The following is a 482485-nucleotide window of genomic DNA, read 5'->3' on the forward strand; positions in this document are numbered from 1 at the left end:
TTTGAGGGACTCTAAATGCTACAAAGGTCCCGAGTTGTAGGTCCTCACCTTCACCCATTGTGTGAGATACAAATATAAAAACTAAGCCAAGCTCAGGTTTTCCCCACTTTTTCAAGGCAAGGGGAGACAATGTCTGGTTATTGTTATTTGGGTGATTGTTAAATGTGGAAATCGTGCAACCCCGAGCCGATCCTCTCCTATGCCCACACCTGAAAAGGGAAGAAGGCCTAAGTCAAGGGTCTCCATTTGTTTCCCTTTGATCTTCAAGTTTGGAATAAATGACATGGAAAGCAGCGAGTGTGTCTATATATTAACTCCCAAATATCTGCTTTCTAAAGTTATATTTCTTTAGCTAATGTAACAAACTCAATGAAAGTTTTAATTATAAATACTATCACCATTAGCCCAGTGTCCATTAGTATCCTCTCTAACAGTGGTCGGCAAACTCATTAGTCAACAGAGCCAAATATCAACAGTACAACGATTGAAATTTCTTTTGAGAGCCAAATTTTTTAAACTTAAACTTTTTCTAACGCCACTTCTTCAAAATAGACTCACCCAGGCCATGGTATTTTGTGGAAGAGCCACACTCAAGGGGCCAAAGAGCCGCATGTGGCTCGCGAGCCACAGTTTGCAGACCACGGCTCTCTAAGAAATTATAAACATGTTCTATATTTAATTTTTTTTCCTCAAAAAATTAAATATAGAACTGCTTTATGACTTGGGATTCAACTTCTCAGTATATCTGAAGAAATTCAAAACACTAATTTTTTTCTTTTTTTGAATGGGAGGAAGGGGGGAGAGAGAAGCATCAATGTGAGAGAGAATGGGTTGCCTCCTCACACACACTCAGACCCCAGCCCGAATCAGGCCTGCAACTCAGGTCTCGAACCTGGACCCTTTGGGTTCTAGAAGCAACAGTCCAACCACTGAACCAAACCAGTCAGGGCCAAAACACGAATTTAAAAGAATATATGCACCCCTATGTTCATTGCAGTTATTTACAATAGCCAAATATGGAAGCAATTCAAGTGCCCATCAATAGATGAGTAGATTTAAAAAGTTGTGGTACATACCCTGTTTCTCCAAAAATAAGACAGTGTTTTATATTAATTTTTTCTCCCAAAGTTGCGCTAGGTCTTATTTTCAGGGGTTGCCTTATCTTTCCATGCGCTAGGTCTTATTTTCGGAGGATGTCTTATTTTCAGGGAAACACGGTATATGCAATGCAATATTACTCAGCTATAACAAAAGAATGACGTCTTCCCATTTACAACAGCATGGAGGGACCTATGGTATTATGTTAAGTGAAATAAGTCAGTCAGAGTAACACAAATACCATATGATTTCACTTATATGTGGACTCTAAAGAAAAAAATAAATGAACAAACAAAATTGAAACATACTCCTAGATACAGAGACCTGACCTGTGGTTGCCAGAGGAGGTGGGGTTGGGAGTAAAAGAGTTGAAGGGATTAAGAAGTAGATTGGTAGTTGCAAAATAATCATGGGGATATAAAAGTACAACATAGGGAATATAGTCAATAATATTGTAATAACTATGTATGGTGTCAGGTGGGTGCTAGAATTTCAGAAAAAGTTTGTGATTCTGACCACAAAAGTAAATTATAGTACTGTACTTAATCTAGCTCTGGTTCTTGTCATTTAGCATTACACAGTCACCTAGCCTTTTTATCCGCCAGGAATTTTGTTTACTCTTTGAAGTTATTTATAACCAGAACACCTCCTCCAAGGGGAAAATTTTTTTTTAAAGAAAAAGCATTGCTTGGAATATTTAGAATCCAAAATATAGGAAGGGGGTAGAGATGGTATAAGAAATTATTAAATTGGGAGGAGGAGAGGGCTAATGTAGAAACTATTGCATGCATGGTGTTCATAATCTGAAAGATGCTATGTTCCCTTTTACTTAGAATAATGAAACTTTGAGTTGGGTGGAAAGAAGATTAAGGATCCACAATGTGACTCAAACCTTGTTCCACCTCCAAACCTTCCAACTTGAAGGTGAGAGGAGAGACAGAAAGAAAATGAGAGTTCATAAATAGGCAGTGTCCTTAACACCAGATCAACTGGAATCTGGTAGTTGAAATAATACATTGATAGGGCCATGAAACTTGTACCTAGAGTTTACTAGTATTGTAAAATGTCATTAGACCACTTGAGCCAGCACACACTATACTGAAATAAGAAAAGGATTTCAGTACAGGATAAATATTTTCCAGACACCCATGAAATAGCTTCTACTTTATTATTTTTTTTAAATATATTTTATTGATTTTTCACAGAGAGGAAGGGAGAGAGATAGAGAGCTAGAAACATCAATGAGAGAGATACATCGACCAACTGCCTCTTGCACACCCCCTACTGGGGATGTTCCCCCAACCAATGTACATGCCCTTGACCAGAATCGAACCCGGGACCTTTCAGTCCGCAGACCGACGCTCTACCACTGAGCCAAACCGGTTTCAGCTAGGTAAACCCTGTTTGCATCCTCAGATCCAAGATAAAAGTAATTATCTTTGGAATTTTTTTCTAATATGAATAGTTGGAGTTTTAACAAAGGCATGAATTGATAGCTGGGATGCCTTCAGTCTGTTAAGGACTCAGCTGCGTCCAGAAATGAACTTAGAAAGATGCAATATACAATGTAATACATTTAGTTAGTACATTATGAACAGGAATCTAATTATAGTTTCACATTTTTATATCCCTTGAGCTACTAGTGGTTTACCATGACTAAATTGCTCACTATTTACTCATTCTTTTTTTTTTTTTTTTTTTTTTTACTAAGAGGGATCCATTTAGCAAATTACTGCTCTGGTGCACTAAATGAGCCCCAGGTGGCCAAACTGAATTCATATGTTTTCTGCTCACTGGCAGGATGAGACCTCCTGAGCTGGCTAAAGCTTTACCCCGCCCTTCTGAGAACTCTTCCAGAGCCTAGATTAACATTACTGCCTTCGGTAGTCCATTTTATAGATACAGTTTGACAGCTTTTCAGATTTTAGTGTACCATTTTTAATCCCATAATCCTTTGGGGTTTTTTTATTTATTATTATTTCTCACATCCTGCCTCGTAGAAATAAACATATGTTGAAGGTCACAACAATGAAGTATAGATCGGATAAAGACCATGGAATCCCAGTGCTTCTGGTAACAATGTAAATTACCTGGAGCTTTTATGTGTCAGCATCATTTACCCCCACTAAAGAGAATGAACAAAAATGCCTGCAAGAAATCTTATATATAGGCATTGTTATTTCCTTTTCATCTTTAGTTAAAATTTATCTATTCTCTTCTTTTATATACACAGTTCTTGTTTTAGGCAAATGGGAATTATAAGAACTTAGATATATAAATTATATATTAAGGTATGAATATTTCTTCCCAGGCTATTCTTCGTTCTTTCTCTTATATATGACTTTATCATACAATTGCTTTAAATACTGGGTTTCTAAATTATTACTACACTCAAAATGTCTTAATTTTTAGAAATTGATAAATAGCCAGCTTTTTAGAAATGCATTTTGGATTCTAACAAGTGCCTAATACCTCTTTCCATTCATATCTAACATAAATCCTTCCTACATCATTCCAAGGAAGATTTTCCCCGAATCTTCTTTAATAATATGCAAAGTTGGATGTCATAAGTTCTTCTACTATTACACTAGTTAAGTATGACCTTGGGAAGATATTTGACCTCAAGGAGGCTTCAGTTACTTATTTATGAAATGAAGGATCAAATTAGGTAGTGTCTCTAAAATCTCTTCTAGCTCAAAACATCTTTTTTCTGATTCTGGCTAAAAACAAATCGTCTAACTTGAGATATTGGCAAATGTTTTTGTCAGTCACAAAAGAAAGACTTTCGCATTTAAATGCTATTAATTTGAAATTTAAAAAAAGCTTTTAAGACTGCTTCTTGCCATTTAAAAGAATTTTGAATGCATTTAAAGTAACAGCAGGTTTATTCTGACATTTAAGAAAACTGCTGGGTTTCCAGTCCTTTGAAATATGAATTTGTCATGAATAGGAACCAATCCATGACAGCAAGAATCACAGCTTCAGATTCCCAAACTCGAGTCTTTATCAGTTTTCCCTTTTATGGTCACAGATGGGTAGAAATCTCATTAGCACAGCGTAAGGTCACAGAAACTAGAATACCAGCCCCAGTGAGCACATGTGCACCAGGGGACATGGACAGGCATGTTGACAGCAGCCACAGTTCACATACCAAAACCTGCAATCAACCCAAATATCCATCAACAGCAGAACGGACACATAAGGGTAGTATAGTCCTAGGTTGAAATATCAACACAGCAACAAAAAAGGAATAAATGATTACAATGCTAGACAAGCATGTTTCTTAAAAGAAGCCAGACACATGATTCCATTTATATCAAATTCAGGAACAAGCCAAACTATTATGTATTTTTGGAGGATGCAATTTAGGTAGCAAAACTGAAATGAAAAGAAAAGAAAGCAAATTACACAAACCAACTTGGTAGAAGAGAGTGAGATGTGACTAGGAAAGGAGATATGGGGGTCTCTGGGGCTCTGACAGCGGTTTGTGTTTGAACTGAGGTGGTTACCTGGGTCTCTGTTTTAAAAATAATGTACATTTGTACTTTATACACTTTCCTGTTTGTTTTATGCACCATAACAAATGGGACTTTAAATTTTTTAAAGATCAACTGTATAATTTTGTACAATCTGAACACACTATGTTTTGTCAATAAACTTAGGTTGTTTCCCACCACTTGTTTAATTCACTTAGGATTCTATTTATCAATTAAATCAATTGCTAAATTGTCAATCTAATGTAATTTAAGAGAGAACTTTAAACATTACCTTCAAACTAAGAGTTCATTGTAGAAAGTGTTGACAATGTTGAAAACTCTAAAGATGCAAGAATGAACAACAAAAAAATCTAACAACCCAAAGTTATTGTCATATTTTCTCCCAGATATTTTCTATGCATTTTAATGTTGTAGAGAGCATGATGTACTTACAATTTTTCTATTCTGCCTTTCTCTCTCAAAACTACGCTAGAAACACTTTCCCGTGTTATTTAAAAAAAAAAAAAAAAAAAACTTACCTTAAACATAATTTTAAATCTCTAGATGAGCCAGGACCGGTTTGGCTCAGTGGATAGAGCGTCGGCCTGCGGACTGAGGGGTCCCGGGTTCGATTCCGGGCAAGGGCATGTACCTTGGTTGTGGGCACGTCCTCAGTGGGGGCTGTGCAAGAGGCGGCTGATCGATGATTCTCTCTCATCGATGTTTCTAACTCTCTATCCCTCTCTCTTCCTTTCTGTAAAAAAAAATAATAATAAAATAAATAAATAAATAAATAAATCTCTAGATGAAAATGCGTCATTTGAGAGAACCATAATTTATTTAAACTCTCCATAAGGTGTGAATTAATGACCAAGTAGGATACTATGCTGGCCCTCAGTGTTTTGATGCTATTTTTTGTACTATTCTATTTGTGGTAATAAGAATATGGTTATAGCCAATATTGCTACAGTCATCTTTCCTTATCTCCCCATCCTGCAACCACAGTTTAGCAACACTTAAATCAGACAGTGTCTGAAGTCCTTTGTAGATCAGCTTCTGAGGAAGTGAAAATGAGAAAACATTACCAAGTGCCTCTAACATGCTAGGGTATGGTGGCCAGATTTAGCAAATAAAAATACAGGCAACTAGTAATTAAACTATTCGAACATGTTAATATGGGGGAAAAATCACGTGTGGTTTCTCTGAAATTTGAATTTAACCGGCAGCCCCATCCTGGAGCACTGCCACACTTGTCATATATATTTTCTAACTTAATCCCTTTGACCTTTTAAGAGTTAAATTCCCATTGTAAAGAAGAGCTCAGAAAGGTTCATCATCTTTTCTAAGGTGACACAGCTTGAAAGAAGCAAAGCAAGGGTAGAAACCCAAGCTGACACCAAAATTAGGGCTCCAAATTTTGTATCCTACCCTCTTGTGCTTGAGTAATAGGGACCCAATTCTCCCTAGGTGAGAGAGGGTGTTTTTGGTCTTCATTTGCTGGCATTATTTCTTTTTAAAAATTTGCTCATCGCTCGTAAGTATTGTTATGTTAAAAACAAACACTAATTTAAACAACATGATTACTACACCCTGGTGACAGGACATGATTTTAAAACAAGGCCCAAGAAAAGAGGCTTTTGTTCAACCAGAGCAGCAAGAGTGAGCTCTGACACTCCCTTCCCCACCCATTCTCCCATCACACATTCTGCTCACAGTCAAATGAGATCATTTATTATACCTTAATCACTCCTAGAAACCTCAAGAGTATCTGTTTTCTGATGTGCTTTTTAATTTTATTTTTTCATATTTCTGATTAAATAAATAACATAAAGGGCCACCCTTCCAGAACTGGCTCCTCTGCAGTTTGGGAGGACGCAGGACCACAGTGTACATTATCTTCATCTTCCCCTTCTGAGGCATATCCCAACTCATAGTGTGACACCAGCCAGAATGGTCTCTCTGGCTTCTCCTCATTGATCCCTTTAGCCTACTGCTTCCTTTCTCCACCCGCAGATTCTTTTCAGACAAGCCATTTGGCACAGAGATTGACCACCTCTCTGAGCAGAAGATGAAGCTTCCCCTAGGCCCTGAAATAAGGAGGTGCCAGAGGGGACAGTGTCAGAGGGGAGTGGGTGTCAGAGGGGAGTGGGTGTCAGAGGAAAGTGGGTATCAGAGGAGAGTGGGTATCAGAGGAGAGTGGGTGTCAGAGGGGAGTGGGTGTCAGAAGGAGAGTTGGTGATGGAGGGGAGTAAGTAATGGAGGGGAGTGGGTGTCAGAGGGGAGTGGGTGTCAGAGGGGAGTGGGAGGTGGAGAAGAGTAGGTTTTGAAGGGGTATGGGAGGGTGGGTGCAGAAGGGGTGCAGGTGTCAGAGGTGAGTGGGTATTGAAGGCAAGTGGGTGTTGGAGGGGAGTGCAAGCAGGAGCTAAAACAGGAAAAGATGCTATGTTCCTGAGATGCCCATGGATGTGGCTCCATGAAAGGCCCAGGTGAGATACATAGTAGAGCTTTGAAGACTCCACAGTGCCACCCATGAGGCCCCCAGTCCTTGCTCCAGGAAAGCATATCTGGCCAATGGCATCTAGCTCTGAACCAAGAGGGTCAGAGGTTCTCTCTCCCGCACAGAGGGAAGCAGGTGTCAGACTCACAGCAGAATGTGCCAGCAGCTAGCAGCCACACTTCCCCTTCGGAAGCCCTGAGAACCCCACCAACCCCCAGAGCAACTCCGAGCCCTGGCATCCTGGCCAAGCTGGCACACTTGCCAAGTTCAACCCACTTACAGACAAGCAAGGTAGTTGGCCAGGAAGCAGATGGCAACTCCAATGTGAGCTTGTTAATTGTCTCGGAGAGGAAGGTGACCAAGACAACCGCAAGGATTCCCTCAGCTAAACTTGAAACAGACTTCCTCCTCACTGGAGGCCCTGAAATCCTTTTACTTAAAGCATTTTCTCTAGAAAATTCAGCACTGCCTATTCTCTACCTGCTCTGAGATGTATGTAATTTTTTAAACCTCTTGCCAGTTTAATGACCCAAAAATATCTTTCTCAAAGGTCTAGGAGCCACCTCTTTGAAATTTCATCATCTTCCAGTTGCTGTGGGAGATTAGGAGCCTCATTTCAGTGGATGTCTAGATCCACGTTGCAAAACGACCTCCTATCATAAAAATATTAATTTATTTTTCCTTTGGATAAAGCCAAGTAACTAACACAGACAGCGTAACATTCCCCAGTGCTCTTCCCCTTGCTTGCCCAGCCTTCAAAACCCCTGCTGCCCCCAGTGCAGTGGGATTAAGCTCAGACTAAGTTCCAGTCTGTCTCCCCTTGTTGCTATAGCCTTAAGTAAAGTCTTCTCTGCCTGTTTAACTTTGGTGCATCTTTGCTTTGGAAGGAAGAATCTACTTTCTGATAATTTCCTAACTTTTAAACAAGTTATACTTTTGCATCATGCTTATAAATTAGAATTGCCATAGGACAGAATTGGACATAGATTCAAAGCTGAAAACGTGGACACTTTAGGGATGTGACTTGAGAAAAAAGGCTTTCCTTCCCCAAAAACATCTCCATAGCTTCTCTGCCTAGCTTGCCTTGAAATGACCATATTCAGACAAAGTAATAGAATGAATACCCAGGTATTGGAAGGAGACAGAAAGAGTTCACCACTCCTAGGCCAAAATTAAAATGCTGGGAACATTATACAAAATAATGATCCTATATAATAAAATGCTAATATGCAAATCAACTGAACAGCGGAACCACCTGTCACTATGATGGGCTCTGACTACCAAGGAGCAGATGCTCAATGCAGGAGCTGCCCCCTGGTGGTCAGTGCACTCCCACAGGGGGAATGCCGCTCAGCAGAAGCCAAGCTCGCGGCTGGAGAGCGAAGCATAGTGGCAGGAGCTTCTCCCACCTCCGAGGCAGTGCAGGACCCCTTGGGGGAGCCAGCTTAGGGAGCCGGCAGTTGGACATCCCCTGAGGGGTCCTGGACTGTGAGAAAGTGCAGGCCGGGCTGAGGAGACTTCCCCCTCCCCCGCTGCCGTACTTTAATGTCATGCACCAGGCCTTTAGTAATAATAATAATTTGAGATGGATCTTAGATCTAAATGTGAAAGATAAAATTATGAAAATGATCTGGGGAGAAATCGGTCTTAAGACACAAAAGCTCTAACATAAAAAAAAAGAATGGTAAATGAGACTTCTTTCACAATGAGAACTCTGCTCATCCAAAGACATCATTAAGAAAGTGAAAATGCAAGCCACAGACCACAAAGAGACAAAGGGTCTATATTTAAAATCACTAAGAAAAATGCAATTCATTAAAAAATAATAGGCATGCCAAAACCGGTTTGGCTCAGTGGTAGAGAGTCTGCGGACTGAAAAGTCCCGGGTTCGATTCCGGTCAAGGGCATGTACGTTGCTTGCGGGCACATCCCCAGTAGGGGGTGTGCAAGAGGCAGCTGGTCGATGTTTCTCTCTCATTGACGTTTCTAGCTCTCTATCTCTCTCCCTTCCTCTCTGTAAAAAATTAATAAAATATATTTTAAAAAAATAGGCAAAGCCATCAAACACTTACAAAGGCACTTCACAAAAGAAGATATCAAAGATCTAGCTAGCATGTGAAAAGGTGCTCACCATCATCACACATCAGAAAAATGCAAATTAAAAACTACATACCTGAAAAAGACTCAAATTAAGAATGACAAAACCAAGTGATGGCAAGATTATAGAGCAACTAGAACTCTCCCACATTCCACTATGGAAAACTGTTTGACAATATCTATTATTCTAAACATATGCCATATTCCACTCCCAGGCATGGTCGCAAAAAGAAATAAATAAATATGTCTGCCAAAAGATAAGTACAAAAGTACAAATATGCATCTCATCTTCATTTATAAATAGCCCAAAATGGGAAACAACCCAAATATCCATCAATGGGAGGGGATAAATAGTGGCATATAATTATACAATGGAATACTATACAACAATAACAAGGACACCATATTGAAACATACAATACTATGGGTAAATATTAAAGACATTATTATGATCAGAAGACCCAAATGGACACAGAATATATGACTCTGTATATATGAATGAAGTTTAAGATAGCCCAAACTAATATAAAATGATACAAGCCAGTCACAAAAAGTCAAATACCATATGATTTAACTTATATAAGGTACCTAGAGTAATCAAATTTATAAATGCAAAATAGAATTGTGGCTGCCGAGGACAGGAGTGAAGGGGAAGAAGGAAGTTATTGTTTAATAAGTAGATAGTTTTGAGTTTTGCAAGATGAAAAGTGTTTTAGAAATTGGTTTACAAAAATGTGAATATATTTAACATTTACAAAATGGTTAAGACAGTAAATTTTATGTTATGTATACTTTAGCACATTTTGTAGAAAAGAATAGACAAAACAAATCTGATGAAAGTCAGAATAAAAGTTAGCCATAGCCTGGCCAATAAATAGAGGGAGCTTATGGGCTTCTGGTTAATATTCTATTTTTTTAAATCTGGATTGTAGCTTATAGGTGTGAAAGTTTATAATATGTGTGGTATGAGTTCTTTATGCATAATCCTTTAATAAGAGGTTTTGTCTCGTCTTTGTTTGTTTGATTAAAAGGTAAGGGAACATTGAACTTATTTAATACTAGAAACCTGATGCCTGAAGATTCGTGCAAGAATGGGCCTTCCTTCCCCTGGCTGCTGACACCACTTTCACTCTGGCTGGAGCTGCCTTCTGCCTTCCCATGCTGCCCAGAGGCCCTGAGTGGCTGGTGTGATCGCCTTGTCACCATGGTGACCACGCAGGCATTCTGCCCTGCCCCAGCCACTCTTTGTCTGAGTATGCAAATTAACCCATCATTTTTGTTGGCTTAATTTGCATTCTTCTGATTTTCTGGCGGGTGTCACAAAGGTATGGTCAATTAGCATGTTACTCTTATTAGGTAGATATTCATTTCATAAAACTCTGGACTTGTGAGATAGGAGACAGGTAGAGTGTTAGGTAGATTAGGCAGGCTCAGGGCAAGGCAAAGCTGGGTGAATATATAAAGACAATATCAAAATAGGCAGCAAAATCTGGAAGAAGGGATAGAATGGCGTATACCTTGAAACTTTGTCCATGAGCCTTAATTCTATATTTTTCCTGTAAAATAAATGTTCGGTGCAAAAGCATATGGACCAGGACCTATCTCCCCTTATTTGAGCTCCATATGAACCTACAGATCTGAACTTAAAATGAGTTGTATTGATTGACTTAGGCAATACAGTATCATAATCCAATTTTGATGATCCAGTTATGCAGATTCAAAAACGTTTAATTGAGCATCTACTATGTGTCAGGAGGTTGGCTCAGAACAAAGAATACATCATTCATAAATCCATCCATCTGGGGTCTAATAGCTTTGGAAGGGAAAATGACCACCTACCAATCAGCATTACTCCTATAAACTAGATGCATCCAGCTTTGCACCAGGAACCAACTTCTCAAACTGGACTTCAGCTCTGTCCTTTAGAATCACCTAATCTAGAAACACAGAGAAGGATGGAGGCAGCAAAGGCAGGAGGGAAGGAGAAAAGGGAGGAAAGAGCTGACTATACTATTGGGTTGGAATATTACATGTATAGTTTTCTTAATTAAAAATAGAAAAAAATAAAAATCTAACAATAGAAGAGTTTTTTTGCCCCCATAATATTAAGAAGAATGAAAGAGCATTTCCTAATTATACCTCTTCTGTATTCTGAAGGCTGATGCTTACTAGGATTATTTCTACTTTGCAAATGGTGTTTAAAAGTGCAAAAACCTAAATGTGAAATGAATGAATATTAGACTTAAATCAGACAAAAGGCTCTCAAGGATAATAGAGTGGGAAAGCTTATATTTGTATTTTCCCAAATGTAAGTACATAAATACAATTACAGTCAAAGTTGATTGATAAGATTTATAATTAATGGTGATACCAAAACACAGGGAGATAATGTATTTAACATTTAGGCAATGTATTTAACATTTTTAAATGTTAGATATTCATAATCCAAAATTAATAGACTCCAGGAATACACAAAATTTCTAGACTAAATATTAATTAATTTATAACATGTTATGATATCTGCAGTCTACATCAGTTCTATTTTAAATTAGTTATATTTATAAAATAAACATAAATTTTATATGTGACTGAGCATAAATGAGCTTGATTTATTAATAATATTAGAGGAGAAAAACAGATATTTTCAAATGAAAAATATTAAGCCCACTATAAAAAAAAGGAAGGAAAAAACATAACAAAACTTGAGCTGTTGTTCTTTTATATACATAAGACAGCTTACATTACAGTTATGTCTAAAGGTCGGTTAAATTATAGATTTTTTTTTCCAGTTTAAAGGTTACTTTCTAATCCATCAAACTTTTTTCAAATTGGACTATAAAAGAGAATAGCATGTATTGCAAAACCAAGACCTTGTATCTTTACAGAACATTCCTATTGACAAAGCATCCTCATGTCCGTGCAGCACCTCCCCTGATCCTCTCAACAAGTCTGGGAGGTAGATAAAAGACAAGCATCAGAATGCTGGAAGTTCTGATTATGTACTCCCACCCACAGAATGTGACGACAAAGTCTCCAAAAATAAACAATGATTTAAAGTAGACATTTGTAGAAATAGCCCATGTTGCGATCTAAATATATTGCTATGGAGACCTGAAAACTACTCAAATTCAATCAAAGTGATAATAGTTGTACTACAACCTTTCCAACTGTGTAGTAATCTGTCTGAAAGAAGAAAGTTTTAGGAGGACTGTTATGATCTGAAGGGGCCAAAGAGCAAGAATCGACCCACGTTGTCTAGGAAAAAGACGTTCTCCTCACAAATGAATGAATGAATGAATACCAGAATAAAATAGTTAGGGAAAATAAAATACTCTCTCATGTATGCAAAGTTCTGCAAACTGTATCACTTTCTCAAGAATCTACTGGAGAATATGCTCCAAATAAATAAAAGAATTGCCAAGAAATGGGAATTTAGGGAACCCGGGAAACAACCCCAGTTGGAGAGAAGGGAGGAGAATCCCCAGGTTAATGACGAAGGAAGACTCTAAGATGTGGGACAGGCCTGGAGGTAGCTGCCAGGGATGGGCAGGTCAGAAGGCTCCACAGGATAAAACTGATAAAATGCTTGGTGGTCCCAACACAATGGGGAGATCTATGCTCTTCCAGGGAAGAGATTGGGGCTTGATTAATGATTAATGATAATGACAGAGACAACCAAGTGAATGAAAACAAAACAAAACAAAACAAAACAAAACAAAAACAGGACCATTATTAACATCAGCGAAAACAAAGCTTTAAAAGAAAGGAAAGTAGTTTAAAAAAAATACTACATCATTCAGTATGAAGCTGCATAGTCAAAAGAACTGCAAAGTGATCTAGCCACAAATTGTGATTTAACCATTTTGGGAGGATGTGTGGACAGAGAGGGCAATAGTGTGGTGTTGGTGCGAGATAATGCCTAAAATGGAGACAGGCAGACAGGTTATCTTTGTGATAAGGAGGAAATATCAAAAGAAATAGCTAAAAGGATGGAAAGTATTTGCCTCTGGGGAGAAGGAAATGGGGGAGCAGGGAACTGCCAGTTTGACTTATTATGTATAACACTGATGAAAACAAAAATTTAACTTAAAAAATCAGAAGGACCATACGTTTTATTGGAAGGAGGGAGGGTGGGACATAAGTCAGGTTATAAACCAAGTGTGTTTTTGCAGTGGAACCAAGATAATTCAGATGATCAGAAATAAGAGATCAGCTCAGGGTGCAAGACAAGTTTTGGAACAGAGATTTTGTAATTATTTAGATTAGAATGGGATTCGCTCTATAGGAAAAATGGTGTTGAGAAATAAGAGAACAGGGCTTGAGGACAAACATTTTGTAACTGCCATTTAGAGTGTCAGGGGACAAAGGGAGTCCATTCAGGGAGATGTCAAGGAAACCAAGGAAAACAGGAGTTTCAATAAGTAGGAGGTGGGGGAGGGGTGACCAATGTCAAGTGTGCAGGGGGTTAAAGAAGCCCAGACCATTAGAATAAACAATGAAATTTTTCTTAAAAAGGGTATTCTCATCTAAGGATTAAGCTCACATCCTTTAATGAGCTTTAAGTTTAAAAAAAAGATTTTGTTTGGGGGATGGTCTTGTGTTTTTCCAGGACACCAAACAATGACTATGACCCTGTTTTCAGTAAATACACAGTTGTCTTTCATGGTGTGGTCGCACAAACCCTGCTTTAATAAGAAAGTGAATCTTAGGGCATATTGTCAGTACCATGCCCATACAAAGTTCTGTCCCTGTTTTTTTTTTTTCTTTTTTTTTTTTCCCCTCCCACACAAGGGATGGCATTGTCTGTATCAGAGATGAGCATTTGAACTAAAGTTCATGGCTTGGCTGGGATCTTTTGGCTGTGTTTCCCCAGTGATCAGCTGCCTGTCACAGGCCGCAGCGTTACTGACACCAAACAAGATGGCAACACAAGAAAACAAACAAAACGAGGTTGCTTTTCCTCCCTAGCATGTCGAAGGCTGTGTTCAAAATACCAAATGTTAAGTTAAATCTCATCTAAAGATAAAAGCCAACTTGGTGCAAGATTTCACTATTTTATTCTGCCGAGTAGCATTCAGGACTTGGCTGTGGGAGGGAGAGAATAATTGGTAGCAAATGTTACCTAATTTCAGCATAAATGTTTTTTTTTCTTTCGCATATAGATTGCACTACACACTTCAACACCCCCAACAGATGCAAGACCAACAGAAAGTCTGGTTTTGTGTTTTTTTCAGAAGCCACTGCGATACTGGATTGCCTCTTTTCCTGTTTGCTTGTGACGGTTATGACTGCCTTCCTGATGCTCCCATCTCAGACTTTCAGAGGGACAAACGTTATTAAAACAATGTTATTGATTTAGAATTCAAAAAACTCACACAAAGCCAGTAACATCCCCAAACAGCCTGGTTAGCAAATATTTGTTTATGCCTCTATATTTAGCAGTTTCCCCATGATGTGTCAACCAATTGAATAGTCTTGGGGCAGAGCAGCAGTTCTCAGGTGCACAGGGTCAGAATTTCTGGAGCCAGCATCAGAAGGCCCCACAAGACCACCGTTACAGGCCATGGGAACTTACTTCTGCAAAGCGCTAACTAGCTGAAACATCATTCCAAAATGCATATTTTGAGCACCAGTGAAGGAGTGATGCAATGGACAGATATTAAGTAGAAATATGCAAATATTTATAATGCTTAATAAATAGTCTTGGAGATCACGGGAGGATTCATGTGTGAGCAATGTATTCATTCATAACATCAGTTTATACTTTTCACTCATTAAAATGTTTTTCAAACAAGAAAATACAATGATGAGATAAGTTTTAAATGAGATGTGACCGTTTGAAAGTTGATTGACTTAGATCAATCACAGGGCTATTTTGAGAATTAAAGACATGAGAGACTTTTCTAGAATCTAGCCATGTTCTTTTCCACTATCAATGAAGGGTCTTCGGGGATGACTGGGGTATGGAGAAAATGTTGGACAAGAGGTTAATTTCCAACCCAAGTAGCCAGCCTTCCTCTGCAGGTTCTGCAGTTATATCCTTGCTCAGCAGGTAACCTGGTTCATTTCAGCACATACTGTATTCTCCTTATTAAAGGTTACTTGCTGGAGTCTGAAATGAGCCCTGAAATGCAGTCTCTTCTGCAATGGAAAATGTCAGATCCTTTATTCAAGTGTCTATTGAAATAGAAAGGAATTTTTCAGTTGAAGAAGTCAGCCACACCAAACCCACAGAGAGGCTTTAAAAAAAAAAAAAAAAAAAAAAATATATATATATATATATATATATATATATATATATATACTGTAAATAATGTCTTAAGGCTGGGAGAGCAAGGTAAGCAAGAATGATTTTTCAGAGGAACTTTTGATTTTCCCAAAAACCCGTGGGGATGAAAGCGGCTTAACCAGGAATTACGAGGGTCCACCTCAGATGTCCTTATCTACTGTCCTCCACTTCCTCGTGTTCTCTGATATGAAGTAGAAACTGCAGTTGCAGACTAAAAGTTGCAAACTAAAAGTTGCAGCATCTTTGCCTTTGAGAGGGCTGCCTATAAGACATGTGTGACCGCTCACCATTAAGCAAATTAAGAAGACTTAGTAAATGTAGGGGAGCACACAGCCGCAGGATCAATTTGGATGCAGCCTGCTTTGAAAACAGACTTGCTCGGGACCAGCGGGAGGCCTTGTCATTAATGAACACTCTTTCCTTTGGCTACAATGAATGTGAATAACAATATCATTTTTAAAGTCCTGGATTAAAGAAACATATTTGTGAGAAAATAATAATCTCCTTTCCCTATCCCACTCCCAAGCCAATTTAAAAAAATCCAACAGCTTTGTACAAAGGCCCACATGCCTTTAATTGTCTGCTTGGCGGACTGACCAGATGTGACAAGGGGTTGGAGGTGGAGAGACAGTTACCAAATGTGACGCTTCTGAGTTTTCTCAAGCCATGGAGGGCTGAGCGATTCAAAGCATCACTTTGGTGAAAGATCCCGACTTGTTCAAGAACCTACAGCGACCAGGACCACGCCCACTGGAAAGAAATGAGAAATAAATGACTGATAGGTTTGGGGTCTCTCAAGTATTCCAAGAACGGTTAGTTAGGTCTCCCTGGTTTCCTTTATAAAGCTATAGCTTCATTCGAGGAATCTCTTCCAGGTGCCACTTTATTAAACTTAGGAAAAAACTTGCCTTACTCTCATTTTGCATAACATCACTAGTGTGGGATAAAGAGACATCAATAAATAGTAACATAAGCATCCTATTCAACAGCCAGCATTGTTAAAAGGAAAAACAAATATTGTATTGGAATACAGGGTGGGGCAAAAGTAGGTTTACAGTTGTTCGTATGGAAAAGAATACAACTAGTTAATAAGAATAAACTGTGTTTCACGCACTCACACCTGTAAACCTGCTTTTGCTCCATTCTATAAATTATTTCCTCTTTTAACTATGGCTTAGCAAGTACTCCAAAACCAGTGCAAATATATAAATAGGGTCTCCCCACACACTTCCAATTACATTTAGTATCATAATAATGTCAGTATTTAAATTATTTTAGTTCTTAGAATACTTTTATTTACTAATTCTGTCATGGAAACCCAAACTGGAACTCTCACTTGTCTTACCTATTTACATAGGTAACAACAGGAAGGAAAACTATCCCCCCTGGTGCTGGACCTGTATTCATTCCATTTGCCCCTTGAAATTTGCTGTCCACCCTTCTCCACCCTGCTCTGGGTCCCAAGAAGCTGACCAATGACACCATATCAACTGGTCCCTTCCCTGCTGCCTATGTCTGGGTTCACTAATAGAAACAGAGGACAGAGAGAAAGATTGAGGCCCCCATTCTCCAGCTCCCTCATCCCTCTCAGGCCATTGTAGGTTGGCTATGCCTACCACTGTCCTTGGCTCTGTTCAGGCTGCCCTCTCTTTGGTTCAGGTAACTGCTCCTTCCTCTTCGCTCAGAAATCTTAGGGGTATGTAATAGCTATTTACTACAGTGTAACAAATTACCACAATCTTAGTGACTTGAAACAACACACATTTATTACCACACTAGAGCCCAATGCACGAAATTTGTGCAAGAGTATGCCTTCCTTCCCCTGGCTGCCCGCACCGGCTTCCCTCTAGTCACCAGAAGGCATCAGGACCGGCTTCCCTCGCAGCCCTGGCTTCATCCAGAAGGTCTTCCAGGAAGTCATCTGGTCTAATTAGCATATTAGCTTTTATTGTTGTAAATATTATGTTAGTCTGTTCAGGCTGCTCAAACAAAGTACCATGGACTAGGGGGCTTATAAACAACAGAAATTTATTTCTCACAGTTCTGGAGGCTGGAAGTCTGAGACCAAAGTGCCAGCATGGGGGCGTTCTGATGAGGATCATCTTCTAGGTTTAGACAGCTGCCCTCTTATTGTGTCCTCACATGGCAGAGAGCAAAAGAGCTATCGGGAGTCTCTTTTATAAGGGCATTAATCTCATTCATGAAGGTTCAACTCAAATGATCTAACCACCTCCCAAAGGCCCCATCACCTAATACTATGACTTTGGGGATTAGGTTTGAACACACACATTTTGCAGGAGACACATTTAGTTGATAATACAGAGTTCTTGTGAGTCAGAAGTCTGGGCATGGCCTAGTCCAGTGGTCGGCAAACTCATTAGTCAACAGAGCCAAATATCAACAGTACAACAATTTAAATTTCTTTTGAGAGCCAAATTTTTTAAAGTTAAAATTCTTTTAACACTAGTTTTTCAAAATAGACTTGTCCAGGCTATGGTATTTTGTGGAAGAGCCACACTCAAGGGGCCAAGGAGCCACATGTGGCTCGAGAGCCGCAGTTTGCCAACCACGGACGCATCCTCTGCTCATGGTCTCTTAAAGCTACAGTTTAGGTGTGGACTGGACTGTGTCCCTTTCTGGTGCTTCTAAGCCCACGTGGTATTGACAGAATTCAGTTCCTGTGGTTGTAGGACTGAGGTCTAGTGTTTCTTGCTACCTGTCAGTTGATCTGATGACTGCTCTCAGCTCTTAGAGGTTGCCTCCACTCCCTGCTTGTGGCCCTTATACAACATGGTATCTCACTTCTCCCTTAAAGTCGGCAGCAGAATCTCATCTGCAGTCTGCTACAAACCTCTCACACATGTAACAATCACCCAGCGGCCTCCCGTTACCTCTGCCACATTCCATTGACTAGAAGCAAACACATGGTCCATGCACATTCACCAGCAAGAGGTTCTTCAAGGTTGTGACTCGTTGAAGGTCATTTTAGAACCCTGCCTGCCACTTGGTAGTAAGTCAGACCGCTCTTTTAGCCTGAAGTTGTTTTCCTGAAATCCCGCCTACGCCTTTGTAAATGGGCCCCTCAATTAAATTCTCCTCAAATTACCTCACTGGAGTGTTCCATCTGTTCCTGCCAGGACCCTTCTGATAAAATCCCATTGCAAGTGGCCTACTTTGGTAATGTGCTCTTCTGTGAGCCAGGGCCAGCTGGTGGCTGGGCTTGAGGGAGCTGACACTGAGTTAAACTGTTTAGCTTTTGCAAAGCAAAGGGCTGCGGCCATGGTCTCCACTTGGCTGCAGGTGTGGAGAGTCAATGGAGAGAGAGTAAGACTCTGTAGCCAGAAGCCAAGCAGAGAAATGAGGAAACAGATGACTAGCAGGGAATTTGAGGAGGGAAATGCTGAGTAGCATGCAATGTAAGCCTTCTCTCAGTCCATAAAGTTTACATGGCTCACTCCCGCCTCAAGCTGGCCTCTTCTCTCCAAGGACCAGAAGGATGAGCAGAGTCCAGAGCTGTAGTCTGGGTGTGCGTGGGAGCCACACTGCCTCCCATCAGCACTTGGAAAACTCATCTTTTCATGGTCTTTTCTATCTTGAAACATTTTTTGAACTTTGGTTTAATTATTTTACTTTACAATAGGAATTTTTGAAAATGTTCTTGTTAAAAAGTTTCCTATGCTCTTAGACCCCTATTTACCATGCATAGAGAGGCCCAGGTGAAAGTGTGAATCTCCACGTTTGAGATTATTTCATTAACAGTCACACACAATGATCCTATGATCTATCTTCAGAGAAGCCAAGGCCAGAGAAATAAAACCACTAAAATATAAGCAGCCCAAACAAAGTAATAGTTTACATCTTGCAACCAGACATTTATTTGAGTATTTGAGAGATGGGGAAGCATCACCTCGAGTTCCACTGAACTGCTTCCCAAAGACAAAGTCATATGAGTCATCAAGGCCATTCTCAAAGACAGCATGTACAGTGGACCTCCTAACGTGTCCCCAGACCAGCAGCACCAAGACCACCTAGGGTACATGTGAGAACAGCCAACTCTTGGGCCCACAGACCTACTGAATCAGAGACTCGGACCCAGCAGTCTGTGGTGATGCTGATACTTGCTACCATCTGAGAACCTCTGACTGGAAGCAGAAGGATTAAGGACTTTGTCAAAGGGAAGTGCCCTCTATAAACAGAGAGATAGAGGGAGAGAGGGGAAGGAGGACGGAAGAGGAATGAAGACTAGAGAGAGAGAGGGAGAATTGCTCTCAATCCTCTGGTGTTGTGGTACATGTTCAAAATCAGTTTTCCAGGGTGTGGACTGTGGGAAGCACGAAGCCCTGCTGTGTCATATTTGCCAATTGCCATGGTATAAATAATGCTACCACAGTCTATTTCAAGGTACCAATGTGAGGTCATGAAATGTGGAAATAGGGACCTTGTAAGCTGGCACAGGCAGCCTCCACCACTTGGTCACATGAAGAAGAGGACCTGTGCTATGGCCCTTGGTAAGTCCAGTCAATCTTCCTGGGGTTGTTTTTCAGGTTGAAAATTCCATTCAATCAGGGTTTCCCAACCTTAGCATAGTTTTGGGTAATTCTTTGCCCTGTGCATGGTAGGATGAGCAGCATTCTTAACTTCTGCTCACCAGATCCCAGTAGCACCCATGCCCTCACCCAGATGTGACAAATCAAAAATGTCTCCAGACATTGTCAAATGTCCCTTGGGTGGCAATATCACTCCCAGTTAAGAATCGCTGCCCTAAATAGACTTTTCAGTTCTTTGGAGACCTTTTTCTTACATTTCTCCTTTGGGCCATGTTAGGTTCAGTCCCACCATTCCAACTCGACAGGTTTTTTTCCTGTGCTGACTTGACTTTGATGTGCAGATGACTTTCTGGCTAGTGTGCCAGACTTGGGTTTGTGATTCATTCCTATTATTATTATCACTATTATTATTCTGCTCAATGGCCCAGATTTTTGTTTTGAGATTGGTCCCTTAAGGTGATGCTATCTGTGTATCCTAGTATGTTAGTCCCAGCACCATAAACTCATGACTCTTTCACTCTGTTGCTGTTTCCTTGTTCTTCTTTCTTAGTTATCCCTAGAAGATAAGACATTACTCTTCCTTTCACCTGACTAGGGAGTAAAATGATTTATCTGTCTCTAATCTCCCTCTCTTTTTCTGCCCTCTACTTTAAAAAGTAGCAAAGGACTTTATTCCCAATAATGTAAAACCCCTTTCCATTTTTTTAGACATGTGATCCTACTTACCAAGTACATCTGCCCTGTAGAAATGAACACAATCAGGAAGATTATTCCAATCGCTAACGTTTTAAAATTGTCACTAACCAATCAGTTAAACAGTGAAGAAAGCAAGTAAACTTAATGTCCTCCTGGCAACAGAGAAATCAGTACCTGGAAGTGTTAGGCTCCTTGCTCCTGGCTACCTGGAACACCAGGCAGAAGGGGTGAGCCTGGGGCAGGTGCTGCCTGTGGGTTACTAGGCAACAGCATATCTCTACGTCAGACATTCTCCATTTCTGTCTTTTGTGCTTATTTTAGTATATTGGAGTTTACAGTTTTAGTTCAGCAGGCCCCAATACTGGCTCATTGACCAAGGGTGGTTTAAGATAAGATATAGAAAACTAATTTTAAAGGCACTTTTAAAAATGACCATTTGTATTTTTTTTTCCTTTTTAATTATTGCACTTTAGAAACTGGAGGTTAAGACAGATGACCTCTGATAATCCCTCCCAATTTAGAATTCCATAAAGTTCAAGTGCTATTTTTAAAAATACTTTCAATACCATGACTTAAATAAATCCCATTAACCAGCAGTGCCATGTTTTCTTTTTGAAACATTTCTCATGATTGTTTCTCATGATAGTAATTGCCTCTAATTTTCATAATGTCTCTTTTTCCAGTCCTCTCTCACAGTTAGGGGAGAAATCTGTACATCATTTATTTATTCCATTAACTTGAGGATCATCAATGTAGCAGGAATGGAGCCAGGTGATGGGTATAGAAGAAGCTTCCCACTCAGTAAAAGAGAAAGACATGGAGACAGGTCACTACCGGGTGGTATGAGGGTGCAATCCCAGGAAAGGTCCCACCTTGTACCAGGAGCTCAGAGTAAGGACTTTGAACCTGAGGCCAAGAAAGATTTTCAGGATTATGTGAGTAGCAGTTAAGGAGTGGGAGAGGGTGGAAGGCTCAGAGGTGAGAAAAGTCACAGTGAATTCAGTAGGATGGCTGAAATCCAACAGTCAGAGGCAGGATGTGCCGCCAAATAAGTATGTAGGGACCTGGTCAGTGAAGAAGTTGTAGGCCACCAAAGAACTGAAAGCAGAAGGTTGTGATTACATTTGCTTTTAAGGGTGATCTTTGGCAGCTGAGGGAAAGACTTGCGGGATGGTAGGACTGAGAAAGGAAGTCTGGTGAAGATGCTGGCACAATGGTTCAAGAGGAAATGATGCCCGGAGTGGTACATTGGTAATGAGGATGAAGGAAACTGGGCCAACCTGAGGAATACTGAGTGATTATCTCAGTTAATGATGAAAGAAGAGGTTTATGCCCTGACTTGCTTGGCTCAGTGGATAGCATGTCAACCTGCAGACTGAAGGGTCCCAGGTTCGATTCCAGTCAAGGGCATGTACCTTGGTTGCAGCCACATCCCCAGGAGGGGGTATGCAGGAAGCAGCCAATGAATGTTTCTCTCTCGTCGATGTTTCTAACTCTCTATCCCTCTCCCTTCCTCTCTGTAAAAAAAAAATCAATATATATATATATATATATATATATATATATTAAATATATATATTAAATATATATATTAAAAAGAAAGAAAGAAGAGATTTATATCACTCAGGATTCTAGCCCAATGTCAGGTTACCTGTTACTGTGATCAAGGATGTAGGACAAAGAAATGGTTTGGGTTTTGTTTTGGTGTATATAGGTGCTTATTTCTCTACCCATCTAGAAGGCAATAGGATATCTGAGTCCTCTTCTGGAGAAGAAAAACAGAAGTGCTAGAGAAATTGATTTGAGAGTTGTCAGCGCACAGATGATGTTGACACAATGAGTGTGGATGAGATCATCCAGAGAGAGTGTAATAGGGACTGTGGGTGGAAGATTAAGGCTTCAGGGACACAAGTTTAAAGAATGGTGGAGGAAGTCAAGCCTACAAAAGAGAAAGAAAAACAGATATCAGGAATCACAAACCAGAAAGTGTCATGGAAGTAAAGGGGCAAGCGTTTCAGGAAGCAGGGACATGTTAACAATGAACGATGCCTCAGAGAGATGCAAGAAGAGAACTGAAACACTCACTGCTCAGAGCAACTGGAAAGTCACATGTGGTCTTTAAGGAGCAGAGGTTTTTTTTTGTGTGTGTGTGGGGGGGTTGTTTTGTTTTGTTTTGTTTTGTTTGTTTGTTTTTTGAGCAGAGTTTTAATAGAAGCCAGAATGCAGGGGATTGTGGGTCAACGGGAAGTTGAAGAGGGAAAATGAAGACAAATCTTTAGAGAAGAGAGAAATCAGATAGCTGGTTTTCCTTTTAGATGGGTGAGACTAGAATCATTTGTTATATAAGGGAAGATACTAGAGGGGAATATTGAGGAAATTTGAGAAATGAAAGAGACGGAGCAAAATGTGGTGGGAGAGTGAGTGGCATCATAGAAATGGCAAAAGCATGTAAAGATATATACACTACTCATAGATCCCTGGGCAATGGAAGGAGAACCAGGCAAGGGGAAGACTAGCTCAACAGCTTGGAAAGAAGAGGCTGAGGAAGAAAATTCTTGGGAGAAGGGAGAGAAATAAAAACTTTAAAGGGCGACTTTGTATACTGAGGTATCTGGAATGCAACACGTATGCACAGTCCAGGTACACACTCAGGAAAGACCTGAATGTAACCTACACTTGTACCTCTGGCTCATTTTTGGGCCCCCTGCTAGTAGGCATTGAAGGCTAAGGCAGAGTTGAAATACCCCAGACAATCTGAAAAGACAAAGGAGAGTATTTATTTAGTTATTTGGTCTCAGGTGCTTGGTTATATTCACCAATAATAGCAGGATACACATTCCTCATAAGTGAACATGGAACATTCTCAAAATAGACCACCAAAAAATACTTCAGTGAATTTTAAAAGATTGAAATTCACATCTGAAACCTATATGATCCTATTGACTAATGTCGCCCAATATATTTAATAAAGAATAAAAGTAAGTAAAGAAGAAGTTTGAAATCATACACAGTAGCTGTTCAAACCACTACAGGATGTTGTTAGAATCAACAGAAAACTGAGAAATTCACAAATACATGGAAACTAAACAAGCAAGGGGTCAAAGAAGAAATCACAAGGGAAATTAGAAAATACTTTAAAGTGAATGAAAACAAAAAAAGCATACTGATACTTACAGGATGCAAAGAAAGCAGTCTCAGGGGAGAACAGCTGTAAATGCCTACACTAAAAAAAAAAAAAAAAAAAAAAAAAAAAAAAAAAAAAAAAAAAAGCCGAAACCGGTTTGGCTCAGCGGTAGAGCCTCGGTCTGCGGACTGAAAGGTCCCAGGTGCAATTCCGGTCAAGGGCATGTATGTTAGTTGCAGGCACATCCCCAGTAAAGGGTGTGCAAGAGGCAGCTGGTCGATGTTTCTTTCTCATCGATGTTTCTAGCTCTCTAGCTCTCTCCCTTCCTCTCTGTAAAAAATTAATAAAATATATTTTAAAAAAAGATCTTAAAGCAATAACCTAAATTTACACATTAAAAAAAATAAAGGAACAAATCAAAACCAAAGCCAGCAGAAGGAAAGAAATAAGATTAGAGCAGAGATAATTAAAATAGACAAATAGAAAACCTATACAGAGAGTCAATGAAACCAAAAGTTAGCAGAAATCGGTTTGGCTCAATGGATAGAGCGTCGGCTTGGGGACTGCAGGGCCCTGGGTTCAATTCTGGTCAAGGGCATGTACCTTGGTTGCGGGCATATCCCCAGTCGGGGGTGTGCAAGAGGCAGCTGATCGATGACTCTCTCTCATCGATGATTCTAACTCTCTATCTGTACAAAATCAATAAAATGTATTAAAAAAAGAAAAAAAGAAAGAAAAAAAGAAACTGCAGGAGGTACTCATTCCCACCCCTCTTCACCCTCCTGTGTAAGGGGAGGCTGTGAGCTTGTCTCAAAGGCTCCTCTCTGAGTTCTCTAAGTCAGTGGTTCCCAAATTTGAGCAGGCATTAGAGCAGCAATCTTCAAACTTTAAAAAAAAAGAAGAAAAAAAAAGAAAAGACATCAAAAGTTAGTTCTTGAAAAAGATCAACAAAACTGACAAACTTTGGCTAGACTGACAAAAAAGAAAAAGGATGCAAATAACTAAAATTAGAAATGAAACTAATTTTTCATTAAAAAAAATTGAACACACCACTATCAACCAACAAGTGTTGAGAATGTGGAGAAAACAAAACCCTTGTAGACTGCTGGTGTGGATGTAAAAACAATTCAGCCACTGTAGAAAACATTTTGGTGTTTCTTCAATAAATTAAACAGAATTATTATATAGCACAGCAATTCTACTCCTACGTATATACCCCAAAGAAATTAAAGCAAACAAACACTGTCCAAGAATGTTCATTAACAGCACTGTTCAAAGTAGCCAAAGGTGAAAACAACACAAATGCCCATCAATGAATAAATGGATGAAAAATCGTGGTAAATACTTATAATGAAACTAGAGGCCTGGTGTATGAAATTCGTGCACCTGGTGGGGTCCCTTAGCCTGGCCTGCACCCTCTCCCAATCTGGGACCCCTCAGGGGATGTCCAACTGCCAGTTTAGGCCTTATCTCAAATTGGGCCTAAACTGGCAGTTGAACATCATTCTTGAAATCCAGGATTGCTGGCTCCTAACCACTCATCTGCCTGTCTGCCTGCCTCATTGCCCTTAACCACTCTGTCTGCCTGCCTGACTGCCCCTAACTGCTCACCTGCCTGTCTGATCCCCCTAACTACTCACCTGCCTGCCTGATTGTCCCTAACTACTTGCCTTGCTGATCACCCCTAACTGCTTACCTGCCTGTCTGATTGCCCCTAACCACCTTGCCTGCCTGCCTGATGCCCCCCTAACCACCTCTGTCTCACACCCACCCCCCCACACGGCTTCATCCAGAAGGACATCCAAAATGACATCCTGAAGGATGTTCACCTGTCTGGTCTAACTAGCATATTACACTTTTATTTTTATAGATATTACTCAGTCATAAAAAATAATAAAGTACTAATACATGCTACAATATAGATGTATCTCAAAAACATTATGCCAAATGAAATAAGCCAGACACAAAAGATCATTTATAGTATGGTTTCATTTATATGAAATATCCAGAAAAGGTACATTCATGAAGTCAGAAAGTAGATTAGTGACTGCCAGGGGCGAGGGGAGCTAGAAACAGAGAGTGACTTCTTAATGAGTAGGGGCTTTATTTTGGGGTATTGAAAATATTTTAGAAGTAGAGGGGATGATTGCATACCACTGTGAATGTACTAAATGCCATGAATTATTCACTTAAAAGTGGTTAACCTTGTGTTATTTGAATTTCAGGTAAATTAAAAATAATCTTGCAGAAGCTAAAAGAATAGAGGGTCAGAACATAGGAGGAAAAGTTGACCTTGAACTGAAAAAAAGGAGACAGAATGGATTTTAGGGTACAAAGTTAAAGAAAAAAAATTATAATGGCTTTAATTTTCTCACTGAAGTAATAAAAAGATAATTTATCTCCCTTTGGTATTTGTGAGGATGGATAGATGGATGGATGGATAGATGGATGGCCTGGACCACAATAATGATTTACCACTGAGCATGTTTGACTGTTTCCTGAGCAGATAATTCAAATTGCAATTGTTTTTTTTTTTTTTTGGTTTTTTTTGTGCGTGTGTTTGTTTTGACCTAAACAAAATAAATCTCAAATGAAAATGTTTATTCTAAGATCTTAGAAGGTACTACATTCTCTAAGCAGTGCAGCTACAGGGCCCAGAGGGCTCTGTTGATCCTCAAGCCTTGGCCCAGCTTCGGGTCAAGTCTTCACCAAGCTTCTAGAATTTAAAATGGCCAATCTCTTTACCAGATCCCCTTTGATAATAAAGAGGGATACTTGTGGCCAGGACTTAGGTTGGGTTGTAAGACCTATTTAATTTCTCTCAGGAAAAAATACAAAGTAAAATGAAACGATCTCTGAGCACATGCAACAGGAAAAACCAACCCTCTGCATAGAAATCTTTACTCTGCTACAATTGCAGAAGCTCTTTGGACTCAAATTATCATCATCACCATCACTACTATCATCACTATTATCATCATTATCATTATCACCATCACCACCATTATCATCCCATTTGGTCACCTCACATACTTTTTTAGAATGAGCAAAGGCAAAGGAGATAGATGTATAACTGAATGAATGAATGATGATTATGATTGTAATTATTATAATTAAAATCAAAGCATGATAATGTCCAGCTCTTACCCTAGGTCAAGTGGCAAGGGCTTTATCCTCAAAAGATGCCTAATTGAGGAGCCTATAAATCTCAGAAGGCTTTATTAATGATGACTGACTTTGTTAGCTCAGAATTTGAGATTCTTTTCATGTCACCCTGGAATGAAATGAGCCTCTAACTATACAAGATCTGTAGGTTAACAGTAAAACTAGGAGCCCAAGATTAGAGGGAAAGAAGCAGCATTATGTCCAGAAATTGGCCTTCTTTGGACAGAATGTTCCTTCTACAAAGGGCTCTCAGGGCTGGCCTTGGGCCTATCATTTGACCCTCTCCACCTTTGATTCTTTAAGCATGGAAACTCAGATTCCTAAGACCCTAATGCGAAGTGTGTGTTGTTCCAGGAGAGCACTTTGATTAAATGGCAAATTTTATTCCCTAGTACTTCAGTGGCATGGGTTTGTAGAGAGCTGTATGTATAAAACACTCCCCACTTTACAAATACTCAGCTTATAACTGGCCTTGGCATTAGCCCCTGGAAGAAAGCTCTCCCCCTCCATTCCTCTTTCCTCCAGTGGAAGGCCTGCCACTGCCCCCAGGTCTTCCTCTTCCTGCCGGGGCTGCTCTCCTCCCCAGGCCCCGGAGTGCTGCGGTTACTGTGGTAACAGTAAGTACATTTCTGGTATTTGTGGGTTCGCCTACGCACCTACTCACCATGACTCACGTTATTTTGATGGGAAAATACTTTCTGAGGTTTAAACCAACAATTTACAACTTGCATTATATTGCCTTTATAATGCCTCTTCTTGGAGTTTTGTGAAAATGAATGGTCATAATCATCAAAATGAACCAGTGATAGTCAATTCCCTTAGTATCTAAAGTCAGTATTCTCATCTGTAAAATGGGACTGCAAGGACCAAATTGGGGGGTGGGGGGAGGGGAATCATGTGAAATTGCTTTGAAGCTGTGGGGTAATATATAAATTCAAATATTTTAATCTATAGTGCATTTGTAAAAGCAAGGACTCTAGAGTAGGACTTCTGTGGTTCACATCCCAGATTTGAACCATTCTATTTCACAGGAATCTTCACTTAACATTTCAATAGGTTTTGTGACTTTAAGTGAAATGGCATAGTATAATGACACTAATCTCACCATCGGCTAATTGATGGAAACAAGAGTCAAGTTTCTATGGCATCTCATCGATTATATAATGAGACAAAGTTGAGCCCAACAATGTTATTCAAGAATCTGCCATATCTGAAGTATTGACCATTTGTTCTATTTGAACTATGCTAGCTATGTGTACCAGTTACATAACTGCTCTGAGCCTTACTCTCTCGTTGAGGATAACAATAGGATCTATCTACACTAATAAAAGAGAAACATGCAAATCACATCACTCCGCTACTCCCAACAGCCAATCAGAGTGAGTATGCAAATTGAACCAAAAACATGAGGGCAGCCCCACCCACAGCCGCTCCTAGCCTCTGGGAGTTGGACAAGTCAGGTGCCAGCACCTGAGGCTGGCTGCAGCCATGGAGACCAAGAAGCCGCCTGCCCCATGATCTCAGGCTACCGGAGTGCTGCTGGAGAAGCTGCCTGCCCCATGTCCACCCAACCCATGTCAACCTGCCCCACATCCTGGGGAAGACAAAGAAACCAGACCCTGTTACCTGAGACTGGCTGCAGCCTGGAAGATGAAGAAGCTGCCTGCCTGTGATCCCAGGCCGAAGCCAGTTGGAGAAGTTGCCCCCAGTGCATCCGAGGGAAGATGGAGAAGCTGCCCGCCTGCTGTCCAGGCGCCAGCACCTTCAGCTGGCTATACAGCCTGGTAGACAGAGAAGCCGCCCACCCCGCAGTCCCAAGCACAAGCACCTCTATGGCTGGCTGTGGCTTGGGAGATGGAGAAGCCGCCCACCCTGCTGTCCCAGGCACCACTTCTTGTGGCTGCAGCACAGGCAAAGCCACCTGCACACCATCCCCTGAGTCTGCAGGGATGTTGGGTGCCTGTGGTTGGCTGGAGGAGGGAATCCTGGGTCCCAGGTGTGGGGCCAAGGCAGAGGTGGTTAGGGGCAATCAAGCCAGCAGGGGAGCAGTTAGAGATATCAGGCTGGCAGGCAGAATCAGTTAGGGGCAATTAGGAGGCAGGGGAGCGGTTAGGAGCCGGCAGTTCTGGATTGTGAGAGGGATGTCCAACTGCCTTCAACTTCAGCAGCAGCTGGGTCTGTGAGAGGCAATGTGTACTATGAATGAAAAGACATCGGTCTGGGAGTCTAATAAGACTGAGTACAGCCAATGATTCTTATTATTGTAACTATATATAGCTGCTTTATTGGTCATTCAATAGGAAAGTTGGTAATTGTTTTAGGTATTTGTTTATTTAGATTTAGGCACGTTTAGATAAACTGTGAAATAGATTAGTGTTTATTTTCATAACTTCCTTTTTTTTTTTTTTTTTTTTTTTTCCTTTTAGACCACATGGCTGTGGGTGTGATCTAAAAGCCTGAGGCTTCTCAGCATGGATTGTGAGAGGCACTCACCTGAGTTTGTTTTCTCACTGACAGCTGTCAACTTCTGGTCAACTCTGCAGATTGGATGCGTGCCTTTATTTCTATCCCTCTCCAAACCCACTAAGACAGCCATAAAGAAATAAAATAGAAGGAAGCAAATGGAAGAGGAAATGCAGAAATAGTCCAACAAAATTTTGGGAGATGCAAACTGTTTGGACAAAATGTAATTTTGTTTCAGTTTTCTCCATTCTGCTATATGACTATCCCTGGAGAAGCCAACAAAATGTAAATTGAATCCACCATGAATCCCCCAAAAGGCTGAGGATCTGGAAGCACCAGACATCTCTGAATGAGGGGTCAGGATGAGGCTGCACACAAGAGGAGTCACCCATAAGTCTGTATAAGAAGGAGCCATACCCCCAGCACTTCTTCCTAGCCCCACACAGCCAAGGGCTCTTGCTCCTCTACCATCGAGCAGATAACTGACTCACTATCCGAAGAGGCTGAGCCTGAGCTATTCTGATCCAGGGACATGAAGCATAGCAGCGAGCAGGAATACAAAGCCTTATTGAAAAGAGTAAGTCTCCCAGAGGTTGTATATGACAGGCTATCCCCTCTCACCCCCCCAGAGACAGTGAACTGGCACACTGCTTTCTCTGCATTGCCGATCCAGGGAACCATCATTCCATAGACTGCAAGGTGAATGGTGCTCGATGGAGCTGTGCAAGGAGGTGGCGCTGCAGGAATTGGTTAGCTTCTGCCCACCCTCTTCACATTTCTGGCCTTGCAACTCTGTTTCTAGCAGGGGAAAAAAAATAATTCATGCAAACTGTGACTCCAATTTACATATCATTGGACAGAACTGTGTCACATGACTGGAGCTAGCACAAAGGTGGCTGGAACAGTCTAGTGAGGCGTGTTGTTATTCTGTACAGAGACCTTCTGTCAATAAGAATGAAGGAGACATGTGTTTGGTAGGCAATTAGCAATCTCAACTGCAGAAATAAACATTTTCTCTAGAACTAAAAGACATGGCTTCCCACCTTTAAAGAGTCATGGAGCTCCTAGAATAAAAGAAACCCCAGAATAAGCCATAACATTATGAAATTTAAGACACCAGAGATTGTCTATTTAATCCTAAAAGCTGCCAGAGAAAACAAGCAGATAACACGTAGGATATCAATAAGAAGCATTGGTCTCAATAGCAGCCCTGGAAGTAGACCCTTTAAAAGGCTTGGTCAAATGTTTGTTGACCATCTACCATGGGAGCTGTACTTGTGTCCTTGACCACAAAAACCACAAGGTACAAACCTACTGAAGAAGTATCAGCATATCTTTCAAGTTAGTATTTATTTTAAGAAGTTATTTTAGGCAACTATTCCCAAAGGCAACAATTTGCTATGAGTAGCTGTCATTTACATATCTCTCTGGGAAACAGGACTTTTTGTTGATATCAAATTACTATTCTCCTAAATTCATTTTGCTGCTTTCTATTTCAAATTTTCTTGCAGATATGAGAAATGAGGCAATCACTGTTAGTGTTGGCTCCATCAGCAGCAGCAGAACTTTGCACATGGTTAGGGAGGGTGGTTTGATATAGTGTCATCAAGTATTTCAAAAAGAAAAGCAGTTTCACCCAATGATAATGGCTCTTGTTGTAGGAGTTTCAGACAGTTCATGGAGCTTTCTTCTTCTATTAAAGGTGAAATGTCTGACTTTATAGCTAATCCTATTATAAATTCAGTTCAAAAGTTCATCATTACAAATGAAAGGATTTCGTCGGAGAGATGCAAATCTCACACCTGTCAGAATGGCTATCATCAACAACTCAACAAATGGCAAGTGCTGGTGAGGATGTGGAGAAAAAGGAACCCTCATACACTGCTGGTGGGAATGCAGACTGGTTCAGCCACTGTGGAGAACAGTATGAAGCTTCCTCAAAAAGTTAAGAATGGAACTTCCATCTGACCCAGTAATCCCACTTCTAGGAATATATCCCAAGAAACCAGAAACACCAATCAGAAAGAATATATGCACCCCTATGTTCATAGCAGCACAATTTATCATAGCTAAGATTTGGAAATAGCCTATCAGCAGATGAGTGGATTAAAAAACTGTGGTACATCTATTGTACATAATGGAATACTATGCTGCTATAAAAAAGAAGGAACTTTTATCATTTGCAACAGCATAGATGGAACTGGAGAGCATTATGCTAAGCAAAATAAGCCAGTCAGAGAAGGATAAATATCACATGATCTCACTCATATATAGTATATAATATTCAACATAAACTGATGGACAAAAATAGATCCAGAGACAAATGGCAGCAGAGATGTGCAGGGGGGTGGGGTGCTAGAGAGCAATCAAAGGACTTGTATGCATGCATATTAACATAACCAATGGACATAGACACTGGGGCAGTGGGGGCTTGCCCAGGGTGGAAATAGCTGGGGGTGGGAGTCAACTAGGGGAGGGTGTAAGGAGACATGTGTAAAACTTTAGACATTAAAAAATAAAAATAAAAATAAAAGGATTTGATTTTGCAGGGAAAATGTAAATACACTTTTTGAAGGAATACTGATCAATGGAAAAAATAACACACTTATTCTAAATATTGTTAAGAAGCCAAATGGTCTTGGCAATGATTTCTTGGATATGACACCAAAACTAGAGGCAACAAAAGCAAAAAATAGACAAGTTGGGCTACATAAAACTAAAAAGCTTTTTAGTTTGCAGCAAAGAAAACAACCCACAGAATGAAAAGGCAACCTACAGATTGGGAGAAAATATTTGCAAACTGTAAGTCTGGTAAGGGGTTAATATCTAAAATATAAGGAACCCCTAAAACCCAATAACAAAAAAATATTTTTATGGGCAAAGCGTTAGTCTGTTCTCTATGAGTCTGTTTCAACTTTATTTATTCTGTTCTTTAGATTCCACATATAAGTGAAATTATATAGAATTTGTCTTTATCTGCCTTATTTCACTTGTGTAATACTATCTAAGTCAATCCATACTGTTGAAAAAAAAATGAAGAGATTAAGAAGTGCAAATTGAGCCTGGTCCGTGTGACTCAATGGTTGAGCATCAGCCTATGAACCAGGAGGTCACGGTTCAATTCCAGGTCAGGGCACATGTCAGGGTTGCAGGCTCAATCCCCAGTGTGAGGCATACAAGAGGCAGCAAAACAATGATTCTCTCTCATCATTGATGTTTCTCTCTCCCTCTCTGAAATCAATTAAAAATATTTTTTTAAAAAGAGGTACAAATTGATCATTATAAAATAGCATATGGAATATAACAATAATGTTTTAATAATTATGTATGGTGCCAGGTGGGCGGGTACTTGAAATGTTGATAGAACACTTTGTAAAACATGTGATTGTCATCTGAAACTAATACAAAATCACATTGAATGCAAATTCTAATTTAAAAAAAACACACAAAGATTTTAAATAATCAATTTTTTTTAAATGTGCAAAGCACTTGAATAGACATTTCCTAAAAGATAGCATTCAAATGGCCAATAGGTACAAGAAAAGATGCTCAACATCACTAATCAGGGAAATGCATCTCCTCTCTGGACCTCAACAAATCCTTCCTGACCTGCTTCCCTGCTTCCCATTCTTGCCCCTTTTGCAAACCTTTCTCCTTGCAGAAACTAGGATATCATTTGAAAACAGCCAGCCAGACTTATGGGTCCCTCTGTGCTTAAAAATTCTCTAATGAAAGAATAAATTTCACTTTATACTCTAGCCTGCAAAGGCCTACACGATTAAGCTCCTGATTGTCTCTCTATCCCATCTTCTGCCTTTCACTCAGTATACTCATCCAGGCTAACTTTTGGGCAATTCCTGGAACATATTAAGAGCTTTGTTACCATAGGGACTTTGCACTAAAGCGTTTCATTTGTCTGGGTATCATTCCTTCAGATCTACATGTAGCTGGCTCCCAGGTCCTCAGAGAGGGTTTTTCTAACCAGCCTATCCAATGTCACTCTCTGACACTTTACTCCATTTTATTTATTTTTTTTAAATATCACCACTGAAAAGCATTGCTTCTTTAAAAAAAAAATAGTTTTATTGATTTTTAAAAAGAGAGGAAAGAAAAGTGAGAGAGAGGGAAAGAGGTGGGGAGAGAGAGAGAGAGAGAGAGAGAGAGAGACATTGATATGAGAGAGAAACATCTAGCACACCTCCTAGTGGGGAATTGATTCTACATTCAAACTGGCAACCTTTCAGTGCACAGGATGATGCCCAACCAACTAAGCCACACAAGCCAGAGAAGCATTGTTTTTTAAAATAGGTTTAGTTTTTGTTTTTTGTTGTGTTTTTTTGGGGGGGGAGGGGAGAGGGGTGTCTGTATTTTTCACTAGAATGTAAGTGCCACAAGAATAAGATTGCCAGATTTAGCAAATAAAAATACAAAGTACCCAGTTAAATTCAAATTTCAGATAAACAAAGAATTTTTAGTATAAGTATGTCCCATGTAATGTTTGAGATATACTTAATACTAAAAAAAAAAGTTTTCATTTCTTATCTAATATTCAGATTTAACTGGGCATCCTGTATTTTATCTGCAACCAAATCGAAGAGCTGAAAATTTGACTGTTTTGTCATTTCAGCACATACAGTGATGTCTGATATGTGGCAAGCACCCAATTAAATGTTGATGAAATAATATAGTGATTGAATGAATGAAGATAAAGGTCTCAATTTCTACAATGCTCAATCTAAAAACTAGTTTTAGTTGTAGTGACAGTTAATTTTATATGTGACCTTAAATGGGCTGAGGGATACCTGGTTATCTGGTAAACCATTATTTGTGGGTGTATCTGCAAGGGTGTTCCTGGATGCGATTAGCATTTGATTCAGTAAACTGAGTAAAGAAGAGGGCCTTCCCCACTATGGGAGGGCACCACCCAATCCACCGAGGGCCAGAACAGAACAAAAAGGTGGAGGAAGGGTGAAATTGTTCTCTGTCTGCTGGAGCTGAGACATCCATCTTCTCCTGCCCTTGGACATGCATGCACCTGGTTCTTCAGGTTTTGGACTCAGACATGGACTTATACCATCAGCCCCCTGACTCTCAGGCCTTCGGACTCTGAATTATGCTGCCAGCTTTCTTGGTTCTCCAGCTTGCAGAAGGCAGATTGTGGGATTCTCAGCCTCCATAACTGCTGAGCCAATTCCTATAATAAATCTCCTCTTATGTATAACTATATATAGCCTTTTTGGTTCTGTTTCTCTGGAAAACTCTGACTAATACAGTTATCTAGACTGTAACACAGTGCTTCTCCAACTTTAGCCTATATCAGAATCCCCTGGGTCTGTTACAACACAGATTGCTGAGCCTGGGCTGCTGAGAATCTGATTCGGTGGGTCTGCCGTGAGGCCTGAGAGTGTGCATTTGTCACATTCCCAGAGGAGGCTCAGGCCGCTGATCCAGGGCCACACTCTGAGAACCACTGGTCTAGCTCCCAGTTGAGGTCTCTGCTTGCTTATCCAATAGCCAAATTTCATTTGAATTCAAATTTAAAGAAACTGGAAAGAACATTGGAGTGTGTGGAAACAAAAGGTGGACTGGTTCTCCCTCTGTAAAACAGGATTCCCTTCTGCTCCATGCCTGGCCTTTAGCTTTATTCAGCTGAATCAATGTTTTTAAAAAAGAACAACCCCTAGCCCTAGCTGGTTTAGCTCAGTGGAAAGAGTCTCAGCCTGAGGACTGAAGTATCTGGGTTTGATTCTGGTCAAGGGCACATGCCCCGGTTGTGGGCTCAACTCCCAGTAGGAGGCGTGCAGGAGGCAGCCGATCAATGATTCTCTCTCATCACTATTGTTTCTGTCTCTGTCTTTCCCTCTCCCTTCCTCTGTAAAGTCAGTAAAAATATATTATTAAGAAGAAAAAAAAGAACAACCCCTAGGCTAGGAAATATTGTGGCACACAAGGATGCATTTTAGGACAGGTACACACCTTGAGAGGAAACTCATAGGACAGAGTCTGAGTGCAGAAAACAGAAGAATCACATGACAGACAGTGTCTTCAAAGCTGGCCAGATAGAAAGAAGTCCCAAGAGGCACCATTTATATTTTCCAAATTATAATAATTAAATTTATTTAATCAGTTGTTTCAGAGATAGTTTTCTCTCGGGGACTGGTAGCCCATGACGACAAACGCGGAGGACAAAGGCATGGCTCTACCAGGTGGCAACATGAACCGTGTCTCAATACAATTTATGTATCTTTGGGGACCCCTGGGAACCTTCATTTCCATAAAATGATCCCTCCCTCCTATTCCTGAACAACATTAGCTATTTACCTTGGAGATATTTTCTCCCATCTTCTCATTTTCTCTTGGTTTCATGTGGCCATAATAATACTTTATAATAAATGTTTGTGTGCTTACACTTCTTTAATTTTATTTTATGAGTCAAGAGACTGAATTGAGAGGCTACCTATGTGTCAGTGATGGAAATAGTCATGCCTGCTTCCTAAGGGATTTTAGCCACAATGCCAGCTGCCCCTTCCTTTCCATTTCCCCAATTTCCCAGGTTTTTAAACTTGAAGCTATTTTCCACCCCACCCCTCCCATTTTACCATTTTTTCCCTTTTCTCTTCCTTTCACTCCCACCCCCACTGCCCCGGATCAGGTCTTTGCAGCTCTTCCGTGGGATTTCTACTTTCACTCTTTGCCAGCTCATCCTGTGTGTGTGTTCTTGTTCATTAATTCACTCAATGTCAACTATCGAGTACTCTTGACATGTCAAATTGTCTTAAACACAATAAACAAACAAGGAATGAGATGATGCCTCTCCCTTCTTTTCAAAGTAGTTATCTGGTCATCCCATCCCTGAGAACCACCCTGATTAGTACATGACATGCCCTGAACTCCCCTGGTGTTTGGGTCTTACCTGAGTTTTCTCCTCCTGGGAAGCTCTCTGCATCTCACTTTGTTGACGTCCTTCCCCAACTTCAAGACTCTCTCCTTCAGACTCTCTCCTTTTTTCTTCCCCATTGCATATTGTTGTCCCCTTTAACATAAAACACATCATGGTAATTCATACTGATATTCATACGGATACACCATGGCTTCACATGGTATTTGTCATCTGGTAGTTCCCCAAGAAATAGTTCCTCTAAGATTTGTTTGTGGTTGTAGGGGAGGCAAAACTTTATCTCCATACTAGAGGCCCAGTGCATGAAATTCGTGCACAGGGGCAGTGGTCTCCTCTCAGCCCAGCCTGCACCCTCTCTAATCCGGGAACCCTTGGGGGATATCCGACTGACATCCCTCTCACAATCCTGGACCCCTGGCTCCTATTCGCTCACCTGCCTGCCTGCCTGGTCACTCCAACTCTCCTCCCCCAACCTGTTCACCCCTAACTGCTCCCCCGCCCCCTGCTGCTGGCCAGATCACACCCAACTGCCCCCTCTCTGTCAGCGTGGTTGCTCCTAACTTCCCCCCTTCCCCTGCCAGCCTGGTCACCCCTTACTGCCCCTTCTGCTGGCCTGGTTGCCCCCAACAACCTCTTCCTACAGACCTGGTCACCCCACACAATCTGCTTGTTCTGTTATTTGGTCATCCCTCACTAACCCCCTGCCAGCCTGGTCATAGGCAGCCATTTTGTGAGGGTGTGATGGTCAATTTGCATATTACATCTTTATTATATAAGATGTCTTAGCTTTTCAGATGAGACTCTTCATAAATGCATGCAGCTCACACCGCACAGGAAAAACCTCTAGGAAAAGGAACTCAAAATGGTGGCCTAGCATTCCAGCTTATATAGCATCTTCAATAAAGAATGATACATTTATAGGTATATGACAGGACCAAGGGGTTAGGGCTAAGGGTAGTAAACTGTGGAGCAGAAACTAAGAAGATAGTTTAACAAGGTTTGTTTGTATAGATTCTCAGCCCAATTCCCCGTCTTTGGTGATAAGAATATCTATTGATACCTTCTTCCTGGGACAGAATTGGCACCTTTCACGTGGGAGTTTTATCTCAGGTTTCAGGAAGAAAAAGAAGGTCAGAGTACCCTTCCTATGACTGCTGTTTCTCAAGTGCCTTTTACTTAACCTAACCAACTTACCAAAGCAGCATATTTGGGAGTGGCATATTCTGAGCTCCTTCATAGTTAAATAATTCAAAAGAGTACAATGACCCTGGCCAAGTGGCTCAGTTGGTTGGAGTGTCATCCCATACACCAAAGGGTTTTGGATTCAATTCTCGGGTAGAGCACATACCCAGGTTGTGGGTTCAATCCCTAGCCAGGATGCATAAAGGAGGCAACCAGTCAATGTTTCTTTCTCACATTGATGTGCTTTTTTCCCCCCTCTGTCTCTTCATACCTCTCTCTCTAAAAATTAATAAAAACATATCCTCGGGTGAGGATTTAAAAAAAAAAAAAGGTATGATGGATGATGGCATTGTAAACCACTCCAGGGTAGCATAAAAGTCATTACTGTACAATATGAGTCTCAAAAGAAAAAAGCATGGTGGGCACATGTTCATTAAAAATGGAATGCTCATAACACCCCCTTCCACTAAACAATTACATGTGTCCTCTACCCTCACTTGGGAGAACTCAGCATAACAAATGGCACATAAACAGCATTATAGTCAATCATGTCACAAAATTGACTTGAGCCAAGAAATTCTGCAACTGACAATCTGTTGTCTTCTTATTTTGACTCTCCTTGGAGTAGTTCCAATATTGCATTTTATCTTTTCATTTGTGCTTATTATAAAACCTCTATTAAAATAACATAAAAGGGGATTTTGAAAGAAAAGAAAAACCCTACTTCAATTTCAGCATCCGAATATATGTGTTTTGATGTTCTATATTCTCTTCCAAGCTCTGTTTCTCAGATGTTCGTATATTTTTAAAAAATAAATCTTAACTACAGGGCGTGGACAATTTGTATTCTATTGTTTTTAATGAATATTAAATTATCAACATTCTCCTGTGGTGTTACATAATTATAACATTCATTTGCAACATAAAATTCTACTGGATAAATTATACAGATGTTCTACAAATATTGAATAATTTATAGTCCCCCTTTTCACACCTATTCTTTTATAGAAATTCCACTGCAAAAAAAAAAATCTTTAAGCAAAAATATTTCAAGATTAACAAAATATTTCTTGAGATCAATTTCCAGGAGTGAGTGGAATTATTGTGTGAAAAGAAATGAATGTTTTTATGGTCCTTGATACCACCGCTGAAGAGCTGTCTTAAGGGATGTTACGACTTTAAGTGGCAAATTTGTACAACACATTGTCAGGACGCCCCCTAACAACACAGGAAATGGTCCATTAAGCCAGAGTTCTTTGATAGGACTTTCTGAGGGACACACCCCGTACATGAACTGAGAGTGCTACATTCATATACTGTACACTTAGGATCTGCCAAGCTAGAGGTATGATTTATGCAAACGCACAACTAAGTATTCAAAGTGTTATCTGTTCCTAGGCAACTTCCAAAATACTTGCATAGTTATTTTTTTCCTGGAAGATTGATGTTGCTGGATATATCTGTCCATGTCTCCATTGTAACTGACCTGGGTTCAAAACACTGGAAAGGGAGGTACATAGCCAGTTTAGTGGACAGAGTATCAGCCTGTGGACCAAAGGGTCCCAGGTTCGATTCTGGTCAAGGGCTCCTCTCCAATCGATGTTTCTCTCTGTCTCTCCCTCTCAATTCCACTCTCCCTAAAAATCAATGGAAAAATATCCTCTGGTGAGGATTAACACACACACACACACACACACACACACACACACACACAGAGAGAGAGAGAGAGAGAGAGAGAGAGAGAGAGAGAGAGAGAGAGAGAGAGACATGAACGTAAGGAGGGGGTGGATGTTGAGAGTGACAGAAACCCAAAGCCACTAGATTTTGTAAGATTGGCAAGTATGTAGCAAAGAGCTAATCTTTGCACTGTGATTGCTTCATTTCTTAAATATTTTCCTTTAAATCAGATTTGGCTCCCAAAGCATAAAAGCATAATGGTATTTAACTGACAGAACAACCTAATGTTTTTGAATTTCCCAAGTTGGGGAGAAGAAAAACATTATGCCTCTCTCTATCTGTACATTTCACCCCACCCAGCCCAGCTCACCCCACCAACCGAGTCTCTAGGGAAAGCAGCTTCTGCTCTGTGCCCAGTTCTTTGTAATAAACATTCAGCACTTTATCCCTCTTGCTACTTCATGGATATATGTGAAAGTGAAATCAAAGATATATGTGAAGATTTTTTTAAAAATTGGAAATAAAGCATTAGGATTCAAATGTCAATATTTATTAGTATTGATTATCATTAACATTTCCAAAGCAGCAAAACAAAGGGAGGTAATATTGCTAAAAATAATTTACTGGAAAAATTGCTGATTTAGAAGTCAATTTATTAATAAGAATATAGTTAAACATGATTCAGGATGGCTGGTCAAATATGGACCCAGTTGGTATTAAAAGTGTTACATTTTAGATCAGTACACAGGCATTTTGGGATTCCTGAGAAATTCAAAATTTTAGTTAAGAATGATGAATACCTTTTTCTGGAAACCTTCTTTACTCATCTATAATCATGAAAGTGTAATATGCAAATCAACCAAACAGCTATCCGGATGTCCTTCCGGACAACCTTCTGGAAAACCTTCTGGATGAAGCTGGGGCTGCAGCTGCAGTATCAAGGCAGCTGCTACAGCTTCGAGGGAGGGATCAAGGCAGCCAATATGGCTGCTAGGGCCTACTATTGCATGAATATTGTGCATCGGGCCTCTAGTTTCAGATAAATATGTATGACATTTCAGCAGGTGCATGCTAACACATGGTTAAGACAGATACTCAGTCAATCACTGAGAGCCCACTAGTAGGTAATATTCTGATATTCATTCAATAAACAGCCTTTGAACCCTTGCAATGTTCAGCTTGCTATGGTTGGCACTTCGGAGGATTAAATAAGAATACAATTATCATTTCTATTTTTAAACATAACTTTTTCTCTAAAGGAATGATTTGATGTTTAGATGATGTAATGTATAAATTGCTTGTTGCTATATTGAGGGCTGAGGGAAACCTGATCTTGTCTAGAACTTGGAGTTGAATCAGTTGATGAATTAATGGTCATTATTATTTTAAATCCCCATTTTTCCAATTCTGAGATGCTAAAATAGGGATGCAGGGAACATTATAAAGTGTCATTTGATTATTTTTATGTCATTTTGGGGAGCTTGTTTAAAGAACACACTCTCTCACTTGCTTGTTATTCCATAAAATATGGAGTTGCTTGGTTCCTTTGCTTTCAGACACTGACCTCTTTCAAAATGATAGATGTCCACTAGTTGAGTTGAAAGGTATTGGCTATAGTTGGCATTTGATGTGACTCAGTTTCAGATTTGATCATAAGAGGCACTTTGTTTGGCCAAGAGCTTAAGACCCCAAATATGGGAGAGGGACTCCAGTCACAAATTGGGTACCTCCAAAGAAAACTCTGACTCACAGCACCATTTGGTCTAGCGACAGCACTGTAGAATCACCAATAAATCTTAAGTAAACAGGTAAATCTGAAGTCTTTATGTAAACATGTAAAACAATATGACATTCTACAAGATGACTACATAAAGGGGAAGAAGAGGACTGAATTTCCAGAAGAAACATGTGGATAGTTAAGATGGAACTTTAACCATCCAGAATCAATCAGGGAGAGACATGGGCAGCAGAAGAGGGAGCCCCCTGAGAAGTGTACTTAAGTACTCTCCTAGCTGCCCAGGGCACTGTTGATTGGATGAGACTATTTGGTGGCATCCCAAGCCCTACATCACTTGAGTGTGTGGATTTTACCAGTCTGCCCCTTCTTGTGCATGCAAGAGAAAGCATAGATTGCCCAGCAACTTTTCGTTCTCCAAACTTGCGTATCTATAGAATAATTGGGAGTGAACATGCGGATTCTTAATCACCTCCCTTTCAGATGTGGTTACTCAGGTAGAATGTTCCTAGCCAGGTAAGCCGTGGTGGTTCTGCCCACCTCTGGTCAGGAGCACTGCCCAGCTTTCTTCCTGGGAGGATCTGATCCAAAACCCTTAACTTGCAAAGCCTTCTGTTACAGCAACCTAAGGGATGATTATTAGAACTTACATCTTGTAAAACAGCCAAAACTCCTTAAAATTCATTCTTGAGAAGGCCCCTATTATGTGAGGAAGTGCCAACTCCACCCTCAGGCCTGCTTCCTGCTTGGCAGTTTAGAAAGAAAACAGCACAGTGAACTTTCCTTGCCCATTAGTCACCTCTGAAAGGTAGTCAAAGGGAATGCCTTTCCTCCTATTATTCTATTGTTCCATTTTAAGGAGGCCAGCCTCTGAGTATAGCTGCTAATGTCAAAGAAGCCAAGAACCTAATGTAAACAACAACTTCCAAATAGTACTTGTTCAAATGACCTTATTCCCATGGCTAGCACTGCCCGGTTTCTGAAGGACAGTGAGCCATCATGTCTGAGGCCTCATGTTGAATTTAATTCACTCCCAGAACCTCTATCTGCAGGACATCCACGTAGACCATGGGACAGTAGTTTTAAACATCATTTATCTATCTATATGAAAGCCCAAGCAACCATTACAACTGGATGACCAGATGACCGGTCAGTAGCTATGATGTGCACTGACCACCAGAAGGCAGATGCTCAAAACATGGTCTGTTTTGTTGTTGTTGTTTAATCTTTGCTCACTCTGTGGTTTACTCTTTTAATGGTATCTTTTAACACATGGAAATTCCCAATTTTAATGTAGTCTAATATCTATATGGAAATCTCAAGAAGTATTTTAAAATATTTTGAAATGAATGCAAATTAAAACACCAAAATTTATAAAGTAAAGCTAACACAATGCTTAGAGAGAAATTCATAGTACTAGCTTTTGGCATTGTTGATTTTATTAATTTCTGGTTTATTTTCTATCTTACTAATTTCTAGCTTTTTCTTTATTTCTTTGTTTTTTCTATGAGATTTGATTTTCCGATTGTTTTTTTTTTTAATTCTTTAGATGGATTCTTAGATCACTGGTTTTTCAGCTTTAAATTTTTTTCTAATATATGCGTATTATTGCTATAAATATCTTTCTAAGCTTGGTTTTAGCTACACCTTCCAAGTTTTAAAACATAGAAATTTAATCATAGCTCAAAATACTTTCTAATTCCCATTGTAATTTCTTCACCCATGAGTATTCTAAAAATATTGCTTAATTACCAAACATATGAGGATTTTCTGCTTAATTTTAAATTTATGTTTAGCTTCAATTCACTGTGGTCAGAGAAAGTACCTTAAAGTACAGCAAGTTTTCAATTAGTTGGTGGCTCTCCAATGACTTAAAAACATTTTAATATTTAGTCCAGCTTTTCTAGTCTTCAGAAACAAGTTTGATATTTAAAAAATCCTATTTAGCCCTGGCTGGTTTTGCTCAGTGGTTAGAGTGTTGGTCCGCAGACTGAAAGGTCTTGGGTTCAATTCTAGTCCAGGGCACACACCTCAGTTGCAGACTCAATCCCTTGCTCTAGTCAGGGCATGAAGGGGAAACAACCAATCGGTGTGTTGCCTCTCTCACATTGATGTTTTTCTCTCTCTATCTCTCACCCTCCCTTCCATTCTCTCTGAAAGTCAATGGAAAAAAGATATCCTCAGGTAAGGATTAACAACAACATAAAAATCCTATTTAGTTATTGCCAGAAACATGACAACCATCAGTGGTAATTTCATTAATTGTGATGCCACTATGACCTCCAGATCACCAGTATCCCAGAAAAACAAGAAAAGGAAGGAAGGAAGGAAGGAAGGAAGGAAGGAAGGAAGGAAGGAAGGAAGGAAAGAAGGAAGGAAGGAAGGAAGGAAGGAAAGGAAGGAAGGAAGGAAGGAAGGAAGGAAGGAAGGAAGGAAGGAAGGGAAAGGAAAAAGAAAGAAAAAAGAAAAATCCATCACTGAATTCAAGGTCAGGGAGTTAAGCAACTTGATCTCAGAGTTCTGTCCCATTTCCTCATGTTCTTGCTATTTCTAACATGCCTTTGATTACATTTATTGCTGCTTTCAAGGTTCCACTGACAGACTCTGCATTTTCTATCTAATCTTATTCCTCCTATATCTTAACTTGGTGCCCCCACCACACTTTTCAATACTCTTCTCCCTCCTGTTTGTGAATACCAAGTGAATGATAAATTCACTTGTTTTCCTTTGTTATGTTACCTTCAGCCTCTCTTCACTTAAAAAAAAAAAGTTTGTCCTTAGTTAAGAAAATACATACATAAATATTACAATAAGAATGGGGGGTAGTCTTCATGTCACTGAAATTGCCCAGAACACCAGCAGTGGCACATGTCACATTTTTTTGAAACTCTGAGTTGGTGTGAGAGGCAGGGGTGGAAGTGGGGAGATAGAAGAGTCACAGTGACTTGCCAGGGATGTTTCAAAAGCACTTCTATGTCTACAAGGTCTAAACCAGATGACCTACACAATCCTATACATTTTGAGATTCTCATTTCAGCTTCAAAATCTCAACAAAATCTCACATAATTCTAGAAACATTTGCTTTACTTTGGTATAATTTAAAAATTAAACAGATACTCTATAGTCCTCCCCAAAGCTGACAATCGCAGGCTTCCCTCTATGATGGGCAGCACACGGAGACCAGAGGCATACGTAATTGTAATAGTCCCACCAATGGATTCCACAGTATCACTTATATTTGAGAGGATGCTAGGGAGAAGGCAGTAAGTGCTGGGTCCTCCCCTGACCAAAACCAACCAACCAACCAAATAAACAATAAAACCCTCTTTAGGTGACAGTGGTGTTAGTGAAATGTGTTTAGTGTGATGGGTTTATTTCGTTATGAGACTTATTTAATACCGACCATTCCAGACAAACTAAATCCATTCAAATTGTCAAACCCAGCAAGAGAAGACATCCCAGGAAGACATTCCTGTGTGATCCATTCAAGACACAGTCCCTCTCCTGCACCTCAGGCTCTGACCTCTCCTTTCCTTAGTGGAGGTAAATAGCTGGTCCCTAAGTTGTAAAATAACCCCAAAGGTGCTGGACACCCCAGTTATTAACCTGCTCCTCAGCCTTTTCCCTTCAACAGTCTTTGTCCCTTTGACATTCCTTCACTGGCCCTGAGTGAAAACTGAGTTCTAATCCTCATCTCAGACTCTTCTCTGAATTTGTCTCTCTCCTGAGAAGACAGAAGTGAAATCAGCACTGAATGTAAGCGTAGGGCTGAACAAGGGACTGTGTGACCCCGGAATTATGCTTGTGGTGAAAAACAGTGCTGCTTCCCTATCAGAAGTGTCTTATTACAGTGGATGAGATGCCTGACAAGGCGCAGCCAACACAGTGATGTCACCTCAGGGGAGGAAAATGAACATCCGCGGCTTGAGACCAACTCCCCAGGGAGATGGGCCAACAGAATGGAAGGGCCCTTGCCAGCAAAACCAGGTGTGAATAAATGAAGCTAAACATAAATGAGTTATTTTGTTCAATGGGATTCTAAACCCTGGGAAAGCTGAAAAGCATCATGTATGAATCCTATATCACAGAAGTATCATATATGAAGACACATGACAAATACTTGCAGGGGTGTCTTACTGGTATGCATCACAAACAGGAAGTAGACACACTAGTTGATAATAAGATGTGGTTTTCTCAGCCTCCTTTCCTTGTGGGAATTTGAAGACTCACGGCCAGCGCAGAGAGGTGGTGAATTATTCTGTTAGGGATCCCAAAAGATAAGATTGTTCTTTCCTGCCTGACTTGAGCCAACGCAGGAACAAAGTGATAAAGGAGGAGGCTACCTGACCTTTCCGAAGCTGATATTGTACGTGCAGCTTGCATCTGTGAGCAAATAAAATTTCTAAGACTGAACTTTTTTTACCGTGGCCTGGACCATGGCAGCCTCCCCCTGGCCCTGCCCTTCGGTAGCTCCTAACTCATGCTTTCTGGTAGCTCCCAAAGAGGGAATCATGAGGGACTGAGCGGATCACATCGGTTTGTTCTTTCTAAATTTCCTATCTGCCAAATCTCTCCAGAGGAGACAGGCCAGATGTTACAAAAATAGAGCCCCTTCCTCCAAAAAGAACCATCAGACATAGATGAGAGATAATGAGAGCCCGAGCTAAGTGGCAGAACAGAAGGGTCTAAGAGGTGACACTTTTACAGAAACACTCAACAGAATTCTAACAGGATGAAGAAAAGGTTTTTAGGTCTAGAGACTACCTGTAAAATGATGTCACCCACATGAGGAAAAAGAGGATAATGGGATAAAGAAGATGACACTAATTTTGAACTACTGTGTCTGCTCTGATAATCTACCAGAGCTATACTTTGTAACCCCCAAGTCTGCACAGATGTTGGTTTTGGGGAATTGTGTCCTCTTGCTGGTTAGGCATCAAAGAATGGATGTTTCTTCCTGTCATCATATCCCATCTTCCAGAGAAGCTGTTCACTTCCAGGGGAAGGCAATCCCTCTCCCATATGGAACCTTTTGTTTTTAAAGACTTTAATCTCTGCAGCCCTAACTGGAGAAAAGTCTCGATTTGAGTCATCAGTGGGAGCTCTGAAAAATTAGGCTTCCTACAGCAAAAAGATATTGCCCTGGTCTGTTCTGCTCAAAGTCTGGCAAGCCATACCTGTGCACTGAGATGGGCTTATCCAGTGGTGTATGACCTGACAGAGTGAGGGAGGGACCTAAACCACATTGGCTGTGAGCAGGCATGTTCATGGGTCCAAGGAAAAGTCAAATTTCTGGAGAGAACAGGCTACAAGGTGACTCTAGCCGATACATACGACGCTTCTGGAGTAATTAGGATGCAGAGTGGAAGCCTATGACCACACGAGCTTCACATCACCCTGGGAGGACAGGGAAAAGGTCTTGGGCTGCAGAGTTCAGCAGAACCGGGGGCTAAAGATAGCATGAAGTTGGAAAGGTCAACACAACAGCAACTGAGGTGGATTCCAAGAATAAAAATGGCTAGCCAGAATTATGTCAGGACCAGGCAGATAACAGCCGAGTGAGTAGATTCCAAGGTGGGGCCTGAGGACTGAAAGGATTGAAAACTCAAAAGATCCCATGATGCAAAGACATCCAGGCTAGGGGTGCCCCTGGTTCTAAGCAGCGTGGTGTAACCTGAGAAAGCTTAGCAAGGCACTGGGCTTCATTGGCCTGGAGAAGAGATGGTAGCTGTGAATGAAGTCATTACCTTCTGGAATGCAGAGAATGAAGATGTGATGTCTTGATCAGTAGGTAATCAGCAGACGTTGGTTGATAGATTGTTTACATAAGGCTTTCAAAAAGTTAGCCTCTTAATTGCTACCTTAATCTGAAATGATTTTTATTTCCATTTTCTCTCTGTGTTTGTTTGTGTGGTCCCCTCCCCCCCCTTCTTTTCTGGCAGCTGGTGTTGCCTCAGCAAACTAAAGCTATTGCTATTTCAGCATCATTGCTAAGAAGGGCATCGGAGTATCTTAATGTCAGTCTGAGCTCACTCATCCAGATTAATTCCTGAGATGTTCAGCAAAATTTCTCATAAAGCCACCTTTTGGTCAGAGCAAAACAGATAACTCACTTTATCTGTGAGCCTTTTATCTTGTTACAAACTAAAATTCTCATCCATCCCAATTTTCACGGTGATTGAAGACGCTGCTGGGAGAAGAAGTGTGGAAAGAAACACAAAGTCAGCCCTTTGCTCCTCAATGTCTCGTGGAGGCCTCACCATCCTGGCAGTTTCCGCCTCTTTGGCTCGGGGATTACACACGCGCAGTGATAACTGTGTCCTCAAGCTTCCCACTGGTTTTAAAGAAGCGGCTGATTTCCACTTTTATTTGCAGTAACATCAAAGGTGATCTCCAAAGGCCAAGAGCCTAATAAAATACCCAGAATCTTGAAGTGTGAAAGGATGTGTGGAGTCACCCAATGCCCTCCTGTGTCAGATGGGCAAAATGAGGCTCAGAGAAGTGACTCTTGCTTACAGGCCAACTGAGTGGAATGCTGGTCCTTGAAACAGAGCTTCCCATATTCTTCTATTTTCAGCCTCCTTGTGGACAGAAGTACTTACGCTCGATTCAGATATTACAAAATAAACACAAAAAAGGATTAAAAATGCTTCAAACAATAAAAAAATAAAGATCTAATAAAAAGCAATCAAAACAAAAAAATTTAAAATATGGGGGAAAGTCTTAAAAAAATGCATATGGCATTTTCTCCTTTGACCAGGTAATCATTCTACTAAACACATCTATGCATCCATAAGACAAAGTACTCCCAAGCTGTCAAAATATGTTTCTGAAAAGTTTCATTATATTCTTTCCCCCCCGCCTTCTTTCTATGCAGAAATGACAAGCAGTTATATATATATTTTTTCTGAGCAACTAATAACAATCCCTAGCACCCAGCATTATGAAAATTCAGGCATATAAGTTTTGTCCTTCATCTCTCTCAGTTCTTATCCCCTAGAAAAAGGAAAATTATAGACATTGTGCCGATGGTGGAAATGTTAGCTCCGCCCCCCTGCTGGTTTTTCGTTGCTAGGGCATAAGACCACGTGTGCCATAAAACTCTCTCCCATCTGGCTGGCTTTGAAACATCTCTGAGACCCAGTTCTTACAGTTGAGCAATTAATTTTCCCCAGTACTTGGGAGCTGTTGAAATAAAGGAGATTTCAGAGAGAGCAGGTCATGACCTTATGCCTTTGTGAGCTGTGCTGAGAACTGACCTCCTGGGCTACAGGGAGAGAAAAGCCTGTTAAAATCTCTTGGGTGAATACTTCAACAAGCTGATTTCATTTGGAAACTAATCATTTGGTGCATTTTTGAAGGCATGATGAATGCTGTCAGCTCAAATATTAATGTTGTTATAACCCTGGATACCATGCTTTTGCCTCAGATTCAGGGCTTCACTACAACATTTCAACAATTCCATTAGGCCACACCTAAAACATCTGAGTCTGGTAAAATACAGGGGGAGAAGAGAATATTGTTCCATATTGCCGAAAAAATATCAAAATCTGTAAAGTACCTATGAATTAACTTAACAAAAAAAAATCATATGAAGTTATGGGCAAAAATAAAGGATATAAGTGCCCACCTAAATAAACAGATATATTTTCCATATTTATAAACAGGCCAACCTTGCACAGAATAGATGTTAATTTTCCCTAAATTAATCTCTGAATCAATGCAATTTTCCAGGGGACTGTGCTGAACAAGTAGGCAGACGGAATCCAATGTGATGGCTAATTTTATGTGTCCATGTGGCTGGGTCATGGCGCCCAGATATTCGGTCTGACATTATTCCGGATGTTTCATGAAGACATTTTTCGGTGAGATTCACATTTCAACCAGTGGGCTTTAAGTGCAGCAGATTGCCCTCCATAAGGTGGGTGGGCCTCATCCTATCGGTAAAAGGCCTGACTATAAAACAAGGACTGACCTGCTGGAGCATAAGAAGTATTCACCCTGACAGCCTTCAATGTGAACCACAGCAGTGGCTCTTCAGCCTGCAGGCCCACCCTGCAGATTTTGGATTTGCCAGCCAATTCCTTAAAGTAAAGCCCTCTCTCCACACACACACGCATGCTATTGGTGCTGTTTCTCTGGAAAACCCTAATATTCAAAGGAACTTCCCTAAGGGGGCTGATAAAAAAGAAAAAAGAAAAAATCAGCCAAAGGATTTATGCCATCAGCGTCTGGCTCCAGGGTTGGCAGTTGGGATCCGTGATAAGTAACACTGATTTCAGAGCAGGATCCTGGCAAGAGATGCTCAGATTTCATGTAGGCGGCGCTTCATTGCCAATGAACAGAACTGTTTATACAAAGCGGAAAACATCCCTAAAACAACAAGAACCCACCACAAACCCCAAAGCCCCACTTTTAACCACAACAATTCGCCAGATGGCGCAACTTGATTTCCCAGAACCTGAGGCAATTCCATGAAGGGAAATAAGCTGATTTTTAAAATTGGAAATGACACAGATTACATAGGTTTTTTTGTTTTGTTTTTTACTTTTTTAGTTTTGTTTTGCTTTCTAAATAAGGGCCCATTGCCATGATGTATGAGAATCTAAGTGGGTAAGGTTGAAGGCCAGGTTAAACATGCATGAAACCCCGGGGAAATCTCAGGACAGTGAGTGGGAAGAGAAGCTGGGTCACGCAGCCTGGTAGAATCATAGGATCATGAGAAATTGTTACCCCTGCTTAAAATTCCTAATATTGTCTCAAAGTTGTTTGACTAAATAAATAACCTTTTCTAAATTTAAGCATCCTTCTCAAAAACAAGCAAAACAAACATGCTCATCTTTCCTTCCTGTCCACCACGCTTTGGGGAAGCTTGACTGCCTCCCTAGGAGGCTATAATCAAGCACATTTTCTCAGTTGTCATAAGGTTTTAACGACAGGCGAAAGAGGACATGAAAAATAATCAGCGCCATAAAATACGGGTGGGTGGAAACAGAATCCTGGCGTTGGAAGGAGCCTTGGAAACGTGTTTCATCCATCTCCTCAGCTCTTGGCCACACCTAACCTCGGAAAGCCCTGGGGAACGCGCTGGGCTGAACACCTCCAAGCACAATACCTCATCTGTCTTAGAAACTCATTCTGGTGTCTAAGAATACTCCCCATCAGGAAATTCGGCGTGGTAAGTTCAAGCTCCACTCACACCCATTTCCTCAGGCTCTGAGCTTGGGTGGAGATGGACAGACAGCAGCAGAACACACACCCTAGCTCACCCAGTGAACACTAGTGAAGGTTGTCACCAAATACCATCAATCTCTTTCTCCCCGTGGCCCCCCCCCCCCCCACTTCTCCACCCCCACCTCCCCGGGGCACCAGTTTCCCCTTCCTGCTCTGGGTTAAATGACCCTAATCCCTTGGTTTGGTTTCATTCTCCAAACGAGGCCTACTGTGCCGAATGATGGACAAAAGAGTCCAGAAGAGGGTTGGTCACCCCTGGCTCTAAGGGAACCACCTGCCCCAGTGTGCCAGGGGCTCCCCAGAACGTGGCACTTTCGGTGTGAAACCAGGGAAGTCCCAGGCAAACCAGGATTGGTTGGCCACACTGGCTCTTCAAGAGGAAAAATGTCTCCCCCCACATTTAAAGGGATCTGCTAAGACCATGGATTCGTATCTGTCCCTTGGCTGTGATGCTGACTCTGTGCAGAGCCCAGCCTCTCTCTCTAAGTCATTGCCCAAAGTGTGCCCCTGTGGTAGGAAGGGATCTGGGCAGCCATCCAAACTCTGGTGCTAAGAGGGAGCTTCTCAATTAATGACATGTCACTGTCTGGGGACGGGAAGATCCATCTGGGCTGCCTCGCTTGTTCTGTTCCCAGCAGGACCTCCACCTGGAGGGGACATGGCAGAGTCTGCCCCACAGCACACAGCACCTGCGTGTCCTCCACCCAGTCACCTGGCTGAGGGGCACACATCGAATGCAGCACCTGTGGCTGGAAAAAAAAAAATCAGGAAAAACAGGAACAGACATAAAGTGTGTGAGGGGGAGGGGAACGAAGCAAGGGGAATGCCAAAAAGGGGGAGGGAGGATAGCTTAAATGTGTAGGAGAGAAGACGTAACTTTTTCTCCCTATGCCCTAGTGGGTTCATTGGCTGAGCCTGTAAATTAGACTGACAAAAAATATTAAACAAATATAATCAGGAGTTTATTTTTTTAATTTTTTTATTGATTGCAGAGAGTAAGTGAGAGGGACAGATAGAAATATCAATGATGAGAGAGAATCACTGATTAGCTGTCTCCTGCATGCCCCATACTAGGGATCGAGCCCACACCCAGGCATGCACCCTGACCAGGAATCGAACTGTGACCTCCTGGTTCATAGATGACACTCAACCAGTGAGCCACACCGGCAAGGCTCACATAGCATCTTAACAAAAGAAACAGAAATGTTTATAGCAGTGACAAGGCAAAGGAAAAGGTCTTTGAGTTTCCAGGGTGGAAGTACATGAAGGAATTAAAAAAGACAGGGGCCAGTTAGCAAAGTCTGTTATGTAGATTCCTGTGATGGGTCTCGATGAGGGTCTAGCTTTATTTCCAGCAATTAACTTCTGTCCTTTCTGGTAGACAGGGCAGGGAGGACACTCTACAGACTAATGTCCTGCTCTGAGGTGAATGGGGGGGGAGGGGTTCTTGTATCCGCCTCTTCTCAGTTGCCATTAGCTCAAAATAATTCTTATGCCAAGGTGGCATGTGTTGGAGGCAAGGGCATATTCTGCTGCACTTCAAGGGCTAAAGCAAAAGCAATAGAGAGAATAAGATTAGAAACATACTCAAGGAGAGGGAGAAATTCACCAAGGAACAGGGGGGGCGGGGAAAGGAAGACTGTGAGAAGCAGGAGGAGAAGCCTGTGTTGGTATAAGTTCATGCCTTTGCATCATCAGGCAGGTTCACCGAGTCCTGCCCCACTCCTCTTGCTACTTCCTCACACCTTTTAGAAGAATGGTTCTCAACTATTGGATTGCATGGATCTGGGGGGAGGCGGGGAGGGAAGAGGACAGACTTAAATTTAAATTTGCAAAAAATATGAAACTAAAAGGACCCTCTATTAAGCTCATTATTTCCAAAAGCAAAGGACAGTGTGCATTTGAGATGGAAGAAAATCATTGGCAGCCGATGCCAACATACATGCACGTGGCATTGTCCTTATTTCCCCCATTCTGCCAAGGCATGCTAAAAACCTGGCCACAGACCTGTGCCAGGTGTCCGCATGGTATTGGGAGGTCTTCATTTAGGGCCTCCATATCCCAAATAAGGGAACAGAGGCCTGGAAATGTAAAGAAACTTGACAGTGGTCAAGTGGGAAGGGTGGTTTCAATCTAAGTCACCAGGCTCCAGGACCAGCTGGGCAGCACTTTGTGAACGTGCTCCTGTACAAAACGGGTCTTCCTACTTTCGGAACAATTTGTACAGGTTTTTATAAGCGCTACATCTGCCTCCAACTCAAAGAGAGGGCAAAGTACCAGGGCCTCTCTGGGACTGTTTCCTAAAGCAACAACACTTAAGACATTTACATGCAGTGATGTCTTTGTCTCCTCTGGCCGGGCCCCCAGCCAGGGTCACCTCTGGGCCCCTCATCCCTGCCCTGGCTCCATGTCAGCACCTCACGCTGCATCCAGGGTGGGGCCTGTGCTCTCCAGCTGCTATTCCTATCTGTGTTTGTTCAGACTTCCTTCCTGCCCTCCTTTTCGCGTTCAGACGCCTTTTCAGCACTCAGCCTTGATCTGATTCCAACTGTATCTCAGCATCAGAGCCACAGAAAGATGTGGGCTGGTAAAGTCTCTTTCTTCATTTCCATGCCAGACACGTGGTGCCCAAGGATGACTGAAGGTTCAGACAAAAGCCGATGCCCCTGAAATCATCCACAGGGGATGGAGTGCTGGCTTGGTCCATAAGAAACTGGGCTGTGCTTCTAATAACCGGTCTTATTAGTGTATGAATATTTTACCTGTTTACCACTTGCTAATTTATTAGTAACCTAATGACAAGGGACGCTTTCATGATGGCTCGTCTGCGAGTGTGGGTTTAACACCATCCCCAGCGATGGCCCAGACAGATGAGAAGTCCTCCTGGTTTGAGCAATCTCTCAATAAGAATCTTCCACAATCGCCAAAGCCGGTTTTGCTCAGTGGTAGAGCATTGGTCTGCGGACTGAAAGGTCCCAGGTCCTATTCCGGTCAAGGGCATGTACATTGGTTGGGGGCACATTCCCGGTAGGGGGTATGCAAGAGGCAGCTGCCGATGTTTCTCTCTCTCATTGACGTTTCTAGCTCTCTATCTCTCTCCCTTTCTCTCTGTTAAAAATCAATAAAATATATATATTTTTAAAAATCTTCCACAATCAACTCCTTTAGCTGATCCTGATGTTTCATTGTCCTTATTGCTGAGACATTTTCTGCCTTTTCCAAATCCTTTCTGCTGTAGTGTAGACACATTTCTTATGGGTGCCCTTGGCAGAGGTGAAAATACCACCTTCCATATTGCTTGCTGATATAAACTTCTTATCTGAAAGAGAAAATTCTGTCATCTTTTCTCTTTGCCCGGCCTTTAGAAGCTAACCTTTCTATCCTCTTTCGCATGGTCATAGAATTGGAAAGGGACATCACATATACCTGGCTTACTAATCCTCAGAGCTGGCATTTCAACATAAACTCCTGATTTAATGCCGGAGTCCCACTCCAGCTGCAACAAATCAGAACCTTTGTGAGCGGGACTCCGGAATTGATTTTTAATAGCCCCAGGTGGATCTGATACCAGCATTGTTCAGTCAGGCAGATGGGACTGTGGCTGGTTCCGTTCATTCTTACGTTTCCTCATGGTGTCCAGATGGAACCCCTCCAGTGAGAGTCAACCACTTCCCATGAAAACCCGTCCCACGGCCAGAGCCCTCCAACTGGAAGGAAGATTTTCCTTTTCACGAAGCCAAAATCTGCCCCCTTGAAGTTTCTAGGAATGATGCAAGGTGTGGCCTCTGGAGCTGCAGTATTTCTGATACTTTTCATTAATTTTTCCAACCCCAGTAATATACAAATCCCATTTCCAGGCCAACTTCAGAGAGGAGAATAAACGGTGCGTTTCTGCAGTAACTGGTCGCATGCACGGGGAAAACAGCCCATGTGACTGTCCCAGAGCTCCGGGTTTAGTCATCGGCACATCAGCAAAACAGGAGTTGTCTAAAGATCTCGCTCAAGCCTGGCTGGCGTGGCTCAGTGGTTGCGCGTCAACTTAGGAACCAGGTTGTGGGCTCGATTCCCAGTAGGGGGTGTGCAGGAGGCAGCAGATCAGTGATTCTCCCTCATCATTGATGGCTCTCTCTCTCTCTCTCCCATCCTCTCTCTGAAATCAATAAAAAACATCTGAGTGGGGGTGGGGGGGGGTGGAAAAAGATATCGCTCATGGTTCTCAGACTTCAGTGTGAATTGGAACCACCTAAAGGTCTGTCAAAGCCGATTGCCAGGCCCCACCCTGAAAGTGTCTGCTACAGCAGATCTGGGTTGGAGCCCAAGACTCTGGTTCTCTAATCAGGACCTGGGTGATGCTGCTGCCACTCCACAGACCTCACTTTTGGACCCACTGGGCTAAGTCAGCAGATGTGGGGCAGCATTTAATACACCGTGGAAAGAGAACCCATTGCACTGGGACCAGATGCAGAAGCTAACTCTAAGCTTATTTCGATGCTATCAATTAACATAGCATCCTCAAGATTCATCCTTGTTGTGGCATTTGTCAGAATCTTCTTTGTGTCAAGGCTAAATAATATTCCACTCTATGCATAGACCGCATTTTGCTTATCCATTCACCCACTGATGCCATTTGGGTGGTTTCCTACCTTTGAATAATACTGTGAACAATGCCACTGTGAACACAAGGGTGCACATACCTGCTTGAGACTTCTTCCCAGTTTTCTCAACTGTGTCCAGAGATGCTCTTCTGCCCCCACAGACACAGCCCCATCTTGTTGCTGAGTCAGATATGAGGAAGGCAAATCATTGATTAACAATCTGGCATGGTTGAGAATGAAGTCACTAGCTCAGGGTGGGTTCTGGGACTCATTATAAATGCTAAATTTTGCATCCGATCCTAACTCTTCCTATTGAACACCCCCCTTCAAAGAACATTTCCTTTTAGGAGAGTGGGGCCATATCTGTCTTACTGCTGAGCTCCTGGACACTCTTCTCCAGCCCAGGGAGGAGCTCAGTGGAGATGTTGAATGAATGAGACATATTCTCAGCCAGGGTCCCCAATAGAGATTTCTGGGCAATAGACTCTGATGTTGAGACCCTAACCCCCAATATGATGTTTCTAGGAGGTGAGGCCTTCAGGTGGTGCTTGGATCATGAGGGTGGGATCCCCACGACTGGGATTAGTGTCCTCATAAGAGGAGACCCAGAGAGCTCCCTTGCCCCTTCCCTCCACATGTGAGTTCAGAGCAAAATGCCAGCTGTCTGCAACCCAGAAGAAGGCTCTCCCCAGAACCCAACCGTGCTGGCACGCTGACCTCACCCTTCCAGCCTGCAGACAGTGAGAAATAACTGTCTGTTGCTTATGAGCCACCCAAGCTGTGGTATTTTCTTCTAATAACCTGAGCGGACTAAGACAGAGCTCAACTCCGGCCACCAGCCCATCCATGCACCAAGCACCCATTGCCACGTTGTTTCCCCCTTTTTCTTCCTGGGACTTCTCTCCCCCACATCAGGGCCTCCACTTCACTCTGACCCACCTTTGGAGAGCTCTCTGCTCATCTCCTTTCTTTTCCTCTCTTCGTCTTTTTGCTCTCTCTCCTTCCCTCTTCTCTGGTTCCAGGAACTCGTAGTTCTAACAAAACAGAGCATGGCGCTTGCAGCCTAATGATATCCAGCCCAGGGAATTGGGCAAAACACAAAACAGACACAAACGCTCCAAATCCCATTCTAGACACCCACAGCTGCACTCAGGGGCGGCTGCCGCACAGACCAGCTGCTGCTCATCTGCTGTTGTCCCCCCTCTTCCAAAGGAAGGTTTCCAGCATCAAAGACACAGCCAGCTGTCAAAATGAGGGCCCTATTTTCATATATAGGACAATGAGTGCTGAAAACTGATGATGCAAACATGTAAACCAACGAAGGAGAGGCAGGGGAGGCTGCTTGGCTGCCCCCCTCCAACCTCATCCTTCTTACAGAAGCAGGGACTGAAGTCACCTCCTCGTCCTAAGAATGACACTGACAAGCACAGCCCCTCAGACATACAGGGGTACATCAAAGGACACTAGGAAAAGGGATAAGAGTTTGATCTCCAGAGGAGAAAGGCAGGGAGGATGCAAAGTGTTGGGGACAAAGGGGCAGCCTAGCCTGGGAATTAATTATTCATCCCTCGCCCCCAGTATAATGTTGTATAATGAGCACAGAAGAAAGCAAGTCATTTCTAATGAAGATAACAAGGAAGCCAAGACAGGCAACTGGGGAGACTGGAGGCATAAGTGGGGTGACTTTCTTCTTCATTTATTGATGTCATTCATCTTCCAGTCCTGGAGAAACACATCTCCCTGCTCACATCAAACTAAAGACAAGAATATGGTTGGAAGTTAGGAAAGGAAGGTTCTTATTCTTGCCGTTACACTGAACAAATCACTTAAATGTCTCTGCCTAGTTTCCCCTAAAACCAGACTCCAGGGTTGTCTGTAGGATCAATGAGATCAGGTTTGGGAAAGCAGTGTGTGTTCCTCCAAGGGTCCTAAGTAGGGGTGACTGGTGCCTTGTAGGGAAATGCCAACTCATTGGCAGCTTGCCGAAGCTACTGAGATTATTTTTAAATATCATCCAACATAATGATAGTGTGTAGTGTGCACCCCAGTGCCTGCCCCCACCCACAACTTCTGTGACAAAGCTGTCCAGCCCATAATCATGCAGCAAGGTCAAAATCAGCTGTGAGACTCTTGCGTTTCTCCTTCCCCCAGGAGAATGAGGCCAGCCCAAGTTATTGCTAAGCAACAAAGGTCTTGGGATGTTGGTCTCGGGACTGTCACTCCAAAGGGTGTGGTGATCCAAATGCATGGAGATCCAAAATCATTCATCAATAATTTGAAACACGGAGATATAAAATTATTCATTGATAATTTGAAACACCGTAGAATGGGACTTGATGAGCAGCTCCCAGAGGTTCTGTAGGATCTGTAACATAAACATCCCCAGCCACCCTGGCTGGTGTGGCTCAGTGGTTGAGTGTCGACCAATGAACCAGGAGGTCATGGTTTGATTCCCAGTCAGGGTTACATGCTAGGGTTATGGGCTCCATCCCCTGTGGGGGCATATACAGGAGGCAGCCAGTCAATGATTCTCCCTCATCACTGATGTTCCTCTCTCTCTCTTTCTTTTCTCTCTCTCTCTCTCTCTCTCTCTCTCTCTCTCTCTCTCTCTCTCTCTCTCTCTCTCTCTCCCCTCTCTCTTCCTCTATGAAATCAATAAAAATATATTTTTTTAAATCCCCAGCAAAACAGAAGGGGGGTGTCTCATTCAAAGGTTGGGGGAATTTGGGTCTCTCTGTTTATCCTGAGCTGGAAAGAGCTGGAAAGCCAGGTAGCGCTCCCGTGATGTAGATGCCAGCTGAAATGTGGCATGACCCTCCCAGCAGAAGTTCCAGAAGTCAGATTTGGCAACCAGAACTCAGTGTAGCGCAAAGAGGGCACATGGGGGACCCCCTAATTCTCCCACCACCCACATGGTGTTGGGTTTCCACTGTGAGATAACACATTTCTGTTATTGTAAGCCACTCAGTCTGTGCAATGTTGTTATGGCAGCATGAGCAAGCTAATACAAGGGCCAGTATACATCTTTCTCTTGGGGATTGGAGCTAAGAGATAAAGAGAATGAGGCAGTCTGTAAGATGTGATGTGCAGAGGTCTGGAGGGGGCAGTGGGCTCTCGCTAAGCAAGCAGGACCTGTGAGCAGCAGGGAAGCAGGGCAGAGAGAGAAGCACCCAGTGGAGGGTGTCCAGGGAGAAGAGTCCTGCCAACCAGCATGCAGAGGCCCCACAACCCCGAGAGTGTCCCTCGTCAATTCTCACTCAGCTGGGTGACCTTAAAATAAACCCTCTTTTTCTCTTTTTAGTAACTCAAGACTTACTATGGAAAGAGCCCAACTGGAGCAGACAACATGATCCCGATTCATCTAGGGAGTGGTCCTGTTCTACAATATGTGTGTGTGTTCATCTGAAAACAAAGGATCCCGCTTTCTCCGCTATCCAGCCCAAGCAAACTTTTCTTTCTAAAGAATATGTGTTTTTATTGATTTCAGAAACAGGAAGGGAGAGGAAGAGAGAACTAGAAACATCAATGAGGAGAGAGAATCATTGATCTGTTGCCTCCTGTACCTGTACGCCCCCCTCTCCTCTTCGGATAGAGCCCGAAATCCAGGCATGTGCCTTGATCGGGAATCAAACTATGACCTCCTGGTTTATAGGTCAATGCTCAATCACTGAGCCACACCAATAATGACTAAGAGCACTGCTTTACTTGGCTGGTCCTCACTCTTGTATCATTCATAGTATTAAGGACTGCCTTTACTGTGGTTTGGACAGTTCCCATATTTCCAAAGTGAACAGCAGGGAGAGGGAGGAAGCAAATGGATTGTTTCCTTTCCAGGGAAGGAAGCGAGCTTAAGACAAGGTCTGGGTCTCTCCAGTATCAAATGGAGAAAGGACAGAGAAAGCCAGCTACTCCTGGGGGACTAGGGGCACTGTTGGCCAGTGAATTCAAGGCTCTGCGAATTTCCTTGGGTGTCCTAGAACACAGGGTTCCCTTTGGCTACACCCAACTGCCTTGTAGGGGTCTTTCACTTCGGAGCCTGGGGCCACTTGATGGCTGCCCTTTCTGCTTTCTTCTCAGGCATAAGAAACTCAAACGAGAGATGGTGGTTAAATTGGAGATTCGAAAAGGGTATAAAGCATCCATTGGAGGGACTCTCCCCAGGGGCAAGGGAGTGCAGAGGTCCTAGCTGCACCCCAGCCAGGACTAGCTTTTTGGATTTTGTTTTGTGTTCACCAAAGGGGAGTCCCTGGAGGCTTCCCAGACAGTGCTGAGCAGCTGATGGATGACTCACTTGCAAAGGGCTCCTGAGCAGGCCAGGTGACCTACTTAGCGCCTCGTGGGTGCAGCGGGAGGTACGTTTAGGAGCCTTGAGTGGGGACCAAGCTGCACATGGCAATGCCTCAGCAGAGGCTTGCTGCTTGGAGGCTAACTCCTCACGTTTCCATTCGAATGCCTCCTCCTTTGTCCTGGTGTCCTGGTGTGTCCTGGTGTCCAGGCCACAGCCGAGGGAGACTGCTGACAAGGCAGTGAAGTGGGGAAATGGTCACTTGGCTCTTAATAACTGGATGCTGTTTCGAGGGTCGCACCAGGGCCATTTACCATTTCCTGTTTCAGGCCCAACTTCCAGCTCCCCTCAGCTCATCCTCCAAGAGAGTTGGAGGCCTTCAGGCATAGGTTACCCTGAGGGCTTTGGTTAGGATTCAGAGTCCCTGAGCCCTGGAAATGGCAGGTGAGGCCTTGTGGATATGTGTGTTTTTCTGGGTGAGGGTGGGGGAATCCATAGATTGTGTTCACCATTTTGAAGAGATGGGGGAGTGCAGAAGGGCTAAAAGCACTAATAAAGGGTTTTTAGATAGAACAGAAAAGGTGATGGGAGACCCAGAGTGTTCTGGAATCAAAGGTGGATAGCAATTCCTGTGTTTCCCTCTGAGCAGCTTGGATCATGGAGAGGAGCTGGACCTTGGCATCAGGAGTCGTCTTGAGGCTCTGAGTTTCTAGTTATCTGATGAGGAACAAATGCATTCACTACCCTTCCTCTCCCCCCCAACCCCCCAAGCATTCTGGACCCATTTCCTGCCCTACCCAGACCCCCAGGTGTCTGCATTTGCAGCCTCTTTTGTGTCTATTCCCTTCACTTTCATGCCCCAAACTACACCTGGCTGGCTCCTGAGGGCATTGCTGCTCCAGGAGCTCTCAGGGGCTGCTGTACCCTTGCCTCTGGGTCAGCAAGAGCCAGCTTTCCTCATGGCTTCTCCTTGTAATTCCAGAATTTCCCTCTCTCCCCTCCCTTAGTCAGCCACAGTTGCATCCTCCCCTCCCCACATGTCCTGTGTTACTCAGCATTCTCCATAGAAACAGAACCAATCGGACAGACGTAGACCCATAGATTTATTATGAGAGAGTGGATCCTGCAATCATGGAGTCTGAGGAGTCCCATGACCTGCCACCTGGAGGCCCAGGAAAGCTGATGGTGTTGTTCTAGTTCAACCCTGAAGACCTGAGAACCAGGACAGACAAAGATGGCAAAAACTCCAACCGTGGTCCCATCAGTTCTCTGCCTATTCCACTCCAATGTGCACCGGCTGTGCTTGGCTGAAGAAAGACACACAACCATGATGGGTGGTTTCTCCTTCAATGCATGACCACACACACCAAGCGGTCCTTCCTGCTGCCCAGTGATCACACCTTTCCCTGGTCCCTACACCTGCCCACTGGCCCAGATCACAACAGCATTCGTTTCCTCTCTCCCCAACCCTCCAAAATGCCTCCTTAGCCTAATCTCAGCTGCAGAGCTATTTCACTTCCCTCAGCTGGTCCTCTCGTCCCCCTGTGTCTTCAGTCGCAGCCCTGCTCTGTCCCAGGGTGCTCTGAGAGCGCACAGACCTGTGCACTGGACCTGTGTCTACACCCCTTCCCGGTGAGACTCTTCTGTCCACAGTGATGTTCTCTCGTATCCCTCCTCTCCTGTGGCTGGAAAGCTCTCAATTGGACTTTTGCTCCACGACTCCATAGAAACTGCTCTTGCCAAAGTCAGAATGACCTCCCTCAGGTGTCAGTCCTCAGCTCTTGTCTTACTGACTTATCAGCACCTGGAACAACCCTCCCTCTCCAGACATGCTCTGTGTCTGTCTTCCTAGACATCCCAGTCCTCTGGATTTTGACCTGCCTCCCAAGCCCTTCTTTCTTATCTCCTGGCAGGTGCATCTCTGGCCTCTGGAGTGACCCAGGGTGTAGCCTTTGGACCTATTCTCTTCTCTGTCTACATGTGAGAGCCTCCTGACAAATGCCAGCTGCATGGTGATGCCTCCCCAGTGACTCTCCAAAGCCTGGTGACTCCCTGAGTGCCAGGTTCTTATATCCAACTAGATTTCTAGCAGGCATCGCAAACCTCCCTGTCCCGGAATTTTCTCTATTTCACTCAACCTCCATACTTTCTGAGATAATTACTTCCACAGAAATCATGAAGTCATCCTAAGACATCTTTGACTGTGGCAGACTTAAGCCAAACCTTTGGGTTTGATGAGTGAGAAGAACGTTTCAAGAAATGGATAGTGCCAAGGAACATTCCAGGTGTGGTCAGAGAAAAGCGAAAAAGAAGGACAAAGCATGGAGCCAGGAAGGAAAATGGACAGGGGTCTCCTTCAGAGGCCAGGGCAGGAAAACCTCACAAAGCAGCCTCCCAGGGAGGAGCTGTCACTTCCACAACCAGGCTCCTGCACCTGCCCTTATCTCAATGGGAATGTTGCTATTTCCACTTCAGCGCTGTACGTTGGGTGTTGGGTGGCGGGCAGACAACTTAGTCATCAGAACACAGGACCACTACCCACTCCTGAGGGAGATGAGTGCGTGATCTGGATGCCACTTTGGGTTGTCTCCAGAGGGAAGGGGACGAATGTGTCTGGGTGTGGGAAGAAGAATAAGATGGTTTGGTGATCAATGGGGTGTACTCTGACAGACACAGTGCAATTTCCCTTCTTCTGGGCACACAGGAAGAGGATGTTTCCCAGTCTCCTCTGTAGAGGGTGGGGCTGTGTTACAAGTTTAGCTTGATGTAAGACAGGCAAAGACTGGTCCATAAAAAGTCACTCTTGTGTAATTCTCCCTTTTATCCCTGCCCATGGGGACTTTGGAGGCCACACATTGAGGATGTCAGTGTCATAGGTGGGATGCAACCTAGTTTCCCCGAGTGAATACATGACACAGTCCTTCATAACTCCTGCCTTCTCTCCACCTCCACCTCAGACCACATTGGCAGTTCTCCAGTTGTATTAGGTCACCGAGCTTCCGGGTTGTGTGTTAGTTGGCCTATCCTGACTTACACAATAGGTGCTCCATAATTTTGGTGATTGAATGTGCTAATTAATTTCAGAGCCCAAGCTTTATACCATTACTCCTCTCTTGGTTGGCTTTCTGTGTGCTCTGTCCCCCTTTCCTCATAAAATAAAATTCTTTTGTGATTTTAAAAGTAACAGGCACTCAGAAATCAACAGCAGCAACAAAACCCAACAAGCCAATTAAAAATTGGGTACTGGACTTGAATAGACATTTCTCCAAAGATGTACAAATGGCCAACAAAGACCTAAAAGAAAGCTCTCAACATCATTAGTCATTAGGGAAATACAAATCAGAGCTACATTGAAATGCCACTTCATATCCATTAGGATGGTCCTATCCAAAAGCCAGCTGGAAGCAGCTGTTGCCAAGGATGTGGAGACCTCAGAGCCCTTGTGCACTGCTGATGGGAATGTACAACAGTGCGGCCGCTAGGAAAGATAGCATGATAGTGTTTCAAAAAATTAAAAAATAGTTGGGCCTGCCTGGCTCAGTGGTTGAGTGTCAACCTATGAACCAGGAGGTCATGGTTCAATTCCAGGTCAGGGCCCATGCCCAGGTTGCAGGCTCAAACTTCAGTGTTGGGCGTGCAGGAGACAGCCCATCAATGATTCTCTCTCATCATTGATGTTTCTATCTCTCTCTCCTTCTCTCTTCCTCTCTGAAATCAATAAAAATATTTTTAATGAAAATATAGAAATATGATCCATTCTTTATAGATACCACAGTTTCACCTGTTAATGAAAATTTGGGTCATCTCCACTTTCTGGCTATGAACAAATAAATAAAGCTTCAATGAACATTTGTGCACAAATATTTGTATCAATACAAACTTTTCATTTCTCTTGGGTAAATTTCTAAAAGAAAAATGTTTAGCTCGTGGTAGGAGTATGTTTATTTATTTTTTAAAATATCTTTTATTGATTTTTTACAGAGAGGAAGAGAGAGGGATAGAGAGTTAGAAACATCAATGAGAGAGAATCACTGATCAGCCGCCTCTTGCACATCCCCCAACTGAGGATGTCCCCGCAACCAAGGGCCATTGTACATGCCCTTGACTGGAATCGAACCTGGGACCTTTCAGTCCGTAGGCCGATGCTCTATCCACTGAGCCAAAATGGTTTCGGTGGTAGGCATATGTTTAACTTGTTAAGAAACTGGCACACTTTTCCAAAATCATTGCACGGTTTTACATGCCTGCCTGTTCCTCTCATTCTTGTCAACACCTGATGTGGTCAGTCTTTTTCATCGTAGCCACTCCAATGTGTGTGTGTGCGCACCTCACTGCAGTTTTAATTTGCATTTCTCTGATGTCATATGAGATTGAGCAACTTTTCATGGGCTTATTTGATATTAATATTGTTTCTTTGGTGAAATGTTCAGATCTTTGGGCCATTTGTTATGTTGTTTTCTTATTTTGAGGTTTTTTTTAAGTATATTTTTATTTATTTCAGAGAGGGAGGAAGGGAGAGGGAGATAGAGGGGTAGAAACATCAGTGATGAGAGAGAAAAATTGATTGGCTGTCTCCAGCACACCCCATTCTGGGGATAGAGCTCACAACCTGGGCATGTGGCCTGATCAGGAATTGAACCGTGACCTCCTGGTTCATAGGTGAGGTAGATGTCAACCACTGAGCATGCTGGCTGGGCTTATGTTGAATTTTGAGGGTTCTTTATATATTCCAGATACAAATCCCTTATTAAATACACAATGTGCAAATGTTTCTTCCAAGTTGATTGCTTGGCCTTTTATTTTATAACCATGTTTTTCAAAGAGCAGAGTTTTAACTCTGATGAAGTCTGATTTATTAATCTGTTCTCTTGTGAATCATGTTTTCAGAGTTGTAGCTAATAAACCTTTGCCTAAGCCAGTTACAAAGACCTTTTTCCCTGCGGTTGCTTTAATTTTTCTCTCAGATTATTATCAGCTTTTTAAGGGCTGGGGACCCCAGGAGATGGGAGAACTCCAGGCTCTGAAGACCCAACTTCAAATCCTGACTTGGCAAGTTTCTAGTGTGACCATAAGTTGTTAAATCTTTCCTTGGCTATTATATTTCATAGGCTTGTTTGAGCATTAAATACATGGAAGTGCTTAGGATAATGCCTGGTACATTAGAATTCCTTAACAGCTAATTATTATTACTATTTTGAGTGAAACAAACAAGCAGTAGAGAAGCATGACTTTCTATAATTTCTGAAACCCCTCTTCCCATCTTCAGAGCAGCTCTTGCATGTTTCAAACTCTCACTTCAGTACGTTGGGTGGTTGTGTGGGTGGCATCTCTGTAACCCATTATTATTAGTCCCATTTCACAGATCAGAATTAAGGAATTTAAGTATCTGTCCAAAATTACATGGCTGCTGGGCAACAGTCAAGCTCTAAATCCAAATTGTTGGTTGTTTTTTTTTATTAATATACCGTATTTTCCAGCGTATAAGATGACCTTTGAAATGAAAAAAAGCCTGCTCAGATTGGCCAGAGTCAGAGAGGCGGACTATTAAAAAAAGAACTGGTGTTGCCTCGGAAGTGGGAGGTAGTCTTATACAGCAAATATAGGCCTAAACCTATGTTTTAACTGTAAAATTAGGGGGTTGTCTTATACACCGGAAAATACGGTATTTTATTGATTTTTTTTTACAGAGATGAAGAGAAAGTGATAGTTAGAAACATCCATGAGGGAGAAACATCGATCAGCTGCCTCTTGCACACCCCCTACTGGGGATGTGCCCGCAGCCAAGGTACATGCCCTTGACCGGAATCAAACCTAGGACCTTTCAGTCAGCAGGCGACGCTCTATCCACTGAGCCAAACTGGTTTCGGCTAAATCCAAGTTTTTAGGCTGCCTGTTTGTCCAAATCGATATGCATCTGAATGTCCTCGGTGTTTGTGAAATGTTCCTTCTCAGGCCCCAGGCATTCTGTGCAGCGGGGCCTGGAGCTTGCATTTCACAGGCTCCCCAAAGGTCCTTCGATGGCAGCGGGAGCAGAACGGAGACCGCTGTGCTCCTCCACTGTCACCGGACCAGCAGGGCCTTTTCCAAATGCCTCCACCAAGAATGTCGACCACCTTTACCAGAGTAAACACACCTCCCCTTCTTATTAGGTGCAGTCTGATGTAAGAGGAAACTGGAATTCAGAACCAGCGTGGCAAAATAGTTTTTTCTCTTTGAGGTCATAGGCACTCCATGTGTTTCAATACAGCCAGAAATGTGCACATTTTCATGCTAACTCCCAAGAAGATATGTAGTTATTCTGAAGACTTAGGACGTTGCATCGACTCATCAGGAGAGGGTGGGTGGGAGGGCCAGCCTGGGGACCCGCAGGAATAGCCCCTCCGTGGAGCTGAACTTGCCCTCCACGGCCAGGTGATGCTTTTCCATCCTGTGGGAAGCAGACAGGATTAATGTCTGGCTATTGTCTTTGGTTCCCTCACGCCCTGCCAAGGGCTGTGTGTGTTCCAGGAGGCACATCTGCCCCAAGAGCCACAGGCAACACCTGCAGCCCTGCTAGATGCCTGAATTAGAAACCACTCACTTTACTCCCATGTCTATAAATACCCGGGGAGGGACTCACTTCCTGCGTCCTAGTAAGACGGAAGAAGTTATGAGTTATGGCACTGTGAGCCCTCAGTTTCTGACCTCTGAGCAAGCAATAGGAGGGGTCAGCAGTGGCCCAGCCCCCGAGTGCCTGTTGTCCCCAAAGGGAGGGACTTGGACATCCCCAGGGTCCACCCCCACAGCCAGGCAGACAGCTCTAGCTCTGGGTGGAGGATGTGGCAACCACTAGGGAATCCCCTTTTGGCCTATTCTGAAAGCACCAGGAAGAACCACTGGAGCACGCTGGGAGTTGTATGAGAATGGAGACAGAAAAGGAGAAGGATATAGACAGTGTTGAAACCATCTGACTGGTTTCAGTTCCATCGTGTGCCCACATTTCCATTTCATTATATTATAAAGGACAAAGCATTAAAATAATGGAAAGACAAGGAGAAAATATTTGCAAAGCACATATTTGGCAGCAGATTGGTATCTAAAATATACAAAGAACTGTTAAAACTCGACAATAAAAAAATGGGTTTTTGTTTTTTTTAAATCAGTGAAAGATATGAACAGACACCTCACCAAAATGCTACTCCACATCATGTCATTAGGAAATTGCAAATTCACACACAAATGGGAGCCCACCACATACTCACTAGAAAGACTAAAATCCAAAACGGCGTCATGAGGATGAGGAGCAACAGGAATTCTCATGCACTGCTGCTGAGAGTGCAAAAGGGTGCAGCCACTGAGGAAGCCAGTTTGGCAGTTTCTGCAAAACTAAACACACCAGTGCCTTTACCGCATGACCCAGCAGTCGTGCTTTTGGGTATTCACCCAAATGAGTTGAAAAGTCATATCCACGCATAAACCTGGGTGTAGATGCTTAGAGCAACTTTATTCATAACTGCCAAAACCTGGAAACAGCCCAGACGCCTTTTAGTAGCTGATGAATAATTAAACAGTGGGGCATCCAGACAATAGAATATTCTGAAGAGGGGAAAAAAGAAGAAAGAAAAAAAGAAATGAGCTACCAGGCCATGAAATGACATGGAGGAACCTTAAATGCAAAGTGAAAGAAGCCGGTCTGAAAAGGCGACATACTGTCTGGTTCCAACTTGTATGACCTTCTGGAAAAGGCAAAACTACAGAGTAAATGATCAGTGGTCGCCGGGGTTGGGAGGGAAGAGGAATGACTAGGCAGAGCACAGAGGACATTCAGGGCAATGAAACCACCCTGTACGATGCCATAACGATGGACACATGTCATCATACACCTGTCAAAACCCACAGAATGTACCAGACCGACAGTGAATGTGAACGTAAACTACGGACTTTAGCAATAAAGTACCAATATGAGCTCATCGATTATGAAAAGAAAGATATAAAGCTCACATAAAGGGTGATTGTGTAAAATAAAAATAGCTAACACAAACAAAAGAACAAAGGACCGCTTAATACAAAGAAGGGAGGCGTTCCTCGATTAACAGGCTCTGAAATAGGAAGGCCAGCTTTGAATAAGAAGACATGTTTAAAGGAAAGAGAACAATGTGTTGGCTCCCTGAATGCGGGGCACCACCTGTGAGTGTGTTAACCCTCACACAGCCCACCAGGCGGGCACTCCTGTCACCTTTACTTATAGGTGACGGACTGCACTCAGAGGCCCCAGCTCAAGTGGCTGATAACCACTATAGTATCCTGTTTTCAAAAAAAATTAGTAACTAGGCTGAGGTTAAAAGGTTGTCCAAGGACCTCGTACAGAGTTGAGCCACAGCCAGTTTGACTCAGTGGGTAGAGCATCAGCCCACAGACTAAAGGGACCTTGGGTTGGGTTCTAAAGTGTACGTACCTTGGTTGCAGACACATGCAGGAGGCAACTAATCGATGTGTCTCTCTCACATCATGTTTCTCTCTCTGTCTGTCTCTCCCTCTCCCTTCCACTCTCTCTAAAAATCAATGGAAAAATATCCTCGGGTAATGAGTAACAAAACAAAACAAAACAAAAGCAAGCCCTAACCGGTTTGGCTCAGTGGATAAAGCGTCGGCCTGAGGACTGAAGGGTCCCAGGCTTGATTCTGGTCAAGGGCATGTACCTTGGTTGTGGACACATCCCCAGTAGGGGGTGTGCAGGAGGCAGCTGATTGATGTTTGTAACTATCTATCCTTCTCCCTTTCTCTCTGTAAAAACTCAATAAAATACATTAAAAAAAACAAACAAATAAATTTTAAAAAAACCACAGAGCCAAATGATAACAACACTTCTTTGGTAGTAAATAGGTGCTTCTGAAGTAGTTGTCGACCTAGTGTTTTAAATGCTGCCCTCGAAATGGAATTGGTGCTTTTGTGTGTAGCAAACCGCCCTCCCTCTGCTCACCGTACTGAAGACGAAGTCAGCCACTCGCCTTGTCACATGTGCTCCCATAAATCCTAACGGTGCTGTCCTGGGGGCAGTTTCCATCAGCGGCTGCTCCTGCACCAAGTTCAGTGCTGTCCCACCGTCGCTGCCCGCAGACAGCTCTTCTGGGGGCCCGGCTGCTCTGCTGTCCTTGGGTCAGTGACAGGAGAGGAAGAAAGGATGCCCCCAGAGGCCTTTGTGCGGCCTCAGACCTCCACCCTGGAACCCTGGGTCCTGCTTCCTTAGAAGGGTCCTTTCCCAGGTGCTGTGCGATTGGCCACACCTCGGATGCTGGGGCCCCGCCCAGGGCCTGGCACCCAGAAAGGAGAGGCATCAGTCACTCTCCTCTTCCTGTCCCTCTTACCCTCCCTGCGGCACCACTTCCATTTCCACATCCTTCTGTCTGATCCCCGGCCCCGCCAGGCTCCCCACGGCCCCCTCCTCAGGGCCATCTTAGCATCACCAGTGACCGGATTGTCGTCCACGATTCCTTGTCTCTGCTGCACAAGGCAATTGTGACCACTTTATTCTTGAAGCTTTTGGGGGGTCTTTAGGGCATATTGTTTATCTTCCCCAATATCTCAGAATTCTCATGCTCAGCTCCTTAGAGGGCTCTGCGTTGCCCTCCCCACCAACAAAAATTTGGGAACTTCCCTTCCGTAGTCTGCGTTGGTGGAGTGAGAGCCAGGCATCTGTGCTCTTCTTTTAGCCCCTCAGATGGGTCTGCTGCAGGTGGGGAGGCCACGCCTTGGAGACCAACACTAGGCGACTGATGTCACTGGAGCTCCACAAGTTCAAGCAAAGGACCTCCCGCTTCTCTCTTTCAAACCCATTCATTCCTTCCTCCTTCCCTCCCTCCCTCCTTCCCTCCCAGGTGAGTAAGGAAGGGTTTACACTGCCCTGTCCTCACCCCGGCCACCCACTCCCAACCTGGCCTGGCTCCCTACTCAGCCTAGTGGAGCTTTTTCTGAAATGCTTCCTTGATGATGCCGTTTCCTTCGCCCTCTCTCGCCTGTTCCACAAGAACTACCACTTCTTTTTTGAGGACCCTCCCCCCATTCTCTGCAGGCAGAGCTCACCTCCATTCCTCCCCCCCCCCACGGGTCACCACACTGTGACAGCTAGAGGTGCCCCGCCCTACCCCCACCGGGTGCCATTTCACTGAGCTAAGGAGACACAGCACCAAGGAGAGTGCAAATTCCTGCACTCACAGCGTTAGGACCTGAGGGACTCTGGCAGGGCATCTCCTATTGGATCAGGGTGATACACATCAACGGCTGGCAGGCCAGCTTTTCCCACAGCGAGACAGACAGGGCATGTTTCAGGCTTGAGGGCTGTGGCCTCTATTGTAACTGCTCAACTTCGCTGCTGCAGGAAGTACCAGCCAGAACTATCAGACACTTGCAGGAGTGGCTGGGGCCCAGTGAGCTTCATCGGTAGCCATTGAAATTTGAACTTCACCTAGTTTTCCCATGTCTATGAAACATCAGTCCTTTGTTTCTTTTTCAGCCATTTGAAAATGTAAAAAACCATCCTTAGCTGTAGTCATGTTTTGCTGACCTTATGTGGCCTCTGTGTGGGCTACACCTCACCCCGTCCTTCAGCACAAGGCTGTGCTGGAGCTTCATGCTTTGACTGAAAGGCCCACCAATGACAACTTGACCAACACAGGAAGAGAAGAACCTAGAAACTTGAGGGTAGGGGCTAAGGAGGGAGTTTGCTGGGAACACTGCTTATGCTGCCATCTAGTGGCGTTTAGACCAACCTGAGGCCTTCCCTCCCGGCTTGTCCCAGGGCCTGGAACATTCTCACCTCTCTTCAGCTTCTGTGTTCCTGACCACACCCGGTAAGGACTTCAAATCAATTAAACCTAAAATAAGGGTAAAGGTCAAGAATTAGAAAACCTTGATAAATCATTCAAAGTGAAAAGCTCCTATTCATCAAATTTTAAGATCCTTGAGTTCAATTTCTACCACCTTTTTCTGATCAAACATTCAGCTTTCAGACAAGAAAGAGAGAGGTGGAGGAGGGCCAGTTGCTCACAACGACAGGTAAGGCAGAGCCTGCAGGGGGAGTGCTGCTTGCCTGATCCCTGGGCAAGGCCTGTGACATCATACTCTATGCCCGGAAGATCCTGTGCCATGAGCACTAACATGGACACAAAGCAGGAGCGGAGTCCCCTCGTGGTTAAGAGCAGTGGGTTCTGATCCCAGCCCTGTCCCTTAATTGCTCTGAGTCCTTGGACACCCTCCTCTTCCATGGTAACATGGGGCAGAGTCTGGACCTCCTCGGGCTGCTGTACGGCTGAAAGGAGCTAATAGTGTGTGGCCTCTACAGGGCATTAAGATGTTTGCTGCCATGAAGAACTTATTGTGCACCTGCTATGCGTTCGACACTGAGTGTGTATTTCACCAAATTTAAGCCATCGCTCACCTAGAAAATGAATGGTGTCCCTATTCTGTAGGAAGTCTGAGAAAGGTCGTGTGTATAGTGGGTAGGTGCTGAGAATAGAGCCCTGTTCGATGCCACCTCCTGCACACATCCATTTGCTGACAGCGTCCAATGCACAACTGAGTTAGCATGTTGCAAACATGACCCAACCCTGATACTCAAGCAAGAATTCACACCAACTACTGGCAACCTGGCAGCACTCTTGGCATTCATTTCAGTGTGGGTATGGCTGTCAGTGTTCCTGCCTGAAGACAAAGGCGGTCATTCTTCGCCTTTGGAGTCTATGCATATGGTGGCTGGTAGAGGGACAATCTTTAGGCAGATGTCAGAGCTTTAAACACACCAGCAGTTCTGTGTCTGTTCTGCTTGCCCCACTACTTTATTTCTTACTTTCTGAAGTCTTAAAACTAATGAAATATTCACTTAAGACTCAATTTATCAGGATACCCAGGGGTAATAAAAACTTGTGCACAGCAAAACTCGGTGTCCCAGCAGGGGGTACACATGTGTGTATGTCTATAACTTTGCATGTAGGTGAGAGTGGTTGCTCCTTGAATTTAGCTGAGACAGGCGCAGGCTTAAAGTCTGGTTCTAAGAGCCCGAGCTTCCCATCTCTGGAAAGGTTCCTTCCTCCCACGGTGCCAAACCCTTCCACAGAGACACAGAAAAGGGAAGTTCTGTCCTGGCTCAGGAATCCAAGGGCCGCATGGTTGTTAAGATCATGAGTCGTTCCTATTGCTTTGCATGGTTTCAGAAAGTCATGGTCCTCCATTCTGTTCAGAAATGCTTGTGGGCAGGAAGCAGTGGTGGGGAAGTTAAGCATTAACTTGAGGTTGGGGCCTGGCCTTCATCACCAGCATGTCTGTGGCACTTTCCCCCTCTGCACCCTGAGTCCCTACTCTGTACAATAGGGAGGAGGAAGACCCGGTACCCTTCACAGTTGTGCTAATCAATGACCACAGAGAAAAAAGTGAGAAATACCACTGATGCATTTAAGATGTTTATAACAAACTTAGACCGCAATGGCCCAAAGAGGAGATTGCTCAGATTGCCTTTATCGCCATCTGCCTGCACTCTTGAAAGTTCTGGGCACAGGAAGACAATCTCAAATGTTTTCTGTCCTATGCTCAGTTTTCTCTAAATTAGGTCAGTGGGAAATAGCATCTGCTCGAGTGCACTGTCCTTGTCCTCCACGAGGTGGCGCTGCTTCCCAATTAGCAATTTCTTTTGGGGAGAGGCTGGCTGAGACCTTTCGCAGCGGATGAAGAGGAAGTCCGAGCTGTTAAGAGAAAGAAAAAAAAAAAAAAGAAAAAAAAAAGAAACACAATGAAGAATAGCTGGGTCGGGGCACCTCGCCCCACCCCTGCCCCCAGATTTCAGGAGCAAAGCAGGATCTCCAGATTAAGTGTGGTGACTGAAGCCTGCAGTTGCTGCCTAAGAGTTGTGGCTGCAGGAAGGGTCTTTGATGCCCACTGTAATGTGCCTCTTCCCAAAGCAGGAGAGAGGAAGGAAGCCTGAAGGCGCTGTGCTTCCAAGATGGACAGACATTTGCAGAGTTCAGGCACCGTGTCCAGAGGGCTCATGTTTTTTCATGAGGGGGATGATGTGAGGTCGACCTTAAGAATCCAATGTCCTGGGGAAGGACAGTCATGTGAAGGTCGAAGGTGCTGCCTCGGCTCAGACCTGCTCATCCTCCTCGGAATCCAGGGCCCTTGGTTCTCTAACAGCTGACCCCCACCTCCCACCCCAGAGAAGGAAGGTCCGGAGTGCAGCTCCAGGGTTGGAAGTCAGAGCACTCCCTCTCCGGCTTCCTCCCTCACCTCAGCTCCTGTCTCTAAAGATAAATGGGTCCTTTTGGAGGTGGGCAGCGTGGAGGAAGTCAGCATTTTTTTCCTTGAGATAAAAGGATGGGAGGGTTATGGGACTGAACTATCAAAATCTCAGCTTGCCTCCATCTGGTTTCACCGCCTGAACCGTGTGATCAGTATGGAAAACGGAAAAGAGGTGTCTTCCAAGCGCAAATGGATGATGCTCTGGAGTGCTAGATGCTACCTGTTAAAAAAATAAAAAACGATTTTACACGGCGCTTTAATGTTTTTGGAACTGTCTCCAAAAAGATTAATATTTAGCACTTACATAAAAAATTAAACGTGGGTTTGCCTTGTAATGAACTTACCCTATTTTAGTGCTGAAAAATCAGGACTGTGGGACTGAGCCCATGTACATATAACCATCGCTGCCATTAATTGGGAAGTTCTCCAACTAGACTTAATTTCTAAAAACCAGGTTTCAGTGGGAAGAGCGGAAATAATTGACCTTAATATAAGGAAGAGCCTATTGCTAGGTTCCTCCACACCCAGAGAGCCTCTGCCTTCACTCTCAGGCCTAATGCTCTCCACAACGTGCCCTGTCTCTTGAACCAGAATCACAATCCTCAAAATGGGCAGGTTCAGGGGTGCGGAATCAATCAAAATTTAATTCAGCTAACATCCGAGACCTTCCTGGTGCTTTCCCTTTATTTTTAAAACAATAGATTTTTATTGATTTCAGAGAGGGATAGGGAGAGAGAGAAATATCAATGATTAGAGTCACAGATCAGCTGTCTTCTGCTCATTCCCTACTGAGGAGTGAGCCTGCAACCCAGACATGTGCTCTGACTGGGCATTGAACCGTGACCTGGTTCATGGGTGGACACTTAACCATTGAGCTACACCGGCTGGACCTGTTGCTTTTCCACTCATTAAATCGGACCCTTCCCATTTATTATTTCATTCTATCTTTATAGCCATAATTTAAAATAATTGCATTTTATATCTATGAAAAAATAAAGTTCAGAGGCTCAAGTCTCTTTCTAGTCTCTTCCATCTCCTCTTTCTTCCCAGCTGCCTCACTCTAACCAGTTTCTGAACTTCCAGGCTTTCTTTAAGCTCAGCCATCCACCAGTTTCCTTAAAAACTACCTTCAGCATATTTTTCCTCTATTTAAAACTTGGTAACTCCCAGTTTTTCAGTCAGTCAACTGCAAAATCTCCAGGCTACGTCTGTTCTGTTGAACCAGAAGTCTCCTCTTTCTAAATGATCCCTTGAGCCCAGCCAGTGAGGCTCAGTTGGCTGAGCATCGTCCCATGACCAGGAAGGTGATTCCAGGTCCATGCCTGGGTTTCCAGCTCCATCCCCAGTACAGGGCGTGCAGGAGGAGCTCATCGATGTTTCTCTCATCAATGTCTCTCTCTCTCACTTTTCCCCCTTTTTGAAATCAGTAAAAAAATATATTTAAAAACTGTTCCCTTGACTACAACTGTCCTGCCTCCTCCTCCCACCTCCCAATGACACAACTCCGCCACTTTTAGTCTGTGCCCTTCTTTACATTCTGCCCAGAGTGCAACACCCTCCAACCCCAAAAACCTGCCCGAACTGTTAGGTTCTGCACACTCACCTGCTCCTCGGAGCCTGACACAAATGCATGCAGGTCAGACTGTGTCCTCCCTTGCCAACCTTCCAGGCACTATCATTGTATCATTTTGGGAGAGTGTCCAGTGATGGGCTGAGGGACCTGTCCACTACTGGTGTGAGTGCAAACCTTTTGGAAAGCGGTATGGCGCATCTTGCGATATATTATATATTTATACCATGCAACAGAATATTGTAAAGTCAGTAAAAATGGCTTATCTGCAGGAATGCAACGTCAGGACTGTAAAATCGGAGTCACAGAACACCAGGGCACCTATAAAACCCAACATATTTAAGGGAGGAAGATGTAAAATGTGGGAAGTGTAAAATTTATAGTAGTTATTTTCTGCAGTGAGGAGAGGAGGAGGAAGGGATGGGACACAGGTTAACACTATAGGACAGCCGTCACCAACCAGTGGTCCGTAAGGTCCGAAAGGTTGGCGACCACTACTGCATGAGACCTGTGTGCTAACTTAAGAGGTACCGTAGTTCCTGTCATAGGTTACTCCTAGGTACACACTTACTGGCTACAGGGGAAAGTTGGTGCACTGTAGCCTTCAAACCCCTGCCCAATGGGGACAGAGGGGACTTGGATTAGATGACTCCAGACAAGCATGTCCTGAGGAACAACCTGAGGAGCCTGGGCCGAGTGACATTAGTCATTGCCAGGGGACATGAATGATCTACAGATGCTTGGAGAGTGCCTCCCCATAATATCTTATAAATTATTAAGTGTATAGAAACAGACTTGAGACTGGACTATAGAAGACATGACCAATGAAACAGATATTCAATACTGTACCAAGAGAGCTGCTAGGAAAACAAAATCAAATTAGTAAATTTGAGAAAGCAAATTAAGTCCTCTACACTCTCAGTGAGAAGGCCTGAGCCAGAGGCATAGCTCCAAGGTGACAAGGACCCGTCATAGCACACAGTGCATGCTCAGCACAGAAGCGCAGTCTCTTCCTTTAGTGGTCACACCGGCAAACTGCAGAACCAGCTGCGTGGGGGATACTGAATAAAGTCCGGGTGGTAAGTAACTTTGGGATTCACTGCCCACATTGCAGGGAAATAGAGGGTTGATTCTTCAAAAAGAAAAATATTATGATGTATGATGTTCTATCTTTCACTTTTACAAAATTTGTAATAAAGCACAATTCTTAAGCTGCTTTTCACTTTTTTTATTGCTGTTAATTCAAGGAAAAGAGGTTGCATAAAATCCAATCTGTTCTAGAAATATAAGTGGCCTTTCCAGTACATAACATTTCAAATATCAAAGTATATGGTAAACATACAAATAAGGAGAAGGCAACACACCTCCTATGTACAGTACAGTATTTTAAATCATAAAATAAGCTCCATAAAGTACACCTGGCAAGTGATTCACAATGCGGTCCATACGTGGCTTATCAAAACTCTCACTTGAACAACTCAACTGTAGCTTAACAATTAATTTAATAATGTGGTCCAAAAATACCTGGATCAAATAAAATATAATTAATCAAAATAATTTCCTTTACTCAAACTTTTTCTTCTTTTTAAATTAAAGCTTTCATCTACCCCTTCACACCCTCCCCTCCCCCTTTAATTCCCACCCCTGAAAGTTTCAAAATGTACATTGGTGCTATAAATAGAAATGCTATCTAGGAAGCATTGGATGAAGCTTCTTTTTCTTCAAGTTTTTTCCTCTTGTTTAGCAATCTGTTAGGCTTCTGAACCAATTCTATTAGGTTCCTTGCTGTGCACCAATGTTGCCTCGCACAACAAAAACCTCTTGAGTCTGCTCTGTCCTGAGGGACAGGAACGGACCCAAACCCCTTACCACATGACCATACAGCGGCAGGTGCTTGTTGCCGTTGAATGCAGCAGTCCACAAACACACCCAATCTCCCAGATAACCTCAGTGCACTTTAGGAAATCAAAAATTACCTGGAAGCAGTTTAGTACAGAGATTGGCTTTTAAAAAAACCTTTTTTTTTTTTTTTTTTTTTTTTTAAACAGCAGCATTAAACTTAGTGACATGACACTGACATGATTAATACCATCTTAACACACTCGGAATTCAGTCTTTCACATTATAGTCAAGCACAGTGGTAAACTGGTATAAAAGTGACTTTGCTAGGAGAGACAGATTAGGAACAAATACCTGACTTTTGCAGAAATGCAGAGCTTCTGTTCAGACTGCAATAAACCGCACACATTTCAACACAACATAACACTGTAACAGTTGGTGTAGGAAAAGAAGAGATCTTCGCTCAGGTAGTGTCTCCACAGGACACAATGGTAGACTACAAGTAAAACAGGCTGCTGACTGCCATTGCCAACACAAACACAGAGAACAGCACTCACACTAGTTTGTTCACTTTATGTCTCTCTGAGCAACAGGCTACAAAAGTATAATAAAGTAAAAAGTTGTTTGTAAGAAAAAGCTCTTTGTCCACTTCATACATCATATTTTTTCAGTTTTATGTGGTTTCACTTTTTCCACTTAATATTTATTTGGAAAACAAGCGCTCCATATACGTATTTATGTGGTGCTGTTTATTACAAGTATATTCCCTATTTGGGGAATTTGATTTCTCCTTTATGATGAAGGAGAAACAGTTTACTCTAAATTCATGTGTAGAGCAGTTTACAGAAGTGTGGGCCAATGCACCGGCCGCCCCATGCAGTGTGCCACTGGAACACAGGGGTGGCGGGGAGAAAGATGTACTTTAGGATGAAAGAGAGAAAAGCTGGGGAAGAAACAAAGTGTCTTTTTTTTTTTTTTTTAAACCATACGACTGTCACTAGTGTTGTTAAAAAAAAAAAAGTCAGATCCACAGTTTTGGAAAGTCAGTAAACATTACACACAGCAAGGATTCAGTGTAAAGAAAAAACCACACATCCATTTTCCTTTTGATAGTTTTGTTTGGATGTTTAACATGAATCATACAGATAAGCCTGTTGTTGAACCAGGAGACCAGAGGCTCAAAAGCAATGCATTCTTTTTTTGTTTTGGACATCAGTATAGGAGAAATGAAAAACCCCAACTGCGTAGACATCTCGGAAATGTATAGACAAAAAAACACGAACAAAATACCTTTCCTTTCCTCCCCTCCACACCCCACCATGACTCCCCACACTTCAGTGTGTTAGGTAGTAGGCAAGCTTTACTCGATTCAGTCTGCAGAGTCCAACGTATCATTAGAAGGGGGGAGGGGAGGTGCGTATCTCAGTCTGTAAGTGCCTAAAATGGGAAAGAGAACTGCTAAGTCACTGCTCACAATGCAACACATCACAACCACTACAAGCTATCAAATGGGCATGCTCGGCAGAAGGCATCTTCTGCACTACCATGATTCCAAAACGGTAAATAAAATGACTTTCTAAAAGTAATAAAGTTCGTGCTCTTTGTTCTACCTATAGCTATCAAACTTCAGCTTTCTTTAAAAATGCTAAGTATATACTCCCAATTCAAGGCTCTATTACTGGGTGATGTCTTGCAAAATGACAAAAGCCAAATGCAAGTGATAGGTTTGAGGTGTATATGGAATTTGCATCTTACTCGTACTTACTTAAGAACATTTTCTTAGTTTTTTGGTGGTGATAATATTCAATTCAGTTCAAATTCCCTTACTCCCAAACCAGCGCTTAAAATATTTTGTACCTTAAAATGCAATAGCATTTTACTTAAAGCACCTACTGAGCAGGAAAAGAGCATGGGCAATACACTGAGCATGGGCTGGCTAGCTATGCAGCTATACTAAAATAACAACTAAAATTCTTACATGGCAGATGCCTCTATTTTGTCGTAGTTTTTTAATATTTAAAAATTTGCTCACTTTATGAAAGAGGATTGTAGCTTTAAAAAAAAGTGCTGCAAACCAGAGATTTGACATTCTATTGGCAAATTCCCGTTATATTCTTTAAAAAGTGCCTATCTGGTTTCTTCCTTGCTTGGGAAATGAACTGCTCTGAATTTCCTGGTGCTGTATGACCTGGGTCTACAATAGGCTCTGCTGTCTGCACTTACGACTCGTCACATCGGTAAACACACACACAATGACTTTCAACAAGATCCCCACGACCAGTAAGGTGGGGAGACACGAGCACACTAAAAGCAAGTCCTCTGGGAGCTCTCATGATTACCTTGTTGACTGGCCTCCATGGACGACTGCTTACACTCCTGTGCAAAGTGTCCGCTTACACCACAGTTGTAACATGAAACACTCCCATTCTTCTTGGGCCCTGAACCACTCGTGTTGGCAACTACACTGGGTGCTGCATATACGGGATAGTATCTCCCAAATCCTGCCACCTGCTGCAGGCCATAGCTGGCTTGGTTCCCCATGACGGGGTCATGCACCAGTCCATTTGCATACGGTGTCGGAGGCAGAAAGAAAGGAAGTTGGTTTCCATTGCTCTGATGTGCTTGGTTGAGGTAGCTGCCATTGCAGAAGGATGGCAGAGGGAAGATTGGGAGTCGGTACACAGGTCCTGGCATTGGGTTAGTAGGATAATAGTAACTATTTGGCTGAAGGTTTCCATTGGTCCCACAGCTGCACCTTCGCCCACAAGAACCACAAGGACCTGAGCCCACCTGCTGTGGTGGCAACACTGTCCCATTAGCGTTCGTGTTTCCCACAGCACTGATGTAAGAGGTGCTGTCGCTCTGTGCAGTACTGTGTGTCAGAGCAGGGCTTGGGCTGGGGGCGGGGCCTGGGGTGTGGGTAGGAACCGCAGGAGGGACTGCAGACTGGGCCTGACTCATGCCGGTTCCCACGGACTGGGTGGAGGTGGACGCTGTGCTGAGCACACTGGAATTCTGGCTGGGTAACACATTGGCAGCAAGGGGAGAGCCCGGGAGGGTGTAGGGAGCTGGTGGCTGTGCAGCTGAGAGGCCAGCTGCTGGAAGAACTACCTTCACATTGGTAGGCTGAGGGACTGTCCCTGTGTTTCCCTCAATTTGAGGCACCATTTGATTGAGTCCTACCACTTGGGATGCAGATTTGGTGATGGGGTCCGTGGCAGCACCAAGAGATCCTGGGAAACTGCCCGGGTTATGGACAGGAATGAAGGCCGTGTTTGGTGATCCGATGCTCAGACTCCCAGCTGGCTGCTGAGGGACATTCAGCGGGCAGCTCTCGGAAGATCCCGGCGGCGGCGGCAGCTTCAGCCTCTGAATCGTTAGGTGCAAAGCAGGAGTACTGCTATGAGGAAGGAATGCTGATGGAAGAGACAGAGGGGAAGCCAGCAGTTCCAGGTGCTTTTCTGATTCGCCAGCAGCAGCTGCCGGTCCTAATAGCCCAACAGGGGTCGCACTGGTGGACTCCCTAATTGCAGAAATAGCAACAGGACTTGGAACAAGCATGCCTATTGTTTTGCCATCAGCAGATTTGGGGGGAGGAACGACAGCTTCAGACTTCTGGGCAACGTGGTGCATGACACAGTGTAAAGCTGGCATAAAGGAAATATGCTGATACTTGGGCGAGTTTAAGGGATCGTCTAAGAGGCTTCCGTTGTCGGTTCCTAAGGAAGCCATTTCCACAGGTGGCTGGACAGGAACAGCCTGGTTGACAGAGCTGTAAGTTGTAAACCTGGTTGCCAATGGATTCCCAGAATCGTCAGAATTGCTGTCTGTGTCTGAGGGAAACAAATAGAAATACATGTTAACACAAATGTTAACTCACATTTCTCTTGCTGGAAACTAATTTTCAGTCCACCTAAAATGAACTTTGAAGTTTGGAACTGGAGGAAACGTGTCCCCTAAACTTCCTAAAAGCCAAACTGACCCTATTTTAAAATTTTTTGGGTTTCTACGGACTTTATTTAAAAAATACAGAGATTAAAAAAAATAAGAGATTCTGGAAAATGTGGAGACAACAGAAAGATCAGTGGCTGCCAGGGGTGGAAAGTGGGGGAGAGATGAGTAGGAGGAACACGGATTTTTAGGCAGTGAAACACTGTGATATTGTAATGACAGATTAATGTCATTAATCATTTATCCAAAGCCATTGAAAGTATGCCATCAAGAGTGAACTCTCAGCCCTGGCCGGTGTTGCTCAGTGGATAGAGCACAGACCCAAACACTGGAGTCATGGGCTCGATCCCCTGCCCTGGAGGGCGAGTGTGTGGGAGGCAACCAATCAATGTGTTTCTCTCACATAAATGTTTCTCCCCCTTTTTCTCTCTCTCTTAAAAAAAAAAAAATCCTCTGTTGAGGATTAACAACAACAAAAAGTGAACTCTCAGGTAAACTATGGACTTTGGGTGATAACGCTGTTCAATGGGGGTTCATTCTTGGTAAATATAAACAAACTATTCTAGTGAGTTATGTTGAAAATGGGGAAGGTTATTCATGTGTGGGAGGAATGGGGTAGATGGGAAATCTCTGTACTTTCCTCTCAATTTTACTGTAAATCTAAAACTGCTCTACAAAAATAATATCTTTAATAAAAAAAAATCAACAGGTAAAGTAACAAAAGGTTAATTGTTGGCTGAATGACGCACAGTGTAAAATACGGAGATTTATTTAATATCACCTTATTACTGAGAAAAGGATTAGATATTTTTAACTTTAATCAATTTTAGGCAATTCACTTGATTTATATTCTGTACTACAAAATCCAAAGGCTTCCTATCTGTCTCACATAAATAATACCATTTAAAGAAGCCCAATCAAGAGCCCATTTGTATTTAACTCAAATATCTAGAGGTCGGGAATATAAGAGTTTTTTTCAGAATGCAATACATATTCTTACTTTTATATATTTCAGTGGGGTAAAGAAAATTTAAAGCTTTTATTGGAGTCATAAAACAAATGTGCTAGAACACAGGAAGCGGGCAGGCATAAGAGCACTGCTCTTCCTGAGAGCAAAACGACATACGGTAGGCAGAGACAAAATTTAACCGCACTGGTTTTTATTACTGTATCATACTAATGCTTGCATACAGAAATAACTTCAATCCAGACTTGTCCTGGATTTCCTGACTTTTGGTAAAAAGAGGGCAAAACATAAAATCTAATTCACAATATTTAAATATCATAAAGCCAGATACTGCAATAATATGTACAGAGACCATGCAATGAACATCTCTCTGCTAATATATAAGCAGAACTGTAATACTGAAATGTTTAGATTTATTAAGACCAAAACTAGTTATATTGAGCTAAGATGTTAAAAATGTTTTTAAACAATACACTAAAAACAAATCATTCAAGTCTTCCTGGAAAATGGTTAAACTGAACCTACTCAGTGATAAAACATCACGGTGTTGTCAATTCAACTATTATAATTTACATCAGAGGGAAGAGATTCAATTTATGAGTAAATGGTTCTAGCATAAACTCCCCTTAATAGCTGAAGTGTTAATTGCTAAACTTTACAAAACAAAATGTATCCAAAAGTTAGTAACTTATTTAGGACATTATATCTATATTTGTACCATCATTATGAGTAGAGTTAAAGAAACATTTAAGTAAAAAAAAAAAAAAAAAAAAAAAAAGCTGTAATAATTTCAGGTGGTCAATTAAATTTCTATATAAACTTTTTGTTTTTTTCAAATTATAAGAGAAAGCTTATTTAAGAAGTTACAGAGGTAGTAGAAGTGAGCCAGCTGGGCTGCGTAGGCTCAGGAAACAAATTATAGAACCAAAAGGAGGATGGTGCTTGGAGCTTAGGAAAGGGCAAGGCAAAGGTGATGTGCTGGGGGAAGTAGTGGAGGACTGAAAGGCCTGGGCATGATCCCAAGAGAAGAGCGCATCTAAATCTTAAGCCACAGCAAATGGACCCATGATTTTAAGTGGCCCCAAAGTGATTTTCTGGGCATTGTAACGGCTCATCTAGCTGGAGGGAGAGAGGTCTCATCCTTTTGTGTGTGTTGACTTTAAAAGTACAAAGTCTGAAAACAATACTCCATTAGAAACAATAAGAACAAAGCCACATGCTTTTCAAAGAAACCTTTTCATGCCCTTAAAATCAAAGCTTTTTAAAAAAATAAATCATAGTGGATATTCACTCCCTGTGGGTTTAGAGAGTCCCATAAGTTTTCATTTAGAGAAGGTTCATTACTGTGCCTTTCCAAAAAAGGGCAAATTCCTCTATACAGGCCACCAACTCACCCTAAAGATGACAAAAAAGGGATACTATAAAGTAACCCAGGGTACAGATGTACTCGCAGATCTGAAATGCAGTGATGTTGTAGACTGTCGGAATTGGGGGTAGAGTCACTGCATGCGACACATGGTATGACTTGAATTGCAAAATAAAGAGTGGCTAAATGTATGTGAGCCAGCAGCACAATTGCCACTGTTTTTTGACAAGACCTGACACTGTAACACAGAAGCTAGGGTCTCAGCTGTGGCCTGCCAAGGAGAAGCCACATGTGGTTTAAATGCTGTGTTCCAAGGATCTCCAGAGATCTTCAAGTGACCAAGAGAAATAATTTACTACTGCCCACCAGCACGGGAAACCTATAACCAGGATGTCACCAATCAGATATCATCACCATGTGTAAAAAAGGCATCCTCATTCAAATTATACATTTTTGAGATCTCACTTCTAGAGCAGAGTAGGGGCTTCTGATACTCCACTCCTTAAAAGCAACAAGAATGCTGGCAAAAAGTATCAAAATCAAATTTTTCAGAACTCTGGAGATTAACGACTTGCATCAGTCTGAGGAGTATTTATTCAAGAAAACAGCTGAATCTCAAGAACTATGGCATTTTACCTGGCCTAATTCTATCTCACTTTCTCCAGCTCTGAAGTAGCTTTGTAACTATCAGTCTTACAACTACAGTAGTTATGAAAACCAGCAGCCTAGCAGCCACAGCAGCATGGGTTTGGACCTCTCTAAAAGCCAGGCCCAAGGGACCGTCACTATCTGACTGGCAACTTCAGCTCACACTATGTTAACAGGCTTTTATTAACAGGGCATTGGTCACAACAATCAGCAGCAACTTTTTAACAACTTGGCTTCCTAAGGCATTATTATCAGTTAGGGCTAACAAAAGGAAAAACTGAAGAAGAAACACTGGAGAATGAAATGTCCATAGGGAACTTTGAAAAGCTTCTGATATATTCTTAGGAATCTAGAAGGTCACATTCATTGTCTAGGGCAGTATGCTTGCCCAGGAAATACTTAAGAAGGCTTTCAAGTTTTACTGTATTTGAGCCTCTGTTTAAGGAGGAATTGAAGATATAATACTTTCAAAAAACAAATACCAAAATGGCAGAGTGTAAATCATAACTTATCAATAATGACAGTAAATTTAAACGGATTAAGCACTTCAAATGACAAAGATAGGCAGAATGGCTAAAAAATCATAACCCAATTATATATTGTCTATTAAGAGATACACTTTAGATTCAAAGACACAAATAGGTTTAAAGTAAAAGGATGAAAAAAAGAGGTACCCTACAAACAATACCCAAAAGAGCTAAAGTGGCTATCTTACTATCATATAAAAATTAAGAAAAAAATTGTTATATGGACAAAGGATATTTTATAATGACAAAAGCATCAATTCATCAGGAAGACATTAAAATTATAAATATATATGCATCCAATAACATATCAGTTTTTAATCTTTCTACACTAACTATACATTTTGTTATGACCATCTTCTTTCTTTTTTAATTTCATACGTAGTGAAATGTTAAAAAACAAAAACAAAAAAACAACATTGCCAGGACCTGCTAAGTCAATGGTCCATACACTCTTTATACCAATTAAATTAAAAATCAATAACGATACTTATGAGAACATAAAATTACTTATGTATGACTGATTTTAAGAGACAACACATATTACCCTCCACTACCCCCATGTTCACTCCAAAGAGCAAACCTCTGTCTTTTTCTTCTTCACTTTCAAAACTCTCTCTTCCATCATGTCGTGGGCTAGAGGGAGAACTGTAACTCTCTGAAGATGTTTCTCCACATGTGTCATGTCCAGATCCAATGTCCAAATTCGCATCTAAAAATAATAATTCTATTTTTAAAAATCATGTTAAGTAGTTAAATTAAATTCTGAATTGAACCAGTAGAAATAAGTTACATCTGTAATTTTTTGTTTTTGCTTCAGTTTTCCTACAATTATCTAAAAAGCTGGTATCTGATCTAGGTAAAAATTCACCATTAAATCACAATCTTAATTGAAAATAATTTATAAATACATTCTTAAAACAACAAAGGCAGAGGAAAATGTCAATATTATTGACTTAAAAAAAAATCAGAGTTAAGGTTCCTTGTAAGGTCTTGTTCAATAACAACAGCATACTGGGCCATTTTCGAAGTCTAGATATTTTAACTTCTCAGAACTTGTTGGACATTCATTCTTTAAAAGACCTCAAGAATAGAACTGACTGCCAAAAAATGCCCATTCAGTTAAAATTACTATGCCTGAGTATTCAAAAGGAGTGGACGGAGTAGCTCTTTTGAGTTCTACCTAGAAGCCAAGGTGACTCAGAGGCAGTGTTGGGGGTGAAGTGTAAAACCTGTCATGATGAATTAGCTACATCTCTTTTGAGTATAGAGGCAAGATTATTGGTATACATAGCATAGGACAACCCTGCACTATCCCTAATCTAGGGCACTGTCCTATTCATTTCTGTAAATCCATAGTTTCTGCCTTGCAACAGCATTCAACTTGCTTAGTGAATAGTTTAGTGCATAAATCCCCAAAAGAGGGATTTCAGAGGGATCTTTTAGAACTATAGATGAGTGAATTATTTCCATGGCAACTTGGTAAAACCAATGAAAGATAATAACTATTAATCACTTGGACAAAATATATGTTAGAGAAAAGATATGGTTTGTGATGACCAAGTTAGTTGACTAAGCTGTGCCTTTTGAAGAAAATAAATTTGCAGCAATTGTTAAAAGATGACCTAGCCTAGCCACTTATAATAGTGAATAAATACCAAATAACAAATAAAGGCATTAAATATTGCTAATTCCTTTTGAGAAATAAAATGCCAAACTACCATGGAAAAATTGAACAAAATCTCATGAGGCTGTAAGTGGCTTAAGAGTTGGTTATTGGGCAAGTAATGATTTTAAAGAAAAGTAACCTGGAGTATACTTATCCTATAAAATAAAAGGCTAATATGCAAATAGACCGAACAGCAGAATGACCAGTCACTATGACGTGCACTGACCAGAAGAGGGCAGACACTCAACACAGGAGCTGCCCCTTGGTGGTCAGTGTGCTCCCACCAGTGGAGCGCCACTCAGCCAGAAGCCAGGTTCATAGATGTCAAGCATAGCAGATGCAGGTGACATCCTCCAAGGGGTTCCAGACTGCAAGAGGGCCCAGGCCGGGTTGAAGGCCTCTCCCCGCCTCAGTGCACGAATGTTGTGCACCAGGTCTCTAGTGTACAATAATAGGTTTTGAATTACCAATCACGGTGTGACCAAGGGATGCACATCAACACCAATGGCTACCCGAAGACAAACTTATGTGCCATAATGGCCAAAACCTGGCATTAAATTGGACTAACAACATTGAAACCTCTAAAACTGTGGCACATATGGAAATTCTGCATATAAATATTTCAACCAGCATATAACAAAATTAACAATATAAGGATTAAGAGAATCAATGAGACAACATGATAGTCTCAAACAAAAAATGACAGGCTAAAATAGAAACCAGTGGGTCAGGTGAGCTCAGATTTGCTCACTAAAACTCAGACAGTGAAACTACAGAATGAGTGTGCGTGTGTGCTTTTAAAGCAGCTATTTCTCAAAATTACACAATTTTAAAAATTATTTTCTTTAGATTATATAGCTAGTAAACATTCAAATCACCAAATTATCACATATTAATTTGTAGTTTTCAAATAACTAAATACATAAATTTAAATCCACACTAAATATAATTTTCTCTTTTTGATAATCTCTTAGGAATTGTGTAGTCTTTGGAATTTTTATGAGAAATTATGTGATACTCTAGAATCAGAAGGTGTGAAGGTGAGGATATGCCAAAGGATATTCCACAAATTGTCCTTATAAATAGAGATACAAACTTCTTTATTTGTTATGTTGTCTCACAGGGTAAAAGATCATGCAAGAAGACAAAAAGCAAAAACTTACATTAGCCACTATTCTAACAATAAAAATTCTAGTAATTAGTATATATGAACAAATAGAAATTACACTTAATTGTTTAGGTACATGAGACCACAATTAAAGAAAGTTGGAGATATTTAAATCACTAAAACCTTTTTAAAAAAATGGCTTTAGTGATTTTCAGTCAACCACCTCATTCTCCCCAAGTTTTTTGGTGCCACAATCAGCAACAGAAGAGCGGGGTGGAAGAAATATGGGTGATACACTGGAACAGAATTCTTAATAGCGCAGACAAGGTAAATCATACATCTCTTCAGCAGAGAGTTAACACATGAAGTTTTAAAGCAAAAACACTGTAAAGAATACTGATGATGACCAGCACTGAGAGCTTTTGGAAAGGCAGCAACATGGAGGGAGACTGTGAGGGATTGTTTTGTTCCTTTTTGTATCTTTAGAATTTCAAACTACATGAATGTATTATTACTCAAAATAGAAGTTAAAATTTTAAATTAAAAACAAATACTTATCTTAAACTAGACTGAATTATTTAAAGATCTGAATAACATACAAATCAGGACCCCATATTTTCAGTTTTTCAATCTAGTATCCACATTTTATGATATGCATGATTGTTCCATAAAAAAAGAAATCAAAATATATCGTGAGTATATTGAATGCTTTAGGTAATTCCTTAATACCTTAATATTTTAAGGAGAAATAACAGAGTTTTTCATAAGTTGGAGACAGCAAACACCTGAGCTACATTTGACATCAATGAGACAAGTTGTACAAGGTATATTTTATTTATAATTATGCTCTATAACTCTAAGTATATATGAATCAGTGACATGTATATACAAGATAAAACAGACAGAATAAAGTTTATCTTAAACATCCTGAAGTTGTACTTTCATAATATTTGAAAACAGAGAAATTAGAACTTGAGATATTAAAAAGTTCTTAATAAAACTTTTTAGCATATGTGTTCTTTTAACTTAGACTAGTGAAAAGGAACTAAATTATTGAACACCTATGTACTCGGTGCTAGCTAAATTCTTTCACAATAAATTTTTTACAATCTGTTGAAGTAGGCATTAGTCCTGTTTTTCAAATGAGAAAACTAAGGCTTCAGAGAGGCCACACATTTAAGAAACCAGTGGAGTTCAACATTGAAATGCATATCTGTCTGAGACTAAAATCCACACATTTCTCCTCTGAAAATATGAAGCTAAAAAGGAGAGAAGTGTCACAAACTTCTTTGGTGAGCACCAGTTCCCAAATTATGTGAGACAAGAGAGAGTGATCTTGTGAGAGTGGTATATATAAAGTAGATTTACAGTTGTGAGTAAAACTGAAGAACACAGTTTTTCTTGTATTATTTACTTAGTATCTTTCTATACAAACCACTGTAAATCTCCTTTTGCCCACCTCTGTATTTGACAAGAGTTTCAATTGGAGAATGACCTGATTTATTGCATATGCTTTAGAAGACAATACGGTGGCAGTGTGCAGTGTAGAAAAAAAACACGAAGGATGCAAGGACAACAGGGAGACCTGGCAAAAGCTTTTCCAATCATCCATTGGCAGAGAGACCTTTTGTCTTATTTCAGCTTTTTCCTCTTCCTTTTAGCTGCCATCACCACAAGAAACATCAAAATGTTAAAACATATTCCTAAACTACATGGATTTCCCCCCTCATGTTATTCCTCCCACCATCCCCTGCAAAAACAGCTAATTCATTCAATGAGTTGGTCCGATGATTTTATAGTCAAAATTAACCACATTTCCTTTATTCAAGCTCTCTAAATAAAGATCTAGTTAAAAAAAAACACTCAATTAAAAACATCCTGGTTATTTATGTTGCATCATATCTTAATGTAGTAACATTTAAATAACACCTCAATTTTAAATCCTTATTTGTGCGATCAGTCCAGTATTAGGTACACAAATGCACAAAACATTCTCCTAGTAGTCTGTGGGCTTGCATTATTTTTTTTAATCTTTACTCTTAATAGTAAAGGTCAACTGACACAGAAAAGTTATCAATGAACCATCTCTCAGTCAAATGAACACATAACCTTTCACCTAAAAATAAAGGGATCTTAAAATAACAGTGGGTAAACGAAAACCATACAAATCTAGTACAACAAGAGTATGAGGATTTGAATTCCTCTAAATTACCATAAAACTCCAGAGGACAGTCATTAAACATGAAAAAGTGACCAGATTCTAAAAATGACTTTCTATAAGAATGGGTCCCAGGTGCCAGGAGGGTGGAAAAGGCCTGCCAGGTCTCCTGGACCTCTCCTCTGGAGCAGGGACCAGCTTGAGACGGTAACAGGCAAGGAGGCTGCTGGCAGCAGAGGAGAGAAGAGCTGGGTCAGCAGAACTGTAGTACACTCCATAGCCAAGTCATATTTCCTATATTAATGCCATTCATTAATATTTCAGAACTGTTTAATTCAGACACTGCTATTCACATCAACACAGGATAAAAGCATGACAGGATTTAATATAACAACTCAATTCCTACTACAGAAGATATACTAAAGACATTTCGGTGATGGGTATTTGAAATAAGTACAAACATTCTTACCTTTCACAGAACCAGCCTGGGCATGCTGAGGTGTAGAGAGTCTAATACCATTTATTCTACTATTCAATCTGTTGTCAGTTTTCTTAATTTTCTCTCTAAATCAAAAGTATACAAGTTACCAACACTTTTATAAGGTTCTGCAGAGAACACATTAAGTACAGTAGTATTACTAAAATTCCCCTCATTTTTATAATTAAAACGTTTTTTTAGTAAGGTATACTCTAAAAGCAAGATTTGATGTCCAGTTCTGAGAGTTTTGCCCCTCCAAACTGAATATAATATTTGACAAGAGCTTTCTTTTTATCACTTGCATTTGTTGATTATTCTGCACTAAAAAATAAAGCCCAGAGGTAAAAATATAAAGAAAACAAATGGAAAAATACTACTTATACTACATAAATTAAATGTGCCCATAATCAAATGCTCTGTGTTGCCCTTTCTTACCAATTTCTATTACTGGAGACATAAAATTGAACCTACTTTTCTACTTGTGGCTTTCCTTTCTTCTTATTTATTGAAGATAAGCTTCGTTTTTCATTTGAATGCTAGTGGAGAGAATAGAAGGAAATCAGACTAAAGTTAATGCCTCAGTTTGGAAGGTATCCTCTTACTCTGCTACCAAGATTAAAATGAGCCAAAACCATTTTGGCTCAGTGGTAGAGCGTCCGTCTGCGGACTGAAAGGTCCCGGGTTCGATTCCGGTCAAGGGCATGTACCTTGGCTGCGGGCACATCCCTAGTGGGGGGGTGCAAGAGGCAGCTAGTTGACGTTTCTCTCTCATCGACGTTTCTAGCTCTCTATCTCTCTCCCTTCCTCTCTGTAAAAAATCAATAAAATATATTTAAAAAAACATTAAAATGATACATTCACAGATGTATATTCTAATAGATTTTTATTTTTCAACTTATCAGAACCACTAAGATTTTTATAATCCCAGACAAATACTTCATATTGTTAATCATGAGAAGAAAAATATCTATTTAATATTTTGCTTTTAAAATGGACTTGAATTTTCTTCTGAATACATAAAACACAAGTGACTTGCTATCTGTTTACTTAGTATTTTCTTAAACTTCAGGTTGGTAAAACTGTGATACACAATTTTGTCAACTCTAACAAGAAAAGGTGTGCAGGTGCTGAAGTGGAGGCAGAACAATTTTAAAGGATATACTCTGAAAACAGGCCATTAAGTATGATTAAGATAACATACACTTTCTCAAAATATGCTTTAACGCTTTAGTTCATAAACATTCCAGTAAAGGTTAATATTTGGATCTGAGTATTGTCTAGAAATGAAAATCTGGTTAACAACTCTATTCTTTAGAGAGAAAGTGGTTCTCTTCATGACTGCACCAGCAAGCACTCTCCCTGCACGTGGGGTGCCATATTACCTGAACACATTTGAGAGCACTGTGCTTTCTGATCCCACCATACCCTAAGGGAGAGAGTATGTCCTCATTACACTCAGGAGGGCCAGCAACTGGCCCAACTATTCATGAGGGAAGGTCAGCTTCAAAATTCAAATTACCAGTAGCAATATAGTGACAGAGATGTGAATTAATTATTTCAAAAGCAAATAAAAAAAAACATAACAATTTAATGTATCCATAGTTAGAATTAATGTTTTAGGCATCATATTAAAATGTACTGATTTTTTGAGCAATAAAAGTAATCTAAATAAACTTTTCAGGTCTCAGAAGAACTTAGATCATATAAACCAATTAAATTTGAAGTCTAACACAAACATTCCTTCAGTCACTCTTACCAGATATACTCTCTGACATAGTAGTGCCTACAGAACTCTATTCTTACTGAGCAGCAATGCTTTAACCATATGGCATGAAGACAAACAAAGCCCCCATAAATACCTGGTCAGGTAAGGCTGCACAGTGCTCCGGGTGCTGAATGGGGGTACAGCTTTGGCTCCTCCAGTCCACAATGCCATTCTCTTCAGAATACTGCACAGACAGCCCATCCAATGGAGAACAACTTGTACCAACGGTGCTATCAAAAAGAAAGTTTATACAAGCATGAATATCTGTTCTCAAGAATCTAACCTACTGTATGATTATTGAGGAAGCTATAGTAACACTTTCTTTACTATACACAGAATACATTATAGGAAACAAGTATACTATGAGAATTAACCAGTATACAGCTATCTTACCTATTTAATAATAAACCCCTGTCTCTAAGGAGATTAATAACAGTTGTGTATTGTCTTTAGACCCTGTGCAATGGCCATCCTGCACCACTTATAGTTGGGGTGTAACCTCAATCTTGAGAGAATCACCAAGTACTACATACATGAGAAGGGACAGGATAATGTGACTGAAAAGGAACAGACAAAAATGAAACAGACACAACAAGAATCCAGAATGAAGTTACTATGGGTGGATTTTTAAACAATAGTGCTTAGCAGGATCAATGATATAAAAATATAAAAAAGAACCAGCCCGGCAAGCATGGCTTAGTGGCTGAGAGTTGACCTATAGGGCCAGGAGGTCAGGGTTCGGTTCCTGGTCAGGGCAATTGCCCAGGTTGTGGGCTTGGTTCCTAGTGTGGGGCGTGCAGAAGGCAGCTGATCCATGGTCCTTTCTCATCATTGATGTTTCCATCTCTCTCTCCCTCTCCCTTCCTCTCTGAAATCAATAAAGCTATATTAAAAAGAACCAAATTTAAATTCTAGAACTGTAAAATGAAATAAATTTAAGAAATGAATGGATAAATAGATGAAAAACACAATGAAAAGTCTAATATAGGCACACCACGTCTTGGAAGAGGGAGGAAGAGAATAGGGCAGAATAATGTCTGAAGTAATGCTCTGACTTCTCTAAAACCAAAAAGTATCAAGCTTCAGGCTCAAGGAGCAGAATTAATTCAAAGAAAACTACAAAGATATTGTAGGAAAACTACTGAAAACCAGACAATGAGAAAAATCTAAAAAGAGCTCGAAAATGCACACTAACTTCCAAAGAGCAACTATAAGATTAAACAATGGATGCCAGCTGTCTTAAATGTGAGTTTCCCCTAAAAACAGAGCTGGAATGTCATAGTTAATCTGGGGGGTGAACCCAGTAAACAGGATCAAGAAATGGGTGAATGAAGTAGGAGAGGAAGAAAAACCAATGTGAGGGGTCCATTACTGACCGTGCCACTACAAGCAGGAGCAATTTAAATCAGCTGTGACCTCTCAGTTATCTACCCGAAGGACAGGAAGCTGGATCTCCTTTATCAGTAGAGAACTGATCCTGACCCCCAGGCAAATTAACTACAATAGTATAATACCTCTTGAGGGCAGGCAAGGCCGAAAGAATCTGCCAAAGCCCTGAGGCAGAAGGTGAAAACTCTTGTGGTAGGGCTTGTGGTGGGACAATAGTAATGTGAGGGGTGTCAAAAATAATATAAATGGCCTGACCAGTTTGGCTCAGGGGATAGAGCGTTGGCCTATGGACTAAAAAGTCCCAGATTCGATTCCAGTGAAGGGCATGTAGCTGGGTTGCGGGCACTCCCTAGTAGGGAGTGTGCAGGAGGCAGTTGATAGATGTTTCTCTCTTCAGTGTTTCTAACTCTCTCTCCCTCTCCCTTCCTCTCAGTAAAAAAATCAATATAAGATATATTTTTTAAAAGAAATAATATAAATGACTGATTTTAATTTGCAGAAGAAATCAGAGCTGGGTGAAGGAGATATGATGTAAGGGACCAAAGGTATTAGATTGGGAGACAGTAAAACTAAAGGTATACCTCGGAGATATTGTTGGTTCCAGACCACAGCCATAAAGCAAATATCACAAAATAAATAAATAAATAAATAAAAAATAACACAAATCAAATTTTTTGGTTCCCCAGTGCATACAAAAGTTATGTTTACACTATACTGTAGTCTATTAAGTGTGCAATAAATAGCATTATGCATAAAAACACAATGTACATCCTTAATTAAAAAATTCTTTATTGTGCCAAAACCGGTTTGGCTCAGTGGATAGAACGTTGGCCTATGAACTGAAAGGTCCCAGGTTCAATTCTGATCAAGAGCATGTACCTTGGTTGTGGGCACATCCCACTAGGGTGTGTGCAAGAGGCAGCTGATAGATGATTCTCTTTCATCGATGTTTCTAACTCTCTATCCCTCTCTCCTCCTCCTCTGTAAAAAAAAATCAATTAAAAAAAAATATTGTTAAAAAAAAATACTAACCACCTTCTGAGCCTTCAGCGAACTAAAATCTTTATGCTTGTGGAGGGTCTTACCTTTAATTTGTACATGACACAATATCTGTGAAGTGCAATCAAATGGGGTATGCCTGTAGAGTTTCAAAGTGCTAACAGAAAATAATTGCCAACCTAGAATTTTATACCCAGGAAAAATGCACATAAAAAATAAAGGCAAAATAAATATATTTTACAGATACAAACAAAGTGAGTTCATTACTGGCAGATATGATTATAGGAAATAACTCAAGGTTTCTTCAGGTAAATGGAAAACAAACATTAATGAGTAACCAGACACACAGGAAGGAATGAAGAACAATGGAATGGTCAATGCTAAATTAATAAAAAAAAGTTTCATGAGGTTTAAAATATAGACAGATTTAAAATACATGACTGCTATAGTTTGTAAATTGAGAGAAGACAAGTGAAGTTAACTGGAGATCTTCACATGGTAGGTGGTACAAGTATAACGGATATCACATCTTTATAAGTTAAAGATGTACAATACAATCTCCAGGATAACCAACCACTAGAATAATAATAAAAAAAAAACAATGTATAATGATCAAGGCTAATAAAGTAAAAAGAATTAAAAAAAAAAAAGGAGAAAATATACAGTGAATAACAAGCAAATAACATGGTAGAATTATAGCCAACTATCAGTAAGTAAAGTAAATGAGATACTGATTTAAAATGCACAGACATCTCTCCTTTTAGGAATTAGATACTTACTTCACTGTGGGACTCTTCCCCGTGTGTTTCTTATGGATTATGGTGTGCTGTAATACATCTAGAGTGAAGGAAAGAAATTTTGCTGTACCAAAGGCTTCTGCAAAACTACAACAGGATCATGCAACTAAATTATATGACAAGTAACACTGTCAACAGACCTTGCAGAGTGCTTTTCTAAGATAATTCCTTAAAGAATAAATTTTTCAAAAGATACAATAAATGACTCTATTTCTTTAACTACCCTCCAAAACTACGAACATTTACTAGGAGCATGCCACTGCAAAACTATAACATTCAATTTTAAGCTCCTTTTTTTAAACAAAAAAGTGAAGTGCCTCAAATATAAAAAATATACATCTATTAATATAACACACACCCATGTACCCACCTTCCAGATTTCTCTATATCTTTTTATTAAGAAACAAAATATCACAGAAACAACTAAAGGCCCTTTTCCATTCAACTCCCTCTCTCTACCGAGGTGAACGAGTGAAAATATTTCAGTGACGGTTTTTATTTCAACTACCTTTATATGTATTCACAAACACATTCAGTGGTGTTACATGTTTGGATATACTATAACTATGCTAAATGCCATCTAGCATGAATATAAATATGTCACAATTTACTTATAACTTTAACATTTAAAGCATTTGTGTTAATACCCATTTGCTATTACACACAATGGTATCTTGAGAACCTCAGTCCCTGTACCCTGACCCATGGACAATTTTCACAGAAGTAAAATTGCCGAGCAGTAGCATAAGATTAATTACCTCTAAGTTCACTACACAATGTCAAATTTCTGTCCAAAATAGTTGTGACAATTTATATTCCCATCAGATGAGAATTCCCATTACTTGATATCCTTGATGTCAAATAAAAAGTGTTTGCCAATCCAAAGAATGTGAAAGGATATATCATTGTTTTTATTTTTAAAACTAGAGGCCCAGTGCACGAATTCATGCATGGGTGGGGTCCCTCAGCCTCAGGGGCATGTCTGGCCCTCTCACCCAGACCCCAGCAGCAACCTACCAATTGGAGCATCTGCCCCTTGGTGGTCAGTGCACATCATAGCAACTTATCAAGCAGTCTACCAATTTTATTTATTTTTATTGAATTTACTGAGGTAACATTGGTTAATAAAATTATATAAATTTCAGTTGTACAATTTTATAATATATCATCTGTATTATTATTTTTAAATATACAGATAGGAGAGGGAGAAAGAGAGAGAAACATCAATGATGAGAGAGAATCATTGATTGGCTGCCTCCTGCATGCCCCACTACTGGGGATTGAGCCAGCAACTCAGGCACATGCCTTGACTGAAAATTGAACTGTGACCTCCTAGTTCATAGGTCAATGCTCAACCACTAAACCACACTGGGCAGGCAGGTCATGTTTCATCTTGTCAAGAAAGCCTTCTTATCCCAGATATAATGTTTAAATGTTTAAGTTTTATATTTTATATATTACATTAGTTTCTATGTTATATTTAATTTGTCATTCACATTTAATTTTATACATATATATATATATATATATATATATATACACACACACACACACACACACACTAGAGACCCAGGGCATGAAATTCATGCACTCGGGGGTGAGGGGGGTACTCGAAGCGTCAGGCCCCTGCTTGTGCCCGCTGGACCCCAGGCCTTGGTGCACAGAGCAGCGGGATCCCAGGCCTCAGCATGTGGAACTGTGGGACGTGCGTCAGCACATGCACATAGCATCAAGTCCCCGCCTACTCATGCATGCCTCGCTGCACATGCAGCCCCGCCCACCCACGCACCAGCTGTGCACACAGCCTCCTGGTGATGGGTTGTTATGGCATGAGGGCATCATGGCGTGAGGGAGTCATGACCACATAGGCTTTTATTATATAGGATAGGATTTTTTTATTGGAAAACTAGCCATCATTTACTGAATAGTGTATTCTTTCCCCACTTATTTGTAATGCTACCTGTCATATTCCAAGTTTCCATATGTCTGTTTCTCAGCTCCTTAACCTGTTTTAATGGTCTGTTTGCCTATCCCTGTTCTACAACCAGGCAGAAGGACTTATTCCAGTAAATCGACATTTACCTTCTTCTTGACTTGAAGCTTCTGAGCTGTCTTCTTTTAAGTGTTCTAATATCTTGGAAGTCTTCAGAGAAGGTTGTAAATTATCTGTAGGAAGTATTTAATACCATTAACTTTTTAGGAAAATTATGATAAAGAAAACAAATATAATGATTATTTTTCTCCCAGGGAAGGCTTGAGTGAAGTTAGTAAAATAGAACCTTTAAGAAATAAAATGACACAGCACTGGGCAGGAGTGAGAACCCTGATTTGTGGAGACAGGTCTCCTCACAAAAACCACAGGACTGAAGCAGATGCTTGACATCTGTCAGTCCCCCATCTCTCCCTTACCCCACATGCTCAAGTGCTTCTCAAACATTTGTAGTGTTATGAAACTTTTTCAAATGTTTAATTTGTTGTGGGTCATTACTTTTATAAAATACAGTAATAATGTGGCAATATCAAAAGAGTAGATGTCTACTCTTAGTTTCATTCTTTTATCACAGTCCAGTGACAACCATTTGTGGACCAGGACTGACCCACAGAAAACACTGTAAGAGCAATGGATTCCAGCAGGATTCCAGAATTCAACATTTGAAGTAATTTAGGAATTTAATATTTGTTTTCTCGGTTGTCAGGCTGTGGAATGTTGCTCTCTCTCTCCCACAGGGGAAAAAAAAAAGATAGAGCTATTATTTTTCAAAAGAGTGAGGGTAAATGAACTTTGACAATAACATGTTCTTTGGTGAAACAGCTTCGACATCCTGACCAGATTGTCCATAATCTCAAAATGTATACTTCAAGACATTATTTTGACAACTTGGTATCTTAAAACAAGATCTACCAGCTTCTTTAGCATTCACTGCTCATGTCATTTAAATACTGCTAAGCTCTCAAGATGAGTTTTCTGTCACTTATGTATATACTACTCACTTGGGTAAGTTTTCCTGGGCAGCCTATTAAAACCTGAATTAAAAGTTTAATTTTGTGCACCAAGGCCTTTTTAGAACTAGTAAGGCATGATTTATAGGTAAGTAGTCAATAAGAAGTACTTAAACTTGGTGTAAGGAGAAAGCACTTATTGTTAAATCTATATACTCTAGAATGACCGGATTTCTTTTTAAAAAGATATTATCACCTAGCTTATTTGGCTCAGTGGATAAGAGCATCAGCCTGTGGACTGAAGGGTCCCAGGGTCAAGGACACATGCTGGATTTCGGGCTCGATCCCCAATAAAGGGTGTGCAGGAGGAAGCTGATAAATGATTCTCTCTCATCATTGATGTTTCTCTCTCTCTCTCTCTCTGTCCCCCTTACTCTCTGATGTCATATCAACAAATATATATATATATATATATATATATATATATATATATATATATATATATATTAAAGCTATTGTTACTATTCTGATGTAAATTTAACCATGGAGTTGTTCATTTTCTCTTAGTCTAGAAGTAAAGAAGAATCATTAATTCTAATTGCTACCATCTGTTTAAAATATTTAAGGCAAACATATGTACACAGATGATTCAAAACTTTAAAAGTTAACCCATATATTATAATATCCAATCGTATTATTCTTTTACCTCTTTCCCACCTAAAATTGAGAAAACATGTATTTTCTTTCCCTTTAAATATAGGAAAATATAATTTTTTTGAAAACAGAAGATTAAGAAAACACAACTCAGCTACTTCCTATAGTAGCTGAGGTTAAAATTAGCAGAAATTCTCCTAAAGCACACAAAAATGTTACTGGTAAAATATTACTTTTAAAAGGTAGCTGAGATAGATGTGTATAAAACTAAACACAAGGCAGGCTGTGATGAATGCTGAAACATAAAGGTAAAATAAAACTACAGAAACATAAGAAAAAAACTAGAAACTTCATGAGGTAATATTTCAGTTAGGTCTTAAAATAGGTGTGACTTTAACAGGCTGTGACAAAAGAAGCATATTAAGTTTGAGTGCAGATGAGCCAGAACACTGGGACAGGAAATGGCAGGTGTATTGAGTGACTGCCCAGCCTTCCAACTTTCAAGGTTTTGAATAGGAATTAACAATTTGATCTCTGAGATAATCCTGAGGTAGGTTAAAGTACAGTGAGAAATTAGAATATAAGAGAAGAGCTAGGCTTTGTATAGTCCCTTCATGAAAGAAAGAAAGAAAAATAAAAAGCCTCACTGACAACAATGAGCTTGGTAAGGAGAGGGTGAAAAGGAAGGTGCCCTTTGCTTGGCCTTTAAATGATTGCATAGGAATGAAAAGAATAAGGCTGAGGTTTATAGCCTGGGAGGCTAGGAGTTCATCATGAGAGTAGGGGACCCAGAGGGAAAGGCGGAGTATAAGAGTATGTTATATAGCAAGCAACCAGCAATGTGGCAAGGTCTGTAAGGAACCTGGTGATCCTGTATGTCCATGAATTCAAGAGACTTGTCTCCGGTCTTGAAATCAGCCTGTTTTGTGACCGTAGCTTTTACATATTATTTTCTTTAGAATTTCTGCATAAAATTCACTTAAATCTACCAATGTTTCTTAATTGTAAACTACTATTCCTTGACTTTAACTGAAATGACCACCCCATACAAGACGGCATGGTGAAGGAAAACATCATATTTCTGCAGAGGAGCAGGATGCTTACTGAGACTGTGTCGAGGGTCTGAGGATCTGGATTGAAAAAAGCTGTGGACTTTCTGACTCTGGAGAAAAGCTTGTGATGAGGTTGAAAATAGCTGCCTGCATATAAAAAGAAAGGAGATTTGTTAATTTCATTAAATATAAATACACGAAAGTCACAGTTTAGACTGTAAAGCAAACATAAGTGTCAATTTAATTCAGGTATAAAAAAATAAATTGTTTTCCTAAGAAAACAAATATTATTTTCTAATGTAGTTCCCACAGGAGGAACTGAATAAAAGTTAACAAAATTTTGTTTGCAAGAATCTAATAAATAGGCTTATTTCTAATTTTGTATAATCTAATGGTAAGGTTTCAATTCTGGCAAAAGGTGTATACTACCTTCAGCCTTTTGCCCAAATGGGCCAGCCTTTCTGTTCAGAAACATACAGTTCTCATAGGTGTGACTTTTTACCATTTGGTGTACCATGAAAAAATAACCCTTCCTACACTATGAACACAGGAGGTGGGAAGTCTGGGATGCTAAGAGTCAGGGAGAGTACAGAGCATAGGGTCAGGTCAGTTCCAAGCATTATTACTATCTCCCAAGGCATGACTAAGCAATGATTCACTCCAATGTGTATCACACCATGACTCTAGGCTGTTAACTTTGAAAACCAGAATTCCTCATATTTTATTAGTACAATTAAAATATTCCAACTGGAGGTCTTCCCTACAAAAGAGAACCTAGGTAAAGTTACAGCACAGTCTAATGGAATGTTTACTTACTGATCTGAACACCAGCTCAACTACTGAAAAGCTGAATCACCCTGAACAAGCCTTTCCGCTTCAATTTCCTCATAGGCAATACTACCAATTCTTCAAGGTTATGACACTCAAAAATATATGTAAACTAAACTGTCACCCTGCTGCTTAATGTACAAATCGCCTTCCATTATTTTTGAACACTTTAAATGTTCCCTTAATATTTTAATTCTTAACTCTTTCTCATAGTTTTTGATCTATCATTCAGATTATAAAGTCACTAAGTTCCACACCAATATATGACCCTTATGGGCCAAAGTTGCCTTATATGTAAAGCAAACTTGCTCTTGGCATTCAAAATGTGGAGGTAAATATTCAACAGGAAGACAAATAAAGGAAATAAACAGAAGAAAAACTGAGACATGAAGTAAGAAGCTAATCTAAATTTCCAGGTCTGAACACACTGCCTAAAATTGGGGACTAAAATCCAGAGTCAGTGGATTCTCCATTTACATTTACAAACCAGTTGGTCAAAACCATAAGCAGCCACACCTTTGGTTCAAGGCTTGAGTTCCAAGAGATAGACCAAATCCCACCTGCACACACTAACTGCAAATCCACTATGAGAACCACAACTGAGGTACAGACAGGCCCAGGCTTGAAATCAGTGTACAGACTGAATGCAGGGTGGCTGTATCAACCTGTCCCTACTTCACTTATAAACCCATTTTCTATTTCTCATTTGCATTGTCTCCTATCCATTATAACTTGTGTATTTCTTAAACGACAAATGATACTAATCTAAAATTCACACAATGAGAATGAAGTGTCTATCATCTTAATGAGATCACAAGTTAGCCATACAAATAAATTAAAAAATTATTCTGGGGAAAAAAGAGGTTTCACTGAATATGTGCATATTTTAGAAACAATCATTTCTGATTTCAGAGAGATGAAGAGAACAAATGACAAAAGAATTAGTTTGGTGTTTTACTGTGACTCAAGACCTAAACAACACAAGGATAAGACGACCATGTTAAAAAGTGCTCCAGAGGAACTCTGTGATCTGCCCCAAGTCCCGGACAGCGGTGCCGCCGTCTGTGACACGAGTGTCCAGCGAACTATTACCTTAAGATGGGCTCCAGATCAGGATGTCGCCGTTCGTCCCGCTTCAGTGACCCCTGATTCAGGGCTCTCAGGATGGTCTTGTCAAAAGTCTCTGAAGACAGTTCCTTGGGAAGCTGGAAAATAAAGAGAGCATGGTAAGGGTTAAGTTTCTCACCTGCTTGGTAAACCCAGGCACAGAGGCAAATAAATGCCACCTGCTCAAGAACCACCCCAAAGCAGTTCCTTTTCCAAATCTTCACACAGGGATGGGGAACCCCTACTAAAGCAGAGTAGGTTCTTCCACTAGGAGGCCCACCATCTGTCCTCCAAACACACTTAGGGGCTTCCCAGGGAGCAGGGTCACACAGCAGCATTCAACAAGCTTCTAGAACACAAGTGTAAATACCTCACACCACAGTGAAGTATCACCCACACCGAACTTCTTCAGTTAAAGGGAATATTTTGCATAGTGAAGCAAGTATTATTTTTATCCTCAAATAGTATTCTGAAAAGTGTTATCTCTGCCTTTAGTTACCACTTTTGTGCCTTCTTTTACCCTGAATCACAGGCAATGTCAGATTACTATGCTAGACACCAAATAAAGAACTGGGTATGAAAAATGGGGTAAAAACTTTTAATCTAACTTACATTAAAAAAAAACTCCACTAATTAGAGGTTTAGTAATCTTTTCCTCAATGTGATAGAGGTACCCTCAGAGCACTGGAAATCACACACAAAATTATCACTTGGGCAAGAAAACTTTAAAGTTAAAAACAAAATCTTAAGACAATATATTTAGTAACTACTTTACTTTGAAAATTTCTTAATAAAGTAACTCTATATAAAACTAACTTTCCAAGTCAAGAATTTAAGGTTTTAAATTTGACTTTTGATAACTAGTCTTTTCTAGGTACTCTTGAATTATTGGTACTTCCCCTAAAATTAAGGATAGAACCATTAACACTCTCCAAGGAGCCTCAGGAATAGAACAATCTATAGAAATGGTCAGTTTACATATTGATTTTAATTGGAGAACCAGAACCCGAAGTAAGTATTCTTCTGACAAATCAGAATTCTGAGTCAACAATTCAGAAATGGAAAATTCAAAGGTAGCAAAAAGCATTATTCATTTTAGGCACGGTGAGACTATGGAAGCAAGGTGTTACGTGAAAATGAAGTTCTTTCTCGTTCATTTATTAACCTGTAGAGGTCGAAGGCTCTGTTGGCATCCCACACACACCCCTAACAGGGAGAAATAAGTTCAGAATCTACATATTTCCCCCCAAAAATTACTATTCATTTCAATATTTAATTTTTACATTATTGTCTTAATAGATTTAGGACACTAGTCATACATTACCCCCATTTTAAATAAGATTTCTCCTGGATTTGCATACGCTGCCAAAAAAAATTAGCTTAGTGGAGAAGTCTTTTTTTCATGTGATCTGAAAGAATCAATGACTGAATGCTCTTCTAGTACATCCATTTTCAACTGCTCATATGCGGGGCAGTGTGGATGTGCAGTCATCAGTATTTATAAACTGATCTATTTTTCAAGTGGTTTTTATCTTTAATTTTCAAAGACTATTTCCAATCCTAAAAGAAGGCATATTTGCTAAAAATATAGCTTTCAATCATGTCTTTTCTATTCTACTCACTGTTTTGGATTTTCTCACCTCTTGGTCTTGGTTCCTGCACACCTATCCTCTCACCTCTGGTGTCCTGGCTAGGCCTCAGCCAGCATATACTCAGAGTGCTGGGAGGTTTACACCTCGTTATCACAAGCTGTTCTTTAAAAACCATGAGGCCTAATGGATAACCACCTATAAGACCTCATCACAATTTTTTGTGACTCCTTGTTCAGTCATTCAGTCAGCAAACATTAAAACTCCACCCCTGTCCTAGGGACTGTTTTGGTAGTATGGGCACAACAGTGGTAGCAGAAACCACTTGGTCCAGAGAAATACCAGACTAGGTGTCAGGTGCTAAGGAGAGGCAGGTAAAGGGACTGGGAGGACACAATTTATAAGAAAAAGAATGTAAAAACACTGGCCTCAAACCCACTCTTCCACATTACAGCAAACTACAGGTTTGGTTAAACAGCAACTAGACAAGTTAGGCTGTCAAAAGAACAGCTTTTGCTTTTAACTTATGTAGACTTTAAAAGGAATGTAAAAAATACAAATGATATATAGAAAAATTTAAAGTGTATTTTAAATACACAATTAATTTCTATACATTCACAATATATTGCCGATTATTTCATATAACTTGATAAGGCATTTGCCCTATTTTAGAAAATATATCCAAATGTTGCCTAAGCAGGGGGGACGTTAATTATCACGATTCTGAAGAATGAATTACTTATTTGGAGCTGTATTTTTTCAAGTAACTAAGGTTTTAGAAAAATTGTGTGATGAAAATGAAATGTGTCAAGACAAATAGCAGCTGAAGCGTAGGCCACCCAGTAGGAGAGAGACTCTGCCCAGGCGCCAGGTCCCAGGCTGGGGTCGGTCAGGTACTCTCTCAACACCGGGGACAGGGAAGTAGCAGCCACACTCTAATCCTGTAAGTAACCAACCAACCAGCCTTGACAGTTGGCAGTGCTGGGCTGCAGGGTATTTCAGTCTTAGCTGTTTATCCCCTGCAACCCACCCTCAGCTCTAGAATTCGGTCATGGAAAGGGCAACAGAAAAAAGGAAATGAAGCACATTGCTCTCTAACCCAAATGAGACCTGTTTTGGATAAATTTATTCTATGGAGGGAAAAGTCACAAATAAGTAGAAAAGAATTTAAAAGTGCATGTGTGGGCGGGGTGGGGATGCTTTTCCTGATTCTTCAATAGGCTGCTAGCCAGGAGCTACCTTCTCCTCCAGGGTATTGAGGAGAAAGTAGCTTTTTGACACAGTGCTCACACACGTCTCCTTCCACCACTCTCTCTTTCTCCCCATGCTGTCTGAGGCTCACATGTCACAGGCATGTGACCTATGGCAACTAGAAATTAATAATCTCCATCTTTACATGCAGTTAGGTCACCAAGTGGAGCCCTTACCCCAGAGTTAGTTTAAAATAAGCCATAGGAAAATGGAAATATCCAAGTTGTTCCCAGTAGTTCTCACCCAGCAGGACTGACACTGCCAACACAGGGAACTATGTGCTCCTTAGAACCAGTGCCTACCATGCAGCCCACAGCTGTGCAAGCTAGAGGCAAACAACCCCTAGCTTTATGAGTAAACAGAGACCCATGTGATCTGAAAAAACAGATTATGGTGACAAGTACTGTCCTGAAAATTTCATATGCTATTGGATCAATAACTATGTCACACCGTAACCTAAAAGTTAGTAATTCAATTGGCAATGTTTTCTGCTTCTGGACTTTCTGTTTTATCTCTGTACTAGAGGGCTGATGCACAAAATTCATGCAAGAGTAGGCCTTCCTTCCCCCAGCTGCTGGCACCGGCTTCCCTCTGGCACCTGGGACCTGGGCTTCCCTCTCAGCCTCAGCTTCGTCCAGAAGGTCATCCAAAAGGATATCTGGTCTAACTAGCATATTACTCTTTTATTATTATAGATTAACTATAAATTTTAAAACATTTGCTTATTGAAAAACAGCAATTTATTTGGTTATCCATTTAAACGTCTTCCCTTATTTTCATATTTATCTCTACCCACATGCTTTTCAATAAAATAAAATTAGTATAAAAGAAATAGATGAGAATTTGAACAAAATAATCTAAGATCCCTTTTACCTCTGTAAGTCTATAAGATGTGCCCATTATACCTTATTCTCAGTGCTTTGGAGAAGCTATCATGTGGGAGTGGAGGTGGACTTGGAACTCAAAGAAGGAACAAATGGATATATATTTAAGGAGTACACAGAGGGAGCTAAAGAGCTGTTAAATCTGAGATCCATTACCAAATGCAAACAAGCCTCATCTTATTTTGCAGACACACTCTTTCATAGGATGTACTCCAGCCACCAACATTACACACCTGGGCAAGGAAGTAGGAATAAGGTTCCATTAAAAAAAAAAAAAAAAAGTTGAAAATCCTTCATTTCCTTATATTCGTAATATAAAGTAAGAAAACTTATGTTTACGATAACATGACATTTTCTACATGTTCATAGAGTTCTCCAACCTGTATATATGTATTTTAAGTTCTAAGAATTAATTTTGATGTAAAGGTTTTTGGATTCTGTATATTATGTAAAAATAATTTTAACAACAAAATCTATACTTTTACCTTCAGTAGAAAATCCAGTAGTTCTTGGTGGGTTTTTGTTACTGTTGTGACTGAAAGATCAGACCAATTTACCTGATTGAAAAAACAACACAAACATATTATATGGTTATTTCTTAGGCAGGGAAACAGCTGGGAAAAAAACCATGTGTAAAGCAAAGAGCCTTACTTACATTTTATTAAGATTAACAATTACAAATATAAAGTTAACCTGGCATTGTCATCATTTCTTCAAAATTATTAAAATTAACAGCACATTGACATGTTCTACTAAAAAAAAATTTAATAACTCATTTAGAATCACATGGTGTTTTTTGTTTTTGTTTTTGTTTTTTTAAAGCTGTCTTTAAAAATATGTGACCATATTTTGGTAACTTTTCAGAAAGTGGACCATCTTACATTCCTTTAGTGAAGTTGCACAACTATAACACAATGCTTTGAATATAGCTCTATGCCCCAAGAAAGAGAAAAATTTTACCTCCTGGAACTTATGAAATATATATTCTTATGAGAAATAACCAGTGCTCACTAGCCTTTCTTTGATAATACTATATTGTATTTTTATAGTGATTATGAAGAGATTTCAACTTTATCTCAATTCTGTAAAATACTATTAAGGTGGATGGGACAAATATGACCCATTTAAAGATGGAGAATCAAACTCCAAAAGGCTGACTTACTTAGATTCAACCCTAAGTAACCAAAGAATCAGAAGTGAAATCTATTATGCTGCCATACCTCTTGAATACTTTTAATTCAGTGGATCTAATACTGGCCCACTAATAATTTCTACTTTACAATTATTTGAGTTAAGTAAATACTTGAAAGATGCTAATATCTAAGGCTTATCAACTAATCCTATATAATAGCCTAATATGCTGTGTCCATCCATTCAACCAACCAAAGTGTAATATGCTAATGATATGGTAAGGCCGCTCAACCGCTAGCTATGACTTGCACTGACCACCAGGGAGCAAATGCTCTGACCAGTAGGTTTGCTTGCTGCTGGTGTCCGGCCAATCAGGACTGAGTGAGATGGGCTAAACATGCCCTGGAGCCCTCTTGCAGCCCCTCCCTGGCTAACCAATCTCCCGCATCCCTCCTCAGCCCTGATTGTGCATCGGTGGTGTCTCTTGGTCTGGCCTGCACCCTCTCACAATCCAGGACTCCTCAGAGGATGTCAGAGAGCAGGTGTCAGCCCAATCTAGCAGTCCAGGCCAAGGAACCCAATGGTGCACAAATTTGTGCACCAGACCTCCAATTGTATTATAATTAATCACACACTTAAAAATATAGTATGACCTCATTTAATGTCAACAATAGGTTCTGTGACTTAAATTTACCATAGGCTGATATAAACAAGAGTTAAGTTCCCAGAGCATCTTATTAACAAAATAATGTGGTTGTTCAAAGACCTACTACACATACAAAGTTTTATCTATCAACCTCCAAAGCAAATATCCTTATTAACTGACAGATCTTTTAGCTGATTTTTAGTTATTCAAATGTCTGTTGAGCAACTACTGTGTCAGACAGTTTCAGTGAAAGGGATACAGGAATGGACAAGACAGCTGAAGTCACTGCTGGCCGAAGTCCGAGTCTATTGTAGGAGACAGATGAAATAAATGGCTATATAATGATTCCAATCAGTGGTCATTGCTCCAAAGAAAATTAGTATGGTGTGGTGCAGGAACAGGGAGAAGCCCATCAGATGGTGCCAAGAAAGACCTCAGAGAAGCGGGCATCTGAGCCAGTCTGTGTGTTGAAGGGACATCAGCTGTGCCACAGTCTGAGGGTACATCATTCCAGAGCAAGGAGACACAGACCTTAAAGAAGGAGCAATCTTAGAGCTCCAGCAACAGACGAAAGCTGGTGAAATGAATTGAAGACAGCAAAGACCAGCTTATACCAAATATTACAAAACTGTCGAGTGAAAATGGAGATAAGGACTTGAAATTTTCAAATTAAGGATATTTTTTCCCCACAAAGCAGAATCCAGGACTCCGAAATTCTTTGAACAAATATACTAAGTGAGTTAGATATGGTGGGATGGCAGCAGATGAAGATTCCTGCTCTCCATGAGATAATAACCAAATAGAAAGAAAAAACACAAACCCAGATGTAAGAACCTGTGATGGCAATGTACCTTGGATGAATAAAAAAACATTCTGTTGGAGGATCAGAAGTGGCTTCATGAGAAAGGTACAGCTAACATTTGGCAAGCAATACCTTTGGGGAGGAACTGAAGTAGGAAGCACAGAAACATGGCATGTTTCCATTTGGTTCAAGGCATGTAAAGCCTTAGGAAAAAGGGCTAGCCAGAGAAGCCTAAGCAGGGAGGAATAAGGCAGATGTGGACAAGGAACCCATGTGACAGTGAATAGACAAAGGAGACCTGGGGCCTAACAGAGTTGGGCTCTAAGGTTAATTAGAGCTGTTTGAAGGAAAGAATGACAGGAGAGCAATTGGAGATAAGAAGGCAGGACTACAAAGGCCAGAGAATAAAACCATCCTGGAGAAAGAAAAAGAGGAGAAAAATATAAAGGAAAAGACAAGGCCTGTGATTCTGATTTTATTTTATTTTTTTAAATATATTTTTTAATTAAATTTTTACAGAGAGGAAGAGAGAGTGATAGAGAGTTAGAAACATCGATGCGAGAGAAGCATCGATCAGCCACCTCTTGCACACATACCCCCAATGGGGATGTGCCCGCAACCAAGGTACATGCCCTTGACCGGAATCGAACCTGGGACCCTTCAGTCCGCAAGCCGACGTTCTACCCACTGAGCCAAACCGGTTTCGGCTATAATTCTGATTTTAAAAATACTGGTGAGCCAAAACTGGTTTGGCTCAGTGGTAGAGTGTCAGTCTGCGGACTGAAAGATCCCAAGTTCGATTCCGGTCAAGGGCATGTACATTGATTGCGGGCACATCCCCGGTAGGGGGTGTGCAGGAGGCAGCTGGTCAATGTTTCTCTCTCATTGACGTTTCTAGCTCTCTATCTCTCTCTCCCTTCCTCTCTGTAAAAAATCAATAAAATATATTTTAAATAAATAAATAAATAAATACTGATGAAAATGCTTACTCTTACTTTTAAAAGATATAACTTATACCTTTAATCTAAACTCTGATAATTATTGTCAGAGTAATTTTCATGTGGTGGTACAATTTCTAAAAACTTGGCAAACCATGCAGAACACACTGAAAGCAGTACATCCCCTTAATTTAGACAAAGGTATACATTTGTTTAACTTTTCTAAGTTAGCAAACCTGCCAGAAGTTTTTCCAAAGATCAATGTTTATTCTTTTCAGAAGATTATTTAACATAAAATATGAGGCATTTTTTGTGGGTGAGAGTAGCTTACTTCAAAGGTGTACTCCCAATATTTGTCAGTCCTTTTTCTCTGGACTCCTTTCAAGATTATCTTCTCAATGTGTACAGCTGAAAGAAAGAAAACATGCTGACTTGTTCTACAGAGACTAGACACACATTTCAATTACCAAATGTGATAAATGCTACACAATTAAGCTATTTATCTTCATCTTAATTACTCCTCTTAAATCATGATTAAGCAAAAAATAAAACAAAACAAAAAACACAAACCCAGAAGCATAGCAATGTGCCATCCATGAAGTAATTTTTTCCTATATCCATTCAGTATGCTGAATGTCTAAGCAGATTTAAGTACTCTGCTAAGCACCAAAGATAAAAAATAAAAGGTACCTGCAGTGAAGATTTTTTTCAAGATGATAATCATCAAAACTGTTTATTATTCAGATTACTACAAAAACAGCACTTCAGATTCATCCAAAAGAATGTACTTAAACAATAATCAATAATGAGGCTGGTAGTAATGAAAATGATAAAGGTCTTCGTAAAGAAATTAGGAAAATGACTCAACAGACTAGCGTGCTCACTGCTGGATCCAGGAGATAGGAGATGGAGAAGAGGAGGAAAAGATTCACTTTCCCTTAGAGGAAGAAGTTAAATCAGATGAAGCAAAATATACAAAGTAACTAAAGTATACAGGAAGAATTAAGGTTGTTATAGATCACGGAGGGTGGGCAATGAGAAAGCAGAAAACATACACAGAAATTTGCTGGTAAGCAGACACTCATAATAAACTAAGGAGATCTCATTGCCGGAATTTTGTGACAAGTTTCCAAATATATAGTGTTTGGTGGCCTGCTTCTGGACTAATTTCCCCTTATTGGGTAAAAAATGTTGAGGATGGAGACAAAAGAAAATCTCAAAAGCCAGGTGAGAAGCCTGTAACTCCTCAGAACTCCCCCAGCATCATACAGGCCAAAGTGGAAAGGGAGGGTCTGCTGCTTTTCAAAAGCTTTTCTATTAAATTATGTAAAGAATGATGCTACTAAATAAAAGCCATCTGAACTAATCTATGTTCAGATATATAAAGCAGCTCTACTTCTGCAAACTGGTGGGCTATGGATAGGGGACAACTAGGGCATTATGGAACACGGCTATGTCTTCAGCCTTGATCTCAAGTTAAACCTGCCGTGATCTATCAGAATCAGGAAGAGAGAACAAGAGTATGAAGAAAGGCTGATATGTGAGATCCTCCTCCAAGCTTCATACATTAAAACTAGAAAGCATAGATTACAAACATTTGTTTAAAAATTAACCACACAGCCCTGGCAGGTGTGGCTTAGGTCTACACACCTCAAGGTCTCAGGTTCGATTCCTGGTCAAGAGCATATACCTGGGTTGCAAGTCAGATCCCCAGCCCTAGTTGGGGAGTGTGTGGGAGGCAATCAATTGATGTGCTTCTCTCACATAGATATTTTTTCTCTCTCTCTTTCCCCTCATTTGTACTCCTATTCCTCCTCTTTCCCCTCTCTTTGAAAATCAATGGAAAAATATCCTCAGGTGAGGATTAATAAATATTAAAAATACAAGAAATTATCTCTGGTACCATCTTAACTATTAGCATTTTGATGTAGTCTTTTCGGGGTTTTTTTGTTGTTGTTGTTTTTTAAAGGACCTTCTTTGTAAAACCAAACTCCCTTTAGGTGACTCTATGATTGGTGTGCTTGGTGGAAGAGTCTATGATTCAAGTAGTCAATATATTCTTGATTAGAAATGTAAACATCTTTTAAACATTAAACATTTCTACCTATTTTTCCTCTGTAAGGAAAAATGTATTATACCAAAAGGATTATTATTTGGACTAAAAAGAAATAAAATAATGTCAATTCAAAGCTGTCATAACTAGCATGATGCTTCTCGCCCATCCTTCACTTTTCCAAGGCTGCCAGGTAGCTGTCTACATTTTCCATTTCACTGTTTCCCTCAACACAAGTAATGGACTCCCCAAATGTTAAGAAGATGTCTACACTCATTCCTTTTCACATAGCAAAGTATTTTCATTCCCCCATCTCCAGCCCTCTTGAAAACTGCATTACTGCAGGAAGAATGGACTTGTAAGAAATTTCTTCTCTCTTACAGTGATCTTCTATATAATTATTTTTTTCAGTAGATACTGAGAACATCCTACAGATATAGCCCTATAATAAAAACTTTGGGAATATGTTAAGGACTTTGCCCTCCAAAGACATGTAACCAGATTGAAGACAACTGCCTACAAGGCAAGGCCAATTAAGCATATGCCAGGGTGGGCTGAGTGCTGTGGAGCTATAGGCCAGATACAGATTCACACAAGTAGGAGGACTGGCTTTTGAACTAAAACAGACCAGCAGGCTTTCTCTACTCCAAAAAGGAGACAGAAGAGTTAGAGTGAACCAATGTAAATAGCACCCTGCAATCGTTCCACTTACAGATGCTTTAAGTTAGCAAAGAATACAGCATACCTTCTCGCTGGGTTCTATGAGGTGCCACAGTAAGTCCGTCATGAGGTATTGGGGCGTGATCTATTAAACTGGCCTCATTAGTTTGCACGTAATCACCATGAGCAGAGTCATTCTAGATCAGAAAAGGGGCACATGTTAATTGACTAAGAAGAGTACATTCTATAAAATAAACCAGATTTAAGTCTTGTACTTTTAGTAGCAACACTTTTAGTAGCAATTTTTAGAGATCAAATAGGCAGAAACGTGCAAAGTGTCACAGGAGTAAGGAAAAGATCATCAATATTTATCTTAATTCAACAGCAATATTCTATCAATTACTCAATGTCCCACTTTTCTTGCATGTTACTATTCAGAATTGCCAATGATGTCAATTCTATACCAAAGTGAACCAGAATTGAAACAACATAAATAAAAGATGGTAATCCCCCTCTTATGCTAATATCCTACTATGTAAGGACATTGGTATTTTTTACATTAATTATTATGCAATATTTATTCATTACTTGAGTTTAATGACAGTCTAACAAGATGCTTTGTTGGAAAAATGTTTTACAAAAGGTATCATTAAAAAAACCAAATCTTTCTAAACAAGAATGTGTATGGACAGTGAGTTTATTACTAATGTTAAACCATCTTACGGTAACTAGGTGCTCTAAATCTAATTAAACTTGCTCAGCCAATCATCAGTGAACTGGGGTGAGTTTTACTCCTAGGAGAACTGCTGCTTGAAGGAATATAGAGCATGCTGGTGTACATACAGCTCTCCAGCATTGGTCTGTTAATATAACATATTGGTTAAGCCAAATTAAGAAAGTGGTTCTTTATCAAAATTCATACCACATCCCCCTCTTCATGTTCAGAATCTTAAAACATTTCTCAATCTCTTCAGTTTCAAGAACCAACTACAATTTTAAAAATTTGCAATAAATAATATACATTCATGTTTTAAAACTGTATAAAGAAATGAAACAAAAAGAACAGCCGAAACTTCCTAAAAATCCCATTATAAAATATTTGGTTCTGCTGTCTCATTATGCATCCTGGCCTGCCAGCTGACAACTCTCTCTGGGAATAAAGTATCACATTAGATACTCTGGGGAGCTAAGCTTCAGTCTTATACAGTAGTTGTCTTCCTCTAGAAGCCCAAGGAAATAAAGATTGTCTACAAAGAACCACTTAATGAGAAGAACACAGACTTCTTAAGTCAACATCCAACCTCTAAAACATTTAGCACGATGGCATTCATCACTTTCCATCATTATTGATGTTTAAAAGTTGGATACAGGAATTCTTCTAATGATAACACAATCAATGTATTTCCAACCCAAATCATATAATCACTTACTACAAAGTAATAAAACCACACTGGTCTAACACTACTGAAAGTACTTTAAAAATCAAGACAAATAAAGCCCTGTAATCCTCTCAAATACCTGTGTTAGCTGGAAGAAGTTTAGTTGACAAGGTCAACCATTTCCTATAGACTATTTTTCTACCATGTTTTTATGTGGTTCATAAATTAAAAATTGCACACATCTTCCAATGTAAGTCAAAATATACAAAACCCAATAGTTTTAAATAGGAAAATGAAAAAAATCAAAACCACAAGGTACACTTCACTCCCACTGGGATGGCTATTATCCAAAAACCAGAAAATAAGTATAGGCAGGAATTTTGAAAAATTGGAACATTGTCCATTGCTGGTAAGGAATGTAAAATAGTGTGGCTGTTACGGAAGACAGTCCAGCAGTTCCTCAAAAAAATTAAACATCGAATTACTATATGATCCAGCAATTCCACTTCTAGATGTATACCCAGAAGAAATGAGACTAGAACATATAACTGATACTCCAATGTTCATAGCAGCATTATTCACAATAACCAAAAGGTGGAAGTAACTCAATCATCTAACGAGGGATGAACAGATAAAATGGTGTGTGTGTATGGAGGGGGGGAGGGGGAGTGTATACAAATGAAATATTAGCCTTAAAAAGAAATAAAATTCTGATAGATACTACAACAGGGATTAACCTTGAGGACATTATGCTAAATGAAACAAACCTGACACAAGAGAATATTATATGATTCCATTTATATAAGGCACCTAGTTCACAGAGAAATAAAGTACAATAGAATAGGGCTAGAGAAAGTGAAATGGGGAGTAAATCAGGTTCTGTTGGGATAAAAGAAAAGTTCTGGAGATGAACAGTGGTGATGGTTGCACAACAATATGAATGTGAATGTACTTAATGCCACTAAATTAAACAATCAAAAAGGGTCAAATGGAAAACTTTGTTATATATATTTTACCACAATGTTGCCTCCACAAATACTATATTGAAGTAACCATGAAAAAGTGGTTTGCTTTGTAATCAAAGTCACATTTTTGAAGTCTGAAGTTACTTTAAGAATACAATTTAGCAACCAAGAAAAAGGCTCCGGGTTTAATAAACTCTGAGAGCTTCTGACTAACTCAAATCCACATGTCAAGTAACACAAGTGAGCTAGACATCTTGTTCATTCCAGAAATTACTAAGATTTAATTTTTACACATTAAGATCCATCACAATTACACACTTGAGATTTCTTAAATGTGGGAAAGTTTGTTGAATAGTCAAACGGTTGTCCTGCCTAAAAAGACTCTGAAAACATACCCTGAGAACAAAGGTCAGGCCTCATTCTACTTTAACAAAGTTCTAACTATAGATGGAACACACAGAGAGTGGGGAGGGAGAAAGCACCTCCAGTCCCCAGATGTGTTGTGTCTCTAGACAGTCTGGCACAGAGACAAACAGACTTCACCTTTAGTTACCTGCCCAAATTCCTGGCCCATAGAACTTTGAGAAATAATAAAATGGTTGTTGGTATAAGCTACTAAGTTTTGAGGTAATTGGTTATACAGTTATAGCTTACAAATTCTCTTATTTAAAGGGCTACAACCAAAGTATGTTATTATTTAATAAGCAAGATTCCTAGAATGTCTTGTGTTGAATGTTAGAAAATGACTCATTATCAGATACATTACTGAAATGTTAAATTTTATCCATTTTTGGTAGAAGAAGAGGGAATTCTCTAAGGAGAATTTAAGAATTACTTACTGTCTGTCTCTTTAATTAGAGGATGTGGTAGAGAAGGCAGATGTTTTTCTCAGATCTACTCAATGAAATAGCACAACCCAATCCAACCCAAAGTAATGCCTGAATCACCTATAGCTTCTGATGAAAGGCAAGTTCTGGTGTGAGGAGAAACATGACTGGTAAATATATTAAAGTTATGCTCAAACAACTAAACTAACACAAAGGAAAGGAGACAAATGGATCAACAGCTCAGAAAGAACATGATATGGATTCGATGATTGTGGATGCTCTTCCTACGTAACTTATTGTTTAATTGATCCAGAAATATGGGGATAAGGTGATACAACAAGGCCAATATGGCAGAATTCTCTTAAATGCCTGGCTAAATGAATGTGGGGTGAAGGGCCAGATTATTTATTGAATCTGTGTATACTCTTTTTTTTTTATCACAGCCTACTGCAAAAGCAGCTATGCAAGCTGTTCTTAACGTGATATTTGTGAACAGTGGTTATCTGTGTATATGTGTGTGGGGTGGACTGGAACCAGATGGGTGAAACAATATGGGGGAGGGAAACTCATCACTATAACTTTCTATGTATTTTGGGAACTCTGAATTCATTACAAATAAAAATATTAACATTGTCGATGTCATTGCCTTTTCTAAATAACTGAAATTGTAGGATGCACAATTAGAGAAGATCCAGAAAAAGAATGTTGATAAAGAAGCCTAATGGGAAGAGGGGAGTAGAGTATAAAAGAGAAGTAAAGGTGGCAGCTTTTACCTAAGAACTGGCCTTGCATTTCTATTTCAACCTGAACAGCACCATCTATAGTTGACAGGTAGAATGGTGAAAAATATACATCACTGTATCACAAAATTACAAAGGTCTAGAACGCAGTGGGGTGGGGGGGGGGGGCGCGGCGGGTAGTAATGGTTACCTACCTAGACCAAAGCTGGGCTCCTCCTCTTTAGCACCAGCACCTGTGTTTTTTTTTGTTTTTGTTTTTTACCAACCTCCTGTTCTACCATTATGTAAGAACGGTGATGGCATGAGATGAGCCAGCCTTGAATGGAAGGTAAAATGTATGAAGAAATTGTGGAAGAAAGAGATTTTGAGTTCAAAGACTTATCAGTGGCTAAGCTCCAGCCATCACTGCAAGAAAATGTGATAATACTGCTTTAGTAAGATGTGTCTGGCAGCAGTATGCAATAGATAACAGATGGGAACCAGTTAGATAACTATAAAAGTCTAGGCATAAAGTCCCAAAAGGGAATGGTGTCAGCAAAGATGAGGAAAGGGTGAATTCAGGACATGAGGAGAGCCTGGATTTAGGCTATCAAGCAAATCAGAGTGTCTAGAAGTATAATGGTAGTATTGAGAAAACTGGATGACTTTGGAAGGTGTTTTTTTTGTTGTTTGTTTGTTTGTTTGTTTTTAATCAATGATGCATTCTTTTCATACACATTAATTTAAAGTGACAGTGGCCATGTCAGGCAGACATACCACCGGCAAGCAGAAACACATATAAATTTGTACTGACTCCCACTGCAACCTGTGGGATAGTTATCCATTTCATCTGACCTTCAAGACCCTCTGAACCCAACCCCTATTATTCTCTTCAAACTTCCATATTTCTGTTCTTCCACAACAACCAAATTGTGCTGTAGTCACTCTATGACAATCGGTATATAGATACATATGTGTGAGTATATATCTTTTTTTTAAATATATTTTATTGATTTTTCACAGAGAGGAAGAGAGAGGAATAGAGAGTTAGAAACATCGATGAGAAAGAAACATCAATCAGCTGCCTCTTGCACATCCCCTACTGGAGATGTGCCAGCAACCAATGTACATGCCCTTGACCAGAATCGAACCTGGGACCTTTCAGTCCAAAGGCCAACGTTCTATCCACTGAACCAAACCGGTTTCGGCTGAGTACCTATATATCTTGTTTAACAAGCACTCTCATATACATGTTATCTTCCCAGCAGTTATCCTATCTAATAAAGAGGGAATACGATAATAGACCCTCATGCTGTAGCAAAGATGGTGGCACCCTCAGCCAATAAGGATGGAATATGCTAATTGACTCACACCCTCAAAGATGGCAGTACCCACAGCCAATAAGGAGGGAATATGCTAATTGACTGCCACACCCAGAAGATGGCAGCATCCAATCCCCTCAGTCCAGCTGGAGCCAAAGGCATGGCACAGCCGGGCCCACCCCCAGGCGAGTCAGGCCGCTCCACACTTCTGCCTCCAGAGTCCCCTAGTCTCCTCAGCCCCACAGCCGCCCAGGGCCAGCCGAGGCACAAGCAAGCCACCAATGTTGGCTGCCCAGCTGCCCAGGACTGCCAGAGGCTCAGGTAACCAGGGCCAGTCGAGGCTTGTGCTGCTGGCAGTGGCAGCAGCAGAGATGTGATGGAGCGTCACCTTCCTTGCTTTCTCCTGATCGCCGGGTCACCTTCCGCTCCTGAGGGTTCCCAGACTGTGAGAGGGGACAAGCTTGGCTGAGGAACCCCCCACCTCCAGTGCATGAATTTTCATGCACCAGGCCTCTAGTATATACATGATATCCCTATTTTACACTGAAACTTGGGAAGACTACACTTGCCAAAGTAACCTTTTTAAAATCTAATCTGACCTCAAATAAATTATTTCTTGAATGAACATAAAACCCTTTGAATGCTCTAAGACATTTAGAAAGGAATTAAAGACCAAATGTTCCCTGGAGCATAGGAAGAACAGAAGGAAATGGACTACTGCGTGCCCAGCAGCTCTGCCACCTGTAACATAAACACCCGATTAGGCACTTCCCTTTTAAAGTGACTGTTTACATAGACTGGATGAAAGAGGCTTTTGTGACAAGGCATTCTCTATGAGTTAAAGGAGTGCTATCACACACAGTCCTCCATAATGAAAAATAGTCTGTAAAAGTGCCGAAACCAGTTTGACTCAGTGGTAGAGCGTCGGTCTGTGGACTGAAAGGTCCCAGGTTCGATTCCGGTCAAGGGCATGTACATTGGTTGTGGGCACATCCCCAGTAGGGGGTGGGCAAGAGGCAGCTGGTCGATGTTTCTCTCTCATCGACATTTCTAGCTCTCTATCTCTCTCCCTTCCTCTCTGTAAGAAATCAATAAAATATATTTTAAAAAAATAGTCTGTAAAAGTGAAGCTCATCTGCTTTGAAGCGAGTGCAGGCCTTTTGCATCTCTTTGGAAAAAAAAAATACTGGCTCAGTATTTCTCTAGAAAGGACAAAAATATTAAATAAGCTTAAATGTAAGCCATCTACATAGCATTTATAAAACAAGATACAAAAATGTTCCTTAATTATCGATGGGTTCCAGTTTGTGCTACAAACTAACAAAAAATTATGTAACTTAACAAAACTGCAAAATAGCTTTAATTTATATAATCATTTTCTAGCTAAATGTGAAAACTGAATACAAATCTAAGTAGATTAGGTACACAGTAGTTAATGATAATTCAAATTAAAACCATGTATTTTCTCCATTCCCATTCATAAATTTAATATGGGGAGAATATGTATTTTAATGTCTTGTGACTCAGAGAAATGCTCTGGGAGTTTTGTTTTTTCTTTTCCTTTGGGCTTCTTTTATCTGTAGCATACCAGATCTTTGCAGTGAGTTAACAAAAATAACTGTCCCAAATGTCTCTCAAATACTACCTTTTAAATTACCCACCCTTCCTGAACACTAATCAATTTAGAGTTATAACAGAGAACAATATAGGAAATACCACTACACCATATGGACTTTTATTGAGTGGGGGGAAAAACACAACCATTCCCGAAAATAACTGCTAGAACAATCTGGATGACTACATCTTAGTAAAAAAGAAAAATGCATTGAGCATCATTCTCAACAGAGAACTTGTACTCCAAATAGTATCTGAATTATTTTGCACTTTATCTCATTAATTCAATCATGCCAACCTCAAAGGCAGCTATTAACCCCATTTTACAGCTAAGACTACCTCATAGGGATCTAAGTGCCCTGGTTAATATCAAAGAGCTAGTAATGGCAGAATGTAAGCCTCTGAATCTAGTGATCTAAACATGGCTATCACTCAAGGCCTTTGATAGCCTCTACAACACGTGTCAAACACAAGGCCCGCGGGCCAAATCCATCCCGCCAGGCCTTGCAATGTGGCCCGCACCGCGCTGTCATCACTGCACTCCGCTGCGTTTCCATCACAAGGACAGTTTATGACTGTTCAGTAAACCATTCGGCCCGAGATTTAGGCTGGATTTTAGATTTTGGCCCCTTCTCTGATTGAGTTCGACACCCCTACTCTACAACATACTTCCTGTCCCCGCTCCCCACAAAATATAACAAAGGTAGTTTTAAAAATATCTATATATTTCAGAAAAAGATCTAGCTTTCTGACCATCTCTACAACCCTCTTCTCCTATTGAGATATAAATGTGACTTCGCCTAGTTCTCCTTACCTGAGAAAACCATTGCACAGAAAACACAAGTAATACCCAATAGCTCCCATTTGTTATTAAAATAATCACTACTTAACTCTGCTATTCTAAAAACCTTTTCCAAAAGGCAGTTATAACTTAAGTGTTTTTATTCTTTGCTGCAGCCAAATCAACCTAAAATTTCTCATAAAAGACATGGCTACCTGGCTCTGATCACACTCTCCATCTGTGAGATGCTGTACCCACTCTTCTAAAACCTTATAAACAAGGCTTAACTTTGACCTATGATTGCTAACACTTATTGAAGATCCTGAGACAGGCATTATTCTATAGGTACTTGTTCATTTAATCCCAACAATCCTAATGTAAGCACTATTATCCCTTTTGTAGGAGGAAAGCATTCTCAATGCCCCAGTGAGACTCTTCACAGTAAAATCTCCCAGCAGTGGCCAACAAATTAACAGTAGTATTTATTACCTGTGAGCTTTAGAATTGTTCTTTTTAAAAATCATTTTTAGGAAGCATCTTTTCAGTGCCTAATACAGTAAAACTGAAAACCTAACCACTAACCTCTCCCCTCTCATTTTAAATCAGTGAGCAGTCTCACCAGGGTTCTGGATGCCACTTATACACTCAAGTTATCTTAGAGTAGGGCATTTATGATAAAAGTCCTTAAAGTTTTTCTCTTTTGGGTCCCAATATTACCAATACATAATCTGTATTATTAAAAATGAGTTGAGGTACAGTACTTGCTCTGACAAATACAAATAGCTAATTAACTTAATCTATTCTATGAGAAAGCAAATTTTGTAGTTTTCTGTTGTAGTAACACCATTGATTTAAGTGAAGGTCCCATAGCCACTTAATTTTTGTGAGTTCAAATATGTTTTGTGAATTCAAATAATACTAAGACACAAGATGATCTATCAGTTTCTACCTTTAATTCAAACATTAGTATAACTTGCTAAGCAACTAATTTTTGAGGATACTGAAAACAGTCTCCAGAGAAATATGGCCATACCAATGATATTAACCACTAAACACTATCCATTTTTCAACTTTGTGTTGCTAAATAGGAGATATGTCTCCACAATTATAATATTCATTTTTGTAAACAATTAAGAGTGTCTTTAGGCATTCAGAGAGAAAACTTGGTTGTCTTTTCTCTTTTCAATGAAAAAAACAAAACGATTACCTTTTAAAATATTTATGCAGGTTTTATTATTATTATTATTACTACTACTACTGGTAACATTATCATTTATAGTTTGGGACCCATTTCTAAAACCAAGACTTTTCAGTTATGCAATGTATGCAATCTGTAACTAGATCCATCACTCAAATTTCCTAGTATATAGTAAATGAGTATTACTTTTATGCAAGTGACTGGCAATTCACTACAGTTATGAGCTTTATACACAAGTCTCCAAAAAGCAATGCCAACACCTAAATACAATCACATATAACATTTAATCTAAAATCACCCAAATCACACAAGAAAACTCTAGAAATGTTACTGTTAGACAAATACTTGTGTAATATTCCTCCATTTTTCTAAAATGACCTGGTAAGTATATTCTGGTGGTTAAGTTTGTGGCTTATCACTTCAGCCATTAACATCCTAACCATGGTATGCCATTAAACAGTTGCTGAGCCTGGTCAATTTGAAAGCATATAATTAATAGAGCATTTGAAATAAAACACCTGTTCTATTTGTAAACATGTTTAAAAAAACTTTTTTTATTTTTTTAAAGAGAGACTATTGCATACTAGGCACTGAATACAAGTCATGAAAGAGCCACTCTTATTCTAATAAAAAATAAAAAAATAAAAACACACAAAACCTTAGAGATGAGTCCGACTGTCTCCATTTAGTATGGAGGATACTGAGATAGTAAGGAATGATTCCTAAGCAATTAAAAAGTTAGAGCCAAAACCGGTTTGGCTCAGTGGATAGAGCGTCAGCCTGCGGACTGAAAGGTCCCAGGTTCGATTCCGGTCAAGAGCAAATACCTTGGTTGCGGGCACATGTGCAAGAGGCAGCTGATTCATGATTCTCTCGCATCGATGTTTCTAACTCTCTGTCCCTCTCTCTTCTTCTTTGTGAAAAATCAATAAAATATATATTTTTAAAAAATAAAAAGTTAGAAACGTGTGCCTAAAGGGTTACTTCCGGGGCAATAAAAGACTGCCTCAGGAATGCCCCAGAGTTCCCGGACAACACCATCCGCGTGGTTCTCTTTGGGCTGGGCACTCCAACCCGCTAGGCCTGCCGGGCCTAGCAGGGAACACCTCGGAGCCGGCCGCACCCTCAGCCCGCCCCCAGGGGGGCGGGGCCGGCACGGCAGTCACGTGGGCGGCGCGCGGCAGCCATCTTGCTGGGCAGGGGCGGGGAGCCCCGAGGGACTGGCCCCCATCGCCCGCCCGGGGCGGGTCCGCGGCCGCGCCTGACCGCAGGGATCTACGCCGAACCGCTACGCTGACGCACGAAAGACACGCAAGACTAGGGAGCCTCTCTGCACACCCCAAGGTGAGCACTCCTCCAGGAGCATCGGCAGAATGTCGCGGAGTAGCTGGGTTGGACTCCAGGAAAAGGGGACTGAAAGCAATCCACCCCCATCAGCAGCTTTGGAGTGACAGCTAGCAAGCAACAAAAGCGGAAATGTCAAGGCCAGAGCACGCCATAGCTGGGGGACTCCGGAGTCCACGCCAGCAGCAGAAAATGCGAGGTCGTAACAATTTAACGAGACGTAAATAACTGTAACCAACTACTGGAGAGAAAAGTAGCACAAACTTCCAGTGTCTGGAAATAGCCTTCAGCGTCACCTGTAGTGCGTGTATCCCCTATGACTTGTTCCCCCACTTCATCTCATGGCCACAGCACTGGGCACTGCCCGACAAGGAACAAGTGCTGAAATGAATGGCAGCAGGCCCAGCCTCACTTTCTCCAATCCTCCCGGCACTCCCTGGATGCCAGGAAAGGCACACACTGCAGTCAAGATAAAAATCTCATTATTCTGGTGTGCACGCATCTCTTCTTGTCTAGTCACCTTCCAACACTTGCATGACAAGCAAAACTTAAAGGAAAAAAAGACTCCCATCAGTTAAATCTCAAATAGGTTACTCTAGTTGTAATGATATGAATGTGATGATATAAACGGTTTCCATCCTAGCATTTATATTAAACTTACTTACAATCTAAGGTTATCTTTACAATATAAGCTATACCAAGAATTTTTTTAAAAAATAAAAGTATTGCTCCTGAGTGCAGGCTTTCTTTTCTAAATTTAATAACAGTGTATATGGAACTTTTCTGAATTATTTTAGCGAGTAGGCGTCAGAATTGAGTTTTTACCACCAGTATACACAGCTGTATGCTACTAGTAAACATTTGAAGACAAAATTTCAAATAAAAAAATTAGACATTATTACATCTGAGTTTGATATTATATCCTAAAATTGAGTTAGTTACTTCACAGTAGCCTTCTTTTAAAAAGGAGGGGCTCAGCTTAGATTAGCACTAAATATCGTCAACCTCCCAATTCAGATAAATAAATAAACTTTCAAAAAAGGGGCGAGGGAGGGCAAAAGCAAAACTCCCTTCCAGTATACCAGCCTGAAAACTGCCTAGGTTGAAAAGTAAGGCATCCAATTTAATATCTTTTAAATAATTATGAACCACAAAAACAAACTCTTACTGTACATAGTTTTAACTCTATCTGAAACCTCCTCCCTCCCCCCTCCACTAAAGTGTCATGCTCAAGAACTTTATATGGGGTTTATATTATTATTAAATTACTTTCATAGCTCTATAAAAATTTCATCTTCCCTAATGTTTGCCACAAGTGACTCATCCAGACTCTCGTCTACTACACTTTGGTGTTCAATAACTTTTTAGAAAACAACACTTATGTCTACAGTAAAGGCCCAACAAATATTCCCGGACCCAAATCTGGAGACACGACTCAAGCCCTTTGGAAAGCAGGTTATGCCAGAGATAAAAGTATAACCAGCTCACCTTAGGAGAGCTCCTTCCCAACACAGACACAGAGCGCTACTCCTTAACTAACGCTACTCCTTAACCAGCTTGAGTCAATTCGCAGATCTCCACTTCCGAGTTCTTTTGGAAATCAAGTTATTTGAACAGGAGCCATAAGCCCCTTACGACCTTACGGCTCGTAAGGCACACACTAAGCAAAAAGAGCCCCTGTGTGGCAAGGCACGCCGGGCGCGCACGCATCTAAGGACACCTGGCCAAGGGGTAGGGCAGAGCTTTACAACGTGCAGCAGAGCGCCCGCCCGCCCGACGGGAAAGGAAAGGCACTGCCCACGGCCAGGCTGCGGCTCACACGCCGGCTCCCCTAGCGCTTCGTTTTTCCTGGCACCCAGGGCCCGAGAGATGCTCAAAGCCAAAAATGTCCCAGAGACCCTTCATCCGAGAGGGGCCTCGGGCTGAGTGCACCACGTTTTCCGTGTCGATTCTGTTACGGAAGAGACTTCTAGAGTATTCTGCTATGGCGGGTGCCTGTGAATGGGGAGGGAGGGGGAGAGAGGAGGAGGAGGGAGGGAAAAGGGGGTTGGCGCAGTGAGTGGCACTGAGGCGGCCCAGCAAAACGAGGGTTAGTACTACAGGGCCGGAAGGTACTCCAGGGTGGGGAACCCGAGACACCTGCGCCCGCCGGGCTCGGGCTGGGCCTAGCGGTGCCCCAAACCCAAGCCCGGGGACCGGCCTGGCGTGGCCGCCCCGCAGCATGTGGGAGACTCGCGCGCCTTACCTGGGCCCTGGGGCCAGCAAAGTTGCACGGCTCCACCTCCGCCTCCGCGTCCTCGGGGCCCCGGCGGAGCGCGCTGCGGAGCCGCTCCAGGTGCTCCCTCAGGGTGACCCGCTGGTGGAAGGAGAAGGCCGGGTGCAACGAAGCCATGGTGAAGAGCAGCAGCAGTTCCTCCTGGGCCCTGAAGCCCAGCCCATCGCCGGCCCAGGGCTCGGCGCCGCTGCCTTCCGGGCCGGAGCCGTCCTTCTCGGCGTCCTCCTCGCCAGCGCCGTCCGACCCGTGCTCGCCGGGCTCGTCCTCCGCGCCGCCCCGCCGCGAGCCCTCGCCCCGGGCCGCGCGCAGGCTCCTGAGCACCGAGTCCACCTGGGGCAGGAGGCGGTGCAGGCGGCCGGCGGCCTCGCGGTTCTCCGAGCCCAGCAGCGCCAGGTAGACGATGAGCCGCGAGCGCACGGCGGGCTCTCGGAAGTCGGCCAAGGGCCCCGGATCCGAGAGGCCGTTGGCCTTGGCCTCCGAGTCGCGCAGGTAGTGGTAGTCCTTGCGGGCCAGGTCCTCCAGGCACGAGCCCAGGAAGCGCAGCTCCAGCGGGTTGCACAGGTCCAGCAGCCCGCACATGAACTCCAGGCGCTGCGCCGAGCCCAGCACCAGCCCAAACCACTCATACACCCGCTCCTGCTCGCGCAGCGCCGCCGCCGCGGGGCCGCCGCCGCCGCCGCCCGGCATGCCCGCCCCCGCCGCCGCCGTTCCGCCAGCAACAGGCGGCCCGAGCCCCCGAGGCGGCGGCGGCGGCGGGTGGCCCCGCAGCGGGCCCGCGGGAGGCGGAGGGCGGCAGTCGCGGCGGCGGCGTGGCGGCGGTGCCTTAGCTCCGGGCCGCGCATCCGCCTCGGGGTCCTCCGCCTCGGGCGGCGGCTCGGCGGGGTGCGTCGGCTTCAGCGGCAGCTTCATCCTCAGCATCCTCGGCTAAGGCGGCGCGGACATGCGAGCGGGGGCGGGCGGAGGGGCGGGGGCCGAGGCGCGGCGCAGCGGTCAGGAGCGGGGCTCCCCCATGCCGCCGGGGGAGGGTCAGGGGCGGGTCTCCGCCGGCGAAGGGGGCGGCGGCCGGCCGGCGAGGTCGCTGTCGTCTTCTTCCCCGGCCGGAGGCGGGGCGTGCCCGCGGCGGCTCCACCTCCCGAGCTCCGCTCCGGCTCCGGGGGCCCTAGTGCGGGTGAGAGCGAGCGAGCGAGCGTGTCTTCCTTCCACCTCCCTCGGTCCCGTCGTCCTCGCCGTGCTGGGTGCGGTGACGCCGGAGCGGTTCGCTCACGAGCCGGTGCGGACCGAGCAGCTGGGAGGAGAGGAGGGGCGGGCGGGCGGGCGGGCGGGGCGGAGACGCTTGTGGGTTTCGCACAGGCGCCTCAGCCAATAAGTGGTCCGAGCCGACGGTTGCGTAGTGTCCCCGCCCCCCCAGGGCCCGCCCCTCTCCGCGAAGCCACGCCCAACTGCTACGGGCCGCCTCCCTCCCGGGCCGTTTCCGCTTGGTCTTAGTGTCTAGTGGTGGGCAGCCGGCGGGGGTACGCGGGCGTGGCGGCGGGGTGGCGGGGTGAACCGGGGCGCGGCGAAGGGCGTGCGAAGCGCACGGGAGAGGAGGGAGGTGAGGGAGATCATCTTTTCTCCAGGCCCTGACCCCACTCTTCACTCCCGATTGCCCCGCTACGCCTGCTCGCTCGGGCCGCCGCTCCTCCTCCGCCGGCGCCGCGGGTGCCCTCGCGGTCGAGTAGCGCGCGTCGGGGAAGCTGGGTTCATGTGAACTGCGCTCGCTGCCCAGCTGGAGGCGTCCTGCCCGCCCGCCGCCGCCTGGCCGGCCTCCTGGACGTCCGCGGTGGGACATTTCCCACTACGACCTCACAGGGATCGGTGGTTTTGACTCCATGTTGAGGGTCGCGGGCCTGGGACTGGATGCAGGGTCGTGGCCGTGGCCGTGGGAGTGGGGGGTGGGATTCGGGGCGGACACCTCGATCCTGAGCGAGCGCCCACGCCTACTGCGGGCTGCACTGACGGAGGTGGGGCGCGGCCCGGTTGGCGCCGGGGTGACCGGACCCACCCGGAGGCGAGCCACGGCTTCTGCGCGGAGGGGGACGCACTGGAGTGGCCGTCTTTGGCCTAACGGTTACCTCTGGTCTGGAACGCTCTTTGGAAATTAATCCCATGACAGTTTATAGCAAAAGGCCCCTCTAGACCCTCCATCGTTTGGGAATCATTTGCCAAGTAATATTTCTTTTAAATGTTGTATTTATTAATTAAAGAGGGATCAGCGAGTGAGGCTATTACAGGAGGCTATTACAGGGTAGGGTTTTGTGTTTGTTTTTAAGGTTTTTTAAAAATTGGTTTTTAGAAAGGGAGAGGAAACATCGCTGGACATCCATTGGTTGCCTCCTGCAAGCCCCCCACGGGGGGATTGAGCCCGCAACCCAGACACGTGCCCTGCAGGACCTAACTGGCCACATTTTGGTGCAGGGGGGACCCAGTCCACGGAGCCACGTTGGGTGGGGCCCGAGTAATGATTCTGTGGGTAACACTGACATGTTGAATACTCTGCCGGTGTGGATTCCCTGTGGCTCACTCTAGGAAGGTAAGAACCTTGACTGGCTTTTAAAGTTTAAAGAACTCCAAAATATATCACTGACACCGCCTTCTTTAAAAAGCTATATATTTTTAAGACCCAGCTGGGATCTGTTGAAGATTCATTTTAAGTGGTGGGTTTTTAAAAAAATCATTAATGTTTTTAAATTAAGAAGTCCTATGGCTACATAGTAGTTGTATGTAAAAAAGTAAGAATGACATTGATACTATTTTTCTAAAATGTGCAACATCTATTTTGGGAGAGCCTGTGTTAAGTCCTTCTTATCGCACAACTTCATGCCCCGAGAAGCTAATTTATAATTTAGTAAAAGGCTGAACTGAAGCCTACATCAGTTTCATTGGTAAATGGGGAGATAAAGAATTATTTTCCACACATTTGAGATTGGCAGAATACTATGTGAAAGGCATTCTTTCATGTAACTTGCCATTCCCTTGTATTCTTGGGGTGTAATGTAGAAATCCTTACAATCAGGACAAAATTTTGTAAAGACTTTTAAAATATTTTTTTATTGATTTCAGAGAGGGAGGGAGAGGTAGAGAGAGATAGAAACATTAATAGAGAATCATTGATCGGCTGCCTTCTGCACGCCCCACACGGGGGGATCTGTCCATAGCCTGGGAATGTGCAATTGAACATGACCTCCTGGTTCATTGGTCTACGCCCAATCACTGAGCCACACCAGCTGGGCTGTAAAGGCTTTTTAACAATTCTTGCCCTTTTTTGCTGTCAACATCAACTGCCTGTAATTCTCTACCCTATCCCATCTCCTGCTCCCACATTTATAAAGCGTAGAGTGATGTACTTTGGGCAACCAATAATATTATTCTTGCTAGATATTCACAGGTCCAGTTAGTCGCCTGTCTCGATCCGGGTATTTTATGTAGTAAGCTAACATTTTATCTCTGAGGTGATTTTTATATGTGATTCAGGCAAAAAGTCTTTATATTTATTTTCTTTGGTAACAAGAAGCCATTGGTATGAATGAACTCTCCACATTTGATCAATAAGTTTTATGTTAGAATTCAGATTTGTAATAAAAAAAAACACACACACAAAAAAACAATGACTTCTGTACTTCTGTCTTTGGCCAATGTTAGAAAATGCAGTGATCTAAGTTCCTACACATATCACATATACATGATTTCATGATTCTGGTTATCAACCATCAGCTGGGCAGTTTGCTCTTTATCCTCCAGTGGATTTCTCAGAACCCTCTCTCCATACTTCAGTTCACTAGACTGGGCCTCAATGCTTTTCCCACCCTAACATAAGCGAGAGAGAGCACCTTCAATTAAGAGTGATGTATATTGCAGTCCTTTTCAGGGAAGTCCTAGAGTGAAATATAGTGTTTAGTTGGGAAAAACTACCTGGAAGATTCTAATAAGATGCCCTAGGAAGATAGTCCTCCCACCTGGCCCACTTATATAATATCTGTCTAATCATTCAGATGGAATGTGGAAATGGAGGGTATATGCTTGTATCCAAGTCTTGCATGAGATGGATATATCCCATAAAAAAGCATCTTTAAGGACACAAAGTACTACTGTTTCTTGTCCTTAGATTATATTTAATGCGTATTAAATATACTTTATTTTATCTGCCTCTTTAATAGTGAGAATGCTATTATTGACATTACTGTCCAAATAGTTATATATAGCCAGAAGACTACATATAACTCTTTTCATGTTATACCTTAGTTTAAAGACAATAGCCAGTGATGGAGAATTGAGGATACTTTCCCTTTTGCAATTGTGTAACTATAAGAAATTTGACTGAAGCCACAATTAATTGGATGGTTCAGAACAGACTAATAATGATAACTACAGAAAAATGATATAGTAACTTCTACTTCTCGTAGCAGCCAATCTGATCCATACCAAGAATTTCTCTTGGAATGTTGACGTATTTGCTCCTTTTCCCATTATACCTCCCTGTCTGCTTTCTCTATATTAGAATATAAATATCTTCATGTCAGTGACCATGTCTTACTCAATTTTATATTTTGATATCTGGAACTCAGTAGATGCTTGTTGAATAAACAAATGATTGAATAATACTCCAAGAACCAAAAGTAACTGCCAACAGTCCCTGGGGTCATATGAATCCTTATTTATATCTAGCATAGAAGAGAAAACTTTATCTGTGTCCCAACCCAGACTAGTCCTGAGATTCATGCTAACAGAATTGGCTTAGGTTACGTGCCCATTCCTGGTCATTTCATTGGAACCAGAGAAGTGGAGTCAAGATTCTTCAAAATCATGTGGGTCCCTAGCCAAGAATCAAGAGCTGTTGTAAAGGAGGAAAGAAAACATGATGATGAGAAAGCAATCAACATATGTCTGATGTCATTGTATTTAGCATCTGTACTTTTGATCACTTAAAATGTGATGGGTTGCCCTGACAGGTTTGGCTCAGTGGATAGAGTGTCAGCCTGCAGACTGAAAGGTCCCAGATTCAATTCCGGTCAAGGGCATGTACCTTGGTTGTGGGCACATCCCCATTAGGGGGTGTGCAGGAGGCAGCTGATCAATGTTTCTCTCTCATCTATGTTTTTAACTCTCTATCCTTCTCCCTTCCTCTCTGTGGAAAAATCAATAAAATATATATTTTTTAAAAAATTGTCATGGGTTAAGGTACCTCAAAAATAAATTGGTTAGTGGGGGTCACATGTTTTTGCTTAGTCAGATCATACATTTAAGAGAAATTAAATATTAAATTGTTTTATTTGTTTTTTAGATAATTTTTATGAGTTTATTTGAGCCAAAACTGACAATTGCCAGGAAGCAAGGCCCCAAATGCTCCCTTAAGTTGTTTATAAAGATTACAATAAAAAATCTGGCCTACATGTGTAACATACAATATATAGGTAAATTATTCATTGCTATAAATCTTTAGGGAAAAAATAATTTCATATTTCATAAAAGTTTTTGCAAGGTTACAAAAATACCCTACAAGACAGATTTGAGGTAGATACCATTAGTATTGACGCTGTGACAGTATTCCCATTGGTAAACTGGAATCCATGACCAATTATGGTGTATACTACCTTTTCTGGAACACTACTAGCATTGGGTTCAATTCAGTCTCTCTAGCGTTGTACCTTCCCTTTGTCAGAAGGACTTTAGGAACTTAGGTTGACCAGGCTGCCCAAATTCTCACACTTGTACATTAAACTTTTGGAGAAACCCTGAAATCCATCAAATCTTTGAAGCCTATCCAGAAGAAAAAGTTGATTTTAAAGTGGGATGGTTTGGAAAATCCTCAAGCTACTGGCTTGTGTTAGAAATTGAGGAACTAACTGGATGGCATTAGGCATTTGCCTGGTTCTATGCAATGTCTGCAAATAGACCCTTTTCCCAACTGTTATCTCCCCCCAAAAGTCAACATGGTTTTCTAGGGACCCATGGAGAGGTGGGATTGAAGTCCTGGAAGGTTGGCTTGCTAAATAGAAAAGTAGTCACAGCAACGTTCTCTGGAATGGAATTTGCTGGATTCATACACTTCTTTAAGTACATAGTTGTCAGATTATTGGTGAGCTGTTGATTGTCAACCCAGCTTAAACCCATTATATCTTACCCTGTTGCCTTCATAAAAGAAACCCAATTTTTTCAAGTGTCCAACCTTCTCTCAAAGACCCCCCGTGGCTTAGGGGATACCTTCACTAGCTCTGTGGATAGATCTTGATTAGTAACCCCATCAGGAGTGCCTATATTTCTTACCAATTGCTTCAGAAATCTGGAAAAATTGGAATATGTTCAAAGGACACACAAGTCAATAAACTCCACACTGGCCTAATCTGGCAGAATTTGAGTATCAAAAAGAATAAGACGGTACCAGTGAATTAAAAAAATCCAAATCCAGAGAGATTCTCGAAAAAAGTGGGGGATGGAGGAAGGTGCAGGGAAAGTTAGCTGTTCTTTACAGAAAAATGCCAACTAAAATTTAGAAGCAAAGCATAATTTTGCAACCACAAAATGTAATAATTGAGTGAAGCATTTTCACCACTAGGTGCAAAGTTGTTGGGAAGGGCAACATTCACATGTTTTTATAATTACATCTTAATTAAAAGGAGGGAAAGGTACTTTTGCATGGATAAATCTGACATGTACCACCTTAACCAGGTGGTCACAAATGGCATTACCAGTAACAGGACAATCTAATATTCCTTTTCATATCATGGATGCCATTGAAGTATGTGCACTGTTTTCCCCCCAAATGTTTACACTGAATCTAATCATGAGGAAATAAGACAAATCTGGATTGTGGGACATTCTATGAAACAACCTTCAAAAATATCAATGTCATGGAAAGCAAACACAGGCAGGGGATTGTCTAGACCCGTGATCGGCAAACTGCAGCTCGCCAGCTACATGCGGCTCTTTGGCCCCTTGAGTGTGGCTCTTCCATAAAATACCACGTGCAGGCGCGCACATGCAGTGCCATTGAAACTTAGTGGCCTATGGGCAGAAGTCGGTTTTCGGCCTCGGCAAATCTATTTTGAAGAAGTGGTTCTAACACCGAGCCACACTCAAAGGGCCAAAGAGCCGCATGTGGCTCAAGAGCCGCGGTTTGCCGACCACGGTCTAGACTAAAGAAAACTAAAGAGACGTGTCAACCAAGTGTAATTCCTAATCTATGATTGGATCCTGATTAAACACTAAAAAAATAAATAAATAAATAAATAAAAACCTCTAAAAGACATTTGGGGGATAATTAGGTATATTTGAATATGAACTTCTTATTAGACATGGTTACTGTATCAGTGCCAACTTTCTTGAATGACATAATGACATTGTGGTTATAGGAAAAATTCCCTTGTTTTCCACTGGTACATGCTGAAGCTCCAGAGATGGCAATGTCATGATATTTATAACTTTTTAATTTAAAAATTAAATTGAATTATTTAATTCAAAACAAAGTGGGAAGTCCTCGCCAGTGTGGCTCAGTTGAGTGTCGTCTCATGCACTGGAGGTCACTGGCTCATTTCCCAGTCAGGTCACATGCCCAGGTTGTAGGCTCCATCCCCTGTGGGGAGTGTACAGGAGACAGCCAATGTTTCTCTCCCTCTATCTCTCCTCCCTCTCCAAAAATCAACACAAATATTTTTCTTAAAAAATAAAGTGGGAAAATGGAGATCACAAATACACATCCATAGCGTGAATAAAACAAAATATTAAATTTATTAATGCAATTTAACACATTTAAAGTTGTTTCTGTAAATGGGTCAAAACATTAATTAAGTTCCCCTTAAAAGAATAGATGAAAAGAGCATTGAAACTTCATGAAGAACTGATTTTCTGAATTTGTCACCACAATATTTTGGCCTTTCAAAAAAAATTAGAGAGTGAAGCTGGTTAAAATCAATGTAATGGTTTGCAGAGTCAGAAGGTGTCCCAGGAGTCAGTTTGTCAGTGTGTTCTGAAGGAACCCTGGCACACAGCCAAATGCAAGCAAGGTCATCCTCAGAAAGAAACCTTCCTAAGTAAGGAATGGAACAAGATAATCACCCTGGAACCCAATTACATGGAATCAAAGGGAAAGTACTTGGAGGATGGTGAACCTTATCATTAAATTATCAAATTAATTTTTTAAATCTCCCTTCTTTCAAAAATTATTTAAGGAGACTGCTTGGAATCTAACATAGGGGAAATGAACTGTCCATGCATTCAAGGCTGGTGCAGACTTTTCAATGTATATACCTGTCACATCTGGTGGACATGCATTTCCACCTAGAAAGACATACATTGTCCTGGGGAAGACTGGGTTCTTTTCCAATCTCTGAGACTGCAGTTTTCACACTGTGATTCTAATTCAGAATCCAATGATCTTTTGATTAGCAATTCAGCTTCCCATGACTTAATGCTGGGAGACCAGATACCTGGAGAATGGAGATATATAATCCACTCCCAAGAAAGGGATATCACATGTTATAAATAAATACACTGACATTCTGGTTTGTCAGTCCCTTGTAAGTTTAGTTGGAAGGGTCACTTGTTCTGAATCTTATCATTTCTGGGTAAACAAATAGCACTTTCTTGGATCCTGACCTGTATGTAGTAACTTAAGCAGCCTGCTGTCTTGTTCTTTTATGTCATTTTAATTTACATGCTGTGTAAATAGAAATCATTTAGATCTAAGCAATACCATTTCAAGTATACTAATCTTTCTTGGGTGGGGGAGGGGGAGAGACCTGTTTGGAAGAATTACAAAAAATAAACTATAAAATGTTAAGTGTTATTTATCAACTTTAGAGAGAGAAGTACGTACTAAAAATTCTTACTTAAACCCCATAAACAACTGATAATATATAAAATTTAATTAATTTTTAAAAATTGACTTAAATTATGTTAAAATGAATTTCTTTAATTCATTTAAAACTAAAACCCATCCAATTTGTTAATACTGTAGAAAAATATTTGTTTTATTTTTCACATTTTCAACCAATTATGATGGTACTATGTGGATGTAACTTAAATAAATATAACTGAAATTAAACAATGCTCTTGCCATGTTTATCTCAGAGCATATCTATACATCAGAATACTGGTTTTATGTCTGACTATACTTGAAATATTCAAAGATATTTATTTTGCCATTAAACCTCAGGTCAAAGTTTATTTTGCTTGCATGTAATGTTTGTATTTAAAATGTTCCATCAAACCGGACCAGTGTAGTTCAGTAGTTGAGCAGGAGGTCATGGTTAGATTCCCTGTCGGGGCACATGTTCAGGTTTTGAACTCAATCCCCAGTAGGGGGCGAGCAGAAGGCAGCCAATAAATGATTCTTTACTATTGATGTTCCTATTTCTTTCTCCCTCTCCCTTCATCTCTCTTAAATCAATGAAATCAATGTTTTTTTAAAATAAAATGTTCCATTTATAACCTCAATATTTTTTTATCACAAATCTCAATTGGTGACTTGGGCAATCAGCCATACAGAAGAAATGATGACATGGTGCTAAATTAAGACTCGCATACACATTATCAGTTCTCACAATCCTTCCCCAGCACCCTTTCAACTTCCACATCTAGCCCTCTGGATGCAAAGCCCCACGAGCATTAAATGTCCCATGGCGAAGAGGGAAACCCAAGTGTGGGCTTATCCAGCTTCTGATCCCAATTTGGGACAGTTCTGGCAATGGCTGCACCACAACTCACCTCTCTAGCACATTCTGTCCATGAAGTTGAGCAGAGACCTTAAGAGTTGGATTGTGCAAGGATTGAATGGCTCAAAGGTAGCTCTGCTGTAATCATGCAAAGACATTTATTTCCATCTCTGCTAAATCCTTACTGGCCTACTCTGATGGCTTGGAGAAGTCAGACTGAGCAAAGAAATAGCAGCCAGGAGAAAAGAATCATTTCTCCATGGCAAAGCCTAAGTCTCTCTGAACAGAGCCACAGCAACAGTACACTGTAAGACCATTCATTTACTGAGTACCAGACTGTGTCCGGTTGTACTAACCCCTTATTATACAGTTTCTAATCTTCTTCACATTCTTTAGGTATATGACATTTTATAAATAAGGAGATTGAGACTGAGAGGTTAAACTGTTTTCCCAAGGTCTCGATCAATAAAGTGATTAAATATGATTCAAACCCTAATTGGCTGCCCCACACTATGTTTTCAACCATTATACAAATCTAGATCATTTGAAATGCTTTCAATTCAAGGATCCAAGAGTTTAAAATAAAATTTACCATTTCTGACTCTAAAAACCATGCATGTTAACTATTAGATTTTTTATTAATAAAGAAAATTTTTCAAATAAACCATAATTCTACTACCTACAAGTAAATGCTATACAATTTATTCCCAATATTTTCCTGAGATTGCATGTGTGTGAGTGTGCACACGTGTGTGTATATATATGTGTGTGTGTGTGTGTGTGTGTGTGTGTGTGTGTATAGGTGTGCAGAGTACATATACACTGTAGTTTGAGGGGGTCCTTCTACCTCAGTTATTCCAGTAACACTGATTTTTATGGGGATACAGTGTACATTCTTAACTTTTCACAATTTACTTTAGTTGATATTATTTCCATTTCAGGCAAAGTGTAGAAACCTTATTACTAGCAATTCATTTACCAGTGCTTAGTTTCATATACAGTTTTATTTACCTTGTAATTAAAGGAGTTCATTGACCATTTATAGGGTAGGTAAACATGCCTCCATCTCCTGTCCTTTACACCATGTTATCATATGTTTACTACATAATCTACAAACAACTTTTAGGGTTTAGATTCAATAACTATTAAGCCTCTTTTCATTCAAGAAACAAATGCCTTTAGTAGAGAAAAGTATTACAACAAAAACTCTTTACATGTGTTCTGTGTCTGTCTGTAGTACATGTCTTGTGGTTTAATATTCTTGAAAGAGGATATTATATTTTAAGGACTAGTGACTAGAATAATAACTCTAATTTTTTAATATATATTTTTATTGATTTCAGAGAGGCAGGGAGATAGAAACATTAATGATGAGAAAGAATCATTGATCGGCTGCCTCCTCGTGCCCCCTACGGGGGTCAAGCCCACAACACGGCATGTTCCCTTAACTGGAATCAAACCCGTGACCCTTCAGTCTGCAGGCTGACACTCTGTCCACTGAGCAAAACCAGCTAGGGCAATAACTCTAATTCTTAAGCTGTATAAAAAGTGCAGAGGATTATTTGGGAGCAAATGTTCTTTGTGCAGAGTGATCAGTATGTATTTGTATCACCTTTGCCCCTTGCAGAACTGAACTTAGAGATCTTTTACACCAGGAGAGAATTAGCATCCACCAGAAGTATTATTTTTTACTATGTGATCACTAATTATTAGCATCTCTTAGACATTTCAGAAAATGGCACATTTTCCATTCCTGAAAGTTCTAGCTTATAGCAATATCATTGGGTTGGGGAAGCAAGTTTAGGGTTTGGTTTTTGATGGACAGAGTTTATTTGCTTTGCAAAGCTATCTTTTGGAATATATCTTTTTCTCCTGCCCTGAAGAAACCTCTTGGAGGGGTGTATATTTAGGCTATGTATATGTTCACATGCCTGATATACCACATTTATCTTTTTTTGGAAAGTTAATTTTTAGCAATCAGATAACATGTTTATCTAACTTGCCAAGAATAGGAACATTGGGCTTCTATTTTGTTCCTTGTTTGAAATGTTTCTTATCTCCTCATTCTTCTAAATCTTAACCATCCTTAAATCTCCTTTCTCCCATGGCTCTCCCACCCAGAAATGGCATTTTTTTCTCCTTCATTCATTTAGTTAGCAAATATATACTGAGTGCTCACTTTTTGTAAGACACTGATTAGGTAACAAGTTGTGTAACAGTTGTCTGTATCAAATAATTTTCCACTTACAGATATATTTCTGTATTTTATTCCCTCAGCTGAATTGTGACTTGCCTGGTTAGTAAGAGTTAAAGAAAAGGTTTAATTAATCTAATGATTATATTTGTAGATTTTCTTTAAATACACTTATGTACGCAAAACACAAATAGTTATCATTAATCACTGCACACAGAATATCCTAATACAGGTATGAGACTAAATTTTGAAGCTATTCAAAACTCAGTCACCTCCTTATATCTACATAATCATTCTTATCTGGTATTTCCCTCCACTTATTTTCTTTGACTCTGATAGAATGAAGTGTGTGTGTGTGTGTGTATGTGTGTGTGTGTGTGTGTGTGTGTGTATGTGTAAAAACATCCTATATAATAAAAGCCTAATATGCAAATTGACCAAACGTCGGAATGACCAATCACTATGATGCACACGGGCAGAGACTTAATGTGCAGGACCTGCCCCCAGTTCGCAGGCCCCAGGCCAGCCAAGGCAGGTGTCAGTGGGCCCCCCCCCCAATCAACCCACTAGTCACCCTGCAGAGGGAGGCGACCAATGGCGACCAATGGTGAGCAGGCAGCACCAGGCCAGCTAAGGTGGATGCCAATGGGGGGCCTCCAATCGCCCTGCCAGTTGCCCCACAGATCAGCCCTGATCTTCGGCCAGGCCTAGGGCCCTACCATGCATGAGTTTCTTGCACCAGGCCTCTCATATTCATATAAAGCATTAAGTAATCCCAGTCTCTGTCAGATTCCCATGTGGTATACTTGAGCATAGGACCCAGTAGAAAGAACACTGTCCTAGGAATTAGAATAGAAAGCTTCTAATCCCTCACTAATGTCCATTTCCTCCTTCACAAAATGTAGAATTTGAGAGGTATTTGGCTGAGCTACATCTCCTCTAGCTCTAAAATTATACAAGCCAATGTAGACTAACTTCTTTGAATGCAAATTAGAAAATGCGACATCAGAATTTAGTGTACAAATAGAGTCTGCAGCAGTTGCAAATGTTAGCTCTCCATCTCCTCATCTACACTAATAAAAGAGTAAGATGCAAATTGACTGTACCTTCACAACACTCACCAGCCAATCGAGTGAGTATGCAAATTAACCCCAACAAAGATGGCAGGTTAATTGGCATACACAGGCGCTGAGCGGCCAGGTGTGGGCTGGGCCACTTGCATTGTCGCCATGGCTTCGATGCAGGCATTCCCCACTGTCCCTGGCCGCTCTGGACCTCTGGGCAGTGTGGGAAGGTGGAAAGACGGCTCTGGCAGGAGTGTAGGTGGTGCTGGCAGCCAGAAGAAGGCAGGCCCATTCTTGCATGAATCTTCATGCATCCGGCCTCTAGTTTCTAATATTTATGATGAACTGCCTTTGTCAATTCTGTTTTCCCAGTCTGGAAAGCCTTTCTCACCTCACTGTATTTACCTAATTCTTACTGTGTAACTGCCTTGCCTTTTCCAACCATGCAGTCCAGTCCCCTGGGTCTCATCTCCCTGAGCTGCCCTGGCACTTAACCACCCCGTTCAGCAGCCCTGTTTTGTCCCAGTTATTTCTGTGTGTAATTCTTGTCTATCCTATTTGACACAGATCACATTTTATTCTCCTCTTTATGCCTCTGTGTCAAATAAGCTGATTAAATCTTGATTCCCACCTCCTCCCCATCAAAATGTGGTCACTTTAGTGAACTGCTAAATGTCAGAGGCATAGGTAAAATAAAGGATATTTTTGTTTAAATTAGATGGGTGTCAAGCTGCTTTTAATGAAATATTTGCTTCAGACAACTTTAGGCAGCTGATTTTACCAGGAACATTTACACTAAATAGGCTACTTTAGAGTATGACCATTTTGTAGAGGAATGCATAAGTATGTATTAAGAATCCTAAATTTTTTTGTACCTGTTCAACTACCTATTTTTGAAAATATATCCTAAGGAAATAATCTTAAATCAGAAAAAGAATAAAAAAGCTTTATATGCAAATATGTTCATAATAGAATAATTTGTATTATCATTTTCCAAAAATAAGTGAATGGGCAAATACATTATATACAAATAAGAGCATTTATATAACCATTATAAATGTAGTTGGCAAATTTTGTATCAACATAGAGAAATGTTATAATGTTAAATGGGGGGAAAAATCAGGGTATGAAATTTCACATATAGCATGGTCAAAACAATATGTAAATATTTTGGAAAAATATAGAGAAAAATATACCCAAATGTTCCTCTTTTTCCCCCCATCAACCCTCTCCAGTCCACCCCCAGAAGAGTTATTTTTTAATGGCAGAATTGCAATTTGAATTTTTTTTCTTTCTCTTTCTACATTTTTTTCCTGTTTTCCTAATTTTTAAAATAGCATCCATATTAGCAATGTCATTTCAAATTTGAGGCCATCAAGGATATAAGTTTCAAGCAGAATATTTTGAGAGTTTAAATATCTTAGTGACTTATTGGATGAAGCATGTGTAGTTGTCTAAATAGAAGTTCAGTCTTTTTTCTCTTTCCCTCTAAGTGTTGGTAAGTCCAAAGAATGATCTAACTACTTGGTTGGTCACTGCTTTGAGCCCTTTCATCAAACTTTCCAGTTTCTGGTGTCCTGTGGAATCCTTGGGCTGTTTGGATTTCAACAGAGTTGAGAATAAGCAGCCAATGAAGAGACTCCCAGGTTTCTTTCCTCTACCTTATGGCCAGAATACCAGCTAGTTCAGAACGTTCCCCATCATTCCTGTCTCCAGCAAAGGCAGAAACACCGGGTATGGTGTACTCATGTTAGGCTGATTAGGGTGTCAGAGATATTTGGTGGCCTTTTCACATCAAGGAATGTAGAGACAGGGTAAGTTAAGCCATGGATACACAGATGTTGAGGCAGCTTCTGGGGCTAGCAATAAAGTAGATGCATTTTGCTTAATGCTGGACTAAATGTGCATGGCACTGAGCTTTAAATCTGTTTAGACTTCCTACTTAGCAATATCTGCCTAGAACAACCGGTGTATTTCAATCATGTTTATATGGGCACAAAGGAACAAGTATTGCAAACAGGATCAGATAATACCAATAAAAAGGGAAAGAGAATATCCTGAAAAACGGAACTGAAACTTAACTGATAGAAAATGAAACGAAACTGAAACTTAGCCAGCAAAGCTATTAAAAAAAAAAAAAAAAAAAAAAAAAAAAAGTCCTGATTTTAACCGAGTCCTCGCAGGTAACTATTTATGAGTCAGGATTGCCAAAAGTAAATAAATAAAGGCCTTAAAATTTCCTAAGTTACAGTTGTACTCAAAATAAAAAATGTAAACAGACGAGTGACCTCGCTGAAGTCATTTCACCTCACTGAGTCTCAGTTCACTCCTCTGTGAGAATAGGGGTGACTGTACACATCAGCCTGTATTAAATACAGAATCTCAGTGCTCAAGGGAAAGCTCATCAGGCCAACTCCCTCCACTGGTCCGGGGCCTTATTTTTGTCCTGCTTCTTCCCAGTCACCTCACACTCAGGGCTACATCGCTCCTGTCCATAGAGTGAGCTCTCGTGGCAGCCAGAATTTCTGCAAGGCCCATTGTGAGGGAGGGGACAAGAGGAGAAAGGCTGAGAAGACATTACACTGATCTGGCTTCAGAAGATGGCTCTGCGGGGATAGCTGAGTGGTCCAGGGCATCCCAGACAGGGCACAAGTATTCATTGTTGTCGCAGAGGGAGCCTGTGGTGATAGAAAGTGACAACGAAGCAGAGACAGGGATGAGCACCATCAGGTGTATGACCTCAGAAGAGTGCTGTGCTTGTTTAAACATTGCTATCTTAAAATTCTTTTTAAAATTTTGTTTAAAGTATTGTGTATGGCTCCTTTCCCTCCCCCCCCCCCATTGACACCCTCCCGCCACTCCCACCCCTGAGGGCAAGCTCCCACCATCCCAGTGTCTGTGTCTATTGGTTATGCTAATATGCATGCATACAAGTCCTTTGGTTGATCTCTAACTCCCCTATCCCCCCCGCCCCTTGTCTCTGGATCTATTTTTGTTCACCAGTTTATGTTGATCATTATATCCCACATATGAGTGAGATCATGTGATATTTATCTTTCTCCGATTGACTTATTTCCCTTAGCATAATGCTCTCTAGTTACATCTCTGCTGTTGAAAATGATAAAAGTTCCTTCTTTTTTATAGCAGTGTAGTAGTCCATTGTGTAGAGGTACCACAGTGGTTTTTTGTTTGGTTGTTTCTATCAGCTCAGAAATATTTTTTCCTCCCCACTTAGCATGCCATGAATTCATAGGGAATGGGCTCCGGCAGCTCAGGCTCCTTTCCACTGGTTCTTACAAAGCGTGCTTCTCTGGGTGGAGCAGGCTGACGCTTCAAGTGAACCCAGGTACCTTTCTCTTTGGCCTCCTTTTTCTGATCATTTTCCTTCACATGTTTCCGGAAGCTATCTCAGCTCTTAGAGTGCTTAATACACTCAATATGTACATTAATTCCCTTGGCAAGAATCTTGCCCTTAACTTGCTTGTTCACAATAATGCCCACTGCATGCTGGGTGACACTGAAGACTCTTCCAGTTTTGCCATGGCAACATTTCTGGGGCCTTCCTTTTTGAACAGGGCCCACTCCCTTGATGTCCACAATATTATCTTTCTTGTGGATTCACATGTATGTGGCCAAAGGAACAACTCCATGTTTTCAAAAAGGACTAGAGAACCTACAGGAGGTGCCTCTCATCTTTCTCTTTGTTAGTCATTTTGGCAAATTACTGGAATATGGAGGTTCAGGCTGAAAGTCTATACCACAGTTTTTAAATCCACTCATCTGCTGATGTGCACTTAGTTTGAAATTCTTAATAATCTTTTAACAGAGGACCCCAAATTTCACTTCGCACCAAGCTCCACAAGTTCTGTAGCCAGTCCTGGTATGACACCTGAGACTTGTTTAGCACCCGGCTGTGGGAAAATGAGGAGGGGCACACAGGGAGATCAGGCATGGCCCTCCATGTGTGACTTCTCCCGAGCCACAATGCATGGTAGGACAGGGCTGCAGTGGGCTTCCTACCCCTGCCAATTTGTGGGTGCTGAAGCTCAGTCTACAGAGGTGTCTGGGAGAGGGGTGAGGGCCTGGCTGTTGTCATTTTTCCTTTTATTTTGTTGAGTTGAAGTTCATGTAACATAATAGTAACCATTTTAAAGGATAGAGTTCAACGGCATTTAGTACACTCACAAGGTTGTGCAACCATCACCTCCATCTGGTTCCAAAACCGTTTCGTCCACTCAAAAGGCAACCCTGTACCCATGATGCAGTCACTCCCTATTCCCTCCTCCCTCAACCTCTGGCAACCACTAATTTGCTTTCTGTCTCTATGGATTTACCTGGTCTGGATATTTCACATAAATGGAAGCATACAATAAGTGACCTTTTGTCTGGCTTCTTTTTCTTAGCATAATATATTTGAGGCTCATCTACATTGTAGAATGTAGCATTTAGCATAGTAGCATTAGGGCTGAATTATATCCCATTTTATGTGTATACCACATTTTATCATTGCATCCAAATAAAGGTTTATTTCCACTTTTTGACTATTGTAAATTGTGCTAAAATGAATATTCATGCACATGTATTTGTTTGAGTCCTGTTTTCATAGGATGCTGGATCATATAGTTAATTCTATGTTTAACTTTTCTGAGGAACCGCCAAACTGTTCCTCACAGTGGCTGTATCATTTTACATTCCCACCAGCAATGTATAAGGGTTCCAATTTCTCCACTTCTTAATCAACACTTGTTAATTTCCATTTTTCCTAATTGTAGCCATCCTTATGGGTGTGAAATATATCTCATTGTGGTTTTGATTTGCATTTCCTTAATGACTAATGGTCTTGAGCATCTTTTCATGTGCTTGTTGGTCATTTATATATCTTCTTTGGAAAAAACGTCTATTCAAGTCTTTTGCCCATTTTAAAATTCTGTGGTTTGTATTTCTGTTGTTGAGTTCTTTATATGTTCTGGATATAAGACCCTTATCTGATAAATGTTTTATAAATATACTTCTTCTGTTATTCTTTTCACTCTCTTGATAGTCCTTAGATGCATAAAAGTTTTTAATTTTTATGAAATCTAACTTGCTTTTCTTTAGTTGCTTATACTTTTATGTCATTTCAAACTAATCCATTGCCAAATCTGCAGTCAATAATATTTACCCCTATATTTTCTTCTAAGAGTTTTAGAGCTTCTAGATTTATAATAGGTCTTAGATTCATTTTGAGTTAATTCTTGTATATGTTGTAAAATAGAGGTCTAAGTTCATTCTTTTGCTTGTGGATACCCAGTTATCTCAATTCCATTTGTTGAAAAGCTATTTCCCATTTACTGTTTTGGCACCCTTATCAATTAAACATAAATCTATGGGTTCAGAACTGGGTTCAATTCTCAATTAGAATTGATTTACATGTCTTATTATTTTTAATTGGTGTCGATGTAATATATGTCAGAATGGACTGCAACCTACCTTGTACAGTCAGTCATGACAACATATCAATACACTAGTGATCCGGTGCACAAAATTCATGCACATTAAAAGGGGATTAATTAGAGGAAATAATTTAATATTGCTATTTGCCCTTTCTCTATAATAGAAGTGTTAGAGATAAAAGAAAATTAGTAAAATGTATAAGAAAACCTTCCTCCTGTCAGGGTCTGGGACACACTGTAGAACCCAGAGTCAAGTCCCCGCCCACCCACATGCACCTCAAAATTGCATGAGACCCAGACCCGGCTGTGTGTCCACCCCCCACCCCCACCCCCACACACTTGGGCTAGATCCAGCTCTGGCCAGTCCCATCCTTGTCAAGCCCTGCTGGGCAGGGGACGTAGCCTCAGGTCCCCTGGCATGGCACCAGGATGGGGGGCGTGGCCTGAGGTCCCCCATCAAGCCCCACGGGGGCGGGGGGGGGGTGGCAGCCTCAGGTCCCCTGGCCCAGCACCAGGAGAGGGACACAGCCTCAGATCCCCTGTCAAGCACCACTGGGCAGGAGCGTGGCCTGAGTTCCCCCAATCCAGCATGGGGGGTGCACCTTGAAGTCCCCCATCAAGCCCCACTGGGTGGGGGGCATGGTCTGAGGTCCCCTGGCCTGGCACTGGGGCAGTGTGTGCAGCCTGAGATCCCCTGTCAAGCCCTGCTGGGTCGGGGGGCAGCCTGATGTCCCCTGTCAAGCTCCATGGGGTCAGGGGCGGGCGTAGCCTCAGGTCCCTGCTGATTGCTCATTAAGGCTCATCATGGGAACTTGGCCTTAGCTGTGGATGCAGCCATCTTTGTGACAGAGATATGGTCAATTAGCATATTTCCTCTTTATTAGATAGGATTATGGCCAAAGATCAGACACACAGCACTTGTTATATTTGATAAAAGAGTAGAACTGTTAACATTAAATATAAATAGTAGAACCACATGTGCTGAGACAATAATCTAGGACCTTTCCAAAAACTTGAAATAAATATATATTTGTATATTTATGGTTCTCATCTTAGTGGATTAACTGCTCTACAAATACAAGTGAACATAGAAGACAGACCCCTGGAGGAAAATACCAACAGTTCAGAATGTGGCACACCCTATGTAAAACCAGGAAGGAATTATGATGCATTTGCCTGAAGCTATTTTAAATTATCCCCCTATCTTCAGTTTGGTAACATAACAATTTACTTTCTCTGACAAAGTGGTCATGCTTTCTAGGAGTAAATTTAGTTCAAATAAATTCAATCAAATGGCCTATGTAAATATATTTTATTATTTACTATTTAAATTTTAACTAAATTATTTATTTACTATGAATTATCATGTATGCTTATATTATTTAATTACAATCTATTGTTATATGTTATTACATATGTTTGTTGTTCATTGTAATTCTTAGTAATTCTTAATTCATTAAAATGCTCAAAAATAAAATTTCAACTCAACAATTTACTGAGTGTTTATTTTGTGTCCCATGCTAGATAAGGACGTTTGCTCATTCATTCAACAAACATTGTCTGAGCACACACACACCCAGGCACGAGATCGAACAGGAATAGCCTCTGCCTTTCTGCAGCTGCTGGGTCCTCGGTCAATCCTGCGAAGCACAAGGTGGCAGAGATTGCAAAATGTTTACAGGCTCCACCTGCCTTGGCTCTACTGGCTCTGACCTAGTTCCAGCTCATCAAGCCCACAGCCTTTCAGCTTAGCCCAGACATACAGAAGTTGTTCATATGGAATTTTACTAGGAGGCTAAGGGAAACTCCAAAAGACAAGAACAGAAAAGAAACACCAAAGCAGAGAAATAGACATACTTACTGGACAGGGGTGAGCCATTTATCTATTCTAGATGGAACAAGAGTTCTTCATTTCAGTCTTAACCAAGAGAATCTTTCCCCAGACCCCAGTATTCCACATCATCCCCAATACTGCTGTTACATCGCTTCCTTTGGCTGCCAGCCTCTTAGAAGGCTCTGCAAGGAAAGGATCAGACCTGGAAGCAAATAGGCTGTTCTAGTTAGAAGTCAGAATATTAAGACTAATTTAGGAATAACACCTCCTAGAGCACATGTGTCAAACACAAGGCCCGCGGGCCAAATCCGTCCTGCCAGGCCTTGCAATGTGGCCCACACCGCGCTGTCATCACTGCACTCCGCTGTGTTTCCATCACAATGACAGTTTATGACTGTTCAGTAAACCTTTCGGCCCGCAATTTAGGCTGGATTTTAGATTTTGGCCCCTTCTCTGATTGAGTTCGACACCCCTATCCTAGAGCCTTAGGCCAACCCCTAACCTACAGGGGTGTGGGCAGTGGTACAAAGGGAGGCCTGAATACCATATGTGTATAAATCGAATTATAAATCAAGCTAGCAGACTGTTAAATGATGTTTATATTCTTCTTCTTTGACAAATATAACTGCATAATGACATGGAAAATAGGTTCCAATTTAGAATTCCCTACTCCTGCCGGTGGCCTGCCCATTACTCTTCTTGCTTTACTTCAGGAAGAACCCACCACATATATGTGTGGACACTCTAGCCAACCTGTCCAAGTTCTATATCATTTTTACAGCTGCATTGGAATCAACAATTATCTTAATAAAAAACTCAAATTAAAAAAAATGAGGAAGAGAGAGGAATGAAGAGAGAGAGTCTGTGTGCATGTCTGGGTGGGTGCAGTTTGGCCCATAGACCCACACTCAAGTTGCCCTGTGCTGGCTACCTGCTTCAGAGGATGCCCTATGGCCACCTTCAGCCTGGCCCCTCCTCTCAGGACACAGAGCCCACAGGCTGAGGGGTCTTGTCTCAAACTTGCTCAGGGCTCTCCCATCAAACCAGGGCCATGGAATGCTCTGCTGAAACAGACTCCAGCCCACCTATAGGGCCTGTCTGGGCCTTTCCCTTTGCCATCCTCCTGAGTCAGTCTCGCTGCACTGCCACTCCATACACCTCTAGGCCCAGGGGTGGGCCAAGCCATGGCTGTCTGCAGAGAGTATGAATAGAACTCCATTTGGAAAATGTAGACTTAGACTGTTAGCAACTCCCTATGGCAGTGATCAGGTGGGAGAGGGGAACAGATACATTTGTTTCTCTCCCTTTTAGCCATACATCTCTGGAAAGGAGAGTGAGAGGAAGGCAGAGCCAGCCCTTAATACCAGTACACTCCCTGAACTCCAGTGAGTGGGCCCTGCTTCATAAAACACGTGGGAAGCAAAGATCAACTGTTTCTGCTCCAATCAAGCAAACTGTTGTGAAATCCAACAAAATGTCAGGCACCAATCCAACAATCCTATGTAATAAAGATGTAATATGCAAATGGTCATTATGCCATGAAGTGTAACGACCGACCACATAATGACCAGATTACAGATCAGCAGGAAGGTGAGGCCGTGAGCTACAAGTGGGCAGTGGAGAGCTACTGGAGGGGGAAGGGCAGCATGCTATGAGGGGGAGAGGGGTCAGGAGGGAGAGGGCAGGGGACAGGAGGACAGGGCAGTGGGGTGGAGAGCTACAGGAGGACAGGGCAGTGGGGTGGAGAGCTACTGAAGGGAGGCAGTGAGCTACTGGAGAGCTATGGATTCGTGCGCAGACCTACTAGTTAAAACATAGAACCAGGCACGTCTCATTTCATGCTTTAAATCCTGAGCTGATTATACTTCTCTGCAAAGAAGGGCTATCAGTTTTGGCATTTAATACCCAACAGTTCAAAGTACTGTAACCTTTCCTAGGTCCTTCTGGCCAGGACATCTGACCAGGAGGCCCACAGACGAGAGGCTGTTTCTTGTGTCAAATCCTTCAGATACGAAGATTTCCTGATGCATGTAACAACCCCGTTCTCTGAGGATGACGTGAACCTAAGACCTGGCTGTTATGGCTCAGGAGGAGATAGGACATAGGGGTGAGCTGATCTCAGAGCACAATTCAAAAGAATTTTCTGGATGTTTGATATTAGTAACAAAATCATCTGTCAACCACCAACTGCTGCATGTTTTAGAGTTGGGAGCATTTCTTTCTCTGTTCCAGCCTAATTTATAGGTCACAGTGGACTTCTAGAATCAAATCTTAGGTATTTCAGCACTGCCTACTGTCCCTCCCCAAAGGATTTTTAAGCAGCTTATCTCCCGCTAAGGTTAATTCTTCAAAATGCATTTGGTTTTGTATTAGCCAGCAGAAATTTCTCTTGGGAAATTGTCAGAGAAAATAAATCATTGAGGAGGGAGAGGCACAGTTAAGCTTGAGGACACTTGGGTCCGAGTATAGTGGAGATGTCTTTTTGCTTATGGCCATGCTGGAGGGAAGGGTATAATGCTTCAAAAATAGTTTCTAGAGGATTGTTCTAGAGAACAGGTTCTGACTCACAGAAGGGGCTCCATAAATATTTGCTGAAGAGAATGGACTCTCCCACCAGTGCACTGGAGCCTGTGAAAGGGACTGGCTGGCTACTGCCCTCTATCACAAATATTATCGTTTCCTACATGAGCTGTGTTGGAAATCACCGGAGCTAGCCCCATCATACTCCTCTCAGTCTGGAGAGACTCTCGAGCTTCTCCAGGGCAAGGAAGAAGCCTGCTTTGTTTGTTTTTGTTCTGTTTTTTAAATTATTGATTTGGGGGGGGGGGGGGAATAGACAGAGAGAGAAAAACATGAATTTGTTGTTTTATTTATTTGTGCATTCATTGGTTGATTTGTGTATGTATCCAGACCAGGGAATTGAACCTATAACCTTAGCCTATCAGGAGAACGCTCTCACCAACTGAGCTACCTGGCCAGGGCCTGGGCTCATCGGTATTTATGTCCTAAGAAAAAGGCACCATGCCTGGCATCTGGTAGGCACCAAACAAATGTTGGAAAGAATCTACAAGCATGTTTTTCCCATCTTCCTCCAAGTCATCTATTAGAATGTTGAGCAGTGAAAGATCAAGGACAGAACTATTGATCCTCCAGGTGCCAGGCTGACAATAATTTATTAATCCATAGTGGACGATGTTCTGTCTAAAACGGAAGAGACCTTATGGGGACATGACAATTTTGTTCAAATACTAGAAAGGTTGTCTAGGGCCAAACTGGAAACCAATTTCTCTCCAAAAGAGTATTGGTGAGAGCATGGTGAAAGGGCATTCTCATTACTGCTGGAATAAGGGTAAAGGTACAATCTTTATGGGAAAAATTTGGTAACGCATATGAAGAGACCTAAATGTGTGCAGTTGACCCAGGAATTTCACTTCTAGATTTTGGTCACTGAAATTTAATCAGCTTCACAGAGATACATGCACAAGAATGTTCAACGCAGTATTGGCTAAACAGGAAAACATATAGAGCAATGTAAACTTTTGGCAATAAAGTCTTAAAGAAATCATGATATAGTCATTAAATGCAATATTATACAGCTATTACAATGGTAATATAGAGTTCTATTTAGAGTTCTATTTATTTGTATTACATGATTAAGTAGAAAAAAGCACAATATAAATGGTACCATTTTAATTTAATAGAACTATAGATATATGTAGATGGAGAAAGAGATACACACAGAGAGAGATACAGAGAAAGAGACAGAGAAATTCTTGAAGAATAAATATCAAAATACTAGTAGTGGTTAGCAATAATACAACTAATTTAACATTTTTTACCTTTATGTGTTATATCTAAACTTTTAACTGTGGATATGTGATTCTATAGTCACAGTAATAATAATAATAATAGCAATAATGAAAATCAGGACTGAGGAAAATGTGCTCCTGCTGTCTGTTAAGTTGGCCTGCTTTCTCCTACCCAGAGTGCTCAGCTAGAGAAGAAATGGTTGCCAGGCTGGATGTTGTGGGAGGTAAGCCAGAATGGAAGAGGCCAAAGCCACTTTCAATGGAAGATCCTCTGATTCCATTAAGAATGAGGGTGACTAGAGACTGTGTATCAGTTCTTGGCACACTTTGTCAGCCAAATATACTTTTTGAGAAATTATATTTTAGCCTCACTGGGGTTGAGCATCAGCCTATGAAACAAGAGGTCAGGGCATATGCTTGAATTCAATCCCCAGTAAGAGGCAACCGATCCATGTTTCTTATCATGGAAGTTTCTCTCTCTCCCTTACTCTCTTAAATCAATGAAAATGTATTTTTTAAAATGATATTTCAAAAGTCTTTGCAAAGCTATTTTGTTTTTGTTGATTATGATGATGTCTCTTAAAATCCAAAGTTCTAGTCTTTTTGTTGTTGTTGTTAATCCTCACCCAAGAACATTTCTCCATTGGTTTTTAGAGAGAGTGAAAGGGAGGGGGAGAGACAGAGAGATAGAAACATCGATGTGAGAGAGACATATCGGGGGCCAGGGATCAAGCTTGCAACCGAGGTACATGCCTTTGACCAGAATTGAACCCAAGATCCTTCAGTCTGAAGGCCAGTGCTTTACCCATTGAGTCAAACTGACCAGAACAGTTATAGTCTTAATATTTGCCTCTTCTATAACTTTTTAATGAGCAACAACATAATAATTGGAATATTCTCATTTTGCTCTCTGCTTTGGCACATAATAGTTTTATATCTGACACTGAAAACAGAAATGTTTGCTTCTCATCCCACTGTATTGCTCCATGAGGCTAAGGATTTGATTTGGTTGGTTTCAGAGCCCAAAGGAGTGTCTGGCACACAGAAGTCACTCAGTCAGTTCTTTTTTAATAAAAAATGAATGTTGGCAGAATAAAATATGCAACTTGGAAGAAAGCTGCTTGGAAAACACATGCTTTTGCAGTATTCATTTTAATTACTTTTAAAACATGAGTTTGTGACCAGAGTTCCAAAACAAAAACTCAGTCTTTTAGAAAATGTAATAAAAGTTTTCAAATTACTAACACTCGTTAAGAGTCAGGCATGGCCTTCACACAGCCATATATTAAAAAATGAAGACTACTGATTATGCTCTGGATAAGCCCTGTTCCGTAGAGCTTTCTATGATAAGGGTAATAATCTCTGGCTACATTCTCCAGTATGGCAACCACTAGCCATCTGAGGTACTCGAAATGGGGCTGGATTAGAACAAGGAGCTGAATTAAATTTTGTTTAATTCTAATTAATTTAAATTTAAACAGCCACATATGGTTGGTGGATACTATAATGGACAGTGCACCTCATGATCAAGCGTCTTATCTTAGTGTATGTGACAAGATAAATACCGTGTGTTTACAAAGATACTGTATATAAGCATGAAACCATTATTGCAATCTAAATGGAATTTTGTACTGAGAGGAGATGGAACTAAACTCAGGAAACCAGTATGCATGACACCAGAGTATCTTCCTGTGCTTAAAAAATGTCTTTACCATGCAGCCTTGCTAATCTCCGGTAGTCCTGCTACCCTCTGGACATTCCACACATTTATTTGTATCCAAAATAAGGTTCATAAAAGTTACAAAATCCAAAGCAATGATCTGTGCAGTGCATACTGTCAGCATCAGACCAAAAAGAGTGATTTGCATGAAAAGTAATATTTTTGTCCTTGAATGCCCTTTTTATTAGTTGATTATTTTACAACTAGAGGCCTGATACATGAAATTTGTGCAAGAGTAGGCCTTACCCCCGGCTGCTGGCACCAGCTTCCCTCTGGCACCTGGGACCGGGCTTTTCTTGCAGTTTCAGCTTTGTCTGGAAAGTCTTCTGGAAGGGTGTTGGTCTAATTAACATATTATACTTTTATTATTATAGATACTTGGGGAAGTCACATACCCCCTGACCCTGCTTTGGTAATATTGGTTATAAATAAAGGGTTTTGCTTGTTTGATTTTGCTTAACGGATCCCATGATGCTACCTGGAAAGCAGAGAACAGCACTGATGAACTAACTGAATGCAGAACCAAGGCAACATATTCAGGAGAGCCACATTTATGCAGTGTTCTCCTTTAAATCAACTGTGCCCTTACTATAATTCTTCATCGTATTGATGTATCACTGTCCCATGGCTGCTCTTCGTGATGTAGATGTTACTACAGGCCAATGAACAGAAAGCAATTTAGGAGAAAAGCAAAAATGGAGGGAGAACAGAAAATATATGTTGAGTCTCTGTTGTTTTAAAACTGTAAACACATCTGAACAGGCCCGTGCATCAAGGTACACGGTTACTGGGGCCCATATCAGCGGCAGCTCTGCCCTATGGCAGCCTTTTGCACTTCCTCTCTCTCTCTCTCTCTCTCTTTCTCTCTCTTTCTCCCTCTCTCTCTCTCTTTCTCCCTCTCTCTCCCTCTCTCTCCCTTCCTTTCTCTCTCTCTCTCTCTCCCTCTCTCTCCTCTCTCTCTCTCTCTCTCTCTCTCTCTCTCTCTCTCTCTCTCTCTCTCTCTCTCTCTCTCTCTCTCTCTCTCTCTCTCTCTCTCTCTCTCTCTCTCCCCTTTCTGTTAATCCTCACCTGAGGATATTTTCCCATTGGTTTTCAGAGATAGTGGAAGGGAAAGGGAAAGGGGGGAAGAGAAAGAGGGAGAGAAACATCCATGTAAGAGAAACACATTGATTGGTTGTCTCCTCCACAAACCTTGACCAGGGTGGGGATGAAATTTGCAACCAGGTACCTGGCCTTGACCTGAAATCAAACTCACAGCCATTCTGTGTTAGGGCCAATGCTCTAACCACTGAGCAATGCAGGCCGGAGCAGCCTTTGCTCCTTTTATACTCTCAAAAATTATTGGAACTCCAATGGGTTTTGGTTTATGTGAGTTATAGCACTATAGTTATTTGTTCTGTTATAAATATTTTGAAATGTTATTGAATAATTTAAATCAACAATAAATATATTATTTATTAACATAAATTACATGTTTTCATGTATAATAGCTATATTTTCCCAAACCAAAAATACTTAGTATGTTTTACATTTGAAAATCTCTTTAATATTAGGCACTTAATATCTCTTTAATATTAAACAACTGGATTCTCCCATCTACTTCTGCATTCACTCTGTTGCAGTATGTTATTTCAGTTTAAGTATGTGAAAAAAAATGTCTGACCTTGTACAAATAGATATGAGTTTGGAAAAGAGAAAAATCTTCATAGCCTTTTTATATAATTGTGGATATTCTTCTTTGAAACCTCACCAAAAATAGCCAAGCAGAAGTTCCTTACGTTGAGTTGCAATGTGGAATCTGAAACTGCATCAGTGAAATTTGCCTACTCGGTTGCATTAACCTATTGCTCTAGCTGGCACTTTGAACGGATCTTTCATCTGTGCCCACGCATAATCTTATAACATCATGCCTTGACTATTTGGAAAATATTGGTTTAGTGAGTAGTGGAGATTTTCCAAATGTTGACCCATTTCATTACACAATATCAAAAGAACACTCATTCATATCAGCACCAATCTCATCAGAAAAGCCTTTAAGTCTTGGGAAGATGCCAACCTGATTTTTTTTAAATCGAATTTTTGCTTAAAAGCCCCAAAGAAACAAATACCCTCCATTGGTTTTCCTTGGTCTGACAAGCTCGTTTGGTTCATTTTCATTTTCAAGAACATGGCTGACAAGCGGTCAGGTCTGAACAACCAGACTTGCCAGCTGTTCTTTCGAGTAAACAGAGTTCCATGAAAAAAGCAGTTAGTTTAGTTCACAACTCAAACAACTGGGTGAGCGCTTTTCCTGGAAATGATCATGGTGGCAGCAGAGGTGTGCTCAGTTGATTGGGCATTCTCCCATGCACTGAAAGGTAGTGGGTTTCTCCCAGTCAGGGCACATGCCTGGCTTGTGAGCTTAATCCCCAGTAGGGGACATGCAGGAAGCAGCCAATGGATGTTTCTCTCTCACATTGATGTTTCTCTCTTTCTCTCCCTCTCCTTTCCTCTCTTTCTAAAAATACATACATGTGTACAGACACACACACATACAACAACAACAACAACAACAACATGTGTTTACTTTTAATTCTAAGAAGCTTATTTTAACATCTTCATGGGTTTAGGGTCCTGACAGGAAGGAACAATATACTAAACATATCTCACTTGTTTTTTAGTTTTAGTTCTTAAAAATGCTTCACCTCAACAATGATGACATTGGTCAATTGTTGAATTACATGGGTATGTGTTATGATTTCTAGATCCCAAATAAAAATCCAAGTGATGCAGTAAAAGGTTATATTTGTCTGTGAGACCCACAAAAGGTAGTGTTTTAATAATAAAAAAAAAGATGAAAAACATAAGTCTTGAGAACATAGACTTCAAAGATATATAAAATATTAAAGTAAAAATAAATTCACCCTCAGATAAGAGAAAGTCAGACATGATAGAAGGAAAAAAAATAAGATTTTATAGTTTTATGAATCATTCCTCCTCCACACTACTCAACACTTTTCTCATAAAGCTCTTGTTTCATTGTGGTGTGGGTATTTATTTACATGACTTGTTCTACATTAAATTTTCATTACTTGGGGATAAATACCAGGTTTTGTTTATCTCAGTATCTGCAAGTACCCAGCACGGGGCTTAGAAAACAGTGAATGCTCAATAAAGGTTTATTAATGGCAAGAAGACAAGAAAATGTTTCTGAGAGAAAAATAGAGAAAGCCTGTTGAGAGAGAAAATTGGAGTCTAGTACCTGAAATAAAATAGTGGCATTCGGGATTTTTATATCTTCTGAAGCAGGTGGTTATAATTTAAACTTTATGAAATGCAGGAAAGAAGAGATGCAAGCAAATACTCTGAAGTCCTAGTTTCTTATTTTCCAGGCCCAAGCCTGCAGTGTAATTGTATAAATAGTTCTGAGACTTTCTCCTACTTTTCTTCTTTCTTGGAGATAATCCGAAATGTGTCTGTCTGGACACATCTCATGGTTATCCAGATGGCATTCCAAGAATCGCTTTTCTCGAAGTCTGAGAACTCGTAAGACACATTGGAATGATCTTGAGCTGGAGGAGGGGAGCAGAATTAAGTATAGACGATGTGGAATGGAGGGAAGAGAAAGTCTGAAAAAATGCCACGGAGGAATGGTTACTTTAAAAGGCAGAAGGGACACCAAGGGTGAGATGAGGAAAACCTTATGCATATTAAATCTGTCATGATCCTGATGACTCAGTGTTGGCCTGAGCTGTTTCAACATTATCCATATATCTTAGCAGAAGTGCAAATGCTATATTAGGATGACAAATATTTCACAGTCAGGCCCGTTTACTGCAAGACTTTCCTAACCGAAGTCAAATAGATCTGAAAGCAAATCATAATGGTGTTCAACAAAGCTAATGAGCCTTCCCTTCAGGGATGACCAGATGCTATTTTAGGAGACATTAACCTTCCCTTCAGACTCATGGTTTGATGCTGGAAGTGTACTCAGAGCTTTGGGACTTTAATTTAAGGCTCTACTCCCTGTTAAAACATACCCTCCCTATACACCACTTTTTCATTCACACTCTCCCAGAGATAACAGCATAAGCTGTAGATTGATGACTTGGAGGTCAGTGAATGAACTTCAATTTTGGTCCTCAGTTTAAGTTTTTTAAGTGTATAATTCAACATTTTTAGTACTTTCACAGACTTGTGAAACCATGACTCTTTTTTATAGATGAATACATTCCCAGGTATAGATATATCACATTTCGTTTATCCACTCACTGATTGGCAGGCATTTGAGTTTTTTCTGCCTATTGTGAATACTGCTATGAACATTCACATACAAACATTCATTTGAACGATTTTTTTCAATTCTTTTGAGTATCTACCTAGGAGTGGAATCAAATGGAAATTCTATGTTTACCTTTCTAAGGATCTGCAATGGCTGCACTGTTGTATATTTCAGCAATGTGTGAGGATGTCAATTTCTCCAAATATTCACCAACACTTGCTATTTTTGTTGTGTGTTTTTTTATATCTTGTTTGTTTGTAATACCCCACTCAAGGATATTTTTTTCCATTGATCTTTAGAGAGAGGGTGAATTGGAAGAGGAGTGAGGGAGAGAGAAAGAGAGAGAGAAAGAGAGAGAGAGAGAGAGAGAGAGAGAGAGAGAGAGAGAGAGAGAGAGAGAGATGTGAGAGAGACACATGGATCAGTGGCCTCCCACATGTGCCTCTACTAGGGTACTGGGGCTGGGGATCAAACCTGCAACTGTGGCACATGCCCTTGACCAGGAATCAAAGCCATAACTCTTTGATCTGTGGGCCAATACTCTAACCACTGAGCAACCTTCCAGGGCTGGTTTTTAATTTTGTTTTGATTTTTTTTTTATTATAGTCATCTTGGTTGGTATGAAGTGGCATCTCATTGTGGCTTTGATTTACATTTTTATATTGACTAATGATGTTGAGCATCCTTTCATATGCCTCTTGGCCAGTTATGAATCTTCTTTGGAGAAATGACTATGCAAGTAAAAGGGATAAATGAATTATTGAATACTCACACAAAGGAAAATTGTGATAACAATGGAAATGACATACTGCCTCTCACAGCAACATTGACATATCTCACAAGTATAATATTGAGCAAAAGAAGCATTTAGATGGAGAAGACAGCTTGAACCAAAGCATAGGGGATGTGTACAGGGAAAAGCAAATGACTTAGTCTGAACAGAAAAAAAAGTAAAGGGAGTTTTGGGACATCGAGCGGCTCTAAATCCAGATGTGGACTTTATTTCACCTCCTCTAGGGAGCTGGTGAGGGTGCTTTAGCAGAGCCATGACGACGGGAGGATTCTCAAAAGCTTACTCTGCAGTCCAGCACAGAAGGCACGCAGAGAGATCTCCCAGTGGCTGGAAGTGTGGATGCTGAGGTCAGGATCCATTGAAATAATGCTGAGTCCAATAGCCCCCTGCTTAAAACTCTTAAAGTGACTCCCTACTGCCCACAGGATCAATTCCAAAATGCTTCCGGTGGTGCAAAAGCCCTGCCTGCTCCCCTCACTGGTCCCTGCGGTGTCTCCGTGCTCTGACTGCACGGGCCTCCCTCCAGCTCAACTCTCAGGGCTGCCCCTCACTGGGGCCTTCATGTCTGCTGCTCTCTCTCCTTGGCACTGTCCTCCCAGCACATGGCCCAGGCAACTCCTGCTCCTCATTTAGATTGCAGCCTCATTGACCCTCATCGAAGTGCCCTTGAATTTCCAATCAGGTTACATCCTCCAGTTTCAGACTCTCAGAGCAGGCACCCTTGTCACTATTTACATCTTTGTAATGGTTTTCTTACTGCCTGCAGCCCAAAGGGCAGGCATGCCAGGGGCTCACCCACCGGGTTCAAATGCAGAGCAGTCGGCTTTCCATACATACTTGTTGATCAAAGTACCTGGTGAAGTATGATGAGATCCTTTCAGTGGGATGATGACAATAAGAATGACAAGGAGAAGAGGGGGAATACCAATGTGAAAGCCCATGTTTGCCCTCTCCAGACTGAAGGCTTGAGAACAGGGGGACAGCAAACTATGGGCAGGGCCAAATCAGGCCTGCTGCCTGTTTCAGGGAATGCAGTTTCACAGGAGCAGAGCCAAGGTCACTCGTTTAGGTGTCGTGCATGGCTGCTCTCTCACTGTGCCAGAGGTGGGGAGTTGCAATAGCAAAGGCATGCAGAGACTAAAACATTTTCTGTCTGGCCCTGTGCCAAAAAGGTTTGCCAAGCCCCACTGCTCTAAACGGAGGCTGCATAGAGGGTCACCATAATAATCATAGTGGTTCTCTTATTGTGCCAGGATTACAGATGAGCTTGATTGTCTTCTCAATTTTCTGTATTATTCATATTTTTTGCACAGAACATATTTTTACAATCAGTAAAACAATAAACGTATTCAAAACCAGATGGAGTGTCCCACTAACTCCCTTTAGTTTCGTTATTATTGATTTCAGAGAGAAAGAGAGAGGGAGAGAGAGAAACATCAATGATGAGGATTGAGCCTGCAACCCAGGCATGTGCCCTTGACCAGAATCAAACCTGGAACTCTTCAGTTCACAGGCTGATGCTCTATTCAATGAGAAAAACTGGCCAGGGCCCTTTTAATTTTTAAGTGTTCTATGCTTTTTTAACGAAAAACTTCATTAATCAGAGCAATCTTCTTTGCTGGCATTGAAGAACACAGTAAAATGGGCCTAAGCGCTACAGGGGAAATCCCTGTTCCCTCATTTCCTGCACCAGAGGGACTAGGCTTTTCTGCTATTTTATGAGTCTGGCTTTTGATTCTGAGTTCAGAGAATCAAGCTGAATATTTCTATACATTAATTAATTAGCACAGGGAGTATAAGTTATGCTGCAGTAATAAACAAGGCTCCAATCTCTGTGCTTACAATGGTGGTCTATATTTTGCACATGCTGTATATACACTGCAAAAAATGCAATGAAGTATTAAAAAAGATTTTTGTTCTCTTCCATTTGATTCCACAAATATTTGTTGAGTGCCTGTTATTACAAGGCCCACAGCTGGCCCAGGATATAGTTGAAAATATTTTCTGATGAGTCACAAATACATGAAAGCTGGGAAGTCCATTTTCATAACATGCTGTACAACAGCAGGGAAAAAAATCAGTGAAGGCAAAAGATCATTTTCTAGTCTAGTCATTTGCATGCCACGTCTGTACTGTTTCAGATATAAGTTCCCTTTTCTCCTTTGTGCATAAAGGTCGCCCGTGGGTGTGTTTCTGTGCCAGTGATATAGCTTGAGCAGACTCAGTGCCAGGCGCTGGCATCACCAGCCTTGGTTTTGTAACACGTTCATCTCCCATGACCTCAAAAGCTGTTGTGAAATTTTTAAACAAACACATTTCAATTTACCTAAAACAATTAAAAAAAGAAAAAGAAAAAAAAAATGCTCTTTAAGCAAATAGCCCCGATCCCAGGGCTTTTTCTAAGGAAATACTTCATCAAAAGAATAAAACAACAGATACATGAAGATCTTTGTTATAACTATTTGCAACAGCAAATAATGGTAGGTGAATCGTAGCACATTTATGAGACTTCTTAAAAAGTTCATGATATTGGTGAATATCTTGAATCAGTAAACATAAATAAGTATGAAAGTTTTATAGATGCTTATGATTTAAGATTGAAATGGGGAATTTGGTTTTGATTTATGGTTATGATTTAAGTAAAAACAGGGAAAATAGGACAAATTTCCATCTATGTTGTGCAATATGTATTAAATATGAATACATTAAAAAAATAAGGCAAATGAAATGGTTGGTTGGTTAGGGGATGAGAGTTTTGCTTTATTTTAAAATATTTAGTATTTCTGTTTTGGCTTATTTGTTTTGTTTTAGCATTTCAAACAATAAAACATTTTAAAAATGCCAAAACCAGTTTGGCTCAGTGGATAGAGTGTCAGTCTGTGGACTGAAGGGTCCCAGGTTCGATTCCGGTCAAGGGCATGTGCATTGGTTGTGGGCACATCCACAGTGAGGGATGTGCAGGAGGCGGCTGGTCGATGTTTCTCTCTCATTGACGTTTCTAGCTCTCTATCCCTCTTCCTTCCGCTCTGTGGAAAATCAATAAAATATTTTTTTAAAAATTTTAAAAACACTTAATAAAATTTATTCCTGGGAGGGATTCTGTGCCAATTTAGCATTTTTAAAAGTCAGAAATAAATGTTGTATTGAGATGTCAATTAGGGTATACTGGAAGCACCTTATCAGTTGCTCTTTTGCCTGATATGCCCTCTATTCCTCATTACTCAAAAGCTAAAGCATTTAGCTAAAAATTTGGAAATGGAGCTCTTTGAACAAAGAGCACTCCTTGCTTTCTGATCTGTTGCCACTGCTTTCCAAAACTCAGGAAGTGAATCGATTTGAATACTGAGGCATGCTTCTATAAAAAATATAGGCCTCGGTAACATAAGACATTTTTCAGAACTGACCATATCAAAGTCTCCCATTGTGCTTTGGACTGAGCTCACAGTACATACCCAACCAACTGCAGATGGAAGGCAGAGAAGAAATGACATTGCACACCTGGCCCCTGTGGAAGGATGGAGTGTGTCTTCCAGAGCAGCTGGCATCCCAAGGTGGGAGGCAGGAAGGACAATAGCTGAGGCACAGGAGCCTGTGGGGAGGACACAGCTCATCATAAGCCATCTCCACCGAGACATGAGTGGCCCCAGAGTTGATGGAGGTGAATCACGCTGCTCTGGGGTCTTCTCCCCAATTTCCATAGCCTTGTCAACACAAGGTGGCGGGAGGTGGCTCATAAAAACCACCGGAGAGCCTTGGCTTTGTGTAACCACATCAGTTTATTGCATTCCTTATTGGAAGCTCCCTCAGCTGGGATGCTAAAGGGCCTGATTCTTGGAACCAGTATTTATCGTTGAATTTCAAAAACTCTTTGGAAACATTCCTGTGCTTTGCCATTTGAATCCATAACACACTAACAAGTCCAGAGACTTTTTGTTTTTAGTAGCTTTAACAGCTCCCCTAGGTGGTGGCAGTTTGTTAGTTTTTGGCATTTTAGATTTGCCTGGAACAGATCCAGTTTCCTCACTGGTGAGCTTGGCGACTTGCACATCACAGCAGCAGGAGCCTTCTAAATAATACCGATGGCGCCAATCTCGGTAGCCAGTGGCTTCATGGCACACTGTCATCTTGGCTGTACTCCTGCGGACAGTGTGGTCGCTGCTGACATCGGCATCTGTTTGGCTGCTTCTCTGGGCTGAGCCTGAGCAATGAAGAGTCCAGTGAGGGTTTCTCAGGGCCAGGGATGCACCTTAAAGAGACAATTAGCATATTCACAGGGTAGGGAGGAATGCTTGATTTACGTGCACTGAGCGCCTGCGGTCTGGTTGCTGGGGCCAAGCTGGTGTGGGAAGACGCTGGGTCAGGTGCCTGCCCATCTGGGTGGTCCAGCTGGCTCCACTGACCCTGTCTCCATATGGATGTTTTTGGGGTTTTTTATCCTACTTTGTGGCAAATTTAGCTGAAATATGTCCATCCCTTGAGCCACTGTGAGTTTCAGTTCTCATTGCAAAACCTTTTGAGGTCCTCAGCAGAGGTGAGAGTGACTGCTGAGTATGAGTATTGAATGAGACCTGGGCCTTCTCTTGTGAGTAGCTAGCTGGTCATTCATTCTCTTTCCATGTGGCAATGGAATCCGAGAGCTGGCATCTGCAGAATGACAACCTCACCTGCATCCCCCGGGTTCAGTTTGCTTCTTAGGAGCTTCTTTAAGGAAAAGCTTAAAAAAGAAAACAGAATCAAAGATTTCAAAAAAAAACTGGGGGAAGCGAACCTTCAGCTGCCAAGTTTCAGGAAGGAGAGAACACTCTTTCTGAGTGGCTTTCAACCGTCTGCTGTAATAAATGATGAATTTTCCTAGTGCATTACATTAAAGGGATTAAAAATGGTACTGCCCTCCTTTTATATCCAATTTTATGAGTCACATCTACGATGGTGTGTCATCAATAATAACAGTGGACCAGACAGCTAAATGAACTGCCCCAGCAGAAGGCTCCTGTGTGTGTGTGTCAGAAGTTTCTGTTAATCCTTCCTGTCCACTGGAGGGAGGGGGGAACTTCCACAGCTCCAATGGACTCAGAGGCCAGTCCTGTGGGGCTGTAGGCAGGAGGAGGCCTATCTGCACCCCCCTAGGGTATGATGGGCTGGCCTCTCACCAGGCCAGATTCCTTGTAGACTCCCCGAATTGGTTTCCTTGGGGTGGTATAAAAAATTACCACGAACTAGGTGGCTGAGAACACAGAAATGGATCCAATCATGGCTCTGGAGGCCAGAAGTCTGTAATTAAAAAAGCAGCAGGATCATGCCCCACTTAAGATGTGAGGGAGGATTCTGCTCCAGCTCTGTCTTCTAGCTTCTGATCCTTCCTGCTTGTGGTGGCATAATTCCAGTCTTCCCATGGGTTTGCCTTTTGTACACATCTGTCTCCAAATACCCGCTTTTCATAGGGACACTGATCAGATTAGGGCCCCACCCTATTCTCAGTAGACCCCATCTTAACTAATTATAATCTTAATGAGCCTATTTCCAATCAGGTCATATTCTGATATTCTAGGAGTTAGGACTTCAATGTCTGAATTTTCAGGAGACAAAATTCAACCATAATACTCATCCAGGTGGGCCTTTCCTTGATACCTGTCTTGGAACTTCAGGATCTCCAGGTTTTTTAATTCAAATAGTGAGATTGGAGAGGAGAAAAGCCAGCTTCTATGGAAACCAGCATAGTGAGGAATCCCAAATAAGTGAGGAAACCCCATAGGTGAGGAACTCCACAGAGGTGAGAACTCCAAATGTGCTTTGGATCCCCCCTGCTTTTATTTTTTCTTTCTCAGATTACAAGGGCCTAACTTTACCCTCTCTCCAAAGAAATGATTTGGAATTAATTGACACTAAAGGGATGAAGCAGAGGATTATGGAGTCTTCATGTCAGATCTCACAGTTCACCTAGTCTAACTCCCTTCCACAGAGGTCCTTGATACTTCAGATACCACAGCCTTAAGCCCAATGAATGGATGTCCATAGTGGAATTCTGGGGCACTGGTGATCAAGGGGGACAGTGTTTATGGGGGAGGATTGATTATGAGAATTCTGAAGTCACACCCAAGGGGCCAATTTTTCCTCCCCTGGATTTTCATACCTTGGATTCAATTAGCATCTTCCTTGAAGCCCAAGATTCTGAAGAAGGAGGTTGAGAAGGTAGATGGTGAACACACACTCCACCTTGAGTGGATCAGAATCCCAGAATCTCCTGGAAGTCTGACATAGTGAACTTCCACCCCCACCCTCAGTCATCACCACACACACTGATCTGATACACTGTGCCCTGGAGGTGAGTGTCTGAGACCTCAGATGTCTTAGAGGCAGACATACATTGAGATCTTGCTTCAGAGCTCAGAATACTTGGTACATTTAATTCCTCCTCTACCTCCATCAGGAAGGGATATTTAAAGTAATTATTGATAGCATTGGATTGATATCTACCATATTTGTTACTATTTTCTATTTGTTGTCCTTGACCTTTTTTTTTTTTTTTAACATATTTTATTGATTTTTTACAGAGAGGAAGGGAGAGAGAGAGCTAAAAACATCAATGAGAGAGAAACATCCATCAGCTGCCTCCTGCACACCCCCTACTGGGGATGTGCCCGCAACCAAGGTACATGCCCCCGACCAGAATTGAACCTGGGACCTCTCAGTCCACAGGCCGACACTCTATCCACTGAGCCAAACCGGCTTCTGCTGTTCTTATTTTTGTTTTCCACTCTTTTTTCTTCCTTTTGTGGTTGTAATGAAACATTTTATATAATTCCATTTTCTCTTTCTTAGCATATCAGTTATACTTCTTTTTTAAAAATTTTAATAGTTGCCCTAGAATTTGCAATATAATTTACAATTAATTCACATTCACTTTCAAATAACACTGTACCGATTCATAGGTAGTGTGAGTACCTTATCCTATATAATAAAAGGGTAACATGCAAATTATCCCCTCGACCAGGAGTTGGACTAGAGTTTGACCAGGTGGTGGGAATGGCCCGCCAACTGCCCAGGGCCCCTCCCCTGGGCCAGCTGGCCCACCCAAATGGCCCAATTGGACCCTACCCATGCACGAATTTGTGCACTGAGCCTCTAGTAATAACATAATAATCCTAATCTCTTCCCATCCCTTGAATCATTGCTGTTATTTCCTAATATACACATAAATACATACATACATATACACAATTGAATGCATTGTTATTATTTTGAACAAAATGTTAGATCAATTAAAAGTTTAAAAAGTTAAAAATTATTTTATCTTCACTGTTCCTTCTTTATTGTTCTTCCTTTATTTATGTCGATCCAAGTTTCTATCCTAGATAATTTCCCTTCTCTCTAAAGAACTTCCTTCAATATTTCTTACCTGGTAGGTCTGGAAACAAAGTTCCTTAATTTTTGCTTGTCTGAGAAAATCTATTTCTCATTCTCTTTAGAAGGATAATTTTTCAGATTACAGAATTCTATGTTGGTGGTTTTTTTCTCACCACTTAGAATATTTCACTTCACTTTCTTCTCACTTGCATGGCTTTGAGGAGCAGACAGAAGAAATTCCTATTTCTGTTCTTCTATTTGTAAGGTGTTTTTTCTTTTGCTTTCTGTTGGATTTTTTTCTTAATTTTTGACTATCTATAATTTGAAATGATATGTCTAGGTGTAGGCATGTTTGTTTTTTCCTTCGTTATTTTGCATTTATGTTGCTTAGTGTTTTTTGAGCTTATTGGGTCTGTGATTTGGTGTCCGACTGGGGGAATTCTCAGTTATTATTGTTTCAAATATTTCTTTTCTTCCCTCTGAAAATCCCATTATGCATATGTCATACCTTTTTTAGTTGTCCCATAATCCTTGAATATTCTATTCTCTGTTGTTGTTTTTTTTAGTCTTTGTTTTTTTACCTTTAAGTTTCAAAAGATTCTACTTATATACCCTATAGCTCAGAAATTTCCCCTCCTCCCTCAGCCATGTCTAGTCTACTGATAAGACCATCTAAAGCATTCTTTATGTCTGTTACAGGGTTTTATATCTCTTGCATATTTTTTTGTTCTGTCCCTAAGGATTTCCATCTCTCTGCTTACCTTGCCCATCTGTTCTTGCATGCTGTTTCCTTTAACCACTAGAGTCCTTAACTTATTTATCATAGTTGTTTAAAATTCCTTGTCTGATGTTCCTGCCATATCTGGTTCTATATTTGTTCTGTCTCTTCAAATTATGTTTTTTGCCCTTTTTGTATGCCTTGTAATTTTTTTCTTGATAGTCAGACATGATGTGCTGGGTTAAAGTAACTGGTGTAAACACGCCTTTAAAAGATGTCAGGTGTCACTTAACACCAGGGATATGCTCTGAGAAATGCATCATTAGGCGATTTCATCATTGTGCAAACATCATTAACAAAAGTGTAACAACTTGCACACCTCCTGATTACATGGGAGAGACCCAGGAAAACTGAGTAACTCGATGAAATGGCTGGACCACCACCTTAAATACCATCTGCTGCTGAAAACAAATGAAGATGGGGGTGGGGGAAGTCTGCTATGCGAGGTAACCAGGAAAAGCACGGTAAACAAGGATAAGGTTGTTATGCAGATTGAATTTTCTGCCTTCTGCATCAATAAAAATTTCTAGAAATAAGGGCATCTCCCTTTCCTAGTACAGAGAGGTAGACACTGTCTTTTTACAAAGGTTAATTTCTACTTGGTATTCAGGGCTTCTCCCATGTCTGCTGTTTCTTAAAATTCACCATCCTAAAATAAGCCTTATGCCAAAGAGACATATTTTGGGATGACACAATATGTTCCCCTATAGCTGTTAGGCTACAAACCTGTACAACATGTTACAGCACTGAACACTGACGACAATTGTTACACTACGGTAAATATTTGTATAATGCATTGCGCTATGTTAAGACAGCATGGCTGTAATGTGGTGAGGTGGGTGGGGGAAGGGAAGGGAAGCATCCTATAATCCTGCCATAGGTCTCCATCTTTTAGTGAATTTATCTGTGCCTAGACTGTAAACTTGACAAGTGTTTCTTCATTTCAATCCCCCTCCTTAGGCAGGGCAGGGTGGCTAGAGTAGGCTGGAGTTGAGTACTCACCTTCTCCCAGGTTAGTTAGGTTAGGCTCTGTTAACTCCCTGAAGTTAGTCCTTGTTAAAAAGAATGAAAGTATCTAGCTTATTCCAAAATGGTTCCTTTTCCCCTCCCACTGCCAGAAGTATGGGGGGAGTTTCCTCCTGTATTTACTAGTACAAAGGTAACTTGGTTGAGCTCTTAGAGGTAATCTCAGAGTCCCCCTGGAGTTTTTAACTCTCAGACTTGTCCACACTGAGCCACCAGCAACAGAATAATTACTGTTCAGGTTTTCCCATCTGGGCAAGGAAGAGATATTGTTTCTGCTCATGGCCAGGGACAAGGAGACCCAGAGGAGAACAGTGAAAGAACATTCCTTAACCCACTTAGTACACCTGTTTCTCAATCCAAATGTGCTTTTCTTTTCATAACTTTTATCCTAATTTTTAAAAGTAATACATAGTCGTATGCAACTTTGGAAAAATCAGAAAATATATTTTGAAAATTCTGTAATCCCGTTCTTTACCCAGAGATCACTTTTGCTAATGTTCCTTTGTTTCTGATGTTCTCCTATGTATCATATTTTCTCCATGTCACTTAAAACCCTTATGCATATCATACTCAATGGCAGCGGCATCACACATTGCTTAGATTTTCTATACTTTTATTAGCCCCTTGTTTGAGAACTTTAGGTTTGTTTTGTAATTTGGGGGGCAAACATGTTTGATAAAAATTTGACTAGTTTCTTTGGTTGGTGTCCTAAATGTAGAGTTGCTGGGTTAAAGGGCATAGGCATTTGAAAGGATTTTGATAAATGCTACTAATTTATTTCCGGAAAGCTTATGCCTGTGTCCCTTCCACATCTTAGTGTTGACTTACCTTTGTATTACAGCTGCCCAACCTATGGGTAGACAATTCTTTGTGGAGTAAGAGGCCAACAATCAGTATCTTGCTATACAGGGGATATGGAACTCATGTTCCCATCATTTTTGTTATGATGCAAAGGTGTCACTAAGCCCATAACAGCCTCCTCTTTTATTCAAGTGCTCTGATCATTTGCTTAGTAAACACAAGACCAAGAAAATCTCAGAGAGAAGAAAGCATTGCCAGCCAGTTACCCACTTTTTTCCCTAAATAAACCCAATCCACAAAAGGAAGAAAATGGGAAAAAAGAGAAAATGAGCCAAACTGGTTGCTAACTGCTCACATTTCCTCCCAACAAATCATGTAATATGCACTGCCAAGGCAGATATTATCAACAGAGTCATCATTTTATGAACCAGGAAACTGGGTGATATTAGTGGAAATGTTGGCCAGCTCAGAGCCTAGGTTGATTCTCGAGGCCACTTCTAGAAAAGTCATTGTTTGCAGAGCCCACAGATGCCACTAAGTGACCTGAGAAAACCTCTCTGATTGACACCTCATTCCTAATCCCTTTGTTTCATTAAGATTTTATAATATTTTACTGCAATACATTTTAGATTTGAACAGGTATACTCACAAACCAGCTTATTAAATAAAACATTATAAATAGAATTTTGCTTATTCGTTATTACATTCTCTCCTTCCACTTTCACACCCCATACTCAGAAATAACAATTATTCATAATTTAGTGCTCAACATTCCCAAGTATTTCTTTATACTTTGCTACATATTTCTGCATTCTTAAGCAAAGCATAGCATTGTTTTTCATATATATACTAGAGGCCCGATGCACAAAATTGTGCAAAGGGCTCGGCCCTCACAGCTATGGTGTCTTGCCTTGGACCTAGCTTTGTCCGGACAAACATCTGGAAAGACTTCTGGAAGGTCGCTTGGCTGTCTGGTCTAATTAGCATATTATGCTTTTATTATTATAGATCTATACTTTAAAACTTTTATAAGGATACTGCATAATTCTTTCCAAAACTTGCTTTTTTGTTTCCCATCATGCCCATGAAACTTATTCATGCTGAACAAGTAGCTCAAGTTCAATAATTTTTGCTGCTATTTAATACTCCTTTGTGTGTATACATTTATTTATCCAAATTTTTAATGATAACCATTTAAGCACCATTGAAAACAATGATGCTACGTAGATTCTTGTACATAACCTTTGGGTTTCTATGCAGCCATAGTCAAAAGGTCTGCACAGCACTAACTTTCCTAGGTATTGTCCATTTGCTCTCCAAGAGAGCTGTATCTTTGTGCACCCATTGCCCCACAGCCCCATCAACTCAACAGTGTCAGACTTAGAGTTCTATTCATCTGATGGGTTTTAGCTTGCAAGTCCCTAATTACTAGTGAGTCCTAGTGATTTTACATGTGTTTATTGGTTTTTGTGGCTGCTTCTGTGAACCCATTCTTGTTCACTTGGTTTGCCCCACTTTTGAATGAACAAACCTGGCAGAATGAGCAACTAAGATGTCACCAAGGGGGAGCGTTGGGAGAAAAGGAGGACTTGTCTGGATGGTGATAATTGGCTATTGTTTAACTATCAGCAGATGGAACCACAATGCTTCCCACTCCTCCTTGAAGGTTCGGGTCCAGGGAAATCTCCCAAATCATTGAATTTTAGGAATGACTCTTCAGAACCATGTCAGTCTTGCTCCACCAATGTGTCAGTTCAGGGCTCTTTACTACAAGCATCAGAAACTAGCTCTATCTAATTTAAACCAAAATGGAATTTATTGAAAGGGTGCCAACGATACTGAGAGGGTTGCAGAACTGGGATTTCTGAAACAGGAAGGATGTCCCCAAAGCATTTCACAGAACTAGCCTGATGAAATCAGGCACTGTACATTGTCATTGACTTTGGCATTGGAGACAACATGGGTGATTTTGACAAAGTGGGTTCCCTTTTGATGGGAACAAAAGGCTGATCTGAGTGAGTTCAGGAGAGAATAGGAGAAAGGAAGTGGATGAAAGAAGTCCCTATATAAGGGGAAGCAGAGAGAAATGAGACTGTGGCTCTGGCAGGGGTGGTGTGGGGGGAAATGGGTCAAGAAGGTTTCTTAAGATGGGAAATATGACAGCATGTTTGTATACTCATGGGAATAATCCAGAGCCAGAAAGAGAACAGTTAGTCATAGGAGCAGTTTTAGAGTGTGTGTGTGGGGGGGGGGGGGGGCGCGCGGGGGGAGGGCTAAGGAGGAGGGGAGGAAGGGGAGGATGGGAGGACAGGCCACTAGAGTAATGGAGTGAAGATAAAGCTGATGGGAACAGTCTTGGGGAGGCTGGTAGATTGAAGAGGTGGGGCACAGAAGTTCTTTTCTGATTCCTTCCATTTTCTGGGTGAAATAAGATCAATTGCCAATAATCAAAAGGAGGGATAAGATGCTAACAGAGTGAGAACAAGAGAGAAACAGATATAACTTAAATCAAAATCCAAAGGTTCCCCTCTCAATATTCCTGATTATTTGTATCCTACGATAAAAATCAAATGAAAAAAAATATTTAAAAGGTTCACTGTGAACAACAGTGGGAGGGTTTATTGTACACTGTCTTATCTTTGGAATGAATTACCGTATTTTTCGGACCATAAGACGCTCCGGACCATAAGACGCACCAGTTTTTAGAGAAGGGAAATGAAGAAAAAAAGATTCTGAAACAAATAGTGTCCTAAAATATTTTATGTGCATTAAAACCCAACATCACAGTCATAAACACATGTAATCAACCCTGTAAAGTAAACAGCAGCATTTAGAACCATTTTAGAGCCGGGCAAGCACACAGAGACCACACAGAGCCGGGCAAGTAAAAAAACTTTTTTTTTTAAAGTATATGTGTAGGCTATATTTGGACCATAAGACGCAGGGACTTTTTCCCCCCACTTCTGGGGGGGAAAAAAGTGCGTCTTATGGTCCGAAAAATACGGTACTACAGGACCACTACAAGAACAGTCTCTCTATCAGAGAACACCACAATCTATTTACCTTTCTCCAGAAACAAAAGTGACCAAGCAGTTAACATCTGCTTTCCAAGACCCGAAGTCCAAATGGTAATATTTACTCTGACTAACTTTTAGAGAACGAGAAAGGGATCTTTTAGGGCCCAGGGAACATGTTAACCAATGGCAACACACACTGTGACAAGCACTGCAGTTGAGAGAGAAAGAGACAAAGCCAGAAGCAGCCAGTTTTGCTTTTCTAGAACTGGAAAAGGTCTGCTTACAGTGAGAGGATCAGAATCACCTTCTGTGGCTGTGTAAACAGCAAAGCTGATTCTGCCTGATGCAGAACCCCTGATGCCAGGCACAATGGGTGTTTCAAAACGAGTGTTTTGAAACTTACCACCTACACTTGCCACCTCCCTGCACCGGCTAGATTTCAACACTGGCCTAGTGATGCAATGTTCATGTTCCCCTGGCAGCAACTCCTTCCCAGAGGTCATGGGATGGGGCAGGCTTCCGGGGAGCAGCTTCCCTGCATAATGACTTGATAGTGTGCAACTTATACATAAATTTGATTTGAATATTTATTTTCAGCACAAAATTCTGCCAAGCGATACATTTTCTCTTTGGCCCTTTCCCCGGCATCATGCTGCTTCTGTAGGCACCAGGGAGAGTGTGGCTTTGACTATCAATGATTTGTTCAATTTCATTTACAATGATTATTGACCCTCCCCACCCACGCCTTTCAGGGTGATCTAATTTCTTGGGAGATCTGGGCCTTAGACGCAGGTTAATTTGTTGATTGAGTTAGAGCGCTGTCAGAACATCAGAAGGCCTCGGTTTGGCTCTAATCCGTATCTCCCGGTGAAATGTCGGCTGTAATGAAGTTACATGGGTTGAAAAAAAAAATAAGAGCTGGTGAGTCACAGCCAGAACAGGACGCTGATGATAGTCAGCCATTGAAGGGGGGCGCACGTTGGTCTCAGCACTGCAGAGCCCATGGAGCAGGCCTGGGAGTGGGGGGATTGGTGGCTTCTAAACAGAGGCCGCTTCTTCTGGGAGCTTTGACGCAACAAGTAACGGGGCTGAGAGGCTCTCCCCGGCCCCCAGGACTGGAGTCTCCAACCCATGTGACTCTCCGTGACTCAGCTGTCTTGACCTCTTTGGGCATGCTCCAGGCAGTGCATGTTTTGCCGGCCCGGGCTCCCAATCCAAATGCGGATGGCTTATCAGCCAAGCAGATGGACAGAGCAGCTGCCCCTGTCCCCGGAAACGGAGTTTCCCCGCCCTAGCGGGGAAGGATTTCCTGCGAGGACACCGCGTGCAAAGTGCTTGCGGCTGCAAGGCATTGAGGATGTGAGTGATCACAGCAAAGCTCACCCAAGCTGCTGGGACCTGATATAAATAACTCCTCACTGGCAGCAGGTGGGAAGACAGCCAAGAAGCAATGGATATGAGCACAAACAAGCAGGCCTCGGGGAGGCCGGCCCAGCCAGGCCAACCACAGTGGCAACAGGCTTGGCGGTGGTGGTGGTGGGCGACTGCCTGGCTTCAATCCTTGTGAGTGACATTAGACATGCAGCCAGAGCATCATCTTAAAGGGGCACAATTAGCTAGCATGTGAATTTGCCTGATTTTTTGTTTAAATAGTAAGCAGCCAGTCAGGAGTTGGATACTTTCTATTTATAAAGCACTATGCTCGAGGAATAACAAAGAGCCAGGAGACAGTTACAGCACCCCCTCCCCATCTCCCACAAACAGAGCTTACAACTACAGGGTGATGCGTGGGAGCTGAAGGAAAAACTGGATTTATTCTATAATAGTAGTATTTATACTAGGGGTGTCGAACTCAATCAGAGAAGGGGCCAAAATCTAAAATCCAGCCTAAATCGCGGGCCGAATGATTTACTGAACAGTCATAAACTGTCATTGTGATGGAAACGCAGCGGAGTGCAGTGATGACTGCGCGGTGCGGGCCACATTGCAAGGCCTGGCGGGACGGATTTGGCCCGCGGGCCTTGTGTTTGACACATGTGATTTATACTATCCCCCAACTAACCCTGTATGAAATAGACCATTTTATTGCATTGTTGAGCTCATCTACACTAATAGAAGAGAAAGATGCAAATTGACCATACCTTTGTGATGCCCACCAACCAATTAGGAGTATGCAAATGAACCCAACAAATATGGCAGGTTAATTTGCATACACAGGCCTTGAGCAGCCAGGTGTTCTGTACCACCCCAGCCACTCCCAGCCTCTGGGCAGCATGGGAAGTCAGAAAGGCAGCTCCAGACCAGAGTGAAGGCAGTGCCTGCAACCAGGGGGAGTAAGGCCATTCTTGCACGAATCTTCATGCATCTGGCCTCTAGTGTTAAATAAGGAGAAAAAAATAGTGAGATGATCCCAGAGAGGGAAAACTGGGGAACAAGCATATATGGAAAGCAGCATGGCCTTGAGTTTGACCACCAAGGTCAGCGCTGTAATGATTCATCCAACAGCCGTAGCCCAGTGGGTAGGGAGCAGAAGTGGGGACTCTTGCATTAGGACCCTAGCCCTCAGTAAAAGCAAACTCAAGTCCTCTCCAAATAAAAGCATTCCCTACCTTAGGCTCTCGGGATTCCCAGAAGTTAAGATCAACCAATACATTCTAAATCAAAGGCATGAAAGAGAACAAACAAACATGCAAAAAGGCCACCATGAGTGAGAATCAACAGATACTATGAATCATCGAATTCAACCCCCATCCTCCAGGTAGTAAAATGATCAGACTCAAAAATATATGAGATAAAGTATTTAAGAATTATAAAAGTAAAAAACAAAACACATACTTTTATGACTGGGTAAAATAGCGAATTAGGTATAGTTGAAAAGGATATTTTATTTAGTCCTTGAACAAATATTCATTGAATATTTACCACAAGTCAACTACAGTTCTAGGCTGGCAGAATACAGCAGTGAACAAAACAGACAAAAGTCCCTGCCAGCACATAGGTTACAAACCAGATATAAGAAGTAATAAAATACATAGCATAATATTTTGAAAACCACAAATCAGAAAAGAGGTCTGAGTAGAGCTGTATTTTAAATAGGAAAAACGGAGAAGACCTCATTGAGAAGTTAACATTTAGGCACAGATCTGAAGGAGATTGAGAAGCAACCCATGAAATATTGGGAGGAAGGCATTTTGGGCAAAGGGAACAATAAGTACATTAGCCACAAGGAGGGAATAGAACTGATAAATATGATTGCCTGGCAAAGCCATGTGGGTGGAAAGGTGGGAGTCTAAAGGTAATGGGGACATGTCCTGGAGTCTTGCAGGATAATAAGGGATAATGCCAGGCAGCAATCACACTCTAAAGGCCCATCTGAAGTTAGTGGCTATAAATTTAAAATTTAATTTATTATAAAATGTGCCTTCCCGGCGACCCCTACAGTGCTTTCCATCCCGGCTTGTGGCCTTTCTTCTCTTGTGCCTGGAGTCCTCTCCTCCCCGAGTCCTTCATCTCTGATGTTTTCCCTGCCCCTTCTGTCAGATTTATTTGCACCTCATCCCTGTTTCTATCTCACTCTGCATTTATAGAACTAACATTGTATCCTGGTTTCTGTCTTATCCCTTCATCCAGAAGCTCCGTAAGGACAGTGATGAGCCACAATTATTGAACATAATGCTCCATCCATTGAAGCTCTGTAAATCCCACCAGATTATTGCAGGAAAAAGCTAAATGGTGACTGTTAGCAATATGATTCTTTTGGCACTGTGACCAGATTTGGTTTGTCTTTAATTCAAGCACACTGCTGAATGTGCAATCAATATTTTAGTAATTAGTACAAATGGTTCTTGGTATAAATCAAAGTTGTTATTACTGCCTTAAGCTTTGGCTTTGATAGCACATCCTTTTTTGGAGACCACACTATCTTTCTGTGTCAGCTGCCTCAGTGGGCTCCCAGCACCATGCTCCTACAAAGCTGCACATTGAAGTGAGCTAGTTAAGGAGGCAGACACCGCCTTCAGTTTGAGTAAATCTTTAGCACCTCTCTCACCAATGGGAGAATCAGGCCTCCATGCCTAAATGCAGGATTCTAGCCAGAAGGCTGTGATGTTTTGTCCAGGCCACCATGACCTCTTACACAAAACTCTCAGAGGAATTATCAGGACTGAAGGTCACTCAACTTGAAGAAAGCCCTTGAACGCTAATTGCATGCCAGAGGTGTCCCATCTCGGTGTAAGGAGACCAGCCTTTTGCCCCCCTGTCATTGTACCCTAGTGGCCAGCCAGTCACAGGCAAGGCAGATGCTGTGAACCGGGCCAGCCCTCCAGGGAATCAGCTCTAAGCAGTTGAGGAACAGGAGTACTGGCCAGGTAAAGAGCACTTGGATGGGCACCCAGAGCCACCAATGAATGCTCCCAGAAGTTCAAGCTAGAACAAGATGGCTTACCTGACCAAGATGAAGCAAACACAAAATCTTTCTTCTTTTCCATGAAGAAGTAGGCTCAGAGGCAAACCAAAACAGGGTTCTTCAGGAAATAGTGCCTGATGGTGAAGAAATTCATATGTAGCCCAAAATTTTCATGGAAGTTCTACCAAATGGCTCAGCCTTATCTGAACTTGTCCACAGCATGGCAATACATATATTTTTCCATATTCACCAAGAGGTCCCACCTCTGAGTTCTCTGGCATCTCTGTGCCAGTCTCATAGCCTCCCTCTGTGTTAGAAGAGAGCCCTACTATTCAGCCCAAGTCCCCATAATCACTGTCATTTCCACCCATGGCAATTCCAACTCCCTAAACGGCCTGAGTGAACAAGAAAATTTGGATGCAGTCATGGCCAAGAGAGAGTCTAGAGGACACCTGGTCTCAGAGGCCAGCATCCCAGAGGTGACCCCTTCTTCATTTTTTTAATTACAGAGAACTGTCATGTGATTCGACACAGAAGGCTATGATTTGACTTTTTCTAAGGGAATATTCTACTCACCTCTCAATTTTATCTCAATACTGCATCTGCTATTACTGTCCTTTGTTTTTAGTCCAGCGCAGACATCATAAAAGATGGCTTACTAACTACTCTTTTAAAGGGAAATTGCACTTTAAAGACAAAGTCCAAAGCTCCACTGTCTGCCTCCCTTCCTATTCTAAACCATATTCATGTGCCTGTTGGTTCCTAGTGAACTGGACCAGTGGACACACCACTGGGCTTGAATCCCCAAGAAGGCCACGGAGGATATATTACACTCCATTCTCGCCTGTGGTTCCAAACAAATTACAAACCAAAAACAAAGATTCTAATAAGAGGTGAAAACAAAAACCTAATTTACCAAAAGAACTAGTCATTTACCCCCTGGAGGGATGAATAGCTCAGGCCTTGCTCTGAATCAGGGCACTGGATTAAAAAGCACACGTGTTAAATGTATATTTAAGCCTTGCCTCAGACAGATGACTAATGGGTGTTATGTTGTGTTTTGTATTTTGTTAAACCCACAGAGATAATTATTTATTCAATAAAATGTAAACAGTTATCATAGCATAATTGGACACTGAGGGTAGCATTTTTCTCTCCCCGCCCATTCCCAGCTGCACTTCACACAGCCAAGTAGCAGACAACATGATTACTGGTTTGCTTCTACAGCTTTGTGACAATTTATAGAGAGAGGATCCGTGGGCCTCTTCTTTAACAGATCCCCTGCAGGTGCACCTTGTAAATTCTATCCTGACCTAAACTGTCACTCCTTTATTTCTAACTGATTCATTTTCTCCAGAAAAGGGGGCTGTTTGCCAAGCTTATTTGGGAAGGGGAGACCAGCCAGCTATAAGTCCTCCTCTTTATCATTTACGAGCTTTTCAGGGCTAGAAAAAGTTTGGAACCATCCAAGAGACCCACTGGGCATCTGTCCAGTGGTCTGGGGATAACCTGGATGCTCAGTGCATTTCAAGATCCAGAAATATTGGGAATAGATGGGATCTGGTTAACCACAGAGGACAACTGCCAATCCTGCAGGTGAGCTACTGAGAGACCAAGAGGGGTATTTCCACACCTGAGAGCTAGTTTGTAGTTAAAGCTAGTTAGTAGAAGAACTATGTCTAAATCCAGACCAGTGGTCACTGCCCCCCAGGGCTCTTGACCGCTGTCCCCACCCTGCATTGTGGCAGTTTCCCAGGCAGTTCCGAGGGTCTCTCCCGACTTTCAGAAGGTACCACTCTTCTGGAGTGACTGAGTTTCTGCACAGCATCCTGGGATATGTGATTTCAAATAATCTCTATTTGGAATATGTCTCATAAATCACTCCAGTTTATCAAAATATTGTTCAGGAAGCATGAAAATATCCTCAAGATGTGTTTAATGCACATCTTGAGAATACAGTAGTCCTCTCTTATCTACAGAGATACATTCCAAGACCCTCAGTGGATGCCTGAAACTGTGGATAGTACCAAAACCTATCTATAGATTCACTATTTCCCCTATGCATACATACCTATGATGAAGCTTAAGTTATAAATTATGCACAGCAAGATATTAACAACAATAACCAATAATAAAATAGAACTAAAACAATGTACTGTAATAAGTTGTGTAAATGTGATCTCTTTCTCAAAATATCTTATTGTTCTATATTCACCTTTCTTCTTGTGATGATGTGAGATGATAAAATGACAAGCCTCGTCCCAAATCTGTGTAACCACTCCTCACTTGCAGTAAATGGCTTGGTGTCACTCGTTTTAGGGGATCCCTTGCTGAGGTCTTTGTACAGGTTCAGTGCTTCCTGGTGCCACTACTGCCATAAATCAGGTGTGTTTTCTTCAGTCTTCCACCTAAACATTTAATGCATTTTCCGTCGTAACTAACTAAGCACTTATCATGCACTGCGGCCATAATTTTTGCAGGTTGAGATACAACAACAGAACTAGCAGACATTTCTTTATACAATTTTAGGAATAGAAGATTTGTTCTTACCAGTAGATCCTAGCAACCTCAGCATATGATTCCTTTCTTTCCTTGTTGAGTCTAGAGCTTTCACCTTTCTACCTAAAGGAAGCACCTTATGGCTTCTCGGCAGAGTATCTGAACTGCTAGAATCACTATTCTCAGGCTTTGGGCCACTGTTAAGTAAATAAGGGTGACTTGAATCCCAGCGCTGAGATTCCACAACAGTCCATCTGATCACTGCGAGGGTTACTGAGTGGAGACCAGGACAAACGGATGAACCACATCCGGGTGGGACAGAGCAGACCACGTGAGATTTCATTCCCCTACTCAGAAGGGCCTGCCATTTAAAACTTACAAATTGCTGATTTTTCGAATTTTCCATTTAATATTTTCAGACTGCAGCTGACCCTGGGTCACTGAAACCATGGAAAGTGAACCCGCAGATAAAGCCCTTCTGAGAACCCCTGTTAGCAAGTAGCAAGAGTTCAGCCATATTTGGGCTTCAGTGTAGCCCCTCGGTTTCCTGGACGGGCAGTGGAGCTGTGAGGAAGGGAGATGGGAGCAGTTCCAAGGTTTCACCACCCCCTGGGTCGCGTTCTTTGGGAGGCATGGCAGAAACTGCTGCCTTCTTGGAAGCCTGTGGCCAGAGGCCTCAGTGTCTTCTGTTTAACGCACACAGGCCTTCCTCGGCTGCATTCGATTGCTCCAGCCATCCAAGGGCTGCCTTGAGCTGCAGAAATTCCTTAGCTCTGCAGTGTCTCTGACTCATCCTTAGGGAGATACCAGGAGCAAAGAGGCGGGTGGACAGGACACAGGGGCTTTGTCCCAGGCAGGAAGGTGGGGGACATGCAGGACACCTAAGGACACAAGACGCTGTGGCCGGATGTTCTGTCCGTAATCCTCCCCGCTTGCCTCTGCTGCTCCCTCCATTCCTGATGTTTTCAGAGTAGTGCTTGTTCTGGTTAGAAATGATTAGGGCTCTGAAAATGGCCCCTCTCCCACCTACCAAAGGGAGATAAATGATGCCCTGGAGATTTAAATAATCATTAATGAGGACACTTCTTTACTGGATATGCTATTTTTCTTTTGTAAAAGGGACTAAGTACTATTGGCTGGCTGGCTATTTAAGTTTATGAAAACATACAGCATAAGTGCCTAATGCTTTTCTATTATTTTCAGCAACAATTATAGTTTAAAGAAAAGGTAAAGCTTGAAGCTTTTTCTCCCTGAAGATGAAATATGGGTTGCATCCAGGAGCTCTCAAAAATTGGTAAGAAATAGTGTATCTCGCTCCCCCACCTTCTAGGGGACAGAGGGCTGTCCCACACCTGAGGCAGGAAGATGGTGGCTGCAAAGAAGACCAAAAAGTTGCTGGAACGTATCCACTATAGGCTTCAGTTTGTATGGAAAGTGGGAAACATGTGCTGACCCTGAAGATGATCAGGCAAAGCGAACCTGGTCATCACCTGGCCATCCTCACCAACACCTGTCCAGCTTGAGGAACTCTGAAACCGAATACTAGGCCTATATGATTGAGTTGGGCACCGGGTCTGGAAAATCCTACCAAGTATGCTCACTGGCTGCCACTGACCCAGGTGATTCTGATATCATCAAGAGCATGCCAGAACAGACTGGTGAGAAGACAGTCATGCAATATTTTCCTTTAATAAAACTGGCCAGAGCTTGTTTTAAAAACCGATTTTAAAAAGTAGGCAATACTACTGGAACATTAGCAAACAAGAGAAAGGATAGTGCCTTGGTGTTGTCTTCTGAGCTACTCATCATTAAAGCAGTTTTCTCAGGCAAAATGCCCTGATCAACTGTATCCTCACAATCAATGACCATGCAAGTGAAATAAAGCACCTGCAGGTTACACCTGTTAAAGATCTGTTAGGCCAGGGTGTCAAGGAAGAGACTATTCCTCTACCCCTCGCGCCCCCACAGTCCTTCTTGCTGTAACCATTGCTTACAGAAAGGGTGCCATGTTTTTATGTTTTTGTGACCCTATTTCTGAAACTGAGGCACAGTTTTGTCACCTGCAGGAAAAAATATGAGGACATAGATGCCTACTGTCTTGGTTTGAATTTGCTCTGTCCCAAGAGCAGAGCCTGAGTAAAGAGCTAGGGGCAGATATTCTCATTAGAAAGTATATTTATTTCCTGGGATTGCTGCAACAATTACCACAAACTGGATGACTTAAAAGAACAGAAATGCATTTTCTCACAGTTTTAAAGGCCAGACGTCCAAAATCAAGATTGTAAAGGAAAACCCTTCCTTGACTTTCCCTGGCTTCTGGCAGTTGCCCAAATTCTGGGCATCTCCTGGCTTATAACTGCAAACTCTTATCTCTGCTTCCAGCCTTCTTCTGTGTGTTTCCCTGTGTCCTCCTCTGTCTCTTAGAAGGACGCTCGGCTCTCATTAGATTTAGGGCTCAGCTGAACCCAGTATGATCTCGATTCTTATCTTAATACATTTTGAAGTTTGGTGGACATAAAATTTGGGGAAAATATCATTCAACCCAGCACAGGGCATGAGGCTCCTTTTATGTCCCCAATTCTGGAGTTACCTATGTTGACAGGGGGACTAACCTGAAAGGGCAGGGAGAGTGGATGTCATGCCAGGAAATGAAGACCATGGCTGGTGCTCAAAGTACCTCCTTCACACTAACTGCTATGGCTGAAATTTCCCCATGAGCAATGCCTAAGCAATTTGACTCAGTCTTCAAGTCTTGGTTCTCTGAGACTCTCCAAGGGTTCATTTCTTCAGTTGTGATTCTCAAGGGGGCAGGACCCTTATAATCACCTGTGAATGGGCATCTTTACAAAGAACACTAGCTCCGGGAATTCTTCAAGGGTGGGTAGTGCCTGATTATGCTGCTCTGATTACTTTTTCATATTCTAAATACATTTTGATAGTCAATATTCAAATCTTGTGGTTGTTGTTGGATCATAAATGATTAGAGGCAAGTAGTTGAGTAAGAAGTTGGGGGTGGGAGGGTTTTAGTCCCTGTTCTGCCTCTAAGGGCAGCTGCAGGCACCACCATGAGTGATGTAATTCAACTCTCGGCACCTCAGTCTTCCCATCTCTAAAATGGAAATGATCTCCCCCTTACCTTCTGTCACAGGTTGGTGTGAGGCATATTTGGAGCAGAAGCGTGGGCCAGGACAGAGCAGGAGCTGTCTTTTAGAAATTATTCCTGCACATTCTGAGGGCAGTGCCATGGCAAATAAGAATGTTGGCATGAGGAGGGCACTGCCCAGGAAATCTGGCTCTGATTCAAATGAGACATCTGAAGACTCCAGGGCCCAACCATTCTGAAGATACCAAGCAAACATGACAGTCTCAATAGTCAGCGGTGCCCCGGGATACAAGGCAGGGCCTGAGAGACTCTGTGCCAGGAGCTGACTTTTCACTGCATAGGCTTCGTTTGCAGGAGCCCAGGCTGGCATCTAAGGCCATTTGGCCTCACAGCCAGGCCCTGAGGATGTCAGAAGGGGGTCTTAGGAATTACGCAGGAAGCATGAGAGAAAGTCACTTTTGCCCAGATCGCAAAGCTAAATGGTGGCTGAAAGAGGATAAGAACCTCACTTTCTAGTGGCAGAGAGGAGAGCATGTAGGTGGCCCGCGGGCCGTAGTTTGAAGATGCCTGGTGTAGAGGAAGGGAAGGCCAGAAGGAAGCCTGCGTTGCTGCCCTTGAGAGCTGGCCTTGAGACCAGAGGGTGGAGCTGGACTCTGATATCCGTGTCCCTTCCCAGGTAAAGGGGTTGTAGCTTGAGTGGGAGAAAATCAACTTGGGGTGTCAGTTTTTCAATTTTTTTAAGTCCTGTATTATGATGATGAGGTCATGGTAGCAGAAGGGGATGCTCCTGAGATATAACCCCCAGCCTTGAGGCCAATGAGCATCTAGTTAACGGTTGTGGGTTAAAAGTAGGTAGTAATGCAGTCTGATTTGTGCAGGAATAAGGGAAGGGGGGCATTATCCGTAGTGAATTTAAAAACCCTAGTAAAGCCATCTAGGAGTTAGCCTGCCTTTGATTTTCACCATGCATTGGCAATTCTAAAGAAGTTAATAATACAATATTGCTCCCTGAATAATCTTGTTAGTCCAAGTTTAGACCAACTGTGATCACAGTTGAGTTTAATCTTATATACGTAAGCCTAAACTAGCACATTCTTCTTGTTTATCTAATAAATATTGTCTTCCATGTAGAAGTTATTTGGCTCTCAGCCCGCAAGGATTCAGCTATGTACTTTTGTTTCCAGATAGTGCATGAGAGGAAAAAGTAGGAGCAATCAGACACAGAGGCACAAACTTCAGTGACCTTAAGTCTGTTGCTCACTGGAACCATGTGGAAGTATTTGCAAACTGTCAGAATCTACCTTGAACAAGGTACTGATCTTTTCCTTGAAGATCAGTGCAAAGAAATTATGGAGAGGGCTGTTACTTCCTAAAAACAACAGTGAGAAAATGGACAGTTACACAGAAAAGAGAATCAAATTCAAAGAGGAAATGCTGACCGAAGGTGCTGGTCTCAGGTTGCCAGGTGAAATTAAAAGGGCTGTGTTGGAAGCCGGAGTCACTTTCACCAGGAGTTGCATAAGAAATGACGGTTCGAGAAAGGCCCTGTTTGTTGTCATTCAGCCAATTGTCTAATTTTTTTGCAGAAGAAAAACTTGAGATCCAAATACAGTAGGAATTTGTGATGTTTCCTGATGATGTTATTGTGTGTGTGTGTGTGTGTGTGTGTGTGTGTGAGAGAGAGAGAGAGAGAGAGAGAGAGAGAGAGAGAGAGAGAGAGAATTTCAACTGTGGGGACATTTGAAAGCTGCTAGAATTGATCGTGAAGAAACAAAGACGTGGACAGTGTCGCTGTTTCTGGAATTTGCTGACCAGGAGTTGATCTGGGCCTCTGCCCAATGTAGCTGTATGAGTCCTCTAACTACTCATATGTCTCATGTTGCAGGTAAAAGAAAACTTCAGAAACTAAAGTGGATAAAAAATATTTCTCAATCAACTCAGATGAATTGGCAAATCTGGCTACGCTGCTGACTGCATGTGAATATTCAAGGAGGATCAATTTTGATGAAATCAACAAATTTTGCAGAAATCTCAACAACAAAACTGTCATGTTTTATAACCATCATGTAGGCAAAAAGTTTTTCCCTTTTCTTAAAAAAAAAAAAAAGACACTTGAAAGTACTTATTTTTCCCCTTTTTTTTTGGCAATGACCTGTTTCTTTACTCATTTACTTACTTATTCATTTATTTATCTAACTGCCATGTTAAATAAATTACAGTTGAAGTGTAATCAAAGAAAAATTTCATTGCTTGTATTTCTTGCCCTGCTGTTATTTCTTTAATTTCATGATTATGACTAAAACTAACTTGGTTGTACGGAGCAGGGGAGTTGTTAAAAATAATCCACTCCAGGTGTGAAATACTTGAGCCACCTTGAGCAGGCATAGCATTCTGGGAGTTTCTGCCCTCACTTGTTTGGGGAGAATAATAATGATGTATAATTTTACAATAACAACTTGACCTTTACACCATTAGCACCACAGCACCAATACAGATACATTTCTGTGGCTCCTTTATCACACAGCAGACACTTGCTCTCTGATCAAAGGGAGAATTTGCTGAATCCTCTTGAATGCACCTTGATTCTAAGAAAATGACAGCTTCCACTCTTAGGTTTTCTTATTTCAATCCACGACCAGCAGAGGCAGGACTGTGAATGGTGGGTGATTTATATTTGGGCTTCCAGCCTTCCCTTCCTTCCGCTCTCCTCTCCTTCAGGAATTTAACTCCACTGCCTCCCACGCTCTGTTCCCCAGGCTCCTTCTCAGATCCTCACCCACTGCAAGTCTGCATGACACAATGGAGGAAGCAAGAATCTTGGAGATAAAGTTGACCTAGTTTTGGTAATCCTGGCTCTGCCACCTACTAGATGCATGACCTCGGGCAATTTATTCTCTGAACATTGATGTTTTTTTAATCTGTAAAATGGGAATATTAGCAGATTATGAAAATTGCATGAGTAGACATAGGTAGAGGACTTAGTATCGTGTCTGCCCTATGGGCACCAAGAACCTGGACTCAAAGAATAAGATGTTGGAATGACAGAATTTTAGGCATTAGCTAACAGTGAAGTTGGGAGGAATTTTAGGAGTGATCAGTTGTCTCTTGTGAAAGACCTACTCTGTTCTGTCTTAAAGAATTTAACCATCAGTAGATGGCTTTAGCCTCCCAAAAGGAACCCACATTAAGGTCTGATCAGTTTTATCTCAGTGCCCACTCTCAAACTGTTGCATGGAGGACTGTGGGGCTTTGTCCCTGGTGTATGAGAAGGAAAGCTGAGACCGACAGGTGATCCTGCAGAAATATACATTTGGCTTGTTTGAATTCAGATCCTGGTTCCCTTGAGCCAGGTCATCATTGGAGAGGTGGGGCCAGGCCAAATCTTAAAGAGCTGCTTGGCAACCCGAACAGTTGGCAAAGAGGGAGGAAATTGGTAAACAATGTTTAAAAACATGTTAAATGCCAAGCATCCTGTATTTCATTTCTAATGTTTATTCATGGATATTTGCTGCTATTTTTCAGGAATCCCAGCAGCAAACACTCAACTATTCCAAATCTCCACCTGTGACTGAGAAGGTGCTTCTGAAATATATTCATGCTTCCATTAGGGTGATGGGAGAGGTGTCCCTTTGGGGTAATTTCAGGGACATCAGAAAATCCCTGCCTTCCAAAACTCTCATCACCTTCTTGGTGGCAAGTAAATGAGGGCATATTCTGTCTAAAGGTAGAACAGCCTATAAATGTCTGTTCACTTAAGGCCACTGATACCAATTTTTTCCTGAAATCAAGTCTTGCTAGAGGAAGAAAGGGAAGAAATTGGGAGCCTGCCACTTTGATGGCAGAGGAAAGAAAGCTAGTAAAAGAAGAAATTGAAGGCACCCAATATCAACTTCACCTATTTTTCCAATGCCTGTGAGACGGCTCAGAATGTGCAGCCTGCCACAGAGGCATCAGTGCCCAGGTTATTGGAGGGACATCAGTACACTTGGCTTTGTCTTTTTGGGTCCTTCCTCAGAGCCATTCAGCTGGCACGTTGGAGGGCAGTGGAGAGCCCACCATGCATACACCAAGAGCCAGCATTGAACCTGGGGAAGGCGGAGACGGCAGGGTTTGTGCCAGCTGTACCTGTGGCAAAAACCTGCACCCAGATGTTTAACGTTTCACTTTGGTGATTCGTGTGTAGTAACTGTGTCCCTCTCTAGTGTTTATAAGACCCTTTCCTCCAAAGTCCTCAGCAGAGCAGCAGGAAGAGAAGGAGCTATTTATGGAAGACCTGCTAGGTGCCAAGCCCCTTGCTAGGAAGTCTCGAATTTCCCTTCCAAGCCTCATCACAGCATCACAAGGAAAAACTATTTTTCCAACTCAGGGTTGAGGAAATTGAGGCGATCAGGAGGGTGTCCTGAAGCCAGCGATGAGTAGGACCTTTGTCACTTAGCAAAGGCAAACTCTTCTGTCACCAAGACAAAGGGGAAGCCTCTTCAAGGTGCATAGTGTGGTGACTGGAGAGCCCTTCTCAGACTCATTGCTCTTCAGTCCCCCCCCCCCCTTTTTTTTTTGTCCTGAGGTCCATCTATTCTCCCAAGTTCAAATACTGACAGCGATAATCCTGATGGGAGAAGTGGGCTCAGGTCCTTACTTCTGTCCACCTGGGAAAGCACGTAATCCTGTCAAACCATCTCATCCTTCTCAGCTGGTCACACTGAGTGTTGCAGTGTAGAGGGTGCTAATGGGCACAAAGTGGTCATTTTTTTGTGGTCATTTGCTCAGTTTAGCCAGCACCAGATGGCATCCACTGATGAGATACTGACAGCTTCTTCTCTGCCCACCCCAGCCACCTCCACGCTGGGCACTGGGCTGTCTTAATACGAGCGCCTCCTTTCCTTTGTCTCCATCTGACCCTATGGTTTGGTTGTGTGTTGATCCTGAGCCCTTCAAGGGAAGGAGCGGGGAACTTGATCATGAATGAGGCTGTTAATGAGGCAAGCAGTCGGAGATCCTGATCATCTGAAAATCAAGCCAAACGTTAAGGACAAGTAAGGCCGGAGCAATTTAGGTCTGCCTTGTGGAGATCCTCATTCGTTCCCAGATTTGCTTCCTTTAACTGCCAGAGCTCAGAGGGAAGAGCCAGGCCGCTGGGCCCAACTTTCCGTGGGGCTCCACCTAGCGGAACTGTCTTCACATGCAAGCATTATGCTGCCAACGGAGTCCCTCTGCGTCAGAGGCCTGGCATTTGCTTCTTATTTTAGGCGCAGTGTCAACAAGATGGTCAGGCATTTCCTAAATCTAAATAAGCCGAAGGAAGATGTCATGGATTTAAACAGGGTGTACGTTAATTGAGCGGAGCTGTCTCCAAGCCTCATAGCTGGAATTCCATTCACCCTTGAGTGGAGAGAGCAAAGTGGATGTTACACTCACTGGGTGGAGTCCTGGCAGCTGGGAGAGAAGCAGGGAAGGAGAGAAAAGAGCAAGGCAAACATCCTGGAAATTTCCGTCGGAGTTCAGGCATAGGCAGATGAAATGAATGTCAACCTCCAGAAAATAGAGGCAGACAGATGACCTGCAACCCCAGGAAGCTGGCTCTCAGCCACGAGAGAGGAAAATCCCCGTTTCTTTTCTACCCAGGCGGGCTGGGGAGGCATAAAATCCAAAAGGTTTCAGTCCTTCCCACATCACCTGCTGCTCTGTGTGGCCTGAACACAAATGATTTCAATCCTTTCATCCTTGTTGTTTAGAGACAGCATGCCATGATTTTGTAAGATTAGAATTTCAGGGAACTAAAACCTGCTCAGATAAACACCCACCATCCAGCAAGTTCTTCTTCTTTAAAAAATATATATATGTTCTTATTGATTTCAGAGAGGAAAAGAGAGGGAGCGAGAGAGAGAGAAACATCAATGATGCGAGAGAATCATTGATTGGCTGCCCCCTGCATGCCTCACGCTGGGGATCAAGCTGTAACCCGGACATGTGCCCTGACTGGGAATTGAACCACAACCTCCTGGTTCATGGGTAGATGCTCAACCACCGAGCCACGCTGGCTGGGCTGGAAGTTCTTTGGTAGGAATAGTGAATTTAATAAACTACTACAGACTGGTGGCTTTAAACATTAGAAATGTATTCTCTCCCAGTTCCGGAGGCTAGCGGTCCAAGATCACGGGGTCAGCAGGGGCTTGCTCTCACTGAAACCTGTAGGGGACAGTCCTTCCTGTCTCTTCCAGCTTCTGGTGTTGCCGGCCGTGCCTGGCATTCCTTAGCTGTAGACACATCCCTCCAGTGTCTCCCTCCAGCACTCCGCGGTGCTCTCTCTGTGTCTCTACTTCGTCTGCCCTCCGTGCATGCCTGTGTCTTCACGCGGCACTCCACTCTGTGTGCCTCTTCTGCTCTTCTCACAGGACCCCAGTCAGAGAGGATGAGAGCCCACCCGCCTCCAGGATTACTTCATCGTACTGACATCTTGATTGCACCTGCAAAGATCCCATTTCCAGATAAGGTCACCAGGTAGTTGAGATAAGGAGTTCAACATATCTCTTGGGAGACACATTCAAGCCACAAGGAATAAGAAGAGACTCAGGCAGAAAAGCACAAGACCAACTAGTTTCAAGGTGCAGGAGAGGATTCGGAAGCAGGAAGTCTCCAATGCCGCTGGTTTTCCTGAGCCCCCACATTCTCATCCATCCACACCCCTGTTATATTAGGCTGTGGGGGCAACATCACACAAGACCATGATACCATCCACTGACCATTGCTTTCAGAGGATTTGAAATGTTTTTTAAAGACATGCTATTTCCTTAGAAAGGCAATAAAGGCTCATTAATTATTTGGGACATCTTTTAGTTTATATTTGTCACTGACTTGCTGCCCTTTATTTTTAACTGGCATAGAAGAAATAAATATGACTCATTTAACACTACTTGTGCATTTCCATTGAAATGGAGAGTCAACCTGAAATACGTAGAAACTTCCTCTCAGTTACATTATCTAGGTTTCCTTCTTATTTATTCAGTGTGTAATTTAATAGGTCCTTTTGCACTAAAGCATGTCACACTCTCATCTCCACTAATAAAAGAGAAACATGCAAATTAGCCATCACTCCACAGCCAATCAGGAGCAGGTATGCAAATTAGCCCAATCAAGATAGTGGCAGCCATGGAGATGGAGTGAGCAGGAGGCCTGGGTTGACCTAGCAGTGGAGGAAGCCAAGCTTCCTACCCACCCTGGCTGGCCTTGGCTTCTGCTCAAGGCTACAAAGTTTCAATTGTAGAAGATAAATAAATCCCAGGTACCTGCTTCCAGCCGGCCCTGTCCTCTGCTCAAGGAAGCGTGGAAAGAAAAAAAAGAAAAGAAAAAAGGAGGGCCTGGGAACCTGAACCGCTGGGGTGTGTGGCCAGCCTGCAAACAGCCATCAGCCCCTGACCCAGGTTGGCCAGGCACCCCAGTGGGGACCCTCACCCTGAAGGGGTGTGTCCAGCCTGAAAACAGCCCTCAGTCCCTCACTCCATCAGTGGGGGTCAGTTGGGAGGTAATCAGAACAGTGTGGGGGAGGGCAGTTTGGAGTGAGCAGGCCAGCAAGGGGGCAGTTGGGGGGCAAGCAGGCCAGTAGGGAGGTGAGGTGGGAGTGAGCAGGCCAGCAGGGGGGCGGGGGGAGCAGTTGGGGGTGAGCCCACTGGCACTGGGGCAGATGAGGGTGATCAGACTGGCAGGGGGCCATTTGGAGGTTAGTAGGTCGGCAGGCGGAGTGGTTAGGGGCAATCAGGCAGGCAGGCAGGTGAGCAGTTAGGAGCCAGTAGTTCTGGATTGAGAGAGGGATGTCCGACTGCCAGTTTAGGCCACATCCCTGTAAACTAGCAGTAGGAAATCCTTCTAGAGGTCCTGGATTGGAAAAAGTGCAAGCCGGGCTGAGGGAAACCCATGCCCGCCCCCCCACCTCCATGCACGAATTTCATGCACCAGGCCTCTAGTTTCTTAATTTTTTTTTTTTTTTTAATCTCTGTTACCTACTTACATGCATGCAGGCAACGCCTTTTAGGAACTACTTTGTCCCTCCTTTTAAACAGATGTAATAATGATACCTGTCTTCTATGTTCCAGACACTGCTAATTGGTTCATATGCATTATTTTCTTTCTTTTTAAAAAAAAAATATATATATTTTATTGATTTCAGAGAAGAAGGAAGATGGAGAAAGAGAAAGAATCATCAATGATGAGAGGGAATTATTGATCAGCTGCCTCCTGCATGTCCCCTACTGGGGATTGGGCCTGCAACCCGGGCATTTGCCCTTGACTGGAATCAAACCTGGAACCTTTTAGTCTGCAGGCCAACACTCTCTTCACTGAGCAAAACCAGCTAGGGCCATTATTTTTTAAATTATTAAATAAGCATGCTGTAATTACTATTATTTCCACTTAAAGTTGAAGGAGCTGAGACATGGATTCTCAATATCTTGTCCCAAATCACATAGCTCTTCATTGGTGGAGCTGGAATTTAGATTCAAGTTTATGATTCTAAAGCACATACTAGACTATCTTGATAACACTTTCCATAGTAATCTTGACAGATTTTCCTTGACCAATCTAGTTCTTTTTCGTCTTTCCAACTTTTGATTCACAAGAAAAGGATCTGGTTTTGGTGCACAGACCAATACCTAATGGCCCAAAGCCATTTCAATGTTCCCAAATGTTGCTTTTGGCCAGTAGGTGGAGACATGCCTATTTTATCTCCTCAAAAGATCTTGAACTCTTACTGAATGCAGTCTTCACTCTTCAAACCCCCCAAATCCAAATGGCTATAGAAAGAGAACCAGATTACCAACGAGTCAAAACACACAGAACTGAGCCTATGGACTACGCTGTTCATCACAGTACTCTTCTAAGCTTTATTAAAAGTGAAACAAACAAATAACAAAAAACTCCAACAGTGATTCTAGAATTGGTTGAAGCAACAATGCATGTATACACATTGCATTGTTTAGAGACAGCATGCCATAATTTTATAAGATTGGATACTATCATCTTAACAACTACGTAAATGTACTTTTGAACTATAAAGAATTACATCTAATGAACAACATAAACTGATGAACAAAAACAGATACAGAGACAGAGAAGCATTGATCAGACTGTCAAAACTCAGAGGGAAGGTAGGGGAGGGTGGGATAAAGGGGAAAGATCAACCAAAGGTCTTGTATTCATGCATATAAGCCTAACCAATGGACACAGACAACAGGGGAGTGAGGGCATAAGTGGGGGGGATAGGGGAACAATGGGGGGATAAGGACACATATATAATACCTTAATAAAGAAAAAAAGAATTATATCAATAAAATCATGTATCTAATAAAGGTGACGATATGATGAACAACTTTACAATGGCCTTGGTAACTTTCATAAAATTGCACCTAGTCTTCAGGAACTATATATCTAGAGTAGGTGGTACATGGAGTGCAGTTTCTCTGTGAGTGTGTGATTGACCTTATTGGACAATGTGGCAGGCCATGTGCAAAGTATGGTGAATACAACATAGACAGATGAGATCTACCCCGGGGACTATCTGTATGCGTGCACGCGCGCGCGTGTGTGTGTGTGTGTGTGTGTGTGTGTGTATGAGTGTGCACATATGGGTGTCTATATATGTATTGAGTACATGTGTGCACATGTGTATAGAGCAGATCCTCATAATTCTTGGATTTCATTTTGCAAATTTACAGATTCACTAACATTTATTTGTAACCCAAAATCAATACTTGTGGTACTTCTGTGGCCATTTGCTAAGATGCATAGTCAAAGATTGGACTCCCTTGATGTGACATTCTCAGCTGAGGGTGAGGAAGGCAGTGCTCTGCCTTCTAGTTTCAGCTCTCTTACTGTAAGTGTCCTTTTCATCATCTTTTTAGTGTCATGATTTTTGCAAATTTGTGCTTTGTGTTATATCATTGTTTAAAATGATATTGTTCAGCATAGTGCTGAAGTGCTGTCTAGAGTTCCTAAGCTCAAGGAGGCTGCAATATGCCTCCCAGAAATACAGTGTTAGATCAGCTCCCTTCAGGCATGAGTTACAGCGCTGCTGTTGTGAGTTCAATGTAATCAATTAGTAATATACCTTACATAAGGTGTCATGCAGCAAGGTTATGTCTTGCTGATGAAAGAAAATGTGACCAAATGCTTGAAGGATACAGGGATGATCCTGTATTTTCCCAAGGAGCAAACATTTCAGAATTCAATCAGTGTTCATGGTGACTGTATACACCAAACTGATGTGAAAAACAAAAGTGACTACACACACACACACACACACACACACACACAGTTACGTGGGATATTAATAGAATTCCATGTAATGCTGATAGAGTGGCATCTACAAAATCTGTACAGTTGCTCTGTGAGCCCTCATATGAGCGGTGTGCAAACTGGGAGGTGGAACATAGGGATTAAGAGAACCACACGAGGTGAAAACAAGTTGTCGGAACTGGAGAGGACTTCTGATTTGTAGACCAAAAGGCCTGATATTTGTTTCTTTCACCTAAGGCAGGGAGGTATGGAGAAGAAAGAGAGGGAAGACAGGAAACCTCAAGGGTCCCTACCATTGAAATGGGGATGGAGGAGTTGGGGAGAGCTGACTTGCTGATCCCATGAGGTTACAGAGAAAGAGCAGGTCTTGACTAATCCTGTCTCACTAGGCTCCAGGGATGACTAGTTGGATGTGAAAGTTTTCCTCTTATTTTTCATACTCTCTTCTGTGTTCCTGCCCTTCCCAGCATTACTAGTAAACTGCAATCATGGCTTCAGAAGGATTCTAACCTTGTTTAGAGTGGAAGGGGAGCAAGAAAGCTGTACAGCTGGATTCCTTCCTGCAGTGCCCAAATGGGAGAAAGAAGCCTGTGGAAAAGCAGATGGTAGCAGCCAGCCAATCCCTGGGACCCGCTGAAAAGAGAACCAGGGCATCTTTGCCATGCACACATTATCCTAAGATGGAGCCCACACACACATGCTCCTTGAGTGACTCCTCTATGGCCAACCTTCCAAGAGGAGCCTGGACCTTTAAGAAGGGTGTCAGCAAGTTCTATAAAACAGCAGCAGTCAGGGCTGTGAGAACTGCTGTGGCCACCCAGAAGGCCTTGCTGATCTATGGGAACCAAGGAACAAGGAAGACACCTCACAGGCCTGAGGGAGAGTGCAGTATAAATACCAGCCGGAAGGACTCCAGAATGACGCAGAAAGGGTCAGAAATACTTAGAACTGCTCAGTAATGCTTTTGTTTCTGTATCACTGAAAGCGATCAGAAGTGTAAAATAAAAATAAGCTTAGAGATGTGAAACCCAGTGGGGGAGGAGCCCTACAGCTTTAACACCCCAGTGCATGAGATGGGAAAGCAGATGTGCTCCAGGCTGGGGTCTGAAAAACCAGGGCGATGAGAGTGAAACGACAGGATCTGGTGTCCTTAAGGAGAAGGAGAGAGGTAGGATCTGGGATGTATAGACAAGTAAGCGTTAATTCCTGGCTAAACGTTAGAATCTGCCTAAGCAGTCATTTTTCGACCCTAGGCATAAGCCTTAAGATCAAAAGTGGTGCCAAACTAACCACCTTTTCCCATTTTAGAGAACCTCTACATGATAAGCAAATCAGAGGGAGTCCAAGCAGAAAGTGGATGTGGAGGATATTCCAGGGAGTCTTTTCCTTTAAGATGGAACTCTTTAAGCGCCGAAAGTGGTTTGGCTCAATGGATAGAGCATCAGTTTGGGGACTGAAGGGTCCCGAGTTCGATTCCGTTCAAGGGCATGTACCTTGGTTGCGGGCATATCCCTAGTAGGAGGTGTGCAAGAGGCAGCTGATCGATGACTCTCTCTCATCGATGTTTCTAACTCTTTATCTCTCTCCCTCCCTCTCTGTACAAAATCAATAATATATATATATATATATATATATATATATATATATATATATATATGGTGGAACTCTTTAAAAGTTTTGCTCAGACACCTCAAACTTGCTAAAAGATCACAGCTGAAGATTCCTGATGGGGGTTTGACATTACACCAGGTGCTCGCCTGCCTCACTGAGTTATTACCCTTCATCTTACGCAGGAAGGTGCCAGCATGCTTTATGAATTTAAATTAGTATTCAGAAATATGAGCGGTGTGGCGATGAAGAGATTTGGGCAGAAGTGATTGTGAGGCCCTAACAATTACAGCTGAGAAAATATACTGAGATGGCCTGAATATCAATTCTGAGATAACCTTCCCACTTGACATTTTTAGAATTTCATATTATCCAGCATTGAAAAGGGAAGATAAATGGCTCTAATGGTCAAGTGTATCTCTTGGTATATTGACAGGCCAACAATATACGGGGAAAGGTGGTATGTACTGTACACAGGAGAGAGAAACCAGCAGGTGTCAGTGCTGGTTGACCTTGGCAGTAAAGGCAAATTCTGGGCCAAAGTTTCCTTGTCCATGTCCTAATCCCTAGAACATATAAATACAACACCTCCCACGACAGAGGAGGCTTTGCAGATGTGATTAAGGATTTGGAGATGGGAAGATCATCCTGACTGTCCAGCTGGTCTCAAAGTCATCACAAAGATCCTTACAAGTAAAAGAGGGGAAGCAGGACAGTCAGAGAAGGAGATGGGGCCATAGAAGCCGAGGTGGGGATGATGAAGGAGGGCAGAGAGTCACAGGATGGGGCAGAAGTGTAAAATAAAAATAAGCTTAGAGATGTGAAACCCAGAGCGGGAGGAGCCCTACAGCTTTAACACCCCAGTGCATGAGATGGGAAAGCAGATGTGCTCCAGGCTGGGGTCTGAAGAACCAGGGCGATGAGAGTGAAACGACAGGATCTGGTGTCCTTAAGGAGAAGGGGAGAGGTAGGATCTGGAATGTACCTTGGTTGCGGGCATATCTCTAGCCTCTGGTAGCAGGAAGGCATTCTCCCCAGGGAACTGCCAGCACCTTGATGTAAGCCCAGCGAGACCTGTTTCAGATGTCTCACCTTCTGAACTGTGAGAGAATCCATTTGTGCTTTAAGCGGCTACTTTTGTGGTCATTTGTTACATCAGCAATGGGAAACGGACACACTTGTCTTTAACCAGACGAGTGCCTGAGTTTTTATGAGAAAATAGAGGATATTTTCATATCCCTTAGAAATAGAAAAATTACTCTGGGAAGGCAAAACAAAGCCTGATTAATGAAAACAATATAGGACGTAGGCTTCTCCCAACTAAATGCAATCCTTGTCCTATTTTTGCAGCCTGAGAGTATGAAGAGGGAGCCCTATCCTGTCCACGTATCAGCCAAAGCAGCACCCTATGTGGACGGAATGGATCACCCCTCCTTTCACCCACTATGTCATGCTTGAGCAATTCGTAAAATTAGATTTCAGTAATTAAATCATTTCTCTACTCATCCCCTTAACATGGTGTAAACATTTATGCAGATGGAGAATATTGTCAATAATCAAGTATTTATATAACATCTGCTAATCAACATTAATTGGTTAGAGTGTTGTTCCAATATTCCAAGGTTGCGGGTTCGATCCCTGGTCAGGGGCATACAAGTAGTAACCAACAAATGCATACATAAATAAGTGAAACAACAAATTGATGATCCATCTCTCTCTCCCCCATTCCTTTCTCTAAAATCAATAAATAAAAATGTTAAAAAAAAACACACACAAAAAACCAAACCTTCCAAGGTCAACTAGTTCACATTTGCATAGATTACATATAAATTGAGGATCAGTTAGGATCAAGACAGAACACTGAGGGTGGTTATGGAGAGTGATCTCTTATTCCTGGGAAGGCTTCTACGTTATTCGATACAGGGCACAACAGAAAGATATGGCCTCAAAATAAGGCAATATTTATACGTACAAAAGGGTTAGGACTTCAACATGTTTGGGGGGAAATAATTAACCCACAACACGCTGTTGAAAAACCTTCTTTCAACAGCAATTGAGTAACAGAGTGCCTCAATGAGACTTGGAGCTCCAGCTAAGATTTGGCCCTGAAGTCCTTAAAATCCTGGGGGGGGAAAGTGATTTCCCAAATTCCAAAGCTTTCAATGATCCTTCACTGTGTTGACTTCCAGTCAGAGGCTAAAAATCACCTTTGGGAGCAGCTGATTCTTTTGCTTTGGGGAAAATATACTGATTGTCCTTTTGTTTATGCAAAGTAAAGCAAATGTCCTGTTCTGAAATAAGGTGGCTCAAGATAAAGGGACTTCTGCCAAAACCGGTTTGGCTCAGTGGATAGAGCGTCGGCCTGCGGACTGAAAGGTCCCGGGTTCGATTCAGGTCAAGGGCACGTACCTTGGTTGCGGGCACATCCCCAGTGAGAGGTGTTGCAAGAGGCAGCTGGTCCTCTCATCAATTTTTCTAACTCTCTATCCCTCTCAATTCCTCTCTGTGTAAAATCAATAAAATATATTTTTTAAAAAAGATAAAGGGACTTCCATAATAACAAACAAATCTGTCTTTATTAATCTGCAGAGTGTTCCTGGGGGGAGCAGTTGGGCCTGGATTCTGGGTAAAACAAGAATGGTGTCAAGTGCATTCCCTTGCTCCCATGGGGATTCGGAGAAGTGGGTGGGGCTTGGGTTACAGGTAGTGCAATTTGGATCCAGGCTGAAGGCAGAGGAGAAGGTACCCTGAAGCTGGAGCTAGCTGCCTGGATTTGCAATAGATGATTATAAAAATTCTCAGGAATTTTTCAAGCTGGTTTCTAAACATGACTACCATTAAAAATTAAATAACTTACAATTCAATGCATTATATTACACACAAAGTTAACAAATACTAAAACCCATCACTCTGTAATTATATTGCTACCATTATTATTTACATTTTTGGATCAAATGTGTCGGATGGTAGAAATATTATAGAGGATGTGCTACTGTGCCTCTCTGCCCAATTCCCATTTTATGACATTGTGGTTGGCAGCTTGAAATAAGCACGGTGGGAATATTTATACCATGGGATATGCCAACACTCAGAATCAGCCTCCTCAGTTGTTCAACATCTACCAGCATGCCGGGGTGGGGGGGGCGGGAGGGTGCAGGGGAGATGGCAGTCCTGGAAAAGGGAAATTAAGGAGCAGGCTAGTGTCTATGCATGGGCAAATCCAATGGGAGAGCCCAGCAGGTGACAAAGTGGCAAGAGGGGACGTGTAGATGGACTGCAGTCCAGCCCAGAGAGCCGATGCCTCTAAAAATTTATAGACCATGTAAGCTCTGTGCTAGCAACTGAATACTGTGGGTCTCAACTCTATCTGAGGCCCCCCACAAGAAAAATGGATATGTAAATGGGGCTTGAGGGTTCTATAAAGAGTCAGAAGGGAACCTGAGGAAGGACTGGGTTTCTGCTCATTCCACAGGCAGGGGCACCAACTCATGTCTTCAGAGAGACTGACTACCTCTTTGTTCCAGAAAGTCAACAACAGTCTTTCCTATGGCCTTTCTTAAGACCCCCAGACTCTCCAAGGTGGTGTTGTTTGTAGCATTTCCTAAAGTTGTTTGTCCGAGAAATAGTTCAGGGTCAGGGGTCAAGGCTCCATAATAACAAACTTTGGAAAGTTCTAAACTAGACACATGGGCCGCGTGGAAAGTGACCTGGCCAGCCAGGCATTTTCCAGCCCCGATCACAGAGATCCTTAAAGAGGAAATGCTTGTCATTTTCCCACACAAATGGTACTCACATGGAGCTTTCCTTAGAACCCTTCCTCCAAAACACTCAAGGAGAAGAAATCTTTTTGCAATGATCTAATAAGGAAGAATAAACACCAGGATACTGTCATCTCCATTGTGTGTACAGAAAGTATCAATGAGGGCCAATATTGTTAGGTTTAGCAAATAAAAATATGGGATGTCCGGTTAAATTTGCATTGCAGGTAAACAATAACTTTTAGTAACTGCATGCCCCATACAATACTTGAGACGTACAAATACTACATATATATTTGTTGTTTGTAGTTTAGAGTCAGGACCTGACTGACAATTGGCCCAAAGACCTCAAGAGACACCCCTTGAAGTCATTCTAGCAAAACTAAGCCAGTACCCTTGTCTACCTAGCAATTCAAACAGTCAATGATCAGGTACTATTAGCTCAAACCTTCACAGAAGCCTCTATGTTTTATTGCAAAGGGCTGATTTTAGAAACACTGTTCACAAACGGCTGCTGGGAAACAGGCCAGGGAGGGAGGGAGACTCCTGCCCAGGTGTCTCTCTTTTGCGTCTTTTCCTGTTTCCTGTAGCTGCCATATCTTCATTCTATTCTCAATTTCCCAGGCTAATGAAGACCTATGATTCCATGCTCCAAAAATGGCAAATACTTCAAGCTGTATTTGTCTTGATACTGGTTTATACAAGTATTTTGCTGACAGAGTTCTCTATTTATGCTCCATTTGAACCACGGCTGATTATTTACCATTAGTTGGTAGCATTCCTGAATTGCCTAGGGGGAAATCAGTTTGTTTGGGCCATAAAGGGAATTGGAGGCAATTGGAGCAATTTAGGATTCTAAACTGGCTGCACATAATTCTGGAAGTGAATAATCTGTGTGTATCTATAGATGGCTTTTTTTTTTTTTAAGGAAACAATTTCCTGCAAGAGAAATGAGAACAGTTGGCATTGTTCTAATTACAGTTTCAGTTTTTCCCAGAATGCAGGAATCTTCACATTCTTTTCAAAACAGCATGAAGGAAGTTGGAAGCTTCCTTTTAAAGAAAATACCATCTCATTTCAATGTTTAAAAATACCCCCTGTGCATAGGACCAATTGCTGCCCTACTTACAGCTTGGGTTTTAAAGATGTTGGCTGTAAACGTTTTCATTAAATAATAGGAGGGGGGGAAACCATAATTTAAGAGTGCAATTGCCCGGAAGAAATTTTTATCTCACTAGTAACTTCTTTGGCTGGATCTAAAGTCTATAGAAGCCTTGCTTTTGGAAAACAAAACAAGCTTCGCAACCTTAGCAACTACTTGTAACTGTTTTTAGAGTCAGTTGTGGACAATGCCAAGTGCTGGTGAGGAGGGGGTGTTAGTTCCCTCACATGTTGCCATCATAATCATGCACTGACCATGCAGTACAGCAGCCCCACTTGTAGGTATTTACCCAAGGAAATAGAAGGACATCCTTTATAATAAGAGAGGAATATGCTAATTATCCATTACGCCGTGAAGCATAATGACCGACTGCATAACGACTGGATCACATATCTGCAGGAGGGTGGGGCAGTGAAGCAAATATGAACTAAAGATAGCCAAATCTATAATAATAAAAGCATAATATGCTAATTAGACTAGATAGCCGAATGACCTTCTGGACGAAGCTGTGGCAGCAGGGGCCGAGGCAGAGGAAGTTAGGGGCAATCAGGCAAGCAGGCAGAGTGATTAGGGGAGATCAGACAGGCAGAGCAGTTAGGAGTGACCAGGCAAGCAGGCAGTTAGGGATTAGGGGCAATCAGGCACACAAGCGAGTGGTTAGAGGAGATCAAGTAGGCAGGCAGAGGCAGTTGGGGGTGATCAGGCAGGCAGGCAGGCAGGCAGGCGAGCTGTTAGGGGCAATGAGGGAGGAAGGCAGAATGTTTAGGAGCCAGTAGCCCCGGATTGTGAGAGGGATGTCTAACTGCCAGTTTAGGCCTAATCCTGCAGGGATCCCTGTGGAATAAAACCTAAACCAGCAACCAGACATCCCCCAACTGGTCCCAGATTGCAAGAGGGTACAGGCTGGGCTGAGGGGACCCCTTCCCTCCCCCCTAGTAAACATTTAAAAAGATGCCCAGGGCTTTGCAGATGCTGCTTCCCCAGAGCCACCGATGAGCCACCCATGTCCAGCCATGGTGAACCCCACCATGTTCTTCGTTCGGCATTGCCATCAATGGTGAGCCCTTGGGCCATGTCTTCTTCTAGCTCTTTGCATACAAAGTTTGAAACACAGCAGAAAACTTTCATGTCTGAGCACTGGAGGAAAAGGATTTGGTTAAAAGGTTCCTGCTTTTACAAAATTATTGTGGGATTTATGTGCCAGGGTGATGACTCCAGCAAGGCCATCTATGGGGAGAAATTTGAGGATGAGAACTTCATCCTGAAGCACAAACAGTTCCCAGTTTTTCACCTCACTGCTAAGGCTGAGTGGTTGGCTGGCAAGCATGTGGTCTTTGGGCAGGTGAAAGAAAGCATGGATATTGTGACAGCCATAGAGCACTGGGGTCCAGGAATGGCAAGACCAGCAAGAAGATCACCTTTGCTGACTGTGGACAAATCTAATAAATTTGACCTGTGTTTTATCTTAACTACCAAACCATTTCTCTCTAACTCAGGAGAGCATCCCATCGTTTGGAATGTTCTATAATCTTTGTGTTCTTGCCTCAGTTCATTGGGTCCCCTATTTTCAATACTAGCTGTATTGAAGAGTTAAGTTTATGATTATGAAATAAAAATTCAACAACAAAAGAGGATGCTCAGTCATGCACTGAAACTAAAGTGAGATACTATACATCTGTTAGAATGGCTAAAATTAAACAATTTACAATACCAAATGCTGACAAGGAAGTGGAATGACTGGAATTTTTATTCACTGCTGATAGGAATGCAAAATGCTACAGTCACTTTGAAAAGCAATTTTGAAGTGTCTCTTAGAATTAAATATTTACCATATGACCCCACAACTCACTCTTAAGAGAAATGAAAACACATGCCACACCAGTTTTAATAGCAGCTTTATTTATAATTACCCAGAGCACTCCACAGCTTCCCAAAGAAGATGGCCACGGGTAGCCATGCACCCTCAGAGACTGTCAAGGAGCAAATGTTCCAAAATGTTGCCTCTTCCACCAAAGACAGAACTTTTGCTGAAGCCCACCCTTTTGCTCAGCACCTAACACTATGGTTTGTCTGTTGAATCAGCATAAAGGGTAAAAGGAAATCCTTTATTGATGTAGCAGGTTCCTCCACCCAAAATATCTCATTGATTTTCTCAATTTTGCAAATACAGTTGCTTTTATGCAGCACTACTGTAGACCCAGTTCCCCAACCATGTACTTGGCTTTGGAAGGAATTTCAATACAATTTCCGAATCTGCCGCTATACCGCTGTACCTGATTTTCGATACTTTGCCTAGACCTATTTTCTACAATGTCTCCAAGTTCCATCTTATTCTAACCACTTGTTTGCATGTAACTAACATTATTCTATAGCATGTTGATTTTTTCTCTTTAATGCTCAGGAGCCCAGGTCTAGGGGACAGTTAGGTTCAGGGCCTCAGGTCTGGTAGGGTTAACATGAATGTGGTGTCTCTCGGTTGTAGGAATGTGCCGTACTCTGCACCGCCAAGGAAGGAATCACTTATTAATGTTCCTCCCCTGCTCCCAGGTGCACCCTCTTCCCTGCACCAGTTTATTCTGAGCAATGCACCTGTGGTAGACAGATGGCAAAAAGGGCCCCATTCTTCCCCTCCTGTATGCATCCCTCTCACAATGTCACTGGGCAACTCTTCCCATCAAGAGGTGGGGCTGCTTCCCACCCCTTGAATCTGGGCTGCCCTTGTGTTTTACTTTGGTCCACAGAATGTGGCAGAGCAAGGCCTAGGCCTCAAAAGCTCTGACACGCTTCTGCTTGCTCTCTTGGAACCCTGCCGCCACCCTCAGCTCAAGGCCAGGTTAGCCCACTGGGAAGATGAGGGTCCACGTGGAGAGGGCTCAGCCTGGCCCAGCCAATGCCCAGGCAGCCTGCAGACTGCACCTGGGAGCAAGCCCAGCTGGGCAGGGCCAGGCCTGAAGAACCAACCATGCTGAGCCAATCCAACTTGTGAACTCAATAAACAGTAGTGTTTTAAGCCACTAAGTTTTGGGTGGTTTGTTTCATAGCAAGAGCCTCACCACAGGAAGGTTCCAGTACAGCACATTCAAATTGCTCTTTGTGTGTATAAGTAGAGAGAAAATTTGATTTTTTTTCCTTTTTCTGGTATTTGTGTTAAATATGGGTATGAACTGTTAAGACTCCATTTCCCTTTCAACTCCATGTTTTACAAACATTTCTTATGAGAGCAGCAGCAGATAGGTCATCACAGCAAGCAAGTCATGCTCTGTCCCAACTCAGTTATCACGGGTTCCACCAATAAGACACAACGTAACCAACAATGAACACCAGAGCTTACCACAGAGGTCAGGAATAAGACAGACTGTTATTTAACAAAAGGCCCCGTTTAAGCAAACCACAAAACAACTCTCCTATGGTCAAATATTACATTTAATAATCTCTTTATCCCATTCCCCCAAACAAGTTTTCATTATTTTCTTCATTTCATTCTTTTTACATTTGTCAAGTACATCTCTATAATACACAGATGCAGACTTAACAATTGCTATACATTTCCTATCATGAATTGTCCTTGGGTCAATCCAGAATTAGTAGGGGCCATTGTGGGAAAGAATGCGAATACTACCTTCCTCTGAAAGTAGATTCTTAATTGTTTAGCACCTTTTTTTGTTTGTTTGTTTGTTTGTAAGGAGCTCATCCTTTTGTTATCTCTGGATAAGGAGAGAGTCAAAAATTGTCATTAGTGCCTTTTCCGAGGAAGAAAAATGAAAGCACAGAAAGGTAAAGTAATATCAGTGGGACGATGACAGTCACAGCGGAAACTCGGGTTTTCAGCTCAGCATTCTACTTTGTGAACTATACTTTGTTTAATATATTCCATCTCAAAGGGGATAATGGTTTCTCCCATTTTTATCACATCTCTTTGGATGAATGTTAACTAAAAGGGCAGAACAGACAGTAAATTCCCACCAACTGATCATCCTGGAAGTTTCTTCTTGCATTTTTTCCCATCTGTTGAGGAATGCCATAAATTATACAGCCCCCCTCCACTTCTCCATTAAAAATCATAATTGGCTGAAACCGGTTTGGCTCAGTGGATAGAGTGTCGGCCTGCGGGCTGAAAGGTCCCAGGTTTGATTCCAGTAAAGAGCATGTACCTTGGTTACAGGCACATCCCCAGTAGGGGATGCATGTTTCTCTCTCATCGATGTTTCTAACTCTCTATCCCTCTCTCTTCCTCTCTGTAAAAAAATCAATAAAATATATTTTTTAAAAAATCATAATTGACTGCTACCACTGTGGCACTTCCAAGAGAACTACAACCAGTAGGGAGAAACCCATGACTAGTGGTCATTCCCTGTAGCCAGGCCATTAGAGGGTGGACAGTGGCCACGGTAAGCACTCTGAAAACCTACCAGGCCTGCAACAGTAATTTTAGGTATTTTAACTTTTCTCTAGTATTTGAGAACAAATACTCATCGACCACAGCAGATGGAATAACCCAGGTAACTCCCTGCAGTCTGACTCACACTGTCTGTTTCCTAGCAAGAGGACTGATGCTAAGAGAATACTGCCTGTGTGATACAGTTTCTTCAGTCCACCACAGGAGGACTTGGTTCTTAATTCAAATGCACTGGAAAATAGCAGGAGAGTTTTCCACTTCTGTGCGGCTAACTTCTACTTAGGAAGAAAATAAGGCCTGTTGCCTATAGCATTTATGCCACTCTGGTTTAGAGAAAGAAAATGCATATTAACTTTTCAACTGTATGCTTTCTTTCTTGAACTTCCCTAGCACCTTCTTTTCACTCTGTGCAGGCTATCCCTGAGCCCCATTCACTCCACATCGTTTCCCGGAGAGGCATCAAGAATGAGGAAGTAAAGCTGCAGCAGCCGGCATTTTTAGGGGTTTATTTATAGCAGTACCTGGCTGCCTCTGTTGGAAGGGGTGAATAAATTCCCCACAGGGATGATTTGGGGAGGAGGATGCACACTTCATCTCAGTTCTGCCTAACCATGGACAAAACAAAAACATTCAGAGAGAGAAAAGGGGTTTCCCCTTTTCCGTCTTTTAGAAAAATGGGAATTCAGCAATATTTTCAAAAACACAAAGTCCCTCCACTTGTTCCCTGAGCCTCCTTCCAGGCTTCACATTTCTAACCTTTTCCCCAAAAGTGCTTAGTACAGACCCCAACACTCCCTCACCCCCACCCCTCGCACCAGGCATTACCGAAACACAGCTTCCTACTCTTATGAGAAGGGGCACAACAGAGAACACATAAACACCATCACCCTTGGGAAAATTCAAGAAAAATCCTTAAATAGTAAAAAAGTGGGGGTGGAGGAGGAGAAAAATGTTATGAGATTAAGTGAAATGCAAACACAGGAGAGGAAAAGCACAGACCCAAATACAACAGGACCGCCATAAAAACATGTCACAAAGAGAGGGACTACTGAGGAAATAACCTCAGGGTATTGGGAGGGAGGAAAAACCATAAAAGGAAGTAAAAGTGGAGCCACCAAACTAGAGCAACGTGTACCTGAGTCATCAGCTGGTATGTGACTGCACGCCAGTGAGGGGTGAAACCCTGTTTGCGTTTTTTTAAAAGCCCCGATTCAACGAATAGCACGGTGGGTGGAGAATGTCAGGTAACTGGACGCAGTTGTACCGCTTGGAGCCACGTGCAGGCAGATCCCCGGCCGCACCCCGCCCCGCCCGGCCAGGTGCAGGTGCTCGGGGCCCACGCGGCCCGCAGCCCCCATGGGTACGAGGTCCCTGTGGTGCTGCAGGCCGGAGGGTGGGCTGCGGAGGGTGGGCTGATGGCCGGGAAGTCGCGGCTGATCCGGCGGCATCCCCGATCCGCGGAGTGCCGAGAGCCACCGCGGGTGCCGGGCGCTCAGCGCTGCGCCCAGGGCGCGCGGGGCTGGGCTTCGCCCTGCTCCTGCACCGGCCGCGAGGCCTTGTCCGGCTCCGGCTCCGGCTCCGGGCCGCTGCACGGGTCCGGGAAGCGTGGCCCGAGGCCCGCGAACGAGTCGCAGCACGGCGGGCTCTCCTCCTGCACCGGGTGGCCCACCGGCTCCCCAGCGCCGCCGCCTGGCCCCGCCGGGCCCTCCTGGGAGTTCTGGCTGACGTAGACCACGATGATGTCGCCCTTGAAATTCATCACCTGCCCGCTGGAAATAAACGTGGAGTTACTGTTTCCAGTCACATTTCCTGCAGGGGAGAGGAAGAAAGAACACGCAGAAGGTGAGTCGTCCGTTCGCGGTGGGAACCGGGTCTTGTGAGAGGGAAGTTTTCCAATGAATGGATGGGGCGAGGGTGGCCGCTCCTCACCCACAGGTCTCCTACACGCAGCGGGCACACCCAGGAGTTCCTTCATCCGTCCTCTCACCAGGCCTGGCAGGCCCAGGAAGAAGGGAGAGAGGCAGAAGACAGGGGAACAAGAAAGAAAAGAGGGGTGAAGACCAGGGGAGATGAGCCTGGCAGTGGGCCCCACTCACATGTTGTCATTTGACACATGGACTATGGAGTACTAGCAGGAGTGCACCGGGACTGGAGATTCACAGACAAGATTCAGATGCCACAAATGGATTCCTGTGCCCATTTGTGATCCCATTTGTGCAGCAAACAGCCGATGGACCAGCTATGGTCCCATGTGTCGGGAAGGGCAGTGAAGGATGGAGGGAAGGTTGTCTCCTGTGAGGCTCCTGGAGCCCACCTCCGCCCGGCCTGCTCTCTGACCACGCTCACTCTGAGGCCGGTCACCCTGGATGCCTGTACACCTCCCACCTTCCCTGGAGGTCCCTAATGGCTCGGCCCTATGGGGTCCCTTGGCTTCATATTTAACAGAGGTTAATCAATTTCCTTGACTTTGTTTTACCCCGCCCCCTCCCATGGGGGAGAGGATTCAGAAGACTAAAATGGGGGCGGAGGGGAGGAAAATGAATCCTATAAATCACTCTTTCCTTCTGAATGTTGAGGAGTGTGCTCTGTCCCGAGGGGGTTCTGTTATCACTTCTTCGTGGGTGAGCAGATTTAGCCAGTTTTTAATTAATGGGCCTTTTGAAAAACAAATAGGAGGTTCAACAAATGCTAGAAAACCTGCTGCCTCTTCTTCATCTTCTATTTTAAAGAATGATCCTCTGAACTGAAAGTAAATGCCACAAACGAAGCAGACACAGAACTGCCCCCAACGCTCAGCATCACAAGCAGGACTGATGTCTGCGCAGGGGAGGGGAGCTGCCTCCTCTTCTTTCTTCTCTATCGTGACAAAGCCTAATAATAATTCACAGAAATAAAATCGGCTTTGTCACCACCCCATGTGAAAAGATCCTCTCCAAAAGGGGAAGGCATGTTTTGGATGGTCTAGTGAATACCAATGGCACGCAGGCTATTCCTGTGGGGAGCCTTCCCTTCACCCACAGCCATGGTTGGCAAACTGCTGCTCGAGAGCTACATGTGGCTCTTTGGCCCTTTGAGTGTGGCTCTTCCACAAACTACCATGGTCTGGGCCAGTCTATTTTGAAGAAATGGCATTAGAAGTTTAAGTTTAAAAAATTTGGCTCTCAAAAAAAATTTCAATCGTTGTACTGTTGATATTTGGCTCTGTTGACTAATGAGTTTGCCGACCACTGACCCATCAGGGTACCTACAGAGAAGCCAGGACTGAGGCACAGTGGCCCATGAAAATGCAGGGATTTCAAATGTGAGCAACAGCCGAAACCGGTTTGGCTTAATGGATAGAGCATCGGTCTGTGGACTGAAAGGTCCCAGGTTCGATTCCGGTCAAAGGCATGTACATTGGTTGCAGGCACATCCCCGGTAAGGGGTGTGCAGGAGGCAGCTGATCAATGTTTCTCTCTCATTGATGTTTCTAACTATCTCTCTCTCTTCCTCTCTGTAAAAACTCAATAAAAATATATTTTAAAAAAATGTGAGCAACAAACCAAAAGTGACTCATGCTATTTCTCCCTTAGACAGTCGTATGGGGTATACTCCAAGATGGGTAGTGAGGGTGGGGTGATACTTGCTTAATAATCCCCCAGGCAACATGGAGGAGGACAGTTAGTATTTCCATTCACCAATTAGTTAGACTGACCCACATTCTCTGTTCCCTCTGAAACATACTGACAGGTGCTCCTAACATACAGTGAACTCTAAGCTGGGAGCTTGCCTTCTAGCATGCCTATGTCTTTCTGCTCCCACCAGTTACCAAGTTAATTCTCAAGTATGTCCTTTTTTTTTTTTTAATTGTCCTGAAGCATTTAACCGTTTTCACAGAAATAATTTTCATACTTATCCACCTCGTTTTTGACCAGTTAATGTAGCAGTTAATTCTCTCATTACAAGGGGATCAGTGCACACTCTCGGGACTGAAATGCAGGAAGCATGCCTCTCACCATGTGGGAGCAGAAGGGCCTGGGCATTCCAGAGTGACCTCTTACTTGTGAGTAATCAGTGTGCTGTGGGCTGCAGTCAGCTTTCTTTCCAGAGGGAAAGGAGAGTGTGGACCAAATTATGGGATAAATGGAGCTATGGAGAGCACCTGTTACGGTACCATAGTGATAGAACCACCACCCATCCAGGACTCACTGAGTGCTCCCTGCCAGGCTGGCTGCACTGCAGACACCAGCTCCCAGGTTCTTTGCCAGTGAGCATTCAGGTTTGCTGTCTTTTTCCCTCTTGTGTTTGACATTCTTTTCATGGCTTGTCAAAATGCAGACTCATGTGCACATAATCTAATAACATCATTGTCATCCTGGCATCTCATTCTCTGTAGAGCAGAAGGCGCATAACTGGTAATTAAAGGATGGTGGTTTCAGTGGCTGGCTGAGTACAGGAGGGGGAGGGAACAGAAGAGAGTGCAGGGATCTGAAAGCTCTCTGGTCTTGTCCTGACAAACAACTGTCCAGACCTCAGCTGCTCATTTAGAAAATGAGCATCAGTCTGCAAGCCCTGCTAGCCTGGCAGGTGCAGCCAACTGAGAGGGCATCCAATAACTATTCAATAAATGAATAAGTGAATGTGTGAACACACAGCAGGACAGCATGAGGATCAAACGAGACAATGGATTAGATAATACTTGGAAAACAGCAAAGAATTGGTCGCAGGTGCAAAGACGGTATTACTAGTCACAGAAGGTAGTATTAGTGCTCTTGAACTCTCAAGGAAACAGATTTGGGAAATGCACACAGCAGTAATGCTCTTTCCATCTCTATCTTGTTGGGGGATCTCAGTCCATCTTGAAGGTTGAAAGAGCACTTCTTCCTAGAAGTCTAACTAACATTTTGTTTTCATTGCGGGGAATAATCCATCATTTTGACTGCCTCTGGTTTGAACACTCATTATGTAATTCTACACGAAACCCATAGTCTCGTTTCTTGTCATGCAAGTCAGCTGTGAGATGAATGTAGGACTCCAACAGATCACAGTTTAGAATGAGTTGGTAATATCTTAATCCTGTAATATCCATCAGTCTTGAATTGTCCTTGCTTAAAAGTAGTAATTCCTGCCCTAACCGGTTTGGCTCAGTGAATAGAGCATTGGCCTGTGGACTGAAGGTTCCCAGGTTCCAGTCAAGGGCATGTACCTTGGTTGTGGGCACATAACCAGCAGGGGGTGTGCAAGGAAGCAGCTGATTGATGTTTCTCTCTCATTGATGTTTCTAACTCTCTATCCCTCTCCCTTCCTCTCTGTAAAATAATAAATAATATATATATATATATTTTTTTTTTAAAAAGTAGTAATTCCTTAAAATGTGCTCTTTATCTTTCATAACAGAAATGTTTTGCAGGGTTATGAAAACTGACCCGAGAGGGCAAGACCTTGGATAGTCAATTATAGGTTGCCACGCCAGCAGGCTGCATGACCAGCTGGGTGCTGCAGGGCCTCTGGGTTAGCATGGTTGCCATGGTTTCTGCCACTGATACCTGGCCCCAAAGTGGGTAACTCTTTCCACTGAGCACCAAGAAAGCCCAGGATGTTCTACTGACAAAGGAGACTCTTCCCTCTAACACAGCTATAAGGGGGGTACATGAAAAGGGGATGGTGTGGATGAGGCTTATTAAGATGCCTTAAAGAGGCCTGAGGCATTTAGCCCTTAGAGCACATGTGTCAAACACAAGGCCCACGGGCCAAATCCGCCCAGCCAGGCCTTGCAATGTGGCCCGCACCGCGCTGTCATCACTGCACTCCGCTGCGTTTCCATCACAAGGACAGTTTATGACTGTTCAGTAAACCATTCGGCCCGAGATTTAGGCTGGATTTTAGATTTTGGCCCCTTCTCTGATTGAGTTCGACACCCCTACCTTAGAGCCTCTGGGAAGCCAAGCAGAGTAAGGGCCCCCTGTACCACTTCCTTGTTCTTCTCAGCTGGCCTTCTGGCAGCTTTCCCCTACCAGGAATTTATTTTAAATTTTTTCTCTTGCAGAAAAAGATGGAGTTGGAGGCATGTGAAACAAAGAGCTTTCCTCCCAAAAGAATGGGTGAGAGCAAAGACTAACTTCCTGAGACAACTGGCAGAGGAGAGGGGACTCCCAGGTCCTGGTAGCCATCACCTCCTGCACAGACTGGTGTACTTCCCACTCAACCTTCTGAGCCTGGCCTGGGCACTGCCCCTTGCTCAGCAGAGCAGCCAGCTCTTTTGGGCCTACGTTTGCCCTTATTCTGGGGCACACTGAAGACTCCCCAACACACAGTAAACAAATGAAGTCATATTCCTGGGAGTGATTTAAGGGGAGAGGAGCGTGGCTTCAGGTCCAGGCTCTGCAGGGAGATAAGCAGGATGTCAAGACAGTCTTATGTTGACTGAACAAATTGTATGTGAAGGCTACCAAAGAGTATGATGTGGGAGCCAGAGGACATGAGGGCATTGAGTAAATTGGACACATTGAAGGATTTCTAACATTCGAAATGGGTTTCTTGACTTAACATGAATATTTAATGTGACATTAACCAGAAGAATTTTCAGGTAACTGGAGAAAGGTAAAAATAGCATTTAGTTCAACAGAAACAATGAACAAATAAAGTGGCCCTTCACGATCAGAAAGTGGGGTCCTTGCTTTTATAGGGGCTGTATGGACTCTCTATTTTTCAGGCAGAGAGAAGCAGCTTCATTTTTAGAACTGAATCCCTAACAGAATTTACATTTATAAGCAAGGGAATGCATTTTTCTCTTTTCAAAAGCTTATTATGTCATATAAAAATGCATAATGTGGCCGAAACCGGTTTGGCTCAGAGGTAGAGCGTCAGTCTGCGGACTGAAAGGTCCCGGGTTCGATTCCGGTCAAGGGCATGTACATTGGTTGCGGGCACATCCCCGGTAGGGGATGTGCAAGAGGCAGCTGGTCGATGTTCCTCTCTCATCGACATTTCTATCTCTCTCCCTTCCTCTCTGTAAAAAAATCAATAATATATATATATTTTTTAAAATGCATAATGTGTGAATACTAAATCACAAGAACTATAGCAAATTAGACCATCCAACTGTCAGTCAGATATTCTTCAGAGAAAGAGAACTAAAAATATACATGAATATGCTCCAGCTACCCAGCTACCCTGGGTGCCTTCTGAATTTCTTAAAAACTGGTTTTATATTTAATCCATATGCTTCTCATGTGATTTTCCTTTTGATGGAAATGCAAGCTCTGTTTTAGGCATTTGGAAGAAACTGGTGTCTGATGAAAAAGGAAGGGAAGGAATATTTAATAGTTCCATTCTGAATCATGCTTGAAAATTACTTACAATGGCTTATGAATGAAACCCTTCCAAAATGAGCAGCATTAGAACAGAGAGAAGGCAAGCAGGGCTGAATTAAAAGTATATAGTGAATCAATTTTTCATATATTTTAACATAGTGCATTGACTTGTAGCATCAATGAATGCTCATTATTATTACCAAATAACAAAATTTTACAATATTTTGAACTTATAGAATCAATGAGCCCTTAGCTATAAGTGAAATACAAGTTAGTGGGTGGCATTCCAGCAGGAGAGAGAAGAAAGAAACAGAGGACTGTCTGTTACAGGAACATTCTCCCTGTCTCTACATGGTTCTTTTCCAGAGCACACCATTCCAGGCCCAGCTCAAATGCTGCTTCCTAAACCAGGGATGGCAGGCATGCTGCTATGTGGCTACTGTTCCTTTCTGTGCCCTGGGCGGCCTTCACATGGCGGGGAGGGGAAGAAAAGGGAAGGAAATTGGGGTAGGAAAGTCTTTTATCTGCCCTGTGATAATGGAGATGGATGGGCAAGAATAGTCACTTCAAGAAAGGGTGGAGCCCAAGGAGGGGAGACTGCAGACGGGGAACTAGGGGGCCAGGCATGTGCCTCATCCTCAGCCTTGGCAACCTCTGCCACTGTGTCTGTGTGTCCTCTACCCAGAACATCTAGGTCTGCCCAGGGCAGTCAGTCCTTCCATCCTCACCCCTGCTCCCCAGAACAGACTGAGGAAGTGGAAAGTTGAGAGTGAGTTGGGGAACAAACAGGGAGCTCTGGTTTCTGTTTCTCCAGTTATTCATGACTGGATGAATGAATGAATACCTTATAAACACTTAACATACAGTAACCAAGCCACCTTGGGAGAATGGAAAGATCAGATGTGGCGAAGGTCATGGTAATTCCTATGATTGCTTGTGGCTACCAAGAGATGGGTTTCTGGTAAAGGTGTGAGTGTAGCAGGCTCAGTCAGTACCAATGGTGAAGGGCTGCCCAGGGGACAGAAGGACACAGTAGCCACACTGCAGCATGCCTGCCACCTTGGTTTAGGAAGTCGCATTTGAGCTGGGACTAGAACTGCGTGCTCTGGGAAAGGGGACAATGTAGAAGAAGTGAGAGGTGTCCCTGTAAAAGGGGCTGACATTGGCCAAAACTTAGGTGGGTGAAAGGGAGCAACAGACGAGAGGCTAGAGGGAGGTGGGCCATGAAGGGCTTTGTCTTCTCAAATTGTGGATTCCTTTTGTGTTATCCATTCCCTGACCTCAATCCCTATTGGTTCCCAAGCTTTTTTCAAGTCTCCATGGCTCAGTGGACCCTCAATAAAGATTTGGTAGAAAAAGAAATATGCAGCTGGGGTTCCGTAGGAACCAGTGTGGGCCTGTAAATAAACAACTCTCTCAGCTCAGGAGTGGCTGGACTAACTAAGTAGTTTCAGGAGCCAAAAGTAAGCCACTGGCCAACTCCAGGCACATTAATTATAAGCAGTTGCTATAAAGAACAAGTGCTGGCGAGGATGTGAAGCAAAGGGAATCCTTGTGCACTGCTGGTGGGAATGCAGACTAGTGGAGCCACTGTGGAAAGCAGTATGGAGTTTCCTCAAAAAATTAAAAATGGAACTGTCATATAACCCAGCAATTCCACTTCTGGAAATATATATAAAGAAACCTGAAGCACTAATTCAAAAGAATATGGGCACCCTATGTTCATTGCAGTATTATTTGCAATAGTCAAGATGTGGAAGCAGCCCAAGGGTCCATACAAAAATCTGAGGCACAGTTACACAATGGAATACTATGCAGCTATAAAAACAAACAAACAAGAAAATCTTACCTTTTGAGACACCATGGATGGACCTGGAGAGTATTATGCTAAGTGAAATAAGCTAGTCAAAGAAAGACAACATATAGTTTCACTCATATATGGAATCTAAGGAACAAAATAAACTAACAAAATGGAAACAGGCATATAGATAGAGAACAGACTGACAGTTGTCAGAGGGAAGGAGAGATTGTGGAGCTGGGTGAAAAAGGCGAAGGGATTTAGGGGGGAAATAACACAAAAAAAGCCACAACAATTAATAAATTATAAAAATTATAAGCAGTTGTTTTTTCTTTGACATGTACTTTTCTAGATATAGAGAGAATTATCCAAACTCTAAGCAAAAGGGCTTATAACCAAGGTAACCAACATCATATCAAAAGTATAATAATGTAAAATGTAAATTTAAGACATGATTATATATGATACTAGAGGCCCAGTGCATGAAATTCATACATTGGGGGCTCCCTCAGCCCAGCCTTCACCCTCTCATAATCCAGTACCCCTCGGGGGATGTCCAACTGCCATTTTAGGCCCTTTCGCAATCTGGGACTGCTGACTCCTAACCACCTGCCTGCCTGCCTGATTACTCCTAACCACCCTGCCTGCCTCCCTCATTGTCCCTAACCACTCTGCCTGCCTGCCTGATCACCCCTAAACACCTCTGCCTGCCTGCCTGATTGCCCCTAAACATACTGCCTCATTGACCCTAACTGCTCACCTGCCTACCTGATTGCCCTTAACTGCCTCTGCCTCAGCCCCCACCACTGTGGCTTCATCTGGAAGGTCGTTCAGCTGCCCGGTCTAATTAGCATATTACGTTTTTATTATTATAGATAATCCAAACTATGTTTTCCCCCTTCATTGATCTTGGCTGATAATTCTCACTGGTCTTTAATAAGAGTTATAACATTTAGCAATGTTATAACATTTAGCAATGTTATAACTCTTATTAAAGACCAGTATTATTATTATTTTTTTAATTGTTTTCAGAGAGAAAAGGAGAGGAAGAGAGAGATAGAAACATCAATGATGAGAGAGAATCATTGATTGGCTGCCTCTTGCAGGCCCCTACTGGGAATCAAGTCCACAGCCTGGGCATGTGCCCTTGACCAGAATAGAACCCAGGACTCTTCAGTCCACAGGCTGGTGATCTAGCCTCTGCGCCAAACCAGCTAGAGCATGAGTATTACTTTTAAAAAATAAACCAGTAGAGCTCTTTGAAGAACCATCATTCTCCTCAAAAGGATGCTGGGTGCAAAAGAGATATCCTTTCCTACTGAGGAAGTGACTAGCCATTGTCATTTCTCTAGAAACCACTTTAACTGGCTATATGTTTTTAAAACACCCACACATAAAAATCCAACATCCACTAAAAAGGCCACTTTAAGTCCTAAGAGTATGTGGCTTTTAGAAGCTTAAACAGGATTAGCCACCACCTCTTATCTTTCACCCAAGCTCATCCTCTTTCACACATTTTATAGAACACAAATCATGACAATTAAACAAAGACAATAAGGAGAACGTGCTATTTTGACCAGAAACCAGAAGGCCTGTTCATGGAGACGTAATTATGGAAGGAACAGCCTAAAAAACCAATCTGACTGCTGCTGCTCCTCAGGCAAAAATGAACTCGGCCCGCTTGCTGGCATCCACAGGCAGCCTCTCTACGGATGTGTTGCACGACTAAGCACCAGACAGGACAAAAAAAGCAACAGAAGCTCTTTGGAAATTAACACAGCTTAGTTGATGACACACTTTTTCTTTCCCTTTCCTCTGTGCCTATATGTTTAAAGCTGGAGAAATAAAAGATAACAAAAACTAAATGAGGGCACCGTTTTAGCTCGTTATGTCAAAGGAGAACACAGATCTGGCTTTGGGTTTCATGACATTGAGAAAAAAATATTCCCTTAAACATGGCCAGCACTGTTCTTCCAGGAACAGCTGGTGATTTTGACACAGTGGCCAACATCACCTTCCTGGTGTCACCAATTGAAAAACCGGTCTGCCCCTGGCAGTGTTACTAAGCCATGGCCTCTGCTATGCTGAGCTTCTGCCTCCAAAGGCTCCTCAGCCCTCCATACTAGTGTTCAATGGGAAGAAAAGCCACGACTAAAAACAAACAGAATAGTCCTCACCTGTTTGGCTCAGTGGAATGAAGGGTCCTGGTCAAGGGCACATGTTTGATTGCATACTCAATCCCCAACCCCAGACGGGAAGTGTAGAGGAGACAACCAATCAATGTGTCTCCCTCACATTGTGGTTTCCCTCTCTCTGTCTCTCCTCCTTCCTTGCATTATCTCTAAACATCAATGGAAAAATATCCTCAGGTGAGGATTAACAAAAAACAACAACCACAAAACCAGAACAGTAGAGCTGAACTTTCAGTAATGGAAAAATCCTGAAAATCTTTAAAAACTGTGGAGGTGTTCTGAAGGAGAAACACATCGGTTCTTTGAAAAATAGCCCTCCTCAGGGACTGACTGAGAATTGATATAGAGTTTACACAGTGAATTTATGTAGTTGTAGCAAAACCACATACTTAGAAAGCAGATTCAAGTACACTTTTCTCCCAAATAAGCCAGGGCATCATCAGCATGGTCTCTGTGTTTAGGGCAGGGATTGAACTATCCAGGGTAACGAAATAATTCCAGGACCCGCTGCTAGCACCACTTGTAGTATAATAAATAAAGGGGTCGGAAAGCAAAAGAAAAAACAGCCCAGGATCAAGGTAGTCCATGGACAGGCTATTTTTTTGGGGGGAGGGGGAGAGGCTTGAGGGAACAGGGTCAGAGGATTCTGTGCAGCCCCTTAAATAGTATATATTCATATATTCATTTTTCTGGAGAGTGTCTATAGCTTCCAGAAGATTCTCAAAGAGATCCCTGACACTCCCTATTCTCACCCTCACACACATGTTGAGTGAGAGGGAGCCCTCACCACGCAGTGTGATTCCTTGTAACTACATAATAAGACAGAGGGTGTTTTTCCCTCAAGAAAAAAACAAAAACTTTTAATATAATTGGGTTTATTCATGCTCAAACAGTGGTGCAGTAAATGTGCATAATAAATCTCTATAATGATTTTTAATTGTAAAAGTATTCTCCAGCTGCCATCAATATATTATATGTGGTGGTTTACAGAATTTCTCACAGAAAGCGTTAAAAAACAAAAAAACAAAAAAACAACAACACTTTACTGCTTTGTTAACCTGGTATAGAACCAACAAGCTACTCTCAATAAATATTAATTAATGAAGGATTAACTACACAATTTTGTTTGTTCTCCTGAAATTCATAAGAGCTTCTGTGGGAGGTGAATTGAGACCTAGGTTGCTTTAAATTACAACAGCAGAACTAAAAATCTGAGGGAATGCCTCGCTGTCAGCCAGGCCTGAGGTCAATGTTGACTTTGGGAAGGGGGGGGGGGGGGGTGTCAATGCTGGACTTTGAGGTCTAATCCTATCATGAGAGGCCGGAGCACACAAGAGACTTGTAGACATGCAGAGACAGCAGGAAGTCATAGGACAGTGGCACAGTTCACAAGACAACCCCCGGCGTGAAACACAACCCATCTTGTGAATACTCTCAGTCTTCACAAAGAAAATGGGAGAGCTGACTTTTTCCCATGTCGGCTCTGCTTCTCCCTGAAGGACCGGTGACACTCACCCCCAAGCCCCATACCATGAACAGGCCTTTTTGCTTAGAAGGGAGAGACCAAGAGAGCCACTTACCGGATGCAGGCGGCTGCTCACTGGAGGGGCTTCCAGCCCCAGGACCTGCCCTGCTGGATCTGGGAGGCTGCCCATCAGCCTGCTCCCAGGGCTGGCCTCCGCCCTCCGCCTCTTCAGCTGCTTCTTCAGGCGGAAGGCCCATGCCGTAGGCGCACTGGGGCAAGGGTCCACTTTTGAGGGAATCCAAAAAGGGTTCCCGGTCCTCCCTAGAAGGGCTCCCGCAGCCTGTGCAGCTATCTGCTGGAGTGGAGGCCGCCCAGTGGGGACAGTGGCCGCCCTCCACTTCCCTTTGCAAGTACTTTTCGGAGGCCACGGGCATCCAATCGGTCCTGCACGGGGGCTCGGCGGCTACATGGCAGCTTTCAGCATCCGGCAAGCTCTCCGTTCCAGTGAAGGCCTGGCTTAGACTGTCATCCTCCCCCACCTCCAGGGGCTCCGGGAAAGGGGGTGAGCATCTGCTTCCCGGCCCAGCGAGGCGCAGTAAGGAGCCTGGGGGGTGGGGCGGCCGGTCCACGTACTCGTCTTCCGTGGGAATCTGCTTGAAGGAGTCGCCCTCCACCTCGCTGACCAAGGTGAGCATCCTGGTGTCTTCTGCCTGGGCGTCCCCGCAGGCCCCCGCTCCCACCTGGCAGCACAGGTCTTCCGAGAACAGCTTCTCCTCCAGGGTCAGCAGTAAGACCCCGTCGCAGAGTCCCCGCTGGCTGGAGGCTTCCAGAGGAGTGCGGCCAAAGCTGCTCCCTGAGGGTTCCTGCTGGGCGACATTGGGGAGGCAGGAGGATGGATACTCAACTATGAGAACAGGGTTCCCCGCTAAACGCTGCCGAAACTGGGGTTCGTTTCCACCGTCAAAGTACAGGTGGAACACTCACTAGGTAGCAATCCGTGTTCTTTAAAATGACATAGTGGGGAAGACCCCTAGCATAGGATGCAGCCAGCCACCAGTGAAATCTGACTGCATTTCACATGAATAGCATGTTCCTATTTAAACAAGGGCAGGAGTCAACCCAGATGACTCCACAACACGGAATTTAGACTATAGACTCTCAATCTAAATGAAACAACAAAACAAAACACAAAACCCTCTAAGGAAATACTGAACTCAAAGTCAGTCGCTCTGTTTTTTTGTTGTGATGGGGGTTAGTAATTGAAAGTACTTTCTATGTATTCTGGAATTGAGAATAATAGGAGGCAGGTTTCCTGCTGTTGGAGAAAACATGATTCAAGGAACAAGGAAAGATCAGAAAGTGCTGCTGGGACTGGAGAAATCAGTATGAGCTCGTCGTGGTTTAAAATGTATACATTTTTATACCTAAGAAAACAGATCTAAAGGACATAGTGAGATAACTAGTGAAGTTTCAATATCAAGTGTGGGTTTGATAATAGTATTGTACCACTATTGAATTTCTTGATTTTGATAAATTAACTCTGGTTATATAAAAAAAAAAAGTCCTTATTCTTAAGAAATTCCCAGTGAGGTGTTTAAGATACTGAAGCACAATTCACTCTAAAATGGTTCAAGAAAAAAAAATACCATATAGATACAGAGATACACACATAGATAGCAAAGCCCGGCCAGTATTGCTCAGTGGTTGAGTGTTAACCTATGAATCAGGAGCTCACAGTTTAATTCCCCATCAGGGAATATGCCCCAGTTGCAGGCTCAGTCCCCAATGTGGATTGTGCAGGAGGCAGCCGATCAATAATTCTCCCTCATCTTTGATGTTTCTATCTCTCTCTCTCCTTCTCCCTTCCTCTCTGAAATCAATAAAAAAAATATTTTTTAAAAAGAGAGCACAAATAATATAGCAATATGTTTAAACAACTGGTAGACCTGAGAATAGGGTATGTGGAAGTTCTTTGTACTATTCTCACTGCTTCTCTGTAATTTTGAAATGATATCAAAATTAATAGTTATCAAAATAACTAACTACAAAGTAAAAGAAAATGGAAGTTCTTTTCGTCTGGAATCTAGGCAATTATGAAAGACACTAAAGAGAATATGATTAATATCTGTACACAGAGGTGACAGAAATGGAATGCAATACAAAGAAAGAAGCATTTAGGAAGAGTACTGACCTGGGCTTTGGGTTATTCTGTGGGGATCAGCCCTGGGATTCGGGGCTGATCCCCACAGGGGAACTTGTGCTAAGAGGAACTTTCCTCTCAAGAAAGTTCCTCTTAGCACAATGGGGCTTAATATTTGACTAAGAACTATCTCAGCCTAATTGTTAAAAGTACTATGAGGAGCACTTAACACTTTTAAATTTACCTTATTTCCACTTAGGTGGCCACATGTCTCGTTGACCCAGCGCCACAAATTAGCTAGAAAAACAAAGCAAAGATAAGATCTTCATATTGCTTCCTATTTCTAATTCAATATCACTGAGTACTATGTCATTTCCATATTATCTTTATACATAATCCTCTGTAAGTTTTTCAGAGAGACTTCTTGAGAGTGAAAACGTTCAAAAGAAAATCAACATTTTAAATACTATTAAGACATCTTACCCATCCTGCTCCATCAAAAACAAAACTTTGTGATCCATACAAAGCCAAATATGATATATTAATGTCCCATCCATTAAATACCTTCGGGCACATTTAAGGGTACCAGAGCTGCTGCTAGGATGACAGACACTCTCAGACCCTTAGCAATTAGTCTTTGACTACAAGGGTCTAGGCTGGGCATTGTGGGAAAAGGAGACAACGTGGGTCTAGGAGACTGACTTTCCAGTGAACCAGCTCAAATATACGTACAACAAAAGTCGGGTGCATGTTGGAAGGCTGCGGCAGACCCCACTGAGTTCCAGCAGACCCGAAATCTTTTCCCACTATACTCTGTTGCTTCTCAGAAGAGAAGAATAGATTCTGTGGTATATATAAATTATGTCCTTGGCAACTTTTTAAAATAGACATGATAAGATTTAAAAAGTCAAATCCATGAGTTAAAAAAGAAAAACTATGAAATTATATCATGCAAAGATAAAATTTTATTCCACCTATGCTTGAATTCATGGGTTGTCAATTCTCCATAAGAAGATAATCAAGTCATAATCATAGTTAATGGCACCTAAGATGTGGCCTTGCCCAGTTTTTTTTTTTAACTTCTCTGAGCCTCAGTTTCCTTACGATGAAACCAGGGAAATAACAGTGCCTACTTCCTAGTGCTGTTGGGGAGATTTAGTTAGTACATGTAAAATACATACTGCAGTGTCAGTTATTGCTGTCATCATCATCATCATCATCATTATTCCATTATTATAAAATTACATAAAAATAAAGGTACCCCAAATAAAAGGAAAATTGCAACTTTTTTTGTAGACAATTACAAATGGTGCCAAAATATTTGTGCACAAAGATAATAATCATAACTACTATGACAATCTTTCTCCTAGGATATTATTTGTGCTTACTTATACATAAATAAACACAATGGATTTTATTTGTTTTGCCAGAGAACAATGAATTAGGTATAAAGGGTGTTTGATCTTAGTTTAAGCACAACCACCTCAAGGCACTTACTTTAAGCAGATTGCTGGATGTAGTCAATAGGCAACATACACATCTTGCAAAGCATATATCAATTTTTAAGATTCATTTTCTAAATCCCCCATAGACACCATACCTGTTAGTGCTTTCCCTTTTTTCCTGTAGTAAACACCAGAGATGACAGCAGCGACTAATGCCACAGATACGAAGAGAAGCAGGATGATCAAACTGGGCAAGAAAATCTGGGGCTCTGTATCAGAAAAATATTGAAAAATGGTATTAAAAGTGATTTCATTTTCATCTCTAAGCTCAAAAACAAAACCCTTTACATCAGGGCCTAGAATCAAGGATGCTGGTATGGAATAAGAGAAATATGAAGGCCCCATCCCTGATTGCAGGTTTGTCATGGAGCACTCTTGTTCCAAAGAGCGGAGTCACCAATGTGGCCAGGTCCCACTGTCCAATGTCACTCCAGTGAGGCCAGTCCAGGACCATCATAAAATGCTTCTACTTCAGAACAACTCAAATCCTGTTTACCAGGCCATTCAGCTCCATCTTTGCTCACCTATGGACACTTCAGTCTCTCCAAGAGACCAGCCTACTAGGCAAAAGGAAGCCCCTTATCATACCTCTTTCCAAATAACCACATGGCACCAGAGTTGTCATTTTTTTTAAAATATATATTTTATTGATTTTTCACAGAGAAGAAGGGAGAGGGATAGAGAGTTAGAAACATCGATGAGAGAGAAACATGGATCAGCTGCCTCTTGCACACCCCCTACTGGGTATGTCCCCGCAACCAAGGTACATGCCCTTGACTGGAATCGAACCCGGGACCCTTCAGTCCGCAGGCCGATGCTCTATCCACTGAGTCAAACCGGTTTTGGCCAGAGTTGTCATTTTTATTCCTTTGGTTATTTTTAGTATTATCTTCAAAAAATTGTCTTTTAAAAATGCTGGTCTGTCTGGGTAGCTCCATATCCAGAACCTTAATGCTGGCATCTTCAATCACCAACTTCTGTCTCCCCAAATGTCAAGACTAAACTCTCAATTTTCTTAATCAAAGTTCATTAACCCTGTTCTTCTGTGGCCCAGGTCCTCTTGCCTCATTAGAAAGGTCTTCTTTACACGTATGCCATCTTATGTGCTGTGATATCTGGACTCACCTCCAACTGTCTCACTCACCTGCAAAACCAGCAGCCACCATTAACTATCACTTTCTATTACTCTTTAACAATATACTCAAGATTAATTTGATCTATAAATGATAGCTATAATCTAACAAGTTGCTAACTCTGATTGGTAACCAAAACTGTGACCACCACCAGCCTACTATATTTGGGCATTTAAAAAAAAAAATATATATATATCTATAGATATATAGATATATATATATATATAGATAGATAGATAGATAGATAGATATCATTGATTTTTTACAGAGAGGAAGGGAGAGGGATAGAGAGCTAGAAATATCAATGAGAGAGAAGCATCGATCATCTGCCTCCTGCATACCCTCTACTGGAGATATGCCCACAACCAAGGCACATGCCCCTAACTGGAATCAAACCTGGGACCTTTCAGTCCACAAGCCAACACTCTATCCACTGAGCCAAACCAGTTAGGGCATATTTGGGCATATTAATTTATGTTTTCAGCTCAGTTTTCTTTTCTTGTTTTTATATATATAGATACATTATTAGTTCTCCATTCCAGAATAAAATATTATCACGTAAACAACATATCTAGAATAAACATACTGACAAAAATGAAATACTAACCTAACCATGGATGGGATGAGATGGAAAGGGAGAGATGAGCCCTCCGGATATGGCAGGTAATCTGGGGAAAATCTATAAGAGCTGACTAGATCGGGGCACATCTGGTTTTAAGCATAGCATTTGGGGAGGGGAATAGAAGAGGGTAAAGGGGGATAAATGGTGATACTTGACTTGGGATAGAGAACACACAATAATACATTGTACAGATGATGTGTTGTGGAATTGTGCACCTGAAACCTGTGTAATTTTGTTAACCAGTGTCACCCCAATAAATTCAATAAAAAGGAAAAAAAATAAACATACCATTGGGTAGTTCTGTAAACGTCAGAGAATAACTACAGACCACGTCTGATTTATCGGTCCCATGCTGTGCTTCCATCTGTCCAAGACTGGTACAGCTGTGGGGGCAAAGGGAGTTAAATGCTTCCATTTTATATTCTTGTTTTTAAAAAATATATACAAAAGGCTCTAATCCACTAGACTGCTAGCTCCTTCAGGAGAAGAACCCAGGTCTTTCTGGACATTTGGATCCCCAGTGCCTGTCCACACATCTTGCAGGAAGACAAATGAATGAGCAAAAGTGAATGCTGCCAGTGTTTTCTAAGAACTACCCTCAGAGTAACAGTAGATTGATGTCTGTAGTACAGAAGATTCTAATGTTTCAATTGCCAGGGGATAAACTTAAAAAAAAAAAATGTCCTCATTGGTTTTAGAGAGAGTGGGAGAAAGAGAAAGAGAGAGATAAAAAGGTTGATGAGAGAGAGACATCAATTGACTGCCTCCTGCACACTCCCTTCTGAGGATGGAGCCTAAAAACTGGGCATATGCCTGACTGGGAATCAAACCAGTACCCTCTTGGCACATGGACTGATGCTCAACCACTGAGCAACACTGGCTGGACACTAAGTGATAAACTTTTTTTTTTTAAGTAATAAACTTTTGATGAATACTCTTTAGAAGTTCAAAACACAGCCATAACCGGTTTGGTTCAGTGGGTACAGCGTCAGCCTGTGGACTGAAAGGTCTTAGGTTCAATTCCGGTCAAGGGCATGTACCTTGGTTGCAGGCACATCCCCAGTAGGAGGTTTGCAGGAAGCAGCTGATCGATGTTTCTCTCTCATCGATGTTTCTGGCTCTCTATTTCTCTCCCTTTCTCTCTGTAAAAAAAAAGCAATAAAATATATTTTAAAAAATAATAGAAACATTAAAAAGTTCTAAACACTGAAAACCTTCTCAACATAAAACTTGGATAAATGGATTAGAAAATAAATATTCAATGAGAATTCATATATTGGGAACTGAAAGAATCATTATGCAACGAAAGGACCCAGGTTCCACTATAGATATACTAACATAAGTGTGAAGTACAATAGTATATACGAGGTGATTCATTCAAAACAATTAATTACTGCACAAGATTGAAAAACAACCTAAATGACTATCACTAGGAAACTTACCAACTTAGTTATGGCACATCATCTCTACAATGAAGTCTTACATATCTATAAAAAGCCATGAAGATCTAAGTGAACTAATATGGAATGAGCTTCCTTCAAGATATATTATGTGAAAAAAATCTCATGGTGTTTACAGTATACGAACATTTACGTAAACAGGAGGCTTCTTTATGCACATACACACATCTCTGGACAATAAAGCAGTGGTGTTGGGAGAAGTGTGTGTGTAAGGGAGGTCGTGAGTGAATGGTAACAAGTGTCATCAATCATTTTCAACTACATAAAGTCAGAAAAGGAGGCTGAAACGCTAAGTCGAAGACTGAGCCGAACTGAATCTACAAAGTAAGGCTTGTGTCTGCCACACCAGGTTGAAGGCTGGTTGGACGGGTTTATGTTGCCCACACTGAACTGACAGGCTTTTCCCATTCTGAATGTGCCTTCGAGGGGAAGCCTCACCAAACTCAAACACTCTGTGTCCAACCCGGGAAGGTTGAGTTGCTTAAAATCTGCACACTGCCTGGGCTTCTTCATGGTCACTTACTTGGTCCAGGGTTTGCATTTTTCTGTGGAAGAAAAGGCGTCGGAGAAATAGCCTACAAGGCAGGGCTCGCACACCGTGTCTTTGTTGAGCTGCACTGTCAAAAAAACAAAAGGACAAACAGAAAAAACAAAGCCAAACAAGGACACTTAGATATCAGCCAGGATGGTGGTCCCTCTGCCTCACACCTCCCCACCCGTCCCTGCCCTCCCTGCCTGTGGCTCATTGCTTCAGCCTCCACAGGCTTTAGAGGGCCCTCCAGGCCAGCCGTAGGTTCAGGGTTATTATTTTCAAGATAACCCTGTGTCAGGCCACTAATGCCAGTATCTGAGTTAGGTCCTGACCCTTTGCTGTTGAGGGCCACTGTCCTGGTCACTAATACTGTTTCCTAGCCGGGGAGCCTGCTGTCTACTTGCTTTAACCAAGCACCTGCCTGATCTCCCCTTTCAGCCTTTGGACTTACATTAACCTTGAGAGTGGCAGTCCTCTTACTGCTTGTAAGAACAAGTTCTTGACCTGACCTCTCTGACCAGCCTAATCTCACCAGTTCAAGCATGGGAGTGACAAGTTTTTTTAAACACACACACACACACACACACACACACACACACACAAAAAAAAAAAAAAAAAAAAAAAAAAAAAAAAAAAAAACAAAAAAAAAAAACCACACACAACTCCTACAGTTCTCTTTCTATGAAACCAGGGGCTGGTAGCAAACTTTTTTTTATAAAAGACCCATGGTAAATATCTTTTGCAGGCCTTCTGGCCTCTGCTACAAATACTTATAGCATGAAAGCATTCATAGGCAATGTGTTAAAAAAAAAAAAAAAAAAGGGATGTGGGATGTGGCTGTGTTCCAATAAGACTATTTACACAAACACAAGTGACGTGATGGATTTTGGACCCCTGCCTTAAGCCACAGCACTGAAAGCAGGAATTGATCCTGCTTAGTAAGCTTTCTTCAGCACTCTCTTATTCCACGCAAACTCTATTATTAAAATAGGAAGTGTCTCAGATTTCCTATGTCTATTAGCTGCTGACATGTGTAGACCTTTGGGAATTCCAATAAAGAACATTGACTACCGAGTGGTATCATGATCACGCAATTGACTTGCGCCAAAACCACAAAATACTCTTGAAATTAGTAGCACCTCTGTGATTACTTTGATGAATAAAACACTAAAATAAGAAATTACATGTTCTTTTTCCAGGGTCAAATGGAAAGTATCTTCTTGATTTCTGCAACTGCCTCAATAAATAGGATACCTCCCCCCACTTAATCTATTTGATTTGCCTGAAAATGATATTAACAAAAGCCCAGTTAACATCTAATCAACTCATATAAATTCAAACAGCTTTTAAAAAGATAATCATACTCTAGAAGAGCAACCCTTAAAAAACAAACAGACTTCTTAAGGGGCTACATGGCAGCAGAGCTTAAAGTTCATTGATTTCCCTACACTGGGCTTCCACATCTGTTCCTTGTAACTGACCTGCCTGGGGCATCCTGCAGGTTCCCTGTCCCTGTAAGAAGGCACACTCTTACCCAGTCCAAGTCCTAGGACGGTGCCAAACCTCTGAGCTGCCGAATGGAGCAACAAGTGGAAATACTGGTGAAGGCAGAGCACCTGCATTCAGGGTCTCTCAGTACTGTCCCTCCCTATCTAAGGACAAAAATGTGACAATAGAAACAGGGTAACTGGGACCAGGTGGACTTGTTCTCAATTCAGATACCATGGACCCTTGAACAATGTGGAGTTTAAGGGTCTTGACCCCCCTGTGCAGTAAAAAATCTACATATAACTTTTACTCCCCCAAAACTTAACTATTAACAGCCTTCTGTTGACTAGAAGCTTTACTGATAACATACACAATTTACATGTGTTTTGTAGGTTATATGTATTATATACTGTATTCTTATAATAAGCTAGAGAAAATAAAATGTTGTGAAGAAAATAAAAATCATAAACACTTACTGTATTGATCAATACTGTAAGTTTTTAAAATCTGCATATAAGCAGACCTATGCAGTTCAAACCTGTGTTGTTCAAGGGTCAACTGTACGGTGCAAGGTAGGGCAAGAGGCAAATTTTCATTCACCCATGTCATCCCCCCTGTCCTCCATCTATTGCCAAAGAATGACCCACTCCCACAGAAGCAAGGCGGAGAGAACAGCGGTCAGGAATAAAGCGGAAAAGGGGACAGCACCTTTTTTCATGCAGGTGACAAACTTGCAGAAAGGCTCTGGGCCTTGTCTATCTGAGAATCAGAATTCAGAAGGGAGCCAGCTGTCACAAGGAGATTCATTTTAAAAACTGAAAAATCAAGTCAACTTGGGGATGATCACTTTGTAAGTTATGTTAATGTCTGGTCACTGTTGTACACCTGAAACTAATGTAATGTTGTATGTTGACTGTAATTGAAAAATAAAAAACTTATTTTTTTTAAAAGCAAGTCAGACTTTTTTTTTAAGAGAAAGCTTGTCTGGTTTACTTGATATATTTGATACTCAGGATTGACTGTACCAGTTAGATTCTCTGATGGACACTTTCTTTATTATATACTGAAGTGAATAATATTTTAATTCTCTTAACAGTGTCCAAGTATTCTGGGTTTAAAAAAAATGCCTCCAAGGGAAAGATTAATGGGTATAAATACTAGTAAGTTGTTATGTCTTAAAGAAACTGCTTTGGTATACTTCCTAGAAATCAGGATGTAAGTGACGCTAAGACACACTTTTCTGATTCAAAAGATTATTTCTAGTTATTTACTTTCAACAAAACTGAAGGACACAGTTGAGTTCTTAACTGAGCAATTGTTAAGCACAACTTTGATGTCACATCACTGTGGGATCTGGGACACGTCACTCAGAAAGTACTGATAGGATTGAGGACACTCTTGTCAAGGGAGTCCTTCCTTAGCTATTTATGCGAACAAGTTTCTCAGCACTTAGTGGAAACAGAATTGATCTTGAATTTTGTTGCATTTTAGCAATAAATTTTATTCAACCTGGAAGATATGAACTAATTGGGGGGGGGAAGACCAAAAAACCAAAAAACCTCCAATAGCTCTGAAGTTTGTAAAGACTTTACTTTTCAAATAATATAGCAAAATATAATATATTCATTCTTGACCTATTGTGTAATAACTGCAGTAACAATTTGGTCCAGAAGAAGTGTTTTTAACCCCTAGAACTCCGAATCACAAGAAAAAATTTAAAGTTAAGATTTCAAATAGGTGCATAATTTTGGATACGAAAGAATATGAAAGGTGATTAGCAAAAACCCTCCAAGCACAAAAATACATTAGGATGAAATTCTGCAGGGAAGGTGAAATGAATACAAATCAAAGGAAGGGAAGAAACTATATCTTTCCCACAGGTGAGGCGATGAGTGCATTGTAAAACAGATTACGGTGTTGGTGTTGATACTCCACTGAAAAATTTAGAATGTGTTACTATTGCTAACTTTCCCTAGAAGCGAAATCCTTAGCAACTCTTTAAATTTGTAATAAAAATGTTGATCTATCAAGTTAAAAATATGCTAGGGGGTGCATATTTTTTCAAAGCTCTGCTAAGCGGATGCACAAATTTGTGGGTTTGTGTGTGTGTGTGTGTGTGTGTGTGTGTGTGTGTGTGTTTGTTTTTGTTTCTTTTTAAATAGTTGGAAGACCCCTGCGTTATCGGGTTCTGTCCTAAGCGGAGAGCATAAAGCTTCGCAGATGGAGGAGCCCTGAGAGCAGCAGGTGGGCCAGGCGCTCAAAGGTCCTTGTTAGAACCAAACCTGAGGCTTCGCTCTCTGTGGACCCTCAAGCTCCTCCAGCGCCACCTGGCTCCCCGGAGCGTGTATGACGCAGGGAAGCCCTCTCAGAACCTGCTTTGGCCTCCAAGTGATTGCAAGGCTCGGTGAGAGGGGGTGACGCGGGAAGCAAACCCCGTACCCGGGTGCGGGGCGCCGAAGCCGGGCGCGCACTCGGCGTTGCGGCGGCAGCAGTCGCAGTCCTCGCTCCAGTGGTAGCCGGCCGTGCAGGCGCAGCGCCGCGGGGCCGTCCGGTTCCCGGGCTCCACCGCCACCAGGGCCTTGCCTGCAGGCGAGAGAGGCAGGGCAGTGAGGCAGTTCGAGGATGCATGGGTGGGGATGCACCCCAAGCCAGTCCCCCACCCCCAATCCCAATTCCCCCAGTGCAGTGCCAGGCCTCCTCCCGGACATGGAGGCTTTCAGGAGCATTGGAGACCCTCAGCTTCCTGTGCTGGCGCTGAAACATCCCAGTGGGGGTTTCACTCTTAATAATTAAATTACTATTTTTAAAAGTAAAAATTCGTGTTAGTAGGAAAACTAAGGGCTGGAAGCTGGAAGTTTATGATCACTGATTACTAATGCGAAGTAGACTTCATAATCTCTCGATTTTTAGTAAATTCAAGCGTGATAAATAGCCTTCACCTCCGTGACCGATAGGACCTAAAAGAATGGGGTTGCTGGAGATCGGGTTCCTCCTGAGATTCTGCAGGGCCACAGTGATTCAGAGTCCGAAGACTGGGGTCACTGTGCGATTAGCTAAGTGCACGAGTAGAGAGGTGGGACGTGCAGACATTCTTGGAAACTCGTCTCTCCCACAATAATAATAATACATTTGTCTTTCCTCACACTTCACAGCAGAGTGCCCTCCTGTTACCCCGATCTCCTGGGTCTCCAGTCTTTGTGCGAGGTGACTGCCTCACACACAGCTGATCCTCATTAGCCACTGATTCAGATCTGCAGTTTCACCTGCTCCTTAAAGTGTCATCATAGCACGGGAGGGGGGGGTGGAATTTCAGCCCCTGGGTACCTGCTAGGTGAGGGTGAATAAGGTAACACGTTCTGCCTTAGTATTTCAGCTCTTATACTGGAAACGTGTTCTTTTAGTGGTCTTTTTAGAGTCTTTTTTTTTGGGGGGGGGGGCATTTTTGTGTTTTTCATTGGTGATTTCACTGTTTAAAATGGCCTCCAAGAGCTAAGGCGCTGTCTAGCGCTTCTAAGCCTGAGGAGGCTGCACTGTGACTTATGGACAAAATATTTGTTAGAAAAACTTGGTTCAGGCATGAGTTAGTTACAGCGCTCTTGGTTGTAAGTTTAATGTTACCGAGTCAAAATATTTCTTACATAAAGTGTCCTTAAACAGAAACACACATAAAACAAGGTTATATGTTGATCAGCTGACAAAAACCCTGTGACCAAAGGCTCATGGGAACCTGTATTCTCCTGGGAACGGCAGTTCAGTATTTGCTAGTTCAGTGTTTGTGGTGATTGTATAGAACATAAATGCACTGAATGGTGAGAATCAACTACACAAAAACACAACACAGCACAGTAACATTACTTAAAACAGCTCTTCCACCCTGTAGGACACATCTCACCAGATCGTCCAAACAGCCCTTGTGCTATGTAGTCCTGAACACTTCTCGGAGTTTGTTATGGACTGATATTTGTGTCCCCTCAAAATTCCTATATTGAACTCTTAGCCCTCAATGTGAAGGCATTAGGAGGTGGGGCCTTCGGAAGGTGATTAAGTCATGAGGGTGGAGCCCTCAAGAATGGGATTGGTGCCCTCAATCAGAAAGACAACAGAGAGTTTGCTTCCTCTCTCTGCTCTCAGCCATGTGAGGGCCCAACAAGAACACTGCTGTCTTGAAACCTCACTAAGAACCCAGCCACACTGGCACCCTGATCTTAGACTTCCAGCGTCCAGATGTAACTGGAAGATGTAAATGTTTGTTGTTTAAGCCACTCAGTCTGTGGATTTCTGCTATAACAGCCTGAACTAGAACAGAGTTCCATGGGGGAAAGAAACAGACAGGAAACGGAGAAACCTGGTCCCTCCTTAACTGTCTAAGTGGCAGCCAGCAATGCGGGGAGGGAAGGGGCACATTTCTTATTCCCATTCCTGGGCCCAAGCACGGTGAACCTGGGGAAATCTCCATTTCCTTCCCATGCTCTGAGGCCCAGGCCAGCTCAGCGACACCAAGGCCAGTGTGTATAAACATGCGCACGATGCCTGGAACACACATGGACACTGTCGCGTCCTTGAAAAATTCTAATTCCAATATCCCACTCAAATGCAAGTGAATGTAAGCCTGGCACATCCTTGAATATCTTAATGAACCAGGCTTTGCACTTTAACCAGTTTTGGCCGTAGACAGATGATTCTTCATTTCCAAGAGACAGCAATGAGTCAAGGTCATTACTAAGTCGTGGGAAAGAAAACAGACTTGATCAGATGCTTCTGCTCAGTGGAGTTTCCATGTTATCTTCTCCAAACAAAACCTGCCAGTTGTCTCTAAAACATTAGGAAAATTATGGTTTTGAAAAATATTTATTTCCTAGTTCTTTCTACTGGGAAAGAGAAAAACCTACACGTAAGAATCAATCCAGAACCAATGACCCTCCAAAGCAACCAGGTCAAGATCTCTAGATAAGATGTTCCCTAACCAGTTTGGCTTAGTGGATAGAGCATTGGCATGTGGACTCAAGGGTCCCAGGTTTGATTCTGGTCAAGGGCATGTACCTTGGTTGCGGGCACATATCCAGTGGGGAGTGTGCAGGAGGCAGCTGATCAATGTTTCTCTCTCATCGATGTTTCTACTTCTTCCTTCCTCTCTGTAAAAAATCAATTAAAAATACATATGTTTTTTAAAAAGATGTTCTGCAGAAAGTGATCAGGAATTCCTGGAGAAATGACTGGCTCCAAGTACAGGGCAGGAGGTGTCCCAACGTGAGCCAGGAGGCAAGGGAGCTCTTCAAGATACCTGGGGTTGTACCAAAGGTGAGACCACCTGGGGGTGGGAAGAGCTGAGCACCAGGAAAACTAATGACTGCAGCAGACTGAGACACCCTAGATATGTCTAAATTCATGAATTCACAATATTCATACAAATCCTTTGGAGAAAGCTGGATGATCAAGTCACTGTTTTGAAGAGTGGTAAAGTTGCAGCATTCATTCCGCCTTTCCTATACATAGTGTACTTCAGAGTAATGAATCATTGATGAGGGGAACTTCCCTTTACAAAGCAAGCCAGCTGAGAAATGAAGGAATGATAGAACTGGATCGTTGCCTAATGAAAATGGACCGAAGCCGTGATTGTCAATAGCTGCTAATGTCACATACAGAGAGAAAAGCAGCTGTTACATGGTTCCTGACATAACTACATTTTACCAACTACAAAGGAGTTTTACCAAAAACAAAACAAATAAAACAAATCAGAATCTGAGCAGCCTTCTAGATCTCACAACCACTTTATAAGAAATGTATGTGATACCTTAATCAATAAAGAAATTAATTGGGGGGGGGGGAGAAATGTAGGAGACGGAAGAAAAAGCTAAACAGCACCAAGGTGATGCAACCAGCAGCAGCTAAGCTGTGGGAACCACAGGACCAACCACAGGCTTTCTCCCAGGTAAACTGCATGGGGAAGGGAAGAAGAGGAAGGAAAGGAACCTGTAAGTTGAGACTTAAAAGGCAAGTTTTGATCCAGATTCCTGAAAATAAACTATAATTTTTAAAAATTTGAGGGGAAAAGCACACACACACACATGCACACACATCACAGCAGCCTAATAAAAAGATCAAACTGTCAAGTTAATAGGACATTTATCATTTAGGAAGAAGACTCGAGAGTCGGAAGACCTGACTTGGAGTCCTGCTTCGCACTGGATAACCTTGAAGTCATTTGACCTCTATTAGTCTCAATTTTCTTCATCTTTAAAATGAAGATGGGTTCATTTTACCTCACAGGGGTTTTTGTGAGGATTAAATAACAAGACACCCATGGAAACACTGGGGAAATATTTTGTCAACTCCAAGATGTGTTCCATGATTAAACTGCAACACAAACATAGTCCAGAATCAAAGTTCTCAGAGAGGAATTTGAACACGGTGCTGCTGGGAGCTGAAGCCCATCCTGCTGTGGCCAGACTCCTTCCTCTGTCCCCCAGAGACACAGCACTGCTGGATCTGAAAACGCCATTATCCCCACTCCCTGCTGGCATGATGGGCTCACCTGTATCGCAGACTTTGTGCAGCAAGCATTTGTCTTCTTCATTCCAGGTGTCCAAGTATTCATCCCTGCCGCAGGGCAGACAGACACTTTCCGAGGTAGTAGTGCATTTGGCAGACATGTACGTTCCTTAAATTAGAAGGGGGAAATACTCTCATCAGAAAGATCCCAAAAAGAAAACAGCAAAAATGCACCAATTTACTGGACCATTTACATGGCCACGGTCCCCGGAAGTCCCCAGAGACAGTGTGATTCAGGAGACAGGGCCGCATCTCCCAGGGATGCTCCTCGGGCTCCCGGCTGGATGAAATAGCCTCTCTGGGCTGCTGGGCCTGTGGTCCCGGCGTCTTTTAGTTCTTCCATGGGAAAGGTCATCCTTTCCACCCCGAACCTCTGCTGAGTAAGGTAAAGAACAAGGGTTTCCAAACTGGGGGCTGTAGAATTGGAGAGCTTCCCTGGGGGCTAAGCATGAGGGGTTTCATTTCATCCCTCCCCTCCTATCTTCAGAATGTTCCCTGTCGATCTGGACACACCACACACACACACACACACACACACACTGGATCTTGGTTCTGCACATCCAAGAAATATTTGTAGCTGAGATATCTACGCAAGCATGTCAAACTCGTGGCCGTCGGGCACATGTCCCAGCCGCGAGGTTGACATGCTTGAGGGTCTTGTTTACTACCTTTTCCTCAGAGAGGTGGTCTCCTCCCCAGAGCAATGAGTGCATGGGACCCCTTGGACTTGGGAGTTCACTGGGGCTACAGAGATGTGTGGCCACATTCTGGCAGAACAAGTTTGGGGCAGTTGTTGTCACCAGCCCACCTTCGCTCCTCGGCAGGCATGTGTGTGGGGAGAAGGTGTAACGGTGTAGGCAATGTCAGCAGCAACAATTCCGGTACGGCTCCTCCTCCCCAGTTCTTTAATGTGACGGTACTTTTCAATAAGAGGTGAATTTCTTATTTTGAGAGTTTGAATCACAAAGTGCTAAAACATGCTTTTAGATGCCTTCTTTTATTCCCAAGAAATAGTGTTTTGGAAAAATAGCATTCCAGCATGAATGAAGTAGCAGCTTATGAAATTGCTTTTCATTTTTAAGTGATTTTATCTTCTAAAAGAAAGTTTTTTATCTCCCGAGTGACAGACATTACCACCTGCCATTACCATAAAAAGTGCATCCAATTTCTTTTTTCATATGGCAGATAGAAATCATTCCTTAGATATAAAAAAAAAAAAAGCAAAAAAAAAAAAAAAAAGCCCCTTTTACTCCTGAAGGACAGTGAAAGGAAGCTCAGAAGTACAGACCTGGCTCACATTTGTTGCAGCACCGTCCAAAACGCTCATAGTGCCTCTCGCTGGCACATGGAGGGGTGATCTGAAAAGTCACCTGAAAGAAAATGACACCAGGCAGAGGTTATGCACAAGTTCTTCCTGAATAAAACAAATAAACAAACAAACAAAAAAATGAATCATCAAATTAACATAAGAAAACATGAGAAAACACCACAAGCCATCCTGAGATTGCTCAATGTAATGTTATTAGCCCCTCCCAAAAGCCACTTTCCTATTCTAGCCCATTCCCCAAAAATATACACAACAAACAGATCCTGGCATCAAAATCCACTTAAACATGTAAAAGTATTTTGGTTATGCTCATGGCAATATGAGAAATTAAAGGAAAACTGACAAACTGGATGCAGAAGTGTGAACACTGCATTAGACAAGCCACATAGGAAATTGGCCCCATGTCTGTGGGTCACATGATGGATGACATGCTCAGTCAGCTTTGATCATAAACTATAGGAGGTCCCTTAGCAGGTACAGATGGGCAGAAGCAGACTTAGAGTTGTTCGCATGGGAAATAACAAAACAGTTAATTAATAATACAAGATAAACTGTTTCATGTGCTCACAATATAAACCTACTCTTGTCCACCCTTGTGTATTACACAAGGGGATCTCAAATTTGGTCTTATAAGCTACCTCTGATTTCTTTTTCTTTAAAAAAAAAAAATATATATATATATATATATATATATATATATATATATATATATATATATATAATTGATTTTTTACAGAGAGGAAGGGAGAGAGATAAAGAGAAAGATCAATGAGAGTCAGCAATCAGCTGCCTCTTGCACGCCCCCTACTGGGGATGTGCCTGCAACCAAGGTACATGCCCTTGACCAGAATAGAACCTGGGACCCTTCAGTCCACAGGCTGATGCTCTATCCACTGAATCAAACCGGTTTCTGCTACCTCTGATTTCTAAAAGATGTTTAACTCTGCAAACCTTTTAAAATGTTAAACATGCAGAGAATATTAAAAGTGGGACACCAAGCTGTGATAGGAGCTCTATGGGCTGGGAGCCAGGAGGCCTGACCGCCTGCTGGCTGAGGGACCCTGATGAACTGCTTTTTTGGGTCTCTGTTTCCTCTCTGTTTGATCTAGTACAAAGGCTAATTTCCAAATCTGCCCTGTAAGTAAAAACAAACCAAAAGGCCAAGTCCCGTACATTCACTCAGATTCTTATCAATGTGCCACATAAAAACTCTTTTCAGCTTACTTGGTGTCAGAAAAAAAGCACGCGCTGACAGGCCATCATGTGGAAACTAATAGTGAAACTGGACAGCTGAAGAGACACCAAGGATGCCCTGGGACCCAAAGGTACACGCTTGCCCACCAGGAGCTTACACCCTGGGTGTGCTCTGATGGAAGCCCAGGGCCCCTGCGTCCCTGAGGCCTGGGGCAGGTTTCCTGAGGCTCCTGACAAGTGAGCTCGCCTTGCAGGATAAATAAATAATAGTTGGCCAGATGGGGGAAAGGCAGGTGGCGGTAGGGACAGAGGGAAGGAAGACTTAAGAGATTATGAATAGTTCAAACAGAGGCACTGAGGTCTGAAACGGCATATGGGGTGGAGCGGGGTGGGTGGCGTGGGATGAACGTCAGCGGACTTGGGGGGAGATGAGCACAATGACACAGGGAACTTCCTCTGTACGTGGATGGAAGGTGTAGAAATCACATAGTTTAGAAGCTACACATCCTCAAAATGCCTCCGTTATGGAAGGAACTTCCATAGAGAGAGCACCCGTGAACCCCAGGCCGGCTGAGTGACCTCACCTGGCCCTGCAAAGGGCTTACAGGAGGGAAGACGGGTCCAGGATGCTTACTTTGAGGTCGATGAGAAAGTCAAACATGTTCCTGGAGCCAAAAAGCTTGTATCCAGACTTGCTGCCTTAGGCCTGGCTCACATGCCTGTGGACACTGGGTAACATGAACTAGATGCTCCCCACGCTTTCACCACATGACAGGGGCTCAAGGACCAAACATCAGCCCGGTGGGAAGTAGGAAGAATAACGAACCAGAAATCACAGCACCACTCCTTCCTGGTTTCTTTTCTCTTTGCTTTTAGAGGAACCTGTTTCTCTGTGGGCTGTTGTGCCCCTTCTGTGTCTGGCACAGTCACGCATGCGCAGGGGAGGGCAGGAGCAGAGGGGAAGGAGGTCGGCGCACATTGGTGGGGTCGGATGCCTGTGAACCCTGCTGCAGTGCTGATGACAGCGGCAAAGAGATAACGATGTGGTTGGGCTGTGTTTCAGATGAGAAAGGTTATCAATGGCGTCTGACCCACAAGAGAGCTGCAGCAGTCTCTGTAAGATAAGCGCACACGCTGCGTAACATACGCAGAAAGGTTCTTTTTCGGGGAATTCGGTACAGGGCTACCCTGAAGCAGTGGTGCAGGCACACAGGTGCTAGCCGTGTCCCGGGCTCCAGATTCTGGTTCCTGCTGAGCACGTGGACAATCTCGTTACATGCCTAGGAGTGTGGCTGTGATTCACTCAAACCGTCTAACCCAGGCTTTCACCTCCCGGCAAAAATGGGGAAGTCACTGATTCCAGAGGTGACCAGAGGTCCCAGTTCCTAACCAGATTGTCACAGATTACTCCTTAGGATTCATTTCTGTCTCCTAAGCTTACTGAGGCTTTACCTAGACACGTCTTCTTTTTCTAAATCGGAGATACAATTCCTATACCATGCAACTCAGTCTTTAAAAGGGTACAGCTTGCCGAAACCGGTTTGGCTCAGCGGTAGACCGGTTCGGTCTGTGGACTGAAAGGTCCCAGGTTCGATTCCGGTCAAGGGCATGTACGTTGGTTGCGGGCACATCCCTGGTAGGGGGTGTGCAAGAGGCAGCTGGTCGATGTTTCTCTCTCATCGACATTTCTAGCTCTCTATCTCTCTCCCTTCCTCGCTGTAAAAAATCAATAAAATATATTTAAATAAATAAATAAATAGGTACAGCTTGCCCTCGCCAGTGTGGCTCAGTGGATAGAACATCAGCCCACGGACTGAAGGGTCTCCGGTTCGATTCCCGCAGAGGGCACATGCTCTATTCCCCACTCTGATTGAGGCCTGTGCAGGAGATAACCGATCGATGTGTCCCTCTCACATCGATGTGTGTGTCTCTAAGTCAATGCAAAGAAATATCCTTGGGTGAGAACTAATAACAACAAAAAAGGGGGGCACAGCTCAGCAGTGGTCATGCAATGGCTGCTGCTATTGAATTCCAGAGCATTTTCCTTACCCCCAAGCTGACAGGTCTGCTAGACAGACCTGCAGGATTACAGGTCTTTTAAGGAGCAGCAGCATTTTTGCTCCTGGGAAAATCGGCTGTGGGAGGCAGAAAATCACGGTGTTAACCTAATCTAAGGTACAGCTGAAACAGAGCCTGACTTTGTTCTCCGGGGACATTCTCTGCTTTGCAGTACACCTTCAGCTTTCAAAACGGCAATGAATATACCACTTAGAAAACAACAGTCATACACAGAGATATATTTAAGGGAGCATGGCTTGGGGATAAAGAGAATGTGGGAAATTCTCTGAAGGTGCCTGCACATCCAGGAGGCTGTGCCCTCGTGGTCCTCTCTCCTACTGGGTCCTGACTGTCTGCTTCCAGCATTATGAACCCCCTTTCCCCCCAAACACACACACACACACACACACACACACACACACACACAGCAGAGCCCGCTCTAGAGGAACCCTCTGTTAGAGGAGGAGCAGCTCCCCAGGTCTCGCCCAGCATGCAAAGCCCACCCGCTCCTGGGCTCACCCAGATCCTGTGCAGAACCTCCTGGGACAGGCTCCCCACGTTGCTGTTTGCACCACAGTCCTGTGTGTGTGACTACCAGGAAATCCAGTCAGACTTCCTGGCCTGTCTTTGCTGGTCCCCCGGGGACCTATCGCTCAATACTGTAGCCCAGACTGGCTCTGTCGCCTGACTCCCAGATTCCAAGTGTCTTAGTCCCACCTGCTTGGCTCGGCTTCCTGTTAGCCTGTGCTGGATCTCATTCATGCCCGTCTCCCTGGCAGGCCTGCTGCATGTATCCCCCTAACGCAGTGGTTCTCAACCTTCCTAATGCCTCGACCCTTTCATACAGTTCCTCATGTTGTGGTGACCCCCAACCATAAACCATAAAGTTATTTTCGTTGCTACTTCATAACTGTAATTTTTCTACTGTTATGAATCATAATGTAAATATCTGTGTTTTCTGATGGTCTCAGGTGACCCCTATGAAAGGTTGAGAACCGCTGTCAGGGGTCGCCTGAGACCATCAGAAGACACAGGTATTTACATTTACGATTCATATCAGTAGCAAAATTACAGTTATGAAGTAGCAACGAAAAAACTTTATGGTTGGGGGTCATCACAACATAAGGAACTGTTTTAAAGGGTCTTGGCATTAGGAAGGTTGAGAACCACTGCCCTAAAGGCATTTTTGTATGTGAAAGAATGAATGTTCTTCAGCCCCTCCCAGTCTGGCCTCTCATTTCCCTGAGGAATTCTAGTTCAATATCTACCATCTCACCAGCAGCTGGGGAGAGCACCCAGGCTGCCCAAGTCCCTCCTGAGCCTCGAGCCCTTCCCCTCCAATGGCTCAGAATTTGGACCCAGCTCCATCCTCTAAGACCAAGCTCCCAATGGCTGTGAGGTGGTGGCTCTCACAATTGGCAGCAATTCCAGCAAGGCAGGCATTGATAAAAGCATGCTCCTGCTTGGGCGGTACAGAAATAATCTCTGGGGGAGCAGCGGGGTTCAGCACAAGTCTGCAGTTCTCAGGAAATGGTGTGGTGTGATCCTGTCAGCCACCGACCCTCTCGTGCAGCAGCCAGAAGTCAATCTAGATTTGTTTCTAGTTCACCTTTAAAAGTGAATTGTTTCCTTCTAAAACAACAGAGCTTTTGAACCATAGTTGTTTTCATTAAGCAAATAAAGCAGAACCGCTTTAAAATTGTTTATTTGCTGAAGAAAGGATACAGTCACATAACACACAATGTAAAAGCTTCCACAGGCTCTGGGGGAGTCTCCCTCCCCGGCAGCCCTCTCCACAGGCAACCAGTGTTGCCATTTCTTGGGCATCTTCCTCCGGGTAGAAAGAAGACGTGATCTGGGACCCATTGGGGGAACTACTGTGGATAGCAGCTGCCTTGGAAGCCAGCTGGAGTCAGGTCTGTTTGCAGTGCTTGTGTCTGGGAATATCATGCGATCTATGATACTTAGAAGTCTTCTAAAAAAAAAAAAAAAAAAAAAAAAAAAAAAAGCCATGGGTTGACAGGGTCCGAATACAGTTCTGAATCAATAAACTACAAAAATATTTGGGGGCACACAGACTGGTGTTTATTTTAACAAAGAGCTGACAAACTCTTCTGGAAAAAGCATGTCCACAGTCTGTGCAAGACTTTGGGAAACAGGAAGAAGCTCACAGATCATTAATCAAAATTCTCTTCATAGCCTGGCTGGTGTGGCTCAGTGGTTGAGAGTGGACCTAGGAACCAGAAGGTCAAGGTTTGATTCCGGGTCAGGGACATGCCTGAGTTGTGGGCTCGATCCCCAGTAGGGGGCGTGGAGGAGGCAGCTGATCAATGATTCTTTCTCATCATTGATGTTTCTATCAATCTCTCCCTCTCCTTTCCTCTCTGAAATCAATAAAAATATATCTTTTTTTAAAAATCTCTTCATAAAGAGACATGGATTTATTTCCTGATGCAGAGCTGAGGGCTTTTCTCATTTTGAAAAACCCTGCTCGGAAGAAACCTAGCTCAGAGCTACAGAGAATCGGGGTCTGTTTTTAGGATCCTGCAGGGCAGGTGGACTGAAATACTTCTTTTTCCTGCTGTTTGTCCGTCCGATTGTGGTGAAAGTCATCATGGAGATAAAGTTGCTTTCCCGCTCTATTGAAAATCCTCGCTGATATGTAACAAAGCAGAAGAAGCGTGGCCCCTTCGGTCAAACTGAGGGGAAATGAAACCAAGCCGGGAGAGCAAATGTGGGATTTTCCATAGATTTTATTTTGTAAAATATCATCCATGACTATAGTTGAGAATTGGGCTATAATGTAAGCAAAGATGGTGTCAAATTTCTGAATGCCAGAGTAGAACTGAAAGATGTGGTTTTCGTGAAGAGAGAAACTATTAAATTCAAAGTAGCACCTTAATAGTCCTGCTGCCCTTGAAACAAAATGTCCTAATGAAAGTCACCATTGGAACTGCTCCTGCCCAAAAGAGAATGTGAGTAAATTTCTAGTGACTGTGTCCCCAGAGACCCAAGACGGCTTCTTTCCTTGGCTGGTCCCACACCAGACAGCTTTCTCTCTGAAGCTGTTCATTCTCAGCAAATAAAATTGAACTAGGTACGTCACAGTAACTATTATACAAAGAAAGCTGTCCCTTGTTATCTGTTGCTTTGAATGTCTCTATTCTTAGCTGGCTAGCGGGCAGGCCAGAGATCTGAGTTTCTCCCTCACCAACATTTCAGCTGAGTCAAAACGCTGACCCTTTCTTCAGCTTGAGATGTTGACGGGACCTTCTCGGTTTTGCCCCTTTCTTAGTGCCTTTTCCCCAGGGGCTTCCAGATGTCCTTGTCTATCTGCTCTGGCTTTCTATTTTTGTATCTGCTTTAATGGAAAGGAAGCATCCCACCATCGTGCTTCTCAGTTAAAAGTTTGTACCTGGAAGTAGAAACCATCGGAGAGTCATTGGTTGTTCAGAAATCAGACAAGACAGGTTTCTACAGAAAAATGAAATGCTAACTACAATGAAGGCTGGCGTGCCAGAATGTGGGAATTGGGTGGAGAGGAGGTAGGGGCAGGGAGAATATGGGCTGAGGAGCGGAGGGTGATACCCAGAGTGCTGATGGAGAGAGAGGAAGGAGCGTGGCCAGGTGGCCCCACTGGTGAGGGCAGGTGGGCTGCGGGACAGGAAGATTTTTCTACCAAGGACAAGTCTCAAAACTGGGCTTCCAGGGTGGCCCGGCAGACAGTTCTTTTCTTTTTCTTTCTTTTGTAGTTTTTTTTTTTTTTTTTTTTTTTTTTTGGACATATTCCATAATAAACTGTCTACATTTTTACAATGGGAGGGCAAAAAAATAAAAAAATAAAAAAAATAAAAAGCCAATTCTAAGCCTTAGGCTGCTCACCTGTAAAATGGGACTAATAATTGTGTCCACCCCGCTGCACTGCAGGTCAGACCTACCATGTAAATGGCATAGCGCTGGCAAGAGGCAGCACTCTCAATGAAAACGGGCTTCCTTCCTCCCTTTGTTTTTGTTTTTGTTTTTTTTAAATATATTTTTTATTGATTTTATACAGAGAGGAAGGGAGAGAGATAGAGAGTTAGAAACATCGATGAGAGAGAGTCATCGATCAGCTGCCTCTTGCACACCCCCTACTGGGGATATGCCCGCAACCAAGGTACATGCCCTTGACCGGAAACGAACCTGGGACCTTTCCTGGGACCTTTCAGTCCCCAAGCCGACGCTCTATCCATTGAGCCAAACCGGTCCCGGCTCTTTCCTCCCTTTGAAGGCCTTGCTCGGAGGCTGCTGGGAAGAATGAAGTAATCCATTCATCACTCAGCAGAGGCGCACACCTGGCCTGCAGTCAGGAAAGGGAGTGCCGATGTGCACACCTGAGCAGGGCAGGATGCATCAGGACTCAGATCTCTCCCCAAGGCGTAAACGAACAAGAGTGTCACCGGGAAGAAGAAAGAGCGTGGAAGACAGGAAGGGGACCCACACAGGAACCCTTCCCCTCACGTCCCTGACACTCAAGCCCCCTGACTCCTCACCTGCGTGACAAACAAAAGCTGTCCGCTGGGGGCCTAGAAGAATAAGTTTTTCACCAAAGAAGCTTATTTCTGGGAAGGCCTGATGGATTTCACATAAAGAAATGGGACTTTCTCAGCGGTCCGAGTCATTTCAGTGGCTTTCCGTCTGGGGGCTCAGTGACATAAGCCACCCTTGGTTTGGGGCAGAGACAGCGAGTTACTCAGGGTGTCTGCTGATAAAGTGGCCAAGATCCTATCTGCCAAGGATTCTGCTAAGTAGGACATCACTGAGTTATGACTGGGTGCCCTTCTACACATTTTCACTTTAAATAAATGTAAAAGGGAGAATTTTAAGCTGACAGGTAGCAGACTCAATTTTCTTTTGGACAAACCCAAGCTTCACGCTTCCTGCTTCACAGTGTCACACAGGCATTTATAGAGATGGCCTCTTTATAAAGACATAAAGAGAATAAGGGGTGGCTCCGGGGATCTCCCGGGCACCTGGTTCACTCCACCTGGGGATGCAGTGAGCTACGGAATATGTTAAAAACTCCAAAGCCCCACTTCTACTGGCCAGATCCTTGGTTTAAGTCATAACAGAAATGGATAAAGAGAACCTGAGAGTTTAAACAGATAATTCTCTTGAGTGTTTAAAAATATAAGTCATTTCACAGAAAGGTATTTCATACACAGCTCTTGAGGAAAAAAAAACAAAAAACTGCTGCCCATGGTGAGGTCCAAGTATTCTGTGAGTGGCACACTGTTAAAAAATGTGGCCATTTTGAGAAGATTGTGGAGAAAATTATAACTGTCATATACCAGTATTATAATCCACCTGCTACTAAAGGATGTGGGGCATTCTGCGATGCATTTTTTGAGTGTGTTCCCACTGAAAAGGAGTTTTCAAAACGCCAGCTCGAAAGTCTTCATCTCAGTGGGTTGAATCCTACTGGACTCATTGAAAAAATCACAAACATGGACCAACTCCTTCCTCCATATAGAGACTGAGAGGTTATAAAATGATAGAGGAAGGCCAGTCATTCCTTCGCCTGCATCATTCGCCTTTCCCTTGTAAACGCTTTGTCACATAATTATGAACAGATGATAAGACTTTTGTCTGGTCCAGGGTTGAACAGTAGAAAGCATCCATCTCTTCAGAGCTCTGCTACTTCACATCTTGGGAGACATCTTTTTTGGGCAGAGCTAACAGAATTAGCCCGCCCCAGCCCTCTCAAAGCACTGGGCACAGGAGGACACAGACAGAGGAGAGCAGAGGCAGAGGTCAGACTAGTTCAACAACGTGCCACTCTGGATCCTGGGCTCTATTTGCAGGAGGGAAGAAAGCTCACCTCAGGGAGACGGGGATGGGCTGTCTCCCATCATGAAAAATCAGATTTTGCTCTTTCTATGTATGTCCCTTGAGTGCCTTTTAAGAAAAACTTTGGGGTACTTTAAAAACTTTTTTATTGTGATAATATATATATATATATATATATATATATATATATATATATATATAAATAAAAATTTACAATTTTAACCATTCTTTTAGTGTATAATCCAGTGGCATTAATTACACTCACAATGTTGTGTAACCATCACCAACCTCCTTATCCAGAATATTTTCATCACTCCAAACAGAAATGTTTACCCATGGAACTCCCCTTTCCCCCTTCCCCTGGTAACCTCAATTCTACTTTCCGTCTCTATGAATTTGACTACTCTAAGGACCCCTTCTAGTCACACAATATTTGCCCTTTTATGACTGGCTTATTTCTCTTGGCATAATGTCTTCAAAGTTCATGTGTCAGAACTCCATTCTTTTTTCAATTAGCAATAATCGCACCTCAGATAAATTTCACTGGCTACGATACTGCCACTGCCCAAAGCTGAGAACTCCATTCATTTTTATTGGCAGAATAACATTCTAGTTTGTGTTCCACATTATATTTACCCATTCATCGACTGCTGGACACTTGGATTGTTTCTGCCATTTGGGTACTGTGACCAGTGCTACAATAAATATTGGCACACAAGTATCTGTTGGAAGTTCTGTTTTCAATTCTTTGGAGACTATACCTGAGTCATAATTCTATGGTTAGCTTTCGAGGAACCACCGAATTGTTTTCTGTAGTGGCTGCACCTGTTTAATACAATCCCACCTGCAATGCAAGAGAGTTCCAGTTTCTCCATGTCCTCACCAGGATGTTACTTTCTTGGTTTGTGGTAACAGCCATCCCAGTGGGCGTGATGTGGTCTCTCTCTGTGGGTTTCATTGCATTTCCCTAATGATTTAATGATGAAGAACACCCCTTTGCAGCATGTCTATTGGCCATGTTATATATTCTTTGGAGAAGTGTCTACTCAAGTCCTTTGCAATTTTTTATGGGTAATTTATTTTGCCTGGATCTGTTCACATGACTCCACTTAGTTGTTAATAGGACAGGGATGGAATCAAAGGGCTGGAGGACTCTGAGGTTCATATTCACCACTTTGAAAGACATCCTTGATTTTCCTATGGGGGAAAATGCTCTCACTCAACACAGCATCACCGCCTGGTTCTCTAGAAAGTTATCTAGGAGTTTCAGCACTTAGGTAAGACATGTTCAATGAATTTACAGCCTAAAAGTGGGACAAGTTCAACCTATAGTTATTGCTTCCTCAACCATTAACGGAACACATACTATGTGCCAGAGATGATGTTAGGTTCTGAGGATAAAGGAGATGGACACCAGACAGAAGAAGTCCTCTAACTGGAGAAGAGTGACAAGGAACAAACACATAATGAAATCTGGGAGTAACAACTTCTGTGAAAAAAATAAAAGAGGGAAAAAGATGGGATGAGGATGGCAGCCTCTGAAAAACTGACATTCCGTGGAGACCTGAGTAACGTGGGGGAACATGAAATTCACAGCCAGGTCAGGAGCAGGGGTAGTCCCAGTGGATGTCAAAGCACTGGCAACGGGCCTGAGAGGGCGTGTGGGCGACACGGTCAGATACTGCAGTGAGGGGAGGGTGGTCCATAAAGCCACACCCCTGATGGCAGAATTTATCCACATTATGAGTTAATATACACCCACGGCTTCCGTGACATTGACGTTGGGTTCAGATCGGAGGCCATTGCTGTCACTCTGAAAAGGTTTGAATAACAAGCACTTCTTGCTATTTTCATTGCCAGGCAGAACTACAATTCCCATAAGAGTATTTTCTCATTTTATTTTAATTGTGATAAAACACATATACTATAAAACTGACTATCTTAACCATTTTTCCACAGGTATTTTTCAAATAGATACTTTGCACAGAAAAGAAAATATCTGACTTAGGTAAGAATAAAACACACACACACACAAATAAACAAAAACAACCCTTAAAAATGTAGAGTAACAGTGGTCTATTAGATGTCTTGGCATAGTCACCATTTGATTTAGCAAACAGTAAACAACGGACTATCTTGAAAGTTGCTTATTTTCCAGATACATCAGCGTTGCTGCCCTCACCACTTTGATTTGCTCCTTAAAAGAAGGAAGGGTGGCTGCTCTCATTCAGACAGACTTATCTCAAAGCTCCATTGATCTTCCTTCACGCAACCCTTTCTCTCTCCTCACAATGCATTTATTATCTCCCCTCGGAAACAGAACATATGCCCCAAAGGAAAATGAAGAAATAACCTTGCATTTCAACACTGTAATTGCAAGTTTCTTTGTCTTCCAGAGAGATAAAGAGTTTAAAAAGTTTGCAGCTGTGAGCTACCTGAAATGAAAGTGCAAGGTAGGTTTGTTTCCTAAACATGGCAATTAGGATGGCTTTGACTTGTCCCTGTATTACACCCAACATTTCCAAAGGTGCCAATGAATGCTCCTTTATTCTCTCAGTGGTTAAGGTCTTCGCCCCCTCTCTCCTACCCACCTCCCCCCCACCAACGCTTTTTAAATTAAAAACAAAACAAAAAATTTGCATTCATTCCAGACGAGAGCTACTTTCTCTTCTTTCCTGTAGTGAACATCAATGACCCCTGTGCTCCTAGCACCCTGATCTGCTGGAGGCCAAGGACTCTTCTAGGCTCTGCCTTCATTTGGGGGGGTGCACCAAGCTAATAATCATGAGCCCCCAGAGGGGCCAGGGAAGGGACTAGACTGCCCCTGGCCTTCAGAGTCAACTCCAGTGCTTCTCATATGTGCATGGGATCACCTGGAAATCTTATTAAAACACACATTCTGATTCAGTAGGTCCAGAGAGGGAGAGGGAGAGAGAAACATCTATGTGAGAGCAAAAATATCCAATGGCTGCTTCCTGCATTCCCCCTGTTGGAGATTGAGCCTGAAACCCAGGGCATGTGCCCTGACCGGGAATAGCACCAGCAACCTTTTGGTGCAGAGGACGATGCCCAACCAACAGAGCCATACCGGCCAGGACAGGGCATCTGTACTTCTAACCATGCTGCCATGTGATGTTGATGGTCTCTGAGCAGCACTGTCAGAGATTCCAGGAAAGACAAAGGGCCAGAACTTCCTCATGTTTTCACACACCGTACAGAGAGAACCAGCTCTCCCAACGCTGGACAGCACTGATCTTGAGCGAGAGTGAAGACAGAGTTGGCCCTTAGGGAGCATCTACTGCGGTCCTGCCAGGCACTAGGCTAGAGACCTGACTTTCCTGGCCTTTCAGCACCCTCACAGGTGCCCAGTGGGTTAGTGATTAGAAGGCTGAATGGTGCTAAGCACGTAGCAAAGGCTCAGACTCCTGTTGGGTCAATGAGTCATTTTTCCTGAAGGACAAGTTTGATCTCATAACTTCCCTGTACAGAAGACTATCATAGTTTCCTACGAGATCTGAATCAGATTCACACTCCCAAGCACAGACTTGGAAAGACTCCACCAATTTGCGTGCAAAACTGGAGCTACCCAGAGGGGAGGGGCTGCAAAATCAGGATGAAACATCTCTTCCTGGGCTCAAATTCTGTTTTCTAACCGGAACAACACATGGGTCTGCTTAACTAACAGACAACACCATTGCTCTGCCTCTCATGCTTGTCACTCACCCTGGGAATGGGGTGCCTCTCACGCTGGATGAGGCCCCTGCATGAAGCCACCCTAGACCCGCTTCCAGGCACGGAGGAGCCGGCACCCATCACTCTTCAGTCCTGCCCCCGTGGGGACTGCTCTGCACAGTGGTTATTGACAACCAGTTAGTCATGCCTGATGATGCCTTAGCCATTTATAATTTACCCATAAACAGGCTCTCTATGGCCTGCTTACAGGGAACATGTTTTTATGGTTTCTTTGTTCAATTTTGAAACCTTGCGACCATTAGATGTTGATGCATTAAAGTTTAGGACCAAGATTCCAGTTGTGTTCCTGCTGAGTTTAATCGTCCCTGTACGTCACGGGGTCAGAGGTCTGCTCCAAGATTTCTTGCTGCTGTAACACATTATTACCCTCCACCTAAACCCCGCCGGCAGCTTCCTGTCTCAATCCAACAGAGAGCTGGACGCCTGGCAGTGACCCCAAGGCTATCTATGCTTCGACCCTCTATGCCATTCCAACTTTTCTCCTGCTGTCGACGGAGAAAAATGTCAGTAACAGAAATGACTTAAGAGTTGTGCCATGGTAGACACTCAAAATAGGAGCGCAAGTCACCCAGGCCAAGAGAGGAGTTCCCAGATGCTCTGTGATTATAATAAGCAGACAGAATCTTTAAAAATATAATCGAACTATATTTACCTGCTCATTGGACTCGACCCTGGGGCTCAGAAGCCTCATCTCTCCTCCTACCCCCCATGCCCCAACCCCACCATTCAGTACAGAGCCTGGCAGGTGGCCAGAGGGAGGTAAACACAGGCCCACCCCCATGGGGAATGGGGCAGAGGACGGCCGCAGGGCAGATGTACAGTACAGACGGGTGAGTGTGGCCTCCGAGACGCCTTCACTTCAGGAAGTGGCAGAGATGACTCGATGGGTCACATTCCTTTTCCTCCTGAGTCAGGGATCAACTCACTGGCACACAGGCCCTGTCCTGAGAGCGCTTGGGGAGCCGCTGCAAACTCCCTGAGCCTTAAAGCCACAGCATTTGTCTTTCTGACACATAAAGCCCTCAATGAGTGTGCACACTCAGACCGACTGCCACCAATGCAGACCCGGGAGTTTGCTTCTGCCCCACTATCCCTGGAGGGCTTCCTTCTGCTCCCCACACAGACAGTCCACTGTGTAAGAACATTCCCTGAGGGGTTAAGGCCATGCCACTGCAGCAGACACCTAGGAGAACTTCCAGTTCTGCTGTTTAGGAGCTGTGCAAACCTGGGCACGTAACTTAGCCTCTCTGGGCCTGTTTTCCCATCTTTCTGGTACGGTGGGCTGAGGATTAGAGAGCATCACTGTAAAGCCCCCGGCACATGACTGGTGTCCAGGAGGGATTCAACAAATTGCAAGAACTTTTAATATATCTTATCAGTAACTTAGAGCAGAGCACAAAACCTTCTGGTGGAATCCCGCAGCCGACAGCATCGGTTCTCAAACTCAGACACATGTCAGAATCTCCTGGCTGCTAGACCAGATGCTGGGCCCCAGCCTCAGAGTTTCTGATTCAGTGGGCTTTAGGGGCGGGGTCCAGGGACCACACTCTCCCCAGGACCGAGTCCCAGCTCCTGAGGTTTGTTTGTACAGCCATTCATGACTCAGACCCAGCATTTCCCCAATTGGCATAATCCTTCCCAGGTCCTTCTCGAAGGCCCTGGGCTCCAGACATCACGACAGGACACAGTGCTGTCCTGTGTGCTCTGTGTGTCCTCTTTCAGCCCCTTCCACGACCCGCCTAGTTCTCCACGTCCATCCTGTCCTCTCTGTGTTCCCCGGGCATCTCCCTTGTTCCTCTTTGCAGTGGATTAGGCCCACGGGCCTGCAAGGAATACAGACTGTGATGTCTGATATTCCCTCCTGGATGGCAGTGTCCCGGGTCAGAGGCTGTGTGGCAAAAGGCTGAGGTTTTCCACCAGGTCTTACCGCCTTTTGTTTGCTTTTGGTTTTTACTAGTAAATACAAATAAGTGTCCAATTGACTTGAAAGGAAGGAAAGCTGACAGAGGTTAAGGAACTAGAATGAATAACCCTGGGCAAGGGGAAGTTGTGGGCGAACACTCTTCAATACTAGAACCATTAAAATAAAGACGACATTGACCAACTGATCTTTACCCCTGTGGCAGAACAAATTTGAGGAAATGGGATCAAGTTGTGACATGTTAGGTTTAGGTCTGCTCTGGGGAAGTTCCTGTCATTGAGAATTATTAAGTGATCAGCCAGGGTTAGCAAGGGCAGATGAGCATAATCTCGGCTAGACTTTAATATTGGAACTGATAATCTCAATCTCCGTGCAGTTTCAGAGGTCTTACCCCTTGCTCTTTTTTATACCCTGCTTTTATACCTTGGGTACAAAGTTGAGAGGAGGGAAGTGCCCTTCCCAGGTTTGTTTGTTTGTTTTTTAAACTGGATATGAGTACGGATACAAGTTACAAGTTGCTAACAATATTTAAAAAGTAACAAGTGGGTTTTTTTGGTTTTTGTTTTTTTGTTTTTGGGGTGTGTTTTTTTAATGGATACCGTAGGGAAGTGGTTCTTTTCCCATTTGGGGGAGGTAATGAGAACCCAAACCAGCCAAAACTGTGGTGCTAATAGGATTTATGCAATACCACACATCCTCTCTTCCCATTTGCCGGGTTTAACCATCATATTTGCAAAAAGTTAAGGTTTTTCTTCCTCATTTTTAATGGAAAGTCTTCAAATTTCTGCTAGCTGGAGGAAGTGGCTCTAGTCCTCTCAACACTGAACAGGAAATGTAATGAGTTATTATTATTCTGATGGACTGAAAGGGTAGCTCTTGTAGTCAGTTCTTCCTGCCACTTGAACCCTGGCAGCTGTGACTGTGTTTGTGCCAGACGGACCTCTGGTCTCCTGCTGGGCTAGGACTTTTTTGGATGGGGAAGGCATTAGACAGGAAGGAAAGCACCCATCTTGGGCGCCACAAATCCACCAGGAAAAATTGGTTCTATGCAAGGGAAGCTTTCTGCCAACCTATGGGTTCAAGGTAAACACTGCTTCTGCTGGGAGCAGGTGACCTATCTGAGGCCAGTGTGGGAGGACTGAGGGTCAGGTCACACCTGCTCTGATGCTGGATTATCAGGGGATCGCTGCCTGCTCATCTGTCTGTAGTCCTGCGTTTTAGAGCCCTGCCTACATCCTGAACTTTTGAATCAAGACACCATTAGGTCAGGAAATGGCTCTGAATTCCAGTGCACACCAATTTCCTGCAGATCCCAATACCTTGGCTTTTAGCTTATTTGCCTCTATAGAATTTAAGGAACTTGTCTGTCCCCCAATAAAATAATCCAAAGCAGCTGAGGTTCAACAGCCTACACTTTGTCTTTCATTATTACTGGTTTAGAGGGGGGGAGAGGGAGGAATCCCTCTCTATTGAACCTGAACAACATTCTGACTGGGACTGAGACAAAAAAATGTCCCAAATAAACTGTGAAAAAGGCAATTCAAACAGTCCGCTATTTCTTCTGCCATCAACCACATCTTTTTGTGTTGGTTTTTTTTTTAACTGATAGGCCCGACCAGCCCACATCCTCTGGCCCCGCATGGTCAGCACGAGCACAGCCCCACTGGCTCTGAAGCTCTCCTGCTTTCGCTTCCCCTTTCACCGCTGCGATGACCTGATTCGAGCAGTGGCCTCCTTACTGCCCCCCTGGACTCACCCCGACCCTTTCTATAACACAGGCACGTGATCGCGTCCCTCCCCAGCCTACACACAACACAGCCAGATAACATCGCACCTGCTTTGCTCGCACATAGGCCCTTGGAGTACAAGATGGTGTCCTTCCTTGTGAGAGATCGCTGAACCCTCCCTCCCCCACACCAGTCCCCACCCAACAGAGCAACCCTGGACCCACAGAACCACCCGGTAAGCAAGAATGGGGGGGGGGGGTGTTTTTCTGGACACTTTCAGGCTGGCTGAAGCGCATCTTGTCCTGGGCACCCACCACACTTTGCAACTACTTCCCAGTCACACAAGCACCCTCCCACTGTCCAAGTATCCAGACCCTGCCCTCCTCCCCCATACTTCTCCCCCCTCCTGGCACAGGCTTCACCCTGCAATGAGGCTGGGGTGAGAACTGCAGCCAGCCAGCCAGCCCTGAATGACCCAACCAACGAGACAGCAGGGCGCTGGCAGGAAGCAGACCAGCAGCCTCTCAGAATGGGGACAGAGATGTGGGACGTGGGTAATCTCGCTCACCGCCCACTCAGCATTCAACCTCAAAAGCTCACTAAGAACTTCAGACAGGCCGAGTCTTCTGTTTCGTGGAAGCCCACTGTCTCAGGCTCAGAGCTGTGGGGCAGAAGGGGTGAGGAGCTTTAACGGTCTTCCTAGCAGTGGACCCCATAGGAAGCCCACACATGGCAACCACAGGGAACACAGACAAGGCAAGCGACTTCCTATAGACCGAGTGGAGAACCTAAAGGTGTTGGAGGGAGGGCCCCCTGTGGGCAGCGTCCCACCCGTGCCAGCTCTGGAGCATGGAAGTGGGTCTGCTGTGTGCTGCAGAGGTGGGGGGTGGGGGGGACGTGCTTCCCTTGAAGACAGGGGTCAGGATATGGCAGAGAGACCGGCCAGCGCTGTCCTGGGCAGCCACCTGGCCAGAGGGTAGATGCCCTAGGGCGAGGATAGCCTGTAGAGCATCAGGGTGGCTACAGACCCAGCTGGCAAAACAAACAGCCCCGACAGCATTCCTGGTCCACTGGAAACACCATGTGGGAAAAACACTAATATTCTTTCCCATGCGTTTCAAAGGTAGGAACACACAGCGCGGAGCGGGCTGGGGGAGCTGAATACCGACATGGCAGATAGAGTTCCTGCAGCACCTCCTTAAAAACAACACTGTGCACAGGAGGCCCGGGCTTGGAACTCCCCTTGTCACGGTCTCGTAAAACGCGGATTTAGTGACCTTTAAAGATTCACCTTTATTGTTTCAGTTTTCCTGGTGTGAGAATTCCTGGCTGATAACTGAAAAAAAGCAAGCTCGTATTTCCTTATCAACGCAGAGAACGCGTTCATGTTACAGATTTGCCATTTGGGGGAGGGGGTGAGGGGTGGGGGGTGAGGGGGGGAGAGCTGGTGGGAAGGAAATGAGGGAGAGGCGTTTGGAATATGTGTTACTGACAAAATGAACTATTATAGAAGGCCACTGATTTATGTGTCTGGGATTCTTCAAGCGGAAGTAGCAACACGCACCAAGCTTTCCCTCCAGGATGGGGTGGGAGGCTGGGAGACAGCCACGGAGAGGCCGGGCATCCACCAATCCCAGAGCCTAGGCAGAGCTCCGCCCTCGGGGATTTCCTCTACGGGGTCTCCCTTCCAGGGCCCTGTGGCCAATCTGTTTCTGATAAGTCTCCTTACCATCTCAGTCAGGGCTAGGCAGACGTTATCTCCAAAGCTATAAATGTTAATGCCCTGTCTGTTGGTCAGGGCTTTGTGCTATCTGTAAAGTCATAAAAATATGTGAAGGTGTGTTTTATTTTTTGGCAAGATTCCTTTAAAGTCTAAACCATGCGCGCCATCTTCTTGACTAGAAAGCTTTCTTCCTCAATTGGCTTTTGAAATGACTCCTTCTCTTATTCCCTGCCCATCCTCCAAAGCCCTCTTCAAGACACCCCCTCCTCCCAAACCCTCCTGCTTCCTGCAGCCACACTCGCCCCAGCTCCCACCACCCTCCCACTGCCTCTGCTCACAGCTCAGTTACTGTTAGCTTCATCCACCCGTTCTCTCCCCTCTCCGCTGGACTGTGACCTGTGAAGTCACAGCTATGGGTCCCTCTTGTCTCTCACCGGCACCGTGTTTTATGTCCCATAAATGTTGGTTGGCCTGGCTATGGATGACTCTGCCCCTAGGCCTTGGATAACTGAGGATACACATTTACCTTAATGAAAACAGCATGCGTCTACATTTTCTTACTTGGAATAAACAGAACTATCGACGTAAGAACGTACAATGTTTTTTTGGGTGGGGTTTTTGGTGTGTTTTTTTTTTACCTGTAAGTAGTAAATATTCTTCTAATGTCTGAAAACACATTCCCTCCCAAAGACAGGCAGACAAAGGTATAACCACAGAAATGTCTTAAAAGGCAAAACGTACAGCCTTCCGGGTAAGTTTATTTCTATTTAATTAATGTAAATGAAACCAAAGCCAATACTTGCAGATGAAGCACTTTCTAGAAGCTGTTTTTGCCAACTATTTTACAAAACCACCACCCTTACCCCCAATAATGCAAAGCAGTTTGCCAAACCTTGCCCGTGTGTGATAACTAGCATCAATGGATAGCCAAAGTGATTCCTTTTTTTTAAACTAATAGGTTAGCCAAAGAAGCAGTAATTGGACAGGTGGAGCGCTTTTACGCACAATATCTTCAAGGGATAGTACTGCATTTCCACTTTTGCAGCTAGTGGGGAGACTGAGGATATCATTTCATTAGAACGCCAATATCATCTTATTGTTTTCTGTGTAGGTATGATTTTAAAATGCACATAATTCAAGTGGCCGAGAGGAAAACGGAGGGGAAGTGGCACTTGTTGAAAGGTCTCTCTGAAAAACAACTTTGTTTTGATAGCACTTGTTCATATTACAACCAATGCATTTTATGCATATGTGGGTAGTTTTTGTAATAAGACGTGAGATGCCTTTTCAGAACTGTGGCTGGTGGGTTTTTCTCCAGTGGCCAGCAGTTCATGGAATCCTGTCCTTTAGTTCAAATAAGGTGGCACCCTGCCCCATCCGATGAACACTTAAGCAACCTCTGCAGTGCTTACCGTGAACAATTCATTCAGTTTCTCGGCTTGCTTTCCCCTCCAGGATCCTCAGGCACCCATACAAGGATCATGGACACAGACGGCATCTCCATGAGCGTTTTCTGCCCCAGCCTCTAGCATATTCCTGTTATTTTTCTCAAGGCCGCGACTCCCCAGTGGGCTTTCCCCCTCTTCTCACCCAAACACACTTAGTTCTGCAAATGCCTCTCTGAGTCTGAGCCATCCTGCACACGAAGTCACTGCAGCCTAAACCAACTCTGCCAGAGAAGGGAAATCTGAAACTGCTGAAGCCGAGGAAACCACCGCCCCTTACCCTTCCTGCTGAGGAACTCCCAAGCGCACAAGGTTTCCGTGGCATTTGCGGTGCTGAGCTCGGCGCACAAGAGCTCCCTTCGCGAGACAGAAAATCAGTAACCGGCTTTATTTATTTATTTACCAGTAACTGTGCTGAGTGATGGATAGAGGCAATGCCTCCCGAAGGACTGGGCAGCGACAGGGATCTGGGAAGATGCTCATTTGGGGGCACCTCTAGCACTCTTTACGCTGAAGCCGTACCCAGGGGACGGGGGACCGGGGGGGGGGGGGGGGGGGCTGACATCAGTGACACTAACCACTACCCCGCGGGGCCTGCCGTCCCAGCTCCATCCGGCTGAGCTCCAGAACAGCAGGGCTGTTCGTGGCTCCCCCGCTGCCTCGAAACCCCGCGTGGACCTTGGTTTCTCCCATTGCAAACAGTACTGTGTCCTAACACCATCCAAGGGGCTCGGAGAACAAGTGATTCTGCGGTTATTCAGGGCCAGAACTTGAACTGATGGACCTTAAACTGCGTGTGGGGGAGGTCAGCGGAGGGTATGAAAAGGGGGGGAGGGGGTGTCAGCTTTTCTGCAGAAACTGCCCAGTTCAGTTTCGCCAACCGCTCCAGGCATCCCCGGGAGGGCGAGGCGAGCGCAACCCTCGCCTAACAACGGCCAAGGACACAGGTGGGGAGACCGCGCGACGCCCAGCTCCTGGGGACTCCAGACTCCCGAAAGGGAGGCTGGGGGGCACTGTCTGTGCCCCGGACCTCTCCCGCCAGCATGCTGCTGGCAGGGGAAGCGGCTGCGTCCACCCAGCAGCGACCGTGCGCGCGGAGCTCCTGCTCCAGGAGTGTTGGGGATAAATGACACCAAAGCCTGCCGTTACGTGGGCTTTTGGAGCGCCCGCGTCCGGTGCTGGGGTCCCGCACCTTCCAAAGCTCCATCTACTCGCCCTGTCCCTCCCGCACGTTCCAACCCGCGTAACCGCCTTCCCAACTTTCCGCTTTCTCTGCCCCCCAAACCCTACTCTCGTTTCTCCGTCCAGCTGTCGAGTCCCCTCGCAGCCCCGCGCCCCGGCTCCCCCAGCTCCGGAGGGCGCGGCGCGGGCCTTACCTGCAGGCAGCCGAGCAGCGCGCAGAGCGCCAGCAGCGGGGACGGCGGGCGGCGCCGCAGGGCGCGCGGGGCCATGGCGGGAGGGCGGGCTGGGCGCCGCGCAAAGCGGCCTCTGCGGCGGGTGCAGCGCGGCTGGCAGCTCGGGGCCTCGGGGTCGGCCCGCCCCGCTCCCCGCCCCGCCCCGCTCCGCCCCTCCCCGCCCGGGCACCTGTCCCCGCCCGCACCACGTCCCCTCCAGCCGGGCGGGGCGGCGGCGGCCAGGTGGTGCCCGAGGCTGGGCGCGGCGGGATAGACCCGGGCCCCGGGAGACGAGGGTCGCGGGAGGACCCACGTCCGCCCAGGAGTGGGTGCGGGGCTTAGCCTGGAGCCTCCTGCCCTTGGCGCTGCGGGGTGCCTGCGACCTGGCCCGGGTGTCTTTCCAGTTCGCAGGGGACCCCGGCCGGGAGGCAGCCTGGCCCCCGCCCACGCCGCGCTCAGCCAATCCAGGCGGGGCCTCCCCAGGGTGGCCGGCCCACCAGCGGGGATTGAGGGGAAGGGTATCTTTGCGGGTTACAGGGAAAGGATCGCCACAGGAACCGTCCAGCGCGCTTCGTAAAATCCTCCTTCACACTTTGCTGGCCACTTAGTCTCCTCTGGGGTCTTCTCCAGGCGACCAGCCACGACTGTCTCCGCCCCTCGCCCAGTCCTGGCTTGGCCTCTGTCCTGATAATGAACCAGCCAGTGGTCTGGGGTAGGGCACCTGCTGTCCTGGTCTCTGTAATTCCTTCCTCAGGAGTGTGTCTCCGCTCACATGCTAGGTCGGTGCTGGACGCACATGTATAGCCACGCCTTTCTACGGATAACTTTTTGAGTGAAAATACTTGACCCATGTCGATAGAATACATTGTTGTGAATTCCTTGAGGACAGTGCCTCACTCTTTTGACCCAGCACACGGTGTATCTTAGTATTTATTCCCTGTGCATGTGAGAAAACGATGAATTCCACTATTGGGTGAAGTGGTTTATAAACGTCATTTAAGTTAAATTGGTTGAAATACCCATATTGATTTTGTCTTCTTCTACTGAGAAAACTGGAAATTTCCAACAATAATTGTGGATTGGTCTATTTTCCCTTTCAGTTCTGCTTTTTCCTCATGCTTTGAAGCTCTGATTAGAGGCATAAACATTTAGGATTGTGTCTTCTTGATAAACTGACCCTTTCATCGTGATGGTGAAATGGGGTTCTGAAGTCTACTCTGACCTCAGTTGTATGTATAGGCACTTCACTTTCCTTAGGAATAGCACATGCAGGGCACATCTCATTCTACCATTGTATGCTTTCTGTGTCTGTTCTAAAGTGACAGCATATAATTGGGTCTTGCTTTTTCATTTTATCCAGTTTGACAATTTCTATCTTTTGACTGGTGTGTTTAGACCATTCATATGTCAGGTGATTACAGATATGGTGAAGTTTAAGTCTATCTTGCTATTTGTTTCTATTTTTTTAATCTTTCGGATCATTTGAGAATATTTTAGGATCCCATTTTCTCTCCAATGTTATATTAGAGACCCAGGGCAGAGATTCCTACACTGGTGGGGTCGTTTGGCCTGGCCTGTGCCCTCTCCCAATCTGAAACCCCTTGGGTGGTGTCAGACTGCCGGTGTCTGCCTGTTCCCAGCAGGCCAGGCCAAGGAACCTGGACCTCTAGTATGCATATAAGATTTTTGGTTAATCTCTTCCTGTCCTCCCCCTTCCCCCTTCCTTCTGAGATTCATCAGTCTGTTCCATGTTTCTATCCCTATGCACTGAGTATCTGCCCCCTGGTGGTCAGTGGGTATCATAGCTACTGATTGAACTGTTGAATGGTTCAATGGTTGCTTAGGCTTTTATACATATAGACTAGAGGCCTGATGCATGAAATTTATGCATGGGGGGAGGCATCCCTCATCCCAGCCTGCACCATCTCCAATCTGGGACCCTTCAGGGGATGTCCGACAGCTGGTTTAGGCCCAATCCCGCACTGCTGGCACAAGAATCTGGCCTAAACCAGCAGTTGGACATCCCTCTCACAATCTGGGACTGCTGGCTCCTAACTGCTCGCCTGCCTGCCTGCCTGATTGCTCCTAACCACTTCTGCCTGCCAGCCTGATCACCCCCTAACTGCTCCTTTGCTGGCCTGATTGCCCACCCCCAACTGCCCTTCCCTATCAGCCTGATCGCTCGCAACTGCCCTCCCCTGCCATTCCCCACCTCCTCTGCCAGGACCTGCCTCCTCTGCACAAAGCAGTGGAGATGCTGGGATTGGCCTCCTCACCTCCAGGCCTCATAGCAGGGAGCAGCTACTGGGCTCCACCTCCACTGTGCATATGGCCATCTTGTGGTGGCCATCTTTGTGGTGGCCATCTTGTGATGACATCACGCACAAAGGTGTGAGGACCACCTAGGCTTTTATTAGTATAGATACCTCCTTATTTTACCTTTTTAGCTCTGGGATTATAATATGCACCTATAAATTATCAGTCTACCTTCAGATAAAATTCTACCACTTCAAGTGTCCTGTAAGAACCAGGGGTACCCTCTCTTCCCCCAACCCCTACCTGCTGCTGTGCCACTGTAGTCAGACTACTTGCTGTGCTTGGTGACTCCTTACTGTGCAGCCTGATTCATGCACTGCCCGTTTGCTTTGCTGCCTTTTGGAAAGCAATCTGGTGGTGTTGACTAAATAACTTAAAAGTGCAAATATCCTCTGGCAAAGCAATTCCATACCTTGAAATCTAACATATCAATCCATGAAGACAGGTATAAGGATATTTGCCTTAACATTTTTGGAAAACAACTAAGAGAAAACTGGGAAGATTTGTTAATATAGAAATGGTAGAAAAAATTGTGGCCCATCATAATATAAAATATAATGCAGCTATTCAAAAACATAAAGTAGTATGGGAAAGATGTTCACGGTTCAGAGGTAGGCAAAAATAGACTAAATTACCAGCCATCATTACCTAAAAGATAAATCATAAAAAAAGGATATGAAATAACACAAATAATACAATAATTAATACATAATAAAACAAAGGTAAAATATGTTTTGCCCACCTCTGTATGTTAAGTAAAAGAAGCAAGTAGGTGAACATGAGCATGGTATCACCATTGATATCTCCCTTTGGAAATTTGAGACCTGCAAATATTATGTGACCATCATTGATGCCCCAGGTCATAGAGACTTCATCAAAAACATGATGACAGGCACATCTCAGGCTGACGGTGCTGTCCTGATTGTTGCTGCTGCTGTTGGTGATTTTGAAGCAGGCATCTCCAAGGATGGACAGACCTGTGAGCATGCCCTCTGGCTTACACACTGGGTGTGAAACAGCTGATTGTTGGTGTTAACAAAATGGATTCCACTGAGCCACCCTACAGCTAGACATCAAGAATGTGTCTGTCAAAGATGTTTGCCATGGCGATGTGGTTGGTGACAACAAAACTGACCCACCAACGACAGTAGCTGGCTTCACAGCTCACGTGATTATCCTGAGCCACCCAGGCCAAATCAGTGCTGGATATACACCCGTTCGGGATTGTCACACAGCTCACACTGTTTGCAAATTTGCTGAGCTGAGGGAGCTCAATGAAGATCTCTTTTGATCTTTGCTTCTGGAAAATAGCTGAAAGATGGTCCTAAGTTTTTGAAATCTGGCAATGCTTCCATTGTTGATATGACTTCTGGCAAGCCCATGTGTGTTGAGAGCTTCTCTGACTACCCTCCTCTGGGCCATTCTGCTGCTCATGACACGAGACAGACAGTTGCTGTGGGTGTCATCAAAGCTGTGGAAGAGAAGGCAGCGGGAGCTTGCAAACTCACCAAGTCTGCCCAGAAAGCTCAGAAGGCTGAATGAATATTATTCCCAACTCCTGCCACCCCGTCTTACTCAGTGGTGGAAGAAATGACTCAGAACTATTTGTCTCAATTGGCCATTTAAGTTTAATAGTAAGACTGGTTAATGATTATAATGCATCAGAAAACATTCAGAAGGAAAAGAGAATGTTTTGTAGACCATTTGGTTCTTTTGTGTGCGTTACAGTTTTTAAGTTATGAGTTTTAAAAATCAGTACTTCTTAATGAAAACAACTTGACCAAAAATCTATCACAGAATTTTGAGACCCATTAAAATAACAAAGTTTAATGAGGAAAAAAAAAAAATAAGCAAGTAATGGAATGATCACCCTATGCTTTTTAACAACAATCATAAGTAGAAATATATGGAAAGACAATAAATAGAAAACACTATTATACTTACACTTACAAGGTCATTTAATCCTTACAATGGCCTTGTAAGGAATACTATTATTGTTTCCATTTTACAGATGAGGTAACTGAGACACATAGGTCAGTAACTTGCCGAGGGTCATTGACCAGTAAGTAGCAGACTTGAGATTCAGACCCTGGCTGCCTGGCTCTGCAGTGTTAGTCTTGCCTCACAAAGCACCACATTTTAAAATCTGTATATTATTGATTTCAGAGAGAAAGGATGAGGGAGAGATAGAAACATTAGTGATGAGAATCATTGATTGGCTGCCTCCTGCACGTCCCACACTGGGGATCGAGCCCACAACTCGGGCATATTCCCTGACGTGGAACTGAACAATGACCTCCTGATTCATAGGTCCACGCTCAACCACTGAGCTATGCTGGCCATGTAGCACCAAATTCTTAATATCAGGTGAGTTGCAGAAGGAGAAACTCCTAATTTTATTTTTAGTGTTTCTAAATTATTTACACTGAGGAAAAAGTACTTCTGCATTTAAACTGACAGTTGTGTAAACTTGGTAAATAGATGTTAAAACTCTAAATGAAGTAAGTGAAGGAATGGTTATAAGTACAGATGAAAGAAAGAATAGTCATCTGGCCTATTGTTATCTTGAATGCGGAGACAGGCTTTCTGGGAAAAGCAGCGGAGTAAAAACTGGATGAGATGATGCTTTTGCCAAAAGGAACTACACTTTCACTGTGGCACTTCATGAGAAACACCACAGCTCATTCCTGGCATATTTCCAGCATTACCCCCTTCTTTGTTAAAAAAAGATTAGGGGATTTAAGACTTCTGCTTGGAAAGCCCCAGAGGTGAGTGTGCTGGTTTTAGAAACACTTTGAAAAATAAAATGCCCATGTCAACATATTAAATCTAGTTTTTAAAAAAGCTTAGTTAAAAAATTACTTATTAAATACTATTTCTGCATTTACAGAACTATCACTTAAAATATTTTATAAATATTAATGGAGAATACCATATTACCAACATAATCCATTAAAATGGGCTTGAGGATGCCCTCTTTTTATATAAATAAACATTATTATGAGAAACATGGAAGTATGCTAAAGCAAATACAATTTTTCTTTCTGAAAAATGCACACACTGTAGCTAAAGGGGTTGTCCATCATTTACAGAAACTAGTTTAAACGTTAATTATAATTTAAAAACCACCCAATTTGTAAGCACATGTATAATTAAATTTGGTTATGTATACTAATTGTAAAATGCGTTTTCAGCAACAATATTTATTAAAATTAAAAGTACTCATCTGATAATGAATTGTATTTGGATGCAGAAAAACAAAGCGCATGATACAAACACAGGAATCATAGGTTTATTTAAAAATTTTTATATGAAGTGTGCACTTCACATTGGAAATCCCCACTAGACCCCTTTTCTGCACAAACTCAAGTTATCAGAATTAAAAAGGAATGTAAAAATGTGGCCATAATTTTTTGTTCAAGTGAGTGGCTTATATTACATTTGAACAGTCTTCATTTAAGCTCCCAAGACAGAGGCACAACCTCATTAAGGAAATGCTTATAAATGTCAATATGAATGAGAATGAATCAGTTTATGTCATTTTTTTCACATGATGATATAAGAACAGTTCTATCACTGGGCACAGAGCTAAAGAGAATACATAAACCAGTTGGCATGGCTCGGTGGTTGAGTATGGACCCATGAACCAGGAGATTATGGTTGGATTCCAGGTTAGGGCACATGCCCATGTTTTGGGCTTGGTCCCCAGTAAGGGTCATGCAGGAGGCAGCCTATTAATGATTCTTTCTTATCATTGATGTTTCTCTCTCTCTCCCTCTACCTTCCTCTATCTGAAATCAATTAAACACACACACACACACACACACACACACACACACAAAAAAAAAAAAAAAAAAAGAATACATTAAAAAGCAAAATTTTTAAGTGAACATAAGACTACAAATTTTTCAGTGAAAAAAACTAATAAATACAATTTTTATTAACTAATCCTTTTATGTTTTGCTCTTTCCCTCATCTTGCCTCTAAAATACTTTTTAAACAAAAGCAAAACATTAACAAATCAGTTCCATCCAGAGATAAATTAAGGTTTCAATACCATGGTATTCCACAATGACACCCAAAAATGATATGAAAATTTCTGAGATGTAGACAGGGAAACTCACCTTGGTTGCTTTGACAGACAAGAATTTTCTTAGTTCTACAAATTTGGTATTCAAAATAAATGCATTTTTAAACTGTACAACAAGTATTGTTCTATGGCCAGGTTCAGACTGGCCTCAATAGACAACTGATGCTGTTGTCCAGAGTAAAATAGAGTGATTTCTTTTTTATATAATATTTCATTGAAGTATAACTTACATAAAGTGTACAGCTTGAAGAATGAACATAAAATGAAAACATACATGTAACCAGTGCCAGAACATCACCAGCAATCCCACAAGTCCCCTTACTCTCTTCATTACCTTTCATCCTTCTTGATAGATTTAATTATAATACCATTGATCAGTTTTGTCTGCTTTTTTCACATCTGTTCATGGGCCTGTCCTTTTCCTTTCTGAATTGGGTTCTGTTAAGTTTTCGTGTTAGGATGTTAGGGCAAGATTGTGAAATACACTGAGTGGCCAGATTATTACGATCTCTGAACGTATAATAATCTGGCCACTCAGTATATACATTCATGCCACTCAGTGTTTCCCTGAAAATAAGACATCCTCCAAAAATAAGACTTAGTGCATGAAAAGATAAGACATCCCCTGAAAATAAGACCTAGCGCAACTTTGGGAGAAAAAATTAATATAAGACACTGTCTTATTTTTGGGGAAACAGGGTTGGTAGAATTCACTGACAAAGCCATCAGGATATTGGGGTTTCTTTGTAGCATGGTTTTAAATTACAAGTTCACCTACATATTAAATTGTGTGTTTACCACCCCAAGTCAAGTTTCCTTCCATCACCATTTATCCTCCCTTTACCTTCTTCTACCCTGTCCCCTTCCATCTGGCAATCAACATACTGTTGTCAGTGTCCATGAATCTTTCTTTTTTTTTCTTTGCTTAATTCCTTCACTCTTCTCACCCAGCTCCCAACTTCCTCCTGACAGCTGTCACAGTCTATTCTCTGATCCATGAGTTTGTCTCCACATTATTTGCTAGTTTATTGTTCATTTGATTTGCTTGATACAGAACTACTGAGATTTTGTCTTTTCTTCTGTTAGTTTTGGTGAGTAGTTTGTTTTTGTTTTTTAAATAGGAATATGTCCATTTTACCTAAACTTTTAACTTTCTTGGTATAAAGTCATTTATTATATCTTACACATTTAATGTCATAGGGTTTGTAGAGGTTTCTTATTTTTCATTTCTAATACTGGTAATTTATGCTTTCTCTTTTTCTTGATAAGTCTTACTGTGGTTTAATCACATTTATTACTTCAATTATTTAGAATCAAATTTTCAGCTTTCTTGATCTTCTCTATTAAATATTGAGTTTTCCATTAATTTCTGATATTTACTGTCTCTACTTACTTTGAGGTTCCTCTCAAACTTCTTGAAATGAACATTAGATAATTGACTTAAGCCTTTCCTTCTAACCTATGCATTTGAACTTGTATGTATGGTATGGCTTCCACTAAGTATGGCTTTAGTTCATCTGACAAGTTTTGAAATTTTATTATTTCATAAAATGTTTTCTAATTTTTGTTGTCATTTCTTCATTAACATATGGTTTCTTTTAGAAGCACATTGCTTATATTTCCAACATATTTTATTTTCTAGTTACCATTTTGTTATTTTTGTAATTTCACTGTGGTCAGAGAACATATTCTGTAGATTACCCTAATACCAAAACCAGACAAAGACATTACAAGAAAACTAGAGACCAACACCTATAATGAACATAGTTGCAAAAATCCTCAACTAAATAGCAAGGTGGAATACAGCAATGTATAAAAAAGAATCATATACCAAGTGGGATTCATCCTGGGTCTGTGAGACTGGTTCAACATTCACAAATCAATTAATGTAGTACACCAATGGGCTAAAGAAGACCAACTACTAGTATATATTCATATCAATCCTATCAATCCTATACAATAAAAGCCTAATATGCTTTTATTGTATAGGATTGTCCAGTTGTCAGTTCAACCAATCGAAGCATAATATGCTAATGATATGCTAAGGCAACTCAACCACTTGCTATGACATGCACTGACCACCAGGGGGCAGATGTTCTGACTGGTAGGTTAGCTTGCTGCTGGCTGATTGGGACTGAGCAAGACAGGCCGGACATGCCCTGGAGCCTTCCCATGGTCTCTCCCCAGCTGGCCAACTTCCCATGTCCCTCCTTGGCCCTGATTGTGCACCAATGGGCTCCCTCGGCCTGCCCCTCTTACAATCCAGGATCCCTTGGGGGATGTTGGAGAGTCAGTTTCAACTAGATCTCACAAGCCAGGCCGAGGGACCCCACTGGTGCATGAATTTGTGCACCAGGCCTTTAGTAGATATAGAAAAAGCATTGACAAAGTCCGACAGCCATTTCTGATAAAAAACAAAAACACAAAAACAAAAAAACTCTTGGTAAACTAGAAATGGAGGGGAGTATCCTCAACTTGATAAATACCTACTAAAACCCTACACCTGTGAGCAACTTCAAACTTTCCCACTAAGATCAGCAAGATTTTGATTTGCAGAGAACAGGTGCCCAAAGGCCCCATATCTCTGAGAGTATCAGCCTAATGCCACCCTTGCAATGTTGCTTTCCTCACTCAGCCCAACCTTTGTTGATCTGAGCTCTTACCCTTGAGTTACTCTGAACATTTTTCAGATATCTATTTCCTCAACCTCTTCTCTAAAAGCTTATTTTTCATCTCACTTTAACTGAATGCCACTACCCCTTGAGTTACTCTGAACATTTCTCAAATATCTATTTCCTCAACCTCTTCTCTAAAAGCTTATTTTTCATCTCACTTTAACTGAAAGTTTACCTCTTTCCCTGCTAACCTTTTAAGTGGAGGCTTTTTATTTTTGTTCTCACAAACCTCTGAACCTTAGAGCCTGGAGGTAGAACAGGTGTTTTATTTGCCTTTCATTTCGATTCCCAAAAGAAGTGTTTTTCCAGCTCACTTACTTGAATATTCTCACCAAACATATTTTTGACTTGTCCCTCAGACTATCCCCCTGCCTTCAATACCTTTTTTCCTTTTGTCCAGTTTGGATTTTTTGGTCCATCATGATAATCATTCCTTTGTTAGTAGTTTTAATATCCTATCCTTGTCCTTTCTCCCACTTTTAAGCATTTGGAAAAACCAGGGCTTGGTTCACAAATCAATTAATGTAGTATACCAATGGGCTAAAGACCAACTACTAGTATATGTCCATATCAATCCTATACAATAAAAGCCTAATATGCTAAGTGTTCGGTTGTCTATTCAACCAATCAAAGCATAATATGCTAATGATATTCTAAGGCCACTCAACCACTTGCTATAACATGCACTTTATTCTCTGAATACTTTACATCTTCTCCTGATTAGCTGATCCTGGCTGGAGAAAAAGAACAAACAGCCCAACCAATGTGGCTCAGTGGTTAAGTGTTGACTCATGAACCAGGAAGTCACTGGTTCAATTCCTGGTCAAGGTACATGCCCAGGTTGTAGGCTCTATCCCCAGTGTGGTGGGGAGGGGTGTGTGTGCAGGAGGCTGCTGATCAATGACTCTCTCTCATCACTGATGTTTCTTTCTCCCTCTCCCTTTCTCTCTGAAAAATTAATGAAAAACGTATTACAAACAATTGTTTGAATTAGCTCGCTCTAAATTCATAATTAGTATTCAAAATTGGGCTTTCTAAGTTGCTTGGCAATCCTACAGTTTCCTCAATAATTCACTCTGCCATTCTCAAAGGCAACCAGATCTACCTTCTTCTCTTTGAACCTCCAATACTTTCCATATGCCTGTCAAGTTAATGTCTTTGCTTCATACTCCTTTGGGAGTAGAAATGAAAAGCAAATAAAACTCCTGTTCTACCTACAAGCTCTAAGGTACAGAGGTTTGTGAGAACAAAAATAAAAAAGCCTCCACTTAAAAGGTTAGCAGGGAAAGGGGTATGTTAGGAGTGGTGGGATTCAATTAATAAGAGATGAAGAACAAACCCCTTAGAGAAGAGGTTGAGGATACAGATGAGAAAATAGAAGGAATCAAATGGAAACCCCCTAATCTTCCCACCAGTAAATCTACCAACTTACCTCCAAATGTATTTGTTCTCTGCGTTCTCCCGTTACAAAGGCGACCACTGCTTCCCTTTGCCTTCCCTCTTGAATCTTCACCCTCTGGCCTTCCCAAGGATTTCACTGTTATGGCCTGTAGCTGCTGCTGCATCGCCTACTTTCACTTTCCTGCAATCCGAGGTAAATCATGCCTGGCATCTTACCTACTCACTTACTAGAAGACAAAAATATGGGGTGGGGGTTACCCAGTAACCCATGCTTTAGCTATTCAGTGATTTAAAAATTTTAATTCGACTTTAAACTTTCCTAATACTTTCTAAATGCTAGAACACTTTCAGGTTTGCTATTACGTAGTTTTCATAAAGTTCTGTGAGGAAGAGAATATGTTATTTTCATACTGTCTGATGGTTAAGACAAAATAATTTGTTAGAAAGGTGATTACTTATAAAATCCATATAAAAAATTAGAAAATGATTTACATTAAAAATTGTCAAGTAATAATCAGAAATGAAAAAGCATCTAGCCCTGACCAGTGTGCTCAGTGATTAGAGCACCAGACCTTGCACTGTAGGGTCTCAGGTTCCATTCCCAGACAAGGGCTCATACCTGGGTGCTAGGTCCAATCCCTAGCCCTTGGAGGGGCATATGTGGGAGGCAAACAATTGATGTGTCTCTCTCACATAGATGTTTCTTTCTCTCTCTTCCCCCCATTTTCCTCCCTTCCATTCTCTCTAAAAATCAATGGAAAATATAATTTCAAATTGGCTTTTCATTATTTGGAAAATGGCTTTCTGTTAAGTTGCACACTTAAACTTGTTATGTTTTAATTTGTTTTAAAAAACTAAGTATGGGAGCTTTATAGCCTGTTTGGAAGAACACAGTCTCAGTGATTAGTGTCTGTCTTATCTTTAAAGAATCCATATTTTAATATAAAAATCAATATGAAAATAAATGTGAAGTCCTACTGACATTTAGATATTTATAAGGGAGACTCAAAATATATTGTATAAAATATATCTTGCTAGCTACTGGCTTGAAAAAAAACATTAGCAATTAGCTAAATGGATTCACAAATTAATAAAAATTATCACAATAAAAATACATTATATTTATTTACCTGGTAACAAACATACTTATTTTGCTACAGTTCCAAGCAAATGAGAGTTTAAACATTTTTCTTTAAGTCATCACTGAAAATGTATAATTTTATAGCAATAATCTTTTTTTAGTAAAAGTAAATTAAAATAGGTAACTCATATCGATTATATTCCTAAAATAACATATTAGTACATTTTAATGAGTATATACTTTCTCATTTCCTTTTGCTTAAAGACATAGTGTTTCAAAAACGAACGTAAATACACAGAGCCAAAAACAAAACAAGTATGCAAAACATTTTATTTATAATAGATCAACATATTTGACATGAAAGGTAGCCACTTTCAATTTCTCAGGAATGCCTAGAATCCAACAGTTTTCAGAAAGACTAGTTTGTTAACAATTATTTCACTGTAGGTAAAAGAAATGATTTCAGAATGAACTTTTGAAATGGCTTTGCTTATGTCAACTGATTTTATAAGCTTGAATGTGTGATAAGGTAGCTTCTCAGAAAATGAATGTAATATGAAACCAGTTTATACAACAAACATGAGAATCACCTATGTGCATTGACTGTGCTCAAACAAGAATTCTTTATTAAAATATCATTTTTTCAAAAAGGCCTCACATTAACCCCTCAAACCAATCACCCCCTTCTAAGTCCAGTACCACTCTTTTCTACTTCAAGTTGTGTTACTTTATAGACAACTATCAAATTCCAGGGGACCTGTACACTGACTTAGACTCTATGTAATATACATCAAACACAAGAACAATCACTGACTTTAAGGGACAAGGTGTTAACTAACCAATAATAATTTAGCCAATGTCAATTTTAGCTTAGAGGGAAAAGAACAGCCCCCAAATGTCCTTAACTTAAAGGTACTTTTCTGTAACATGCAGAATGAAAAGATAGTCTGTAAAATTAAAATCATTAGAAAATATCTTAAACAAAATATTTTAATAAATAAGTGTTCAATTTCAGATTTGAACCACTTTTTTTTTCTTATGTATTTCAATTTGGGAAAATTTTCACAATTATTAGCTCTTCTTTCTTACATTTGTTTTTTAATATTTAAATCTACTACACAGCAGTTTCTAAATTCACCTTGGTTACCACTCCCCATGTTGGTTACCACTCCCCATGTTGATGTGTTGTCTTTCCTCAGGTAAGTCCATTATATGCATGTGAGTGCTGGGGAGGTTTAAATAGCACTTAAAGAATATTCAGGAGAGCTCTGAAATGTTGAAAGTTTCATTATTATCCATGTACTGCAGGATCTGTAATTCAACTTCATCACAGCGCTATAAATACTGTGTGAATGGAATGCACACAATTCCCACAGACACACAAACTGAAGTCCAAAAGGCACAGAGTAATGCTGGTGGCTCTTTCTAGTCAGTTAAGAAACAATAAAAAGTCTGCATTATTCTTTCATAATTTAAATACTTAAGTAATTTCCACTTTTATTACTTTATAACAATGACTTCAAATTTACATTATTTTAAGTACCATTGTAATAGCTTAGTGTATAATACAGATATTTGCCAATATCCCATCCAAAAATTAAAAAAAAACAAAACAAAAAACCCTCTTCACTATATATATATATATATATATAAAAATATTTTGAAGGACAAGAACATAGTTGAGGGACTTACTTGGTACAGAGTATCAACTCAAATTTCCTATCACCACAGTTATAACTCCAAAATTAACAGGTATACAGCAATAATCAAAAGCAGTGCAAATATCTTTGGAGGTTAGGATAAAATTATAATTCAAGAACATAAAACAAAGCAATAAAAAAGGCAAGTACTTCAAGTACAAGGAACCAGTCTGCTTGAGGTCCATCATAGTGTCTACGGGGGACTTCCTCCTGGCTTTTACTTCTTCCTTTGAAACACATTGGCCAGCATGGCACCTGATGTCGTCAATTGGCCCATTTTGTTCAAAAACTTGGTCTTTGTGTCTTCACTCACTAAGCTTGCAGCAATTGACATTGAGCTAGAGAAGAAAGTTTAAAATTGCTGTAAATGGATTAAAAAGCTAAAATAGCAAATTTTTCACTTCTTTATTAAATACATTCTGAACTGGTATCACAAAAGGGAAACTAATATGGATGGGGAGGCTTTTCTATGTACCAGATGAGGTCAGGAGCTTTCAGGATCATCCTTATAGTAAAGGAAGCAATATTGTGTAGTAGTTAGGAGCAAGTCAGGAATAAGACTGAATCTTGGCTCTGTCACTTGCCAGCTGTGTGATCCTGGGTAAATTATTTAATCTCATCTGTAATATAATCCTCATCTGAAAAATGAAAATAATTCTATTACCTAACTCATTAGATTGTGTGTGTGTGTATGTGTGTGTGTGTGTGTGTGTGTGTGTGTGTGTGTGTGTGTGTGTATATGTACCTAGCCTGACAGGATGAAACACTTACTCCTGGCAGTCAGCTTTAAAACACCTTTGAGTTTTTTATGTAACTGTCCATTTAGATAAACTGCTCAAGGTTACATTAGCCAGAGCTAAGAGGACACTCAGTCTATTTGCAAATTACTATCTCTCCTCAATGCCCAACTTCACTCCTGCATATTTATGTTTGTATTTTCATCCCACCAGATCTCTGAATTCTAATTAACTTAATTAGAAGCAAAAGTTTATAATCCTTTATCCAGTGAGTCAAGTTACAGCTTACAAAGTCTTGTCACAAATTCCTAAGAAGTTATTTTGACCAGTGATTCCCAAAGCTAGCATGTATAAACGATGGAAGTTTTTAAACATACAGATCTCTAGGCTGAATGAGAATGTTGAGAGGAGAGCACAGAGAATGGGGCAGAGATCTGAATTTTAAATTCTCTAGGTAATTCTGATGCAGGTGGGTTACAGACTAGTATTTGAGAAGTGCTAACTTAAAGAATGTTCATATTTGCCAAATAATCACTGAAAATGTATTAATTTTCTACAAAATAAAACACCATTACCAAATATATAAAATTTACAGAATTTAAGGTTAATGTGAAATCTTTAAAAAGAAATTAATGTCTTACCCTTGAGGCTCTTGGACAGTCTTATTCTCTACTTTTTGTTCACATTCTTTTATCATGGAACTTAAAATAACCTGATTAAAGAAATAACTTTAGTGAAATACAGTTGACATAGTGAAATTCTATGGTTAATCTAACGTTTTTTTAATATTCCCATAAGCTAATAAGTTACTTAAAAATGTAAAGTCTTCACAGTTACTTTGTTAAAGGAATTCACATTAAGTTTCTAAATCAGGTGCGGAAATAGCATTAAAAGATCTCAATCATATAACAATAATTTATTTTGAGTTTCACTAACCTTCCTTCTAAATCTGATTCCCATTCTTCCTTAGTTTCCCCCATCATCTAATGTTAAGAGTAAAATGTGTATACATCTATACATTTAACATATATGCATAACCTGGCCACACACATTTTCTCAGTAAAAGCTGTTCTATCCTATATATCTTTGCTTTGTCAGGGTTGCAAAAAAGCAAGGTGCTCTATTTTAATGTTTACAGCAGAGCCCTAGTAGGTCTGTGGCTACTATAGTCTGGAATACTATACTTTGGGGGGTCCAAGAGTTCACATCATTTTTGCAGGGAGACTGAGTAGTGATAGAAAGGGGGAGGGGCCTAAGAAACTGCTGCTCTTATTGCTAGCAACCATGCCAGAAACAAATGGCCTTTCAGAATATTCTTGGCCTGTGTTTGGGAACCGAGGTCACTAAACAACAAATATTTGTCAGCTACTATGTCCCTGGCACTTTTTTAAACATAGAGAATTCAGCAATAAAACGAACAATATTTCCTCCTTGTGAAGAGCTTATATTCCTATAATATATTCTAGACAATATGGTGATAAGGGCTTTAGAAAAAAGCACTGAGTAAGAAGGCCAAGGTGAAGAATGTTAAAATTTACATGAAGGTTTTCTAAGCAGCCTTAAATTCATGTGTTAGAAATAAAGAAAGGTTAAAAAGGTACATAAAAAATAGTTAAAAGTAAATCCAAGCTTCCTCCTTAAGAAATCAGAAAAATATAAAAAAATTAAACCTAAAAAAAGCAAAAATAAAGATGAAAATAGAAATCAATAAAATAGAAAATGAATAGAGAAAAAACAACACAGCCAAAAGTTCAATATTAATAAAATTAATAAAATCAATAAATCCTATCAAAACTATAATATTTAAAAGAAAAAGCAAAAAACAATATCAGAAGTGAAAAAGGGAAAGCAATACAGATCCTATAAGATAAAAATAAAAAATAAAGTATTAAAAAATATATTATTTGCAGATGACAGTTCTATATATAAAACATACACACAAAAATCCAGAGACATTTTATTAGGATACTAAAATTTCTCAAGCTGGCCAGAAATACATTAAACATACAAAAGTTATATGTATTCCTATACGAAAACAAAGAGTTAAAAATATATAATCCTAAAAAAAATAGCATTATAATATAAATATAAGGTGTCACATTTTCTCAGATGAAATTATAAAACTTCATTGAAAGACATTTAAGTAAATGTAGGCTATAACATTTTTCTAGATGAAAAGACTTAAAAATCATGAAGATGATATCTCCCCAAATTAATTTAGAATGAACTCAATTTCAATAAGAATCTGAATGAGTTGTTTTTTTGTGTGTGTTGTTGTTTTTTTTAGAAACTGTTAATACAATGCTCAAATTTACATGAAAGAGCTAAGGATCATGAACAGTCCTAGCAAAAGGCCACAATGCAATGCTGCACTTGCCCTTGTAGATTTCAGGATTTTTTAATAAGGCCACTGTATGAAGACTGTATATCATTGTTTTAGTAACTGACCATGAGACCAATGGAAAAGAATGCTCCCTAATAACAGACACACACACACACGGGGACTCTATGCATGAGGGAGGTGGCACTGCTGATCAGTCTAGACAGCTAATCAGCTGTTCAATAGACAATAATGGGACCACTGCTTGTCCACAGAGGGGAAAAAATGTAACGGGAGCACTACCTCACATCAATTCTAGATGGATTAAGATTTAAAAAAAAAAAAAATACAACTTTGAAACATTTTAGAAGTTTAGGAGGTATAGTTTTTGTTTTTATTTTATACCCATCAAATTAAAAAGTCTTGAGTGTCACTCAGTGATTGAGCATTAATTCATGAACCAGGAGGTCATAGTTCAATTCCTGGTAAGGGCACATGTCCAGGTTTTAGGCTCAATCCCCAATAGAGGGTGTGCAGGAGACAGCAATTGATGATACTCTCATCATTAATGTTTCTATCCACTTCTCCCTCTCCCTTCCCCTTTCTGAAAATGAATAAAAATGTATCTTTAAAAAACAACAAAACAAAACAAACCTTAAGAGTCTTTAAGAATATCAAGTGTTGCCGAAACCGGTTTGGCTCAGTGGTAGAGCGTCAGTCTGCGGACTGAAAGGTCCCAGGTTCAATTCTGGTCAAGGGCATGTACATTGGTTGCGGGCACATCCCCGGTAGGGGGTGTGCAAGAGGCAGCTGGTCGATGTTTCTCTCTCATTGATGTTTCTAGCTCTCTATCCCTCTCTCTTTCTCTCTGTAAAAAATCAATAAAATATATATATTTTTAAAAAGAATACCAAGTGTTGACAAGATATGGATGAAAAGGGTATGGACTCCTATATAAGTCCTATCATATGTGAAAAGTGTCCTTTCACTTTGATCACCAGAAATCTTAGGAAGAACAGTTCATTGGGTTAATGTAATGGTAACAAACATGGTACACCAACAGACAGTGAGCAAGTTGACACAATGAATAGACTAAGGAGAAGGAAAGAGATTTGGGGAGGTATGAGGGAAGTTTTGTTTTTATTTTGTTTTGCTTCCTTTAAGAGGGAGAGTCAACAATAACAGATTACAGACCATTTAAAAATAAATGGCACCATGGATCTGGTGTCGACCAACCAACACTCAGTTTTCCTCAACTGGGACAAAGGCTCCACCACCACCCTGGAGTGACACCCCACCAAATCGCAGCCGACACTGTCAAGACCCTATGGTGCAAAATGTAGCCCACAGCTCAGTCCACCCAGGAAACGGTCGCTGTGGGTGACAGGTGATGTCACATAGTAACGCCTGGCTTCCTCTCCCTAGCAAATAGCCTCCTTGGAATTTCTTCAGCCCAGGAACACGATTTGCTTTATAGCCAGGTGCAAACATTTTACAGTTTAACCAAATGTTTGTGAAGCATTTTTACGTGCCTCAACTCATTTGATTCTCACAGACGTCCTGGAGTAGGAAGATCCTATTTTTCTTTCATTAGCCAGAAAACGGAATTTAGAAAGTTTAGAAACTTGACCCGACTGAAAAGGAGTAAGCCGTCTGATACTGGCCTCCCATTTAAATTAATTCGAAGACAGTTTCCAGTGATGCCAGCATTTGCAATGACTATTAATAAATCACAAGGACAAACTCTAGAGAGTAGGAATATTCCTACCTGAACCCATTTTCGGACACGGTCAGTTATATGTTGCTTTCTCTTTAGTTTGAAGAGCGTGTGACGTTAAAGTTGTAAATAACTTCATTACAAAAGAAATTAGTCAAGCACCCTGCAAGTGTTTTTACTCTTAATGTAGTTTGCAGGCAGATATTGGAATAAGTTTTATCAATTTATCAGTCATTGTTTTTATCAATGTTGTTTTTATATCATGTTTTTGTTGCTTTCATATCATGTCTTTGTTGTTATATCATTTGTTATTGTTCATTTATAATCAATTTATATATTATTTTCATGTACATTTTACTAATTTTCATTCATCTCTGACACTTCTATTATAGAGAAATGGTAAATAGTGATATTAAAATATTTCTTCTAATTAATTTCCTTTCAATGTGCACAAATCTGTGCATTGGGCCACTAGCAAGAAATGAATGATAAGGTTTTGAAGGAAATAGGGAGATAAACTGAATGAAAGTTGATCAGAGATGACACTGTTTAGCATTTTACGAATTAAAAGCATTTCATGTACATTATCTTATTAAATTCTGATTATATTTAGTGAAGGAAAGTATGTAATCTCTACTTTAGAGAATGAAACAGGCTCAAAGATGTTAAAGGAGTGGCTCCAGATCTTATAATTAGTAAATAAATCCATAAAAGAACATTGAACTAGTTTTTAAAAAACTAAGTGCAGCATATTATAATCATGCCTCATATAGAGGAACAAAAAATCTGTACAGAAGCTATTAAAACATATGAACACACCACTGATGATCACAGTGGCTTAATCATCATAATATCTTACCTCATGCTCTGGAGAAAGATGTTCCATGTCAGTACGCAAACATCTGAGACCAGGTAAAAAGTGATTAACCATTAAGTCCTCTGATATGACTTGAGACAACATAGTTAAGGGAATTAAAAAAAAAGACCCACACAACTATTATGTCCAATAGAACAGTAAAATAACAAAAAGCAGCAGCTCTCTTAAACAATGTCTATGGCCTGCAGATCACCTAAAGTAAATAGGCTTCTGCAAGCATGATTCTCATTTGTTGAATTAGTTGCTTGTCAAGTGTCAACTGAGTTTATTCCCACAAATCTCTTTGTCAGTGGTATTCATTATTTTAACATTACATAATTACATTATATAAATATGAAATAATGTGAACATTAAATCATGTAATTTAATTGGATGTTTAAATGAGTATAAAAAGTAATAACATTGGCCCTGGATGGTGTTTCCCAGTGGTTCGAGCATCCTCCCGTACACTGAAGGGTCTCAAGTTCATTATATGTAAGTAAAGTTCCTATATATTGTATAATGAATGACTTGTAAACCAAGCCCCTATAGACATAGAGAGGGCTGCAAACTAATGGTCATGTATCCTTATTTTCTACATAGGGGGAAAGTACCACCAAGGTGGAACTCTGAATGACCTTTGGATTAGTAGTTGAGACTTAGATCTAGAAATATGTGCATGGATTAAGAAATTGAAGATGACCTTATCTGGATGTAAGAGGTAATTCACTCTTCTCTTTTTCTACTCACTGTTTGGTTTTACCTTTTCCCCATGGGATCAATCTTTCTTAAGGATTGAAGACTTAGAGGTCATTTAGTACTATTTCATATTAGGAATCACCTTTATTTCATCTGTAAATGATGGTCATAAGGCCCCTCACTGCTAACAATGACAGGACATTATGAAACATTCAGTTTCATAAGAGAGATCATTGCATCCTGGCTGGTTGCTCAGTGGTTAGATCGTAGGTCCCTATACTGAAATCTTGAGTGTTTGATTCCCCATCAAAGACACATACCTGAGTTGTAGGTTCGATCCCTATCCCATGCCCAGTGTTTCGGCTCGTGTGGGAGGCAACCGATCTATGTGCCTCTCTCTCATGGATGTTTTGTGCGTGCTTCCCCCCACTCCCCCTGTCCCTTCCTTCCATTCTCTCTGAAAATCAATGGAAAAATCCTCGGGTGAGGATTAACAACAAAAAACAAAAACAAAAACAAAAAAATTTGCATTTTTGGATAGCTCCATTAGAAAGTCTAATACACAAAATCGGCCTCTCTGAGACCTCTGCTTATTAGTGTTAGTCCTGCACCTTGGTTATAGGGTGCCTAAACTTTTTCATATCTAATATCAACCTTTAACATTATTTTTGAATTATCTTTTCATACCCAAGCTATTTCTTCTCTGGTTAAACATTCTTAATTTCTTAAAATTTATTCTGTGTCCTTATTAAAATATCATGTCAGTATTGATAGGAATACTCTTGTGGTCTTTCAGCTCAGAATGCAATGGAACAGAACAGATTTGGACAATGTGATTTTATTAGTGGCCACATCATCCTGTTGACATAAGTACAATCTCTGACTCATGCAGAACTAACATTTTTAATACTTGAACAGGGTCTATTGTTAAGTTGGTTCCTCCCATTACTATATTGGTGTAAAGACTTTTTACTGTATTTACTTTAGTAATATCCTGTGCATGCTTAAACCCACAATGATATTCCTCCTGTGCAGACTTTTGTGCTCTTTAGAAACATTACCTTGCCACTATAGAACTAAAGTTTTTGATCTTTTAACTTTCCCATTTTCCTTGAGATGTATTCCTTTTGAAATCCTCTGCTATTTAAGAATATACATGATTTATTGCTTCAGTAAACATCTACTTTTACAAAGTCTAGGAAGTAGGTATAAACATTACAATATTTTCTTTCTTTGAAATGCAAACTCTGACATGCCATTACTACTTTCCTATAAGGGGCCTACCACTTCTCCATTACTAAAGAGTTCTTCCTTGCTAATTCAGAATATCGCTTCCTCTTTTTGCTTCCTCTATCTTTAATAAGTTGAAATGCCAACAAGATAAATCAAGAATAATAATTTCTCCTTTTAGTGGAATTAAACTTATAGAAGATGAACAAATGGAGAGTTGAGGCACAAAATTATTAAAATATGGTGTCTCTGCTCACTTTAAAATCTGTATTATATAAAAATCACTTACACTGGCCAGATGAATAATTTGTAGTCAATTTCTCAAATAAAATACTCTCAACCATGCACCCAACTTCGTCTTAAAATTTCCAAAAACACAAATAGCTCCCCAAAAAATAGCTTTTAAAGTTTCTACTTTCTCCATTTGATTTATTCTGAACAAAATAGAAACATTCCACTCAAGAATCCAGTGCCAATGAGTTTCAGTGGCATTTTGGAACATATTTGTCTTATTTAAAATTATCTGTTCACTTTGTTTATTACTTAAAACTGTCACGTAACAATATGAAACTCAATATACAGTTAATGTATTATAGAATTGTATAACTGATAACTATATAATTTTATTAACTAATGTCACCTCAATAAATTCAATAAAAAAACACACAATATGAAACCACAAATTTTAATCCTGCAACTCTTCCTTTGCCTTCTACTTTCTTCCATGAATCACTAGAAACCTCTCTCAATTGTCATTTCTTTTCTGTCATAATCAAATTCTCTGATTATGGTGTCTAGTCCAGCATGTACTTTTATATTTCTGTTTGAGTATCCAGACTTTCACTCCTTTTTTGATCTCTTATTTCCCCTTTCTTGAACTCACCTGCCTTTCAATAGGAGAACCCAGAAGCTAGAGTTCATTTTACCTTTCCTTCATTCTCAGTTTTATTTTTCGAGGCCTAAATAGTAAAGAGAACATTTAAGAGGATAGCTAAAATTCTTTGTTCTAGTCACAGTTTCACTTAAAAAAAAAAAAAAAAAAAAAAAAAAAAATATATATATATATATATATATATATATATATATATATATATATATGTATATATGTTATTGATTTTTTTACAGAGAGGAAGGGAGAGGGATAGAGAGTTAGAAACATCAATGAGCGAGAAACATTGATCAGCTTCCTCCTTCACAGCCATACTGGGGATGTGTCTGCAACCAAGGCACATGCCTTGACTGGAATCGAAACTGGGACCCTTCAATCCACAGGCCGACACTCTATCCATTGAGCCAAACTGTTAGGGCATAGTTTTATTTTTTAATGATAAAAAAACAGAAGTCACTAATGTAAGTTTTACTTTAATCATTTATAAAATGCAGTGGTTGCTATGTTAGGTGATCTCTGAGCTTTCCTCCACTAGAGATGATCAGCCAGCATTGGACTTTTTCAAATTATTATTATTATTTTATTGATTTTAGAGAGAGGAAGGTGGGAAGGGAGTGGAGGAGGGGAGTGAATGAGGGAGGGAAGGAGAGAGGGGAGGAAGAGAGAGAGGGAGAAAAAGAGAAAGAGAGAGAGAAACATTGATTGATTGCCTCCCTTATGTGCCCCGACGAGGGAACTGAACCCACAATCTGTATATGTGTCCTAACTGGGAATCAAACATGCCACCTTTTTGGAGTACAGGACTACGCTTCAACCAACTGAGCCACATCAGCCTGGGTGCATTGTACTTTTTCAATAAGTGATATCTCTCAAGAGGAATTCATTGTATTCCACTGGATACAGATGGTTAAACATTCACTGAAAAACCCCCACTAGAACACATACAAGGCTTTCTTTTGATTAACAAAAGCCTCAGCTATAATTCATTTCTTGCTCAGTTATATAGCTGATTAACATAAATAAAACTTTAGTCAGTGTTTTTAAAAGTATATATGCACAGAGGACGTATGTAAAGTTATGAGTCAGCTAGAATAAGGAGTGGGGCAAGTCAAATCAAATTTTTAATTTTTTGCAATTCTTATATAAGTTGAAGAAAAAAAATTCTACTTCTTAACCTTTAACAGCAGAGATAGTTCACTGTAAAATTGGTTATATAAATCAGATACGTGTTATTCAAGGATACAACAACAGGAAAGTGCACTGTAGGCTTCAAAAAGATGGGTAGCAATATCCAGTCTTTTAGAATCCACAATTTGTAAGTTGTTCACCAAGGCTAGCTTATGCAAATGTGGTATAACAACTGAAAAAAAGAAAAGTATTACATTTTAATCCAAATAGACACATACAACACTCATACATTTTAAATAATTCCTCATTTTAATTTATAAAATTTCATTTTAATTCTTAGTTTCAAAAGATAAGCCACGTTCTAAGCTTTCTCTCCCTTAATAGGAAAGAAAGTATATATTTCAGAATATAGAGTGATCTGGAATTTGGGAAAAATAGACTATAGCATTGTCATTATGACCTAATTATGAACATGTATATAGGTCATTTGGCCTCACGGCAATTCAATTTCCCAATTTGAAAAATAAAAATGAAATAAACAAATGTAAATAATCTACTTTTTATGTTATTATCTTTACAAATAAGTTTTTTTTTTATAAGAATCAGGTATTAGCATTGCTATTAAACAAAAGATAAACACAGTATATGTTTTCTTTTTCAACATCAATTTATTTCACACCTTTCTAAAACTAGTTTCTTAAATTCTTGGCAAAGACCAATGTCAAATAACACTGGTTGTTGTGCTTTTAAATCATTCAGTGGGCTCAATACATTATATCTCAATATTCATTTCACGTAAAATTTCAAAAGTATAGGCAACCTACTGCTAAAATAAAAGTGATGGCTCAAGAAACAGTAACAAATTCAGTAGCATTGAGTTCTCCTACTAAGATTGAGACTTCTAAATACATACCATTTCCCCCTAACACCAGGGTTTCTTAGAGAAATGGCTCCAGGGTTTGTGATTATCAAATTGTTGATCACAAGCCTCTTGTTTGTGATCATAAGATCAAGTCTCTGCTTGGTTGGGGAACCTAAACACCATTCATAAACACACACTTCTGACCAACTACATTGACTTCTTTCATGTTCACATTGAGTTTGTACATATTCTTTTTTTAAAAAAATATATATTATTGATTTTTTACAGAAAGGAAGGGAAAGGGACAGAGAGTCAGAAACATCGATGAGAGAGAAACAATGATCAGCCGCCTCCTGCACACCCCCCACTGGAGATATGCCTGCAACCAAGGTACATGCCCTTGATTGGAATCGAACCCGGGACCCTTCAGTCGCAGGTCGATGCTCTATCCATTGAGCCAAACCGGTTTTGGTGAGTTTATGCATATTAAAAGCCACATTCTTCTCCTAGAAAAACCTCCTGCTTCCTCAACAGATACTATAAATACAACTTTTATGCTTGCCTTAGTAAATGGCCATCCCCCCCGCCCCCCAAACATATACACACAAACTTAGGATAATAATGGTCATTTTTAAGGGGGGGGGGGGGGGTTGAATTGTGAAAATTAGTAACAACATAATTCACAAGAACTCTAAACAAATTTAGGAGATAAAAACTCCAAACATTCATGATTTCCCAATGAAAATGTTTAAATTCCAATTCATTCATTGGCATGCCGAGGCCAATTAATGAACAGAACCACCAAAATGGTGGCTCTAAAATAGTCTTTCTCTAAGATTCTCTAGTTCATTTCTGCTCAAACCTTTTAAAACTTACCTGCATTGCATTTCTTTATCTATTGACACACAGTCTCTTTATTCCTTCTGCTCCTTCTCTGACCAATTACAGAGGCAATCTCTTCCTAAATGTTTTTCTTAGAAACTTAACAATCAACTTTTCAATATCCTCTTGAAATTGCTTAACCAGAAATCAAATCTATAGAAGTTATTTTAAACCCTATTCTTGAGGCAGTTAAAAGCTATAATTAAGAATCGTCCTAAATCTCAGGAGAGAGACAAAAATATACTTCAGAATTCAACATTTCATTATAGGGTATATATGCTATCCTGGGCTATGACATCTGCACTAATTAATTCACTTTTATTTTTTATGGGTGCAGAGTGGAGGGAGTCAATGGGGGCAAAAAGGGGACATCTGTAATACCTTCAACAATAAAAATAAAATTTTTAAAAAGGCAAAATAATTCACTTCTTAACCTCTCAGATGGAGATAAATGGTTAAAAATATGATAACCCAGATGTGCATAATTCTACAACTGATCTTCAGTGGACAAGGAAAATAGGAAAAACACTATATAAGGCCACTACAGAACCCTTTCTCTTAAGAGCAGATTGGATAAAAATTCAAAATTGCAAATAAAATAATGATAAATAGGAGGCTTTCTAAAAATAGAAGCTTTCAAGAAACATTCTAGGGTATATCCATTAGCCAAAACAAAGGTAATCTTCTCTGACATGACATTACAATTCAAGAAAAAAGGTAGAAAAATGCAACTTACACTCATCTCGGAACCTTGGCTCTGCGTTTGGCCCAACTCTCCCAAATGTTTTTATGATCTCTATATGCAAAGAATATTGGTCTTGATACTGAGGATCTTCCAAGAAAGAAGCCAACTGCATTTTCACTCTTTCTAGCAACTTAAAAAGTGGATATGTAGAGTCATTTTATGGAATATTAAAAATTGAGTAAAAAGATATACATTAAACATGGCTTGCAGCATCAGAGTCAAATATTTTATATCAACATGTTAGTAGAAATTTGAAATTAAGTACTTATTTAGTCTTTTGACTCAGAAAAGGTTTTACATTTTATGCCTGATTCCTCATTTTTTGTTTTAAAAAATAATATCTGAAAAATGGTTAAAACAAATAAAAAGATCCCACAATATTTAGGAGAAAGAGATAAGTAATATTTTGTATCTAAACTACAATTCTTAAAACAAATCACAGTGTAAGTTACCCAATTATTCACTTTCCGAAAGCAATGAGTCACTAATGACTTATATCTTACTCACATTTCCCTAAAAGACGTTTTTATTTTAGGATTTAAGAGCATGTTGAAATTCGGCCAAAACTGCAAGCTTGGCAGAATGATGTACTTTTTTAAATGTGCTTCACCAGTGAAATATATAAATGAATGGAAAACATTTTTTACATAAATAACAAAGATGTTTAATTTTTGTTATAACAAAGTCTACATGACAGAAATCTTACAGGATAGTTTTTCTTTTTTGGTAAATGTCTATTAGATGTAAAATCTTTTTTGCATTTAAGTGGCAAAGTAATATGCCCACAAATCATTTATCTTCTAATCCTGCAGGATTTTTTATTTATATAAAGACATGTCCAATTTCATAATAAAGAATGAAATTGTGATCCTAATTTTGAGAATTGTCTCACAGTTAATGTGGCAGATAAAACCTAACAAAGTTGAAATTAAAACGTAAGTTTCTAAGTCAAAAAATGTGAGGGAGGAGCCTGTGGTAGTGTGGAACAGGCAAGACAGAGTGAAGTTTGCTACAACTAGGTACCAGTCTACTATGACTTGCAGCATGACATCAATGACATAATCAGGACCATGCATGTGCCCTCCAGCCTCCATTTGTGATAGGATTGTGTTCCTAAAATTATCTGACAAAGTAGTTTTTACATCTGTACAAACTGGCAAGCAGGAATTTATGCAGGCCATCCAGAATCTAGTGGATAACAGAAAGCTTTCGAACTAGATGTGGTTTGAAGGATTATCCAAAACTGCAATATCCAATATCTGAGAGTTGGTTTATACTTAATTTTCTAATTGAGAAGAAAGACTAGAGATTTCCTTAGGATATGATAAAACCAGAAGCCCTGTGCACGAATTCGTGCACCAGTAGCTCACCAGTAGCTCGCTGCCGCACTCCTGTAGCTCCCCCGCCCTGCCACCGGCCCCCCTTCATAGCTTGCTGCCCTGCCCACTCCTGTAGTCTCTGCTGCCCACTTGTAGCTTGCTGCCCCACCCTCCTACTGATCCGTGATCTGGTCGTTACGCTTCATGGTGTAGTGAGCATTTGCACATTAAACCTATTATATAGGATACTTTTGGGCAGACTATCATGTTTTCAAATACTGAGATCCTCCTCTATGATGCTCCTTGTCCCAGCCCCAACCAGGTATATATGATAATGTGTTATCATCACCTCAACCCTATAAAGACAGAAATAAATTTCAACCATTTCCTACCTCTCTTTGAATAACTGTTTCCATAATAGTACCAAAGGCTGGAATTGTGGCAATCCTAACGGAGCTGTTGGAATGGAAAGAGAAAGAAACTGAAGCTTTCTCTGAGATGAATAACTATTATTAAAATGTATATCAAAGTAAGTACAATGTAAATATACTGTATTAAATCTCTAGCAATGACAAATTAAAATTTAAAAAGGCAGACCAAGAAGAATGCTCAAAAAGGCAGACAGGATAACTTAAGGTCGCAGTCTGTGAAACTCACAATTCAGGATCACTGGATAAGGTAACAAGGGCCGGAGCAACCCGCTTGTCAACTAACGCTTCACTCATGCCTCGTAGAGTCAGCTGTAAACCAGTCAACATGCAATAAAAAATGGTTTGGTAAACTGGAATGAGAACTGGGTTAGCTGTGACTGAGGATGGGCAGGCAGACTGATTGGCCTTTCTTGGTTTAGTCACCCACTCGAGCATTAAATGTTAAGCCTTTGGTTCATGCCACTATACTTACTGGTAACAATATATTAGTGAGATTAGCAGAGCATCCCTTCTTGGCTTGGAAGAAATAGTCCATCAGCATGTTTTTAAGTTTTGGAAATATTTATTGAGAACTAATACTACTAATATGTGTTTTTAAATAAATGGCCTCCAAATTAAGATTGCTATGCAAGTTGACCTATAAGATATATAAATATCTTAAATATGATAAAGTTTAATCAATAAGTGTACTCCAATATTGTTATTTTAAAGAGATAAGTATATTCTTCAATGACTTTAAAAGCTGATGGTTACTTCTTGACAGCCGCAGTTTGAAAAGGATGCTGAATGTAAAAGGCAGGGACCACACTTACATTTCAGGGTCACTGGAGAGAGTAATGAGAGCAGGAACAACCCTCTGAGCTACCAGAGTTTCATTCACCCCCTTCACCAACAGCTGATTGGTCAGCGCGGGGGGGTATTCACAGGTGATGCATGTTAAGAGCAAACACAGTGCCACGGGAGAGGAAAGGAATAACCAAGAGAAAGAGAGAAAACACAAAAGCAAAAATAAAATTAGAAGCTAAGCAAATATTGCTACTAGAGTGCTTTATAAAGGCAGAGAATGCTTAGGAGGAAAATAAAGCTTAAAATAGCCTGGCAGTCCACAAGAACAGAGTTTGTCACCAACTTAATAGAGTTTGTACTTTTGGTCAAATAAGTCTATGCAATTTATATGTTCAATTAAAATACAATTTTTAATGCATTTTTTTTTTTTTTTTACTTTAAAACAAAGCTAAAAAGAAGATACATATTGGGTTCTATGGTTAGAATTATTTAAGTAAATCTGGCGTGACTTTATTATGACCATTAAAGTACAAACTGCACCGTTTTAAAACAAAACTCAAATGGCTAGCACCACCACTAAATTGCTTTGGATTGTTCTAGAGTAAGTTTTAAATCGCATAGGGAAATACCCAACTTTTCACATCACATAGCTTATAGACAGATATAATATAGCCTACTGGAAAGTATGACATGTTGGGAATAAGATCTGGGTTCAGACTCTAGCTCTCCACTTATCAGCCATATGGCCTTGGATATATTATAATGTAATCTCTTCAAACTCAAATTTTCTCATCTGAAAATGGTGATATTGTAGTCTACCTTAAAGGACAGTTACGCTACTAATTACACATAATATACCTAAATATTGTGCAAGACTAAGACTAAGCATTCAAGAAACATGAAGTTAATTTTTTAAAATATATTTTATTGACTTTTTACAGAGAGGAAGAGAGAGGGATGAAAATTAGAAACATCAATGAGAGAGAAACATTGATTGGCTGCCTCCTGCACACTCCCTACTGGGTATGTGCCTACAACCAAGGTACATGCCCTTGACCGAAGTCAAACCTAGGACCCTTCAGTCCACAGACTGACACTCTATCCACTGAGCCAAAGTGGTTAGTTCAACATGAGGTTAATTTTTATGAGTACTCCAAGGACATAAGCTTTTGTAATATATTAGGAAAAAAATTATTAAATTAAAAAAAATTTTATTGTATGGTGATGGATGGAAATTGGACTTTTGGTGGTAAGCATGATGTAGTACCTAAGATGTCAATTTATAATTTTGCACACCTGAAACTTATATAATGTTGTAAACCAATGTTACCGCAAAAAACATATATTAAAAAATATTTGACTGGTTCAAGTAGTTTTCTGTTTTGTATTTCTCTAAAGTAGGGGTGTCGAACTCAATCAGAGAAGGGGCCAAAATCTAAAATCCAGCCTAAATTGCGGGCCGAATTGTTTACTGAACAGTCATAAACTGTCATTGTGATGGAAACGCAGCGGAGTGCAGTGATGACAGCGCGGTGCGGGCCACATTGCAAGGCCTGGCGGGACGGATTTGGCCCGCGGGCCTTGTGTTTGACATATGTGCTCTAAAGACTCAAGTACATAAATTACTGAATTTTATTAGTTTAGTAGAGAAGGGCAATATTCTAATTCTCAATTTCAGAATGTAAACACAAATTAATACTAAATGCTAACCAATCTGTTCTCTGGTAGTGGAACTAGTCCTCTTGAAGATAAAAAGATGTCATGGGATTCTTAGTAACAAAAGCCAAACACTGTGTGCATATCTTAACACATTCCTCCTACACAACACATCAGAGGGAGCAGAGCTCACTTTATGTGAAGATTCTTAATTTTACAATAATCTGTTACCATATGACAACTGATTCACTTTAGAATCTACTTCAACATTCTGAAATAATTTTTATTTTTAAAAAGTCCATAATTAAACAGGAATAAAATTACATAAGAACTTTTTTTTTACTACTTTAAACATTAATGATATCAAGTACAAAGAAATACAAAAAAGAAGTTCAAATACTGTTAAATAAAGCTCTTATCTCTATAATTTTATAAATAAGTAGCTTAGATTTGAATCAGTAGAATGTATGTTAAACTGTCTGCTACCTTGTGCCAGCCAAAACACATTAATAAAAATAAAAAAAAAAGATAATCTAGGGAAAGTTAATTTTTCATTGCTCTGGAGTTTTTAAGTCTAATTCCTGGTTAAGCTAGAATACCAGAAAGCAAAATTTAAGAGCTATGAATTATTACACACTTTACATACAATATCTCATTTGATCTTTGAACCTGATGAGGTAAGTACAGCTATTATCAATGTTTTAACAGATGAAGAAATGAGCTTCGGAGAAATTAAATAACCTGTCCAGGGTTTTAGAAGTGAACTAGAAAATGGACTCAATCACATCTGTCGTAAAGCCCATGCCTTCTGTGAGTTGTAGTCCAAGGTCACATGCTAATTTCCTTATGATTAATATAAGAAATAGTTATATGCAGTTCTTTCTGCATCTTTTGGGGAATCCATTATGTCACACTGGGAGTCACATGATAAAGTCACCTTATAAATCAATTTCAATAATAATTTGCTACTTAAAAGAGTAATATACTGCCTTTTATTTAACAACTAGAGGGCTGGTGCTCGAATTGGTGCACCAGTGGGGTCCCTCAGCTTTGCCTGTGGGATGGGGCTGAAACTGGCTCTTTGACATCCCCCGAGAGGTCCTGTATTGCAAGAGGGTGCAGTCAGGTTGAGGACCCCACCAGTGTACAATTGGGGCTGGAAAGGGGCATGGGATGTTGGCCCGAGGGACCGCGGGAGGACTCCAAAATGTATCCAGCCCATCTCGCTTAGTCCCTATCAGCCAGACTCCAGCAGCAAGCTACAGACCAGTCAAAGCATCTGCCCCCTGGTGGTCAGTGCACGTCATAGCAACAGGTTGACCAGTCAACTGTCTGCTCCCTGGTGGTCAGTGTATATCATAGCAAGCGATTGAGAAGCCTTAGCATATCATTAGCATATTACACTTTGATTGGTTGAATGGATGACCGGACACTTAGCATATTAGGCTTTTATTATATAGGATATTATATAGGATGAGAATAAATGACTGAGCCCTAGCTGGTTTGACTCAGTGGATAGAGCATCAGACTCAAGGGTCCCATGATAGATTCTGGTCAAGGGCACATGCCCAGACTGTAGGCTTGATCCCCAGTAGGGGGCATGAAGGCAGCCAATCAATGATTCTCTCTTGTCATTGATGTCTCTATCTCTCCTCCCTCTGACTTCCTTTCTGAAATCAATAAAAATATATTAAAAAAGAAAAAGAATACATGACTGACTGGATTTTCCCTTTCTGTTCTGCGTCTGAAAACTCGAGCTAAATTTAGTGTTCAATTTCACTAAAGTATCTCACTCCTGGTATATCATTTCTTGACTTCTCTTTTAGTTTCTGATCTCACATTAAATTTTTTTTTTTTTTTAATTTTAGGTGTCCTGTATTTATGTTTTTAATTTAAATTAACTTATTTTTTTTGTGTGTGGGGGGAGCAGGCATAATTATAAATTATAAACTATTAGTATCAAAACAAACCTTATAAATATACTTATTCCTTTAATACAATTTAGTTTAAAATATGGATTATTGACAAAAAAGTAACCATGACTTTTACTAGCATGCTCAGTGAAAATTTTTTTTATCATAAATGAATTTTAAAAAGTATTATAATAAATCTCTCAAATTAGACTCAGAAGCTCATAATAACCTGAGAGAACACTGAAAACTGCTTAAGCATAGGCATAGTTTACAACCAGCACTGATAGCAAACATAGAAAGTGAAAACCTGACAAAAGCCACATATAAGAAAAAAGGTAGAAAAAAGTTCAAACACAAATAAAATGGGAGGATGCTTCATTTTATTTAAATTATCTCCACTCAAAAGATCTGCTTCACCAGTGTATACTCAAAAGATCTGCTTCACCAGTGTATACATACATTTTAGAAACAAATGGTTTAAAAGCAATAGTTTTTATAGTCTTAGAATAAAATCCTGTGAAGAGCATATATTAAAGAAAAAGCTCTTCATTTAAAGGGGGGGCTTTTTTTTCTTCTTTTTGGGGAAAGAAGGGATTGAAGAGAGACCTTTCTTTCATGGTAATTACTCTTTTTCAGCATACTGAATAATGAAAAATTATTTACACCCACGAGGAACCACTAGACATAAAACAGAATTTTTAATTTTATATTAATTATGACAAAGAACACCTGATTATAGTTTTTTTTATTAAATATGAGTAATAACTGAGGGAGTAACATGGATAGAGAGTTTTCAACCTCCAGATAACAATAAACTTTTCTTTGAATCCCACAAATCTATTTTACATATTTAAGTTTCAGAAATTAAACATTTTAAATATATCAGAGCTCTATCCTTCAATTGCAATGTATCTTAAATTGTGGAAAAATTCTGAAATTCAGGAAGAACTGAATTATTCCATTTTTCTTATGGAAATAAATCTTTCAGACATTTTAAAATCACATGTATATTTGGAAACTTTAGTTGGGATAAATATGCTCCCTAAACTACTATATTATTGTGTGACTAGCATAAATTAAAAAACAAACAATAATGATTAACACATTTACTAAGCTCTCATTATGTGCCAGGCACTGTTTTAAAGGCTTTACAAGTATTAATTCTTAATATTAACAAAAATCCTTTGGGATAGATACTTATCATCATCTTCATTTTGTAGATGAGGAAACTGAGGCACAGAGAAGTTTGAACTTGCAACTAAGTGGCAGAGACAAACACTGAACCCAGGCAGTCTGGCTCTATGGCAAGACTCAATAGCCATAAGAAATACTTGAAACCAATTTTAGTGCTAAAATACCAGTTCTAGATATATGTATATTTTTAGGCAATGACATATCTTCTTTATGATGGATATAAAAGATAGGTATTTCAATTTTCATAGTTAACTTGGGTAGGTGGCAATTTAAGAAAATCTAGTTAAATTACATGAACAGTCTTTTCTCTCTTATAAATCTGTGGGCTGATAATCTATAGGGATGCTATTCTGCATATGATATGTGAGGGAATAGTGAAGTAAGAATAACCAATAAAATAAATATTTCCATAACTACATTAATAAACTTTTTAATGCTACTCATGAATACAACTATATTTTACAACTTAAAAAATATATTGCTTCAGTTTATTTTAGTAGCCACATAACTCAGAAAACAGAGTGGTTAGAAAGATTTACATAGAATGGAAATTAAAATATAATTTAAAAGAAAATTCAAAAAACGAAACTAACATTTAAGAATAACATCCACATTCTTAAATATGTCAAAGCTAAATTTCTGCCCCATCACACAGTTCACAACCAGACACTATTCAATACCATAAAACACACAGCAATATAACATCCTATGCAAAGCCATTTTTGTTTAAACACTCCCTTCTCCCTCTTCTAGAGAAAATCATTCTAATCTGAACCGAGAGAAGCACTGTTTACATACCTCAAACATCCTAGCAGCAGTACATCTCACAAGTGCTGAAGTATGGACAACACCATACCATAAAACCGTTAACAATAACTCATGGTAGGCTGGATTTGCACTGAAATGAAAAAAAATCAATGTTAAAGTAAGAGCCTTATGGGGTGTTTTGAAAAATATTAATTTATAGATTATTAATAATAAAATATTGGTAAAACATAAAATATAGTTTAGTTAGCCTATAAAACTGCAAACTTCCAGCATACTCAAAAATTATACTTTTAACTCTTTAATAACATAAAAGTTAAAATTTTAAAAATGTAAAGAAAAGTAAAATTTACCTATGAGACAAAAAAGAAAGGATGCCAGATGGGCACTTTGCAGCCTCTGTAGATCTAACTATCTATATCAAAACTGGAGAAGCAACACATGTCCTATCTACAGTATATCATATGGTTCTTGTAAGATCAAATAATATCAACTCAAATCATCTATATGGAAGGGCAAGCTGTCTGTGAAACCTATCACAATACAAGATAGTATTAATAAATGTATAAGCCTGTTTTCAGAGAAGGCTGTGTTAACACTGCTTTAGCAATAAGTGATGTGAGTATGAGCGGGACTAGGCAATAAAATGGAACAGAAATAGGAGCCTAATGACTGGCTTTCTCTTAGGACTCCTTTTTCAGTTTTGGGGACAAAAAAAAATTTTCTTCAAATCTGTGTTTGATTTTGTTTCTCCAAATGCTTAAAGAAAACATAAGTCTGTGCCCTTTCCCCACATTTTTATTATAATGTATTGATTACAAAATATTAATAGATAGCCAAAACCGGTTTGGCTCAATGGATAGAGTGTCGGCTTGGGGACTGAAAGGTCCCGGGTTCGATTCAGGTCAAGGGCATGTACCTTGGTTGTGGGCATATCACCAGTAGGGGGTGTGCAAGAGGCAGCTGATTGATGACTCTCTCTCATCGATGTTTCTAACTCTCTATCTCTCTCCCTTCCTTTCTGCAGAAAATCAATAAAATATATTTTAAAAAAAACAAGACCCAAAATATTAATATGTAAATATGCAAAAACAAAATACAAAAAATCTTGTCTCAAAACCAAGAGAGCTGATGTACATATCAATCTTTTTAGACTGAAAATATATATTCTATAAATCCAATGTAAAAATTGTAATGGCTTTTAAAAAACAGTAAGCTATTATTTTTACCCCAGTTCCACAAAAGAAGCCTTCAGGCTATCAAGAGGAGCATGAGACAATGAAAGCAGGGTCATTACATCTTCTAAGAATCCAACTAACAGTTTCCTGTCTTCTTCCTACAGAGGAAAAAAACTGATAATAAATTTCCAAGCAATCAAGTACAATTAAAACCGTAATTTATTATCTCTCATTAGAAAAATTTACCAAATAAGGGGAAAATATACTAATTTGGAAGCATTTTAATTAAAAAGTATTTATTAAGCATATCTATAATATAGTGCTAGGAAGACAAAGACTATCTTACTTCAAAGTTTTAGATCTGTGCTGTCCAATGTGGTAGCCACCTGCCCCATGTGATTATTCATATTTAAATTTAAATTAAAAATTAAGTGAAAGAAGGAATTCAGTGACTTAGTTGTACTGGCTACAATTCAAGAGCAGCTAACTTATTGGGTAGCTGAAATATAGACTAGTTCCATAATGCAGAAAGTTTTATTACACAATCTGGGTTTAGAACATAAAAAGGTATATTCTCTCATTAAAATTTATTTTTCCAATTTTAGTTCCCATTAATTTTAACTCTAAATACTTAAATATAAACTACTAAAACAGCTACCCCCTAATAGTAGAAAATCGATTTGCAAGAAATTATATTTGCAACATCTTAGTGGTAAGAAACTGCATGCTTGATGAAATATTGTTGTGTTCTGAAAAAAAATAGTTGCGTCCTTGATTGGAAAATAATTTATTGGAGTATATTTTTTAAAACTTTAACTATTATTTTAATAATCAGAAAATATTTGTATTTTTTCTTACACAGCACTGTATTAATAAACACATTTTTAAAAAGTAAGTCTGCTAAACAAGGAATGTTAAAAAACACACACACAACTATATGTTAAATTAACCTGAATCTGAAAGGAAAGGGGATTTGATATTCTATCAGAAAATATATAATAAATTAAAGTCAAGTTTTTTGTCATTAGGGATACCATTTTTTATTTATTTTTGTCATTAGGGATATAATAAATCAACAATAAACAGCTTCCAGAGGAAGACTAGATTATCACCTACTGTTTTTTTTCCTACGCAGTAGACAAATTTAGAATGAGGTAGTAGTAAAGAATCAATAAAAGTAATGACCAGCATGAATAAAGTTGGATGTCACAGTTTTAGATCACAACAGTCTACTTAGTGAAAAGTTTAGACTGACAAATCAGCATTAGAGCTACATTAAAATAGTGATTTCACTCATTTTTACTTTCCTATGTCAAGCAAAAAGTATACATAAATTTGTTAAATGAACTGAAAAAGTTAAGAGTGAAATAAGAGTTATAAACTACCACTCTGAGCATGGATTTTTTAATTTGAAATTTACTACAATCCTATTTCTCATTTTTAAAAGCTCAAAACAAGATATACTGTTTATGTATTTGATTCAAAATAGTTTTTGTTAACCAAAGCAAAAGGGCAGTGAATTACCCTAACAGAAAATTTTCTTTAGTAACAAAAATATTAACTGCTGGTATATGCTTCCTAAAACAAGTAACACTGGCAATCTATGATAGCTACCTCAATTACTTTTTTTTTTTTTTAAACAAACTAAGAAGTTATCTCTTCAGATATCTGGACTTCATATAGTGACTCAAAAGATATATCCTTATTCATTTATTCAACAAATCTATGGGCCTACTTACTCTGAGGCAAACCTTATACTTGGTACTTTATTATGTTTTAAAACACTATTTATGATCAAAATCAACATACAAACTTGTAGTGGTTAAACAAGAGAGAGAAAAATATTGACATCACACTTATGCTGAAACAGCTTCCAAAATTAAACAGAGAGGAGAATAGTATTCGTACAATTGTGCTTGGCATGTGCTAAGACTAAATCTCTATGAATTTAAGGACAGGAAGAAAGACCACATTATGAGGTAGTCTAAGAACTAGTGTAGAAAAGGAAAAGTTGAAAACAATACTGGCCAGCTGGCATGGCTCAGTGGTTAAGCGTCAACCTATGAACCAGGAGGTCACAGTCAGGGTTCGATTCCAGTCAGGGCACATGCCCAGATTGTATGCTTGATGCAAGAAGCAGCCGATCCATGATTCTCTCACATCATTGATGTTTCTATCTCTCTCCCTCTCCATTCCTCTCTCTCTCTAAAAAAAAAAGAAAAAAAAGAAAAAAAAATACTGTGCTACTTTAACAGAACTGGAGCTTCTATCGCAAGGTATTATGCAGATAATGTAGAACTATATTTTAATATTATAAGATGGTTCATATCTATTTTGGAAGAAGAGTGTAATAAATATAAATCACTGTACTTTGAATTCAAAAAGCAAAATAAATGTTATTTAAAAAATGAAAGAAATTTCAGGACAAAGGATTTTCCTTTTTGATTCTCACATTCTAATTTCCCAAAATGCTTTTATCCTGAGTCAATATTTTCACCTTACTAGTGGAACTTGCTTCACATTTAAAAATGACTGATATGCCTTAGTACACATCATGTGTGTGTTATTAACTTAAAACAATGTTAAGTAGTCTGTTATATTGGTGACAACCAATGAACCACACCTTCTGGTTCATGTCCTTGTTTAGGTCTTTCCTCTTAAATCTGGGCTGGGCTGATAAAAAATACTTTGATAAAACTTATGAGAGTACAGTATTCTATAGCATTTTCTAGTTTGCTTTACCTAATATGTGGTTCCTTTGTTTTGAAAATTCATCAACAGAAGGAAACTGCTAAATAAGTGCAATTTTACACTTCTAACAAAGTATAAAGAACACAATTTCTAAATTTTTATTCAATAGAGATTTTACTCTGAGACTTATTCAAATATGCTCTCCCACTATAAATAATAAATCGAATAAAATGAATAAATGCTTTGTTTTCCTTTATGGATAACATTTCACCTATACACATTTAAAATATAGTAATATTAAGTAACTAATAAAAAGTACTTCTACATTTTCCAGTAAAAAGATTTTTGCCCTTACCTGAATATAACACGTAAGAACTCCTGTTGCATAAATGGGGACGGTAGCTTTAGTGAGGACCCCATTTCCAGCTGAGGAATCTAAAATTATGAAAATAATTTTAAAAATTCTAGCATATTTTAAAAGCAAAGCAAAAAGTCACAATGTTAATTATATTTAAAGTTACAACTGGTTACAAGGCTTACAATATCATTACTTTGAAAAATAATTTTGATTAAAATATATTTACTGAGAGTTATAAAATGTAACTTACTACTTTTTACAGATTCATCAGCATAAACATTTTTAAAAATATATATTTTATTGATTTTTTTTTTTACAGAGAGGAAGAGAGAGTTAGAATCATCAAACAGCTGCCTCTTGCACATTCCCTACTGTGGATGTGCCCGCAACCAACGTACATGCCCTTGACCAGAATCGAACCTGAGACCTTTCAGTCCATAGGCCGATGCTCTATCTACTGAGCCAAACCGGTTTCGGCTCGAACTGGCAACCTCTTGGTGCCTGGGTCAATGCTCAACCACTGAGGCATACCAGCCGGGCTCTAGTTGGTACTTTTTTCTTTAAGAAAAAAAAAAAATTAGTTACCCTCTATTATTATTATTATTATTTAATTAATTTATTCATTTTTATTAAATTATTATCTGTGTTCATATTTTAACATTGCCCCCCCATACATACCCTCCCTCCCCAGAGTTTTGTGTCCATTGGTTGTACTTATATCATTAGCATAAACATTTTGATAGATGGGGGAAAAACTTTAATAACCAAAATGAGATGCTATACTCATTTCCATAATCAGAAATCAAGAGTTTTCTTTAAGAATCTCCCAAGTACTCATATAAGCAGTTCTTCATAAATTTGTAGGCTTTCAATCTGTAGTATTCAATGAAATGTAAAGGCACTCAGCTTAAAGGAGGTACCTAGATGTGTATTATTTAATCTGCTTCTAGATATGAGATTCTACCTAGTATCCAGTACTGGCCTAGTTCCAGAGTCCCTCTGGCATCCTCTAGTTCTAGTATATAGGGATTTTCAGCCAGGAATCAGGCTAATTAAAGCAGGGGAAATAGAGAATCACCCAACCACAGGAGAATGCCTTGTGACTATGTAAAGTGAGATTGTTTTTAAAATGTAGCACCTGTAGATGATTTCAAAGAAAGATTCTAGAGGTGATATGACAGTTACTGTTTATAACACCAATAGCTTGCTCTTGGGTATTGACCTTTAGGCAGTGTTTGGAATGCTTTATATTTACTTTTATGTACTAAAAATATTTTTTTCCTATTTTTATATGGTTTTAAATTCTCTTCAGAAACAAACTGAGTTGAAAAGGTATCTTACTTGACTTCTCTAAAGGAATTTTAGCAAAAAAGAAAGTTCAAAATTCATTATCAACTAGTATTTGAGATTTATTTATTATCTTGGTAAGAGTAATTTATTTTTCTTTACGGGAATATTGACATTGCTTGAGTAAGACTATGGTAGTTTAGTGGTAAATCTGAGGCGGGGAACATAAGTTAAATTTATAAGTATGCACTCTATATACAGGAGTTAGTAACCCACTTCTTATGTGAACAGCTAAACACTTACAGATAACTAATAATTATAAAAGCTGTGAGTTTCTAAAATATGTAAATATTCTTCATTAATTTATCATCAGAATTAATAATTAACTAAAAGATAATACCAACTATTAGTGATTTTCAACCAGTGTGCCACAAAAAAATTTAAGACAGCAATACCTAACTATTTGGTCAGAGGTACTGACTTCTTTTACTTAGGTTGTCAAATAAAAAAAAATGACAACAGCCAACACAACAATAGCCGAGATCTCGTTTGAATCAAAATTACACCTATCTTTTTTTTTTTTTTTTTTTTGCGTGTGTGTGTGTGTGTGTGTGTGTGTGTGTGTGTCAGACTGGCAAAACAATATTTTTTTAGGTGTGCTGCAGAATTTTAGTAATTAATTTATTTGTGCTATAAGATGAAACAGTTTGAAACCCTGGATGATGTGGTTTAGTTGGTTGAGCATTGTTTGGTCCACAGAGAGGTCGCTGGTTTGATTCCCTGTCAGGGTACATTTTTTGGTTGTGGAGTTGACCCCCAGAAGAGGGTGTGCAAGAGGCAGCTGACTGATGTTTCTCTCATTCCCTCTCCCTTCCTCTCTAAAATCAATACTTTTTTTTTTAAAGGTTGAAAATTGCTGATGTGTACATTTGAAAAAAGGGGAGAAGCACTATACTATACATATTTTTCCCCTAACATTTTCCATAATTTATTCCTAAAAACTAGAAAAATACATAGGGATGTAAGATTCACACATGAACAAGTTACTAGGCCAACAGTGCTACAACTAGACTTCTTAAGAAAGGTAAGTTGAAAACTATCAACAGAAGGGCTGGAGCTACCCATTTAAGCCTGTGGTTTCTTTAAAATATCAGATTAATTTCACTAGCACCTCATGAGGAGGATATTAAATGGCACACAGTTGTTGCCGGGACTGGTTTGGCTCAATGGATAGAGCGTCGGTTTGGGGACTGAAGGGTCCCGGATTCGATTCCTGTCAAGGGCATGTACCTTGGTTGTGGGCATATCCCCAGTAGGGGGTGTGCAAGAGGCAGCTGATTGATGACTCTCTCTCATTGATGTTTCTAACTCTCTATCTCTCTCCCTTCCTCTCTGTACAAAATCAATAAAATATATGAAAATAAATAAATAAATAAATAAATAAATAAATAAATAAATAAATGTCACACAGTTGTAAAAGGAAGAGCTCCATACTGTAAATTTTTCTTTTCAATTGTACTAGGTAGTTCATTTATACAATTTGCATATAATAAATATATAGTACTTTTTCTGAATAAAGAGATCCAATTGTTTCTAAAATTAATAACAAACTTACCAATGTTTTCTTCAGATAGTCTTAGAATCTCCTGGAACTGAGGTTTTACCTAAGCAATCCAAAGAAAAGACCCAAAAAAGTCTCAGGTTCATGGATCAGTTGATGAGTAAATAAATGATGTTTAATACTACTATATATTTATTTATTTTGCTTTATAGACCATTCATTCAAGTGTTCAGAAATGTAATCATTTTTAACAGGTTTAGGAAAAAAGAACAGTCAAGTTACTAAAAATAATACTTTAAGAGATAAAATATTTATAAAATCAATTCAGGTCAGCAAGTGTTTTCTGAAGAACTTTTAGTTTACTTCACTAAACTAATTTCCAAGATAATTTTAAAAGCTTGAAATTACCACCTCCTAAATTGAAACTGATGATAGAAGGGCTATTTAGGTAGATATTATATGATCAAAATTACTGAACAAAACATTTGCTCTACTTAGAAGGAATGAAAAGGAAATTGTATTCATTCAGGATATGCAACAAGTAACATACTCATCATGTGATATCCATCTGTTTAAATTAGTCTTTTATTTTAAATTCCTTGAAATTAAAATGTAAACATCAAATACTGAATTTCAATGAAATATTTTAAGTTAGAATTAATGATTGTTTCAATATTTTATTATTAACATTATCACTGATTTCAGTTTTCAGGTCGCTAAAGTAGACTTTTACTTGCTTTTGTTAAAAAAAAAAAAAGTAATTATTTCTTTGGAGATGCCAAACAGTTTTTGTCACTATTGACAACAGTAAAATCAAATTATATTTGATAATTAGATTCTAGTGAAAAATATAAAATAATCTTGTTTATTCTACAGTAACATCAAAGTCTGGTTTTCCCCTCTGATTGGCAGGTCAAGCATTAATTTACACATTCAGGTTAAACTGAGATGAAGACCCCTGTTTAAAGATTAATCTACAGTTCTATAAATGAAAAGATACTGAAGCAAATTCTTCATTTCACACATAAAAAGACTAAGGCCAGATAAATTATTATAGGTCACAAACAAAACAGGGACATAACTAATTTTCTGAATTTTGTCCAGTCAACTATACCAAACCGTTTTTGCTTTAATGTTTCAGAAACGACATATTTAATAGGAAAGAGCTGCACAAAATTCTTACCTTTTAAATGTCTTAACATTTGATTATAGCTACTGCATATTTTTGTTTTTATTAGGTCTCTAAAGAATTTGCTTAATAATATCCCATGAAGAAAAGTGGATTACCAGGATTAAAGAAGAAATTTATATCTAAGGACATGGACATTTTAATACCTAAAACTACAAAATAACCTGGGTAAGCAAACGTGACAAAAGTTACTTTTGTTAGTGACTGAAAACTGCAGCATTTATCTTAAGTTTCCATGCTAGTCTATGAGCTGCTTTCCACGATGTTTCCTATCTAAGGTGCTTTGGTTTTATAATCACCTGAGGTTTTGACTAAAGTGTACTGAGCAAAAAATTGTTTTCAATATCTGTGGTAGGTCAGAAGCATATTCAAAGGATTGATACTTTCTATGCTGAAACAGTGAGTAGATATTTTATCCAAATCTGGATACAAACTAAGTTTAGGCTAAATCATCTTCTGAAAATCAGATGTAAAGATAAGGATATTACCAACTAGAATTGTTTTTTACTATCATAATTTTCTAAGATAGTAAAAGATACTTAGACTACAGGAAGGGCTCATGCTCTTATTTACTCTTTTATAGCATTAATTAACACATTACATTTTTATGGATCTTGCATATAAGAAAATATGGAATACAAGTTTTTACCTTAGTGTTTGTAAAAATTTTGCCAAATGTCCGGCAAAGGCGCCAGAAAAATCTGGAGAATTCATGGACACAGGCAGTTGAAGTAACATTAATTTTGCCAACTATTTCTATAAGTTGTGGCAACCTGAATATGAAAGGAAAGAAAAATAGGCAGGGGATACATATAAATTACTGTTTCCTTGCCAATTTCTGAAACAATGCAATCTTACAACCTCTGCTGTTTTGGTTTTCATAGGCAGTAAAGTTGGAAAACAAAGGAGTTGTTTGAGACCCTATGAAAAGGTCTTAAGTTTTCATTCTACTCTATAAACTTCTTAAAATAAAATTTAACTGCTTATCATAAAATATATGGAACTCTGGTAGAATTCTGAATATGGAGTAAATGTTTGAGACTCAAATCAATGAATTTTAATGCTTCACATAAGAAGTTTGCTACTGTGGCATCCATTTTAGCCTCAAAAATGAGAAGTCTGGATGTAGTTTAAAATCCATCATCACCATTAATCAACAAGGCAGAAGACAGATTCTTTTGATATAACACAGTAGCACTATCTTTGTAGATACAATCACTACCCATCCAGTGGTGTAAATCTCCTCTCCTAAACAAGTTTACCATAGACGCTGCCAAGTTAGATTTTGTTCTATTTTTTTATATTTTGTTATATTTTCTATAACAAAAGGGCCAAGCTAAATATAGTAAGCTATCTTTCAATCAACTGAATGAGTTTTAACCAAATGATTTTGAAGGTGGGAACTTACAATTGATTGACAACCCACAGTAAACTCTCCCAGCCTGTTGTACCCTCGTGTTCCAGCTGGTAATCATAAAGTTGTAGTAGCACTGCCAATTGTTCACGACTTCCAATAATAGTAGACACGTCTTGAAGGGGTGATATAGGCCGGGGGAACCGTGTCACTACAAATAATAAAAGCAAATTACATCATGCAGAAAATGGCAGTTTGGGAAGTTAGCTATTCTGTCAAAAGAAAAATAAAGTTCTACCTCCTAATTTTATTTGGCTTATTATAAACTTTACTAAGATAAATTAATGAAATCATTTTTAGATAAAAATTTTAGTCACACTTTTTAATCTCAAAGTTAAGACTTTATGAAACGAAATAATTATAAATGAATATTGTAATGAGTTAGTTTGCTAATGAGTAAAATTTCACTTTAGGTTAAATTAAAATTGGACCAGTGATAAGATCTTAGCTAAATAGGGATTTAAATTTGTTATAAAAGATAGAAATACTTGTAATTCCACCAGATTGTTTATGCCAAAGGAATAGTAAATATGATAAGATACTTCCTTTGGGGAGTAATAAATTAATAGGTTAATAGCAGGGAAAAAATTGTTTAATACCAGAGAATAATAATATAAAATACATTAAAGCTTCAGCTGAACCGATTTCATAAGTATTTAATCTCTATTACTAAATGCTTTGTTTAAAAAAATTTCAATATTTGATAAACATTAAGTTAATAAAAAGTACAAAAAACCAATAACCAGTAAAATAAGGCATAATGTACTATAAATATAACTAGGGTCTTATGTATATACTTTTAAAATTATGTAAATAAAACATGAATATACACTAGTCTATTTTAAAGTTTGGACTTTTGGGTTGATCTTATAGATCATAAATAGATCCCAGGTTATTAAGAAAACACTTCTTGAATGGTTAGTGAGTAACGCAAGCCAACAGCTCATTAACTGTTGGTCAGAAAGTCCTAATGGCCCAACAACTTCTGCACAGAGGCTGACACCCAATAAAGATACAAATAAGGGTGCAGCATTTTCTCAAAACATATCAATGGTTCATGATAATTAAAATTAAGAAAACACGAAATACACTTAATTTTTAAGATGCTCAAAGGCAATAGTAAGATATTATTATCTGTCTATGGTATGCAAGGTTTCCAACAATACATTAAGTACAGATAAAGTTTATCCCTTGCTAGCTGAACTCTCCCATTTGCTACTGTAATACACAAACAAATAGTTTGAGTAACATGGTATTCCTCACTATCTGAGGTCTCTGCTTTAATTTTCAGGACCTCAACCCAGGAATCAATTAGACTTGGTAAGTAATATTTGTACTTCATATTTTTACATCATGTCAAAGGACATTTGATATAATTTCAAACCATTGGTTACAATCTGTTATAATACAATGGAATGTTATTTTTTTAAAAAGTGACAAATTATTGGAAAATAATGGAACAATGAAAAGGAAAACAGATATAGTCAAGACTTACTGTAGAGAGAAAGAAAAAGAGGAAATTAAAAGGACAGGAAAGTCCCTAAGCAGATGAACTGCCTTACTGAGTGAGGGGCAGAACCTGAAAAGGCCAGCTGTGAGTGCCTTAGGAAGACTAGTCTTAAAAGTTTGAATTTCCATCCTCAATAATATCACTTAAATATATTCAAATCTACTCTATTCATTCTCAATTTTCCAAGTAAAACTGACATTCCACAGCATACACTATTTTTATGTTGTGTTTTCTGTATCATTGGACACACTTCTTTATATCTGTAAGAATATAGGTAACCCACACTTTCTTGTTAATCTGAAAAGTTCAATTCTAAAAAAGTTTAAGGGGGGGCAATGGTAAGATATGTACATAGATAATAATTTAATTAAAAAAATAAAAAAATAAAAAAGTTTAAGAGTCTGTTGCTAATCTCAATGTTACATTCTTCTGTCTATCAGAAGGCAGTAAGGAACATTGATAATTTCACAAATCTGAAAAAGCTGAGAAGGAGCTCATAAATAGTAATAGCTGTCTATAACCGTTTAGCCTGGAGGATAGGTGCAGTGGGGTTAATTAGTGCCATTGATCAAAGGTCACTTACTCATTAGCTGGACACAGATAAGAAAATACTGGCTTTTGCTATCAATTTCACATATTTCTGAAAACAGATCATATTCCTTCTTTGGGGGGGAAAAAAAAGAGAGAATTCTGCTGCATATGCTTACATTCTTTACAAGGACATAGTAGGAAAGAGTAACACATTTTCTTTTCCCTAAATAAGATGAAACAGCCGAAACTTGTTTGGCTCAGTGGATAGAGAGCGTCGGCCTGTGAACTGAAAGGTCCCAGGTTCGATTCCGGTCAAGGGCATGTACCTTGGTTGCGGGCACATCCCCGGTGGGGAGTGTGCGGGAGGCAGCTGATCGATGTCTCTCTCATCGATGTTTCTAGCTCTCTATCCCTCTCTCCTTCCTCTCTGTAAAAAATCAATAAAATATATTTTTTTAAAAATAAATAAGATGAAACAGCTGGGGAAGAAAAAAGATAAAGTGGAAATCAAAAGCTTCATAAACTGACACTCAAACATAAACTGGCAGTATTAAGTAGATCTTTTTATTGATTCAGCTCTATTAATAAAAGAAAATACTTATTTCAGTCACCAAAAAAAGGTTATAAAAGGATTATAGATTATGAATAAAAAGTATAACATAATACCATGAAGCTTATCCATAAAAGATGAAGACATATGACCGCAAATTCCACACAGACTTATAATACATTTTAGTAAGTATTCTGCCATATAAAGTGATTTTAAAAATTTTAGTCAAAAGCAATTCTTTGGGGAGTGAAGCTATTAATACCCTGCATCTTCCTTCCACAATTTCGGTTCAGTACCTTCTATCTGTGGCACTTCACCATGAAGCTTGGCTTTGCTGGAGAAAGGGGCATTCTGCAGCACGAATGCAAAGAGAGATGGGATCAAGGACTGCAAGGCAGAAAGATACATGTGGAGCTTATGTTCATCCAGCCCATGTTCGCCTTCCTGAAACATAAGGAGGGGAAAGCTCATTTTAGTCTTTTGAAATTACATATTTATGATGCTCTTCCTTTCTGTGGCAAATAATAAAACATTTAAGGACCTGTATACTAGATTCATAGCATAACATCTAATGGAGAGGTTCACTAATCATAATTTCTCTTAAGTATGTGAAAGTATGAAAAAGCATAGAAGTAACAGAATCTTTTACATGGAAAACTTTAGGGTGAACATAAATCATTTCTATTAGTATGATCTTCTCTTACAGTTTTTTTTTTTTTAAAGAGGGCCTTATTTATTTTTTTCATTTTATTAAGTCTGTATAAAGAAACTAAAGTGAGCCACAGGAATCATTTTCAATGCTCAATGGATAAACTTACAGCAGTGCTTGCTACTTTCCCTCTCCTACTTACTATAAAATTCAGTGACATCTGTATTTGACAGCATTGAAAGCATTTTAAAACAAGTGAACACACAGAAGAAATTTCAAAAAGAAAAAAAGAGATAACAGAAAGAAAAAAAGAGTAAGGAGGTTCAGTATATAACATTTAATCAAATATTTCACTCTAGTTGTTTACTTATAGTTTTGCTTTAATACTCATTCAGAATTTACAGGAAAAAGTTTGATTTTAAATTATATGTACATTTATATATTCAACTACATAGCAGTTATAATGCTTTATGTAAGAGCCTTTATAGATCCTTTAAAATTTGGGGGTAGAAAGGGCAAGAGTTGGAAGTCAAAGATGTCTATTAGATCCTTGTTCCGTCATTTTACAGCTGTGTAACACAAGTTACTTAAACACCTAGTTTCCTCACAAAAACCAAAATACAATTCAAAGAGCTATGGGAATGAAATAATATCCTATATAATAAAGAGATAATATGCAAATGGTCGTCGTGCCTTCGCACCGGGGCCTGAGGACCTGAGGCCGGACCAGGGAACCTGAGACTGTGCCCCACCCCAGCAGGGTTTGATAGGGGACCTGAGGCTGTGCCCCCTGCCCTGTGGGGCTTGATGGGGGTGGGGCCAGCTGGGTCTTGCAAGATTTCAAGGTGTACGTGGGTGGGCATGGACTTGACTCTGGATCCCGGAGCACACCTCAAACTGACAGAGGGAAATTTTCATATACATTTTACTAATTTTCTTTCATCTCTGACACTTCTATTATAGAGAAAGGGAAAATAGCAATATTAAAATATTCCCTCTAATTAATTCCCTTTTAATGTGCACAAATTTCATGGCCTGGTCCACTAGTATTGTATATATAAAGTATATAACTTAATGGCATATGATATGCATTAAAGAAATGCTTGTTTTTTTTCTAGACTTCAATATAAACTTTTAGTATAAAAAATAGAAGAGTTTCTATTATTTCAACTTTTCAATTATATTACTTGGAAAGAATGAAAAGTTCATTTTAAAAGGTGAGGAAATGAACAACTGCAGTGTAATAAACACAGTTAAAGCATTTTGTCATTATGTGAAGAAGAAAGCTCCAGAGACTAATTTTTTAGTTATCTCTGCATTTTGGGACTGGACATGATCCTTTAAAATATTTTCAGTCTTCAGAAAAGAATAGGAAGAGCCAGCTTTCTGAATCATGTATTAGCAAACTCAGATCATGTCTTCTCTCCTCTAGCTTTAGCAGAGAAGAACTTCCTCAAATCTCCCCAGGCTCCAGTCCAACAGAATCTTTAACTGGTAATTTATTAGAATGTTCAGCTAAGTGGTACTTTCTGTCTTTGCTTTCCAAGATTATATTAAGATGCTTTAGAACACACCTTTTAAATTTCTATAAACTACATAAACAAAGAGAATGATTACCCTGAGAAGTTTTTCAATCTTGCTCAGCAATGTAGGTATAAGATGAGACTGTAAATTTTCAAGTTCTGTAGTCCAGGCAGCATAAGCTGGTAAAAATACTTGATGTGTTGCACTAACTACTCTTTCTGAGGGATCACCCAAGGCTGACAGCAACAATTCAAAACCCTGCCAAAACAACAACAAAAAACAAAAAGCAGGCAAAATGTAGATTTTTTAAAAAAAGAATAAACTTAAAAAAATAACTCGATAAAAAGTAATAAGTACACATTGCAGTACATTTAGGGAACATTTAAAGAAAGAAAGCCATCCATAATCCCACCCTTCCCATTTTCTTTAAAGGAAATGCCATGTATAAATTGAGGAGAGAGGTGGTAAACATGCATGCTTGTTGCCGGTTTCCTGTATAAACGAATCACAGCATTCTTTCTTCTGAATTGCAGAACTGAAACCAGGCTGGTTATAGTGGACATAATTGCCCTCACTACTATAGATTATAGGGTAACTGAATCAGATTTGAAATATTATCTGGAATTTTAAAACAAAGTACATGGGTTCAATCTGAAAAACACACCTGTTGATATTTGTCTGGATCATCAATGTATCCCATAATGATACCAAGGCTTTTGATCACAGCTTCCCTTACCAAATCTGCCTTATCTTCCATTAACATTTGTTGCAACATTGAAAGAACCAAGGAGCTACGAATTTCTTTCTGAAAATAAAAAGAGGTTTTTGCTATTTACTTACATCAGCAGCAGAAAAATAGGAAAAATGACAGATATCCACATATTCAAAATGCGAATTCAATATATATTAACATTTTCCTATGTTTGTTTCAAGTCTTCATTTTTAAAGAGATAGAACATTACGAGTAGAGCTAAAGTATCACTCTCCTCTACCCTCTCCCACCTTCTTCTAGCCTCCAGCTCTAAAGGTAGCAGCATCTATCCTGAATTTAGTATTAATCATCTCCCAGCATATTTTATATCTTTGCTAAATAGTGCAAACCCTTAGAGCACATTGTAGCAGGCATTTCTGGCAAATCACCAAAGTCAACATTCTGCTATAAATGGACAGTGAGTCTTCTATCACTACCTATTCAAATCAGAGAAAAGTGTTGAAAGTTACAAAAATCACTCTGGCAATTAAAGCATTTGGCTGGCGTAGGGAATGTGAAAACATTATAAAATCCTTGTGTTCCTATTTTTAAAGAACTGAGAAAAAAATTCAAACAGGATAGTTAAATATGAGAGTAAACTGGAAAAGTACTTTAACAAGAATTGCATTGCTATTCTCAGATGCTACTATTTAATATAATGCCAACCACTCCTGTGTCTTAATTTCACGTAATTTTTTTCCTCACAGTTAAAAAATGTTAACTGTTTAGCCTAATTAATGGCTGAAGATAGAATGAAGTTATCACTATACAAAGTCTTGCCTTCCCTTTCCTTCTTTGTACCATTATTGTATTATAACTTGATCGATTTATAACAATTCTTTAAACCTAAACTTGTTCAGGTTCTTTTTACATATAATGGTTAGAATAAAATAAAAATAAAAGATGTGACCATTTCCATAAATTTATAGTGTGATTTGGTATGCAGAGCAAAGTCTGACATTTTTAAATGACTTAGTTTTTGTTTTGACTTTTTAGAAACAAAAATATATGGAATTTTAGCAAATTTTAGTCCCATTGAGGTTGGTGAATATGCCTTCAGGTATAGCCTTGTTTATTTATCCTTTAGGCTAAAAATTGTTCCCACCCCCAATATCAGTCTAAATATTGGTTTAAAATTAGCTTTTTATTTAGTATCAGCATGGGCAATGGGACCGAGGGTATGTGCTTCACACTGATCTAGGCTGAGGTCAACTGTGGCATTTAGTTTCAGGATGCCCCAGGAAACTCACAGGACAAGTCAAGAGAGATTTTACATGACCAGTTACAGTGTGATATAAGGCCAGTGCAGATCCATGGAGGAAACTTAAGTCTATTATTAATACTGCTTAGCATTCTAATATTAGGAGCAGTGTGGAACAGCTTCCTTATCCTTTGCAAGCATGTGATGTTCACCTTTATCTTGAAACTATAAATAATAGAATGCTCAAACTCACTCAAATATAACTATCTATATGACTTATCACAATAATATAATAGTTTTTTCCTATAAGATAAACATTAAAAATTTTTCTTTTCTTTTTTTAAAAATTTTTCATTATGCCTAGTTCCTGGTGAATAACTCCAAGGTACTGTTGATAGGAGTATGAATCTATGCTATCTTGCTTGGGGTCAATTTAACACTGTCAAAATAAAAAATGCAAATGCTGAAAGCAGCAAGATGCAGAGCTATTAACAGTATGAGAAATTTTTAAAATGCATAGATACCCAAGCAAAAACCTATAAACAGAGTTTACTATTGGGGATACAGAACACTTTATATTATATAATTAATTTTGGATAAGAAAACTTTAAAGAATATAAAAATTATAAAGCTGGTAAAAGCATAAATATTTATTTTCTGTAAGTAATAATTATAAAGTATTAACACTAGATAGATATCTCTGGAGAAGATGACTAGGGGCCATAGAGGGGAGTCTTTTGTTTTCATTTTATTTTTTTCTATACTGCATAACTATTTTTAACAACAAAAATACATTGATACTGATCAACACTACGGACTACTCTTTTTCCTTTCCATATTTTTCTTAACAAAAAAACATTAAATTTCACTTTTTAGAAAACAATTGTTTGACTATTGGTTTCTCACACTTTACTAAAGGATTTGTTAACAGTAAATGCAGAGTTATCACTATACAAATTCTTTCTCTTCCTTCCATAAATAGCTCATCATTGTATAATTCCACTGTTGTATACTTTATAAAGAACAAGTTTCAAAAATGACCCTTTAAGACAGGAGTCTTGGCTTGGGTATCTGTGGATTTTAAAAATGGTGAGGAATACAATCATTACCAGTACATTTGGGTGTCAATGCCTTAATTAGTGTTAATGCACTGGCACTGTTTCCCATTATAACTTTTGCACCAACCGTGTAAATGTCAACATAGAGAACAAGACAAAACATGTTTTAATATTATTATAAAAATTATTTTCTCTTGATGGACTTCTTTGAAAGAATGTCAAGTGACCCCTCAGAGTCCTCAGACCTGTTGATACAATTGAATTTATTTACATTCATGCAAAATCAGTGGCTAATGTGCCTGTCTACAATGCCATATTATATCAATGTAACCCTTTTCTTTTTGACTCATCTTTTTCTTTTATTAGGACAGCATGCCCAAGGAGAATTTGGATTTAAATGTATAAGACACTTGCAGAAAGGTTTCTCTATTATTTAAAAGGAAAAAACATTTGGAAGAAGAAAATGACAATTCTTACAGGAAGGTAAGGTGCCAAAGCTCCACAGGATTCTGCCACAAGCAGTCGTCTTTCTGGGTATTTGTGATTAATCTAGAGAAAAAGCACACCAAGCATAAACAACATATTCTCCCTTCCTCCAAAAGAGCATTATTTTTCATCATAAATCCTGTTAAAAATATTCAATACAATAAAACTTTTCTTTTCCACTCTGGGAATCCCTGTGTATACCTGGATCAGGAATAAGAGAATCAGGGAAAGACTAAAAAACGAGGTCACAGGTGTTATCTGTTAAAGAAAAAAACGATAAAGCAAAGGTGAAAATTTGCCAAGGTGTCTACTTGTGGGCTTGCCAAAGATTAGGCTTTCCTTAGGATGGTGGGGACAACTTTCTCTTTCCCTACAAACATTGGTATATTTGGAAAACCCAGCTTCTAAATAATATAGATACTAGAGGCCCAGTGCACAGATTCGTGCACCAATGGGGTCCCTTGGCCTGGCCTGTGCCCTCTTGCAATCCAGGATCCCTTGGGGGACGTTGGACTGCCTGTTTTGGTCCGATCCCTGCAGGCCAGGCCGAGGGACCCCAGTGTTGCATGAATCTGTGCACTGAGCCTCTAGTATGCACATAAGATCATTGGTTAATCTCTTCCTGCCCTCCCCTCTCCTCTTTTCCTTTATTGTGGTGGTAGTTGTACAATTCTGTGAATATACTAAAATCCACTGAATTGTACATGTAGAATGGGTAAATTATACAGCATATGAATTGTACTTAAAAACTTAAACTTAAAAGTGAAAACTTAAAAAGTGAAAAATTGCTGAGGCAGAAGAGGCTCCACTGCGCTCACCAGCCATGAGCCCAGCTTCTGGCTGAGCAGCACTGACCCTGTGGGAGCACACTGACCACCAGGGGGTGGTTCCTATGTTGAGCGTCTGCCCCCTGTGGTCAGTGTGCATTATAGTGACCGGTCATCCCACTGTTTGGTTGATTTGCATATTAGCCTTTTATTATATAGGATAGCTTATCCTCTCTAATAAAGACGAAATATGCTAATTGACTCTCACAGCCTCACAAAGATGGTGGTGCTCACAGCAGAAGAGGTGTGATGGGTGCGTTGCTTTCCCCTGATCGCTGGGTCGCTTCCCACTCCTAAGGGCTCCCAGTCTTGAGAGGGGGCAGGCCAGGCTGAGGGATCCTCTCCTCTTCCAGTGCATGAATTTTCATGCATTGGGCCTCTAGTAACACTATAAAACACTATACCATTGATTTGTTTAGCCTTATCTTTTTCTTTTTTTTTTTAAATATATTTTATTGATTTTTTACAGAGAGGAAGGGAGAGAGATAGAGAGCTAGAAATGTCGATGAGAGAGAAACATCGACCGGCTGCCTCTTGTACACCCCCCACCGGGAATGTGCCCACAACCAAAGTACATGCCCTTGACCGGAATCGAACCCGGGACATTTCAGTCTGCAGACCAACGCTCTACCACTGAGCCAAACCGGTTTCGGCTGTTTACCCTTATCTTTATCACAACAATGTCTTTGTGTTTATTTCCCCATTGTATCCAAAAGCACTACAACAGTACCCGGCCCTGGAACTAGTCTTTCTTAAATATTTGGTGGGAGAATGAATACTGCAAAGCACCCCAGAGCATTCTTAAGCACTATTAAATCACAGTGCTGGGTTACCGGTATACAAATAACACAATTCATATCCCATGTATTTCCTAATGGCATTTAAAAAAGAAGATATGAACATTTATGATAAACTGGAATAGCTAGAGAAACACCCAATAGGTACTATTATTATTTTAAAATATATTTTCATTGATTTTGGAGAGGAAGGGCGAGGGAGAGATAGAAACATCAGCGATGAGAGAGAACCATTGATTGGCTGCCTCCTGCATGCCCCCTACTGGAGATCAAGCCCACTACCAGGGCATGTGCCCTCGACCGGAAGTGAACCTGGGACCTTTTAAGAAGCAGGCTGATGCCCTAGCCACTAAGCCAAACCTCCTAGGGCAAACCCAACAGATTTACCTGTTCCCAACACTGTGGTAAAAGTTCAGCTTCTACACGCGTTGGTCCAACATGACGTGCAAATGCCACACAACCCGTCAGTATCATTTGCCTGAAAATAACACAAATAAATAAAAATATTTTTCTTTAGAAAGTACAACTAGGACTAACGGTAAAAACAAGTCAGCTCTGTAATTCACATGAAGTACAATATTTTGTATAATCAAAATAGACATTTCCAACAATGGACTAGACTCCATCAAGAATGAGTTCCTTAAGATGCCTGCCCCTACTAGTGGCCACACCATCTGTGAGACATGTTGTGAAGGGCCCTCTATTGGTGTGAAGCTGAAACTCATAACCTCCTAAATTAACTTTCTGTATGTACATTCTGCGAGTATTCTAGTATGTTCAATGCTTCAGCTCCTACTGAACTTTAGTTTTTAGCCACTAAAACTATCAGTGATTATCCAGCCCCCACCCCCCCCAGTATTTCTATGATAAAGACTATGGATTCATATTAGTAAAATGGTAGTTATCTAATCAGAATTTTTGGTACTACACCAAAGATAACTGGAAGATAGCTTCTGACATGGCTCCTGATGATGTCCATCTCCTGACATCCACATCTTTGTGTAATCCCAATTTCCTTGAGTTGCAGAATGTACTTAAGAATTTGCTTTTAGCCGAGACCAGTTTGGCTCAGTGGATAGAGCGTCGGCTTGGGGACTGAAGGGTCCCGGGTTCAGCTTCTACACGCGTTGGTCCAACATGACGGGCATGTACCTTGGTTGCGGGCACATCCCCAGTAGGGGGAGTGCAAGAGGCAGCTGATCGATGACTCTCTCTCATCGATGTTTCTAACTTGCTATCTCTCTCCCTTTCTCTCTGTACAAAATCAATAAAATATATATATATATATATATATATATATATATATATATGTGTGTGTGTGTGTGTGTGTGTGTGTGTGTGTGTGTATATATATATATATATATATATATATATATATATAAAGAATTTGCTTTTAATAGAAAGAACAATGGCCAAAGTGATGGATATGATTCCAGAGATTAGGTTACAAAAGTCTATGGTGTCCATCTGGTGTGTGTCTTAGTTGCCTTCTTACTGGCATGCTTTAATGAAGTATGCTGCCTTTTGGAGGCCTTTGTGGCAAGGAATTGAAGGCAGCCTTTCACCAAAAACCAGTGAGGAACTGAGACTCTCAGTCCAAATCCATGAGAAACTGAATCCTGCCAACAGCCAATCATGTGAGTGAACTTAGAAGCAAATCCTGCCAAAATCGGTTTGGCTCAGTGGATAGAGCATCGGCCTGCAGACTGAAAAGTCCCAGGTTCGATTCCAGTCAAGGGCATGTACCTTGGTTGCAGGCACATCCCCAGTAGGGGGTGTACAAGAGGCAGCTGATCGATGATTCTCTCTCATCGATATTTCTAACTCTCTATCCCTCTCTCTTCCTCTCTGTAAAAAATCAATAAAATATTTTTTTTTCAAAAAGCAAATACTTCCTCAGTTAAGACTTGAGATGACTATATCTCCAGCCAATACCTTAATTACAGCTTTATAAGAGACCCTGAAGCAGAGAACCCAAATTAACTGACCTGCAAAGTTATATTATAAAAATGAGTTTATTTGAAACTACTTTCTTTTGGGGTAATCTTTTTACAGAAAAATATATAAATAACTTGAACATAAAGAGTATAAAACTTTAAATAAGATTTTTCTCTTTAGAATGAAGTTCCATTTTAAAATAACTTTAAGTGAAGAAATGGCAGTTTTTTCACTTTTGATTATCTAAGACACCAAAAACGTAAAAACTGATGGGGAAAAAAGTAGGATTTAAATAGATGTTTAAAGTATCCAACTTTTCGGAAAACCAAAATAGAATGTTTAATTCATATTAACTTTAAAATCAGCACATTGAGCCCAAACATTGCTCACTGCTGTTTCTCAAAAACATCAATTTAACACAGGAGAATGATTTTAAATTTCTATTTAGTTTAGCAAAAATAGCTATAACTCCAATGTTGAGGAAATTAATGACAAAGAACATCTGGATAAAATGAGAGAACTGTTGAGCCAGTATATCTTCATTATATATTACAGCTTCTTCTCACCACAACTTTGTAATAACCTCATTCCCACTTATAATTATACTAGTAGCCCAGTGCATGGATTCATGCACACTGAAGGGAATTAATTAGAAAAAATATTTTAATATCCACATTCACCCTTTCTCTCCAACAGAAGTGTCAACCAAATTCATGATCAACAATGATAGAAGAAATACATGTGTGTGATTGGCACCCTCAAGAGCTTTATATGCATCACACATGTGTGACTCAACTTAGCCTTTTATAGCTATAGAATAAACTTGCTTAATTAAGACCTGCTTTCTGATTTAGCTAAACTTTTTCCAGCCCAGTGAAGCACCCCAACTTCTCTTTTAGGTAATTGTCAAAAATACAGCAATAAATATCAACACGAATAGATTATTATCATAGATCTTGCAGGGAGAACAAGAGGCAAAATATTTAACTGCACCAGTAAACACTGGTGCCATTTCTTTGTAAATGGCCTGTGTGCATCATGGTAGCTCCTGTATTGTTTGGCCCCTGGAGGTCAGTGTGTATCATAGTGACTAGTTGGACGGTTGGAGGGATACTTAACATATTCTGTGCAGTAAGAAAATCTGAAGTCCTTTTCAGGTTTTCTTACTGCACAGAAATTTCTTACTTCTTTTTTCATCATTTTTTCTCATAATTTTTTACTCCTTTTCAGTTGGGTCAAATTTCTAAACTTTGTAAATCTCCATTTTCTGGCTAATGAAAATAGGATTCTACCGAGTATCCTATCTACCTACTCCAGGACTTCTGTGAGGATCAAATGAGATGAGGCACGGGAAAATGCTTCACAAAAGTTGGTTCAAGAGTAAAATATTTGCACCTGGTTAAAAGCAAGTTATGTTCCTAGGCTGAAGAAACTCCAAGGGTGAGGAAGTTGGGCATTGCTATGTGACGTCATTAACCAGCACCCACAATGACTACCGTATTTCTGGGCTGGACTGTGGTCCGCATTTTGAGGACTCCTCAGGGAGTCTTGGCAGTATTGGTTGCAATTTGGTGAGGTGTCGCTCTGAGGCAGTGGTGGGGTCTGTGTTCCACTTGGGAGAAGCTGATTGTTGGTTAGTGGGCACCAGGTCTGTAGTGCCATTTATTATTAAATGGCCTGGTGCTAGGGAGAGGAAGCTGGGCATTGCTACATGATGTCATTACCCAGTGCCCACAGCCAGTTTCCGGGCTGGGCTGGACTGTGGGCCTCATTTTGCGCCATGGGGTCTCGGTTGGCTACAATTTGGTGGGCTGTTGCCCCAGGATAGGATAGTGGCAGGTCCTGTGTCCCACTTGGAGAAGCCAAGTGTTGCTTTGTGGGCGCCAAGTTTACGGTGCCATTTCTTTGTAAATGGCCTGTGTGCATCATGGTAGCTCCTGTATTGTCTGGCCCCTGGAGGTCAGTGTGTATCATAGTGACTAGTTGGACGGTTGGAGGGATACTTAACATATTAACTGGTTATATATATATATATATATATATATATATATATATATATATATATATAGTATGTTAAGTATAACAAATTAAAACTTAACATATTAACTTGTTTTATATATATATATATATATATATATATATATATATATATATTCATTGTCTTCTATGCCTATTTCTCAACTTTGCTTTTTATTTCTAGTTTAGGAAGGCAAATAAAATAAACAAAAGGAAAATGGAAAAAGAAATTACCAGGCTTTACACACAGTACTTGAGCTGCCTGCTCCCCAATGAAAATTTCCTAATACCTGATAATTGTTTTTTCTCCCCACTAGTGTCTTAAAATAATGAGGAGGGATACACATAGCATCCATAATTGTTTGGTAATTATAATAAATAATCTTTGGTGAAATGTAAGCATTTTGAACACTTGTAAGAAGTATACATGACTTTAAATCCTGAGTTACCATCATTATATTAGAGATGGACAAACTTGTTGAAAAAATGTTAAGGCCCTAAAAATAAACTTCTTAGTACAGTGAAAATTCAGAATTCTTAAAGTTAATATAGTTTTGAAATATAGCTGAGAATAAATGGTCAGATGGCTTACAGATTAACAGCATTACAAACAGTCTCCTGTGATGGCAAAAATAAATGCTGTTCCTACTTGTGGAAATCATAGGACAGAGATTGTTTGCCTAGTTTTTGACAAAGCTAAAAATGTGGTGTCAATTATGGTTGCTATAAAGAATTGGCCCAGCCAAAACCGGTTTGGCTCAGTGGATAGAGCGTCGGCCTGAGGACTGAAAGGTCCCAGGTTCGATTCCGGTCAAGGGCATGTACCTTGGTTGCAGGCACATCCCCAGTGGGGTGTGCAAGAGGCAGCTGATCAATGATTTCTCTCATCGATTCTTCTAACTCTCTATCCCTCTCTCTTCCTCTCTGTAAAAATCAATAAATATATTTTAAAAAATTGGCCCAAAGAACCATTATTGAGTATAAAATTAAGTTTTTCTTAGGATCTGATCAAAGATGCCTGAGATTTGTTAAGTAAGGGACAACTGTCAAATATATTATGCTAACTTAAAAATGTTGCTTTTTAACTTTCTTATTTGCATTATATGTAGTTAATTAGACTATTTTCATAAATAATTGTTTTTCTGTAAGGTGAAAGATTAAAATGTGGACAATGGTGCCTAATTCCTAACATATCTCAACCAAGGTACTTTTGGCCACCAGGTGGCAGCTATTACCTAGCTTTATATGCAGAGTATGAAAATGGACTATAGATCTAGAGGCTTTTCCCTTACAAATCTAAAAATGACAATGTAATAAATTATATTTAATTATTAAGTTACCAAGATAGGAAGTAATATTTTTCAAGGAGAAAATATAATATTAATTTGCCCATATAGCACCATCAAATTGTCCTTAGAAATTTTTCAATTTACAGTGAATGATACAGACAGTGATTTAATTTCATTTATTTCTATTTGACTAGCATGTGAGGAATGCTGGATAGATTAATCCTGGCTGGATTCTGCAAAGGATATGTTTTTCTACTTGTTCATACATATTTTGGAAAGAATGGGAAAGAGATACATACTTATAGAACCCTGGCCAGTGTTGCTCAGTTGGTTGGAACATCATCCTGTACACCAAAAGGTCACATTTGATTCTGGTCAGGTTACTAACTAGGTTGTGGGTTCAGACCCTGATTAGGGTACAAACCAGAGGCAACTGAGCGATGTTTCCCTCTCACATCGATATCTGTCTCTGTCCCTTCTTCTCTTGAAAATCAATAAACATATACTCTGGTGAGGATTAAAGTATGAGCAAAATCCTTTCAAAATTAAAGTAGGAAAGTATAAAATAGAAAAACACTTGAATTGCCATATTTTATCCAACTGGTGCTTAACTTACTTACCCCCTTATTAGGATGTTCTGTTCACATTCACACTTAGTACTTAAAAGGTTTTACTCTCTGAGGTAGATATCTATCCTGTTTACTTGATCAAATCCCATTCCCCTTTCTTCTGAAAAGTCATCTTGATGTGTGTCTCTGCCCCTCACCACATTCAAGTATAACTTATTTCTCTGCTACATTCCTGCTTGAGGGCATCTGACTCATGACTAACCAAACCAAAACAAAACACTGTTATCACTTTAACCAAGAGGCATGGAGTGAATATTTAGGCATTCTTAGAATTCAAATGTGAAAGATAAAGGCAAATAAGCATTTGAAGTAGAAGTCCAAAGGTAAGTAACACAAAAGTGTACAATTCAATATGAATAATTGGAATAAGAAGAGTGAAAACTCTGAAAAGCATTGTGAATAGAGTCAGTGTTTCCTCCATTTTTTAAAATAGAAAAAAGGCATTTAGATTAAAAGGCTAATTTTGATACCAAATTAATATGTCAACATCTTATTTATATCCAAAACAAGTTGTCATACCGACCTTTGCTCATCATCTGGCCTCTTGATCAAATTGAAAAGTATGTGGAGAAGCTGATCTCTCTCTTTAGGCTCAGGATGCAGGCATGCTGTACACAGTATGAGGGGGATCAACTCCTAAAGAACATGAAGATGCAAAAAGTCGAAGTGAAAATGCAGTGCAGAATATTCTTTCTTTTCTTCAGAGTATTCTTAAATGGAAATTTAAAGTGGACTAAACATCAATATATAAAAGAGAAAATTTCAATTTTGTAAGGTTAATATTTAACAGAAAACAATGAAACATATTTATGTGTTGGTTGTGCAGAAGGTGCTGATCACAATGTAATTAAGTTTCTCAAGATTCAACTAACCTTGTTTTCTTATTGTACTCTTCACAAAGGTCTACTACTAGATAACATTCCATCTTACTACAATCTGATAAAGTCATTTTAAATTTGAAAGTATTTTTAAACAAAACTTGCAAAAGTTAACTATATTTTAAAACTAAAAAAGATAACAGAAAATAAAGACAACCCTTCCCACTTACACAAGTATAATATAATATCTTGATATAAGATATAACTCATCATTTTGTATCCCTAGCACCAAACTGGTAGCTAATTGAAAAGAAAGAGAGACCATTTCCACAGTTATTGAATACTCTCGTTGTAGAATTTCCAGTCAGTCGACTTTCCTGTAGTTCTGGGTAATGTCCATTTTATATTTTAGTTGTATTTTGTTGAAATTGTTGTGTGCGGCTGCGGCTAGTTGCCTACCCGAGCAGCCATCTTGGATTCTCCTCTGAATACTCTCAATACTACTATAGAGAGTATTAGTAGAAATGTTTTATGTTAAAATAAAAATTTTAAGTAATTTTTTTGTAGCACATGCAATATGCAGAGGTAAATTCAATATTTTGTAGCTAAGTAATATACAAAGGATTCTCCTCTCCAAGTAAATATTTGAAAATTAAAGTTATTTCATATTTTAATTAAAATAAACTTCTAATTTGTATTCAAAAGATACTGTTTCTCATTTTGGAAGGAATTTTCAAATATAATGAGAATAAAAGCCAAAAAGTGATAAAATATTTTGAAGAGAAAACCTCTAAGTTATAAAAACTATATTTTACAATTTTTTAAAGAAATCAATATGATATAATGATTACTACTCCCACTTCTCTTTCCCATATGCCTCCCTTCCCACCAGAATATTAGCAGATTTAAAATAGGAATTGATCACTATGTAATAATGCATGATACCCTCGAGAAAAGTTTACACTTTAGGAGAAGGATCTTCACATTTTGGAGATGCTCCTTTAGAAACAGATGATATGGCCCAACCAGTGTGGCCCAGTGGTTGAGCATTGAACTATGAACCAGGAGGTCACAGTTTGATCCCTGGTCAGGGCATATGCCCGAGTTGTGCGCTCAATTCCCAGTGTGGGGCATGCAGGAAGCAGCCAATCAATGATTCTCTCTCATCACTGATGTTTCTATTTCTGCCTCTCCCTTCCCCTATAAAATCAATGGGGGAAAATTTTTTTTTGTGTGTGTGTAGACTGAAACTTAAAAGTTATGACTAGAAGTCCTTTTTCATTGTTTCTAAAGTCTTTTTATATATTACTAGCGGCCTGGTATATAACATTTGTGCACTGGAGGGTGGGAGGGGAGAGGGTCCCTCAGCCCGGCCTGCATCCTCTCACAGTCTGGAAACCTCACGATCAATTGCCCCAAAGAGTTAGGCCCTGACCACCCGCCACAGCACCACCATGGGATAGCCTGAGCCTCCCTCTTTGGGGTGATCAATCGCACCCCGCAGAGGGAGGCCCCACCTGCCTGCCGTAGCCCGCTGTTCGGTGGCCTGGGCCTCTCTCTTTGGGGTGATTGTGGAGTCCCCCAATTGATTGCCCTGCCGGCCGGTGACCTGGGCCTTCCTCAGCAGGGTGCTCATGGGGCAATGGCCAGACCCCCAACCAATCACATCATACTTGCCTTGGCTGGCCTGGCACCAGTGGGTGTCATAGTATAGTCTTCTGGAAGGTTGTCTGGATGGTCATTCTAATGTTCGGTCATTCAGTTGATTACATATTGTGCTTTTATTATTATAGACTAGAGGCCTGGTGCATGACATTTGTACCCTAGAGTAGGGGGAGGTCCCTCAGCCTGGCCTGTGCCCTATTGCAGTCCAGAACCCCTGAGGGGTGCTTAGTACTGCCACGGAGGCAGGAGAGGTTCCTGCCATCACTGCTGTACTTGCCAGCTGTGAGCCCGGCTTCTGGCTGAGCAGTGCTCCCCCTGCGGGAGTGCACTGACAACCACAGGGCAGCGTTGAGCGTCTGTCCCCTGGTGGTCAGTGCGCATCATAGTGATTCGTCATTCCACCATTCAGTTGATTTGCATATTAGGGTTTTATTATATAGGATTTAAAAATTATAATTACTTGGTATAAATTTTAAATTGAAGGTACAAAGATATAGCTAAGAATCAATCTAAGAAGTTAAAGAATTTATTCTGTCATTTTCTATTTATCATGCATGTATGTTTTAGATTAGTGAGTAATTGAAAAGCCAAATAAATAATTAAAAAAAATAATTTTGCACTGAGAATGGAAAAGTATATATATGGATCCTACAGTGTGAAGTAATGTTTTCATCAGAGGTTTAATATGATGCTTGATGGAGTAGCCATGATTTTGAATGAGAAAAAAAACAACCTTTTATAAAATATTAGGGTAGGAAACCACTAATTCACAAAGCTATGCTAATCTTTAGAGTATTCTATTTAGGCTGCTAATAGCCAATGATATTAATGAGAGAACTAAGACATTGTATCATCAGCATATCCCACTGAGAGTAGACACTTAAGGATGAAAAAGTAGTTATTCTAGAAAGTACTAACAAAAGGATAAAATATTTTAACACCTAAAAATCAAGCAAGCCCCTAAAAAATTTTATTTGTCTTTTCTCTCATCTGATTTGTCTCTCCTAAGGGTTTTCTTGCTTCTTCTTAACTCTTCTTCCTACTTTCCTATTATTTCTACATACAGAATAGGGAAAAGTAGGTTTACAGCTGTGAGTATGTAAAACAGAGTTCAGTCCTTTCTTTAAATATATATATATATATATATATTTTTATTTACTTCACAGAGGAAGGGAGAGGGAGAGAGAGAGTAACATCAATGATGAGAATCACTGATTGGCTGCCTCCTGCACGCCCCCCAGTGGGGATCGAGCCCACAACCCAGCATGTACTGTTGACCAGAATAGAACCCGGGAACCTTCAATCTGCAGGCTGATGCTCCCTTTTTATTTCTTCCTGGCAAAATTAACAACATATTGGGAAGTCACTGTCAGTAACTTTTGGTTATTATTCTATGCAGGGAAGAATTGGGTACATTAATGTGCTAAGTGGCACATTAATGGGTAGGGCAGTTTTACATCAGTGTATAAATAATGTCAGATTGTCTCCTTCTTTTAAAGGAACACAGAGCTGACAAGAGGACCAGTAAGTGAAGGTAGAAAAAAAGTGAAGAGCGGTCTGTCTCTGATACAGACATCTGAGAGTTTTAATTGCTAAGTAATGACTGGTTTCAGTTATCCTAATTTCTCTGTCATTCATTTATTTATTTACAACTTCTATTTGTATCACTCCTGAAATAATCTGTAAGTACGTATCTGCTGTGAAGTATAGTCTCATATTTACTGATTGTGAATTCATCTTTTTCAAGCATTTGTATTTTCCATTTTCACACTATTCATAAATTTATACATTTGAATCAATATATTCTCCTTTTGGTATTACCTCTCCAATTGAAGAAGTGTAGTGGTTTTAAAAAATTTTTTCCTTATAATTATGAATAAAAGATTTAAAAAGTGAGATGAATTTCCTTCATGAGAAAAGGTGATAGTGGTTTAAAAAACATCTAAATGATTAACTATAAAAGAAATGTATTGAGAATACAGCAATGTTATTTATTATATATAAAGGGTGAGAATTTTTCACATCAAAAGATCCTTAAACATATTTGATTTAGGGTACATGTTAATAAAAGCCATAGTAAAAACAAAAACAAAAACCCCTGGCTCTGGTATTTTCCCGTGACAGAAAAAGTTGCTGTGTCCATTATTTCAAGGCAACAGGAATCTTAAATATTTCAAAACATGCTTTAGCACTTGATATTACTCAATAAAAGTGTACTAAAGTGAAAAATAAAAGTAATCCCTGACTGATTATTAGAGAGGAAATCAGTGTAGTAATCATATTGTAGAAGGTATTATAACACTTTATTACCATTTAGAAAAGATAATTCTAAGACTTTCAAAATTCATTAATCTAAAAAGTTTAGTAATTTGTACTTTACTCAAGGAAATTACTTCTGCTTTAACTATTTTGAGTATTACAATTTTAATGACAAAGCTAGTTCTCTTTATGAATAATTTTCCACACCTTAAAACTTAGATTACCCATGGAATTTTATACAGATTAAGTAGAAAAGGCTTCAAGCATTTTAATTATTCTTTTGGTTTCACAAGTAAAACGAATTAACTTCTAATGATAATAAATAGTTTTAGAGATAGTAAATGTCATTAGATTTGATTTCATGCATATTTTTACTCAGCTTTCTTAGTCTTATAAAGATTAATGCACATTCAGACTACAGAGTCAGAAGAAAACGAAGAATCTTCAAGGAACTAAAACAATGTAATCAGATGCTGAGGGAGAAATAAAGTAGGAAATGTGATCAAGCAAAATGTAATATTAAAAAAACACACACAAGGAAATGTTAATAAGATAAAGACTCCAAGGTCTGAAAGGAATAAAACATAAAAAGAAATACTATATTTAGCTATGATGCCAAGGAGAAACATTTTGAGTATTACAGTCAAGAAGCAACATTCCACAGTTCTAGAAGAGGAATATAATAATCCAATGAATTATGGTTCACTGTTCTACTAAAATTATTTCCTACAACTCAAGCTTCAGTTAAAAATTTTAGATAAGCTATTATTTTAAAAATGTACATATATTCTTTGGCTAAGAATTAAGCAATAATAAATTATAATTTAAAATCAAATACTGATGTTCTGGGCTGCAAACATTGCACAGCTCCTCCACTGCCTGGAGGCAGATGCCTTAGGACAGAGGGAGGTAGAGTAGGTCACTGAACAATGGGTCGGTTAGTTTGGAGGCAGGTAGTGGGTCATGCTCCGGCCAAGCGTGCCCAGGCGTTTCACCTGTGCCCTGAGTTCCTTGGAAACGGCTAAAATAGCTTTTGTAACCTTTGGGTTGTCATTGTAACTGTCCTAACTCCCTCTCGTTGTTTCCGAGTATACGTTTGCTATAACACCTATGGTCTGCGCTGCAGTTCGGCCTTTACCACAGTAGAGTGCTGCAACTGCAGTCACTGGCCAGTTTATTAAAGGCTCATAAATTTTTTTCTCTGTCTCTGGTGGTCGTCTCTTGTGGGTTACCCCATAACACTGACTTAGATTTTCAGTTGAAACTTGTCAGATTGTTTGTTTACAGAAAAAATAAAGAACACAGAAAAGACTCACCTCTGGAAAAGTTCTATACTTTAATGGCTGCTAAAATATCTATACTTAGAATAATTAATATCTAGAATTCCTAGGACTCAACCATTAGAAGGCCTAAGTGAAATACTTAGATGACTTTAAAGCTGATACTGCTTAAAAAGCATGTGATTTACTTCTAAAATTCACACACACACACACAAGACAGGTAAGATGGACCAACCTTATCCATTTTATAACTATTGGCTTTCTCAAAACACTGCTATTTAACATTGAATTGGAAGTCCACACCAATTAAGCAAGAGTTTTTGGAAAGGAGAAAGTACAACTATCTCTATTTGCAGATAACATGATTCTATATATGGAAAATCTCAGACTCCCCCCAAAAAAACCTACCATAGTTAATAAATTCATTAAAGTTGCAAGTCAACATATGATTATCAATTTTGTTTCTATATATCAGCAATAAGCAAGGTGAAAAGGAAGTTAAGAAAACAATTTCATTTATAATAGCATGAATGAGAATAAAAATACCTAGAATTGAATTTTACTAAGTGAAAATCTTGTGTGCTGATGCTCGGCCAGTGTGGCTGAGCATTGGCCTCTGAAGGAGGTCACAGTTTAATTCCCTATCAGGGCACATGCCAATGTTGTGGGCTCCATCCCCAGTAGGGGTTGTGCAGGAGGCAGCTGATCCATGATTCTCTCTTATCATCGATGTTTCTATTTCTCTCTTCCTCTCTCTTTCTCTCTGAAATCAATAAAATATATGTAAAAAACTTATGCACTAAAAACTACAAAATGTTGCAAAAAGTAATTAAAGACATGAAAAAGCGGGAAAAAAATACCATGTTCACTTAATGTTGTTAGAATGGCCATACTCCCAAAGTGGTCTACAGATTTAGTACAATCCACATAGAAATTCCAGTGACCATTACTGCAGAAATAAAAGCCGAGTATCAAATTCAGGTGGAACTGCAAGGGGCCTTAAATTACTTAACGATATTGAAAAAAAAAAAAAAAAACAAAGTTGGAGGACTCATACCTCCCAATTTCACAACTTACCACAAAACTATCTATCTATCTATCTATCTATCTATCTATCTATCTATCTATAGAAAAGCAACAATATTGAAAAAGAAAACAAAGTTGGAGGACTCATACCTCCCAATTTCACAACTTACCACAAAACTATCTATCTATCTATCTATCTATCTATCTATCTATAGAAAAGCCTAATATGTAAAGTGTTTCCTCGGAGTTTGACCCACTGGGAGTTCGATTGCTTGCTATGACATGCACTGACCAACAGGGTGCAGCGCGGAATGAAGGGAAACCCTGGCAGGTGGCCAGCAGCCACTAGGGACCTTCCCTGTGCATGAATTTCATGCACTGGGCCTCTAATGGTAAATAAAAATGTAGTATAGGCATAAGAATAAACTTAAAGACCAATGGAACAGAACAGTCCAAAAATAAATGCAAAGATGTACAGCCAACTGACTTTTGTCAAAGGTGTCATGACCATTAAATAGGGAAACAATTTTCTCTTCAATGAATGATGTTGGGATAACTGAATAATATAAGAATAAAGTTGAACCATCGGCCTTATTCATTTACAAAAAAAAAAAACTCAAAATTGATCAATGATCTAAATATGAGAGCTAAAGCTATAAAACTATGAGAAGAAAACATAAAGTCAGGTAAATATTCTTAACCTCAGATATGGCAACAAATTCTTAGACTTGATACCAAAAAAGAATGTGAAAGATATCCTATAGGATGGCAGAAACTATTTGCAAATCATATATGTGATATGGACTTAATATAAAAAAATTGTAAAAAAAAAAAAAAAAAAAAATCTTACAACTCCAAAACAAAGACAATCCAATTTTAAAAATGGGCAAAAAACTGGTAAGAATATATCAGAAACTCATAAATTTATTGCATGTGGGATGGTGTCACAGGGATAGAAGAAAAGTTTTTGTTGTATATCTTTATTATATTTAAATAATGTTAAACCATGTGAACATATAACTTAGTCAAAACTTAAAACAGGTTTAATTAGCTAGGATATTACTATGACAATCAGTTTACTGAAGGATATTTTATTTGAATTTACATACCAATAAAAAGGCTTATACTGGTAAGAAAATATAAATCTTGAGAAAATTTTAGAAATCGAAATTTTAATCTATCAATTACAAAACCTTTTTGAAAATATAGCTTTAAAGAACTAAGGTAAAAGATTAAATAAAAGCAATCCAATATCAAAGGATAAAGTGAAATAAAATTTTTGTTCTTTGATGCCCTGGCATTGGCTTCAAAGCAAATCAAACTATACTTCATTATTTACCAATTTAATTTTGAGAGACTAAAACTTTAGTATACTATAAATGGTAAATTTTCTGATACAATACAATAGAGGTACAAATAATTCAATAACGAAGATAAATGATCAATTTGTCATGAAATTATAAGTACATAAATGTTTTTTAAATACAGAAAACTCAAAATCAATCATAAAAGTAAACATTATACCACAAATAAAAATGTTTGTACATGTGTAAGTGCACATATATTTTATATATATTTATATATATATCTGATTATTGATGATGCAAGTTCATAAATCATGCATACAATCAGGTTTTAGGGATAAAGTATTTTTACGATAAAAAAGGAAAATATTAAAATAAAAAAGCTTATACTGCATCTCATAACAATTAGGTTTCTGTGATATTTTAAAGATTACATTATAAAAAAAAAAACCATGGAAAAAGGATGCAAACATTAATGCATTGCATGGATTATATTACAAGCTGAAAAAGGAAAAGCTCAAACAGCATTTTGACAGGCAGAACTGCAAATCAATCTGAAATTGGACACTGATCCTTCAAGACATAGAAAATCTTCCATGCTTATTAATATCTCATGACTATAGGTAAAATAAAACCATCAGCAAGAAAAGCCATTTATCTTTTTTAAATGAAAAATACCTATAAAAATAAAAAATTTTTAAAGCTCTACAGATAACTTTTCTTGAGGATCAGTATAAATTTCTTGTGCTGAACAGATAAGGATAAGCTCTATATGGGTTTTGCCAATGCATTGTGTGTCTATCATACTGTAGGTCCCATGAATTATGATTTAAATCAGCGGTAAACATTAAGAAGACAACAAAAGAAACTTATATTGTACATTCTAAAATATTTCCTAACCCTTTTTTAATTAAGAATTTTAGAAACTGGACATAGATTTAATAAATTTATTAATTCAAATAAATAAATTTGTTTGCAAATAAATCATTTACTGTCATTTAAATGAGGTTATAAATAGCTTTTCATGGCTAAATATAACTGTAAAGATAACTTTCTACAGTACTTATGGCTCATAGCATAGTCTATGCATACTAAAATATACTTCCTACTGTATTTTGGATATTTAAAGCATTAGTCAATAACAGGTTAGCTATAAGAAAAACACAATATTATAACTATGCTATATCATCGTAAGACAAGTGTGGTATTACCAAACAAAGACAATAAATGGGTTACTATAAGCACATTTAAAAAAAGAGATACATTTTCAGTCTCTGTTAATTTTCAGTACTGAGTGTCTATTTTTGTAAACATACCAAGCAATCATATCAATAGCACAGATATATTAGTTAACTGGTAATATAAAAAATGAACAGCTTTCATGGCACATAAATGGACCTACAGTAATAGTTAGTGTTGCAGAAGCTAATGATGCTTTAAGCAAAATTGAAACAATATGAATACCATGCAGTTTTACTGAACTCACCTGACAGAGGTGTAAAACCATTCTCTAGGAGCAGAGATGCATGCACAAAAGTAAGAATATGATTGCAAGTAATAGACTTTAACAAAATAAAAACATAACACTAAACATCAAAATGACAAAGAATGGACAATATGATGAGATTACTAGGATGAAGTATTTTTATGTCTCACCTCTCTCTTGGCTAATAGCACGTTAGGAACAATGTGTGGCAGGCAGCGGCCCAGCATTAACATGACACTTTGCTCACTGTCTGCAATCCGAGACACCTAGAAAACCAAAAGAATTGATAAATGATGACAGTGGAGAACTTCTTTGCATGCTGGTACTTGAAGTTCATGCTTTAAACTTTGCCACCTCTGCTCCAAACACACATCCAAAATGATAACTTATGATGATGGTAAATAATAACAACTGTGTTCCCAAACAAGATAAACATGAACGGATCAAAAAGCAGTAAGAAGCAGGGATGAAGACAAAGATGCTTCAGTTCTGAGAACAAGCAGGGATAATAAAGGACTGGGGCAGCTTCTTTTGTTCTTGAAAAGATGCTACAAAGCTATCATCTTTGCCTAAGGAGACAGTTTGTATAATGAAGCTGCATGCAAGGGGAGGCCCAAGGAAGCTAACCCAGTCTTACAATAAGGATTGCTAGAATCAAATCCAACCCACCCTCTTTTGTATTCTCAATGACACTGTGGGACAGGAGCCTAGAAGTCAAGTGGAATCAACCATAAAACAGCCTGAAAGGGAGGGGGAAATATAAAGATAGGAGAAGAAAATACCCTCTCCAGATGGTCTACAATACCTATTACAAAGCACCTGAGGAAAACTAATCTGAAAGTTAACAAACTCAGTCAAGACAATCATTAATGAAATAAAAATAATGGAGTAATCTAAAAATAACTGAAATATAAACAATATGTACAGTTACATTGGTTTTTTGAATTACACCAGAGAGGCACATAACCATATATTAGACACAACAAATTCAAAATAGATTGCAAAAAATCACTTTAACACTAAACAAAGCTTTAATCCAAAAAATAGAAATAGTCAACTACCTTCTTTATTTATTTATTTATTTTTAAAATATATTTTATTGATTTTTTACAGAGAGGAAGAGAGAGGGATAGAGTTAGAAACATCGATCAGCTGCCTCCTGCACACACACACTGGGGATGTGCCGGCAACCAAGGTACATGCCCTTGACCGGAATTGAACCTGGGACCTTTTAGTACGCAGGAAACCAAACTGGTTTCGGCTCAAGTACCTTCTTTAAAAGTTAAATATTTTAGAAACTATTTCTTATAGCATTATTTAAATAATAGATTTGCATTTGAAATAGTCTTATCACAGCTGTTTTTGAATGAGATGCTAAGAAAAATCCAAATGTTTTAAGACAGCTGCAAGAATATATGGTGCAGCCTTAGCTAGTTTGGCTCAGTGGATAGAGCGTCGGTCTGTGGACTGAAGGGTCCTGGGTTCAATTCTTGTCAAGGGAACATGCACTTGGTCCCCAGTGGGGGTGTGGGGGTGAGTGTGTGTGAGTGTGTGTGTGTGTGTGTGTGTGTGTGTGTGTGCGCGCGCGCGCGCGCGCAAGAGGCAGCCAATCAATGGTTCTTTCTCATCATTGATGTTTCTATCTCTCTATTCCTCTCCCATCTTCTCTGAAATCAATGAAAAATATATATTTAAAGAAAGAAAGAATATATGGTGCAAATTACCTCTGATCCTAAACGACTATCTGCTGACATTCGACAAAAAGAGAGTAGTGCTTGGTGGAAAGCAGGAGACAACTTCCTAGAAAAAAATATTGGATAAAAAGGAGACATTGTTACCACTGGTATTTAATGATAAAGTAACATGTTATAACTCCATTACTGGGTTAATCCTACCCTACACATGTTCTATGAACTTCTCAGCCACCAATAACTTGAAAGATACCTCACTGCAGAATTATCTAGGGGGCCAAGGGGAATCAGAAATAACTGCTGATATTAAAATAGTTTGATGATGGTATGTGAATGAACAGCCCGTAAATGCTAGTGGATAAAACCTGAGGTAGTATAGCAGGAGAAAATACCGTAAAATGAGAACTTTTTTCTCCCCAGTTCTCCATGGTCCCAGGAGGGTAAATGGTGGATACAAAGGTTCATTGTGTGTGGCCAAGAGGAATTTAGGTTTTACAGATTTATATGGTGACAACAATAAACCTTAATGTTAGAGAATAAAATAAGTAAAATTTAAGGTAAGGGAAGAAGAACCTCATTCAATATTCATGGTATAATTTAAAGTACTTTTTTTTTTTGTAATTGAAAATATTAACCTATTTATATTTCTAAAAGAAGACTGGTCTTCATACATAGTAGTATTTGTAAAATTATAACTATGATTTGTACTTTACATGCTCAATCACCTTTCTCCAGAGAATGACTTTTGAATATTAAAGAAGATATATGAGAATATTACTAACACTGAAGAACTACTATGAATGCCATTATTGTTGAGTATCAGAACATATTTTTTATGATTATCAATTATCCATATTAAAATAAATGCACACTATTTTAACTCTGTAAGCTTGATAGCATCTAAAGAAATAATATACCTAGTTGGTACACAAAAAGTTGTGGTTCTTAAGTGGAAAGCTTTGCCTAAAAACAAACCAATCAGCCTGGCTGGCATGGCTCAGTGGTTAAACATGGACCTATGAACCAGAAGGTAAGTTAGGACTTGATTCGTGGTCAGGGCACATGCTCTGGTTGTGGGCTCGATCCCCAGTAGGGGGTGTGTAGGAGACAGCCAATCCATGATTCTCATCATTGATGTTTCTATCTCTCTCCCTCTCCCTTCCTCTCAGAAATCAATAAAAATATATTTAAAAGAAAAAAAAACAACAACCAAACACTTCTCATGAACAAAGAGTATCTACCTATAAGTTGTGCTTTCCTATTATATCCCAATACTGTTCAATAGGAGAAAGAAGCACGACTTTGTGGCTCACAATGCAGCATAGGCTATTTGTGAGGATTAAGTAAGTTACCATACACAAAACATTTAGAACTGTGCCTGATATTTTAAAAAGAGTTCAATAAACAGTCCTTTCTTTAAATTTTTTTTCACATTATAATCTAAACAATTTTTAAATTACATTTTGTCTTCTTCATTAGAAATCATGATCATGCTTTTGCCATCTGAGTTCAATTACTGCAACCTAATAAAAATTAAATAAATGAATGAAGAGACTATTAATAATACACTATTAGTAATAGAAGCAGACACAGGAAAAAGGACAAGAAGCAAAAACTATCCTGTTTCCCCAAAAATAAGACAGTGTCTTATATTAATTTTTTCTCCCAAAGCTGCGTTAGGTCTTATTTTCAGAGGATGTCTTATTTTCGGGGAAACACGGTATTTCCTCTTTATTCAGGCAACTATGCAGTACCAAAACCTCTTTTGAGTCCGACAATGATTGAGGAATAGGGAAAATACATGGGGTAAAGTGTTTGCAGTACATAGTAACACACATACTATTTATGGGTTTAAGTACTTAGCTAGGATAGAACCTATCCTATTTATGCTTTTATGCCTCTTTAATATACTTTACCTTAGTAATTAGTTTGTGATATCCCTTTTAGTGACATGTACTCTGCTGTGTTAATGCCAATGCAAAAATTAATACATCTGATCTGCAAAAGCAGTTCAAATAAGAACTGAAGCTTTTCCAGTACGTTAATGTATTAACTAGCTGAAAGATACATCTCAAGATAAAGGATGCATACTAACCTATTGGGTTTATCAAAATGGACTGTGTTTTTACTTGATGAAGAAGAAGATGGTGTTCCTTCTCTTTCTTTCCTCGGCAAGGAGTTTGGGAAATTCTCTTTAGGAATAGCGGAATCAACTTCATCTAATGTAGAAGGATAGATATCCTTGTTTTTTCCCTCGTCTGAACTATTTGTGACTGGTTTCTGTCCACTGTCCTTAGAATCTTTGTGAAGAGACTGATCCAAAGAAGGTTGAACAGAGTCACAAATTACTGGGATAGCAAAGTGTTCATTTTTGAGAATGTGCATTTCACTGTAGAAAGAAAGAGAAATAATGAGACAACAATTGTGCTTTCAAAAACACTGGCAATAGCATAAACCTCATAATGAGTTTAATGTATTAAAATGTAACATAACATAAAATCATTTGGCAACTGATTAATCTTTTCTGCAGCATATATACTGATGCTTCATATACGTGAAAGCTATAAACTTTTACCAAAGAATAAAAAATGGCCTATAAACTGCTCTGGATTAACATTTAGCTGTTTCTTCATTTGCAAAATAGGGATTATTCCATCTAAACCACATGATTAATAGAAGAATTAAATGATATAATGAAAGATGTGTGTATAACACTAATGTGAAGGAGTTATTTTATTGATATTGACAGAACTCAGGGGAAGAGGAAAAAGTATCTTATTCTTTGGTTCTAAGACATAATTGATTGATTATAAGGTCACTATATTGGTTTAATAACTATTTTGAGGAAAGGGCATATTAAATGTACAAAGCAATTATAAGACTTTCAAAAGTATCCTATATAAAAAAGGCTAATATGAAAATTGTCCCCTCAACTGGGAGTTCAACCAGGAATTTGACCAGGGGATGGGGCAGGCCTGATGGGCTGGCTGGACCCAACCTGTGCACAAATTTTTGCACCGGGCCCCTAGTTATAATGTGAAAAATTATGTCTGACAACTGAAATTTTATTTTGTATATTTATAAAATCTTATTTAATAACAAAGTTAGAATTTTTTAGAAATGATGATTAAATACTAACCTTTCAAGTCTTCTGATTTGTTCCATCAAAGACCATTTCTCACTATTTAATAAACTAATTTTATCTTCTAATTTCTGTACTAGTAAGGAGTTCTAAAATCAAAACAGGAGAAAAAAAAGAACCTCAAGATCTCATAGTGAGCTTTTACATAGTTTAAATACTTTTTGTGGACTTGACTATAGTTAGTATCTCTCACCTCTATAGTCTGAGGAGTTTCAAGGGGTGGAGGAAGGTTGCCTAAAACTGGCGTAAGTGCTTCTAATTCATCTTCTTCTACTCCACTGGCAACATCCACAAGGTCTTTCCCAGACACTTGATGATTTCCAAAATCTCGATAGAGTTGCAATAAGTCTGGAGGCTTTGGAATGTTTAATCCTACATCATCCCACAATTCAAAATCCTAAAAGATAAAATAGAAAAAAAGTATTTGAGGCAATTTTATTCTGCACTTTTGAGATTTATTTTACTCTTTATTGTTAATGTCTTAAAAACCTAACATAACCATATTTTTGTTATAATGTTAGAGTTTTATAAAGTTCCAGAGCAATCAATCACATGCAAATACAATGTCCTACCATTTTCTTGTTCATTAATACATCAGAATTTAATATTAACTTGTTATCTTATAACTTATTTATAATTTACATTCATTTAAATGTTCTAAATGTGATACTGATACTCTCAATCCTTTGAGGGCTTAATAAAAAATGGAAATAGTTATTACTGAGGTTAAATCTGAGGCAGATATAAGATCGGTATTAAAAATGGAAGCTTTGGGCCAGGCCCGGAGCAGCCGGGTCTGGTGCGGCCAGGCCCGGAGCAGCGGCTGACAGGCTGGGAGCAGCCAGGCCCGGAGCGGCCAGGCCCGGAGCAACCGGGTCGGGTGAGGCCAGGCCTGTAGCAACAACAGTCAAGTCCAGAGCAACTAGGTCAGGAGCGGCAGTGACCAGACCCGGAGCAGCGACTGCCAGGCTGGGAGTGGCCAGGCCCGGAACAGCCGGGTCTGGTGTGGCCAGGCCCGGAACAGAGGCTGCCAGGCTGGGAGCGGCCAGGCTCGGAGCAGCGGCTGCCAGGCTGGGAGCGGCCAGGCCCGGAGCAGCCAGGTCTGGTGCGGCCAGGCCAGGAGCAGCGGCTGACAGGCTGGGAGCAGCCAGGCCCGGAGTGGCCGGGCCCGGAGCATCCGGGCCCAGAGCAGCCGGGTCGGGTGTGGCCAGGTCTGTAGCAGCAACAGCCAAGTCCAGAGCAACTAGGTCGGGAGTGGCAGTGACCAGACCCGGAGCAGCAACTGCCAGGCTGGGAGCGGCCAGGCTAGGAGCAGCGGCTGCCAGGCTGGGAGTGGCTAGGCCCGGAGCAGCCGGGTCCGGTGCGGCCAGGCCCGGAGCAGTGGCTGCCAGGCTGGGTGCGGCCAGGCCCGAAGCAGCGGCTGCCAGGCTGGGAGCGGCCAGGCCCGGAGCAGCCGGGTCTGGTGCGGCCAGGCCTGGAGCAGCGGCTGTCAGGCTGGGAGCAGCCAGGCCCGGAGCGGCCGGGCCAGGAGCAATTGGGCCCAGAGCAGCCGAGTCGGGTGTGGCCAGGCCTGTAGCAGCAACAGCCAAGTCCAGAGCAACTGGGTCAGGAGCGGCAGTGACCAGACACGGAGCAGCTGGTTGTGGAACGAACCAGAGCAACAGAGGCCAGGCCCGGAGCAGCCTGGCCCAAAACAGCTCGCTCCTCACCTGCCCCTGCCCCACGGCTGCCTCTCAGACATGGCTGGAAACTTTTGCGGGAATTTGAGGGTCTGCTGAATCAAGTGATGAAGGGCTTATATCTTGATGTGTTGAGTTAGTATAGTCCTGGGGTGTTGATCTGTGAGTGCCTTGGGTGGGGCCTGGATGAGGCTGGTTGTCCTATTAGGAAATGTCTTTTGTGTGAAGTGTATCATTGGGCATGTGGAGGTATTATTGATATGAGAAAATGCTAAGTAACAGATTTGCTATCTGAAAAGGGATTTACTATCGGGGAAAGGGAGGGAGGAAGAGACTGAACATAAACTGTGCACCAATGGATGAGGATGAGGGGGCAGAGGGTGGGGTGGGAACCTGGTGGAGGGGGGAAGAAACGAGGAACCTGTGTAATAATATGAACAATAAAGATTGATTTTAAAAAAAAAAAATGGAAGCTTTGGAGAAAATCAGACTCATGCATAAAATTCATATGTCTCCACTTATTATTATTGTTACAAATGATAAGAAACTTGAACAGGTTATCTGTAAGATGACTCAGGGTTTTATTAAGGATAAGATAAAAAGATATATTAAAGCATTAATAGAATGCTTGGCTTCCAATAAGAACTAAACAGGGAAAAAGGAGACATATGTAATACTTTAAACAATAAGAAGTAAATAAAAAAAAGAGAACTAAAAGACTTTAATCTTTTAAAAAATTATGAGATGAATATTATACATATTATTCAAATGTCCATTTGTCCATCTATATTCATCCAATATTTATCAGATATCCACCCTTTGATTAAAATCAGAGATAAAGTATTGTCAACATTCAAAGAATTTGATGGTTAAAGAAAAGGGACATAAATACACAAGAAGAATCTAAAGTACTACACAAAATATGATTGAAGCATTACCAAGAATTCAGAGAAAGAAGACAATTTCTGTCCTGGGGCAAGGGTAAGAAAAGGTTTCTGGAAGTTGATGATCTGTCCACTTTCTTGGAAAAGGTTTAGGTATTGATGAGGCAGGTGGCAAGGAAAACTTAGGGGAACTAATTATTTCAGAGATAAGAGGAAGAATAAGCAAAAATACAAAGCTCTGAAGGAAGCAGATATGTCCAGGAAGATGCAAGCCCTTCTGTTTATATATGATTATAATTAATAGGCAAAAGTAATGTGAGGAGGAAGGCAGAAAATAAATTTAAAAAAAAAAAGGCTGAGAGTGCTTATAAATTTAGAGTTAGCAAGAAAGGAAAAGCAGAAGGCAAGAGAGAGGTCTGATATGAAGAACAGGGAGAGATTAGGGAAGTGATAAAAAGGGTGTAAAAACAGATATAGTGGGAGTAAGACTGTGACAAGGTCTGGAATATGGCAGTGGAGCGTGACAATTTACCACAGTGGAGGATAGAGCCATGTTACCAGGAGCCAGGGAGCATCAGATATTAGATTGTGAAATGTGCCATTATCCACATGGAAAATAGAGGAAACAGGGTCCTCAGGGAACAGACAAGTTTTATTGAAGGCAAAAATGACATTCTGAGAAGTTGAAAATATATAAAGTTTATTTATGATTAAATAAAAGTTTCAAAGTGCACAATAGAAAGGGAAGTAAACCAGTCATAAATGAAAGAACTGACAGGAGGGAAGCAAAGAGCAGTACGACAATGATTGTATGCAGATAAAAATATGAGAAATCTATCAATAAATATTTGTTGAGTGTTATATATGCAAATATAGAGATGAACAAGAGATTATTTAACATCAAGGAGCTTATAGCCTAGTCAGGGAGACAAGAGATAATTCCAGATGACATTAATAGGATAATGGTAGAAAATAAAATAGGATGAAAAGTCATATATTTTGGCCAGAGTATGGGGAGTGAGGGCTTTAGATAGCACTAGTTTCAGACGAACTGAAATTAGTACTAAATGTAGTCTACTGGTTAAAGGACAGGTTATTATTGATAAACACTACCATTGTCTTTCTTAAAAAAACAACTTTACTGGGGTATAATTAAGATACAATGAACTACACTAGTTAAATAAATCCATGAGCTAATTTAAAATGAACCATTTGCTAAATTTTGACATGTACACACCCCTGAAGAGATCACCACAATCAAGAAAATGAACTTGTTCCCTCCCAAAGTTTTCTTGGACACCTTTTCAATCCTTACCTCTTATTCCTCACACCCCCTCTGTTCCTAGGCAAATACTATTCTGCTTTCTTTACATTTCTTAAAATTTTATATAAAAAGACATATACAGTAAACACCTTGTCTGGTTTCTTTCACAGATTAATAATTTTCAGATTGATTAACATTGTATCAAGCAGTAGTTCATTCCATTTTATTGGTGAAAAGTATTCCAAATAAGGATATAAGAACTTTTGATCCAATCGCCTGTTCTTGGATATTTTGTTTGTTTCCCAGATTTTAGCTACTATAAATAAAGCTATCCTAATATATAAAAACCCAAGGTCTGTAATGACTGAAAGCTCGACTGATTGATCAGAAGTCAGTCCTGCAGTTGGCAAACCAGCACTGTCTGCTGCTGCTGCAGGATCAGCAACCCAGTACTGACTGTGGAGAAGGCTGTGAAACAAGCCCCGAGAAAGGCCTGGAGAGAGAAGCAGAGCTGATCCATAGCCTCCATGGCAACTGTTGATCAGCCCTTGCCTCTCTCTTTCTCTCTGGGCCTGGCCAGCAACTGCACTTCTCCTTTCCAGGTCTCCTTGGGGAATGCTTATCAGCCCAGCCTCTCTGATCAGGCCCAGAGATAGACCTAGAGATGGTGACTGGCATAGAAACTGACCAATCAGAACCAAATCTGTGTGAACTATGAGGAGCCAATGGCTGCCTAGGAGGCAGAGCTTTTGTTGCTGACTGGCATAGAAACTGAGCAATTAGAACTTAATCTGGGTGAACTATGAAGGCAGAACCTAAGGTGGGGACAGAGGAGGGGTTTTAAGGGAAACAGCTGTTTGGTGTAAGGTGTAAGAAAGCAGTTCAATGCTTTAATGATGGGTTTGGCAGTATAGTGCATATGGCTGGCTATCACTCTAGATATAGGGATTATGTATTTTTGTCTGCCAAGAGCATCTCCTCCTGCTGAAAAAGGCTCTCCCCCACTTTTAAGCAATCCTATCCTATACAATCTATTTATACTAACTTAAAGGTAATATGTTAATTAGACCGAATCAACTGGTCATCATCCAGATGTCCGATTTCCTTCCTGAAAAAGCCATGGTGGTGCGGGCCAAGGCAGAGAGGGTAGTTGGGGGCAAGATCAGGTCAGCAAGGGAGGGCAATTAGGCGCGATCAGACAGGCAGAGGCAGTTACGGATGATCAGACCAGCAGAGAAGAGCAGTTGGGGTCAAGCTCAGGCCATTGTGGAGGGCTGTTGGGGGTGAGATCCTGCTGGCAGGGGAGGATGTTAGGGGTGATCAGGCAGGCAGAGCAGTTGGGGTTAAGATCAAGCCAGCAGGAGACAGGAGTTGGGGGTGAGATCAGGCTGGAAGGGGAAGGGCTGTTAGGGGTGATCAGGTAGACAGGGGCAGTTGACCTGAGATTAGGCCAGCAGGGGACAGCAGCTGGGAGTAAGATTAGGCCAGCATGGGAGGGCAGTTAGGCATGGGCAGGCAGGCAGAGACAGTTAGAGGTGATCAGGCAGGCAGAGGCAGTTAGGCAGTGATCAGTTAGGGGTGATCAGTTAGGCAGTCAGGTGAGCAGTTAGGAGCCAGCGGTCCTAGATTGTGAGAGAAATGTGTTACTGCCAGCAGTCGGACATCCCCCAAGGGGTCCCAGATTGGAGATGGCGGAGGGAACACCCCCTTCTGTGCACAATTTCGTGCACCGGGCCACTAGTTAATATTATAAAGAAGTCTTGGTATGGACATGTGCTTTAGTTATTCTCAGCATGTATAATAGTTTTCAGTGCACAAGCCTTTATCGGATTTATCCCTAAGTATTTCCTATTTCTTGATAGTTTGTAAATAACATTTAAAAAATTTATTTGATCTTGTATAATACAACCTTGCTATAATTAATTATTAGTTTTAGTATCTTTGTGGGAGAGTCCATAGGATTTTCTTGTATATATAATCCTGTCAAAAGTGAATAAAGACAATTTCTTCCTTTCCAAAATGAGAGCATTTAATTTGTCTTGCCTTCTGTTGGCTAGAGTCGCTCAACAGAAGTGAAAGCACATATCCTTGCTTTTCCCTTAAGTATGATTAGTGATAGCTTTTCCACAAATGTTTTTATGAGGTTGAAGAAATTCCTTTCTATTCCTAATTTCTTTAAAGTTTTTAGGGGAACTGGATATTTGTGTCAAATGCTTTTTCTGCATGTTCTGAGATGATTATATAATAGTCTTCTCTTTTCCTTTCTTTATATGGTGAATCACTGTGACTGATTTTTGGATATTAAATCAACCTTACATTTTTAGATAACCCATTTGGTCATGATGTATTAACTTTTTTTTACACATTGTTGTAAAATATTATGTAGAATTGTTGTATAATATTACATAGAAATGTTATGTAGGATAACTGAGGAAAACCTGCTATCTCCCTTTGAGAATGTCTATTTTTGTTAAATGATCCACAGAATATTTTAAGAACTAATGGAATTCACCTAATTAAAATGATGGCCTCTTGATTTCTATAAAGTAAATTCTTTGGGATTTACTTTCCTAAGGTGCAAGATTCAAACTAATTAATTTATTAGCACTAAGAAGTCCAAGTATTACAGTTGAGAGATAACAAAAAAGCTTTGCTTATAAGATTTTATAAGGAAAATAATGAGGTTCTAAAAATTGGTTCCTATTCTAGGGGGGAAAATGGGACATATGTAATACTTTCAACAATAAAGATTTAAATAAATAAATAAATAATAAATAAAAGTGGTTCCTATTCAAACAGATACTATTTATATTCACACTTTATTCAAAATATTCTTGCAACTGCTGTTATCTATTTATCATCTTAATTATTTTAGAGTTATTAGAGAGGTTTTTATAAGTATACATTAACCTGTACTACTAAATAAATGTTTAAAGGGAAAAATAATCTAGCACACTCTAAAAATACATGAAAATATGAGTAGATTACATTTTCTATTTATAAGTTGTTAAAAGTTACCTGGAAAGAATAAGAAATCTTTTATATGAAAAGAAGAAATTTATAGGTCAAATAGAATACTAGACTGGGTAAGCAAGCAAATGTTTGGTAGCTAACCTTATAGAAGTTTACTATATGTATAACTTAAACAAATTAAATAAATAAAAGAGAAAAGTACATTTTAAGCTAAAAAGAAAATATTTCACTGTTAAAAAAAATAACTGTACCTGGTCATCATTTTCATCTGAAAAGGTTATTGATGTAAGCTTGTAGTTATTCTTCAATAAAAATTCATTGACTAAGAAGTTTAGAGCTCTCTTTTCAAGAGGTTTGATTGGCTCCTGGAGGCAAAATAAGATAAAATACCATAAGTTTTCCTCCTTCAATATTTGTGCTACCATTTTATGTGGACGATACTTTTAGAGCTGTCATTCACCCACCTGAATTTCAGGACTTGATTTGTAATTTTTTCGTTCCTGTAAAGGAACTTCATGTTCTGGTGGAAGAAAATATAAATAGTATTTTACTATTTAACATTTGAAAATATCTCAGCTACTTCTACATTGTCAAAAAAGGAAAAGTCGCAAAAAATTTTATGTACACCACCTGCAGCCTTTGTCAGGTTGGCTCGGAGGGCCTGAATGGTCTCCTTGGCTTTTCGTAGTTCAAACTCCAGGACTGGACAGGGATTTGGAATAAACACACACAGGCATCCAACCAAGAAAAGGGAAACAAAAATAAAAAAAATAAAAAGCAAAGATGGGTATGAAAAAAAAATACAATTTGTATTGAAAACAGAAAGCATGCAATCTTTATGAAACTTGTGAACGCATGCAGCAGAGTTGATTAGCAAGCAAACTGGTGAATGTTTTCCATAGTTTTAGAATTCAGGGGACTACTGATAAAATATTCTAGCTGTCTGACAAGGAATGGCTCTATTTAAAAATAAAGCCTATGGTATAATCTTATCTAGTAAATAAAAATATTAGTAATGTGGGTGCTTCTGCTTCTGTCAGTCTAGTCAAGAAAATGAAATATTCTCAGGTTATATAATTTTAGAGGAAAAGATAAAAATTAGATGAAGTCCAAGCAAATACTTAAGGAAAACCTCAGGATTAAAAAGAAAAAGGGCCCGGCTGGTCTGGCTCAGTAACTGAGCATTGACCCATGAACCAAAGGTCATCAGTTTGATTCCAGGTCAGGGAATATGACCAGGTTGCAGGCTTGATCTCCAGTTGGGGATGTGAAGGAGGCAACTGATAAATGATTGATGTTTCTCTTTCATTGATGTTTCTATCTCTCTATCTCTCTCCAACTATCTCTAAAATCAATTTTTAAAAAGGTATCTTTTTTTTTAATCCTAACCTGAGGATATTTTTCCATTGATTTTCAGAGAGAGGGAAAGACAGAGAAAAATATCAATGTGAGAGAAACATATCGATTGGTTGCCTCCTGTATGTTTCTGGACCAGGACTAGGGAAGGGGAGGAGCCTGCAACAGAGGCACATGTCCTTGACTGGACTTGAACCCAGAACCCTATGGTCTATAGGCTGATGCTCTAGCCACTGAGCCAAACCAGGTAGGACTAAAAAAGGTATTTTTAATGCATTATCTAGAATAATGTTATAAGTCAATATAAAAATTGTTAATGAATATATCACTTCATTAAGATGCTAAAGGAATAAATATTTTGTTGGGAAGCCTATAAAATTTTCTACACACAAATGTATGTCTTTTACAAACATGTTTATATATGTTAAATATATATCTTTAAAAAATTCTTAAGGGTTTATTTTAGGTTTCATTTGCAGCCAAAGGGTGGAAATAGTTTGTCTTTTAATTTTAATTAAAGTTATTCTAAAGCAAAAGATTGTGTACAATTACAAAAATGTAGTTATCTAAGGATATTAACTAAAATTAGAGTTTTCAAAGTTTTTGATAACCTCAAATAGGTATTTGTTTATGTTAGGAGGCACTAGTGAAACTCAAAAATTTCTCCTTTTACCAGAGCTTGATTATAAGATAAACAATACTGAGGAAACATTTTAATAAACTCTTTAAAATGTTTCATCATGAAAAAGATTTAACTGTGTCTTAACTAGGAATTTTCTTTAAAATAATATGAACACTGCTCAAATTATAAACAAAGTCATTTCTGTAAAGTAAACCTCTAGAAAAATTAAGTCATCTTTGTCACAACTAAATATTAAAAAACTATAGTATGTAAATAGTTCTGCATAAAAACTAGCAAATTTAAATATGCAATTTTTTCCAAATTGACTAATAAACAGAAAAAATAATATGGCAAATGAGATGCTACCAGAGACAACAAAGCTATAAAAATATATGGAAAAATCAGGATTCACTCAGTTTGCATATTTTCATTAAAAACTTAAGATGTAACTAATTCACATCTAGTACATGAGGCCAATTATTTTGATTCACAGAATTTCACTGCAACAACATGGAAACACAACTAAAAATCAGATGACATGTATGTGTACCATTTCTCATTTGGGAGTCGGCAATGCTGATCTGCAAACATTTCTGTGAAACGAAGTTAAAATATTTTCCCTAAAACTTACAATTCTGGAAACTCTTAAGAGTCTATATTTAAAGTTAGACTACACCCATTTAGGGAGTAAGGTTAAGTACAGAATAGGTTTATTTTATTTTTTTTAATTTAAGAACTCTTAAGTAATTGATTTTGATTTAAAAATACTTCAGTAAAGTAAAATGAATGCACATATTATTATGCTTTTAGTAGCACAATTTACTAAGATACATTACAAAACAATTGCAGATCAGAAATGCCTTGCACCAAAGACAGAATATGAAAAAAATAAATGGAAAAAATGGTTAAAACACAAACTGTGAAAAACTCGAATTCAATTGGTAGAAGTTTAGGTGACCAAAAGCAAAACACTAAATGATCAAGGCACAGAAAGCCATAAAAACCCATGTCAGACGGCAAGAATTTAGATTTTATGCACATCTACATATACACGGCCAAATGCCATTAAAAATTAGCAGTGCCTATCAAAATGAATTCACTCTGCTGCATGTTTCTCAGTATTATACACTATAAATTTTAAAAGACAAGAGGCATATCTTTGAAGTTATAGCACATCTCTATAAAGGCATAGTACGATAAATTAACTTTAGTTACATGAGAAAGTTTAACAAGAAAGGTCTGAACAGTTATATACACACACAAATTTGTCTATTTAAAAAACATTAGCCTAAAGCTCAAAATTTTCATGTAAACAGATACACTGAACTAAACACTCTTCAAGAATTTTTCAAATATACTTCTTTATAAAAACGTTTGAGGATGTGTATGGTTTTAAAGAACACTGTAGGAACCAACAAACAATCTGCTCATTCCACCATCACAACCCTATAATAGCCCAACACTGCTGAATGCAATTTTATTGGAACTAAAGTAATAACTGGAAAGATGTAGGTATATTCTAATAATGCATATTATAATCTTACTAAAATATTAATGATTAAATCAGTATAAGCAACTCAAGATTAGTTAAAAGTTATTTCCCACCCAAGGTTGGACAATCCTGATAATCAGAGGTATTTAAATGCTAAAAGATCATGCTTTCATAACTTGGGAGATATAAAACTGACTATGGAAACACCAAAGGCAAAGTATTAAATTTCAAAGCCAAAAAAAAAAATCAATCCTTTGATGCCCCAACTTCATATACCACTAATATGATCTTGCAATATTTGCCAATCTTAGTTCATTTGCCACAAAACTCAAAATATTATTTTGGAAGGCCTTTTCCATAACATTAGTTAGTCAAGTATTTTTTACTCCCATTCCTATTCAGTATTGAAGAGTTCAAATCAATAGGGTTGAGTCAAGCAACCTGCCACTTTCTTCTTAATATAAAGTGATTTGATTTCATCATGAAATACCACTTCCCCAACTTTAATACTTATATTGTTATCACACGAGCATTTCTAGAAAAAAATTCCTTAAGACTATGAGTTAGAATAAAAATATATTCCCTAAAACAATATTAAAATCCTGACAGTACCAGCAGCACCTGGGATTAAAGAATTAAAAAAGGCATAGTACTATTTAGGCATGACTTGGTAGATGGGAGAAATAAATGAAATGAAGCAAGATGCAATCTCCAGTTTATAGATATTTAGTTTTCTATAGTCATCAAATTGTAGGGTGGCGGGGAGAGAATCACCTTCCCCAAGACTTAAAAAAAATTATTTCCATTACTGTTCCTCCTGCCCCAATTCTCTTATACAGATTCCGCTATTACTCATCTCAAAGTTGGTGTTTCTCAGGCCCTTTTCTTACTCTACATACTCCAATGAGATGATATTCATACTTATGAAAATCATAGTCCCAGAAGATTCAAAACCTTTAAACCTTTTCCCCAATATAAAAATCTACCTAATTATCACCTGGATGTGCCCATTTCAATGTTTCATAAGTTTTTAATTCAAGTTTTTAAATGAATTTTACCATCTCCTTTTCAATTCTGTTCTCTCTTCTCCTCCTCCAGTCTCTCTCCATTAACAGTACCACTATCTACCAGCTGTTCAAAGAGGATACCTGGAGTTTACTCTTCACTTAGCCCTTGTGCTTACTCCCACATTAATTAAATATCCAAGTCGTATTGATTCCAACCCTTGAATAACCTCCTAAATAACCATTCATCTAAAGTTGTCTCTGCAACTATCCTAGTTCATACTTTCATGACTTACCATATAAATTATAACACCCTACAACCATATTAAAGGCTTGTTGCCTTTAAAGTCTTGTTGGAGAATCTATCCTATTTTAAATCACACAAAATCATAAGTAAGATTTAACTAAGGTACAAGATAAGAAAAACAAAAAAGTCTTTCTAAAAGGAAGTACAAATATCTGTAGTAGGGGAGAAATCTCTATAATAAAGAGCCAGGATGTAATGACCAATCACGACCAAAGGCGGACCATCCGGAAGTCAGCGCTGGGCATGGCTACCCAGCGCTAACTACTATGGCTTCAGGCCCAGTGACCCAGCAGTGACTGCTGAGGGAGCTTTGAATCAGGCCCAGAAAGAGACCTGAAGAGAGAAGCAGAGGCTGATCTGTAGCGTCTGTGGCAGCTTTTGACCAGCACTTGCCTCTCTCTTTCCCTCCTAGGCTGGCCAGCAGCCCTGCCTTCATTTCTCTTCGAGCCTCCACAGGGTTGCTGATCAGCCCTGCTTTTCTGATCAGGCCCTGTTGATAGGCCCAGAGACATAGAAATTGGCCAATCAAAACCAAATCTGGGTCAACTGTGAGGAGGCAGAGCTTTTGACGCTGACTGGCATAGAAACTGACCAATTAGAACCAAATCTGGGTCAACTGTGAGGAGCCAAAAGCTGTATAGGAGGTGGAACTTTTAACAATGACTGGCACAGAACCAATTAGAACCAAATTGGCCAGCAGAGGAGTGCAGTTGGGGGTGAGATCAGGCCAGCAGAAGAGGGCAGTTGGGGACAACATCAAGCCGGCAAGAGAGGGCAGTTAGGGGTGATTAGGCAGGCAGAGGCAGTTAGGGGCAATCAGGTAGGCAGGCAGGTGAACGGTTAGGAGCTAGCAGTCTCAGATTGTGGAAGGGATGTGTGACTACCGGTTTAGGCCACTAGTATATAATAAAGACGAACAGGCTTATTTAATCCTGATAAAGCTGGATATGTATATTGCAGGCCAATAGCTAAGAAATGAGAGCACTACTGATGCTGCGTCTTACCCAGGGAACAGGGTCAAGATATCCCACAAGCAAAAATCTGAATGTTATTTTAGAACTAGAGGCCCAGTGCACAAAATTCATGCATGAGGGGGGTATCCCTCAGTCTAGCCTCCACCGTCTCCAATCTGGAACCCCTTGAGGGATGTCCGATTGCCCATTTAGGCCCGATCCTTCTCACAATCCAGGACTGCTGGCTCCCAACTGCTCGCCTGCCTGCCTTCCTGATTGCCCCTAACAGTTTCTGCCTGCCAGCCTGATCACTGCCTAACTTCTCCCCTGCCGGCATGATTGATGCCTAACTGCTCCCCTACCAGCCCAATTGCCCCTAACTGCCTCCGCTGCTGAACTAGTCACCCCTAATTTCCCTCCCCTACCATCCTGGTTCCCCACAAATGCCCTCTCCTGAAGTCCTGGTCCCCTGCAACTGCTCTCCCCTGCAGGCCTGGTCACCCCCAACTTCCCTCCCCTGCAGGCCTGGTTCCCCCCAACTGCCCTCCCCTGCAGGCCTGGTCCCTCCCAACTGCCCTTCCTTGCAGGCCATCTTGTGGAAGCCATCTTGTGTCTATATGGGGGCAGCCATCTTGTGTGTTGAAATGACAGTCAATTTGCATATTACTCTTTTATTAGATAGGATGTCTAATAGGTTATTTAAGCTTTATAAAGGCTTCATATGATTGTTGTCCCAAGAACAGCATAATACAATACCTTGAATACAGAGTAAGCATTCAAACATATTTTGAATAAATGAGTATGCTAATACTTACTGCCTTATGTAATAAACCTGAAACATTACTGATCTTACCAGCATTAGGAGTGTCTTTTGTACAAATTAAAAAGCACAGTTTTTTTTTTTTTTTAGCTCTCTAGATCCCACCATGAAAGTTAAGATGTGAACTAGAGAAGTAATATATTAACAGGTAGAGATATGAGAACAAATAAAGTCAGAGACTGAGGCTAAAAGATGGATCCTGTGAACCTGAGACAAGAATATTATTGGTTCCACAATTCACAGGTCCTTTTCACTGATGCCAAAGCATTTAACATTAATCTGCATTGAAGATATAGACATATTTCAGTACACATTCCTTGAGGGTAGTATTATGTATGTCATATTTCTATTTCCAGTGCATAACAGTCTGAACACATAGCAGATGTTTAAAATGCTTAAAATAAAGACTGGCAATCCCAATATTTAAACTATAAATTTCCCTTGTTGCATTTTTAAGAAAACTTTAAAATTTAACAGGTACATGGAGAAGGTGCTCAATAAACAGTTGTTCACTGCTTCCTTTTTGAAGGAACACCTATACAAATTTTGAGGGGGGGAGAGGGAATTAGATTTTTAAATTTAGGAAAATGATGGTGAGAATGATGCTAGGAGTATGCAACCAAGGTACGTAACCTTGACCAGAATCAAACCTGGGACGCTGGTCCACACTGAGCCACACCAGCTAGGGCTAGATTTACTGTTTTTGATACATCTGTCAATAATGCTAAGCAGTTTGGCTCAGTGGATAGAACGTCCACTCACAGACTGAAGGGTCCTGAGTTTGATTCTGGTCAAGGGCCTATACCTTGGTTGCAGGCTCAATCCCTGGCCCTGGTCAGGGCACTTGCAGGAGGCAAACAATCGATATGTCTCTCTCACATTGATGTTTCTCTTTCCTGGTCTCTCCCCCTTCCTTCTACTCTCTCTAAAAAAAGAAATCAATGGAAAAATATCCTTGGGTGAGGGTTAACAAACAAACAAAAATTCATAATGCTTATTACAAATCATGATTTGATACAGGGAGCCACATTTAACTCTTTCACTGACATCCTCATTCAAATGGCATTGCTATTGCTTGTACTGCTGAATCTTCTCTTAGCTTCTGAACCAAAAACAGTTACATCATTTTTAAATCATATAATGCAATGAGATTTTTAAATATTCAACATCTTCATTTTTAAGCAATAAATAAAAATCATATATTTGAATGTCATTTTTAATCAGGTCAAACCTCACCCTTGATGCTAAGAGGTAGCATAAGATACAGTTAATTGTGGGCTCTGTTGCTGGGCTATCTGCATTTGAATACTAGCTCTGCCACTGAAGTTTCCTGGGGAGGAGGAGGAGAATTCTATAATTCAATGGTTTAATATACATTTAGCACAGTGTTTAGAATGGAGTGCTATATAAAAATTAGCATTCACATTTATTATTGTAACTAGAGGCCCAACGCATGAAATTCATGCAAGAGTTGGCCTTCCTTTCCCCAGCTGCCAGGACCGGCTTCCCTCTGGCACCCGGTACCTGGGCTTCCTTCCAGCCACCAGCAGGTACCTGGGTCCCTGGTTTCCCTCACAGCCTGGGCTTCCTCCAGAAGGTCGTCCGAAAGGACATCCGGTCTAATTAGCATATTATGCTTTTATTATTATAGAAGACCACGATGGGTAAACATCTGGTAGGTTTAACAAAATTGTCCTAGTAAATGGAAGAAAAAAATTCAACAGTTGGTCAAGACAAGAATCCACATTATGGGTGTTCCAAATTTTATATTGCCTCCACAGGCTCCATTTGTCCCATGTAGCATCCCTCTTGCTCCAAGAGTGCCCACTCTTAGAGATGAAGATCAAAATATTTATCTGATCGATCTGCTATCCCCACCAATATCCTATGAAAACTACAATTCCTACAAGGCCATTTAACATTTAAAGAGCCAGTGCTGCTACACTGGTAATTCCAGGGTAGATTCCCAGCAGAATACAACTGGCCTCACTTGAGTAGGCAGAACACAGATAAAAATTGATCTTCTGAAGTATCTACAGATCCAGTGGTGATACTTAGAAGGCAGAACTTGCTGGTGGTTGGGGAGGGGAAGAAAACTAGAATAAGTAACCAAGCAACCAGAAAGAATGTTATTGGTCATCTCGGAATGGGCACGGTCCTAAAGGTCCCTGTTATACCAAGCATTAAACCTTTCTTTTCTGAATCATAGGAAAGTCAGAAGTTTCTGAAGAGATGCTGTGATGAAGAATACCTGGGGAACTCAAGACAAAATTTATTAAACAACCTACATGAAAGTATTTCAACCAATTTGAACAATCCTTAGAGTTGTATTGGCATACAACACTTGAATATCAGCCCTGGTTTGAAGGATCAAAGGAATGACAAAGCCAAAGTCCAACTTTGTACTAAACTATGGCTAACTTAAAGCTGTTCACATCAGTTTCATAACTATTGATTGTAAACTGTTGGTTATAAGAACTCAGAAAATTGCATAACCACAAACTCATAGCAACACTGGAAGAGTAAGTTACAGGTTGAGATGTTCCCGGGCGCCAATAAGTTAATAAAAAATAATTTTGCATAATAACTATATAATTATATTAACATACCAAATTGTGGGAGAAAAAGAATTCCTCAAGTCATTTTATTATTTCTGGAATGCCTAAAATCCAAATCTGTCTTTACAATCTTACTCACCTGCCACTCTCTCATCTGTTTCCCTGTTTCCATCATCTGAATATCTTGCAAAGTCTAAAGAATCAAGAGTACTGATGCTCCCAGCTCTATCTGTAATGAAGAGAAAAATAGAAGAATTAAACAGATTTTTATTTAATTACCAAAATAAGGTAATGGCAATCAATTCTTTACAATAATTTCTAGTTAATAAAACTAAGATCTAGAAATTCTATTAAAGCAATAAACTAAGGTAAAAATGCTCATACCAATTAAACAAACTCAAATTTCCCTGCCCAAATCTCTGGCTAACTCCTGAACAATGCACATGCAAGGCATAATACCAACCAATCTAAAGGCAAAAAAAAGAAGAAATAAAAGTTTTGAACTGCTGCCTAGGAGTTGCAGATTGAGTCTGACTAGACAATTTATTACTAAAAAATATGAAAGTTGAAAAAATAGGGCAGAATCCTGTCTCCACACATTGTCCACTACACAGTCCAAAATTTCTTAATACATAAGAACTAATAAATTGTGAGCCAGTCTCAAGAGAAAACACTATTAACAGGGAACAATCCCAAAATAATCCAGATATTAGTATTAGTAGACTAATATTTTAAAATAGCTATTATAATTATGCTAGGTGAAGTAAATGCAAGTGCACAATGAATGAAAGGAGAGGAAATCTTAGCAGAAAGAGACTATAAAACATTTCCAGGAAATTCTAGATCTGAAAAAATGTGTCATTAGGCAATTTCATCCTTGTACAAACATCAGAGCATACTTATACAAATCTAGATGATAACTGCTCCCAGGCATGTTACCATACAAAATAAAATGACATTAAATACAGTACCAAAAAAAATGATCAAGAAACATAGTAAACATGGGATGTATAAGACTGTTGTTAGTGTAACATGGAATAATGTTTTACAACAAATTTTAATTCATAAGTAGAAAGAATATACTTTAAAATAATGATTAAAAATAGAGTACATACACAAAACTCTGGAGGGGGCAATGTTAAAATATGTACACAGATAATAATTTAATAAAAATAAATAAATAAAAAAATAAAAAAATATAGTACATAAACCAATAGTAGCCATTTACTATTATTAAGTATCATGTACTGTATATAATTGCATATACTACACTTTTATATAACTGGCAGCATAAGTTTGTTTATACCAGCATCACCAGAAACACATGAGTAATGAGCTTTTAAACTATGACCAAATGGTGTCACCACCAGGTGATAAGAATTTTCAACTCCATTATAATCTTATTGGACAACTATGTATATGTGATCTGTCCTTGACTGAAACATTATGTAGCGCATGACTGTATTCACAATAACAAATGTACCAGATGTCTATCAATGCACACATGAATAGAATGTAGTATATCCATACAATGGAATATTATTTGGCCAACAAAAAGAAATGAAGTACTCACAAATGCTACAACATAAACCTTGAAAACATGCTAAGTGAAAGAAACCAGATATATTGTACCATTCTATTCAATATGAAATGTCTAGAATAGGCAAACCTATAGAAACATAAATAGCTGAGTGGTTGCCAGAGGCTAATGATAGAGGCAATCAAGCAGGCAGAGGCAGTTAGGGGCAATCAGGCTGGCAGGGGAGAGTAATTAGGGGAGAGAGAACAGGCCGGCAGGAGAGGGCAGTTAGGAGCGATCAGGCTGGCAGGCAGAGAGGTTAGGGCCATTCAGGAAAGCAGGTAGAAGTAGTTAGGGACAATCAGGCAGGTGAGTGGTTAGGAGCCAGCAGTCCCAGATTGTGAGAGGGATGTCCAACTGCCGGATTAAGCCTGACTCCCCCATCCCCACCCCCACCCAACCCATGCACAAAGGTTTGTGGCCACTGCCTTAGGACTGAGGCCTGTTCCACCGCCTCTCATTGCTACTGTTCCTGGGCCCAGACCCAACTGGGTCCCCTGGAGAGGCGAGTGCTGTGGTTCCACGGAAGATGCCAGACCAGGGGACAGCCGCTCAGAGGGCAGGTCCATAGTTGCACAGAAGACTGGGATGAGCAGGGCTCTCACAGTGGCCCGATCTGCGCAGGCCACACTCCTCACCAGTGCACAAATCCTTGATACATATTGCTTAAACTGATTTCCAGAATAAGGATACATAGCAATCTGAGTTCCATCAGCACCATATAATAGCTGTTGTCAATCAATATTTTTAAATGCACCAATTTAACATACTATACAATTATATCTTAATTATCTAGGCATCTCTATGATTCCTGGTGAACATGCACATTCTTTAAAAAACATATTGGCCACTATCTTTTGGGGGTATTTGTGTGAATTTTCTATTCACATTCTTTGACCACATATTTAAAATCTTGATTTTCCTGATATGTTAGTTTAGCTGGCCATTACTGACCTAACCAGAAATTCTACTTGTGTTCTATACTCTATGCTCTTAGTCACATGTCTTAGCTACTCCTTAGTTTATTCTTGTTTCTAACCTGTATATTTAAACATGTACATCAAATAGGATGAACCTACATCAGACAATATTCTGGTTTGTAATACCAGACCTCACTGTTTTACTTAGTCCTGATATTCATGGAATGTTAAGTACTGACGTTGGCTGATTTCAGATAAATATTTTTTTATGATGTGAAGTATCCAATGTTAGTTTTCTAAGTATTTCTTTCTTTTCCTCATTTTAATATTTTTAATCAGACATAAAGATATAGGTTAGAACTTAGTTGATCACCATACATTATCCCTCCATTATACTCTGAAAGAAATCACCTATGCAATAGGAAAATTCCTTGAGGAAAGCAAACAGTTTAATTTTATTAAAACACAGCTTTAATATGGCCATTGAAAAAAAAATATTTTTTTCATAAGTACAACCAATGGACATAAAATTCTGGAGAGGGAGGGGATGTGTGGGAGGGAGGGAGGGGGGCAAAAAAAATCAATAAAACATGTAAAAATAAAAAAAATTTTAAAAAAGAGAAAAAAAAAATATATATATATATTTTAGTTCCAAGCCCCAATACTTTCTATTTTCCAAGAAAAAAAAGCCACAATACTTTTAAAATAACAATAACTATGATATAACATTCATGTCATAATTCATTGTATTGTATTTTACCATGTCAGGAAAATAATTATTTATGAAGAAAGTAATTTAAACTTTTATTATACTAGCCCATAACAGATTTTGTAAATAAAATGTACTTTGGATTTAAGAGTTATATAAGGTAATTTTATAGCTCTAAAATAAGTATTCTTCTTTAGATACAGCCACATTTTTTTTTCAGGACAAGCAAATGCCCTTCCAAATATTCTAATATAAAAAAAGAGATTGGAAAAACTTACCTTTTTTATTAAGAAAGAAGCTACAGCCCAACCAGTGTGGCTTAGTGCTTGAGTGTGGACCTAGGGGGTTGGGGGCTTGATGATTCCCCCCCCCCTCGCCCCCCGTGTGAGGCATGTAAGAGGCAGCCAATTAATGATTCTCTCTCATCATTGATGTTTCTCTCTATCCCTCTCCCTTCCTCTCTGAAATCATTAAAATATATTTGTTAAGGAAAGAAAGAAGCTGTATATTCTAATATGAACTGTATCAGCATTTCTTCAAATTCCAGGATTGTGTAACTTCTTAATATTTACTTTATAACTCAGAAACTGAATGATCCAGGACTTTCATCATAATCCACAAACTGGTAAGACCTGTAAGTTTAACTAAGTCTAAAAACTAAACGCATTATACAGTGTGACTATAAGATATGCGAGCTGACTTTATAAATCATGCATGTAAGTAGTCTAATTCATATTTACATTTAATACTTTAGAACTGATGACAGAATGAAATATCACATCAGTTAAAAAAATTCATGTCAGATGCTTGAAAACATATCTTTTAGGAAAACTAAATAGCACTTTAAAAATTAAATGTATCGCCGAAGCCGGTTTGGCTCAGTGGTAGAGCGTTGGTCTGTGGACTGAAAGGTCCCAGGTTGATTCCCGTCAGGGGCATGTACGTTGGTTGCGGGCACATCCCCGGTAGGGGTTGTGCAAGAGGCAGCTGGTCGATGTTTCTCTCTCATTGACGTTGCTAGCTCTCTATCTCTCTCCTTGTGAAATATCAATAAAATATATATTTTTTAAAATTAAATGTATCAAGAAGACTGACCAGCTGCTGACTAATAAAGAACATTGGTTAATTCAATTAAAACATCTGTTGAACTATTGTGTACCAGGTTACTGACAGAAAGGTATAGTAAAATATTAAAGAATAATTTTTTAGATGTGTGTATAAAAGTCCATGTAGGTATGTTGTGTATGGTTATATGTGCTTTATATGTTTTTGTAAATGTATGTTATTAATACTAATTGAGAAGTAAAATTAAAAATTTTCATTACATACTCCATACTGTTTGAATATTTTTTAAATTCAGCCCTCACCAAGAATATGTTTCCACTGATTTTTTTTTTTTTTTTTTTTTTTTTTTAGAGAGAGAGAGCGATAGGGAGAGAGGGAAAAGGGGAGGGAAAGATTGAGAGAGAGGGGGGAAAAAATCCATCAGTTGTCTCCAGTGGGGATTGAACCGCAACCTAGGAATCACACCTGCCATCCTTTGGTATATGAAACATTCTAACCAATTAAGCCACTGGCTAGGGCTGTTTGAATTTCTTTGTATGTGTTTTGATATCTTTTCTCTTTCAATATTTTATAACTAATGGCCCGGTATTATTCATGCAAGAGGGAGAAAGGGAAGGGTGTCCCTCAGCCTGGCCTGCACCCTCTCCAATCTGGGACCCCTTAAAGAATGTCCTACCGCTGGTTTACAGGGATCGGGCCTAAACCAGCAGTCAGACATCCCTCTCACATCTGGGACTGCTGGCTCCTAACTGCTCACCTGCCTGCCTGCCTGCCTGCCCCTAACCACTCTGCCTGCAAGAGTGCTTGTCCCCAACTGACCCCCAACCTGTTCGCCCTCAAATGCCCCCCTGCAAGCTTGATCACCCGCAACTGCACCCCCTGCCAGCCTGCTTTCCCCCAACTGGGACCCCTGCTGGCCTGCTCACCCCCATCTGCCTTCCCCACTGGCCTGCTCACCCCCAACTGCCCTTACCCTCCCACCGGCCTGATCACCCTCAATGCTCCCTCCCCCCTCCCCCCAGCCTGATCACCCACAACTGCCGTCCCATCCTGGCCTGATCACCCACAACTGCTCTCCCCTCTTGGCCTCTAACCACCTGTACCTGGGCCCTGCCACCATGGCTTTGTCCAGAACGTCCATGTCTCCTGAAAGGTCTCCCAGTCTAATTAGCATATTACCTTTTTATTAGTGTAGAGGCCTGGTGCACAGGTGGGGTCAACTGGTTTGCCCCTAAGGGTGTCCCAGATCAGGGTGGGGGTTCCCTTGGAGCGTGAGGCGGCCTGGGTAAGGGGCCTGTAGTGGTTTGCAGGCTGGCCATGCCTCCATGGGGTGAGGGTCCCCACTGGGGGTGTGTGGCCACCCTGGGTGAGGGGCTGTTTTCAAGCTGACCACCCACCCCTCAGGGTGGGGGTTCCCACTGGAGTACCTGGCCAGCCTGGGTGAGAGGCTGATAGCTGTTTGCAGGCTGGCCGAGCCCCCCAGAGGGGATCTTTATCCCATGGTGGTGTGGCCAGCCTGAGTAAGGGACTGAAAGCCATTTTCAGCCGTCTTCACATCCCCCGGTGACTCAGGCACCCGGCCCCTCCTTGAGAGAATCCACGGCAGGCTGGAAGCTTGGCTTCCTCTGTTGCCCGGGCAACCCATGCCTCCTGATCGCTCCAGCTCCATGGCCGCTGCCATCTTTGTTGGGTTAATTTGCATACTCACTCCTGACTGGCTGGTGGGCGCAACAGAGTGACAGTCAATTTGCATGTTTCTTTTTATTAGTGTAGATAGTGTATTTTATAATTAAAAACTCTTGAAAATACTCATTTCACAACTGAAGAATAGGAAGAAATATAGTAACAAGGAATTAACTTTTATATTCTAATTCTTTCAGTAAAGGTCATTTATTGAATCATGCCTAAAGAAACTATGTCATAGTAAATAATAATGTATAGTATATAAATTTAATAAAAAAAGATAATAAATCTCACTCATATATGGGATATAATGATCAACATAATTTGATGAACAAGAATAGATCCAGAGACAAATGATAGGGGAGGGTAGAGAGCAACCAAAGGACTTCTATACATGCATATTAGCATAACCAATGGACACAGACACTGGGGTGGTGAGGGCTTGCCTGGGCTGGGAATGGCTATGGGGGGGGGGGGAGGGTTGTCAATTGGGGGAAGAGGAGACATATGTAAAACTTTAGACAATAAAAATAAAGAAATATAATAAATTTACCTGACGGAGGTTGTGTATAATTTTTTTAATAAATCTTTATTGTTCAGATTATTACAAATGTGTTCCTCTCCCCACCCCCCTCAATTGCTTCCCTCCACCAGGTTCCCACTCCACCCTCTGTCCTTTCCCCATCCCCCATTGTCCTCATCCATAGTTGCACAGTTTTTGTTCAGTCTCTTCCTGCACCCCCACTCCCCTTTTCCCCGAGAATCGTCAGTCCACACCCCTTCCATATCTCTGATTTTATTATATTCACCAGTTAATATTGTTCATCAGATTTTTTAAATTCCCTTGGTTTTTATTTTTTTTTAATATATTTTATTGATTTTTTTTTTACAGAGAGGAAGGGAGAGAGATAGAGAGCTAGAAATGTCGATGAGAGAGAAACATCGACCAGCTGCCTCTTGCACAACCCCTACCGGGGATGTGCCCGCAACCAACGTACATGCCCCTGGACCTTTCAGTCCGAAGACCAACGCTCTACCACTGAGCCAAACTGGTTTTGGCAATTCCCTTGGTTTTTAGATTCACTTGTTGATAGTTACATTTTGTTGTTCATAATTTTTATCTTTATCTTCTTCCTCTTCCTAAATAACCCCCTTCAGCAATTCATATAATTCTGGTTTGGTGGTGATGAACTCTTTTAGCTTTTTTTTATTTGTGAAGCTCTTTATCTGGCTTTCGATTCTGAGTAATAGCTTTGCTGGGTCGAGTATTTTTGGCTGTGGGTTCTTGCTATTCATCACCTTGAATATTTCTTGCCATTCCCGTCTGGCCTGCATGGTTTCTGTTGAGAAATCAGCTGACAATCGTATCGGTGCTCCTTTATAGGTAACTACCTGCTTTTCTCTTGCTGCTTTTAATATTCTTTCTTTGTCTTTTGCTCTTGGAATTTTAATTATGATGTGTCTTGGTGTGGTCCTCTTTAGATTCCTTTTGTTTGGGGTTCTGTGCGCTTGCTGGACTTGTAAGTCTAATTCTTTCCCCAGGTGGGGGAAGTTTTCTGTCACTATTTCTTCCAGTATTCTTTTGGTATTTTGCTCTCTCTTCTTCTGGGATCCCCATAATTCTGATGTTGGTTTGTTGAAATTGTCCCAGAGGTTTCTTACACTATCTTCAACTTTCTGGATTCTCTTATCTTCTTGCTTCTGCAGAGGAGTGTCCTCTGGCTCTTTGTGTTCTAAATCTTTTTCTTGATTCCTGTGATCTTCCAGTCTGTTTTTAGGACTCTGTGTAATATTTTTTATTTCAGACAATGTTTTCTTCATTTCTAGTTGATCCTTTATTATTTCTAGTTGATCCCTTTTCATATCCTCATAGGTATCTTTTATTTTATCTGCCTTTTTTTAAGATATTGTTGAATAACCTTATAACTGTAGTTTTGAACTCAATGTCCAATCTTTTCTTTTCCTCCATCTCCTTCCTTTGTGTCCTTCCTCTGGTCTACATTTTAGTTGTTTCCCTGATTTGATGAAACAGTTTTGTGTGCTAGGTAGTAGCACAGCCTTCCCAGTTACCTGCGGTGGACAGTCTTGGTGTAGCCCTTTGTGGGCTGTGTGTGCAGTCTTGTTGTTAAGCCTTGCTTATTGTTGATCTCCAAGCCAATTGGCTGTGAGGATCAGCAGTGTCTCAGCTGGGAGGGCTTCTGTACTCTGCTTGGATGTGGCGGGGTCTCGGGGTGGCACAGACAATCTTTGGTTCCCGGTCAGTCTCGCCTTAGAAAAGTCCTGTTTGTGGTGAGTTTCAGAAGATTGGTTGCAGGCACGCACACCTCTTTGGTAAAGGCGCAGACAAGCTTTGGATTCTGGCCAGTCCCTCCTTAGAGAAAGCCAGCCTCTGGGAGAGCTTCTGTGCTCAGCTTGGATGGGGTGGAGTCTCGGGTTGGTGCAGACAAGCTTTGTTTTTCCTTTGGCTCCTCCCCAAGTCCCGCAGTAATGGCCTCTGGTTTCACACACCTCCAAGAGATCTCTGCCCGCTGCCTGACAGTCTGACCTCTCCCTATCTGGGGCCATCTATCAGAGCAATAGGGTGAGTCTGTTTTCCTCTCGAACAAGAAAGCCAGCGTAGCGTTATCTGTCCACCTTCTCCGCGTGCCTGGGAGTAAGTCAGTAGCGAATTCAGCCAGGCCCGCCCTCTCGCGCACCGGGAGTACACCAGCAGCAATCTCAGTCTGGCCCTTCCTCTCCACGCGCCGGGAGTAAGCCAGCGCCTTTTCACGTGCACAGTTCTCGAGGTTCAATGTGCCTCCTCTCTCCTTCCCAGATGGCACAGCCTCCTCTCAGCTAGCCGCCCAGTGCTTCAGGGCAATGCCTCCCCTGTTTTCCAGTTCTAAATTCAAATTTGTTGTGGTAGGCTGAATTTGGGTGTCCACCCTATGCCGCCATCTTGGTTTCTCGTGTATAAGCATTTTAAATGCTACCCACTTAAATTAAAATGCTTGGGCTCGCCGAAGCCAGTTTGGCTCAGTGGTGGAGCGTTGGTCTGCGGACTGAGGGGTCCCAGGTTTGATTCCGGTCAGGGGCATGTATTCAATACATTGGTTGCAGGCACATCCCCGGTGGGGGTTGTGCAAGAGGTGGCTGGTCGATGTTTCTCTCTCATCGACATTTCTAGCTCTCTATCTCTCTCCCTTCCTCTCTGTAAAAAATCAATAATATATACTTATAAAAAATAATAAAAAGAAAAATAAAACTGCCAACATTCTTAAAAAAATAAATAAATAAAATAAAATAAAATGTTTGGGCTCATTTCACTGATCCTATATTTAAAATACTTGCAAGTGAGAAGTAATCTTAGAGATATTCCAACACTTTCATCTTTATAGATGAGCAAAATTGAGTTATGTATTCATGAATTCTATAAATACCTACTAACCCACGATGTGGAGTAAAAAGATAAAAGTCCTTGCCTCAAATAAACTTATAAACCTCTCGAATTAAGTCATGCACACAGATAACGATTCAATCAGATCACATTAACCTTTTGTTAAAGGTTAATCTGAGAGCAAGCTAGGAGTAGAATTCTAGTCTCCCAGTCTGCAGTCCATCTTTTCTTTGTCACAAGATTCCACAATGAGTTCAACTTTAAAGCCAAAAGATTTAAACACAAATTCATTGATAAACCATTCACTTAAATTTCTGTATTGCTGGATGATTTTATCATATGAATAGTTGTCAGATAAAGAGGAGGATTATTAATAACAATAATTATGATACTTAACATTTTGACCACTTTTTTGTGCCACTTTTTATAGATAATAATCCCTGTAAGAGGGGTCACTACCATCTGCATTTTCACAGTAATGAAAGAAAGCAGACTATTCACAGTTGTGCAACTAGGAAACAACTAAACAGGAGAAAGAAATTTTAAAAGGTTTGAGTTGGAGTGACAGGAACAAATAGCTTCTAAAATCAAGTAAAAATAAGAATGGAGATTAAATGCACTGTTATAAGTCTAAAACTGATGGTCCAGGTGGGAGCTAAAGGCTTGAACTAAGGCAGCACTCAGGCATAGAACTTGATAAATGGCTAGAAATAACAGAAAATATGATGTCACTACTTTGAGCAACCTATCCACCTACAACAGGACCAGCTGGTTTCAAAAACATATGAACATTGTTTCTCACTGCTGGGGATTTCTGAAATAATGAGTAGGAAAATCTGGAAGAAGGCTACACCCCTGATTGCACTGTGTGGTCTCCTTCTCAAGACTTAGTCATGCTCCAAGAATAGACTAGAAACTTAGATGTAACCATGCAGCAAAACTTCAAAGATAAAAAGAGAGCAATGCCTTAAACTTATAAGAAAAATAGTGGCCAAAACCGGTTTGGCTCAATGGGTAGAGCGTCGGCGTGGGGACTGAAGGGTCCAGGGTTTGATTCCGGTCAAGGGCATGTATCTTGGTTGCGGGCATATCCCCAGTAGGGGGTGTGCAAGGGGCAGCTGATCAATGACTCTCTCTCATCAATGTTTCTAACTCTCTCTCTCCCTTCCTCTCTGTACAAAATCAATAAAATATATTAAAGAAAAAGAAAAAGAAAAATAGTGATTTAGTATATACCTGAATCCTCACTGCTATTTTTTTTTTTTTTTTTTTAAATCAATCTTTATTGTTCATATTATTACACAGGTTCCTCGTTTCTTCCCCCCTCCACCAGGTTCCCACCCCACCCTCTGCCCCCTCATCCTCATCCATTGGTGCACAGTTTATGTTCAGTCTCTTCCTCCCTCCCTTTCCCCGATAGTAAATCCCTTTTCAGATAGCAAATCTGTTACTTAGCATTTTCTCATATCAATAATACCTCCACATGCCAAATGATACACTTCACACAAAAGACATTTCCTAATAGGACAACCAGCCTCATCCAGGCCCCACCCAAGGCACTCACAGATCAACACCCCAGGACTATACTAACTCAACACATCCAGATCTAAGCCTTCATCACTTGATTCAGCAGACTCTCAAGTTCCCGCAAAAGTTTCCAGCCATGTCTGAGAGGCAGCCGTGGGGCAGGGGCAGGTGAGGAGCGAGCTGTTTTGGGCCAGGCTGCTCCGGGCCTGGCCTCTGTTGCTCTGGTTTGTTCCACAACCAGCTGCTCCGTGTCTGGTCACTGCCGCTCCTGACCCAGTTGCTCTGGACTTGGCTGTTGCTGCTACAGGCCTGGCCACACCCGACTCGGCTGCTCTGGGCCCAATTGCTCCAGGCCCGGCCGCTCCAGGCCTGGCTGCTCCCAGCCTGTCAGCCGCTGCTCCTGGCCTGGCCGCACCAGACCCGGCTGCTCCGGGCCTGGCCGCTCCCAGCCTGGCAGCCGCTGCTCCGAGCCTGGCCACTCCCAGCCTGGCAGCCACTGCTCCGGGCCTGGCCGCACCAGACCCGGCTGCTCCGGGCCTGGCCGCTCCCAGCCTGGCAGTCGCTGCTCCGGGACTGGTCACTGCCACTCCCCACCTAGTTGCTCTGGACTTGGCTGTTACTGCTACAGGCCTGGCCACACCCGACCCGGCTGCTCTGGGCCCGGTTGCTCCGGGCCCGGCCATTCCGGGCCTGGCTGCTCCCAGCCTGTCAGCCGCTGCTCCGAGCCTGGCCACTCCCAGCCTGGCAGCCACTGCTCCGGGCCTGGCCGCACCAGACCCGGCTGCTCCGGGCCTGGCCGCTCCCAGCCTGGCAGTTGCTGCTCCGGGTCTGGTCACTGCCACTCCCGACCTAGTTGCTCTGGACTTGGCTGTTGCTGCTACAGACCTGGCCACACCCGACCCGGCTGCTCTGGGCCCGGTTGCTCCGGGCCCGGCCACTCCGGGCCTGGCTGCTCCCAGCCTGTCAGCCGCTGCTCCTGGCCTGGCCGCACCAGACCCGGCTGCTCCGGGCCTGGCCGCTCCCAGCCTGGCAGCCGCTGCTCCAAGCCTGGCCACTCCCAGCCTGGCAGCCACTGCTCCGGGCCTGGCCGCACCAGACCCGGCTGCTCCGGGCCTGGCCGCTCCCAGCCTGGCAGTTGCTGCTCTGGGTCTGGTCACTGCCACTCCCGACCTAGTTGCTCTGGACTTGGCTGTTGCTGCTACAGACCTGGCCACACCCGACCCGGCTGCTCTGGGCCCGGTTGCTCCGGGCCCGGCCACTCCGGGCCTGGCTGCTCCCAGCCTGTCAGCCGCTGCTCCTGGCCTGGCCGCACCAGACCCGGCTGCTCCGGGCCTGGCCGCTCCCAGCCTGGCAGCCGCTGCTCTGAGCCTGGCCACTCCCAGCCTGGCAGCCACTGCTCCGGGCCTGGCCGCACCAGACCCGGCTGCTCCGGGCCTGGCCGCTCCCAGCCTGGCAGTCGCTGCTCCGGGTCTGGTCACTGCCACTCCCCACCTAGTTGCTCTGTACTTGGCTGTTACTGCTACAGGCCTGGCCACACCCGACCCGGCTGCTCTGGGCCCGGTTGCTCCGGGCCCGGCCGTTCCGGGCCTGGCCGCTCCCAGCCTGTCAGCCGCTGCTCCGAGCCTGGCCACTCCCAGCCTGGCAGGCACTGCTCCGGGCCTGGCCGCACCAGACCCGGCTGCTCCGGGCCTGGCCGCTCCCAGCCTGGCAGTTGCTGCTCCGGGTCTGGTCACTGCCACTCCCGACCTAGTTGCTCTGGACTTGGCTGTTGCTGCTACAGACCTGGCCACACCCGACCCGGCTGCTCTGGGCCCGGTTGCTCCGGGCCCGGCCACTCCGGGCCTAGCTGCTCCCAGCCTGTCAGCCGCTGCTCCTGGCCTGGCCGCACCAGACCCGGCTGCTCCGGGCCTGGCCGCTCCCAGCCTGGCAGCCGCTGCTCCGAGCCTGGCCACTCCCAGCCTGGCAGCCACTGCTCCGGGCCTGGCCACACCAGACCCGGCTACTCCGGGCCTGGCCGCTCCCAGCCTGGCAGTCGCTGCTCTGGGTCTGGTCACTGCCACTCCCCACCTAGTTGCTCTGGACTTGGCTGTTACTGCTACAGGCCTGGCCACACCCGACCCGGCTGCTCTGGGCCCGGTTGCTCCGGGCCCGGCCACTCCGGGCCTGGCTGTTCCCAGCCTGTCAGCCGCTGCTCCGGGCTTGGCCGCACCAGGCCCGGTTGCTCCGGGCCTGGCCGCTCCCAGCCTGGCAGCCACTGCTCCGGGCCTGGCCGCACCAGACCCGGCTGCTCTGGGCCCAGTTGCCCCAGGCCCGGCTGCTCCGAGCCTGGCCGCACCTGGGCTGGATGCTTTGGGCTTGGCTTCTGCTGTTCTGGGCCTGGCTGCTCCCAACCCGGCTGCTCTGGGCCTGGCTTCTTCGGGCCCGGCCACTCCGGGTCTGGGTGTTCCTGGACTGGCCACCCTGGGCTTGGCCGCCTCTGCCTCAAGCCTGGCTGCCCCTGCCCCAGGTCTGGCTGCTCCAGTGCTGGCCGTTGATGCTCTGGTTCTGGCCGCTGCTGCTCTGGGGCCTGGCCGCTGCTGCTCCGGGTCCGGCTGCCACTGCCTTGTGCCTGGCCACTCTAGGTCTGGTCGCCGCTGTTCCAACATTCTGTCCCTTTTTCTTTCTTTCTTACTTTCTTTTTTTTTAAAAATGCATTTATGTTGCAATGTTGGCTGGTGAGTTGAGTTCTGACTTAGTCTTTGATTTTTCAAGATATACTTTGCATTCTTTCTTAAGTAATTTTACTATCATTTGCTCTCACTTGATTTCTTCACATTGAGAACTTCTATTGTTTCTTCCTTCCCGTCCTGGAATCTCAGCAGGTTGGCCTGTGGCACCCCTTTGTTCTCCGTGGGCTCCTGCGCTGCTTCAGCCTGTCGCTGGGGTTGGCGCCGCCCAGGAAGCATCCCCGGTCCTTGGCTCTGTTGCCTGCGTTCAGCGGTCGAGGGCTCAGGGGCACCACCCCCCCTGGAGGCCCCGTCGCCCGGCTCCTTGCTGGCACCCGGCTGGCAGGTGTCCAGCGGGGGCTCCTGCTCCTCGTCGCGATCCTCCAGTCTGGAGCTTTCTTTCTCTCTCCCGCTAGGGGAGTCCAGGATCAGAGTCAACAGACTGTCCTCTGCGCGCAGTGTGCGCGACTCCGGGGGCTCGGCCTTTCGCCGCGCTCCCAGGACTCCACCTCACAGCCCCGTCTCCCCCTGCCCAGCCTGGGTCCCCAGGGACTGGCCCAGACCGGGAGTTCGGGGCGGTCCGGTCTGAGGCTCAGCGCCGCCGGAGGCTTTGTTTCTTCTGGCTAGGGTAATCCAGCATCAGAGTCAACATTCAGTCCTCTGGGCACAAAGCGCACGACTCCGGGGGCCCCCGCCTTTCGCGCCGTCCCCGGGATTTTGCCTCACAGCCCCGTCTCCCCGTGCCCGGGCCTGGGTCCCCAGGGACTGGCCCAGACCGGGAGTTCGGGGCGCTCCATTATGAGGCTCAGCGCCGCCGGAGGCTTTGTTCCTTCCGGCTAGGGTAATCCAGCATCAGAGTCTACATTCAGTCCTCTGCGCACAAAGCGCGCGACTCCAGGGGCCCCCGCCTTTCGTTTTTCCCCTGGGATTCAGCCTCCCAGCCCCGTCTCCCCCTGCCGGAGCCTGGGTCCCCAGAATCTGGCCCATAATGGGGCTCAGCGCTGCCAGTTCGGGGGTTCAGCCCAGGCTGGGGGTTTCATTTCCTTCCTGCTAGGAAACGCCAGGCAGCACCCAGCCCTCTCCTCCTCTCCGGCTGCGACCTCTCGGTGCGCGCGAACGTGCGAGCACGCAGCATGTCTCCGTACCTTAGGCTCTTTTTTCAGCTCCTCTGACTTTCCCTCTGGCTTTCTCCCACCTTCCTATTGTAGAGTTTTCAGTCAGTCGACCACCTGTAGGTCTGGGCAATGTCCACTCTACATTTTAGTTGTATTCCATTGAAATTGTTGTGAGCTGCTGCGGTTAGGTGTCTACCCGAGCAGCCATCTTGGATCCTCTCTCCTCACTGCTATTTTGAGATGAATTTTTGGGCAGGTTTGACCCTAAGGTGATCCCCCTACTAAGCAGAAATTGTTTTACAAGCCTGAATCACATGTAGTATGTGCATTTCCTGATTTGGATTATGTTGAGTGCTGTGCAGTATAGAAACCTTGTTGACATTAAATGCTTAGGCCAGCAGTCGGCAAGCTCATTAGTCAACAGAGTCAAATATCAACAAAACAACGATTGAAATTTCTTTTGAGAGCTGAAATTTCTTTTGAAAACTGACTTCTGCACATGGGCCACGAAGTTTTCATCGCACTGTACGTGCGTGGCCCGCACGTGGTATTTCGTGGAAGAGCCACACTCAAGGGGCCAAAGAGCCACGTGTGGCTCTTGAACCACAGTTTGCTGACCACTGCTTTAGGCAGATTATTCACCTCGCCTTAGTGTGCTGCTACAGTTTATTTTATTTATTATTATTTTTTTAATCCTCACCTAAGGACATGGTTAGTGTGAGGCAATATCCTAGAGAGAGAGAAACAGAGAGAGAAACATTGATATGAGAAACATCACTCAGTTGGCTTCCTTACGCTTCCTGACTGGCATCACTTTATTTTTTATATAATCAATTTTGTACTACCTGACTAGCCTTCTGCATTAAGATGACTGATTATTCTGACTGAGTTAATAAGATATATGTACTCTGAATGAATTACTAAAATCTTTGCCTGATTATATACTAAAATGATCTGAGAACTTTTACTGAGCCTGTGTCTCAAAGCTGACATAAAACAGTAGTTGTGGTGTAATGGAAAGAGAGCAGACTTTGAAATCAGTGATCTGGGTTGGAATCCCAGTCCTGCCATTTAAGAAATGACATGTGGTAAAATAAAAAAGGACCTACAAATAAAAAGTAAGACTCTGTGCCCATCTCCCAACCAGCAATCCTCCTCTGCAACAATAATCATTGTTTAGACTCTTCTGTATGTATCCTTTCAAAACATGCCAAGCATATGCAAATTTATCCCTTTTTTATACATAAATGAAAGCATATACATATTGGCTGCATCCTAATTTATTCAATTTATAACTTGGTGATCAATCCAGATCAGCAGATGTAGATTATATATTTAAACTAATCCCTTACTGTTGGACATTTAGGTTGTTTTCAATTTTTAATGCCTTTACTTTAAATGGCATTTTTAATAAATCTTGGTTCAAGTGTTTCAATACAAACAAGTATGTCTTTAACAAATTATAGAAATGAAAAGGGAAATTGAAGGGTCCAGTGAGAACACAGATTCATAACTCACCTATCAATATAGGCTACCTTTGGAAATCTTATTTAAAGGATTAGTAAACAAAAACCAACATTATTACTATTATAACTTATTAAAGATTACAAAATGCAAATGTTGATCTTTAAGAACAATGATAAGATGTGACTAGAGATTTTAACCTTCATAAATCTCATCATTCCACCTTACATTCTTTGGTCAGCCATCCTTACATATCTACCCTGAAAGGAAAAAAAAAACAAAAAAACAAAAAAACAAAAAACTTCAATCCTTACCATGACAGTAAATGAATGCTTATAATAAGGAGCTCTACTCATGACTAGAAAAATTAGAAACTTTTGACTTTTGTAAGTCCTTTCTGGTGGTAATTCTACTTCTATACACAAATACAGAATACTTACAAAATACAAAAACAATGCAACAACAACAAAAAACTATTGGTATAAAGTAGTTTTGTTCACTTAAAACATGCTAAATGTATCCTAAAAGAAATTTGTGTCAAGCTTTTACTAAGAATCATTAACTTATTCCAAACAGAACTGATCCTCAAGGTTACGAATGGCAACAGGAAATTGAGAATAAACTGGTATATATGTAATCATTTAGTTTGTCAGCAAAGAATGACATTTTTTAATCCTTTTTTTTCAAATTTACTTAATAGATAATATATAAGACATTGATATTCAATATAAGGTGACAGAAAAGGTAGGACACAAGTCAGACACAGATGAAGAAATAAGTTATTATGCAAAATATAATCTTTGTGTTCATATATTAGAGAAAAGATGGTATTTCATGTCTCCCAAACACCAAACTCTGTCCACATTGCTCAGATTACAGGATTAGGTGCCAATTAATGGTGGAACAGTAGAGTCAATTTCCATTACAAAACTTCCTTGTTTTGCCACAATTAATCACATGCACATTTTGCAAAACACTGTTCATATTGTTTTAAGTGCTTTTTAAAAAGAAAAGTGCAATGGACAACATAATATAAACACCACCCAAAACAAACTGTTAACATTTTTTCATGTAAATTTCAAAATTTCAAAAGAAATAACACACTCATGTCCCTAATGTTTCTCTCCTCAAAAGCAATCAGAATACCCAATACAATTTTAATACAGCAATGGTGATGGACATTAATTATACTTGTTGTATTATTTCACAATATACTCATATATCAATCATTATGTTATACTAGGGGCCCAGTGTAGAAAATTGGTGCATGGTTAGGGTCCCTAGCAGCTGCCAGCTGCCGGCTACCTGGCTGATGGCCAGGGCCTTCCTTCATTCTGTGCCACCCCTGGTGGTTAGCGCACATCATAGCGAGCAACTGAATTCCTGGTCAGTGGAACTCCTGAAGAGACACTTTGCATATAAGGCTTTTATATAGAGAGATACCTAAAACTAATACAATATTATTCTTTAATTATATCTCAAAAAATTGCAATACTAAAACAAATACTCATATGAGGGAGTTAAATGAAGCAGATCAATCCAAAATTTATACAAACTCCAAAAAGTCTATCAAAGATGCACTGCATCCAAAATATGGCCAAACAGCAAGACACTATTTATATATTAATAAGTATGCTTTTAGTATCAATAATTTAGAAACCATAATTCATCATTAACTCTCACAGTACTTATTGGGTGAAGCCAGTAAAAACAACTACCTATAAGAAAAATATAGGCTGTTAAGGTAAGGATGGTGCAAAAGTAGATTTATAGCTGTTTGTATGAATAACACAATAATTAATAAATAATAATACAAGAATAAACTGTTTCCTTTACTCACAATTGCAAACCTACTTTTGCCCCCCATTAGCCCTTTCTCAACTGATATTTGTAATTTAGATTTCACAGTGTGTTTTTAGACCATGCTAAATATTCTTTTGCAGTTGATTATCATACAACCATGGGAGGGGACACTGTAAAAAGCCATAAAAAAATTAATCAAATTTAGCTTTGGGCCTAAAAATACTAGTAAACGAAATTAAAATTACACCAATTTCTGAAAGGTTCTCGTTCAAACAAAGTTTTTAAAAATCAAGTATACATTCTGAACATCACCCCTAACTTTTTTGTTTGAAAACCAGAAAGTGTAATTTTAATTTTTGATAGAAGGTCTGCTTTCCCTGATTAATACCCCTATCTTGCTTCCTTTTAGCCAAAGTACCACAGTGGCTTAAAACATCAATCAGCATTTTCAGAGCTACCCAAATGGAAACACTTTATTAAGTGGAGAGCCAGATAATGGTAAACATGTTCCCAGAAGATGTTTTAAACAAGGAAAAATATAAAATAAATATTATCTTTTCTTTAACTCACTTCCTTTTCCTTCCCTCACTCAGGATAAAAAGTCTAAATTTGGCCAAATAATAAAGTCACTATTTGGTCAAAATTTCACCCATCCTTGAGGGTCAAATTTAAACTTTACTTTCTCCATAAGGGCTATTTCATTACCATAATTGATAATGGCTTTTCTATATCTGACTGTTTACACTATTATCTGTAGCACAGAAGACTATTCTATAGTTCTCTCATGTGTTAGTTTTGCCTCTCCTTCATGAACATGCATCATACATCTTCTGGATTCCTACAATTCTTAACTGATCACACAATTAAGAAATATATTAATCAATGTAAAATACTGAACAATTATATTCAAACTACTGTACTAGGCAGTGAACATATCTGAATAAATTTCTACAAGAATTAGTAATTTAAAAAGTACTGGAAAGGCATAGGCAAGAAAAATGACAGTTATACAACAGGTAAATATCCTGTTGATATTTTCTCTCCCAGAAACCAGAGGAAGCACTAAATCCAATTCCAGTCTAACAGGTAGGAACTACTTTGTAAAGTGAAAGAGATGAGAACTTTGGAAGACTGTAATTATGACGTTTTAGCACTGGTGATACTAGAAAAGGAACACTGAGCACAATGAGATATGTACTCTTTGAGAGCTTTGAGAAAGGATAGGTAGTATGAAACAGAAAATTTTTAAAAAGGAGGAAGATGACGAAAAGATAGTAGGCTCACAAATGAAATTATCATATTTAATCATAAGTGACTGCCTCCTAGTAAATTAGTTGCTTTATAAAAATTTGAAAGCATGGTAAATGCCGTGCCTAAAAGAAATCCATCACTGAAAAGCAGAAGTTACCTGTCTTCTCCATTTAACCACTTACTATCTTTACTGTACAAAAAACTAGGCTCATCCTAACAAAATAAATCGCATTTTTATTAAAGCTCATTCCTTCAAGTGAAACCAGCATTCCTCTAGCTAAGATACTACAAGGGAAACAAAAGAAAAAGTGAGACTACATTAAACTAAAAAGTTTAAAAAATTTTATTGAATTTTTTTTTTTAGAGAGAGAGAAAAAGTGAGAGGGACAAACATCAATGTGAGAGAGAAACATTGATCAGTTGCTTCCTGTATGAATTCCCATTGTATACTGACCAGAAATGGAACTAGCCATCTTTTGGAACATGGGCCTTTGCTCCAATTAACTGAGCCACACCAGCCAGGGCCAAGCTGAAAGGTTTTAGCACAGCAAAGGAAACCATCAACAAAATGAAGACAATCCACTGAGTGGGAGAACATATCCATCAATGGTATATCTGATAATAGGTTAATATCTAAAATTTATAAAAAACTTATAATCTTTGACACCAAAAAACAAACAATCCAATTAAAAAAGGGCAAAGGACATGAACAGAAACTTTTCCAAAAAAAGGCATAGAGATGGCCAATAGACATATAAAAAGATGCTCAGTGTCACTAATCGTCAGAAAAATGTAAATTAAAATCACAATAAGATATCACCTCACACCTGCCAGAATGGCTATCATCAATAAATCAACAAACAAGTGTTGGGGAGGATGTGAATTAAAGGGAACTCTGATGCACTATTGGTGGGAATGTAGATTGGTGCAACCACTGTGGAAAGCAGTATGGAGTTAACCCAAAAAATAAAAAATGGAACTGTCTTATGATCCAGTGATTCCATTTCTGGGAATATATCCCAAGGAACCAAAAACAATAGTTTGAAAGAATATTTGCACCCCTATTTCATTGCAATATTTACAATAGCTAAGATCTGAAAGCAGCAGATAAGTGGATAAAAAAGCTGTGGGTCATTTACGCAATGGAAGTAACACTCAGCCATAAAAACACACACAAGAAAATCTTATCCTTTGAGACAGCATGGAAGAACCTGGAGAGTATTATGTTAAGTGAAATAAGCTATTCAGCTATGGCCTGTGGGCTCTCTCTATTGGTTCAGTGCTGCTCCGTGCACTGAAAGGTTTTGGGTTCAATACCTGGTTGGACTGTGCTCAGAAGTGAAGTTTCTCTCTCACACTAATGTTTCTCTGTCTCTCTCCCTCTCCCTTTTTCTCTCTCTGAAATCAATTTTTAAAACTAAAAAGCCATTCAAAGAAAGACAAGTACCATATGATTTCTCTTATATGTGGAATCTAATGAACAAAATAAACTAATAAAATAGAAATAGAATCATAGGGAAGCTGGGTGAAAAAGATGAAGAGATTAACTAACAACAACAACAAAAATTTAAAGCAAAAAAATTCCAACCCTAATAGAATGACAACAGTATGGTGATTACCAGAGGGAAAGGGGACATGGGAGCTGGTAAGAGAGGGTAAAGGTGCACCAGTTAATAATGCAGATTTTTTTTCAATAGATGGAGTTACACATATGTTGATATATATGCAATTTGATATGTATGCCATTTTGTTGTATTGACAAGAAGCTTCAAAACTTCATGTCAAATTTGCCGAAGGTGTTAACATCATAGATATTTTTATGCTTAAAATGTCGAATTTTGTGCCAAAAAAAGAACATTTGCAGGAACTTTTAATTCATTACTTTATTTTGAAGAAAAAATTAGCATATACTTCGGGAAGCTTATGGTGAGCATGCTCCATCTCAAGATACCTGTGAATGCTGGTTTAAATGCTTTAAAAGAGATTATTTCGATGTGAAAGACAACGTACAAGTCAACTAAAAAAGTTTGAAGACCAACAATTACAAGCATTATTGGATAAAGATGCATTTCAAACTCAAAAACAACTTGCAGAAAGATTAAACGTTGCTCAGCAAACAATTTCCAAGCAATGGGAAAGATTTTAAAGGAAGGAAAATGGGTGCCGAATAATTGAACCAAAGACAAATGGAAAACCAAAAAGTCATCGAATTGTGACTGGCGATGAAAAGTGGATTGATTTTGAGAATTTCAAACGCACAAAATCCTGGGTTAATCCAGGTCAACCATCAACATTGACTGCAAGGCCAAATTGCTTTGGAAAGAAGACAATGCTCTGTGTTTGGTGGGATCAGGAAGGTGTGGTGTATTATGAGCTTCTAAAAGCAGGTGAAACTGTTATTGATTGCTACTGACTACAAATAATCAATTTGAATCACGCTTTGATCGTGAAATGACCAGAATGTGCCAGAAGACACAGCAAAGTAATTTTGCTTCATGATAATGCACCATCACATACTTCAAAACCAGTTAAAGATAAGTTAAAGGATCTTGCCTGGAAAGTTTTAACCCACCCGCTGTATTCACCAGACCTTGCTCCTTCAGATTACCACTTGTTCTGATCGGTGGCACATGCACTTTCTGAGCAGCATTTCAAAATGTATGAAGAAGTGGAAAATTGGGTCTCTGAATGGTTTGTCTCAAAACAAAAGTTCTATTGGGACGTTATCCACAAATTACCTGAAAGATGGGGAAATGTGTAGCTAGCGATGGACATTACTTTGAATAAAGCACTTTAAATGTTTCTCTTGAAATTATGTTTTCTTTGGTTACAAAATCTGCATTATTAACTGGTACAACTAGTAAGTGGAACTGGAAAGAGACATGACTTGGAATGGTGTACACACAATATTATAGAATTGTACCCCTGAAACCTATATACTTTTATTAACTAATGAACCCCAGTAAATTCAATTAAAAATATACCATAGTATATGATAAATGAGGTAAGTGATTACTCTGTGCTGCTAAAAATAATTTTAACAAATAAAAAAGTAAATTTCTAACTTAATTCAGGTTACAAAAGCTTCTGTGTGATGGGACTATGAGATAGACTGCACATTGAATTTGCCTACCTTGCTCATTAGATTTCTGTCATTTTGGAAACTACTGAAATTAAGGCATAGAAATTGAATTAAATTGTGTATATTGAAAGAAATCACATTTCATGCAGTTGAAAACCCCATCTTTTTTTTTTTTTTTAATGAGAAAGTCATTCCAAAGACAAAGGGTCTTCAGTGGAGACAGAGCAACAATATTTCCTATTCTTTTCTTGGTCTTGACTTTCAGTCAAATTACAGGGAACAGTTTAAGAAACATTATTTCCTGGTAATGGCGATTCAGGAAATTGGAGAAAAGGGAAAAATGATTAAAGCGATAAGCCAGTTTGCAAGGGAGACGTCTGGAATCCTGTAATAGCCAGTGAACTAGAAACGCTGGATATTTTTATAGATACAGACACCCAACTAGGGAGCCAGGAACCAGTGCAAGTTCAGCCGAGGGATGAAGGCAGACGTGGGGGGAGAGGTCACCGCGAAAAAAAAACTCTACCCTCTGCAACTATCTAAAATGTCCATAATATTCCGTATCCGCCCAGAAACATCCTCCCCCACAACCCTAACAACCCTGCGGGCCAGGCAGGCTGCTTTCACTTACTGAGCTGTCCCCCGCCCGACGTCATGCTCGGCTCCCGACCTCCTGCGCCTCCAAAGCCGACTGCTCCGGGGATCCCCGGCGCCCCCAACCCCGGCGGGGTCCCACTCTGTCTCTCGAAGTTGCCCGGATTGGAGAAGTAGTCGCGCAGCCGAGGCAGCTCTCGGCCGCTCTCTAGCAGCTCGGTGTGCAGCTCCAGGGCGGTCAGCAAGTATTGATCGCGCAACAGCTGAGCCGCGATCGCATCAATCGACAATCGGGCCGGGTTCTCCCCGCTGCCCCCTAGGGCCATTGCAGCCGCCGCCTCCCCAGGGAGCACCGGCCGTGCACTGCTCCCTAAGGCCACGGGATCCTGGGGCGATAGCGAGTCCGCAGAGCCAGGATCTAGGTCGCCCCCGGAACCCAGCCGAAGTCCTGCCCGCCGCTCCTCGGTCGTCGCTACCTCGTCGTCATCCTCGTCTGAATCACTGAGAAATGGATTCACGCCGCTGCTACCACTGCCACCACCTCCAGGCACCATCGCCGCCATCTTATCCTGTCAGGCGTGCGGGCACCTCCCAGACTGGATGACAGGCCGAAGCCTGAATTCCCCCTCCCCCTCAGCGGGCACTGCACACCTCCACAGCCCGGGCCTGGCCACGTCCCGCCTCTCCACCTGGAGACCAGGCGTCGGCTCAGAGGCAGAAGGTCCGGAGGCAGCAACACCCACCGCCTCTGCCGCGGCTGCAACAGCAGCCCGGCTTTGCAGGCGTCTTCCTGGTCCCTAGTCTCGCGAGAAATAGAGCGTGTTCTCTCCTCCCCCTTCTCCCCGCCCCGTCTTGCGCCCGCCCCGCCCCAGCCCCGTAGGTTCACGGAACCCACCAGCAGAGCCGCTCTGGACTCAAATGCAAAACCCCGCCCCCACCCCTGTTTGATTGGCTAGAGGAATACGGAGGAGGCGGGGTTATGGAGGACTTGGTCTTGGAATTATCGCGAGAACTGCTGCTGGCCAGGTAGGTGACAGGGGGCGTTCCGTGGCTGAGATGCGTTTGTGACGGCGACTCAGGAACGTTCCTTTGGCCGTCCTTTCAGTGGGCAGAGAGAACTCTGCCAAAGAGTGGAGTCCTGCCTTCGCGCTGAGGTGGCCTCGTTCCCGGATCAGGCTTGACCGGGATGAGCCTCAGGTAAAATCCGGGGACCAGGGCACCGAGGTGCGCGGTGGCACCGAAACTGGTCCCGTGCCCGCAGATCGCGGCTTCTGGAGCACGCTTCACGTTTTCTTTCTGGTTGTCGCTAACTGGTGGCATTTCCCCCGCCTGTGTAGCGGGGTCCCCGGGGCAGTAGTTAGAATGTGGCTTCTTTTCTCATCCTTTCCTTCCCAGCCATGTGCCTGCTTACCCTGAAGGCTTGGCAGCAGCACCGGCTGCGTGCATTTCTAGGGAGCGCCGTCGGGTCCTCACGTTGGGCTGTGAAGCGACAGCGGGATGGGGCGGGGGGAGTGCGAGAGCAAATAGAAAAGGGATTTGCCAGGATCTGTGAATATCCTGACAGCCTGGACTTGTATAACAAGCGGTTAGGGGACTCAATAAACACTTAGAACTTAATACATATATTTGCTCAACAGGGGACCCTTTAGAATATCACATTCAGCCCCATCAAGCAGAAAAGTAAGTAAATTTAAGCCTAGAAACGTTCCATTGACCTGGTTCAGTCAACTCCACTCATAAATATTCAAAGGAACTAAAATCAGTTAGCTTAACGTCCAAAGCCATTCTTCTTTCACTATGTCTTGCACCTTGTTCCATTTAGAGTGGAATTCAGGTGTTGACAGCGAAACTTAATTATTTTAAAACCTAAATGGTTTAGACAGCTTTGATTTTTATCAAATCTTAGCACATAAAGGAAGCATACAAAAGTTGCAAGTCCAACATTTGTCTTTTATATCATTCCTTAATTACAGTTCGAGGTGGTAAAGGTGATATTACGTTCTAGTCAACAGTATTAGAGTGCTATTCCTAAGAGCTTCTATTTTCTTCACTCGTAAATTGCTCCTTTTGCAGGTTTAAGATTTCCTTTCTTTCTGTATAGCTTCCTTTAAGGACCAAAGTAAATAGGTAGCAGTAATTATGTTATCAGATAAGTTACATATTATATCCAAGCAGTAAAGTATCTCCTTTGGTTCTATGGAAAAATTAAAATAGAGCATTCTTATGTAACCTTAGGCCACGTTATTGGTTTACATGTAAAGGGATGCCAACAGTTAAATGTAGGCTTTAATTTCAGTTTACCCAGGCTCAGTAAACTAAAATTTTAATTTGAATGAAGCTTTTTTTTTTTTTTGCTAGAAGTTTTTTTGGCATTAAAATAAAAATAGAACATTAGGTCCTAATGTTCAAATTCTAAATATTTTTCTGAGACATATATTGAAGAAAAATGCAGAAAAAATCTCATTTTAGGAAAATAGTATTAAAAATAACTAATGCCCTATCCTGTTATAAATATATTTTTTGTAGGGATATTTTTCCATTGATTTTTAAAGAGAATGGAAGGAAGGGGGAGAGACACAGAGAAATATCTATGTGAGAGAGATTCATCTATTGGTTGCTTCTCACATGCACCCCAAACATGTCTGGGGGGTGATTGAGCCTGCAACCGAGGTATGCAGACCGATGCTCTATCCATTGAGCAAAACTGGCTAGGGCTTGTTATATATTTCTTGACAAAAGGGATTATTGATCCTCATTGTAATTGAGTTTGCCAGAAAGATTGAAAAATTGAACCAATTTCTGGAGTAATGAGTGGATTAGGAATGTCATGGGAAGGGTATGATTAGAAATGAATAGTTTATTTACAATTCCATCTCTATAATGGGGAATTTTAGAAATTACCTGCACTTAAGTAAGGTCCTTGAAGAGGATTGTTCTTTTCAGGTGAAGAGCCCAAAGTTCTTATCCCAGTTGTAATTTGCTGTGAGACCTTAAAAAAGTTACTTTACTTCTCTCATCTCACATTCATCTATTTGTCAAGGGGATAATGAAAGTACACGGGATTAGGAATGTGTTTGTCACAATATCTGGTACTTGGTATACCATAAATGTTGTTATTATAGTCAGTTATCAATTAATGTAATATTACTATATGTTGAAAATATTTGACAGAGTTTTAAAAATAAAACAAATATTAACTGGAAAAAACAAGTCATTAGGGCCCAAAGGACATAGCTTTAATTTAGGGTCTGACTTCTAAAATATAGGTTGAACATAGATTTTGTTTCCTCAGAGAGTTGTAAGAAGTTGGACATAGAATTTCTTTATGATTGGCTTCCTGTACAAATGTAGTTTCCTGATTCTACTTTATAAACTATAATCATGGACTTGTTTATATGATCATCCACACTCATAACAAATCAACTGGCCAGTCTTCTCTGTAAGTACCTTGCTTTTCTAATATATAGAAGTTTATTTATCAATTTAGAATATTTATTTATCAATTTAAAATATTGCTGATCTCTACTTAACAATAGTTTATTAGTAATATATTGGGATTTTTTTTTACTTATCAAGATTTATATTAATGTAGGTCTTTACAGCTAGTGTTTCATTAAGTAATCAGAATAATCATTGAAGTTTGTATTTTAGTGAGCACTGCAATCTTTTTAGTGTGTAAAAAAATTATTTTGGATATAATAATCTTAAGATAACCATAAGTAAAATTTTAAATGCAAATTGCTGTTAACTTAAAGTTTTAGAGATATCTAACTTTTTATTGTTTTATAACGTGTAGTATTCCACTAGCATAAATTTTTATTGGTACATGGATATGTGTCCTTTAAAATTTAATAGTTATTCACTTATCTTGAGAGGTGCCTAAATGATTGAGCCTTTTTCAGTAAAACTGAAAAAAATATTCTGTTTGAAGATAATAATAATATTGCTTAATATTCCTTAATATACATGTGTTGGGCCATAATAACATAAGTAGTATGTAAAACATGATATTTTGGAATCACTGCAATTTTATGTATAATAAATGACATAAGCATAAACTCGTGTTTTTTTGTGTGTTTTTTTTTTTCTTTTTTCTTTTTTATGTGTACTGAATCTTTAGTTTTTGTGTTGTTCTGGAGGAATAAAAAAAAGAAGCAAGGCAGCCTCTAGTGGCAATAGTGCATATTACATGTACCTTTGAAGAGATAATTCTATATAATTTATTCGATAAACATTTGAGTCCTTGCTAAGTGCCTAGGACTGTGATGAGTGCTGGAGCAGCCCTGTCTTGCTATGACAAAATTATGGTAAGTGATAGAGAGACAGTAATCCAAATTGTCAAAGACTTAGCTATGTAGTTATAAACTACAGTAAATGTTTTAGTTTCTGATTTAGACTGCACAGTTCTGGAAGAAGTGATGCTTGAAAGTACAAGCAGATGTTAGAAGCACTGGGGTGAGAAGATGGAGGGTAGAATGGAAGTGTATTCTGTGGGGAGGAATTGTATCCATGATGGTCTTACAGCAATAGGAAACATGAGGATATGTAAAGAAATAAAAAAAATTTAAAAAAAGGCCAATGTGGTGAAGTACCATAAAACAAGGGAAGATGCTATGAGACAAGGCTAGAAAAAAAGTCAGAGGCCAGTCCAGGTAAGGCCTTGTTAGTCATATTGAAGATTTCAGTCTTGTTCTGGGTAGGAGAGAGACACTGAAGGTTTTTATATAAGGGGTGAGATGTTCAGGTTTGCATTTTGAAATACATGGCTATACAGCAGAAGAATATGGTATAAAGAATAACTCTTAGTTCTCTGATTTACACATCTGGGTGAATGGTGGTGCCATCCCCTGAGACTAACACTAAGGAGTTTGGAGGCTTCCTACCTAAACAAGGCTCATGGCCTGATGGAAAGTAAGGTGGATGGTGGAAAGGGATAGTTGGGAAGGGTGGTATTTATATCATGGGTGTGGTTTTAAACATATTCAGTTTGCATTTCTTTGAAATATCCAAGTGGATGTGTCAAGGTTGGAGTTACATATATGGATTTGGAGTTATAATTTGTTAAGACTTTTGTATATAGTTGATAACTGAAGCCAAGATATGATGAAAAATGCCTAAACATAAAGTATAGCCGAAACCGGTTTGGCTCAATGGATAGAGCATCGGCCTGTGGACTGAAAGATCCCGGATTCGATTCCGATCAAGGGCATGTACCTTGGTTGCGGGCACATCCCCAGTAGTGGGTGTGCAGGAGGCAGCTGATTGATGATTCTCTCTCATCGATGTTTCTAACTCTCTATCCCTCTCTCTTCCTCTCTGTAAAAAATCAATAAAATATATTAAAAAACAAAACATAAAGTATAGAGTGAGGAGAGAAAAGGGCTACAACCAACTTTTGAGTAACTCCAAAATTCACTGACCAGATAGAGCCCGTTCTACACTGGTCAGAGATATAGCAGGAAAACCAAACAAGTAATTTTCAAAGAAGACAAGAAATGAGAACTTTTTAAAAGAAGGCATAGCTAATAAAGACAAATGGAATGGGTAAGCCATGAAAGACAACTGAAAAAAATAGCCATTGGATTTTGCAATATTCACTACCTTAGAGAAATTTTCTCAGTTTAAGTTGTTTGAGAATTAGATGATTGGGTAAAAAGAGGTTGTATTCAGTATTTTCAAGAAGTTTGGTGATATTAGGAAGAAAGGAGCAGTCAGAGCCTTAAAAAAAATTTTTTTTATTAAGCCTATATTTGTGAGATGTACCCTTATCATAAATGTGACTTAATTCATTTCAATTCTGCATAGTATTTCATTATGAACTGTCAATGTAAGAGCATACAAACCTATAGAGAATTTTTATAAAAATTGATTTGAGCTAAACAGAGAATACACCTGGAAGCAGTCTCAATCAACTAGGGAAAAAGCTGCCTTGAAACGGACATCATGGATACTTTGCTTTTGGCAGTTAATGGCATACTATCTTAACAGTATTATTTAAATGTTTCATGCACATTATTTAGTATCAGATCTATGACTGTGTCTTCTTGGTGTTCTCTGTAATACCCTTGCACATAGTTATGCACATAATATGTGCACAGAACATTTTTATTGATTGAACTAGTGGCCTGATGCATGAAATTCATGCATGGAGCAGGTGGTTTCCTCAGCCCAGCCTGCACCCTCTCCAATGGGGAACCCCTTAGGGGATGTCCAACTGCTAGTTTACGCCTGTTCCCTGTGGGACATTCCTCTCGCAATGTGGGACCGCTGGTTCCTAACCACTCACCCCCTGCCTGCCTGATAGCTCCTAACTGCCTCTGCCTGCTGCCTAATCGCCCCTAACTTCCCTCCCCTGCAGGCCTGGGTTTCCCCCAACTGCCCTCCCCTGCAGGCTTGATCGCCCCCAACTGCCCTCCCTTATTCTACTTGAATCTTTTATTTTTGCTTGAGTGTACTTTATCATGTATTTTACTTCAGTATCATCTCTTTATTAAAAAATGTTTATTGTTAACCACCAAAAATCAAGTTGAATTATGTAATATTTTAAGATATATGTTCCATCTATATGTTGTCATGAAGATATGTGAAAATACGTAATTCCATTAAAGTTTACCCAGATTTAATTTCATTCCTCTTTCAGCTTTTCTTGAAGATTAATTAGTTACACTGGATATGCTGCTCTTCTTTATTGTGGGATTGCTCGTTCATTTTGTGTTCTTCGCCTCCATCTTTGACATTTACTTTACATCTCCTTTGGTTCATGGGATGGCTCCTCAGTTTACGCCATTGCCTCCTCCAGCAAGGAGACTAGTGCTCATTGTTGCTGATGGGCTGCGAGCAGATGCACTTTATGAACTGGATGAAAAGGGAAATTCTAGAGCACCATTTATTAGGTAAGCATGTCAACTAGAACAAAGACTTCTCTGGAAAAAATATGATCTGAATTGATTGAAATGTTTTTAAATAGAGGTATCCAAATTTCTTTATGCCTTCCTCTTTCTGTTTAAGTCAATTTTTGTTATATAATTAAAGAAGTTAAAAATATAGTCAATAGTGTTGTAATAACTATGTATGGTGCCAGGTGGGTACTAGACTTATCAGGTGGGTCATTTAGTAGATTATATAAATTTCTAACCATTACACCTGAAGCTAACATAAAATACTACCAAATGTCAGCTGTAATTGAATCATTTTAAAAAGAATAAAAATTTGTGAAAAGATACTATGACGCTTCATCCTTAAATATTTCAATATGTATGTTTTAAGAACAAGGACTTTCTCCTACATAACCACAATACCATCATCACACCTAATAAAATTTAACATTGAGAGAATATTATTGTATATATGTTATTTATTAATAATTTTTTTTTAATTTCAATAGTTTGTGGCTTAAAACAACACTGGTGTATTTTGTCTTACGATTCTATACAGTGGTTGGGTGGGTCTTTGTTCTTGTACCTGGGCTCACTTATGCTACAGAATCTACTGGTGGGAGGGCTAGGACTGGGCTCAGCTGGGATTAGGGTTTTTTTCTTCATAAATTTTGACTCACTTTTTTAGGTTTGACTCCTTCTGTAATAATATTATTTCTCCAAAGCCTTAACAGAGCATTTAATTATGTCTATGTTAACTATTCATCTGTAATATCTTTTAGGAATATCATAATGCACGAAGGCAGCTGGGGGATATCGCATACTCGCGTGCCAACTGAATCTCGGCCGGGTCATGTAGCCCTGATAGCTGGGTTTTATGAAGATGTTAGTGCAGTTGCCAAAGGTATTGTCTATTTAGACTAGGGGTGTCGAACTCAATCAGAAAAGGGGCCAAAATCTAAAATCCAGCCTAAATCGCGGGCCGAATGGTTTACTGAACAGTCTAAACTGTCATTGTGATGGAAACGCAGCGGAGTGCAGTGATGACAGCACGGTGCGGGCCACATTGCAAGGCCTGGCGGGACGGATTTGGCCCGCGGGCCTTGTGTTTGACACATGTGATTTAGACAATTTCATCCTTTGAAAAATTTATTTTGTAAATATTGCTTCTTTAGTACTGCATCATGACACAAGGTGAAGGATGTTTTGAAATACTTTTGACATATTTTAGTAGGCCTTAGCTAAGCACATACTGTATTGAATCAAGAATTAAGCTTTAGTATTATATCATCCTGTGCTATTAAAATAACGTGATTGGATAGATCTATAATTTTCCTAGAATTTAACTCCCAAAAGTTCAAAATAATTCTTTATTAAGAAGTAAATTATAGATTGTAAGCTTTAAGAAATTTGTAGCATGATACATGTAACAGAATCTATTATTACTTTTGCATTTGTTGTGCGATTAATGCTCATTGTTATTATTTAAAGAATAGTTCTTTAGAGGTTATACTAATACCTCACCTTGTGTGTATTGTTTTGTTATTATTTGCTTTTTCTCTCAATTACCTGAAGGATGGAAGGAAAACCCTGTGGAATTTGATTCTCTTTTCAATCAAAGCAAGTACACATGGAGCTGGGGAAGTCCAGATATCTTGAGTATGTTTGCCAAAGGTAAGAGATTTATATTTTCTCAGGTAGTAAATAGGTTAATAAATTTAGTAGTTGTTAGATACTAACAATATTTTATTGATTTTGAGATACATGTTTTAACATATTTAATAATTCTGAAATAGGGGTGCATGTTGCAATGGGCAAACATGTCAATTTGATTTTTTTTTCTTCTTAGTTGAAATACAAGAAACCTCTAACTGTTAGCCATTTATATACTCTTGAATTCAATGGAATGACATATGGCTCTAACATTCAATAACTTTATAATCTTGGACAAGTTAGATAACTTCTCTGAACTTCAGTATGATTTTTGTAAATATGATGATTTTATGTCATAAGTTTGTTTTTAGGATTAAATTAGATAATTCATGTGAAACCTTTAGCAAAGTGCTTATCATATAACTCCTCATGATGCTAATGCTGATGTCTGGTTCATTTTACATTGATGAAGAAATAGGTAAAAAAAAAATTTTAAAGAAATTGATAGTCACATAAAGATTTAAACATTAAAATTTATGTTTATGATTCCTATTTTCATATATTCAAGATCTTGCCATTTGAATTAGTTTCTGTTTTCTGTGTATGAATCTCAAGTATTAGAACATCTTTGATTATAAAATTAACATTGCTTTCTAAAATCATTGGATTTTTTTTCAACTTTATGTCATTTAATGCCTTTTAGTGGGAGCAGAATGGTCATTTCACTTAAGGAAAAAGTTTTGTAACATTATACTTAGTCACGGGTGTAATATTAATGAAATAATTTAAGATTATTATGTCTTAAAAGCAAAATACATATTCAGAATTTTATGTATGTCATTCATAGAATGTTATTATGTAAGACAGGCCAAAAAACCTCAAACTACTTGCCATTTTTATAGTCACTTGTTTAAACAGCAGTTTAGCTTTGGGGAGGACAGGTGGCATATTTAACTTACCTTCCTACTTCTGGCTACAATTGATAGGATAGGGTCAATGCCTGAATTGGAGACAGTCCAATGGGAATTTTCCTTTTCTTATAGTAACCAACAAACCAAACTCAGATCTTTACTTAGAATGTGGGAATTAGAATGGCTGAGCAGTAGAATAACTAGTGTCAATAGGACTAAACTGACATTGTAAGAGATTATCATTACTTCGTTTTATCTCTTTCTTCTAATCTATGATATAAGAGCCTATCTAACTCCGAAACTCACTAAGTTGATTGGATTCTTTATAAAATATTGCAAATGTATAAGATTAATATATTTGCTTACCCCGTCAAACTATTTAGCAATAAGCAATATCTATTCCCCAATATTGAGAAATTTACACATAATCTTTAAATAAGAGAAGTGACTATTTGCATTTTCTTCTTGCTTTCGGTAGTTTTGTAAACTAAGTGAATTCATCTATTTTAGATTAAAACATTCTAACCATAACAATTTTTTAATAATTTAATCCCATAGGGAGACAAACTTTGGTGTTTATTTTTGTGTATTAGTATTGTCTCTTTGGCAAATACAATAAGTTAACTTACATGTATTGTATATGTAAAATTGGAATATCTTGTGAGAACCAAGTAACAGCAAGTATTAAAGGACAAAGCATAGTCCATAGTATATAAAATAAACATTAACTATTCCTCCCATCTTTCTCTTTCCCATCATAATCTAAAATGCCTTGTGAAAAATTTTGGTTACTCACAAAAATCTTTAAATGACTACTTCATATTTCTAACAGTTTGAAAGATTGCTTAAAAATTTTTTCCCCCAATTTCCTTTTCAGATGCTTCAGGAAACCATGTTTTTACATATTGTTATGATGCTGACAATGAGGATTTTGGTGCCAAGGATGCAACAAAACTGGATACATGGGTCTTTGACAACATTAAGGTGCGTGCTATTGACAGGACACCTATTTCTACTTAAACTACTAGAAACAGATTTGTCAGTAAATACATCTTGTATTTGTATGAACGTAAAAGTCTTATACTCTAGCACACTATTTTTAAAAGACTGGATTTTAAGAAATTAACATTCTACAATAACCAGTTAATAGAAGTTTAAACATAATTTTAAAAAGATAACCTTTCTAATCTACATGCTTCAGATAGTAAAATGAGCCCCACATTAGAATTCAGTTAACCTGTATTTTATTCCTAGTCTGCTGAATTATCTGAGGTGTAAACCTTTACCAGTTTCTTACAATGTGGCTGTGTGGAAGTTTCTTGAAAAATGCTGTTTAAATGTAATCTCTCTCAGGGTCCATAATGACCAGAACGACTGATGACTGGTTGATATGATGCCGCCTGTGGCCAGCGAACTGGCCTGATCAGGGGGCAGGGCCAGACAGCCAACCTCCCGTAGCTCCTCCCTAATTGGCCCGCAGCCCCTCTCCCTGACCAGTCCTGCCCCTTGATCACCACCCCTCCCCAATAGGGAGTGGACCTGATTGGCCAACCTCCTGCAGTCCCTCCCCACTGGCAGTCCCACATCCCATGGGCCCCCAACACTCTGATTGGCCCACAGCCCCTCCCCCTGGCTGGCCAACCCTGATTGCATCCCCCATCCCAATAAGTGTGGGGCTGGCTGGCCAACCTCCTGCAGCCCCTCCCCAAGTCAGCCCAGCCCTGATCAGACCCCAATCGGGGCAGGCTGGCTGATCAACCTCCTGCTGTCTCCTTCTCCTGAGAGGCCCAGCCCTGATCTGCTCCAATTGAGGTCAGGCCTGCTGGACCCCACCCATGCATGAATTCGTGCACTGGACCTCTAGTACAATTATAATAACACTAGAGGCCTGATGCATGAAAATTTGTGCAAGATAGGCCTTCCTTTCCCCAGCTGCCGACACCGGCTTCCCTCCATCACCCAGGACCTAGGCTTCCCTCTGGCTGCCTGCAGGCACCTAGGACCCGAGCTTCCCTCATCTGGCTGCCAGCAGGCACCCAGGACCCAAGCGGCTTCCCTCCAGCCACCACCAGGCACCTGGGACCTGGGCAGCTTTCCTCTGGCCCCAGCTTCGTCCAAACTGGTCTAATTAGCATATTACCCTTTTATTATTATAGATGAAGTAGATGTTTTTTTAAAAAATTTTACTTAAAATTTACTTTAAAGGAAAATTAGATAAGTAAAACCAAATTAGCAAATTAATCATAATAAAATATTTATGCGTTTTTGTAAGAAATAAGAATTTTTTTGACTCTTTGATAGGGACAATTATCACAGTTTCACCAGGAGTTCAATTAAAATTCATCAAAAATTGTGGGAAATGGTGACTATTAACTCTCTCCTTTCGATCAATCCATTGTTTCTCATCTTCAAATTATAATTTATCTGTTGTATGAAGCTTTCATTGATTGATCCCTAATGCTGCTTCTTTTTACCAGTGATGTCTTTTGAACTGACATGGTGTACTTCTCCATATGTAGTTATTTTTGTTCATTTGTTTATAAATATACTTCTAAATATGTGTTTGCATTTGTCTTTGTATTTACTTCACAGGAATTAAGGTCATCCACATTGAATCTTGTGTTTTAAAACTCAGTTTAATACATCATCTTCTCTATTAATTTTCCCTGACTTCTTTTTGCTTCACCTCACTTTCCATTCCATTTACATGATAACCCTCTTCTGTGTTCCCTTAAAGCCACTAGTACAGTTTTATTTTTGGTTCTTGTCAAAATATTTCTTCAATCTTCTTTATATTTTTTATTTATTGATTAGAGAGAGAGAGAGAGAGAGAGAGGACATTAATTTGTTGTTCCACTTATTTATGCATTCATTGGTTGCTTCTTGTATGTGTTCTGATTGGGATCAAATCCGCAACCTTGGCATATCGGGGTGACACTCCAACAAACTGAGCTACCCAGTTTTATTCAGTATTATGAGATTTTTATGAAATCACATCTCCTTTCTATAACCTTTTTTTCTTGGCTACAAAAAAATAACTTGTTTCCTACTTGAACATAGATGTCTCAAATGACAGCAAAGATCTTGTAGTGGTAGGCCTGAGGACAAATTTAAACAAAATAAGATAATTTTATAATTATGTATAAATTTAATTAAATGTTCTTATCAGAATTATTTTATAAATAAAATAAATGAACTAAAATTTTTAACTGATTTGTTACATATAGGAATTCTTTCATGCTGCCAGAAACAACCAATCTTTGTTTTCTAAACTAAATGAAGATAAAGTAGTTTTTTTCTTACATCTATTAGGAATAGATACAAATGGACATGCTCATCGACCCACATCAAGGTAATTTTAATGCTGTGTTTAATTTCTTGTTTTTGTGGATAACAACCATTTTGTTTGAACTTTTAAAGTAGTATATATATATATATATATATATATATATATATGTGTGTGTGTGTGTGTGTGTATATATATATATATATATATATGTATGTATATATATTTGTGATTATCACAAAAGATACATTTTAAATAACTCTAATGTAGAGTAAGTCCTCAACTATTGATATACTATAGAAGCTAAAATCACATATGCTGTGCCAGACTGCACATTAATATAAATAAAATATATCCTGCATTCTTCATGTTTCAAGGCAGAGAAAAAAATTATGTATTTTAGAAATTCAGTAAATATTGAAATCAAAGCATTTTTATTTATTTATTTTTTTACAGAGAGGAAGGGAGAGAGATAGAGAGCTAGAAACATCAATGAGAGAAACATCGACCAGCTGCCTCTTGCACACCCCCTACCGGGGATGTGCCCGCAACCAACGTACATGCCCTTGACCGGAATCGAACCTCGGACCTTTCAGTCCGCAGACCGACGCTCTACCACTGAGCCAAACCAGTTTCGGCTGAAATCAAAGCATTTTTATGGTGTTAATGTATCACAAAAAGGTGTAATTAGCTATTCCTTATATACTCCATTTAATCCGTATTATAGATAGCAAATAATTGTATAAAGTTTTATATACTATATTTAAGTAGCACTCCTTAACTAGACCAGCAATTTTTTTTTCACTACTTTTGTAGACCATAAGAAAAAGGAAGAATCCATGTTATTATTATTTTTTTAATATATTCTTATTTATTTCAGAGAGGAAGGGAGAGGGAGAGAGATAGAAACATCAATGATGACAGACAATCATTGGTTGGCTGCCTCCTGCACGCCCCTCCTAGGGATTGAGCCTGCAACCCAGGCATGTGCCCCTGACTGGAATCGAACCCAGAACCCGTTGGTCCGCAGGCCAACATTTTATCCACTGAACCAAACCAGCCAGGCCCCATGTTATATTTTTATGCTTTATGTCAAATTTGGTTTAGATTAGTCAAACTGTAAAGCCTATTGGTTAGCTGTCCATAATGAATACTCATTGATCCCCTTTTTTCACATCTACACTGTTTTAACTAATAGTTCATACCAAACCAGCCTTGCCAGTCTACCTATTTTTAAGTGTACATGTATGAAAGCTTATGTATAATTTGTTCAAAACATATTTGATATGGTATGATATAATTTTACAATATATTAAAACATTTTATATCACAGACTAGGAAAGGAAAAAATACTACATTTGAAGCAGTTATGCTTACCTATTGTCACAAGGACAATATATAATAGTTTGCATTATGAGAGACATGAACTTGAAAAGCATTATTGAATTTGAAACTTAAAAAACATTCATTGCAATGTATTTGCTAATCAGTACTCTCCTCTTAAATAATTTTTGACAGTATTTCATATTCTTTTGCTTCTTAAACAGAAAAAACATTATTTTTAACAATCTGAAGTGATCTGATTTTAAACTGTTAAAGATTAAATCTAAAGTATTTCAGGAGTTACTAACTTTGAATGTGATGAGTTCATCTTAAATAAATTTGATTTTTCCAAATTAATTTAATTTCTTCTTTTGTGTCTTTTTAAACAGGGAATATAAGGACAATATTAAACTAGTTGACAAGGGAATTAAAGAAATTGTGTCCCTGCTTAAAGAGTTTTATGGAAATGATGAGAAAACGGCATTTGTCTTTACCTCTGACCATGGAATGACAGACTGGGGTTAGTCTGTCTTTAATTGACTTATATTCTACTAGAGGTCCGGTGCACAAAATTCATGCACCGAGCGTGATTCCTCAGTCCAGCCTGCACCCTCTCACAATCTGGGATGACTGGCTCCTAACCACTTGCCTGCCTGCCTAATCACCACTAACCCCTCTGTCTGCCAGCCTGATCCCCCCTGATGGCCTGGAATCAAACCCAGAACCCGTTGGTCTGCAGGCCCTACCTTGCCCCCTGCCAGAGTGATCACACCTAACCTCTCTGCCTGCCTGCCTGACGCCCCTACCTGCCTCTGCCAGCCTGCCTGATTACCCCAACTGCTCTCCTCTGCCTGCCTGATCTCATCCCCAACTTCCCTCCTCTGCCTGCTTGATCTTGCCCCCAACTTCCCTCCCCTGCTGGTCTGGTTGCCCCCAACTGCCCTCCCTTGCTGGCCTGATCTCGCCCCCAACTGCCCTCCCCTGCCAGCCTGATCTCCCCTAAGCTCCCACCACCATGACTTTGTCTGGAAGGAAGTCAGACATCTGGAAGATGGCTGGTCACCCAGTCTAATTTGCACATTACCCTTTTATTAGTATAGATGATTGAGGTAGTGGTAAATGGAGCTTGCAAATATAATGTTGAGGACATTATGTCTTAATGTGTGCAAAGTGTCTAGCATATAAATGTATGCTTGAAGTGTAAGTGTAAAATGTTCTGATCTTATATAATGAATCTTCTAACTATAGAAGTAATATATTCTCAAAATGAGAAATTAGAGAAAAGTAGGGAGGAGAAAACAAAAAGTACCATAGGATTAACTGTACATGATAGCATAGGTGGCAAGGTTAAGGTGGTACTACCGAGGGACTTTGGACTACTGAAAATCCACTCTACATGAGCCTGTCCTCCCTGTGAGATTCCCAAGGTGAACACAGTGTGTGCACATAGAACAAAATGAGGCAATGGATGTTCAGGTCCCCAAATCACAATATGGACTTCTAGCGAGCTGGTTCTACTTTATGAAGGGCTTTTGGCTGCACCAGCTAGAGTCGCCTGGAAGAAAAATATCTAGAGACTTTGCCATGTTCTTGAGAACAGCTCTGGACTCAGTTACTTGCCCCAAACCTGGCTCGTTACTCCCCAAAGGCAGAGCTTTCCTTGTTCTTTCTGCCTTCGGAGCCACTCGAGTGGCATCTCCTCCAAACTTTACTGTTATACTCTTCTTTCAACCAGAATCACTCAACAGGCATTCTGCCCTTTTTTGTTTGTTCATTTGTTTATGTCTTTTTGTTATTGATGCTCTGACTTGCTTTGGTAATATTGTTATCATTTAAAAATATATATTTTTTATTGATTTTGTACAGAGAGGAAGGGAGAGAGAGAGCTAGAACCATCGATGAGAGAGAGAGTCATCGACCAGCTGCCTCTTGCACACCCCCTACTGGGGATATGCCCGCAACCAAGGTACATGCCCTTGACTGTAATCGAACCCAGGACCTTTCAGTCCCCAAGCTGACGCTCTATCCATTGAGCCAAACCGGTCTCGGCTGGTAATATTTTAAAACTAATTGTTATACAGAATTAGTTTAGGAGTGTGGTGACTAAAATTAACTATAGATGGATTAATTTTAAGTAGTTAAAAAATAAATATTTAGGTATAAGCTAGTTCATATATGCTGGTCTTATGTCCTCGTTGTAGGTTTCCATGGGGCTGGTCACCATTCAGAGACCTTTACTCCTTTTGTTGCTTGGGGAGCTGGAGTCAAGTATCCCCAAAAAGCATCAGATCAACAGTTTAATGATGAGCTTTTGAAAGGTATAAAAATGTATCTTTATTGCTTTTATAAATAAGACATTTTAAAAGAAAACCAAAGTGTAATTTTTTAAAATCACTTTCAAGTTATAGTTTTCTTTTTTATCTTGTGCTATTTTTTATGTACTACTTATATATGTTCATATTATATGGTTTACAATATTCAGCTTGAAATACACAGTCTTAGTCATTTGCCTTATGAGAGTTTAAGCACAAATTATACTATTGCCGTTTTTCCCACATGCCTTATTATACTGGCATATAGATTAAACCTTGAGTCAAATCTAATCTGTAAAGACTATTAGTCAGATAAATAACAAGTCATAATTGATCTTTCACAACTGGTACTGTTGTGAAACAGTACCTTGTCTCTAGTACTTTTGAAGTCCCTCTGTGTTACCCACGCCTCCCTTGCTTCTCAATCCATGAAGAAAAGGAATGCCTTTTTCCTGGAGCTCTGCTTATTTTGTCAGGTAAGGTTTTATTCAGAGTTCCAAAGTTCTTACTAATTGGACAAAACAACTTCCTCTCAAATGTCTTACTCTGGATTTTTTGTATCAACTCATCCAAAGCTGTATTTTGTTGAAAATATAGATTTAAAAAAAAAAATACAGATTTCCAGACCTTGTAAGTAGATATTTTGCTTCCATGAAACTGAGTGAGACCTAGAAGTTTTGCTTTTAAAATCTCTAGGGATTCAGACTCAAGCTATTGTATGTTCAGGTATTTTTACCATGGAAAACTATTTTTTCTTTGTATGTTAAATTTCCTTAGATGCTTTCTTTTTTAAAATTTATTTTTTATTGAGATATCATTCTCATACCATAAAATTCACATTTTAAAATTGTACAATTTACTCTTTTGAGTATATTAATAAGATCATGCAATCACCTCTACTATCTAATTACAAAATATTTCATAAACTTTCCCCCAAGCAAAACCCGTTAGCTGTCACTCCTTTCTCTCTCTTCTTCATCACCTGGCAACCATTGATCTACTTTGTGTCTATGGATTTGCCTATTCTGGACATTTCATATTAATGGGATCATTCACTATATAGTTTTTTGCACCTGGCTTCTTCCACATGGCATAATGTTTTCAAGGTTCATCTATGTTATAGCATGTATTAGTAGTATATTTTGTATAGCTGAATAATATTCTATTGCTGCATATATCATATTTTATTTACATACTCATCTTCCAGACATTTAGGTTGTTTTCACATTTTTTACTTTTATGATAATGCTGCCATAAAGATTTGTGTGAAAGTTTTTGTGTGGACATGTGTTTTAATTTCTCTTTGCTGAATATATCGAAATTGAATAAATGAGTCATATGAAACTCTACGTTTAATTATTTGCAGAATGCCAAACTGTTTTTTAGTGCAGTTGTGTTATTTTATATCCTGTGCTCTGTGGTAACTGGATTAGATTGAGTCTAAATAGAAGCTAAGTTAAATAGTATGTTTGTATTTAGAAGCTAGAATTGTAGTTTGGCATTTGATTTCTTAGTGAATTAATGTATTAGAATCACATGGCTTCAAGAAGCATTGCACAAAAAATGTAGTATCACAAGTTACAGAGACAGGGAATATTCTTTTTTCTTTATCAGGTGATTAATATGAAGTTTTAGTAGCTGACTAGTAGAAGAAGAAACATATTTTAAACTTTATTAGCTTATTAAAGGAAATTTTATCATAAAAATATATTAGAACCCTTTTGGTAATATGTATATCATAATGCCATTAAGACATAGTCTCAATCATTTTGGTTACTGCATATTGAAGTTTCTGAATTTACACATAGAAAGATAGAGGAATGAGGTTATCTTTGAAGGCAGTTTTAATAGTAACTTATACTACTTTAAAATTTGGGATTAATGGTACATCATAGCTACAATTTTAAGTATTTTGCAAGCAACTGCTATTACGGGAAAAAAAAATAGGAAAACTTACATTAACTAACAGACTACCAATGCCTTAATAAACTTCTGGAACAGGATTGTAATTTGTTGTAGGCATGCTAACAATTGTTACAATTGTGCCCCTTAGTTGCATCATTCCTTCCTTAGCCTTTTGAAATTTTGAAACCGTTATCTCCATATGAAGTTTAATAAATTATTATAAGAAATACCAAATGTTTACTTTTCAGTTTTTCTTTTAAAATTATCATTTTAAAAATATACAGTTCTGCCTTTTTAAGCATCCTTTTGGTTCATGCTGCCTTAAAATAGACTTTTGTAATACTTTTGTTTTTCATCAAGCATTGATTACTCATAATAATGAAATGATCCATTCTTTTTTTCATCTTAACATCAGCTTTTGTGTCTAATGGTGTCTGTCTTTCAGGATGGAAATTGGAGTACTGGAAGAGGCAAGATATCAATCAGGTATTCATCTCAACTTAATCATCTTCTAATTTACTGTATCTTCTATAAGAAGATTAGACCAAAAAAAAAGCCCCTGAAAAACCATGTATTAATAATAATGATAATAAATTATCTTTTAAAACATTTTAATTACCAAGGAAAATCCTTTCAGTGCAAATATTTTAACCCAACTAATCTTTCTCTTGACAAAATATAAAAAGCCTCAAGTAAAACTAAAAGGAGAAGACTCCCTCCGAGTTACACTGGCTAATTAAAGAATTATATGTAAATTTGAAATTTGCATACCTGTTAAATTTCTATGATTTCTTTTCATGGTTGCCTCATTTAGTTGCTTTGAACATAGATCTAATAAAACCTCATCATAGGTTTCTTTCCAGTAGTATGCCAGTTACTATTTCTTTTTTATTAACACATATTTTAGATTAGTAACATAATCTGTAAATGGGAAGTACAGAATTTTCATTGCTGAATATATGCTATGTACATAGCCATCTTTGCTGTTTATAGAAAGCATGCATCACTGATACATGGCCTCCAAAGTGGCAGGAAGATCTGACCTTCTCCAGGTCAGCTCTCAAGCTGACATTCCTTACTGTGGTGGATAAACCAATGTTTAGGATCTCCTTTTCAGGCCTGTGGTTGCTGAAGCCTATTCTTTAACATGTTAAGAATGCTCTCTTCTCTCCAGATGGACATGTATTGTCCAAATAAATGAAAATGTTTATAATCATAATAGCAGTTTATTTATTTGCAATAAAAATAACTGTCAAAGGGAAAGGATAACTTGAAGACCATAGAACAAGAACATGTTTTTCTTCTAGCCAGGCTGGGTTATAATAAAAAAACTGAATATGGGTTCAACTATTGCTCTTAGTAATCCTACTTCGGGTCTATATTAGATGAGAATTTCTCTATTCATTTCTTCCATCAACATTGTTATGTGTCTGGAGTATTGTTTAAACATTGTACAAACGTTATCATTAAACAATGTGTTAGGGATATGGTAAGTAAAAGCAGATACTACTCTAATTATTATACAAATAAGTGTAAAATTATAGCTGTGGTAAATACTACAAAAGAGGCCCGTGAAGCCATGATATAGAACTGATGTACAGTAGTCCACCCGTATCCACGCCTTTGCTTTCTGTGGTTTTGGAAAGTCCATGCATGAAGTGTTTGAATGCTGGAGAGTAACATGATCTGCTTCTTTGTGTGAGGATTTCTCGGGCTGCAGCATGGAAAACAGATGAGAGGAGGCTTTTGGTGAATTCCCGGGGAAGGGGAGAAGGCGATTGGGAGGCCATTGGAGTTTTTCTGTTTTACATGAGGTGGTACTTAGTAAAGAGAGTCCAGGTGGTGAAAGTGAGAAGGATTGAGAAGTTGGGACCAAACTCCTACTTTAGATGAGGGATTAGCGAAATAAGCTATGGTGAGATGAAAGATAGTCAGCTGAGTGTAATACAGAGGCCAAGAATGCAGTGGTCTACGCAGTGCTGCTGAGAGGTCTGTTAATTATAATAATTACCACAGCCTTTGTAGCCACCAGTTACTGCAAGATTATTTTATGCCAGAGACTTCATAAATTTAATCTCATTAAACCATCCTGCAACTCTGTAAGGGAGAAACTTTCATTTATTTTTTAACTGATTAACAGGCATCAGAGAGGTTAAATGACCTGCCCACAGTCTTAGAATTTACAAGCAAGGATTTGAAATTGGGCATTCTGACACCTAAGCACTTTACTGCCTAAAAAATTATAAGGACTAATATAAAAGCAGGCAATAAGATTTGGAAAAAATGGAGGTTACTAGCTCTTTTAGGGAGAGTTGTCTATGGAATGATAAAAGGCCAACTTAGGAGTGATGGGGAGATGAGATGGAGACAAAGCATGAACAATTTCTGGGACACTACTTGCAAGGAGCTATCCAAAACTTGTTTTTTTTTGTTTTTGTTTTTGTTTTTCTGTTTTTTTTGCGGGGGGGGGGGTGAGGAGAGTAAGGGGGTATCTAAAGAACCTCTTATTTTTAAGAGGTTTGTTTTACTTTTGGTTGGCCAAACCTTCTGTTACATTCTTTCTTTAATTCATATTGCTATTTTTTTTTGTCTAATTAAGGCAGCCTTTCATAATACTGAAAATCTATTATATAAAGTGGTCAATTTCTAGTTACTAAGATAAGTAACTTTTTGCTTATTAATATGTTTAACATTTGGAGCTTTTAATGGTTTCTTTTCTAATTTATTTTTTCATGAAGTCATGTACTTCTAACAAATGTCATTTTTAGAGATAAATATCTACTATGTAGTAAATAAATGTTTGAAGATAATAGATTATAACAAACATGCAGATTATATTACAGAATAGTTGCCTTAAATTATTTTTCTTGTTGATATCTGTAGACTTCTTAAAATTGAACTTTTTCTTTTCGTAGGCTGATATTGCACCATTGATGGCTTCTCTTATTGGAGTTCCTTTTCCCCTCAATTCAGTGGTAAGGGACAAAATTTTCTTAACTCTCAGAATTACAAAATATATTGAACAGTAAAATTTACTTTCTATATGTTTCTGAATAATTTTTGATTACACTATATTTTCCTATTTCTTCCTAAATATGTAATATATTTTACATGTGTATGTATTTATAATCTACAATATGGAATATAAGCCTAATAATTTATCTTATAATTTTTATTTTCTTAAAATATATATAAACTTATATTTGTAATTTAGAGTTTTAAAAATATTTTATTTATTGATTTGCAAGAGAAAGAGAAAAACACATTGATTTGTTGTTCCACTTATTTATACATTCATTGGTTGATTTCTGTATGTGCCTTGACTGGGGACCGAACCTACAACCTTGGCATATTGGGATGATGCTTTAGCCAACTGAGATACCCGGCCAGGGCCTATATTTGTAATTTAGTTTTAAATGATGAAAACAGGTAAATACTTTTTGTTTGCAAGTAACAGAAACTGAATCCATTTAAAGGAAATGTATTTAAAATATATTAGTGGTTTGTTGATTCAAAGGGGTATTCAAAGACCAGGCTCGGAAATGACTAGGAACCAAGAGAGCTCTGGAGAATTAGAAGAACCAAACCAGAGTCTATACTAGGATAGAGGAGTATTACCCCTGTCATACTTTTTGTTCCTTGACCCTTGAGTCAAATTCCTGTACTTACTATTTGAGTCATCTAGCCTGGAGTCTATCCTTCAGTGAGGGAGGCAGAGCCCCACTGGAGACTCATTACACTGTATCCAGTGGGGGAGATCTCTCCACATAGAATGGTAATCCTGCTAAGAGTGGGAAGTGGATCCTGAAAAGCCAAAAAACAAACAAATCTAATTTAGAATGCTGAGTAATGTGAGTTCTATTGTAGTGTGTGTGTGTGTGTGTGTGTGTGTGTGTGTGTGTATTTTTATATAAGTGAAACAAAAGTTTCACAGAATAATCCTTACTCTTATATGCACAATATACTCTCATACTTATTACTATGTCTTTATTTTCTTTTTAAGTATATTAATGGTGGCCCACTATTGGGATATTTTGCATGTGCAAAGCACTTAATTCACTGCCTACCACATGTTAATTTTTCCATTAAAGGGGTAATGTTAGTGTGGTTTTTTTTTTTTAACTTAATTAATTCATCTCTTTTGCTTTATTTATTATATTTACTTTGCAAGGAAAATAATAGAACATGTTTCAGTTATGGTTTAAGCAGGCATCTTCAAACTGCGGCCCGCAGAGGAGTCTGATCCGGCCCGCCAGGTTTTTTGGGCAGTGAGCGCAGCCGAGGTGTTACAGTAGGAATTAGTAGTTCATATAGTCCGGCCCTCCAGCTCTCTGAGGGACCGTGATCTGGCCCCCACTTTAAAAAGTTTGAGGACCCCTGGTTTAAAGTAAGATTTTTTTGTTTTATTATTCCAGTAATTTATTTGTCCATATGCCTTGTCTTCATTGCTTCCTTTGTAAATCTATTTTGTTTTATAATAATTGCCTGAGCTTTGTTAATACTAATATTAAACCAGTATTTATTATTTATAGGGAATCCTTCCTGTGAATTATCTTAACAACACGGATGTCTTCAAAGCAGAGAGCATGTATACAAATGCAAAACAGATTCTTGAACAGTTCAAGGTAAAATTAGACACACAAAAAATGGACACTGCTACAGTTTCTAAATTGAATATATTAACTGAAGATATCTGAATTGTATTTTAAGAAATGATTATCTATAAGTTATTATCTTTAAATTTTGTGTATTTGTCTAGCATCCGAGTTGCACATTTCTGAGGTGCAACATCCATGAATGAGTGTGAGAGTGTAGAACTGTCTTTAAGGGTTTTCTAATTGTAAGACTATCATATATGCTTATAAAAACTACAAACCAAGTCTTTATTAATTGAATTTGCCCCCAGAGAGGTAGCATTGTAACATTTCTAGTCATTCGTGTACATTATTAAATGCATTAAGAACTTAAAGAGGTCACCATTTAATTGAAACTTTCTGTTATTCTTAAAACAGTGCAGCTTGCCTTATTGTTTTCTAAGAGTTCAGGTAGAATACATTATTGAATGTTCTTTTGCACACTTGATATTCTTAATTCTCAGTCTATTGTGATAGAATGATGTTAAATTTTTCTTTAACTATTTATGAAATAATATAGTAACACAAAATTCCATTTATCTTCAAAGTAGTTAACAATCCCTGAAGACTCATTTTAATAGATGTTTATATTTAAAAATGAAATTAGTTGATATTTTCTCATTTATAATAAAATAAAATATTTTCATATGGTTCCCAGGTAAAAATGACTCAGAAAAAAGAAGTTACTTTACCATTTTTGTTTACACCATTTAAGTAAGTATTTTATATTTATTAGTTTATATTAATAGGAAATAATTTTTTAATGAGTTTAAATGCTGACAAAATAAATTACTTAGAAACCTTGTGGTTTTTGTGCATGTTAGTGCAAATTCCGAAATGAAAGTCTCATCTATTATTTTTGTAAGTAATGAGCCAGATACTAAGTAAATATTTTTGTATGACTGGTAGAGGGTGCAGAGAGATATGGGAAATAAGGAGATAAATTCAACTGTGCTTAAATGGGAAGGTAGGGTGACTCTTGGCTTGGCTGACTGGGAAGGTACTGGTACCATTATGGCTTATAGGAAGAAAGAAGAGCTGGTTTGAGAGGTAGGGATGAATGTTCAATTTAAAATTGAAGTCATCAATGAATTGGTTAGAAATAGGTATGTGGATCTCAAGATAGAGATGAGCCAAAGCCGCTTTGGCTCAGTGGTAGAGAGTTGGTCTGCGGACTGAAAGGTCCCAGGTTCGATTCCGGTCAAGGGCATGTACATTGGTTGCGGGCACATCTCCACACATTACTCAGTGTGCAAGAGGCAGCTGGTCGATGTTTCTCTCTCATCGACGTTTCTAGCTCTCTATCTCTCTCCCTTCCTCTCTGTAAAAAATCAATAAAAAAAAAATATATATATATATTTAAAAAGATAGAGATGAGAGTTGATTGTGAAGATTTTGAAAGCATCAGCGTAAAGATGGTGGTGGAAACTATTATACATGTAGGAGCTCTAGGCAGAGGGTAGAAAGTGACAAGAAAATGCCAATGATGTAATTCTGGGAAACATTGACAACTATTGGTACAAAGAGGAGAGCAAACTTTAGTGGACAGCAGATTTTGCTATCTTAGATCCCAGAAAGACATATTTTCCTTGAACCTGGAATGGGGAGAGTTGAGTCAAAAATCTGGCTTTGGGCAGGTTTGTTCAACCTCTGTGAAGTTCGTTTTTAATTAACAAATTTGCATATAATTAGGAAGAATTTTGATCTTGACCAAAATAAACAGAAGTTGTTTGAAATATGGATGTTAGGGATATGATTGAATGACTTATTGGAATTATATTTAACAACTTATGTAACATGAGTATGATATTCATAAACTAGAAATGCTTAAATATTGCATTGCCCTGTGAATAATGTGACTTTATGCCTGATTGTGTGTGTGTGTGTGTGGGGGGGGGGGGGAAGGTGGCATTTGACAAAAACAAAGCAAAATCATGACTTGCAAGTTATGATCATATGCAATTAATTACCCTAAATATTTTAAATATATATCAAAGTGGCTTTACCTTTAAGGACTATCCCTGATTATGAATATTACATATGCTTATAAAGCCGAGTCTTTATCTCTTGGAATTTGCTCCATATTATATCATATATATATGTATCATATGCATCTGTTTATAATGCAGTGGTATAGTCAGATCCTAACAAAATAAACAAATAAATGAACAAGAACTATATTATCCATTTCTGATATGAAGAAAATAGGACATTGAACTAAGAATAACTGAGAGTTACCTTAGCCCAGCCACTTTAGAAAGATTGGCAGGGAAGCACTGTTCTTTAAGAGGTTCAAGTGCACACTACCCACCTTCTTTTACTTGGCTTGCTGACTCACCATGGACTTGCTCTGCTTTTATGCTAAACATCTGCCTACAGAGCTACTGCTGCTTTGTGTCATCTCTGGGCTCAGCAGGAGCTGATTCCCACTCACTGGCTCACCCACCCTGGAGCAAAACTACTGGCTCTGCCTGCAGTCTTGAAAATCACCATTTGTTGAAAGCCTGCAATATAATCAGAAAAACCTAAAATAATATGAATAATAGACTATCTTGTTGTTGTTAATCCTCACCTGAGGATATTTTTCCATTGCCTTTTAGAGAGAGGGGAAGGAAAGAAGAGAAAGAGAGAAGGGAAACATTGATTGGTTGCCTCCCACATATGCCCTGACCTGGGGGACTGGGGCCAGGGATTGAGCCTGCAGCCGAGGTCTGAGGTATTTGCCCTTGACCAGAATGGAACCTGAGACCCGTCAGTCCCAGGGCTGATGCTCTAATCCAGTGGTCCGCAAGCCACATGTGGCTCACGAGCCGCTCTGTTGACTAATGAGTTTGTCGACCACTGCTCTAATCCATTGAGCCAAACCGGCTAGGTCAAGAGTAGACTCTTGAGCAAATAGATTATTTAAGGAACAGAAAAGAACTTAAAAATATTAAAATCCTTAGCAATATCTGAGAAACTATTATATCCACAAAATAAAAATCAGCATAAACTTTGCAAAATGAGAAAAAGTACAGAATGCTCTTTTAAAAAAGGGGTAATACAACTAAAATTTTAGAGAATGCTAACCTGTACAAGAACAGTCCAAATGGGAGGTAAGTCCTCCAGATTAGAATAGGAAGTGAAATGGATTTTAAGTAATATACGGATTGAGTAAGGAGCTGGGGGAGAAACACAGTGACTTACACAGAAGGCATACATTTCTTCATCCTCCAAAACAATGACAACTGGAAACTTCAGGGTGTACATTTCAAAGTGTACAAAAAAGCATGCTTTAATTATGAAGCAACCTAAGATGTGACATGACTTTGAACAGTTGCAGAGAGTATCAGAAAGGGAAGTCATTTGAACATTGACATATGGATCAAGGAAATCTAATTATAATATAAAATTTTGCTACTCAGTGAACAGTATTTAAATAATTGAAATGTAAATATTGGTTTTTAGTTTTTAAAGTCAAACCTTAGACAAAGTAAGGAAAACTTAAGATTACAGAATATAATGCAAATGTTACCAACCTTGACAATGTATGGAGTTATAGGTTGGCAGGTTGAAGGGGAAAGAAATGTAAATAGAATGGTAGTGATTCTGTTGTCTTCATAAAATAGAATGTGGAGTCAGGAAAGGTTAGAGAATAAGACACATTAATAAAGTGACCAGCATAGTCCTAGCTGGTTTTGTTCAGTGGATAGATCATTGGCCTATGGACTGAAAGGTCCTGGGTTCGATTCCAGTCAAGAGCACATGCCCGGGTTGCAGGCTCAGTCTCCTGTAGGGGCTGTACAAGAAGCAGCTGATCAATGATTCTCTCTCATCATTGATATTTTTATCTCTCACTTCCTCTCCCTTCCTCTCTGAAATCAATAAAAATAAATAAAGTGGCCAGCACTAGCCAATAGAGGAGACAAAAATAGTCATATGACCATGTTGAAGGGGGAGGAGACAGTAGGAACAACTAGTCAACGTAGAGTCAACAGAAAGTATCTCAGGTCATCAAGTCAAGAAATAGCAATAAAAGCATATTGTTAAGGCCTTGGCTGGTGGCTCAGTGATTGGAGCATCATCCCATGCATCAAAATGGTGGTTTGATCCCCGGAAAGATGCATACAGGAGACAATCAATCAATGTTTCTCTCTCCTCTCTCTCTCAAATCAATTTTTAAAAAACAACAACACAAATATAGCTCAGGTAAGGATTAAAAAAAAATAAAAGCATATTTCTGAGAAAAATGAAGGTAGCTACCAGAATAACTAAAAACAGACCTTTGAAGAGTGTGTGTCTGATTTGGGGACTTGAGAGATGAGGAGGTTGGACAGGGATTTATTGGTTGTCATTATGCCCTCCTTTACTACTTTTTATTTTTTTAAATAATATGCATATATTGCAGTGATAAAACATTTTAAAAAGAAACAATAAATATTTGAATCATTGGCATGAATCATAAAATCATTTATTTTTTTATATAAATTTTAGAATCATCATCTTAAGTTATATAAAGAATTCTTCGGTTATTATACAATATTTCAGAAGTAATTTGGAGGTATTATAATTACAACTTCTATAATATTGAACATTACTATCCAACATGTATTTGTTTATATCTTCTGTTATGCCCTTAAGTAAAATTTTAGTTTCTCCCACAATATACATTTCTCATTATTTTATTCCTGGATATTCATTTCCATTTTTGAGTAGTATCCTTTTTTCCCCCTGTTACGGAAGTTCAATATACTAGGAAAAACAGTTATCACCATTTACCATCTGAGTTCAATGGACTCTTTATTTTTCTCTAGTCTAGTGATTTTTTTTATTTATTTCTACTCCATCTGTTTTCTTCTAGTGACTATTATATACTAGAGGCCTGATGCATGAAGATTTGTGCAAGAATGGGCCTTCCTTCCCCTGGCTACCAGCACTGCCTTCTCTCTGGCTGGAGCTGCTTTTCTGCCTTCCCATGCTTCCCAGAGGCCTAGAGCAGCTGGGGTGGTGCGGAATGCCTGCCCCGCCCCTGGCTACTAACGCCTATGTATGCAAATTAACCCACCATTTTTGTTGGGTTAATTTGTAAACTTCTGATTGGTAGGCATCTCAAAGATTCAGTCAATTAGCATGTTACTCTTTTACTGTCAGCATTGTCCACTTAGAAACTATATCAGGTAAATATCAGCACATAAATATCATAAAAGATGAAAGAATACTGTGTCATGTATCTTTTTGTTGCTGTTAATTCTTACCTGAGGATATTCCTCTTTTTTGAGAGAGAGAGAGTGGGGGGAGTTGGAGAGAAAAGAGAGACACATCAATTGGTCACATCCCTGGAGTGCATACCCAACCAGGGCTGGGTGCTTGAGCAGACACTCTAATTACTGAACACACTAGCTGCTGGGAACCAATTCCGCATGTCATAATTACAAGAGTTTCACCAAAAGGTTAGTGAAGCTTGGGGAGCTCAACAAGGGTTAAGTTAAATGTAGTTTACCTGTTGGAACTGCTAAAGGGCACTTACCCCAAACCTAAATAGGATTGTCTGCTGCCAGATAGCTCAGGGCATTTTACTACCTCCTGTTAGTCAAACACCTGAAGAGGTGTAGGCTATTCCCCAAACTGACAGTGCTTTTGTAAACCCTTTTAAACCTTACCTTTTAAAGTGTATATCTCCACCTTGCCTTAGGACAAATTGTGTTAAATAAATGCACAGGGTCCTTAGACCAGGGAGTTTTCAATACTTGATGAATAATATAATAATTTATATGGTAATAAAATAGCAAATGTTTCAACAAAAAGGAAGATCCTGTGACCCTCAATGCCTTTCAAAATTATCTTTCATCTTTGTACTCCTTGAATCATCAGCCCCTTTCTCCAGAATGCTGAATGCTTTGTAATGCTGGGACAAGATCCCCAGCAACTGGCCAGGGCATCATACATTCTTTTTGCAAATCAGATAGCTTATGTAGGTAGGTTCCTGTTACAAACAATAGTGTGATGAGGTACTTTCTTTTTGAACAAGAACCATCTTTTATTTTTTGATTTTTAAAAAAATATATTTTATTGATTTTTCACAGAGAGGAAGGGAGAGAGATAGAGAGCTAGAAACATCAATGAGAGAGAAACATTGACCAACTGCCTCCTGCACACCCCACACCGGGGAGGTGCCCGCAACCAATGTACATGCCCTTGACTGGAATCAAACCTGGAACCTTCAGTCCACTGACTGACCCTCTATCCACTGAGCAAAACCAGTTTCGGCCATCTTTTATTATTATTCTTATAAATATAATGTTTAGTCACTGATTCATAAATTTTAGTAAATTAGGATATTGATATCTGAAAATCCATAATTTTGAGATCTTACTTACATGATCCATTTCACCAGCATCATTGTATTTTAGTTCAATGGTATCTATCCACCATTCCTCCATTGTCTTAGTTAGTCTTTTCCAGCATTAATACTTGATGAATAATATAATAATTTATATGGTAATAAAATAGCAAATGTTTCAACAAAAAGGAAAATTAAGAGTGCTAAATCCTATAACATATCTTAGACTTGTAAAAGGGTCCATTTTACAAGTATGGTAATTGTATATCCTATTTTACCGTACTCCTTAAAAAGTAACTACGTTTTATTTTTGATATTTTAAAATCCTGGGGGAAAAATAAAATAATAAACTAGCCATTTACGCATATAGAACTGTTGAAAAAAGAAACTCAAAACTGAATTAGGTCCATTGGATCCCAGTGTTATTCCAAAGGTTGACCAGAAGGTGGAGCTACATGACTGGAAGAAGCATGAAAGGTTTGCCTCCATTGTGAAAGCATTTTAAAAATGAGGAAAAACACTTTATATTTAAGTGTGTACATACTGAAGAGGTTAAAGGAAGACAAGAAAAATTTTTAAAGAAAAAAAAATCATGAAATTAAGAAAGAACAATTAGTGTCTCTTAAGAAATATTTTAGAAAAAAATGAAAATGGGAAGGAGATTATTGTACCTTGCCAATTAAAGCAAAAAACATTTTATCATTTATTTAAAACTCACTATGTAAATTCAGAGAACTTAAATGTTAACACAGTATTTAAGTGTATATTTTGCTAAAATGGCAAAAAATACTTTGATTCTTTTTATTTTTTATTTATTTTTTAAATATACTTTATTGATTTTTTACAGAGAGGAAGGGATAGACATTGATGAGAAACATTGGCCTCCTGCACACGCCCTACCGGAGATGTGCCCGCAACCAATATACATGCCCTTGACAGGAATCGAACCTGGGACCCTTCACTCTGCAGGCCAAAGCTCTATCCACTGAGCCAAACCGGTTTTGGCATACTTTGATTCTTTTTAATGTATTTGTTTCTTTTAGGCTATCATGATTTAAAGTTCCTCCCATAGACCAAATTTAAATACTGGTTTTAATGTCAAGCTTTCTACCATTTCATCCATCCAATGTACTAATTATTTGTTAGAAATATAATTTTCTGCCGAAACTCGTTTGACTCAGTGGATAGAGCGTCAGCCTGCGGACTGAAAGGTCCCAGGTTCGATTCCGGTCAAGGGCATCTACCTTGGTTGCAAGTACATCCCCAGTAGGGGATATGCAAGAGGCAGCTGATCGATGTTTCTCTCTCATCGATGTTTCTCTCTCTCTATCTCTCTCTTCCTCTCTGTAAAAAATCAATGAAATATATTTAAGAAAAAAAGAAATATAGTTTTCTATCTTAAAAGTGCCCTAAAGCTTTCTAAAGTAACTTTTACACGTCATATACATACAAATATAGAAAAAGATCCATTTACCGGTACTCAGTAATAATATGAAAAATGACATGATTCTACATTATTAGTCATTCTAAAGAATGCAAAGTATTCCAGAAATAATTTTTTATCCTGCTTTCTCTGTTTTGATCTTCTTGAAATATTTTTCCTTTAATATAAGATATTATAAAAAAAATATTCTGGTTCTTACTAGGTGTCTTTAAAATATTATGTGTACATGCAACAATTATTTTTGCAATAAAAAAATCTTAAAAGATATAATAGTTTAAAAAGCAACATTTAAGGAATTTTGTCCTCCAAACAATACTTCATCCTAAATATCCTAATCAATCAATAAGATTTTTGAATAACCCTATTTTTATTTTTGTTAATCCTCACCTAAGATTATTTTTTCCATTGCTTTTCAGAGAAAGTGGAAGGGAGAGAGAGAGGAAGGAAGAGAGAGAGAGAGAGAGAGAGAAAGAGAGAGAGAGAGAGAGAGAGAGAGAGAAAGAGAGAGAGATTGATGTGAGAGAGACACATCAACTGATTGCCTCATGCACACACCCTGACCAGGGGCAGGGAGTAAACTCCCAACTGACATATGTGCCCTTGACTGGGATCAAACCCGAAACCCTTTAGTGCATGGCCTGACACTCTAACTACTTAGCAATCCTGCCAGGGTGCTAACATTTTAAATTTTAATTTTGAAGTACTTCAAACATGTTTAAGAAAATGGAGAATGGAGCAAAAATCTTTGTACCCACAATCCATGTATAACAAATGGTAACATTTCACTGTGTTTCTTTGGATTCTCTTTTTTCTTAAGATAATAAATGATGTAATATAATTGAATCCCTATTTTAAAAATCTACCGATTTTTAAATATATTTTATTGATTTTTTACAGAGAGGAAGGGAGAGAGATAGAGAGCCAGAAACGTCGATGAGAGAGAAACACTGACCAGCCACCTCCTGCACACCCCTCACCGGGGATGTGCCCATAACCAATATATATGCCCCTGACCGGAATTGAACCTGGGACCTTTCAGTCTGCAGACCAATGCTCTACCACTGAGCCAAACCAGTTTCAGCATAAAAATCTACCGATTTTTAATTGGTACTTCATATATAATACAATTTTTTTTTCCATTCTGTATGATTTCCAAGATTTATCCATGTTGACACATGCAGATTCCTTTATTCATTTTAATTTATAGATGATATTCCTCTGACAATTCCCCTTATGCTGCTGCTGTTACTTGTTTTGCCTTTTTTACATAAATGTTAATATATTGTACCTTATATTCTGCACTTTATATTTTTCACAAAACTTCTTTATGCTTAAAATATACAATACCAAGATTTATTTTGTACCCCTTCTCAACTTATGGAAAACTAAAAGAAAATTATATTGGGGGATAAGATTTTCATAAGAATCTTTGTCATAATGCACAGTGAGGTTGGTAGAGAACATTTTGATGAATTCCAGACATATCCCTAACCTTTGATATGTCCCAAGGTTTATAAATAGTCCATTTAGGAGAAATATAAATTAACTCGACCCTGGTTGCTTTATCTAAGAAATTCATATTTAATACAATGTAATGGAATTCATTAATGTAACATAAATATTTCTCTTTTATTTTTTATTTTTTAAAATATATATTTTATTGATTTTTTATAGAGAGGAAGGGAGAGGGATAGAAAGTCAGAAACGTCAATCAGCCACCTCTCTCACACCCCCAACCGGGGATGTGGCCGCAACCAAGGCACATGCCCTTGACTGGAATCGAACCCGGCACCATTGAGTCCACAGGCCGACGCTCTATCCACTGAGCCAAACCGGTTTTGGCAATATTTCTCTTTTAAAGTGTTTTATTTTTCCTATCATTCTTTTTTAGGACTCTGAAGTAATTTAGTTCTAGACCAACTTTCTTTTTATTCTTTAATTTAGCAAATCATTAGGTGTTTTAAGAAGGGCAGGGTATATTACTCTCTTATTTCTCTTCCTTTTTTAGGCCTGCAATCTTTTGATTGTATTTTAATCAATTAATATTTATTGATTCATTTTATGTGCTTAGCACTTTGCTAAGTATTATTGTGGATATTAATGTAAATAATTAATGGCTCACACGGATGTTAAAATTCAATTGAAGAGAAATAAATTGCTCATTAGACCACAGTAAAGTGCTAATGGTGTGAGGTAAGGTTTGGAGTGGATCATAAAGGATGCTAAAGATTGGATTTTGGAAAGCAGAAAAAAAGAGGATCTTTATGAACAAGAACTCAGATGTTAATACAAGATTGGTGACAAATGAAAAGTTTAACCACTTTATTCCTGATGGTGTACATTTGGGAAATTAAGAATAGAAGATGGGCCGAAATCGGTTTGGCTCAGTGGATAGAGTGTTGGCCTGCGGACTGAAGGGTCCCAGGTTCGATTCTGGTCAAGGGCATGTACCTTGGTTGTGGGCACATCCCCAGTAGGACGTGTGCAAGAGGCAGCTGATTGATGTTTCTCTCTCATTGATATTTCTGGCTGTCTATCCCTCTCCCTTCCTCTCTGTAAAAAACAAACAAACAAAAAAAAAAAAAACAATAAAATATATTAATAAAAAAAAAAACACAAAAAAAAAGTCCAGAGAGTTTAGAACTGATGAAGTAGGCAGTGAGTTGCCCATATCAATTTCATGTAAGTTAGAAGATACACTCAGTATGACAGGAGGCCGAGTGGATCAGAGCAACGGGAGGGAGAGTATTTAGAAGGGTTTTATCAGATTTGGAAAATTCTAGTTAGGTGAGGCCTTCAAAGAGTGCATGTGCCCTCTGACCCAGTAATTCCATTTCTAAGACTTTTAGGAAAATATCCCAAAATGTGTTGTGTCTGAATAACAGAGAACTAGATCTTGGCAATATTTTGAAGTAACTTTTCTTTCATGTGTTTCTGCTCCCTGGTATCTTTTTCCTCCAAAGTCCAGGGGTGGTGAATTTTCCTACAGTCTGAACCAGCAGGGAGGTTCCCCAGAGTGGAAAGTTCTGGGAGCCTGGGTGTAGATATACATTTCTAGAGATTTCTAGAGAGTTTGTAAATGAGCTTTTGGTGTTTATGAATTTTCAGATGTTATATGTAAGATTTCAGATTATGTGCATTTTCTAGGCAGAGTTTCAGATTCTGAAAGAAGTCTGTGACCCCCACCCAAGTCAATAGCATTGCTTCAAAGATTTAATTCCTACAAGTCTAAATCTTATCTCTTCAGAGACTGTCAGAACCAAATAGAAGTAAGATATGTGATCATATTATGGCATACCATATGAAAGTGCCAATATTTAATTTAGCAACTATTGAAATCTATATACATAAAAGGCTAATATGCTAAGTGTTTGACCATCTGACCAGTCATTATGATGTTCACTGACCACTGGGGGCAGATGCTCAATGCAGGAGCTGCCATGATGTGCACTGGCCATTTACAGAGAAATGGCATAGCGGACCTGGTGCCACAAAGCAAGACTCAGCTTCCCCAAGTGGGACACAGTTTCTGCCACCACCCCAGAGCAACAGCCACCAAGTTGCAGCTGACACTGCCAAGACTCCATGGTGCAAAATGCAGCCCCCAGCCAGCTCAGCCTGGAGACCGTGGCTATGGTTGCTGGGTAAATGACATCACATATCAACTCCTGGCTTCCTTTCCCTAGCGACTAGCCTCTTCAGCCCAGGAACCTGACTTGCTTTATAGCCATGGACAAACATTTTACATTTTAACCATTTTCCTATGCCTCATCTCATTTGATCCTCACAGAAGTCCTGGAATAGGTAGATGGGAGACTCGGTGGAATCCTATTTTCCAGAAAACGGAGATTTAGAAAGCTTAGAAACTTGACCTTACTGAAAAGAAGTAAAAAATGGTGGAACTTAAAAATGACTTCAGGTTTTCTCACTGCACAGAATATAATCAAACACTGCTGCAGTTAAATATGTGATGTATTTTACTGTTTGTTCTCCCTGTATAATCTACAATAATCTGTTTTGTGTTGATATTTCCTGCTGTGTTGCTGACGATTACCTGAAAGAGAAGTTTGGGGTGCCTCACTTGACTGGAAAAAGTTTAGCTAAATCAGAAAGCAGGTCTAATTAAGCAAGTTCATTCTATAGCTGTAAAAGGCTAAGTTGAGTCTCACATGTGCAATACTTATAAAGCTCTTGCTGGCACCAATTGTACACATGTGTTTCAATCTATCATGAATGTGATTGACACTTTGATTATAGATAAAGGGCAAATAGTGATATTAGAATATTTCTTCTAATTAATTTCCTTTCAATGTGCATGAATTTGTGCACCAGGCCACTAGTAGAAAAATATCAAAAAGATATATGGTATAGGAAAAGAATGGCAAATAGGTTCAAAGTGTTTACTAAATTTGATTGTTGGTTAGGCTGTGCCTGGGGCTCTTTGATAGACAGTTCTTGGGCTTTCTGACTCAAGCACAAAACACCAGGATGACTCTGCCTTGTCTGTTGTTTCTGCCATAAGCACTGGGGGGCTGAGTGATGGGATTCACATTGCTGTGCCATTAATTATTCTCATTAGTCAGAATTTCTTTGTTAGCTGGAGTATTACACTTTTTCAAAATGATATATTATCTGACTATCATAAGTGTAGTTTGGCAATTGAAAACCAAAAATATTTTTTAAACCAAATTTAACTATAAGTATTTCTTGGAGGAATTCAGATAATCTATAATACAATTTAGCTCAAGGTTAATTTCTTCCTTTTTTTATTTTCTCAATTTTTACCATCCTTTAATTTTCATTGAAATAAAAAATGAAAAGGAAAAGAAAAAATATAATTGAAATGAAGAAACATTTTAAACCTAACCTTTTTTTTCTCTTGCAGTTTGCTTTCTGATTATAAACAGCTTGACATTTTAAGAAAAGTGAGATCTTTTATAAAACAGGAAAATTATGATGAAGCAGTAAGTATGCAGGTCTTCTATCTAATAAAATAGTAATATGCAAATTGACCATACCTCTGCTATACCCATAAGCCATGCCCACCAGCCAATCAGGAGTGAATATGCAAATAAACCCAACCAAGATGGCTGTGACTTCTGCCTGCCCTTGCTTTTCATTAACTTTCTCTTTGTTAAATGGTCATATAGTTTTAAAGTAGGAAAGAATTCTATATTCATTTTCTAAAATTGCCTATGTAATACCATGCATATCTAATGCTTATTTTTAAAAATATATATTTTATTGATTTTTTTTTTTTTTTTTTTTTTTTTTTTTTTACAGAGAGGAAGAGAGAGAGAGAGTTAGAAACATTGATGAGAGAGAATCATCAATCAGCTGCCTCTTACACACCCCCTACTGGGGATGTGCCCACAACTAAGGTACATGCTCTTGACCGGAATCGAACCTGGGACCCTTGAGTCCGCAGGCTGATGCTCCATCCACTGAGCCAAACCGGTTTCGGCGTAATGTTTATTTTTGTGATGGTTTTAAAATAAGCTATTCTCCTCTGAAATATTCAGCATATTTTAATGATGTTTTATGACTGATTTTGGTAATCTAATATGAGAATGTAAAAAATGATATACAGGTGGGCATGTTCATTATTTGGGACCTATATTAGAGAGCCTTTATTTCTTTCTTTAATCTGCTAACTGAAAATAATTTCCACAAAATGAGACATTTTAAATCTCTACACATGTTGTAGTTTAAGATACACTTTCTTATCAGTATTTAAAAATTAATTTTATTCAAGAACTAGTGCCTGATGCATGAAATTTGTGCATGGGGATGGGGGGGGGGGTGTTTCAGCCCAGCCTGGAAGGGACTGGGGGACTCTGGTGGCAGGTGTTCCCTGGGGAAGGGGGCGGTTTGAGGTGACTGTGTGCTGCCATCTTGTGGCTTTGGGTGCCACCATCTTGTGAGGGCTGATGGTCAATTAGCATATTCCCTTTTTATTATATAGGATTTTTCTTGTACTTTACAAGAAGATCCATGAACAATTAAAATCTTTTTATTTTATTTTATTATTATCTATAGTTACTCTGATTTTAGTAAGTTTTTTTCCTTTAAAACAGGTTTTTTATCCATCCCATGTGGCAAGTTACATTTTTCTTTCTCCCTAGGTCATCCTTTGCATGGAGCTGATTCATCTCTCATTGGAAGGATTGTCCTATTATCACACTTATGACAGATTCTTTTTGGGCATCAGTGTTCTGCTTGGTTTTGTGGGATGGGCATCTTATGTTTCTTTGTTGATTATCAAGACTCATTCAAGTCTTACCAGAAGTGTTAGTAAAGAAGTTAAGGTATGTTTAGAAAATATCATGATAATTTAGATGTTGGTGTAAAATCACAAAGACTGAGCAAAGAAACTGAATAAACTCAACTGTAATGAGTTCATACATTGTGCAAGTTGTACTAAACTCTTTTCTTTTATTTATTTTTTAAATATATTTTTTATTGATTTCAGAGAGGAAGGTAGAGGGAGAGAGAGATAGAACATAAATGGTGAGAGAGAATCATTGACTGGCTGCCTTCTACATGTGCCCACACTGGGGATCGAGTTGACAAACTGGGCTTTTTGTTAAGTTCTTTAAATAATCTTATTTAAGCATTGCCAATCTTGATAAGTAGATATGGAATTATTGTTCCCATTTTATAGGTGGGGTGGAATTAAGTCTTGGAAAAGTTTTATACTTTGCTCATACTCATAGTCATATAGTGAGCAAGTGATAACACCCATGGGCCATCCCTGGTGACTTACATTGAAGAACTCCTTGTTTGCCTGGTGATTGGAAGGGAGAAATGTCTGAATGAACAAATTGTGGATGGGCAATGGAGAGAGAAGTGTGGACAGCATGTCAAGTTGGAATTTGGATAGAAGCATTGTTCCAAGTAAGATTAGGTCCCCCAGTTTATTGTGGATTAAATGGACTTTTGTGAGCTAGTTACAGAACTCAGTCAGCATTTATTAAATTATTAGTAAGGAGAAATATGTTCCAAGTTCTAAGTGACTTATTTGCAAACAAACATTAGGAACAAAGTCACTTTTAAATTGAGAATTGCCTTATTCACCCATTCCATGCTAAACAGCTTTTTCTTCTGTAATGTGCTTCTCCAATGACAGAAAAATGCATTTCTTATATTAATCATCTAGTTGTAAACTATTGAAAGAAATACTTATTCTTCACTTTATAAAAGCTCTTAAAAACCTATCAATCAGTTAGCATGAGTTTGGAAGTGTTTCAATATTTTGTTTGATTTTCAGAAACCAAGCCATCTCCTGCTGTGTAGTTTTGTGGCTATTGGCATTTTAATGACATTTTTCCTGCTGATTCAAGCCTGTCCCTGGACTTATTACGTGTATTGCTTGTTGCCAGTACCTATATGGTATGCGGTTCTAAAGGAGTAAGTAACATATCTTGCTGTCTTCTTTTTCACTTTACTGTCAGATAAATCTGTATTTAAAATGCATTCGATTTCTGTAGCATAGTCATCAACTATATTTATAATACTCTCAAATCTCCAAACCCTCCAAAATCTCCAAAGGGAGAGAGAGAGAGAAACATTGTTGTTCCATTTATTTATACATTCACTGGTTGATTCTTTCTTGTGCTCTGACCAGGGATCAAACCTTGGCGTACTGGGACAATGCTCCAGCCAACTGAGCTACCTGGCTAGGGCCTTATTTATTTATTTATTTATTTATTTATTTATTTATGTTTACTTCATCTTTATTGCTTTAGGGAAGCATTGTCCTTATTGCCTTCTTTATGTATCTTTTATGAAAAAAATATGGAATAAAAATAAAATGACTGTACTATGTTGACTGTATTATAAGTACTAGAGTAACCCATATTTTTAATTTGTCTTGTATATCTCAGTTTTCTAGTATCTCTTCATGTTTCATTAAAAAATCTGTACTTTTTTCACATGAATTTTGCCCCTCCTTTCTTAGCTATAAAGTCAACCTGCATCAATGAAACTTTGTAATTAAATCAAATCTATTAAAGTGTGCATACAAGATTAGTGGATATTAGTCACATGTGCTGTGGTTCTAAAATGCCTCCTCACAAGTTGTACTTAAATGGGTTCTTACATTGTAGAAAACATCAGAGTTCAGGCAAGTTTCAAGTCCTTTAAAATAAAACCACTAATACGATATTCTGGTTTATGTTCACAGACTCAGATCTTGTTGACATCTATACAGTATATGCACAATAACCTAGAATTTAAACTTAGTATCAAACATCTAAGCATCCTCAGAGCAAACCAGACCCCACAAGCAGAGCAGGGAGTGAGAGCCCAGAATAAGAGTATTTTCAGGGTTAGCCAGCATGTCTGTCTTAACACAATGCATATTTTGTTTTAATTTTTGTTAACTCCAGCATTGACCACCTCTTCCATCCTTTGAAAACATTTAGTATTAAATATATTAAAATATTAAAAATATAAAAATTAGCCCTGACCAGTGTGGCTCGGTTGGTTGGAGTGTTGTCCTGTGCATTGAAGGGTCTCGGGTTTGTTTTCCAAATGGGCACATACCCAGGTTGAGCATTTTATCCCTAGTCAGAGGCACATACAGGAGGCAACTGATGGATGTTTCTCTCTCTCTCTTTCTCCTTTTCTCTCTATGTTAAGTCAATAGTCAATAAAAATTAAGTTTAAAATGTCAATATCCTATATAATAAGAGGAATATGCTAATTATCCATTATGCCGTAATGTCATAACCAATCTACAAGTGGTGGAGAGCTACAAAAGGGCGGTGCAGTGAGCTATGAGCAGTGGAGAGCTACCAGCAGCGGTGGGCAGGTGGCCAGCTGGGTCAATCGGCAGTGAGCTACTTGCGCACAGATCCGTGTGCAGGGCTACTAGTTTTAAAATATAAGGCAAAATGACACTGACAAAAGAACATACTGTTACTACTTCATTTGAAGGAAATGAGGTTGCTGGAAATACATATGTAACTTAGATTTTTTTTTTTTCTGATGTCATTTACTCTGTTTTAAAATTTTTAGAATGAAAGGTTTTAACCTTCCAGAAAATTCTGCTCTACTCCCAAACCCCAAGGGATTTTGCAAGGGTAAAACCTTTTGTTCTAAACTTTTTAAAAGGGTAACTGACACTAGAAAATATCTTCCAAATTATTTTACAAAATCATCTCTTATCTCTCTGTGCTTATTCATTGTTATGAACAAAAGAAACATTCATCTTTTGCCTGGTGTTAGCTTATTTTTTTCCTACTTGGCATCTTAATAGTTTTGATAACATGAGGTAGCTCTTGTTTTAAATCAGCAAAAAGGTCATAAATCAAGTGATACTGACATTTTGTAATTACTTAATAATGCACTACAAATGCTAAAAAAAATTTTCCAGTAATTAAATATCAAAAAATACTCAAGTATGTAATACATTTTAAATGGCTATGAATTAATATTTAATTATAATTACTATATAATTAGTGACATCTTAAAATGGGTTTGGATAAGGTTATTTAGCTCAGTAAAAAGTACAATAAGATTTACTCTAACTAGATAAGAAAAACCTACCTTTATTTCATTAAGACAGTTGAGATTTCAAAATAAGATTAACCTTAGTGAATTAAAAATTATTTTCCAATTTTTATTCACTTGGGTTCACTGTATTTTATTTCTGATATTGTATCTGTAATTATATAAACACTAGAGACCCAGTGAATGAAATTCATGCACTGCAGCCCTCTCACAATCCGGGACCCCTCAGGGGATGTCTGCCTGCAGGGGGATTGGTCCTAAGGCTGCAGGCAGGCATCCCTCTCTCAATCTGGGATCCTTCGCTCTTTACCACTCACCTGCTCACTGCTCCTTACCACTGCCACCGCTGCTGCACTCACCAGCCATGAGCCCAGCTTCTGGCTAAGCATTGCTCCCCCTGTGGGAGCACACTGACCACCAGGGGGGCAGTTCCTGCATTGAGTGTCTGCCCCCTGGTGGTCAGTGCACATCATAGCAGCCAGTCATTCTGGGTATTCCACTGCAATGGTCACTTAGGTTTTTATTATATAGACTAGAGGCCCGAAACATGAAATTTGAGCAAGGGGACCGGCCCTCACAGCCACGGCAGCTTGCTTTGGTCCAAGCAGCCCTTGCTTTGTCTGGAAGGTCATCCAGAATGTTCGGAAGGTCGTTCGGCTACCCAGTCTAATTAGCATATTACACTTTTATTATTATAAACTAGAAGCCCTACACACAAATCCCAGTAGCTCGCTGATGTCCTCCAGTAGCTCTCCGCCCACTGGCCTGTGCTCCTGTAGCTACCTCCCCTCATAGCTTGCTGCCCTGCCCCCTCTTGTATTATGATAGCTCTCCACCACCGTCTTGTAGCTCGCTGTCCCACCCTCCTGCTGATCCATGATCCTGTCGTTACGTGCTCGGTCATTACACTTCATGGCATAACAACCATTTGCATATTACATCTTTATTATATAGGATGGGTATGGTTAAACTATGATCAAATAAGGCTCACTTATTGTCATTAATATTTTTAAAAACAAGCAATTTTTTATGATCATTATCAAATTAATCCAGAAATTACAATTTTTACTAAAATACTTCTAGGTTTCAAAAAAAAAGATCTAGGTCAGTAAAGCCATTAAAATAAACCTATTAGAGATTCTCTTCATTTTAAAATAATCTGTGAATTACATATTTCCTGATTCATAACTTTGCACAAAGTTTTGATTTTTTTACTAAATATGGCCTCATTTTCAATTCAACATAATCTTTTTTTAAAAAATCTTGCTAAACAGATACCAAGTTATTCAAGACCTTGTCACATCACTGTGTACCTTCCCTCCTCGTCATTTTGTTGGATCCCTGTTAGCCTTTGCCCTGGGAATTGAAGTATTAGTAAGTAATTTACCACATTACAGCATAGTTACCTCTTTCACATTTATGTAACTCCTTTAAAATGGCCTCACTTTTTATTTCTTCTTTGGAATGTGTTACTAGGTTCTCAGTTTTTTCTACCGCTATATGCTTACTGCTGGACTTATTATATTTGCGTGTTGGCCATTTACCACTCAGCTATGGACGCGAGCAAAGGTATACATACTCTTTTTGATACTGGACAGTTAGTAGTTACTGGTTCGACATGTGTTTAACTTGGGAAACTGTTCATTTTTAAAGAAAAGAGTGAGACATATTCCTACATGAAGAGTCTGGTCCTTTTGACTAGACTCTAGTCACTAGAGGATGGAGGATGCTTTAAGGTTTCAGTGATTGCATAGATTTTCATATCAAAATAAGCCTGTCAAATGATGACTGAAAGACACAAGGAGCAGAGAAGCTGTGTCCTTCTCTGAAGTGCTTGCTAGATTGCTTTAGCCCCAAGTATCTGAATGATGGAGCAGCCGAGGAACTGCCCAGTGCAGTGGCTAGAGGGTCGTTCTCTGAACTTGGATCACAGCTGTCACCTCCCTCCCAGCCCTGTGCCACCTTCATTCTTTTCTGGAGAAGCATATGTTCATGATGGATTATTTTAAAATATAATTATTGTTTCTTCAACTAGATAGAGAATATAATGTGTTTCTACAAGAAATACACTCATTTCCATTTTGATACTTTTTTGGTAATCCTCAACCGAGAGTATTTTTCCATTGATTTTTTTTTTTTTTTTTTTTTTGAGAGAGAGTGGAAGAGAGAGGAAAAGACATAAATATCAACCTGATAGAAACATGGCCCAGGCCAGGGAGGAACCTGCAATCTAAGTACATACTCTTGACCAGAATGGAACCCAGTACCCTTTGGTCCACAGGCTGACGCTCTATCCATGGAGTCAAACCAAATGCTAAAATGATATTTTTTTAAATATATATTTTTATGATTTCAGAGAGGAAGGGAGAGGGAGAGAGAGATAGAAACATCAATGATAAGAGGGAATCATTGGTTGGCTGCCTCCTGCACTCCCCCTCCCCCCCACTGGAGATCAAGTTCACAACCCAGGCATGTGCCCTTGACCGGAATGGAACCTGGGACCTTTCGTCTGCTCTATCCACTTAGCCAAAACTGTGAAAGCCATCTTGCTACTTTTTGATGGAGGCAGCAAGAAGAAATATCTTCTTTTTACCCTCTGAGAACTAGTAAAATTCCTCAATGGGATTCTTGATCATTTTTGTCATAATCTAATTACAAAAGTGTTTTTTTCTTATTTCTTTCCTGGGCTCAATCATTTGATTATGATTGTTGGCCAAATTGCTTACAGATATAATCATATTCACTATAATGTAAATTGAAAGAAGCACTTGCCTTGAAATTTCAGGCCCAGCTTAAGATCCTGTCTGTTTCATTTACTAATCATAACCTAATACTACTTATTCTTCAACATTTCTGAGGTCAGTTTCCTCATCTGAAACTCTGTGAATAATATAACCTATCTCCCAGCTTATTGTGAGAATTATGAGATAATACTCATATTGTATTATATAACTGATCCTTCACAGACAGTAACTCCATTACTTTGTAAACAGATATAAGGTTTTGAATTTTCTCTTTGATTCATAGCCATATAGTTTGTGAAACATTGAAGAATGTTTTCTCTACCATATTTTCCTAAAAATAACTTTTTTTTTTTAATTTGTTTTAGAACATCTCAATGAGTTGGATTTTCTTCTGTTTGCTCCTGGCAGTGTTCCCTCTGATGCCTGTGGTAGGACGAAAGCCAGATATCTTTCTAGTGTATGAACAATATTTTTTAACTTACTTTCTTTCCAATACAACTATTTTTCTTAACACTATGAAATATGAATCTAATCTTGATCATAAGTTTAAAATTATACAAACAAACTAGAAGTTAAAATATTAATATCAAACCATTTGTCATAATTTTTTGCCTAGACTCTAGGAGCTATTAAAGCTCCCTGGCCTGCCTCTAGGCCTTCACAAGAATGACAGTGTACCAAACAGTGATAACTTAAAATACAACTCCCCCCCTCGATTCCTACCCCACTCCCTCAAAAGTCCAGAAGCTTTCTGTATCTTTGTATACTGGAAAAGCTTTCAATGAAAAAGTCTTCTGTTGTCAAAACAAAAAGGTTTAGCCAAAGCCGGTTTGGCTCAGTGGTAGAGCGTCGGTCTGCGGACTAAAAGGTCCCAGGTTCGATTCCGGTCAAGGGCATGTACATTGGTTGTGGGCACATCCCCAGTAGGGGGTGTGCAAGAGGCAGCTGGTCGATGTTTCTCTTTCATCGACGTTTCTAGCTCTCTATCTCTCTCCCTTCCTCTCTGTAAAAAATCAATAAAATATATATATTTTTAAAAAGGTTTAAAAGCCATTTATGTCACTCATCTCTGTCTTTGCCTGTGAACATGTCCACACTTTGTCTTAAAAAAAAATTAAATTCCTATTCTAATCTGAATGTAAAAATCTCCATGGAAAGAAACTATACTTTGACAACTTTCTCATTTTAATCACTTTGACTGTTAGAAAATTCTATATAGCTTTCTTGAATTCTCCATGCTACTATTATATTTATTTCTTTTCAATATCCTAAATAAATCCATAAAATAATTGGTTACCTTTGCTTTTAACTTTACTTTTAAATTATTATCAAGTAATCTATTGGGTGTGTGTGTATATTTATGCATGTGCTTGACAAACTAAATAATCATTATTTCATTAACATTTCCTCTCTTCTCTAATTATGTAATTATCTTTGCTACTTTCTTTAGAACTCTGTATAAATAATATTTTTAGCATTTTAACCTAATCTTTAATAGATGAGAATATGTCTTTTTCAATTGAGGGAAAGTTAACTAAACAATATTTTTAAGTATGTGTATCTATTTTGCTACTTTATTTTGATTAAACCAAAAGACTCAGGCGTTTTCCATTATTGTAGAATGTCTAATGTTTTTATATGCTCTGTGTTCAGTCAACATCTTAAGAAATTTTAAAATTGTGAATTGTGTTTTCAAACAGAATGGGTGCAGGCCTGCTGGTCCTTCTGCTGTCCCTGTTTGTTGTAACATCTCTCATAAAGACAAAAGATAGTTTTTTAAATGACCAGCTATTGTTACACCTATTCCAGGTTAGTTACAGATTGTCACACTGTCTTATTACTAATGATATACCAAAATGTATCTACAGTTGTGTTTAATTACATTGCTCTTAAGATGTCATCATAAGTTATCTAATACCTACTAGCTAAGAAAAGAGTTTTCTGTTTAAGATATCACATGGAAATATATTTTCTAAAAGTTGTGAAATAGCAGAGAGGCCAACAGAAGGCAGATCAGAGATGCCCGAGAGCAGGTTAAGGAGGCATAAGAGGCATCTCTACTGACCAAAAAGTTTACCTGAAAGGGCCTCCTCTAGACTGAGATTCTGTGTTGTCCTCATTTGAAGCGAAGGCAGCCTCTGAGTATGCTTATATGAAGAATAGCCAATTTAAGGCCTCAGAGGATGTCCTAGGAGAAAATAAACTTCACTTTGGTTGGTGGCATTGGTGTGGTATAAAGAACTATGAACTTGATATTTCAAAATTGAGTTAATTGTCAGTTATATTGCTTACTACATGTGTGCTTTTCAATAATAGAACTTTAGTCTGTTTTCAATCTGTAGAGATAATATCTAATAGTGTTGTGAAAATTAGAGATTATAATATCATTCTGTAAAATGAAGCATTTCTGTAGATAGTGAAAACCACATTTTTTTTCTTTTAAACAATAAAAAAATTAAAATCTACATTTAGAACTCTGACCAAAAACACTTATATGAGTCTACTCAAAAAATGTACTCAGAACAAAGCTGGGATAATGGAAAGTATTTCCAAGAACACTCTGAAATAAAAATATATGCAGCACTTCAAAGATGTCATTCTTGAAGAACAACAGAGAAGGAACATTTTGTCAAGGTTCCTATCTACCATTGGTGTTTTTCATTTTAAATGGTGTACTGACTGGCTTTTCTGTAAAACTGGTAGCAGCTTTGACAGAATACACTAGTAATATTAAGTACTTTGGCAGTAGTGAATGTTTCTGAATCTCACTCTAGAGGAGTTAAGACTATCAAGCGAAAATTCTAAACAGACTTTGTTAGAAATCCTTTCTCATCAAAATTTCTCTCTATATTTAGCATCCATTCATAACTCTTTCCTACGTATAAGGTAAATCTTTTGTAAAATTCCTCTTTATATTACTTTATTAATTTGCATCAATTCCTGAACTGTGTGCCATATTTTTCATTGACTCCAAGGTACGTATCTGACATGAAAAAATGTCTTATAATTGAAAGGATTATAGGATTGTGTCATAGTTTCATTGATAACACTTTTGTTCTTTCTTTACTAAAAATATAAGAGTAACTTAAATATAGATCTAGGATTTGGTGGTGAGGTAGCTAATCTGATCTCTAAGAGATTTTACTTTGTCCACAGTCATAACTTAGTTGATAACTTCTTAATGTGGCAATTGGTCCACTAGTTCAGGGATCAGAAAACATTTATCTAAAGAAGCAGATTGTAAATATTTTAGGCTTTAGGACCATGTAGAGTCTGTTTTAAATTTTCATCTCTACCTCTGCAGTGCAAAGGGAGCTAGCTATAGGAAACACTTGATTGTGATCCAATAATATAGTATTTCTAAACACAGGCCCCAGGCCTCTAAGCTGTAGTTTACCAACTAGTTTTTGTATATTCCCTGAAGAATATTGTACTCCTTGTAGTCCCAGTACCAAGTGAATACTCAGGCCACAAGTACATATTGAATGAATAAATGGATATGACTATGTGTGAGAGCCAGAGGTGGGAGACACAGCCACTTACACTAAAGTCTATGCACTTCAACCTCTGGATTTCCATGATTTAGAAAAACTTCAAGGTTAATAATGAATACTTCTAGGTAGAAAGAGTGTGATAACGTTTGCCCAAGTACTCTTGCAGGTGTAAAGTGCCTCGTCTCATGCTTGTCAAATATGACCTTTGCGTAGTGCAAGAGCTCTAACTCAGCTCTCACCACAAGAAGGTGACCTGGTCTAATTTCACTAGCAGTTTTGCCAGATTTCACTTGTTCAAGCGCTTTGTGAAGTGTTTTTATATAAATTAGTCTCTCACCACCTTCTCTTTATTTCCTTGTGTTGTATTTGTTTTCAGATGCTCAGCACAGTGCTTTCCATGTGGGCTGTGTATAGCACACATAATAGCCTACTTAAGAAACAAGGACTTCCTCTTACTAATCAGGTGGTTAGCTGGATAATATTAGGTAAGAGGTCAGTCAAACCAAATGAGGTACCTTTACATCATCATAGTTTAAAATTATCAATTTGTATCTATATTATTATATTATTAAAAGACATTTTGTTGCAGGACAATAATAATAACCAGCTATTATTTTTATCACTTGATAGCATTTGACAAAGAAAATTAGAACTTTTATGAACATTCATGTATTAATAAGAATTACTTGATAGACTATTTATGACATGATAATCAGGCTGTATATTTATTCACTTCTGATAAAAACCTAAATGCAGCTAGAAGAGAAAACAGTATCTTTTCTGTTTTTCCCCTCCTTATGAATAATAAGGCAACTATGACACTCTTAGACCATCAAATATCCTTGCATCAAAATTTCTTCTTAGATTTAGCATCCATTCATAAGTCTTTCCTAATATAGTCTTTGTCATGATGGCTAAAAAATGATTTTCTAGCTCAAACCCTCCTGCATTTACCAAAAGGTTCTCAGCACTCTTAAGAATCTTCCCTTCTTAAAATATGTACCTGGTGATGATAACCTTATTAGAACCACACATCTGAAAAAAATTAGAAGCTATTTGTCCAAAAGTATCCTATATAATAAAGAGGTAATATGCAAATTGACCATCACTCCAACATACAAGTAGGCCACCCCCATGTGAATACAAGATGGTCGTCACAGGTGGCCTGCAGGGGAGGGCAGTTGGGTGCAATCAGGCTTGCAGGGGAGAGCAGTTGGGGCCAATTAGGCCTGCAGGGGAGGGCAGTTAGAGGTGACCAGGCCAGCAAAAAAGGGCAGTTGGGGGCAATCAGGCCTATAGGGGAGGGCAGTTAGGGGCAACCAGGATGGCAAGGGAAGAAAGTTAGGGGTGACAGGGCCAGCAGGGGACGGCTGTTAGGGGCGACCAGCCCAGCAGGGGAGGACAGTGAGAGGCAATCAGGCCAGCAGGGGAGGGCAGTTAGGGGCAATCTGGCTGGCAGGGGAGCAGGCATTGATCATACTGGCAGGGGCATGGTTAGGGGGTGATCTGGCTGGAAGACAGAAGTGGTTAGGGGCAATCAGGCAGGCGAGCAGTTGGGAGCCAGCAGTCCTGGATTGTGAGAAGGATGTCCCAAATTGGAGAGGGTGCAGGCTGGGATGATGGACACACCTCTCACCACTTCTCCTCTCGGTGCATGAATTTTGTGCACCAGACCTCTAGTTATAAATATAACTTGTATGGTCTTAAATTTTGCAGTGACTTGACTTTGAATGTGCTTATCTTTACATTTAACTCAGTACATATTGACTAGTGGTAACAGTAGCAGCTAACAGTTATTAAGCACCTACTGTACTCGAGGCACTATGCTCAGGGAGCATTTTACAGGTGAATTGTATTCAAACCTCACCATTTTTTATGTTATCTCACTTGACAGATAGAAATACTGCTCACATGCCCAATGGTTAAGACTTAATAAGTGTTTCTGCCAGGGTTCTACCGCAGGTCATCTGTCTCCATGCTCTGGAGTATTGAACTCCAGGCATACTGCCATCCTAACTAGAGGGATTACAAAGTTATGTATATTTCCATTCCCCCTCTCTTTTTTATCTCTCTTCCCATTGAAGTAATTGCTTTCTTATGCTGTGAGGAAAGATTATTTCTCTCATGCATGGTAAAGTCCTTTCTCCTCTCTAATTTCCAAAAGAGCACACTACAACTCTCAATGAATATTTTGCAGTGGGAAAAATTGGAGGAGGAGTAAGTGATCTTTTGCACTAAATGCCTAATTGGAAGAAGAGTTGCTGAATCTTGAATAATATATTTTATTATTTATAGAACATAAGTAATTCATTTAGGGGTTAATATTACAGTGAGTGATGCTGACTATAAATTGAGAAAATCTCAATTAATTAGGCCTTCACAAGAATGAAGTTGGTTAAAACAATAAGATATAATTTTAATTAAAAATATTAAGTTTCAAATTTCTCACAGAAATAATCAGGGGAAATATAGCCTCATTGTAAAGGTCACACAAACAATAGGGTTATATGTGATTATAGATTATTTAGTGTTTCTAAACTCAAATGTTATGTGTCTCTTGCTGACACGTTCCTGTGTGTTTCATTGCAGCCACCTCCTTCGTGGTGCCCCTGCTGAGTCCCAGGAACCTCTTGGAGCGATTGTTTAGCATACTTGTCTCCTCGATGTCAACATACCTCCTCTTAAGCACAGGGTACAAACATTTTTAAATTTTCATTTAGAGTAGCAAGTTTTCAATGTTGGCATTTCTCTATGAACATTTAATCTCTAAAAATAAACAATGTATAAATCTTGAGGAATTAATTATAAGTATTTTCTGTAATAAGAACTGTATATGACTTGAACCATAACCTTTAATTTTCTTTTTCTTATAATATTTCTGTTTATTTTCTGAAGTGGCTAAAATGTTTTATTTTAATATTAGAAAATTCCAATTGATTATGGAGGTATTTTAAGTCTCAAACAATGACTGAGAAGAATTTTACTTTTGGCTGCATTTCTTTCATGTACTTTAACTTAGGCTTTGATTTATTCATTCTTCTTTGAATTTAATATTTTATTTTTACTGTTATATATATCACAGTCCAAATAGTTCTTTTGATTCAGAAGACTTTTAGAATATTTTTCCAAAAGTTAAAGAATGCATTTTTATTTAAGACTGAATTTTTTTTTTTTACAAAAGAAAGAAATACTAGCAGTCTAATTTGTGGTAGGTCCTGAAGTGTTCTCTTGAACTCAGTGAAAACAGTGACATGTATCTTCTCATCTACTTAGAAGAAAAAAATTATTCACTTGCTTTTGAATTTTATTTCATCTGTACTTAAATCCTTATGAGGATGAGAAATGTGCTCATTATAATAAACACCAAGTAGAATAGGCAAGCCAAATAACCACCACTCATAGTTTGGCCCAAATATAGGATCTGGTCTCAATTAAACTAAACCTAGGGATTTACTATTGTGCTGTCAATGGATTCTTCCCATATTAGATGATTTTATAAAGGCATTTTGAGTCCAAGACTTGAGTTCATTTTGAGGGAAATTTAGGTATCCTAGTTCAATTTTAGAGAGATGTTCTCAAAGTAGACCTTAACATCCTAAGTGACCTAGATCCCAGGAGTTCTTCTATTCCCCAGATAGCAGATGATCCACTGGGTGCTAGACTTCCTCTGACCAAGGCCCGCACACCTCCTATCTTTTCATTTCTCTCTGCACAAACAGGTCTGGGCACAGTAATAAAGACGTAATATGTATAATCAACATATAGACATTTTCACAAGTTATCTAATAAGATCCTCAGATGGGCTTGCCTTCAGACGTAGGACTTTGAACTCTGGAAGAAAGCTTGAAGTCTATCAGCAAATTCTTACTCAAGAGTGACAAACATAATGAAACCTTAAAACTCTTCGTCATTTTTCTCTTAACTGGTGAAATTATCTCTCTATATAAAGGCCTAATATGCTAAGTGTCCAACCATTCCTTCAACCATTTGCTATGATGCGCACTGACCACCAGGGAGCAGACCGACTGGTAGGTTAGCTTGCTGCTGTGGTCCAGTTAATTGGACTGGACGAGATGGGCCGGACACACCCTGGATCCCTCCTGTAGTCCCTCCCCGGCCTCTAAAATACCTCTTCTAATTAATTTTCTTTCAATGTGCATGAATCTGTGCACTGGACTTCTAGTAGAATAAATAATTTAGTTATAATCAGAATCTATCAATGTATAATGTATATGTGAATTGGAATATGCGTTTTTTTGTCTAGATAAAAAGCCTACCTAATAAAATAGTAATATGCAAATTAACCATCATACCGCTACACCCACAATCCACGCCCACCAGCCAATCAGAGCAAGTATGCAAATAAACCCAACCAAGATGGCTCAGCCACAGAGAGCAGGAGGGAGGCTTCGGTTTCCCAGACAATCCAAGAAGCCAAGCTTTCTGCCTGCTCTTGCTGGCCTAGTCCTCCACTCAAGGCTACAAAGTTTCAATTATAGAAGGTAAACAAATCCAAACAGAAATGGCAGCAGCCACAGAGCTGGAAAGAGCAGGCTAGAGTTGCCCCTGGCAATGGAGGAAGCAAAGCTTTCCGCACACCCTGGCCAGCCCAGGCTTCTACTTAAGGCTACAAAGTTTCAATTATAGAAGATAAATCCCAAGAAAAATGGCAGCAGCCATGGAGCGAGCAGGAGGCTTGGCTCTGCTCTAGGCTACAAAGTTTCAATTGTAGAAGGTAAATCCCAGATATCAGGGCCTCCGCTTGGGTTGCCAGGGGGCATGGCTGGCCTGCAAACCACCACAGGCCCTTCGCCCAGGCCACCCATGTCCCAAGGGAATCCCCACCCTTCAGGGCAAACCAGCTGGCCCCCACCCATGCACCAGGCCTCTATCCTATCTAATAAAAGAGTAATATGCAGACTGACCATCACTCCAGCACACAATATAGCTGCCCCCATGTGGTCAAAGATCCTGCCCCTATATGTACACAAGATGGCTACCACAAGATAGCCACAGGAGAGGGCAGTTGGGAGGGACCAGGCCTGCAAGGGAGGGCAGTTGGGGGCGATCAAATCTTCAGGGGAAGGCAGTTGGGGGTGACCAGGCCAGCAGAGGAGGAAAATTTTGCGGCAAACAGGCTGGCAGGGGAGCAGTTAGACATCAATTTGGCTGGCAGGGGAGTAATTAGGGGGTGATCAAGAAGGCAGGCAGGTGAGCAGTTGGGAGCCAGCAGTCCTGGATTGTGAGAGGCATGTCCGACTGCCTGTTTAGACCCAATCCCACCAGAATTGGGCCTAAACGAGCAGTCAGACATCCCTTGAGTGGTCCCAGATTGGAGAAGGTGCAGGCTGGGCTGAGGGACACCCCTCCCCCGCCCCCTTTTTGGTTGCATTTATAAGGATGAGAAATGTGCTCATTATAACAGAATATAAAACGATTTCTGTTCTATTCCATCATTTTAGGGTGACACAACTTTCATTAAGAGATTACACCCAGCCGAAACCGGTTTGGCTCAGTAGATAAAGCGACAGCCTACAGACTGAAGGGTCTCGGGTTTGATTCCAGTCAAGGGCACGTACCTTGGTTGTAGGCGTATCCCCAGTAGGGGGTGTGCAAAAGGCAGCTGATTGATGATTCTCTCTCATCGATGTTTCTAACTCTCTATCCTTCTCTCTTCTCTCTGTAAAAAATCAATAAAATATATTAGAAAAAAAAAAAAGAGAGATTACACCCAGAGGTTGCATTAGGAAGTAATGTTTGACATGATCCAGGAACTTGTGTCTACACAGTCACTCAATAATCAATAAGCCCTTTTCTTTTTTGGACCTCTAAGTTCTAAAGCTCTACACATTTAAAGGAATGTGTAGTAAATTAAAAACTGCAAATAAATGTAAACATAGATCTGGATTGCTGGTTTAGAAGGTAAGAAAGGAGAATTAAAGTTGATTTTTGAGTGAAAAAATATTTCATAATGTAGAGTTAAGTTAGCTACGTAACTAACATTAGGGATAAGCATTATAGTGTTTTAAATCATCAATTTAATACTCATGTAAGATACCAAAATAGATTATCCTAAGTACATTTAATTTATTTTAAGAAAATCTAAAAAGTAAAAATTTACACCTAATAAGTGTGACCTTACTAATGAATGTATTAAAATATATATATTTTTTAACATTGGAAAGTACATTTACCTTTGCAAAAACATTCAACAGATGTAGCCTGAAGCAGCACAGTTTAATAATTTCACTTAGAATATTTTCAATGTCAAGTCAGATTTGCAAAACATAGTTCACATTGTCATCTTTTCACATTACTGTGAAGGCATCCTGGAGGGTTCTCTATGGATATTTGTGAATAGTCAGAATTATAGGATATTTTTTAAAATTCAGTTTTATTACTTTAAAGAAAGACAGCAATAGTAATCCTAAATTCTAACTTAAAATGCATCCTTGATTTTATTAATAAAGAAAATTTATTTTGTAGCCAATATTTAATTATTTTTATGCAAATAGAAGCTGTTGTAATACTTGAAAATAATTTCCTTGAGTTGGTTAAAATTTCCCTCTGAAATTTGTTTATTTGATCCCTTAGCACACAATAAAAGAAAGCTAAATGCCTTTCAGCCCTGTTCAATTTGCAGAGATCAAACTAGCAGATCCCAAGTTAGTATGATTTTATTATGTACATTATGATGACATTTTACTGGTGTTTCAGTATATTAATTCAGATATGCAGCATTCATACAAAATATTGATTATCTAAAGAAATGAATCCCTAGCCAGTTTGGCTTAATGGATAGAGCCATCGGACCACAGACTGAAGAGTTCTGGGTTCAGTTTTGGTCAAGGGCATGTACCTCAGTTGCAGGTTTAAACTCCGACCAGGGGCACATGTGGGAGGCAACCAATTGCTATGTCTCTCTCAATGTCTCCCAAACCCTTCCACACTCTCTTAAAAAAAAAAAAAAAAAAAAAAAAATTCAGTGGAAAAGTATCTCAGGTAAGGATTAACCGAAAAGAAAGAAAAATAAAGTCCCATACGAATATTTATTCATCTACATTTTACAGAAGAAAGTAATCATAGTTTATAGTTTTTGTAAGTAAATAAATCTGTAGCATAGGTGGGCCAGAGACTATGAACTGTTGTTTGTTTTTTACTTAAGAACAATGCCAATTTATAATAACACCAACAGCCTATGGGGGAAGCGGTTCTATTTCATCATATTTTTCCCAAAATTTGGTAATTTTATTTTAAAATTAGAATATTAAATACTATTCTAACAGGTCAGAAATGGTGTAGCTTTTTTAACTTTCTGTGCTTGTTAAACTAGTGATATTTTATTTTCTTTTTTAATTTAATAAATATTGTTCAGATTATTACAGTTGTTCCTCTTTTTTCTCCTCATAGCTCCCCTTCACCCTCTGCTCTTACCCTCTCCCCACTGTCCTCATTCATAAGTGTATGCTTTTTGTTCAGTCTCTTCTCGCACCCCTATTCCCCTTTTCCCCTAAGAATTGTCAGTCCACTTCTTTTTTATGGTCCCTGATTCTATTATATTCACCAGTTAATACTGTTCACCAGATTTTTTATTCCCTTGGTTTTTAGATTCACTTGTTGATTGATATGAATTTGTTATTCAAAATTTTTATCTTTATCTTTTTCTTCTTCTTTCTCTTCTTAAAAAATATATTTCAGCATTTCATATAATTCTGATTTGGTGGTTATGAACTCCTTTAGCTATTTCTTGTCTGTGAAGCTCTTTATCTGACCTTCAATTCTGCATGATAGCTTTGCTGGGTAGAGTAATCTTGCTTGTAGTTTCTTGCTATTCATCATTTTGAATATTTCTTGCCATTCCAGTCTGGCCTGCATAGTTTCTGTTGAGAAATCAACTAGTAATCATATGGGTGCTATATATAAGTAACTAACTGTTTTTCTATTGCTGCTTTTAATATTCTCTCTTTTCTTTTGCTCTTGGCATTTTAATTATGACGTGTCTTGGTGTGGTTCTCTTTGGATTCTTTTTGTTTGGGGTTCTGTGCACTTCCTGGACTTGTAAGTCTATTTCTTTCACCAGGTGAGAGAAGTTTTTGGTCACTATTTCTGCAAATAGGTATCCAGTATCTTGCTCTCTCTCTTTTTCTAGGACTCCCATAATTCTGATGTTGGTATGCTTGAAGTTGTCCCAGAGGCTTCTTACACTACCTTCAACTTTTTGGATTCTTTTTTCTTTTTGCTTTCAGTTTGGGTGGGGGTTTTTTTGTTTTTGGTTTTTTATTGTTGTTGTTGTTGTTTTTTGCTTTTTTGTATTCCAAATTTTTGACTTGATTCCTGTGATCCTCTAGTCTGCTTTTAGGTCTCTGTATAATATGTTTTATTTCAGTCAGTGTATACTTAATTTCTAGTTGATCCTTTTTCATATCCTTGAGGGTTTTGTTAAATTTATTGGCTTTTCTAGGAAATTCTTGAAAAACCTTATAACCGTGGTTTTGAACTCTATATCCAGTCTTTTGCTTTCCTTCATTTCCTTCATTTGTGGCTTGCCTCTTTGTCTCCACATTTTAGCTGCTTCCCTCAGTTGATGGAGTACCTTTGTGTATTAGATGTCCTAGCAGGGCTCAATGGCTCAGCCTCCCCAGTTACCTGAGGTGGACACTCTTGGTGCACCCCTTTGTGGGCTGTGTGTGTGCAGTCTTGTAGTTAAGCCTTGATTGTTGTTGGTACCACTGGAGGGAGTTGTCCTCCAGGCCATTTGGCTATGAGGCTCAGCATTGTCTCCACTCTGGAGAGCTGCTGTGCTCAGCTTGGTTGGGGCAGTCTCAGGTTGGAGCAGACAGCCTTGGTTTCCCATCAGCCTTACTTTAAGAAGGCCCTGTGGCTCAGTGTCCCAAGCAATGGCTACATGCACCTCTAAGAGAAAGCTGCTCTTGAGTTTTTCCCACTGCCAGACAATTTCTCCCTGAATGGATCTGTGTACCCAAAGTCTCACCTGGAGCTGGATTTCAGTGCAATTGGGAGGTTTTGTTTGCCTCCCAAAGAGAAAGCTAGCCATGTGCTTGCTGTCTGCCTTCTCTGCACTTGCCATGTATAAGTCAGTCATATATTCAGCCACCCACCCTTTTTGCATGCACCTCTGTCCTCCACAGCTCGTGAATCTCAGTGTCCTTTTATCTTTCCTTCTAGTTGTAGAATTTCCACTGATCCAGCTTTCTGGTGGTTCTGGACGATGTCTGCTCTGTCTTCCAGTTGCAGTTTTGAAATTGTTGTCAACTAGTGATATTTTCTTTTGGATTTTCAAAAATTGTTGTCAACTAATGATATTTTCTTAAGGTTTTTCAAGAATTTCCTAGAAAAGCCAATAAATTTAACGAGACCCTCAAGGATATGAAAAAGGATCAACTAGAAATTAAGCATACACTGACTGAAATAAAACATATTATACAGAGACCTAAAAGCAGACTAGAGGATCACAATAATCAAGTCAAAGATTTGGAATACAAAGAAGCAAAAAGCACCCAACCAGAAAAGCAAAAAGAAAAAAAAATCCAAAAAGTTGAAGATGTGTATATTATCTCATCATCCTCAGGCCGCTCTCTATACCAAATTATTGTGTGTGCTTCCTCAAACCCAAGTGTTCCTTTTGCCCAGTCTTCAGTGCTTTAGTTTTAAGGTCTGTGGTAGAGTTTAAAGCATATTATTTATTTTGCTTTCTCATGTTTAGAAAATAATACCAAGTGGAAGGAATAGAGTTCAAGAGTTGAAAGAGAAATAAAGGGTTTTTGTGTTTGGGTTGGTTTATTTGATTTTGTTTTGTAATTTCCAGTTAGGTAAGTAACTCACTCAACAAAACCTGTGACCTGGGCCTGCAGGGGTGACGAGACTGACACAAAGGTACAAACTATCAGGGAAGACACATAAAGAAACATGATTAAAACAGTGTAATTAGTGCTGTTGTAGAGGTTTAGGGTATTGCAAAGGTTATCCCAAACTAAGGCTCAAAAGGATTGGAAAAGGCTTCCGTCACTGGGTTATCTCATGAACATTTCTCCTTCATCCACCTCGTGTTCCAGCCTAGAGATGTGCCATGCTCACCTGTGGAGAGTAGGTTGTTTTCTGTTTTTCCCTTCAGTAAACAATATTACAACAAACATCTTCATATGTGTATTGTAGTGCATGTGTCTGATTATGTCCTCAGGGAATTTCTTGAAGTGATAGGTGGTATTTATGGCAGAGAATCTAAGAAAAAAAGAGGCCAGTGCCTCTGACTAAATAGTCAGGGATTGATGTTTTAAAAATTCTTATAGCACATCAGTGTGCTGCGACATACTGGATGAAAATTACAGGGTTAGAGCATATGAATATTTTTGAGACTTTTGATGCATAGTGTGAGATTGCCTTCCAAAAAGAGTTTTATTCCTATACAGAGAGGATACTATTTTTTTTTTTTTCGTTACTCTCTTGTCAACATTACTTTTTTAAATTTTAGGTAAATATAAGTGAATATGGTATCTCCCTATTGTCTTGATTTCCATATCAGTTATCAATAAAATCAAACTTACTTTTGTGTATTTATTGCCTCTTTTTGTCGTTTTTGAGAGTTATGTTCTTATATGGCAGCTTTTTTTTTTTTTTTTTTTTTTTTTTTGGAACATTTCTCTTGCTCTTTTTCTCTGTATACCAGGTATTAATAATTTCAACTTGGAAATTGTCTTTTTTTACCTTTGTATATGTTGTTGTTGTTATTGTTGTTGTTTTTGTGTGTGTGTGTCGGTCATTTGCTTTATAATTTATTTTTAAATATCTCTACTATTTTAAACATGTCATAATCTCAAGATTTAATATATTTCAAAAACAGATGGTGTTAAAGTTAATATTTAAATGTTACTTTTCTACTTCTTCTGGAAAATTAAAATTTTTGTGATATTGTGCCTTAGAAATATTAAGATTGTTTTAATTTTGAAAAATACTTCTCAATATAAATTTGCATTTTAATTTGTGTAATGTTTTTGTCTTTTCATTTCTACCCTCTCACTTTCACCCCACTCCCACCCACATCTTAGGTATGAGGCTCTCTTCCCATTAGTGTTGTCATGTTTGATGTTTGTCTGGATACATATGGAACAAGAAACCCTGCAACAATCTGGTGTTTCCTGGAAACAGAAGGTAGGTTGTCAAAATCATTGTTGCATTTATCTGAGAATATTAAAATACTCTATTCTATAAGAAAATTGCAATGTTATTTCATTAAACCTTCTTTCTACTTAAAATTTTAGCTATTTAAGTCATTAGTAATTAACTTAAAATTAATTAATTTATAAGGAAATTTTTTACTTATAACAGAAAAGCATACCATTGTTTTAAAGACCTTATAGAAGATGGACTTTTTAAGAGAATCACTGATGTGAAAAACATTAATATAGGGGAAGGAATGGAAAAGAAGGGATGTTATCCCATTTTCCTCTATCTTTACATCTAATTGTTCTTTCAATTTATTTTACCTGGAAGAATATTTATGTTATCACAAATCAATCAATTAATTAATTAGATCAGAAAGGTCATTTATGTTCCCTGTCTTGTTTTTCTCCTTCTAGTCATCCTAATACAAAATGCTTATTCTGTCACCTTAGTGATTATGGTCTCAGACCAAATCTTCCTCACAGTATACATTGAATTTCCTAAAAGCCAATCAGATTTTAAGGACACCTTTATTATCCTGAGGTAGAGCGTTAAAATGATGTCTCTTGCCTTCATTTTAGAAGGCAATTATGAGGTAATTATGAGAAATTAGTGACATAATATTTACAGTTTATTGAGGTCAGGTAAAATAATTATTGCAGAACAACTTTTTCATAATTCATCTGTTCTTAACTGGTTCCACTTGAATTTATAGAGAGAAATTGGTAATTTAGAATAATTAATTTCAATAAATAAGAAACTTTATTGAAATATATTAAATAGTTACTTTTTAACTTTCAGTCCTGGAATATTAAAATAATACATTTTGTTCAAATTTAAGTAAATGGTCAGGCTGTCCTTAATATTAAATATTAAAAACTCTAATAAGTAAATATTAAATATTAACATTTGTAACATTAAATTTTAAAGTGAGGTTTATTGTGTCATTTTTTTATGTTCTATTTTTTACTTAAAAGGATATGTTCCTTTTTCTAGGAAGATTATTAAAGCATCCTAAGAACTTATTGGCAATTACATGTAGTGTGAGGGATAGGGAAAAATCTCTCTTTAAACTTATGATTTTTTGGGAAGTGTGAGGGATTAAGCAAGAATGCACCTATCTTCTTGGAATTGAGTGACTTTCTATTTTACCAAAGACAGAAAGTATTTTGTCTTTCTTATAAAGAAAAATGATATCTCTACAAATAGAATTAAGAGAAGAACAAAGAAACAGATATTTAATTTTATCATGCTTTTTAGTATCATACCGTACCTAGGTTTGAGAAGATCAGGACACTGAAAAATCAGGTCTTAGAAAAAATGAAGAATTATACAGGGATTTAAAAGTGAAGCATATATATAGGATAAGAAAAAGCTAATTCTCACTTTTATTACACATATAGCAATACTACAATTCTGTTCAGTACATTATTATCAACATATTTTATTTTTCTGGCAGACTTTATTAAGGTGTAATTAAGCTATAGAAAAATGATTTATTGTTGATTTTTTGTTGTTGTTGGTACAAGTTATCTTTCTAGCAGTTGTAACTTAGACTGTTATTTTGCCTGTGGGGGTAGAAGTAAGAGAACTGTTACTGTGCATTCATGTGTTTCTTTTTCTCCAAGGTCACCAGTATCTATTTCTCCTACAACACTGATATAACCCAGTTTCGACAGCTCTGTATGGATGACATCCGTAGGGCCTATTTCCTTGTATCCTTCATTCGGGCTTTTGTTTTCAGTTGCTGCAACCCCCCATTTAACGGAGTGAGAGAATGTGGAAGGCCTGCCTGTCACCATTGGTGGTATTACCATGGAAAGCATTTAACTCTACTCTGAACCATAATTTTCTCATAGTTCACATTGTTAAAAAAATTTTTGAAACTATAAAAAAGCATAAAGGCTGACATAAATAAATAAGTGTGTATTTCTACCATCCATATATCAACAGTTAATATTTTGCCACATATGTCACATTTTTTAAAAATTAAAACTTTACACCTAAAGTTAAAGTCTTAACTCCCAACTCCAATCTAATTTCCTCACCTAGAAGAAACTGTATTGTGATTTTGGTTTGAATCTTTTATGTGTATCCTATACTAGACTCATGTAAAATGTACCTCACAAGATTTTTGTATCACATCAGAGGAAATCTTGTGTGAAATTCCAAGTTTCAAAGACGGTATGGCAGAATAGTCTCACTTTGGGAAGGCAGGCTGACCAGCTTCGAGAAATTCATACGGAGGTGTTTCCTTTGAACTTACCATGGCGGAAGGCTGGACCCAGAAAGCCAATGTGCCCATCTCTCCTCTACCTCTTGCTTTCACTCTCAATCTTGCCTTCTCTTTTTTTTTTTTTTTTCAGGTTCCTTACACTCAGCACAGACAAGTAAAACACTTCTTTCATTGAATCCTGCATCACCCTAAATTATAACTTCATTTTGTTTTGTTTTGTTTTTTGTTTGTTTGTTTGTTTGTTTTAAAATATTTTTTTATTCGTTCAGAGAGAAAGGGAAAGGAAGAGATAGAAACATCAATGATGAGAGAGAATATGGCTAGCCTGCCTTCTGCACTCTACTGGAGAATCGAGCCACAACCAGTCATATGCCTTTGACCAGAATCAAATCTGCAGGCCAATGCTCTATTCACCGAACCTAACAAGCTAGGGCTTCATTTTGTTTTTTTCTGTTTATTTCCAAGCTCCTTGAAAGAAAAATCTATAGTTGCTGCTACTATTTCCTCCCCTTTATGTACTATATCCTCAAGCCTGGCTTGCAGTGTGTGGCACATGTTAGCTCTATGAGTATGTGTCAGATGTCTACTGAAGTTGTCCTCTCAGTGTTGGCAGGGCTTCCTGATGGCAGTCTAATCTGTTCAGCTTTACATCATCACTTTGCACCATTCAGCTCCATGGGCTTCTCTCTTCTTTTCCCTTGACTTCCAGGACAGGGTCTCTTCTTAGCTTTCTATATAATCTCTGCTTTCCTTCACTTAAACTTAGTCTTCCTTTGTCTGATCTTGAACCATGATTTTCTCCAGGCTCTGTTGTAAGCCTTCTCCTCTTACTGTACCTGATAAATGTCATCCTCTCCCATAGCTTTGAGCAACACTTCTGTGAACATAACTCTGAGATCTACTTTTTCAGTCTTGACCTCTCTCCTGACCTCAAAGGCCATATTTCCAACATTCTGCTAGACATCACCAGATCTGTGTCCCAAACTGGCTGACAACTGCCCATCCCTTTCCAAAGTTGATCTCCTGCAGGCCTCATTGCATTTAATGGCATTGCCATACTCTCAACCACTCACGCCATCAAACTTATTTCAGATTTAACTGCTTCTTGTTCAGTTCTGAAGTCCCACTGTCTCTTTTCATTCTCCATTTCCACTCCCACTGAGCCATTTCAGACTTTCCTGTCCCTAACATGGACTTCTGCCTCTAATTATTTCTGTCTGATCCAGATAGCACACTGTCACTGGTATTTCTTTATTATTTATCTAAAATGTTTGCTAATTCTTCATTGTCTCCACAATAATAAGGTCCACAGATTTTTATTAATATGCCACCAATCTATATTTCCTGCTTCATATTTCACTGAATAGTCTTTATTTTAATAAACCCTAAGCTTTTTATCACATCTATTGACTGATTTGTAACTGTCATTTATTTTTCTACTATTTATCTTAAAATTCCCCTCATATACTTCTACATAGCAGCTTAGTCTTAGTCACCATCTGGTCGCTTGGAGACTCTTTCATTCATATTTATAGTGTTTGTGCCTCTGATAAACACAAGACAATGCTGGTCGGTTAGTTGGTTGGTAGACTGGATGGATTCATGGGTACTTTTAAGGCTCATATCACCAGAGGGAAACATTGATGTGCAAGATATATTGATCAGCTGCTTTCATATGTACCGCATATGAAGGATACATGCCTAGGTTGTGGGTTTGAGCCCTGCAACCAGGGATCAAATATGTACCGCAATTACCAGTCAGGATACATGCCTAGGTTGTGGGTTTGATCCCTGGTTGTGGGATCAAACCCACAACCTAGGTATGTATCCTGACTGGTAATTGAACATGTGACCTTCCTGTGCATGAGATGACACTCTAATCTACTGAGCCACACTGTCCAGGGCAATATCTACTTTTTATTTCAGCACTAATACAAATGTAAATTTAAGAAATATCAAAAAGATAGTTAACGTTTTCCCATATCTCATTCTCTAATTATTTTAAAACATGATATTTATTTGTGTAATGGGCACACAGCAAGCATCTATGAATTGAGACAGTATTTTAGCTGAAAATGTCTATCACATGCACTAGGTCTACATTCTCCTTTTGAAAAAACCATTAGTGGCCAACTGTAGGCACAATAATCCAGTTTGTGCATGATAGAGAAGAGGAAAACAGTAACCTTCCCAAGATTACTAGTGATAAGTGAGGATGACCTCCCAGGCCTCATTGTACTTAGGACCCTGCTTCTACAATCTGGTTCTTTCCTAAGAAGACAGATGGTACATTCATTTACAACAATATATGATCAAGTGTACAAATGAGAAAGCAAATTGCCCTCATAGTAGAAGAGGCATATCTTTTTAAAATGAAAAAGAAAGTTGTATAAATTCTGTCTTGTTTTGGCATTTCCTTAACTCTTTTTAGGTTTTCTTCTTAGTGATAGCATTTTTTGGAACTGGGAATATAGCTTCTATTAACAGGTAATTTTAAATTAAAACTATATATATATATATATATGTGTGTGTGTGTGTGTGTGTGTGTGTGTGTGTGTGTGTATATATAAAAGTAAAACAATTGTGATTTTTATAATTGCTTTTTATACTGAAGGATATATTGTGGAGATATATACCTCATTCATTTTAGTGGCTGCATAATGTTCCTTGTATGTTTGTGTTTTTAGTAAGTAGAAATTTTGAGAAAATTCATTTAAACATGCTTTTCAGCAGACATTATTTTAAAGTTACAGTGTAAATTCTAAAATCGTTTTTCTTTATGTTGGTTTTTTAGCTTTGATCTTGCCTCTGTCTACTGCTTTCTGACTGTGTTTAGTCCATTTATGATGGGAGCCCTGATGTTGTGGAAGGTTGGTTTTTTTGTTTTCTTAAGATACTAATTAATTAATATGGTGAACTCATTGTGACTTTAAGATTATATAACAATTATGTGACATTAAGGTTATATATAGTCATTGTGACAAATTTAAATAGCATGGAAAGAAGATACTGTCTCAGACACTGCAGAACAGGAGGTGGGACCCTCTAGCCTTTACTCCAAAATGTAACTGATCTTTTTGTTTCACTCTTAAGCTCACTAAACTTCAAAAGAGTAGAAATTCAATGTTAGTCCCAGGAAGTGGTATCAAAGGTGATTAAAGCCTGTGGGGAAGTGCAGTACAGATCAAAACTGCTTTGCTCCTCAAGATTTAAGGGTCCCCAGATCCATGTTCCCCAGCCTTGAGACTGTTGATTATATTAATATTTTTTCCAAATCTATGACCTGCAATTGATTCATTCATCCAACAAATATGTCATTGACTGCTTACTTTCAGTAACATGCCAGGCACCAGCTGGGTGCTAAGGATACCAATATAATGACTAATTCTCAGCTCATCAGGGGTTCATTCTCTTCAGTGAAATTTAATTAGTGTACTTTCCCTTCATCTCTAGGGTCATTATGCTTGTCTTATTCTCTCTACAATAGTGCCTGGCACATTTTACATAATTAGTACAGTCCTCCCTTGGAATCTGAGAGGGTTTGGTTCCAGGACCCCTCACCCACCCTGCAGATACCAAAATCTATGGATGCTTCAATCTTTTATGTAATATGGTGTGGCATTTGCATACATGTAACCTATACATATCCTCTGTGATTACTTTAATCGTCTCTAGATTATTTATTGTATAATAGCTAATATAATGTAAGTGCTATGTAATTTGTTATCATAATGTTTTGTTTAGGGAATAATGACAGAAAAAAAGTCTATACATTTTCAGTACAGATGCAACCATTATTAGGCCTAACTACATTTATATATATAAAAGCCTAAGCGACTGAACGACCAGTTGAGCGGTTGCTATGATGTGCACTACCACCAGGGGACAGATGCTCAATGTACAGGATCAGGCTCCCTCCTGTCTGGTTTGGGCCTGCAGGGATTGGACTCCCTCCTATCTGGATCGGACCTACGGGGTCAGGCTCTCTCCTGTCTGGATCAAGCCTATGGGACTTGGGCCTCCTCTTGTCTGGATCAAGCCTACAGGGATCCAGCTGAAACTGGCTATCCAACATCCCCTGAGGGGTCTTGGATTGCAAGAAGATGCTGGCCAGGCTGAGGGACCCCACTAGTTCATGAATCCATGCACTGGGCCTCTAATAGTACATATTAGCAATAATGTAATTTTTCTCCCCAGATATTTTCAATTCATAGTTGATTGACTCTGTAGATACAGAGGGACAATTATATATGTATATTTGTTTAGATAAAGTGACTAATATCTATAAAAAATATGATTGCCTTCTACTCAGATCACAAAAATAATAATCATTAATAATATGTATCTCTTAATAGGATTAATATACTATTTTTGTTGTTATTATTGCACTAAAATAAATGTAACTTTAAGAAATGTTAAAAAGATGTTCATTATCTCATGTCCCATTCTCTAGTGAATTATTTTAGAACATGCTTCCTTAATCTTAATTTACATTTTTTATAATGGTGGTGGTTCTTTTCTCAGTCTTTTAAAGATGATAGGCCTTTAATTTAAAACAAAAAAATAAAAGCAAAAGTTTTCATTAGAATGATAGACCTTTAACTTCTGTCCTCATTCAGTGAGCTTTACTGACAAAATGCACTTGAAGAGTCTCTGTGGATGTGGCTGGGAGCGAAAGTCCTCCTGAACTCCGTTGTAGTCACATACCCTTCACTTGAAAAGGAATCTTAGGCAGTCTTGAACATTTATTTTCCATATCTCCTCATTCTCCTCTTCTTAAAAATATCAAATACCAATTTACAAAAAATACATATTATTTTTTTGATATTTTTATATTTGATCAAATGTAAAAATATCAAAAAAATAATATGTATTTTTTGTAAATTGGTCATTGGAAAACAGCATCTCAAAATATTATAAGTGTTAACTCTGGATTATGGATTTTCAACCTCTATAAATTTTATTATGCCTTTCTCATTGTTTTACAGTTCTTTACAGTACATATGAATTTTATAAACATAAATAAATTAGTATTAATATAAAACAACCAAAGCAATGGTAAAGCAGCTGAATTATGTTTATAGAGTTATATCAAATAACCAGATGGGTTCAGGGATCAGTGAATCCAATTATCAGATTTCAAAATTTATTTGATTTGGCCATTCTGTGCCTTTCACAACCTCTTGCAAGTATTTGAACATGGTCCTTAATATAAGTAGTTATGTGGAACAAAAATTTGTAATAGATTTTATTTGGAATGTGGTGATATTATTTTTTATACTACATGTGCTATTGATGTAGATTTTGAAGTCAGCTTCATTACTGTTCTGTGTGTCATTGGTTTTGTTTCAGCATTCGCTCTTCACTAATATAGACAAAAGTCATTTGAGAAACTGAAATATTTCTATAAACAGGAATAACATTTATTTCAAAAAGCTTTTCAAATGCTTCAGCTGTTCATGGCATCATTTATTGTTCTTTTAAACAGATTTTTATCCCCTTTGTTCTGGTGATGTGTGCTTTTGAAGCTGTTCAATTAACTACCCAGTTATCATCAAAAAGGTAAGGCGAATATTTAAGAACTATTGGATTTGCCCACTTTTTGGAAATGAGGGTAAACATTTGAGGATATTTGGTATGATTACTGTTAAAGACACTGTGACATAGATTGTTTATTATAAAAATGAAAAAAGATATTTCATCCTTTAGGTCAGAGTTTAGTTTCATTAGAGGAAATCAGTTGATTAGAGCCTCTGGTAGACAAATATGCTTTCTTAACAATGAAATGTTATTAGAATATTATTAAAGCTAATGAAGAGCCTCCTTACAAAACGGTAAAACATAAATGTTAAATTTTTGTGGTGAATAACTTGTATATTATAGATATAACTGTACCTACAAAACAAACAATGGATATCATTCTATTTTGGGGATTATTTCTTAAATATGTATTAACATAGTAATTTCATTTTGCATGGCTTGAAATTAACTTCTGAATGTCAATAATATACATAGTTTCTTAGTTTTGATTTTTACATACTTGACAAACAGAATGGAAAGTACTCTTTCTGAGTTTGGGGGAATTTCTGGAGCAATCAATCTTCAGCAATCAAGCCTCTGGAAGAGCTATCAACTCTATTATTTGCTTTTTTAACCAATAAAATTGCCTTATCAGCACTGGACTGAAAGACACTTGAGATAAATATGAAGCTTTTTAGCAGTTCTGTTATTCTTGAATTAAACTAGTATATTCAGTGCTGAAAGAAGTAACTAATATTAGAATAAATTTGCATGCTCTTTTTGATGAGTTTAAGCTAGAACTGGGTTTAGCATCTATTATGCATGTGCCATAATAAAAAAAGAGACATTTTTTTCACTGTTTAAAAATAGTAGAAATCTGGTTTCTAGTTTTTTTTGTATATTTATAGGATATTTACATAAACTTAACATTGAAAGCATTTAAACCTTTTCAATATCACATAAAAGATAATTACTTAGATGGAATAAAAACTGATAACTTATAGGTACTTTCTTGCATTTATTAATGGATAAATTTTTAGAAGAGATTTTAATTAATGTTTAAATATAAAGAGCTGAGGCATATGGAGTGAGAAATAGAAGGCTCATCAAAATGAGTGTATGTATGCATATGTATATTTTTGTGTTTATTTGTGTGTACACATGCACTCCTGTATGCACATGTGTGTATTAACTCTATCCTGAGACTAATGCAGTAAAAAAACTCAACACAAAGGGAAAAACTGAGGCAAAGGTGACAAAGTTGAGGCTTTATAAATGTCTTCTCTTTTGCCCTGGCCGGTGTGGCTCAGTTAGTTGGAGCACCGTCCTATGCATTTGAAAGGTTGTCAGTTCAATTTCCAGTCAGAGCGCACATGCCCAAGTTGTGGATTCATCCCTGGTTGGGATGCATGTGAGAGGCAGCCATTCGATGTTCTGCTCTCACATCATTGTTTCTCTCCTTTTCCCTTCCACTCCTTCTAGAAGTCAATAAAAAATTTTTGAATAAAATAAATTATTTCATTTATACAGCATCTTGAAATGGCAAAATTATAGAAACAGGGAACACATTATTGGTTCCCAGGGGTTAGAGGTTGGGCTGGGCTGAGAGGAGGATAGGTGTGGCTGTAAAAGAGGATCATGAGGGAAGTGGGGTGATGGAAGCATTCTGTATCTTGACAGTATCAATGTCAATCTCCTGGGTGTGATACTGTACTATGCTTTTGTAAAATGTTAGCATTGGAGGAAACTGGGCAAAGGGCATATAGGATTCTTCTGTATTATTCTTGCAATTGCATGTGAATCTACAATTATCTAAAATTAAAAAAGTCATAATTCATGTCCTTTCATGCTATCAAAATAGGTATTCAAAGTGTTAAATAACATTTTTGAAATTTAGCTCATTACCATGGGATAGTTGTAATAATATGAAAAGAGCTTTTGTTAAAAGTAATATTTTCAGAAGCAAAAATACTAATAGAATATTGAATTATTTGACTATTCTCATTTTTATTTTAATGTGCTTTAAAAATGTGCCTGTTGTATTATGTGTAATTTTTCTCTCTCTCTTTTTTATTTCCTTCAGTCTTTTTCTCATGGTTCTCGTCATATCAGACATTATGGCTTTGGTAAGACATTCTTGGATATTCAGTATAAATAAGATTGAGAAGCTAGTTTAATCAAGATAAATATGAGTTCATTTCTGTACATGGAATCTTTAGATACTGAGTGATAAGTGCTGGAATAATTTACAAATGTAAATTTCTTTCTATATGACTTATACAGTAAGACTACTTGTTAAAGTATGAAAAGTCCTCTTTATTTTTCTTTTCTTGTTTTGAATTTCTCATGTTATACCTGGTCTTCTATGGTGCATTATATCTGAAAGAACTTCCATAGGAAATTAATAGAAAAGCTAACTTCAGGTTTAGGCAATACATTATTTTTCTGCTTGAAATGTTGATTATTTAACCATTTTCTCTGATTGAAAAAGAAAGGGAAAAGGAGGAAGAGAGAAGTGGAAGGAAAGAGGAAGTGGAGCTTTTCAAGTGGGAAGACGTTGTCAAAATGGTAGCGCTAATAAATGAATTCAGAGTGAGGAGCATGTAGGTGGGACTTTTTACGTAGTGGGTTAACAAAAAGAACCTATTTTACCTTCAAGTTTAGGGGTTCCCAACCCAGGGGTCCCCTCAGGTTGGATGATTCACTAGATTAGGGGTGTCGAACTCAATCAGAGAAGGGGCCAAAATCTAAAGTCCAGCCTAAATCGCGGGCCGAATGGTTTACTGAACAGTCATAAACTGTCATTGTGATGGAAACGCAGTGGAGTGCAGTGATGACAGCACGGTGTGGGCCACATTGCAAGGCCTGGCGGGACGGATTTGGCCCGCGGGCCTTGTGTTTGACACATGTGCACTAGATGGACTCACAGACTCACTGAAGATGGCTATATTCACAGCTGTGGTTTATTGCGGGGAAAGGATGCAGATTACAGTCTGCCCAAAGAAGAGACACAGAGGGCAGAGGCCAGGAGGGTCCAGGTGTCCAGGCACAGAGCTCTGTCATCCTCACCCTTCAGTCAGGACAGCATCCTTTTTCCAGCATCATTGTCACCAGAGCCTGTGTCCAGGATGTTCCCATGGCTGACCTTTCATCTACATGACCCTTCATTTGATCAAGGCCCCATGCATGACAATCCAAGGGCCCAGAAATATCTCTCAGGAGCTAGGCAAGAGACAGGCCTCTCTTTGGATATGGTTAAGTCTTTGCTATGTTAATCCTATGCTATAAGTGATTAGAGACAGCAATTACAGTAACTTCTCACATTAGATTCCTAGTCACTTGATTTAGATGAGAGCATCTTTGTGTGGTATTGATCTGGATTTTCAGTACAGGCATACCTCACAGATATTTCAGCCTCAGTTCCAGACCAACTCAATAAAGCTACATCATGATAAAGTAAGACATAATCTTTTTGCTGGGGGAGACCCTCGTGTCTTTAATTTATTTTTAAAAAGCACACACACATTATCTTTGAAGCACAATAAAACAAAGTGCAATAAAATGAGTTATGCCTCTATCTGTCTGAAATTGACCAAACATAACGTTAGAATAAATCAGCTTTCAGTTTTTCTCACAAAGTGGCAATAGGCAAGACATATTAACAGAAGAGAATTTAAATTCTGATTTCAAATTTTATATAGTCAAATTGTTTAACTTAGAAAATGATTTGTGTCTAGCTTCTGCTTACTTCGCAAGCTATTAACAAAATTCACTTTTGCTTTCATTTGATTGAATGGTAATGCTATTTCTGGATTTTAGATGATTGCATGTTTTAGTCAAAGCAAACATTTCAATAAGAGACAAATTCTTATTGATTCCAGTCATATAGTAGTTCTGAACGGTCAGAAATCTGAAACACATAATCCTAAAACAATATTGTTTTTCTGACTAAATCTAAACAGCCTTTGTTTTTCATGGAACCATCTTTTGTTTTATTTTACAGCATTTTTTCTTCTTGGTCAAGGATTATGGCAGCTGGCTTGATATTGGAACAAGGTATAGTATATATTCACACAGAAATTCTTAGCAGTTGAGTGGAAAAAGTAAATTGATATCTTCGTATGTATGGAAGATGTCAAATTGATTTTTGAGATAAGCATAGCAAGCAACAGTTATTTTAAGCCTCTTTAAGTGAAACATATCTCTCGAATTCTTGGCACTAACATATTAGCAAATGTTCTCTTGAGATGACATGTGTATAGGTGTTAAGTGTGGAGAGAAGGATAGGACATAGGGAAAGTGCAGGGACACAGCCTGAATCCGAGTATTTAAAGATTACACCACAATCTGTGATCTCATCATCATTCCATCTCTCTTTAGAAAAATGAAACTGTTTAGGTTACAAAGTGAATTTTATGTGGCAGTTTTAATTGGAGGATGGGTTATTTTGCTACAGAAACACTTTTCACACCTGAAGAGAAGCTAGGTTAACAGGGACTGAGAAAAATTAAGAATTATTGAGGAAGGTGCCGAAACCAGTTTGGCTCAGTGGTAGAGCGTCGGTCTGCGGACTGAAAGGTCCCAGGTTCGATTCCGGTCAAGGGTATGTACATTGGTTGCAGGCACATCCCCGGTAGGGGGTGTGCAAGAGGCAGCTGGTCGATGTTTCTCTCTCATCGACGTTTCTAGCTCTCTATCTCTCTCCCTTCCTCTCTGTAAAAAAAAAAATCAATAAAATATTATATAAAAAAAAAAAAAAAAAAAAGAGCCGAAACCGGTTTGGCTCAGTGGGTAGAGCATAAGCCTGCGGACTGAAGGGTCCCAGGTTCGATTCCGGTCAGGGGCATGTGCATTGATTGTGAGCACAAACCTAGTGGGGGGTGTGCAAGAGGCAGTTGGTCAATGTTTCTCTCTCATCGATGTTTCTAGCTCTCTATCCCTCTCTCTTCCTCTCTGTAAAAAGTCAATAAAATATATATATTTAAAAAAAAAAGAATTATTGAGGAAGGTATCAAATTGGTATAATAACTAGTATTAAAATGTCATTTATTGCCCACAGTGTATTTTGAGTTGTAGGTATATTATTTTATTAATTTTCATGACAGTAATTCAAAGAAAATATAATTATTTCCATTTTACAGAGGATAAAACTGGCTCCAAAAGATTAGGATTACACAATAATGTGACATAGCTGTTTTATTCTTTTGCATTGTATATGCATTTAATATATAGATCATCATATATAATAAAGAGGTAATATGCAAATTAGCCCTCACACCCTCACAAAATGGCTGCCTATGACCAGGCCAGGAGGGGGGTTAGTGAGGGATGACCAATGACTGAACAAGCAGGCTGTGTGGGGCCACCAGGCCCGTGGAGGGGGGCCGTGAGGGACGACCAGACTGGCAGGGTGAGGGGAGTTGGGGGTAACCAGGCAAGCAGCAGGGGAGGGATTTGGGAGCGACCAGGCTGGTGGGGGCCAGTTAGGGGCTACCAGACAGGCAGATAAGTGAAAGATTAGAAGCCAGCAATCTAGGATTGGGAGAGGGGTGTTCCCAAATGGGTCCCAGATTGGAAAGGGTGCAGACTGGGCTGAGGGGACCCCTCCTCCCCCATGCACAAATTTCATACACCAGGCCGATAGTTTATAATAATAACAGTGTAATATGCTAATTAGATGGCTGTCCTTCCAGATGACCTTCCAGATGAAGCCAAGGCTGCAAGGGAAGCCCGGGTCCCAGGTGCCAGAAGGCAGCCAGTGCTGGCAGCCAAGGGAAGGAAGGCCTACTCTTGCATGAATTTTGTGCATCAGGCCTCTGGTTTCTTCAGAAAAAAACATCACATAGTGGATACTCACAATGTGTGAAGTATTCTCAGGCATTGGCAATGACCCAAAAGTGAATGAAAATGCCGGCCTCGAAGCTTAGTGATGCTCTGTGGTTGGAAAGAGAGACTCACTCAACAGGATGTGGGGAATTAAGGCACTGAGTGGAGGGTCCTAATGCATAACTTGAGACGGTGAGGGTGAGGGTTGTTCCAGCCGGGAAGCACCTGGCCCTACATTCAGGGAGATTGTGGTTTAGCACAGGCTCTGGAGCATGATAATTACAATGCAGGCAGCACTGGGTAAGGGCTGTGTGAATACCGAAGGGAGGCCAAGGCCACTTCAGGCTCCAGTGACTGAAAAAGCTGTGCAAGGTCTGCATTTAAGCTGGGCCTTCAGTGGAGGATATAATTTCAATTAGTGGAGTCGGAGGTTTGCAAAGAGTATTTTAGGCAGGCAGAATGGAAAAAGGCAAAGCTATCGAGGTGAAAAAGCTTAATGCTTGTGTTTGTGAAGTGTGATAATTTACTTGGATTTCAGAAACCAACATTTTTAAGAAGTTTCTAGAAAACAGCCTTTGAGAGCCTTAAATTGGACTCCCTTGCATACAGAGCGACAGTGTACATTCTACTGGCCTATAAGTGAGGAGCCATATTATTTGGTTCTACCTGAACTTTGGTATTTTGGAAGTAACTTTCATTGCCTGGGAGTTAGGAATCTTGACTGCCTTTGTTAAACAAGTTTACTCCAGGGTGAGGTAGGGGAGGAAGGGAACTGTGTCTGGAAGTGAAGGCACTGGCTGAGCTAGCACTGCCAGGGTGATTACAGCATTGCCCTATGGGTGCCTGGTGTCACAGCCTTAGCAGCCAGTCTTCAGTTCTCTTTCCATTCCCTGGAAGTCACTCTGTACCACCAGGCATAGCTTTTTCCTGGTTCCTACAGGATTACTTACTATTCTGGCAGGCCTTCACTAACTTTCACTTTCGTTTTCCTAGATTTTCTTTTCATTTTTTTATTAAGGTATTATATGTGTACATATATTTCCATTGCCCCGTCCCCCCCAAGATTTTTGTTTTTAATTATGGTAATGTTTGGGTCAAATAAACTCACAAAAATTCTTTTTAAAAAACACCAAAAAAGTATCCTATATAATAAAAATGTAATATGCAAATCAACAGAATAACTCGTTGGCAGGGGGCGGGACCAACAAGCAGGCAGCTCCAGGCCAGCCAAGGCATATGCCAGCAGGCAGAGGGAGGGAATGGCAATGGGGGTTGACCAGCCGTGGTGGAGGGGCGATGGGGAATGGGGCTGCCCCTCACCATCCCCAGATTGGCCCTCCCAGTCACCTCCTGCAGAGGGAGGCCACTAGTGGCAGTAGTAGTGGGGCGATGAGGGGGTGAGGCCGGCCACTCACAGGCACTGTCCCCTGATCGGTGTGCCTGGTTGCCTCAGACATCCCCTGAGGGCTACTGGACTGCAAGAGGGCACAGGCTCGCCAAAACTGGTTTGGCTCAGTGGATAGAACGTTGGCCTGTGGACTGAAAGGTCACAGATTCAATTCCGGTCAAGGGCATGTACCTTGGTTGCGGGCACATCCCCTGTGGGGGGTGTGCAAGTGGCAGCTGATTGATGATTCTCTCTCATTGGTGTTTCTAACTCTCTATCCCTCTCTCTTCCTCTGTGTAAAAAAATCAATTTTATATATATATATATATATATATATATATATATATGTGTGTGTGTGTGTGTGTGTGTGTGTGTGTGTGTGTGTGTATATATATATATATATATATATATATATATATATATATAATTTTTTTTAATTTTTTTTCTTTTAAAGAGGGCACAGACTGAGCTGAGGGCCCCTTTCCCCACCCCTCACCCCCCAGTGCATGAATTTTCATGCACTGGGCCTCTAGTAGTAATATATATATATAAAAAGATTTACCATCTTAACCATTTTTAAGTGTATATTTTAGTATTAAGTATATTCACATTGTGCAACCAACCTCTAGAACTATCTTATCTTGCAAAACTGAAATACTTTATTTGACCCAGCCCCTGGCAACCACCATTCTCTTTTCTGTCTCTATGAATTATGCTATTCTAGGTACCTTATCTAAGTGGAATCACACAATGTCTGTCCTTGTGTCACTGGCTACTTTCACTTAGCATAATGTTCTTAATGTTCAGCCATGTTGTAGCATGTGTTAGGATTTCTTTCTTTTTGAATCCTGGATAACATTACATTGTATGTATGTACTAGGGGCCCGGTGCATGAATTTGTGCACCTTGAAAGGAACTGTGGGCTGTGAGGCTACAAGGCTGCGGTGGGCAAAGGAGCAGGTCTGGGCCCATCTCTGTGCCCCTGCCTGGCCTTTTCCCACTGTGGCCCCCAGTCCTCTGTCTGCTGACAGCCTGCTCCTGCCATTGCTGCTCCCACGGGCTGACAGTGCCGGCCTAGCTCACACCCACTGATGGTGCAAAGCATTTGGGGCTATTGCCAGCAGAAGGTGCAAGTGGCAGCAGCTGCCCCAATTGCCCCTCAGGAGCAGGGGGAGGTGGAGAAGCCCTCAGGGGCAATTGGGGCCAGCAGCCACCACTCACATCAGCTGATGCCAGGCACTGACAGTGAGTGTGAGTGGCAGTTCTGGCACCAGCTGCAGGTGTGAGTGGAGTTGGCACTGGCAGTGGGTGCGAGAGGCAGCTGCTGGCCCCCATCGCCCCTCAGGAGTGGGGGGAGGTAGAGAAGCCCTGAGGGGCAATACTGGCCAGCAGCCGGCACTCGCACTCACTGATGGCACTAAGCATTCAGGGTCGGCACCAGACACTGGCAGTGGGTGCAAGTGGTGGCTCCGATGCCAGTATTGGATGAGAGTGGGGCCAGCGCCGTCAGCAGGTGTGAGTGCCAGGTGGGACTGTAGCATGTGGGAGCAAAGAATTTTCAGTCACCACCAAAGGCTTGCCCCGATGACAGCGGCCAGTGTCCTGCCTTGGTCTGGCACCCTGCTCACCTGCTCCACCATCCTTCTGCAGCCAACACACCCCCTAGTGGTCAGTGCACGTTATAGTGACCAGTTCTGTTCCACTGTTCACTCTATTTGCATATTAGGGTTTAATATATATATATATATATATATATAGATCATTTTGTTTATCCTTTCATTTATCAGTGGATACTTAGGTTACTTCCACCCTTTGGCTATTGTAAATAATGCTGCTGTGAACATGGGTATGCATTACCTGTCTGAGTCCCTTCTTTCAGTTCTATCAGATATTTGTACCCAGAAGTGGGATTGCTGGATCATATGGTAATTCTGTTCTTAATTTTTTGAGAAACCGCCATAATGTTTTCCATAAGAGTCATACCGTTTTACATTCCTACCAGCAATACACAAAAGGTCCAATTTCTCCACATTCTCACCAAACCTTTTCTGCTTCTATTTTTGTTTTGTTTTGATGTTGTCATCCTGATGGGTAAGAGGTATAGCTCATTGTAGTTTTGATTTGCATTTCCCTAATAATTAAACATGTTGAACATTTCTCATATACTTGTTGGCTATTTGTATGCCTTCTTTGGGGAAATATCTATTCAACTACTTTGCCCATTTTTAAATGGGTTTTGGCTTTTTATTGTTGAGTTGTAGTAGTTCTTTATGTACTAGTATTCTGCATATTTACTGCTTATCAGATATATGATTTACAAATATTTTCTCCTATTCTGTAGGTTGCCTTTTTCCTCTGTTAATTGTGTCCTTTGATGCACAGGAGTTTTTAATTTTGAGGAGTTCAGTTTAGTTATTTTTATATTTGTTACCTGTGTTTGCTTGATCATCTTTAACTGAGGCTTTGAACCATTGCAAAACTTGCACATAACATCTACTATGATGTTCTTCTTGGTACTTGTATAGTACCTCTGGACCTATTCTTTTCACTCCTTTATACAACTATTGTGGGAATAAAGTGTTCATCAGAGAGGAAATAATAGTGAAAAGCAAGGCTGCGGAGACATAAAACAAACCGTAAGCATCATTCAAACCGAGGGGAACAGCATGAGCATTAGCACCAAAGGCTGAGAAAGCTGCAACAGCCCTCTTTGCAGTACGAGTCACGAGAAAAAGATGTGAACTTGCGTGTCAGTACTTAACTAAGTTATGACACTTATTAAAATCCTATGTAATTATTGCTAGACAGGGTAAGAACTGCTGTAGAAACATTTGTGGTTTTTTACTATGGGAGCTGACCTACACCTACTATGATCATATGTCTGGGTTCATCTGGTTCAGCCTGGTTTATGCTATTGTCCTGGAGTATTCATGACACAACATTAAAAATCCAAAGTGGATCAGAAGGTGATAAAGGCACAGCTGGTTAATGAGTTATGTGAAGCCTCAGTTTATCTCAATCTCAATGCTTCATCTTCACAGGTCTAATGCCCATAAGTTATATGGGATGCTTGCTCTGGGGGACTTCTGAAGGCAGATTTAATAGAGGATTCCAGAGCTCAGTTCTGCTCATCAGGCTGAGTCATTGAACCAGCCAGCACAAATTTCCCATGCACTTTTCTGGCCATTCCGCTGAAATTTCTCCCTGCCCTGCTCTGCTTTTGTTTTCCCTATTTCTTACTGTTCTGTCCCAAAAGATGCCCACTTAAAGGAAGGTGATTACAGAACGCAGAGTAGAGAGTGAAAGGGGTAGGGATGGGAAAACAAAATGAAATCTGTTAGTGAAATGGATTTTCCAAAGGGGATTGTCCCAGTTGATGCTGCAAGGTGAGGTTTTTGCTGTTGCTGCTGCTCTTGTTGGTAAGTTAGAATTCTAGAACTTTCCCTTTGTTTCCCATATAGCAGACATGGCACATACTGTTGCATTGAGCCACCAGATACAGGTCTGGTTAAGAGTGACTCATGCATCTTAGTAAGCATCTGAGTGCTAGGGAACAGCTTCGCTAATGGGGGGGAAGTATGTTTTAAGACTCAGAATTACAGTATTATATAATAGGGTTCACATATCAACATTTCCTTATTCTGCCCAGTCAGTGTGGTTCAGTGGTTGAGCATGGTTTGAGCATGGTTGAGCATGGTTCAGAAGGTCATGGTTTGATTCCCAGTCAGAGCACATGCCATGGTTGTGGGCTCAATCTCAGTGTGGGGCATGCAGCTGATCAATGTTCTCTCTCATCATTGATGTTTCTCTCTCTCCCTCTCCCTGCCTCTCTGAAATCAATAAAAACATTAAAAAAAAATACTTCATTATTCTACTTTTCCTGCTCTTTATTTATGGGAGTGTTGCTTATAAAAAGTTCTCATTTTCTAATTATTCCTATAATGTCTGAATATCTGTTTGAAAAGCTGAGATGCTTCTTGTCACGGTGCAGATATTGTTAAACTTACTGGAGTTCCCTTAGTGGAAACCAGGTAATCTGAACTGCGCTCCTACATTGCCTCCCTTTGCAATAAATTTCATTTCCTAGCTCCTTTGAACCAGTGATACTGTTCATAACATCAGCCATTGCACACCTATTATTCACAGCAGTGGAATGTTGTCCTACTACCCTTGCTACTATATTGCTTTCTAAATACAGAAATGGTGTGAGTGTGTCCCAGCATTTTGGAGAGGAATGGGAGCTAGCCACCCCCATTAAAGTAGTCTAACTTGTATCTGGAATGTTTAGTGTCAGTGTGGTGATCTCAGCCGGTTTTCAAATAGGTTTGAAAGATTCCGCAGCTATTAGTTTTGGGTTCATAAATAGTTTCTTTAAAAATAAAGGCCGAGTACAAGGGCATGAGACAGTATATCTGTTTATGGGGTAGTCCAGTAGGTTTCAAATGCATCTTCAGAGCAGAATAAAATTGAGGTTCTTGAAAGGGTGACTGCAGTCAATATGATCAACAGAATTGGGCTGTGAGTTCAGTGTCTGGGGAGAAGCTATGGTACCAGGGCTGCTGTCAACTGCCGTGTGAAAAATGTGCTGCCCAGCCATAAACCTGTGCTGGGCTGTGACAGCTATAATTTTTTTCTTCTGATCTTTTACACTGTCTCTTTCATAGCAGGTCATAAACTTTACAGAGAATAACCTTTTATATGGTGCACTGAGAGAGGGAAAATGCCTTTGAGGTAATTTTCATAAAACATATTTAAATTTATGTTCTAAGTGTATTTGATAGGGAGTGAATTATAGTTTCATTTGATAGTGGTGTCGATTTGGACTTTGTTTTCTACACTCACTATTGTTATACCTTATTAACATACAAATGACAGCTAAAATATCTTTCCTCTTTAGATATAATGAAAGTTTCTGACTGTACTCGATAATATGTTAAAAGCATCCTAAATGTAATTACTAAGTACCATAAAATATCTCTACTCTTACAATGAATATCAAGCTTTATTAAAATCAATAATTCTCAATCTTTTACTTACCCAGTACATCTGGCAGATGTGACCTGCCCAGTATACTGACTGGGGAGAATACAGCCAACCTTTTATCACTACTGTACAGGTTGAAAAGGCCTGCCGGGTGATTGCATCCATATGCCACTCCGACTCCCTGTCTCTACCATCACACATGTACATCTTGAAAATCACTGATTTAAATGATGTCAAAATAGTTATGGGGGAGAGTGGGAACAGCCGAACTCATTTCGAGTTGAAATTTGGTGCTCCTTTAACTCTCTTGTTGAGATGGCACAGACTTGATTGATGGGAAATATCAGGAGCCGAATGCCTTATGGCTCGATTGCATGAAGATAATGAGTTTTACAACTGTTCCCTGCCAATAACATTAGCTTAAATGAGCCAGGAGTTAGTCATTTCAGGCCATTGTAAGGAGATGAGTGATCTGATGAGAAAGTGGAATTTGGTTTATGGTCAAGGAATGGGTTTGGATTCTGCTAATGTAAGAAACATTCAAATTTGGGGGGGGGGGGGGGAATTGTGAGCTTATTTGAGCTAAACTGTTGACAAATGCCAGAAAGCAGAATCTCAACAGATTGAGAGAATGCTCTGGAAAATGGCAGTTTTGCACCTTGTTTTATACATTACAGTCAAAAGAGGAGATTAAGTGGGCTATATGAAATCCCTTGGCAATAGATTGGGGAGAAAGCAAAGTAGGGAAAACCACTGGGATTGGATAAAAAGTAAAACAATAGACACATACTTCTTTTACTTAGGTGAGTGCAGGATAGTTAATAGTCAACAATTAGCTCAGTAACAGTGAGGAGATTCCACAGAGGAATGCCTGTGCTTTGAGGGGTCTGAAATAAAGAAAATTACTTTGACATTGCTACAATATGTTATCATAGATGCAAAAAAGACAATAGTCGGGCTCGATTAAGACCTTCGTCAGGGAAGATACCAGCCTAGGACATAAACAGTTTTTCAGTTTAAAAAATTTTTTAATTTTAGGCCATCCTTTGTGATTACTTTAGGTCTCTGAGTTTGCAAGGCTGCCACACAGGCCTTTCCTGAGCTGGTCAAGTTAGCATGTATCCCACTTTTTGGTCACATGTTTATGATTTCTATTTTAGGGAGTCTGATTTCAGTCTATATTTCACCTGCTTGAGTAATGTAAAATAAGTTTTTCTGATTAAAAATTACTTGTTTTTTTAAATACATTTTTATTTATTTCAGAGAGGAAGGGAGAGAGGGGGAGAGATAGAAACATCAGTGATGATAATCATTGATTGGCTGCCTCTTGCATACCCCCTATTGGGGATCAAGCCTGCAACCCAGGCATGTGCCCTTGACTGGATCAAACCTGGGACTTCTCATTCCATAGGCCAACACTCTATCCATTGAGCCAAACTGGGTATGGCACAAATTACTGACTTTAATAGCTTATTTAATAAACTAGAGGCCCGGTGCATGAAATTTGTGCACGGGGCCTGCCAGCCTGATCACCCCCTAACCACTCCCCTGCCAGCCTGATTGATTCTTAATTGCTCCCCTGCCAGCCTATTTGCCCCTAACTGCCCTCCCCTGAAGGCCTGGTCCTCCAACTGCTTACCCCTACAGGCCTGATCCCTCCCAACTGCCCTCCCCTGCTGTCCATCTTGTGGTGGCCATCTTGTGTTCACATGGGGGCAGAATCTTTGACCACATGGGGGCAGCTGTCTTGATCTTGGAGTGATGGTCAATCTGCATATTACTCTTTTATTAGATAGGATAGAGGCCTGGTGCATGGGTGGGGGCCAGTTGGTTTGCCCTGAAGGGTGTCCTGGATCAGGGTGGGGGTTCCCTTGGGGCATGGGCGGCCTGGGTGAGGGGCCCATGGTGGTTTGCAGGCCGACCATGCCCCCCAGTGACCCAAGCGGATCTGGGATTTATCTTCTACAATTGAAACTTTGTAGCCTAAAGCAGATGGACACAGCCATTTCTGTTGGAATTTATTTACCTTCCATAATTGAAACTTTGTAACCTTAAGCAGAGGCCTGGGCCAGCAAGGGCAGGCAGAAAGCTTAGCTTCCTCTGTTGCCAGGAAAACCCAAGCCTCCCTCCTGCTCTCCGTAGCCTCAGCCATCTTGGCTGGATTTATTTGCATATTCACTCCTGATTGGCTGGTGAGCATGGCTTTGTGGGTGTAGTGAAGGTATGGTCAATTTGCATATTACCCTTTTATTAGATAGGATAGTAATCAAAGGCCCACAAGACCTTGTATTGGACCTCAGATGCAGTGGGGGATGAAAGAAAGACCATCACCCCTGTCCCCATGGCATTCTAGGACAGAGGTAACAAATCCAATATCCTATCATGTGTGTTTTTTACAGTGAAAAGTTTCAGAAGTTCTACTAAATGTTAATATTTCTTTAGTAATTAAGGATCTGATTTTATTGTTTACTTTTTAGGTCAGTAACCTACCCTAGACCAGACCCCAATTTTAACAGAACTAGTTCTAATTTGTTTTTTAGTTAGTTAACCTTTCCTTTCAACTGCAAGTTTACTTTATAAGAAAAACCTAGAGAAACATTCCAAATGAGAATGTCTTAACCAGTGTCCTTCCAAAGGCAATCTTACCAAACTGTAAAACTTTCCAGTTTTTCTGCTTAAAAGCTGTAACATCACCAAAAAATAAAAATAAAATCTGCTCAGAGTAAGAGTTCCTCTTTCCTGGCCGTGGGGGGCCTTGCCTGTGGGCAACCACCTAACAGCATGTGAAGCTGTGCCTGGTTTGGCCGAGGCCAGGGATTGACATTTGATAACTCCACCTAGTTAAGTGGAGTTACCAAAAAAGGTGGGATGGAGACCTGTCAGCCTCTTTTCCCTTTTCCCCTTCATCTCCTTGTCCCTGAAAGTAATCATCCTGTTTTACTCAACTGGGCCAAGACAAGTTCTCTGAGGCTAAACCTGGGAGCCATTCCTGGAAGAGGCTCCGTCACCAGCACCCAGAGGACCTATTTGCTGGGGGTAGAAGCCAGGATAGGGCAGAAACCATGCCCTCCCTCCATCAAGCCAACCTCTTTTTTTTTTCTCTTTTAATATATTTTATTGATTTTTTTACAGAGAGGAATGGAGAGGGATAGAGTTAGAAACATCGATCAGCTGCCTCCTGCACATCCCCACCAGGTATGTGCCCGCAACCAAGGTACATGCCCTTGACCGGAATCAAACCTGGGACTCTTGAGTCTGCAGGCCGACACTATCCACTGAGCCAAACTAGTTAGGGCAAACCAGCCTCTTATAGGCCTGCCCAAACATCTCCTGTTGAAGATGTGAAACATGAATCTGTTATAAAGGTAGATAGTTAAATGCAAGTCTGGTAGGCTCTGTAAATAAATAACGTGCCAATCTACATGCATATCAGTGCCGGGGAAGGGAGGGGGAGTCTCTGTCCTATTGTATGTTTGTCAGATCTATATCCTAAATTTCTTCCCATACTTCTAAATTTATCATCAAACCATGTTCTGTGTAGGCAGTACAATTTCTGTGTTTAAAAGACAAACTGAGAATTGACTGTTGCTTATAGACAAGAAATGGGACTGAGTAATTTTAAGAGTATTCATTATTCTTTTTCTGAAAGTCAGGGAGACACTAGCTTTGACGCTGAGATTAATAGAGAGATGTGGGTTTTTGTTTTCTTCTTTGTTTATTTTATTTTATTTTATTTTTAAGAGAAATTAATATATTGTTTTCCTTTTTTAATATTTTATTGATTTTTTTTTACAGAGAGGAAGAGAGAGGGATAGAAAGTTAGAAACATCGATGAGAGGGAATCATCGACCAGCTGCCTCTTGCACACCTCCTACTGGGGATGTGCCCGCAACCAAGGTACATGCCCTTGACCGGAATCGAACCCGGGACCTTGCAGTCCGCAGACCGATGCTCTATCCACTGAGCCAAACCGGTTTCGGCTTAATAGAGAGATGTGGGTTTTTGTTTTCTTCTTTGTTTAGATTTCTTGACTAAAACTTTCACTTCACAGACTTTGAGTTTGGGTAACATTTTTCCTTCTCTGTGGCTGGTAGTTTTGTCAGAGTACCTGTAACTTATGTCAGAGCGTAGACTGGCATGCCCTGAGTGTCAGGATACCTAACTCAGGGACATGTTGGGGAGTTTGTGGATATTATTCAGAGGGTCCAAGAATTAGGGAACATTATCTTTATTTTTCTAAAAGCTAGATTTTGAAATTCAGTTTCTACTGGTAACAAAGACAGTCAGTCAATGCTAATACCAGTCAGACATTTTTATAACATGCTTCAGTTGTTGGAGACATCCCAAAATATTACTTGTGTTCATCACTATTTCTATTTCAGATTTGTTTCTTAACATTTTGATATCTGTTTCAAAGTCATTGGCATCCTTTGTAATTCTGTATAGACAAACATTACTTAGAAGAATCTTATGCTTTTCCTCGTGTGTGTTCTCTCTGCCTGTGACACCTTTGTCTCTTCTGCAGCATCAGCCACTACGTGATTGTCATGTGCCTGAGCATCGTTCTGGTGTTTCTCAACGGCCTGGCCCAGCTGCTCACCACAAAGAAACTCAGAGTGTATGGCCAACCTAAAAGCCATCTCATATGACAACACCGAAGCATCCTTCTGCATCTGGGTCCTGTTTCTCATTCTCTTTTGAAACTAAAAGCTTATCAAGGATTCAGAAGGAAGATGGTTTTTGATGTGTGGTACATTCTGCTCCTATAAAGAAAATTACACATGGAATTCTGAACCTACAGGTTGTCTGGAATAAAGGAACTTCCATTTTCTTTAGTTTCTGCATGTGTTAAATTTAAATAGTGATTGTGGAAAGCCCAGTAAAGCATTCTCTAGGCTTCTGTTTTCCCTTGAGCTGGCAGCTCTTCTTTCTGACAGTTCAGAGCACCTGTAACCATCTGGTCCCCAACCTTACGGCTCTCCCCCCCCCCCCCCCCCCCCCATATCAGCAGAGGAGAAGCACTCCTGGGCAGGCCTCCCCATTGCTTCCCAAATCGGTGCAAGGGCTGAACCTGATCGAAATCTCCAGGTGGCACCATCAATATTTATCAAGTCTCAGAACTGGTTTTGCAAATCATTCAAACTACTAAACTGTAACACCAGGAAAACTATCAGGGTGTGTTATTTAAATTTACTAAAAATTCCCTAGAAAACAATGTTTGCAGGTGTTTGTAATTTTTAATTTTTCTTCAGAATACAGCAATGTTATCTTAAACATCTTACTGCTGTTTCTAGGGTTTTCAAAGTCAGCTATCTAGATGCAGGTTTGACCTTCACTTTTTTCTTTTTCTTTTTCTTTTTTTGTTTTCTTCTTTCTTTCTTTTTTAAATTTCTGGATTCTCATGGAATTCCTGGAGATAGAAAAGTAGAAAATGTTTGGTGTTTGTGTCTTATCCATTGGGGGGAACACAGAAGGAGTTGTTTTTAATTATAGATTCAGTATTTGTTAACACCATAACTTTTACCCCATGCATTGTTTCTGTAGAATTCTTTAAATTCACGGTTAAACTTTCTGACAATATTATACGAATCAGAGTTAAAATTGCTTCTCTTTCTGTTTGTGAGATTCTAGCCCAAAGGCCTAAATTCCTCTAATTAAATTTAAATTTCTATTTGTAAACTAATCCTTATGGACCAAATATTTTGAGAGTAATTTTTATTTGGCTTTTTCATAAAGGGACCTTTGCATGTCACTGTAGAGTTGTTCTTTTGTCCATGGTATGTCAGTAGATTTTGGCTAGTACTAAGTTTCACTGGTCTGAGTCCCATTTTTATTTTTTTATTTTTTATTTTTTTAAACATGACAGTGTTTTATATATATATATATATATATATATATATATATATATATATATATATATTGATTTTTTACAGAGAGGAAGAGAGAGGGATAGAAAGTTAGAATCATCGATCAGCTGCCTCCTGCACACCCCTTACCGGGGATGTGCCCACAACCAATGTACATGCCCTTGACCGGAATCGAACCCGGGACCTTTCAGTCCCCAAGCCGACGTTCTATCCATTGAGCCAAACCGGTCTCGGCCTGCGTCCCATTTTTAAAAAATAATTGCTTTTGAATTAAGTTATAGCATTTCTAATTCACATTAATGGGGAGGAAGCCCTCTGCAAATAAAGTTTTCAGATTGACAGATTAGTGAACGAATACAATTTAGAAGATTCAAAAATCAGCTTGGCAGTATGCACTTTCTTAATATCTGTTTATGATGAAGTATAATTATAATTTATTTATGATAGTTCTTCATGGTATACCAGCAAAAGCATTACAGTATAAAAGAAAAGAAAGGGGTATTTTTGTCATTGTATGACCTCATGTCTCAGTTTGCACTGTAAAATCTAGGTGGATCACTTGAGGCCTGTCAGTGGCAATGACATTGGCAGAGAACCACAAACTTCCTCATTGTCTCAAAAGATTTTTAACCAGTTTTTCCACAACTCAGAGAAAACGGACTTTATAAACACTTAACTCTTTTTATATCATTTTTGCCTTTTCCTTTTCCCAGATTTTCAGAGGAATTAATGAATATCTTATTACAACATTATAAAAGGTGCTTGGAGCTTTATTTTGCTTTTCACAGTATACGTTTGTCTTCATATTGTTTTGACTCACAGTGAGTTTACAAAGCAGGAGCCCATGCCTACAGCGGGGGGCTTGCCTTGCTGCACTGTCTGTACCCCTCAGAATCCCCTGAATATTAGATGGGCCTTTTCTGTTGCTCAGTTTATCAATAGTTTAAACTGTTTTTTGAAATGCTTATTTTTGTATTAAATAAAAGAAAAATAAAGAAGAGATAAGTAAAATGTATTTTTGTTTAAGGCATTTACATTTTCATTTTGACTATGAGTACCAGATTTCCAAATCAAGACTTACATATTCACTGAATAACACTCTTTAAATTAAGAATTGCTGTAAGAATTTAAGTGGGGGTACCTATCCAGTTAGGAAAATATTGAACCACAAAAAAAGCCATGCTGTGTCCCATGCACCGAGACTAAATCTTGGAGGACACCCTAAAGTCTTAGGAAGGTAACTGCAACCTGTCCATAACCTACCAAATAGATGACATAATAAAAAGGATTTTCTGATCAAATATATTTGAGAAACACCGAGTCAAAGTTAAACAGGTGTATTTATGGTAGTACTTAGGGATTTAAGTTCGTATATGCATTGAGATAGCAAGATGCCAAAAATGCCCACTTGCTTGACCACAGACCCTACGTACCTCAGAGTCTCCCTTCCAACTGGTAAACACTTCAGAAATGTCCCCATATAATAATTTTGCACTTAAATTTCCAGTTTATCATACTGTTTTGAAAAGAGGCTGTTGTATGCTTAGTTGAATCTTGTTTTCCTGAGAGCTGGAAAACTATTTTCATTTTTACCCTTATTATGGGAAAACTTTAAAATGTACTAGCAAGTTTCCCTGCCTCTCTCTAAATTATGCCTATTCTCATCTGGTCATTCCTGCTGGGACCTTCAGTACATCCTCAGCAGCCCTGTTAGAATTTGTGCCAGGCATTGGTCTAACTGCTTTATAAGTGCTAACCTATTTAATCCCTATAACCTGTGAAGGAGATTATACCATTTTACAGATGGGAAAAGTAAAACACCGGATGATTATGAATAACTTGCCCAAGATCCCCACCACGAGTAGGAGGCTTAAAAAAAAATTGATTATCCCTAACATTCTATTCTGGAATCAGCACAAGAGCATTTGCGGATTTTTGCTTCTGAAAATGTAGTCACTGTGCCTAAGCAGCTGATGTGAAAACTAGACTTTTTCAGTTGTGTGCGGGTAACCAAGTGTAAATGGTATAACTAGGAAAATATACTTTTGAAGTTGCCTATGTGTATACAAATGGCATGGGGCTGGCACCAGATCCTTAACATTCATTTGAGGCATGATGTCAGCTGCTTCCAAATGGCACATAAAGCGAAAGGAGAAGGGTTTCCTTCCTTTTGAAAGGAAGTGAATATTGGCTATCTGTTTTTAAGCACTTGTACATTTTTTGAAGGCCTAGATGCCCAGAGTACACTTAGTATAGTGGCTTGAATGGTACACCCCCAAAAAGATATGTCCACATTCTAACCCCAGAACCTGTGAATGTGACCTTATTTGGAAAAAAAGTCATTGCACATATAATTAAGGGCCTTGAGATGAGATTGTCCTGGGTTATCCAGATGGGTCATAAATCCAGTGACAAGTATCCTAATGAGAGAGGGAAGAGGAAAATATACAGATGCAGAAACGGCCATATGATGATGAAGACAGAGATGGGAGTGATGCTGCCACAAGCCAAGGAACATGGAGCCACCAGAAGCTGGAAGAGGAGGAAGCATCCTCCCTGAGAGCCTTCTGAGTGAACACGGCCCGGCCAATTCCTTGACTTAGGACTTCTGCCCTGGGACTGTGAGAGGATACATTTCCATTTGTTTTAAGCCACCCAATTTGTGATAACTTCTTGAGCAGTCCTTTTTTTTTTTTTTTTTTTTTCATTGATTTTTTGAGAGAGAGAGAGAGAGAGAGAGAGAGAGAGAGAAACAAGCATTGATTTGTTATTCCACTCATCTATGCTTTTATCAGTTGTTTCTTATATGTGCCCTGACCGGAATCAAACCCAAAACTTTGGTGTATCAGGATACGCTCTAACCAACTGAGCTACCTGACCAGGACCAATAATGTCTTAGGAAGCACACATTTGGGGATGTTCAGAATCATCAGCTATGTTCTGATGGGATGACTAGCTCATCATTACTAGGTCACAAATTTGAGTACCCTAGTTCAATTCACCCTGTTCTGTGAATATAAAAATATTTGCACATAAAACTGAAGGTAGTTCATTACTCTTTCATGTCTGCATTGCTGATGATTTGGCTTTTTCTGGAACATTCTTGCCCTATTTTCCTGGAAGTAGTAAAAAGGTCCTTCCTGTTTTCCCTTCAGTATTTTTGGTATCTACGTGTCAGGACTTGAAATGAGAAAGCTGAAAGCTGGTGTTCAGTCTGATTGTCTTTTCATGTTGCCCTGAGGGGCTTGATGGAGAAGAACCACCCTCCCCTCCGCTGCCGCGTCCCTGGCCTCGTTCAGAGGAACTTTCCCACAGCAGCCCTGCACACGAGGCCTCCGAGCGTTGATCCAGACTTGGCATAGATCAGACAGACGTGCCACCGCAGGCCCGTGACAGGGCCCGGCACTCTCACAGGAACATTCTCTGGGCCTGGAGTGAAGCCTTCCTTTGTTAAGCTGTGAGTCTTGTATAATGTTAACTGACATTCTGCTTTATAAGATCTTATCTCATGTCAGTCTGCTGGCGGCAGCTGCTATCCTAAGAATTCCAGGACCTCGGAGGCTGGCCAAACTCTCCGGGACCTGAGATGGAAGAATAATGAGGTGAGGGCCTGTTAGCCATCCCCATGGGTCTCTGCATTTGAGAGCTTGTGTGATGGGCCCCTGGTCCCTTTCATTTGTCCGGTAGACCTGCTCCTCCAGGAGGCTGCTGACTCAGAGACAGAGCTGGCTTCAGGCATTGGGCCCAGGGCAGTGAACAGTGTGACTCCTGTTGCTGCACTGGCTGTTTAACTAAAGGCCGGTCAGTGCCATTTCCTGCAAAGGCCTCTGATCTCTCTCCCCATTTCTGGTTGGTCTTCCCCTATCCCCAGCCCCCAGCTTTTGTGACTGGCAATTTGAAGCTCTGGCCTTGCTCTTGAAAATATCTTGAGGTGCAGCAGTCACCAGTACTGCTACACCCCATTCCCCACCTCATCAAATTCAACTTTTGCAAATTGAGCCAGTTGAACTGGCTGTCAACAGAGCGATACATTTTTCTTCAAGAAAAATCACTTCCTTTCATGCATTTACCATCCCTCTTTCTGTAACTCCCTTCATTAAGCTCTTGTCTGTCCCCTCTGAGGTTGGATTAAGGGACCTACAATGGTTAGAGATCCCACTCTGGCTTTACAATCACCCTCTCCTCAGGCTCTGCAGGTGGACAGAGGAGTTAGTGAGAGCATGAGAAGAGAGAGGGGCATCCAGTGGGTTCCCTGGACCAGTTTACCCAAAAGGGTCTGAAAAAAATGAAAAATGGTCAAGAGTTATCAGAAGAATGAACGTTCCTCTCCTTCCTCAAGTGCTACTTCCTGCCCCTTCCTGTCCCAATCAAAAGTGTGTGACTGCACAGGAGGAAGACCTGTAGAAAGCTCATGGGAATGATCTTTGCAAGGTCACCAGCGGCCCCACGTGGCCCCACCAGTGGCTGTCCCTGTCTGGGTGGTGCTTGACCTCCCTGTGGCCTTTGCCTCTGGAGACCATCTAGAGTTATATGTTGGTGCAGTTTGCACTTGGAGAGACCATGGTGCTCACCTCCTGGTCCCAAATATGGGCGCATTGACTTGCTGTTGGGGGGATGGGGTATGTTGCTATCAATGAAGATGATTCTCCTTTCTCCTTCTGAGGGTAATTTCCTTAGTTGGGAAGCAAACCCCAAAGCTTGGCCTTGTTTGCTCCATATTCTTTTTTATATATATATATATTTTATTGATTTATTCACAGAGAGGAAGAGAGAGGGATAGAGAGAAACATCGATGAGAGAGAATCATCGATCGGCTGCCTCTTGCACGCCCCCTACTGGGGATGTGCCCGCAACCAGGTACATGCCTTTGCCCGGAATCGAACCTGGGGCCTTTCAGTCCGCAGGCCGACGCTCTATCCACTGAGCCAAACCGGTCCTGGCTCGCTCCATATTCTAAGGAGCTAAGAAAACAAAATCAAACAGCTATTCTAAAAGGAACAGTGGCATCACTTACTTTGGAAACGCCAGTGACTTTGTAGGTTTTCATATTGTCAAAATGGCTCTGAATTCTTATCCTTTATTGCACAATGCTTTTCAGTTAGAATAATTAGAATCATGATATAGCCAAGGAAGAGTATAAGCTTGTTCTGAAACTTTTAAGCAGAAAATTCCTCAAGCTTTGTCAAGGCTATTTTTTGCCTGCTACTACCACCTAAATAATTGCATTTTCTTTAATTAAAATATTTGCAAAGTCCTTTCATTTCTTCTGGGGGGGTTTTTAGAGCAGATGAATCCAGGCGTCTTCAAACTACGGCCCTCGGGCCACATGCGGCCCGCAGAGGAGTCTGATCCGGCCCGCCAGGTTTTTTTGGGCAGTGAGCGCAGCCGAGGTGTTACAGTAGGAATCAGTAGTTCATATAGTCCGGCCCTCCAGCTCTCTGAGGGACCGTGATCTGGCCCCCACTTTAAAAAGTTTGAGAACCCCTGGTAGATGGTCTAAGCCTGTCCAAAGATGGTTGATTTATGCTTTCAGGCTTGCGACACCTTAGAAGGAGAATCAAGTCCATCGAATCCCTTTGTTGTACTGATGCTACTTTGAATCTCTGCTATTACCATTGGCAGAGAGATGCCCCAGAAGGACCAGGTCCATAAAAGCAGGTGGCACCTTGTCAGGTATTGTCATCACCATCATTGTCATTGGTAGAAATGGGGCAAGAATTGGAAGAGGCTCTCCCAGCCATTCAGCAGGATCCCTGTAGATTGTAGACTCGTGGGAGCAACAGCCTGGGGCACACAGACTAAGGGATGCTATTGGAAATGTACTATGTGCTGTTGGGGGGGAAGTGGATTTAAATAGGAATAACTATGGCCTTATTGTCTTTTTCAAAGCTCATCCCTCATCCCTCGGGGAAAATCCTTCTCATGCCACACTGTCTGCACATTTTCAGTAGTTATGGCTCCACACTGGTCTGTGATGACAAGGGTGTCACCTCCTTCTTACCTCTCTGGCAACTTCTGATGGGCCTGTCAAGTCTCCAAAGCAAATTCCTACTGGAATGTCTGGACAGTGGCAGTAACAGACCCAGAATGATGGAGGTTATTGGGATTCTCTGTGTGAAGGGAGTACATTGGGTACTTTTTGACGTAATAATAGACATTTTAAAAGTAGATTCCTTTCCAACTGGGAAGGTTTGGTTGTTTTTCTCTGCTCTTGTGTCGGTACCATTGATCATCCTGGGTCTTGCTCACATTGGCTTCTCAGACCTCTTGTTTTACTGAGCAAAGGGTTAACAAAGGGGTGATGTAGGAAAGGTGCTTGCCTATCAGTCTAGCCTGGGGAACAAAGATCATAGGCTGGGGGTGAGGAGGGAGATAGGGCCACGGCAAGCCCAAAAAATCCTGAAGGCTTAATTGTTATGCTCCTAGTTAAAATCTCCAGAGACAAAGAATTCCCTTTCATCTCTCTCTCTCTCTCTCTCTCTCTCTCTCTCTCTCTCTCTCTCTCTCTCTCTCTCTCTCTCTCTCTCTCTCTCCTCTTGTGCTCACTTACCTGCACTCACTGTGTACCTCCACAGCCACGCAGCCTGAAACAGGCACATCGTCATGCAGACTCCACACTCAGTGGACTACAGCTGGGAACACAAACTGAGCTAAGCCAGATTAGCCAAATGCTACACTGAATGTGCAAACATGGAGTGGAAACTCTGGGCAGAGGCTGTAATCCTAGCCTGCGGAAGACAAAAGAGACTTTTTCAGTGGTGGATGGAGGAAGATGGAACCTTGGAAGGGAAACCTATTAATGTTGCCTCATCAATAAGCTTTCCATGACTACTCTTCCTCCCCTTGTGGCCTATTTCTGTGGCACCTCAAGAGGCCCTCTTCTGCCAGCAACAGGTAGGGACTCAGAGGACTCCCCACCGATAGCACTTTCAGCACCAAGTTTGTAGTGATTTGTTAACAGCAGCCCCTGGAAAACAATACGTTTACCATTTCCTCTACAGTAACCCTGCTTCAGAGCCCCATCGTCTCTTGCTTGGACTGCAGCTTCCTGTCCAACTGGTCTCTCTGCCTCAGGCCTTGCCCCACTCCCTGAGGTCTTGCAGCCAGAGGGACCCTTTAAAAATATAAGTCAAATCACATTAGTTCTTTTTCAGAAACCCTTTGGTGACTCCCATCTCATATAGAGTAACACCCACCATTCTCAGACTACTGAGCCTACTTCATTTGGTACCTTTTTACTTGTCTGATTTTACCTCTGACATGCCACTGTAGTAACAGTAACTTCCTTGATGTTCCTCAAGCATACTAGCTATGTCCTGTCTCTTGCTATTCCATCTGCTTGCATTGCTCTCCCCTCCTTCCCATAGCCACATGGCTTATTCCTTCACCTGGCAGATGAGACCTTCTTTGACCACTTCTGAGAATACCAACCCTCCAACCTCACTCACTTGTATGTCCTAGTCCTCTGCCGCCCAGGCCAGGCCTTTAGCTATAATCTTACTTCCCCATTCTGACTAACTTAGGTAGGGCTGCAAAAGCCCAGAAGTAAGGAAACAAAGTAATCTCATGTATAAGTTGTTCAGGCTTTGGATCTTCAAATCCCCTGAGCCAGCAGCGCTGCTTTAAATAAAGGGCTTTTTCTGAATCTCCGGGTACTCGTGTATTTTCCGGTCGCCTGGTAAATTCTTCAACCCTTCCTCCATGGTGCACATTAACTTCTGACATATATTTTCTTGCTTGGCTGTTCAATTGTCTATCCTCCCTGTGAGAATAGGATGACTGAGGTTGGTTTTTTTTTTCACAGTTGTGTCTCCGGTGGCTAGAAAGGGCTATGGCACATAATGGATGCTGAAGAATATTTGCTGAAGAATAAATGAACCCAGCATCCCAAGTTAGTTTTATATGTACAAACATTTATTCCATTAAAAGGTCATGCACTGAATTGTAATAAGCAATCACTGAACTCATTCCTTGATTTCATTCATATTCTCTGGAGACAGGATGCTTCCCCTTTTCCAAATGTCACTCTGGTGAGCCACCAAACCAAATGTTGGCTTCGGTTGTGATGGGACTCTCGTGCATTCCAGAAAGGGAGGCCTTCTCTCCACCTCCAGGTTTCCCAGCCCCCCTACTTTAAAATGGAAGGAAGGGATCCAGTGGAAACTTGGTATTCCTTTAAAGGGCGTTTCCAATCTAACAGTCCTTGACCCCAGCTGTGGGTTTAATAAACTACATCTGCCTCATTCATCCCCCCAGCTCTGTGGTCCCTCTCTTCTAATTCCTCTCCCCACTCACTTCCTGTCACAGCAACAACTTCAGAATTAAACTCCAATTCTAAAACAAATGAAGCAAGGCAGGAAGACAGAATACGGAAATGAATCACAGGCATATGGGAACAGTTTTGTTTGAAAGCATGAACAGCAGTCTTTGCAAACAAGCTGTGGCCATATGTAGGGGGAAGGTGTGGGGGAGTGTTTAAAATACAAGTGATAAACTATGATAAATGTCGGAGTTATAAAGAGAAAGCTCACTAATGATTGGTTTGGATATAAGAAGTGCTAGCTTGAAGCTACCATTACTAAAGAGAAAAGATATTTCTGTATTTTTTTTTTTTAAATCAAAAGCTCCCTCAGGGGTACCCTGTGGTGAATTAAAATTCTTTTTGTTTTTTTTTAAAGAAACCTGGTTTTATTTAAGAGAAGAAGGGAGAGGGGAGAGAGAAACATCAATAATGAGAGAGAATCATTGATCTCCTGCCTCCTGCACACCCCCTATTGGGGATCAAGCAGGAACTTGGGTAAGTGCCCTGACCAGGAATTGAATCATGACCTCCTGGTTCACAGGTTGATGCTCAACCACTGAGCCACACTGGATGGGCTGAATTAAAATTCTTACCATGTATTAGCAAAGAAACTATGGACAATTGTTTGACACTTGTTTCTTGGCTAAAACCTAGGTCATTTGAATTCAAATGTATTGGTATAACCATTAGAAAGTTATTCTTAGAACCAGATCTATTGCCTCTAAGTTCTTATTCCTAAGGAAGAAAGATGTGTGTGTGTGTGTGTGTGTGTGTATGCACACGCGTGCTCGCACACAAGCGTGTGTCTTTTATTGACTAACCCACTTAATACTATTTATTTAGTCTGACCAAGTGCCAAGCACAGTGCTAAGCACTGGGTGTTCGATGGTGAGCAAAAACTCTGCATATTAGGTGGTAAGCAAAAATCATTTCAGTTCCTCCCTCATGGAGTTTATAGTCCAAGGGGAACATAGTAATTAAATAGTCATGCAAACAAATGAAAATAACAGCTGTGGTTTATGCTACCAAGGAGAGCAGTGGTCTGTGATTCTGTGATAGGTGGATGCCTGACCTAGTCTGGGGAATCAGGAAAGGCTTCCCTGAGGTGATGATTGATTTGCAGCTGGGAGATGAGTCATTTTAAAGGGGACATGGGGGTGCACAGACAATTCAGGGCTGAAGGGGCGATGCGTGCAAGGGTCCCAGGGTAGACCAGGTAACCATATATTCAATACAAAAGAAGAGAATGAAGGGCAGTGCCTCTGGAGCTTGGTGGTGAGAAGTCAAGAGACAGGAAAGAGAGATTGAAAGGGGCATGACCACCAGTACCTTATGCATTATGCTAAGGGTTTTAGTTTTACTGTCAAGAAGAAGTGTTGGAAGGGGGGTGGACAGTTAATCAAGAGCATGTTCCCTAGGCTTCCTCCTCTACCCCTCCATTCAGGGTCACAGAAAATGTGCTGGAGGGAAGTACATGTGGTAAAAATTGGTTCAGGGGAATCAATCTCTCATTTGACCAATGAGTATTTTTTTTATATATATTTTTTATTGATTTTTTACAGAGAGAAAGAGAGAGGGATAGAGAGTTAGAAACATCGATGAGAGAGAATCATCAATCAGCTGCCTCTTGCACACCCCCTACTGGGGATGTGCTCGCAACCAAGGTACATGCCCTTGACAAGAATCGAACCCAGGATCCTTCAGTCCGCAGTCTGACGCTCTATCCACTGAGCCAAACCAGTTTTGGCCAATGAGTAATTATTATATGGCAAGCACTGCTCTAGGTCCAAGGGAATGGAAAATGAACCAGAATGTTACTGATCTCCCCTCCAAAGGTTTACAGTCTAGGTAAGATACAACATGCATTGTAGTCACATGAATAAATAATTAATTGCAATTGACATAAACCAACAAAAGAAGAGTGTAGCAAGAACTGTGGGTGAGAGTAGGAGGGGAAGCCTCAGGGAAGGTTTCCACTGAAGGCAAAGCTGACTAAATATTATGGGGAGAGTTATTGGAAAGTCACTGGAAGTTTCCATTAGATTCCTGTTTTCTACCCCCACCCTTTACTTCATCAGGTGACCTTGACTCATGCTTTCTTCCTCTGTATATAAACAGCAGTGAGTGAGTAGCAAGGTCCAGTGTTTTCTGGCAGAAACACAAAGGCCCCCTTGTGCGGAGTGGCATGACTGTGAGGCATCTATGGTGATAAATGAAACAATGAACTGTCACGTCCTGGGCAGCTCTGATGTTGTTCTGTGTCTTTCTAATCCCCCAAGAGGGTGGCAGTATTGATATTTCTAAATTAACACCCTTTTCCTTACTAAACCAATTATTTCCAACATGTTACAGTTCATCACCCCAAACCAGTTTGTTTGTTTTTTCAATCAGTTGGAGACAGAAAACCCATAAACCGTTCATCAGTGTGTGATGCTGTTGGCTTCTCAGTGCAGCCACCAATTTGGGTTCTCATCCTTCTTATTCTCTTAGCCCAATCTCTTCATAAACTAATGTGTTTACATAAAAACAAGCAGCAATTCTCATTTATGTTTGTCGTGTAGAAACCAGCAGATCATACTTCCCAGAAATCTTGGGTGTGGTTGGTTGTTCCTGAAGATAAAGCCTAATGCTGTTGTTTCTCTGAATTGACCTAGCCCTTTTCCGAAAACACTCCAATCAGGTGCCTACTGTTATTTCCACAAAGGGTTATTGTGTGGCTTTGAGTTCTAGCTGCATCGCTCAATAGTGCATTTAATATACTTGATCATTATGATTGAATTCTACCTCAATCACTTAACATTATATTTGTTGGACAAGTCACTTAAGTTCTCCAAGTTTCCCTGTTTTTTGTCAGTAAAGTAAGGATTAATTATATTGGCTCTGCCCTTTTGGTCTGGAGTGAAATCAAATGAGAAACTATTTGTGAGCATACTTTGTAAACTCTAAATCAGTATTTATGTGTAGACACCATTATTACTACCAGGTATACAGGGTAGAATTGCATTATTGATTCTTTCCTCACCCCTTATGGTAATTAGCCATTTGCCATGTGACTTTGCAAGTCTTCTTTGAAAGAGGGAGAGTATATTCCCCTGTCTCTTGAGTCTACTTTGCATATATGACTTGCTCTGGCCAGTAGACTGCAGCAAAGCAGCAGTGTGTGGTTCTGAGCCTAGGTCCTGAGGAGCCTGGTGTGTTTATGGTCCCAGGAAGAGGATGAGGGCCCATGGAGCAGAGCCACCATTGTCTAGCTGCCCCAGCTGAGCCGAGCCTAGACCTGCCAACTCTCAGCTGCCTTCCAGATACATAGGTAAGTCCACCCAGGTGAGCAGAACACCCAGCCAAACCATGTGAACCAAATGGAGCACGTATTGGAGCATGTGAACCAAATGGCACTGAGGTGTTGCTGTAATTTGTTATGAGCATTGGTATAGCAATAGTTGACTGCTACATCATCCACCTATCCAGCCATTGGTTCATTAAGAATATGGCATCTTCCAAGGACAAAGACAACAGATGTCAGTTTTGAACAGACTTTTCTTTCTCTCCCTAACTCCTCTATGCTCTTCCTTCCTTGGCCTAATTTTCAAAAGTAAATGGCTCAAGGCTTGCAAATTCTCTGTATAGCACCACAAATTATCTGAATAAAAGGCTTGCTGGAGTCTAACAAATAATATTTTAGTGAAGATGTTTACTTTTAACTGATATATAGGCGAGGATACTGTTAGGATCAATGCTTTCTTCATTGTTGAATTTATAGACTAGACTGATCTATAAATGCATGCAATAGGCAGAAACAGACCAAGTATTTTCACTAAGAGCCTTAGTGTCACCCAGCTTTGGGAGTCTTTTAGAACAATTCTAAGCTAACAATTTCATTTAACAAACACAGATTAAATATATACCACATGTAATGCACAGGATAAGGTCCTGGGGAAATAGAAATGAACAAGGGATAGTAGCTTTCTCTTAACAAGGGAAATAAAATGCAAACTACTCATAATACTATGTCCATCAAATTGTAACACACATTTTCTTCTTACTTTTCCATATGTTGAAATCAAAATGGTATGCCATAATTTTGTTGGTAATGTTTTTTCTTCCTTTGTGGTATATAGAATAATGAGGCAGATTATAATTAATAGCATTTAGAGCCAAGAAAATACATAAGTAAGAATGGCATACTATCTACTCCATGCCAAAAAAATCAAAAAGCAAGGAGAGATTATTTCTCACTGATAACATAGGGAAAGAATTCATGGAGGAAGAAGCTTTTATATGAGTTGTCAAAAACATGAAGAATTTCAACATGAAAGAATGAGCTAGAATAAAGATGACAGCAGGTCAATTTGGTCCCTAAGCTTTCTATCACCAAGGGGCACTTTTATGTTTTATCCCCTCCCCCATCCCATGTTGTTTTAAAAAAGATTTGTATCATTATAAATAAATTTGCATTTACCAAGATTTACTTTCCTTCTCAATTTGATGGGAAAAGCTGTGCATTAATGGTAATCAGAACTGATAATCAAGCAAGGTGATTGGTATTCTTATATTGAGTTAGCATTTTTGGCCCAAAGCCAAGCAGCTTAAAGTTTTAGTTGGCCTAGGAAATTTTTATTCCAGGTAACTGTTTAATTTCTATGAATAGTTTTTTGAAATAGTGACAAGAATTAATCCTAGATGGGAACATTATTCTACAAGACATGGGACCTACAGGTTGTGACCTGAATATTGTTTGCCTAGTGCTTCAAGCAAATGAGGAGAGATGAGGGGTGATGAGACAGGAATAAGGAGAGGATCACTCACGAGAGTCTTAAATGTCATACTTAGGGATTTAGACTTACCTTGTAACCACCACTGAAGAAATCATTAGATTGAATAGAGAAGGACTAATAGTATGCATTTTGTTACCAAAAAAGGGGGAGGGGGAGAAAGTAACTCATGTATATCACAGGCAAACGAAGGGAAACCTGGATGACTAAATTTCCACCAAAAGAACAGACAAGCCACAGCTTGTGTGCTCACCCAGGTGGTAGAATAGCTGCCAACAAGCCAAGTTTGGAAGGAACACATAACTTCACCATCAGTTCTACACCTATTATATAAAGGCTCCAAGCACTGTGCTGTGTAAGAGCAAGAGCTTGACTTCTGGAGTCAAACCACCCAGGTACATGTTCTGGCTCTGCTGCAAATTACTAAGGACTTGACCTTTACCTGTTATATTTATAAATGGGGAAATAATATTATCAATATTAGAAAGTATGACTTAACTTTTGCAAGTTGTCTCGCTCATAGTTAGCAGTACTTCATTAGTTTCTTCTAGATTTGCTTGGAAATCCAAACATCAAGAGACTTTATGGTCGTGCACAACAATAGATTCAGTTTTTTTCTCCTCTCATCATCTTGGAAGATGCCATACTGGCTGGTAATCAGACCTGAAAGAAAACACGTGCTCCGACACCAGCATCATTTTGGCAATGGTCTGTGTTTGGCTTGACAGTGAGTAGGAGGTGACAGGTGAACCTCGTGGGGAGATTCCAGGAGAATGATTTTCCTGGAGGACTTTAACTGGAAGCTCACATATGGCAAGTCATTATCATTGTTGTAAATCCATGAGAGTAGGAATAGAGGAAGTGCCTTATAAAGGAAGTCCTAGGATTCTGGACAAGAAAGTGGGAAGTGGACACATGAGTTGTGGCTGCCATCACCACCACTGTTCCACATGTTTCTTTGGCGATTCCTTTTCATCAGCCATATCTGTCTGACATTGGCACTCCAGAAAATATTTTCCCTATGAAGGTGCTTAAATATATGTTGAAGAGTAATGACAAAACCTCATCTTTGTTATATATTTTTTCTTAATCTTTATTGTTGTCCCCTGTTTTCCTCCATTGACCCCTTCTAGCCCATTCCTGCCCCAGGCCTTCCCCACCCTATAGTCTGTGTCCATGGGTTATGCATATATGGATATAAGTTCTTTGGTTGATCTCTTCCCACCCACCCTCCCCTGCCTTCCCTCTGAGATGTATTTTTGAAGTGTTCAAAGTGCTTTCACATTTAAACTTTCATGTTTTCCACAATGACCTTCTGAAAAAAGTAGGCTATTGTTAGCCCCCTTTTCTGAATGAGAAACTTGAAATGCCAAATGGCTCAGGGAGCTTTCCTAATGCTCAGAGTTGCTAAGTGAAAAGGACCTCTATCTTTTTATTTTATAACTAGATGCCCAGTGCACAAAATTCATGCGGGGGGGGGGGGGTGTTGGGGGGGAGTCCCTCAGCTCGGCCTGGGCCCTCTTGCAATCCAGGACATCCCTCTCACAGTCCAGGACCTGCGCTCCTTACCATCTGCTTGCTTGCTGCTCCCTACCGCTTGGCTCACTGCTCCTTAATGCTGCCACAGAAGCTACTGTCATTGAGGCTCCTGCCACTGCTGCTGCACTCGCCAGTTATGAACTCAGCTTCTGGCTGAGCTGCTCCCCCTGTGGGAGTGCACTGACCACCAGGGGGAAGCTCCTGCATTGAGAGTCTGCCCCCTGGTGGTCAGTTCATAACGACTAGTCATTCTACCTTTCAGTTGATTTGCATATTAGGGTTTTATTATATAGGATTTTATTTTTTGTTGACAGTATTACAGATGTCTCCCATTTTCTCCCTTTTTCTCCCCCTCCATCTACCCCTACCTCACCCCAGGCCTTCCCCAAGCTATTGTCTGTGTCCATGGGTTATGCATATAAAATATGCCATATATGGATATATGTTCTATGGTTAATCTCTTCCTAACCTCCCCTCACTCCTCAGCCTTTTTTCCTGATTAAGGTCTGTCATTCTGTTCCATGTATCCATAGCTTTGGACCTATTTTCTTCATCAGTTTATTTTGTTCTTTAGATTCTACTTATAAGTGAGATTATGTGATATTTGTCTTTCTCTAATTGGCTTATTTCTCTTAGCATAATAGTCTCCAGGAAGGACCCCTATCTTTTTACTGAAATTTAAGTCTACTCTGTCCTTGTCTGTGAATGAAGATTTGTAATTATTTTCCCAGTGGACAAAGTCACCATCGATTTTGGAGGATTTTCCCCCCTCAAGTTATAGCCTCTTACTCCACAGTTTTATAACAGACCTTGATGCTTCTAGGGTCACAAAGGACTAACACTTGCTGTTTGACATCCTGCCTAGATTTTGGTGGTTGTTATGGAAAATTGGCAGCATATCTTTCTTCATCTAGGATGATGCAAAGCTTCCAGAAGATGGAGATTTGAACTTGTTGAGATGAGAGCTGAATTATTGAGGTCAGAGTCAGATCTCATTTTTTTTTCACACCTTTGTCTGTTCACCTTCTAATCTTTATGACTAGAATGCCAGCTATAGCAATCAATTCCCTTCAAATATAATAAAACCCACTGTCCTTTGCAAGAAATAAAACTCTCTTCTCTGGTTCAGAGCATTTCACATTCTTTCCATGTTATTCAGCAATTCATGGTCATTTTGAGGCATAGAACACCTCCCCCTTTTTCCTTCTCATTTTAAACAGGAAGTCACCTCTCAGAAACCCTTGGGTGAAGCAAAACAATGTAATGAAATAATGTGTAGAACATCTCATGAAAGTTACAATAGCTTTTTCCAAAAACCTCAATGTTTTCATCTCTTTACTAGTCATTTTATTTATATGTTAACAGCATTTTATTAGTAATTCACGTCGATTAGTTGAATTGCCTCTAATGCTTCAACAGAACTGTCTGGTTACTTCTACCATTAACAAACCATCTCAAAATTTAGTGGCTTAAAAAAACATTTCATTTGGTTTTCATTCTGCAATTTGGGCAGGTAGCAGAAAAGGTCATTTGGGTTGTCCCACTCATTGCTCCTGGAGCCTCCCAGGCAGCTGTCGTGGTCTGGAAGCTTGACTTGGGAAAGAGCATGCAGATGGTTTCTGCACGGGGTTAAATATTATCTCCCCAAATTCACATCTACCCAGAACCTCAGAATGTCACGTTATTTGAAAAAGGGTCTTTGCAGATGTAATTAGTTAAGATGAGGTCATGCTGGAGTAGAGGGGGCCCTAATCCAAAATTACTGGTGTCCTTGTGAGAAAAGAGGGGACAAGTAGACACACACAGGGGGATGCCATGTGACAACAGAAACAGATGGGAGTGATGTAGTTGTGAGCCAGGGGAACATTGAGGTTTTCTGGAAACCACAAGAAGCTGGAAGAAGCAAGGAATAGATGCTCTCTCAGAAGCTCCAGAAGACTCCAGCCCTGCTGACACACTTGACTTTGGACTTGTAGTTTCCAGAGCTGGAACCTGACCAACATTCATTTTTTCTCTCTTCCCCCCCCTCCTTACCTCTTCCCATGTAGTCTCTCCACCTGAGTAGCTGGGACTCTTTCTGTAGGCTCAAGGTTTTGAGACAGTAAAAGCAGAAGCTACCAGACATCTATGGGTTACCAGGGGTCTGCAACCTTTAAGACATAAAGAGCCACTTGGACCCTTTTCCGAAGGAAAAAAAAACCTGGGAGCCGCAAAACCATTGCGACAATTTAAAACAAATATAACACTGCATATATTGTTTCTTACCTTAATGCTATATACCAGATCATGCAGTTAGCTGTCAATATGAAGAAAAAAAGGACTTTTTCACTTAACAATGTAAAATATATTTTTTGCAAATTAATAGCTAATTAAAATATTTAATTTACCTGGTTAATGGGGTTTTTGCTCCTGAACCTCAGTGCACAGTGTCTGCACATCAGGGCTGTAAGACGTTACCTTCATTTTCACACAGGCTTGCAAGTTGTCAGAGCTGGAGCCGCGGTAAAGCTTCAAAAGAGCCGCATGCGGCTCTGGAGCCGCAGGTTGCCGACACCTGGGTAAGGCTCATAGCTATTATATCACTACTTGAATCCCACTGTATTCTGTAGGTTAAGGCAAATTAGAGGGTCAACTCAGATTGAAGGGGAGAAATGGACTCAGGTTGGGAGCAATTGTTGATGTTTAACTCTGGAGTCAGCCTGCAATGACTGTGGCCACCTGAGTTTCAATGCATATTTTATTGTACTATAGACTTATTCGTGCAAGTCACCATCTAGACTTAGCAAAACTTCTCTCACTGACGATCTTCTGAACACTCAAGTCATATCTTTGAATGTCAGTCAGCCTAAGCATCCACATCGAACTGTCCTAGCAAGGTAAACTGAGGTCCGGGGGCCACCCATGCTGAGGTCCTGGATCTAGGGGTTTGCATGGGAACAAGTACCATTGTCATGGAAAAGGAGTTACAGCATACTTTGTGTCTGAAATGATTGTTTCTGTGAGATCAGTTCTGACCACAGTACATACCACTCTCCAAACTAGAGCTATAGGATGATGGTGCCTCTCTGTGGAACATTATAAGGCAATGCATGTGATCAACTGAAATGAGGAAAGAAGTAGCTGTAAAATGAAAATCAACAACTGAAACTTGAGAGTTTTAGAGGCCACAAGATTAAACTTGAGTTGCTTTGATTCTAATTCCCATTCTTCCACTATAATTTATTATATATAGGCTTTCTTGTTTGTTTAGGGTTACTTTATTTCTGGGAACATTAGAATTTATATTATAGTTCTACACAGGATTTCTTGGAGCACTAAAATGTGGTAGAATTTGACAAATGGGTAAAAAAATGAATATATAACTTGGTGTTATTAAGAAATGGAGTAATGTTGTAAGATAATGCAGTAGATATCTCTCAGGCAACTTATACTTTTTTCTTTAAAAAATGCATTAGTGCCCTGGCCAGTGTAGATCAGTTAATTGAGTGTTGTCCTGTGCACCAAAAGGTTGCCATTTCAATTTCTTATCAGGACATATGCCTGGGTTGTGGGCACAATCTCTGGTAAGGGGCATGTAGGAGGCAGCTAATCGATGTTTTGCTCTCATGTTTATGCTTCTCTCTCTCTCCCTCTCCCTTCCTCTCTTTCTAAAAATCAAGAAATGTTTTTTTAAGTACTAGTAATATCTGACACATACAAAAATATTGTATATGTAAATAATGAAGCATAATAATAAAAACTCCTATGAATCCACCACTTAAGAACTGGAACATTGACAACATCATTGCATCAACCTACTTCTCCTGCTCTAACCAGATCTCCATCTGATCTTCATTAATTAGTACAACTCTGACTATTGTGTTTATCTTTCCCTTGCTTGTTGGGCAAATACTTCTTCAGATTTGAATCAAAGAAGGAAAATCTAGCTTAGGTCCTAGTTAACTTGAAAGCAAGCTTCTGATTAATTGCTAGCATATTAACTCATCTGCTTTTTGTGTATTCTATCAAAGAATGATAGTGACACATGTGACAAGCAGCCTCTGGAAGCATTCATGATTTCATAAGTGTCCCAGATTTGTGTAAAGATGACTCCCAGCTAATCAGAGATACTGCTCTCCTTCTTCTGGTCTCACAAGCATCGTGGGTCCAAAGACCTGTCTTCTCAGTCCTTCGCTCTTAAGTTGCTCCTCTTTATCCCCTTCTTTGTGGATGTCTGGTCTGCAGCACTGTCTCCAATCTGTGGCTTCTGGGAGACTGGAGAATCCAACTATTTTAGGACAGAAACCTTGGCAATCATGGAGTTAGAAGCGTTAATTAATTTGTATAACCCATTCCCCAAGCAAAGAGCAGGAGCATGAAAAGGCTTTTTCAGGGAAATGCAAAATCTCAAAGGTAAGAAGAGTCCACTTGGGACATACTTACTATTGAATTACTTCAGGGGTGTAAAATCATGCAAATATTATTATGATCTCTCTTGTGGCAGTCAAATACATTATTTTTCCACTTGGAGAGTTTTTCATTTTATTTCCCTTTTATCAAAGTACAATTAAATGCACATGTTCTCTTTTCCTTCTTGCACACGGGCTTTTTGTTTCTGTATGGAAGATTTAATAATAGAGTGTGCCATTACCTCCAGGCCAGTTTCTTAGAGTCAGCCACTTCGAGCAGTTCTCTTTCCTTCTTCTGGTAGCCACATGAACACCTTTAAATACTATGCTACTTCATGACTTATCAAAACCATTGTCTATTCATTTATCCCTGTTGAATTTTGATATTATTATTATTTTATGGCCACAACTGCATGCCCTCTGACCTTATATCACATTACTCTACTTGATTGAGGGGCAGACCTGTTCCTCAAACACACCTGGCTTGTCCTGCCTCAGTTTCCTTGCCGTTACCACTGCCTGGGATGCATTCCTCTGGGTCTGCACACGTCACACTCCCTCTAGTCTTGGTTTAACAGTCATCTGGATAAGATCCAGCTGCTGGGATTTAAATCCAGGCAGTCTAGCTACAAAACACTCACTCTTAATGTATATACAACCTCAAGTCAAGATTGATAACATAACATTTTTTTCTATAATTATATTGAAATTTTCCAGGAGTGAATTCTTAAAGTTTAAAAATCAAGCAGCTATTTTTATGTCATGTACTAGGATTATTGTCTCTTTGGGCTTGTCCAAGATCATGACTTCTTTGAAGAGCTCTTTCCTTAAAGTCCAAATTTGCTTGTTTCCCTTTTTTGGTCCTGTAGCCTGGCGAGGCTGTAGTCAGTCAGAGCTGATCTTTCCTCCACTGTGCCCGCTGGTTGTCCTGCTCCTGCTCTCTTCGCTGTCCTGGTGCTGTCAGGGGTGGTGGGTGAGAGGGGCAGAGCAAGGGAGAGAGAGCAAATACCAGTGCTCAGTGCTCATGTTGAACTGGAAGCTATAACAGTATAGTTTTTGAATTTTTTCTTTTAAAATGAGACTCTAGAAAAATAAAGAAAAGGAAAAGAAGTAATACTTTTTGAGCAGCTTGCCATGTGCCTGACACTATACTAAGTACTTCTCACATATCAGCTAAATGATCTGTCTTGGTCCCCATCATGGGTGGGTACAATGATTTCCACTTTGTAGATGAGGAAACTGGAGGTTACCTAGGAGATTAAGAAACTTGCTCAAGATCACAGCCTGAAAGGCTAATGGACTGATGATGTAATAAGGGAGATTTCAGATGCCTGAAACCTTTTCTTTCTACCACCCATGTCCCATATAGGACATTTACTGCCCTCTCACAAAGGGGTTCCGGACAGAAGACATAGGATAAACATAGTTTGGGTACATTTGGACATATGACTCCTTGAGGAGAGGCCTTGGGCTTTGCTTGGAGCCTCCTGGAATATCCATCAGCTGGTCTGGAAGCAGGAGTCTGCACCATTTAGCTGTGTACTATCTTGAAAGGCTATCTAGCTTTTATTTTTGAGAGGTAGAAAACAGTAAATGATAGCCGAAACCGGTTTGGCTCAGTGAATAGAGCGTCGGTCTGTGGACTGAAAGGTCCCAGGTTCGATTCTGGTCAAGGGCATGTGCATTGGTTGCAGGGACATTCCCAGTGGGGGATGTGCAGAAGGCAGCTGGTCGATGTTCCTCTTTCATCTATGTTTCTAGCTCTCTATCCCTCTCCCTTCCTCTCTGTAAAAAATCAATGAAATATATATTAAAAAAAAGAAAACAGTAAATGATAATAGAATATACTTTAAAAGTGATGAAAATCAGTGAGATACACTCATGTACTTTCAAACCTCAATGCTTTCTGAAATAATTTCATAAAACAATTAATTTCTTGCCTCTATAAGAGGCCCCAGTTTAACTACTGATACACATATGGTTTAGAGTTCATTGGATTAGATTATTGTTCAAATGTACATAAAAGAGAGTAAAAAGGCTTTTAACAGAGCACCTAAATATAAGGCCAGTCTCTGTTATTTTTAATGATATTCTGCAAGTTCCTAAATGCAGCTTTGAAGAAGCTTGGGTGATGGGGGAATATTTCCCAAACTGCCTGACTTGTTCTCTCCAGTAGGACTAGTCAGGATGGAAAAGGTTTTGCCTAAGGTAGAACTGGAACCATAGGAGCAAACCCGGTAGATCTCATAAAACCCTTCAGGCCACTACAGGATAATATTTTTTTTTTTTTTTTAGCAAATACATTAACTTCCAATCCATGTGTTCAGGGGGAAATGAATTGCCTCTGTGCTGTCTTAGGAAATTCAAATTAAGTGCTTTTTCAAAGGAGGAAGAAGTTGCATAAATGCTAAGGTTGACTACTTCCTGATAAGCTGTTTCCAAGCAGATGAGTTCATTAGAATTACTGCTGGAAGACTTCTGGAAGGCGGTCAGCTTTTCCTTGTTTTCGCCTAAATGAACTCCTAATGTAAAAATGTTCCTGGTTTAGACTTTAGCAGTCCCCAGCTTACAGATAGATTGAGTTCCCCAAATTGGATTCTAATCCAGTTGTTTAAAAATAAGAATACATGTTTGCAGTGGGACAAGGTTGTTAATGATGGTTAGAGTCCCAGGCCAGCACACAAAACTCTACTTAACTCCCAGTGTTTTAAAAAGAATATTATAACCTGGCCAGCATGGTTCAGTGGTTGGGAGTCGACTTACAAACCAGGAGGTCACGGTTCAATTTCCAGTCAGGGTACAGTCCTGGATTGCAGGATCCATCCCCAGGGTAGGGTGTGCAGAAGGCAATCAATCAATGATTCTCTCTCAACACCGGTGTTTGTGTGTGTGTGTGTGTGTGTGTGTGTGTGTGTGTGTGTGTGTGTGTGTTTCTCTCCCTCTCCCTTCCTCTCTGAAATCAATAAAAATATGTTTAAAGAAAAAAATAATAAATAGTATAGACCTGTTTTTTTTCAAGTTGAAAATCATAACCAATTAGTGGGCAATAGAAGCACCTTAGTGAGTGACCAGATTTTTATTTGTATTTGTATTTTTAAATTTTTTTGTATTGCTTTCAGAGAAGAAGGCAGAGGGAGAGAGAGAGAACTATCAATGATGATAATCATTGATTAGCTGCCTCTTGCACACCCCACACTGGGGATGGAGCCTGCAATCCGGGCATACGCCCTTGACTTGGAATCAAACCATGACCTCTGGGTTCATAGGTCAATGTTCAACCACTGAGCCATGCTGGCTGAGGGGTGACCAGCTTTTTAAAATAATGAAATGGAATTGAATGAAAGAGAAATATATCAAAATGCATTGCATGAGGAGGTGGGAGGTATTGTTTAGTGAAACTTCTGTTTCAGAATTGTGTGTATGTGTGTACTGGGTAATGATGCAAATGTACTTTTTTTAAAGTTAAATTTATTAAGGTGACATTGGTTAATAAAATCACATAGCTTTCAAATGTACAATTTATGACATATCATCTGTATATTGCATTGTGTGTTTTTCACCCAAAGTCAAATTTCCTTCCATCATCATGTGTTTGAGACCCTCTACCCTTTTTTGATATTTTCCTAAATTTCTCCAAAATGTTACTTATAAAAACATCTTTTAAAATAAACACATTGCCTTGGCTGGTATAGCTCAATTGGCTGGGCATCTTCCTGTGCACCAAAGGGTTGCCAATTCCATTCCCAGTCAGGGCACACGCCTGGGTTGCAGCTGAATCCCTGGTAGGAAGCATGCAGGAGGCAGCCAGTCAATGGTTTGCTCTCACATAGATGTTTCTCTTTCCTTCTCTCTTCCACTCTCTCTAAATATTAATAAAAAATAAAACAATACATTAAACAAAAACAAACAAAAGCCAAAACAAAGTCCTGCTATAATTTTTATTTTTATTTTTTTACATGGAACAATAACAAGTTCCTTTCTCTGGCCCAAAATATGTACCTCTGAACTTCTTTCTCTTCCCACAAATGCTGGACCAGTGACATAATGGTCATAATTAATATGCAAATACTGCTGGTCAGCTCTCCAAATGGCAGCTGTCCCAGCTGAAAAGCCCTTTCTAGCCCCATTAAATTATTTGGCTCCTAAATAAATAAATAAATACAAACTAAATAAATTATTTGGCTCCTTTCCTTCTCACAATGTGTAGATTACAGTTGCTTTTCCAAAAATCTTCATGAAAACACTTTAGTCCTGGATAACAAGAAATCAACACAATTAATCATTTTGGCAAGTTCTATAGGCCCACTTTTTAAATACTTCTGATAAAAAGAATGTCTTTTAGTAGAATAAATATCACACATCATTACTTTATTTTATTTTATTTTTTTTTAATATATTTTATTGCCGGGACCAGTTTAGCTCAATGGATAGAGCGTCGGCTTGGGGACTGAAGGGACCCGGGTTCGATTCCGGTCAAGGGCATGTACCTTGGTTGCAGGCATATTCCCAATAGGGGGTGTGCAGGAGGCAGCTGGTCGATGTTTCTCTTTCATCGACGTTTCTAGCTCTCTATCTCTCTCCCTTCCTCTCTGTGCAAAATCAATATACACTCCAGGTGTTAATTATAATATAACATCCTAATTATAATATAACATAAATATAATATACACTCCAGGTGTTAATTATAATATAACATCCTAGAACCCTTATTCCAACCCTAAGCAGTATTGTTCTTTTTCATTTTGGAGTGTATATTATATTTATGTTATATTATAATTAGGATGTTATATTATAATTAACACCTGGAGTGTATATTGATTTTGCACAGAGAGGAAGGAAGAGAGATAGAGAGCTAGAAACGTCGATGAGAAAGAAACATCGACAAGCTGCCTCCTGCACACCTCCTACTGGGAATATGCCTGCAACCAAGGTACACCTTAATAAATTTAACTTAAAAAAAAGTACATTTGCATCATTACCCAGTACACACATACACACAATAGTGTGGTCTAGATATCTCCCTTCCTCTCTGTGCAAAATCGATGAGAGAGAAACATCGACCAGCTGCCTCCTGCACACCCCCTTCTGGGGATCTGCCCGCAACCAATGTACATGCCCTTCTTAAGCGGAATCGAACCTGGGACCTTTCAGTCCGCAGACGGACGCTTTATCCACTGAGCCAAACCGGCATATGCATCACACATCATTACTTTAAGAACCCAGGTATCAAATCAAGAGCAACACACTCATTTTAAATCAGTGTTCTCAAATGTTAGCTGCATCAAATCATCTGGAGAAATTGCTACAACAGTTTTGACTGGGCTCCACCCCCTAGTTTTCTGATTCAGTCAGTTTGGGATGGGGGCTGAGAATATACATTTTTAACAGGTTCCGGGTGACCCTGCTGCTGGTGTGGCAGGCACTGGAACTCACTTTGAAAATCACTGTTTTAAATCTTGCTGGCCTTCAGCCACTTTAGGGTGGTCTAGATATCTTTCTTAATGATCTCTTTTATTTCATCCTCATGGAATATAAATGCTGATTTTAGAACCAATGGATTCTGCTATTTGCTACTTATGCTCTGTCCCATGAAAACATATAACACTGTGCATATGGAATCCTTCTATCACTTGACTCCTTCCCCCTCGATGTTGAGAGAAGAGCTCAGAGATTTTAATGTCAGGTTGTTGAGATACAGAGCTACCAATAAAACTGTCAGATACTGTATCTTTTTTCAGTGTCAAAATTGCTACTGTATCTGTTTCCTGATCTGCAATAGAGAATTTGAGCTTCTTATTTGAACTTGTGCTAGAGATAATTTTTAAATCACACACACACAAAATGAAAAAGAACAATACTGCTTAGGGTTGGAATAAGGGTTCTAGGATGTTATATTATAATTAACACCTGGAGTGTATATGAGGCAGGGCGGGAGGCATAGAATTTTTCAAAAGGGAGCACAAAGAGAGAAACAGCCAAAATTTCCATTAACAGATGAATACTGCTGGTCAGCTCTCCAATGTGTAGTATGTACAGAGAATGGAATGTTACTCAGCCATAAAAAGAAGTAAAATAGTCATACATGCTACTACATGGACAAAACTAAAAAAAACCACATTATGATAAGTGAAAGAAGCAGACAGAGAATGGAATCACTATTTTATGATTCCACTTACACAAAATATCCAGAATAGATAAAGCCATAGATGCAGAATGAAGATTGGTGGTTGCCAGGGACCAGAGAGTGATTGCTACTGGGCATGGGATTTACTCTAGAGCAGTAATCGGCAAACTGTGGCTCTTGTACCACATACAGCTCTTTGGCCCCTTGAGTGTGGCTCTTCCACAAAATACCATGGCCTGGGCAAGTCTGTTTTGAAGAAGTGGTGTTAGAAGAAGTTTAAGTTTTAAAAATTCGGCTCTCAAAAGAAATTCTAATCATTGTACTGTTGATATTTGGCTCTGTTGACTAATGAGTTTGCCCACCACTGCTCTAGAGGATTGGGAATGTTTTGGAACCAGGTAGAGGGGGTGGTTGTACAGCATTGTGAATCTACTAAACATCACTGAATTGTTCACTTTTATTTTATTTTTTTTAAAGAAGGTGTTTTTGTTTGTTTTTAATATACATTTTATTGATTTGTACAGAGAGGAGGGGAGAGAGATAGAGTTAGAAACATCAATGAGAGCCATCTATCAGCTGCCTCTTGCACACCCCCTTTTGGAGATATGCCCACAACCAAGGTACATGCCCTTGACCAGAATCGAACCCAGGACCTTTCAGTCCCCAAGCTGACACTCTATCCATTGAGCCAAACTGGTTTCAGCTGAATTGTTCACTTTTAAATTTATTGAAGTGAAAGTCATATAATATAAAAATTAATTTTCACCTCAATAAATTTTAAAAATTGAAGAGGGAAATTTATAAAAATTTCCAACCTGTTTCTCTTAAGTTTTTTATATGCTGCCTGTCTGCCTTTCTCATTACTTGTGTCCTAAGAAAGTTTACATTTAATTTAGATACTAAGCAAGGAGAGGTGCTGGATTGACCTCCCAATCTCAAGTGTTGTATCACCTTCATAAACTCACCCTAATAAACCATCCTATCTAATAATCTAATAAAGAGGTAATATGCAAATTGACCATCACTCCAACACACAAGATGGCTGCCCCATGTGGTCAAAGATAGCCATCCCCATGTGGAACAAGATGGCCAGCAGGGAAGGGCAGTTGGGAGTGACCAGGCCAGCAGGGGAGGGCATTTAGGGGTGACCAGGTCAGCAGGAAAGGGCAATTAGGGCCAATAGGGCAGGCAGAGGAGCAGTTAGGCATCAATTAGATTGGCAGGGGAGTGGTTTGGGGAAGTGGTTTGATCAGGTTGGCAGGCAGAAGTGATTAGGGACAATCAGGCAGGCAGGCAGGTGAATGGTTGGGAGGCAGCAGTCCTGGATTGTGAGAAGGATGTCCCAGATTGGAAAGGGTGCAGGCTCGGCTGAGGGATGATTCCCTCCCAACTCTTATCCCCCCCCACACACACACAAATTTTGTGCACCAGGCCTCTAGTGGGAGTAATAAAGTCACTCCATGAGTCAGTGATAAAACTGGGAGTGGATCCCAGAAGGCTACCTTTTAGTCTCTTCTAAATTCCATGGCTATCTCTACATGTCCCTGAAACTCCTGACATTATTGAAAATGACTTGTCAATGATGTCATCTACTCAACAGGGAGAGAGAGCACAGTGGAGTCTTGAACATAGCTTACAGAGTGCCATGTCCTCTGGAGGTTGTGGCATTCAGAGTCAATTTTGGCCTTTACAAAGTAGTGAGGAAACATAAAATTTGTCTGGGCTGCCCTTAACTCACTTCTTACTATATCCTATAACCTCTCTGGGATTTTTCCCTTTAACCTGGAGACACCTCGAGAGAGCTTCTGCACCTTCGTCTCCTTATTCTTCCATCTATTGTACATCTGTGCTTAGAAGAGGGATTGATGTCCTTTCTTCCCTGAGAGTGAATTTTACCTAAGTATCTCCAACTGATACTGTGGGAGATATCTCCATTCTAATACTGGACATTTCCCAGGGTTGCTGGCTATCCTCAGGTTCTTCATGGATTGTAGATCACTGTCAAGTTTGTTTGACATCCAGGCAGCACAGAGAAGTAGTGAAATACTACTGTCAGGGCCTAGCAAGTAAACTGACTCTCAACAGAACGAATTGTAGAAAATTGTAAGTAAATAACAGTGATTGGGAGGCTAGCTTTAGCTTTGCCCAGAGGCCAATTGCTGGGTTTCTGTACCTAAATTTTTTTTAAAAGGACAGTAGACTCAATGGTCCCATTTGGGCTAGATCCTTTTTAACTAAAAATAGTTTCCCCTTGGGGAGTTTGTGAGTCATTTCTATATTCTCCTCCTCACACCACATGGCATCCACCTATAATAACATACTCCCACCTTATCCCTGCTCGTTGAGGCCACAAAGATGGGGCACCAGCTAAGGGGCATTAACTAGAATCAGAAAGACAGCATCTCTGTGCTTTATAAATATTCCAGTTTTAGCCCCTCGCTTTATTGGCTCAACCTCAAAAGAGTTCATTATTATTCATTTTCAAGGAAGCATACCCTTTTCTAAGTTGTTTGTTATTGCCGTGTACCTCTTTCTAGGAACACAAGGTGTGTCCGTGTCAGATGATGCAATTAGTGAGTGCTGATCAACCAAGATGTCCCTGGAGCTTTGCCACCTGTCGGTGCCTCTTGGGGGCTCCAGCTGGCGTTGAGCATCGCCCATTCCTATCTGTTAGGTCACCACCATCCACCAAAGAACAAGAAATTGGAGGAAAAAATGTGTAGGTCTGCATCTCGTTCCTAATTCTCATGTGTGTTAAAGGCAGACTAATAAAATCTACGAGAAATATTGGCAAAGTAGTTGCACAAAGAGGCCTTTTCAGGGTTCTCATTCTTTCAACAGAACTTGTAAACACTCTTCTGTATCTTTCCCTAATATTCTTGTTTGCTTGGTTTTTAACTGAATATTTGGCACTAATTTTTTAGAAATCCTCTTTGGGGGTGGGGACTACATATTTTTTTTCCCTTTTCTTATTTTCAGTATTTATTTTTCCATCTGGAGTTCAATCATTTGGGGGAAGTTCCTTGGTCTTTGTTTGGGAAAATTACTTTTGGGGTGGATGCCAAAGCTCTGGGTAACTTTGAAGTCCAGACAGCACCAAGTAGGTCATTGGCCCTTGGCTGCTATTTGTGCAAGTGTCGGTTCCATTCAGCGCATGGGGCAGGCCCAGGAAGTCTTGGAAATTAGATTGTTCCCAGTGAGTGAATTAACTCAACAATACTGCTTTCGATTACACTGGATGAGCATTTGGAAAGATGCTTTTCAAATTTCAAAATAGCATGGGCTAAGGAGGTAACATTCTTATGTTAAAAGCTTATTTTACTTTACTCATTTATTTATTTTAATTTAAAGTCTTTATTGTTAAAAGTATTACACGAGTTTCCTTTTCCCCTCATGGAACTCTCCCCAGCAGCTCTCACCCCCCAGCACATGTCCTCACCCCTCTACTGTCTGTGTCCCTTGGTTATGCTCATGTGTAGGCATATAAGTCCTTTGGTTGATCTCTTACCCCCTCACTCCCCACCTTCCCTCATAGATTGGGCAGTCTGTTTGATGCTTCTATGTCTCTGGTTCTATTTTTTCCCCCCATCAGTTTATGTTGTTCATTATATTCCACAAATGAGTGAGATCATATGATATTTATTGTTCTCTGACTGGCTTATTTCGCCCAGCATAATGCTCTCCGGGTCCATCCATGTTGCTGCGAATGGTAAGAATTCCTTCTTTTTTATAGCAGTATAATATTTCATTGTGTAGATGTACCAGTTTTCTAATCTACTCATCTGGTGATGGGCATTTAGGCTGTTTCCAAATCTTAACTATTGTAAATTGTGCTGCTATTTTCATAGGGGTGCATTTATCCTTTCTGATTGATGTTTCTGTTTTCTTGGGATATATTCCTAGAAGTGGGATTACTGGGTCAAATGGAAGTTCAATTTTTAATTTTTTTGAGGAAACTCCATACTGTTCTCCACAGTGGCTGCACCCCAACAGCAGTGCAAAAGGATTCCTTTTTCTCCGAATCCTTGCCAGCACTTGTTTGTTGATTTGTTGATGATTATCATTCTGTATCTCATTGTCATTTTGATTTGCATCTCTTGGATGATTAGTGACTTTGAGCATGTTTTTATATGTCTCTTGGCCTCTGTGTGTCCTCTTTTAAAAAATGTCTATTTAAGTCCTTTGCCTATTTTTATTATTATTATTATTATTGGATTGTTTATCTTCCTTTTGTTAAGTTGTATGAGTTCCTTCTAAATTTTGGAGATTAAAACTTTGTGTGTGGGGGGGAATGTTAAAATATGTACACAGATAATAATTTAATTAAAAAAAAAAAGGTAAAAAAAAAAAAACTTATAGGAGATAACATTGTCAAATATGTTCTCCCATACAGTGGGCTTTCTTGTTGTTTTGTTGATGGTTTCTTTTGCTGTGCAGAAGCTTTTTATTTTGATGTAGTCCCATTTGTTTATTTTTCTCCTTACTTTCCATTGTCCTAGGAGCTGTATTGGTAAAGATATTGCTATGACATATGTCTGCTATTTTGCTGCCTATGTATTCTTCTAAGATTTTTATGGTTTTCCGTCTTACTGTTTAAGTCCTTTATCCATTTTGAGTTTGTTTTTATGTATGGTGTAAGTTGGTTGTCTAGTTTCATTTTAAAAAAAATATATTTTATTGATTTTTTACAGAGAGGAAGAGAGAGGGATAGATAGCTAGAAACATCGATCAGCTGCCTCCTGCACACCCCCTACTGGGGATGTGCCCGCAACCAAAGTACATGCCTTTGACCAGAATAGAACCTAGTACCTTTCAGGCCGATGCTCTATCCACTGAGCCAGACCTGCTTCTGCCAGCTTAATTTTTTTAATGTATCTGTCCAATTTTCCCAACATCATTTATTGAAGAGACTGTCTTGACTTCATTGTATGCTCTTCCCTCCTTTGTCAAATGTTAATTGAGCATAGTAGCTTGGGTTGATCTATGGATTCTCTGTTCTGTTCCATTGGTCTATATGTTTGTTCTTGTGTTAATACCAGGCAATTTTGAGAACAGTGGTTTTATAATTTATTTTTCAATTTCTATTGACATACAATATTATATTAGTTTCAGGTATACAACAGAGAGATTAGCATTTATACCTTACATATTAATACAAGGAGATCACCCTGATTGAGTCTAGTCCCCACCTGACAACAACTGATGTCACTCTGTGTGTCCTGTTGAGCCCAACCCCGGAGAAGTTTATGGCAGTGCTGTTCTGGGGAAGAGCCGTAGAATCGTCAGTGTGGATGATTGATAGGTGGAATCCATTAATCTGTTCTCCCCTTCACTATCTAAGCAATACAGATGCTTTTCAGTGTTGTGCTGGTATTTTCCCATTCCTTTGGACATGGGCCGAGGTAACCCCTCCCATCAAGAACTTGAAATGACAGAGACTTGCATCATTTTAGATGTTTGGCAAGTGGCTCGAAAAATCTGAGCACTTGAAGATTTCAGACTGTTGGCAATAATAGGATCTTCTATTTCCAGGAACACTGTCAGGCTTCAGATCATTTTGTTCTGCTTAAATTATTCCAGATAGCAGCAATATTTTTAAGAGGGTTTCTTAAAGTGGGGTCTGAGACGGTGTGTGTGTGTGTGTGTGTGTGTGTGTGTGTGTGTGAGAGAGAGAGAGAGAGAGAGAGAGAGAGAGAGAGAGAGAGAGAGTGTGTTGATTGCCCGGAAGGAAGATCTTAGAGGCAATGGGCATGACTTTCAGAGCATCGAAGACTGCATTGAGAGACTCAGGTGGGCATTGGTTGAGAAGTCAGAAAAGCTTGTAGGCACAAAGAACCACATGAACAAGGAGAAGTTAAGGAATATTGTCTAAGATACAAAGAAGGAAACAGTATTACTAAAACCAATAGGGGCTCCAGACAACCTGCTGGGGGGTGAAGTTTCCTACAATGCGAGGTTGAAGAATGTCACTTCCCAGAAGTAAGGCCATTGGCTCAGCGTGGAAAGGTGCTTCTAAGTGGCCTTGTACCATGGCACTCTGCAACCACTCTCCCACCCCCGCCACTGTCAAGAGCATGTCCAAGAAGTCTGTGCAGCAATAGATGCAGCCTGCACTCAGCAAACACCGTGTAGCTTTCCTTTAGTCCAGCTGAAGGAAGCCCTGAGAAACCTAGATAAGCTGATTACGTTGGGCCACATTCATGACAGACTTTAGGAATGAAAAAATAAAGGCTAAACGACGTGAAAAGATCTAGGGATGTGTTAAGCAAGAGAGCGAGGGGATCAATACGAGATGAATCCCGCCACCAAAATACTAGAACAGGTGATGATGACAATACTGGTCCCTGATAAAAAAAAGACTTTGGACAAGAAGATGGTGCCTTTGGTGTTATATTGTATAATGACTACATGAATATCATTTTGATCTTTCTGTAGGGATTTAAGGACTTTCATAGAATTAACATCACAAAAAGATGTGTTTACAAATGCCTGATTCAAAAGCAATCTTGCAACAGGCCTTGTTTCCTGTGGCCATCCTCACCACGGACAATGACCGTGAAGAATGTGAATGGTTATTTGGTACAGATTGGCATGGCTGCGATAGCGGGTGACTAAATAACGAATAAACTTGGGAATTGTATGGATTCTATGATTTCAAGAGTACATGAAGTAAAGATTTTTGAGAGGAGAAATCATTTAGAGATTATGTACCAGACCTGGTCTGCTCTAAATTGTGGCTCTTTTGGCCTAAAATCGCTTTCCCTGATGTGCCCTAAATGTATTGGTTCATTGATGAGGCACTGTTTGGGATTAGATGTGTCTTTGTCGTGGGGGTGGGGGAGGCTGGAGGGAGGAAGAAGAGGAAAAAGATGGCACAAGCTATTAGTCATTCATATGTTAGTGTGAGTTAGTCTATGCAGCTTTCTTTTTTCTCCTATTATATAGCTGGTATTTGTTGTACTGAGCAATGGACTGATGATCCGAAAGCCAGTGAAGAGCAATTGGGTGACTGTGGAGCCTGGAGCACTTTGAGGGAATGAGATAAACCTGGGTAGGATTCTGAAGTAGAAACCAGAGTGCAGCTTGAGACCCTGGAGACTAAGAATCCAGGGATAATTCCAAAAAAGAACAGGCCCAAGAAACTTCTCCAGCCCATAATATAGTTGGAATATAGAAATAATAATAATATAGGTCTGAAGATGGGCTTCCTAAGGCCTGTACCTTAGAACATGCTAGGATAAGGAAGTTCACTTCTGGTAAACTAGATTTAGAAGTTTCCTTGCTGCAGGACTTCTCTAAGCCTCCAATATGCTAATAAGCATCATGAGTATCCAAAACTATATGGTGTCTGACAAGTTTATTTCAGCTAACATTTGAATAATGTCTCATGGGATTAGTGTTCAATAGAAAACACATTAGGGGAATAAATGTATTGTTTATTCAGAACAGCATCAACAATCTTGGGTTGGATTTTCACCCATAAACCTCAACTGAAAATAAAGGTGTTAGGTTGGGCCATGTATTTTTTTCTAAATACAGAATCCACAGCCCATGAGACATGAGAGCAGATACCTTCTGAATGAAGAGGGATTGGGCAGTAGAAGGTTGTGGAAATAACAACAAAGACAAAATTCAGTCATTACAAAATCTTTTCAAAGCCAATCTTACTCTAAAACAGGAAACATCCATTCTTCCTATGCTCTTTGCATGCTACTCGGGTCCCTCTCCTGACCTAGAGCTCAGAGTTTTCCATGCTCCAGTTACTAATTTCCACCCTCCCACCCAAAATGCTCAGACCTGCCCAGCATGCTTCAGTCACATCCTGCCAATCTTACCTCCTAACTAGCTCTCAGATATGCCCCTTCCCTCCCACTCCACCAAATTTCCCAAGTCTTGAACCTATCTTCTGTCAGCCCTCTCCTTGGCCTTCCTGTGCCTTCCCCATCCCCATTCTAGCCCATTCTCCACACTGCAGTCTGTTTGAAACCCAAATCAAATCACATCACCCACCACCCATCCCCCAAGTTTATGTCCCCTCACTTTTCTTACAGCATGTTCAAAACTCTTTATTGAGGGTTGAAAGGCCCTGTGTAGTTTGCTCCTCACCCCCGTCTCCTGCCTCATCTCACCCGTGCTGTCCTTACTCTGCACTCCGACCACGCGGGCTTTCTTCAGTCCCTCAGGCTTCCTGCCGCCACCTGCCACAGGGCCTTGGCATATACTGCCCTCTTTGACTTTGCTATCCTTAGCTCTCAGCTCAAGTCTCATTTTCTCAGGGGATGCTTCTCTGATTTCCCTGACTGGGACAAATCCTCATGGCACCATGTACCTTTTTGCTTACTACAGTTGCATTTTATACTTATGGCTTGACTGTGTGATTAATGCCTGTCTTACACATTTGACTAGTCACATGGTCCATTAAGGCATGCACTCTTTGCCCATCTTTGCATCCCAAGTGCTTACCCTTGTGTCTGTTATGTATGGATGCTCTGGAGCTAAGGAGCCAATCTAAGAAGGCAGCTAAGCAGACTGATAGTCTGCAGCTTGATTCTGGAGGGGTGACAAGGACACCTCACACCTCTTCCGACTCTGGGAGGTGAAGAGAGACTGCCTCATGACAGTCTCCCAGGTGGGAAGGGAGGCGAGAGGACCTCAGAGCCGCTCTCACAGGCCTCCCAGGGGCACCACAAAGCACTGGGCCAACCCAGGTGAGGTGTGGGCAGAATCTCACCTTGGGGCCCTCGGGCATATGTGCCAGGTCACTGTTTCGTACAATTTGTTGAACGTAGAGGGTAAATATTTCTAGGTGGTGTGAGTGAAGATCATTTTGGCCAGTTAAGCCATTTGATCTGTAGGCAGATCAGATACCTCTCTCTTGGTATCAATTGCTCAAAACCCTGCCTGCATTTAATTCCTCTAAGCACGTAGAGTTCTAAAAGCTTGAATATTTATTTGTCTTTCTGCCCCATAATGGTTCTCATGACGTGGCAGTGGGCCAGCACTGTATAATTGTAAGAATAACAATTGGGGAACCCAGGGCTGGCCCTGTTTTGGAGGTGGACAGTGGGGATGCAGTCTGCATTCCAACAACTGCTTTCAAATGAACTATTCAAAGGTGGAGAAATGTTTAAGAGGCAGCCTCAGGGAAGTTGGATGGAGCGCAGCTTCTGCTGAGACTGGGGAGAACATGCAGCCTCGACGACTCACGGGTCCAAGAATGACAATCCTGCTTGTCCCCTTCCTCTGGCTGAGGAGCGGAAACTCGCCACAGCTCCTTGGTAGAGATGAGGAAAGCCCCTGGCGGCTGGGAGAGCGTGCAGATGAGCTTTCTTACAGGGAACTGACTTCTCCCAGGTGACAAGCATCCCACGCTTTGATTTTTAATGAGCTTGAGGGCTGGTGCTTCTTAGTAATGAGCAGACTGTAAAGGAAATGAAACCGACTCATGAGTTTTAGTTCATTTGTTGTAAAGCAGAAAGCACCCCGATTAGCCACCGGAATAGCGGCAGGTAATGTCTTGGAACCAAGTGACAAGTTAAAAAAAGGACCTGGGAGTCGGATGAGCTCTCCAGGCTGCTTCTGAGATGATAGAATTTCTGTCTCTCTCTCTCCACACAGCTGTGTGGGGCCCTTCTCTGAGGGAGAAAGAGGCGCCTCGCTGTTGGAGCATTGCAGTCTCCAGGTGGAGTGGAGTAAGCGCCTTCTTCCCCAGAGTGGCCAGTTTCTGTTTAAAGCCACTGACTATGTTATTATTTTCCCACGTGGCAGCTTTTGTGGAACTTTGCCACGAGAGGATGTTTCGGGGGAAACTCAGCAGGCATCCTATAGTGCAGTGGTCGGCAAACTCATTAGTCAACAGAGCCAAATATAAAGAGTACAACCATTAAAATTTCTTTTTCTTTTTTTAATATATTTTATTGATTTTGTACAGAGAGAAAGGGAGAGAGACAGAGAGCTAGAAACATCGATGAGAGAAAGTCATCGATTAGTTGCCTCTTGCACACCCCCCACTGGGGATATGCCCGCAACCAAGGTACATGCCCTTGACCGGAATCGAACCCGGGTCCCTCCAGTCCTCAAGCCAATGCTCTATCCATTGAGCCAAACCAGTCTCGGCTGAAATTTCTTTTGAGAGCCAAATTTTTTAAACTTAAACTTCTTCTAAAGCCACTTCTTCAAAATAGACTTGCTCCAGGCCGTGGTATTTTGTGGAAGAGCCACACTCAAGGGGCCAAAGAACCGCATGTGGCTCACAAGCCGGAGTTTGCCGACCACAGCTCTAATTAAAATACATATTCATGTGTGTCCAAGCAAATGCCCCACGTCTAGCATATTAACCACAGACACCAGGGACAGTCACTGTCACGAGTCCTCATGTTTTCTTGGGTTAATGTAAGGAGAACTGGCTTCTGGCACTGAAGGAGAACTAATACACAGGGCCTTTGAGGGCCTGGCTGAATTTAATGAAACCCCATCTCTGGAATGCCAGAGATAGAACTGATCACCATGGAACTAGTCAAGTTGAATCGTTGCAGGTGGTTTATCTCGAGGGAACTTTAACCAACATGCAGAAGCCTCTGGTAAGACCACCATCCTTCTGGCATCCAGGGAACCCTGGTGAGTGACATGCCAACCATGCTTCGGGGTGGCTGACGAGGAAATAATGGAGATGGAATCATATTTGATAAAACTTAAGACATGATGACATGAGTTGGAAATTCAAGCCCAAGGCTCTAAAATGCTTTTTTTTGGCCATGCATTTGCTAAGTGACCTTGCCTTTCTTTTTTGTCACCTATGAGATGGGAATATCATTCTGCTCTGACTTTCAAAGGTGCGAGAAGGACTAACAAACTAAAATAATCTAAGTCATGTTTGCAAATATAAAACTCCAATAGAAATAAAGTTTAGTCTGCTTGGCCCTGCATAGCCTGTGACCAGAATGAATGTGGACAGAAAGCCATTATACTTACTAGGAAGTGGATAAAAGTGAGTAGCATTTCCTTCTCGTTCGGATTTTAACCTGGGGCTTTATGAGGGAAAACCCCTGACTGAGTACAGAGAAGGACAGTTATTTGGAGAAGGAAAGATCATCCTGAGACTCACGCCCAGGGCTGGCACGCTGAAGGCACACCCCGGGCTTTGGAGACTATGGCCTGATCTGGGGAGTGCAGAGGCTGCTTCCTTTGCTGCTGGGCTGTGACCAGGGACAAAAACAACACACAGGGTTATTTTCCTCAGGTCTCAGAGATGTTGCAGGGGATCTTGCCAATAGAAGGGAACTTACGGGGGAAAAATTTCTGTTCCCTTTTATTTTTTTATTTTTATTTATTTATTTATTTATTTATTTATTTATTTATTTATTTTTTACAAAGAGGAAGGGAGAAAGATAGAGAGCTAGAAACGTCGATGAGAGAGAAACATCGACCAGCTGCCTCTTGCACAGCCCCTACCGGGGATGTGCCCGCAACCAAGGTACATGCCCCCGACCGGAATCGAACCCGGGACCTTTCAGTCCACAAACCGATGCTCTACCACCGAGCCAAACCGGTTTCGGCTGTTCCCTTTTATTTTATTTTATTTTATTTTATTTTATTTTATTTTATTTTATTTTATTTTTTAATATATTTTGAATTGATTTCAGAGAGGAAGGGGAAGGAGACATTGAAACATCAATGATGACAGTGATCCTTGATCAGTTACCTCCTGCACTCCCCCTACTGGGGATCGAGCCCGCAACCCAGGCATGTGCCCTGTTTGGGAATTGAACTGCAACCTTCTGGTTTATAGATTAACGCTCAACCTCTGAGCCACACCGGTCGGGCATTCTGCTCGCTTTTAAAAATGTCACTGCACCAGAGTGGAAATCATAATGGGGCTTTTCCTGCAATATAGCTTTGCTTCTAAGTTTGGCAAAGGACATCTTCAAATTTATCTCTTTTCTGCTTAAGCATCCCAATCCCCATGCCTAATGGGCTGATAGCATCCTCGTATGTTATTTATGCGTAAATGGAAACTCAATCACTGAGAACGCAAATCTAATCGGAGCCCATGAGTCACTGCCCTGGGGTGGCGGGATTGACGGGGAAGCACCAGGGATGTGAGCGGAGGCCCGATTCCTCCTAAGAATCAGACTCAGCCCTAGGGTTTTGCATTCCTCTTCTGCTTCAGGTCCCATCACGCTCAATGACTCATGACGGGGGCACCAATTAGCACATGGATATTAAGATTAATGAAGGAAAATGCTTTGAATAAAACAGACAGCAATGGGGGTGGGCTACTCTCCAGAAGCCGCTGCAGAGTCAGAAACAGTGAGTGGCTTGCACCAGGCTGGGCATTTATTTCTAAATGGAAAATGGTAAGAGGTACATGGTTGCAGGGAGATGCCAAACAATACCCATCAACTTGATGGCAACCACCCTGCAAAGTATTTGTCACAAGGAGAAAAAATACTGTTGGACTGGGTGAGTATGTGGAGAAGGGGCACCTTGGCTGTATCCCAGCATTTCTATACAGTAGAGGGCGAATGTGGGCCCACATTTGCCCTCTACTGTATAGTCTGCCTTTTTCACTCAACATTACGTATTTGAGAGTCGTCCTTGTTGGAGGCATTGGTTGGTAGCCATTTGAAAGACATGCTTTTCCCTACCTTTGGTACTTATTTCACTTTTATGGAGGTTGCTGTTACGTGTCAAGAGAACGGTTGTCATTATAAGTAAATTCTGTAAACTAGAAAAGAAGTTCTGTACACAAATTTCTGACAGTGAGGTGCGAGGGACACAGCAATCCCATGACATGCCAGCAAGGAAGCAAACGCTTCACATTGCCTGCTTTTGACTGTGTGTGCCGCTCTGCTTCCTGCTGCGCCGTAAACATTTCCTCCAGCCCTGCGGAGGAGGCCTTTTGTTCCCAAAGAGCCACACAGCTGCTATTGGCTAAATCACAGGGTGGTTAAGGCTGTGATTGAAATTGAGGAGGCAGCGTTCAATGTCACCTTTGATGGTCTAAAACTGCACCCAGGTAGGCTGGAGCTCCTCTGTAATAGACAGCACACAGAGGCTCATTTTGGGATTGTGTGCTCACAGGGTCTGGCCACAGCTGACTGATGCTATTAAAGTTTAAGGACCCCGAAAAGGATGTTTGGCTCCACAGAGCAGTGTTCTCTGGGAGACTATGACCTGGTGACCTCACACAATTGAATCTCTCATTTCATAGAGAAATCTGAAGCTTCTCACCATGGAGCAGACCAAGAATAGCAACACGGTTTTTTCCTTTTCTGCTTTAGCACATTCCAGGGGGCTGGGGGCTGGGCTTCCTGAGCAGAACTGGGACAAGACCTTATGGAATGCCATGGGATGAAGGCTGCAAAGGGCGGAGTTTACAGATGCCGCTCAATGAGACATATAGCAACCCGAAGCAAAGTGCACCAAGAGTCCTCTTGCATTTGGTAACAAACACACACACACACACAGATCTTCTTTTGGATAGACCTTCCCTGAAAACCACCTACCTAATAGCGGATTAGCCCTCAACTGAGGTGACCTATGTGCAGATTTGCAGCGACCTTCCAGCCTGTGGCTCTGGTGCCTCTGGGAGGGGAGGAGGCAGCAGCCGGACAGAACCTCCTCCTGATCACAA

The 482485-nt window shown here is 40.3% G+C and overlaps 5 protein-coding genes, 2 long non-coding RNA genes and 3 pseudogenes across 23 annotated transcripts; 6 read left to right on the plus strand and 4 right to left on the minus strand.

Annotated features, from left to right (window-relative positions):
* The first annotated feature begins 1224 nt into the window (after positions 1–1224).
* Positions 1225–3184, plus strand: LOC118708476. The gene is made up of 2 exons (XR_004984577.1): positions 1225–2022; positions 3099–3184. It is a non-coding gene; the product is annotated as an uncharacterized LOC118708476 (long non-coding RNA).
* A 68292-nt stretch (positions 3185–71476) lies between these two features.
* On the minus strand, positions 71477–123810 carry ZCCHC2 (zinc finger CCHC-type containing 2). 5 transcript variants are annotated; one of them, XR_006740337.1, is made up of 15 exons: positions 122479–123757; positions 110170–110281; positions 107703–107779; positions 104340–104411; positions 100116–100228; positions 98248–98342; positions 95632–95715; positions 93532–93589; positions 90459–90594; positions 89071–89135; positions 88591–88685; positions 83734–83898; positions 78070–79563; positions 72439–72541; positions 71477–71768 (listed from the first exon to the last, which is right to left on the minus strand). XR_006740337.1 is itself a non-coding variant. In XM_036419907.2 (14 exons), the coding sequence occupies exons 1-14, from the start codon at positions 123424–123426 to the stop codon at positions 77100–77102; spliced, it is 3546 nt and encodes a 1181-aa protein (XP_036275800.1). In that variant the 5' UTR covers positions 123427–123810; the 3' UTR covers positions 75105–77099. The 5 variants fall into 5 exon arrangements, 4 of the variants coding, with proteins under 4 accessions (XP_036275800.1, XP_036275799.1, XP_036275801.1 ...); XM_036419907.2 differs by lacking the exons at positions 71477–71768; positions 72439–72541 and adding an exon at positions 75105–77167 and having other exon boundaries at positions 83770–83898; positions 122479–123810; XM_036419906.2 differs by lacking the exons at positions 71477–71768; positions 72439–72541 and adding an exon at positions 75105–77167 and having other exon boundaries at positions 122479–123753.
* A 50707-nt stretch (positions 123811–174517) lies between these two features.
* LOC118707916 lies at positions 174518–174900 on the plus strand (annotated as a pseudogene).
* Positions 174901–194099: 19199 nt separating this feature from the next.
* LOC118707438 lies at positions 194100–194555 on the plus strand (annotated as a pseudogene).
* Positions 194556–197699: 3144 nt separating this feature from the next.
* On the minus strand, positions 197700–248124 carry TNFRSF11A (TNF receptor superfamily member 11a). Of its 3 annotated transcripts, none has more exons than XM_036417683.2 (10): positions 248012–248124; positions 226947–227028; positions 225642–225767; positions 221549–221692; positions 217613–217706; positions 215918–216012; positions 213970–214083; positions 212614–212666; positions 210345–211092; positions 197700–199291 (listed from the first exon to the last, which is right to left on the minus strand). In XM_036417683.2, the coding sequence occupies exons 1-10, from the start codon at positions 248084–248086 to the stop codon at positions 198975–198977; spliced, it is 1848 nt and encodes a 615-aa protein (XP_036273576.1). In that variant the 5' UTR covers positions 248087–248124; the 3' UTR covers positions 197700–198974. The 3 variants fall into 3 exon arrangements, with proteins under 3 accessions (XP_036273576.1, XP_036273574.1, XP_036273578.1); XM_036417681.2 differs by having other exon boundaries at positions 210345–211095; XM_036417685.2 differs by having other exon boundaries at positions 210345–211095; positions 217613–217701; positions 248012–248113.
* On the minus strand, positions 236478–236639 carry LOC118708602 (annotated as a pseudogene).
* A 3106-nt stretch (positions 248125–251230) lies between the features above and the next one.
* On the plus strand, positions 251231–251973 carry LOC118707917 (elongation factor 1-alpha 1-like). Its single transcript, XM_045574622.1, is given in 3 exon segments — positions 251231–251324; positions 251416–251627; positions 251630–251973. Coding segments are annotated over 3 exon segments (564 nt in total). The 3' UTR covers positions 251888–251973.
* Positions 251974–259903: 7930 nt separating this feature from the next.
* RELCH (RAB11 binding and LisH domain, coiled-coil and HEAT repeat containing) lies at positions 259904–361129 on the minus strand. 5 transcript variants are annotated; one of them, XM_036417678.2, is made up of 29 exons: positions 360349–361129; positions 337578–337667; positions 328957–329028; positions 328791–328846; positions 328578–328691; positions 321720–321923; positions 321524–321615; positions 320480–320773; positions 318418–318493; positions 316864–316959; positions 307379–307491; positions 301371–301461; positions 299351–299422; positions 296528–296668; positions 295957–296121; positions 293987–294134; positions 291094–291250; positions 290335–290458; positions 288551–288599; positions 285646–285725; positions 282651–282757; positions 281455–281554; positions 275334–275416; positions 275069–275132; positions 273349–273487; positions 270984–271100; positions 266926–267014; positions 262671–262741; positions 259904–261630 (listed from the first exon to the last, which is right to left on the minus strand). In XM_036417678.2, the coding sequence occupies exons 1-29, from the start codon at positions 360872–360874 to the stop codon at positions 261510–261512; spliced, it is 3651 nt and encodes a 1216-aa protein (XP_036273571.1). In that variant the 5' UTR covers positions 360875–361129; the 3' UTR covers positions 259904–261509. The 5 variants fall into 5 exon arrangements, 3 of the variants coding, with proteins under 3 accessions (XP_036273571.1, XP_036273570.1, XP_036273573.1); XM_036417677.2 differs by lacking the exon at positions 275334–275416 and adding an exon at positions 275920–276002; XR_006740324.1 differs by lacking the exons at positions 259904–261630; positions 262671–262741; positions 266926–267014; positions 270984–271100; positions 273349–273487 and adding an exon at positions 275920–276002 and having other exon boundaries at positions 275073–275132.
* A 194-nt stretch (positions 361130–361323) lies between these two features.
* PIGN (phosphatidylinositol glycan anchor biosynthesis class N) lies at positions 361324–442692 on the plus strand. Of its 7 annotated transcripts, none has more exons than XM_036418598.2 (31): positions 361324–361508; positions 363589–363750; positions 366952–367204; positions 367969–368090; positions 368762–368860; positions 370628–370734; positions 372978–373102; positions 374749–374879; positions 376561–376677; positions 379022–379062; positions 381492–381551; positions 383109–383201; positions 383869–383924; positions 395859–395937; positions 397099–397281; positions 398244–398383; positions 401764–401863; positions 401966–402058; positions 403599–403690; positions 404934–405042; positions 407104–407212; positions 409317–409419; positions 417791–417893; positions 419534–419620; positions 422573–422628; positions 422936–423011; positions 425630–425703; positions 427745–427787; positions 429049–429117; positions 429665–429717; positions 442383–442692. In XM_036418598.2, the coding sequence occupies exons 3-31, from the start codon at positions 366984–366986 to the stop codon at positions 442504–442506; spliced, it is 2865 nt and encodes a 954-aa protein (XP_036274491.1). In that variant the 5' UTR covers positions 361324–361508; positions 363589–363750; positions 366952–366983; the 3' UTR covers positions 442507–442692. The 7 variants fall into 7 exon arrangements, with proteins under 7 accessions (XP_036274491.1, XP_036274490.1, XP_036274494.1 ...); XM_036418597.2 differs by having other exon boundaries at positions 363604–363750; XM_036418601.2 differs by having other exon boundaries at positions 363604–363750; positions 429067–429117.
* A 1272-nt stretch (positions 442693–443964) lies between these two features.
* On the plus strand, positions 443965–465415 carry LOC123651541. Its single transcript, XR_006740325.1, has 3 exons — positions 443965–445352; positions 449216–449218; positions 465403–465415. It is a non-coding gene; the product is annotated as an uncharacterized LOC123651541 (long non-coding RNA).
* The last annotated feature ends 17070 nt before the right edge of the window (positions 465416–482485 follow it).

The sequence above is a fragment of the Pipistrellus kuhlii genome, unplaced genomic scaffold (genome assembly GCF_014108245.1).
Source record: "Pipistrellus kuhlii isolate mPipKuh1 unplaced genomic scaffold, mPipKuh1.p scaffold_m20_p_6, whole genome shotgun sequence".
NCBI classification, from domain to species: Eukaryota; Metazoa; Chordata; class Mammalia; order Chiroptera; family Vespertilionidae; genus Pipistrellus; species Pipistrellus kuhlii.

Coding starts and splice junctions, on each gene's coding strand:
- ZCCHC2 (XM_036419906.2), bottom strand. CDS start 123,426: ATGCTGAGGATGAAGCTGCCGCTGAAGCCGACGCACCCCGCCGAGCCG. Junction 93,590..95,631: donor AGCTTCAAGTCAAGAAGAAG/GTAAATGTCGAT, acceptor CCTTCACTCTAG/ATGTATTACAGCACACCATA. Junction 89,136..90,458: donor GTGCAGCCTTACCTGACCAG/GTATTTATGGGG, acceptor TCTCTCCACTAG/CATTCAAATGAAAAACGAAG.
- TNFRSF11A (XM_036417681.2), bottom strand. CDS start 248,086: ATGGCCCCGCGCGCCCTGCGGCGCCGCCCGCCGTCCCCGCTGCTGGCG. Junction 216,013..217,612: donor AAATGCAAACCCTGGACCAA/GTAAGTGACCAT, acceptor TTGCCCCCACAG/CTGTACCAGTCTTGGACAGA. Junction 199,292..210,344: donor TGAGCAGCCGCCTGCATCCG/GTAAGTGGCTCT, acceptor TCTCCCCTGCAG/GAAATGTGACTGGAAACAGT.
- RELCH (XM_036417678.2), bottom strand. CDS start 360,874: ATGGCGGCGATGGTGCCTGGAGGTGGTGGCAGTGGTAGCAGCGGCGTG. Junction 316,960..318,417: donor ATAGTCGTTTAGGATCAGAG/GTAATTTGCACC, acceptor TTGGTTTTCTAG/GTGTCTCGGATTGCAGACAG. Junction 285,726..288,550: donor ACTATCTGAAGAAAACATTG/GTAAGTTTGTTA, acceptor TCATAATTTTAG/ATTCCTCAGCTGGAAATGGG.
- PIGN (XM_036418598.2), top strand. CDS start 366,984: ATGCTGCTCTTCTTTATTGTGGGATTGCTCGTTCATTTTGTGTTCTTC. Junction 368,861..370,627: donor CTTGAGTATGTTTGCCAAAG/GTAAGAGATTTA, acceptor TTTCCTTTTCAG/ATGCTTCAGGAAACCATGTT. Junction 409,420..417,790: donor TACCTCCTCTTAAGCACAGG/GTACAAACATTT, acceptor CCCACATCTTAG/GTATGAGGCTCTCTTCCCAT.